Below are 418623 nucleotides of genomic sequence, written 5' to 3'. Positions count from 1 at the left end.
AAAATAGAGAAATGTTTTTTATATCGACCGCTCACCGCATCGGGACACCCGACAGAGAATATTTTATATATCGATGGATATAAGTACGAGATGAACATAGGGTTTAGTGGAATTTCGAAGACTCGTCTTAATGCAATGAGTCTGCAGCTTGTTAATGTAAAACTTTGTATAATTTTTGTATGTTTAATGAGAAATATTTGGCAGAATATAAAATTACGCATTCGTCTTGAACTATGTAGGTGTGTAACATACTTATTGGGAATTTGTTTATTTGGGAGTGAGTGTAGATATCGTTCGGCTGTCTATTCTGGTGTCTGAGAATAGTTTAGTCCCATAGAGTAACAAATGTACAAAGCTTCTAAATACTAAACTAGTATATATAAACTTACGTTATTTAATAAATAAATGACAAGCTAGTTACTTTTTTGTACTTGTGAGGTTTACAGTAAGAGTTGGAATGCCCCATGTAAATAAAATGTCGTATAGTTCTTGTAATAAAGCCAACTTTAATTTAATGGTATGAGGTCCTAAAATAAAAGTTGAAATAAGTTTTAAACTTCATTATTTTAATATTACTTCATGTCAATGAAAGTGATTCCAAATTTTTAATTAATACAAACTATAGATTACTTATAAAATTTTATTACTGTGCACAAAGAAACGTTGCAAAACTTGAAAATACAGTCGCCTTGAAATACTGTTTTAATTTTTCATTTAAGTATAGGCTTTTTTCTCAATATATTCAAGAAATGAAAAATTTAAATCAATATAAGTATGTCGGGTGACTGCTAAATAACATACTAATTAATATTAGAACAGGCAATTTATAGTGGTTTAATAATATTTTTAACTATTTTTAAGTACTTAACGTAATTTACCTGTTACTAAGTTATAAAAAATACAAAAAGCTATAAAGTATAAACTTTTGTGATTTACATAACATTAGATGCCTTTTAAGTTTTAAGTTTAAAGTATAAAAAAAGAGCTGATATAATTATGCCTGTTCTAATAAAACGCACAAGTGACAACTGACAATGACTCAAGACTATAGTTTGTGCGTTTTATGATGATATGTGTGACACATTATAATTGACAATAGTAGGGAAGTTACCTAACAAAAATTAATCGATAGTTTAAAAATATCGAATTACTGCAATCGAAATTATCGATTTCGTACTGACATTTCAGTGGTGCCGGCGATTTAAGATGGCCGCCCTTTTTTATCGATTTGATTTCGATTCAACAGAATCAATCTCTATTGACATAAGTTCCGTTTCATGCATATGACATTTTTCAAATGTTTTCGTAACAATAATTTTATACTCCTATTTCACAGTTAATATTTATAATTTTTATTAATAAGTTAGCATTTAGCATCTTTTCATTTTTATTCATTTACAATTATAGGAAACATTTGTTTCTGTAGATGGAATACAATTTATTACGTTTAGATTTTTTTTATTTTCTTGTAAAAAAAACCCGTAGCAAGGAACATGAAAACTGTCACCCATATCATCTTAGAACGCACAAACTATACATTCCTATTAAATACTAGCCATAAAGTTAATATACCTAGCGGAATAGAGAAACAAAGTCCTGAGCAAGCGAGATATCACTATCAGTAACACTGCGTGGTAAAAAGAGACGTGTGATACATGACAGCAGAACTTTTTTTTTGACATCCAGTCGGCACTTATCGGCACGTTGACAATTTAATCTCATATAATCATGTTCAATCATGCTTGTGTAAGTGTTTACGTACACATATTTTTACACACAGATGTAAACCAATTTCGGTTTCGTTTGACAGCTCGAGATTGTTGCTCTATTCCTCTAGGTATATTAAGTTTACGATACTAGCCTGTCATGCAGATTCCAGCGGAAGAAATTTGGTAAGTATAGATACGATTGGTAAGTTACTTCCGGGATTGCTCTACTTGTTCTTGTCATTATTGACCTAAGTCTAACCGATGGTGAGTATTTATGGTATTTACCGATGCCTGCAAGAGCTTTATTAATATTTTAATTTAACGACAGACGACAGTCGACATGAGCTGAAAGATACTGGTAAAAATACGCTAATATGAAAGTAAATTTCAAAAACCTATCGTTATAAATTTGGAACGGTGTATTAAAAATGCTCACTAGAAATCAGACTTAATTTTTTTTAATCCCGACAAAAATAAGAGGTGTTATAAGTTAGGTAAGTAAGTATTAGTTTGACATTTAATTTTTTGCGGGAAAATGCACTCGTAGGTAATTTGTTGATGCCCCCTTAGGGCATCAACAAATTACCTACGTGAGGTGTTTTTTTAAATTTTCTGACCCTCCTTGCCACCTGGTGAGATGTCGTGAGATTTTATTCAACTCCAGTTGGTGTAGCTCGGGACCCATACGTTTGTCGCCGAGGTCTACACGGGCCCGCTCGATTTGGTGACCCCTGCTCTAGAGACTAGACCCGTTAACCCCAACCCGCGGCCCGCCGGGACTTTATTTTTGGCCCGAGTGATGTTAAACAATTTTGAAATTCACGCCCACCGGCAAAATAACGTAAGTCTACGTTATGGTCGTTAATTTTTTCCACTTTTAAATCGTTAATTTTGAAGAATGTTTCTTTTAAGTCTAAAAAATTTTTGTTGCGGCCCGCGACACCAAGACCAAAACATGTTTGTGGCCCGCATGAAAAAAGGTTGGGCACCACTGGTCTAGACTAGAGAATTTTTAATTAATTTATTGTTTAGTTTTAAAAGTAAGTGAATCCTTCTTAAAGATTTTATATTTCTGACGTACGGTATTGCTTGTCTGAATAGCTGCTGTCAGTTTCCTAAGATAGAACTACAATTTCATTTTTTAAGTTTATTTTTACATCTATTTTGGCACCTATTTCGTAAAATTTTATTGAAACGTGAATGTGCAATGAAAAAACAGCGGCAAATACGTTAAATTCTAATGTTTCGCGACTCTTCTAAATACTTTAAATGGAGTGTCAGGCAAGTGATAGTAAAAAGGTGCTCAAAGTATTCGAAGCGACTAAACGTAAGCGAACGAGGAAGAAACATGAGGTTTTGGAAGACTGGCAGTCCGTAGCCAGTGAGAAGTCCAATGACGTAAGCATCTTGAGTAATTAATAAGATAATACCTACAGCTGACAACTGACGAGATATTCCGGTAATACGGACTTGAAAATCGCAGAGCTTGCTTCTGTGTGAGAATATCTCTTACCAAAATAGACTATTCAAATCAAATCATTCTATTCTATTGCCTTCTCGTATTTTAATACTTTCCCGTTTCAATTTATTATAATCATTAATTCATGTTTAAATGGAAGTAAGTTTGTAAAAACCTACCACTTCTATCGAACTCAATAATAAATTAAGAGTACTTAAATGATTTTATTTATAACAAAAAAGGAGGTAGTTACTGCTTAATACATTTGTTTCTAATCAAAAGCGTCGTGGAGCCATCAGCCGGCACGTGTCTCCTACGAGGGGAAGCTTGCACGAGCTCGCTAAAAGTCCCAACAGAAAACTCGCTGAAGACTTGCACGGAAAAGGTGTTAAGTGGGTACAAAGAATCATAATAACATAAAGTAGCTGTAACTTACCTCAGTTTACTCTATCACGGATAATAAAATGTGAAAACAATTCTTTATAACAAGTTAAATAGAAATATATTATCTAAATTAGTTAGTACTTTTATGTCCGGTTTTTAAGTTTTATGCAAAGTCCCAAAAACGCCATCTAGTGCTCAGTATATGAGACTGCTAAATTCTAGACCGTACTAAAAGGCTGCGTTACCACCAGCCATGTGTTGCGAGGACGGGGAATGTGTTTTTAAGATCCAATAGAATCGCTGCGCTGAGCGAGGTCACGTCAATGAAGCGATTCTATTGGTTCTGAAAAACACATTCCTCGCAACACATCTGGTGGAAACGTGCAGTCTAAGGCTGTTTACACACAGCGCCGCGCCGCGCCGCGGTGGCGGTGCCGCTGCCGCTGCGGCGTGTGTGTAAACAGCCTAACAACGGTAACTTACCGCCGTACTCAGAGACATTTAATTATGATTAAGCTTCAATTTAACCAAGAGTTTGGCAGATAATACGTATGGGGCTTATGTCAAAATTGTTAATTAATTACATTTAGTAATTAATGTTCCACTCTGAGTGCGGCAGTTTATGTTCCTGAGAAACAATTAGTTGCCAAGTACTAATGAAAACATAAACTATCGACAAATTTACCTCAGAAACCGGATATTAAGGTCCCAAACTCCTAACCTGCACCTTGTCCAACCTTGCTTCCACCACTAAGCTTGTCTTATCAGTTATCATGAACACTAAACTAACTACTATCCGACAGACATTATATTATAATAAGTGCATAGAATCGAGATATATTTTCGTGTGCTAATGAGTGTCATCTATACTATCTTAAACATGTAAAATGGCCAGATTCTATCTGTCCCGTAACCGAAGTATAGTTATAGTGTTCCAAGGCTTTAAATGAATATGTCAATGGGCGCTGCTAGTAAAGGAGAACAGCTGTCAAAAAGACGTTTTTGTATGATAGAAGCGTTAGTTCCTTTTCTCGCTACGTTCATATAAGGCCTTGTCGAACTGTACATAATATCTTTATCAATATAGAGAGCGGCACAGCGACCAATCCGTGCACAACTCCCACCAGGGGGAGAGGCATCGCTCCAGGTCTAGAAGACATCGCCGGGCACCGTAAGCTATATTGATCACGAGTTATCGGTGATATTTTAAATACAGTAATAACTCGATTAAGGGAACGAGAGTTATTGTTATTCTATTTGTGTATGTAGCCTTAGGAAATTAGGGCCTATCGTGTCAAACTGCTGTCATATTACATATATATCGCGATATAGCTGTCATGTGTTACGATAACTAATATAGGTCTACCAGAATCAGATGGCAAATTCTGACGGCAGATTTTCAAAAAATATCCTTTTTATATTTGCATGTTTCACACACAGAATAAGCCGCTTTACTCCAATTACCCCGGCATTGCTAGACTCAATTTAATTTCTCACTTTTTGCCATCAGATTCTGGTAGACCTATAGTTATTGTTATTACCTATGTGATATGTTTATTGACACGATGGACCTGACGGCTACATCGTGGCACATGTTGGGCATGGCATGGCAATAGAATTTCAAGAACCCTGATTAATTTTTGCTGTTTGACATACTCACCCTAAACTCCAAGTTATTCTCACTTAGTCTTGTCTACCTACATCCTGTAAACCTATTTACAGACGAGAGGAGGTGTCCTTGGCACTCCGAGCTGGTTTAGTTTCGACACCGAGGTCAATTTCACCTCATCAGGTATGGCTGCAGCTCATTGGCTACATAAATAGAAAAACTATAAGTTTTAAGTACGATAGTTTCTAAAGCTACCTTTCCAGAACTCATCAAAATCATTTCGCACAGTTTATATTTTAATAACCGTTAGAGTGATACAGAATAACTTACATTTTTATTTTGTTTATAAGCTATGAGTAATAGTTAATTTTAATTGTCAGAAATAGCTATTCTGATTAAAGTAATGGATCTATTGGTGCTTTCAAACAAAAAAAAATAAGTACCTATGGATAAAGTTTTTTTTCTTTTGTCATCGTAGAACGGTAAGGATGGGCTAGGCGCGACGCCGCACGATGACAGTTCCTTCATGGAGGGCCTGCTTCAGGAAGCCATTAAACAGGACAGGAGGAAGTGAGTAGAGATTTCTTCATAAATAGTATAAATAATAAATTGGTTTGCGCAGAACGTCTAAGTATTAAGAAATCGTGCAAGCAGGACAGTCTTATGCAATTTAAAATACCTAGGAGTATCGAGTTTGGTCCCAAAACTTTTGAGCCTGAAAGTAGTTTTTTAGGGTTCCGTACCCAAAGGGTAAAAACGGGACCCTATTACTAAGACTTCGTTGTCTGTCCGTCTGTCTGTCTGTCGCCAGGCTGTATCTCAAGAACCGATACAGCTAGACTTCAGAATTTTTCACAGATTGTGTATAAGTATCTGTTGCCGCTATAACAACAAATACTAAAAACAAAATAATATTAATATTTAAGGGTTCCCATACAACAAACGTGATTATTTTGGCCTTTTTTGCTCGTAATCAATAATGATAAGAGGTAGGCACTTGAAATTTTCACGGAGGCCTTAAATATTTATTATGTGTACTTTAATAATTAATAATAATATTTAAATAAAATAAATAATTATGGAGGAGAATCCCATACAAACACAATTTTTGGCATATTTTTTCTCTATAACGGTACGGAACCCTTCATACGCGAGTCCGACTCGCACTTGGCCGATTATTTTTAATATAATAAAGTAAACATGTCATAAAAATGGATTCGGCGGTTTAAGCATTAAATGAAAAGACAGAAGACAGACCGACAGAAGACACTTTTGCATTTATAATAAGTATTAGTATGAATTGTCAGACTTCGTCAGAGCCGTCGTCGAGAGGAGAATGTCTCTCGCGACAGACGAGACACTTCGAGAGAGCGACGACACCGACGACACAGAGACGAACAGGAGAAAGAGACAAAGTATGTAGGTAAAGAAAGAGAGGGATTAACAAAATTGCTACTGTAACTGCTGCACTTAGGGTCTACACAGACGGACCGCATTTCAACTGCAATCCAATCGCAAATTGCAGTTCAAGTGCAGTTTGAATGCAGTTGACACGACTGCAATACGACTGCAACCGTCTGTGTAGACCCTTAGAGACATTTATATATAGGTATAATTTAAAGAAGATTTTGGCAAAAACTCCATGAAACATATTCTGTCTAAATCCTCAATTAATTGAAGTTAAATAATGAATTAAATTTTAATGTCTCTGAGTGCGGCAGTAAGATAACTCAAATGCTAAAGTTTTCTTTTAAACAGGACGAAAAAAAAAGAAAAGCCGTCGATAGATCAAGCAGTTCTCGAAACGTTTATAAAGCTGTGCTCGCAGATGCAAGTGAACCCTGGACATGTTGTTAGTATTACAGTTAGTTTACATCACTGATGCTTAGATTCCCATATATTTTTAATTCACAGAGCCTTCAAATGCCTTGAAGATTATGTATTATTGTGAATACTTACTTTAGTGTTGATCGTATTTTCTTTTTGCTGCCAATATTTAGATGCTATAGATATCTTAATTTCAGACTCGTACACATAGCAACAAATCATTACAATGTGATGAATCCAGACACCATGTACGTGACTACTGCCAGAGGAGCAGGGAAGCTTCAAAACATAACTTGTCTCCTACGAGAATAAGAAGCCATGACGACTGTCGAAAAATGCAACCGCGTGATAGGAATACTGTCGTAGACGGTGGAATCCAAACTGGTTGTGATCCATATGAGAAAAGCAGATCCAGATACGCTAGTAGACTTTATGTGAATGATATAGATGACAGAAGATGTCCTCTAAAAGTAAGCCCTACGCGGTGCCATGTGCTCGTTCATGAAAGAAGTAGCGACGAATACGACAGAAAAACAGTTATACCCTACGAAGATAGAAGAATTTTAGGGCAAAGAATGAGCAGAAGTTTCGATGTGCAAAGAGATTGCGATAGAACTTACAGAAGATCCGCTCGCGACAGAGTTAAAGATAGAAGTTTCGACAGCGGTTATAGAGATAAAATATATGAGGACAGAAGACAGAAATATAAGGATTATTACGACCCAAGAGATTACAGGGAAAGCACTAAACAGAACAGACTTTACAGATCTCCGAATATAGATTTCGACAGAGCTTCTATTGTTTCTACAGATGATTTTCGAAATAGAGAAAAGTATGTAGAAAGAGACTCCGGTTTGAGTGTTGCAGACGACACAAGCACTGCAAGTTGTAAAAGCGATTATTTAAGAGTTGTTAAAGTAAGTTGAAATTTATTTCGGAATTTGCCTTTGATTTTTATACCCTTCAAAAATGGAAGAGATGTTTCTAAATTCGATCGTATAAAATATGCTTTTTAGGTTAGGTTTTTATTCGTTCTTTGTTTCGTCGTTTACGAACCTATTTTAATGATTCTTCGTGATGAGGAAATACTGTTTTTGTTTGTTAAAATTATATTATAAGTATTGTAGATATTTGATGTACTTACAGTAGATAATTTTGTAATAAATTCAGTTACGTTTTTCTTTTATAGCAAGAGATAACAGAACAGCGGGAAGCGATGGACAAAATGATGAAATTATGGAAGGAGTTGATGAGAGCGTTCAAAGGGCCCGAGTCGCGTCGAGAACCCACGAAATTGGTCGTTGTGAGTAATAAACGTTAAAGAGTGATTCTTCAAAAATGATTCTCCGCGTCACTTTCGTGGGAATTTTTTATTTTCGAGTTATCTTTAAATAAATGCAAATACCTCTAAGGTGCTCTAAAGATAATAAATACGATCTTTAAGGCATGTAAATCGGTCCATAAACTACTGAGATAATCAAATTTGAAATTTCGGTCCCCACGAAAGTTGCGTCAAACTCCACAAAAGTTACGATTGAATTTTCTAGGAACAAAATATGCATTGAAATCTTTTTTTCCTTAACAAATAAAATAAATTATTATTTATTTAATCAGTTTTTATTAAGATCAACAATACTAAAGAGCATGGAGCTTTAATTTGTTGCTTAATCTGTCAAGTAACCGGTCCTGAAATGCTGTGATTTTTTCGAGGTTCAGGTGATTTTATTTGAAGTTCGTGAAGATTAAGTGATTTAGGGGGTCATATAAGGGGGTTTTCAACTAAATATGGAGATTTAGGACACAAGATCATAATATTTTCTTCGATGCAGTTTGTGGGATATATACGTTGGATTGAGGATGTAATATCAGTTGTTCATGTAAAATACTGATATTCAGGTAAATCCACTAGATTAGAAGCAGATTCGATATTTTTGGGGAAAAGATCAGAAGGTAGATTGATGTTTAAAGCCACATATGTTTTGTTTTTCAAAAACAGCTTGTAGAGTGAAAAATTAGTTCTGGGTACCAAAACCATAGCTGGAAATACTATACTTACTATAGCCAATTCACATAGGAAAATGGTGTACAAAACAGCCTACGCAGCTTTCGTAGGTCACTAGGTAACTTTCATGGGTGAAAATCCACGAAAATTGTACCACGAAAGTTACGAAAATTTTACATTTTTTAGAATTATGATGAAGTAATAGGTAAATAAACAAACAAAGTACTAGGAAATAATCTCGATGAGTGTCATAATTATAAATTATTATCATTCAAAACATGATCGCAAAAGTTACGTGACTACAGCGACCACATAATTTTTAAGGAATATCTTATCTTATATTTTATTTGTTTTGAAGCAACGAGGGTTTGAGTCCCCTGTACTGATGCTGGAAAGACACTGAGCGTTGTTGCAGCTAAAACGTGTAACCACAAGTCGTCGCGTTTGGAAGATAGGTGCAGTTTTATTACCCGCTCGTGAAACTAGCAAAATCGTGTGACACAGACGTTATGCCTATTAACTTTTTTAACTTAAGGTATAACATTATTTTATTTTAGGAATTAGGTAGCCCAGTTAATCTAGATTATTTTGATGTATCACACTCTATGCTAATGAATAGAATACAAAAGTTATTAAAGCTTTCCGTAAGCGCGAACAGAGTGTGACACGCGGAGAACACCGATTTTGCCCCCGATTTCGACATTGAATTAACCATTAAACAAAAACTATAAATAATTATAGATGTTTTTTATTGAAATCAGATACTTAAATAAATGAGGAATAACATGTGTTTGGTCCTAAGGCTGTATGTTTATTAGGGTAGTAGTAAAGAGCGTGTGACCACATTTTGAGGGGCCTCGGAGAATTACTCTAAAATGTTTGAAATAGTAGGATTAGGACGACAAAAGGTCGCCAGCTTACTTAACCATCCATCCATGCCCCGAGAAAACGACCTTGACCATACATTTGACACATTGCCGAGATATTTTTTTTACTTATATTAGTTCAAAATTGATCTAAATAAAATTTAAACGGGGAATATGTAGTTACTGAAATAATTGCGTATTGTCGTGTGTTTCAAATAAACGTAATTTGTAAATACTAGGGGATGATGCTTGGACCCCTGGGGGTCCACCTGGACCACTTTGGGAATCAACGAGCTAGAGACCAGGGGTCACCAAATGGCGGACCGCGGTCCGCATCCGGACTGCCAATTGTGTGCGGACCAAGCATGTTCGAATATGAAATTCGTTAAAAATTAATTTCGCCCTCGACATACTGATGAACATGTAGCAACAAAAATGTACTCTTCTCTCATTGATACAAATAGGTATTTGTAATTTCCGTAATTACATTTGTTTTTTTTAATGTGCGGACCGCAAAGATCATTTTATTTCTTAAAACGGACCCCTTGCGAAACTAATTGGTGACCCCTGAGCTAGACCAACAGTAAAAGTTATAGCTTCTTCTAATCTTACAAGGATAATGGCCACACTCAGATATATTTAACGATTATTTAACTTTATTAAAGAGTTTGACATACATCTTATTCATGTTGATATAAAGTTGAGTACCTAATCATAATCAATAAATATCTCTGAGTGCGGTTCCAAAACTTGCACATTTCCTCTCGATTTTGGTCGTTAACGATAAAAGGATATCTAGGACGCCTAAAAATATATTAATTACTTGCAATTTAGACTTGTGATTGGCTCTAAATTGTAACTCCATCTAACTACTTTGTCTATCGAAGGAGACGACAGCGAACGTGCGGTCGTCGGCGGCGGCGCAGCTGCAGCTGTGGCGGGAGTGCATGCGCCGGTACGAGACCGTCGCCAGGGACGTGGGGGACACCGACGCCAGGCTCATGGTGAGAATATCCTGTTCTCCTCGGCAGCTTATTACAAGACCTGTGGTCACTGCGGCCTTGAGGATCTATTGAGAGCCGCTTGGCGCTTTAGCACTACCAGTGCCCTGCGTGGGCTACCTAGAGCCGCTATTTATTGTAAGTAGAGTGTAGAGACACCCTTACTACATAATATTATACGACATACTTACTAGATAATATTATAATAAATGTGCCTGTCTGAGATGCGAGCGTCATCCGGTAATAAATAATAAACTCGCGTTTGTTTCCTATGGAGGTGCTTTGCGAGGAATGAATTTTTGCGAACCAATTGAACCAAAATACAAATCTTTACGTAATGTTCGGGCGCCTACGGTTACTAAATAGCAACATGATAAATTTACAATCACAGGCACATTCATATTTTTAACTACCGACAGATTAATATTCTGGGTAAATACCTTCCACATTTATATTTTTTTGTTAATTATGTATTTTCTTCGTCCATTTTATTCATTCACATTCCATTCTCTTTGTTCGCACAAGCAAATTGCTTGTGCGATCTTTAATTCCTATAAAAAAATCTTTAAATATCATTCAACCGAATTTACAAAATCAGAACACGTAGTAATATTTAATTTTTATTATTACGTGTTCTGACTTACACTAAGAAACGTCACGAGTTGCCCCATACAAAAATGAAAAAAAAATTTGGTCTTTCAGCGCTGCTACTTTCACAGTGAACTGTCTACAAGGAACACATACACACCCTGAATTATTATCACTTAGTTTTGTTACACCTTGTAGAAATAAATAGATTTTTTTTTTCAAACTGTACTTATAATATCTTATCTACTACTTTATGTTCTCAAAACAATGTCTGTAAGCGTAATAATTCAGGAGGAGATCAACAAGCAGCGGTCGGAGATGGCGGAGATGACGAGCATGTTCCAGGAGTGTCTGCGGCGGTACAAGGACATGACTGACGACTTCAACACGCTCAAACTGCAGGCTAGTACCGTCAGAGAATATATTCAACATTGATAATAATAATACTCCCCACACCGATTTCGGTGACGGTGGCCAGTTTCATTGAAACCAGGCCAGGTACGCAGGAGTAATTTTTAGTGCTCAAGTGTGTGCGCAGTACACAAAGACACTCGCTATTCCTTCACTCTCATAACCCAGTGGGACGGAAGACCGACACGACTGGCGAGAGATCAGGCGCAGGACCGACTTTTTTACATGCATGCGTCGGATGGCCAACGCATGGATCATCTTACTTGTCAGACAATCAGGTGATCAGCCTGCATTGTCCTAACCAAACTTGGAAATAAAATGTTTCCAACGCGGGAATCGAACCCACGACCTCCGAGTCGAGAGCCACGCTCTTAACCACTAGACAACGGAGGCGTTCAACATTAATGATTAGTCAAAAAACATTCGCCAGTTTATATAGTTTAGGTACAGTTTATGTAAGTATACAAATTATTTGAGCATATCTATTTTATCTAATTATTATGCATTTACTTATAAAGATTGTTATATATACTATTTTATTCTACTTAATTAGTTTGCACGCCAGTGTGCATCTGTCGAGCGAACGACAACAAGGCTCCACAGAACACCAGGGATCGCGGTGTAGGTACTATACCGCGATCATCACCTGAGTGGGGTCCTTTTCGGCAGCATTCGCATTACACTACATTGTGTTTTGTACCCAGATAGATATTAAAAATGTGTATTATAATGTCCGTCTGATTGTTTTTTTTTCTTTGTTTTTTGTTTTGCTATGTTCTGTTTTGTAATGTGGTGTAATGTGTTTACATGTTGAATAAATGTTTATTATTATTATTATTATTATTATGGCCATACACGCTACCGTCTACCGAAGGGGCCACCTGTGCTGTGTGCAGGTATGCAGGTACGCAGGTAGACCGGAATGTTTGTAGGACCTGTGCAGTTTTTTGGACCTGCGCAGGAGACTGGCGCAAAATCTATTCCCAGTTCCCAGTTCCCACACACATTCCGGTCTACCTGCGCAGGCATACCTGCACAGATGGACCTCTCCAGTAGGTAGACCATATTATAGCGTGTATGGCACTTATCTAATGGACGCTTCACACCACGTCAGCACAGTATTACAATATTCCCTAAAATATTGTAATACTGTGACGTCAGTCTGGCCAGAGTGACTCACTCTGGCTCCATGCTAAGTACCTGAAGGACTTGTGGTACAAGTGTCATAGCGCTTGCGATGAGACACGTGGTATGGTATTAGGTGGCTGTCGATCCTCGCGGCACGCGACGGCGATCGACAAAAGTTCAAATAAAATGCCACTTTATGAACTAGCCCATAGGTTTCATTTTGCTCTACGCGACAACAAAGCAGCGGCGCCGTAGGTCGATAGACCAATGTCGCTAGAAATCGCGGTCACATGCCGCGGCTCGCGATGATCGGAAAGCCACCATTACAGATTACTCAGTTGGCGACATTTTGAAATCAATTTAATTCTATCATCTATGCATGGGTGTATCAGGCCTTACTCGACTGTACGTTATTGTAATATCTGTTACAGCTCCAGTCGGAGAGCCCGGTCCGGCTGCCGGCGCCGTACCCGTCACCGTCGCCGGCACCGTGCACCGGCGACGGCGCCCCGTCGTACCGTCTGCCGCCCTATCCTCCGGTATGTGCCACTAACATGCTGTATGGCTTATGAGCTTAAAATATGCTTAACACTACACCAAGTGAAACAACAGAATAGATAATAGGGTGAAACAAACAAAGACTGCAGGAGTCACGAAACTTTAAAGACATCGTACGAGAATGTTGCGTCCTACTGTAACAAACGTGTAATGACGTTGTTAGAGCAGGACGCGGCATTCTCGTCCGATTGTTTGAGTCTCAAAACCGTTTTGTGGTACGGGCCCAGAACCCTTACTTGAACTCATTTCCCTGCCGAATTAGATCGCTTTCCTACTTGATATGATATACCTATGTGTATGTTTATATGTATATGTGTTCCGGCGACCGGCACCGCTCTAAGCAACAATACTCTGGAGCGGAGCGACTTCACATTCCGTAGAACTGACGGTTCGCGTAGCGCCGCTGCCGCGTAGTGCAGCTTAGCCCATACGCGCGAGCGCGTCGCTCTACTGCAGCGTAGTGTCGCTTAATGTGTTCTCACCTTTATGCAAATATCGTTGATATCACATAATCACTTGTACAATCTTGTAGGGAGAGTAAATTAAACACTGTTATATCACTTAACACTACTACTCGGACTCGTAGCTGATAGAAGAAGGGAATGTCGAGCGACATCCCTTTATATATCAACCCCACCACAGCTAGAGGGCGTGTCTGACTTTATTTATCAATACACTACACGAATTGTCATCAGTTTGGTAATTTATGTTTCGCAGCCCATGAGCGGTGTACCCATGATGAGCTACCCGCCGGCGCGGGCGCAGGTGTCGGCCCCCTGTCCCCCCGCCCCGCCCCCCGCGGCGTGCTGCTGGGGGGCGGGCGGGGAGCGGGGCTACTCGCCGCGACGTCGCTCCTCCCCAGAAACGCGGGCGTGTCGCGACCACAGACATAGAGATAGAGGTGAGCTGGACGCAAAAAAGCCAGAAACACTAAGCCTAGGTTCCGAAATGAAACCCAGTATAAGTAGGTTAAGGTTGTCTGGAAGAAGCCGCTTTTATCGGTAAGACCGCCTATATTTGTACGGCTCCTTTATTGTTTTCTTTCTCTGCCGGTGAGATAAGTTTGACTTAGGTATATATTATAATGGCACACCAACAAAGTCATATTCGTCAATGCACTGGCAAATTTTTCGGAACCCAACTCATAACTCATATCAAAACAAACGTCTAGGTTCAAAATCCTAGAAGATTGTTTTGATTTTTCAATAATCTTGCTTTAATTATATTAAATGTCTCTTCTCAAGTACGGAAAGTTTAATCTAATTCATTGCAGGTGAATCCAGATGCAAGGAGAAGTCCAAACCGGGTGGCAGCAAGTCGGAGCATCGACACCGGAAACGCTGACAGACCAGCATGCAGCCCTACTAGATAAGTAACAAGCGATTATCGTAAACACCAACAAAATGCGCGATGTGACATACAGTCTGTCAAGAAAGTGAAGAAATTAAAAAGTGGCAACATCGTAGTGTCATCCCTTTCAAATCAATCTAAGAAAAAAGGGATGACAATACGATGTTGCCACTTTTTAATTTCTTCACTTTCTTGACAGACTGTAAGTTATCGCTTCGATAGCGAATACTAATGTCAAATCCCATACATTTTGTTGGCCTTTACGATAATCGCCACTTGTCTAGACCCTCAGGCCTGACCAAATTACTGTCGACACTAGCCAAATTTGTTGTGTATGTTGTTTATGGTTGATCATTTTGATAATAATAAAATATATTTAATAACTTTTCATTTCCGCATCTAATTTAAGCCTGGATTCAATCAATTGAAACAAAATATTGGGGGTAGTCACGAGAAAAAAATTTGAATTTGTGAGTAGGTCCAAAAAATTGAACGCAAACACCTCTTCGTACGTTATGTGCTCCTGGTACTTCATAGTTGCCCCTTTAAATTTTCCAATTCATAAGAATTTAAACAAAATGTTGGGGGTAGTCACAAGAAAAATCTTAGAATTAGTGGGTAGGTCGAAAAAATTGAACGCAAACACCTCTTTATACGTTATGAGCTCCTGGTACTTCAATACTAATCATCAATTAAAATTATTTGAATTTATGAAAATTATTAGAATTTTTTAGCAATAGGGTTCCGATTAATTATTTTATTTTAATTTTATTATAGATTATTTAAGTATAAGTATATCCATTTAATCGCACAACACTTCATGGTAGTACCCTCGTACCTATCTATAAAAAATAACAGTTTTTTAAGATCACAATTTAGGATTCTGGCTTTAGCTATGAAAACAAAGCGGTACCATTGGATAACTTCTTTTATTACTTCAATTACAATAATAATTTACAAAAACTAGTTACACGTGCTATATATAATAGACTTTATTGCTTACACTAAAAAGAAATCTATTGATATTTGACAATATTTGGAAGGTAAATACATTGAAACAAGGATTTACAAGATCGTAAATCACAAGTATGCTGAACTCGGCGAAACATGGCGGTAGCGGTCATTGACTTGTCAAAAACTTGTCATTTTCTATATGTTTCGCCGAGTACAGTATAGCGCCGCTATCACGTTAAGCGCTCTTACAGACGAACGGCACGTGTCGGCGGCAGTCGACGGCAGTCGGCGGCACGTGCCGGCGGCAGTCGACGGTAATTGACAGCAATTGACGGCAGTCGACGGCAGCCGACGGCAGCCGTTGACAGTTTATGACGCTTGCAGGGGACCTATCACGACCTTTCCTAAAACGATCATGTTTCCAGAAAACTTAGTTGTAAGATTACAATAACATTACCGTACTCACTTTTAAATACAATTTTACTAAAAAACAGTAAAAAATGCAAAATATTGATAAATTCACTGTGAAATATCAACTTTTTTAAGATCGCTAGCTTGACGTTAAAGTAATATTACATATCTGTCAAACGGTGTCGCTTAGTAGAGGTGGTGGTAGGCCATCAGTTGTAACGTACCGCCTAAAGGTAAGCGGCCACAGGTCGGTATCATACGCAACGGACGTCTCGCATCAAACGGATATTTTTTTCACAGTACTTTCGCTGAATCGGCAGCGTACGGATTATCGAATAGCCTAGTAAATGAATGCTCAAAAGGGGGTGTGGATGGAATAGTCGGAAGCAGAAATTTTTACTTAGAAACTTTGTTTGGACTAATTTGAAGATAAACATACTGCCTAGTCGGTAATCTGTACGCTGCCGATACAGTGGACGTACTGTAAAAAAATATTATCCGTTTGATGCGAGACGTCCGTTGCGTACGTTACCGACCTGTGGACCTTTACCTTTACGCGCTACGTCTTAACTGCAAGCATGATAAACTGTCGACGGCTGCCGCCGACACGTGCCGCCGACTGCCGCCGACATGTGCCGTCGTCTGCCGTCGGCTGCCGCTGACGCGTGCCGCCGACACGTGCCGTTCGTCTGTAAGCGCTCTAAGTGGCATTTTAGAGATTTTACAAAATGGCAGCATTCATTGTGTATCCTTGTAACACTGTAATTGTGGCCACAGGCCATTTTTATCATAAATTTGAGCTTTTCCTGTCATGAGTGGCATCGCCCGCGCGCGGATCCCGTCCGCGTACAAGTTGCCCGCATCATATCGTTTTATAGATGTTTTTCCTGCAACATACTCCTGGCCACGCGCCTGCTGCCCGCATGTTGTCAACCGCATGCGGAAGGCCATTTAGCCAGAACTTTTTCGTTATCGCTTTGTTTAAGAATCGTCAATCAAAATGTATGGAAGTGACATAAGCGTTGATGACGTTATGAACTTATGACTTTTCTTCATAACTTATGAACGTTCGACTCCTCTTTTTCAATTCCATACATTTTGATCGGCGATTCTATAAAGAAGCGATACAAAGAAAAGATCTTGGCTCACCCCCCTGATTCCCGCTGGTGACAACTCACGACAGGAAAAGCGCCCTAAAAATAACAATGCCTATCTATGGGGCCACGGGAGCGACACCGCCAAGACTACGCTTCGACAAATACTCAAACTTAGCACCGCACTTGTTCCGACAAGAAGGACTTGGTTTGTCGACACTTACACAAATGACTAAACAGTCGTTCAGATGCGCAAAGCGATTCGTGCACGAAGACTGAAGTGATGGGCTGCTTTTGACTATTGGCTATCCAGTACTTTAGGCACAGAACAATGTTATTAAATTTTAAGTTTTAGTATAAGACAAATAATCTCAATTTTCACCCAAGAAAAATTTAAGGTACTATCAGAGAAGTTGATTTCTAGGCAGGTAGACACCTACGTATTTTGGTCGCGTTATGTCAAACCCAACCGACAGATCACAATTAACATTGAAGTGACAATATTATGATCCGACTAAATGACGTTTTTTTTTAAGAAATAAAAGGGCAAACGAGCAAACGGGTCACCTGATGGAAAGCAACTTCCGTCACCCATTTCGACTTTAACGCTGATGATTCACGGCATTATTAAAGAACTAGTCTAGTAGACTAACCAATAACCACAAGCAGCCTCTGCTAACAACAACACACTTAGCTTATGAGAATTCCTACTACACACAAACTATACCTGTAAATATAAATAAATAAAATATGTTCTAAGTTTGGATAATTTCAATACAAAATTTTAACAATAGTTTGTTTACAAAAACACACCCAAAACATTTTTCTGAAGTTGCAGTTTAAATGTTTACAGAATGCACAAAAATTGCTAACTTCAAATTGTTTAAATTACAGAATAACATTTTTGCCATATGTGCTGTTTCATTGTTTATTTAATAGCCTCGGAAAGTGGCACAATTAGGTATATTTAATGCATAAACATAATAATAGGTATCTATTAAATACCTATGTGTAGTAAAATTACACGTTTATAACGATCAGGTAATCATAAAATTTTGAAATGTAATATATTTTGGTCTAGGAATTTCATCTAGCATTTGTCTAGCATTTTATTTTTTAAATAAAATAATTTTGTACCTAGACTTAATGTGACACATAATATTATGTATAAGGCTTCTAAGGCTATTGCTTTTAAAAGTATTCTAATATGTTTTTATATTTTAATTTTTAATAGGTAAAATTTACATTTTTACGCAAGATTATTGCTAAAATATGTTAATTTACGTGTGATTGACATATTTTAGCAATAATCCTTTTAGATCATTTTAGACAAAAAAGTTCTATATCATTTTGTTACGCTTATCAAATCTGTTTTAATCTTGCCTCTCCAGTCTCCACGTTGGTCTTTATTGGATCGCCATGATAACGAACATGTAGAGGGGCATAATTCTAAAGACAACACTCCGTACAAACTACTAAATATTCAGTTTATCTGCCTGAGTAGTGTACAAATTATGAGCATACTATTACATTATAATATTTGGTTTACAGAAAAATGCCATACAATCAATTTTATTCAATCAACATATTAACTTTATTTTGCTCTACTTCTCTGCAGTCAGATATTATACTCTTAGGTAACTCATATCGTCTATTTACAAACACACAACCTAACTACGACTACACTACACTTAAATAGTTCAAGATTCAGTTTTCACTCTGCTGGCTTCCTCATCAGTAGACCTGAAATGGAAAACGAGTTAATTATTTACAGGCATTTTTAAATTTTAGTTTTATAAAATACAATTAGGACAACTATAGGTCTACCAGAATCTGATGGCAATTTTCGAAAATGGGATAACAACAACAGAGTAAACTACATCTGCAATATACGCAGGACAAAGTAATCAGATAAGTGAAAATAAATTCCAAAAACGAAATTAGACCATATTACAAGAATTCGCCACCTAGGCCCGTAGTAAGTGGCCAACTTTGCTAAGATGCCAAATTAACGACTAAAGTTTGCCTATTCTATAAACTTTTTGATTAGCTTACGTTAAAAAGTTAACCCATTAATAGCGCTAGGGGATAGATAAAATCCAGTCAAAAACTCAGAAATCAAGCATAGGCGACCCGTAGACGGGTCCTATGATAGAAACAGATCTCAAAATGTATTTAATGTTAGATAATTACCTTAACCCCATGCGGCACCTCGTATCCGCCCTTGCTCTGCATCTGGTTCTGTATGGAGTGGAGCAGCGAGGACGGCATCTCCATGTCGGATGACCCTGGAAAGTTAACGAAAGATACTTAGTTTGACATTCTCATAGAATCCTTATTAGATCAACTGGCGTCGAACAACAACGGGGTGAAAAATTAAACTCTAGATTTAAATCTCTCTCAATCATTGCTGATATGAACGAGAAGCAGCCGGATATTTTAGCACAAGGTTCGCAATAATATAAATAGACACAATAGTATATAATGTGTACATATCGTACGTTAATCTATTAAAAACAGGCCTCGCATGGACTGCCCAAAATCAATAAGTATTGAATACTTAAAGACTAGCACATTCCATCAAACGCTTGTGCTTTATTAAAATATGTTGACTGGAAGATTTGTTTAACCTACATACTTCAAAATAGATAATTCAGCATCACCAAGTGATGTCAAATGCTTTGGTTCTCTCGCAAAAAGTCTTATTGTAAGCATTTAAGCAACACTTGAATTATCAGAATTTAGACATAACAAGCATTAGATGATTCAGCCGAAACGTTACAACATAGTTAACTGTTCGTTCCGCGCCGAGGGTTTTCTTCTATCACAAAAATCACTTAAGTACATCTTACATGACTGTCAATGGGGATTGTCCATTTTTTTTTAATTTTGCTCATTACAAAAACATTTCGAGGAATAAGGTCAGTGATCGTTTTTCTGTACATAAACGAAAAAAATACCCATTAGTTACTTATATTTTTGAACAAATATGTTTAACCTTTGTTTGACCTTCAATGGCGTTAAATTAGCAATACATTCGACCAACATTACGTTTCGAACTTTTGGTAAGCTTCTCGTATCAGCTTTCACATAATGAGAACTTGCATTTGACGGATCAGCCATTATAAATAAGATTGAAAGGAAATTTAAAATATACTCAGAGGTCAATTGTCCGCCGATGATGACGTCAGAGCGAAACTTTAAAAATTTATTGAGAAAAAACTAGCCAATGAATTTCAAAATTATTTAATTTATATTCTTAAAATACCCTATTTTAACGAAAAAAAATATAAAAAGTACATGTGATTTTTTTTGGACAATGCCCATTGTAATAAGACAATTTTGTGTTTTTTGTTACTTTTAATAATCGTATGGTTTGAGTTTTAGCAGTAAAACCAGAATCTAATACCTACCTACAATAATATAATATACCAGAAAGTCAATAATTAATTATAAAAGATGTGTCGTATGCGTGCAAAAAGGAAGATAGCTAAAATAAATACAAAAATAACTTCAAGAGCCGATATTAGTAGAGATGGTTATTTTTAGCGTGTCTTGGTTGGAGCACTTCCGTGCCCCCAGATAGAAATGAAAAGACTCATCTTTAGATCTAGGTACTAGAATAACCTTCAACCCTATCTCTAGATCTTATCAACAATCTTTATCATTATAGTCTCGGAGACTGAGCTAAGTCGTGACTGTATTTGGCAAAGGATGATGCGGAATTCCGCATCCGTACCCTTGGCTCTTGCACAATCATGATGGAACAAGAAAATAAATTGCAGGTAATATTTAAAGATGTAGGAAATAAAAGAATAGCGCATTTACAGTAAATTAATTGATAGGTCTCAGCTCTCAGGTCACGACCGATTTTGGATTCTCAAAGCGGATAAACAACAGCAAGCCGGCACTGACATCACATTTTGGGGAATCCTAAATAATACACGTCTTTAACATGAGATAAATCTCATGTTAAAGACGTGTAAGTACCTTTTTGCTCGCATGTATTTTAATGAAATTTTTATATTTAGAATACACTTTGAATGCCAGAAAAGGATAGGTATAGGGGAGTTTTTATCCCGGAAAATGTAGATATGGCTCCCCCGAAACGAAGTTGAAGAAGGGGCAATAAAATTTACTGGACAGCTCTAACTTATATGTAAGACTGATGTTATAACATACTCAAGATTTCGTTGATTCGGCCAACTTGAGCAATGAAGCGAAGGAAGGAAGGAATGTAGCTTTAAGAAAAGACCTAAAAGTGATGATGATAACGATGAAAACGCTACACACTGCTGATTGCCGTATAATGACGCGGGGGTAACAATACACGGTCAGTAATGGATACGACATTGACGGTGACAACCTCCGCCGGAGGTCACTCTTAAATACTGACCCTCAACTATGAATCAACTTAACATAAACCGAAAGTGTGTCTATGCGTATGTACGTCTGTTACACCCTACGGGGCCGGGTGCCATCGAAATTCTTATACATACGTAGATAATACCAAAATAATTTTGTCATATAAAAATAACATGTTTGAGTTATTTTTCAGCTTAAAATAATAATTACCTAGGTTCCTGCACAAAACTTTACTACGAAATATTTAAACACCACCACAATATTTTTGTATACCTACCTAATAAGTAATTGTTAATTTAAAATCAGGTGTTAGATGTGAACAAACAAACTGATACCTGGCCCTAAAACATTGTAACAAGTGGATGTTAATTTTGAGATGAAGATGTTACAGCGGAGTGAGTCAATCAGCTGAGGAAGGAATGTAGTTTTCCTCAGTCGAGAGCGAATACAAAGCCAGTTGTTTTCAACGGTTTGGATAAAAATCCTCTATTGAATCTAATGAAATAGATAGCAGATCTTTTATTTTAATAATAACATGTTAATTGTGATTTGTCCTAACGAAAGGCAAGGACAATACACATGTTTTATGTAACTTAAAAGTCTATAAGTACAGAAGATTCTGTTTAGAAATTAGAGACAGTGTCTTTTTATTAATATTAGTAAGGCGTTGGAATTTTAAGCCCCTTTAACATAATATTATGGTATGAGAATGATCCGTCACATTTTTTCACAAATATCAGCGACTTTCCGGTACCATTTTAAAGAATTAGGAGTCACACTGCGAGGATATTTTGGTTTCCAATGAAAGATAATATATTTATCTCCACGTCTATACCATAAAAATGTTATAGCCGCATACAAAATTTTCACATAAAATACGTTTTAACCATCACAATAATCGTAAAATATAAAAAAAATGGGGTCTGATTAGGTACCATTATAGCAAGGAAGTAAGGAAAATAAATATACAAAAAAATTGTTGCTTATTTAGTCCCCTATACGAAAAGCTAAATATTTTATATAAAAATAAATAAATTTTCCATTTATAAGAAAAAAAAAATAAGAAACGCTCTCAAATTTCTTCATACATTTTCGCCCTATCAAGAAAGCGTCGAGCGTCGTAACCGCCACTGTACAAGGCGCGCTGATATTTAATGTTATTTTAATATCCTTAACGTCGATATTCGTACTGACCTGCTAATTTTTAACATAATTTTTGTGATAGCGTCCTTAATATGCCTTAATAGAACCCTAAAGACTACAAAATACAAGAGGAAAGATGATAGTGTATCTTAAACAAACGTCGAACTTCTCCTCGTTCCTTATATTTTTAAGATACCTACGTCCTACACATTACACATGATAGTGTATCTTGAAAATGTAAGGACCGAGGAGAGTGGGAGAAAACCAAGGGGGCAAGGACCAATTACTACAAGTTAAGAGAAATCTTACAAGTTACAAAGTTTACATAAAAATAATTTCAAAGTTATTCATCTTTATATTATTAAAGGTCAAAATGGTATGAATGGAAATGTGGTTTACCACAGCAGGCGTTAGAAAAACGGCTCCACCATGAAATATTTAAATAAAACATGTTCCTTCGGGACAGAAAGACAATTATTAGTAGTAACAGAAAGCGGTGTGGTCACCTGACAACACTGTACACCTGTGACCTGTATAGTAGTGGTTCCTTATGAAGATGACTCATGAGTAAGTACTTATGAGTCACATGTTGGAGCGGTTGGCGAACCCAAGTTATTTCCATCACGTACGATCAACATGGCCAGAGACAAAGAAATTATGCAGCGAAGAAAAGCTTCTTTACCACAGACATAGTCCATAGATCAAGATAGATACCGCATGTGTACATACTTCGCGTGCCATATCGCGTTCCCAAACGACGAGCAATGCTCGTCTTTCGAAAGTCTGTTCCTTAGTCTGCTATCGGAATCGGACGGAATCGGATCGGAATTTTAAAAATGCCTAAATGCCTAAAAGTGCCGTATTGAGCTGTAAAAATTCAAATAGAAACGTTGGCCTTGATAATGGCCACGTTTCTTATCATCGGTACGTCACAGTGGTAGGAAAAAAGTGACACGCTCGTTTTCATACAAATGCAGCGACATGCGGTATCTACCTTGATCTATGTCTGTGTTCTTTTACTGTACTATCGGATAAGTTATTGATTCATAGGCAGATTGCGGACCTACGTAAAATGGTCGCTTGGCGTCAAACTCAGCCGAAAAATCACGGTTAGCATTGAATTGAAGTAACCCGACCAAATGACGTAGGTCTGCCTTCTGCCTATGAATCAATTTCTTCGATGGTACTACCTACATCACTCGTCTTCGTCCAAAGGTTTAAAGCTAGGTTTTTTTTTATAAAATAAGGGGGCAAACGAGCAAACGGGTCACCTGATGGAAAGCAACTACCGTCGCCCATGGACACTCGCAGCATCAGAAGAGGTGCAGGTGCGTTGCCGGCCTTTTAAAAGGGAATAGTATAATAGGGGAGGGTAGGGATGGGAAGGGAAGGGAATAGGGGAGGGTAAGGAAGGGAATAGGGTAGGGGATTGAGCCTCCGGTAAACTCAATCACTCGGCGAAACACATGGCGCAAGCGCTGTTTCACGCCGGTTTTCTGTGAGAACGTGGTATTTCTCCGGTCGAGCCGGCCCATTCGTGCCGAAGCATGGCTCTCCCACGTAAAAATGTCACGAGTTCGATTCCTGCGTCGAAACAATGTGCAAAAATGCTGTTTCCAAGTTTGGTTATTCTAACCAAAAACCTAAAATACTGTCTGTCCGTCTCACACCTGATCTTTTGCCAGTTGTATCGGTCATCTGCCCCACTGGGCAGCTGGGTTACAACTTACAAGAGTAAAAGAAGATACTGCTGTCTGCTCTTGTGTACTGTTAAATGCGCACACACAGCTTCTGCGTAGCTGACCTGGTTTCATGAAACCGGCTACCGTCACCGAAACCGGTGTGGGGAGCTATTATTATGTATATCACGACTTTTACAACCTGTGAAGGCAGCAATCTAATATCCATAATGAATTACTTACCCTTTAATATTTATAAATATTAAAGGGTAAGTATGCCAAATTTTACAGTTATTTATTGGGTTAAAAGATATTTTATTAGGGTTACGCAGCAATGGTCCTTATGACGTCATGTCCGTCCGTAGGTCACAACTCACAGCCACTTTTTAATAAGACCTCATTTTCCAGGTAACAGGGAACTTATTCAATTTGCATTCGATAATTTCGGCGGTGAAGTTATAAAAATGTTATAGAAAATCTTTATGAAGCACACATAATATTATATTATTATGTAATATTCATATTAAGTATACGATTTAGTAAAAATTAGCCAGTGTACATCACGTCGTTTAGTCCCAACTCCCATGCTAATAAACGGAAAAGAAATGTCATTGACCACATATCAGAAAAGTCAATTTGTTAGTATTAAATCTATATATATAAAAATCAATTGCTGTTCGTTAGTCTCGCTAAAACTCGAGAACGGCTGAACGGATTTATCTTATCTTGGTCTTGAATTATTCGTGGAGGTCTAGGGAAGGTTTAAAAGGTGAGAAAAATTCGAATAATTGCCGGGAAAATCCTCAAAACAGCATTTTTCTATTTCCCATACAAACGTTTTCTAAATAAAATGGAGAGTCAATTTGTAATTTATTACCGCTGCATAAAGTTCAAATTCGCGTGCGCGTTGGAGGACCTAATATCGCGTTCTGAAACTCAACAAAAGTAAAAGTGAATCGCGAACGCGACAAAATTGCATAGTCTCAAAATACATAGTACATAAATAAACACAATTTTAGCTAACTTCAGTTGTTACTCTGTCCGATTATTTTTTTATTTTAGCTAACTTAAGTTGTTACTCTGTCCGATTATTTTTTTAATAAGACTATATAGAAATCGAAAGATAAATCTATATATATAAAAATCAATTGCTGTTCGTTAGTCTCGCTAAAACTCGAGAACGGCTGAACGGATTTATCTTATCTTGGCCAATTTTGATGAAATTTTTTGTGTGTGTTCGTGGAGATTCGAGAATGGTTTAGATTTACAGTTTGGTCTACTGGAAAATGTTTTTTCAATTAATTTCTTATTTATAAGGAGTTGTTGATTTTGGAATGTTTTACATTAGATCCGGCGGACGGCGCTATCATCGCATTCAATATTATTCTATTTCAATTTTAGTTTGTCCTGACAGATGGTGCTACGATTAATTTGAAAAAAATTTTGTTATTCAATTCATGTGCTGATTAAAATATTAAATAAATAACACATAGGCTACAATTTTAACCGACTTTCAAAATGGGGGAGGTGTTATGTTCGTTTTCTTATATTCAACGATTACTCCGCCGTTGGTTAACCGATTTTCAAAATTTTTCTTTTGGTATATAGGGTATCATCCCAATTTGGTATTATATTCAGAAAAGTGATGATCTGATGAAGGATCCATAAGTAATCGAGGGAACTCCTCAAAACTTATAGGGAAACATATGGTGACTTCGGTTTCGTGAGAAGTATTCTAAGCATATGCTACCAACAAGTAAGATTTTGCACCGAGATATACCTGGTATACTGTGGTTCGGAAGGTGCTGAGAGAATTCCTGATTCTTTATAGATACAAGTTTGGGAGTTTCGGCGTTGTTTTAAGAACAGAAAGCATATGCTACTATGCAAATTACATTCTTCATCATCATCATCATCATCATCACTACCATATCATAGTCTTTTAGATCGAGACTCGAGTTTGTCAAGCGATAATTAAAAAAAATCTATATCTACCTAATATTATAAACCTAAAGAGTATGATTGCTTGAACGCGTCAATCTCAGAAACTACAGGTCCGATTTAAAAACTTATCTCAGTGTTAGATAGATCATTTATCGAGTAAGACTCATCATTTATCGAGAAGGTTATATTATATTATTACTCTAAGACTAATACGACAGAAGAAACTCAGGAAAATGTGGGAAAAACGGGGGAAATATTTTTTATGGGAAAATGTACCTACGGATTCTGTAAAATTTCTAATTTACGCGGGCGAAGCCGCGCGGGACATCTAGTCTAGATATAAGAATAATCTCTGATAAGACGAACGAGGCAGACGGCACGTACTAATTAATCTCCAAAATATAGAGGACAAGCGACCACGACCTTTCCAAGGTCACCCAGAGGCTACTGGCTAAGTGTCTTCGAATTCGACTGAGCAATCAATAGATTAAATCAGCAGTTCTCAAACTTTTTTGGCAGCGGCACCCCTTTAAGGGTCAATTCTGACCGCAGTCCGCAAAGCGACGCGTAGATGCATTTCTTAATTTGTACAAATTTGACAGATTTCATGAGATGGGTTGATTTGACAGATTCGCAAGACGTCTCTGACGCAATTGAAATCTGTCAAATCTATACAAATTTAGAAATGCATCTACGCGTCGCGTTGCGGTTTGAATAAACCCTTAGAAGTGACATTCTTGACGAAGCCCCAAAAAGGAATGTTTTGACTTTTATCTTCGAATGTATTGTCTGATGTCTCCACTCTCTATGCTTGTGTGTGATGACATTTCTAAAAACAATTTATGTATCACTCTCGTACCTTTGGCCTTTGCGGAGCTGAGCCCCGGGGCGCCAGGGCACATTTTGAGATCAGCTGGATTAAATACTTATTGATGCAGTAATGGCTACGCTTCGTAATCTTTAGAGTTTAGACGAAGCTTCCTTCATCCAACCACGATTTTCGTGGTTTTTTTTTTTACAAAAATGAGAAGTATTATTAATTACCTATTTATACATTTTTAGTTGTTTTGTGTATTATTCTATGTTACAGGAACTAGACACATATAGTTATGGCGCATATTATAGGCCTATGAAGTATGCAGTTCCTATGTAGTGTGATAGCTTTATTACAAAGAGGAACTGTGCCATATACGGCACAACCGAATCCGGAGCGCCACACTTTATATGGAATACTAACGACATTCATTATAGGGATGTAGAGTGACGATATCGATGTCGATAAGCTATGGAATTGGTGGTGGAATTTTTTTTTTAATTCTGTGATTTGTGATACTAACGTCTAAAAATAATACTGATAGTCTCTCAAATTTTGCTCCTTAGAAAATCCAGCTGTTTTGAATAGGTTCGATATTTATTCTTGTGTAAAGAAGTAATGTATTGTCACCACTCACCTCGGCATAGAAGCTATCTGATACACACTTCCCTTTTTTTAAGCGCAACTGGGCTAAGTCATACTTGCCATAGTCTCGAAAGACAACCAAACCTCCAGATTTTAAATATTTGTATAATAATTAATATTTTATTAACCACTGTCTGCATCCTGCAAAATTTGTTATTTTATTAGGAGAAAATTTCTAAATATGTAAGTATTTATTCTACTAAATTAATTTATGTGAATAGTTTTTTTAATAGTAGATTTTATTTTTTTAATAGAAGAGTAGATTTGTAATTATTTCAATCATTAAGTTAAACTATGCTCTTGCAAATGAAATTAAAAAATCTACAAAATAATAGTTAAAATTTCCTTTCTTATTAATAGACAGAAAATGAATAAAAATTCTAAAGCTACGTGATTTTATACTCAACCTCAAGTATCACTCTCTCAAACAAATAATAAGGGAATTCACTCGAGGGCTCTAACGCTAATGGCAATAAACTGAAGTGCTTTATATAACATTAATTCATCAACATTAGCAATTCCACTTCCATGCAACTCTCTTAGGATTTGGTTCTTGTCATTTTAAGGAGTTTTAATATTATGGTAACAATTTATTTTGTTAAATCCCTAAGCTTTTAAGAAATTACTTGAACAAAATATTATTTTCATAGGACTCCCAATAGGGACTTAACTGGAGTCTGGAGTCTGGACCGTTATTACCGGTTTTTAACATTCTTTATTTTTCATACATTTTAGCATTTTTCTACCCATTACCTTCTTTTTTATTTTTTACACTTTAAGTTATGTTTAATCTTCTCAATTTATAATCCATTATTAAAATTCCTCGATCCTCGATCGATATCGACACATTGCTTTTTTATCGATGCATTGAAGAGCATTGTGATTTGTGGCATATTATGTGGTACATCACTACGTGTTACATAACAGTTCGACGTAATCATTAGGTATTCAAACTGATATCGGATGCAGACGATGTTTTCGTATTGCGATACACCAAAAACTGTCGAATTTAAATAACACAGTAGATAGTCTACTGTCTATTGAGTTGTCTATGCATTTTAAGGGGTTCCGTAGCCAAATGGCAAAAAACGTAACCCCTATAGATTCGTCTGTCTGTCTGTCTGTCTGTATGTCCGTCCGGATGTCACAGCCACTTTTCTCCGAAACTATAAGAGCTATACTATTGAAACTTGGTAAGTACATGTAGTCTGTGAACTGCATTAAGATTTTGATACAAAACTGGAAAAATTATTAAAAACATTTAGGTACAACTGAAACAATTTTTTTTTTTTTCATTTAACCTATGCGTGTAGGGTATCTATGGATGGGTCTTCAAAAATCATATTGAGGTTTCTAGTATCATTTTTATCTAACCTGAATAGTTTGCGACTCTTCCAAAGTGGTAAAATGCCCCCCTCCCCCTCTAACTTCTAAAGTATGGGCATGATAAGTAAAAAAAAATATATGATGTCCATTACTATAAAAACTACCAACAATAAAAAAACCCCCGCCAAACAACTTTAAAAAGTAGTGAAATAATATTTACTGCCTTTAAGCAAACAAACAAACAAACTCTGCAGAGTTATAATATTAGTATAGATGTATAATATGGATTCATAAAACATAATACATATAACCAGGATATGAAATATTCCCACAAGTTAATGCTTATAGTTTATACAATATCTGGCGAAACCGCGCCTATTTCTAAGACAAACGGTTGTCTAGAATTCTATAACCCAAGAGCCAGCGACACCCAGACTTTCATCATTTTATGAAAGCTGAAAGTCTACCAGTTTATGACCCCTATAAGACGATAAGAACGACCGGCAATATGGAGTTTCGGTTACTTAAGGAGGTATCCAGTTCTGAAGGTCTACCTGAATTTCGATAGAGTTGAGCTCATTTTTTCTTATTTTCTTTGGGGTATTACTGTACTGTAGGAATATCCCCTTCCACTTCTGGACTTTTTTGACAGTTGCTTCTCACTGCCAGACCACCACAAAGTCTAATATGTACTTTAAGAAAGTTTAGGGGTGTCTAAAGTAACCGCGACCGAAACAGTTGCTGGTCGTTCTCACCTCTCTTTGGGTCATATTACATATATACTGGATTTTTTTAGCTTTTATAAAATGACGAGTTGGCTGTCGCTGGCTCTTGGGCTACTAAGCTATTGATCGAATATATTGGAAGTCTTCCAAGCCCAGATCAGACTGGGATTAGACTGGAATCTAGATGACTCATAGCCCATAGGTCATAGGGTCTCGTTATGTCTAGAATTACTGCTAGAGCTTATGACAACTTTAATAAGCCGTAATTAGTAATCTAATTTACTTTTGTTGTTTTTCTTGTATAATTTGTTTTTATTATTTTTTTATTATAATACGCACAACCATTTTTGGTGTCGTACTACGTATAGCTAGTAGAGAGTAAAGACTCAATATTATTGTAGGTCTTTATGACGGACATAGATTATATATACATTTCATCGCGGAAAAATACGCAATTTTTGCAAGATATAAGATGCATATTATGATAAAAATCGGCCAAGTGCGAGTCGGAATCGCGCACGAAGGGTTCCGTACCGTCGTAGAGCAAAAATAGGCCAAAAATTGTGTTTTTGGTATCCCTTAAATTTTTACTTTATTATTATTATTAATTAGAAGTAGACATATATTTAAGACTTTGTGAAAATATCAAGTGCCTACCAGCTGCCGTAGAGCAAAAAATGCCAAAAAAATAAAATTTGTTGTATGGGAGCCCCCCTTAAATATTTGATTAATTTTATTTTTAGTCTTTGTTGTTATAGCGGCAACAAAAATACGTAATCTGTGAAAATTTCAACTCTCTAGCTATCACCGTTCTTGAGATACAGCCCGGAGACAGACAGACGGAAAGACAGACATCGAAGTCTTAGTAATAGGGTCCCGTTTTTACCCTTTGGGTACGGAACCCTTATTCGAAAACTATGCCCTTACTGTTGAAAAAAATAAACAGTTACTGTGATAAGAAGACAAATCTCTACCAAATTTTTCCTTGTTATTCCATATTAGAAAACATTCCATCAAAAACAACTTCGTTTATCTCACATAGAATTTATACATGGTATAATGATAATGGCATCCTTCTGCTTTTATAGAAACCTGTTAGGTTTTTGTATCCAGTTTTTACTTCGGTTTTTCATATGCCTAAGAAAGCACACATAAGCGCTAATGAGCGCCCGCATAGAGATTACGATTGTGCTAACCACGCTATTAGAAATATTTAAAGGATAAGGATTAAATAGATGATTAATTATTATTGTCATGTATAATACATGTAGTAATGTTATGTATAGCCTTTTTCTAAGACTATTACCATGACTAGATGTTCCAGCGCGCGGCTTCGCCTGCGTAAATTAGGAATTTTACACACACATTCATTTTACACATACATTTTCCCATAAAAAATATTTCCCCCGTTTTTTCCACATTTTCCTGAGTTTCATCGGCCGTATTAGTCTTAGCGTGATAATATAATATAACCTATAGTCTTACTCGATAAATGATCTATCTAACACTGAGATAAGTTTTTAAATCGGACCTGTAGTTCCTGAGATTGACGCGTTCAAGCAAACATACTCTTCAGGTTTATAATATTAGGTAGGTACCTATAGATTTTTTTAAACTCGAGTCTCGATCTAAAAGACTCTGAAATGGTATAATAGTGATAATGATGATGATGATGATGATGATGAATGTAAGCATATGCTTTCTGTTCTTAAAACAACGCCGAAACTCCCAAACTTGTATCTATAAAGAATCAGGAGTTCTCTCAGCACCTTCCGAACCACGGTATACCAGGTATATCTCGGTACAAAATCTTACTTGTTGGTAGCATATGCTTAGAATACTTCTCACGAAACCGAAGTCACCACATGTTTCCCTATAAGTTTTGAGGAGTTCCCTCGATTACCTTCTCGATTACGATCCTTCATCAGATCACCACTTTTGTGAATATAATACCAAATTGGGATGATACCCTATATACCAAAAGAAAAATTTTGAAAATCGGTTAACAAACGGCGGAGTAATCGTTGAATATAAGAAAACGAACTTAACACCTCCCCCATTTTGAAAGTCGGTTAAAATTGTAGCCTATGTGTTATTCTGATGTATAAGCTATATTATTGTAAAGTTTCATTTAAATCCGTTCAGTAGTTTTTGCGTGAAAGAGTAACAAACAAAGGAAAAGGGAAGGGGAGGGGAGGGCCTCCGGTAAACTCACTCACTCGGCGAAACACAGCGCAAGCGCTATTTCACGCCGGTTTTCTGTGAACCCGTGGTATTTCTCCGGTCGAGCCGGCCCATTCGTGCCGAAGCATGGCTCTCCCACGTCAAACAAGCAAACTTATTAAGCACTTAGCGTGTTTATTCTTCGCGCTAAAACTATGAACCGGATTATTATTAAACTACAATATTATAGTCACTACAATATATAGTAGTCTAGTTTTGATGAGCACATATTCTACTTATTCAAAATAGACCTCAGTTTTTTACGCAATTTTCATAATTATTGAGTAAAAGCTTGTACAATATAAATTAAAAAATAAAAGTACGTACGTAGAAAGTGGGGTGTTAATGAGACAGTCCGTGAATAATCCTTAATAATGGTGACCGCTAATTAAAGTAATCGTGGGAGAGGACCGCGCTTCCGAGGCGGAAAGTGTCCACTTATTAGGAGTTACGGCGGACACAACTATTTACAGATTATCATCGCAATAAGTCCAGTAATGCAGGTGATTGCTTCTTTACAAGACATTAACGACTTGCGTGCCAGTAGCTGGAACGGGGAGAGTTGGACTTGATTGGCTTTTTTTCTTTTTTTGCTACAATTCTGCTACTATATACTTTGATGATAAAAAATATTTAGACTGTCATTTAAGCAGATTAAAACCTTTCCGGTTTATCATATTATTGTATCTACTCATTTTACTATCTAATAAAATGAAACTTACTGATTTGCGATACTTTTATTTTTTGTGAATTATGATAATATTTTGATGTTTGGTGTACTCTTTGTTATAACTTATAATTAATAATATATTTTATCTTACCAAGAAAAATAAATCTTCAATTTATTTGGTCACGCTAAAACTCAGGAACGGCTGAACCGATAGGCCAAATAAAGTCTTGAAATATTCTTGAAAGTCCAGGGAAGGTTTATATAAGGAGGAAAGTGACACGAAAATCACCTCTTCTTAGAACATTCTTATCAAATATCAAAGGCAGTATTTGATAAGAATGTTAGCGGTAAACTTCGCTTTGATGATTGTTCGCTCGCTGCCAGTAACTTGCTCTAGCATTGTCAAGTAGCTGGCACGTGTAATGAGGTTTATTATGGGCCATGGCGACGCGACGTGCCATTTACATTCATAAGGGTGCGTCGATGTTATCTAACAGATGGTACTTTTATTTATTAGCTCCGGGTATATTGTTATTTACAATACTTGAATTAAAGAGTCCTAACTCCTAAGACTTATAATATGTTGCTGTTAAATATTTGAATGCAAAATGTAAATATAAAATACTATTTAGGAAAAATTGACAAACTTTGATATCGGAAATTTTCATACAAAAAATCTAGATCAAAAAGTTTTATTTGGGCGTTACGATGTCACAGACAAAATATTTACAACAACCCTTTGTTTTAGTCGAGGGTTAAATTGCCAACTCTTCAGAGAGTCTTTAACACTCCTTATTTGGTAAAAGATGCTGCTATCCGAATGATTATTTCCGTGCGTCAAGGAAAACACGCACAAAGGACAAAAGTGCGCAAAGGAAATTTTCGCGCCAACGTCAACAATGACGCGACGCCATGTTGGTTTATTTTTTTTCACATGATTTCGACATGAAGCGAAGACTTGGATCTGATATGCCACATGTAAGGCACGAGTTCGTGAGAAATAACTCACTTCGTGTGAGAATTATGCAGATCGCTCGATGAAGACTCGAATGTCTTAAATGGGTAACTTTTGTTGCGACGAATATTTTAATGATGCTTGTTTCTAGTGTTCCGTACTAGACATTCATAATAAGCCGTGAATAATAAACACAGAAACCGTACATCTTCCCCCAAAAAAGTTATTTCTAATGAAATAAAAAAATCTACGTGCTTATTCGTCTACTGCACTACTCTATAACTTTACATTAAAATTAGTGTAGTAATTCATGAGATTAGCGCGTTGAAATTAACTAAACTTTTTAGATTTATAGAAAGTATTCAATAAATCCATAGTATAGAATGGAGATAAAAGTTAGTTTTTATTAGTATTTCGATCTTGGTAGTTGTTGGTACCGAATACCGATACATCGACGAAGGCCAAAGTCAAAAACCCTTCTAACTAGAAACTTGAAATTTGAAAATTGATAGGTGGTAATTATATAAAATTTTTCGTATCTTAACCGAATATTTAATTTTTGGTAGTGCTAACTATCATCTTGTGGTAACAATAGTGGGGGTCATTTACTCGGCTATCGATATCGACAATCGCTGATTATGTCGATCCTTCCATGTGTCGATAAGCTCTAGAGTCTAGGGACTTACGGAGTACTTACTGACAACATTGTTGAACGAGACTTTATCTGATTGTAAGGCTTAAGAGGTCGGGTGCCATCGAAATTCTCATACGATACACTCATAATAATTATTATCATCATGTGGTAAAATGTCAGCACATATGCAGCACATATTTTATTAATTTTGTCAAGTTATTATGAAATTGTTTACTAAAACAATTTACACACGAAATGTGTTTTAATGAGGTCAATGATGTTTGTTTAAATAATAATATGAAGTATGCATACCTTATTGCAATAAAATAACAATGCGACATATTTCTCATTGAATGATGAGTCACGTTTTGAAGAAATTTTTATTCAAATAACTTCATAACGTTGCAACTTAACAAATTTTCAGCCTTTAATTAAGTAATACGAAAGTTCTTAATGCTTAAAACTTATAAAGTTTTAGTATGTAATGCTTAAATCTTATTAATTGTCCCATTTATTTATGTTAAGTTATCTGAAACATCAAGGCAATACGTACATTCCTTTGATAAATTAAAATCTTACCTATGTGTCCCGTGTGCTGGAAATTGGTTGGTGCACTAATCATGGATCTGTCTATCCTTCTGCGCGTGCGCCTCGTGTGGACCTCGGGCTGGTAGCAGCAGGCAAACCACTGCAGCCACATCTCACTGCCAGTAGTGGCCATCGTCGAGTCCGTTTACCAGTCACTGCACGCGTTTAAACGCGGCACAACACTACACCTGTCACTTTTCAAATTTCGAATTGCACACCAAAACTTTTTTACGGGGCTGTGTTGAGAATGCCACAGCCTTTTTAATGTTTTTTTTTATCCTGTAATCGCGATGCTCACGAGTTACGTCGTGTACTGCCGCTTAATCTTGTCGGAGGAGGTTATAAACGTCTTTATCTCAGGATTTGTGGAGATGTCGCCCTCTCGCAGATGTCGTGGCGAGATTATGTCGATCGCATGGCTCCCGATAGCGCTGGAACAAAAAGAATACCATTAGTATTCTGAGCAGAGACGAATATAATGTAAATTACAGTCAGTTGAGAGTTTTTTCGGTGGAATTTATATATTATGAGAGTAATAATTCTAAACATCACGTCAGTTGCAAATAATTTTGAGGAGATTGTACTCATGACAGAGAGTTTAACTAATAAAATTATGTCAAAATATTTTAAATCTACCTTCATATTATTATAATAAAACTCAAGAATATTTAAAATGTACGAAAATACACAGTCGTTTTACTAGCGTCCCATAATCCTAAATTTAATTTCAAAAAGTATAATGTTATATGTAATAATTAATTAGACATAATGTTTAAAATTACTACTAAACATTTTAAAAAATGAATTTTGCCCAAATTATCAATACCGTTTTTCTAAGAAGTGTTAAATCTTCGAGTTGATCTGATAGCCGTTATCCTGGAGCTGGACGATAACAACTTGATAGCGGCAATGAAGACAAATGGTATCAGATGACTGCAGGCAGATAGATATAAAGATATATAACTTGCAGAGGCCGGCACCTGTTGTAACTTGTACTGCGTACAATCTTACAAGGATGCTTTGGATGATTAGCATCCTTCGTCCTTTTCAGTGTCTCAAAGTATCTTCACACCTATCTAAATCGGTCCAACCGTGCAGAGGTAGCAGATCGAGAGACAGACAGACATAATATACTTATTTACATTTATAAGGTAGGAGATTGGACAGTACCACTCATTGGAAAAAGCACAAAAACACAATATTTATTAATGTTGCTTTAAAAAATTCCGGTTTTTAAAGTAAAAGAACGCCTGTTTTTATTAACCGACTTCCAAAAAGGAGGAGGTTATATGTTCGGCTGTGGATATATTTATTTTTATTTTTATTTTTATTTGTGTATGTTCAACGATTACTCCGCCGTTTGTGAACCGATTTTCGAAATTTTTGTTTTATAAAGCAACATTAATAAGTATGGTGCTTTTGTGCTTTTTCCAATGAGTAGTACTGTCCAATATACTAGTCATTTACCCTATTTTTAAAGATTTAGATTAGTAATCTATACTATATAAATGCGAAAGTATCTCTGTCTGTCTGTCTGTCTGTCTCGCTTTCACGCCAAAACTACTGTACCGATTGCAATGAAATTTTGTACACAGTTATTCTAGAGTCTGAGAAAGGACATAGGCTACATTTTGATGTGGGAAAATATCTTATTTCCATGAAAATATCGATGAAAATTAATTCGCATTGCGCGTGGCCAGCGCTCATCCCGGGGGTCCTGGGTTCGAGTCCCGCAGGCGGAACAAAAAGTTTTCAATGTTCCTGGGTCTTGGATGTGTATTAAAATAATATTTCAAAAATCTTAAATATATTTTATGTATAATATTATAAAAAATCCAGAAATATATCGATGCAATGAACATTTTAGTTCTAATACGATTCAACAGATGGCGTTTTATTTTTTACTTCATTGTAACATAGAACTAATCATACTTATTAGTTATTATGTTTTTGTTTATAGTTTTTAATACGTTAGAATATTATGTTTAATAATATTATCACTTGGTATAATAATAATCAATCTATCTTATAGAACTCGGACTACTGCATTTCTAAGGAGTTCGAGTGTACCGTGTTGGCCTATATTCCATCCAGAAAATATATCAATGCAATCAACATTTTAATTCTAATATATGAAAACAGATGGCGTTTTATTTTTTACTTCATTGTAACAAAACTAATCATACCTACTTTATTATATATTACTTATTATATATTATACTTCGTCCGCGTGGACTTTAGTGTATAGCGCGCGGTGTCAACAAAATTTGTGTCAAATTTAAAAACTTTTTAAAACCCTGGTAAGTGGTACCCCTCTTAGGGCCGCGCTACACCGGAATGGCAGCGCTGAAAGTGCTCGCCTCGCCGCTGCCATTCCGGTGTAGCACGGCCCTTAATTAATCAAAATACCCAAAAACAGCTGTGCAGTGTGCACATAATCTATACTAATATTATAAATGCGAAAGTATCTCTGTCTGTCTGTCTGTCTGTCAGTCTCGCTTTCACGCCAAACGCCAAAACTACCGAACCGATTGTAATGAAATTTTGTATACAGATAGTCTAAAGCCTGAGAAAGGCTACTTTTTTACTGGAAAAAAGGGTTGTAAGGGTCGTAAATTTGTTCAAAAAATTCATAATAGATGGCTCCGTGCGTCTTCTACATCGCGCTGACGCTTGCTCAAAAATCTTTCTATAAGAGGTGGTATCATCTTACATTTAAGTCTCGATTTTTTTCGATTGTTATATCTATTCTACGGTATTAAATAACTCAGTACTTTATCTGTGCAGGCAGTGACGTAACCTTAAGACCAAATTTCACCAACGACTGTTAAAGTTAATGCTCGAATTAGAGAAGACAGGACATTTTAACAAGCTGTTAACACTAACAGACGTTGGTGAAATTGGGGCTAAACCTATCAATGATAAATAGTTTATGGGTAAAGTTGTGTAATTGGGGGGCTAAATAAGCTTTAAAATTTGGCATAAAATATAAAGTTTAATATAAAAAATTAAGTACTTATTGTGTGCACACTGCACAGCTGTATTGATTTATGGGGTACCAGGGTTTTTTTATAAAAGCTTTTGACACCAATTTTGTTGACATCGCGCGCTATAAACTGAAGTCCACGCGGATGAAGTCGCGGGCAACAGCTAGTTAATATAATAAAAATTAAAGTGTTTTTTGTCTGTATGACGTCTATTTCTTCAAGCACAAACCAACAGGGTATTTCTATACCAAATCTCATCTCAAGTAGATGAGTATTAAAATTAGAAATACCCTGGCCCTGAAAAGTTATTATAATATCTCAAAATTCAAAAATATTTAAGTAAAGGTTTGTTATTATGTTGTAGTACTTAATACATATTATAATAGTTAATAAGTAATATTATTACGATATCTTAAGCCACCGTGCTCTATCGGCGCCCGCGGCGGTCACAGATAGTGATAGTCTTGTGGTTGACAAGTCATTGAAGTTTGATGGCTAATACGAGTATAATCTCGGATTAGGTGACATTACAGGCTCCTTAACTTTCTAAGTATTCCACCACGACTTGGCTAAAAATGATTATATCAAAGTATCACCCATATTATTATAATAAACGATTCGTATCCGGATTAATTTTAGACAAAAGTTTTAAATAATATTCCTTGGTCCTTCTGAATTATTATGTTTGACAAACGTCAAAAAGTTAATAGAAACCTCAGTAAGTAGGCATATTACAGTTAAAAATAATAACCTAATCGAGAACCATCCTTACAAAACAAAGTACCTATAATATGACCCCAGTATTACATGATGTCTTACCGTCATCACCCGCCGTACTCAGAGACATTTAATTATTTATGATTAAGCTTCAATTAAATGAAGAGTTTGACACAATATAATGTATGGGGCCTTATGTCAAAAATTTTAATTAATTATATCTAAGTAATTAATGTTCCACTCTGAGTGCAGCATCACCGCACTCAGACATTTAACGATGATTAAACTTCAATTTAAAGAAGAGTTTGACAGATAATGTATGAGACTTATGTCAAAATCTTCATTTTATTACAGGTAATTAATATTCGTCTGAGTGTGGCAGTTGGTGTGAGTTGTGACACATTAAGGCCGCTATAAATAGTCAGTACTCAAGATGCATTTCGGTCTCAAGACACGGTTCAGGCTCTGTGATTGGTTGGCTGTCAAAATTTGGACCAATCATAGAGCCGAATCGCGTCTTGAGACCGAGGCGCATCTTAAGTACTGACTATTTATACCGGCCCTAGTTTGGACCTATAGAATAACTTGTATAACTTGTGAGTTGTGACTTGAGAGCTGATATTGTCAATGAGACTAGAAATAAAGTATTCCTGTTCCTTATGTAATAAGTTGTCGCTTACATTAGTCATAGTTATGTAATGTGTCTTACTAGTTACTGGTGACACTTCATTTAGGATGTGTATAGAGAAGTTATGTATGTCTGTGACACTCGCATCCAAACGGGTGGACCGATTTTGATCTGGTTTTTTTTTTGTTTGAAAGCTGACATGATCGAGAGTATTATTAAATTTAGCTAGTTCATCATCATGCTAGGCCGCTAGGTGCTGTAACATTTGGGAATATCTACCTCACGAAAGGCTGTAAGCAACCTCAAGTGATTTATGGGTTCAATGGGTATGTCACTTTTTAGAGTTTTGAATACTAATATCTGACGTGTGATCATACGTGTCAGAACTCAGAATCGGATTGTACAGAATGTTTCTTACTGTCGCACTCAAAGACGAATATTTTTTACTTAACTGTAATTAAACGAAGAGTTTGACTATGTGAGGCTAAAGTCTAAATCTTCATTTAAGAGCTCTCCTGACTCTAAAAATCAAACTTCTCTCTTCACACTCACGCCCGTCTTTCATATGCCAGGTGAAAAAGGACGGCGCGGAATCATCGCCGAGTTAATTTTACTTGAATAAAAGACGAACTATAATGATTATGAAAAAAGTGTTTTGAGCAAATTTAGGTTTTATGAATACCTTTTTAGATATTAAACAATATTAAAGAAAGGACAGCAAACTTCGAAGATCCAAGCAAAAATGTGTCTAAAACAAGGTTTTTTGTAAAAAAGAAACTATCGAGCATTTTTTCAGTAATCGTGTTTTCGTTTTGAGCATTTAATCTTCATGAACTGAAGTTACTTGTGTCAAAAAATCAGTTTTCTAGACCTTACAGATTTTGAGATCTAGGTTAAAGTATGTAGTTAAGTTAGGGTCAGGTGCGCTCTTAATTACAGTCAAATAATTAATATTCAACTCTGAGTGTGACAGTTAATTTAACGTTATTAAGTAAGAGGGGTTAGAGAATATTGCGTTAAACAGTTTTCACCGACCAGCGGACATTGAGGCAACTATTTCAAATGTTTTTGTACGATATCGTTTCACAACAGTCATTACAGCTAAATGGTTGTTACGGCTGTCAATCAAAGGTTGGAAAAAACAGAAGCGTATTGGAAAATTAACAAAATAAATAAAATTGAAAATTCCGGGTAAATGTAATAGTACTAAATGATTCTGAGAAAAGGTATTTTTTTATCGAGTGGGTAGAATATTTTAGCTTGGAAATGTCAATTTATGATATTATATTAATTATACTTTTTCACTTTTCCTTCCTGAATATTTCCGTCCTGGATATGAACTGAAGTGCCCGGCATCATACTCTGCCTATCAATCAATATTATATTGTCAATAGTATATTCTAAGATTAATGGCCGGTTTAATAATGTTATATTATACCAATCCAGTAATTCAACCCGGCGCTGGTTATGTAAACGGGCACTGGAGACTGGGTTGGAACTTATTCTTATTGGGTCGTCTAGACATTTGTTTTACCTTAGTAAAACCAATGTCTAGACGACCTTTAGCATTAATATAGATTAGATTTGTGGAGTCGAATCAAAGTCGTGGCATTCCTATGTAATTTATGTTCGCCATTCAAATGGAAAGTCCGACACGCGAACTCTGGGATAGGTTATGAATAGCCCAATTTATTATTATAGATGGTTTAAATTATACCGTGTAATTTTTATTAATAGCTCTGCTATTTTATATGGTCGATCTATAGTTACTATCCGTTACGTAGTAACTATTTACTATTTAGTAGTCTGTGGTTTTAGTTTATGCAAGTGACTCTTCATTTAATTATTTAGTCAGCATAAAGGTATTTTTGGAGGTAAGTACAATAATTCTAAACGGTCTATGGTTAAAAAGTATAAAGGTGTATGGTAAGAAGAACTTTAAAATAAGTACTTTAAATTATCTCGTAAACTGAACCCATTACAGTATAGCTACTATAATATTTTATAGTTTGTTTTCTATTTAAAAAAAAAAAACAAAAGTGGAAAGATGGAAATTGGAAACCCAATTTTTACTGTAATTGACTGAAATGACATGAAAAAACTGCAACTTCCACCGTATATGCGATGGAATTTGCAGTGCAAGGTGTCCTCTTAGACACATCTAGATAAACATAATATTTCTTATCTGATATATCGTCCCCTGTCGATCAGCAATATCGCAGTTACACTTTTGATCTCATAATCTAGATAAATATTATGGACAAAATATATATGAAAACATAGTGATTTTAAACCTCTTGATAGAGTCACAACCTTCGATCACTAGCCACAACAGACAAAACGAACGTGATAGAGCTTTTGTAATGTGTCTATTTTTACTAAAAAAACTTTACTAATCAAAAACTATAAACTAACTATAAATATACAGATGTATATTATATAGTTTTTGAGTGTTTTGACAGTAGAGGCTTCGGTCAATGTATGGTTATAGAGCGGGTGTAACGCCTCCGTGGTCTAGTGGTATAGAGCGCGGCTCTTGACTCGGAGGTTGTGGGTTCGACTCCGCGTTGAAAAAGTGTTATTTCCAAGATTGGTTAGGACAATGCAGGCTGATCACCTGATTGTCTGACAAGTAAGATGATCCATGCGTCGGATGGGCATGGAAAAAGTCGGTCCTGCGCCTGATCTCTCGCCGGTCGTGTCGGTCTTCCGTCCCACTAGGTTATGAGAGTAAAGGAATAGAGAGTGCTTTTGTGTATTGCGCACACACTTGGGTACTAAAAAATTACTCCTGAGTAGCTGGCCTGGTTTCAATGAAACCGGCCACCGTCACTGAAACCGGTGGCGGTGTGGGAGCTATTATTATTATTATGTAGAGCGGGTGCTGGTCACCCAGTTGTGACGTGAGTACTATAGAAAATATGAAAACCGCACTCTGTTGGGGTTTAATTACTCAGAAAAGCATGCAGATCATGATTCGGAATGTTGCCAGGAGTCGTGCTGGTCCTTTTTACACCAATTTTTTTACATCATATTCTGCATTCTTTTCTGAGTTCAGTCCCATTTAAAGAATGCGGTCCCCTAATTTTGCCCCTCAACTCCACCCTGTGCCTGCTCTTATAGTGATATTTTTCCGCAGTTTATAGTAGCCTATGTGTTAAACCAGGGTATCAACTAACTCAACCATACCGAATTTTATTAAAATCAATCCAGCCGTTTAGACGTGAAGAAACTCACAAGCTTTCGACTTTATCTCTATATATCTATAATATATAGAGATAAAGTCTATATATAATCTCAATGATGTCTCTGAGTACGGCGGTTAGACTAATAGGAGCGAAGAAATAGAGAAAAATGTGGAAAAAACGGGGAAAATTATTTGAAAGGGCTAACTTAAATGCTCTAATCTCAGGAACTACTGGTTCGATTTTAAATTGGCACAGATAAGAAGTAAACCACGTGAAGGATCATAGGCTATCGATTTTAATCATTTTTTCAATGGCTATAATATTTTATACCCGTGCGACGCCGGGACGGGTCGCTAGTAATATTTAAAGTGTGATTCTACGCACTGCAAAACACTTGTCGCAACGTTTTTGCCTCACGTTTCGCAATGCGAAGAAATTGGATTAGTTGCAACTTGCAACATAGTATAAGTACATCCAAGTGGGGCACCTGGCGAGCGAAAACGGGTCGCGCTATTATAGTGCGCCCCCGTTTTCATTGGCGCGGGATATAGGCCGTGTGGTGTAATGCTTTCATACGTGTGATGAAAAACGTTTAGTTGCGTGTGACGTTGTGTGCGCAATATAAGAACCCGCAGGAACTATAAATATGTTGATAATCTAGATTCTAGGTACTCAAGAGTTTTGTGCTAAGTTGGGAAACAAACTGAATCTAACAAGAATTGAAGCAGCATTCATGTTTAATTAAAATTGTAGAATAAGGAATATTATGGAAAGGTCGGAGCAGAGATCGCTACTAGCACGTATACGTGGGAGAGCCATGCTTCGGCACGAATGGGACAGTTCGACCGGAGAAATACCACGTTCTCACAGAAAATCGGCGTGAAACAGCGCTTGCGCTGTGTTTCTCCGAGTGAGCGAGTTCACCGGAGGCCCAATCCCCTACCCTATTCCCTTCGCTACCATCCCCTATTCCCTTCCCTACCCTCCCCTATTACCCTATTCTCTCTTAAAAGGCCGGCAACGCATTTGTAGCTCTACTGATGCTGCGAGTGCCAATGGGCGACGGAAGTTGCTTTCCATCAGGTGACCCGTTTGCTCGTTTGCCCCCTTATTTCATAAAAAAAAAGTATACTCTATACAGTTTATATTCCCATCAAAATCCGACATGTTGCACACATCATAATATTGTAAGAACTTTGACAGAAACGTTGTCAAACGTGGAATAAAACTGTTTACTGTCGAGGCTGGTGCAGCCTCTAGCGTAAAAACATTGCACTCATATCCTTTTGAGGTAGATGTTTCGTCCGATTGCGGCTGAAGTTACAACTCAGTTACGATGCGACGCGTGCGATGCTGGATTGCTAGATCAATAAGCCCCCCGCCGGAAGCATAATCTTAACACATTATACGTGTCACACGCACAGTCAATTACATATCCTGTGTTGAGGTAGCCTTGGTAATATTAAGACAAGACTCAAGAGGCTAGAGCACAAGCTACCGTACTCAGAGACGAATATTTAAATGTAATTAAATGTAGATTTTGACGTAAGAAAAATACGTGGGAGAGCCATCCTTCGGCACGAATGGGCCGGCTTGACCGGAGAAATACCACGTTCTCACAGAAAACTGGCGGGAAACAGCGCGTGCGCTGTGTTTCGCCGAGTGAGTGAGTTTACCGGAGGCCCAATCCCCTACCCTATTCCCTTCCCTACCCTCCCCTATTCCATTCCCTTCCCTCCCCTATTACCCTATTCCCTCTTAAAGGCCGGCAACGCACCTGCAGCTCTTCTGATGCTGCGAGTGTCCATGGGCGACGGAAGTTGCTTTCCATCAGGTGACCCGTTTGCTCGTTTGCCCCCCTTATTTAAAAAAAAAAAAGTTAAATCATTATTAAGTGTCTTTGAGTGCGGTCGAAAGAGTTAATTACCTTTAAATGGTGATTGGTGAGTCTACAACAGACTTTAGTAGAGTATGCACCTGGCTGCATTTTGTCCTTTAGTCAACGGCAAGAATCTTTTCTACCGACCATACCACATAGGATGAAATTGGTAGTCTATATATTATAGTAAGAAAAATAAGTGACTATTTTATTCCTCTCTATTTAAGTGACTATTTATTATGCACAGCTGATTGTAGAGTCTAAGGCCGTGTGCACAAACGCATGAACAGCTGACAGCCAGGTGTGAACACAGCTCAACCTTAAACGAGTACTAAATTTAATGACGTTTTGAAGACCCTATGGCCTATAGCAGCGGTTCTTAAACTTCTTTGGTGGCGGAACACTTGTGACATTTTTGACGGACCTCCCAAAAATAATCTTTGGTCTATTAATGAATTGTCTCTATGCTAGTGTCTGGTGAGTGGTGACATATCTAAAAACAATTTATAAATCGCTTGCGAAGCCCCAAGTCTCCGCTGAGCACACTTTGAGAATGGCTGACCTTATACTCTGTAGACTTACTCATAATATGGACTTTCCGAAAATACAGAGCTTATTGGTTTACGGCCGTTCCCAATATTTGATCTATCTCTGGTTTTGCCCTACTAGAGATAGAAATAGCTCACAATTGACATAAAATATAATATGTCTCTAATGTCTAATGTGAGCTATTCCTATCTCTAGTAAGGCAAAACCAGAGATAGATCAAATATTGGGAACGGCCGTTAATCAGCTGATTGTTTACAATAACACCCGATCTTTGCCGAGTATACCCGAGCGTCGCCGAGTGAGTCAGCAGGTGTTTCACCCCGGGGTGAACAAACGTCCCTCGGCCGAGTGTCGCCAACCGGGATGTTTACCTTAACCGACTGAAGAAGGTGGGTGATGTTTGAAGTATTTGGATACGGTTGAAGAATTTAAGTATTAAGGGTGCATAAATTAGGCACGAAAAGAGTTTTTTTAATTAAGGCAGATTTAGACTGAACTTTACACATGAGCTTCTTTTTATGTACAGTTCCAATAGAGTTTCTGTTCATGACAGACAATTGTTATCTAGTAAACAATAATTTTCTTTCCAAATACTTGATAGATGACGCCGCAACTCCGTTGCACCGAAATTCTTTCATCGCGCGGGAACCGTGCATTTTTACGGAATAAAAATTATTCTATATGCTTTCCCGAGACTCAAAGTACCTCCATACCAAATTTCATAAATTAATCGGTTCAGTGATTTCAGTGTGAAGAGTCCACAAATTACGTGAGGTGGTGAGATTTCGTGAGATTTTATTCAACCCCCACTTCCCCCACAAATCTCACGTGAGATTTTTCAAAATGTGGGTTTCTTACGTAAACGTTTGGTTTGACGGTCAGTAGATTTTCTTGCGTACGAATTAGTGAATGATCATAAAATCGTTTAACGATTACGTTTACGATTAAATCTTAAGCATACGTACAATCTGGAAGAAATAGACCAAAATAGTATTATTTTATTGAGAAAAACATTACGTGAGATTTGCCGAGACCCCCCTCTCCCCAACGTGAGATTAGATGAGATTTGACTCGACCCCCTCCCCCCTCTAAACACCTCACGTAATTTGTGGACGCCTAACAACTTTCTGCCAATTTACAAGATGGCGGATTCTCATTTGGGCCACGCGGCAAGCATCCTTGCCGCGTGGCCCAAGTTATTGTTAGTTAGTCAGGTCACTCAGGCACAATATTATGTCATACAGTAAGTTAACAAGCCACTGATATGAAACATTAGAAGCTATGACTCATGTCGGCATAAGATAACATACATAATACATATTGCCGTACAGGCACCTGTCGTTTAGCACTTTTGAACCCTATTGCGGTTGAAATAAGATCGATGTGGTGTAGAACTTGTGTTTATTGTACATTTAATGAACTTTGTTTAATTACTCATTCAGAATGTCTAATTAGCAATTACCTGGTAAACTTGGCCTTGTAGGTTGTAATGATTCTACAATACTTATAATATATTTAGAAGTACTTTAAATAATAAATGTATACTAATTCCTACGTCTTAGTACTTATATTCGAAGTTTACATTAAAATAAAACGCGTCTTTAATGTGCCCTATAACAATAATTAGTTATGTAATATAAACATTATGACTGTATGAAACTAATAAAACATTAACCTGGAAAGAACTTTATACTTTGATTTACTTTAACATCAAATTGAGTAGAAACAGAAATATAACCTAATTCTCAAAACAAATGATCGCAATTAAACCTGCATATAAAATGCAGCCTTTAAAAGAAAAACCTACATTTGCAGTGAAAACCCTAGAGCGAAAGAGTCATATCTTGCTTCTCACTCATATTCGCTTAGCACATACTTAACCTGTATCACACAGAACACCGAAAGCCAGTTTATGACATATAATTACATACTTAAATAATTATTTACATGGAATTTACGAACAATGGCTAAATAAATAACATGCGGTGAAATCGGCATGCGAAAGAAAGCTATACAAAAACCGCATACATCGGCCAATAGGTTGTACTACCAAACTTGGTACTTAAACACGCGCGCTCCTCGACTATAAAGTATGGAGAGACGAGAAAGATATGGACTATCTCCCATAGACTTGACGACTTGACAGAAACGTTGGAGAGATATGTTGAAACTTGAAAGCAATGCAAGGGTTACAAAAACGATGTAGTAAGATAAGCTTTTAAAATTTTCATTCTGGATTTTCATCAAAGAAGAATTATTACTTTATTACCCTATCAAGGAAGCAAAATTAACTATATCGTAAGCTAATAGTTAGCTATTAACTTACGATATAATTGTATCTCACCATTATTGTAAATACTGAATAAATATTATTATTATTATATTTTTTTTCTTTTAGATTCTCCTTTAAGGGATTTTCTACTAAGGATGCGGGCTTGTGGCCAAGCATCCTCAGGTAAGTTTTAATGTTATGCTATGGATAAAAATTTCCGAACAACTCGGCAAGTATTTAGTATAACTGCCTTTTGCAGGGTTATGAATGAGAGTGGGTGAATGTCAAGTGTTTTAAGAGGATTCCACACCGTCGTTTTTCCATACAAACGCTGTCCCCTGTTTCCTCCCTGGATAATGCCGGTAGAGTTATGATTTTTTTCCTAAATATCTATGGCCACTTTTTTTTCATAATTTAATTATTAAAAAAGATAAGAACGTCCAAAAACCCAAAAAACTGGCCAGATTTTCCTCTGTGTTGAAACACCCAGAAAACAAAACTGACTAGAATATACAAAAAAAAAAAAACATAGGAACACAGCTCAAGCCTTGATTTAATTCTTAATGAAAAAATTACTTAAATCGGTTAAGTTTTGGAGAAGGAATCAGCGGACAACGAATCGAAGATTTTCTGTTCTTTTATTAGAACTTTTGTCGTGTTGTCTCTATCGCGCTCTGCGGTGGGAGACTTGAGATTGGTGAGACAGCAATACATTTTCAAATACCTATTTTCGATTTCTCTCTCCCCTGGTGTATCCTCTTAAGGCTTGTATGTAGAGTTTTAGGTATTATGCCAGTACTAGAGATGACGATAGGTATGGTCTTAACAACGTTTGCTTTCCATTGCGATTTCAATTCGATTGCTAGGTCAGTATATTTAGTCAATTTGTTTGTATGTGTGGATGTGAGGTTATATGAATTTGGTATGGCTATGTCAATCAGATAAACGGTCCTATTTCTTTTGTCATGTAGAGTTATGTCAGGTCTGTTATAATGAACGGTTTTGTCTGTCAGTATCGTCCTGTCCCAGTATAGTTTGTAGTCAGGTGAGTCAAGTATGGTTTGTGGTGTGCATTTTATCTGTAATGAGATTGTATTTGTGTGCGAGTGTCTGGTGTATGATAGCTGCTACCTGGTCGTGCCTGTGTTATTATTATTATTACGAAAAAAAGGGCAACCAGAAATCTTGGAATTTGAAGAGGCATGATTTGTGAGCGCGCTATCGAAAAACTCTACATTTTTTTTTTTATGATATAAGGGGGCAAACGAGCAAACGGGTCACCTGATGGAAAGCAACTTCCGTCGCCCATAGACACTCGCAGCATCAGAAGAGCTGCAGGTGCGTTGCCGGCCTTTTAATAGGGGATAGGGAAATATGAGAGGGTAGGGAAGGGAAGGGAATAGGGGAGGGTATGGAAGGGAATAGGGTAGGGGATTGGGCCTCCGGTAAACTCACTCACTCGGCGAAACACAGCGCAAGCGCTGTTTCACGCCGGTTTTCTGTGAGGACGTGGTATTTCTCCGGTCGAGCCGGCCCATTCGTGCCGAAGCATGGCTCTCCCACGTACAAATTATTTGTTGTTTTTATGTTTCTTTGTCTACAAATGTTTTGTATTAACATTGGATTATTATTTATTACGCAACTATTATAAATGATAGTCCTTTAGAGGCTCGGCCTAGCGACAATAAAATATAATGTCTACAACATGTGATAACTTTCTCCAGGTTGGCTGGCGACGTTGAAAAATATCACACATTCATCCTTGAAGTAAAAAATGTCCCTTTTCCCATATAAATAATAAAAAATCGGCCAAGTGCGAGTCGAACTCGCGCACGAAGGGTTCCGTACCGTTATAGAACGAAATAAAAAAAATGTGTTTTTTGTATGGAAGCCCCCCTTAATTATTTATTTTATTTTAATTTTATCATTTAATATTAAAGTACACATATAATTGTGGATTTTGTGAGAATTTTCTATAATCTTTTTGGCTCGTAATCCATAACATTGGCAACATAATATGTTACCAAAAAAAAAAAACGTTTGTTGTATGGGAGCACCCCGTAAATATTAACTTTATTTTGTTTTTAGTATTTGTTGCTATAGCGGCACCAGAAGTACATAATCTGTGAAAATTTCAGAAGTCTAGCTATAGCGGTTCTTGAGTTACAGCCTGGAGACAGACAGACAGACGGACAGACATCGAAGTCTCAGTAATAGGGTCCCGTTTTTGCCCTTTGGGTACGGAACCCTAAAAATGACTATCGTTAAGACATGTTATCCAAACAAGTTTTTGTGCTACGACTTGAGAGTGTATCTGAGAACTGATAACAATGTTAGTAAACACTTAGTCACTTCATTCTTATCTTTGGTCTAATTAATTGTAGCTTATTAATGATAACAAAATTGAAAGTGAATAAGTAACGGCCGCAATCAGAGAATTTGATAACTGTAATTTAATGAAGAGTTTGACAGAAGAATATAATTAATGGAGTTTACGTCAAAATCTTTTTTAAATTGAGGCCTTAAAACTTCCAACCAAAATATCGAGTCAAGAGAATTAAGTCTTATGAAAGGTAGACTCTATATAGAGAACTAGACTGTATCTTGACGACCTCTGTGGCTCAGTTGGTGGGCTGTTGGTAGCTTAAGCCGGGGGTCGCGGGTTCGAATCCCGCCGACGGAACTAAAGATTTCAAAGTTCGTGGGTCATGGATGTGTATTAAATATGTGTATCATATAATAAAAATCTTAAATATATGTATAGTATAAAAGTATTAAATATATATCCGTTGTTTGGTACCCGTAACACAAGTCCTTCAGGTACTTAGCACGGGGCCAGACTGACGTGGTGTGAAGCGTCCATAGATATTATTATATTATTATGCAATATTATCTACATAATACAGATTATTCTGTCAAAAAGCATTAAGTGCCTACGAGTATGAGTATCTATAGGTATTTGTATATATGTATGTTTTATTTGGACGAATAAGACTTAAGTGAAATGTCCTTTAAAGGGCAAAGTTATATAAATATTGCGCTTTTTTTTTGTTAAGTGCATTTGATATCAACTCTGATTTCGTGTTACCAGGTTCATTATTCAAGTGTATCGTTTTCAGTAACCAATTCTATATTTCAAGACTAAAATTAGCCAAATCGGTTCAGCCGTTCTCGAGTTTTAGCGAGAGTAACAAAATTGAAAATTCATTAATATATATGTGCAAAGGCCTGCCCCTGGGTCTTCCATTAGGTGATTGGTGGTTTTGGTGAATGTCGTAACGAGCTGGGACAGATTCATAATGGTTTCTATGGATAATCATCAATTTCGTCTAATCATTAGTTATGATGTCATTATAATCAGATCAGCACTTTCCAACAGCGGTCAACAGCCACCATTAATATAGCGGTTATCAAAACACCTTTCTAAAGTAAATTATTATCATTTAGTAAAGTAGGGCTTCTGAGACAACACTTCTTTTTCCAGCACTAGACAAACATTCGACATAATCTACCTTACTGATATTAGGGCTCGATTACACCTACCGAGTAGATTGGCGAGAGTGTGGCGACTGGCGAGACAGTGCTCTCGGCCAATCAAATTGTCTGTTGCCAGTTGCCACTGTACTGGGTAGGTGTAATCAAGGCATTATGGATGTCTGTTGGGACTGGCATATCTACTAAGTAGGTGTGATCAAGACATAATATAATGAGTATATGGATGTGCTCGGCTATGTCTCGGTGGGATCTTGCTTTTAAGTTTTAAGTGACAAATAGTAAATATATTTAATGAATAATGACCAACTTTTTGTGGTATTGTATAAAGATTTCACCGGCTTTTCTAAAAACCTATGACTAATAATAATAATTATGATTTAATTGTTTAGTAATGAATTAATCAGCTATCACTATTATATCATTACAACAATCGTTTAAACTCCCACGCTTGTATGAAAGTGAGTAACTGTGAAACAGCAAAAATCGCTTTGTTCCAGTGTGGGATTATGAAACTTTTGTCTTATGACCTTTTTGCATTATACGGTTTGCAAAAACGAACTGATGTAATATGTGGCGGTACCCACAATTCGCCTAACAATCCTGCATCGCGCTATCGAAGTTTCGTAGAAAGGCAAGATATATACAACGTCTGAAATGACGTCAGTGGGCTTCGGCCTGACCGAGCATGCTATCTCGCTCGGTCGGAAGATCTTCCTTTTCGGCCGCCACGAACAACGTTAAATTGGTGACCACCGACAAGAACACGCATCCTTCTGGACATCAATCATCATCAACACTCCCCGCCCCTCCGCACCACGTCAGCAGACATCAAGCATAACCGGGTCGCCTCGACCATAAGCCGCGTTGGAGGTCTGCGCCGGTCAAACCCGCGTCTGGCTTGAACGGGGCAGCCATAGGCCAATATTATAATTTATAATGAAAAGATGGAGATAGAAGTTACAGGATTTTTACGGTTTTTGTATAATATATTATCAAAAAATTATCGCGTAGCAGTTGAAGAGAACACACTTAAAATCTATATTAAAAAAATATATGTATATATTTTAGTCTCTATTCTAGAGTCCCAGTCTAAAGTATATATAATAATCACTTTGTTTTGTTTCACTCTGTATGCGAATTGCCAGAAATCGGACAGTATGCTGCGGTCTTAAGCCTTAGGGCCTGATTACACCTACCGAGTAGAGCGGCGAAACAGTGCCCTCGGCCGAGCACATCCATTACATTGTTAGCACTGGCTAGTCTTGATCTGCAGATCGTGATAATACGATTGTCAGGGCCATAACTAATGTCTTTTAATGAATAAAAAATTGCTTTATCTCTTTAACCCTGATCGCTAAGATCTTAACACTGGTTTAAGGTCGTTTTCTAGCAAACAAAGATTCTGCCCTTGAGATTATCTTGGGAAAAGAATTGTCTCTTGTATAACTATGGAGTATGGGGTCAAATTAATTAGCTTATCTTTAAAAAAAATTAACTGTGCAAGTAAGCTAGAATCCTTACTAATAGTAATATTATAAATGCGAAATTATATCTGCCTGCCTGTATGTATGTTATCTCTTCAGGCCCAAACCGCTGAACTGAGTTTTGCTGAAATTTGGTATGGAAATAATTTGGGTCCCGGAAAAGAAATAAAGTTAATATACCTAGCGGAATAGAGAAACAAAGGCCTGAGCAAGGTATATTAACTTTATGGGAAAAGATCATTAGATAATTTTTATACCGGAGAAATGTAGGGTTCCCGTGCGATAAACGAATATTGGCGTCAAGTATTTTATATTATCCAGAAAATACCTTTATTATATTATTTTAATCAAATCAAATCATTTATCCACAGAATGAAGTTTACAAAGGTGTTATATCATATCTGTGGTTTGTGCTTCCATTCTATAACTTTTTGTGTTGTAAATTGTTAACAGTGGCCCTTACCGTTTTGTCGAATTGGGTTAAAACAATTGAGGAACCCTTCCACATTAACCCAATTAAAAAACCGTGCATTCACTATCATAACACTTCCTCATATCAATTTCATTTTTATGAAGTTGGAAAAACTACCAAGTCACAAGGTCGTTTTTCAACAAGTTAAGGCGAGGACAAACCCCAATTTGTTATTCCGTGACTCCCGGTTTACCTAGTTCCAATATAATAAGAAAAATGTTAAAAATATGAGATATAAAGCACAATATTTAAAATACCTTAAACCATAAACATTTTAATAAAACGTAATACTTTGGCTGTAATTAATTTACAAACTCATCGAAATATAAGTATTAACTAAGAAAATTATACATTTTATCTGAATAAATTGTTAGTAGGTAAATCTATATTAAAATCTCCTGAACCGAACAATTTTGTTTCTTAATATTTATTTCCAAAGATATTTAAAAAAAAACATGAAAAATAGAGAAGATCCGCCCCTAGTAACTACATAAAATGAATCTTATTGCGATGCGTATACGCTTGGTCTTTGGTTGTGTGCAAGGTTATCGTTTTGGATTGAGATTAATCCCCGCCTTAAGGGGGGGAAACATGTCTGTTATACGGGAGCCCAGAGTCCTGTTACAAAGGTAATTATTTTTTATTCTGTAGTATTTGTTATAGCGACAGTAAGCGACAGAAATATTTATACGTGGGAGAGCCATGCTTCGGCAGGAATGGGCCGGCTCGACTGGAGAAATACCGCGTTCTCAAAGAAAACCGGCGTGAAACAGCGCTTGCGCTGTGTTTCGCCGAGTGAGTGAGTTTACCGGAGGCCCAATCCCCTATCCTATTCCCTTCCCTGCCCTCCCCTATTCCCTTCCCTTCTCTTCCCATCCCTAGCCTCCCCTATTACCCCATTCCCTCTTAAAAGGCCGGCAACGCTCCTGCAGCTCTTCTGATGCTGCGAGTGTCCATGGGCGACGGAAGTTGCTTTCCATCAGGTGACCCGTTTGCTCGTTTGTCCCCTTATTTCATAAAAAATATATGTATAGTTAAGTAATATTTTTTCATACCAAAATAAAAGGTAAAGGTCGCTTCATAAAAAAGGTTATAAAATACTGTTTACTGTGAAAATATCTTATCAAATATGTGCCATATGCCTACGGAATCCTAAAAATGAAATCAGATAGTTAAAATTTAATTTTCAATAATTACTTATAACCAGTAGCCATAAACTTACGATGCGGTAAAATACACTTAAGAACTCCGTCGAAAGTTTAACGATCGACTAATTGGTGTAATTAAAGTGTGTTTACATCACACGATAAATCGTGCATTACATTATCGGTTCGCATTTAAAAAAACTTTTTTTTGCGTATGGTAAAAGTATTTTTTTTTTATTGATTTGCTATAGACAAAATCACAGCGTATTTTAAAATTTTATTAAAGGTTTTAACTGTGGTTTTAACATTTGACTAAATCACAATGCACATCAAGTTGCACCGTTGCATTTTAAATTTTTAGGATAATGATTCATAATATTTTGTACCTTATTTGCAGGTATTACACTATCATAAATTTTTGTACACATAATAGCAGCGTTTTACCCTGAAATAAAACGCTTATTAAATACTTACCTTATTTGAAGCATAATAATTGAGATAGGCACTTCCGTTTCCGCAGATTTTACCTCCTTTTCTTTCCTGAATGTTGGTAGCTCTGTCATCCTTGGCGCCATCATCGAGCAGGTAGAGGGAGAATTCCCGCTCGACTATGATCATTGAGTCGAAATTACACCAGGCAGAAATAAAAAGTTATGCTTCAAATAAGGTAAGTATTTAATAAGCGTTTTATTTCAGGGTAAAACGCTGCTATTAAACACTTGACCGTTATTTGAAGCATAATAATTGAGACGTGTTTGTTATCGCCTGGTGATGATGTACGCCAATGTGACAAAATAAAAGTAAGACGCCAATGTGAAAAGAAAATATAACAATATAAAATAAAAATAGTAATTCCTGGTGGGAATACTTCAAAAACTTTATAAATGAATATATAGGTGATATAAGAGTGATGGAATAGAAAATCCAGTGTTCAAACACTTTTTTACACAATTATTACACCAAAAACTGATTGACAAATCAAAAATACAACTTGTAAAACCTTTGATATGGACATAATGAAATCAACTAAATGAACAAAATAATTCCTTAAATCGTTAGAATTAGATGAAAGTACTAGTTTTTTGTACCGATTTTCAATAACGGCCCCAAAACTATTTCATGAATGGATACATTGTCTATCCAACTTTCAGCCATAGCTGAGCGGACGTTACCTGATGGTACAACTGCACCATCAGACAAGTTAGTTTTGATACCGCCAGCTAAAGGCGGCAGATGGTTTTCCTCGCAAACACGTAAATAAATTGCACATTTAGCTTCGCTAATCGCTACGCCTGCGATGAAAAAAGTGATTACAGCATTTAGGCCAGTAAACAGCAAGGTTGCTTATTACTGGGATTGCTTAAAATCTTCCAGCTTCCAGTTCTGATTCTAGGCAATCGCCTAGAATCAGAACTGTTCGTTTTAGTTATGACTAAATGAATTAATCACATTAAATAATTTTAAACCACTGTATTCTTACAGTGTGCAAGATCATGTACACGTCTGCTCGACGAAAACAAAAGCAAAATACTTGTATGTCTAGAAAATACAAATAAATTACTTGCGTAAACTGGCGTCAACAGTATAAGACTTCAATAAGTTTTTAATTTATGTTGTACAAGTTTTTTCAATACAATAGACTTTAATACGTTTTACCAAACCGTAAGAACTTAAAGGGCCAGAAATCTCTGCATCAGACAAGGAAGATATTATCTACTTATGTAAGAAAATAGTGTTATAAGAGAGCTTAATCTATTAAAAATAGATAAGCTAAGAATTTTGCAAGGACTGTGGCCGTCGGCTTGTGAGCATCATAGCGTCACATCTATGAAACTTACACCACGATAACCATCTATACCAGGCAACTTTATAAGTTTTGAGAGCAGAAGGTCGCCATGATAATAACAATAATTTTATATGGTTATCATCTCAGCCTTAGAAATTTTACAATTTTACGACCACCCCCACATTTCCATACTTCCAGGGTCATTTCCTGATCTTTGGAAGAGGGACCCCCGTTGAAATGTCGATTGTGTATTTCTCCAGATCGCGAATCGTATACGGTGCTGCTATTGCACTCGACTTGAGAGCTGCCCGCCATAATACTCGTTCCCAGCGTGGAACCACTAGGAGATAAATTATTTGAGCCTGATTTAGGTGAGTCAGGACTTTGGGTATTAGTTAAACAACTAGGCTAGGGGGTACTCCTGAGAAAAGGCATCGTGATATAAACCTGCTTGATCGGTCAAGTCGAGAGTTACATAATTAGTCACTACATGAGCTTCGGCGGAAGCAAATAGATCGGTCACACAAGTAAGCCGCATTTTCTGATCTTCTCCGTGCAAGAAGTTAACAGATTTGGGAATGATCCAATAACTCGAAAAATCTGAATGGTTATGTCCATCAGGGCATCTGACCTGGTGCGACCTTCGTCCCAAATATAGGTTATAGCTGTTCGATTGTCACTCTGCTAAAGAACTGTCGAGCGAGCTAGAGTCTGGTGCTGACCTCGGAGAAGCAGAGAGCTAGAAGCTTTTTCTGATTTTAATGCATGAACTTTTCTTATGCTGACCATGTCCCCGTTAAGGAAAGGTGGTCGAGTTGAGCACCCCAAACTAGGTCCGACGCATCCAATCTCCGACGGCTCCAATGAATGGAAGTTGATAGATGCTGACTTTGCAACCACCACCGAAGATCGTCGCTAAACGTAACGCTTGTCTCGGTAGAGAGCAGCGATTCGGAAATGCGGACTTATCCAAGTCTATGAGAAGAGACAAGAGAGCTCGGTAATGTAGCCTTCGGTACTATGAAACTGGCGAAGTTCAGGAGACCGAGGATGCTCTGCAAGGTCTTTAGATCTACCAGCCTCTTTGTCAGGACTCAGGACTGGTAAAATCTTTTGATGAATTTTAGACATTTTCTCGCCTGGAAGTAGCTTTTCGTTTTTAAAACGTGTTCCAACGAACACCTAGAAATACCAGGTCTTGTTGAGGCGTAAGTAAGTCTTTGAAGCAAAATCTGGACATGCTTCTGCAGGATGATTTTGTTTTAATAAGCAATAAGATAATCGTCCTAATAAACGATGATACGCAGAACATGCTCTCTGAGGGTTTGTTTAACCCAATTGGTCAGGGAAGCAGGTGACCAGACAATAAGCAAGTAATTTGCAGCAACTGTCCCTTGTATACAGACGTAGGAGCCGTCAGTGCGATGGAGCGACTGCCAGGTAAAATATGCTTGGGACAAGTATATTTTGCAAAGCCAATCGTTGGGTTGCAAAACAAAACTGTCATTAGTTGAACATTTATGAGCCCGAATGGCTGAGTCAAAACAATCGAATAGAGTGGAAATATTGAAAATAGGATGGCAGGACCCGTCGACCTTAGGGACCAGAAACATTGTCGAAATAAAACTTGGCAAGGGGCTGGCAACTACTAATACACCCTGGAATATCATTTGTCGAATTTGGAGATACATATCCTCCGACTCTATGGTAGAAAAATGATTTTGGTTTAATTTTGGAATGAACCGAGGTGGTTTCTCCATGAATGGTATGCGGTACCCTTTTAGAATCTTTATAATAATAACCTGGAGCATCTAGGCGCTGCCAACGAGAAACGGCGGTAAAACTTCAAAGTTTGACCCGCTCTGAATTTTTGATTGTCAGTACTTACGTTTTTTGGCATTCCCGAGATCCGAAAGAGAAGCGGCACGTTCACGGGTACTTTTGCCATGGAAGTTCCCTCAGTTGTCCAATCGAGCTCCTCTCGAGTGAAAGGAACTTCGCGCATTGCCAGGCATTGACCGTGGTTCAAAATTATTTCTTTGTCCCTGTGGGGGACGATTGTAAGAACAGCCTTGCGCAGGCTGGTGATCATGGGAAATGTGCGAGCTAGCACAACATCCATGAGACATACCCTGCGCGGGTATACAACTCTTAGCCTGCCCCTGCGGGGGGCGGCGAGTCAATCTGTTGCTCTAGAACCTGCTTGCGCAGCGGCAGCAACATTATTCTGACTATTCGCAACAAAGGTTTTGCGAGCTCCCTCAGTCTTTTCGAGTAGTGACACCAGCAACTCGGAATTAACTTAGATAAAATGATTGCAAGAACTGGGTCGTGAACGAAATTGATAATTGCATTACGTCTCATTTGAAAACCTCATAGATCTCAGAGCTCAGCTCAGACCACAAATTAATTGAAGTAACTCTGACGTTGTGATACAAATCCTTAACGGTAAGAAATTGTAACAATTTCTTAGAAGCAGATTTCAATGCTCCGCGCTGCATAAGTACGCAATATAATAATGCCGCGTATGATTTGTGCACGTGTGATTGTTTTTTTTTTTTTTTTGAAAATCTAAATATGTAAGCATATCATTGACCTCAAAATCAACAAAAACTAGTATATGATTATAAGATTCTTGAACTTCAGAACTTCTGACCATTCGTTAGTATGTTGAATATTTATTTAATATAGCAAAAACCCCCCAAAAGAGAGTTTTTGTTTCAATTACAAAAACAAGATTCGGTTATAAAGAATTGCTAACGGTCGTTTCATTTTCATTTGATTTGCTATACAATTCCCGACTGACATTATCGTTGATGCAACTGCATGACCTTGAAAAATAGATCGGTTTTCGTAAAAATAATTAACCTTTTTGTTAAGTTCATTAACCTCTTGAGTTAATTTAGCTAAAGGGTGGTCATAGCGCTGTCTGTATTTGCTCCCCCCTTTTTTGTGGCGGCGGCGCCTCGATTTACGTTTGCTGTGTAAAGTAGAAGTCGATGAAGAGCTCGAATCACTTGTGATGACCTTGCACGAGAACAAGGCCTTTTTTATTAACCACATTAGCGGGTAGTTTCAAATCTAACGTTAGCTGGTGTCACTACCGAATCATTAACAAATTCAGATTCGTTATTCATTATTAATAGCTACCTTAACCTAGGAAAGAACACAAACATAAGAACTTAACAAGACAATTAATATTTAAAAATTTAAATGTAGTATTTAAATTTATATTCGTTATTAAAGTAACGATACGAACGATAAAATCGTTATTAATATGAAATGTTCATCTTTTCTTAAGAAAAATTAATGTACTTATAAAAATATAACTTACGTGAATTACCAAAACACTTGAAAAACGGTAAAAACACAACACTGAAATTATTTCAATTTTTACTTAAATTATATAACTAGGAGTTATATAATAAGGAGGTATGTATACGTAATGACTTCTGAGCACGACTGTGCGGTGCGGAAAACAAAACGCCAATGATCATAGTCGAGCGGGAATTCTCCCTCTACCTGCTCGATGATGGCGCCAAGGATGACAGAGCTACCAACATTCAGGAAAGAAAAGGAGGTAAAATCTGCGGAAACGGAAGTGCCTATCTCAATTATTATGCTTCAAATAACGGTCAAGTGTTTAATTGATAATATGATACACAGATAAACACAGATAGAATTATCTTTACATTTTGCCGCTAACGATATATTATATTATGATATAACTGAGGCATAATTATCCATACTAATATTTAATAAATGCGAAAGGTTATCTGTCTGTCTGTCACTCTTCACGCCGAAACAACTTAACCGATTTTGCTGTAAGATAGGGAGATACTTTGAATCCCGGAAAAGGACATAGGATATTTTAATCCCGGAAAAATTTGCGGTTCCGGCGCGATAAACAATTTTTTGCGCAACGGATGCCCGTTAATCCGTTGCGCAAAAAATTGTTTATCTTCTTGTTCATCTATATTAATTTTATTATATAACTGAAGCATAATCATAATTTATATATTTTATAACTCATCATACATAATAAAGGCAAAAAATTGGTCGTAACAGAAACTACCACATTATAGATGAGTTGCTTCCGTAACTCTCCTTATATTTGCCATAATCTTACTTTAAATGAGAAAATTATGTATATTTATATAAAACTGGTTTCCTTATTGCAATGGCTACAATTAGCTCATGGAGTATCTAAAAGTGATTTTGATTCCCTGAAAACCGTGCATTTTCGAGTTATTATTTTTTCTTACTTTGAACTCCGAACAAAAAAAAAAAAAAATTTACTAAGTATCAGACAAAAAAATCCATATTAACTGAATATGGACTTTTTTGTCTGATTGAACATTTCTTAATATTATTAAGAATTTTCTTAATATTATTAAGAAATGTTTTGTTACAATCTATTTATATTAACAATCTAATTATAATAACAATTATGATGCAGCTCATCTTGCTACCCTGACATGTAGCTCAGTGAGTCTGCGAAGGAGTGCAGAGTCAATTCTCTCCGTTATCATCTTTAGTAGCCCTAGCACTGCCACCAGTAAAAAAGCGAAGCGAAAGTATGGACAAACTGTGGAGATTTAAAATGCCACTTTATGACAGACTATAGTCCTAAACTTCAAATAATATCCTACTCTATGACATATATTATAGTCTGTCATAAAGTGGCATTTTAATTGAATTTTTGTTGGTCGCGATTGACCGCGGTAAAGATCGGAAAGGCACCTTTAGTTTATGTCCACAGTTTGTCTATACTTTCGCATTTCTACCGGTGGCCGTGCTAGAGCCACAGGACAATATTCCGGTTTTCTAGAACTCTATGCACCACTGACGCTACTTTTTTGCGCATAATTGCATAGAAGTCGAAAGCTTGGTCTCCCATACTATATTACAAAACACAGCCGAACATAATATTCCTTTTTTAAAATTGTTAGTAGTTCTTATCAAAATTAATAGAAACGTCTAACTACAAGAGAAATCCAAGATTAAACATAACATGAATATAATTTATAGTGAGTGTAACATGTTTGACCCCCCAGGAAGATGGAATAAATGAATTGACAAGGCCCAATATAATTTGTATAATGCCCCATACATGTTTTTGACACGAATGCCCGGTCTGAGGGCTTGTGATCGAAGTTTATCTATTCAATAACATTCTTGATTGATTTTCTCTTGTTAACCAGCTAGTGAATGGTCAAAAACTTAAGTAATAGCTATTTAAGCAACAGGAAATTCATAATTTGGAAAACAAAAACTTTGTGTCTCTAGTCTCTCTCTCCTAACGTGTGTGTAAAAATGTGTGTAACATCTGACCTCTTCACGCCCAAACCTCTGAACCGATTTTGATGAAATTTGGTATGGAGATACATTGAGCTCCGGGAAAGGACATGGGATATGTTTTGTCCCGGAAAATTTTGGAATTTCCGCGCAATATACGAATTTCTAAGCAACGGGATTACGGGCAGCCGAGCATCAACTAGTTACTAATTAAAAAATTGCACACCGAATAATTATACAAGTTTTGCTATCTTTGTGTGGTACATTGGAAAAGTCACTTAACAGAGAAAGATAGGAGACCTACAATTTCATTGATCCAATGCATCTTACCTCTAACATGTTCTGAGTAATTTGTGAATGCCAACAAGCACACAACACACATGGACGTGGCACGTCACACGTGTGTGTATCTGTGTACAAAATTTTAAATTTGTGTGTATGTGTGTACACAAACACACACACACACAAACGAATACAATAATGGCAAGATAGATTCAACTCTACATCATTACTAAATGTGAATTTGAATCCACTTTCGGGTTCTTTTAGCCAGCTAATATAAAATAATATAAGTACGAAAAAAGCTTGGCATTCAATATTATGTTACAAAATTATAGTACTTGGGGGATGAAAAAGCAAAATATGTTTATAATACTCAATATTATAAATGCGAAAGTGTGTCTGTCTGTCTGTCTGTCTGTTACCTCTTCACGCCCAAACCGCTGAACCGATTTTGCTGAAATTTGGTATGGAAATACTTTGAGTCCCGGGTAAGGACATAGGATACTTTTTGTTCCGGAAAAATGTACGGTTCCCACGCGATAAACGAGTTTTGGCGCAACGGAGTTGCGGGCGTCATCTAGTATCTTTATAAAAAGTATGTAAGGTCATGGGAAAGTTTATCCTTTCCCATATCCTTACTTACTTTTTTTTTTATGAAATTAGGGGGCAAACGAGCAAACGGTTCACCTGATGGAAAGCAACATCCGTCGCCCATGGACACTCGCAGCATTAGAAGAGCTGCAAGTGCGTTGCCGGCCTTTTAAGAGGGAATAGGGTAATAGGGGAGGGTAGGGAAGGGAAGGGAATAGGGGAAGGTAGGGAAGGGAAGATAAGGGAATAGGGTATGGGATTGGGCCTCCGGTAAACTCACTCACTCGGCGAAACACAGCGCAAGCGCTGTTTCAAGCCGGTTTTCTGTGAGAACGTGGTATTTCTCCGGTCGAGCCGGCCCATTCGTGCCGAAGCATGGCTCTCCCACGTATATTCACACACACTTCATGGCAATACAACATATTGTAGTCGTTGTCGCAAGACCGGAATAGACACAAGATTGTTTCTAAAAGATCCATATTATATTGCCGCAGCGCTTTGTCCCAATTCACATAAAGTATCGTTTCAAAGTTTCAAAGGTCCATATAAACCGCATCGTTTTGTTTCCAAACTCCCTACAAACTACAAAGTTCTCCCAACAATTTTCATTGAAGCCGAGCTAAATTCAGCACCTTAGTGCTTCAGATCGTGGTATACTGTACGGTGTAGGCGGGAGGCGGTTGCCATGACAACCGGCGAGCTATTCTCGTCCTCCGCTGGAATTCTCGGTTACTCACTGAGATATTATTTTATAGCATTAGAGGCAACAACGATTCGAGATTCTGCTTTTGAAAGATTTTTGGCCACATGTTAACATCAAATATCAGAAAAATTTATACGTGGGAGAGCCATGCTTCGGCACGAATGGGCCGGCTCGACCGGAGAAATACCACGTTCTCACAGAAAACCGGCGTGAAACAGCGCTTGCGCTGTGTTTCGCCGAGTGAGTGACTTTACCGGAGGCCCAATGGGGATTGTCCATTTTTTTTAAATTTTGCTCATTACAAAAATATTTCGAGGAATAAGGTCAGTGATCGTTTTTCTGTATATAAACGAAAAAAATACCCATTAGTTACTTATATTTTTGAACAAATACGTTTAACCTTTGTTTGACCTTCAATGGCGTTAAATTAGCAATAAATTCGACCAACATTACGTTTCGAACTTTTTTTAAGATTCTCGTATCAGCATCCACATAATGAGAACTTGCATTTGACGAAACAGCCATTATAAATAAGATTGAAAGGAAATTTAAAACATATGCAGAGGTCAATTGGCGGCCGATGATGACGTCAGAGCGAAACTTTAAAAATTTATTGAGAAAAACCTAGCCAATGAATTTCAAAATTATTTAATATATATTCTTAAAATACCCTATTTTAACGAAAAAAAATATAAAAAGTACATGTGATTTTTTTGGACAATGCCCATTCCCTACCCTACCCTATTCCCTTCCCTTCCTTACCCTCTCCTTTTACCCTATTCCCTCTTAAAAGGCCGGCAACGCACTTGCAGCTCTTCTGATGCTGCGAGTGTCCATGGGCGACGGAAGTTGCTTTCCACCAGGTGACCCGTTTGCTCGTTTGCCCCTTTATTTCATAAAAGAAAAAAAACGATTTAGCGGCTAGGGTCAAGAAGAGGTAACAGACAGACAGACACACTTTCGCATTTATAATATTATACATATAGTATGAAGTATGAACTTCTAATGGCCTTACTAACGAGGACTGCTTTACAGTACCCTGGCCTTGATGTATTCAATAGAGAGACTGTCCACTAATATAAGTACCCGTTACTTTATGTGTTATATGAAAACTGGACCAGTAGAACATCTATAATAATTACGGTCTAGACTCCTAGATTCTACGCAGAACTCTATCCAATTAATGGTAAGGTATATTTGTCTCTAATAGGCCTTACTAATGAAACAGACGTCACCTTCTTGAAGATATCTGTACTAATATTATAAATGAGAAGGTGTGTCTATTTGTTTGTCACCTCTTCACGCCCAAACCGCAGACGGCTGAAGCGATTTTGCTGAAATTTGGTATGGATATACTTGGAGTCCCGGAAAAGGACATAGGATACTTTTCATTCCTGAAAATATACGATTTCCGCATCGTAAAGTGTAAACGACTTTTGGCGCAACGGAGTTGCGAGCGTCATCTCTAGTAGACCGTATACCATAAAACGTGTTTTTACAATTCGTCCCACTTTCTGTTGTAAAACACACGTTTTGATGGGTTTTATTGGTTTTACAGCTAAGTCATGATATTTTATTGATTCCATAGATTACCTAAAGTGAAAGTGTTTTAGCATTTCAAATGAAATTCATGTCACCAATATATTTTAATAGTTTGTAACCAATTCCCAGCTGGCTATTTGGTAAATAAAAGTTCGTGGTAATAAGGGTCACATTAACTCATAGAAATGTATATTTAAATATATCCTTACTAATATAATAAGTAATAACTATTGTGAAAGTCTGTTTGTCTGTTACCTGTCTGGTTATGTAAACATCTTCATTTAATTACAATTAAGTTTGTGTCAGTGTGGCAGTATGAAACCTGAGGTAGAGAATACGTTTTGTCAAATACGAAGAAGTATCCAACACGTTCGAAAAATCTTTGAAAGAAGTTACAGGTTATATTCATGTAATAATATTAGGGTATACTAAGGCTGGCCGCATACACACGTTTTCCGTATTCGATTTCCGAATTCGTTTTCTGTATTCGGAATTCTGTGAAACTAGAGCAAACGTTTGAAAAAATAACGTTCTTGCACTCGAAACGTGCCGTGTGCCGCGTGTGCGGAATTCATTCCATTCGGAAAAAATCGAACGTATTTTTACTGATTCCATGCATTCGGATTTCCGAATTCGGAAAACGAATTCGGTAAACGAATAAGTAAAACGTGTGTATGCGGTCAGCCTTAGTTAAATCGTTGAAATACCAAGACACATTTCATAAAGCTCTCTAGTTATAAGGCAAACGCCTGCATAACGTTAAACGTAACTTATCCATATTGATATTACAACAAAAGCAGTAGCTGCTAATCAAAAATCAATTCTACTACGTTATCGTAAGATACAATTTATAGCTGTAATAAAATCACAATAGGTCGATATGGACGTCACAAGAAAATATGGTCTGTATTGAATCAGCCCTCTGCAATCTTTTGTTGAAATAACATTCAAACCGCCTTTGTAATTATGGTTTACTACATCTTTTCCAGATTTAGCGCGGTTTTAGTCAAGTAACAAGTTAGGTTTTTTTTTTTAAGTTAGAATAAATCGTCATGATATTCCAATTTTTGAACATTACACAACCACAGTAAAGAATTACAAAAAAAAAACATGAGAGAAAGAAAAAAAGAAACAAAACACTAGCTATCCTTCAACATGAAATTTGTTTTATGGCAGTGCAATGCCAAAAAATAACAACTAAGTGTATCTTACTAAGGCTGTTTTATGGAAGTTTATTTCATTAGCTATTTTGATTGGCTATGACGATAAATATATATTCAAGAATCTACGACGTTGTGGAATAGATAAACTCCGTGGCCCTGGCAAAAAGCCTCAGAAACCAGGCATTAGAGATGTTTTATATTATTATTACGAAAGTGTTTACCATTAATGACTCTATCAAGCTTTTCACCTACTTAAGCGGGCAGGTGCTTAAAATGTTACGTTTTCATACGTTGCTGCATTTCAAGTGAAGTCTGGGCTAAAAGGTTTTTCCGTACACAGACATAGAGAACACAAGTAGAGCTCGATCTACTCAGTATCACTCTAACTATTAAGTTCTATGAAAACTATTCTAAGGTCAATATCTAAGACGATATCATAATATTCTTTCTCTCATTAAGTAAATAGTATCATTATTTAAAGATGACTTTATAATATAATAGTTCTTTGCTCAAGTTTTTGGCAATTAAATATTACGGGTAAGTTCCAAAATATAACCCAGTTCTTGTGACGTCAAGAATCGACGCCATACTGTAGATTCCTTTCGAAATATTTGCCAGTATGACGTATATGACTTTGTTGAGAACATAAAGTTAATATACCTAGCGGAATAGAGCAATAATCTCGAGCTGTCAAACGAAACCAAAATTGGTTTTCATCTGTGTGAAAAATATGTGTACGTATACACTTACACAAGCATGATTGAACATGAATTCTATGAGATTAAATTGTCACGTGCCGACTGGACGTCAAAAAAGAGTGCTGCTGTCATGTATCACACGATAGTGACATCTCTCTTGCTCAGGCCTTTGTTTCTCTATTCCGCTAGGTATATTAACTTTATGAATACGTCTACTTGTCTCACCAGTGGCACACCAGTACAATATGGCGTCAGATACATGACGTTCTGAGCACTGGCCAGTACACTGGGTAATATTTCGGAAACCTGGACAAAAATATTTTAAATTAAAAACCACATGACCCGGTGAACATTGTATCACGACTATAAATTATTGAGATGTAAGCTATCCTATCTTTTAAGTTGAATCAAATTGCACACGGTGTACAAATCATCATTTTAAATCGGTTCAGAAATTTAGGAGTCCATCCAAAACCTCAATTTTAGTAAGTATTTTTTTGCTCTGTATCGGTACGGAACCCGTCGTGCGCGAGTCCGACTCGCACTTGGCCAATTTTTTAAATAATAAAGATCATATTATATGTACTTAGTAAATTTGTTGCCTCTATCACCTGTATCATTTGGCGTACACTTGTAACATCGAGGAAGTTGATTCCTATGCAATTGACAGACCAACGTTATTTGGTCGAATATGTCAATTCAATGTTAATTGTGATCTGTCAGCTGGGTTTGACGTAACGCAACCAAACTACTTAGGTCCCCGATTTGCATAGGAAATATAATAGCGCAACAAATGTAGTATATCTTCACTTAAGCCAAATATTTATCACAATATATGTAATATGTTGTAACAGTTATTGAAAGTGATAATAATATTAATGTATGTGTAAATATTTTAGTGTACTTGTAACTTACTGTTAGAGTAACTGTTATATTAAAATTAATGTTGCGTCACATCACGATAATGTTATGTTTGTTAGTAGCAAGGTTTACTGGCTATAATATTTTAACTTAAGTATGTATAGTAAAAAGATTTTTTTTTTAAATTCACATCAAAAATTCGACTTATTTTTAGTTAAAATTGTGTTTTTGGCGTTACGACTCTTTTCCTAACTCGTCGTCAACCTAGTCGCTGTTGAATTTTATGTAAATTATTGAATTATTGCCATGTAGAGACTAAAGACAAAAATATTTTTATTAAGTATGTTAAAATACTTTGGCAATTTTTTTACTTTATACTACACTCTACAAATAATAAACACTGTACTACACTAGAGGTAGATTACACCCGCAACTCCTTTGCTCCAAAATTCGTTGGCGCGTTAACGCGTTCCTTTTCGTCAACGAAAAGGAATGAAAATACCACGGGCTCACAGAAAACCGGCGTAAAACAGCACTTGCGCTGTGTTTCGCCGAGTGAGTGAGTTTACCGGAGGCCCAATTCCCTACCCTTTTCCCTTCCCTACCCTCCCATATTTCCTGCCCTACCCTCCCCTATTCCCTTCCCTACCCTCCCCTATTCCCTCTTAAGAGGCCGGCAACGCACCTGCAGCTCTTCTGATGCTGCGAGTGTCCATGGGCGACGAAAGTTGCTTTCCATCAGGTGACCCGCGTTTGATTGTTTGCCCCCTTATTTCATAAAAACACGTACATTTTTCCAGGATGAAAAGTCTCCGATGTCCTTTCCTGGGAATCAAAACATCTCCATAGTCAGCAAAATCGATGGGACAGACAGATACACTTTCGCATTTATAATATTATAGGATTACCGTGTAAATTGTAGAGACTAGAGACGTTTTTATAATAGTTATGTACTTGGCTGTTTTTTTACTTCATCATAATATGTACGAAGCTCTAGCAAGTATGTTTCTATGTTGTTTTCTTGTAAACTTTTTGCTGAGTGTGCGGGTGAGTCACGTTTCAAAATAGTCAGGTCGATGAACTCCGCGAAACGTAAACGGAGCGTGGGGCCAGGGGTGGGACAGTGTGGGATATGACCGGGATATATCCCGGTTAATTTTAATCCATACTAATATTATACATTCGAAAGTGTGTCTGTCAGATATCTCTTCACGCTTATACTGAAATTTTGGTATGGAGTCTGGAGAGAGTGAGTCGAGGAAAAATGTACAGTTCCCGCGCGATAAACGAATTTTGGCGCAACGGAGTTGCGGGCGTCATTTATCTCTAGAATTAATTGTCGCCACCCTGTAGGCAGTGAGTATTTCTAGACTATGACGACCTCCAAACATTACAATATTTCGTGACTCGTGAAGAGAGCGTAAGAACGCTGTGACGACCTCTGTGGCTCAGTTGGTGGGCTGTTGGTAGCTCAAGCCGGGGGTCGCGGGTTCGAATCCCGCCGACGGAACAAAAAAAAAAGTTTTCAAAGTTCCTGGGTCATGGATGTGTACTAAATACGAGTATCATATAATAAAACATCTTAAATATAGGTATAGTAGATATAAAAGTTTTAAATAATATATTTCCGTTGTATTATACCCGTAACACAAGTCCTTCAGGTACTTACCACGGGGCCAGACTGACGTGGTGTGGTGTGAAGCGTCCATAGATATTATAGATATTAATATTACTGTGTGCAATGAGCGACGGTAGTTGCTTTTATCCATGAGCGACAGTAGTTTTCTTAGAGAATAATTATAATTCTTTTGACAAATTTTTCAGCAGCGCTGCAGCGATGTCGAATAGCTAATTAGGTGCTAGCTAATCAAAAGCTCTAACGAGTGGTAAATAGATAAACTCCTGTATAATTATGTGTCATATTAAATACTTACTAGATTTTATATGATAGTCGAAATTAGTTTCAGGGATAAAAACTATCAGATGTCCTTTCCCGGGACTCAAAGTATCTCCATACCCAATTTCAGTAAAATAGTTTAACGGTTTAAGCGTGACGACTGAAGAGGTAATAGACAGACAGACACACTTTCGAATATTTTGTAATATTAGTATGGATTTAGCTGTAATATGCTAATTTTAATTAATAATTTTAAATGAGTTTACTGTATTGTTCAAATTGCAACGAATGAGGTAATTTATTAGCTTGGCGCTTTTCCTTATTTACTTTCAGGAAAATTAATTATTCATGGGCCAGACGGCCTAAGTAATTTGGTCGGTGTATAATCAAGGCCAACCGACAGTTCACAAATAACACTAACTTCACATAACCTAACCAAATAACGTAGGTCATCTATGAATCAATTTCCTCATGGTACATCGTTAGTCATCCTGAGTGTAACAAAAACTGGAACCCGTTAAAAAGAATCTTTTGAGACCGCAACTATTATCCTCTACATCTTGACCGCGGCTGGACAGATAGTGATTAAGTACGGCATATTGTTGGCAATTTCTATAGAAAAGGAAATGAAAAGTAGAATGAACTCGTATGTGAACGATCTACAGACAAAAGTGTTAAATGTTACGTTAAAATTCTAACAACTGTTTAAATACTGATTTTGTTAATTTTTGAGGACAGAACAACGTATATCGGGACAGCTCGTGAGCTAGTCGTCTTGATAAATGCGCTATATTTTAAACAGTAAAGACATGTTATCAAGGTTTGGAAGGCAGGAATAACATTTTTTTTTCAAAGAAACCCCAAAAGCAGGTTAATTTAATATTTTCAAAATTAATTTTGCAAGGTATTAAATAACGTCAATAACGTGGAAGGGTTTGGTTTCATTTTACCACGAAACGAAATAAAAGGGTTCACCCTTGACTTGTAATCAATCAAAAAATTCATCCCGAAAAATATTCAAATACAGAAGTTGTTTAAAAATATGGTCTAAGACAATAATTGGCGCAACATGCTTTTATTGACATTGAATAATAGATTAAGAAAGCCAGATATAACAAAAACTAGAAATCTGTTTGGATATAGCTGGTCTGCACATGTAGCTGTCAAACCTGTTAATTATCATAATATTGTGTGCTAAATGTACTATGTGCTTATCAAACAGCATAATATTGACCGAAATATATACATATAGATATAAATATCAGTGATATTTTAACTACGCAAAGGAGCAGAGGGCGCTACTAGCAAATTTAAATATGCAGAATGTAACAAAAATAAGTGATAATACTTTAGAGTTCAGGGTGTGCGTGTTCCTTGTAGAGTTGTGTTTCCTGAAAGACCAAAATTTTTTTTCACTTTTGTATGGGCTAGCGCCCCAGCGTCACGAGTTTCTCCATACAAAAGTGAAAAAAATTGGTCTATCAGCGCTGCTACTTTCACAGTGAACTCTGTACAAGGAACACTTACACACCCTAAAGTATTATCACTTATTTTCGTTACACACTGTATATACATATATTCGGATTTAGGTCTATCGTCGAGTCCGAACTAGAGATAAAAGTTATCAATTATTCAATTAAGTATACTCGTATACCCTATTTTAACTCCTTCTAAATTCTAATCAATGTGTAAACAAAACTCTGTAGTTATGTAGGCTTACGGCGGCTATAACTAATGGTTATGTTAAATGTCGTGCAAATAAAATTAATATAACATTATTTTGGTCGAGTATTATTTTCTTGTTTGCATTTACTATAAATAAATTGAATTGAAGAACGAAGTAACGACAAAACCAATTATTAACACACAGTTCAATAATAATAGATGGAAATAATGTAAATACACAGTAGATAACACTAGGAAAAGACAATAATGTGACGGAAGATGTCGATGAAAAGTTTTATTAAGTATGCTGCTATAATATAAATTAAAACGTTAAAATCTAAGGTCCAATGGCTAAACAAAATGTATACTTATTACATAGGTCTACCAGGAATCAGGATCTGATGGCAAATTTTGACGGCAGATTTTCAAAAAATATCCTTGACCATTGGATAAATTTTTATATTTGCATGTTTCACACACAGAATAAGCCGCTATAAGGAAAAAAAAGGATCAAAATGTTTTATTCCAATTTCCCCGGTTAGTGCTAGAGTCAATTTCTTTTCTCGCTTTTTGCCATCAGATTCTGGTAGACCTATTATACTGTACTCGGCGAAACATGGCGGTAGTGGTCATTGAATCCCTGTCAAAAACTTGTCATTTTCTATACAAATCGCGATTGACAATCAATTGTCAGACGTTGGCTACTAGGTTGGTTAATAGGCTTTTGAGCCTATTATACTAGAAAGATAAACTCTATTCAAAACAACTCAGAAACAGGACATAAGTCACGTTTAACCTTATGGACCAGGACAATACATAATAAGAACTATCTTCCTCAGTAACGGCTATCACACACAAGAAGGATAAATAAATCGAAGTAAATGTTAAACATAAAACAAGTATTGTTTCAAATGTGTAAGTTTAGTAATCTATACGTAAGGAAAGAATTCTCGAGCAAGATAAAGTCTAAAAGGAGGTAATGGCTACTGAGATAATTTAGGAATTCCAAGAACCACAAACGCGATTTCTGTGAAAATATGGGAATATAAATTCTCACATCCGCAGTTAATAAGGAAATTAACTAGTAGTCAAACGAGTTCAAAAGAACTAACGGATTCGCATACACGCTTTTCGATTTCCGAAATTATGAATCATAATTACTCTTACCGGTTATCGGTTTTATCGATAGAAAATCCACAATGTCACTTCACTACAACTGTCACAGCAGTCAGCACAGATTGTTTTTGAGAAACTTTGTCTCGTTAACGGGAGACGTACTCTCGCGTGGAAGTCTTCTAACTGACTGAGTAAGAAGTAAGAACCGTGCTGTCGCGCCGGTCGTCGTCGTTAACTTGCTAAAGGTCTTACATGATTTAACCCATCAGGCCTCAACAGACCTTAGAACTTTAAGAATAGTGGTCACGTTGCCGTGGCAAAACCAGTTTTATTAGTTTAGTTTCGCTCCACATACAAATTGTGTATGCCACGGTCGTTCACGCATTTCTTTTGCCAAGAGAAAAGGCGAAAGGATATGAGTCGGTACAATAATGTTTGGAGTTGAGATCCGGCGCAAATTATAAAGTATATCATCTGATTATGATCTGATTGATCATTGACTACAGGAAGGCTAGGCATTTTTCTCACCTTCATACCTAATTGAATCAAAAACACAGTGATTGTTTAATTTTAAAACTAATAAGTATTTTTGTCCTAACTGCAACGATGATTCAACAAAATGGTTGTCCTCAACCATATAATTAATATGTACATTGTACATTCAAACTCCTAAATTGCTGCCTCCTTTTTTAAAGTTGGTTAAAAAATACGTTCAAAATTAAATAAACAAATTAACACTATAAAGTGATACTTCTTTTTTTTTTTAATGAAATAAGGGGGCAAACGAGCAAACGGGTCACCTGATGGAAAGCAACTTCCGTCGCCCATGGACACTCGCAGCATCAGAAGAGCTGCAAGTGCGTTGCCGGCCTTTGAGGAGGGAATAGGTTAATAGAGGAGAGTAGGGAAGGGAAGGGAAGGGAATAGTTGAGGGTAGGGAAGGGAATAGGGTAGGGGTTAGGGGATTGGGCCTCCGGTAAACTCACTCACGCGGCGAAACACAGCGCAAGCGCTGTTTCCCGCCGGTTCTCTGTGAGAACGTGGTATTTATCCGGTCGAGACGGCCCATTCGTGCCGAAGCATGGCTCTCCCACGTATACTTCACGTAATTATGCGTAATAAATAATATTATGTATTAGGTATTTACATTTCCGCCTTTTCTCAGCAATTAGTACCTACTTATGAAACCTCTTCCTTTTTGGAATTCGGTTAAAACAAACTTTTCCGCAGTTTTTCTTACTTTCCGTAAAATGTAGTGGTGCCGATTGACGCCTATATGCTTTCTGTGAATAAGTTTTGCGTTTTGGCCGTTGAGTACCAATCCTGCATCTTGCAACCACATTCCTTCGGCAGTAAAGCTTTCTTGTAAATTTTTGTAAGGCTATAATATCAAAGTTTTTATCAGAGAATACGAGACATGTATCATATTTTGCAAGTTGGTAGATATAACAGTGTTTGATTACATTCTTATGGTCATTTACAAAATACAAATAATGCACTGGGCCTATTATGGAACCTTGAACAGTTCCAATTATTGTAGCTTTGACCTTTTTAGTCATTGAGTTGCCTATTTTAGAATGATATCATATTGTTTAAACAGAATAATATTCTTTTTAGATATTTTACACCATCTTTAATTCAATTACCGCACGCGCATGCTATCAAAATTTTCTGTTTAACTAGTTTTTGTTTAATCGTGTCAAAGGCTTTGCTAAAGTCTCTTCAAACTTCACCTAATTTTTTTAAATCATTAATCTAATATTACCTGCAGGATCCCCCGGGACCGGTGGGGGACTGCATTCCCTAAAAAAGGGGGTAAGGGTATCATCAACGTGATTTTTTAACTTCACTAAGGGAACAAAGTAGGGTTACCTACCTTTTTGTTGCCTTTTTGCAAACTTTATCTTGGCATTGTCCATGCCCAGTTTTTTGCCTAGGTATTATTTTTTTTTTGGCCCGTTTGGATGATGCGTTATTTATCTCTTCATGTTTTATACTCCGTGATTAATCTTCAGGTGGCCGCAAACACAGTTTCAGCAATGATGATATCACTATATTCTTCTTACACTTGCTTTTGACCCAATTTGTGTTTGCATTACTCAATATTTTCGTTTTTAGTTGTTCTCTCATTTCATTGATACTGTTGGCCCGCAAAGCTTCATTTCCATTTGTTTTATTGCCGTTGCCAACATGATATAAGTCTTCCGTTTCTATTTTACTATACTACTGAGGACTGGAATTTAATTCTTTACAAGGAATTTTTTCGTTGGTAATATATTGAGCGCTTTTTTCGTGTATTACAACTTGCAGGCAAAAACTCTTCCACCTCAGGATTTAATTTGCTTATCGTAAGTATATTATCATTAATGACAGATGGGTCTTCCAGTTTCCACGACTTTATATTGTGATTTATCAACTGTTTCATCTTCAACCAGACTGAACGTCTGCGGGATGCTGTAATTGAGGTCCGAAGTATGCTTTTCATTTAGAATGTTTTCTGTTATCATGTCCCCATATCTGTCCATAATCTCTGTCTCATTTTCATTGTTATAACTCCTGGGTGGTGGCGTTTCTTATCAACTTCGATTAAGTCCATATGGTTTCCTGTCACTTGGAGCAAGTTTTTTAAGACCGAAGTCTTGGAATACCATTGGTTTTTTTATATTTATAGAGATTAATAATAATCTTGACATAATATTATTAACAAATAACATAACACTAAGTTTCTATAAATATTTTCAAGTCCCAAGGCAGTAGCAAGCAATATTGAGCACCTTTGATAACTGATATTATATGCAGGGCTCAGAAACCATTTCTTAAGCCAGCATCCTTAATGTTGGAAGTCTCATAATCTCTATTCAGCTGATGCTCATGCTAATTTATATTCTGTAATTAACACTAACAATATGCGTTTGCATTATTCAATATTTTCGTTTTTAGTTGTTCTCTCATTGTTTTGATATTGTTCTAGTTTTACCTACTTTTACATTACATTTATATTCTGTGATAAATGATATCTCTATATTCTTCTCACGCTTGCTTTTGACACAATATGCGTTTGCATTATTCGATATTTTGGGCTTTAGTTGTTCTCTCATTTCTTTGATATTGTTGGCCCGCAAAGCTTTATTTCCATTTGTTTTATTGCCGTTGCCGACATGATATAAGTCTTCCGTTTTTATTTTACTATTGCACTGAGGACTAGAATGTTATTCTTTGTAAGAATTTTTTTTATTGGAAATATTTTGATCACCATTATCTGTGTCACAACTTGCAAGCAAAAACTCTTTCACCTCATGATTTAATTTGCTTATTGTAAGTATAACCAGGTATAACATTGTTAAAAGGCCTATTCACGGCAGGACTGCACGGCCGTCCTGCAGTGAATGGGCCTCACTGATTGGTTCACACTCGGTGTTTCCGGCCGGCAACACCGAGTGTGAACCAATCAGTGAGGCCCATTCACTGCAGAACATGTGGATCTTCCACATCATTGTATTTTGATTATTTTATCAACTCTTTCATCTTAGACCAGTCTCAACATCCTGCGTGCTGCCATTGAGGTCCAGACTCCAGAGTACACTCTTTATTTAGAATGTTTTCTATTATTATTTTCCCTGGATATCTGTCTTTTTTATATCTGTCCATAATCTTTGAATTATCTTCATGTTATGTCCTGGGTGGTGGCGTTTCTTCAACAACTTTGACTATGGACTCATACATATGGTTTCCTGTCACTTGGATCGAGTCTTTCATGTCTTGGAATATACCATACGACATGGTATTATTTTATACATACATTTTTTATTTGCGTAGCCTTAGTGGTTTATTTTTAAAAATCAAAGGGGTAGATTGTTTTTTGAAGTTATTTCTGCGTACTCCCAGGTGTTAATGAAGCGCTTATGCGTCGATGTGGAATTGTTTTCCGCTAGAGAGCGCACGCAAGACGAGTACGCAGTCGGCCGTGATGCGCGCTCACCATGATAGCGGCGGTTGTAGGACAACAGATTTTTTATCTTTTTTTAATTAAAAAATGAAGAGGGCGAAGAATTTGTGTCAATATGGGCACTAGCATATAGAATATATTACTACAATTTTTGACGCTACAGTGCAGCACTAGCATAAAATATATTAGGCAACATGTTTGAGAATTGAGAGTGAAGAGAAGACGTGGCGTACGTTTAGATATGACGTGTACAACATGATGGATTATTTATTAAATGTGCTAGTAGCGCCCTCTGCTCCGATCTTTGTGTAATGTACCCTATTCCGAACGAGTGTACATTAAAGCTGAGCTGCGTGCTGACAATTTCCTTTTCCATTTTGTATGCCTTGCCTTCAAAAGTGTATATTGTATGTATTATGTATGTATGTTTTTATGTTTGTGTTCGCATCATATCTCCGGAACTAAAAGTCCGATTTAATTGATTCCTTTTTTGTTGTACTAGCTATTGTTCAACTTAGAGAATACTGCAAGTTTCATCATTATCCTCCATAGTTGTGAGACATGGACATCGCACAAATAGTTGTGAGGTCCGTGTGCTCATAACAAGATCATCATGCCAAGTTTAACTTGCGAAATTGTTTGCCGTTATTTGGCTTCGGCGGGAGCAAAAAAGTGATTATTTTTTTGCCCATTGTCATCATCATCATCATTGAATGCTCATTTTTAATCTGCAATTTAGATAGGAAAGGGAGACCAATAATTATTAAGCTTACTGTTTACACTTTACTTACTATAGTACTATACTTGCTATAACAGTACTTCGAGAATTCGATTCATAACTAATAAGAGACTCGCCTAATATGAGTTATGAATCGAATTCAAAAGAAGAGGAAGATAGGCTGCGGATTTTTTTTCTACGAATTATCATTCAATCATCATTTCTTAAAATAATATTAATCAAGTGGAACTAACAACTCGATGATAAGGACAAAATATATTTTGACAATAACTTAATTGAATCAAAAAATTTATTATTATTGATTATTGAAGGACTTATTTACCACCAACGCCTGTAGGCAAAACATACTAACTCAACTAAAGCATCATTGCTATGTGCGGTAAAAATAATATTTCTGCAGTCCATGTGCGTACCCAGGTTCTGGGCCAGGGGAGGGCAAATCAGATTTTTCATAAGCTAGGAGTTTATAAAGAATAAAAAATTAATAATTTTTAGTTGTAAAAATATTGTATTGCAAACAAATGGCAAAAATTCGTTCTTAATTTTTAATTTTTATAGATAAAAGTACTAGATAATATACTTAGTAGGAACGTCAACATCATCCAGGGGGGGGCAGCTGCCCCCCCCCCCCCCCCCCTCGGTACGCCCATGCTGCAGTCTGTTTGTGAGATAGTACCAACATAACTTTTTTTCAAAAATGGTGAATTATAATTGTTAGCCCCCAGTCTATCCGTAGCCCAAATTATTGAAAATAATATAATATAAATTTCAACCCAATTTGAATGCCTCGCTAAAACTCGAGCATATCTGGACCAATTTGGCTAAATTCCGATGTAAAATAATCTTTATACCTGTACAGGGAAGGTTAGGTTTGGTTAGATTAGATTGACATTTTGAAGAAAATAATATACTTACTTAAATTTAATCACATCGTCGTAAATCCTAATTATACTAGCTATAAATCTTATATCTTTAAACGAGCAATTCTTATATATATATATATATATATATATATATATATATATATATATATATATATATATATATATATATACAGTGTGTAACAAAAATAAGTGATAAAACTTTAGGGTGTGTACGAGTTCCTTGTAAAGAGTTCACTGTGAAAGTAGCAGCGCTGAAAGACGAAAAAATTTTTTCACTTTTGTATGGGCAAGGGCCCGAGCGTCACGAGTTTCTCCATACAAAAGTGAAAAAATTTTTCGTCTTTCAGCGCTGCAACTTTCACAGTGAACTCTCTACAAGGAACACGTACACACCCTAAAGTATTATCACTTATTTTTGTTACACCCTGTATATATATATATATATATACTAGCTGTTGCCCGCGACTTCGTCCGCGTGGACTTCAGTTTATAGTACTTTATAGCGCGCGATGTCAACAAAATTGGTGTCAAAAGCTTTTATAAAAAAACCCTGGTACCCCTTAAATCAATACAGCTGTGCAGTGTGCACACAATAAGTATTTCATTTTTTTATATTAAACTTTATATTTTATGCCAAATTTTAAAGCTTATTTAGCCCTCCGATTACACAACTTTACCCATAAACTATTTATCATTGATAGATTTAAGGTTACGTCACTGCACAGATAAAGTACTGAGTTATTTAATACCGTAGAATAGATATAACAATCGAAAAAAATCGAAACTTAAATGTAAGATGATACCACGTCTTATAGGAAGACTTTTGAGCAAGCGTCAGCGCGATGTAGAAGACGCACGGCGCCATCTATTATGAATTGTTGGAACTAACTTAATTTGAACAAATTTACGCATTTTCACCCCCTTACAACCCTTTTTTCCAGTAAAAAAAGTAGCCTATGTCCTTTCTCAGGCTTTAAACTATCTGTATACAAAATTTCATTACAATCGGTTCAGTAGTTTTGGCGTGAAAGCGAGACAGACAGACAGACAGAGATACTTTCGCATTTATGATATTAGTATAGATTATGTGCACACTGCACAGCTGTTTTTGGGTATTTTGATTAATTAAGGGCCGCGCTACACCGGAATGGCAGCGGCGAGGCGAGCACTTTCAGCGCTGCCATTCCGGTGTAACGCGGCCCTAAGAGGGGTACCACTTACCAGGGTTTTAAAAAGTTTTTAAATTTGACACAAATTTTGTTGACACCACGCGCTATTAACTAAAGTCCACGCGGACGAAGTCGCGGGCAACAGCTAGTTAGTTAATATTAACGTGTATAACAATCGAAAGAATCGTAAAACCTACCTCAACATGGTACCACCTCTTATAGAAATACGCATGAGCAAGCAATAGCGCGATCTAGGGGACTCTTGGCGCCATCTGTTTTAAGTTTTTTGGAACTAAGTTAATTTAACCAAATTTACGCATTTTCACCCCCTTACAACCCCTTTTTCCAGTTAAAAAGTAGCCTATGTCCTTTCTCAAGCTTTAGACTATCTGTGTACAAAATTTCATTACAATCGGTTCAGTAGTTTTGGCGCTGTTGTTTTTGAATTTGATGTCTAAGTTGGTAGGTGAGTTATTAGTTAATAACGTGTATAACAATCGAAAGAATCGAAATATCTAGCTCAATATGGTACCACCTCTTATAGAAATACGTATGAGCAAGTAATAGCGCGATCTAGGGGACTCTTGGCGCCATCTGTTTTAAGTTTTTGGAACTAAGTTAATTTGACCAAATTTACGCATTTTCACCCCCTTACAACCCCTTTTTCCAGTTAAAAAGTAGCCAATGTCCTTTCTCAGGCTTTAGACTATCTGTGTACAAAATTTCATTACTATCGGTTCAGTAGTTTTGGCGTGAAAGCGAGACAGACAGACAGACAGACAGAGATACTTTCGCATTTATAATATTAGTATAGATAATATTCTAACGTATTAAAAACTATAAACAAAAACATACTAACTAATAAGTATGATTAGTTCTATGTTACAATAAAGTAAAAAATAAAACGCCATCTGTTGAATCGTATTAGAACTAAAATGTTCATTCCATCGATATATTTCTGGATTTTTTATAATATTATACATAAAATATGTTTAAGATTTTTGAAATTTTATTTTAATACACATCCAAGACCCAGGAAAATTGAAAGCTTTTTGTTCCGCCTGCGGGACTCGAACCCAGGACCCCCGGGATGAGCGCTGGCCACGCGCAATGCAAATTCATTTTCATCAAAATTTTCATGGAAATAAGATATTTTCCCACATCAAAATGTAGCCTATGTCCTTTCTCAGACTCTAGAATAACTGTATACAAAATTTCATTGCAATCGGTTCAGTAGTTTTGGCGTGAAAGCAAGACAGACAGACAGACAGACAGACAGACAGACAGACAGACAGAGATACTTTCGCATTTATAATATTAGTATGGATTAAACATCATATTCTAACGTATTAAAAACTATAAACAAAAACATACTAACTAATAAGTATGATTAGTTCTATGTTACAATAAAGTAAAAATTAAAACGCCATCTGTTGAATCGTATTAGAACTAAAATGTTCATTCCATCGATATATTTCTGGATTTTTTATAATATTATACATAAAATATGTTTAAGATTTTTGAACTTTTATTTTAATACACATCCAAGACCCAGGAAAATTGAAAACTTTTTGTTCCGCCTGCGGGACTCGAACCCAGGACCCCCAGGATGAGCGCTGGCCACGCGCAATGCGAATTCATTTTCATCGAAATTTTCATGGAAATAAGATATTTTCCCACATCAAAATGTAGCCTATGTCCTTTCTCAGACTCTAGAATAACTGTATACAAAATTTCATTGCAATCGGTTCAGTAGTTTTGGCGTGAAAGCAAGACAGACAGACAGACAGACAGACAGACAGACAGACAGAGATACTTTCGCATTTATAATATTAGTATGGATATATCTCGGAATCGGCTCCAACGATTTTCATGAAATTTAGTATATAGGGGGTTTCGGGGGCGACAAATCGATCTAGCTAAGAATAATTTTAAGAAAATGTCATTTTATTCGTGTTTTATTGAATACCGAGCAAAGCTCGGTCAAACAGCTGGTGGTATCTTTAAACGAGCAATTCTTGTATATAAATATTATATAATTGGAATCTCGGAATCGGCTTCAACGATTTTCATGAAATTTAGTATATAGGGGGTTTCGGGGGCGATAAATCGATCTAGCTAGGAATAATTTTTAGAAAATGTCATTTTATTCCTGTTTTATCGAATACCGAGCAAGGCTTGGACAAATAGCTAGTTAAATATTAATAGTCTAACGAAGTAGTAACTAAGCGTCATAACTCATAATATTGCCCAACAAGTAAATTATAATTCCTTTTAGATTTTCCAAGAATGTAAGCTATAGTTTTATAATTTATGTAGATTAATACAACTGGGAAAAATATATGAACATAGTAACAATACTTTAAAATGACAAAAAATGTATTTTTTTTTGTTTTTATGAAATAAGGGGGCAAACGAGCAAACGGGTCACCTGATGGAAAGCAACTTCCGTCGCCCATGGACACTCGCAGCATCAGAAGAGCTGCAGGTGCGTTGCCGGCCTTTTAAGAGGGAATAGGATAATAGGGGAGGGTAGGGATGGGAAGGGAAGGGAAAAGGGGAGGATAGGGAAGGGAATTGGGCCTCCGGTAAACTCACTCACTAGGCGAAACACTGCGCAAGCGCTGTTTCATGCCGGTTTCCTGAGTGAACGTGGTATTTCTCCGGTCGAGCCGGCCCATTCGTGCCGAAGCATGGCTCTCCCACGTTAAAATTTTTAATTTTAAAATTCGTATATTATAGTCCTACAGTGGCTTACAATGCAATGCTTTAAAAATACACAATAATACAATTTGATTCTTTGAATATCTGTTTGCTAGTAAAACATTTACATTTACATTGCGAGATTATAAAAGATAGACGTTCATCCGACACGCTAATAGATGCAAAAGGCTATAAGTTACTTTTGTAGAGTTTTGTTAATTTACAAGCAATATTTTGTCCTTCAGGCTTCAACGTTGTCAATTTACAAAAAATTAGTATATAATATAATAAAAACCTTTTACATAGAGAAATACCTCTAGTAAGTAGTACTTAGTAGGTATAGGGTTCACTGTGTAAATAGCGGCGCTGAAAGATATACTTTTATCTTCTATGTTTCTATGAGAAATGCTCAACATCTTTTGCCTATACTAAAATTTACAAAACCCTGTTCTTATAATGAAAGTTTGTAACAAGAATGTTAAAATTTGACTTGAACCATATTTTGTTATATTTTTTAAAATTTAAAAATGGTATAATTATCAGTTACATCACTTTGCACCTTCGTACTGATGATAAATCATTGTTATCAGCGTGCTAACACAGTCAATGACACAAACGTATACATACAAATCGCTTATCCAGGTTTTATCTTAAGTCTAGAATGTCCTGAGATAACACATTTTATCTCTTTCGATCTCTACTTTCTCTATCCTAAGCACAGAATATATAATTATATTAGTAGTACCAAAGTTAGAGTATAGACTATAGAGATATATTTTGAAAGACTCTGGGCTTGTTTCACCACTTCCTGATAAGTTCCGGATAAGTTATCCACAACTTAACTTTACAGATAAAGTACTTATGGAGAATCTGTCAAATATGGTACTTTATCAGGAAGTGGTAAAACAGGCCCTTAAGTTTCAGATTTCTATTTAACAATAAGTAGGGGAGAGTCTTTTTCTTGAATTTAAGCACGGGATTGAAAGTTGACAACAAAAAGTAAAGAAACAAGATGGCGTAGAGACTAGAGAGAGTAGTACTTATATTTGGTAGGTTCTCTCGTTATCTTTAACACAGACGAAATGGACCACATGGGCTTGTGCTTGTGCCCGCTCAGGCTCAAGCTCAGAAGATATGACTTAAATCATAAATCATAATAACATGATCTTATAAAGATTTACTCTTCTCGAAAAGTATATAGCGCTAAACATAGATTTCAGAATATGTTCTTGAAGAATTTCAACGCGTCTTCAACTATGAAAATACCTAAATTAAGTATATATAGGCTATTTTGAACTGACCCCAATGATATTCCTCATTTTCATATTTAAATATCATTGACTGACCCGAAAAGTTAGCCTTATGCAGACACCTTTATTTTTAATCTTCATTTATGTTGTCATTATTAATTAATACGGATTAGATATCCGAGATCCGAAACTGATACTGGGATTGATACTAAAGGGTGGTAACTGGTAGCATGTCAGTTGGACTTTAGTCGTCAGCCTGCGCGCGCGCACGTTCGACAACCATGAGAGCGTTATTCGTGTTGGCGGGCATCGCCATTTTGTTTGCAGGTTCGTTCTTTCAAAATAAAACAATATTATAAGTGTCAATAACTGTTCCATATTTAAACAGTTAACGTTCGCGTTCACGTCTTGTTTTCCTCGTGTTCCTTCGCCCTTAAATTATTTTTATAAGCATGGTTTCTAGCTGGAATATTTTATGTAGCTATGTAGTTATTTTGTTTCTGAGAATCATTGTTTACTTTGGTATGATCGCTTGTACCTACTTATTATTATTATAGTGTTGTTATCCGGACTAAGATCAGCTTTATGTTACTGCTATAACTTAATACATACTTAAGTATTACATACTTTTATATAATTATTAAAACCGGTTTTTTTGGTGTTTAAAGACACTGACTGGGATTTTGGCCCGATTATTATGATGCCAATTGCAGGTTATTTCGAGCCTATGCCCTTTCTTTGCAAATTTTGGGCCGTTTTGGTTTTTCCATATTTTTCCCAGTTGTTAAAAATAAATTGCCTCGAACGACAACTGTTACCTACTTTATTTTTTGATTGAGTGAATATTACGATTAATGAAATCATATCGAACATTGACCGAAATACGTTTTGTAGGAATGAGTTGCCAAAAATGTACATTTTTCTAGGATTTTCTACAACAATGCACTTTCCCGGGACTCAAAGTACTTTCATACCAAATTTCATTAAAATCGGTTGAGCCTTTCCGGCGTGAATAAGGTATAAGGTAACAAACGGGAAACGTACATTTTTCCAACCGGGACAAAAGTATCCTATATCCTTTCTCGTGACTTAAAGTAGGTATCTCCATGTCAAATTCAACCAAATCGGTTCAGCGATTAAGGCTAAGAGATAACAGACAGACAGACACACTTTCGCATTTATATTATTAATACGGATTTCCCACCCTTTTACATAGCATCGGATAAGCCACAGATTTTAGAAGTCCAGTTCTGAGGGATAAGCGCATAATGAAATCAACGCTTTAAATTCAGGTATCGTGTTATGAGAGACCTTGGATAGAACAAAGGTACTCGTCATTATGGGTTAAGTGGTGACACCACCATCATTATCGTAAATCTGGTATTGTATTACCAACTAGGTCCTTCACTCTAATCAACTTTTTCGACATGACACCAAATAATATTACCTATCTACCAGCAACAAATAAAAATTATTTTATACTAGACGACGCCCGCAACTCCGTTACGCCAAAATTCGTATATAATTCGCGCGGGAACCTAAGTTTTTCAAGGATAAAAAGTATTCTATGTCCTTTCCCGAGACCCATACCAAATTTTAGCAAAATCGGTTCAGCGGTTTGGGCGTCAAGAGATTGTTACCTCTTCACGCCCAAACCGCCACACTTTTGCATTTATAATATTAGTATGGACTAATCTATCAGCAAGCATGCTTCGGCACGAATGGGCCGGCTCGACCGGAAAAATACCACGTTCTCACAGAAAACCGGCGTAAAACAGCGCTTGCACTGTGTTTCGCCGAGTGAGTGAGTTTACCGGAGGCCCAATTCCCTACCCTATTCCCTTCTCTACCCTCCCCTATTCCCTTCCCTTCCCAACCCATTCCCTCCCCTATTACCCTATTCCCTCTCAAAAGGCTGGCAACGCAACAGCAGCTCTTCTGATGCTGCGAGTGTCCATGGGCGACGGAAGTTGCTTTCCATCAGGTGACCCGTTTGCTCGTTTGCCCCCTTATTTTATAAAAAAAAGCACCAAGTAAATACATAGTTTGATAAAAATCTAGTCTTGAATTTTAATCTTCTTTCAAATATCGAAAGAGTTTAGTCAGATATTCTTACAATGTCTGGACCACGTCTGTTTTTCATATTTCAAAGTAACATATTTTCTCGGTCACTATTTATCCAAGTACCAAATAGTTTTTGTGATTAACTCTGGAGTCTGGTATAATATGCCAAACAACAAATATTTCTTGTGCTCGAGGGGTCCTGGGTCCATACCACGAAACGGTTTTGAGACTCAAACAATCGTACGAGAATGTTGCGTCCTACTCTTACAAACGTGAAATGACGTTGTTAGAGCAGGACGCGGCATTCTCTTCCGATAGTTTGAGTCTCAAAACGGTTTCGTAGTAGGCCTACTGAAGCTTACAAAGATTTTGCTTATAAACAACCGAGCTGCTAATGTAAAACATATCGCATACAGAACACATTTTATTGTCATTACTCAATAATCTGCCTGTACTAATCAAATATTGCAACAAGTTATAAGAGAATGCGACGACATGCAATTATAGCAGTATGTAAGCACCAAGCACTTGTAAACACAATGTTAATATCACATTATAACATAAGTGAAACCTTTGATCGTGGGAAAATCTTACACAGATTAACTTATAACTTATTCTCAACTTTAAAACGTTTTTGTTACAACAAAACAATTGAAAGAAATCATATTTCGAAATACGTGCAAAATATAGCACATAGATTATCTGGTTAGCACAAGCAGCACACGTTACTCAAGTTATGGTTACGAAGAGCACAAGTTATTTAAAGGGAGCAAATATAATGACCACCAAAAAATGCACTGATACCCTAAACTTGTTTACCAAAAATAGATAATTAACACCAAAAAAATAAAGTCTAAAATTGCAATACTACCAGCTATTTTAGTCATGACAACACTTCAAATTGTAATCGAACACCAAATATAGTAAATGACCACCAAATAAAGTAAATGATCACCAAATATAGTAAATGACCACCAAATTTAGTAAATGATCACCAAATATAGTAAATGATCACTATATATAGTAAATGATCACCAAATATAGTAAATGATCACCAAATCCTTGTGAGCAAATCAATGCGATATTTTTGTCCAAATAAATCACTACGATTGACAAAACATGTAAGCATATTATTAACAAAATAATCGGCCAAGTGTGAGTCGGACATGGAGGGTTCCGTACCGTTATAGAACAAAATTAGACCTAAAGTTGTGTTTTTGTATGGGAGCCCCTTTTAAATTATTTTATTATTATTATTATTACCTAATTATTGAAGTTAACATAATATAATCAAGGCCTTTGCGAAAATATCAACGTGCCTATCGGTTGCCATTATTGATATCGAGCAAAAAAGGCCTAAAAAATAACGTTTGTTGTATGAGAGACCCCCTTAAATAATAATTTTATTTTGTTTTAGTACTTGTTGTTATAGCGGCAACAGATATAAGTACACAATCTGTGTAATTTTTAGAAGTCTAGCTGGAGCGGTTCTTGAGATACAGCCTAGGCCCTAGAGAAAGACAGACGGACGGACAGACGGAGAGACATCGAAGTCTCAGTAATAGAGTCCCGTTTTTTGGGTTCCGTATCCAAAGGGTACAAACGGGACTCTTTTACTGAGATTTCGATGTCTGTCTGTCCGTCTATCTGTCTTCTTCTCTTTACTAGGATATTTGCTAAATAAAAATATATTCGGTTATAATTTTACATTAAAATGCTAACGTATTTAATGTTGGTGATCGTTAACTACTTTTGGTTTAAGTAACAATGATTTATTTGGAGTCATTTTGCATAAATAGGATAGCGAGATAATAAATCTTTGGTGATCATTTTACATTAAAATGCTAGTATAGTGTTGGTGATCATTTACTAATTTTGGTTATCATTTTACTTTAAAATGCTAGTATGATGTTGGTGATCATTTACTAATTTTGGTGATCATTTACTTATTTTGGTGATCATTTACTATTTTTGGTTTTAAGATGTTAAATCTTTGGTTATCATTTTACATTAAAATGGTGGTCTGTATTTTGGTGATCGTTTACTATTTTTGTCTGTGAAATGTTACTATTTCTGGTGATCAGTTAATTATAAGCCTTATTTAAATGCTTTTTCGTGTAAAGCAACTGTCGTACAATAGAAACATTATTGTTATTCTTTGTAACTTAAGTACAGTCAGTATTTTTTTTTAATGAAATAAGGGGGAAAACGAGCAAACGGGTCACCTGATGGAAAGCAACTTCCGTCGCCCATGGACACTCGCAGCATCAGGAGAGCTGCAGGTGCGTTGCCGGCCTTTTAAGAGGGAATTGGATAATATGGGAGGGTAGGGATGGGAAGGGAAGGGAAAAGGGGAGGATAGGGAAGGGAATTGGGCCTCCGGTAAACTCACTCACTCGGCGAAACACAGCGCAAGCGCTGTTTTACGCCGGTTTTCTGTGAGAACGTGGTATTTCTCCGGTCGAGCCAGCCCATTCGTGCCGAAGCATGGCTCTCCCACGTATAATATTACAGAAGAAAAACACATAAGGTCATCATCATCAAACATAGGTGTATGTGAAGCAATTTTCGCAAATGGGGATTTACATGGGTTGATTTTTATATGTTAATCTAAAGAGAACTAAGTAAATATTCACAGTATGTAGATCCCTCGGTCGCGGATTCTTGGAAATCTATTGTTATTCTATTGTTATCGCGGTCGAATTCGACCGCTTGGGTGTTGAAAGGATCCTACAGTAACAAAATAATATTCTTTTCAGGTGGACATTCCGCAGAACTCGCTGAAACCGCTGAAACTAGAAATGTAGAAGTTGGGGAGAACACAGAATTCTCCATATTTAGTATGAACCCGGTGGCCAAATGTTACCTGGAGACGGCAAACGGTGACACAGTGGAGTTCATACCGACAGATGAGTCCAATGAAAAGTACCAGAAGAATTCCCAGGAGTTGTTTGAATGCGCCGTCCGCGTGAGCAACTTGGACGAAAACGACAGCGGTTCCTGGATTCTGTACGCTGAGGACACGTCTGGAACCAAGTCGCGGATGTTCAACCTTACAGTCAATCCTTTACCAGGTAAGAAGAAAGCAGATTTTAGATTCAATCGCACTAAAATATCTCTACCTCCTAAGTCCTACTATACATTATAATATAACTATTAACTATACATCACTAGCTGTCCCGGTGAACTTGGTGTCACTTTAAAACCTTCCCTGGACTTCTACGAATATTTTATGACTAAAACTAGGTGTCCCGCGCCCGCGTAAATTAGGAATCTTACAGAAACCGTACATTTTCCCATAAAAATAGCCTATGTCCCTAGTCCCCTCATTTGGTTTACTCTATATCTGTGCCAAATATTGCCATAAAATTGCTCCAGTAGTTCGTAATTTCTAATATTTCCCGCGTTTTTCCCACATTTTCCTGAGTTTCTTCGGTCGTATTAGTCTTAGCGTTATAATATATTAATATGTTATATTAATATATTATAACGCTAAGACTAACCTAACCTAACCTAACCTAACCTCCCCCATTTTAAAAGTCGGTAAAATTGTAGCCTATGTGTTATTCTGATGTATAAGCTATATTATTGTAAAGTTTCATTAAAATCCGTTCAGTAGTTTTTGCGCGAAAGAGTAACAAACATCCATACATCCACACATCCACACATCCAAACAAACTTTCGCCTTTATAATATTAGTAGGATTAGCCAAATCGGTCCAGCCGTTATCGAGTTATAGCGTTACTAACACAATTGAAGATCCATTTTTATAAATATACTAGATGTCCCGCGCGGCTTCGCCCGCGTAAATTAGAAATTTTACAGAATCCGTAGGTACATTTTCCCATAAAAAATATTTCCCCCGTTTTTCCCACATTTTCCTGAGTTTCTTCTGTCGTATTAGTCTTAGAGTAATAATATAATATAACCTTCTCGATAAATGATGAGTCTTACTCGATAAATGATCTATCTAACACTGAGATGAGTTTTTAAATCGGACCTGTAGTTTCTGAGATTGACGCGTTCAAGCAAACATACTCTTCAGGTTTATAATATTAGGTAGATATAGATTTTTTTTAATTATCGCTTGACAAACTCGAGTCTCGATCTAAAAGACTATGATATGGTAGTGATGATGATGATGATGATGATGAAGAATGTAATTTGCATAGTAGCATATGCTTTCTGTTCTTAAAACAACGCCGAAACTCCCAAACTTGTATCTATAAAGAATCAGGAATTCTCTCAGCACCTTCCGAACCACAGTATACCAGGTATATCTCGGTGCAAAATCTTACTTGTTGGTAGCATATGCTTAGAATACTTCTCACGAAACCGAAGTCACCATATGTTTCCCTATAAGTTTTGAGGAGTTCCCTCGATTACTTATGGATCCTTCATCAGATCATCACTTTTCTGAATATAATACCAAATTGGGATGATACCCTATATACCAAAAGAAAAATTTTGAAAATCGGTTAACCAACGGCGGAGTAATCGTTGAATATAAGAAAACGAACATAACACCTCCCCCATTTTGAAAGTCGGTTAAAATTGTAGCCTATGTGTTATTTATTTAATATTTTAATCAGCACATGAATTGAATAACAAAATTTTTTTCAAATTAATCGTAGCACCATCTGTCAGGACAAACTAAAATTGAAATAGAATAATATTGAATGCGATGATAACGCCGTCCGCCGGATCTAATGTAAAACATTCCAAAATCAACAACTCCTTATAAATAAGAAATTAATTGAAAAAACATTTTCCAGTAGACCAAACTGTAAATCTAAACCATTCTCGAATCTCCACGAACACACACAAAAAATTTCATCAAAATTGGCCAAGATAAGATAAATCCGTTCAGCCGTTCTCGAGTTTTAGCGAGACTAACGAACAGCAATTGATTTTTATATATATAGATTTATCTTTCGATTTCTATATAGTCTTATTAAAAAAATAATCGGACAGAGTAACAACTTAAGTTAGCTAAAATAAAAAAATAATCGGACAGAGTAACAACTGAAGTTAGCTAAAATTGTGTTTATTTATGTACTATGTATTTTGAGACTGCAATTTTGTCGCGTTCGCGATTCACTTTCACTTTTGTTGAGTTTCAGAACGCGATATTAGGTCCTCCAACGCGCACGCGAATTTGAACTTTATGCAGCGGTAATAAATTACAAATTGACTCTCCATTTTATTTAGAAAACGTTTGTATGGGAAATAGAAAAATGCTGTTTTGAGGATTTTCCCGGCAATTATTCGATTTTTTCTCACCTTTTAAACCTTCCCTAGACCTCCACGAATAATTCAAGACCAAGATAAGATAAATCCGTTCAGCCGTTCTCGAGTTTTAGCGAGACTAACGAACAGCAATTGATTTTTATATATATAGATATATATATATATATATATATATATATATATATATATATATATATATATATATATATATATATATATATATATATATATATATATATATATATATATATATATATATATATATATATATATATATATATATAGATTTATGGAAGCCTAAAGATGCTCCTACATTATACATGAAATTTGTACATGAAGATCCATGTATATTGGGCTTCGACCACTTTGAAATAGCTCGCCAAAAATACGCAGATTCTTCGGTCTCTGCGGTAGGACGAGTGAGTGAGGGTCTCTGAAATTATCATTGTGTTACTAGATCAAAATCCGTCAGTGAAAAATATTGGTTCAATTGCCTTCATCAGTTTTACCAGGCGATCTTAAAAGTGCAGTTAATATGCACACGGTCGATGGTAAGTGCCTAAGCTCTAAAGGTTTGACGGCGACTGTACAATGTACATCTGGGTTAATAGAGGTCATACAAGAGCTTGAAATAAACACGCTAAATAAAGAAAACCTTCTAATAATAACACGGGACGAATTATTTTTAAAGATGCCAAGTTGATACCAGAAAAACTGGTAAAGTTGGTTAGAAACCGTTATCTTAATTCGGATAAGATAAACATTGAAGTTTTAATTGATTGAATTAATATCATACTGGTATTTATTATTGGATTATTATAATGACGAGGTAGGAATGTCCAAAATTAGCTATACTTAATAAAATCCGATGTTAAGTCTGGTACCTCTTATATTTTGAAATAGTATTTTCTTGGTAACGCTTTGAATATTATTTTTAAAATTTGACTAATATAATATTAGGTAGTAATAAAAGCTTATATTTTCAACAGTCGCCGACAATATTGCCGTGGAGTATCTGACAGAAGAGAAAATTGAAACAAAACTTGGAGCTGATCACGAAGTCGTGATCCGTCAGGGTGATCCGTCCTTCCAAACAACAGAGTCATGCGACATACTGACTCCATCTGGAATGCAGTACCCCATGAGTGCCTTCAGGATGGACGGAGTAGATCTATATTCCAGTGACAATGTCGCCTGCGGTATCAAAATCAAAGTTCAGAACGGAGACGTCGTCGGAAGATGGACCCTCATAGCCACTATCTCCACCTTCGGAGCAAGAACCCAAATGAGATTACCGTTCACTATCCACGTCGAAGGTAATTAATAATGCACGCTTATCGAGTCACGTAAAAAAGATAAAAATCTAAATACCGATAATGATGGCTATAAAGAAGCTATAGATAATGTAATACCGAATTCATGATTTCTTACAGAAACAGTTGATACGAACGTAGACGAAATTCTAATAGCGGCTGGCAGCGATTTCTACATTCGATTGAGCGATGCTACCAATGAACACGAAACTTGCGTGTTGAAGGGACCAAATGGCGTTGCAGTTAGCAACTATGAGGTTGATCCTCGTTATGAGGACAGCTGCGGATACGTTGTTAAAAATGTCAACATCAACGAACAGGGAACATGGGAGATTGTTTACGGAAAGACCATTACTTACCGAGCACCATTCAAAGTGACTCTCACTCACGGTACGGAAAGTTCAATATCTTAAACTACTACTAACATTGATTGACAAATTGCTTAACCATAATAAGCCGTCGATCGTGGAAAAACGAGACACAATAGAATTTCTATTATGCCTCGGTCACCGGTGACCGTATGGGGCTTGATGAAACTAATTACAATCAGATCAACAGTAATATATTCTTTTTTCTACGATAGGTACTGCAGGTACTGCTGCATCTCATAGTCTTGTTAATAAAAAAGGTTTTGCCTAAATAAATTTAATAAATACAAATTTACAGGCGCAGAAAATGCTATTACATCCTCAGATGTTACCTTGACCTTGGATCGTCCTGCATCAATTAATGTTGGACCTGAGAATGCCATTTACTGCAGAGTAACAGATCCCCTGGGTTACCTCGTGTCTGAAGGTTTCGGAAGGTGCAACATCACGTTGGACAGAGTCACCTTAGAACACCGCGGTACTTGGAGAATATCCTACGGGCTGCAAGGACAAGTTTTGACCAACGATGAGCAAATTACTGTTAGCGTTGTGGAAGCAGGTAAGATTAACTATACCTTCAGGAGTTAAAAAAGGTTAGGCGGTTTTATATAGTTCATACTTTAGTTAGACAATTTTGCTTTCTTTGCATCAATACAAGATCTTTCGTTAAATTCACATTTCTTTTTACTTTACTGTTTGTATAATATTTCGGCTCGTCAATTATAATTTTTTCTTTACTATTTTGGTCACTACTGGAAACTAGATGCGAGCTTGTAAGGAATACATAAAATCCTTTTACTTTTTCTACAACAACCACCACCATATTCCAGCGACCAAGCCAGTTGTCACCACTAGCGTGGTAGCCAACAAGCCCGTCGTGACCCTCACCTGTTCCGTGGCCAGCTCTGACCCAGTGCGCACCTGCAAGTTCCGCAAGCCGTCAGGCAAGGTCCTCATCGCGACAGAAGGTGTCGGGGAGAGCAGATACAGCTTCCACGGAAGAGGAGTCAGGTAAGATGATTTTATTTTCTAACAGAGAACTAGGTTAAGCACAGTTTCCTTTTTTCTCCTTGTTATACATTGTTCAACGATGTTGGGAGGATTATGGGGCATAACCCTCGAAGGAGAATCAGGTGGCGTAACAGATGGTACCAAAGAACCGATGGTCAATAGAATTTACTTTATTTCTTAGAAAGTGATACCAGAAGAACTATTTTTACTATTTGATTTTTAAGAATTATTTCACGTCAGTCTAGGTATTGATTCGCCGACAAGGAAAACAAACATTCACTACGCTAAACTAACCGTTCAAATTGTTGTGTGATCCAAGGTCATATTATGTAACTTGTAATAGCGTATGAAAATAAATAAAATACATTTTTTATGATTAAATGTTTTTTTTTTTATATTTCACGCTTATATATTTCAACTTCTAGTGAATGTCGCGTAACGCGTTATATATCTTAGATACCATTAATCTTTTTTGTTTGTTTGTTTGAACGCGATAATCTCAGGAACTACTGGACCAATTTCAAAAATTCTTTCACCATTGTATGATGAGCTAGCTAAGACGTCCCTGAGTGGTATAGGCTATGTAATATTATGTATGTTATATGTACCACGGGCGGAACCGGGCGGATCACTAGTAACACACCTGTTTATACAGCATGAACCTATAGTTTTAATTTTTACTATGAGTATTTTTATGTGTTTTAATAATTATTATTAATGTAAGAAGTAAGAACAAAAAGTCTTCTATTATCTACATTCACTATACTGATATTTCCAGCTACTCATCCGGAGTCCACACGCACGAGTGCGGCATCCAGATCACGGATCCCGTGGTGTCAGACCTGGGGTTGTGGCGATGTGGAGTGGAGACCGAAGCGGAAACCTACTTCGGATTCCTGAGCGTGCTTTGCCCCTGGGCACTGAGAGATCCTGAAGTGGCGGCTGAAGTCATACAAGGTATTTGGCAGTTGCTGTGATGGGAACGTGTGGTGGGCCAACAAATAGAAAAACATTTTAATAAAATTGGCGTGTTGAGATAAAAAGGCCAAAAATGGGGCTTAACAGCAACTTCATCGTCATTTAAAATATGTCCATTGACCATGCAATTTAGCAAGATTTTCTATCGTCTTTACTATTATCGTCAATTTAAAATGATACGTTGATTCATGCCTATTAAAAATTCGTCGCTGTTATCATCGTAGTCATCAATTATATAGTTGCAAAAGGTAACCATAGATATTAAGGTGCTAGTTAAAACTTAAGTTTTAAATTACAAAATTTCGTATGCACAAGATTCCGCTTTAGAGAATATATTTTATGTAAGTAAGAAGAGAATTCAGAATGATAATGTGAAGGACATTGATCCACCTGTACGATATAAATACGCGGCTAATCTCGATTTGAATATTATCTACCGTGACATAGTTTGTGAAGTATTTCTTTACAAAGTTGGTGCTAAAATACCTACAAGGATAAATGTGCATGAAACAGACTTATTTAAACATACAGACGACAATAACATTACTAAGGTTTTAGTGGTTGCAGATTTTTATCAGAAATTATTACACAGCTTTAGACTAACGTGATAATATGCATCCAAATAATATAAATGTCTGTCAGTCTGTCTGTCTATTTAGCTTTGATTTTGATTAAATTTTATATGGGGATAATTTAAGCGCCGGAAAAGAGAATAGGATACTTTTTATTCTGCGTAGGGTTTTTGTGCAATGTAGGTAAGTATGAATTTGCACGCAACGAAAGGGCAACATCTAGAAATGTTTAAATTGACCTTAATATGGTTTACAGTTCACACGATGACAACCTGAAGGTCATCCATTCATTGTTCTTCTAGCCAATAGATTTTGTCTAAATACAAAGTTGCCTATGTCCATCCTCGTCAACATCTGCTTTTCACCAAAATCGGCCCAGAACTTTTGAAGGCTTTTAAACTAATATTTCCTCATAATAATTGGTAAAGTTACCTACTATCTTTATAGTTGTTCCTCAAAATATTACCTATTCCTTTCAGAGCCGACACTGCGGGCTGAGCGAGACGAGATCACGGCGGTGACGGGTGACACTGTCTCCATGATGTGCTCCGTGCAGGCGCCCATCAGGTACTGCTACTTCCGCGCCCGCAACGGTACCGTCTTCAACCTTGAGCCTGGTGAGTCTGATACACAATGTACTATAACATTCTAGCCTGATAAAGTATGTAACTCTGTGTCTTGTTATTTTGATTATTCCTGAGGAGTCAGGATCATGTTAGATTCTAGGCTGCAGGTTGAATTGGGGTAATATTTTTAATAGAAAGTTAAATGTGGGTCAAAAGCCAAGTTTGCCAAAAATAGGCTAGCCCTACGAGATAAATACCACTCTTGAGCAGAAAACTGTAACCGAATGCCAAAGCGCGAAAGCGGGCATTTTAATAACCCCCAAAGCAATTCCTTATAAGTACTAAAGGATTTATCGTGGGGCTTAGACTCTCCGTCTGCACTCTGCTCTCTCATCGAATCATTAGTAACCCGATTACATATTACATTTCCATACTGTTTCCTGTTAAGAGCAATTTTTAAAGTTCATCCATTTTTACAGGCCAAACTCTCGAGACAGCGACGTATTTAGGCGCGGGTTTGGATGCTGGGGAGTGTGGTGCGAGGTTCAGCGGTCTGGCAGCGTCAGACTCCGGCTCGTGGAGCTGCCACGTCGGCCTGGTGGAACACCATGTGGAACAACGGGCGAACATCGCTCTTTCTGTTCATGGTGGGTATTACCATATTAAAGCTTGCAAACGATTCTTACACTTTACAACCAATGATATAAAACATACTAACCTACGCTACCTTCAAGACAAAAGTAAATTTATTTCTGCTGTCCGACCATAGCTTTAGTTTAGCTTTGGCAACCTTTTTTGACTTAAGAAGAAACCAGCGGTTTGACTGTGTAAATCAAACCTTTAACTTTAAGCTTAAAATCCGAAGGTTCCTAGAAAACAAAGTCAAATGCTGTTGCATTCCGACTATCTCCGTTTTCCGTTATTTATAGTTCCCTAGTCTGGAATGTAATAATATTTAATGCGTGTTTCTGTGCAGACGCCATGTCGGTGGAACAGCATCAGGTGGGCAGTCAGCTGCACATTGAGGCGCAGGTGTACAGACAGAGCGCGCTCGAATACTGCCGCTTCGTGAGGATCGATGGTGTTGGTTAGTACCTAAAGCTTCAGTAGCACTTCACAATTATTTAGAACCACTATTTCAGTATGTTAAGCTACTGCTTGACTAGTTTCAAAAGTCCTTAACACGACTCAAGACTCAAGATTGACCGGTGGGGTGCTGTTACTTGTTAGGCGATTTGCTTGTGATGACTGGGCGAAGTGCAACTGTAGACCACACATTAACACTCTACTGCAGGCCAAAAAATAAAAATAAAATGTAACTTCACATCAGAGAGGAAGTTATTCTAAAAAAGTTAAAACCAAGGACGAGGTCAAGGACAAAACTCTTCAAAATATGTGGTGGGTAATCTTTTTTTTTATACTGAAATGTCGTCGGATCTGTCAGATTGAGATACCCAAAGAAGCTTCCATATTAAGCACTGACGATTCAAAGGTTATTTAAGCCTGTAGGGACATTTTAAAATATAAAAAAATAAAGCATCATATTTTCTTAACTAAGCTTCGCCGATATTTTATTTTGCTCTAAACTAAATGATTAAGTCCTCGTTATCTAAAATATATTTATAATTTACCTAAATAAGCAATTTTCTAAATATATTTTCTTTTTCAAAACTTTAGTGCTCAAAACTACATGGTGGTAGGCAACATGTAGTTCAACATTCTGAAAATATTTGATTCAAATTTATTCAGAAATAAAACAATTTTTATTTTTATTTTATTTTTTTTATTTTTAAAATGGCTGCAGTTTCTGAACCCACCGCTAAAATAAAAAAAACACTTTTTTTTATCAGCTTTACCTAATGTACAAAACCTACTAGGTCTCCATGACGCTCGAGTGACTACAAAAATAGCACCCTCCCCTCCTCTACTATAAAATGTGAAGAATGATGATCACTAAGTCGAATGGCACGGTTTAAATTATAGGCACAGGAAATGTCCTATGTATCAAATACTCAACGTCTTATATATTAAATCTAACTTTCAGGTTTCACCAACGAAGATGAGCAGATACCTGAAGGCTACCACTCCATCCAGAACTTAGCTACCGGAAGATGCGGCTTGGTGGTGGAACATCCCACCATGTTGGACCACCACCCCTGGACTGTAGTCGCCAGGGTCAAGGGTCAGGAGGAGCTGTCCCGGGTTACTGGTCACACCATCGAGATTCCCGGAGGTTTCGACCCTGAGTCCGATCATCCGGTCACCATTGTCTGTGAGTATCGCCTTTACCCTAATTTTAAACTTTGCTTCAGCGAGCAACTTATTGATATTTTTACCAATGTTATCTCTAAAGGTGATCGCACATTTATCAGCACGCACGCGCCGAACGCGCCGCATCATAGAATTCGTTGTATGAAATGATGTGAAACCTCGCACATTCACCCGCACCGTACGCGCACCATTTCGTGTGCTATGCGGTTCAATGCGTATGCGCATACGGCGCGGTGCTGACAAATGTGCGATCAGCTTAAGCTTGTCACACACAGAGCAGGTAATGTAAAGATGTATATTATAGCACGATACATATCAATACATCTTTCTATAGAAATCGTCAGGAGACCACACACAGCAGCTATAATGTATATTTTTACATCTTCGTATCTTAAGATACCGAGCTATATGAAAATATACATATATATTTTGATACATCTAAATACATCTCAATACATCTCAATATATTTCTGTATATTACGATACATCTCTTCTCTCATAGGGTGTTCAAAAATGTCTGTGATTATATTATATATGTATGATAGACAGATACACACAGTGTTGCCACTTGCCACCTTAGCACAGCACTTTACAGCAGGTACTGCAGGCAGTCTGTTCCCCAGAGCCTATATTTTCAATCAAATATCTTCAATCCACATCGTTCTGTTTTTGGTACAATATGTAACAATGCGCGCATCAAAATTACAATCCGAATTATATTCTGATGAACTATATAGTGAATCAAATAGCAAGTACAGCCTGTATAACACTTTAGCAGCTAAAATGTGCGTCAAGCGGGGCGTTTAGCATTGAAATAAAGGGAAAGATACATTACATTACCTGTTGTGTGTGTGATACATTAATATAATGTAAAGATATACATCCCGGGATGTAATGTACATTAATATACATTACCTGCTCTGTCTGTGACAGCCTTTAATCGGTAAATGAGTTTAACGTGAAGTGACACATAAAAATACTTTTCCAAGTAAGCGTGTGATGACACTTTAGGATTGTATTCAGAACAAAAACAAAAGTTACGAGATATGAAACGTTTTCAATTTCTCAAATCTTTATTTCCTAAATCACTATTGCTCACCTAAAACATCTTTACAGATTTCCGCACCCCATACGTGTGGATCGTCTTGATGTCATTGGGTCTGGTCCTCATCCTAATAGCCACGTTGACTGGCCCCAAGAAGAATAGAGAGTGGACCTTCGGACGAGCTCGCACCTTCAGGGACAGCTTCCGAAGAAGCTTCCTCAAGAAGACCATTTCAGAGAACGACCAGAGGAGTACGGCCATAGCTGCTTAATTTGGGGAGGGGGTTTTGTTATTTTGTTATGTAAATATTATGTATAAATAAAGTATTAAGTTTTAAGTGATGTGTTTGACTTTTAATGATTGCTGTGTATTTATTTTTGCTGTTTTTTCTAAAATCTAATGTGACTTGCATAGCTGGGCATTAACTCGTTAATCCGTTAATTAACGAAGTTAACATTTTGATTAACGGATTAACGTTTAAGTTAACTTTTAAAAATATTAACGGACTTGTTAACTTCCGTTAATATGCAGAAGTCCGTTAATCGTTAATCCAATACCTACTATTTACTGCACGGCACCGCGGCGCGGCGCGAAAACAGGTTCAGACAGTTAGATGAAACGACAAGTGCCGGGCAGGCGGGCAGCATGGCGCCGCGACACGGCAGCAGCGAGTGAAACAAAAACAATACTAGATAGGTTTTCAGGCGCGTGCGAGTGAGAAGAGATTTGTTTCGTTTTATCATTTCATTACTCAGCGCCGGTGCTTATAGAGAGAGTGATTTGTTTATTCTTATTATAAATCATTTGCATGTTGATACAGAAGTCTGAGAGTGCAGTATAATTTAGTTAGGTAGAATACAATAATAATTATAGAAGTATTTTAAAATGACTAACATTTTAACTTCCAAAACCTTAAACCAACAGGTTTTGTATGTACACTAACGCAATGATATAAGTTACAACAAGGCCATATTACATATTAACGGATTAACGATTAACGTTAACTTCCGTTAATTCGTCCAAAATGTAACACCCTAACGTTTAACGAAGCTAACATTTTGTTTAACGGACTAACGATTAACGAAGTTAACTATTTGATTAGCGGTGCCCAGCTATGGTGACTTGTCAGTTGTCTTGGCATTTGGCAACAAAGCCGTTTAATCTTATATAGCCGATATCACTAGAGATCGCCCAAGGTTCGAAATTCGTCCTTAAGGCCCAGTAGTCCCTAAAATAAGCAGGTCGATGTCTGTCAATACGAATATCGACGTTAAGGACATTAAAATAACATTCATATCAGCGCGCCTTGTACAGTGGCTGATACGCGCTCGCCGCGTGCTTTGATAATAGAAAATAATAGTAAAAACCTTTTATTTTTAGTATTACACAAATCAAATATATCAAATCGTTTACGTTAGGTTACGACACAATATACTACATTTTTTTGTTTTTTCTAGAAAGTGTGTAATTTAGCCATAAAATGATTTAATTATGAAAAACAGCGTTATAACAGTCATCTTTGAGATTTTTTTCTATCGAGCAGAATTTTTCAAATTGTGTACTGATATATACCTTTGCGTATAGGAAATTTTCTCAATTTTAAAACGGTATTTATTTTATACTTAAATAATGACATTTCCTTTACTAAAAACGTGTTTTAAAAAAACCCATTTTACGTAGTTGCAACAACCACAGCAATATAATTTATATTATAACTTATAAGTTTGAACGATATTAGTTTGCAATTATGTAAACTTAAAATTAATAATCTGTGGATGAACCTAAGACTCCCCTGACTGCCCCTGACACATCTGCAGCGGTTCTGCATACTCAAAAGAAGGGCGGCAATATCCTGTTGTGGAAGATGCAAGAAATGTTTTTCATGCACAATATCTCCAGGGAAATTTTAGGAATTTCCCTGGAGATATACAGGGTGTAACAAAACTAAGTGATAATTTAGCAGCTTTAGGGTGTGTACGTGTTCCTTGCATAGAGTTCACTGTGAAAGTAGCAGTGCTGAAAGACCATTTTTTTTTTCACTTTTGTATGAGCATTGGGCAAGGTCCGAAGCGTCACGAGTTTCCCCATTGAATTCCTCACGAGCTTGGATAACTGCTGATATAGGATGCTGTTGTAAGTTGTAACCAACTTGTAAATAATGTGAGATCTTGAAATAATTTAAATTTGGCCAGTTTTTATCGGAATCAACGCCTCTAGTTCACCGACGCTGCTAAATGCGAAATATCTGCGAAACCAACGCGAAACAGGAATAGAGCGAGATGCAGTATAACGCATTGTGGGCACAATGTGGCGGATGAGACAGGAAATCCATAGTAAATGGAGGGGAAGTAAGTTATCTTCATACAAAGGCACCGCGCGCGTCTTGTATGTGTGCGCCATAGTATCAATGCGTTGCCACGTACGGCACACAACAAAATCTCGGCGGTATCAGCCTAATAAAACTGGCCGAGATTTTGTTGTGTGCCGTACGTGGCGACGCATTGATACTATGGCGCACACATACAAGCCGCGCGCGGTGCCTTTGTATGAAGATAACTTACTTCACCTCCTTTTACTATGGTAAATCGGTTCGCCGCTGTTACCCAGTTCGCAGCGTCGGTGGACTAGAGGCGTTAAATGTTAAATTATTTTATAAAATTGACTGATATATTGAAAACTGGCCAAATCAAATCTAACTTAATTCAAATCTTATCAAAATTACATGGCAGAAAGAAGCACATAAATGAAAAAGCAGCCGACATGAAAGGTATGAATCTTAGTAAATACAAATAATCGAATGATTAAATTGTTTTGCCTTTGCATATTTATAAGTTACTTACTTAATTTAACATTTTAAGGTGTAGCGTTGTTATATACTCTCCTCGCTTGCTCGGTGGCGATATTTGGGGAAACAGGAAAACCGGGGTTTTTGCCGAACGGATGTCCAGAGACTAACATGAATTGGTTGCTTCCACATGAAACAAATTGCACTTTGTTCTATAACTGTAATTGGGGAAATCTGGTGCTGAGACAATGTGGGCCAGGCACTCATTTCAACAGAGATTTACAGGTCAGTGATTCTAATAAAGTTAGTTTGGATGGGAGAGTTGAAAAAACTTATTTCTTATAATATAATATTAGCTTTTTAATGTGATAAAATATGTCATTAAAACACCCAATTTTTTGGTTAAATGGACTATCCTAATGATATCTGGTCGCTGTTAAGCATTAGTGTCCTAACCCACAATTTTTTTTGTTGTTAAATTTTGAATGCAGTTTTGTTCTAAATCATGTAAAGAACTCAATACGTAATTTTTATGTAGGTTAGTACACTAATGCTTAACAGCGTCCATCTAAGCCCTGTAGAAAATTTGGCAGGAAGGTTTAATTGCACCCTACAGGGTGCAATTAAACACTAATACATTAGTGTAGATTATGTACGGCTTGTCAAAAAAGAGTAGACAACGAACATTATTTTTAAAACACATAAAAAGTACAAAAACTTTTTATTGCAAATGAAAATTGTGTCAGAAGAATAATATTTATAAAATGTGCTGCAAACGTTTCCTGTGAAAATACAAGGCGTAAAAACTACCATTTGATCGTAATTATGTTTGGAAATTTTATTTCAGCGCGCTGAAATACATGCAGCGTCTACTTTTTCTTAACATACTGTATTTTAGTCATATAAATTGTATTTTCTATTTTAGTACATACCTACTTACATATTTAAATTTAATTTAAATTTTTTTCTTTTTAGATTTGTGATTGGCCACAGAACGCCAAATGTACAACTAGCTCGCAACCAACAACTCCAGGACCAAGTATGGAAGGACCTACAACTCCAGGACCAAGTATGCAAGGACCTACAACTGCAGGACCAACTATGCAAGGACCCACAACTCCAGGACCAACTATGCAAGGACCGACTAGTGAAAAAAATGGACCAACCACATCGGAGCCAATCCCTCCTGAAATAAGTGCCCCTGCATCTACAGCCCCAGAACAAAGCCAGAGCTAACTTCATCAGTCCCAATAACTACATAAATTATTACCCAGGAACTATTGTCCGACCAAAACTGGGGCCGTACCATGAAACCGTTTTGAGACTCAAACAATCGTACGAGAATGCCGCGTCCTACTCTAACAAACGTGTAATGACGTTGTTAAAGCAGGACGCGGCATTCTCGTTCGATTGTTTCAAAAACGGTTTCGTAGTAGGCCACCTGATATTCAGCCGAAACCAAAACCAAACTTTCGGTCTTACTGTCTGTTTTGCTTTTGGCCGAAACCGAATAAAACATTTAAAATTACAATTATTCACTCAAATTTTCTGTGTTTTGACATATTTTATTAACACGTAAGAAAAATTGTCAAATCTCATTTTTACTTTCTGTTTTTACAAAAATACATTTCTCAAAAAAACCAATGAGTTTCTAAAATACTAGAGTAGCAATGTCTTACAAAAGATTCTCAGAAATACGTAACCACTTTTTTGTTCAAAAGACAATGTCAAGTCATATATTCGTTATGTCATTATGTATGTGAGATATGCCTGCAGGCATCTTCGAAGTGGCAACGCGTTGCTACCGTAAACTTCCAATCTAGTTACGTTAGTAACATAGAATATCATTGAAAAAAACATTATTAACCTAGACTTAAGACTCGAACATTATGTTCCCTAGAATATATTATACTAGGTCCTTACATATGAAATTGGCGTTTTGTATGGGAGGAATATAAAATCGTTATTTGTATAATATATTTAATTAATCAAATTATGTACCACTAGATGACGCCCACAACTCTGTTGCACCAAAATTCGTTTATCGCGGCGGAACCGTACATTTTTTCGGGATAAAAAGTATCCTATGTCCTTTCCCGGGACTCAAAGTATCTCCATACCAAATTTCAGCAAAATCGGTTCAGCGGTTTAAGCGTGAAGAGGTAACAGACAGACAGACAGACAGACACACTTTTGCATTTATAATATTAGTATGGAAGTATGGATTGTTGCCATCTTAAGGGTAGTTCGTTGATCCCTTTACTAAAAAAAGACGGAGGGACGAGAGTCAATAAATTCTTTGAATGCGGTTTGGACTGCCACATCAGAGTTGAATTTTTTTGCTTGTAGGAGAAGGAGGAGGTGTTTTCTGGTTTGCTTCACTCAATTCCTTTCAAGTTTTTTGTCTTCCCAATTTGCTTCAAGTAGATTAAAGCAGTTTTATCACTTACACCGAAGCCTGCTGCTAACTCTGAAGTGGTTTGCGATAGATCCGCTTGCACAATAGCCTTCAATTCTCGGGTCGTTCTGAAGGTCAAAATGAACGAAAACTTTGGAACCAAAACCGTACCGTGTTTTCTTTTGCGACTCAGCGCCATACACATTGTTAATTCGTCCAGCTGTTACTGCAGCACTCGTGCCACAGTAGAACTCATAATCGTAAATAAAGCGATATTTCAATTTTTCCATTGTGCGATATGAACGACTCCATAGAAAAAGTAGGTAATCAAGAAAAAAACAGATGAATGACCAATGATATATTACATAAAAAAACTCTAAATGACTGTTTTGGAAACTCAAATGTACCAAATAAATTAATATATAAATTTGAATTTGGTATTCTTAACCAAAGAGGAGATATTTGAGATCAAAGTGGGCATGTACAACAAAACGCCAATTTCATATGTAAGGATCTAATATTTCATAACAGTAAAGGATCTGATACTGGTATAGGCATACATTCTATACGAGGCGTACTTATGAATCTTTCTTTCTTACTCATCAGTCATCACTCATCGACAATAGTTTTTGAATACTTATCTACATAAAAAGTAGGCTTAATTCAAAGACTAACTTATTACAATACTATATTTAACTATACTTACTTAATACAGACGTTTTTCGACAAACATAACATAATAAATGAATAAATAAATAAAAACTTTCGATTTATTTGTGTTATTATAATCGTGATTACACGAATTACTATTATTGTGTTTAACAAAGTTTTAATGTAGGTATGTACTATTTGGTGTCCTTAATTTAAATAAATAAATGAAGACATTCACACCTGCTTACAAACTTTATCTCAGTTAATTTCTAATCCCACCAAAAACATAATATAAAAAAATTGAGCCAAGTTCAATATAAAAATTATGTTTGGCCGTGGGCCGTGGCCCACAGGCTTCGCTGCAAAAAGAGTTGAGATCATTTAGATCTCTTAGAACTTGACCGCTCATTTAGAGCGGTCAAGTTCTAAGCAAAATCGGAAAAATTATGTACTTATAGGAATAAAATACCATTATGAACAAGTATTAAACTCTATTTTTTTGCTTTATTGGATACCTATAACAGTTGTTGCAATTTAAATTAAGTGAATCTTGAATGAAAATTTGACTTGGCCAGTTTTTAACGGAATCAAATTAATGTTAAATTATTATTTAATAAATTGACTGATGAATTGAAAACTGGCCAAACCAAATCTAACTTAATTCAAATCTTATCAAAATTACATGGCAGAAAAAAACACATAAATGAAAAAGCAGCTGACATGAAAGGTATGAATCTTAGTGAATACGAATAATCGAATGATTAAATTGTTTTGCCTTTGTATATATTTTATAAGTTACTTAATTCTTACTTAATTTAACATTTTAAGGTGTAGCGTTGTTATATACTCTCCTCGCTTGCTCGGTGGCGATATTTGGGGAAACAGAAAAACCGGGGTTTTTGCCGAACGGATGTCCAGAGACTAACATGACTTGGTTGCTTCCACATGAAACAGATTGCACTTTGTTCTATATCTGTAATTTGGGAGGTCGGGTGCTGAGACAATGTGGGCCAGGCACTCATTTCAACAGAGATTTACAGGTCAGTGGTTTTAAAGTTAGTTTGGATGGGAGAGTTGAAAAAACTTGTTTCTTATAATATAATACTAGCTTTTGCCCGCGGCTTCAACCGCGTGTAATGCGCGCCGCGCGCTGAGAACGATAAATTTTAAAATTATACGTAAAATAAAGTCTATGTCAGTCAGGAACACAGCTTTCAATCGGTGTTAAAATTTTTGCAATCGGACACTGGTCCGACTTTCAGAGATTACCTCCTGAAAACAAAAAAAAACGAACTTTACCTCTTTACTATACAGGGTGCAATTAAACTAGGAGCCTTTTAATATATTGATCCTTGTTAAAAATAAAAATACACGTATTTTTTTCTTTTATAATCACTCAGTACTAAAATGTTGAGAAATAGCTTCCGAAAGTTATCTTAAAAAACACTACAATAAATGGACACGACGCGTCGCCCGCGCGTGACGTGCTCCCGCGCCCGCGCTTCCTCCCGCGTCATTCCCGCTCATACCCACCGCCGCGAGTGACCGTTCTGCAACGTTTTTAATGTTATAAAATATGTCATTAAAAACACCCAATTTTTTAGTTAAATGGACTTTCCTGATGATACCTAAGCCCTGTAGAAAATTTGGCAGGAAGGTTTAATTGCACCCTGTATTAGTGTAGATTATGTACGGCTTGTCAAAAAAGAGTAGACAACGAACATCATTTTCAAAACACATAAAAAGTACGAAAACTTTTTATTGCAAATGAAAATTGTGTCAGAAGAATTATATTTATAAATGTGCAAACGTTTCCTGTAAAAATACAAGGCGCAAAAACTACCATTTGATCGTAATTATGTTTGGAAATTTTATTTCAGCGCGCTGAAATACATGCAGCGTCTACTTTTTCTTAACATACTGTATTTTAGTCATATAAATTGTATTTTCTATTTTAGTACATACTTACATATTTAAATTTAATTTAAATTTTTTTCTTTTTAGATTTGTGATTGGCCACAGAACGCCAAATGTACAACTAGCTCGCAACCAACAACTCCAGGACCAAGTATGGAAGGACCTACAACTCCAGGACCAAGTATGCAAGGACCTACAACTGCAGGACCAACTATGCAAGGACCCACAACTCCAGGACCAACTATGCAAGGACCGACTAGTGAAAAAAATGGACCAACCACATCGGAGCCAATCCCTCCTGAAATAAGTGCCCCTGCATCTACAGCCCCAGAACAAAGCCAGAGCTAACTTCATCAGTCCCAATAACTACATAAATTATTACCCCAGGAACTATTGTCCGACCAAAACTGGGGCCGTACCATGAAACCGTTTTGAGACTCAAACAATCGTACGAGAATGCCACATCCTACTCTAATGAACGAGAAATGACGTTGTTAAAGCAGGACGCGGCATTCTCGTTGGATTGTTTGAGTCTCAAACGGTTTCGTAGTAGGCCACCTGATTTTCAGCCGAAACCAAAACCAAACTTTCGGTCTTACTGTCTGTTTTGCTTTTGGCCGAAACCGAAATTTGATAAAACATTTAAAATTACAATTATTCACTCAAATTTTCTGTGTTTTGACATATTTTATTAACACGTAAGAAAAATTGTCAAATCGTATTTTTACTTTCTGTTTTTACAAAAATACATTTCTCAAGAAAACATTATTAACCTAGACTTAAGACTCGAACATTATGTTCCCTAGAATAATATTATACTAGGTCCTTACATATGAAATTGGCGTTTTGTATGGGAGGAATATAAAATCGTTTTTTTGTATAATATATTTAATTTATCAAATTATGTACCACTAGATGACGCCCGCAACTCTGTTGCACCAAAATTCGTTTATCGCGGCGGAACCGTACATTTTTTCGGGATAAAAAGTATCCTATGTCCTTTTCCGGGACTCAAAGTATCTCCATACCAAATTTCAGCAAAATCGGTTCAGCGGTTTAAGCGTGAAGAGGTAACAGACAGACAGACAGACAGACACACTTTTGCATTTATAATATTAGTATGGAAGTATGGATTGTTGCCATCTTAAGGGTAGTTCGTTGATCCCTTTACTAAAAAAAACGGGGGGACGAGAGTCAATAAATTCTTTGAATGCGGTTTGGACTGCCACATCAGAGTTGAATTTTTTTGCTTGTAGAAGGAGAAGGAGGAGGTGTTTTCTGGTTTGCTTCACTCAATTCCTTTCTAGTTTTTTGTCTTCCCAATTTGCTTCAAGTAGATTAAAGCAGTTTTATCACTTACACCGAAGCCTGCTGCTAACTCTGAAGTGGTTTGCGATGGATCCACTTGCACAATAGCCTTCAATTGTTCATTATTCATTTTCGTCTCGGGTCGTTCTGAAGGTCAAAATGAACGAAAACTTTGGAACCAAAACCGTACCGTGTTTTCTTTTGCGACAAATTCGTCCAGCTGTTACTGCAGCACTCGTGCCACAGTAGAACTCATAATCGTAAATAAAGCGATATTTCAATTTTTCCATTGTGCGATATGAACGACTCCATAGAAAAAGTAGGTAATCAAGAAAAAAACAAATGAATGACCAATGACATATTACATAAAAAAAACTCTAAATGACTGTTTTGGAAACTCAAATGTACCAAATAAATTAACATATAAATATGAATTTGGTATTCTTAACCAAAGAGGAGATATTTGAGATCAAAGTGGCATGTACAACAAAACGCCAATTTCATATGTAAGGATCTGATATTTCATAACAGTAAAGGATCTGATACTGGTATAGGCATACATTCTACACGAGGCGTACTTATGAATCTTTCTTTCATCACTCATCAACAATAGTTTTTGAATACTTATCTACATAAAAAGTAGGCTTAATTCAAAGACTAACTTATTACAATACTATATTTAACTATACTTACTTAATACAGAAGTTTTTCGACAAACATAACATATGAATAAATAAATAAATAAATAAATAAAAACTATCGATTTATTTGTGTTATTATAATCGTGATTACACAAATTACTATTATTGTGTTTAACAAAATTTTAATGTAGGTATGTACTATTTGGTGTCCTTAATTTAAATAAATAAATGAAGACATTCACACCTGCTTACAAACTTTATCTCAGTTAATTTCTAATCCCAGCAAAAACATAATATAAAAAAAAATTGAGCCAAGTTCAATATAAAAATTATGTTTGGCCGTGGGCCGTGGCCCACAGGCTTCGCTGCAAAAAGAGTTGAGATCATTTAGATCTCTTAGAACTTGACCGCTCATTTAGAGCGGTCAAGTTATATGACCAAGTATTGAACTCTATTTTTTTGCTTTATTGGTTACCTATAACAGTTGTTGCAATTTAAATTAAGTGAGATCTTGAATTAAGATTTGACTTGGTCAGTTTTTACGGGATTAAATTAATGTTAAATTATTATTTAATAAATTGACTGATGAATTGAAAACTGGCCAAACCAAATCTAACTTAATTCAAATCTTATCAAAATTACATGGCAGAAAGAAACACATAAATGAAAAAGCAGCTGACATGAGAGGTACATAATCTCAGTGAATACGAATAATCGAATGATTAAATTGTTTTGCCTTTGTATATTTATAAGTTACTTAATTCTTATTTAATTTAACATTTTAAGGTGTTTCGTTGTTATATACTCTCTTCGCTTGCTCGGTGGCGATATTTGGGGAAACAGAAAAACCGGGGTTTTTGCCGAACGGATGTCCAGAGACTAACATGAATTGGTTGCTTCCACATGAAACAGATTGCACTTTGTTCTATATCTGTAATTTGGGAGGTCGGGTGCTGACACAATGTGGGCCAGGCACTCATTTCAACAGAGATTTACAGGTCAGTGATTCTAATAAAGTTAGTTTGGATGGGAGAGTTGAAAAAACTTGTTTCTTATAATATAATACTAGCTTTTGCCCGCGGCTTCACCCGCGTGTAATGCGCGCCGCGCGCTGAGAACGACAGAATTTCAAAAATTATACGTAAAATAAAGTCTATGTCAGTCAGGAACACAGCTTTCTATCGGTGTTAAAATTTTTGCAATCGGACCAGTACTTTCAGAGATTACCTCCTGAAAACAAAAAAAATAAACATTACCTCTTTATTACACAGGGTACAATTAAACAAGGACCCTTTTAATATATTGATCCTAATAAATCCTAAAAAATGGCTATAAAAGACAGGAACGATAAAGTCCTAAGCCACATGGCGGGTAGATTCCACTCAGAACGATATCTCTTTAACACCCTAGAAACTCCACCCAGCTTGAGTGGCCCCTCTCCACACAAGCCAATGTCACAACATCTAAAGGCAAAGGGTGGAGCAGCATAAAATCTAAGGAAATCGGAAAATGTCGGATCTACTGGCGCCGCCACACCGACTGGACCTCACCGTTCAAAACATTAATATTATTATTATCTATTCTATTAAGTATATATATATATATATATATATATATATATATATATATATATATATATATATATATATATATATTGAATTAAAATTCAGTATATTATCCTTGGTGCGAAAAATCTAAATAATACAATAACAATAAAAGGATACGGACGAACAGTCCATAGACGGCCCCAATTTTATAATAAATCCTTGTTAAAAATAAATTATACACGTATTTTTTCTTTTATAATCACTCAGTACTAAAATGTTGAGAAATAGCTTCCGAAATTTATCTTAAAAAACACTACAATTAATGGACACGACGCGTCGCCGTTTTAAATGTGATAAAATATGTCATTAAAAAACACCAAATTTTTTGGTTAAATGGACTCTCCTAGTGATATCTAAGCCCTGTAGAAAATTTGGCAGGAAGGTTTAATTGCACCCTGTATTAGTGTAGATTATGTCCGGCTTGTCAAAAAAGAGTAGACAACGAACATTATTTTTAAAACACATAAAAAGTACAAAAACTTTTTATTGCAAATGAAAATTGTGTCAGAAGAATAATATTTATAAAATGTGCAAACGTTTCCTGTGAAAATACAAGGCGCAAAAACTACCATTTGATCGTAATTATGTTTGTAAAATTTATTTCAGCGTCTACTTTTTCTTGACAGACTGTATTTTAGACATATAAATTGTATTTTCTATTTTAGAACACAGTTACTAAATTTAATTAAATTTTTTTCTTTTTAGATTTGTGATTGGCCACAGAACGCCAAATGTACAACTAGTTCGCAACCAACAACTCCAGGACCAAGTATGGAAGGACCTACAACTCCAGGACCAAGTATGCAAGGACCTACAACTGCAGGACCAACTATGCAAGGACCCACAACTCCAGGACCAATTATGCAAGGACCCACTACTCCAGGACCAGGACCAACTATGCAAGGACCGACTAGTGAAAAAAATGGACCAACCACATCGGAGCCAAGCCCTCCTGAAATAAGTGCCCCTACATCTACAGCCCCAGAACAAAGCCAGAGCTAACTTCATCAGTCCCAATAACTACATAAATTATTACCCAGGAACTATTGTCCGACCAAAACTGGGGCCGTACCATGAAACCGTTTTGAGACTCAAACAATCGTACGAGAATGCCGCGTCCTACTCTAACAAACGTGTAATGACGTTGTTAAAGCAGGACGCGGCATTCTCGTTCGATTGTTTCAAAAACGGTTTCGTAGTAGGCCACCTGATTTTCAGCCGAAACCAAAACCAAACTTTCGGTCTTACTGTCTGTTTTGCTTTTGGCCGAAACCGAATAAAACATTTAAAATTACAATTATTCACTCAAATTTTCTGTGTTTTGACATATTTTATTAACACGTAAGAAAAATTGTCAAATCGCATTTTTACTTTCTGTTTTTACAAAAATACATTTCTCAAAAAGAACATTATTAACCTAGACATAAGACTCGAACATTATGTTCCCTAGAATAATATTATACTTACTAGGTCCTTACATATGAAATTGGCGTTTTGTATGGGAGGAATATAAAATCGTTTTTTTTGTATAATATATTTAATTAATCAAATTATGTACCATTGTTGCCATCTTAATGGTAGTTTATTGATTCCTTTACTAAAAAAACGGAGACACGAGAGTCAATAAATTCTTTGAATGCGGTTTGGACTGCCACATCAGAGTTGAATTTTTTGCTTGTAGAAAGAGAAGGAGGAGGTGTTTTCTGGTTTGCTTCCCTCAATTCCTTTCAAGTTTTTTGTCCCAATTTGCTTCAAGTAGATTAAAGCAGTTTTATCACTTACACCGAAGCCTGCTGCTAACTCTGAAGTGGTTTGCGATGGATCCGCTTGCACAATACCCTTCAATTGTTCATTATTCATTTTCGTCTCGGGTCGTTCTGAAGGTCAAAATGAACGAAAACTTTGGAACCAAAACCGTACCGTGTTTTCTTTTGCGACTCAGCGCCATACACATTGTTAATTCGTCCAGCTGTTACTGCAGCACTCGTGCCACAGTAGAACTCATAATCGTAAATAACGCGTATATATTTCAATTTACGCGTATAATATTTCAATTTTTCCATTGTGCGATATGAACGTCTCCATAGAAAAAGTAGGTAATCAAGAAAAAAACAAATGAATGACCAATGATATATTATATAAAAAAACTCTGAATGACAGTTTTGGAAACTCAAATGTACCAAATAAATTAATATATAAATTTGAATTTGGTATTCTTAACCAAAGAGGAGATATTTGAGATCAAAGTGGCATGTACAACAAAACGCCAATTTCATATTATGAAAGGATCTAATATTTCATAACAGTAAAGGATCTGATACTGGTATAGGCATACATTCTATACGAGGCGTACTTATGAATCTTTCTTTCTTACTCATCAGTCATCACTCATCGACAATAGTTTTTGAATTCTTATCTACATAAAAAGTAGGCTTAATTCAAAGACTAACTTATTACAATACTATATTTAACTATACTTACTTAATACAGAAGTTTTTCGACAAACATAACATATGAATAAATAAATAAATAAATAAATAAATAAATAAAAACTATCGATTTATTTGTGTTATTATAATCGTGATTACACAAATTACTATTATTGTGTTTAACAAAGTTTTAATGTAGGTATGTACTATTTGGTGTCCTTAATTTAAATAAATAAATGAAGACATTCACACCTGCTTACAAACTTTATCTCAGTTAATTTCTAATCCCACCAAAAACATAATATAAAAAAATTGAGCCAAGTTCAATATAAAAATTATGTTTGGCCGTGGGCCGTGGCCCACAGGCTTCGCTGCAAAAAGAGTTGAGATCATTTAGATCCCTTAGAACTTGACCGCTCATTTAGAGCGGTCAAGTTCTAAGCAAAATCGGAAAAATTATGTACTTAAGTATAGGAATAAAATACCATTATGAACAAGTATTAAACTCTATTTTTTTGCTTTATTGGATACCTATAACAGTTGTTGCAATTTAAATTAAGTGAATCTTGAATTAAGATTTGACTTGGCCAGTTTTTAACGGAATCAAATTAATGTTAAATTATTATTTAATAAATTGACTGATGAATTGAAAACTGGCCAAATCAAATCTAACTTAATTCAAATCTTATCAAAATTACATGGCAGAAAAAAACACATAAATGAAAAAGCAGCTGACATGAAAGGTATGAATCTTAGTGAATACGAATAATCGAATGATTAAATTGTTTTGCCTTTGTATATATTTTATAAGTTACTTAATTCTTACTTAATTTAACATTTTAAGGTGTAGCGTTGTTATATACTCTCCTCGCTTGCTCGGTGGCGATATTTGGGGAAACAGAAAAACCGGGGTTTTTGCCGAACGGATGTCCAGAGACTAACATGACTTGGTTGCTTCCACATGAAACAGATTGCACTTTGTTCTATATCTGTAATTTGGGAGATCGGGTGCTGAGACAATGTGGGCCAGGCACTCATTTCAACAGAGATTTACAGGTCAGTGGTTCTAAAGTTAGTTTGGATGGGAGAGTTGAAAAAACTTGTTTCTTATAATATAATACTAGCTTTTGCCCGCGGCTTCAACCGCGTGTAATGCGCGCCGCGCGCTGAGAACGACATAATTTTAAAATTATACGTAAAATAAAGTCTATGTCAGTCAGGAACACAGCTTTCTATCGGTGTTAAAATTTTTGCAATCGGACCAGTACTTTCAGAGATTACCTCCTGAAAACAAAAAAAAAACGAACTTTACCTCTTTATTATACAGGGTGCAATTAAACTAGGAGCCTTTTAATATATTGATCCTTGTTAAAAATAAAAATACACGTATTTTTTTCTTTTATAATCACTCAGTACTAAAATGTTGAGAAATAGCTTCCGAAAGTTATCTTAAAAAACACTACAATAAATGGACACGACGCGTCGCCCGCGCGTGACGTGCTCCCGCGCCCGCGCTTCCTCCCGCGTCATTCCCGCTCATACCCACCGCCGCGAGTGACCGTTCTGCAACGTTTTTAATGTTATAAAATATGTCATTAAAAACACCCAAGTTTTTAGTTAAATGGACTCTCCTGATGATACCTAAGCCCTGTAGAAAATTTGGCAGGAAATTTTAATTGCACCCTGTATTAGTGTAGATTATGTACGGCTTGTCAAAAAAGAGTAGACAACGAACATCATTTTCAAAACACATAAAAAGTACGAAAAACTTTTTATTGCAAATGAAAATTGTGTCAGAAGAATTATATTTATAAATGTGCAAACGTTTCCTGTAAAAATACAAGGCGCAAAAACTACCATTTGATCGTAATTATGTTTAGAAATTTTATTTCAGCGCGCTGAAATACATGCAGCGTCTACTTTTTCTTAACATACTGTATTTTAGACATATAAATTGTATTTTAGTACATACTTACATATTTAAATTTAATTTAATTTTTTTTCTTTTTAGATTTGTGATTGGCCACAGAACGCCAAATGTACAACTAGCTCGCAACCAACAACTCCAGGACCAAGTATGGAAGGACCTACAACTCCAGGACCAAGTATGCAAGGACCTACAACTGCAGGACCAACTATGCAAGGACCCACAACTCCAGGACCAACTATGCAAGGACCGACTAGTGAAAAAAATGGACCAACCACATCGGAGCCAATCCCTCCTGAAATAAGTGCCCCTGCATCTACATCCCCAGAACAAAGCCAGAGCTAACTTCATCAGTCCCAATAACTACATAAATTATTACCCAGGAACTATTGTCCGACCAAAACTGGGGCCGTACCATGAAACCGTTTTGAGACTCAAACAATCGTACGAGAATGCCACATCCTACTCTAATGAACGAGAAATGACGTTGTTAAAGCAGGACGCGGCATTCTCGTTCGATTGTTTGAGTTTCAAAACGATTTCGTAGTAGGCCACCTGATTTTCAGCCGAAACCAAAACCAAACTTTCGGTCTTACTGTCTGTTTTGCTTTTGGCCGAAACCGAATAAAACATTTAAAATTACAATTATTCACTCAAATTTTTTGTGTTTTGACATATTTTATTAACACGTAAGAAAAATTGTCAAATCGCATTTTTACTTTCTGTTTTTACAAAAATACATTTCTCAAAAAGAACATTATTAACCTAGACTTAAGACTCGAACATTATGTTCCCTAGAATAATATTATACTAGGTCCTTACATATGAAATTGGCGTTTTGTATGGGAGGAATATAAAATCGTTTTTTTGTATAATATATTTAATTAATCAAATTATATACCACTAGATGACGCCCGCAACTCTGTTGCACCAAAATTCGTTTATCGCGGCGGAACCGTACATTTTTTCGGGATAAAAAGTATCCTATGTCCTTTCCCGGGACTCAAAGTATCTCCATACCAAATTTCAGCAAAATCGGTTCAGCGGTTTAAGCGTGAAGAGGTAACAGACAGACACACTTTTGCATTTATAATATTAGTATGGAAGTATGGATTGTTGCCATCTTAAGGGTAGTTCGTTGATCCCTTTACTAAAAAAAACGGGGGGACGAGAGTCAATAAATTCTTTGAATGCGGTTTGGACTGCCACATCAGAGTTGAATTTTTTTGCTTGTAGGAGAAGGAGGAGGTGTTTTCTGGTTTGCTTCACTCAATTCCTTTCTAGTTTTTTGTCTTCCCAATTTGCTTCAAGTAGATTAAAGCAGTTTTATCACTTACACCGAAGCCTGCTGCTAACTCTGAAGTGGTTTGCGATGGATCCACTTGCACAATAGCCTTCAATTGTTCATTATTCATTTTCGTCTCGGGTCGTTCTGAAGGTCAAAATGAACGGAAACTTTGGAACCAAAACCGTACCGTGTTTTCTTTTGCGACTCAGCGCCATACACATTGTTAATTCGTCCAGCTTTTACTGCAGCACTCGTGCCACAGTAGAACTCATAATCGTAAATAAAGCGATATTTCAATTTTTCCATTGTGCGATATGAACGACTCCATAGAAAAAGTAGGTAATCAAGAAAAAAACAGATGAATGACAAATGATATACTTATTATATAAAAAAAACTCTGAATGACTGTTTTGGAAACTCAAATGTACCAAATAAATTAATATATAAATTTGAATTTGGTATTCTTAACCAAAGAGGAGATATTTGAGATCAAAGTGGCATGTACAACAAAACGCCAATTTCATATGTAAGGATCTAATATTTCATAACAGTAAAGGATCTGATACTGGTATAGGCATACATTCTATACGAGGCGTACTTATGAATCTTTCTTTCTTACTCATCAGTCATCACTCATCGACAATAGTTTTTGAATACTTATCTACATAAAAAGTAGGCTTAATTCAAAGACTAACTTATTACAATAAGTACTATATTTAACTATACTTACTTAGAAGTTTTTCGACAAACATAACATATGAATATGAATTGTTTTATAATATGTATAGACTTACTGATATATTGAAAACTGGCCAAATCAAATCTTAACTTAATTCAAATCTTATCAAAATTACATGGCAGAAAGAAACACATAAATGAAAAAGCAGCTGACATGAGAGGTACATAATCTCAGTGAGTACGAATAATCGAATTATGAAATTGTTTTTCCTTTGTTTAATTATACTAATTTAACTTTTTAAGGTGTAGCGTTGCTATATACTCTGTTCGCTTGCTCGGTGGCGATATTTGGGGAAACAGGAAAACCGGGGTTTTTGCCGAACGGATGTCCAGAGACTAACATGAATTGGTTGCTTCCACATGAAACAGATTGCACTTTGTTCTATATCTGTAATTGGGGAAATCTGGTGCTGAGACAATGTGGGCCAGGCACTCATTTCAACAGAGTTTTACAGGTCATTGATTCTAAAGTTAATTTGATAGGAGAGTTGAAAAAACTTGTTTCATAATATTATGTACTAGTTTTTGCCCCCGGATTCACCCGCGTGTAATTCTGAGAACGATATAGTCTCAGGAAAAATAAAAATTATACTTACGTAAAATAAAGTCTCAGGAACACACGAGCTTTCTATCTTGGACTATTATAATCGGTCAAGTACTTTCGAAGATTACCTCCTAAAAACAAAAAAAAACTTTACCCCTTTATTATATTAGTGTAGATTATGTACAGCTTGTCAAAAAAAAGTAGACGACGAACATCATTTTTAAAACACAAAAAGTGCAAAAACCTTATTATTGCAAATGAATAATGTATCAGAACGATAATTTTTAAAGTGTACAAATGTTCCCTGTGAAAATACAAGGCGAGAAAACTACCTACCTACATAAAAAATTATTTCAGAGTCTACTCTTTTTTGACAGACTGTATTTTGTCATTATATTGTATTTTCTACTTTAGTACGTATATTTAATTTAAATGTATTTTTTTTCTTTTTAGGTTTGTGATTGGCCACGGAACGCCAAATGTACAACTTCGAGTCCATCGACTCCAAAACCGACTACTTCGCAACCACCACCTCAAGGACCAACTACGCAAGGGGTCACAACTCCAGGACCAACTAAGCAAGGACTCACAACTCCAGGACCAACTACGCAAGGACCCACAACTCCAGGACCAACTATGCAAGGACACACAACTCTAGGACCAACTACGCAAGGACCCACAACTCCAGGACCAACTACGCAAGGGGCCACAACTGCAGGACCAACTATGCAAGGACACACAACTCCAGGACCAACTGCGCAAGGACCCACAACTCCAGGACCAACTATGCAAGGACCCACAACTCCAGGAGCTACTACGCAAGGGGCCACAAGTGCAGGACCATCTACGCAAGGACCCACGACTCCAGGACCAACTACGCTAGAACCAACAACTCCAGGACCAACGACGCAAGGACCTACAGCTCCAGGACCAACTGCGCTAGAACCAACAACTCCAGGACCAACTATGCAACGGCCGACTACTAGTGAAGCAAATTCTATTGGACCAACCACATCGGAGCCAATCCCTCCTGAAATAACTACCCCTGCATCTACAATCCCAGAACAAATTACGCCAGGGCCCAGGGCTAACTTCATCAGTCCCAATAACTACAGAAATTATCACCCAGGCATTAGTGTCCGACCGAAACTGATTTTTCAGCCAAAACCAAAACCGAACTTTCGGTCTTACTCTCGGTTTTGGCCGAAACTGAAACTTGATAAAACATATTTTAAAATCACAATTAGGTATTTACTGAAAAGAAGGAGGGGCATATTGTACCCAGGCCGCTGTAGTACTTTGAGACAATATAATACAGGGTGCAATTAAACCTTCCTGCCAAATTTCGATAGATTGATCCTTGTTAAAAATAAAAATACACGTATTTTTTCTTTTATAGTCACTCAGTACTAAAATGTTGAGAAATAGCTTCCAAAAGTTATCCTAAAAAACACTACAATTAATAGACACGATGCGTCGGCCGCGCGTGACGCGCGCACCTCATCCCGCCGCCCGCGTTACCCCCTCTCATTCCCCCGCGCCGCGAGTGACCGTTCTGCAACTATCTTAAATGGGATAAAATATGTCATTAAAAAAAAAATAACACCCAATTTTTTTGGTTAAATGGACTCTCCTAATGATACCTAAGCCCTGGAAAAAATTTGGCAGGAAGGTTTAAATTGCACCATGTATATCAAATGAAAGGTTTTGAAAAGTTGAACATTTTATTGTATGAATAACTATAAACAAAAAATCTCTTAACCATGATAGAAACAAGTTAACGAGGGTAGAAGGTAAGAAAAAAATCACAAAGAAACAGTTGTATTATTATAGTGTTGCTAGTAAGTAATCATTTCTGGAAAGTAATCACATATGGCAAACTTTCTTTCATGGTTTAGAGATTTTACGCCATACGATAAAATGTACAGCATTTCAAGCCCTTTGATTTGATATATTAATCTATACTATAATATTATAAATGCGGAAGTATCTCTGTCTGTCTGTCTGTCTGTCTGTCTGTCTGTCTCGCTTTCACGCCAAAACTACCGAACCGATTGTAATGAAATTTTGTATACAGATAGTCTAAAGCCTGAGAAAGGGCATAGGCTACTTTTTTATTGGAAAAAAGCGTTGTAAGGGGGAGAAGATGCGTAAATTTGTTAAAATTAAGTTAGTTCAAAAAATCCATAATAGATGGCGCCGTGCGTCTCCTACATCGCGATTTCTCCTACTTCATCGGTGGTATTATCTTATATTCGATTTTGGATTTTTTTCGATTGTTATGTCTTTTTTTACGTTATTTAATCAGTACTTTATCTATGCAGTGACGTAACCTTAAAGTTTAAATCTATCAATGATAAATATAGTTTATGGGTAAAGTTGTGTAATTGGGGGGCTAAATAAGCTTAAAAATTTTGCATAAAATATAAAGTTTAATTTAAAAAATTAAAATATTATGTGCACACTGCACAGCTGTTTTGATTTAAGGGGTACCAGGGTTTTTTATAAAAGCTTTTGACACCAATTTTGTTGACATCGCGCGCTATAAACTGAAGTCCACGCGGACGAAGTCGCAGGCAACAGCTAGTAATATTATAAGTGGATGTGCTACAGCCTGGGTACGGGTTCCATACAAAAATGCCCCTTGTTCTTTCTGTTTTTTAACATTTATTAACACATTAAGAAAAGTGTGAAATCGGATTTTTTACTTTTTGTTTTTACAAAAATACATTTCTTAAAATAAATATAATATGTAAGTATAGTGTAAAAGTATTTTTATATTTCCGTTGTCTGGTACCCGTAACACAAGTCCTTCAGGTACTGACCACGGGGTGAGTCAATCAAATCAAAATTTTCTAGCCGCCTGCGGTGAACAAACTGTGAATTGTCCTAGAAGATCTGAACCAATTGTTGGATCATAATATTAAGGCCTTAACCTCATAATTAAAAAAAATGCAATTAAAATAACTTATTCTCCTCCTTCCAGTATTCCTCGGTCCAATGCTTATGCATTTTAGCAAACGCCAATCGTTTAGAACGCATTGTCTGGGTAAACTTTGGTTTAGGACGACGACTACTGATAGGTATTACTTATTTGGCCAGCTGCCGCTGTAGACATGGCGCATTGTAACATTAAACGCGTGGTAAATAATAATCATAAGTCAAAGTTAAACAAAATTATTGAGTAAAAAATTTTTAAATGCGTTGCACAGGAGTAAGTACATAATGAAGTTAGTTTCTTTTAACTTCATTATGTACTTACTCCTGTGGTTGACATTACAGGTTAACAATCACAAAAATTATACAATCCTTTTATACTTATCTATAGGCCTCTTGGATATCGTTGCTAAGCTACGGCAACGCCGCGGGTCGGTTGACGGCGGAAACTCACGGGCGCTTTTCTCATATAATTCTCATACAAGTCACTGCACTTTTTTGGTAATTGTTTATATTTTTAGCACAATAAAAAGTAATGAGCCAAATTATTATTGATTGTGGACTTCATAATATTTCCGCAGACTTTTTACGCGGAAAATCAGTACTTATCGAAAGCTATATTTACTTAAATATACACGATCATGAAATATTCTTTCAAGTATGATTTTTTACTTTGTATTTATTTATTTGTAAGATCATCTTCTTAGTTATTAGTTATTACTAAAAACAGGTTGTTTACCTAATTAAAAATTATAGAGCACAAACTAATTCCAAAGCAATCATGTTCATGAAGTCTTCGAAATCCATGATGATGGAGAACGAATCATCCGTGTAAAAGTAATACCACAGACCAGAGTAGGCAATCGACTGTACGACGTGAAAGTGGAGCTATGTATTGAATAATCTAAACAAATATATTTTCAGCAACTTTTCAACCATACATGCAAATTAAAAATGGAAAATGCAGATGTATTTCATTATTAAAGAAATTTTTCTTTGATTTTTATGATTAATATGTAATATAATACTAGATGACGCCCGCAACTCCGTTGTGCCATAACTCTTGCACAACGGAGTAACCGCGCGGGATTCGGGAACCGTACATTTTCCCGAAACAAAAAGTATCCTATGTCCAGTGGCGTAAATATAGGGCTGGCAAAATGCCACGGGCCCCCGACCCAAATGGGCAAAAATTTTTAAGTACATAATATTGTTTATTATAAACGTGTCGATTTTTACTGATAGAGCCCCATCAATTTGCCACGGGCCCCGGATCTTATAGTTACTTACCACTGTCTATGTCCTTTTTCGGGACTCTTAAGAATATATTATGGAGTTATCCATGCCAAATTTCAGCAAAATCTGTTCAGCAGTTTAGGCGTTAAGAGGTAACAGACAGACACACTTTCGCACTTATAATATTATAAGTAAATTAGTAATATCAGTAATTAGTATATTAGTATGATAATATTATAAATTACGAAAGTGAATTTTGAAGGAATTAGTAATAAATATTGAACCGACAATAATTTTATTTATATCGTTTTTTCAATTACAATTTATTTATTATAGATAAAACAATGATATTAAAAATAACTTGCACGTGATATTTTAGAAATATTCATGCGAGATTTAGATTTAAGCATGATTAATAATCGGCATGTTGATTTCGATACGTTTCCTAATTCCGTCTCAGAAACGAATAAAACGTTAATTCACAAATCCGAGATTGGGAATTTTTGCACCCTACAACACAACAGTACCTCGTACCGCCCATATTTTCCTTATTCGTAGCACTTTTTAACGTTTTCAACGTGTTTTCATTTTTAACTAGTAAACCGTATTTCATAGCTGATCGCACTGTCAGAGTGCGTTGCCTGAATCTGCCACTCGCCGCGCCACTAGAGATATCCAAGAGGCCTATTGAATTAATTATTATACAAATTAAATATAAATGAATTTGTTTTGTACTCTTTCATAGAAAAGTATTCAACACGATGGTATTGTAAATTCACAGCAATGGCTATATCGTCGTCCCTATTGAAATTATGCAGGTAAGCAGTTTTGGGTACAATCAGATAATAATCTAAATTACAATATAAATTGATATCGATAAATAATTTACGTTTGATAAAAACTAGATTAGTCTCGCTTTGAACCTAATAGGTGATTGTTCAAAATGAAGTTTTTTATAATATTTGGATTAGCTGTGGCTTGTTTCTCAGTTTCTAATGGTAAGATGACATTCATTTTTAATCAGTAATAACAACTCCCACACCGGTTTCGATAACGATGGCCGGTTTCATTGAGATCAGACCAGTTACGGGGTAGTAATTTTATAGTGCCAAAGTGTGTGCGCAGTACACAAGAGCACTCTCTATTCTTTTATTTTCTTCTCATAACCCAGTGGGACGGAAGACCGACACGACTAGCGAGAGATCAGGCGCAGGGCCGACTTTTTACATGCCTATCAGACGCATGGATCATCTTACTTATCAGACAATCAGGTGATCAGCCTGCATTGTCCTAACCAAACTTGGAAATAACATGTTTCCAACGCGGGATTCGAACGCACGACCTCCGGGTCAAGAGCCATGCTCTGAACCACTGGACCACGGAGGCGTCAATCAATCTGTAATACCTAAATACTGTACCTAAAGGCAGAGTAGACAGAACTAAAAAGGTGTCTTTAGAAGTTTGTGTATACGTATAAAGGTACAAGTTGGAACCAAGCGCAACGTCGCAACTGCAGACGTGAGACGACGTGTCGTCGCGACACTACTGGTTTCTATGTATTTCTGCGTGAAACCCAAATTGGGTTTAAAAAAGTAAAAGTTTCTTTCCTACTCGTATCTCGATATCTTTCGCTTTTGAAAATCTATAAGTCAAGCATGACCATAGCATGACGATCCGCTTTTGACATTTAGTTTCTTGATTCTGTTTTTATTTTATTATGGCACTTGGCTATAAAATAATGGCCAGTGTCGAGTAAATAGCGTCAAATTCATAAAATCGATGTATAGCAACCCTGTCTATAGCCGGAATTATAGTTTTGATCTACAAACTACGAATAATAAAGTTCCTTAGTTTTTATTATTCGTATTTCGTAGATCAAAACTATAATTCTGGCTATAGAGAAGGTTGCTACACGTCGATTTTTTTAATTTGCCGCCATTTACTCGACACTGCCCATGGTTTTATAGCCGAGGTGCCATAATTAAAAAAAAAAGAACCAAGAAACTATGTCAAAAAAAAATTTGCCGTTGCTTTAATGGTTGCTATGGAAAGAGTTTCTTGTCTTTGTCCACTGAAACTCAAGTCGATGGGTGGTGCCATGCTCGGGAATAAGATATGTAGACATGGGAAAGAAACTGCCATTACTTTCTTCCGAAGAATCGACTGGGAAACCCCGTGCTAGCTACGCTGGTAGATAATGCGACCAAATTAAAATATCACTGATCGCATACATTTGTTACACAACAATAGTTCTTTTTAATTTACCAGCGTAGCTAGCACGGGGTTTCCCAGTCGATTCTTCGGAAGAAAGTAATGGCAGTTTCTTTCCCATGTCTACATAATATCTTATTCCCGAGCATGGCACTACCCATCGACTTGAGTTTCAGTGGACAAAGACAAGAAACTCTTTCCATAGCAACCATTAAAGCAACGGCAATTATTTTTTTTTTGACATTTAGTTTCTTGGTTCTTTTTTTTTAATTATGGCACCTCGGCTATAAAACCATGGCCAGTGTCGAGTAAATGGCGGCAAATTCAAAAAATCGACGTGTAGCAACCTTGTCTATAGCCAGAATTATTGTTTTGATCTACGAAATACGAATAATAAAAACTAAGGAACTTTATTATTCGTAGTTTGTAGATCAAAACTATAATTCCGGCTATAGACAGGGTTGCTATACATCGATTTTTTGAATTTGCCGCCATTTACTCGACACTGGCCATGGTTTTATAGCCAAGTGCCATAATAAAAATAAAAACAGAATCAAGAAACTAAATGTCAAAAGCGGATCGTCATGCTTGACTTATAGATTTTCAATAGCGAAAGATATCGAGATAGGAAAGAAACTTTTACTCCAATGTTTTTCCGGTAAAACTGTCAAAATTTAGTTTCTTTCGTTTGTCTACGTGCTTGTGCTAGCTATGCAGGTTAATAGCAGCGTTTTACCCTGAAATAAAACGCTTATTAAATACTTACCTTATTTGAAGCATAATAATTGAGATAGGCACTTCCGTTTCCGCAGATTTTACCTCCTTTTCTTTCCTGAATGTTGGTAGCTCTGTCAACCTTGGCGCCATCATCGAGCAGGTAGAGGGAGAATTCCCGATCGACTATGATCATTGAGTCGAAATTGCACCAGGCAGAAATAAAAAGTTATGCTTCAAATAAGGTAAGTATTTAATAAGCGTTTTATTTCAGGGTAAAACGCTGCTATTAAACACTTGACCGTTATTTGAAGCATAATAATTGAGACGTGTTTGTTATCGCCTGGTGATGATGTACGCCAATGTGACAAAATAAAAGTAAGACGCCAATGTGAAAAGAAAATATAACAATATAAAATAGTAATTCCTTGTGGGAATACTTCTAAAACTTTATAAATGAATATATAGGTGATATAAGAGTGATGGAATAGAAAATCCAGTGTTCAAACACTTTTTTACACAATTATTACACCAAAAACTGATTGACAAATCAAAAATACAACTTGTAAAAAAAAACTTTGATATGGACATAATGAAATCAACTAAAGGAACAAAATAATTCCTTAAATCGTTAGAATTAGATGAAAGTACTAGTTTTTTGTACCGATTTTCAATAACGGCCCCAAAAGTATTTCATGAATGGATACATTGTCTATCCAACTTTCAGCCATAGCTGAGCGGACGTTACCTGGTGTGCAGTTGTCTCAGACAAGTTAGTTTTGATACCGCCAGCTAAAGGCGGCAGATGGTTTTCCTCGCAAGCTCGTAAATAAATTGCACATTTAGCTTCGCTAATCGCTACGCCTGCGATGAAAAAAGTGATTACAGCATTTAAGCCAGTAAACAGCAAGGTTGCTTATTACTGGGATTGCTTAAAATCTTCCACCTAGATTGCCTAGAATCAGAACTGTTCGTTTTAGTTATGACTAAATAAATTAATCACATTAAAGAATTTTAAACCACTGTATTCTTACAGTGTGTAAGATCATGTACACGTCTGCCCGACGAAAACAAAAGCAAAATATCTGTATGTCTAGAAAATACAAATAAATTACTTGCGTCAACTGGCGTCAACAGACTTCAATAAGTTTTTAATTTATGTTGTACAAGCTTTTTCAATGCAATAGATTTTAACATGTTTTACCAAACCGTAAGAACTTAAAGGGCCAGCAATCTCTGTATCAGACATTGAAGATATTATCTACTTATGTAAGAAAATAATGTTATAAGAGAGTTTAATCTATTAAAAATAGATAAGAATTTTGCAAGGACTGTGGCCGTCGGCTTGTGAGCATCATAGCATCACATCTGTGAAACTTACACCAGGATAACCATCTATACCAGGCAACTTTATAAGTTTTGAGAGTAGAAGGTCATGATAATAATAATTTTATATGGTTATCATCTCAGCCTCAGAAATTTTACAATTTTACGACCACCCCCACATTTCTATACTTCTAGGGTCATTTCCTGATCTTTGGAAGAGGGACCCCCGTTGAAATGTCGATTGTGTATTTCTCCAGATCGCCAATCATATACGGTGCTGCTATTGCACTCGACTTGAGATCTGCCCGCCAAAATACTCGTTCCCAGCGTGGAACCACTAGGAGATAAATTCTTTGAGCCTGATTTAGGTGAGCCAGGACATTGGGGATTAATTAAGCACCTAGGCTAGGGGGTACTCCTGAGAAAAGGCATCGTGATCTAAACCTGCTTGATCGGTCAAGTCGAGAGTTACGTAATTAGTCACTACATGAGCTTCGGCGGAAGAAAATAGATCTGTCACACAAGTAAGCCGCATTTTCTGATCTTCTCCGTGCAAGAAGTTAACAGATTTGGGAATGATCCAATAACTCGAAAAATCTGAATGGTTATGTCCATCAGGGCATCTGACATGGTGCGACCTTCGTCCCAAATATAGGTTATAGCTGTTCGATTGTCGCTCTGCCAAAGAACTGACGAGCGAGCGAGAGTCTGGTGCTGACTGCTGACATCGGAGAAGCAGAGCCCTAGAAGCTCTTTCTGATTGTAATGCATGAAATTTTCTTATGCTGACCATGTCCCCGTTAAGGAAAGGTGGTCGAGTTGAGCACCCCAAGCTAGGTCCGACGCATCTGTTGCCAAGCAGTGCCATGGTGGGCTCCAAAGAAAGGAAGTTGATAGATGATGACTTTGCAACCACCACCGAAGATCGTCGCTAAACGTAACGCTTGTCTCGGTAGAGAGCAGCGATTCGGAAATGCGGACTTATATAAGTCTATGAGAAGAGACAAGAGAGCTCGGTAATGTAGCCTTCGGTACTATGAAACTGGCGAAGTTCAGGAGACCGCGGATGCTCTGCAAGGTCTTTAGATCTACCAGACTCTTTGTCAGGACTCAGGACTGGTAAAATCTTTTGATGAATTTTAGAAATTTTCTCGCCTGGAAGTAGCTTTTCGTTTTGAAACGTGTTCCAACGACCACCTAGAAATACCAGGTCTTGTTGAGGCGTAAATAAAGTCTTTGAAGCAAAATCTGGACATGCTTCTGTAGGATTTTGTTTTAATAAGCAATAAGATAATCGTCCTAATAAACGATGATACGCAGAACTTGGTCTCTGAGGGTTTGTTTAACCCAATTGGTCAGGGAAGCAGGTGACCGGACAAAAAGCAAGTAATTTGCAGCAACTGTCCCTTGTATACAGACGTAGGAGCCTTCAGTGCGATGGAGCGACTGCCAGGTAAAATATGCTTGGGACAGGGATATTTTGCAAAGCCAATCGTTGGGTTGCAAAACAAAACTGTCATTAGTTGAACATTTATGAGCCCGAATGGCTGAGTCAAAACATAATCGAATAGAGTGGAAAGATTGAAAATAGGACGGCAGGACCCGTCGACCTTAGGGACCAGAAACAAATAAAACTTGGCAAGGGGCTGGCAACTTCTAATACACCTTGGAATAGCAACTGTCCCTTGTATACAGACGTAGGAGCCGTCAGTGCGATGGAGCGACTGCCAGGTAAAATATGCTTGGGACAGGGATATTTTGCAAAGCCAATCGTTGGGTTGCAAAACAAAACTGTCATTAGTTGAACATTTATGAGCCCGAATGGCTGAGTCAAAACATAATCGAATAGAGTGGAAAGATTGAAAATAGGACGGCAGGACCCGTCGACCTTAGGGACTAGAAACATAAATAAAACTTGGCAAGGGGCTGGCAACTTCTAATACACCTTGGAATATCATTTGTCGAATTTGGAGACACATATCCTCCGTTTCTGTGGTAGAAAAATGATTTTGGTTTAATTTTGGAATGAACCGAGGTGGTTTCTCCATCTCCATGAATGGTATGCGGTACCGTTTTAGAATCTTTATAATAATAACCTGGAGCATCTAGGCGCTGCCAACGAGAAACGGCGGTAAAACTTCAAAGTTTGACCCGCTCTGAATTTTTGATTGCAGTACTTACGTTTTTTTTTTTTTTGGCATTCCCGAGATCCGAAAGAGAAGCGGCACGTTCACGGGTACTTTTGCCGTGGAAGTTCCCTCATGAAAGGAACTTCGTGCATTGCCAGGCATTGACCGTGGTTCAAAATTATTTCTTTGTCCCCGTGGGGTACGATTGTAAGAACAGCCTTGCGCAGGCTGGTGATCATGGGAAATATGTGAGCTAGCACAACATCCATGAGACATACCATGCGCGGGTATACAACTCTTAGTCTGCCCCTGCGGGGGTAGGCTAAGCTCTCGAGTGAAAAGAACTTCGTGCATTGCTAGGCATTGACCGTGGTTCAAAATTTATTGTTTGTCCCTGCGGGGGACGATTGTATGAACAGCCTTGCGCAGACTGGTGAGCATGGGAAATGTGCGAGCTAGCACAACATCCATGAGACATACCCTGCGCGGATATATAACTCTTAGCCTGCCCCTGCGGGGGGCGGCGAGTTAATCTGTTGCTCTAGAACCCGCTTGCGCAGCGGCAGCAACATTATTCTGACTATTCGCAACAAAGGTTTTGCGAGCTCCCTCAGTCTTTTCGAGTAGTGACACCAGCAACTCGGAATTAACTTAGATAAAATGTTTGCAAGAACTGGGTCGTGAACGAAATTGATAATTGCATTGCGTCTCATTTGAAAACCTCATAGATCTCAAAGCTCAGCTCAGACCACAAATTAATTGAAGTAACTGACGTTGTGATACAAATCCTTAACGGTTTCATTTAACCTTCAAGGGTCAAGCTTGAAGCGTGTGACCATTGCAGCAGCAGATTTCAATGCTCCGCGCTGCATAAGTACGCAATATAATAATGCCGCGTATGATTTGTGCACGTGAGATCTAAATATTTAAGCTCATCATTGACCTCTAAATCAACAAAAACTAGTATATAATTATAAGATTCTTGAACTTCAGAATAACGAACTTCTGAACATTCGTTATGTTGAATATTTATTTAATATACCCAAAACCCCCAAAAGAGAAGTTTTCGTAACGGACGTTTCTTTAAGTTTTGTTTCAATTTCAAAAACAAGATTCGGTCATAAACAATTGCTAACGGTCGTTTCATTTTCATTTGATTAGCTATACAATTCCCGACTGACATTATCGTCGATGCAACTGCATGACCTTGAAAAGTAGATCGGTTTTCGTAAAAATAATTAACCTTTTTGTTAAGTTCATTAACCTCTTGAGTTAATTTAGCTAAAGGGTGGTCATAGCGCTGTCTGTAATTGCTCCCCCCCTTTTTGTGGCGGCGGCGCCTCGATTTACGTTTGCTGTGTGAAGTAGAAGTCGATGACGAGCTCGAATCATTTGTTCAACTACTACTACTAGATGACCTTGCACGAGAACAAGGCCTTTTTTATTAACCACATTAGTGAGTAGTTTCAAATCTAACGTTAGCTGGTGTCACTACCGAATCATGAACAAATTCACATTCGTTATTCATTATTAATAGCTACCTTAACCTAGGAAAGAACACAAACACAAGAACTTAACTAGAAAATTAATATTTAAAAATTTAAATGCAGTATTTAAATTTATATTCGTTATTAAAGTTATTAATATGAAATGTTCATCTTTTCTAAAGAAAAAATGTACAAAAATATAACTTACGTGAATTACCAAAACACTTGAAAAACGGTAAAAACACAACACTGAAATTTAAATTATATAACTGGGAGTTATATAATAAGGAGGTATAATACGTAATGACTTCTGAGCACGACTGTGCGGTGCGGAAAACAAAACGCCAATGATCATAGTCGATCGGGAATTCTCCCTCTACCTGCTCGATGATGGCGCCAAGGTTGACAGAGCTACCAACATTCAGGAAAGAAAAGGAGGTAAAATCTGCGGAAACGGAAGTGCCTATCTCAATTATTATGCTTCAAATAACGGTCAAGTGTTTAATAATTATGATCTGTCAAAGCTGAAAACATGAATCATGATACAAACTTTTATTTACTTATTTCGGTTTGGTAATTTTGATACAAGTCAGTGTATTTGCAATGTCAAGGAAAATCCGAGGGCTGAATTTTTGACAAAATGAAAATAAATAATTATGCATAATATGAAAAATAATAAATAAATTATGTAAGGATGTGGCAAAACATGGCGGTAACACTCAAAAGTCAAAACAGATTCTTTTATTGATATTGGATATGTATTGGATATGTATTGGATATTGTCTTTGAAAGTTGTTGTTTTGACTATTATAACGGCCTGTTATATATTTAACGGACCTCGCCAGCAAGAATTAAAATATGGTGGAACGCTCGAGAGCTCTAACAGGCCGTTAACTGATTTAACAAGCCATTATTTATTTAACATTGCTTGATGAAACTGGGTCGTCTTACCTTTTAATACCTTTTACATTGCCTCACAACACTTATGCATCTTCTAATTCCTTCTTTATTGCCTACCATCACTCTTGTAACTTCTAATGCCTTTATCATTACCTAACATCACTCGTTTATCTTTTGACCCCTTCTTCATTCCCTAACATCGCTCGTGTATCTTCTGCCCCCTTCTTCATTTCCTAACATCACTCTTGTATCTTCTAACCCCTTCTTCATTGATTATTCTAGGAAGCCCCACCAGCCGAATCGCGGGGGGTGTGGTAACAGACATTCGGAACTATCCTTTCGCTACGTCTTTGATCTCCAACATAGGCAGTACATCCTTCACACAAGCCTGTGCTGGAACTATTATCTCGTCTAGTGCTATTTTGTCGGCTGCTTCATGCTTCTTTACTGGTAACCAGTAAGTATGATTCGAGTAAGTGTATGTTGGCACTTTCTTCTTTTGTTTCCGCTGCTTTAAAATAACTAATAACTCGGCCATAGCCTAGGTCGTGGAGCTAAAGAAACAAGGAAACCTTATAAGTATCTAAGACTCTTGAATTCTTGACTTCTAAAAATCTTTATCGGCATGTCGTAATAAGACCGCCTTTGTGTACTCGTCATTTTATGTGTTTCTGTTATACCTATGTGTGTTGTTATTGTAACTGTGTGCACAATAAAGTATATTCTATTCTATTCTTTATCGGTAAAATCTTCTTCGGTAAAATCTTTACCTTGAGTTCGTCATGCTATCAAATACTAAATATTAAAATCTATATTTACTTTTCAGGGCTCATTCAATCGAATCATGGCGAGCCAGGGTAGGCTCAACGTATTCAAATTCCCAAGGATTAATATACTTAATACGTAGAATAACAACCCATCCAGACTTCGTATCGACAACCCTTGTCAACGATGTGGCTGTGTTAAGGACTGTTGTACAGATAACATTCACCGATACAGTTCAGCCTGCTTACTTAGCCGGAGGGGCGTACAATTTGGCTAACAACCAGCAAGTATGGGGTATTGGGTGGGGAGTCACTTCTGTAAGTAAATTCTACTGATGTCAGCTTTGATATAAGCATTAGTTTTACATTATGTACCTCAGCTGCCTCTATTTTTGCAACAGTTATTTTGTACGTAAACCTCGTTTCGGCAGTTAGGAGTTAGGACTTAAATACAACGAAAACTACTCAGAATATAGATGATTCTCGGCACAAACAACCGCTGTTGTACAGTGTACACTGTACACACACAAGTCACGTTCTATAAAGACCACAAAAAAGCTTCTTCATTCTTCTTCACCTTTTCCAGTCCGAGGTATAATCTAAACGCGAAATATCAATTTTTTCAAAAGATAGCTTTTTGGTTACATTATTCGCTGATGTTGTGGTGGATATTTTATATCCACCACAAGCTGGAAGGAGGAGCTGGAGCTGGTCGAATAAACTAAAGATTATACTCCACAGAACGTAGCAGCCCCGTCTCCCAACCTCCGCGACGTGCAGGTCTTCGTGATAGACCAGCAGACCTGCATCAACCGGTACAACGAGATCGGGTTCGCGGTGAACGACAACATGCTGTGCGCCGGATGGCTGGATGTCGGTGTTAGAGGACAATGCGAGGTGAGTATTATTGTCTGAAAAGTGAAATATCAAATGAGCGAGCAAACGAATGCAATATTTTTGGGAGCTCACTTAAAATTGCTTCTAATGCGCCAAGTATTAACACTAATAATGGCAATCATGCTTATCCATCTAACGTAGCAAATAGTGACCTAACGTATCAGCTTTCTATGCAAAAAAAAATCAAAATCAATTAATTTATTAGATCACGGACAAACTCTCAGAAACACACGTCAAGCTTGTAACCTCCCCGTTTTTGTTGGAGTTAAAATTACACTGCCAAAAGATACATTAGCAATTCATTGGTATATCAAGTTTTACCACACGTTAAAAGAACTAAGACCACTAAAAGCATCAGCTAACAATAGGATGTGTATGTCCACCAAGTCTGTTTTTTTAACGACTTCTCGTAATGGCTGACCACAAATTAACTTTCTGTCCCGAATCCTATCCAAAACACGTGTGAGAAATCCTCTAGCAAGTAGCAACCATAAACAAAATAATGGTCTATTATTATACTAGCGGTTAGCCACTAGTATGATAACCTAAAAGCCTATGTAAGGGCCTAACCTAAGGCTAAAGTACCTAATGATATTTCAGGGTGACAACGGTGGACCTCTCCTCCACAATGGCGTGGTCGTCGGAGTATACTCTTGGACCGAGGGGTGCGGCACCGGCAGACATCCGAGCATCAACACCAGAGTATCAGCGTTCATCAGGTGGATAGAGTCCACCGCTGTTGCTGCTTAAATATATACTTTGATACCACTTTTTGTGTTCTTGTGCTCCTTGTTCAGAATTCATCACTCAAAACTTCAGCGTTTGAGCGTCTCAAATACTTAACAAAATTTACATCAGTCGAGAATGTATTCAAAGCTAATAGAAGAATTCATTAGATTAACAATCGGTCGCAGAAGAAAACAAGGGCGTCGCCAAGGGGGGGCAGGGAGGGGCAGCTGCCCCCCCCCCCCCCTAAAGAGATTCTAAAAACGTAGCCAAATATAATGCAAACAACGACCACTATAATATTAAAATCTGGTAATAGATGTAAGGCTCGTGGTACAAGTGAAAAGCTTCATGTGCTGTCGACTTTACCTACAATTCATACCTACTTTTCTCATTTATAGAGAATGAGAAAAGTATGAATTGTAGTAGGTAAAGTCAACTTGCCCCCCCCCCCCCCCCCCCCCCTGCGCCATCGGCTGGCGACGCCCTTGGAAGAAAAGAAGCTGAAGCGAACGGGCCTCAAGGACCTATTCTAGGACCTATTCTATATTTAACTTTCCCTGTTTAAATATCTTAGAATATATTTTTCCCTTATCGTGATTATTAAGGATAAAGGGTTTGAGGATACTTCTAAGATAACATAAAAATCATCACCCTTCCTTTTGGCTTCGCCGTAATCGGGTAAAAAGGATAAAATTCGTGACGAAATATTCTAGCGTAAGATAAGTTATCGAAAATAAACGATAAGTATTTGTATTTCGGCCGAATCGCCGATGCTTTATCTATTTAAACAAATATACGTTTTGGATATATTATCCCGTGACATACATCCTGCTCAGTATTTCCCAGCTGTAAACACCTCACACAAGCAATTTTTTATTTAAGTTGTAAGGACAACGTTCAGAGTTCTACGAAATAATAAAAGCGCATTATACAAAGTGCAACAAAATGATAATACTATAGTGTATGTGATCCTTGTAGGTATAGAGTTTACTGTCAGAGACCAGCCTGCCTAGCATACGCCAACGAGATATCTCACTCTACATGTTTTCTCGATGTTTGATGGTTTGTCTCTTCATCTCTATTGACCCTAGCACGACAAACATTTTTTCTCGCGTAGATCTATCATCGAAATAACACATTTTTATAGAGTTTTGTCGAGATAATGTCGAGACTTTGACATTATGAGACGAGTAGTTTTTAATTATCTCGAGAGTGAGATATCTCGTTGGCGTTTGCTAGGCAGGCAGAGTAGCTGCGTCCATACAAAGTATAAAAATGTAACTGTTTCAGCGCTGCTTATTTCACAGTGACTCTAAACAAGGGGCATATACACACCCTAAAATTTAACAAAACATGCTACACCTGTATAATATTTTGTTGCAATACATATAATTATTGGACCCAGTCATTTTTTAAACATAACTTTTTTTACGGTTCTTTCACCATACAAGAAAGTACCCATAATATACTTGTGATAAGCGCCCGAAACACCGTACCTATTATCAGTATAGTTTATTCGTGATGTGCGCGTTCGGCTCCAAACACCTGTTTTATATAATTTGCTGTGTGTTATCACAATATGTGACTACGAGTGCGGTTTACGAGGGTCTTGATCACTTCGGTACGTATTTATTGCCATTAAAAATTATTAAAAAAAAATTGTAGCGATTTTTAAATGATAAAAAAATGTTCTGAATTGAAGACGTAAGTGAATGAAGTGGGTAACTAACAATTTGAAAATATTTGTTTTTTGGCACAAATAGAGGCGACCGGGAAAATGAATTAAAATAAAAAAGAGAAATTTATGTATAGCCCTATATTAGCCAGATGATGAAATAGGTAAGATTATTTAAATTATAAGGGAAATAAATTGTAACTTTTATATTGTAAAATGTTAGTTATCCACTTACGTCTTAAATTGTTTTAAGAGTTCTAAGAGGTGGTAACTGGAACTTGCTGTACAAAAATAAGTTAAAACACTCAATTATTATTAGCACTTTCAAATTTAAAAAGAGTTGATTAATCGTTAATTGAAAAAATAATTAAAAGTAGATTACGATAATACCAGTATAAAGTGCGCCGTTGAACAAAAAGCAAGCGGGGTGAAGCTAAACGAGCGTAGTTTGTGAGTCGCATTTCTGCCGCGTAAATATCTTTTCATACAAATATCATGACCAGTGATCGGAATAGGGTGAGTATATTTACCTACAGTTTAACGAACAGAGACGGAAATCGGAGACTTCTTTACGACAAAAAATTTTTTTACCGGTAAATTTACCGGAACTTTGATTATGCAACTTTTTAATAGCTAAATGCTTCAATAAATCTTAATTAATGTTAGAAAAAAAAATAACGTATATAAAAAAAATATTTTTTAATTAATAAAAAAAAATTGTTTGAACATTTCAATATAACATGACTATGATATATTAATGACTTTCTTGTCCTAAAACACATATTTATTATAAAGTATAAATAAATAAAAATATTACACCTTATTACTAATAAGGTGTAATATTTATATTTATTTATACTTTATAATAAATATGTAAAGTACGTTTTACAGTATAAATAAATATAAATATTACACCTTATTACTAATAAGGTGTAATATTTATATTTATTTATACTTTATAATAAATATGTGTTTTAGGACAAGAAAGTCATTAATATATCATAGTCATGTTATATTGAAATGTTCAAACAATTTTTTTTTTATTAATTAAAAAATATTTTTTTTATATACGTTTTTTTTTCTAACATTAATTAAGATTTATTGAAGCATTTAGCTATTAAAAAGTTGCATAATCAAAGTTCCGGTAAATTTACCGGTAAAAAAATTTTTAGTCGTAAAGAAGTCTCCGATTTCCGTCTCTGTTCGTTAAACTGTAGGTAAATATACTCACCCTATTCCGATCACTGATCATGACTCACAAAATTACGCTCGTGTGAATCAAACAGGACTTTTGTATGAAACTGAATGCAGCAGAATTCTGTCGAACCGAAATTCTGCGACTCACAACACAACTCGCAAAATATTACGCTCATTTGGCTTCGCCCTTAGTGCATTATAAATGAAAACGTGATTAAATGTTTAGAATTTTCTAAAATTTAAATTGTTTATGTAAGAAAAAGCACAAATTGACATAATATTATTGTATTAAGTTCTTTATAATAATTATTTAAGTATTAGAAATAGTATACTTGAAAATATAATAAGATAAAAGGATAAATAATTATAAGTAGTATTAGTATAAGTAAATAAATTATAAATTAGACTGTATAAAATTTGCACGCCACCCAAAGGCAAAATAAGAGAGCTTGATCACATTACTTTAACATCATATTGTACCTTATTTCAGCAAATAAATGATTTCTATTTCTATTCTATTTCTAGCTATAGCATGGTCACCAAACACCTAGAAATTCGAACCTATCGCAATTTCAACGGCATATCTCTTCTTCTTCACATGTATGCTAAAAGAGCGCGATATCATTTTCGCAGTAACATGACAGAGACAACTGACAAGTAGCAATAGTTTAATGTACGGAGTTTTGCTTATTCGAAGACCATGCTATACTTAAATATAAAGTATGAATCAATTAACTTTATGCCTCGACGTGCTGGGGTCATTAACCTCATATTTTCTCACAGCTGAGTAAAGAACGTATTTCAAAGGTCCAAATAGCCAAGTACAGAATTGCAAACAAATTTTGATATTTTGTATGAAATTCCTTGGTGTGATTTGCCCTTTGAAATTTAGTAGGTACCTCCGTGTCAGTGTACACTAAATAAAAAAAAACATAAAATTAACGGCCACCTTAACGTAGTAGATTGGCGTGAAATTAATTGTCACGCCTTGATCACAAGTAAATTGGGACGGAGGTGATAATAAAACGAGTTTATTACCTCATACCAGTAGCCTTAGCACGGCCACCAGTAGAAATGCGAAAGTATGGACAAACTGTAGACATAAACTAAAGGTGGCGTTCCGATCTTTACCGCGGCCAATCGCGACCGACAAAAATTCAATTATAGTTTGTGCGTTCTAAGGTGATATGAATGACAGTTTTCATGTTCCTTGCTACGGGTTTTTTTACAAGAAAACAAAAAAATCAAAATGTAATAATTATATTCCATCTACAAAAACAAATGTTTCCTATAATAATTGTAAATTAATAAAAATGAAAAGATGCTAAATGCTAACTTATTAATAAAAATTATAAATATTAACTGTGAAATAGGAGTATAAAATTATTGTTACGAAAACATTTGAAAAATGTCAATATGCACAGTTTGTCCATGTTTTCGTATTTCTACTGGTGGTCGTGCTAAGGCTACTGGAAAGCAGTCTTCACCTAAATAAATATACATCGGTAAAAACAAACTGCCAACAATACATTTTCTATGACTTCATATTATTGTAAGCTATAGGTATTATTATCTAACAATATAATATTATCTGGACAAAATTTAATCGAAATCGTTGCAGCCCTTTCCGAGATGCTGCAAATAAATATAAGAATTGCTCGAATTGCGGTAAGTATGAGATTTTACAAACCGACATACATATTAACAACTTGTGATAAGTTGTTAAAGCGTAAGAGATTAGAGAGTGTAAGAGAAAAGTAACGTTAACCCTTATCAACTTTTTCTCTCTGCTCAAAGGACAGACTTTAGTATTTTAAAACATACATACATAAACATTGTAAATAAAAAAACCATAAAGTTAATATACCTAGCGGAATAGAGAAACCAAGGCCTGAGCAAGAGAGATGTCACTATCAGTAACACTGTGTGGTAAAAAGAGACGTGTGATACATGACAGAAGCATTTCTTTTGTGGTCTAGTCGGCACGTGCCGCACGGTGACAATTTAATCTCATAGAAATCATGTTCAATCATGCTTGTGTAAGTGTATACGTACACATATTTTTACACACAGATGAAACCAATTTCGGTTTCGTTTGACAGCTCGAGATTGTTGCTCTATTCCGCTAGGTATATTAACTTTATGAAAAAAACATAGTACAAAAATGTAAAATAATTCTAGTTTTAAACAGCCGTATAGTATATATTTCTAGAAGCTTTCAGATATTGTTCTGTTTTGCAGATGAACACAGAATAGAACTAACACCACTGCACATAGACGCAAGTGTGGCCGATATAATACTTATAAATGTGCCAGAAATATACAACCCCACTATATACTACTTAACCGACCCAGACGGGGACACTGTACCTTTGGACATAACCTCAAAAACCACCAGAATAGAAGAGATTAAAATTTCAGAATTGGAAACCAAGTATAAAATCTTAGATATTAATTTCGATGATTGCATCAATGAAGTATGTAACAAGACGGAAGGTGTTGATGATGATGAATTTATAATAGGACCTCTGAGTGAATATGACCATGGCAACTGGGTTTTGAGTGCATATGTAAAAGGCAATGAAGGATGGATGGAGATATACCAAGTAATTACAATACAAATAACTGGTAAGTTATCATTTGATTCTGTGCAATCATACAAAATATAGGCCGTGCACAAATTTTATAATAGGACAGGCAGACAGCATAACTGGAGGCAATAAAAAGGATAAATCAATGCAATGTCACGGGTGGACACCGCGTCCACCCGTGACCACGGCCGCTGTTAAGAGGATTCCACACCGCCCTTTTTTCCATACAAACGCTGTCCCCTGTTTCCTCCCTGGATAATGCTAGTAGAGTGATAATTTTTTTCCTGAATATCTACGGCCACTAATACAATGTCCCTATGTTTCCTTTTTTTTCATAATTTAATTATTAAATAAGATATGAACGTTCAAAAACCCAAAAAAATGGCCAGATTTTCCGCTGTGTTCAAACGTCCAGAAAACAGATTTGGCTAGATTATACAAAAAAAAGCAAAACATAGGAACACAGCTCAAGCCTTTTTTTAATCTTTAGTGAAAAAAGTACTTAAATCGGTTAAGTTTTGGAGAAGGAATCAGGGGACAACGAATCGTTGATTTTCTGGATTTTCTGCAGTTGTCTCTATCGCGTTCTGCGGTATAGGCTTGAGGTAAGGGAGACAGCTATAGATATTACACGTACTTTTTTTTCATTTCTCTAGCCCCTGGTGTATCCTCTTAAGCTTAGAACAAACCTACGCGTCAGTGACGGAGCGTCAAGTTGCGTCAAGTTGTCAAATGTGTTTTTTGTATACAAAACACACATTTGACAACTTGACGCTCCGCTTCGCAGTCGCCTGGTCGCATAGGTTTGGCCTAAGCTTAAAGCAGCCGAAACGTCGGGATCAATAAAAGTGCTCCGCGACAAAATCCATAAGTTTTTTTTATGAAATAAGGGGGCAAACGAGCAAACGGGTCAACTGATGGAAAGCAACTTCCGTCGCCCATGGACACTCGCAGCATCAGAAGAGCTGCAGGTGCGTTGCCGGCCTTTTAAGAGGGAATAGGGTAATAGGGGAGGGAAGGGAGTAGGGGAGGGTAGGAAAGGGAATAGGGTAGGGGATTGGGCCTCCGGTAAGTGTTTAAACCTTATAATATCATGACTCATGAGTGATACTCGCGTCAACTTAAGAAGTCATTAATGCAATGTTTCTAGTCTAGAGGCAGCCCACAGCACCATCACGTATAGTACGTAAACAAAAAGTTTTGTTCGTCATTTGACAACGTTTCTGTCAATATTCTCATATGACGTGTGCAACATGTCAAATTGTGGTCGGATCATAAAGTTAATATACCTATCGGAATAGAGAAACAAAGGCCTGAGCAAAAGAGATGTCACTATCAGTAACACTGCGTGGTAAAAAGGGACGTGTGATACATGACAGCAGCACACTTTTTTTTGACGTCCAGTCGGCACGTGCCGCACGTTGACAATTTAATCTCATAGAAATCATGTTCAACCATGCTTGTGTAAGTGTATACGTACACATATTTTTACACACAGATGAAACCAATTTCGGTTTCGTTTGACAGCTCGAGATTGTTGCTCTATTCCGCTAGGTATATTAACTTTATGCGCGTGCAACATGTTGGATTTTGGTCGGATAGTAGTATAGTCCGTCCAGAAAATGAAGAAATTAAAAAGTGGCAACATCGTAGTGTCATCCCTTTAGCTTTTTTCTTAGATTGATTTGAAAGGGATGACACTACGATGTTGCCACTTTTTAATTTCTTCACTTTCTTGACAGACTACATTTGCTAGTAGCGCCCTCTGCTCAACCATTGCATTATATTCCCTATTGTCGCAAGTGTACCAATAACATGTCACCTGATCGAGAACCTAAAACTTAAACCTTAGAACGCCAATCTCAACACTATAAAAGTTGCACTTATAACGCCAAAAGCAGCATAGTGGGCGGCATGTTTACCATCAGGTGAATTCTCTGCTTTTTTTAGATAATTTTCTTAAAAAAACTAATTTTACATTAATTAAAAATCCTTAGATTTTGCGATTTAGCACATAACTTAAGAGGAACATTTGTTGATAAGAGATATCTGTAGTCTAATTTCACAACTCTGCGCAGAGTCATTATTAGGCAACAATAAATATTTCTCAATTACACCGCAAAGAAGATGTGTTTTAAATCTTTTTATTTGCCGACCCAATTTACCAGTAGCCACTACGGATTAAAAAATGTTAGATTTTAACGTTTTATGTATGCCATAGTCAGGTTTTGTTTAAGTATAGACTTAAAAAAAGTTAACAAGTGTTAAAAAATCACCATTGTAGGGAGACATTTAGCGAAAAATAAACGAAGCTTAAATATATTACCAATACATTACATAAATCTTAAATTTACATTAATTACATAAATTAACATTACATAAATCTTTTCAGTGCACATGCCGATAAATCCAACTAAACCTAAACTAAACCGTGGAGAGACATTTGAGCTCAGCCTAGCCTATCCCATAGAAGACCTAGAATCTTGCGAAATCGTAGCACCTAGGACTACCTTTGACAGGTCTTTCGATCGGTCTAGATCGAACCAAGACTCCTGCGGATTTATAATAAGTAATATCACAAAGGCGGACGAAGGAGTATGGAAGATTATTGCAGTCGGCAGAGTAGTATACCAATCGACAGTATTTCTAGAAGTAAATGATGTTTTCTGACAAGGTATAATTTTACTTTCCCCGCATACTTTGAAAGAATCCATATTCATACTAATATTATAAATGCGAAAGTGTGTCTGTCTGTCTGTTACACTGAAATAAATCAAGATTTATATCTTGATTTATTTCAGTGTATAAAAGCCGGCTAAGCGGGTGGAGTACGCGTGTTTTAATCTTGCAGTATATTGCAAGATTCTTTGAACGTTCATTCAGTCAGCGCGCACGTTTCGACTTGATTACACCGGAGCTGTTGTGCAAAAATGCCTTATTGTGCAGTGTCTAATTGTAAAACCAGAAGTACGAAAGTGAATTGTTCTAACTAAAAGCAAAGTAAACATTGACACGAGCGATTCCTTAGCAACGCACGCGCGTCGCCGTTCTATCTTGATTTATTTCTGTGGTCTGTTACCTCTTCACGCCCAAACCGCTGAATCGATTACTGAAATATGGTATGGAAATACTTCGAGTCCCAGAAAAGGACATAGGATACCTTTCGTCCAGAAAAAATGTACGGTTCCCGCGCGATAAACGAGTTTTGGCGCAAGCGATTTGCGAGCGTCATCTAGGTATAGTATTATGTATATTTTTTTAATGTAACATTCAACCTCCATACTCTTATTTAACACAAAATACAAACATTATAAGTTATAGATATATTGTGTTGTCGTTGTCTGTCAAGCAACTTTTCTAACGTTAAGACAAGGACGAATCAATCTAATAGCGGGTTTATATTATTCCAGAAGCAATCCGCTGGATTAAGTCACTGGGTTGGAAATTGGAATGATGTAAACCGACCATAACACCTATTTATATAACGAGCTTTTGACCGCGGCTTCGCTCGCAAGTTTGTAAATTATAAGAAGTATTATTATAATATACAAACTTTCACATACATATATATATATATATATATATATATATATATATATATATATATATATATATATATATATATATATATATATATATATATATATATATATATATATATATATATATATATATATATATATATCCACAACTTTTTTGACAGATTCTCCATACTCTATCTGTCAAGTTAAGTGGTATATAGCCTATCCGGCACTTATCAGGAAGTGGTGAAACAAGCCCTGGATATTTTAACTACTACTATTAGAATTTAGTGCTACTCAATCATAATAGTGAATTTCTCATTATAATAGTGAATTGGGTTTGAAAGAAATTGTTATGTGTCTTTAAAAATATTTTATTACAAGTCTTAACACTATCAATATATTTACATATTCTTATTAGCTTACAACATAGAGAATACACATCGTGTAACTTTAAATTCCACATCACGAATCCACATCACGCAATGTTCTCAAGACAATATAGCCATGACAATACATTTCTATAGACAAGTGTTTTCAAAAACACTTTTGTTGTTATCATTGACGTGGTCGAGAATATTTTTTACTACTTCATATGATTTTGTTTTGTCAGGAATTGTGTAGCAGTGTGAGTACAGTAGGTACTGTTACAGGCCCCAGAAGATATACAGGATGTAACAAAAATAAGTAATAATACTTTAGGGTGTGCACATGTTCCCTGTAGAGAGTTCACTGTGAAAGTAGCAGCGCTGAAAGACCAAATTTTTTTTTCACTTTTGTATGGGGAAACTCGTGACGCTCGGGCCCTAAAGTATTATCACTTATTTTTGATACACACTGTATATAATATATAATAGGGATGATGACAAGGTCAAAGATTAGCGAATTTTGTTAATAAAATAAAGAAATCACGGTAAAAAATGAGTGTTCCCAAAATTTCAGCTTGATAGCATTTGTATTTTTTTTTTGTAACTATTGTAACTATAAAAAATATGAACAATTTTTTTGGAAAAAAAACCTGCAATTTTTTTTAAAATTACCCAATTAGGCTGCGTTTCCATCAGATATGTGTTGCGAGGAATGTTTTTGAGAACCAATAGAATCGCTTCAGTGGCATCGCTCAGCGCGGCGATGCTATTGGATCTTAAGAACACATTCCTCGCAAAACATCTCTGGTGGAAACGCAGCCTTACTCTATACTGTAGTCTACTGCTACTGCTATCTACTGCAACTCACTGTTACACTTCACTTCACTTCACTGCTACACTTCACTCGCTGCCGCTGCCGCTACCGCTGCGACTGCCGCTGCCGCTGCGCTGCGAGCCCTGCGCGTTGTCGCTGCCTTCGTCGTCCGAGTCCTTCAGCGCCTTGGCCCGGTCGAGGCGGCGCGCGCGCGTCGTCTCCACGTCAGAACCCTCTGATTCCGACGAGTAAATCGCTGATGCTGACGCTGAAAGACCAGTTTTATATTAGAGCAAAAACTTTACACATGATTCAAATTAATAATGAAAGTATTTACTGAGAGAAAAGGAATATTTTTAATTTTAATTTAGCTAGCTGAATACTTTTTTGGAATAATAATTTTAAATTATAGCCAGTGCTTTGGGTCAAATTGTATTCAAAATGTTATACACGCAACAAGACTATTTAAGTCTATAAACCGTTTTCGAGTTAAATGATATTTCGGAATTACGGGCGTCATCTAGTAAACAAAATATATATCCTCACCTTTCTGTCCGGCCTTGTATTTATTCTTGATGGCGGCGAGGGACACGCCCCCCTCGTCTTCCGAGTCGTCGTTTCTGGCGGCCCCGCCCCCCGCGCCGCCCGCGCGCGCCCCTCCCCCGCCCGCACGCCGCTTGGGACGCGCCGCAGCACGCGACCGCATGGCCGCGCGGAGCTCCATCTCCTCTTTCTGTGGGTCATTTATTTATTTATCATTAACAAGATGACGCCCGCAACTCCATTGCGCCAAAATTAGTTTATCGCGCGGGAACCGGTTCAGCGGTTTGGGCGTGAAAAGGTAACAGACAGACAGATAAACAGACATACACAATTTCGCATTTATAATATTTGACGACCTCAGTGGCTCAATTGGTTGAGTGTGTGGCAGCTCAAGCCGGGGGTCACGGGTTCGAATCCCGCCGACGGAACAAAAAGTTTTCAATGTTCCCGGGTCTAGATGTGTATTAAATATGTGTATGATATAATTAAATCTTAAATATATATGTATAGTATAAAAGTATTAAATATATTTCCGTTGTCTGGTACCTGTAACTCAAGTCCTTCAGGTACTTAGCACGGGGCCAGACTGACGTGGTGTAAAGTGTCCATAGATATTATTATTATAAATGCAGAATTTTTGAGTATCGACGAAGACTTACTTAAAACAAAAAATCTAAAGTGATTAGATTATCTAAATTCTAAAGTCTAAAGTATTAAGAAATTAATAAACAAATTTTTTATAATATTGAAGATTGATAGTGAACTAGTATGTAGCTAGCCTGTAGAGTAAAGATAGCGTATTTTAATTTATTGTCCAGTACTTCATTAGTAATATTGTGTTGGTAATTAAAATGCTAAGTACACTTAACTTAGGCTATAAGTACGATCTATGAATTAAAACTACATATCCTTTATAATCTTGATCATAATTGTACCGGTAAAAGAGGTTACTAATACCAAAGACGGGCCAGAATGTTTACTAACCTTGAGCTGATACTTCCTATCCGCATCCGGGTCCGTACCGACTTGCGACAGTATCTTGATAGCTGACGTCTTCGTGGAGCGGTCGGCAGCGGAAAGGGTCATTTTACGGTGAGTGAAGGAATCCGTGGAATGGGGACGGAACGACAGCTTGGTTCGGAACACAGCCTGCCCCTGCAGACCGGTACCTTGACGGACAAATAGATGGTTGTGGTCACCCTGCAAGATGAATAAGGTGTAAAGAGTTTGACAAAAGTGAATTTTTGGTTATTATTTAAAATCCAAAAGTGTGATGATTCGTAAAATGAATCTTTATACATATATATATACACATGAATAATTTTTAATATCTTACCTTTTAGGAGTAAATATGCTCATGAAAATAAGAAATTTTTAGAGTGCAGTCAAATTTGTATGTTAAAGAAAAAAAAGGTGTGTTATGACTTAGGCATAACGTCTTAGCATTCAGGCGCACTTATGTATGAAACAGTTTTTTTAAAGTTCACAGAATACTTCAAGTTTCTTACTTTCATAAATATATTCACTTCTAAAGGGAAAATTTAAATAAAAAAGAGGTAAAACGGAACTGTCGAACATTCGCGTGTGAAAGATCCAAATAGCTTATTGTGGTATTCCATGTGCCTCGTTACCATACTGAAATAATCAGAGAGCATTAAAAACTTACATGTAACGGCTGTTTATAGACGTCGAATATCTCAGATCCTAGATGCAGGGACATACTGCCGTCCGACCACTTCACCATGCGAGCATTAGATTCTTTAACAGCGTTACCCTCCTTGTCGAACGCTGTACGCCATCGTATCGTGTTCTCTACCTTCAGTTTTAGCCTGCAAAAAAAACATTAAAAATCGAAATAGTCATTTTGGAGATGTATTAAAATCAGGGCGAGCATAGGTTGTGGAAACCTGTACATTTTGTGGTACACTTTACAGAAAAACTATCACGCCTATTGATTTGTGCTTTAACATAGTAATTTTTATTTATATGATCATCGATCAGTCAGTCAAGGTGTGACGAGGTGAGCCCTCACAAAGCTCGGCTTTTAGCTAGTTTATTGTACATGTGAAGTTAAACATCGCATAAAACTAGATTACTTGCTTGCTTCACTTAAAAACAATTCTGTCATTTTCTGTAATTTCGATCAAAATATACTAACAGACAGACAGACAAACACATTTTCGCATTTATAATTTAACTAAAGATGAATTGTTGAAGCTCTGGTTTCCTCCAAGAGCGGTGCCGTCAAATGGCGGCCGTGATTCAGAGGTGAACGACGTCACTAGAATGTTGTCTATATGGACGGTATGGCGCGATTTCCTAGAGAACGATATCAATTACCATTCTCTAGGAAACCGCGTCATATTGCTTACATGGATAACGTTCTAGTGACGTCATTCAACGCTATTTTGCGGCCGCTGCATGACGGCGCCGCTCTTGGAAGAAACCAGAGCTTTACAGGACATACCTAGCCCGACCTTCCTCGTCCAGGGTTTCTTCTTCATCAATCTCGTCCTCATATGTACTAGCATCATAAGGCCTCGTCTCCACTGACAAGAAATTAGGGAGCTTCACAAAGTGCAGCTCCTTGCCCAACTCCGTCCATATCTTGGGCATGTCCACATCGATTCTCGTCTCCGGGATTTCCACTTCCTCTTCTTCTTCTGGTTTCTCTCGTCCTTCCTGAAATTATCAGTGTTATATAGCCACAAGACATATGAATTCATAAGTCCTGCTTTTTGCTTCATACTTCCTCTATTGTAGGAGGCTGGTATATAACTTTACTTGATGTTATCCGCTATAAAACTGTTTGTCCTTTGCTGGGATTCAAAGTATCATAATACCAATGTTTTAAACCCAATGGTTTAGCAATTTCATTGTGAAACGGTAACTAACTTGGTTTAGTATAGATTTTTGCACAATGTTACCAACATTAGCGGCGGGCTTAATGCCAGATGGCATTCTCTACCAGTCAACCTTTAGGTGTCCAGAGATTATGTAGGCGCCAATAGTGTGAGAGAATGAAAAAAAAAAAAAAAAAATGAAGAGAAATCTAAACATAACTAAAGCAAATATTTACTTAATAGAGCGAGACTACTTTACTAATATACTATAAAAAATATACCTAATTTAATACAATTTATAATTTTGTTTATAAAATAAGGGGGCAAACGAGCAAATGGGTCACTTGATCGAAAGCTACTACCGTAGCCCATGGACCTCGCAACATTAGAATAGCTGCAGGTGAGTTGCCAGTCTTTTAAGACAGATTTTACCATAATCAAGTAAAGCTGTGTGTGTGTGTGTGTGTGAAGTGACATCTTGCCTCGTCTCCGCTGGCCTTGGCCTCATCTCCCGACCTCCGCTCATCATCAGAGCGGTCCCGGCTGCGGCTGCGAGACCGCGACCTCGACCTGGCCGACTGCTTGTCAGCTTCATCCTCCGTACTGATGTCTGATGCGTCTCCAAACAGCACGTCAGCGGTGACTGGAATCATTTTTGAGATATTGTAAATAATTCGCCATAGAACTCAAGTTCTTGACATTGGTTTCAGAATTAGCTTGTAAAAGTGGGCTATGTCTGCAGAATGTCGATGAAACAGGCAAAGGTTAGAGCGCCGAGTTAGGCAAATTAATAACAGCAAGCATATAAACACAATGCCATATTATTTGCCCAAAACACGCCAGTGTTTTGGCACTCAAAATAACACTCCTTTAATATGTGAAATTTGAAACCGAATAACTTATATACCAGTGTCAGTTTTCTCTTGATTATCATCATCTGAATCCTCTAATTTCTTGGATTTCTTCTTGGGTTTGCCGCTGGTGTCGCTCCCACTGTCAGATCCCTTGCGTCTCTTGGACGTACTCTTGGCATCACTGTCAGAATCCGAAAGCACTGCCCTCTTTTTCTTGCTTGCTGTAAATCAAATGGTAAATTATTTTCAATAATAGCTCTTGCGCATATCTAACCAGTTTTATGCAATAGGTTCCTATCATTTACTTTAACCAATCATTTGGCATGATGAAAAGACAATTATAATTGGGACAGATTGTCACAAGTCAGTCTGCATTATAAGATCTATGTTTTCTATTAATTTCTTTATAGTGAAAGTCACACACATTGACAACTATAAAATGGTAAAATGTTTCCAGGAATTGTATGGTAAGAACATAATATTATTCTATGCTAGAGAAGTACAGAACATACCTTCAACATCAGAAGCATTGGAACTCTTAGATCTTGACCTGGACCTGCTCTTTGATTTAGATTTACTTCTGGAACGTGATTTAGACTTAGATTGTCTTGATCCAGATCTGAAAACAAAAATATTTAAGAAGACATAACTTAGGATCCCATAATAATTAAACCCTTGTTAATACTGCTCAGCCATCTTTCTTCAAATACAAAATTAAATATATTTAACAATAGCAATAAAAATATATTCTGTTTCAACTTCACATCTTGAAAACTTTATTTCAGTCTTTAAATAAAAGTGTCTAAAATAATTAAAAACAGCCTATAATAATTATTATAATAGGGATGATGACAAGGTCAAAGATTAGCAAATTTTGTTAATAAAATAAAGAAATCACGGTAAAACATAAGTGTTCCCAAAATTTCAGCTCAATAGCATTTGTATTTTTTTTGATACGCGCCTTCAAAGTTGGATAATCAAGTCGATTTTTTTTTTCAATTATATTTCTTAATATTTGTATACCATTCGATAACTTATGCAATTAAAATCAACTTTTGTTATAAAACCACTGCTATAAACGCAATATTTAATATACCTATCGAGCAACGTTCTCTCCCGATGCGTACAAACTACGAAAGAGTGACGTCAGTCTTTCTTAGCACTTTGTATGGAGCATTTCGGGCAGGTCTATTTTATGAGATGTTTGAATTGTCATATCTTGGTGAATTTTTAAGCGATCAGAGTCATTCTTTCAGTGATGTTTCTATTTTTTAAGGGTTGTTCAATTACCAATAAGAAAAAAAAAATAGTCATCAAGCCTATTTTCTAAACAAACTTCTAAGCAAATATTTACCTGGATCTACTCCGAGATTTGTCCTTGGCTGGTGTGTCATCAATCATGAGGTTAGGAGAGTTGGACCTACTATCGGCCACATCAGGTCTTGCAGTTGGGCTTTTTGACCTGGATGATGCACTACCAGAGCGTGATCGCGATTTCCGACTCTTCGGACTGCCACTGACAGACCGAGACCTGCTCTTCTGCCTGTTAGGACTTGGGGAGTGTGATCTAGATTTTGGACTCTGAGATCTCGATTTTGGACTCTGGGACCTTGATTTTGGACTCTGGGACCTGGATTTAGGACTCTGAGATCTAGATTTAGGACTCTGAGATCTTGATTTAGGACTCTGTGATCTGGATTTTGGGCTATGAGATTTAGATTTAGGGCTTGCATCTTTAGGGCTGGGAGATCTAGACTGGGCACTGCCAGATCGTGACCTAGCACTGGCAGATCCACTTCGAGACCTGGATCTAGATTTTGATGCTCTGGGGCTGCCGGAGTGCTGGGATTTTGGACTGGAAGATCCAGATTTATTGCTGTGTGCCGAACCAGATCTTTGTGAGGGTGCTGGTGAATTTGATTTACTGCGAGAGGCATTTGAAGATTTCCTTGATCGGCCTGAACGACTTGACTTTGGAGATTCACTTCCAGATTTGGCAGGGCTGCGCGAACCGGACCTAAAATGTTTTAGGTTATGAGAATTACCAAGTACCCATAAAACATGAGTAAATTAGTTACATTAAGATATATGCCTGCATGTGATATCACCATGCCAAATTTCATTTCAATCTGTTCTGCGGTATAGTGTTGGAGATAGACATTCACACTTTTTAGAATATAAGTGTTGAATATGAATAAATTTTATTTACCGAGATCGGCTCCCTTCTTTACCGGGTGCGGGACTGGGACTCTTGCTGCGACTGCCGCTTGATGCACTGTCTGAATCGGAGCCTGAATCAGTTTCTGTAAAGAGACAATTTATTTAGAAACATCGCGGTACATAGTTTGTTTACATCGCAAAGGTTGTCGACTTGAGGTTGACTATTTTGATAAATGAGCTTATAGCTATAACATAAGATACTGGCTAATACATAAAACAATGAAATGAAAGCGAATTTTTATATAAAACTTGCTACAATAACCAAACAACTTGCCTCTTGTTTTTCGCGAACCCCGCGGTGCCATTTTATGTGTTTTCGGGTATTTTATATTTCAGGGAAAGAACCTAATCTTTTCACACTATTTAAGTTATTAATCTCGAAATATTTTGCAAATAAATAACAAATTATTGGTAAAGATAAAAACGTCGCGTTTACTGCAAAGTGCAAACGACAAACAAATTGACATTTGACAAATGACAATGACACTCTTTTTTTTCTTATTATGGCACTTCGGCTATAAAACCATGGCCAGTGTCGAGTAAATGGCGGGAAACAATGTTCTAGTATAGTACAATTTTTAGCATCATTTTCATATTTATTATATTACGTCAGGACTAAAGTCTAGTCAAAGTCTAAGTAAAAGTCAATACAGTCAAGGAGACAAGTCGGTCGATTCAGTAAAGTGGTACGCTTTACTAAAACTTTCGATGGAGTTTTGGAGGGAACACAAAACAGCACGTTTCTGGATATAACATAATTTTCCTACACTTGTGCATGAAAACGAATATCTAATGGTTAATATCCTGCCAATATTACACATTAAAAACCCAGATAACACAATTTTAGGAAAATAACACAAAAAAAATACAACATCACTCAGTTTCTTTATTGTTAAAATTTAACTAGAAGCCCAATAATATTATATACGCCTTTTCGAGGTGCACCGTGCATCACAGAAGGTTATCACTTATCATTTTGTAATGATTACAGGGAAAAGGTGGCAATGTGGCCCCTGCATATATATTATATTGGCCCCCTTCAATATTTTAATGTTTTAACAACGCTAACCAGTATAATTTTGGTGGAACAGGATGCTCGCGGCATGCTACTAATTTAGCACCGTACAAATCCAACAGAGGCTGTCAAGTTCGATTGTCATATTTTGATCGAGTTTAAACTTGCGACCGGTGAAACTTATAAGTGTGTGTGATTTTATTTCGATACTTGTAGTGCCATGGGTACGCGGTATCAAATTTTTGACTAATGGGCTATGTAGAATGTAGAGGCACAAGTGGAGGCTCCAAAGGTGAGTAAGTTTTATATTTGTGATTTTTGCCGTTAAGTTTCACTTGTGCAATACATTTAGGTTGGGTTGCACCAACTAACTTTAACTATAACTGCAATGCAAAATGTCAAATCTTTGGTTAAAGTTAAAAATGGACGCCATCAAGACGCCATATTTAACCATAACCATAGAGCTCGACAAGGTTTTAAATGTACGTTGCGAAAAAAGGAACTAACGCTGTCATCATACAAAAACGCAATTTTTGACAGTTCTCCTTTACCAGCAGCGCCCACGCCCACGTTCATTTATAACCTTGTTGGACAGGCTGTCATCTATCAATTTCTCCGTCAAGCTTAAAGCTAAATTTAGCCTTAACTATAACCATAACTTAAACCTTAACCTTTAACTTTAACCACGCCTCTGGTGCAACCCAGGATATTAAGTTTCGATTTATTTTGTTTTTAACCTTTATAAGTACGTCTTGTATTGCTATCTATTCTGTGCCTTTAACGTCTTCACGGGCGGGGTCTACCACGCAGACCCCACGCGCTGTTTTTGACGGTATTTTTTTAAATTGGCAAGTTACGATCGCACACTTTCGGCTAATCTCAATGCAAAGCGAGGTCTTTCAGTGTGTTAAAGTCCGAAGTTACATTTTTACTTATATTACCCACCCCACCCGTGATTTAACGTATATAATTTTTTTCACATTGGTTATACACTATACAGTGTTTATTTGTTAGTTTTTTTGAATTGGCTATGTATTGGACATTGGTTAAATTTAAAGTTATTTTTATAGTTTAATATGGTGCATCCTTTAGCTTTAACTTTAACCTTAACTTTAACCAGAGAAATTCACGTATGAGCGGCGGTAAGGACACCATATTTAACTTTAAACCAAAGATTTAACATTTTGCACTGTAGTTAAAGTTAAAGTTAGTTGGTGCAACCCACCCTTAAGTATTTCCTTCCAACAATCAACTTATTAGATATGCGCTTGAAAACATAATAAAAGGACCGGTTTACCGGTTAATTTATTGGTTTACACTTTACAGCTGTTGAGTACATAGTAGTGAGTTAGTGACTAGTGCATAATCCCTAGATACCGTACCTACTCAAAGTTAAAAATTGTCTCCTGTCTAGTAAGTATATTATGAAAAAACTCAAAGATTGTCTCTGAATAGCTCTGAGTTTCGGACAGCGCAGCGTGGCCAGACGTCACGATTTTGGTTAAGAACCTAGGGTTACCTAGCTATTGTCTTTGTCCATTCTTAAATAGGGTACTTACTAACTAGTCACTACTTCCCTAGTTACTCACCTAATTACTACTGACTATTGGATACCTACTCACACTGCCAGTCACAAAAGTTTCGTAGCGCTAAACAAACAGACAAAATATTGTACTTCAACAAACAGGGGTAGCCACTAGCCGCTGGCTTTTGAACAAACGCACGTAATTTAATAATGCATTGATAGGTGCAGTGTTTGGAGTCAATTTACCGCTGCACACAAAACTACACAGTGAGCTTCTAACATAGGGGCTATAATTGCATAGCAAACGGAAACGACTTGAGTAAACTACCTAAACTTTACATCTGTTGATTGAATGGGATTGGGGCGACCGCCGACCGCGCGCTGCAAGTTGCAACCATTTTTCTTCAGTCAGTCAAACGATGGCCGCCGCGGTGGACGTGTGTTCCGGCCTCGCACAACACAAAACAACTTTGTTACGAGAACTCTGTGATACTAACGTTTTGGATGTGCTAGTGAAGAAAGGGTTATTGAGTTTGAGTGATCTTGAGGCGATAACCAGTGCAGTGGGTGCTGATAAGTGTAACTATTTCATTGAAGTTGTTGGTAAACACAGTGGAAGCAAATTGCGCGAACTCTGTGTGGTACTCAACAATGAGTGCCCGAAACTGGCCAAAGAACTCATGAGCGACAGACAAAAACTCTTCATAAATGGTATGTTTCGACTTTGGATTTAAAAAAATCCTAACTACCTAACATAACTCATAAGTGGTAGAAGTAGAAGTCATTTAAATCATAATGGCTCCGTAACCGTGGCTCACGTTCTTGAATTTTGACGCGAGTTACTACATAATTTTACTTAGTTTACTATTTTATGTGTATTTGTAGCAAGTTGATTAAAGGTAATATAATTTGTACATAGTTTTCCTTTATTGTGTTTTTTAAGTTTAAGTTTAGTTTTTAGTTGTACAAATAAAGTATTTTCTATTCTATTCTATGTATAATTATTACTTAGTACTTAATTAATAAGCACAAGTAGGTATTTGTAAACATGCAATGAAGATGAGTGATTAATTAAATAACGAATAGTTAAACTTACCTGTGGGCTGTGTAACTTATTTGCTATGGTAATTAGCGATGGTTAGATTTTATCGGTTTTAAATTAAGGGTACTCCCGTATGAGTAGTCATAACTCATAAGTAAGTATAATATTATATTTACATCTCACTCTCAGTTAAGTAATACTTATTATTTATTAATTATTATTGTTACCATATAATACCTAAATGGTAATAGAACGGATAATAGCGATGCCAGTCCAGATATTACAGTAATTATTATGTAATTTCCATACAAAAATAGTGTTTCCAAAACTTGGATCAACCAAAGACCCCTCAAAGGCGACTTTACTAGTTTTTCATCCTGGAACGGTGTACTTACGTGTTTAGTACTTTTTAAATGTGTACTACGTGTCACGTAGGTACTGTCACGTTTTGACCCTAAGCTTGAAAATTTTTATGATAGGAAGTGGGAACTCATAAAAAACTCATAAGTAATGCAAAACGCGGGTGGAATTTATCGTTGTCCAGAAATCTGTGGCTATACCTACTTACCATAAAAGCTGAACATAATAATAATTTAGAGCTTAGACATTTGAATAATATTACATTAGGAACTTGTCAAAATTAGGATTACGTGAGTATTGAAATGGTACGAGATGCTGTACGAGCGCTCAATAAACGCGCGTAAAATGTCCAAGAAATAATAAGATGTTGATTTAAAACATTGTTATTTTAATGTGGCATGAAGTATTTATTTTTATTTTTTATTTATTTATTTTAATCTCCAAATTCTCTCAGAAAGGCTCTCTTCTCTTATGTGTAGAAAGAAAAATCTAACAAGCGCTTACTGTTGACCCATGAGCAATAAGTACCGCTATGACACATTATCTTTTTTTATCTATTTACGCTTGATTTTTTCACACGCAATGGTCATAGACCCCAAACTTCTGTGTGTTCATGTTTTTATACCAAACAAAACGATAACTCGTAGTATTCAACAAGACTAACTAACTTCTTCCTCAAACCTTGTTGAATGAAATAGAAGGCTGCATGGAGTAAGTAGGTCGTCCCTAATCACATTACCCTTAAGCCTTTTGATAATGCTTTATTTTGCTTCGTTGTCACGAATAGGCTTAGGAAGGAACAGGCATTAGTCCCAGCATTTAATATTTTATAGGTAAAACTCTCACTATATTCAGGCTGGAACTCAAATAAAAAAATCATAATATTATATATAATATATGTATATAAACTTATTCCTTAGATACCGTAAATCTATAATTTGGACCCAAAATAATAAAGAATCACCTTTCATGTTTTGTCGAGGCTCGATGATATATTACATCATAAAAACAATAACTTGGATTAAATTGAAAAATTGCGCGTTGTTCTGTTCAAATGGGGGAGCCAAATACCTACAAATCTAGAAGAGAAGAATTAGTACTAAGCTTTATTCTGATGACCATAGAGTTCCAAATGAAAAGTTTAAGTCGGAAGTTATCGATACGAAGTAATAAAGTGTTAAGTACATAATGAGTATGAAAAGCTAGGTCAGGAAATAGGCCTTTGTGTTTAGATGACTAGAATTTTTGATATTTATTTTTTTATATAAGTACCTACATATTATAATTTATTAATTAAGTTATTATTGTTTAATAGTGTTCTCGCATACGAGAATCGCGTTTATTCACTGCGATCCTTATAAAATACTTTTAATTATTTGCTCCTTCCGATATTTTCGATTGTAACAAATCAAGTTAATATAAAAACTACAGACAGTCTCTACATCATGGGAAAAAGGCGTTAAAACTCTTGATGTAAAGTTATTGTCCGCTCAAATGGCCCTTAATTTTTATTGCTAACAATTAGGAGAGCTTAAAGTTAAGACTAAATTGACATACGGGTTGAAAGAACTAAGTACAGTGAATAGATGTTATAATTTAACGAATAAGTGAAAATATACGAGCAACCTTGTAGCTCTACACTTTTTTATACTTCTATTTTTATAAGACTGCCGAAAATGTATTGTGTTTTCAAGGCCCATTACGTTATTTACTTCCCTTGTTAAATCAGACTGCAGTTAAAGCGTACTTGAATTTTTCAAGTTTTCATTCCACTATTATATTCCTTTAACGTGGTACCCTGTGGTACCAATTAGAATAAAAATATTGAAGATTCGTACATTTAGTACCAGCAACCAACGCTGAACAATATATTGTTCAGCGTTGGTTCATGCGTAAAAATCCTCGATATTTCCTCCCATTTCCGTACCTGAAAAAAATATTGGCGATAGCAGCTTCATAGATCAAATACAATGTCTAAAGTATTTTTATTTACATGATACACTTCCATAGTATTATATTAAGAAACATAATTTAAAACTTAATAGCATTTCTAATAATGAAACGAAAGTACCCAGTTCAAGAAATAACAATTAACACTGCTTAATCTTAAAGCAAGTTAATTTAACTAATATTATTGCTATGCGAATAAGATCTCTAATTAAATTTTTTTATGAAGTCAAAGATTTTTAAACCCATTTTTTGGGTTTCAAAAAATCTTTCGCTTTTATAATATTAGTGTGATGGCTATCAATAATAATATTGCGTAATTGTTTTATTAATTGCCAAGGTGTAAAGTCAAGATAATTTAACCTATTTAAGTTGTATGGCTTCCTTGTAAAATGCTAAGTTAAACGCTTTACTTACGACTTACGATTAGTTAAATTAGGCGTTAGCTGGACATCCGTTATAATAATATATAATACGCACCGAATTTTATATTAACTTTTAAGTCATTCACTTATTTTTTTAATTTGCATTACTATTAATTCCTTAAAATGTATTATTTTACTGAAAACTTAACGCTAAATACAGGGGGTCATGCAAATAGTTTAAAAATTAAAGGCGCTCCACGAAAAAAAAGTTTGAGAAACTCTGAACTCTTCGATTATTATTATTGATATTTAATATAACAAAATATGTCAATTATTCTTAAAATATATTTTTTGCCACGTATTTACACAACAATAAAGTTTCCAAATTATTCCTTATTTGATATTTCTGATTGACATGCAGATTACAGACTTGCTATATTTCCGTTTAAAATTATTTTCGTTTGCGGTATGAGGAACCTTTTGTTCATAAAATATGATAACGTCCTATATGAATCCTATATGAATAGACCGTATAGTATACAGTGTATAGTCTATACGGGCTAGTACAGCCTTTCCCAAAGTGGGCGATAACGCCTCCTTGTAGGCGCTGAAGATCTAAAGAGGGCGGTGCGGGACCCAGAAAAAAATGGGGTCGTTCTGTAGAGGCTTCGGGGTGATTTATTTCATCTGGATGCATTTTAAATTGGAACAAGGGGGGCGCTAAAACATAATCTTTTCTCAAAGTGGGCAGTAAACTAAATAAGTTTGAGAACCCCTGGTCTAGTGTATATCACCACAGTAGATAGCTGTGGTGTATACTAGTAGTATACACCACAGCTATCTACTGCTTTCAACAATGGACAATCCTGTACAGTACAATCATGTTTATCAACGGACAATATCACATCGCCGAATCCAACGCACTTGCTGATCTCATTGTGATGCAGATTAAATTGTCGATGATGGTAAACACAGCGAGAATTAGTACGTAGGACCATCCAACCCTTATTAATGAAAGTCGGAAAAAACTAAAGCTTTTGTTTAAAATTAATAAAACCACGAATTATTAATGATTATGTTACTAAAATTTAATTATTTTGGATAGTATTAAGCAGTAGAATGCGGCTATTACAAGTTATAATACTGTATTAGCACAAATATTTTTTACAACCTGGCATAGAACATCCTTATTAGGAAGTCGGTTAAAATACAAGCTATCCGTTCAGTCATGGTAAGTGCATGTATAATTTATTAAGTATTCATCCCTAAATTATACTTTAGTGCTACTAACTACTAGCTGATCGCCACAAAAGGAAAATAAATTTATTTAACGAGTTCTTAAGTTCTTACAAATAATAGATTTTAAATGTCAATGGTAAAATATGCTGAGCATTTTAAACAATTTGACCTCAAAAGTTCTCGGCTAAATATAGAACGAAGTGTTCAAAACACTAAAAATATGGCTTAGGACATCGACGTTACATCATATTATTATTTGATACAAGATCAACAGTAGAATAACAAACGATTTATGATTCCCGATTTTGAGTTACATATATTGTGATGAGAGATTTAAATTATCACAGACTTTAAAAACATTGTTTTTTTTCTATCGATAACAATATGTTTAATGATAGTCAATCAAAGGCGCTATTTAATAATGTTATATCTTGTCAAAAAACTGATTGCACTGATTAAGTTTTGATATAGGAAATCGTATTATATTTTTAACTCAATTACATAATTTCGTCGTGCAGCGTACTTCAACGCCGTCGCTTTCAACAACGGCAACGTTAGCGCTTGTTCATACGAGTGTTTAATTACATGCGATGATAGCTGAAAAGCTCACACTCGTTAACGCTTAACGCTTCTAAACTACATGTTTGTGTAAACAGACATGCTAAAACATTAAAAAATTTACCTATTATATTAAATTATTATTAGTCGTAAGTCGTAACTTGTACGTAAGTAATGTCAACGTAAATGTAAGTTATTACTTTAAGACTGAGGGGCGTAGCTAAAATTAATCTACCTGCTGAGTGCTGTCATCATGCCTCCCTTTTAACACATTTTATATTGGAATGCGATGTCTAATTATATGGCACGTCGATGGTGTAGGAGCCCATGCGCGTTGCATCTGCCTTTAAAGGTCACGCAGATGTTTGCGATTTTTTACCACAAAATATATTTGACCATTTGAATGCCTTTTAAAAAGAAACTGACTACTCTTACTACAATCACAAAATAGATAAATTAATAGTACAAGCTACAACTATAACTGTTGAAAACAGACGTCGCAGAGAGTAGAGACACAGTAGAATTGCGAAAGAATAGAAACTCTGATAGGTTTTAGGGAAAAATGCGTCAAAATTATACTAACGGTCGTTAACTTTAATTAAATTCAGATTTTAACATAGATATTCTGTCAAATTCTTCATTAAACTAAAGTTAAGTGATAGTTAAATGTCTCTGGCCTGTGATAGTTTGACAATCTTTCACTTTTATTTATTTTTGCCTTTGAAGCATGCTAGCTAGCGTTCCCGGATACTAAATACTAAATGATACCCCCTAAGGCCTAAATGACCGACACATAATATTAGGAACTAGTTTTCGTTTATCCGCGCAGGAACTGTAAATTTTTCCCCGATAAAAAGTATCCTATGTCCTTTCCCGAGACACTTACTATATTCATACCAAATTTTAGCAAAATCGGTTCAGCGATTTAGGCGTGAAGCGGTAACAAACAAACTGACTTTCGCATTTATAATGTGTAAATTAATAGTAAAGTCGGAACTTAGGAATTGTATGGATTGTACTTAAATGAATTCGGATTTCTGACAGGTGAGAATGAATTAGATATCATTGGTGTTAATAACTAGTTAGTAGTTAGTGAGGTCAAAGGCCGGCTAGGGTCACTTATATCCCGTCTGTGTGCAGAGGGTGTGACGAGTCGTGTGAATCCACCATGGGAAAGTCTTCCCGTACCGACATTTAATCACAGATCCACATAATATTAATTGTTATGGATTCTTAATTATGGTTTTCAATGGAGATTGTAAATTGTAAAGCCTGACTTTAATATCTATGGGTTCTCATCATGATAATATAGAATTATAACCAGAAATGTGTTTTTGAGCTTATTTAACTTACTAGATGACCCATGAACTTCGTATAAATATTTACTTCCCTCTTAATATAAACCCGGAAGTCTAAGTTCCGTGAATATTTCAAGACTAAAATTAGCCAAATCAGATTAGACCGTTCTGGAGTTTTAGTGAAACTAACAAAATTTTAAATTCAATATTATTTATTATAGATGTATTTAAGCAAGTAAGCCTATGTAAATTTTAAGCGGAAGCCTTTTTTGCTTTATCATTTGAGTTTCCTGTTAATTTGGACTGGTTTTTTATACTTTTACTTGATACAGGTTTTTTATTACTTTCTTGATTGCTCCAGATCACCTGTCCCCTAATCTGACCGGTAGTCAGCAATCAAAACATTTAGCATATTATTAAGATTCTAGATTGTTTTTCTTTTCCTTAAATATTTAATTTGTTGTTCACTCAATTTTGTTTATTACTGCCCTATGAAGCTACAATTTCTAGTTTTACATATTATTGGTTTTAACATAAAATGAACATTGTATTTTGACATAAATTATGCACTTCAATCTATTATAAAGTCATAGGCTATTAAAATTATGAAAATTACCATAGACATAATATATACTGGTTTATGAAAATTATAGATCATGCGTAACATAAACGTCAACAAACAATATTTGCAAGTAGTTTTTAAGGCTCTAGCTAGAGTCTAGATTTTATATTATATCGTTGTGTCACTCATAGGTTTTTGTGATGGTGGAATTTAGATCGGAATGTTCACATTGTCTAAGATTATTGTCACAGTTCACGCTTGAGAGATATGAGTTATAGATTTACAAAAAGGGCCAAGTGTGCGCAATACAGATTTTTAATGTACCTACTTAAAATGGTTTTGTCAAAATCTATATTTTTGCTGTTTTACTCATAGCTTCTTTCGTAATTTGCGATAAAAACTATAATAAGTATAGAAAACATGATTGATGATGCGCCTATTCGAATAACATTTGTGACCGTCATAAAAATATTCAATTTTTCGTGAAACCTTGACCCCTTAGCTTGACCCCCCGGGGTTCCGCGATAGCACTTTGAGAATCACTGCTCCTGACCATCCGGTGAGCAAATTAAATAAACATGACTTTATGAACTTGACGTCTACCGTGGGATAATTCTCCACGGATTCGAACCGGTATTGTTTCCGTTCACGATCTGGTTTAAATATTACTAGATGACGTCCGCAACTCCGTTGTGCCAAATCTGCGCGGGAACCGTATATTTTCCCGGGTAAAATATGTCCTTTCTCAAAGTACATCTTGTGTCTTCATACCCATCTATCGGCTCAGCCGTTGAGCGTAAAGGAAGTTAACAAACAGACAGACACACATTCGCGTTTATAATATTAGTGTATATATTAATATTGAATTCTAAATGCCTAATGTGTATGCGCTAGATGATGATTGTGTTAATTTCTGAGTTCGTCTACCTTAGTAGTGAGAGCCGGGACACAAAAACACGGCACGACGTCGTACGGCGTCGTACGGTGCCGTGTCGGACGCGCTTCGTAAAAAAACACAGCACGGCGCCGTACGGCGTCGTACGACGTCGAGCCGTAGAAACTCACGTAGAAATTCAAGATGAGTTTCTTCGGCACGACGCCGCACGGCACCGTCCGACGTCGTGCCGTGTTTTTGTGTCCCGGCCCTGACACAATATAAATATCTTACAGTAGAATAACTCTAAAAATTAGCTAAACACAGGTAAAGATTACGCGGGTGCCTTGTGAATGTGATACTGTGGTATTATGTATAATTATTATTATTTGTATTAATTTTCGGCAACAAACACTCAGGTATGTCCTTTACCTTAATCCGAATCGTAAATCGTGAAGTCAGTAACAGACAGTTAAAAAGACACACTTTCGGGTAGCATGGAGTATGGACACATACGGACCCCAATAATCCGGGCAATTATAATACCTATTATGTGCGAAATGAACACTATGAACACTGTATCCCCGATTCTTTGCGACACATGACATCACCTCAGTCAATTAACTGTCTGGCTGTAATTGGGTTACAGGTTACATTGCTATTTATTGCCCGTATGTTTCATTGTTATAATTATTATAAATTATAATAAAAGACTTCATTCCATACTAAGTAGACATTATTATTGATCTGTGTGTCTGATCTTCTAGCTTGAGCCGCGCCTAAAATAGATTTTGATGATTATGCAGATAGAGTCCGGAGAAAAGACATACATATTTAGGGCCTGTTTCACCACTTTCTGACAAAGTGCCAAATAGGCTATGCACAACTTTTTTGACAGATTCTCCATAAGTACTTGATCTGTCAAATTAATTGGTAGATACTGGATAGCCTTATCAGGCAGTGGTGAAATAGGCCCTTAGAATTATTTTATTTTTAAAATTGTGCGGTTCCCGCGCGATTATCGAGCTATCGGACATCTAATTAGTAATTTGTGTGCTTATTCTCAAACGTACGAAACCTGACTAAATTCGATCAATTATGTACTTAGACATACTGTTCTGGAAAGCAAAAAAGTTTTACCCGAACCAGCTCCGAAGCGCAAGTCACAAGTTGTTAGATAATATCATGCAGATTGCAGCTGATAAAAATTCATAACACGGCAAAAATTCATTTGTGAATTGTGTTACAGATAGCTGCCAAATTTTTTGATTGCTATTCTTATTAAGGCCTCTGTTCAATCCATACTAATCTTATTATGAAGCGAAAGTATTTGTCTGTATGTGTGTCTGTTACCTCTTTACACCCAAACCGCTGAACCGATTTTGTTTTTCTGTGTAGAGATAATTTGGGTTTCGGGAAAGGACATTTGCATGCGCAAATTGCAATCTATTAATTTTTATATGACTAGATCAGAGTTCAGACTAGAATCTAGATGATGCCCGCAACCCTTTTGCGTCAAAATTCGTTTATTGAGCGTAGCCGTACATTTTTCGGGACAAAAAATATCCTATGTCCTTTCCAAGGACTCAAAGTATCTCCATACCCAGCAAAATCGGTTCAGCGGCTTGGGCGTGAAGAGACAGACAGACACACTTTCGCATTTATAATATTAGAATAGTTTTTTTACCAAATAATTAAATTACAATTACGAATTACGAAGGCAATGACCCGTGCTATGAAGATGTTCAGCTGTCCGCGCTCGGCACCAGAAGCCAACTTCAAGTTATTTTAGCGCTCCAAGCTCTGCAGCTACAGACTTTCGAATGGAATAGATGTCCCAATTTCATTCCCATCCCTGTGGAATACAATGTGTAGGTACCACACCTAATATATTTTCTGCACTACTATTACCATTTACCTGCTATATGCCCTGCCCCTATAAAAGTGAACCCCAAGGGGTTTACTTTTTAGGGTTCCGTACCCAAAGGGTAAAAACGGGACCCTATTACAATTAGCTGAACCGATTTTTCTGGGCACTTTTCGTACTTTTCATCCCGGAAAATGAATCCCAAAACGAATTTTGACGCAACGGAGTTGCGGGCGACATCTAGTAATTTATTAATAAACTAATAATCCCCAAGCGGCACCCGGCTATCGCATAACAATTGAAAATCTATTGTGTCTGCGATTCCCACGATCGAGGTATTAAATGTTGGATGACCGATGAACTCTTATGATCTTTGAAAGTAAGGATCCAAAGCGCCAGTTCAGAAATCCGTATTGCAATACTCTGTCAAGTCTTTCCATTTCTTACCGTCAGCACTAAACATTGTCGATGTATGATTCATACATACTGCCCACTCCCTGCATACTCATTAAATACACATACATAATATACAGCTAAGGTGCTACTGTTGAACCTACATTCGCGTAAGTAGCTATACAGTGTGTAACAAAAATAAGTGATTATGTACTTTAGGGTATGGTGTACGTGTTCCGTGTAGAGATTTCACTGTAAAAGTAGCAGCGCTGAAATACGATTTTTTTTTCACTTTTTTCCCCATACAAAAGTGAAAAAATTTTGGTCTTTCAGCGCTGCTACTTTCACAGTGATCTTTCTACAAGGAACACGTACACACCCTAAAGTATTATCACTTATTTTTGTTACAGCCTGTATTATTTAGGTGGTAAAATACATTTTACCACCTAAATAATTTTTTTTCATTGTTTATTGTTTCATTCGCTATCTTTCTCTAAAATAAAGTAAGAAGTAACTAAGAGGTATCCTTCTTCAGATCGGTCTAACTAAAGAACTTAATATTATGTACCTCCCAAAAAAAACCGTGACTAAAAGCTTGAAACCCTAGTTGCCGTTGGTAATAGGGGTCATAAAAAGATAATCTTTAATTTTTTGTAAAATGACGAGTCTGGATGTCGCTGGCTCTTGTGCGCCACAAGTGACAATACAAAATTTAATTATTATTAATTAATAATTATATAAGTGTCAAATACCGAGAGGTATTATGTACCAGGGTCAAATAATATTGTTATTATTGTAAAGAAAATGCAGTATTTATTTGAATTTAAAACGAGTTATTCGAGTGAATCGTCTTTACTCATGGTCATGGTCAGTTTGTACTTTATGTTATTGGACTTCAACTTGACCTTGAAATTAATTAGCTCCTATACATATTAATATGAATATGTATAATTATTAATTAATTATTTATTGATAAGTTATGCAAAATGATATAAGTATCTCATACGACCAATTTAATTTATAACAAGTTTACAAGTTTATAAACATTGGCATTCTAATATATATTATTTTAATGAGGAACTACGAATAGCATATTCTTATAGTTTAATTTTCTATTAAGTATATTGGCACTTAAAACTAAGAAATTTACTATGCTATAAATATGTAACACAAAATGTATGTAGCTCCTACAATCACCTAAACAGAATGGGTATTTGTCGCATAACGACTTGCAGATTCTGTGAGGAGGAGGATAAAACACCTATTAGCTATGTCAACACTGTGCACTTTCATCTTCAATTTTCGTCATCAACTTCCATATTAGCGCATTCAATAATTGAATGCGTCAAGGAACGCAACGCCAATATTGTAATTTTTGTAGTTTTGGATACGGTCAGGGCTCACGTTCGCTGTTGACTGCGCTATAACGTATGCCCTTGACGAACAGAAAAAGGCATAGTGTGGACAAAACTATTCACCTTCTCCTCAATTGACAACATTTCAAAATTTTAACATGGCTTTTTTTATTATTTTATATGAAAGTAGACTTAAAATAAAGCGACACGTGTTTCTTGCTTTTTCAAAATTATGTTTTTATGATACCTAAAAAATAGATTTTAATCCTTCGTATTCTAAAGAGACGTAAGCGCCAAGTGACGTCATACTTACGTCTGAACGGCTAATTCCATTACACTTTAACAAAAGAAAAAATCTGTCAATGTAAGTTTGTTACGTTTATTATGACGTCTGTCAATGTTATCGTCAACCTGGAGGATAGGTAACCAATGAGATACATTATCTTTTATACATCATATTTTTTAGAAATGTCATTGTCGACAGGTGGTTGACAGTGACGTTTTCTTTTTTATGCTTCATGTTGTCTTTTTAAAACTATTTTACACCAGGCAAACAACTGTATGATATTATGCCGTAAGTATGACGTCACAGCGTATTTTTCAGTTTTTCTTTATTTTCTCAGTAAATAAGAAATATAAAAAAAAATTGAATATTTTTTTGATATCAGGAGAAGAAACTAAAGAAACGGTATTTTTTATTTTAAGGCTTAAAAATTTTGAAATGTTGTCAATTGTCCTGACTCCTGCTCTACTACAGAACAGGAACAGGCAGCTTGGTCGCCACTCGCCACGAATACTCATCCATAGAGGAAATTCGTGGCACCAACCCCAACCATATCGTTCAATTATGAGCAGTATTGGGTTGGGGATGATACTCTAGTGCGAAGGGGTCACAATAGATCCTCATGGGTCGCAGTGACGTCAGGGCTACAGCGTACTGCCTTCTTAAAAAAGTGCTCCTGCACTACACTTACACACTTAGTAGTCACTACACGCATCGCACTTTGCATGTATTGTATGTTTGCCTTCGTCAGTACTTGCCTATTTCCTTCTGCTTATGTGTACAAGCAAGAAACACATTTACGGTCCCAACTCCCAAGTCCCAACATTTAAAGATATTTGATAACTTTAATTTATTGAAGATTTGGATATTAACTCCATACGTCTGACGTCATTTATCGAACTTGTTATTAAATTAAATAGGGGAATACAAAAAAAGTCTTGAATAAACCTTTTTTTTCGACCTAGTGATCACTTGTCGTTCTTAGAGAAATCATCTTAGCAAAGATTATGTATCTTGGGAGTCTTGGGACAGGTAAGCAACAGCCAACAGGCATTTGCAAATTCTGATGACTGTCAGAAAAGTATGTATACTTACGTTTTTTTATAGAGATTAGAGTAGATCTATATTGCAAAATATCTTCTGTCCAACGCCTGTTGCTTACCTGTCGCGACTGTATCCTACTGCTCACCTACCAGCAGCAGTAGTTTCTCGACAGCAGCTGTCGAACGTCTATTGCTTACCTGTCGCAAGACACGTATTATCATCCTACCGCTCACTTACCAACAGCAGTAGTTTCTCGACAGCAGCTGTCGAACGTCTATTGCTTACCTGTCGCAAGACACGTATTATCATCCTACCGCTCACTTACCAACAGCAGTAGTTTCTCGACAGCAGCTGTCGAACGCCTGTTGCTTACCTGTCGCAAGACACGTAATCATCCTACCGCTCACCTACCAGCAGCAGTAGTTTCTCGACAGCAGCTGTCGAACGTCTATTGCTTACCTGTCGCAAGACACGTAATCATCCTACCGCTCACTTACCAACAGCAGTAGTTTCTCGACAGCAGCTGTTGAACGCCTGTTGCTTACCTGTCGCAAGACACGTAATCATCCTACCGCTCACCTACCAGCAGCAGTAGTTTCTCGACAGCAGCTGTTGAACGCCTGTTGCTTACCTGTCGCAAGACACGTAATCATCCTACCGCTCACCTACCAGCAGCAGTAGTTTCTCGACAGCAGCTGTCGAACGTCTATTGCTTACCTGTCGCAAGACACGTAATCATCCTACCGCTCACTTACCAACAGCAGTAGTTTCTCGACAGCAGCTGTTGAACGTCTGTTGCTTACCTGTCGCAAGACACGTAATCATCCTACCGCTCACCTACCAGCAGCAGTAGTTTCTCGACAGCAGCTGTCGAACGTCTATTGCTTACCTGTCGCAAGACACGTAATCATCCTACCGCTCACCTACCAGCAGCAGTAGTTTCTCGACAGCAGCTGTTGAACGTCTATTGCTTACCTGTCGCAAGACACGTAATCATCCTACCGCTCACCTACCAGCAGCAGTAGTTTCTCGACAGCAGCTGTCGAACGTCTATTGCTTACCTGTCGCAAGACACGTATTATCATCCTACCGCTCACTTACCAACAGCAGTAGTTTCTCGACAGCAGCTGTCGAAGGTCTATTGTTTACCTGTCGCAAGACACGTAATCATCCTACCGCTCACCTACCAGCAGCAGTAGTTTCTCGACAGCAGCTGTCGAACGTCTATTGCTTACCTGTCGCAAGACACGTAATCATCCTACCGCTCACCTACCAGCAGCAGTAGTTTCTCGACAGCAGCTGTCGAAGGTCTATTGTTTACCTGTCGCAAGACACGTAATCATCCTACCGCTCACCTACCAGCAGCAGTAGTTTCTCGACAGCAGCTGTCGAACGTCTATTGCTTACCTGTCGCAAGACACGTAATCATCCTACCGCTCACCTACCAGCAGCAGTAGTTTCTCGACAGCAGCTGTTGAACGTCTATTGCTTACCTGTCGCAAGACACGTAATCATCCTACCGCTCACCTACCAGCAGCAGTAGTTTCTCGACAGCAGCTGTCGAACGTCTATTGCTTACCTGTCGCAAGACATGTAATCATCCTACCGCTCACCTACCAGCAGCAGTAGTTTCTCGACAGCAGCTGTCGAAGGTCTATTGTTTACCTGTCGCAAGACACGTAATCATCCTACCGCTCACCTACCAGCAGCAGTAGTTTCTCGACAGCAGCTGTCGAACGTCTATTGCTTACCTGTCGCAAGACACGTAATCATCCTACCGCTCACCTACCAGCAGCAGTAGTTTCTCGACAGCAGCTGTCGAAGGTCTATTGTTTACCTGTCGCAAGACACGTAATCATCCTACCGCTCACCTACCAGCAGCAGTAGTTTCTCGACAGCTGCAGCTGTCGAACGTCTGTTGGTTGTCTGTTTGCAAGATGCGTACTCATTCTATCGTTTTTCTTCTATAGAGGCGTAAATCGTAATGCGTATATTGTCCACGATATCGATATGATACCGTTATATCTAAATCGATTCCTATAGCGCTTTCTAAAATCAGCCTATCGATTATAGACAAACAATCGTATTCTCAGAAACATTAGTTGTAATCGAGAAACGCGTGTCGGCCGCGGTTGATGGCATTAGGCAGGGTTCTTCCCCAGAGCTTCCGTAAAATAGTCCTTATACCCTTGTTTTAAGGCCCTGTTAAAGGTAAGATAGATCTGAATAGAGTACGTGAAGACTGTTGAACCTACCAGAGACACCTTGTCTAAACATATTATACGGTTGTGCTATAAAATGTACGTAGATAAATAGGAAATGAACTTGTAGCTACTAGCTATCCAGAAAATTAACAAATGAAAGGGCAATATAATGAAATATTAATGTACCATCGAGGAAATTGATTCCTAGACAGTTGAACGTTCCTACGTAATTTGGTCGATTTATGTCAATTCAATGATGATGTGATCGGTCGGATGGGTTTGATGACGCAACCAAATTACTTAGGTCCGCCATCTGCCTTGGAATCAACTTCTCTCTGATAGTACAACTTACAGGAATCTAGATACTTTGAGTCCCGGAAAAGCACAATAGGATACTTTTTATCCTTGAAAAATGTACGGTTCCCGCACGAATAACTAATTTTGACGCAACGGAGTTGCGGGCTTCATTTAGTATTATTATACCGGCAATTCACTGATGACTCCATTGTCGATGACCCAAATTAATGTTCATTGTTAAGCAGCCTCCACACGTTGACCGTGTTTGCCGAACAGAAGGGGACGGCGCTATACCAGAAAGAAAAACGCAAATAATTCAATTTCTTTCTTTAGTATAGCGCCGTCCTCTTCTGTTCGGCAAACACGGCCAACGTGTGGAGGCTGCTTTACATCTATGTAGATTGTCTGATTGTTATTTAACATGTTTACCGAATAAGGATGTTTACTGAAGATCAGGAAAACTGATAGAAATGGCGAAAACTGGGCTAACAAACATCTCAATAAAGTTACAGAACTTACGCTGACAAATGCACGGTTTCTTTGAAACAACCAGCTTTTAGTAACAAGAATACAAAAAGACGTAAGTAGATGAAGTGGGTAACTAACAATTTTACTATCACTAGTATTATAGCTAGTAGCTACTAACCAAGTGAGTGGAGTTCTAATTTGAAAAATCGGTCAAGTGTCTATATCTGGCAATTCTATATTTGCAACCCGGAAAAGTAAGCCAGAAATATCTGGGCATAATTTTTGACTGTTATTTAATACGGCTATAATAATCTACATAAACTGTACTTAGTGATGAAATTATTTATTTTGATAAGGATTATTAGCATGAGTAAAATAAAGGCGTTTAAATGTAGTCCAACAAAAATCAAGATTTTTAAATAAAAAAATGGTTTTTGTGTCTCACTTGACATAGATAGGTATATTGTGTCGCGGACATTTTTGTAGATATTTATAAGATCTACATTTACTTAGAACATTGAATAGTTCTATCTTTTATAGTTTAGGCAGCGTACGCAAAATAAGTAAATTTTCTGGTTGTTTCCGAAAAACTGAAATATCTTACGGAACCCTATATTCTCCAAAATAAAGGTAAAAGGGTCTTAAATATAATATCACTCCTAATATTAATCAGAATGCTTTGGAAATGCTTGCGGTGGATTCGGAAATAACTGCCGTAGTTAATAAGAAAGATAACATGGTTAAGGGCTTACTAGCCAACGAAATCAAAGGTACTCCTTCCGGTTCTTCTTTTAACCCCGAAAGAGTGGCTTTGAGGTCATTAAAACAAACAATAGATAATAATAACTTAGTAATATCGAAAGCGGATAAGGGTAACACAGTAGTAGTGATGGAGCGCGACGATTATTTGGACAGAGTAAATAATGTGATTCAGGGTGAACAATTTCTAAGGGTTCCTTCTGACCCAACAAACAAGTTTTTAGCTAAGCTTAAATTAGCCATTAATAACAATCAATATTTCTTTCAAACTGAATCATCAAAGAAAAAACTCATCCCAATGAATCCTCGCGCACCATCACTGTACGGCTTGCCAAAGATTCACAAAACTGATATTCCCATGCGTCCAGTTGTCTCATACATAGGTGCACCAGCATACGAGCTGGCAAAGTCACTAAATTTCATAATAAAAGAAAAGCTCTCATTTCGGCCACCTTATGCCATAAAAAATTGTCTACAATTAGTCAACAAAATTAAAGATGTGACTTTGCCACCTCGTTGCAAATTGGTTTCACTTGATGTCGATAGTTTATTCACTAATGTTCCATGTAAGGAAACATTGGGTATTTTAAGGAATGCACTAGAAAAACGTTTACCTCCTGGTGAAAGTAATGAATTGCTTACTCTTACTAAAACATGCATGGAACAAAACTACTTTCGATTTAACGGCGAATTCTTTGTTCAAGAAGACGGTCTAGCTATGGGTTCACCTTTAAGTCCTTTGATGACCGAAATATTTATGGACGATTTTGAACAAAGAAATATCGTCGTTAATAAAAGTATTTTATATTACTTTAGATATGTAGATGATTATTTTCTTTGTTGGACAGGTACACAGTTGTCTATCTGGACGTATTTGTAAAAGAACTAAATAAAAAACATATTAAAATTAAATTCAAATTAGAATGTGAAGATAATAACATCCTACATTTTCTCGATTTATCTATTACTAGAGTTAATAATAAACACAATTTTGGAATCTTTCGCAAGCCGACATATACTAATACTACTATTCATGCATCGTCATGTCATCCTTGGCAACACAAACTCGCGGCCTTTCATAGTTACGTTCATAGATTATTATCAATCCCTCTTAGTAAAGATAATTATCAAAATGAGCTTAATATTATTTTCCAAATTGCGATATCCAACGGATATAGTCCAAAAATCATTAATAATATTTTGAAAAATAAAAACAAGAAAGAACTGGTTAAGTTTTTGTACGCAGGTCCTATTGATAAAGAGATAGTTAGATATAAGTCCAGTTTGACCTACATGGGAGAGGTATCTGCACGCTTATCCAAAATAATGAAAAGCAACGATATGCATGTCGCATTCAGGACAAATAATACTTTAAAACATCATTTGTGTCATAATAAAGACCAGATTGATCAAAAATATCAATCCGGTGTCTATAAGATCGATTGTCCTGAATGCAATAGTGTATACGTGGGTCAAACTGGACGCAGCTTCGAGACTCGGTATAAAGAACATATCGCGGCTTATAGAAATGGTCATCCTGATAAGTCACATTTTGCTAAACATCTTTTAGATAGTAATCATACTGTGCCCGATGGCCATTCCTATAAAGTTTTACATAAATGCGATAAAGGCTTTCGGCTGAGCGTGTTGGAACAATTAGAGATCATAAAAGAAAAGAAAAATAACAGATTTGCATTGTTGAATGACCAAACTTGCTTGACTACGTCACCGCTTATTAATATGTTCTAGTGAGAGTAGTGGGGATAGTAGTGGGGCTCGATAGTGTATAAAAGGCGGTGTTTTGGCCGGTGGCGGCACTTAACGGACGTTTTTCGTAGAGTCCACATCCTGAGGATGCTCCGGTGTTGGGGCGAAACGCGCGTCGAGGTTTTCAACCTGCATGGTGGTGAGGGGCCTTGCACGGATTTGCCAACATTATTGCTTGTGTGGTGGTGGTGTTTGCAAGTTCTTGCATGCGAGTGTACGCATAGGCAGTGTGGGAGGAGGGAGGTGCTGTACGCATGCCTATGCGTACACTCACTCATTTACTTAAAGGTGGAAGTTGTTTTCCCGGAATATTGCTAAAAATAATAACAAACTAAATTTTATTCATGTCATGTTTTTTATCAATTTTTAATTAAATTAAAGTTTAAGTAATCATTAAATATTAAGCGGCAGTTAAAGTCCAATGCGATTAAAATTCTGAGTAGATCGTAGAAGTTAAACGACCGTTAAACCGTTATCAAAGTTACATGTTTCGGCCTCTTTGTAATGTTATCACGTTTCTTAGACCTCAGATATCGTTGCTATGTTATCTATTACTGTTTGCTAAATGCTAAAATAATATTTGTTAGATAACTTATAACTATTAAGTTATCTAACAAATATTATTTTAGCAAGTAAACTTTAAGGAACCATTCGAGCAAGACAATAGCACTGTCTACTCTGACAATAGTATGGTCTTATCCTTATCAATCGGCCAAGCAAAGAAGTTATTTAACAAATATTATTTTAGCAAGTAAACTTTAAGGAACCATTCGAGCAAGACAATAGCACTGTCTACTCTGACAATAGTATGGTCTTATCCTTATCAATCGGCCAAGCAAAGAAGTTATCTAACAAATATTATTTTAGCAAGTAAACTTTAAGGAACCATTCGAGTAAGATAATAGCACTGTCTACTCTGACAATAGTAGATATGGTCTTATCCTTATCAATCGGCCAAACAAAGAAAGTGTGATTTAACTTAGAATTTTGGATTTTAGAGACCTGTAATATTGCTCTTGAATAAAAATTAGCAAATGAACATTTTAATTTTAGGATATAAAGCGACGCCCGTCGGGCCGCCGCGCAGGTTACTAGGTAGAGTATAATCATAGAGAAATAAAATATCTGGTCTCTGGTATAATATTATAATGCTTTGGTGCCAAAAGTTCCTAACTTAAAGGATGTATAATTATCTTTAAAGGAGACTATTTAAAGTCTGGTAATCGGTTTTCATTATCCTATAATCCTAAAATATCGAATGTCCACCCGCCATAACTCATTGGTGCGTAAACCACGACATCCGTGTTTCGTACTTCTTTCACGAATCACGGCAAGTTCTCGCGAGAGCCGAGAAGTCTCTCTTGTAGTTGTCACTTCTTGTATTATATGAAGAATTAAAAAATAAACCGGTACAAAATCGTAATAAGTGTTAGGTATCAGAATGAAAAATATTTAACAGAACAGTCAAGTTCTGTAACTTGACTGTTCTGTCTGTACATACACACTGATACCATTTCCATTCTCGCAATACGTGTGAGAGCCATGCTTCAGCACCTGTATGGGCCGGCTCGACCGGAGAAATACCACGTTCTCACAGAAAACCGGCGTGAAACAGCGCTTGCGCTGTGTTTCGCCGAGTGAGTGAGTTTACCGGAGGCCCAATCCCCTACCCTATTCCCTTCCCTACCCTCCCCTATTCCCTTCCCTTCCCATCCCTACCCTCCCCTATTACTTTATTCCCTCTTAAAAGGCCGGCAACGCACCTGCAGCTCTGTTGATGCTGCTGTCTATGGGCGACGGAAGTTGCTTTCCATCAGGTGACCCAGTTGCTCGTTTGCATTTCATAAAAAAGAAGAGATTTACTTGACAGTAAAGTCTGCAGGGCTTATGCAGTCTCACCAGTCACTACCAATGTCCAAATCCAATGAGACTTGAGCCAATACAAGCAATTATGGACAAGAGAACAGTTTTAGTGTAGAGAGGTAACAGAAAGACGGACAAATCGTTGCGTTCGCGTTCGCAATACTATGGATACTATAGGTGTAATTTCTACGCCATAGCTAAACTTACTTAAAACATTTTTAAACCAAAAGAGCTCCAAAAGTGCGCTGTAATCTAGTAATGCAAGTAGCAGTTCACCAGTCCATTCTGTAAGTTAAGTACAGTGTGAGTACATAATGTGAGTAGCACAATTACTGCATGATCTGAGCTGTAACATGACCTTTATTCCAACGGCGTAAGGTATTTAGGAAGTAAAATAATTCTGAACCTGCACCTGAAAGGTCAACAAACTTTACTCTAGACAAGCCACAGTTAAACAAACTGACGAAACGCTCAAACCACGAAATATGTTATAATTGGCCTGTTTAGTGAGAAGGAGTATAAGGAGTGCATAATTATTAGTTGTATACATACAGAGAATGTAATGTTGACTTTGTATGTTTCAAATATTTTGTTATAAAATAATTGGACGGACAACCATAGTCTCTAAATGTAGAGTTTACGTGGAAATTCAACATTGAGTTATAATATGGGGGAAAATACCCCACGGAGCTAATATAGAGATCTATATTAGCTCCGTAAAATACCCCATCTCCCATCATAATCATTGGCAGTCATCCTATCCTATAATATCAGAGCGTCCGTGGCCTAATGGATAGACCTTTGGTTCGCACTCGTAGAGGGTGCAGGTTCGATCCCGGATGGAGGCGTGTACCAATGAGACATTTTCTGATCTCAAATACATAATACGGACGCTCGTACGGTGAGGGAAAACATCGTGAGGAAACCCGTATATAGTTGGTCCCAGACGTATTGACTAGTTCTTTCCTCTGGACTAGGCCGACTATGTTGCGAGAATGCCGTATGTGTTTGGGCAACCATACGGACATTTAAATCTTGTCCCAGGCACTACAGTATTTGAGGAGTGGTTACTTCGCTCTGAAAACACTGTATAAATCATCCATAACGGATGCAAAGGCCTAGTTTTCATCCTATTATTAATTAGGAGTCCCAATAATAAGGGTTTCTGTAGTATGAACTCAAGTGCCAATATTAATTGGCTGTTTTACCTTACTAGCTTATGCCTGCGGCTCCGTCCATGTCTATTGTCTATGTGACGTTGTCTATGTGAATTGCTGACATACAGTCTTTGCTCCCCTTTCAACTCTTGAACTTTGAGGAAAGAACAGAGAGATCCAAAACTCAAACCTAGGAGCTCTTCATATTTCTCGAGCGATATAAAAGTTTTGCGCAGCTTATACAGCAGTGTCTAGGTAGTTAGGCAATAACCCAAAAACCGCACATAAATCGGTGGGCATAATAATTTACGGCGCAGAAAATTGGATTGCACTTTCGATTTTAAATGGTTATGAAATCGGTAGCACAATTTACTGCAAACCGACCTTCAAATTATTACGAATAATTACTAAATCTAGATTAAAACTCTCTGCGTTTATACCTAAAATCTGGATTCTAGAGTCTAGAACTCTAGACGGTAGACAACAAATTGTAGACTTTTGTTTAGTTACTGATCAGGGCATTTACTCAAAATATGTAATGATGAGCAATGAGTGACGATAAGGAAGTACTAAAACAAAATGTATGAATTTGACATAAGACATCAAAAGTGACATCAAACATGTCTCGATGTCACTTAGCGATTCGTCTTGTTGTCACCGCCCTCTGGTGGACTCGTTTTTTAAGAACTGCCATTAAGAATCACTTTCCTACCAAATCCAAAGAGGATATAAAGTATAAACTATGACGCATAATAAGGTCTTTCGTGTCAAATGTCGTCTGAGGGTCAATTCAGACCGCAACGCGACGACACACACGACGAATGTATTTCTAAATTTGTATGGATTTGACTGACTTCTAGTATAGTGCGTAAAACGTCATGCAAGTCTTTTTAAATGCATCTACGCGTCGCCTTGTGGTCTGGATTGACCTTAAAACAGCTGGCATATAATTTTAAAACCCTTATTAACAAAACCCTCAAGATATCAAATATAAACAGGACCATTGACCTTGGGCTTTGGGGTCTCAAAGGGTGATCAATCAGAGTCAAGTCACAGAATATAATATATTAGTAGAGTACCAACAAGCGAAGTCAACCCACACCACCCGCGTCTCCCCTTGAACTTAGTGATTCATGTGACCTCGACTTTTTGCCAACTTGACACCTCACACAGTATAAATATGAACAGCAGAGTAACTTAGTGGTTTGACTTATTCTTGACAGTTGACTCAAATTGATATTGAGAAGTGGGAGGTAATCATGAGTTTCTGTGGACAGAAACGTATCAATCAGTATTCACTATTCAGTAAACTGCATCAGTGGCACTGGCACACCAGTTCAATGTTTCGTTCGGTTACATATTATTATTATGACGTCTGTACTATGTACTGGGTTTTATTTCGGAACCTAGACATAGTATAATTTTTGAGCTGCCATAAATTTGACGTTCGTAAATCGATACGATTACGTAGAATGTGTAGGAGAATTGTTTGCTTCATCAAATTAACTGCAGATTGCAATCATGCTTATGTGCGCGTGCGCCTTATTTAGGCGGTTTAGCATAAAGATGGTGTTACACCATCTTTATGCGATCTTCATGCTAAATGTCACTTAATGCCTTAAGTCAAATTTTAACACTTTTGGCCGAAACTGTACAGTTTACTGCATTAATAGGATAAATTAGTATTACTGCAATGTTTTTATAGTGACAGCACCAGCATAGACAGTAAACAAAAAGTTTTGTTTCGTCGTTTCTGTTTCTGTCAATATTCTGATATTATGAGTTACGACGTGTACAACATGTCGGATTTTTTTTGGTCGGATTAAGCGCCCTATGCTCCGACCTTTAGCGTAATGTTCCTTAATCCAAACCATCCAAACTAAGTAGATTCAGATGAATTAATCATGGCTTAAACTAACTAGACGCTTAGGCCTCGGTTCAAAAACCTCTTACGTTCATGGAATAAGAAATCAGGACATGACTCAAGAGTTGAACAATAGTCTGTAACTGTGACAGATTTACTCAAATTGTGTAATAACTTGATCTGAGCACGCATAATCCTTGTCCTTGGAGGTTTTTTTCCATACGAAGTAACTACTTTGCGTCTACTATTAAATAGTTAATGGAATCAGGCGTTACTTCATCCATATTTAAATTTAAATCCATAGTTTAAATTTAGTTTGTTATTATTTTTAGCAATATTCCGCGAAAACAACTTCCACCTTTAAGTAAATGAGTGAGTGTACGCATAGGCATGCGTACAGCACCTCCCTCCTCCCACACTGCCTATGCGTACTTTACTTAAAGGTGGAAGTTTTTTTCGCGGAATATTGCTAAAAATAATAACAAACTAAATTTAGTCTACTATTAAATTACTTTTACTACTTACCTGATAAACCATAATATTGTTACACCTTTATAAACAACATTTCATGCAATAAATATTATTCTATTCTATTCTATAATTCTGTAATTGGCTCCCCAATCCCTAAAAGGTTAAAAATGAATACCGGGTTTACATTCTTCCAATCCAGTAATCCAATTTAGCGCTGGATTGCTACTGGAATAATTTAAACGCGCTGTAATGCAATTCTGTGATTCCAGTGCATTCCATTGCCTGTTTACACTATTCCAGTAGTAATACAGCGCTGGATTGGAATATTACATAATACGGTCATAAGTTAGGTTTACTTGCAATTTGACCCCGAAAGAATATTAACGCGGTTTCTATGCAGTCTCATTATAATAAGTGTATCAATTTCAATATAATGGCCGCCATATGCGCCCTAATTGATTAAATTGTAAAGGTAATGAACTTAAGAACATTTTTTCTTCTTAGTTTAGTTTGTTACTAATATTATATGTATGTATTCTGTGGTTTAGTTGCAAATTGAGTATAAATTACCTACCTTCTTACTTTCATCATTTTCTTTTCGTATAAACGTGTAAACACATACATATATTTCAAAACATATTCCATATTATTCAAAAACCATGCATGTTTTATTTAAATAAAAACAGATTTATTTTTTGAAAAGGTAGCTGAAAGTAGGTTAATAGGATAACGTAGAGCCCTTGACAGCACTTCAGCGTTTTAGCGGTGTTTTTAACGTTTCAACGGTGTTTTTCACGTTTTAACGGCAATTTTAACGTGAAATGTTGTTGCAGGATACTCGTGCAATGGGAAGGAGAACATGGCCATCAACCATAACTTGAATAGGTGAGTTATGTATTTTAATTCTTTCATACATGTTCGAATATTAGTTTTGACTTTTGAGGTACTAAAGCCAGCGGTTTGACTGCTACACTACGAACTACGAACCAGCGTTCGCGTGGAATGTAATATTGTACTTGATTTTTGGCGTTTTTAACAACTTGAACGCGTTATTGTGTGTTAAGTGTGCTTTGACACTTGTAGTTTATTAGATTAAAACTGTATTATTGTGAGATAATTTAGCAGAATCGACGTAAGCAGACGTAAACCTGACTCAGTTCCCCAGCGATACATCAATGCGACGATAAATAACACAACTTTTGTAATTAACTTTCCGCCGTAAACTAAAGTGTCGTCTACGTAATGAGCTTTTGGGTTATTCGTTATAATTATGGTCTTGTTTACGGTTTTTTTTTAATTTATAAGAGTTATTGCAACTTGTCCTCTAAATAATTGCCAAGTTTCGGAGGTTTATCTTCCAATTGCTTAGTTTATTGGTTAGTGCTAAAGCGCAAGAGAATAGATAAACTTGTAAGAAAACTGCGAATCCGTTCAATTCTTTATGTTACGACTTACGTTACGTAAAGTATATAATAATAACTAGCTGTCCCGGTGAACTTCGTGTCACTTTAAAACCTTCCCTGGACTTCTACGAATATTTTAAGACTAAAATCAGCCCAATCCATTCAGCCGTTTTCGAGTTTTAGCGCGACTAACACATTTGAATATCCATTTTTATATATAAGATAGATAATAATTAACAGTTTACAGTACCATACCATAACATATTATTACCTATACTTATTATCATATAATAATATGTATGCAGTATGCGATATACTACATACTCAAGTTCTTGAGTAAGTAATCTGATTCATCGTCAAACAATTCATAATTTATCAAGTGCAAACAATAGTAGAAGCAACGTGACTAGTGACTACCTGACCAGCTGATTCCTTTGGTTCTATAGTTTTTAATTACCCAGAAATATGTCTGTTTCTGGTTCTGATTACCTGGTATACCCAAAATGGGTTCAGTTGTCAGTAGTCGTCGCAGAGGAACTTTTTTGTCTATGTTTGCCCATGGGCCATTTCTTCGATGGTACCTCTACCATCAAAGAAATTGATTCCTAAATGGATTTAGATGGATTTTTGTTTTTAATAAAGATTTTTTAATTCTGTAAATTAACTTTAGGTACTTTTTATCCAAAAAGTATCATCCCAGTTTTCTCACAATAAACTTGTTAACAAACTGGCAACGGTTCTAGATTTTCTGCTCAAAAAAAATCCAAACTAGAAACAAAACAGGACACAAACATGGTTAAGGTAGATGGCGGACCTAAGCTACGTCAATAGGCATGATGACTATTTTTTTTTCTTATCGGTAATTGAAAGACACTTAAAAAATAGAAACATCGTTGAAAGAATGACTCTGATAGCTTAAAAATTCACCAAGATATGACAATTCAAATATCTCATAAAAAAGACCTGCCCGAAACGCCCCATAGAAAGTGCTACGAAAGTATGACGTCAGTCTTTCGTAGTTTGTACGCATCGGGAGAGAACTTTGTTCGACAGGTATATTAAATATTGCGTTTATGAAAGTGGTTTCATAACAAAAGTTGCTTTTAATTGCATAAGTTATCGAATTGTATACAAATATTCAGAAATTTAATTGAAAAAAAAATCGACTTGAATATCCAACTTTGAAGGCGCATAACAAAAAAAAATACAAATGCTATCAAGCTGAAATTTTGGGAACACTTATTTTTTACCGTAATTTATTTATTTTATTAACAAAATTCGCTAATCTTTGACCTTGTCATCATCCCTATTGGACAAGTTATGGGTTTGGCATAACGCGGCAAAATTACGTAGGTCCACCAAATGCCTATGAACCGATTTCTCTGATGGCCCGGGAGCTGTCAATCTCAAAAGTGCCCTCATAGTGTGCATGAAATTTTTTGATGAAAATAGATAGTTTAGAACTATAGCTACTCGAAACGCTCGGTTTGTGTGGATTTGCAAAGCCGGAATTGCGTAAAAATTTTTTTTGAAAAATTTTTACTCTCTACTTTAAGATTATGTTGGTTTGCGGGCACTTCCGGCTTTGCAAATCCACGCATACCGAGCGTTTCGAGTAGCTATAGTTCTAAACTATCTATTTTCATCAAAAAATTTCATGCACACTATGAGGGCACTTTTGAGATTGACAGCTCCCGGGCCATGATAAGACATGACTTTTGACCATAATTCTTTATCACGAATAACAAAGCGTTACAAAGCGCTCCAAAGCGCTCTTCTCGACATCGACTAAAATCTTATATTATATTCTTGAATAAAAATGCGCTACAAAGCGCTGCCAATCATGACCGTCCAGCTGCAGCGCTGTATCCGGTAATCAGATCTCTCGGAGCACGTGCTCAGCAGATAACGTTAATAATTCAGATAGGTCGAGGTAGGCGAAACTTGTGTAGCGTCAGCAAAAGTCAATGGGGTTTTTTATTAACCGACTTCCAAAAAGGAGGAGGTTATATGTTCGGCTGTGGATATATATATTTTTTTTATTTGTGTCCAAACATACGGCGTATCGAAAACTTTATATTTTTAATTTTTATATATTTAATTCTGTGCCTCGTGGTTTATATTTTGTCGTTTTTACCACAAAATAAAAACCAGTAATGTGGTTTGAATTTCATGAAAAGTACGACCATTCCTTATTTATTTTTCCTTCAATAGCATTTATCTTTGGTGTTTACTGTTTAAAACATTTGCTATGTCATAAATTCAGGAGTTTTCTGTTGCATATTTTATTATTACACAGTACGCTGTAGGTAAGTCTGTTAGAAACATCAATAATATCTATCTCGTAGTCTATCTCCTTCCACTCCATTCTCGAGGAACTATTTCACAGCGGAAAAACATGAAATACATAATAATGTAAGAACTAGGACAGGTAGCATTCATGACCATTTTTATAATATTTTCGAAAAGAAAATCTGTCAATATTTACTACATAATATTTTTTTTTCCTAGATTTTTCTCTGCTGACCGTACCGTGTCTTACAAGCAGTGTCAGGTATCGTGGCCATTTCCCTCTCCAGTCCGTTTCGTTACGTAACCGAAAATATTGTTGAACTTCGTGTTATCCGCCCTGAAATCTTTACTTATTTGTAATCGGCTACTAAAGTACTATTGTACAGTCAGCAAAAATATTATAATAAAGAATTATCTTAACACTTTTCAAGATAAATATTATCTCTACCGTCTCTACTCTCTACTACAGTCTATGTCGTATTAATTACAAATTAACTTGCAACTCCGTTGCGCCAAAATTCGTTTGTTGCGTGCGAACAGTGCATATTTCCGAGATAAAAAATATATTATGTCCTTTCCCAGGACTCAAAGTATATCCATGCCAAATTATATCAAAGTCGGTTCAGCGGTTTGGGTGTAAAGAGGAGGAGAACAGACAATCAGACAGACAGACTCACTTTCGCATTTATAATTTTTAGGGCCTGTTCCATCACTTTCTGACAAAGTGCCGAATAGGCTATTCACAACTTTTTTGACAGATTCTCCATACTTAATCTGTAAAGTTAAGTAGTGGATAGCCTATTCGGCACTTATCAGGAAGTGGTGAAACAGGCCCTAAGTATGGATAATTATATTTTACTAATTACCGACAAGTTTTTTGTGTTTTTTGAAGTATTTTTATGTTTAAATACAAAATGCTTAGAACAAATCTTACATAACGGAGTCTGCAAAAACTGCTTAATTCTATTTGACCATCTACTCCAACTTTGTGAAACTCGGACGTAGATCTCGGCTTTTAGATTCCACAAGTTTGTTTGGCGTGTCGACCAGGGCCTTAAGTGCTTTAGGTTTAGACCCACAAAGCTTGAATGCTAAGTGCTAATTAGCTTGAACTTCCGTGGGAAGTTCATTCATTACGCCTTGGTATAAAGACTAGAATCTAGCCGCTAGGTAAGCATTGAATAGTAAGAAGGACTCAGCATCTTTTTAACCGACTTCATAAAAGGAGTCTGTTTTCAGTCTATGTTGAAAAATATTATGTGGATTGCGGAATTGTGATGATTGTAAAACGATTGTGGTGACATTTTAGACGGTTTATTACTAAAGTACAACGACAAAATTGATGAAAATAAAACAATAAAATACATCAGGCATTTTTAAAGTGTATCTCACGGAGACCTGGGGCTCCGCTAAGGCCTTGTATCATGTATGTAAGTATTCATTCAAAGACAAAACAGTTTTTTTGTGTCCCTGAAAATTTTTCTGCCACCAAAAAAGTTTGAGAACCGCTGCTGTATATTATACAAGTCATAGTTTGACTCAGCACCTTTCTTATTCACTTATTCGTTTTACTAAGTAGTAACTAAACAATTTACCACCACTAAAACAACAAAAACATTAATGTATCGTGGTTTTTACATTCAAACAATATGGGTGGTACTACCTACATTGTATAAACACGTGACCGTGGTACTCCCACTGAAGTCGCTAATGTTTTCCCAGAACATGACCTACCACAGGCAAACGAGCCTCTCACCTGATGGTAAGGGACCGTAAAGTCTTATAGGATTAAAGTAGGTTTCACTTGGTCTGGCCTTAATTCTAGTTATTTGTAAGACTAATGAGCGAGCTGATGAGCTTTCAAACGAAATATAGCTCTTATAGTTTCGCAGAAAAGTGGACAAACAAACAGACAGACATGACGAATCTATAAGGGTACCGTTTTTGGCCATTTGGCTTCGGAACCCTAAAAATGTAGGTCCACCTGTTAGGATGCTACGACGCCACGGACAGACACACAAGTCTAACCTATAACATAATACTCTTTTCCGCCGAGGTCTAAAAATTATCAAATAATTCTAAGTAGGTATATCGAGAAGTCAGAAGGTACGCCTATGCTTTAAATTTTCTGCATTTTCTAGTCTGCTTTGTAGTATCTGTAGATATTTCCCGTTTCAATTTTTTTAGGGTTAAAACATCATTCTACTACGATCCTAACATTATTATATTAGTGGCTAAAGCTTAAAGCCTATATGTATAGAGTATAGACTATAGAGTGATTGTCTATGAAGTATCCCAACACCGGATATTAGATACGATCTCACATCCGGCGGACAAGCTGTTTCTTTGTTTACTGATGACATTAGCCGACTATACGGGGTGTTTCGTAAAGTTACTTCACCTTTTTCCTGTTTAAAATAGTTTTTTTTTTCGCAAATTACCCCTCAATTATATTGGTAACTTTTTATTATAAGTTTTTAATAAAGATAATTATAATAATAAGTTAAAATAGTTCAAAAGAACACGTTAAATCCAAAAGTTCCAGAAGCGAAAAACCTCACACCATGACTTGGTACAATTAATATAATATATTCTGTGCCATTACAAAATATAGAATTTTAGATAAACAGGCACCACCTAGGACATCCATATTAAAATCTGTCTTTTTTTTATGAAATAAGGGGGCAAACGAGCAAACGGATCATCTGATGGAAAGCAACTGCCGTCGCCCATGGACACTCGCAGCATCAGAAGAGCTGCAAAACTCACTCACTCGGCGAAACACAGCGCAAGCGCTGTTTCACGCCGGTATTCTGTGAGCCCGTGGTATTTCTTCGGTCGAGCCGGCCCATTCGTACCGCAGCATGGCTCTCCCACCTCAAACTGTCAAACTGTCTGTTACCTCTTCACGCCTAAACTGGTGAACTTTGGTATTATAAATATTTGATTTTGCTGAAATAGGATATGCACAATGGACATGGAGATATTTTGAGTTCCCGGAAAGACAAAGGATAGTTTTTATTCCGGAAAAATGTACGGTTCTCAAGGGATAAATGAATTTTGGCGCAACGGACTTGTAGCGTCATGTAGTAAACAATAACGACATTAACCTCGGGGTTATAAGTACAACTCGAAAATTGACTACCTACTCAGTACTAAATTCATCATTATTGTTTAATAATCTACTGCAAATTATAGACAACCAAAGGAAGGATGCTAAATTATTATTACTAGCTATTTGACAGAGCTCAGCTCGGTATTCGATAAAACACTAATAAAATGACTTCTCTAAAAATGATTCCTAGCTAGATCGATAATTATCACCCCCGAAACCCCCTATTACATACTCATGAAAATCGTTTGAGCCGATTTCGAGATTCCAACTTGTATACATACCTATAATTCATATATAATATACAAGAATAGCTCGTTTAAAGATATACGAATTACGATATATATTAATCCTTACATCAATTTTTATACAATGTAAGTATGCATACTACCGTAGTATTATCATACTACAGTAATTGCGAAGGCTATAACGGGAACAGCAGGTGAAGAGTAAAGACATTCAAAGTTGGGGCAGGTGTTTGTGAATTGAGGCTCAACTACACTATACAATCTGCAGGAAGGACAAGTTGGTACTACCCGTGGCTTTTAACACTTGCAACATTGCAGACGTAAGTCACTAAATTCCAAAGTCAAAACCCAAAAATTCAGGAAAACATGGTGTATTGTACAGAAAAAATCCTATATATGTATAATATAAAAAATACACTTCCACAAAAATGTTTTAAAAACATCAAGAATTACTAATCGCCCCCTTATAAACTCTCATAAAACCGATCAACCAACTAGTGGAGCGTTTTGTTTCTGCGATCTGTATAAGTGCATAAGTCATGTTATAATGATAAATTAGTTTCGTTTAAATTAGGCACATATTTTGAATATTGTTTAGTTGCAAGTTTTTATTTGTATCTTTCTATCGCATTGGGGTAAACCTGTAATGGTAGAAATAAGCATGGAAATAAAAAAATAAATAATTTGATCTAAGTAGTAAAACCCTTCTGGTGTTTAATATGGTATTTATAGTCCACTTTAGGAGTTAGGTTTCCGATAACCTCAACATACATAATTTTACACTAGTTTTCTGTGAAGCCAACTTTGTCAACTTCCTGCAGATCGTGCCCATGTGATGGAGGCTTGACGTTTCGCGATCCGGTATATTTGGAACAGGTCAACGAGTAAACTTCAACCATTAGTCACTTATGCGACCCATTTCCAACCACTACGGATCCCGCCTGGAACGAAAACATTGCCATGTATTGTTATAGGTATACTATAACACACGTAAACGGATTACATAAGGCCTAAAAAAGTAAGTTATACTTTACTTTTTACCTCTTTTTAATAATAAAAAATTCGATTGTATAAATACGTAGTATTAATGTTGTTTAGTTGCAGATTTAATAAAAAAATAGGCGAAGTGCGAGTCGGACTCGCGCACGAACAGTTCCGTGCCTTTATACATAGAGCGAAAAATAGTATTTTTTGTATGAGAGCCCCCCCGTAATTATTTTTTTATTTTTATTTATATTAATTAAAGGATTTTGTGAATTGTCATTATACATAGACGTGGGAGAGCCATGCTCCGGCACGAATGGGCCGGCTCGACCGGAGAAATACCACGTCCTCACAGAAAACCGGCGTGAAACAGCGCTTGCGCTGTGTTTCGCCGAGTGAGTGAGTTTACCGGAGGCCCAATCCCCTACTCTATTCCCTTCCCTTCCCTCCCTTATTCCGTTCCCTTTCCATCCCTACCTTCCCCTATTACCCTATTCCCTCTCAATAGGCTGGCAACGCACATGCAGCTCTTCTGCTGCGAGTGTCCATGGGCGACGGAAGTTGCTTTCCATCAGGTGACCCGTTCGCTCGTTTGCCCCCTTATTGTATTAAAAAAAAAAAATAGAAATTACGTTTACGAGCAAACAAAAAAAGTCACGTTTGTTGTATAGGAGCCTCCCATATTATTTTAATATTTGCTGTTATAGCGGCAACAGATATACACAATTTGTGGACCTAGCTATTAGCGTTCTTGAGTTACAGCCTGGAGACAGACAGACAGACGAACAGACATCGAAGTCTCAGAAATAGGGTCCCGTTTTTACCCTTTGTGTACGGAACCCTAAAAATCAAATACAGGCTCCTAGAATTTTTACTTAGTGATGTCGACAACAATGTCGATAAAATTATATTGTTGAAATTCTATTTCGAACGGTGATTAATTTATTTAAATTTTTGTTTGTATCAAAATTGTATTAAGTAAGTTTAAGTATATTATTAAGTAATAATATTATCATGAATAAAAATATTATTAATATTTTAAAATTTAGCTTTGTTAATGTGATTTTATATTAAATACTTACTAAAAATCAACATTAAATCCATCCTATACCTAACTATTACGTACAAACCAGAAGTTTGTTTCTGGACTCTGGTTGTAAGCTCAAAACTCAAACCGTATTTAAAACGCATAAAACAAACTTTTTGTTAAAAAACAAATGTGCATTCGAAATCCGAATACGTAGCGTAAAAAGTAATTGGATTGCATTCTAAATTCAACTCGAAAAATAAACGCGGGACTCGGGAGTTAATTCTCACTTGTGCGAAGTTTGTAGCGCTCGTACCTGAAATATAAATTATGTTCAGAGCATGTCGCGAAAGAGATTAGTCGGCGTAATTAAGTTCGTATTCAGCGTAACTTGAATAAATTAGTTTCGGAACTAACCTCCTGTCATTTATATGTTCATATAAATATAACTTTTCAGCCATGTATTTGGCAGACGGCCGAAGCGGCGCCCAGTCGACGCGGGTGTCGCGGCGCGTCAGTCCGCGCCGAAATGACGCATTCTAAATTCAAATTGAAAATCGGAAATTCGATTTTTAAATTTCGATAGTGATGTGCTCGTGATAGTGACAGGATATCGATAAAAAAACTGTGTGTGCTTCGTTGTTTGTGTTTAAAAAAAACAAAATTCGCACAAAAGTCGTAAGTGAAAGAATTAAAAAAAGAAGAGTCACATTCCTTAAAATTTTCGTGAATACGTGAAAAGATACACAATAAAGAAGTGGAGTGGTTATATTTAGAAATAGATACGTTGACCTGTGAGAACGGAATGAAAATATTAAATTTACAGACAGTGAGACGGCTAAAACGTCCACGGTTTTAATTGCTTGTTCCTCTGACGAGAGCTTATTTCATTATACTCTTGTTTTTGAAGATTTACCTTCGCTGGGATTTGATGACACGAAAAGGCGCCAGATAAATGACATCAACATTGTTTTGTTCCATAATTTTGCGCAAAAATAATGGAATGTACGCAGGCACAGAATAGGTACATATAGTTTTGATAACTAGTAGTTACCACTTCTATGGTAATTGGTACTTAACTACTTATATTAGGGTATGTCTACTACCATCAGCTATAGCCTATACCAAACCAGTGGCTACTCTGCTAAATGTTACACAATACACTTTACAAGAATAATTTTCAACTTAAATATTTATTTCTTTGCTATACTATAATAATGGGGATCTTACTCTACCTAAACAGTAGAGAAATTACCAAAAAATATTATTTAAATATTAATTTATAAATTACTTAGGTCAAAATCTGAATGAAGTCACACCGTATTTTTATTATTTTAGGGTGGTTTGCACCACAGGCGTGGTGAAAGTTAAAGTTAAGGTTAAAGTTATGGTTATAGTTAACGCTAAATTTAGCTTTAACTTTAACCTTAACTTTTACCGGAGAAATTGACAGATGTCTGTTGCGTTTATTTTTTTATTCAAGCTACATGTATTTATCAGGGATTGAAAGTATAAAAATTTTTATTATCCGTAAAAATCGACCGGAAAAATATTTTTTGTAACAACACAGTAAATTTTCACGAAAAAAATGACGATTTAAGTAGGTATGAGCGGTTATAGTTAAATATGGCGTCCTTGACATTTCGCACTGTAGTTATAGTTAAAGTTACAGTTATAGTTAAAGTAAGTTGGTGCAACCCACCCTTAACGTTTAAAAGACTCATTGACTTTTTTATACCAATGATTATATTTCTAAGAAAATTCGACTAACTATAATTTTTGGTTTTATAGTATAGGTACCTAAATAAGAGATTTAATTTACAAGGAAAAGCGGAGGGACGACTGAAAGACATTGGATCTTTAAATATGAGAAATACTGACAGAAAAGACCATGTTCTATCAGAGAAATGAATTCATAAGCAGACGGCAGACCTACGTTACTTGGCTGGGTTATGTCAAGTCATGTTTTTCAGCTGGGCTTGACATGGCCCGATCAAAAAAATTTTACAAGAATTGTTTAAACTTCTTGCTGAACTTAATTTAAACTTTAACAAGACTTGATTGATGGATTATGTTTGTAGACTCAGCTCAAACTTGCGAACATCTGTGGCCGTAATCACTTTGAGTTTTATCTGGCACTTACCACAGTAATGTAATGTCTCAAGTTCTCAACTCTCAACTCTCATAGTAACAACTAACATGCCCCTTCTTTCATAAAGTGTTTAGTGCTTAGTGTTAGCTTTAGTTTATATGTTATGTATGTTAGTCTATAAGGTATATATAATATGGGCCAAGATGCCTGATTTAAATAAATAAAATAAATTGCGAGTCAACTGAAAGTTATTTTACCTAGGAGGCAAGCAGAAAAAAAGGGGCAGGAGATTGATTTTTGTTTCTTCTGCGTTTAGTTTGAGAAACAAGGTCTGAATTTTATGTTTTTCTGCGTTTTGAAATCTAGGTCAGTCCAGGATTTAGGTGCTATGACGTAATAACCTGAAAATGGAGTAAACAGTAGCTATATTTTGGGTGCAGCAACAAAGAATTGACATTCGAATCTCAGGTCAGGGACGACGTGAAACCGCAAATCGCAATGAACTAAATTATACACCGAAAAAACTTTAATAGGTTCTAGATTTTATATTTAACGAGATTTAAGAAAGAGTACTGAGTATCCCACGATAATCGTACATTTTTCCCTCAATAAAAATATCATATGTCCATCCCTATAGCGCAGAATAGATAATAGTACAAGTACCTATAATAGTCTACTCTATGTGTATGCCTTTCTTTGAAATCGGCTAAGGAATTTCTTATTGCGAAACAAACAAAAATTTTCTTACTCCTACTTCGGAAAATGTACATACTTAATATTATATACCCTGCAAGATTTTCTTTCTTGTATCTACTAAGTTTTGAGAAACATCTATTTATAATATGAGGCAATATTAAATAAAACTCTGTCGACCCTTATTTATGCCTTAAAGAAACTTAATAAAAGCCGTTTCATTGAATATACCGTCAATGGATCTTTGGAAACAAACAAAAGCTGCCTTGGTACCCGTTTGACCTACATACTGAATGGCTCTCAGATGTGCACTCAATCAAATATTTTTAATTGAGCTATTAATAGAGTCATAAATAATACATCCGTACTAATCTTATAAATGCGAAAGTATATTGTGTTAGTAGTTTTGTAATGTAACCAATTCTTGCTTGAACCGTAGGGTTGATTTGGATGCATTTGAAAAACAATAAAGGACATGACAAGGAAAAATTTATGATTCTTGAGTTATAAGTACCTATAACATCTTATGAGACTCTTGTTTATGGCAGGAAAATTAGGAAAAAAATCGTACTACGGCTTTTGCTTTTGGATTCGTCAATCGTCCGCAAGTCGCAGTTCTACCAGGGATATGAGTCGTTTTCCGTACCCTAAACTTCTACAATTCTAAATTACAGCAAAATGCTTTGTCAAACGCATGACGCAGACGCGTTTTGGAAGTTAATCTAACCATCTAGAATCTAGATATTTGGTTGGATTCAGGATTGTATTCATCCACAGAAAGTTTCACATTCAACTTCTCGTATTTACAGCACACAGCCCAAAGTTGAACAGAACTATAAAAGAGAAAATAAGAATTTTAATATCAAACCCAATCTAAATATTTGAGTCTGTGAGCGGCCAGCGTCTGCCGGATTACTCGACAGTTTATGAGCAGCAACCGCGTAAATACTAGACCTATTTATATCACTTAAAACCAGACACTCGTATGTACTATATTCTTTGGTTATCTATGCTAATATAATTTACACTAAAAGTACATTTATAGTAATCTGTCCCAATATTTTTAAAGTAGATGTTTGCAACTCCATTGCTCTAAAATTATTTTATTCCTGTGAATCCTACATTTTCAGGTCTAAAACTATCCTATATCCTTTCCAGTAAAAATATAAGTATTTTAGCATCATCGTATTCAGCATTGCATTATGGGCTCATACATAAAACTGCCATGCGATTTGGCATCGCAAATATCTGCGAATTTTCTTAATTCTAAAATGATCGATAAGTTATTCCTATCATTCCTCTAATTTTTACCTCCTCCTTTTCTGGAAGTCGATTAAAAATGGTAAACTTTAACTTGGCACAAGTGCATCTTCGTCGGCGCTAGGCGGTACAATGCAATGTGATCTGGCCGGCCACCGGATCCGACAATTTATAAACACATCAACACTTCCCTACGCATTGCGGTTGATTGTTTTATCCTTTGTTTGTGTTATAAATACTAATAGTTTTGTATAATAATCGAGCTATATTATCGAGTTCGATAGTTTACGAGCTTTGAGAGTTGATTACATTGCGTAAATATGGGTCTATGAGGCCCGATATAAAGATGATTTGATTCGATTAAACTGGTGAAAAATTGTTTGTAAGTAACAAACACATCATTATAATAGTTTGAAGATTGTTTAAGTGTTTACTTTAAAGTTTAAACGGAATCAACCGTCAGTTTTCTCCTTTTACTTCCTATGATTGAAAGAGTGATAAGTGAGGACTGAGGGTGCTTATTACGCTTTTAACCAAAAATTAATTAACTGTCATCACTAAAGTTAAAACTTAGATTAAAACATAAAAGCATGTAACTTAGCCTTTTAATATGTAACATACTAAGGCCGGTATAAATAGTCAGTAGTTCAGTACTCAAGATGCATCTCGGTGTCAAGACGCGGTTCGGCTCTATGATTGGTCCAAATTTTGACAGCCAACCAATCACAGAGACTGAACCATGTCTTGAGACCGAGATGCATCTTGAGTACTGACTATTTATATATCGGCCTAAATTTCTTTCCTGGCAAAATGTACTGCTTCAATTTATTTACTTGCATGAATGTCAATAGACCGTAGGTCTTATTTCTTAATGTTAATATTCCCGTTGGATATTGATTACTCTGCCGCAAAGCTAGTTTAAAATAAATAGCTGGAAACCAATTCATAAGAAATACGCAGAGCGAATATAAAAGTTCCACGATAAATAACGAGAGCTGTTTAGAAAATCTGCATCAAAAAGCTGCATGAGCTTTATCGTTTATTGAATGAAGCTTTCAAGAAGAGAACTTTTAATTATGAAGCTGCCAAAATATTTGCTAAAAGTTCCATTCCCTGTTGTGTGGGTTTTACAAAATATTTAGTTGCAAGTTAAATATAAACAAATGGTTAGTTCAGGGGTTAAAAGCGTCCATTAGTATATTGCACGGGGTTCGTACTTCGTACAGGGTGTTTTTAATGTGAAACCTCTATTAGCTGAGATATTTCTTGATGTAGAGTGACCGTCACTTCATGAATGGATAATGAACAATGATGAATGATTACTTTAGAAGTGGGAGAGCCATGCTTCTGCAAGAATGGGCCGGCTCGACCGGAGAAATACGCACCTGCAGCTCTTCTGATACTGCGAGTGTCCATGGGCGACGGAAGTTGCTTTCCATCAGGTAACCCGTTTGCTCGTTTGCCCCCTTATTTCATAAAAATAATCAATTTGTTATTTCATCAGAATTCGGAAGTCGTAACTCAGATCGTTAACAATTAAATCTGGAAAAATATATGTAGAAGACACAGGCTGGTACAATGTTTCCTTTTCTTGTTTCCATTACGACCTGAAAGACATTTTGTCTTTAGACTGTTCTGGTAGCTCACCACCAATTTGGATTAGCTTGGAACCCTACTCTCAAAACTGATTCGATTTCAAATAACGATGTTGGATGAGAAATTGATATTCCGTTAAAATCTGGTCGTTCTGTACATTTTTCGGTGAAAAAAAAAATAACCTGGTTGCTTTTCCGCCTCTCAGTAGTACTAAAAGGAGCCGGTTAAGCGCGAAGGGGCAACATACAAACATTTCACATTTAATATTAGTTAGTAAGGATATCTCAGAGTCAGAACTAAACTCCCCTTCCAATCTTACCGCTTTCTCAGGGGGCGACAAATGACAATGGCTGTGGTAACCGTGATTGAGATTTATTGACGTATCATGCGGGTGATGGCCATCAGTTCACAACATCCCGAACGCGGAAGGGACGATGGATAGATGGTTTCAATGATGACCTGGCTTTCAAACCTTTTGAACGCGTCTAGCCGTAAATATCTTAGCAATTTGTTTTTTTCTTAAGTAATAACAACTTATCTAACTTAAGAGTCTATATATATAAAACTCAAAGGTGACTGACTGACTGATTGACATAGTGATCTATCAACGCACAGCCCAAACCACTGGACGGATCAGGCTGAAATTTGGCATGCAGGTAGATGTTATGATGTAGGCATCCGCTAAGAAAGGATTATGATAAATTCCAACCCCCTTGGGGTTGAAATAGTGGATGAAAGTTTGTATATAATAATACTTCTTAACGCGTGCGAAGCCGCGGGCAAAAGCTCGTGTATCATAATCTTGCAAGCTTTATGAATTTATAGTACACTCGATACTCTACACCTACACTTTTGCGATTTGCGGCTAATATTTTCAAAACCGGCATTGAGTAGGTAACATATCGAGCGAAGTCCAGTTCCGATATCATCTTGAGGGTAAGGCTAAATTAGCCTCGAAGAAGCTTGGTGTTCTTAACAGAGCGAGACAGTACTTCAGTCCGGACCAACGCCTACAACTCTACAAGGCGCAGGTTCGGCCTCATATGGAATATTGTTCTCATCTCTGGGCAGGGGCGCCAAAATACCAACTGCTCCCTCTGGATCGTATCCAACGAAGGGCCGCTCGAATTGTTGACTGCCATAGTGTTTCAAACAGCTTGGACCCCCTGGAATTACGCCGAGATGTAGCTTCACTCTGCATCCTCTATCGGTTGTATCACGGGGAGTGCTCTGAGGAATTGTTCGGAATCATACCACCTGCAACTTTTCGCTATCGTCCCACGCGAAAAACATACCACCCTCATCAGCTTGATGAGTGGCAGTCTTCCACAGTGCGTTTTTCGCGTAACTTTCTGCCGCGCACTGTAAAGCTCTGGAATGAACTGTCACCAGCAGTATTTCCGGACCGATACGACCTGTAAACCTTCAAGAAAAGAGCGTATTCCCTCTTAAAAGGCCGGCAACGCACCTGCAGCTCTTCTGATGTTGTGAGTGTCCATGGGCGACGGTAGTTGCTTACCATCATGTGACCCGTTTGCTCGTTTGCCCCCTTATTTAATAATTAAAAAAAAACCTACCTACTGAGTACTAACTGATGTCGCGACGCGACGTAGTTTTTTACGATGCTCGTCGTAGATTCCCACGACACGGCGTCGCATCGTGAAACGACGCCGCATCGTGGTACTACGAGTGGAACGACACGACGTCGTATCGTGTTCATATGTGTCCCGGCACTCCCGGCCCTTATAGTTAAGGAGCAGTGTCCATATGGATGACAATATTTCTTCATTATTTAAAAAATATAATTCATCACTTGTATTTGTTTTACACGTCATATTAATTTTAATCCTAACCCATTTAAAATAATAACAATGTATTACGGTCCACATTGTTATTATTTTAAATGGTTAAAGAAACATTATTCTTTTGACCCTTTTGTGCACCATCACGTACTAACAAGGGCCGCGTCCCTTTGTGTGCAGCGGTCTTCAGATTATCTTGAGTGTTTAGTATTTCAAAAAGAAGCCGGCATGAGAATCTACAGGGAAAATATTTCAAACGTGCATCATGTAGAGTTTCTGTTGAAGGAAATTATGGCGACAATAGAGGCTTAAACTCTAAACTCAAAAGTATTATTTTTCGTAATTATTATATTTCGTTTTTGATCCAGGACAAAAACAATGCCATTATCCGAAACTCATATCTTAAACCCAAACAACAAAATCATTGGTATTGGTGAAAAAGTCGACAGACGACCAAAATCTCTTTCGTATATATATTTATAATATTATTTTTATATTGGATTGATTGATCGATTTACTTTGACGGCTATAATTTTATATCATCATCAATTACTAACTCTGCAAAATCTATTTCAAGAACCCGCAAATTTCGTAAAGTGAGTAGTATCATTTGACGACCTCTGCGGCTCAGTTGGTGGGCTGTTGGTAGTTCAAGCCGGGGGACGCGGGTTTGAATCCCGCCGACGGAACAAAAAGTTTTCAAACTTCCTGGGTCATGGATGTGTATTAAATATGTGTATCATAATATAATAAAAATCTTAAATATATGTATTATAGTATAAAAGTATTAAATATATTTCCGTTGTTTGGTACCCGTAACACAAGTCCTTCAGGTACTTAGCACGGGGCCAGAGTCCAGACTGACGTGGTGTGATTTGTGAAGCGTCCATATATATTATTATTATTATTATTATTCGGACTACTATAATTGATATATCATATTTCACGCTTAGATCCGTGCTAAATACTGAATTTGTTATAGATCTAAGCGTATAGATCGTTTGTAAACAGTACGATTGCCAAACTCCGGGAGTCAATGATCGATGATTCACTTGCACGTCTGCTGAATGTTTATTTTGAGTTTCATCTGTTTCGCTGCAGTATTTTTTTGGAACTCCTGTAAAAATCCTCCTGTAAAATATGCGTATTTTGAAATAATATTAAATATCTTTGTTAATGGAATATTATAAAAGAAATTACGTAAACTTTGAAAGAATAAAAATAAAGCAAATTTGGCAAAGAAATAAAAAAGTAGCAAAAACAGACAGATAGACAGACAACGAAGTCTAAAGCGCTTATTCCACTTGTCCTCTTAAGAAAGTCCTAGCTAGGATCCTAAAAAATTTAGTCAAGTGGAATAACATTTAGAAAGCTAGGATCCTAGCCAGGATCCTAAATCGGACAAAAATGTGGCTCCTGAATGACTAAATCAGTGTTGCCAGATGGTTTCAACCTTTTATCTGTAGTGGGAACTGCTAAATCTGTATTAAAGTCAAATTATATTATGTTAAAAGATCTGGAATCCATTCGTAGGTAATTTCTTAAGTTTGCTGGTTCCAAGTAGTTCAGAAAGTTCATAATTCATAAATTTACGTGGAGGAAAAATTTTTTTAACCATCGTTTTCGCCTTTTATTTATTTTTATTTTCATTGAGCCAACAGCTAAGCCTATGAGAAGACCAATTTTTTGTTGCTTTGATAGAACTGGAGCCATTAAGAAGACGTCTGACCAAAATGACAACTGATTTAGTCACTAAATTAGGACTAATTAGTCTCCTATGTAGGATCCTAGCTAGGACTTCTAAATAGGATAAGTGGAATAAGCGCTTTAGTAATAGGGTCCCGTTTTTACCCTTTGGGTACGGAACCCTAAAAAAGAAGAAGTACTTAATATATAAATTGAGAACAATAAGTTACATTATTCTGATTTACATTATATTTTGTATACTTACTATAATATTTGTCCGTAGTCTGTTCAACTATATTGCGAAGTTAGAACCTAGGCCCAGTTTCTGAGCTAGGTCACAGAATAGATAATAGTACTTACTAGCTAGGTCTCCTAATTGATACTAATTTTACAGATGTAGAACAACAATTTGTTAGGCGTTAACCTGAAGTTAGAAGTTAATTGTCACTTAGTGTTAAATGGATTCTTAATGGTTCTAAAATAGAAATATGTACCTTATTGAATACAGTAAGCACATCACTTGCTTTAGAACCTGAAGTGTTATAAAGGTTGACTTGGAGCGTGCTTGGAGCTGTAATTATGGCTTTTTTTGCTCTACTTATATCATAATTGGCAACAGGTAGGTACTTGATTTTTTCTCAAAGTCCTTAGTTATTATATTTGTGTACTTCAATATTTAATAATAATATGAAAATAAAATAAAAAATTAAGGGGGGCTCTCATACAAAAAACACAATTTTTGGCCTGATTTTGCTCTATAATGGTGCTGAACCCTTCGCGCGCGAGTCCAACTCGCACTTGGCCGATTATTTCACGTTACTCTTATAGACAGACTCTTGGACTATAATTATATTAAATTTTGTACTTTTTCACCATAATTTAATTATATTTCACATAAAATATTATACGTAATATTATTTAATATCACATAAATAAATGAGGTCAGACTAGTGAACTAGTTTATAATATCCACCATAAATTACAACGTAACATGTCACATCATAATAATTATTATTTCCACGAACATGGTGTTTTAACTTTATCAATTTCTCTGTAACTGTAGATTTTGCTTTTAATTACAGCTTGAAAACTACATTTAGGTTGGTACGCACTACCCATCAACCTAAATGTAGGGTTATAATGGGTATATTAGTAATATGTAGTTCTAAAATTTTCTTTTTTTGTTGTTGTTTTAGTACAGTCAGGATCAAAGAATCATTATAGTAGAGAAATATGGTTTAAATTAACGCGTATGGTATGTAGCGATAATCGATATAATTTTACTTTAAAGCTTAGTAAGCCGAAAGAATTCTAATTATTATGTTATGTAGCCTATCATTTTTATAATATTTATAGCTTATCGCTACTACTAGTTTAAAAAATTACGCTGACCGATAACGGTAGGTATGATAAGAATAAGAAACTCGGGCTTAGCCGCAAATATTAGGACCACGTTACGTTAAGTCTCAAGTTATGATACTTACCTACGTATCCTAGACTTTAATACTGGAATTCTGAAGCATTTTGACTTATTTAGGTTTTATTATAACCTAACTTCTCGAAAAGCAACTAGGTATAGGTAGACTTCAAGCTTCTTAGTTTGAAGATTAATAATAATATGTATTAGGATTTAAATTGTAGAAATAAGAACTCATTTAAGTCCACGTTTAAATGAATGAAGAAGAAAAACTACCAATGATAATTTTGAATAGATCAAGCCCGTTTTTTCAAAGGGCTCTATAATTACCGTTTTGTGAGTCACGCGGCAAAAAACGATTCCTAGAAGGAATGCATTCCGTCACGTTTTTAGTCAGGATAGAGTGGAATAGGAAATAGGGAAGGCATGGTAATTTAACATCGAATATGTAACCAATAACTACGACACAACTTTTAACGTTTTAACGTTTTACACACTGTTTTTTAAAAACTTTAGAATTTTTGTGACTTTAAATCGTCTGTACTCTGTCCTACCTAGATTCATTCATCTATATTATATTCTATAGAATATTTATTTGGTACTCGTGCTACTATTTGTTGTCTGAATATTGCTTTAATCTTATCTAGAGCGTATCATTAATTAATTACTTACCGACCCACCCGAATTTTAAGCCTATCTGAAATTTTGTTTACACGCTATCAACTGTAAATAGGCTAACTCGGCCGTTGCCGCCAGACGTGTTTTTAGATATTTTAGATTCTAATTTCATATTAAACATTAATCAATATCACAATTCACATTATTTAGAAGAAAAAGTATCTACTTTAACAAGTGAACTAAATCATTGACACAAGCAACGAAGCTCGCGCCAAAAATTTAAATAGTGAATTTGAACGCTATAGTTTTAATTGCAAAATGCCGTCGGCAATGGCCAGTAGCCCGTTCAGCCAGCCGGAGTGGAGTGACTCGAGTGACTCGGACCCGCAGCCCTTACCGCAGCTGGGGTACTTTGTCCCCGTGAACTGCAGATGCAACCGAACGTCGCGTCATCTGTGCAGACGAAACCGAAGGTAATTAAGGTCTCTAGGGGTTATATTTCTTGGTGGATCGTCTCCAGAGTCTAGATCTCTAGACTCTAGAATCTAGAACTCTAGACTCTAGAGGTTATTTTACTTTTTATGTTTAGGAATAGTTGACATGGAATCCGAAACGCGGGCAAAATTTCAGAGCTCTGAAAAAGTATTCTGGGCAAATGTAATCAAAGGATACAAATTACTGTAGAGTTGCTGCTACGAGAGTTGTTTTAATATACTCACTAACTGTAGTTAACTTCTTCACGGCAAACGGTAATAAAACTGCCCTCTAACCTGTGTGATGTGTCTCTACTGTCTACTGTCTAGTCTCTACCCTACCTCACAATTTTGACTGATGATTATTGATAAGACTTTGCTGGTTACAATTGCCTTGTTACCTAGGTTCCCAACCTAGGCAATAACCATTGCCCGTTGTCTTCAGTAGCCTACCTCTACCTCACAAGCCCCCCTAGACAAGTGGCAAAACGCTAACGCTACAAAAGATTTGACATTAGTATTCGCTAGCGAAGCGATGACTTATTTCAAATCACATACATTTTATAGTGTTAGCGCTAGCGTTAGCGTTAGCGTTTTGCCACTTGTCTAGGGGGGCTGGTCATAAAACAATAATTAAATAATTAATTCCGAGTTCCGACCAGCGTTAAATGGTTAACGCTGGTCGGTCGGTCGGTCGGACTTTCTGCGGATAACAAGCAATGACTTGTTATCCGCAGAAAGTCTTCGCAGTCGCGCCTCTGCCCCTCAGTCCCACTACCACACTATCCAAGCACACACGATTTTTCTAACCCAGGCGTTAACCATTGCGTATTATCCACAGGGAGTCTCCGAGATCGCGGCGATCGGTGTCGCAATGCTCCTGCAGCAGCCTGTCCCGGCGGTCGGCGGCGTCGCCGCTGCCGGTCCTCAACAACACGGTGGAGATGTACGTGGAACCCGTCGTCGAGGATGTGAGTATTATTGTTATAAGAGAGAGAGGGTGATTAAAAAGAAAGAGAGAGAAGTGGTTTCGTTTTTTCGAGGCACCATTCACCAAACTCCTGATTCGTAAAATAGCTTGGACAAGGATTAGAAAGATAACTCATTCTCTTCTTTTTGAGGTACCAATGGCTCCTGTGAAAAATTGTTGTTTTCTGAGGCACCAAACTTCACATTTGTAAAATGCTTGGTTAATAGAGAATGGAAAAATAACTTATTTTGCTCCTATTCGAAGGACCTGTGAAAAATGCTCAATTTGAATGAACAGAGAATGCCTCTACTTATTATGCATTATTATTGCAGCTTGCATAGTAAATTTATGGTCATAGGAAACGAAAACAAAAACTTTTAAAACAATGACTAGATGACCTAACCTCGCTCAGAGTTCAATAGAACAAGCACCTTAAACTGAAAATGCGCTATGTTTAGGGATCCTTGCTTAATCGTTTTTCCGGGGATCCTAAAACCCACTTAGATTTATGAACTTGAAATCTTTAACGTGAGACCAAAGTACAATAACAATACCTATTGTTTCTTTTAAAGCAAGCCAAAGGTTACTCTTAATTTTCTCGGGTGGTTAGTGAAGAACTGATACTTTTAACCGTCTCATTATGTCATGTCATGACGGACACTGTTTAACACAACATCCCTGGTGTCATGACACCGACTCTTTGATCTCCCTAAAAGCTTTTACACTAATAACTTGGCGGTTTGTACGACACATTAGTAGATGGTTTGGCGGATATAAGTAATTTTCTAGTGGTTTTCTTGTCATGTTTCTGAAGTGAAGAAGATGAGATATTGTCGTCTTATGCCCATTTATGTAGAAAGAATAGGGGTTTTACCATGGTTTTACCTAATTTTATCTTTATTTCGAGCATCATATTCATGGACCGAAATAATACAGGGTTCTATACATAATATCTTATATCTTTAAACGAGCAATTCTTGTATATATCTTATATAATTGGAATCTCGGAATCGGCTCCAACGATTTTCATGAAACTTAGTATAGGTTTCGGGGGCGATAAATCTATATAGCTAGGAATCATTTTAAGAAAATGTCATTTTTTTCGTGTTTTATTGAATACCGAGCAAAGCTCGGTCAAATAGCTAGTACTTAATATTTATCGGTGAATAACAACTTAACAAGTAATTTATACGTCTTTATTGTACTTCTGTAGAACTTTTCTCATGGACTTAGCTATGTGTTCCGGTCGACTGTAGAAGTATTTGAACTGGCGACTGCCCTCCTCATTGTATATGTCGTGGTCCACTGAGCCCGTGGGTGACACAAAGAAGATCCTATAAATAAACAACAATTGGTTATTAACTCCTCTACTTATACTATAAAACCTTCCTTCGACGAAGTTTTCTGAATGATTTAGCGCTATATCTGCAGTGGCGGATTTACAAATTAGGCGCCTGTAGGCTATTCAATTTTTGCCGCCCCTATAACTGACTTTTGAAATTCAATACGTTAGTTTAGTTCACAATCATATCCCACCAAAAACATTTTGCTGAGACGACCACACAAGGTTTCACCCTGTGCGGTAGCGAAACGGCGAAGCGAATATTTACTGGTATGTAGAATTTGTTTAAGTTAAGGTCAGTAGAGTTTGGCTCTACATGAAATCTCATATCTTTTTCACAGGGTAAACCTTATGTAGTCGTCTCGGCAATATTTTACAAGGGTCTGGTGGGATTTTTTATATCTGTAAGATAAAAAAATGGGCCTAAATTTGCCGCCCCTCTAAATCTGCCGCCCTAGGCTCCAGCCCACTTAGCCTATTGGTAAATCCGCCACTGTATAATCTGTCTACTTTTGTTAAAACTATAGAATCTAGAACGACTGAACCGATTTGGCTAATTTTAGTCTTGAAATATTTCTGGAAAGGTTTATATTAGGATTTAGGAGGGAAGTGATACGAATTTCACTGGGTCATCAGCATCACTCATCAGTATTATGTTGCTGTACATAAAGCGAGAACTCGTACAAGAGCAAAGGTTTTTTTGTACCCATAGGATTCTATCTAGTTCAAATTATATTAATATCTGCTCATACGTTTATCGGTAAATTAGATATAGGAGTGTTACCTGGGAGGGGTATAAATTACGTTTATAAAAATAATTATTGTTATGAATATGATTGTACAGTGCTATCACAATGAATTTAATTTAATTCGAAGGCTGAAACATCGCTTAGCATATTTTTTTCTGTAAATAAGTACTTAAATTCAGGAGAAGTAACTACCTAAGCCTCAAAAAAGTTTTAGTTGACTAAAGGAAGAAACTCTAGGCTCTAGCTGCAATAACCATTTACCTGGGTATATAAGTACCATCTGGAGCGAATGTATTGCTCTTCGGCTCCTCTTCATCAATTAAATTCACCATCACAAAGTGCGGACTCAAAGATTCTATCTCTGCAGACTCTGCGAATCTAGACTTCAGTTTCTTGCAAGCTGGGCACCAGGACTTGTGAATTATCACCATAACTGGCTTATGGTCGTACGAGGCTACCTCCAAACCTGACTCCAAGGACCCAGCCCAAACATACTGAGGTCCAAAACCGTTGTCTTTACCCAGGCAGTAGAGTTTGTTGAATATTATCGACACGAATGCTTTTGTAAAGTTACTAAATGCCATTTTTACAATAATTTATACATTCGATAGATGTTACATCGTGAATTTAATAGAATATAAAAATAAAATAAAACTAAGACATTTTGGAAATCACGAAAGCTTGTTTTTAAATTTTGACGCGGAATTTGACGTCCGATATCCGTATTCCGTATGTGCATAGCAGCGACATCTTTACGCAGCTTTTAAAATTACAACAGTACGCTAGGCGTGCTGTCAGCTGTGCGGTTAAAGTCAGTTAAAGTACACATGTGGCTTACTAGATGGCGCTACCTGTATCTTTTTTGTTAATTTTAAGACGTGTTGGTCCCTCATGGTTCTATAATTTTTTTGTGCTATTTTCCAATTTCCACACAACTATTATAGTACTCTTTATTATATTTTTGCAGCCGCATTTTATTTTAAGAAATTTCTAAAAAAAAAAATTCAACTTTGAGTGTTTCATATAATATTATTGTTTTAAGGGCAAAAGAAGAAAACTGAGGGTTCTAATTTAAAGTAAAAAAAAATATATTATTGAATATAATATAACCTGGGACAAAATATCCAAAGTTTCAAATGCCCTGTAGTTTACATGCAATGATAACTCTACTTGTAGAGTTAAAGTAAATGATTGACTTTTCCCTGTAAATCACTTAACTATACCTCTACGTCATGTTTGCTATGGGAAGTGGACTGCCATTAGACAAAAAAAAGCGGAAGACAATTTGTATTCAAAGTCATGAAGTGCCCAAACATAATATTACGATAGGATTCAATTTTCACTGTTATGTTTGGACAATGTAGATAGCTAATCAAATCAAATGTAGTCGTTAGGGAAATCCCCAAAAAGTAGGCAACATCCTTTAAAAGTTTAGGTGAAAGGATGATGCCTATCTCTTTACCTTTGCATTACTTAGAAGATCCCTTCGATATATTTTTCTACTGCTTCACACGCATTATTCAAAATACAAATGGTGGGTCCAGGATTCTGCGTGGAAATGCACATGACAAACTTTTTAAATCCGTTCATGTGGATCGGCGCGTGTCAGTGCGTGTGCATGTATTTCTCTCATTTCAGATACGTCTCGCTTCACGAAACCTATTGGAAAAAGCAAACTATGATAATTATCTGTAACGTATGAACGTCCCATTCCAAATAGCGACCACTTATCGTCCGCACGCTTCCCGAAAAGTGCTACATATGATATTTCCGAATATTTATCTGATAGCATTGCGTCGCCTTCGTTGCTTTTTGAATTAAAAAGTAAACGCTCCAAATTCGAAGATTGTGTTTTTTTATGTGTGGCTAGGCTTTGACTGTAGTGTTAAAAGTGCGATGATGAATGTGTACGGGAGTCGGGGGCGTAACAGGAGTTTGTATGGGACTGTCAGATCTACCGTGCCCAGGACAGCCACCCTTACGCCTGGGATAGAAGACATCTTCTTCACTCCGCCCTATTTCTACCACATTCCACCACCACAGCCTGTCAACACATTCCCCGGGAGAAAGAGACGCAAAAGGGTGAGAGATTTTTGCATCTTACAGACTCTTGCGAAATTTTTGTGTAATATTTTCATCTGTTTCCTTGATAACTTCTTAAAAGCTGAAATTATCTAAATTCTAAATGCATCTAGGTATTATACGAGCTCCTGTGTTTTGTAGATACTCTAGATTTCTACCGGTGTGGTTCAAGACATCCGTTTGGTTTAATGCTTGTCTTTGTCCTATCTGGAGATAAATTTTAAATTCTACAACTTTCAAATTTTGATTCAACTAATTTATTTTTTAAATTAACGTGATTCATTTTAAGTTAGGAAAAAGGAACCAATTCGGAACGTGTGAAATATGATAATATAATTGTTAATATATGAAATATGATGATATAATTGTTAAGTTATCAAAATTAACGGTTTGCGTGATTACAGATATACGCCCACTCGTTTCAGTTTTATTATTAGTCATATTATAACATAATATTATGTCATATTATGGTTACAATAATTTAGAAACACCCTTTAAATTTTTACTTAGTAGAGTATCAGAAAAATTGAGGGATGTTACGTTAGGTGCTTAATTTAAATATGGCTAGGACTTGACTAAATCTATGTCCAATATTAAGATTACCTTGATCTTAAGAGGGCGACTAACCCAAAAAATCAAACATCGTCCTTCTCTCTTCACACTCCCGCCCGTCTTTCATATGCCAGGTGAAAAAGGACGACACGGATTCATCGCCAAATTAGTTTTTTCCCGATTACTCGATAAATATACAACATTTTAAAAATCTGCTAGGTCGATCTCTCAATTATAGAATATTATACAATGTGTTAAAATATTAACTTAGTTCAATGCACGGTTATGGCAATAAATGAAAATTCGTGAAAATTAGATGCATCTTTGTGATTTTTTACTATCGAGAAAATTTTAAGATATCGTGTTTTTGCTCAGATCGAATTCTCGGAAATATAATGCAGTATCTAATTTTAGAAAATGAAACAATTCGGGGCTTATTTTCAAGTATAAAAATGAATTATAAAACTGACACTTTAGGGTTAGTCGCCCTCTTCAGGCTAGGCTAGATAAAAGAGAGCTCTCTGGCTCTTGCTTGCTTTCATTTGTTTACTTTTATTTTTTCTTTCATTAATTAATTTAAATATTATTATTTGAGTACCTACCAATTAATTTGACAGCTATTTTCAATTTAATACATTTGTGTTATGCTTAAAATTCCAAAATTGAAGCTCAAAGTATGACTATCACTGAGTTTTTTCAATTATCTCACTTTGTTAAATTATGTGTATCTCCATATTTTCACAGTAACCATTTACTTTGTCGTTAATTCCATGTTTCTTTGCACCTTAATGTAATTACCATACTAGTAGGTTAGCGATACATGCCGCAGTTGGCACCGCATATAAATTAGCTGTTTGCGGCATTCTTTAACGTTTTCTCCGCATCTCTCATTGAACAATCATTATTGGTGTAAAGGAATCTTTCGCTACGTGTCATTTCATAGCGATGTTCTATGGTACAGCACCACCCTAGAGATCAAATGATGTTAGAACCATTCTTATTACAATCGTCATCACTCATCGAGGCAAATACCATGATAGTGATTATAATATTCTCTTTGGCAAAGACTTTCAAAATGTAACGCTCATATTTTTGTACCAGGCGCACCAGGCGTTCATAATTTTTATCCTCTATAATATTTCCCCATTGTCATATAAGTTGGCAACTTTATATCGTGACGACATAGCATCGGATAATAAGCGATTACCACTACCAAACTTGACAACAGCAGATAAGTTTAAGGTTGAAGACTAGCCTAAAACATATTAATACGATCAAATTAATAAAATCAGCGGAAATATTTCGTGTAGTTTTGAAAATCGCTACAGTTATTCCTTGTAATATCCAGATGAACATGTCAAAAGTCCTCAAGGGTGGGGGGTGAGCTAAGAATGTAGGGGGGGGTCAAAGGACCCTTTTTTTAGGTTTTTGCTCATAAGTAAAAAACCTGCACAAATAGCATTACGGTTACTTCTAGGAAAATTTTCTACATAAAATTTCCTCTAAATTATGTCCTATAAATTTTTTTGTACGGTCGATACTTTAGGAACTACAGGGGGGGTCAAATTCCTCAAAAGTGCGAATCGCGAAAATAACACGCATCGAACGTCCGAGACTAAGAAAACAACTTATTTTGATTCAAATACCTGCTATTCACAGATAATTATTTGTCCTAGCTGCTATTATTACAAAACGTTAGACTAGTCACCATGGAATTAGGAAGTACTATACAGCTGGAAGGCTTACTTCATCATTTTGAAATATTAAAATGAACCTTACTTCCATGTGCTAAATTATTATTTTTATTAACTAATATCTCCTTATAGTAGCGAGCACGAGCGAGAAATCGATTTTCTTGGTTTGTCCCTTTCGCACAATTGCCATGTAAAATATACGATAATACATTGGTATTAAATTGAAAAAAGCATTTTTCGTAGAAAACGATAAAATAAGGCATAAATATTATATAAACGACATGTTTTAATACTGCGCTTTCCTGCTTCAGTTTAATATTATTTAATTTCAATAATAAAGGATGTTTTTGACGATGTATCGTGCAGCCACTGATCAGCTTGATCTTAACAGACATCGATACTCAGTTTTTGTCAATTCCAGCACCAAATCCAAACCAGATCTTTCCTCTCTCCCACCTACAAAAGCAAAATTTCACTCATTCCGAGTGTTCCACCAAGTACAAGAGTGGTTAGGTAACGCACTGCCTCCTGAAATGTGGGGATGGAAGCGAGGAGCTGATGGAAACCTCGAGCCTGTTACCACTCATGATCCTCCAGCTCCTGACACCGTGCTGAAGTCAATATTTTGTCGCTGCAAAAGTGATTGCACTGGTAATTGTGGATGCCGGAAAGCTGGTATCACGTGCAGTCTAGTATGCAACGGCTGCTTGGGTTCGTGTACAAATGGCGTACCTGTAGATTTGGTAGATATAGAAGGTGAAGATGATGATGATGTAGTAAAAGAAAATTATTGATTTAATTAAGACTGTCTAATTATTATTTTCTAGTTTTGAATACATTTTGAAAACATACCAATTTTATTTTATTTATAAAACCGTCTCATTTTTTATACCTATACACTCTACAAGGAACATGTACACACCCTAAAGTATTATCACTAGTTTTTGTTACACACTGTATAAAGTTGAACACTCTGTAACTTCTAAAGTATCGACCATACAAAAAAAATTATAGGATCAAATTTAAAGGAAATTTTATGTAGAATGTTTTCCTAGAAGTAACCGTTACGCTATTTGTGCAGGTTTTAGACTTATGAGCTAAAATCTAAAAAAAGGGTCCTTTGACCCCCCTCTACACCTTTAGCTCACCCCCCACCCTTGGGGATTTTCGATATGTTTATCTGGATATCTCAAGGAATAACTGTAGCGATTTTCAAAACTACACGAATTATTTCCGCTGATCGCCCATTTTCGGCTTAATTTTCTTAGGCTATATGCCCTTAGATTAAACTATGGTGCTATAGTGGCGTTATTATTTTCTTCATTGTTTAATTCGCGAAATGGCTTCATTTTAAGTAAGTAAATGATGATCAGCAATGGGGATTGTCCATTTTTTTTTAATTTTGCTCATTACAAAAACATTTCGAGGAATAAGGTCAATGATCGTTTTTCTGTATATAAAAGAAAAAAAATACCCATTAGTTACTTATATTTTTGAACAAATATGTTTAACCTTAGTTTGACCTTCAATGGCGTTAAATTAGCAATAAATTCGACCAACATTACGTTTCGAACTTTTGGTAAGCTTCTCGTATCAGCTTTCACATAATGAGAACTTGCATTTGACGAACCAGCCATTATAAATAAGATTGAAAGGAAATTTAAAACATTACAGAGGTCAATTAGCCGCCGATGATGACGTCAGAGCGAAACTTTAAAAATTTATTGAGAAAAAACTAGCCAATGAATTTCAAAATTATTTAATTTATATTCTTAAAATACCCTATTTTAACGAAAAAAAATATAAAAAGTACATGTGATTTTTTTTGGACAATGCCCATTGCATTCGCACAAGTATAGAAATTCGCGTGAGAGTGAAATAAAATATTATCCTGAAAATGTATCAATTATACTGCCAATGCTTTGTATGATTACTTCAATAAATAATAAAACTATGTAAATTACGATTTTATTTTTCATATTTCGTACAAATTATTTTTCGCGACAGGGCTCTGGTGGCTTATAACATTTAACTTTCTCACAGATTTCTTCCAAATTACATGGTTCATCACATTTTTTATTTTTCCCGCCATTTGCACTAGAATAATTTTTACCACCTTTTTTCGTTTCTTCCCCTACTATGTTTCCATCGAAAATTCCAAATGAATACATGATTGGTATAGCCCAACTGAACATTAAAAACACAGTCTGTAGTATTCTTCTCTCAGTGTTCATATTATGTAAATTCTTCCTCGCTTCTAAACGATTTCTTATCAGTTTATTGAAATATTTTCTGGATGTCCAATGCAGTAGGTGAGGTGGTAAATTCCCAATCGCCATTTTAAATTTTTATTAAGTATTTAATTTTTTTCTGTTCTTTACAGACTCATAATTTTGGTACCGTACTGATTATTTTGTCTGAAAAAGAAATAGTCTTTAGGAACGTGGGCCAGTAAAGTAAGACAACGAGTAATTGATACTGCACGAGTTAAAAAAAATAAAGATCGTAAATAATAATAATTTACAATGAAAATAACAGACTAGGTTTTCATATAGGTATGAAAACTAGAAGATGTCGGCGAGACCAAAACTACAATATTAGTAAATCATACATTGTAAGAGATGAAAAACCTTGTGTTTTATGATTTACTAATATTGTAATATTTTACATAAAGAAATGATCAAAGTAAGAAACACGTTTAAATATAAGGATCATAATTCATAAGGGAATGCATGAAACATTAAACAAAATAGAAATACTCTACACTATTTAAAGTGGTAAAAGTTGAAGATAGTAGGATAGTAGGCTTCTCTACTCATTTCAGGTTTTCAAGATACTATATTAGTTAGTATTTACCATTTTTCTTTTCCCGTTTTCTCAAGGACATCTGCGGCACATGATACAGCTGCCGAAATCGTAATTATTGCCAAAAGTTCGTATTTGTTCATTGCATTTTTTGTGTTTTTATCAGTTTTCATTTTGTACGGAATTTAACATGGTGTCATTGAAACTTTCTTTTATGTTTACTTTATTAGTGGCCAGGCCACGTCGTAAACTAGGTATTTATAAACATTTTTATAGGTCTACCAGAATCTGATGGCAATTTTGGACAGCGGATTTTCAAAAATATCCTTGATCATTGGATAAAATATTTGGTTTAACCTGGTTTAACTTACTTCTAAAATCTGTGGGGTTTAAATCCAGTCAATGTGTTTAACACACAGAATCATAAGAAAAAAAAAGGATCAAAATGTTTATTCCAATTACCCCGGTATTGCTAGAGTCAATTTATTTTCTCACTTTTTGCCATCAAATTCTGGTAGATTTATATTAAATGCTATTCTTACATTAGCAATATTGCTGTAATCAAGTTAAAATACTTCTTTTAAGCTTGTTACTACTTGCAGCAACTTGAATATTACTCGGTATTACGATTCTATTTTATAAAAAAAAAGCTCGAGTCAGGTAAGAACCCTGACCATCCTTTGTGTTACAAAAATATTTCTACGTGCTCCACAGATGAGTCATTACGACCCTATTACTCGATCATAAGGTCTAAAATTGTTTAAATTGGTCCCTCGAGGCCCTGCAGTACTCTCTTGACGGCCTTCATGAGATGCATTGAACCGGTCCAATTCATCGATCGAATCGATAGTTCCTTTTATCGTCATATAGATGAACTATTTAATATTAAGTATATTAATCATTTAATACAATATCTCCTTCATTAAATTTAGAATTCTCGAGTCTAGCTAGCATGAGTCACATTCGGTTGACATTTAAAGCTGCTCCGAGGATAAAAAGTTGTCTAGCGACGACTGCGCAGCGCTATTTTGTTTTTTCAACTATAGTCTACAACTTTCAAGCTGCGAGCCTCCGAGCTCGTGTAGTGGGAGCCAAACCTGTAGATTGTACGCTCGAGGACGGCGTACCTGCGAGTCGGTCGTCCTTGTCGCTCCCACGACGTCTCGGACCCCCGGAGATAGTCCGTCTCACCGCACAACTCTGGTATGCAAAGATTGATAGCGTATATGACCATTTGGTTTTGAAAGTCCCAAGAAATCACGCGCGGCTAACTTTTCGCCCGGCGTCCTTACCTCGATCGGACTTGCAGCCTCACAAACTTTTGTACTCCCTCTCATAATTTAGTATGTAGGTAAATTATTCAACGAATCTAGTCAGGCTTTCGAGTTGTTGTGCGTAGTGCTTGTGACATGTTATCGGTGACTGTGCGAGTGTAGAATGATTTTAGAGAAATGGATCCATTGGCAGCAGACAACGGGTCAATGGTGAATAATTTGAATCATATCCGGACTGACTCTCAGGTAAGTGGAGAACGAGTTTCTTTTGCATACTTCTCTATAAGTGCAATGACTCCCCAATTATGTTGATTCTGTCTTTTACATCGGCACTATCGTTGACTCTCTTTGTTACTTTATCTATACTTTCCGGACCTTGTAGACATTCTTGGAATATTTCCAATACATTTTGTTACCATACACGAGGCAGTTTATTTTGAACTTTAATTGACACATAAAAAGCTGTTAAGTTTTTATCGTTAACATGATCTATGAACTTCTTATATTACAAAATCTTGTTTTGAAATAGGAGATTCATATTATTGTATAATATTACCATAATAATTTTGAATTTATAAGTGTATCTCGCATATTTTTTTTACTTTTCTATGAGTATCGTCATCAAACTTATCTAAACACCTCCAAATTTTATTAACTTTCAATATTGTCTATCTCTAACTTGAATTTTCTTCATAGCAAAGAACTCATTTAGCTAGAAATATCAATTAATTTAATACTACTGTTTACTTACGTTAAAGGACTATTTTTGAAATCGAATGTTTATGTAGCTTTTCCAACCAGTTTGTCTATCCTTATGTGGACATAATTAAATACCTGCCATTATATATCAAAAACAAGCTTAAACACGTATGTTTAAAGACTAAGTTGAAACAAAATAACACAAAGATGAAGCAAATGGAAAGTTGGTCGTTTAAGTATTCTTCTGTGGATCCACTTACAGAAATGGAAACTAGCAATGCGTTAAAGCAACAGTTTTAATTATTTATTGGTATTAAAGTTTAGTTTATAGGAACCATTACAGGAATAGTAATTAAAATATAAAAAAATCTTATTTGATATGGTGCTGTCAGAGAAATTGATTTAATATGGGCATATCATGGATCTGCGTAATGTGGACGGGCTATGTAGGTACCTAACCTAACCTAGGCACAGAATAGATAATAGTACTAGCAACGTCTAGCATTGGCTTAATATAACACGACCAAATAACTGAGGTCCGCCATTTGCCTATGTATTAGTTTCTGATGGTACAATACTCATTTGAACGAAGGTACAATGAAGGCCTACCACCACCGGTTCGGGAACAGCCGGTAAAAAAGAACCGACCTAAGAAACTCGAAAATTGTATTAATCGTTGTTATACGAAATATTAATAAAATAATAAAATCATTTTGATAGTCGGAAAACTAACTACACATCCAAGACTTGTTCATGATCAATCCATGGACATATTGTATCCCTTTAAACTCACTGGTAGTTCCTATGCTCGAAGGATTAGCAGGAATAAGGATTGATATAAATAACAATGTAAACATATCAGTACCACCTACGCCTTTACTTTACCTAAAACGAAAAAAAAGTTAATCCATCATTTCTGCAAACGAAGGTCAAGAACATAATAATACTTATGAAAAATCAACTGTTCTTTTTCCTCATCGCCCAAAAAAAAAGTACTAAAATTCCAATGTTATGATCTTCTTCCTACTCTCATTAAGCGTTGCATGTATTGGAACTATATAATTTGTATCACCAAGGTCTATGACAAAAGATATGGCTGAACTCGTTTAGTAGTTCAAACCAGACTAACAGCCTCATTGCCTAATCCCTCCGACTATTGATATCATGTCTATTGTTCTATAGAGGTAGTAATGACTTAATTTAGATGTTGCTTATATTATGCCTATAAGGTTCAATAGCCTATGAAGGCGATTTACATTTTTCGCATAATCTTGTGCAACCTTTTTTAAATACAAGTCTATTTAAATTACGCTTTCTTTTCATTTTTCGTCCTGTTGACCTCTGAAATGTTGAACTTGATTAACTTGTATTTAAAACTGAGTCCTAAAATATATAATACAGATAATATACATATGATATTTTCATAAAAACACCCGCCATTTCTACGTACCAATTACAACCTTCCAACTTTTTGTCTTGAAATTGCACCAGATTCAGAAACAATTACATCTAATAACACCTGTTTGTTTAATACAGTCGCTGTAACAATAAGCGGGGCCGTAAAATCGATGAAAGAGGTTTAATTTTTTGCACGAGAAACGTTCAAATCTCAGGCACATGTCAGGTGACGTCACTTCTCCCACAAACCTGTTTCGCGCCAATTCGCAGCTGTCGACGCAAAAGCGGTTGGCTTGCATTTTTTTTATTTTCCTTGCCCAAGGCGTTCTGCCTCCAAGATACACCGTTACCTTCTTTAACCATGGCCTGGTGTTTTTGTTTCATCAATTTCGTTAAAACTTAAATGGAATGATCTTTTTGGGTTGGCCAAATTATTTTGACCCTTTATAAGATGTGAGTCATCGATATGGCAAATTTTATGACAACTCATATTTTGACCACAATATACTTTATGTATTCAACAAGAGAACCATCAAGAAACAGGTAATACTGGCAAATTTTGTGGCTTGACCTAAAAGGATATTAGTTTTGTTTTTATTTGTGACTTTTTGATTAAGCGTAAAGATCAAGGGAGTCAATTCTGATTTCAAATTATTATAGTTGTCAGTTATTAATTTACTATTTTTTACCTTTGATTAACTTCCTAAAGTATTTTTTGCGTTTGCTACATTCCACGTGATTTATCTCTTATTCATAAAGCTTTAAGTAACATAATATTTAATACAGTAAACTTACGATATAACTTTTACTTTTCGCCGAAAATTTGAAGTTTTAGAGTTACATAATGAATATTTCCTGGTGATTAGTACTTAGACCGTATATAGGTCGCTAGTGCATGCACTTCCTAATTCGAAAATAGCATCGCACACTTGCACAAGTATCAAGATTAATAAAGATCTATGCGTGAATCTGGAACGCCTCGTAGATCGCATGTCATATTATTTTTGTTGTTTTGCTTTGTTTTTTATAGGAATAGCCTCTACTGCTGTAGGAAACAGTATTTTATTATTAGGAATAGGATTAGCAAAACCTGCATTGGAGCTACTGTTTTCTATTTCTAGCTTCTGACGAAAAAAGAGGGATGTTATAAGTGTGACGTGTCTGTCTGTCTCCCGTTTGTGTGTTTGTCTATCCGTGACATCGTAGCATCCAAACGGGTGGATCGATTTTCATCTAGTTTTTCTTTACTTCGACGCCCGCAACTCCGTTGCGAAAAAAAATCGTTTATCGCGCGGGAACCGTACATTTTTCCGGAATAAAAAGTATCATATGTCCTTTCCCGAGACTCGTAGTATCCCCATACCAAATTTCAGCAAAATAGGTTCAGCAGTTTAGGTGTGAAAAGGTAAAGAGAGGCAGACAGACAGACAGACATAGACGGGCAGACAGACAGACACACTTTCGCATTTATAATACTAGTATGGAAGTATGTATTGATCCTGCGCATTCGCATTATGCGTGTATGACAGTTATATTTTTTACATAATAATCTTTGAATTTCTCTGTTATAACATTTTATATTCTATTTGTTACACCTGTTTAGACTAGTCTTAGATCTAGACTTGCTAGTTCAGTTTTCTCTGTATAATCTGTAAGTTTATTTAAAAATATGGCGTGAAGTTTATAAACTACAAACCCGTTTGGCTTTCGTTTAATGATGAAAGTAACGTCGATCTAACCTGTCCTGAGACATCTAGTTTTGAATACAGCAGATGTTTTGGCTTTTCTGTTGTTCAGCATGGTTTACTTCTTCTTCATTAATTACTTCTTCTTCATTAATTAATTCTTCTTCATTAATTACTTATTTTTCATTATTTACTTTTTAGTAGGTAATTAATAATTGTTAACGTCAGACGGTCAACGAAAAGCAAACAAATTAAATATTGTTATAATAAGGATGTCATTTTTTGTCCAACGCGTTTAAAATAAAAAAGATCGCTGCATAACATCAATCATTCTTTAATTTGCATGATACATTGTTGCAATTGCCAGGTACCCGGGTATGTTACCAAATGTGAATGAACCAACCTCTCTGAAAGGAAAAGATTTAATTTATTTTATCATCAGTCGTCTCTACCTACACGATGTAGTTTTACCTGCGCAAATTAGGTATTTATTAGGATCTTAGGCAAAGTTGATGATTACCATTCAAAGTTCTGCCTGTATTTTTTTATACAGCCTTTGGTTCACCACTGCAGTATCTCCTGTGTCGCCAGGATCGACAGCGGTATCCAACCACGAGAACCCTTTGATATGATCTCAGGGAGCCCCCTGAAGGACATGCTAAAACTTTCTTGGGACTCGCAAAGAAATTAATCAGAATACGACTAGGGTAGGTACTATCAACCAGTTGATTCATAGACAGGTGACGAGCCTACGTTATTTGGTGGAATATGTGAATTAAACTCTGTCTCAGTCGGCTGGGTTTGACAAAACGCGACCAAAATATACAGTAGGTCCCCATCTGCCTCTGATAGTACATGCAGTGACGATATTGACCATACTACTTTTTACACACAAAAAAGCTGATAGAAGAATTGTAGATGATGAATAAGATATTAATTCATTTAGACGTTTTCTCGTCTCAGTTTTCTCCTCGACCGGTCCGCACTGGCAGCAGCCAACAACCGTAAACGGCAATGGAAAACCTTAATTGTTGTAGACATAATATTAAGGTTGGTGGTGTTTCATTTTTTAAATACTTACTTACAATAATTAATGATTTCATTTGTGAGACACGTTGATCTAAATAATATCTTTAGGTCCATAATGAGACCATCGTCATAACTTACCTATAACATAATATTATCGTTATTGGGATTAAAATTGAGGCATTTAAAATATTATGCATTGAAATTAAAGTTACATCTGAAAGAGATTTAATCTGAACTGAACCTAAACCTTGTTGCTCATCAAAGTACCAGCTACTAAATGTTATGCTGCACAATATTAGAACAATAATAAATATTATGTAATGCAAATCAAGTGAGGACAAAAAGGTAACAATTTATAACCATGATCAATTAAGTTTTTTTTATAGAAAAAAGACTCCTGCGGTCACTACAATACAAGACCACAAGACTAGCTACATAACTTTTATTCTGGGGACAATATAGATGACCTATTATTCCTTACTGATTTTTTGATCATAACCAGATGTCTTTGCCCACTTAAAATAATGAAGACGTAAGTTATTGTTGGAATGGGCCCCAGTCACATTTTTACAAGACAAGACAACTTACTGAACTGAGAGATGGTAGAGTAGAAATTAAATTGTTAGGGATTTACGGGGTCAAAACTTTAAACGTTGGCTTATGGCTATGTTATAGTTATGTAATGGCCTAAAAGTTATATAAACCGAACATAATATTATGAATACGGTTGAATGACTCTCGGTGGAAAGTTATATGAAAATCTGCATGTTATGCATAATCAACTAACACTCTTACTCTCTATCAGACCAGTTTTGTATCGCGAATTTTAATTTATGCCAACTTTGTAACTTTTTATCTAAATACGATAACATTTCTACTCCTTTTTTTCTATTTTTTTTTTGTTATTTAAAGATCTCCTTTTGATTTCGTGGGATAATTAATTGAAGCTAATAGATGCTAATAGTAAATATTTGAATGGGATTGAATTTGCTATTTGGACCAAATTACCTAAAATATTATCACTTATAAAGATTAATACAAGACTCTAAGCCTTTGGGATTTGGCATTTAAGCTGGTTTTTATAATCATTAGCATCGTGGTGTGGATCTTTGATATTTAACTTAGTATTAAGCGATGTCCTGCAAAGGAAGTCATAATGGCACTATTTTTAATTGCGGATACGTAGACATTTTCTAAGCTCGCAATTTGTTTACTAAGTTACTGGTTATCTCTCATAACGTTATCTACATCCGCTTCTGAACCTACACTAACACCGTTCAGCTTTATTTCATCTGCAGATACTTTAGGCTGACGACTTAAGGATCATTCTCTCTCATAAGAAAAATCCGAGGTAAAATTATTTTGAACGAACTTTACCTACCTATAACTATTTAGTATTTAGTAAACAAACTAGTACTTAGGCACTTAGCATTTCCTTCTCATGGACGATTATGGGAGAACTATTTGCAATGATTATGAGTCCAATCTAGGAAATCTTGTTTCTTATACGGCCTTTACACTCGCGCTTCGTCTCTCGCCTCGTGGCTCGCCTCGTCCCTCGTGCGAGGCTCGTGTTGATTGATGGTTAATAAGTTGCCTGTTTACACTCGCGTGCCGAGTTCAGTCGTCTTTGAGCTAGCAACAATGGAGGACGTCGAAGTTTTAGCAGCAACAAGTTTGTGCGTACCGGGCTTATACTGCTACGTCACTAATTTAAATAAAAGGAAGCTAACTTTTTGGCTGTTCTTGTGGCATTTATGTTTTGGGTCCCAAATTATTCGTTATTTTTGAAATAGTTCTATAAACTAAAATGTTTCGTCTTGCGACCAATCCATTATTATTTGACGACCTCTGTGGCTCAGTGGGTGGGCTGTCGGTAGCTCAAGCCGGGAGTCGCGGGTTCAAATCCCGCCGACGGAACAAAAAGTTTTCAAAGTTCCTGGGTCATGGTTGTGTATTATATGTGTATCATATAATAAAAATCTTTAAAATATGTATAGTATAAAAGTATTAAATATATTTCCGTTGTCTGGTACCCGTAACACAAGTCCTTCAGGTACTTAGCACGGGGCCAGACTGACGTGGTGTGAAGCGTCCATAGATATTATTATTATTATTATAATACGATGCATTTTTGTTTTTGCGTATTTAAAACTAAACACAACCTGCGCGGCACGATGTAGAAGCCAGAATAAAGCGGGAGGGCGAATGTAAACACCCACTCGCGTGCGACGCGAGGTCCTTTGACTCGTGCCCCAAAAACCGCTCCGGACGCGAGCGCCACGAGGGACGAGACGAGGGACGAGGCGAGCCACGAGCGTCTATTCACACTCGCACCTCGCCCCTCGCCTCGTCCCTCGGCTCGCGACTCGTACGCGAATGTAAATGGGCTATTAGACCTACAAAGATGACAGTGTCATGGCACTTTAATACGAGATTTATACTCGCGTCTCGTGGCTCGGCACGCGGCGCGTCTCGCAGCTCGCGTCGAAGCTCGAGTGTAAACACAAAGCTCGCGTCCCCCTCGAGCTCCTTTGGAAACCGCTCCCGACGCGAGCCATGCCAGCCGCGAGCCGCGCCGCGAGACGAGTCGCGAGATCGCGGCGCGTTTGTAAATCGAGTATAAAAATATGGAGGATGCGTAGCAGCAGTCAATTGAAAAATTATGCTTTGGAGATATTGAAAGTACTGCGACATGTTTGCAATATATTGATATCGTTGCAAATAATGCAATATAATATAGGTATTATAACAATGGTTTAGATTTTGACCACGCTTTAAAACAGTCTGTAAACGAGGGTCGCAGTAGTAAGGAGTAAGTACCTCTATAACAGTTGCATACACCTATAATTAACTACATATTGTGTTAGTATAAGTAAAACAAAATGTACTAGTCTTAAGCTTTGAATGTTGTCACAATATGTTGCTTTGTTAATTGTTAGTGTATTTGTTCAATAAAAAAAATTGAGACTAGATACAACGCGACGTACCTACAGGATGCGCGTGCGCAACAAATAGCAATAGTTCAATATTTTATAATAACCTCTAGTCTGTCATTTGCTGCCCGGCGGTCTGTCAAATGGTCAAATCCCACCCCTGTCTGTCAAATTAGTACTTAATTGTTATTTGGGTGTATGTTGTTCTGTTTGCTCGGGTTCGTGTATTTTTTGTTATTGTTTTCCATCAGTAACAACAGAAGGTAGCTTCCCATGACGGGCATTTAAAAAACTGACAAGATCCATCCGTCACGCACAATAAAATCGTGTTTAAGAGTTTTATAGATTTAATCGATCTATATTTAAGGATAGCTCATGTAAACCTTTTTAACACGACTGTAAATCGATATTTCAGTAACTTAGGATTTTAATTTTTGACTGTTCTGAAGGTAAAAAAAATCGTGCTAGATTAATTCGTACCATATTAACATCAAATTTTTCTAAACAACGAAAGGAATCAAAGAAGTAGTTTTAAGTTTCAATATTAATTATTAATTTGATATTGGAAAATAACAAAAAGTTTAATGCGCGCTGCTGCGCGACTTTCAAGTCTTTTAAAAAAACCGCGAACCTGCGATTGGCGAGTGGAGCGCGCTGCGCGAAGTTGTAGACTCGCGCAATGCTCGCGCACTAAAAGGTTCCAAGTCCCAATACTAGATGACGCTCTAAATGACTGCGTCAGGCGTCAGCCGTGAGCCGTCACGTTTCGAGGTCGGCCATTTTAATTTTAGACACTAGACAGCGCTTGTCATATTGTTTTGTCAAACGAAACTTGCACGTGTTTTTAAAAGTTTATAAAATTTATCGATTTCGTGTTCAAAATTTTTAGTTTTTGTAATTAGTTGTGTTTATTGTGTTTATTTAAATAAATCAAAATGTCCATGCTTGCGGCTCCACGCCGCAAACAAAAAGTTATTAACCTACGAGCGAAGAATAACGAGTGGAGCAATGATAAAAATAAATTTGGACAGCGAATGCTGGAGAAGATGGGTTGGAGCGAAGGTAAAGGCTTGGGGGCGAACGAAAATGGAATTGTTGAACATGTTATAGCGAGGTATAAAAATGACGAGAAGGGTTTGGGTTATGTGGACAGAAATGACCAATGGACGAAACATGAAGATGATTTTAACGCACTCTTAGCAAACCTATCTAATAGTAAGTTTTTTTTTTTCTATTACTGACTCACATTAATTAATCCTTTCATAATATACATATTAATGCAGACGTGTCTGTCTGTTATTCCTTCACATTTAAGATACTGATCCAATCAGTTGTGAGTTGTGACTGATATTGGTTTAAGTTACTTCGAGTCCTGGCACAGGATCCTGGTGAAATGCACAGTTTTTGCTTAATAAACTATTTCATAAATAACTGTTAAGTATTTTTATTCAGTTTTCCAATGATATTGACATTGAAATTTTTTTTAGGCAGTGATCAGAACCTGTCACAGGAAGTTATTCACAGTGGAAAATCTTTAGAAAGTAAATCAAAGAAGAGTAAAGCCAGAATACACTACCACAAGTTTACTAGAGGCAAAGATTTAGCCAGATACAGTGAGAAAGACTTAGCAAATATCTTCGGAAAGAAAACTTTAAAACCCAATGAAAATGTGGAACCAGCTAACGAGGAAAATAAGGAAGAAAAGGTGTTTACCGAGAAAGGTAGTATGTATGATTATTTTAAAAATAAAATGGCCAACATAAGTAATTCAGGAAGTAAGTTATCTAAGAATAATAAAGATGACGAAGAAATAATGGATCACTGCTTCCAAGGATTTTCCAATTCAAATTCAAGCCCACAAGATTCTGACGAAAAAGAATCTCAAAGCTCAAATAAACATGCTGTTTTCTCCTTTTATCCTCAAATTAATGTTTCTGTAAATCAAAATGATGCTTCATCAAACGGCCACTTAGAAGAATCACAAAACAGCAAAAAGAAAAAGAAGTCAAAACAAAAGGCTATCACAGAAGCACCTAGTGATCAAGAGTTACCAGAGGGGAATGATTCAAATAAGAAGAAAAAGAAAAAATCTAAGAAAAGAAGTCAAGAAGAGTTTGTTGAACAGGAAGAAGAGCAAATCGTTAAAAAGAAAAAGAAGAAAGAAAAAGCACCTGAAGAACCTGTGCTAGAGCATGCTGATGAGCCTACAGAAGTCACACATAAAAAAAAGAAAAAGAAAAATAAAAAAAATGATTTATAAACAAAAAGTTTTAAATATACCTAATAGGGATGAGGGTTTTTAATATTCCATTTGCCACCCGGTGTCACCATGTAGCCTTAGGGTCTATCGTGTCAAATAGGCATATAATCGTGACACATAACAGCAGTTTGACACGATAGATAGACCCTAAGGCTATATAGCGGTACCTGGTGGCAATTGAAATATCAATAAAATCGGCCAAGTGCGAGTCGGACTTGCGCATGAAGGGTTCCGTAACGTATAGAGTGAAAGTAGGCAAAAAATTGTGTTTCTTGTATGGGAGCCCGCCCCCCCTAGATAATTACTTAATTAAAATTTAATTAATAATTACTAAAGAACAAATATAATTAAAGATTATGTGAAAATTTCAAGTGCTTAGCTGTTTACATTATTGATTACGAGCGAAAAAACCTAAAAAAAACATGTTTGTTGTGTGGGAGCCCCCCTTAAATATTAATTTTATTGCGTTTCTAGTATTTGTTATAGCAGCAAAAGAAAACACAATCTGTGAAATTTCCAGAAGTCTAGCTACAGTGGCTCTTGAGTTACAGCCTGGAGACAGACAGACAGACATGGAAGTCTCAGTAATAGGGTCCCATTTTTACCTTTTGGGTATGGAACCCTAAAAACCCTCAATAATAATATTATGACTAGGAATGGTCACACTCTGCTACACAGCTTGACATAGCCACAGTATAGCAATATTCCTAATGTCATATTGCTATAATGTGGCCTATTAAATTGCCCTGACTGTAAACAAATGTTAGTCAACTGTCTGCCTTTAAAAAGCAAAGACCTATGATGGAATTTCGATGGAATTATTTCATGACTTATCATTGATTTTAAAATTATGTTAAAAAAACATTATCATGCACAAGTGCAAGCATTTGCAAACAAAATTTCTAAAAAATGTCTAATGTCTACTTAATTTTATTTGGATTATAATATGTTTTGATGCCAGTTACCTGATGCACTAAAGCTAAACAAAAGATAATTAATGTTGCTAAATTTCAAGTATTTAGTCCGCCGCTGTCCACCTAGATTAACTTAATTTCACACTGGTAACATTACCAACCTTAACCACTTACCGAGGACTTGCTCTTTTTGGCGGGAAGAGGAAGGCGCCTTTTTTGAATAACAATTTGCAAAAAATTATATTTATAGTTTTATACATTAAAAGTAAGTTAAAAGTAGATAATATGCAGGACGAGAGCGACGGAGATGATCCTAACTATAAATCTTCGTCATCGAAGAAAAGGAAAATAATTGAAAACTCAGACGATAAGTACAAACCCTTTCTTAAACCTTCATATTCAAGAAAATATCCTGACAATAATTACAACGGAGATTTTATTGTATTTGTCGAACATTGTAATAAGGATACAAAAATAGGAAACATGAACCCCCTTAGCCTTTCGAAAATTTTCAAAAACGCAAAAGGAGTTTATGAAAGAGCTAGAATAAGCGCCCGCAAAATAAAAATAACTTTCAAACAAGCGGCATTAGCTAATGATTTCCTCAATGCATCATTTATTCAAGAAAACAATCTAAGAGCATATATCCCAGCAGCCTCTGTGGAAAGGGTTGGGGTAGTTAGGTACATTCCTAAGGAAATTAGTAATAGGGATTTGTTTGAAAAAATAAGTAGCGATATTGACATAATTGGTATACGTAGATTTATGAAAAAAGAAAATAATACATTTGTTCCGTTAAATACTATTACTGTTACTTTTTCTGGCACTGTATTACCACAATGCATTTTCTTAGATGGATGGAGATATAAGGTTCATAATTATATACCTCCAGTTTTACAATGTTTTAAATGCTTACTTTTCAATCACTCTGCAAAATATTGTTTTAATGAACAAGCATGTTCTAAATGTGCAGAGAATCATTCTTATAAAGAATGCACATCAGAAGTTTTAAAATGTAAAAACTGTGGAGGTAATCACCTAGCTATTTCTAAGGAGTGCCCAATTAAGGCTTCTAAAATTAAGAAAAACATATCTTTGAGAGTTAATAATTCTACTTATGCAGACATAACAAATAATTTAACATCTTTCCCACCTCTTACAAAAGCTAATCCTCAAAATGTTAAAATTGTTCCAGAAAAGATATCAGCCCAGGACATTATTAATAATCAAAAAATTTTAGAAGCCATAATAAGCACTATTGTAAGTATAGGAAATTCTAATGAGATTAAGACTACAACACATATTAAAGAAACATTCATTAAAAACTTTAATAAGTAATGGATAGTATTAATATTGTACAGCATAACATCCAGAGTTTAAATAATAAAAAACCTTTACTTCAATCACTCTTAATAGATAAAGAAATAGATATAGCTTTATTAAATGAAACATGGCTTAAAACTTCAAGTCCTCGGGTTCATTTCCCTGGGTATAATTTCATTTATAAAAATGCTACAAATGAACACGGAGGAGTGGCAATAATTATTAGGAATTCTATAAAGTATGTGCAGCATCCGACTCCAAATTATCAAGATATACAGACTATTGCCATAACCATAGAAACAGGTATAGGTTCCATTACAATCCTTTGCATTTACAGTCCACCTAGAAACAAAATTAATAAAACAAAATTAAAAAGAATAATTAATAATCTTCCTAAACCTATTATCATATCGGGTGATTGTAACGCCCATCACATAGCTTTTGGTTGTACAATAAATAATACAAGAGGACGAGACTTGTATGAAGTTATAGATGAATATAATTTATGTATTTTAAATACAGGTTGTGCTACTACAGTAGGCAGACCAAACAATATCACTTCTGCAATTGATGTTACACTAGTGAGTCCAGAGTTGGCTCCCTATTGTGAATGGCATGTCGGTGACGATCCATTGGGAAGTTATCACTTTCCAACTTTTACAAAACTTAATACTTCTCCTATGCAATATGACATAAATAAAAATGTAAATAAGTATTTATTCAAAAAAGCTAACTGGGATAAGTTCTTTAATATGTCAAAAGATCTATTTCAAGATTTTGAATATAATTTACAAAATCCTTTAGAAAGTTATAATCATTTCTGTGATCTACTAAACACTTTAAGAGATGAATGTGTTCCAAAAATTATAATAACTAATTCATCTAAAAAATTTAAAAAAAAGGTACCTGCTCCGTGGTGGAATGATATTTGTGATAGGGCTGTAAAGGATTGTAGAGAAGCTTTGGAAAAATATAGAAGTAATTTAAGTATGGAAAATTATATAAATTATAAGAGATTAGATGCACTCAAAAAAAGGATTATAAAAGAGGAAAAGAGAAAAAGTTGGCAAAATTTATGCTCTACATTTAATAGATACACCCCAGTCACGAATATTTGGAATTTTATCAAAAAATATAAGCGTGTAGGTTCTAGCATACATAGTAAATGTGATAGTTTTGTACCAGAATTTTTAGACAAATTTACAAATGATGAAGAATATGAAAGTTCATTAGAAGATATATTTAAAAGTAATAATGATAGTGAATATTTCAACTTCTTTATGAAAGATTTTAGCTGGGATGAATTTTATAGTTCCTTAATGTCAAGAAGAGATTCTACTCCTGGACTGGATAATTTTCCATATTTAATGATTAAAACTTACACAAAAATGCACAAGCAGTTCTTCTTAATATCTACAATCACCTATGGTCCAAACAAGTTATTCCCGACGAGTGGAAAACTCAGTGTGTTTTGCCCATTCTGAAAAAAGATAAGCCAATCCATGATCATAATTCTTACCGTCCAATATCACTCACTTCATGCATTGGAAAAGTTTTTGAAAATATGATAAGTTAGGTTAGACTATTTTACAGAAACTAATTCAATATTACCAGATTTTCAGTTAGGTTTCCGTAAAGGAAAAAGTACAGTTGATGGCTTTGTTTCATTTATAAATGATATTAAGAATTCTATAATGGCTCATTCAAATGCAATTTGTGTATTTTTAGATGTGCAAGGTGCATATGATAATGTTAATTTGTCTGTACTTATTAAGGTTTTAAGTGAATTGGGGATTCCTGGTAGGTTTTTAAATTGGATATATAGATTCTTAAATCACCGTCTTGTCTATGTGAAATTTAATGATATACTACATGGTCCAAAATTTGCACATAAAGGCTTAATGCAAGGAGCGATATTGTCTCCAATCCTGTATAATTTATATACATCACAAATTTGTAAATATGTAAAAGTATTAGGTATTAATGTTCTACAATATGCTGATGACATAGTTATCTATTGTATTAATCGTCTACTACGCTCGGCCAATTGTAATATTAATTTAGCTCTTAAGCAACTGTTAAATTATTATAATAACAAACTAAAACTAAATATTAATTCTTCAAAAAGCTCAGTTATGACTTTTGGTAAAAGTCAATGTAATGTTCAAGTTAAATGTAATAATGAAATCATCTCGCTAGTAAATGAACATAAATTTCTAGGTATAGTTTTAGATAACAAACTTAAATTTAATGTACATATAGATTATATATGTAATAAAGCTTACAAGCGACTCAATATATTGAGATGTTTAGCAGGAGTTTTTTGGGGTGCTGATCCAAAAATTCTCTCAATGTTGTATAAAAGTTTAGTTAGGAGCCACTTTGACTATAGTTGCTTAGCATATATTAATGCTAGCGCTAGTCTTCTAAAAAAGTTAGATATCATTCAAAATCAAGCACTGCGCATTATAACTGGTGCGATGAAATCCACCCCTATAAACTCAATGGAAGTTGAAACTTATATTCCTCCTTTATTCTTGACTTGACTTGACTCATGTTAGCTAAGAAATACTTTGTTAAGATGATTGCAATTAAGTCCTCACTTCCTGTAAGAAAACTTAAAGTATCTGAGGAAATAACTAGTTTATTAGATTCTTCTGTAATAACATCACAAATTATTTCTACAAGGATTTTGCCACAGATGCCGACTTTGTTACAGTTGGTTTTAAATATGACAAATGACATTTATTCTAGTGATCTATGGCCAATTTATGACAACTTTGAAGGTTCTTTAGAGAAAAAATATTTGGTAACAACTGGAGACATCTATGGTAAGACCGACTTTCTCAGTTTTATAGAAAAGAAAACAGACTTTTACAAAATCTATACAGATGGGTCGAAAATTATAGATGAGGTTAAATCGGCTTATTATGATGAATTTCTGGATGTTACCAAATGTTTTATAATCAGTAATATGTGTTCTATCTACACAGCCGAATGTTATGCTGTTTATATGGCATTACAATATATAATAACTTTGTCATATGTAAATAATTTTCTTATAATATCAGATAGTAAAAGTGTGTTAGTAGCTCTAGATAATAGTAATTTAAGTTTCAAAAGTAATTATTTAATTTTTAAGATCAAAAACATTCTACATGAATTAGTCAGTAATAACATTAATATTGAATTTCTATGGGTTCCCTCCCACAGAGGAATTGCTGGAAATGAGAGGGCGGATACAGCCTCTAGAGGACCACCAGATGAGGATCATAAGGACATCATAAAAGTGCCATTTACAGACCTCTTTTTGACTGTCAAAGATGAAATGTTTGAGCTATGGAAAAGAATCTGGAATATAGTAAAGGTTAATAAGGGTAAATGGTACAGTGACACAAAGAAAGATTTTTCAATCCCATGGTATTACACTGTACAGTTTGAATCAAGAAAATTCACATCAGTAATAACAAGGATGAGATTTGGACATTGCTTGGTCCCCTCCCACCTCCATAAATTAAGAATTTTAGATGATGCAAAATGCCCCAAATGCTTAGAAAATGATGCTGACCTCAAACATATAATCTTTGATTGCAAAGCACTAGGTCTGGACAGAATTTTACTCTGCTCTGAAATAGATAAAATTTGTAAAGATGAAGATATAAGTGTACCCCGCCGCCCAGAAGATTTACTGTCTAATTACAATTTCTTCAAATGTTTATACCGTTATATATGCTCAACGATGGAAAAAGTTTAAAAATAATTGTAAATAGGTACCTACCGTAGTGTTTTGTTTTTTTTTTTTTTGTAAATAGTGCTTAGTGTGAACATTGGTGAGAGCCTGTGGTGAGAACCAATATAGAAGAAAGACATTCCTTTTTTTTTAATTTTAATCTGTTGTATTTTGTATTATTATTGTATTTTTTTTGGAGCAAAGGACTCGTTTCCAGCTCCCAATAAATTATAAAAAAAAAAAAAATAACCACTTACCAAAGCGTTAACCTGTATTACCACATAAAAAAAACTGGCATGACGTTTCAAGTTTCACGTCACGTTGACGTTTGGCGTCACTCGTCAGCCATGTTGTTTTTGTTTCTGCTCCATCGGCGATGTCGTTTATAAAACAATTTTTGATTTAAATATCTCACTAATTATTTCAATTTAGCCATTCGTGTGTAAAATTGTTTTTGAATATATTCGTCACATTATAATGTGTTATTTTGAAACAGGACATGTACGCTTTTTGTTATAGTTAGATAACCTAAAAGTGGTTTTGAAAATTCCCATTTTTGAGACTTTATAAATATTTATGCGTTTGTATTATGGGTATTAAAGAAGATTTAGATATGGACAGTGAACCGACAACACCTTCGGAGAGAAAGAAGTACATTGTTGTTAAAAACCACGTGCGTGAAATCCAAAGTATCAAAACTGATGAAACAACTACAGAAACTAGTGCAGAAGAGAAAGATAATAGTACAAAGGAGGTAAAAGTGAAGAAAAAAAAAAGTAAAAAATCACGTTCGTCATCAGGTAGTGAGAACAGTGCTTGTGAAATTAGTGTAAATGATCTGAATGAACTAAGAAGTGTTTACAGCAAGTGTAAGGCAGTGATAAAGAAAATTGAAACGAAGTATGGACATTTGTTGCAAACTGATGAGCAAAGTTGTTCTAGAATAAGTAAACATAGACTTAGTTCCACTGAATGTCACTGTGGCTCCAAAAGAAAAATTGTTTATGATGATGACGGCAAGCAATTGTATCAAAATATTGATGCAGAACATCATATTTGCCCTGAAAATGTTCTAAATCCAACAAAGAGCATGCATCGTTCCCCTGGACCCTTGAATGTTACTATGGAGGATGAAACCAGCTATGAATTACCCGACACTATATCAGAACTGAATGAAATGTTGCGGGAGAAACAAATTAGTAATTATTTAAAACATCAAATCATGCAGAAGATGAAATATATCCGAGAAGATCATATTAATATTTTACGATATGAAAAACCGAGCATAATAGAAAAATTGAAGTCTAATTCTAGTGATATTTTTGAATTTGAAGGTTCAAATTTGTCTTCCTTACCTGGTTATCCAGAGGATAAAATTTCATAGCTATTTTTAATGGAATGAATTTACTTATAACTAGGTCAAAATATTTGTAGCTCTGATTTGATGAAGTCATACAATGTAGCTATACTGCCACATACTAGCTGAGTCTACAAATATTTTCGATTTATCTGTTACATAAAAATTGAATGATATAATTAGGATATTGTACTAGGATATGGCTGCCATCACCTAAATTGCCATCGCCGGTCAAGCACAAAAAACCCTGGACATTTGGCTGAAATGTGGTTTATTTCCCTAGACACATCTTAAAAGGAATTTAAAATTGTTTTGCCAATTTTTGCTTTCTTTTCCAACAAAAATTTGTGAAAATCTGATAAACTCAAGTCCTTGAAATCATACTTGATTTTGATCAGAGAAGAAACCGTGTGGATTTCTCTCAACAAAAGTGTTCAGATTTCACCCGGACCCTTTTCAAAAACCCGGCCGGATGGTCCCCGGACACCCTCCAAACTGGGACAAAACCAGACGGATGGCAGCCCTGTACTAAGATAATAGTATCTAACGTAAAATTAACAATATGCAAATATTTTGTTTGACTATTTGTATACAATAATTAACATCAATACATACATGTTAAAATCTCATTGGCATTTATTGTGAGAGTCTTTTCACACCTTCCAGTAATGGTTGTAAAGTACATTGTGGTCATGTATAAGGACTTTCATTTGTACCAGCCCATATATTTTCATACCTTTTGCCACTGTGTCCTGGAACCAGAAGATGTGAAAAGAAGTTAACTGTACAAATAGAACATTGAGTAAATCCATTTTGCTTGCTTTTCTATTACATGCAAATAGCAAAATGGTTTTGATCAAAACAGTTATTGTTTAAAAATTTTAGAATATTATGTTGCATATCTTGCATTTGATTTGTACATGGAATTGCATGTTATATTATTTATAATAATACAAAATGTTATCAGCCTCAATTCAATTTACAAAGATGCAAGGTGTGCATTGTAAAATCTTTTAAATAAAGTTTCAAATAAGCTTTCAAATGGTATGCTAAAATTTGAGAATATAAGAAAGAAATTAAAGAAACTGGAAATTTTTTATGGATGAATTATATTATTGTTATAATTACATTTGACCCCTATTGCTTTGCAAGCGGCAGCCGACTGCCAGCATAACAATTGAAAATCTATTGTGTCTGTGATACCCACGATAGACGGGTTAAAAATATTTTTTTAACAATGTGTGTTGGGAGAAAGCTGTAGCAATAACTATAATATTTATAATAATTATTATAAGTTGATCGTGTCAAGGATTCATCTTTGTATTACTGATTTAAAATAATTGTTATTATTATAATTTTTAAATGTGCCTTATTGGAGTATAATATTCTGTAAAATGTTCTCACATTTCATTTTTGATATTTAAAATGATATTTATTATTATAATAAATATAAGTATTTCATTCATTTGTTTTTTTTTTGTTGAAAACTATAAGTATTCCATTACTAAGATAGAAGTACTATACTTAAGCCGCGTTTTCACTAGGGGACAAGTCGTCCGATAATTACGAAGTTTGTCCCTGCAACACGTAGTTTGTCCTACAACTTTGTCCCTCGACATATGACTTGTACACAGTTCACACTAGTCAGTGAACAATATTATGTCGCCAGCGACAAGTCCCGCAACCCGTAAATGTCGCTGCGACGTCGGGCGACATGAGAGGAGACAAATGTCCCCTAGTGAAAACGCGGCTTATTATATTACCTACATTTGGTGGTAGAGATAAGAGAATACAAACTTGTAAACAAGTGATATCTATTGATCAAATGTATAAGGTATATTTTTTAAACAATTAAAATTGCTAAGGCGCTTAGGCAGCCTCCTCATTAGTAGAAGACTGGTAGTTCTCACTTCTCTAAGACTAACCGCCATGCCATCCTCAGAGACATTTAATTATGATTAACCTTCAATTTAATGAAGAGTTTGACAGATAATAATGTATGGTGCTTATGTCAAAATTTTGAATTAATTACATTTAGGTTGGGTTGCACCAGAGGCGTGGTTAAAGTTAAGGTTATAGTTAAATATGGCGTCCTTTAACTTTGACTGGAGAAATTGACAGATGACAGCTGGTCCAACAAGGTTATTTAAATGAACGTGGGCGGGGGCGCTGCGGTTAAAGGAGAACTGTCGAAAATGGGGTTTGTGTATGATGACAACGTTAGTTCCTTTTTTCGCCACGTGCATTTAAAACCTTGTCGAGCTCTATGGTTTCCATGGACTCCATTTTTAACTTTACCCAAAGATTTGACATTTTGCACTGTACCTAGTCAAAGTTTAAGTTAAAGTTAGTTGGTGCAACCCAGTCTAAGTAATTGCGTTCCACTCTAAGGCCCGTATAAATAGTCAGTACTCAAGATGCATCTCGTCTTAAGACACGGTTCAGGTCGGTGATTGGTTGGCTGTCAAAATTTGGACCAATCACAGAGCCGAACCGCGTCTTGAGACCGGGTCGCATCTTAAGTACTGACTATTTATACCGGCCTGAGTGCAGCAGTAAATCTTGCATTCATGAGTATACCTACTCAGCCATAAAACTTAGATTACTGAAAAACCATCATGTAATTTGATAATTAAGTCCACAAAAAAATTGATAAAAGATGCCAAGGAATTGATGATAAATTGACATGCTAACATGCAGTTGGCACATATGTTCAGTGTACAAACACTTTGCATTCTAATCAAAGATATACATTCCCCGCGGGCCGTCAGCCGCGTAACGAATTTCAATTCCACGCTACAGAACACAAATGTATAGGGAACGTGGTGCTGCGATCATAAAAAATCGGCCAAGCGCGAGTCGGACTCGCGCATGAAGGTGTTGTCGCAGGAAGTGCTGCCTTCTAGATTCTAGAAATCGAAACCTGTGTTGTATTTTTTTATGAAATAAGGGGGCAAACGAGCATACGGGTCACCTGATGGAAAGCAACTTCCGTCGCCCATGGACACTCGCAGCATCAGTAGAGCTTAAAGGCGTTGCCGGCCTTTTAAGAGGGAATAGGGGAGGGTAGGGAAGGAAATAGGGGATGGTGGAGAAAGGAATAGGGTAGGGGATTGGGCCTCCGGTAAACTCACTCACTCGACGAAACACAGCGCAAGCGCTGTTTCACGCCGGTTTTCTGTGAGAACGTGGTATTTCTCCGGTCAAGCCGGCCCATTCGTGCCGAAGCATGGCTCTCCCACGTATAAAATTTACTTGCAGTATGTTCTGACTGCTGCCTAGGTATAGTTCCTGCACGTTCCCTCTTCTACGGTCTACCGTACATTAGGACGAAAAGCCTGAGTAATACTAAATACTAATTCGGATGGAATGTCTTTTGTTTTAAACAAAATATTTGATTTATTATTTGACATAGGAAAATAGACCGTAGGGAGAGGATGTAGGTGGTATAATCCAAAGCTCGATCGTGACATGGTTTTTGCCATGTATTGGCTTGCAAGTTGAATAATGATGCTTTGATAGTTGGTATTCGTTCGTGGTATTATATGACAATTGACAGGTGATGCCAATTCGATAGAAAATTCCTGTCTATTGTGCTACCGGACTAGCTCTGCTAAGTTTGTAGTGAGTCTGAACTTTGTAATGAAAATTTCAAAATGGATGGTCTACTTGGTTTATCTGCTTTCTGAATTTCGAACGTAATGCACTCTAAAATTTTAAATATTCTTGAAAGGTTGCAGTAACTTGAATCTTATTAATTTCATATTCATCTATACTTATAAAATTACATGTCCTGACTGACTGACTGACTGATTCATCATCGCTGAGCAAAAACTGCAAAAGTTACAGCCACGAAATTTGGTGAGTAGGGTTGTTTTATTAAGTAGACACCCACTAAGGAAGGAATTTTGAAAATTTTACCCCGAAGGGGGTGAAATAAGGGTTGAAAGTTTTAATGAAAGTCCGTCATTTCTTGAGTTAGAAACATGAAACTTTATTTTTGGGTTACTGATTAAAAATGAATGGATACGTATTTAAGTGTTTTTGGAAATTCTACCCCCAAGGGGGTGAAATTCGGGCTGAAAGTTTGAATGAAACTCCGTTATTTCCATAGACATAATATATACTGTCGTAGTTATTTCTTGAGTGAGAAACATGAAATTTTATGTTTGGGTTACAGATTAAAAATGATTGGATACTTGTTTAAGCGTTTCTGAAAATTCTACCCCCAAGGGGGTGAAATAGGGGTTGAAAGTTTAAATGAAAGTCCGTCACTTCTTGAGTTAGAAACATGAAACTTTATTTTTGTGCTACTGATTAAAAATGAATGGATAGGTATTTAAGTGTTTCTGGTAATTCTACCCCCAAGGGGGTGAAATTGGGGTAGAAAGTTTCAATGAAAGTCCGTCATTTCTTGAGTTAGAAACATGAAAGTTTATTGACGTTTACGTTTGACGTTTGCTTAAATAGGGTCCATTTTTACCCTTTGTATAAGGAACCACAAAAACAAAAAGGAGAAAAATATCCATCTTTGTTATTATACTATGTTAACGCGGATGAAGTCGCGGGCAACAGCTAGTTTATTTAATAAAATACTTGCCTATTTTCTATCAACCTAGCGCTTATAGCCTATGATTATCTCACTCTCTCTAACTCTCATTGTATTATTATTTTTTCTCTTGTATTTAAGTTATTTGTCTTTATCTTTCCAAAATTAGTTAATATAAGTATAATATTTAAGATTAATATAGTTTGACACATTTTTGCTGATTTGTATAATGATTATCTTTTTACATACATGTGGAGGCTTGTCATTAGCTATTTAGTTATCTAAATTATTGTACTAGCTATTTAAGTTATTTGTCTGTAAGCCTTCTGAATATAAAATAAAATAAAATAAAAAATTGCCTCATGAACCCAAGCAAAGATAATGTTTTGTCAATACTTTTATACATTGACGACGAAGTATAAACAATATTATGAATATCTACATAGCAGCATCATGTCTCGTGCACACACCCAGCAGCCGTAATAGGAAAACGTGGTCTCGTTTGTAAATTAACACTATGCAATGGTCTGAACTCCATTATAAAGCGCCTTCGAATTTCAAAGGCGTGTAATTTCATATGCCGCGGGACGGCGTCATCGTTGGACGCCTACGATAGAACCTTTGCGTTACGAATAATAATTAAAAAAAAAACTCGAATTTTAGGTTTTTAAATTCGAATGTGTTTTATTTGTAAGTTAATTTTGCAATTAACTTTTCGTAAATAAATTGAGTTTTAGTGATGTGGTGTGATGATATACAATAGGATGAAGTTGGATAACTATGGATTTGAAAAGTTGCAGGTTTGTTATTGATTGTTCAACTTAGATAGTCAGTCCGTAGTGATAAAGTTATCAGGTGAGCTCTACCTTCAACAATCAACAATCAACGCTGAATGTAGAGGTATCTTTATAACTAAATGTTTATTGGCATAACGTTTTTTGTTATGCGATTTCTATTTTAATGATGATCTCCAAGATGTTGCACACAACTTCGTTTGTGACCAGGGAACAGCACATTTTTACTATTACCTTCATCGGTTCCGAGGTTTAGGCGTAACAGATAGACAGACAGACATACACTTTCGAATTTATAATATTGTGATATTGGTATGGTTTTAGCACCCCTCAATGCCCCTAGTCAACGTCGGAGTTTAAATGCCCATTTTAGTCCCCAGCTTCTTCATCTTACCAATAGATGTTTCGAAGCTCGTTTGTTCTTAAGAAACACAATAGTGTCACGGCTAAGTAACGGCTTAACAGAATCCTAAGTATGCATTATGCAGCTAAACGCACTTGTGAATAACTAGCTGACCTCCACACTCTAGTTGTTCCTAGAAATGTAATAGAAATATAGATTGAAACAGTACTTTTTGAAAGGTAGTTCTAAATATTACTTCTCTAAAATACCTATACCTATACTTGAATAGCAAGTGCATGGTCCTTCGAATTTTGATCTTTCGAATGAACAGTGGTGAAAGAAATGGACGTGGAAACAGCGCAAAAAATCCACGACAGTTTTCTATAACCTCTTGCTTAGATTTAAGTTAGCCTATGATCTACAACTTTTTTGTTAAGCTTATTACAGATGAACGGCACTTGTCGACGGCAGCCGTCGACGACTGCCGTGACTGACTGCGACTATTTATCTAGTCTATGACTTCTTTTTTTTATGTAATAAGGGGGTAACGAGCAAACGGGTCACCTGATGGAAAGCAACTTCCGTCGCCCATGGACACTTGCAACATCAGAAGAGCTGCAGGTGCGTTTCCGGACTTTTAAGAGGGAATAGGGAAGGGTAAGGAAAAGAATAGGGAAGGGAATAGGGTAGGGGATTGGGCATCTATATCTTCTTGTCGAAATTTCATTAAAAATCATAATGGAAACTGCGCAATTTCATTAAATAGCCATATGGTTGATATGGCGTCTTGCGTAAATATTGCTTGGCTGCGTGGGCGCATATTATAGGTTGCCATAATTTATTCTGTCGTGTTCGTCAGATGCACCTTCAATTTCCAAGTATCTATAGGTACATATTACATACATGTATATGTACAAGATAGATCTTGTATAAACAGTAAGGTTGGGTTGCACCAGAGGTGTGGTTAAAGGTAAAGTTAAGGCTAATTTACTTTAACCAGAATTTGACAGAAGACGTGGCTGGTCCGACAAGGTTTTATAAGAAAGTGGGCGGGGGCGCTGCTGGTAAAGGAGAACTGTCAAAAATGGCGTTTTTGTATGATGACAGCGTTAGTACATTTTTTCGCCACGTGCATTTAAAGCCTTGTCGAGCTCTATGGTTATGGTTAAATATGGCGTCTTGGTGGCAGTCAGCAGCAACAGGGTAAATTTTAAATCATTTAGCAGCTTTTATTTCAGCTATTTTAGGTTATATTTTTCAAAATATATTGGTATTAGCCCATTAATTCTGTGACTCGGCTATTCGGCTAACTTCAATTTATATTTTGTCACCAACGGCTACATTCATTCCATACCCTTTGCTGCAGCTAGCGGCACTCTTGGAGGATTTTTCAACTGTTATTTACTGCGTACAGCTGGACACTTTTTCAAATATCCCCCATATAAGATAGTTCTCCTCCATCTACCCTCCATAGTCTGGAGCCATAATATTTTGAAATTTGACTTGAACACCTCTTTTGGCCGTTCTTCAGGCCCCTTGCACCGCGAGGCCGTGGGCAATGGCCACACGGCACACCGCCCACGCCTTACGCCACCTCTGGTGAAAAATGTTAACAAAAGTGTTGATTTCTACAACTTTTACCTTCACTTTACCTTTTTACACAATGAGGTACCTATGTCGTACCTACCTGCGTAATAGATACTACTTCTAGGCTTATCTAGTGTGTCTAAAAATAACCCTTTCAGTTGGAGAGCTCGTTTTGTATAATCCCGTTAGTTCCAAGGCAAATGGTTTACCCTGTGACAACAGTAATCCTATATTAGAACTTAGAAGGGCTTAAACCTAGGTATGCGGTGCGTAGGTACTAGATGCCATCATTAGTGCTATAATAATATATTAAGCAATAAGTATGCTGCAACTTACAGAAAATTACTAACATAATATACTTATTTAAGATCCTAAAACCTAGTTTCATAAACACTTACCCCCTTACTAATAAACGTTGTATAAGCTTTGAATAGTTAAACAGTGTTTTGTTTAACTATTCAAAGTTAAAACTATTCCATAGTTGCTGGTGTTTGCTGAGTCTGAGCCTGTGATCGAACTACACTTTCTCATCCAGACAACTTCCTCGCACTTTCCAATGACGTCACCTTTGTTCAAGCAGATCTCGCGATCACCAAGATTCAAAACCCTGACCACAGCGTTACTGCTGGGTTCTTACTGGGTACTTAACAAGGGTTCTCGCCGTCATCAGTTTTTGCGCTGATGTCTTGGTAGGTAAGTCTTCGATCAACACGCATCTATTTAACTTCTTCTTTCCAGCTGGCGGTAGTTTCACCAGCACTCTAGCTTCCGCTCGTCCAGGTATTATGACTTTCTTTTCACATTCAACTTTCCCGCAAGCGCATCCAAGGATGAAAATTTCTTCTTCGCCACACTTGAACACTCCATCGGCGACATTAATTCTGCAGTAGTGCTTCTTCATGAAATCCAAACCCAAGATGCAATCATCCATAATCTCAGCCACGATAACGTCATGAGGGTATGAGGATCCCCCTACATTAATCGTAACTGACATTTCTCCCAGGACGGGTATTGGCTGACCGGAGGCAGTAAGAAGCCGACAGTTAATTCTCCTCTTGTGCCTCCTTGCGGCTTTTACCAAGTTTGGGTTCACTATTGTTCTAGAGGCTCCTGTGTCTAGAGTCATTTTGCAATCTGTCCCGTTAATAGTTCCCTGAATTACCAGACTATTCCCGCTGCTTGCTTGGGAGACAACCGTTATTGGGGCTTCCTCCGCATCAGCCAGTACTCGCCCCTTAGTCCTGGCTTTTATTCGTTTCCCTGCTCCCGGGTAGGGGACGAAGCTCCTTGCTTCTTCAGCTCCTCTATTTGTTCAATGCGTTCCTCGAGTCTTTTCATTCTTGCCATCTGGGTCTCCTTCTGCGGGCAGTTGAGCTGAAGATGGCCCCTCTCGCCGCACTTGTAGCACATGGCTCCAAAACTTTTCTTTATAGGAGCCTTAACCTCCTTGACTTCCTCAGAGACCTCACGGATCTTATAGGTCTGCCGTATGTCACGCCGAACAGCCTCGACCTCCAAAGCATGCGCCAATGCTTCCTTAAGCGAGGTGTGGTGACGTAGCCTCACCGCAGCTCTGACTTCCAGGTCCCTGATTCCGTCGACAAAGGCTTGAACAATGTTCGAGTCAACCATCTTGGAATCGGCTCCTGGGTGTGCCTTCTTGACCAGTTTTTCAATTTCCAACGCCCATTGTTGCAGTCCCTCTCCTGAGCGTTGGACTCTGTCACGAAGTTGAGCACGGAACACGTGCTCCAGGTGTCGCTCCCCGTATCTGGATTCAAGGGCCTCCATCAGGTCTTTGAACCCATTTCCTGTATGTGCTTCCAGGACTGACAAGGCTTGCCCTCTGAGCGCGACAGTGAGAGCGGTCAGGCATTGTTCGTCAGTCCATCCGTTGGCAGAAGCAACCGTCTGGAATTGCTGACGATAAGCGTTCCAAGAAGTAGTACCGTCGTATGGTGGCACTTTAACTCTTGGTCCTTGTACCACTACGGAAGCTCCACTAGACGCCGCGACTCCTGTAGTTTCCAGGCGCACTACTTTCTTCTGAAGTTCAGTGAGGCCGGTTTTTACATTTTCCACATCCACTCCTAACCCGGTAACGCGTTCGTCCATTACGTCGACATCTTTACGAAGCTTAGTCACCGTGTCACTAACATCCTTTATAGCTCCAAGTGCTTTTTCTTGGAGGTCTTTTTGCTGCTCTTGTGATTCTCGAATCGCTCTGATTTCAGCCTTCTGAAATTCTTGCAAAGCGCCGAGCTTGCATTCTTGTGACTCCATCAAAGCGCCAAGCTTGCGGTCTTGTGCCTCCATCATTGCCTTTTGAGAATCTTTCAACGCCTGACTTTCAGCTTTTTGAGACTCCTGCAAAGCCTGAATTAATTCAATTATGCTTTCCAATTGAAGAGCCATTTGAGGGGCCGTAGAAACTACGTGCGTAGCAGGATAGATGGAACTAGTCGACGGGGCCTGAGCAGGCGGGGCCCAGTGGGCGGCGCCAGTGGGCGTGGCCTGAGTGGGCGGGGCCTGGTGGGCGGAGCCAGTGGGCGTGGCCACGCCCAAAGTGGGCGGAGCCTGAGGGCGTGGCCAGTGGGCGTGTCCCGGTGGGAGGAGCCAGTGGGCGTGGCTTCGCCCAAAGTGGGCGGAGCCTGGTGGGCGTGGTCAGTGGGCGGAGCCAGGTGGGCGGGGCCAGTGAGTGGGACCTGTCCCTCAGTGGGCGGAGCTTGGTCCCCAGTGGGTGTGGCCTCCGCAACTCCCCTCTCGGAGTCAATGGCAGCAGCTCGCTGCGCCCTTGTCCTGACACTCCCCTTGAAGTCCTCTCTCGGAGTCAATGGCATCTCCAAATCGCACTTCTGACACCAGTTGTTACGTGCTAGGATTCGAGGATTTGGAGAGAAAGACCTGGTGACTCTCTTGAAGATTTTATTAACACTGCACTAAACACTAGGTCACAACACTTAGCACTAGGTCCAATCACTAAGCACTATCACTGTCCTAGGTCGTAGCCAAGTCGCAGGTTTCACTGGTTCACTCACTATTGATCACTCCAAAATCGCCTTGATGAAAGCTCGAAACGAACTGACTTGCCGGGCCTGCCTGCGGCTCTTTTTATATGGCGAGACGAATTCCAGAAATTTCCCGATTCACGTAAACAAGTAAACAACCGTGGGAAATTTCTAGGAGGCTCGGGAATGTGCCACAATAAAACTGCCGTCCTTGCGATAAGTGCAGTAAGTTGAATTTAATTTAGACCTTATGGACTCAGTCATAAGGTCTAAATTCAAACACGCTAACAAATAAAGGGTAAACACGTAAACAAACATTGGACCTTTTTAGAAGGTTCGAGTATGTACTTGCGCACCACGTGTCCGTATACCATGTACCGTAACATTATTATGGTAAGGCACTCCATTTTCTTAGTTCCTGCGCCAGTCAATGTTATTAGTTTATGTTATGTCTTTGGGTCAGAATATATTATAATATGGATTAGTTTTTCTTCTTACAAATATATGAAAAACTAGATGTCCCGCGCGGCTTCGCCCGCGTAAATTAGGAATTTTACAGAAACCGTACATATTTCCATAAAAAATATGTCCCCCGTTTTTCCCACATTTTCCTGAATTTCTTCGGTCGTATTAGTCTTAGCGTGATAATATAATATAGCCTATAGTCTTACTCGATAAATGATCTATCTAATACTGAGATATGTTTTTAAATCGAACCTGTAGTTCCTGAGATTGACGCGTTCAAGCAAACATACTCTTCAGGTTTATTATATTAGGTAGGTATAAATTATTTTTTTATTATTGCTTGACAAACTCGAGTCTCGATCTAAAAGACTATGAAATGGTATAATATGGTAGTGATGATGAAGATGATGTTGATGAATGTAATTTGAATAGTAAGTAGCATATGCTTTCTGTTCTTAAAACAACGCGGAAACTTCCAAACTTGTATCTATAAAGAATCAGGAGTTCTCTCAGCACCTTCCGAACCACGGTATACCAGGTATATCTCGGTGCAAAATCTTACTTGTTGGTAGCATATGCTTAGAACACTTCTCACGAAACCGAAGTCACCACATGTTTCCCTATAAGTTTTGAGGAGTTCCCTCGATTACTTATGGATCCTTCATCAGATCACCACTTTTGTGAATATAATACCAAATTGGGATGATACCCTATATACCAAAAGAAAAATTTTGAAAATCGGTTTACAAACATCGGAGTAATCGTTGAATATAAGAAAACGAACATAACACCTCCCCCATTTTGGAAGTCGGTTAAAATTGTAGCCTATGTGTTATTCTGATGTATAAGCCATATTATTGTAAAGTTTCATTAAAATCCGTTCAGTAGTTTTTGCGTGAAAGAGTAACAAACATCCATACATCCACACATCCATACATCCATACATCCAAACAAACTTTCGCCTTTATAATATTAGTAGGATAATATTAGTAGGATAGTAGGAAGTAGGATAAGAAAGATAGGCCTAAAGAAAATATTATTTTGACTCACTTTAATGATAATCTCTTCAATTTCGGAAAGATTCTTGCAGCAATCTAATCCAAGCTTATACGACGTATTTTTGCGATTGCTAACAAAAAATCTATAGCGGTTATTGTATAGCCATAACGGGTTTATAAGGCAAAAATAAAAAGTCTCCACAAAGAAGTAATCTAACAACGGACAACGGTTTTATTAATCAGTTGTATAATTTTATCATCGCACAGTAACTTCCTTGCCAGGGTCCATTAGGTTGATGGATGGCGGATCAAAGACCTCAGCGGATGCCCTGAGCTGAACACTAGATCCAGATTACACACTATAATAGTCGATGCATCCGGTGTCCAGTAATGCAATGTTGCAACGTGATCTAATATAAAGTGAATTTTAAATTTTGTTAGGGGCTGTTTCACCACTTACTGATAAGTGGCGTATAGGCTATCCACAACTAATCTGACAGAAAGAGTATGGATTATCTGTCAGATAAGTTGTGAATAGCCTATCCGGCACTTATCAGGAAATGGTGAAACAAGCCATTATAGTCTCTCTAAAATTCGAAAACGGCTACACCGATTTAGCTAATTTTAGTCTTGAAATATTCGTGGAAGTCCAGCCTGCCTAGCATACGCCAACGAGATATCTCTCGAGATAATTAGAAACTACTCGTCTCATAATGTCAATATCTCGACATTATCTCGACAAAACTCTATAAAAATGTATTATTTCGATGATAGATCTACGCGAGAAAAAATATTTGTCATGCTAGAGTCAATAGAGATGAAGACACAAACCATCAAACATCGAGAAACATGTAGAGTGAGATATCTCGTTGGCGTATGCTAGGCAGGCAGGGAAGGTTATTAGAAGGAAAGTGGTGAAGATAGAATAGACGAAGCGGTGAACTTCGTGTTCACCGCTTCATCTATTTTACAGATAAAATATGAGAGAAATTTGGGAAATATTATGTTGGTTGGGTGAAAAAAGAATAATTTTCACTGGCTACTCTTGCTACTACTACCCTCCGAGAGCAACGTTCCATAAATGTTAAGTCGAAAAGAATCCAAAGTGACAAGTACAATTTCCTGAAGCGGTTTCTTTTTAACCCTTGGCGAAAAGAGGAGTGTAGTTTTACATGTCTTTCTGTCGACTGTCTCTGTAGAGTGTAGACAGACTCTGTACGGCCATGGATTGTGTACTCCAAACGGATGAACCAATATTGTTGGTGTTTCATTATTATTTGCAAGCTGAGATAATTGGAATATAATCAGCCCTCTTAATAAATTACTGTTAAAGGGGGTATTTTTTTTTATTTCTTTTAGCTACAGGCAGGCGCGGTCCGAAGGGGGGAGGGGGGTCACAGGGAACATGACCTCCCCCAAAATCTAAGTTCAAATTGAAAAATCTCAAAATCTTACCAAATAGGAAATTGCTAGCTATCCCCTAACCACCACTGCATCCTTAGACCTTAGACAGCTGTCAAGCCATAACCGTCCGAGGGCGCAGATAAAAAATATATAATAGTAATAATAATAATAATAATAGCTCCCACACCGTTTTCGGTGACGGTGGCCGGTTTCATTGAAACCAGGCCAGCTACGCAGGAGTAATTTTATAGTGCCCAAGTGTGTGCGCAGTACACAAGAGCACTCTCTATTCCTTTACTCTCATAACCCAGTGGGACGGAAGACCGACACGACCGGTGAGAGATCAGGCGCAGGACCGACTTTTTACATGCCCATCCGACGCATGGATCATCTTACTTGTCAGACAATCAGGTGATCAGCCTGCATTGTCCTAACCAAACTTGGAAATAACATGTTTCCAACGCGGGAATCGAACCGAATCGACCTCCGAGTCAAGAGCCGCGCTCTATACCACTAGACCACGGAGGCGTTAAAAAAAATTTATTAGTATAGTGATTAGTGAGTGACCCCCCCAAAATTTCAGGCTGCGACCGCGCCTGGCTACAGGACTCTCTAATTCTCAAAATTGTTTCGTAATTTGCGGGTCATTTGTAAATTGTAATACGCACTATACGACCGCAATACCCGGGCAGAGGTGTGGCGGACAAATGTTGCCATTTCAAATGTCAGCAATAATATCTGCTTGCGATATTTCTCAGAATAACGAGGATTCTATTACTTACATTAAAGACGTCAGTGGAAGACGTGGGTAACTACCAATTTGAAAATCTTCGTTTTCCATCCACCACTTACGTCTTCAATTACATATGTAAGCTAAAATTTATACTACACTTATAAGTAATAACAGAATCAATAAGCCTTTGTTATTAATAAAATGTGTGCACACCAGCTGTATAAATAAAATTGTCTTGTTTAAATAAACTCGATTGTTTTGCTAATAGTTTAAGTAAGTATATAACTTATTTTCGATAGTTGTACTCGTTTTATAGGTTACTAATTTTATCTTTTTGGATTAGAGCGCGGCTAGATCAGTTTTCGCTTAGATCAGTGGTTCTCAAACTTTTTTGGTGGTGGAACCCTTTAAAGAGGTTCAATTTTTGACGAACCCCGATAAATAATTGTCTCCATGCTGGTGTCTGTAATATGTCTAAAAACAATTTTTGATCCCCTACAAAGCCTTTGCGGAGCCCCAGGCCCCAGGGCTCCACGAAGCACACTTTGTGAATCAAATAAAAAAAAACAAAATCAAATTCTTTCACTGGCCTAGGACCTAGGCACTAGGTTATACCGGCTGGTTAATACTAAATGAATCCCGCGAAAAACTTTCACATTGTAAATTCCATTGTTTTTTTTCACATCCAACAATTAATGTCCTAGAAATCCATTTGCGCATGCTAGTCTGTAACATGAGTGACACTAAACCATAGACACTACCTCGACTTTATGCCAACGAAATAAGGGTCAGAATTTGATTCTCCGAGGCAATTTAGCTCTGAATGCCCTGTGTATTCACAACACGACACCGCAAAGTGGAGCTAATTACGTACCGTAACAAGTGTTTAATATGTCAAGACCGTTTGTCCACCGCCGCCGTCACCGGGACGTCACCGTCCACCGACAAAAACTCAAGTAAAATGCCATTTTATGACCTAGGCCAGGGGTCACCAAATGGCGGACCGCCGACCCATTGTGTGCGGACCAAGCATTTCGAAGATGAACTTCGTTAATAATAAATTTCGGTCTCGACTTACTGATGAACATCTCCGGGATTTAATGTCAGTAGCTTGCACGAATATTTCACTCCAAACTTCAGAGAGATAATTAGGTACAAACGTTATACTTTTCTCATTGATAAAGTACATAATTACTTTTGTTAATTCCGTAATTACCTTGATTTTTTAATGTATGGACCGCGAAGATAATTTCATATATTAATAAGGGTCCCGAGCGAAACTAATTGGTGACCCCTGACCTAGGCTATAGGTTTAATTTTGCTCTACGCCACAATAAAGCAGCGGTGGTATCTAAGGTTGCTAAATCGATGTCGGTAGAGAATAAATTATATAACCTATAGCCTACGAGTTAGGAGTGATAGGACCTAGGTCATAAAGTGGCATTTTATTTGAATTTTTGTCGGCGACGTCCCGGAGGCGTCGGCGGTGGACTAATGGCCTAACAGGTTGGAATCCTTTCATTGTTTTGGTAGACAACGGGACATGTTGACGGTGGTACCCGTTATTTACGTATAGTCTAATACAAGTTTCCATTAAATGTAACACACATACTCATACAAAATGTGCCGAAGTCTGTCTGTCTGTTGCCATAATCGCTGATCCTAACGATGAGGATAGTCCTAGTAAAGGACACAAGACAGTTTTGTTTCCAACATCATGCTACTTCAAAGTTCAAATAAGCTTGACAAGGTCTTTTATATTTATATCTCTCTAAAAACTAAATCTCTACAAAGTCTACATGCAGGGATTTTGTAGAGTTCCTCACTCTACAAGGCACCAGCTTCACGACTAAGTAGTTAAGTAATTAAAGTAGATTATGTAATAAATATTCGTCTCTGAGTACGGTGGTTAGTCTAAGTATCAACACATTACTTATTCAAAACTCTTTTTGTTCCAGACGACAGAGCGCAGCGCGGGATGGGAGACGCACCGCGTGCGCCTGAGCCGCGTGCCGGGGTACGGGTTCGGCATCGCCGTGTCGGGCGGGCGCGACAACCCGCACTTCGCCAGCGGGGACCCCTCCATCGCCGTGTCGGACGTGCTGCGCGGCGGACCGGCCGAGGACAAGCTGCAGTGAGTACTGAGAGACTGTCAAAAACATGAATGTAAAATGAGAGCCAAAAGTACTGGAAAATGGTTCGTGTTGGCTTTACACGAACCATTTGCCAGTTGAAGAGGGACGCGCTAACGCGTCGTTTTACGTTTAGATATCTTCTACGACATAGGAGCTACATTCAACGTTAGGGGGCGATTGGTTAAAACGGGCAACAATTACAAAAATAATTAATTATTACATCTAATAAAATGTCACCAAACTTTTATATCTCTTCTAAGTCCTAAGGTTCTATGGTGTTGGTGAAATGTTGAAGAGAGTACAATTAAAATAGTCTTTAGAGTCTAGACCTAACTGCACCGGCACACGGCAAACTGATGGTAAGTGAATTTTAGACTCTACAGTCTACTTACCATCAGATAGCCGTTTAGGGTTGCGAGTCGACCATCATTGGTTATTTGATTTTAACTTTATCTACTTGTCCTTTTACAGAGTGAATGACCGTATAGTCTCTGTGAACGGCGTGCCCTTGGAGAACGTGGAGTATGCCCGGGCTGTCCAAGTGCTGAGGGAGTCAGGGGCGGCGGTGTCGCTGGTGGTGCGGCGGAGAGCGCCTGCACCGCCGCCAACAGCACCTACCACCATCAAGCTGGCGTTAACCAGGAATGGGAAGAAGGAAGGTATGTACTTTGAGAGAAGTTGGTTCGGCTGATGGGGGACTAACGTAGTTTGGTCGCGTTAGAAAGACAGAAAGAACTTTATTTAGTAAAACAGTAGATGAACATTAATCCTTCGATCGGAGATTCTTGGAAATCTATTGTAAATGGCCTCCGTAAGTACGACCACATCTCCCCTTTCCGTGCCAAGTTGCAGTGGCTGCCGATACGTGAACGACGATCGCTACGGGCATTGTGTACCCTCTTTTCCCTGCTCCACTCTCCCTCTGCACCTGACTATCTGGCTGCTCATTTTAAATTTAGATGTAGCAATCACGACAAAAATCTCCGGTCCACAAATAACATGCTCCTTCTTTGTCCACCCCATAAAACATCACTCGTCCATTCCTCCTTTCATATCCAAGTTATCCTCCTCTGGAACGCACTGCCAGTGGAAGTGAGATTGGCTAAGTCAAAAAAGGTATTCAAGCGCAGAGTTCGTGAATTATTTTTGATTAAGTCTCAGGCAGATTAAGAACAGAATAAATTAAGTTGCTTTTAATTAATATATTATTAGTATATATATTATATAAAATATGATATTTATTGTGTATATAAAATATATATATTATTATTTATTTATTAGTTTATTTGAACTATAGTATCCGTATAGTATGTAATAGTAATTATTATAGTATGTATTTATTAATGTTGATAAATTATAGATGTACTTTGCATCTACCACATCTCGTCTCTATCGTCTTCACCCAAAGGTTGGCTGGAAGAAAATGCCTAAAGGCATTAAGCCCGCCTCTGTACCTTGATGTGTGCAAAAAGTATAATAAAAAAAAAAAAAAAATTGTTGTCGCGGTCACCGGTGTCCTTATGGGGCATGATGGGTTAAAATAATCAAGAATACCAAATTGTTACGTCCAATCGAGCCGACATATTACAATTAACATTGAGTTGACTAGTTTAGCTATTCTTAAGATTCTCAAATATTCTACTTACATAAGTCCAATACTTCGTTAAAGAACTTGACAGTCTTAACGATGCGGATCTACGATCTGATATTGGTAACATCATCACGTATTGTTTCAGATTTCGGTATAGTACTAGGGTGTAAGATATACGTGAAGGAGCTAACGATGCGTGCGCGAGAGCAGCTCAACCAGGCCGGGCAGGGCTTATGCGAGGGTGACGTCATCACGCGCATCAACAACACCTCTGTTACCGACGCCATGACGCTCAAAGAGGCGAGGAAGCTAGTGGAGTCCTGTAAAGATAGGCTGAACCTGGTCATCACGAGAGAACTGATCAGAGAGGAGACGGTCACCAATGGGAACTACCAGAACAATTATAGCAGTTTAGGTGAGTTGGATCATGTTACTTAGTTTTGGTGCTGATAAGATTTCTATTTCTTACCTGCTACACAGAACATGCCTTTCTTGGCCTCTATCGTGTTAAAATTATAAACTTCAACGGTTATTTTGTTAATTAAACTTCACTATGGAATTTTGCCTAAACAGTCATACTATGATTTTTTACACGTAGCCAAAATAAAAAACGTTGTCAAGTATAACTTGGCTTAACATTCTATATAAGCATTAAGCACCTAAGCCCAAAAGATCCTTGTAGAACTGATAATCCTATCTGCTCTTAGCATGTGTTGATGAATTTTATTACCAATTTCAGAAGCCACGCCCCTAAATTCGTACGGCCCGGGTGCGAGCGCGGGGGCGGGAACGGGCGAGCTGACGTACTCAGGCAGCGGGCAGAACCTGTACGTGGCGGCGCCAGTGCGTGCTGACGGCCGCCGCGACGACCAGCCGCCTAGGCCGCCGCCGCCGAGGAACGACGGTAATACACGCTTAAGCCATGCCCCCCAACTCGTACGGCAGTAACAGAGTAACAGAAGACTCGATTATGGTGGGTGATTTACACACGATTTACGCCGCACGGCGAAAATCGACCGTCTAAATGGCAATTCGACTACGCCGCATGCGGCTAAAGCCCCAAAGTCGTGCGGCCAATGGCCGCATGCGGCTGGTGACTAAAATCGACCGTGCAAACGCTCTGTCGCAAGCGATCGCTTGCTGCAAATACATAGCGGAGATCTCAGACGGCACAGGCGATTTTTGTAGAATGTGTAAATGGGGTGGCGATTCGACTGGTGACTTACCGCGCGACTAAAATCGAGCTGTTAGTCACCCGTGTAAATCGAGCATTAGGCCCACTCAAATGAGATCTTGTTTAAATACGTTTGACGTAGTATGTCATAACTTATATCGGCCGGCGCGCCGTACAAATGCGTTACTCAGAATCGTGAAAGATGTAGAAAGTGGTTCTGGCGCCGCGTGGATTCGCCCGTTTGTTTGTTTGTTTGTAGTCGAGGTACTCCTTAGTTCTGTCTGCTCTGGTGGTAATATACACTCTGAGGCCACGCCCCTTAACAAGTGCGGCGCGGATGCGGGCACGAACGAGGCAGCGGGCTGAACGGTTACGTAGTAGGGCGCCAGTTATGTAGTAAGATGGTGGAGCAGTGACGGATTAGCCCTTAGTCAAATTAAGCAATTGCCTAGGGCATCACGTCTGAGGGGGCACCAGAAGAGTAAAAGTTCAAAGACCGATTCTAGTTGAGATACGGATAGGGGGGCCGGATAGGGGGGCCCACAGGCATGGATTGCTTAGGGCATCAAGTAGTCTTACTGCCGTTCCCAATATTCAATCTATCTCTGGTTTGACATACAACCGATCGCAGCTAACATTGAATTGACATAAAATATATGTCTCTAATGTCTAATGTGAGCTATTCCTATCTCTAGTAGGGCAAAACCAGAGATAGATCAAATACTGGGAACGGCCGTTAATCCGTCATTGCGGTGGAGATTAGCATTGTTACGGAATCTTTGATTCTCGGTAATCTGAAATCTTGGCAGTAATATCGTGGTATCCTTGCCGAAAAATAACTTGGTTGGCCTAACGTGATTGCATTTGGTTTAAGATTGAAACTTCGCTGTTTTTTTTTCAGATTATTACAGCAGTAGACGTCAGCTGTACGAAGAGGATGGGATGACCAATCAGAGAAACAAACCACCGTGAGTATAAAATTTTATAACTTTAAGTTTGCAAGTGTGACGTAACACCTGTCTATACAAATACGATCCTTATTGCCAAAACATTGTCTATAAAAACGTCTTATTAGCTATTTATGGTTCTAACATAATTTATAGCCCAATATTTATCGTTTCAGGAGCGAGCCGCGTCTGATCAGCTTCCAGAAGGAGGGGTCTGTGGGTTTACGGCTGTGCGGGGGGAACAGATCGGGGGTGTTCGTGTCGGGGGTCCAGCCCACCAGCCCCGCGGCGCTTCAGGGGTTACAGCCCGCTGATAAGATATTGAAGGTATGGGTTTCGAATCAGAATAATAAGATGCCTTTGAAATTCATAGACAATTCCAACTTCCAAGTTACTGCTAGCTAGTTCTTTATGGCCATACTTAGAGAAATTCAATGAATACTTATCTTTATATTAAAAAAGTGTTTGACAGAAAATGTATTGAGTTCGTGTCAAAATGTTCATTTGAGTGTTTTTAAAGGTACAGTAAAGGAAAATAACACTTTTTTTTATAACAATCAGGCTGAGTTGACCAGTATCTGTTAAAGTGTTAACACATACATCTCTTTGTGACCACAGACATGATAGAAATGACAATACATTTCAGGTGAACGACATGGAGATGAAGGGCGTGACGAGAGAAGAAGCGGTTCTGTTCCTGTTGAGTCTACAGGACCGCATCGACCTCATAGTGCAGCACGCGCCGCACGAGTACTCCGCCGTCGCCAGCGGACAGACGCGTACGTAGCCGCCATCTTGTTATATTGCAGCCGCACAAAATGGCGGCGCTGGTGCTGCTGAAACCTAGATTCCAAAATACATACGATTACAGAAATAAAATATGGCTTCACTCAAGTTTCTAATGGTAAAAAATTGCCAGTTAGTCGTTGGCTAATTAGCTGAAGTTAACTATTCAAGCCTTAGATTATTTAGCTGACTAACGACCGTTCCCAATATTTGATCTATCTCTGGTTTTGCCCTACTAGAGATAGGAATAGCTCACATTAGACATTAGAGACATATATTTTATGTCAATTGTGAGCTATTCCTATCTCTAGTAGGGTAAAACCAGAGATAGATCAAATATTGGGAACGGCCGTAATTTGGTAACCGCCTAATTTGTACAGTCCTACCCTAATACATGTTATAGGGAAAACTACGCCAACGTTGACACCTTAGATTTTTGTTTAGAATAGGTATTTTTGTACTATGAAATAAAATTTTAAAAAATTGGGTGTTTTACCTTTTGTCCATTACTGCTATCAGAGACCAGATATATTTATTCCTCTATGCTGCTATGTTTTAATACATTATCTTATAGATTTTTTTTCTACAGCGGGCGACTCTTTCCACGTGAAGACCCACTTTCACTACACGGAGCCGACGGACGGCGAGATGCCGTTCCGCAGCGGCGACGTCTTCCACGTCATCGACACGCTGCACCACGGCACTGTTGGCGCCTGGCACGTCTACAGGATAGGTAAGATGTCCGATGGCGGACTTTTGTAGTTTGGTTGCGTTATGTGATATGTCAAACCCAGCTGACGGAACACGAGCATTGACTTGATGTAATCCGGCCAAATGACGTTGGTAACCTGCCTATGAATTAATGTCCTGGAATGTAAATCAACTCTTCCACGTCATTGACACGCTGCACCAAGGCACTGTTAAAAAGTACTTTAAGAATTTTCAGAATAGGTACACCCTTTATAATAGATTAAAAAAGAAGTTTGTGAAGATTTCATATTTGTTGCTGGAACAACTGAAAATATTTTTATGGTTATGCTAGTAGATTACGTTTTGTGACAAATTACAATACTCGTACCTATGAGTAGAGCCGCATTCACAAGCGGTTTTAACTATCACAGAACACCACAAGAGAAAAGAACGCAAACATGTACGTTTACGCTACGTATGTACGCAAAGTTGTACGCATACGTATTTGGGTCTGCCCGGATTCACAACGAACTCACTGTATTGTCTTAAAATATATTTATTTTTTTCTAATTAGATAAGTGTTTATAAAATTGAGGTAACATTAGTAAATGCTCAGCATAATTTTGAATTAAAAACTAAACATTTTTTATGCACAGGTCGTAACAACCAAGAGGTACAAAAAGGCACAATTCCAAACAAAGCGAGGGCGGAGGAGCTCGCCACGGCTCAGTTTAACGCGACCAAGAAGGAACTATCTGGAGGTGACGGCAAGAACTACTTCTTCCGCAGAAGACGGTCTACCCATCGACGGACGAAGAGTCTAGGGAAGGTGAGTTATAACATTATATACTATTGGCGATGCAGTCAGCAAAAGGAGGATGCAATTGATAGATATGTATAAACACAGATGTTAGGAGACATGTTTGGGGGTGTGGGAGGCGTCACCAAATCGTGCGCAATTATGTATAAAAGTTGGAAAATTACTACACGATAAAGTAGTGTGTATAATAATAATAATAATAGCTCCCACACCGGTTTCGGTGACGGTGGCCGGTTTCATTGAAACCAGGCCAGCTACGCAGGAGTCATTTTATAGTGCCCAGGTGTGTGCGCAGTACACAAGAGCACTCTCTATTCCTTTACTCTCATAACCCAGTGGGACGGCAGACCGACACGACCGGCGAGAGATCAGGCGCAGAACCGACTTTTTACATGCCCATCCGACGCATGGATCATCTTACTTGTCAGACAATCAGGTGATCAGCCTGCATTATCCTAACCAAACTTGGAAATAACATGTTTCCAACGCGGGAATCGAACCCACGACCTCCGAGTCAAGAGGCGAGCTCTGAACCACTGCACCACGGAGGCGTCTAGCCGTATAACGTCAGTGTGTATAACCACTAACCAAGCGTAGTTTTGTCTAGTAGTTGCCGACATCGGCTCCCGTAGATGCGGCGCCTGATAACATTTCTCCTTATTCTTCGTCGGGTTATGTCAAGTTAATGTTAGTTATTTATTTTATTTAATTCAGGCATCTTGGCCCATATTACAAATACCTTATAGACTAACATACATACATTTATAATAACACTAACACTAAACACGTATTGTCTGCGACGTGGGGCGCGACGTGTTCGGATGTCGTCCTCGGAACCTCCTGTAGACGACTCCAATCAGCCAGAACTCCTCCTTCTCGAAGGTCGGTAGATGATGCGTTGGAACTCTCACCACAAAGGAGCTAAAATTCACTTTGTGGCGAGACTGAAAGCGCTCAACCCTCAAGAAGAAGTGGGTCTTGCTCCTGATGTAGTCCACGACCTGCTCGACCGTCGTGGACCAATGCAGCCTGGACACGCACAGCGGCGTCATATGATCTGTCGGCTGCGTTTGACATAACCAAAAAAATAACGTTGGTCCTGACGGACCTGAGAATTTTTTTCTGATAGTACATCATGTCTTTAACTTTTCTGTTCACACAGGAGCACTGGGACGAGGTAGTCCTGTCAGACAGCATCAGCAAGTTCCCCGCGTACGAGCGCGTGGTGCTGCGGCAACCGGGCTTCGTGCGGCCGGTGGTGGTGCTGGGCGCGCTCGCTGACGTGGCGCGGGAGCGGCTGCCGGCGGAGCACCCGGACAAGTTCGCCTCGCCCAGTGAGTACAGCCCTACAAGGATAGCCGCCATCTTGTAAAGTCATTTAGCAGCTGTGTCACACCTACCCTCAACATGAGCGTAAGTAAAATGTTATCCGGATACTCGGCTGCCGGTGGAGCACCCGGCACACCGGACAAATTCGCCTCGCCCAGAGTGTACAGCGCTAGGAGGAAGTAGCGCCGCCATCTTGTAAAGTCACATGGTAGCTGTTTTACACTCACACAATGCAAAAATATGATAATTGGATCGCTTGAGTGATATAGTATGGATGCTTAGCTGCCAGAGCTCCCGGACAAGTTCGCCTCGCCACTCATTCTGAGTTCAGCGCTACGAGGATGTAGCCGCCATCTTAGAATAGAATAGAATATTTATTTGCAGCTATAACTGATTATTACAATAAGATACAATAAAAAATAACTTAAATTATGATAATATTACAACAAAATAATGACAATAAAATTCCTAAATAAATCAGCCGCAAATTGGACCAAGCTCGGCAGTGTTGGCACACCTAGCAGGTATCCAACGCCGGTTTTCCGCTTGACTCATTCCGTGACCTCACAGCCGTCCCAAGGCTCCATTATTTCAATCTTGTAATTTGTTTTAAATTTTATACCCATATTCATTTACAAAATGACACTTGGACGATGGATCATTTGGAATAATACGTTGTGAGGCCGCATGCAAAATGATACATAGGGTTTCAAATCGCTGCCTATCAAGGTACTTTACAAGATGGCTGCATTTTTTAATTTGGCCATGAGCCTCAATCGCTTGCAGATCTGCTCAGCTGAAAAAGGTTGTTATACGTATCTATATTAGTGCTTAATCTAGAATAAAGCGCCTCCGAGGTCTAGTGGCACAGAGCGCGGCTCTTGACTCGGAGGTCGTGGGTTCGATTTCGGACAATGCAGGCTGATCACCTGATTGTCTGACAAGTAAGATGATCCATGCGTCGGATGGGCATGTAAAAAGTTGGTCCTGCGCCTGATCTCTCGCCAGTCGTGTCGGTCTTCCGTTCCACTTGGTTATGAGAGTAAAGGAATAGAGAGTGCTCTTGTGTACTGCGCACACACTTGGGTACTATAAAATTACTCCTGCGTAGCTGGCCTGGTTTCAATAAAACCGACCACCGTCACCGAATTCCGAAACCGGTGTGGGATTATTATTAATCTAGAAATCCCTCTAGCGTGATATAAAATTTACCTCATACATCTAAATATTTGGTCTGTGGGACCTTTACTCAGCTAATAATGCCCTATTTTTTGGACCGTAACCGTTATTTTTCTCAACAGAAATGGACAACACTCTCGAAGACAGCAAGTCCAAAGCCAGCGGCATCATCCGTCTATCCAGCATCCGCGGTGTGGTGGAGCGAGGTCTACATGCGGTACTGGATATACCACCCAACGCTGTAGACAGACTCAACTACGCGCAGTTTTATCCCATAGTCATTTTCCTCAAGGCGGACAACAAACATGTGATCAAACAGCTACGCAGCGGTCTGCCTAAGTGAGTACTAAGTATAAAGTTCTATGAAACTTCCACAATTCAGACTAATCTTGATTTTCGATTCTAAAATGTTAAACTTCTTCGATTTATCAGTGAAATAGTAAATATATTAAAGGATAAATATTAAAAGTTAAAGTTTTTAGCCAACGAATCGGGCCGCAAGGTTTAAACAGATACTAAAAGCTTAGCCGCTCTACAATGATAGACTTCGCAAAAGAGAGAAAAGAGAGAACTGCTGTAACTTTAAATACACCCTGTATTTTAAGTTTAACTTAAAATACACCCTGTATTTTAAGTAGTTAACAAAAATAAGTGATAGTACTTTAGGGTATGGTACAATATTGAGTGCACTGTGAAAGTAGCATTTTTTTTTTCATTTTTATGGGCAAGCGCCCGCGCGTCATTTTTTTAAACAAATCACAAAAAACTTGAGTCAAGGGACACCCGGATGGAACGAAGTTATTTCTTATGTACAAAAAACCTGTATACACTCAAGAAAAAAAAACAAAAAAAAGAGTGAGAGAGAGACATACAGAGAAACACGCGCTATTGCACGGCTTACAACTATAGCAAAAAGCATAGCATAAATCAAGATAGATACCGCATGTCCCGCGAAGTACTTATTAGTGTTATTACACATGCGGTATCTAACTTGATCTATGTCTGTGGCAAAAAGTGTCGTTACAACTTTTTGGTCTTACATTTTTTGTGTAGCCCCCTTTCGCAACGCGCGATAAGGAATTTCGTTCCAAAAAGCTCTTTTAGCGCTTCTACTTTCACAGTGCAAGTATTATCACTTTGTTTTGTTACACTGTATTATTTCAAGCCATATTTACATAAGCCACACAAGCTCTAGATCTAATTTACCTACTCTTAACCTTCCAGAACAGCTCACAAATCGTCCAAGAAGCTCCTAGAACAGTGCCAGCAGATGGAGCGGGTGTGGGGCCACGTGTTCACCCACACCGTGACGCTCAGCGAGGCCAACCAGGGCACGTGGTTCAACAAGCTCTGCGACCTCATACAGCGGACGCAGCAGCAGCAGCTGTGGGTCTCGGAGACCAAGGTTAGTAGTTGAGTAATTAGGCATTAGTCGTAGGGTTACAGTGTTACTGGCGCGATCAGCCCTAGTAGACAAGGGGCAAGCGATTATCGTAAACGGTAACAAAATGTATGCGATTCGACATAAGTCATCGCTTCGCTAGCGAATACAAATGTCAAATCCCATACATTTTGTGGCGTTGGCGTTTACGAAAATCGCTTGCCGCTTGTCTAGGCCCTCAGGTGTAACTAAGTTGTAGGTAAAGTTTTAATAACTAGGTCGTAGGGTTAGACAGACGAACGGGACTTGACGACGGTACGCGTCGACGGCAGTCGCTGGTTTTTTTTGACACGTCTTGTCGACGGCAGTCGACGACTGCCTTCAACGCGTGCCGTCGACAAGTGTCGTTCGTCTGTAAGCGCTCTTACCGCCGTATTCAGAGACATTTAATTATGATTAACGGTTAACCTTCAATTTAATGAAAAGTTTGACAGATAATGTATGAGGCTTATGTCAAATTTTTAAATTATCCACTCTGAGCGCGGCAGTCAGTGCGGCAATTAGTTATTATTTTAGGGTTTAGTTTGAAAACATGTTTATTATATTGGTCATGGTCCACGGGATCATACATTAATTTATTTTTATTAGGTACTTATAAGTTTTTATATAGTGGAATATACCAAAAAATGCACTCAGAGATATTTAATGATTACTTAGTTTTGTTTTTATCAAAACATTCAACATAAAATATTATATAGAGTTTATGTAGAAATCTTCGTTAAAGTTAAGTAAGCGTAAATATCTCTGTGTACGGCATTTAGCTACTTATTCTTTTAGAGAATTAGGATTTAGGATAGAAAACATTTTTAGAAATGGAAACTAAACTATATAATATTATTATCAAATTGCTAGAGAAACTATTCTATCTAACCATCATGGTCTATCAATGGTCTATCAATTCTATCATCACATATTAATGGGCAAACTAACTTGGGATAATGTTAAATGTTGTCTATGTGCCAACAGCTCGCGGTGTGCTTGGTTAAGCGGTGCGGTATATAATATGTTAAGTTAATCATGTTTATGTGGATATAGATAAATAATATTTAATTGTGTACCTTAAATCAATGGCCAATGAGGTCAGTTTAGTTTGCAACATTCGTATACCAAACAAGGAGTTTTTACCATAAAGTTAATATACCTAGCGGAATAGAGCAACAATCTCGAGCTGTCAAACGAAACCGAAATTGGTTTCATCTGTGTGTAAAAATATGTGTACGTATACACTTACACAAGCATGTCTAAACAAGATTTCTATGAGATTAATTTGTCAACGTGCGGCACGTGCCGACTGGACGTCAAAAAAGAGTGCTGCTGTCATGTATCACACGTCTCTTTTTACCACGCAGTGTTACTGATAGTGACATCTCTCTTGCTCAGGCCTTTGTTTCTCTATTCCGCTAGGTATATTAACTTTATGGTTTTTACCTATGGGCCTTGTTACACCCACCGAGTATATTGGCGAAATAGTGCTCTGGGCTAATCAAATTGTCTGTTTGCTGAGGTTTGCACTGTCTCGCTACTGCCTACTCATAGATGTGATCATGGCATATGCATTCTACAGATTTCTGCTGTGGTTATTGCAGCAAATTATTTATCTATATTCATACATTTTACAGTTTAGAGTTATTTTACCTCCGATCTGTGTACTTAGACTTGCATTTGATAATTTTGACGGCGAAGTTAGAAATGGAACGTGGGATTTGACATTACGCAATGCTCGCTAACTATGGTGAGATGGTTTAATGTCCAATTCTACCTTTAATTTCTAACTTTGCTGTCCAAATTTTCAAATATAAGTAAGTTAACCTGTATGCCGTCCGCATAAGCGACACTGACTAAAACTGCGAGGTAAAATAATTCTGAACGGACAAAAAATCATTAACAGCAATATTTCTGTCTTGGCGTAGCACGTTGAAATGGTGTCGGACATATACTTTCCGGTCCCCCCGTCCTACCCCTTCTACCCCATGTCCTACAACTACTACCCCCATAAACCCCACTCCGCCATCACGTCCCCATCACAGATCATCAAGCGCCCAGACCCCATGTTTGACGCTAACAGGAACCAAGTTATTCCATACTACTACTCAGAAACGCTAACACCTTGCGTGCCTAATAACCTGTACAGTGTGCCTAACGCTAGACGATATACGTACGACGACAGATTCTACCATAGAAAGCTGGACCCTCGCTTGAATCGTCCAGACTATAAGTCAAATATCTCAACGTTTAGACCGTACAGCGTTCTTGAAACCAAATCTCCTCTGCCTAGTATTCCGAGGCCGATCTCTGTGGTGCCCACAGATCAGTTCAGGCCAGCTTCCTTATTTTTCAAGGATGAAAAATTTAACGAGTGGAAGCGGCGGCTTTTGAATGAAAAGCCGACCTTGGATAAGCCAAGGCAGCCTTGTCGCATACCTAATTGCAAATGTAGCGAGAAGCCAAGCAAAATTACGAGATTCAGTGAATCCCGTACACTGCCTAGCGTTAACCGATCTTTGAGTTCCATGAAAAACTTATCCCTGCCGACTTTAAAGTTGGACGAAATTGATAAAGACGATGATACCTTGGCAGGCAGCGATAGCACTCTGACTAAGCCCATTTCTGAACAAAATCTTGGCTACGTCTAATTCTCAAATAATGGGCAACTTCACTCCCAAGCTTTTGTTCATCAGTGACTAACTTCAGAGGGATACTAACTTGTTTTGTATGCATGCCGCTTGTTATCTAGTATTTAACATGTATTTATTTAGCTTCCTATATTTTTAGCTATACCCTTTTACCACTATTACTAGGTTTGTATATTTTGATTTTTATACCAAAGTTTTCGAATTAATTGTTTTTGTATAATTTGTAAAGATCACGTTGATTTCACGTTTGTTAATAATTCATAGTTGACGTTCAATCAGATTTTAAAACTCGAACTATATTTTTAAAAGTTAACTAACTGTTCATTACTATACGTCTGTCTCTCTCACATCCATACCGCGTGACAGAGACAGCGCTATTGAACGTCAGCGCGTGTGAGCTAATCATTCACCGCTGTGTATCATTCCCCCCCGCCCCCTCCTGTCAGAGGCCGGAGCCGTTGTCGGACGACTTCCTCTTCTCCATGTCGTCGGCCACGGAGAATCGGCTGTCGTACGCGTCGAGTCCGGAGTCTGATCTCGAGGTCAGTCCGCCGCCCGCGCCGAGACTCGTCAAGTCGTCGTCGGATCCGTCGATAGCGACGACGCAAGACAACATGGATAGAGACGACGACATCGGACATATCGACGCCGTGCCCCCGCCGTATACGGTTTGTACCTGCTTTTCATTGTAATATAACCTTATTGCTATAGTAGTAAGGTTGATTATAATGCAACAAATATTGGCAATATTTGTATTTTGTTTTACAGTTATATTTGTGTCGTACCGTATTGCTATAATGGTAAGGTTGATTATATTATGCACCTAGTAACTTTCCTTGGGCAAACTTTAAGATCGCCAATTGTTGCATTTTCAATCTAATAACTATAGCAATAAGGTCGAAATAACAACTGTGTAATTGTGTATTTTATTGTTAAGGTCCAAATTATAATTCCCGGTACAATGTTTATTGTTCAGGTTCGGGCAATCGCTTTTGTTAAAATGTCTTTTTTTCATCTGCTTTACCATTATCATTTGTCTGTCCACACGTAAAGGACAATGTGGAGGGAATATTTGGTAACATATTATTGAATTTAATATTCAAAAGTTACATAAAAATATAGTGTTTTATTATTGCAGTGATAATTTTTCAAGTGTGTAATTTATTAGGACCCCTTCTCACTGGCGTTTGCAACGCAACAGCACAACATATGTTGTATTTTTTTTATTCTTCATCATCTTTAAATTTTTTTAACAGCAAAACGCCTACGACAGCAAGTATGGGTTCGCGAACGGCAATGGACAGACGAACGGCGGGCAGAATCTGCCGGCCGAGGCGCCGCCGTACCAGATGAGTCCCATGACACAATCCCCTCCGCAGTCGCCGCTTTATGGAACTGGTAAGTGCTCTCCGATGAAGTGTATAATGTAGAAAACTCTTTATTGCTTACAAATTGTTATAATACTTACTGGTTTACTAGTGTATAGTACCAATTCAAAAGTAAAACTAGTGTCATAAATATATTTTAAGGTACCTAAAAGCACACAAAAATTACGTCAATTTTGGCTGATAACTGATAAGCCTACTCGCGTGTGTATTTAAAATCAGGTTAGCTTTCCTTTTTCGTATTTTTTTTTTATAAATACATGTAACAAAGACCAGAAAGCTAGTATGACGAATGTAAAAAATAATCAATTAGCAATCGTCCAGACTAAAAGTAGGTATTTTATAAGATAAAGTTATATTACTGCAATATTCTCAAAATAAATAATGTTACAAAACTTTGTTTTAAATGACCGTTAAAACCACACTAATTGATGTTAATAAACAATATTTTAAAAACTTACAGTACCTGAACTACCGCCGCGCGGAGGTAACGGCGGTACGCGCATGCCGGCGCCGGTGGGCGGAGTCCCGCTGCCCGCGCCGCCCCGCCCCATGCAGCTGCGACACGCTACGCCGGTGAGTATACGCCTTTATGTTCAATAGCACATGTAAAGGTGAGTCTGCACTAAGCGACGCGTCAAGTTTCATACATGATGCAACTGACGTTTGGTGTCGCGTAGCGTCGCCGTGTAGTGTGGATTAGGTCTTAGTGTCAACTCAGACCGCAACGCGACGCGTAGATGCATTTTCAAATTTGTATTCAATTACCAACTTCAATTGCGTGACGGTCGTTGCGGTCTGAATTGACCCTTAGCCGATACGTTTCTATATAAACAATGTTTGACCGTGAAATTTAACGTCGCTCCGCTGCAGCGTAATGTCGCTTAGTGCGGTCTCACCTTTATAGTGGAGAAGCGATTGTTACGGCTATAGAGTTACATTATTTTGTTTCAATATATACGTGACGAGACTGGGTGACATCGAAATTCTCAAACATACGTAATACCAAAATCATTTTCTCATACGAAAATATTTAACATGTTTGAGTTATTTTTCAGCTTAAAATAGTAATTACCTAGGTTCCTGCACAAAAATTTACTACAAAATATTTAAGTTTCCCCGCCTTTAATTTAAATTAATTTACCAATTCCAGAACCGTCCCAGCGCGCAGGAGCGTCTGTTCGGTAACGGCGCGGCGGGCGACGACGCGGGGACGTACGCGGCGCGCCCCGCCAGCATGCACCTCAGCCAGCCCGGCTCGCTAGACCGCCACAGACAGGTATTACAACCTTATTGAGAACCACACTGGAATTACGTTGGTTTTTGTTCCGTTAAGATGTGCGTGTTTATTTAAAGATACGTGTTCTGGTCCATCGCTACTTTTTCAATCCCGGAGGATGTGTTTACCGATATTTATATAATAAATATTAAGCATTACGCAGGGAGTTATGTATTTTACACTGCCTTAGTTATATGTATACAAAAAATCTTCATTAGCCCATTTAGCGTGGCAAACTCTAAATCTGTTCTTAAAAAAATTGACAATTGTAGTAAAATAACCCTTAGAGCCAATCCACACGTTGCGTTGCGTCAGCGTTGCGTCGACGCGGCCGTTGCGTTGTTTTACATACAAATAACCAAGGTGTTCACACGGCGCGCCGCGTCGTCGCAACGCACACATGACGGACAGCAGCCCCCGATACGAAGCGCGAGGGTGTGTTGACGTGAAGACATGATAACGCTGATTGATCGTAATAACGCTGTGATGACGCAGCGCCCGTGTGGAATGGCTTTTACCGTAAGGCAGTAACGACTATTGTTATCAAAGTTAAGAATATAAGTATCAAAACACGATGCGAGCAAGAAAATAAAATATTTAATATTTTCCAGCAGCCAAATTCCTACGAGGGTGCGCCAACGTACGACTACAGTACAAACGCGCCCGCGTCACGCCTCCCGCCCAACGCGCCTGACGACCTCAAAGTAGCCCCGCCCACCATGTACGTATAAAATCATAATAAGTCTGTCAGGGTGTATATTTGTTGCTTCCTTAGGGTTAAATCGCTGAAGTATATCATATCATACTACTAATACTGTATGTGCGCATGCATTTGTCAGTTTGTATGTTTGTTACCGTTCACGCGTTAACGCTTAGCATCCAATTGGATAAAATTTTGTATAAAATATAGTACATATTAAAAATAGTTAAATTTCCTAGTGTTGACCGGTAATACTTGTAATAAATAGGCGTTCTTCATAAAATTATTTACACAATAATGTTTGATGATGCTGAGTCAATTTAAACCGTAGTATTATAATATTTTGTCCGTAAGCCTCACATCAGTTATTATTTCAGGAAAATGGACCCCCCTCCGCCCCCCAACCCGGTGCCGGCGAGTCCACAACGCAACTCCAACTCGCACGAACACAACTCGCTCGAGTATAGGACGCCGGAGAATACTTATAGGTAACTTTTACGATTGCGATAAGTGCGTCCACTGGTCCATCGCAACTTGTGTTTCTCACTCCCAGAGGATGTGTGTCTACCGATATTTTAATATAATAAATATTAAGCCCTGCGCAAGGAGTTATGTATTTTACAGTGCCTTAGTTATACAGTGTGTTAGGGGGATATTAGATTATCATATATATTGGATCCGAGATCATTGAGTCAATGATATAGACATATGATTCATTTCTTCCTTGATCATAGATTTTTGACATTTGCTGAGAGATTGAATCCAATACGGTCATAGAAATAGGTGTTGCCAGTTATTTAATATAAAAAAGAGTTTTTAATTTCTTGTTCGTTAATATGTTTCAAATAATGTAATGTAATTATTTTTCTAATTATATACTTGGATAATCTTGCTGAAATAACAAAAAAACAAGCCATATTAAAAATGACGATGTCTTTTGACAAATCGAATTCTCTGAGATCTAGTAACGCTGACGTCAATACCTGTCAGCGTCTGCGCTCTCCATTGGCTATTGAAACCACATATGACGTAAAATAGGATCAATGAAATGTAATATACAGATATGATCAAATGATCATATATATTGGATCCTATATATGATCATAGAAATCATCATATATAAATGATAATGTAATACCCCCCTTAGTGTAAACACCGTTATCCTTGAAACCATCAAATGAGCCCGTCAAAATGAACAACTATGAGAACAATGCAATGCTGGGAACTCAAAAAAAAATGCCGTCTTCATACCCATAAGGATGCCCGGATCGGTAATTTGTATGGGTATGAAGACGGATTTTTTTGAGTTCCCAGCATTGTTCTCATAGAAAAAGTTGTTTTTTTTTGACGGGCTCATTTGATGGTTTCAAGGATAGCGGTGTTTACACTAATGCGGGTTCTACAATGCGAAAGTTCGCGCTTCGCGGCTTCGTATTTGTACACATCGTGTTCACGGCGCGTAGCATCCGTGAATCGCGGCGGCAATTTGCGCCGCGAGTGCAAAGCCCGCATAACATCTTGTATAAGTACAAAAAAATATTTTTTCATATAAATATACTTTTTAACATATTTTATAAACCATTAATTCATCTACACTTCCACACACGTCTTACTAACCACTATCTTCATTTTGTTCTAGACCATCAGAAAATTACCGCATGCCGCAAAACCGTCCGCCCATGAATGGCAGCCCGCACGCACAGAACATGCATATGCACGCACAACCCCAACCACCGAACCACAACCCACCAAACCACAACCAACAGAATTCGTATAGCCAACCACCAAACCCACAAAATAGTCATAACCCACAAAACTCTTATAACCCACAAAACATGCAGAACTCACATAATATGCAGAATGCTCATACACAAAACTCACACACGCAAAACTCACACATGCAAAACTCACACACGCAGAATACACATATGCAAAACTCGCACACGCAGAATTCACATAATATGCAAAACTCACACACACAACCGCATATGCAGAACCATACGCACGCTGCGCCCGCGCACGCCCGCGGCCCCTCCCTGCCAAGCGTGCCGACCAACGATCATGCCAAATACAGGTAACGTTTTTTGGCATTTTCTATCAATTTTCTTCCTGCTTCTTGTCATTGTGGTTAATGGTAAAAGTTGTTAAAAAGAAGAAAAGATAAGAAGTTGAAGTTAAACCCACGTGGTGAAAATCAGAAAACAATTTTTTTTTAATGAAATAAAACGAGCGAACGGGTCACCTGATGAAAAGCAACTTCCGTCGCCCATGGACATTCGCAGCATCAGAAGGGCTGCAAGTGCGTTGCCGGCCTTTTAAGAGGGAATAGGGTAATTATAGGAGAGGGTAGGGATGGGAATGGAAGGGAATAGGGGAGGACAGGGAAGGGAATAGGGTAGTTGGGCCTCCGGTAAACTCACTCACTCGGCGAAACACAGCGCAAGCGCTGTTTCACGCCGGTGTGTGTGTATGACATGAAGTATAGGAATTTTCTATGAAAATGTGTGCAGGGACGTGTGGTCACGTTATGTGTTACGTTTCAGTGGGCGTACAAACTCCGCATCGACGGCGGACTACAGCTCGCGGACGTACAAGCCGGTGCCGCCGCCCAAACCCAAACACTACCGCCCGCCAGACCAGCCCAGACCGGTCAGTACTATCCTAACTAATTATTAATAATTCAAAAATGTGTCTGTCTGTCTAACTGTATTTTTCATTTCTGTATTTCACATTTGTTCTTAAAAATATAAAGGATGTAACAAAAATAAGTATATTAAGGGTGTGTTTGTGTTCCTTATATAGAGTTTACTGTGAGAGTAGCAAGCGCTGAAAGAGATTTTTTCGTGATTTATATTCCCATACAAAAGTTTAAAAAAAAGTTACTCTTGTAGCGCTGCTACTTTTACATTGAACTTCATACAGGGGACTCATACACACCCTAAAATATTATCACTTAGTTTTGTTTACATCTTGCATACGAAATTCACGGGACATCTAGCAGTAAAATAAATTGTACGCAGAACATGGACGCTGGCGGCGGCGGAGGCGGGGCCGGTGCGGGCGCGCCGCAGTTCGCGCACGCACACTCCCACTCGCAGCCTGCGCCGCGCCCGCATCCACACTCCAACTACCATCAGGTAATGTGTTTGAATATTATCGAGCTGTTATGTGATACTATCGCGTTTTTATTTCAATAACGTGATAAGTCCAATTTACCACATTATTGAACTAAAGATCCGCTATATCAACCACAGATTTTTGTAATAAGAGAGTTGTTGTTGGGGCGTGGCACGCGTCCTCCAATCGTGGGCAATAATTGTGTAAACAGTTCAGTAAACGCATACACTTTTGTTCGTAATGTTTGTAAAAGCTCACAATTCGTGTCTGTGCGTTTACTATAATTGAGATAATATTATTGTGAATGTAGTGAACATTTTTCCATATTATCGTGTTCTGTGATGTCAACTCGGAGATCGCTGTTTAAAAACTTATGCTTTTCACCTCTTCATGCTTAAACTGCTGCAGCTGCACCAATTTTAGATAAACAAAGTTGAGGGTAATTGTACTATCAGAGAAGTTGATTCCTAGGCAGATGAGGGACCTACGTACTTTGGTCGCGTTACGTCAAACCTAGGTGACAGATCACAGTTAACATTGAATTGACATGATCCGACCAAATGACGTTGGTCTGGCAACTGCCTAGGAATCAATTACTTCGATGGCACATTGATTTATCATTTTTTAGGGTATGTACGCGGGTGGGGGCGGAGCGGGAGGCGGGGCCGGGGGCGGGGCGGGGCTACAGTCGCCGCCGTACGCGGGCCCGCCGCACCACCGCGCGCTCAACTTGCCGCACAACCCACATCTTATTGGTGAGTTTACAAAACTTTTGCTATTACTGTAAAAGACATATACTAGATTTGTGGATATTATATGATAAAATTGCTGTGAAGTTTCTATAAAAAAATAATTTCAAGAAGGAATTTCTCTAACTGGCAAAGAAACATAACAGCTCACCCACCTATTTAAAGCTGAATCTTAGCAGACTTAGGGGCTATTTCACTACTTCCTGCCGGATAGGCTATCCACAACTTATCTGACAAATGCTCCATACTCTATCTGTCAAGTTAAGTTGTGGATAGCCTATCCGGCACTTATCAGGAAGTGGTGAAACAGGTCCCTTAATCTTTTACAGTTAGGCTGCGTTCCACCAGAGATGTGTTGCAAGGAATGTGTTTTTCAGAATCAATAGAATCGCTTCATTGACGTGACCTCGCTCAGCGCAGCGATTCTATTGGATCTTAAAAACACGTTCCTCGCAACACCTCTCTGGTGGAAACGCAACCTTAAAAGCGATTCCAGTATTTCAAATGTTTCATATTCATATATCATTTTAGACTTGGCAGGTAGCAGAGAGCAGCGCGGGTCGGCTTTCGAGCTGTACCGCAAACCGCAGCATATGCACAACATGAGGTAAGCCAGCACAAACACACACCTATCCCAGCGCACAATCGAAACTCGAACCTTAGGACCATTCCAATAAGAGTCATAATTCGTTTTTGCATGTTCTCGAAGCTGAAGTCATATTTCGAGCCCCTATTTTGCTCTAACATGCAAACACCGATCGCTTCACAACGACTAACATGTCTTGTCGGGCCACCGTATTAGTTATGGTATTGTTTGTGGTTATAAAGTTTATAAATATATATTTGTAACATATATCTCTATGCCGGGTATATCGTGTAACTCAGAGTAGTTCCAACATTGGCAGTGCGTGTCTGCATTTTAGTGCAATCAACGATTTTTAAGCATATTGATTTAAATCCCTATTAATTAGCGTTGTAGCTTCGCTTTTGATCTGTCTCCTCTTATTCTTTTATACACATTTTATTTATTTCAATATGCTTGTAAGATCGCTAAAAAATTCTTAAATTTAATAGACATTTCAGACTTTTCAATATTTAGTTTCGTAGATGTATTCTATTGTATCGTTTATCTATTGAATTATCTGAGGTGTCCCATGATACATCATTGTGTAACTAAGTGGGTCTGGTGTGGGTTTCCGCAGTTCCTCCGATGCCATGAACTCCAGTATGGAACCCGACGAATCGTTCTCGCCAAAAACTAAAAAGAAGCTCTCGAAAAAACCCTCCTTCATTAAAAACGCCGTACTCGACCTGTTCCGCTCGAAAACGAAAAACTCCCAAAAAGTCTCGCGGCAGAAGTCACTGTGCGAAAGTGACCTGCAGCAGAGATACGAAAACCAGATGCCGATGCTGAGGCGAGAGAAGTCAGATCTGGGCGATCTGACCGTCCACATGAGAAACACTCAAATTCGAAACCAAATGTTGCAACGAAGCAACTCGTCCTCATGCGAAAAGTCCGTCCTGAAACCGATCCTCAAGAGGCAGAGCTCCTTCTGCGACGACAGAAGCGGCTCCGTTTGTACGGTCAGAGACTACGACACCAAACCCATCGTGAAGAACCTGAGAAGGCAGAGTTCCATGTGCGAGATGGAAACTGAACCCAAAGTTACCCCGCTCCTGCGTAGGCAGAACTCCCTCATAGAATATAATAGGAGGAATCCCGCTTACGGCCCGAACTCCAGCTTTAATATGATTACCAAAATAGACCCTATTTACCAAAGACAGCAGCAGATGACGCACGAACCGTTTTACCCCACGCAACCGCTACCTCCTGAACCACTGTACCAAAGCAAAGAACATATAGTTTACGATCCCATACCTAAACCTAGGAGGACGTATGCATCTTTATACGATACCTCGAGTGAGAACCCGTACGCGACGCGTTCCGAGATCTCCAATCAGAGTTTCGAAAGCAATTATAGCAATCGCGAAACATTGCCGATGCCAGTGATGGAATCACCGTATGCGTCGAGAGCAGAATGCATACGAGACAATCCGTACGCTACCAGAAATGAGGTTTCTGAAAATCCTTACTCTTCCAAACAGGAGATGGGCAAGAAGCCCGAATCTCTGTATAGTGAGTCCCCGTATTCCAGCAAAGAGCAAATGTTGCGAAACAGAATGACCGAAAGCCCCTATGCCACTAAGGAAGACATGCTCAGACAGAGATTTTCCGAGTCACCGTACAATACCAAGGAGGAGATGCTCAAACAGAGAATGGAGGGATCTTACAGTAAGGAGCCCATTTATGGCAAAAGAACTTATGAACCTCCTCCGAGCACCTCATGGTCCGAAAGCTCCTATTCTGTCAGGCCGGATAGAAGATTACATACGCCCATAAGTTTCCCGGGACGAATATCCCCTATGAGTAAATGTATGAGCGAACCTCCCTATGCAACTAGGTCAGAGATGTTAGGGAGATTGGGCCAAACCGAATCACCTTATGCTACACGAGCAGAGGTAAAATCTAGCTGTTCTGAAAACAACTACAATATGCAAAATGAAATGTCAGATAATATACCACACAAAAGGCCTGCATCCGCAGAGTGCACATATGTTACAAAACAGGAAATCCTGTCGCAAAAGGCTGCCCTCCTGATGAATAAAGATTCTTCCTACGGCAAATTAGAAGAAAAATTAGAAATAATAAGGCAGAGAAATCAGGCCAAGAAAGAGAAAATATATCAAACTAGATTGGAAGCGAACGAATGTGATTCGATGAAAATAAGAGAACCTTTGTACGTTTCAAAGAGGGAACTCAAGGAAAGTGTTATATACGAATCACAACAGGAGGCTAAAGAAATACAACCGACGCTGAATTCCGACGGAAGTGCCAGAAGTAGTCCGTACGAACTCAGCGATGTAAATCATTTGTCGCGTAGAGAATCCCTCTACCAGACTAAAGCTGAAGCTCAGAATGGCGAGCTCGAACCGTTTCAGGAGATAGATTTTTCGAAACTAAGATTAACAGAATCACAGACTGATTCCGAAAAGGAAAAATCTAAAAATATCGAGAGTAGCATACTGAAAGGTGAACCGGTGTACGCACCAAGATTGCACGGAAAGGCCGAGCACATTTCCAATGCTCTCAAAGTGACCACATCCCCAGTACCGTACGATTCTAGTACTTCCATGGAGACTCACTACGCATCAGAATGTAGTATGAACTTCGAAAACAAACCTCAGAGTACGCCGTACACGTCTCAGGACTTGCTAGAGAAGACGAAACCGAACCGAACGGTGACGTTCTGCGAGCAAATATTGGAGAAAAGCGAAAACAGCAACGATAACTCGGAGAACACGAGCAAAAACGACTCGACAGTTGTGAACAACGAGTGCACGATAAAGAATGAGTCGGCGGAAGGTGAAAAAGTGGAGCCAGACGGGCCTCATACGACGTGGGGAATATTCGACAGCGAAGGTGGCATGTTGGAGGACAGACACTGGGGAGTGTCCCTGATCATCCCCCCCAAGGCCATAGCTCCAGGGATCAAACAGAAAATATATTTCACGGTATCGGACCCGCGGCTGAGCCAGCGAGTGGGGGGCCCGCCCATCGATATGGATAACGGTAAAGCTTTTTAATGGAGCACGCGTAGAGTAGACCGCACTTACTAACGAATGCAATGGATTCGGAGGGTTGAATCGGTATCGCATGTTTCGAGCATGTTACTAAGCAACTACGACTGCACATTTCTATACGTTACCAACACAAATATTATGTATAAAAAACAGTTCCGTTTCTCGCGCGCGCGATATAGGTATTCTGCTCTCGTATCTGAAAACATGCTTGTGTGCGCACGTCTAGTATGAATTCTGTATATGCACTTTTACCAATATATTGTGTTTTTATATGTTTGAATAAAGTTATATTTGTGCAGTATCTGCCACACAGTTCGCTCCTACCTAACGATCGAGGAGCGGCGCCGGCGGTGGTGCTACCTACCGTTATCGTATGTCAGACAAATTATTTTGTGCACTTGTATATGTGTGCAAAACGTCTCAGAGTTGCTTAGTCCAAATTTCGGGGCATACGTCTGTTGCATTCTTATGTTTATTGAGACCGCACGAGGCATAAAAAACTGCAGCGAAGCGACGTTATATGACACGGCCAAATATTGTTTGTATGGAATTGTATGGCTAAACTGCACTACGCGACACGGCATTCAAGTAGCACAGAACGTGAAGTGTCGCGTCGCTCTCCTGCAGTGATGATCCTAGTGTGGTCTCACCTTTATTATCTTTATTATTTGAGGTTAATTTAAGTCCGCTTGCTTGGTTACTGTTGTGCACGCCTGCTTGCTAACAAAACGCATTAATGTGTAGCGATTTGTGTTTGTGTGTTTGTATGTCTTTGGTTACATGGACGTTGCTGTTAAACACCCTTATTTGATGTTAAAAATTAAAAAAAGGTTTTGCCATCTCCAAATGTTAGACAGCTTGAAACCACTAAGTTTAATCCACCTAAAATTCTAATGCATAGAATTGAAAACTTATATACTACCTTTTGTACTAAGAACAAAACATTTGAATGAGAATTAGGTGAATCCAGAATCGACGAACAAAACTGCTTAATAGCTTATACGCATATGCACTGCGTATTTTTTATGTTCGCACAAGAAAACTTTACAGGCATCAAGTTTTTTTTACACAAATATACGTACCTAAAGGGGGGGGTCGGCAGAAATGTCTCACCATTTGCATTCTGATTAAAGCTGGCCGCATACATACGTTTTCCGAATTAGTTTTCCGTATTCGGAAATCCAAATGCGTGGAATCAGACAAAAATATATTAACTGACTCAACGTTCGCTTTTATCCGAACGGGACTAATTCCGTACGTAGATACGATTCGAGTGCAAGCCAGCGCATTCGCGACTGAAGAAAAACAAACTTTTGCGCGAGACTCACGGAATTTAAAAAATCGAATACGGTAAACGTGTATATGCGGCCAGCCTGCCATGCCCTAGAATACGCAAATTGAAGTATACTTAAACAGAAAACTTGACTTATACAGTCACATTTTGTGGCAAGTAAAACTAAGCTCTATTTTGCTGGACTATAAAGTTGATGATCAGAAAGCAAATGGTAGATGAAAGAGAAATGTCTGTTTTTCGTCTGGGGACTGAGGGGTGGTGATGTAGATATAGACTATAGTTCTAGCTTATCCCAATACTGCAAAAGCACTTTTGTATGTATTGATCACAATAAGATGTATAGAAAATCGGACCAGTAGTGTAAAAACCCCGCGTGTTGTTCCGGAAAACTTTTTGATTGGAGTTTATCTAAGCAACAACGTTGATGATTGGTTAATATTTTGACGTAAGCCAATCAAAAGCTCTAATGAATTTATAACTTTCTGTCAAACAACCTCATAAATCGGACAATAACCAAATTTATTATGCTTCAATTACGAGTTACGACTTTTATCGAATAATAATGCTTTACTAGTAAAATTGTGTCAATTTCAGTTTAAGTTTTTACATTACTGGTTCGACTTATGAATTATATATTTCTTTTTTATGAGGCTGTGAAATTCGGATTTGATCGGGGAAGAATATTGAACAAACAAACAGAGCTGAAAATTGAAAAAAAGCAAGCGTTTATATCATTTTATCATTTAAAGTAGTGTTTTTCAACCTTTTTTATGGCGCGACCCCTGGTATGATGAAATATTTTGCGACCCTCCCACCCTTTGCTTTTTATCATCTATCATGTTTGTTGGTGAATAATAATTACATATTTTTGTTAAAATGCTCCTACTATTTTTGATCTTTATTGTTTTTTCCCCTGAAATAGTTCTCCCTACAGAAGCTTGGCGTGTCGCGACCCCCCAGGTTACAAAACACTGATTTAAAGAATACGATAAAATATGTAATATTTTAAATGACATTTGACTCGAAACTTCAATTTTTAACTCAGTTGTGCAGGCTTATACGTTGGCTCATGATGAACCAATGCAGGCGATTGCCCATAATGGACGTCAATTCTACTTAAGATAGCATAAGGTCCAATTTCACCAACGTTTGTTAGTATTAACAGCTTCTTAAAATGTCATGTCTTCTCTTTTATTCATATGAAAAAAGAAAGAGGCAACGTGATACTAATTCGAGCATTAACTTTAACAGTCGTTGGTGAAATTGGGCCTTACAATCATTGTAACAGTTATGGTACATCATGAGCCGACGTGAACGCATAGCCATAGTAAAAGGAGGGGAAGTAAGTTATCTTCATACAAAGGCACCTCGCGCGGCTTGTATGTGTGCGCCATAGTATCAATGCGTCGCCACGTACGGCACACAACAAAATCTCGGCCAGTTTTACTAGGCTGGTACCGCCGAGATTTTGTTGTGTGCCGTACGTGGCGAGTGGCGACGCATTGATACTATGGCGCACACATACAAGCCGCGCGCGGTGCCTTTGTATGAAGATAACTTACTTCCCCTCCTTTTACTATGGCATAGCCCTGTTTCACAAGACTTCGAATCTCGTAGACTTGGCGTAACACAATCTATACTCACCAGGTGAAGCCATGCTGTCCCCACTGGTAATGTGCGGGCCGCAGGGTCTGGTGTTCCTCAAGCCGGTGACTCTGCGCCTGCCGCACTGCGCCAACGCCGTGCCCTCCCTAGGCCTCACCATCAAGGCCACGGACACGGAGGCCCATCTGAGTACCGACTGGGACCAGATCCACCTCCCAGCTACTACTACACTCAACACTGTTGCGGTTAAAGTTGACCACTTTTAGGTTCATTCCTTTCAGGTGGGTTACGACTCCCACACAAAACTGCGAGTTCGCATCGCATAGCATCGCAATATCATTTTTATTATGAGTTTTGTAGCAGATAGTTGCGATGCGATGCGAATTCGCAGTTATGTGCGGGAGCCCTTAGCCCATGTATTATGTGAAAGCTTCTAGGATATAATATTACTGCAATGTTTTTACGCTAGAGGTAGCATCAGCACATACAGTAAATAAAAAGTTTTGTTCAACGTTTGACAACGTTTCTGTCAATGTATGACGTGTGCAACATGTTGGGTTTTACTATAAGTACAGTCTGTCAAAAAAGTCATGAAATTAAAAAGTGGCAACATCGTAGTGTTATCCCTTTCAAATCAATCTAAGAAAAAGGGGATGACACTACGATGTTGCCACTTTTTAATTTCATGACTTTTTTGACAGACTGTATATGCCAGTGGCGTCCTCTGCTCCAACCTTGCGTAACATTCCCTGTTTAATATTCTGAATATACGCCACGAAGACTTTTAAGTCAAGTATCTTATCTGACGTAATATGGATGGGATCTACGTAACGTTAAAACTACACAGTTCAAACCCAGAAGAGTGTAAAAGACGCTCTAAAGTGTTGATTTGGTGGTCCTAGTATGTTAAATGTTTTGACCAAACTGTGCAGTTCGATCGTTGTATCAAGCGTATTCCACGATTAATGTAAAATTGTAAATATTTACCAAAGTGAACTAATTTGATGGATCAGTGGCTATTGATTGAGATTATGCTTCTTAGTGCCAACTTACCTGAATTAATGTATGTATGTAATTTATGAAAAAAATCGACTTAAAACATAAAAATCTAAATTGGATCTATATATATTTCTAATACTAAAATCGAGTAATATCTTATTAATATTTGACACAACCTTCAGGACCCGACAAGAAGCTGTGCGCAAAAAATTGCTTCCCTTTTTGGGAAGTCGGTTCAAAAGAGATATCTTTTTATGGCAGCATTCTTTTTGACAGGTTTCTGATTGGTTAACCCGACAAACTAGTTTCTGATTGGTCGATATTTAAATAAGGGTTTTATAATCATGCGATTGGCGGTTCTTAGTGGTGACTGGTGCTAGAATTGACAATGGACTTCATATAAGTGATAGTGAAACAGAATTTATTTCAATAGTGAATGTACATTTTTGCCTTATATCAAGATGATTTTTTCCAACTATAAGCAATAAGGGTTCCGTAGGGTATACAAAGGATATTGTTGTGGTATAGGGAACCCAAAAAGGCATGATTTCTATGAAATGTCGAATCTCAGTATACCAATATAACACAGTGATTATTCCCTGTTGATTTACCATAGTTTAGGCTAGTATGTACCACACGTATTAAGGCCCGCATATACGGAGAGGCCGATCCAATCCGGTCGAACTGATGCAGGCCGATATATGCATGAGTCCAGTCAGATCGGCCTGCGATCGGATCGGCCTCTTCGTGTATAGAGCCCTTAACCGACTCCAAAAGGGGGCGGTTCCTGTAATCACTTGGATATGCACATTAAACTTAGGTAATACTTGTTATTAATTAAGAAACGTTACTTAAGCGGGAGTCAAACGTTCGTATAAGTAATCATTGTATATGTTATTGTTACAAATTCGATTTTACCTATGACACGACTATTAAAGTTTTATATCTATGTTGTGTTTGAATTTTCCTTGTACTTGACTAAAGGTGGCTTTTGGATCTTTGCCGCGAGCGACCGCGACCGGTGAAAATTCAAATAAAATGCTACTTTATGATATATAGAATATAAGTGTCATTTTCTACTGACATTTTGGTGGCGACCCACGCTGCTGCCGGCGGCGGCGTAAAAGCTAGTAGGTAGAGTAAAATGAAACCTATCGCCTATGTCATAAAGTGGCATTTCGTTTGAATTTTCGTCGGTCGCGGTCGCTCGCGGCGAAGATCCGAAAGCCACCTTAAGTGTAGCGGAATCCCTTTACTCTCATAACGCAGTGCGACGGAAGACCGACACGACTGGCGACAGATCAAGCGTAGGACCGACTTTTTAGATGCCCATCCGACGCATGGATCATCTTACTTGTCAGACAATCAGGTGATTAGTCTTATCCTACCCAAACTTGGAAATAACACGTTTCGCGGGAATCTAACCAACGACCTCCGAGTCAAGAGCCAAGCTCTATACTAGACCACGGTGGCACTCATTCAAAATTGTTACACACAAGTATGCAAAATAGCCACAATAGGGTTTGTCAATGGTTTCACATATTCTGACCTAAATGTTATTGTTGATATAGAGATTTCCCATCAAGCATATCTTACATCTAACGACTGGCGCCCTAATATCGCGTGCGACATTGACCCACCTGTACTGTAGGGTCAAAGCAAATCGCAGGAAGAGGTTAAAGACGTGCGTTTGTCATTATCATCGAATTATAATTCAAGCTCGAGGCCGTTATTAGTAAACCTAAGAATACTTAATATAATAATAATCATTTATTTGCAAAGAATGTTGTTTACAAAGATCTTATATGTAGTAAGTTTTATACAGTATCAAACATTCTGCTTATGAAGCATGCAAAAATTAATATAAATATTTAGTTATTACAGCGATTTTACAATAAGTTTTCTATACTTGGTTATAATTGTCTTATTAGAATAGCCACACTAATTAATAGATAACAATAGAAAAAGTTGCCTTTACTATCCAGATAAAAAAAAACTATATTTTAATCGACAAATGTTAAATGTCAATGTCAAACAGTAATGGAAAAAAAAATTGTCAAATGGCTCAGTAACTGGTGGTCGCGGGTTCGAATCCCGCCGACGGAACAAAAAGTTTTCAAAGTTCCTGGGGCATGGATGTGTATTAAATATGTGTATCATGTAATAAAAATCTTAAATATATGTATAGTATAAAAGTATTAAGTAAATATATTGCCGTTGTCTGGTACCCGTAACACAAGTCCTTCAGGTACATAGCACGGGGCAGACTGACGTGGTGCGTCCATAGATATTATTATTACTATAAAGATGTATGGGCTGTAACAAGACTAAGTGATGATACTTAGGAAAAGTACACTTAAGAAGGAAGTAGAAGAGCTGCAAGAAATTTTTGTACATGGGCAAATGCCCCAGTGCAGCGTCATAAATTTGTTTATAGAAAAGTTGAAAAAAGTATTTCATTGCTTATACTTTCACAGGGAGCTCATACACAATATACGAACTTATACGTACTCTACAGACTACAAGCGAGTAAATTGCGTTAGTATATTAAATGTCGGTCTTAAATTGCTCAGAAATGCAATGGACCTTAAAGACAATCAGATTCCTAGCAAGTTTGACGTCACTATTGTGTTCGCCCGGCTGAATCCAACATGTGAACTGAAGTGTGTGCGTGCCTTATAATTAAGCTCGACATGTAGATTAACATTATTCTATGCGACATCATCTTGTTCTAAATGAGGAATGTTGATTGTTCTGAACCAGTTTTGGTTAGGAAATCTTATCTAAAGTAAATTTAGCTCGTCATGACGCTGTAATGACTAATGACCCTATTATTCCGTCAATAATAATTGGTCGTCCCTTCAGATCTATTGAATGCTTGCTCTTGTTCTTCAAACTCGTCCAACTGGGACGAGATCTTGTGGGACGAGCCAGACGACCAATGACCCCATTGTAAGTACCCTAAATTCTAGATTCTAGAGTCTAGACTCTAGAGCAGGAGTCACCAAATGGCGGACCGCGGTCCGCATCCAGACCGCCGACCCATTGTGTGCGGACCAAGCATGTTCTGCTCTGTGTCTGCACTGAAGTCTGTTTGTCCGTCTGTTTGTCCGTCTGTCTGTCCATCTGTCTGTCCTTCTGTATGTCCGTCTGTCTGTCTCCAGGCTGTAACTCAAGAACGATAATAGCTAGAGAGTTGAAATTTTCAGAGATTATGTATTTTTGTTGCCGCTATAACAATAAATACTAAAAACAAAATAAATTAAATATTGTAGGGGGGCTCTCATACAACAAACTTGATTTTTCTCATACAAAAAACAATAAAATGTTGAATATCGAACCTTTGCCTGATTTTTTCGTTTAACATCACTTTGGAGAAATTGTTTATAATTATCAAAACTAGCGTATGGTGCAATAATAAAGGGCGTTTTTTTTATTTCTTAGGAAAAATAAAAAATCCTGTATTATTGCACCATTTGCTGGTATTGCTTATTATAAACAAATTCTCCAAGGTAACGATGTACGGTTAAGGCGAGGATAAACCCCAACTTGTTATTCCGTGACTCCCGGTTTACCTAGTTCCAATATAATAACGAAGTGTTAAAATATGAGATATAAAGCGCAATATTTAAAATACCTTAAACCATAAACATTTTAATAAAACGTAATACTTTGGCTGTAATTAATTTACAAACTCACCTCCGAAAAAACTCTATTTCATCGAAATATAAGTATTAACTAGGATAATTATACATTTTATTTGAATAAATTGTTAGTAAATCTATATTAAAACTTCTTTAACCGAACAATTTTGTTTCTTAATATTTATTTCCAAAGATATTAAAAAAAAACATGAAAAATAGAGAAGATCCGCCAGAGTTGTTACAGTTTTATGCTAAGCTAAAATGAATCTTATTGCGATGCGTATACGCTTGGTCTTTGGTTGTGTGCAAGGTTATCGTTTTTGATTGAGGAAAGGTTAGATTTTTAAGGTTTTATTGTTTTTCCATACATTTCTTAAAAATATGAAACAATATACTAAAATACAACACTTTCCTCAAGTTTGCCATATACGATAACTTTCTAGAAGTTATTCCTTACCAGCAACACTATAAATTGATGCAATAGTACAGGTTTTATGTGATTTTTTCTTACCTTCTACCCTCATTAACTTTTTTCTCCCATGGTTTAGAGATTTTTCGTCATACAATAAAATGTTAAACTTTTCAAGCCCTTTCATTTGGCGTATGTCTCAAAGTGCTACATTAGTTTAGACGATATGCCCCCTCCTTCTTTAAAAATTAATTATTAATTATTTATTTTATTTAAATTTTATTTTTAATTATTAAAGTATAAATATAACCAAGTATTTTGTGAACATTTAAGCCTACCTTATGCCATGATAGATATCGAGCAAAAAATTGCAAAAAAAAACCAGTTTGTTGTATGAGAGCCCCCTTAAAATATTTAATTTCTTTTGTTTTTCGTATTTATTGTTATAGCGGCAATAGAAATACATAATCTCTGAAAATTTCAACTCTCTAGTTATTATCGTTTTTGAGTTATAGCTGGAGACAGACAGACGGACAGACAGAAGGACAGACAGACGGACAGACAGACGGACAAACAGACGAACAGACAGATGGACAGACAGACGGTCAGGAAGACGGACAGACATTAAATTCTCAGTATAGGGTCCCCTTTTTACCCTTTGGGTACGAAAACCTAAAAAACACACTCGGCCAATTTTAGAAGCTCATAGCGAGGCAATGATTGGAGATAGATACAAAGTGTAAAGGACAAAGTTGTAGAGAATTTAATTAGCTTTTTTTATGTAGTACAAAAAAATTTCGTACGAAGCACCGTTTATGATGAGTAAGCAAAAAACCAAAAAACGGGACCTTCTTTGCCCCCCCCCTCCATCGGGCTCACCTCGGAGGGGTCAGGACTTTTTGTATGTTTATCTCCTAACTAGTCTAAACAAGGTACCAAAGTCAACATTTCTGCTTTCGACTTTTCCAAGCAGAATCATTCGTTTACTAAGCCTCAATTAACGAATTCCTGATTCACGTTTGCCATTATTACGGTTGATGGCAGATCCGATTTAAACTACTTTTTACTCTATTCCTAAATTTTATTAGGGTTCAAAAGTAGGTAGATACTCAGTAATTACTCTTTTCTTCGACTTAATATAATTTTTTTCTATCGTTCAATATTATTATTCTTTAGGTAGTCATTCAATTTTGTCAAGATCTAAATTAATTCAGTATTTACCTAATATAATTATAATAAGCACAAAAGCTAGATAATATACAGTATTAAATTTAAAAGTAATCACTTTAAAGTGTCTCTAATTTTTGGCTCCAAGTTTTGGTTACGTGAGAAACAATATTGCAAAATCCCAAATTATATACGACCTTTGCAGTTAAACATTATACAGAGAAAATAATTAGGTAGGTACTTAATAATAATTATAATTAGTAGTTTAGAGATAAATATAAACCAACAACAAAATATGTAAGTAAACGACTTCTGTGTGTATTGTCAATTGTGAAATCGAGGCATTATTGTACGAAATATATATCATATACGCATATAAATTTATACGATATTCGGTATGTCTGTCTGTTTGTCTGACTCTATCGAAGGGTAAGATTGTACTAAAAATCCTTGAGTTCCGGGAAAGGACAGGAAAGTTTCACAGCGGGAAAGTCCACGGTTTCTCGCGTGTTCTGCGCAACGCAGTATATACTTACTTAATAGTTTTTCATTAAAATTATGGATTCTACCTAACTCCTGATAAAGTTTCTCATAAACTTTTACAAAAGGCGTATAACGTACAATCATCCACCAAACTATACTGAGTAAAAAAAATTTACTGACGGCCGCACCCAGAAGCATATTATTTTATTGAGTAAGTAAATACTTTAATCTATAATAACGAATTTTACAGAAAACGTATGGAGTTTACCTCTTAATCTTCATTAATTGAAAGTTAAGTAATGGAGAAAACTGTCTTAGTGAGGCCGTAACTCTTCTCAATGTCCTACCAAACATATCAAGCCCATATAATTATGACATCACATATAGAAATTACAAGCTAGATTACTAAAGGCACCGCTCACTACGCCGACCTATGATCAAACAACGTGATCTCACAAAACGAATCCTGACGACAGATGTGATGCATGGCTTTTGGGATCATTTGCATGAGCTAACCAAATTGGAACGTGCATAAATTTATAATTACGTGGTAACATACGTACATTTGTTGCGTAGAAATTAGTACCTATCCTGTCTATTCCTGGGACTCAGACAATCGCAAATCAATTTTTTTTTCAATTCAGTTATTCAGTTTAACTGTTTGGGCGTGAAAAGGTAACAGACAGACACATTTTCGCGTTTGTAATGCGATTAAGATCAGAATAATGAACCAATAAAATGCAAAGAATTAAAAAACCTATTATAAACGCCTTGTTTATAAAATAGAGTACCAAAATTATCGACTTTTAAAATGGAGCATACCTAAATTTCGCTGAGTGTGGGTGTATACTGTATGTGTGTGTTAAAGGGAATTCGGAAAACTACTAATGTGCTGACAAGATCGCAACTTTTTACAAATGTTTTTATCTGAATTTAATACTAACACGTAAGTTAAAGATGATTTTGTCAATACGTTACAATGTAGGCAAGCTAATCCAAAACGACTATCGGCGGCCAGTCACATGTTTCAACATTGTATTATTCACGGATTTAGTAAACAATTGAACAATACATTAATATGGTATCGATTTTTTATTCGATTCTCGCACGACTGACAATCGAGTCTATATGATCAATGGCACGAGACGGCACAATATATAATTGACCTAAACTATGGGAAATATGTAGAATAGATTAGATCTTAAATTGTGGTTACTTTAGAGCTCCTTTGCTAGAATTTCAATATCTAATTTAAACTGGATTGGTTTTAAATGTTTATGTAAAATGTGCAAGTACCACTACATAATACTCGTACTTATACAGGGTGTAACAAAAATAAGTGATAATACTTTAGGGTATGTACGTGTTTCACTTTTGTATGGTTACATTTTCACGCCTAAGCCGCTGAACCGATTTTGCTGAAATTTTGTATAGACATACTTTGTGTCCTGGGATAGGACATATTTTTTTCCTGGAAAAATTTACGGCTCACGATAACGAATTTTGGCATAACGAAGTTGCGGACATCATTTAGTGTTAATAATAATGTATGATATTGAATGTACCGTAACTTCTTGGTGGAAATTCATGTTTCACAGTAATAATATACACTTTTTCCACTTTTATTAATTAACAATTATGTTTTACATGATTTCATCGAAACCGGTCGTGTAAAACATAATTGTTAATAATTAACTTTTATTAATTGTTAATAAAAGTGAAAAAAAGTGTTAATAATAATGCATCAAAGTAATGTGAAAAGAATGAACGTTAATAGACGAACACTATAATTATAATATGCATAATATGCTGGCTTCAAACCAGAAGGGCGCTTATGCCCCTACTTTTCAGGAACTAACAAAAACTTTATATATATAAGTTTTTGTTATTCATCTTTACAACTGAAAATTTGCATATTTCATTTTAACTATTCCAAAACTTCCAATATTGCACTTACATCAGCTATTTTCTTTAAAAAAAAACGTGCTTTTTAAATTCTGGCATGAAGACCGCGATATTTATGCAATCTTGGTGACAATCATGGTTATCAATGTTTAACCAATCCTCAAGCGGCAGCCGGCTGTCGCATAACAATTGAAAATCTATATTGTGTCTGCTATTTCCACGATAGAGGTATTAATGCCCGCCGTAAAGATAATAATTAGGGTCTTTCGAAGATAGAACTCTACAAAATGGAACCCGATTAAGCGCGCCAACCCAATCAAACTTGACACACATATTTTTAATCTTATCTTAAAAAGATTAAACAAATGAGTAATAAATCAATAGAAATGATCATAATCTGTTTAAATAACAACAATATTATATTTTTTTGCTACAAGTATAAAGCAAAATTGACCGGCGCGGTGTGAAATGTTCGCACGTTTCGTACAAAACGGTATTGAGTGATTAAAATTTTATCGATTGTTTGCACAATTTAATTATGGACTAAGATATTTAGCAGGCATTTGAACAAAAAATAAGTCTTAGGGTCAATTCAGACCGCAACGTGACGCGTAGATGCATTTCTAAATTAGTATGGATTTGACAGATTCGCAAGACGTCTCACGCTGACGACATCTGTCAAATCCATACAATTTTAGGTCGCGTCGCGTCGCACCTCGCCTCGTCATGTTGCGGTCTGAACTGACCCTAAGTTTCACTTTATCTTACTCACAAGTAACGCAAGTTATTTTTAGTCAGAATGCAATTCAAATTTTATAATTTTGTGGGATATTTTAGGACCCAAAGAAAGATTTAACCAAGCGACTACTTCGCTTGGTTAAATCTTTCTTTGGGTCCTAAATATATTATTATATATGTTCGTGGTGATTGGTCAGGCAAATGACCACTGACTTAGAGACAAAATATGTTACATACTTAACTGTAATCAAATGAAGAGTTGGAAACATAATAATATAATGTATTGTTGTCAGCTAGTTAATAGTTACGCAGTGTGCACTCAGAAAACCTATTTTATTTTATTTTCGTATATTGGGATCTTCAAACAGTCTTACATGAATATTAGTAAAGTATGCAATTATAATATTTACTAAATGTAAAACCAACAGCGGTGACCACAGATGAATAATTTAGTATAGGAAAAAATAGAGATTAAGGAAGTAGAGAGTAAATTATATAAGTACCTATATAATTAATATAAGGGTATATTTGTGTGTCAATTGTGTGTTAAGTGTGTTTGTTAATAATAGTTAAAATAGTAGTAAAATTAAATCTATACTTCTATACTAATATTATAAATGCGAAAGTATCTCTGTCTGTCTGTCTGTCTGTCTCGCTTTCACGCCAAAACTACCGAACCGATTGTAATGAAATTTTGTATACAGATAGTCTAAAGCCTGAGAAAGGACATAGGCTACTTTTTTACTGGAAAAAAGGGTTGTAAGGTGAAGGGTTTAAAGGTGAAAATACGAAAATTTGTTCAAATTAAGTTAGTTCCAAAAATTCATATTAGATGGCGCCGTGCGTCTCTTACATCGCGCTAACGCTTGCCCAACATCTTTCTATAAGAGATGGTATCATCATACATTAAGTTTTTTTTTTTCGTTTTTTTTCGATTATTTTTTCTATTTTACGTTATTTAATAAGTCTGTACTTTATATTATATACAGTGACGTAACCTTAAACCTATCAATGATAAATAGTTTATGGGTAAAGTTGTGTAATTGGGGGGCTAAATAAGCTTTAAAATTTGGCATAAAATATGAAGTTTAATTTTAAAAAATGAAATATTATGTGCACACTGCACAGCTGTTTTGATTTAAGGGGTACCAGGGTTTTTTTTATAAAAGCTTTTGACACCAATTTTGTTGACATCGCGCGCTATAAACTGAAGTCCACGCGGACGAAGTCGCGGGCAACAGCTAGTTTAGTATAATTGTAAGTGTAATGTTTGTAAATTATTTATTGAAGAGGAATGCAAGGTTTTAATTATTTATAATGTGTAAATTTTTAAGTCTATCTATAAGACATTTTTTATATTTGGCATGTTTGAGAGCAAATATTATATCTATATCATTGAAATTATTATTAAAGTTACGAACTATTCGAGTAATGGGGGATCACATACCTGCGTTGGTTCGGCTAAATGGAATAGCAAAAAAGTTATACTGTTTTCTTGAATGCGATCTAACAGGTATCCTGTAGCACAGTTTGTTAATTAAGAAATTGCAATCGTATTTATTATTACAAAGGTCGTAAAGCATCATTGCTTCCAGTTGTAGACGTCTTGATTTTAGATCAAGTAATTTATGTTTGTCCAGAAGATCGTTGTAGGGAATTCGATTTTTGAAACATTTGTACTGCATAGAAGAAAGGAATTTTTTTGAACGGATTCAACTTGGTCATTGTATTTGTTGTATAAAGGATTCCAAATTGATACCGCATATTCCAATTGACTTCTAACAAGTGATTTATAAATATATAAGTAAGTGGACGGCTTTTGAAAAACAGTAGAAGCTCGCATAACAAAGCCATACATTCTATAGGCTTTCGCTAAGATAGTTTGAATGTGAGTATCTAAATTGATAGCGTGATCCAGGATATTGGAGCTATTAATTGATACACCATGTCCCTACTCTCTAGTCTAGTCTTTACATACAGTTTTTATAAAAGTCGTGGTTTTCGTATGACCTTTAAGTTACAATAAGATAAGGTTTGTTTACATAAGTACGATAAGCACCAAAATGGGCTAACAGATTGGTCAGTTGTCCAAAAAAGATTTACCTTGCGTGGACGCAGCTTTTGAGGGACCATCGCACACTACAGCTTCACGTTTATTTTAATTATTTTATACTTACGGTATCGTCAATCGTCATCATTCATCAATATTGATACTGTATGGATCTTTCTGTAAAAATGAACATAACACCTCCTCCATTTCGAAAGTCGGTTAAAATTGTAGCCTATGTGTTATTCTGATGTATGAGCTATATTATTGTAAAGTTTCATTAAAATCCGTTCAGTACTTTTTGCGTGAAAGAATAACAAACATCCACACATTCAAACAAACAATTTTCGCCTTTATAATATTACGAGCTTTTGCCCGCGGCTTCGCTCGCGTTAAGAAGTATTATTATATACAAACTTTCATCCCCTATTTTAACCCCTTGGAGGTGGAATTGATCAAAATCCTGTCTTAGCGGATGCCTACGTTATAACATCTACCTGCATGCCAAATTTCAGCCCGATCCGTCCAGTGGTTTGGGCTGTGCGTTGATAGATCACTATGTCAATCAGTCAGTCACCTTTGAGTTTTATATATATAGATAAGTAGGAAGTAGGATAACACATGCTTAAACAAATGAATAATAAGTCCCATGTATTTTTTAGGTTTCTGACTCCTATATTTTTTAAATAATACTTGTTAAACAAAGTGGGAGGGCACATTACCATCTTCTCCTATATTAATATATTATAAATACTGCAGATTAAATATAATAACTACAGATATTATGTTTTTGTAGTTGTTACCTCTATAATGTGTTCTGGGGCTTAGGCGAATTTCGTGGCGAGTCACGAAGCGCGGCTCACCTATGACATGTGGTAGGAAATCTCATATTATAATATCATTTGTGAGTTGTATTACCCCATGGAGTATAATACGGTTATATAATAACATTGACCATTATGGCTAATCATTGTTTGGTTTACTACTTTTATTAGATTTCGGACTATTAGGGCACTTTTAATAGTATCGTCGTTATTCGATAATTTCGGTAGTAAAGTTAGAAGTTGAATTAATATATTATTATGGGATTAATCCATCAATCCCCAAGCGGCAGCCGGCTGCCGCATATCAATTAAAAATATATTGTGTCTGCGATGCCCACGATGGAGGTGCTACCATAACGCGTCGCTTAGAGAATATTTGTAGAATACTAAATTAATACCTAATAAAAATTAGTAGTTTCCTTCTAATTTAATATCCTTATTTAATAATAATTAATGGGAAAGATTGTCAGTCAGCCAGTCCTCAACAGAGACCTCTGCAAGCTCCACTGAACCGATTTAGATTAAAATTGTATGGACATATTTTGACTACCGGAGAGAACATAAGATGGCTCTTTACTCAACAAACCTATGTTGTTAAACGAAGTCAACATACAGTCCATTTACAATATCTTTGTTAATCCTCTAATAAGGATTAAGGATATACTTTGAATACAGTATATTACATACATAAATACAGTCCTTTATTAGGATAATGGACTCAATACAAGCTGTATTACTAAACATACATTTATGATGTTCACGTAGTCATTAAGACATTTTTCACTTGTCGCACATCTAGACTTAGCTGTCACGACCTGAGCCCTTATAATGGACTATATGCAATTTACACTCACGATTACTTGCGTGTGAGTAGGTATGTCGATTTGAGTGCAGTCATTGCAAAATATTAGATCAATATTTTCCCAATGAACTTTTTATGACCCATACTAAGTTACCCGTGCAAGTTTCTTACGCCGGTTTTTCTCGCCGGGTTAGTGACGACCTCTGTGGCTCAGTTGGTGGGCTGTTGGTAGCTCAAGCCGGGGGTTGCGGGTTCGATTCCCGCCATGGATCATGGATGTGTATTAAATATGTGTATCATATAGTAAAAATCTTAAATATATGTATAGTATTAAATATATTTCCGTTGTCTGGTACCTGTAACACAAGTCCTTCAGGTACTTAGCACGGGGCCAGACTAACGTGGTGTGAAGCGTTCATAGATATTATTATTATATTATTAGTTCCAGGAGGCCTACTAGGAAACCGTTTTGAGACTCAAACAATCGAATAAGATTGCTGCGTCCTGTTCGTTTGTTACAGTAGGATGCGGCAATCACATTCGATTGTTTGAATCTCAAAACGGCTTCGTGGTACGGCCCCAAAACCGATGGTAGGCAACACGTAGGACGTTCTGAAAATATTTGTTTCTTTATTCAGAAATAAAACAATTTTATGTAATATTTGTCTTAACTAATTGCCGCATTCAGAGACAAACATGAATTACTTAATTTTTATTAAATGCAGATTTTAAAATAGGTCCCATACATTATCTGTCAAATTTTTCATTAAATTCATCATCATTAAACGACTCTGAGATCGGCCGTTAGATTATAATTTAATTCAAAAGATTGTCTGTTTGTACTTTATCAAGTCCCAAAAAAGTTTTTTGTTAGGAAAAGAATTACGAGCGATAGACGAATTTATCCGCTCAAGACGCTGCGAGCAACGTTTACTTTTGGATGTATTGAAAATGTACCTATATATTATCGTTCTGTCTACTCTGATATTATTATATAGAAAATGCAGCTTGACATAAAGTGTCATCGTCAACAAGTGACAGATTAGAATCTAGTTTAAACTAGGTTCTAGTTCAGTGATTCTCAACCTTTTTATACGGGCCACAAACACGTTTTGGTCTTGGTGTCGCAGGCCGCAACAAACATTTTTAGGGTTAAAAAATAACGTTCTTCAAAATCAATGATTTGGAATTGGAAAAAATTTCACAACTTCACGACGACTTTGCTCTATTAACGGTGAACTTCAAAATGGTTTTTCTCGCGGACCACTGAAAAATTTTCATGGCAGGCCGCAGGTTGAGTATAGCTGTTCTAGTTCATCAGACAGCGAGCCAATTTACCTCTTGTCATTTTGACCTACTCTCTATGAATGAACTAAATAGTAAAGGTTACACTTGTTATATCTTACGTCTTTATTATTAAAACATCAATCATTTATAATTATATGTAAGTCATATAATAACAAAGAAATACAGACGGGTTGTCCTGAGGCTAATTTACATACCTATATGTACCTAATTGATGCCTATATTATAAGTAATAATTATTTAAAGCTTTCTTTTTTCTATAATTACCTATTTGGCTTTGCTTACATATTTTGTTTATGGTCTAAACCAAAAAATCATAATATTATGAAAAATAATAATTAATATGAATTAAGTACAAAAAAAATCTGCTTCGTGGTTTGAAAAAAAAAATCAAAAATGCTTCTATGTGACTAGGTATACGGAAAAAGAAGTCACGCTATTTATAAAAAGTAATCTTGTGTTTTTGAATGAATTTCATTTGTACCATATTTCCTAAAAACTGGTCCAGTAGTTGTGCAGCCTAGTTAGCATTTCAATAATTTACAAAGAGATAAAATGTAATACTCTCCATAAAATTAGTGTAGAATTGTGAAACAATGTACATTAAATAAAGTTACAACACCCTTAAATGAGTCATATTTCATCTAAGTAATTATTTTTTATTAACCATTACATATTAGTTCAGTAATTAGTTCCCCAGTGACCACAGATTTGACACTGAACTTGTTTCTGTAAACAAAATAACTCTCAGAATAATTTAAACAACAAAGAAACATTGTTTGTACGTTGAGTACGTTCCTACAATCTACATTATAATAATTACAAAGATAAGATTGAAAACGATTTGCTCAGGTCCTTAACTCTTGAGCAGGGCCGGATTGACCATAGCTATTGTAGTAGGTGCTACGGGTAACGGGCCCTGCGTCCTAGCGTATGACCGTGGTCACCGATTGCCCCAGGGGGTCAAAATATTGTGCGTAGTAAATGTAGTGCATTCGCGTATCATCAGAGAAATAGTTTTTTTTTCATTTGATCCACCAATACATCTCCCGCCTAGAAAACTTGAGATTTATAGAGTAAGATAGGTAAGAATCAAATCAGGTGGCGCTGCACCAGCATTTGCTACGGACATAGCGCAATGTTTAATGGTTAAAATTTTGCTCTGAATTTTGCATGAAGTCTATCTGATGTGTAACATTAGCTGGATGCTTCGTCTAACAATACTAGGGGGAATTTTGAATAAAAGAGACAATTAAAAGCCAAAATGTAGTGCCACGACCTTTATGCTAAAGCTGAACACGACACTGCTTAAGATTTCCTTCCAGCTGATTTTAAACAAGGATTGTTTAATATCAGCTGGATTCATTTAACAATATTAGGCAGAACATTAAAGGCGCCAAGGCGCCAAAATTTGCTATCTAACTGATTCCGCCACTGTTTTAAATTTGCATTTCCTTGGAAATCCTTGTTTAAAATTCGCTCTGAATTTCGCATAAACAGTCTATCTGATGTTACATCAGGTGGATGCTCCGTTTTACGTTTAACAATATTAGGGGAATTAACGAGCTCACATGCGCGGGGCAAAGTTGACGTTGCGCAGGCGCATGCAAGCGGTGACTCGGTGAGGTAACGTGATGGATCGTCGTTATGTGGAACAAAAAGGATTTGTAGATGTCCTATTAATGCTCTGCTCGGGACATAATGAGATAGTTTTGAAGTCGAATGTTCTAAAAACACATTTCTAAACGCAATAAAAATTTCGATGATATATCATACTTAATCATAGTTCTTTCTGATTGAAGATTTTGATCTGTGCACTTCCGATTAGGAACATAGTTCAATCGCTCCTCGATCCTATAGCTTAGAATAATCTAAGCCTTAGATTATCTAATTCTGATTGAGATAATATTAGAAAGTTTTTTTAACCGCAAGGCGACTTGCCTGAAATTAGACTGTTTCGATAGGTTTGAATTTTAGAAATATAGTTTTTCCCTGGAATTCAATCCCCGCGCGATAAGCTATGTTGCGGTTATCTAGTCGCTGATTTTTGCGGCAAATTATCTCTGTCATATGAATTATAGGCTTTACCTATCTAATTCTCCGTCAAAGCCTTCATCGTTATAATGATAAATTGGTAACACGATCATTTTGAAAATAGCTGTTAAATACGAGACGTTAGAGTTTGTTTTAGGATAACACAGTGTTGAGGGTGTTTAAATTTACTCTTTATTGTTAGGTTCTAAGTTAGTAATTATTTCTATTATGAATCAATTTCAATCAGGAGGATATTTAAATGCTCCTATGATCGCTTTAAAGGACATTTTAATAGCTGGTGGATATTTAAGTACTTTAGGCAAACTAATAGTAGTGTACTTATAGAAGTAATAAGGCATAAAATAATACAAATATCGACGCCCCCACCGAATAATCGGACAATCGTAAAAATGAAAATGTTCAGGAGAGCCGAAAAACTGATTTTTGTTAATAACTCCGTCAAAAAAATAGCATCAAAGACTTTTTATATCTCAAATGAAAGCTAATTTTTTGCCTATCTTGCTATCTTAACAATATTTAATTATTACCGAAGGTTTTTTTTAAATAAAGCAAAACGCAACTTATCGTTCTGGAGTAGGTCAAGCTCTGATCATTATTGTCTATTGCATGATTATTCGGGTAATTTTGCATTTCAACTTCAATAAAATGCACATATAACATCTCATTGCAATATTATTCGGGGAAATTGTTTGGGATAAGAATATTGGTAAACACCTATTACTTTACTATTCGGTGATTAAAAAATATTGTACACTTTATAATTATAGTCATTGTCGTTTATTCCAATGATTTTATACTATAGGTAAAATAAAAATAATATGTATTTTTGTTTTAATACATTCATTATTTGATGACATAAATGGTATTCTTGCAATCGAAACAGCTCTTGGTTAAAAAAAAAACACTCTGGAGACTGGCTCTATCATTTTAATAGTACTTATAATCATTGCAGTTAATTAAAATGTTAATCATAACCCTCATCGCCACCGGAGTACCAGAGTTGGTGTCACAATAATCAATATCATATTATGTTCTAATAAAATGAATGATAATGGCAGGAAATTGCTTTAGACAGTCTTCCGAGAGCATCATAGGCCTTTCTTATATGACGGTGCTTTAATCGTTGACTTCTGTCTACTTCGTAATACAGTTCAATGTAATCAGGATCAAAACTATGTTAAAAGCTTCTCAAGTTACAATACAATACAATATTCACATAACACACTATAAAAGCACATCGTATAGTAGCTAGCAATCGCATTCCTAATTAAATACTGAATTGGGTCCCATTAGGACCTGCAGGACAACTTCCACGAATAATGTTTGACTGTCTGACAGCTGTTTGCAGGCGTGAAACTGTAACAAGTGCTGTCGTTACAGTTTTAAGCACTTCTTAGGCGTCTTTGCGAAAGAAGAAGATATCTAAATACGTTCTCGTTAATTTGTAACAGATCTCGCTGCTTATCGGTCACGATTAGTTTATTTTGTAGCAAGTATTGCCCATACATCCTTGTTTGTCAGAAAACCCGCATGTGGAAAATCGAAACAGATTATGATTATATATCCTGAAAACTGAAGAAGACGGATTCCTACAATAGCCGTAAAGTATAAAATAAAAATATTAGCAATGTACATAATTTAACGAATATTAGGAAGGACTTTACCACTTGATGTCTTCCAAAACGACCGCTGGTCGTTCTTACGTCTATGACGACTTAAGACATCCAAATAAGCTAGCCAGGGACAGTCAGACATTATTATTTTTTTTATGAAGAAAGTCTTACAATTCCTGACTCTTGGGTCCTGTCTTCTGCGATGACTGATCTGATGCTTGTCTGAGACTGGATGCTGGAGGTGAGTCGACTGAGATGATCACCGCGATATGATGGTCGTCCGACTCAGATTCTACAAGTTGTCCAAAATAAAACCCAACCAATATGCCTTTACGCCCCAAAGGTGCACCGAAGATGCCCTCTATAGGTTATTGAACCACATCAGAAAGAAGAGAGAGAAGGAGAAAATTTCTGTTGTGGTATCGCTGGACACAGAGGGGGCCTTCGACAATGCTTGGTGGCCAGCTATACAGGTTCGGTTAGCTGAAGTTAGGTGTCTGGGGAACCTAAGGCGGGTGATCAGCGGCTACCTGAGTGGAAGGAGTATGAAAGTGAGATGCGTAGTAGTGGAAGTGTGCAGTAGGCAGCAATTTATTTACCCGAATAGTCATGCAATAGTCGTTTATCGTCAATTCGTTTTGACATATTTTTTCGCCTATTGCCCAGTTTTTGGTGTAAAATACAATTTTAAGTATTGTTATGGAATAAACACATAATTTTTTATATCTTTGTAAATATCCACAGAAAAATTCTGAAAAAAAATCACATGATGTATTTTGACTTCTAGATGCCAAAAATCGCATAACAGCAAAAACCCCATAATAGCACATTGTCAGATTATTCGGTGGGGGCGTCGATATATACAAATAAGCATACAACCAATCATAGATATAATAATTCCTACTTTAGACCACTGCTTTAGGATATCTAAATCAAATTCAAATCAAATACCAAAGTTTAATAAACCTTAAAAATGCTCACGATTTGATGAGAACAGATACGGAATTGCGATGGCATCACGATCACATTGGTTTCTAAAATTTGATGGAGAGTGTTGCACAATCAAAGATATGAGTCTGAGAATCTAGTCTAGGGGGCCGATTCTCAATTGCCGAAAGTGGTTTCCATCACTGGCTGTCTCGAGGCTTGAGAATCAGTCCTCAGTATAAAAAACTTTTGAGAAAAATAGGTGCAAGTCAGACGCACAATGTATTCGTGCCATTAAATAAAATGCTATGTAGTGAGTTCTTTAGCTTATTTATTATGAAACTGAATATTTTTTAAGTCACAAAGGAGAGGATCTATTTACGTATAGTTAGGTTATTCCGCACATGTAAGTTGCCACCTACTTTTTGAAAGGCCTAGCCAAGTTGCATACGTCTTATCAGAAATCAGAATATTGACAGGAACGTTATCAAACTCCGAACTACATTTTTATTTACTGTGGTGTTTTTTTTAATGAAATAAGGGGGCAAACGAGCAAATGGGTCACCTGATGGAAAGCAATTTCCGTCGCCCATGGACACTCGCAGCATCAGAAGAGCTGCAGGTGCGTTGCCGGCCTTTTAAGAGGGGAGGGAAGGGAAGGGAATAGGGGAGGGTAGGGAAGGGAATAGGGTAGGGGATCGGGCCTCCGATAAACTCACTCACTCGGCGCAAGCGCTGTTTCACGCCGGTTTTCTGTGAGAACGAGGTATTTCTCCGGTCGAGCCGGCCCATTCATGCCGAAGCATGGCTCTCCCACGTGCATGGTGGTGCTGCACTCTAGGCTCAAAACATTGCAGTAATATATCCTAATAAACAGGACACACAAAATATAAACAATTAATACTGAAACAAACAGAAGCAATGGCCTTGAACAGAATTCGCTGTTTACGTTAAATTTTGGCGCAGTATCGCGATACAGTAACACAATATAGCGTTACGTTTGGAATAATACGGCCGGTATCAAATATTAAAATGTGCAATCAATTTCGTCATATCATATTCATCATAATATGATCTACTAGATGTCCTTTCCCGGGACTAAAAATGTCTCCCTACCTGCAAAATTATTCAGAGGTTTGGGCGTGAAGAGGTAATGGACAGACAGACACACTTTCGCATTTATAATATTAGAGTATGGATATGGAAGATCAAGATGAATGATGAGAAGTGGTGACAGATGCGACCAGGGTTTTTTTTTATTTTTCGGAAAATGAGGAATTTCCTGAAATTCTTCCCAGGACTGGCACTTGCGGCATGGGCACCACAAAAAAAGATTTAGGAAATCGGCACGAATGGGCCGGCTCGACCGGAGAAATACCACGGGCTCACAAAAAACCGGCGTGAAACAGCGCTTGCGCTGTGTTTCGCCGAGTGAGTGATTTTACCAGAGGCCCAATCCCCTACCCTATTCTCTTCCCTACCCTTCTCTATTCCCTTCCTTACCCTTCCCTATTCCCTCTTTTGCAAGATGTTGCAAGTGTCCATGGGCGACGGAAGTTGCTTTCCATCAGGTGACCCGTTTGCTCGTTTGCCCCCTTATTACATTAAAAAAATGTGTCAATTTATTGATCCATAATATTATAATATCTGGCAGTGTTTCTTTTGCGTTCCATCTCTGTGTAGGTCTCCTACTATCGATGTTTGCTATTTTACTTCTAATCTGTTTGTAAAATTAAAGCAAACATATCTAAAAGCCCCATTTCTGCAAAGCTATTGTCCTTTACAATCAAATGAAACCTAAAATTGCATCATAAAGTTTCGTATTCTGCATATCGCACTGCAATTAGGTCCATCAACAAAAGCTGAACCGAAAACGAGTGAATAGATTATCTTAAGTCATCGTGTATAATTCCATAAGCCACACGACCCAGTTATTTCGCTTAAGTTCGCTTAACTTGAGCGCATCCCTTCGAGTGTGTAGCGACAGCATAAAAGCACGGGCCGGGGATAACCGTTGCAGTCCGCCTTTGCGCTAGTGCGGCATACGTACGGTGAGTGTTACAATTGTGGCAAAGTGTCAAGTGCGCGGATAAAAAAAAATAAACGTCAAAAATAAATATTTTAAATTTGGAATGGTTACGAGCATTTTGGTTATTCTGTGCGTAATAAAACAAAATAAGTAAGAGTGCTGATTTAAATTAGCCGTGAAAGTACATAATGAATTTTTTTATTAAAATGATCAGAAGACAAAAGTACCTTAATGAGTAAAATGAAACGAAATATTTTTACCGAACTCGTGGATAGTTACAATGTTATAAATTCTACAATTATATCGAAATACTACAAATTACTTGAACAAAAATATTTTCACAATAAATATCCAATACGAAATTTAAATTAAGAATTTAAATCGATATAAAATAACTATTATTTAGGAACAAAGGATTAGAGTAACTTAAATTAAAGTATTTTTTTTTAATTACATTCAAAATAATTTTTGGTAGGGTTCCAATTAATGTTCATTTTTTAATTCTTCACATTGAACTTTACTCGTTCATGAAACATAATCGGCATGGGGGTTTTTTAAGAACGAAGTAATGTTCGTTAGACTTTTGTGGTGATAAAAATATTCACAGCTGAACACAAAACCTCCTCCTTTTTGGAAGTCGTTTAAAAAGGATAGCACCATTGGATTGTTTCTGAAAACTGCATCAAAACCAGATTGTTTACTATTCGTGATTTTAATCGATTGCGCATTTTAAGTAATTTACTCAACGTCTTCAATTGTTTTTATATAAAACTGTCGCAACATCGCCGAATATAGCAGTTCCTTATTAATCAGTTACAAAATGTTTTAAACGCTCAAATTATCATAGCTTTAACCATGGGCGTACCCAGGTTCTGGTGCCGGGGGGGGGGGCAAATTACCCAGGTTCTGGGCCAGGGAGTTTTTTTTTAAGCTAGGTGTTTATAAAAAAATAATAATTTGTAGTTGTAAAAATATTGTATTGCAAACAAATTGCAAAAATTCGTTTTCTTAATTTTTAATTTTTATAGATAAAAGTACTAGATAATATACTTAGTAGGGACGTCAACATGATCCAGCGGGGGGCAGCTGCCCTCGGTACGTCCATGGCTTTAACTGTAATATTCAATTGTAGAATTCAACACGTTATAATAATTGAAGCTCCTTTTAATTATGATGTTCAAACATTGTGGCTTGAAAACTAAACACTTTAAAATACGTATAATTTGGAAAAAAATGGACCAAAAATATTAAACGTAATTTTTTCCTAATTATCTTTTTTTAGGACCTACTATAATAGAAAATTCGTTTTAAAACAATCTTTCAGTCTGTTCTGTTCATCTCTTCTTGTTGTTGTCTTATAAAAATTAAAAGCTTAATTTTCCTCTGCGTTGCACAATAACGGCAAATTAACTACAAATTATGTACAAACTTCCTCCCTTTTGGAGCCCTTTGTCTCCCATATACCGTGTGTTACGTAAATGTTTGTATGGCGTGTAAAAACTCCGAAACCTATCATGGTCACAAACCAATGAATCAGAATTTTCCCAAACGATTGTGCCGCAATGAATGGGCAAAAAGTTGGCCCTCTGTTATATCAGTAGTCAGTACTTGAAAGTTAAACAGCATTACCTTATTGTTTAATTTCGATGGCTGCTTGTTAATTTGTAATAAATTACCCTTTGAAAAGTGGTCAAACGCAACTCCGTTGCGCCAAAATTCGTTTATCTCGGGGGAACCGTACATTTTTCCGGGATGAAAAGTATCCTATGTCCTTTCCCGGGACTCAGGGTATGTCCATGCTGAATTTCAGCAAAATCGGCTTAGAAGGTTAAGCTTGTAAGCGTAACAGACAGAGAGACATATACACTTTCGCATTTACAATATTAGTATGCATGTGTGTTTGACAAACGAGTTTTTTGTTAAAATGTTAAAACCTGTGTGAAGAAAATCTCAAAATATAGTGTGCAAAACCCAGACTTGATAGAGCGCCTATCAGAAACATTAATAAAGTTTAAATTGGGAGAGTCGAGTGGTGGCACGAGCTCACAGAAAACCAGCGTAAAATACTATTGTTTTATACAGAGTAAGGGCAAAGCCATATTGTTTCGTTAGCGTTGTATCGCGTTGTCTCGAAATGTATACAGGTAACACTTATGTATGTATGGGTGTGTATAAGTCCCCCGTATAGAGCTCACCGTGAAAATAGTAGCGCTGAAAAAGTTATTGTTCTACGCAGTGGCGTAGAACACTTTAGAGCACCGCTGCTGTGTAGTGACAAAGCAGCGATGACATGTCGCTAGACTAAGGGGCTGCCTCACCACTCCTGATAAGGCTATTCACCAATAAACTTGACAGATCATGTATGGAGAATCTGTCAAAAAAGTTGTGAATAGCCTATTAGACACTTTATCAGAAAGTGGTGAAACAGGTCCTTAGGGGCTGCCTCTCCACTTCCTGATAAGTGCCGGATAGGCTATCTACAATTTAATTTGACAGATAGATTATAGACTTATTATTTGTCAGATTTTATTTCAATTTTTGTCGGTTGCGGTCTCTCGCCTCAAAGATCGCAAGCCACCTTAAGTATAAAACAGTACGTTTTCTGTAATTGCTGTGCGAATTTTAGCCAGCGGCTAGTGTCCATAAAAATAATGCTTTGTTAGAATTTATGTCCATTTATAATAGCAGATGAGTTATTGCATACCTCAACACAGCTATACTCAACCTGCGGCCCGCAGGCACTTTATAAATGGCCCGCGTGAAGTTAACTGAACTTCACTGAACTTCACGCCCACCGACAAAATAATGCAAAGTCGTAGTGAAAGTCGTAATTTTTTTCACTTTTAAATCGCTAATTTAGAAGAACGTTATTTTTAACCCTAAAAATTTTGATTACGGCCCGCGACACCAAGAACAAAACGTGTTTGTGGCCCATATAAAAAAGGTTGAGTACCACCGCTCTAACAAGTCCCTAACGACATAAAAAGTAATTTTGCATATAACGCAGCATACAATTATTATAACTATCATATAATTTACGGCATACAGCATATTGTATGTGTGATTGAGGAGTCGTGATTATAGAGAATGTGTTAATGGCGCAACATCAGGTGAATTGCCGCTCGTTTGTGCTCATGAATACAGAAATATATAATAGTCTTAAAAAATAGAGGTTTATTCGACTCTCGAACTTTTTATATTTAATATTACGTTAATTTATTAAATATATACACTGTATGTAGCATATTCTTTTTAATTCCAGCTAAATCACTACATTTTAACAATAATGCGTTTAAATAGTTAATGGAATCAGGCGTTACTTTGCGGAAATCCATAGCTTAAAATTTAATTTGTTATTATTTTTAGCAATATTCCGCGAAAACAACTTCCACCTTTAAGTAAATGAGTGAGTGTACGCATAGGCATGCGTACAGCACCTCCCACACTGCCTATGCGTACACACTTGCATGCAAGAACCTGCAAACACCACCACCACACAAGCAATAATGTTGGCAAATCCGTGCAAGGCCCCTCACCACCATGCAGGTTGAAAATCTCGACGCGCGTTTCGCCCCAACACCGGAGCATCTTCAGGATGTGGACTTTACGAACAACGTCCGTTAACTTAACTTCAACCTGCATGGTGGTGAGGGGCCTTGCAAAAAATAATAACAAATTAAATTTTAATAATGCGTTTTCTAATTCCTATTGTGTGTGTATTTTTTTTTCAATTTTTATTCAAAATAAAAAATTCATTCATCTAGTATCTAAGTATGTATCTACGTCTGTATCTAACATAGTGATCTATCAACGCACAGCCCAAACTACTGGACGCATCGGGCTTTTCGGGATGCAATTAGATGTTATGACGTAGGCATCCGCTAAGAAAGGATTTTGATCAATTCTACCCCCAAGGGATAAAATAGGGGATGGAAGTTTGTATGAAACTTTGTAAAATATCGATCGACTGAGACTTTGATAACTAATTAACAATAGCCGCGGGCAAAAGCAAGTTTCATATAAAAAGTTTCATACAAAAGACTTCATCGCGTGCGCTTCGTTTTAGAACCCGGCGTGTAATGGCTGGTTAAGTTGCTAAGTAGTTAACTAAATTTTAAGTTATTAATTGCATGTAAACATAAAATTTAGTAGCAAGTTAAAATTTAGTTGAGTACTAAATAAGATAAGTAATTAGAATTTTGACTATTTTCTGTTAAGTTGGCAGGCGGGGCTTGTCATTTGACACATTTTGGGCAGGCACTTCCAATTTAGTTTTGTAGTTAGCTACTTATCAACTTAATACGTGTAAATCTGCCATAATTTATTGTCACTTCTCACCGTGAGCACTTATAAATAAAATTTTATTTCAGACAAATTTTGTCCATAGATTTGTTTGTAACAGTCAGTAACAATTAGCTCATACAAGTATGTCAGTAGTGTTAGTAGTAATCAGTATACAGGGTGTAACAAAAATAATTGATAATACTTTAGGGTGTGTACGTGTTCCTTGTAGAGAGTTCAGTGTGAAAGTAGCAGCGCTGAAAGACCAAAAATTTTTTTCACTTTTGTATGGGGAAACACGTAACGCCCGAGCGTTACGTGTGTGTGAGCGCCCTTGCCCATACAAAAGTGAAAAAATATTTTCGTCTTTCAGAGCTGCTACTTTCACAGTGAACTCTCTACAAGGAACACGTACACACCCTTAAGTATTATCACTTGTGTTTGTTACACACTGTATTTGAATTTTTACGACATCAAGCCTGTCCCTATCTTCTTTCTTTAATGAACATTCTTTGAACTAGATGTTGTAGTATGTTATACATATATAAGCTACTAGATTTCTTTAAAGAACATATTTAAATATACTTTTCCGGTCCCTATATGTTCTTTCCCAGGTCCCTTTCCCGGGACTCAAAGTATCTGCATACCAAATTTTAGCAAAATCGGTTTAGTGCTTTGAGCGTGAAGAAGTAACAGACAGACAGACGGACAGACAGACACACGTACACTTTCGCGTTTATACATTAGTATCTGAGATATGGATTTAATATTCGATACCGTACAAACGAATAACATTAGCTGTCTGCACTAAGATTATTGTATCTATCTATATATATAAAACTCAAAGGTGACTGACTGACATGGTGATCTATCAACGCACAGCCCAAACCACTGGACGGATCGGGCTGAAATTTGGCATGCAGGTAGATGATATGACGTAGGCATCCGCTAAGAAAGGATTTTGATCAATTCTACCTCCAAGGGGTTAAAATAGGGGATGAAAGTTTGTATATAATAATACTTCTTAACGCGAGCGAAACCGCGGGCAAAAGCTCGTTTAAACTTTAATTTTAAGTTGCGACTGTAGTCTGCTTTTCATCAGTTCATTCTCCTGCTCATTGAAGGCTGTATATTGTTGCAGGTGTAGTACAAGGAGCGCGTTAAGCACCAACACCATGCTGCGTCTGTCGGCGTTTTGCAGTGAGTATCATAAATAATATTATTATTATAATACATTCCTAGACCATATTATGACGCCTGCAACACCTTTGCGACAAAATTCGTCACCGTACATTTTTCCGGGATGAAAGTATCAGTAGGTATGTCCTTTCCGGCCACATACCCAGGTGCGTAAAGCATTCCCATGTTAAAAAAAAAGGTATGTCCTTTCCGGAGACTCAAAAGCATAATATCTCCATGCTAAATTTCAGTACGATCGGTTTAGCGGTTTGGGCGTGATGACAGACAGACAGAGAAACATAAAGACAGACAGAGAAACGTACAGATAGACAGACAGAGACACTTTCGCATTTATAATATTAGTATGCATTTTTAGGGACTACCAAAAAACCTTTTTTTATGTCATACAAAAGACATCAACGGGTGCACACTTTGATGATCAAAGCATTGCACCTGTTGATGTCTTTTGTATGACACGAACTCCGTTGCGCCAAAATTTAAAAACCTTACATTTTTCGGGATGGAAAATGTCCTATGTCCTTTCCAGGGACTCAGGGGAAAAGTATCATCAGCCCCGGATCTTAATTTTTTTTTTGGCGGGGCAAAAACTAAAAAATGCCGACCCGTCTACCTACTAAAGTATATATATATATAGGGCTTAAAAGCGCTCCGCGCTCAGGGTATCGCTCAAGTTAATATGGCCATGAAATTGCTGTACTTGTGCTATTATTTATTTTTTCGTGGTCAAAGTATTGGTCCGTGAAGCCCCGGCTTGCCGAGCATTATCCTTGTCTATCAAGCGTATTTTACAGTGTAACAGACAAAGACAAAAAACAGGTGAAGTTTGGTATAGAAATACTTTGAGAGACGAGAAAGGACATAGGATAGTTTTACGAAAAAATGTACGGTTCCCACGCGATAGGAATTTCGATGCAAGGGAGTTGCTGGTGGTATCTAGTCTAAAAATAGCACAAATAGTTCGTATTGCTCTATTTGAAACGTAGCAATATCCATCACTTTCTATTGCTATTGTTGGGCAAGTGGTTCCCAAAGCTCGGTCCGCGGGAACCACTTACTATCAGGTGATTAGCTCGTTAATCCAATTATCTGTAACATCATTTATCTGATAATAATATGCAACATCTATATTTCGTAAAGCTGATGCTGTGCTGAAGCTGTGCGCGCTGAACGCACCGCATAGTTCAGCCGGCCTAAGATGCGCACAACGAGATAATATCTTTTTTTTTATGAAGTAAGGGGGAAAACGAACAAACGGGTCACCTGCTGGAAAGCAACTTCCGTCGCCCATGGACAATCGCAGCATCAGAAGAGCTGCAGGTGTGTTGCCGGCCTTTTAAGAGAGAATAGGGTAATAGGGAAGGGTAAGGAAGGGAATAGGGGTTAGGGAAGGGAAAAGGGTAGGGGATTGGGCCTCCGGTAAACTCACTGTCTCGGCGAAACACAGCGCAAGCGCTGTTTCACGCTGGTTTTCTGTGAGCCCGTGGTATTTTTCCGGTCGAGCCGGCCCATTCGTGGCGAGGCATGGCTGTCCCACGGGAAAATTTCACTCTCGAGCGTAGTTTTATTGTCGTTATCGGTAGGTATATATCTCTTTTTCCCTAACATGCGTACGTCGAGAGATAAATTTTTCGTTCGTAGACTATCTTCACAGATAATAGGTATATATCGACAAACTACTCTTCTCGTTTGTCAAAATCTTGACAAAACTCGATAAAAATGTGTTGTCATGTTAGGGTTCGTAGACAAAAATAGCACGGATTAAGAAAAAAATACAATTGTCTCTAACTTTAACGACATACACGAGAAAAAAGTATGTCATGTTAGGGTCAATAGAGATGAAGAGATAAACCAGTTATCATCGAGAAAAGATGTAGACAAAATGTTATCGTTGTGCGCATCTTAAGCCGGCAGGAAATGCGGCGCGTACGGTGCTGACAAATGTGCGAGGTATCACATCATTTCATAAAACGAATGCTAAAATGCGGCCCGTCCGGCGCTTGCGTACTGATAAGCGTTCACCTTAAACTCCTTAAGGGGGTGACTAACCCTAAAGTGTCGATTTTATAATTCATTTTTATACTTGAAAATAAGCCCCGAATTGTTTCATTTTCTAAAATTAGATACTACATTATATTTCCGAGAATTCGATCTGAGCAAAAACACGATATCTTGAAATTTTCTCGATAGAAAATAATCACAAAGATGCTTCTAATTTTCACGAATTTTTTATTTATTGCCATAACCGTGCATTGAACTAATTTAATATTTTAACACATTGTATAAAATTCTATCATTGAGAGATCGACCTAGCGGATTTTTAAAATATTGTATATTTATCGAGTTATTGAGAAAAAACTAATTTCGCGATGAATCCGCGTCGTTCTTTTTCACCTGGCATATGACGAGACGGGCGTGAGTGTGAAGAGAGAAGGACGATGTTTGATTTTTGGAGTTAGTCGCCCTCTTAAAGTTAGGTTTATTGGCTGAACTTTGAGACTTTTAATGATTACTTATCTTAAAATTAATTGTTTGGAGGCGGATTTTTGCGATGAGCCCCGGCACGCTGAGCCCCGGCTCGGCCCGTCTCAGTGTGATCACTCCTTAAAAGTACTCCCTGGCCAGGAGCATTCGCTTGTAATGTAACGTTACAGAGCCGAGCATTATATCAGGGACGGAGGAAAACCGAGCATTACAATGCGCACTTTGTAATGATACAATGTGTAATATCTTGATTACTACAACTTGTAACACCAATGTTACGTGATAGTGAAGTCAACCTGCTATGGAATGCTCAGTCGAATCCATAATGTTACATTACGCGCGAATGCTCGTCAGTCAGGGAGGTAGTATTGTAATGTAATGCTTCCAAGTCGAACATATAAATTATAATGTTACATTACACGCGAATGCTCGTCAGTCAGGGAGGTAGTATTGTAATGTAATGCTTCCAAGTCGAACATATAAATTATAATGTTACATTACACGCGAATGCTCCTGCTAAGGGTTGCTCCCTTTAGGGAGATTGCAGACGACAGACTTTTTGTGCGTTCGAGTCTGCGGCGCCCATACAGTCGGCAGAAGTCTGTTGCCTGCGATCTCCCTTACTCGTGAAAATTATGCGTAAATAACGTTTCATCGTATAGGTACGCCAAACCGTTTTGAACATGCAAAGTTGCGGTATACAACACAATATGAAACATTATTCTCTTAAGCCATGGGCGTATATAAGGGGGGGGTCCGGACCCTCCCCTCCCCCCCATTACTATCCATATTCCATCTTACTTGTCCATTCGACAATATATTTTGTACACACCGATTTTCATCGGCGAGGTACATGTATTTTTTTTCTATTTACAATATAATAATAATTATTATACTGTGGAGCATGTCGGTATGCGGAGTAGGTATCAAGGCTGCTGCTGAACCGTTCATGGGCGAGTCCAACTCCGCTTTTTTACGTTAGGGACCCTCCCCCCCTTATCAAAGCTATATATACGCCCGTGCTCTTAACCAAGTGTCTCAACTCTCAATACATAATATTATGTTTGGTAAGAGTTCAGGCTCAGAGAAAACTTTTCGCGTGCCAAACGAACGAGACACTTATGGACGCACTTATAAAGTTTTAATCATTATTTAATTAAAATTTTATATAAATGTTTGATTAATAATTAAATTAAAGTTAAGTAATGATTAAATACTTATAATTGCGGCCATAACTTTACCAGCCTGGTAGAGTCCATTAGAGTTGTTTAACATATTTGTCGCGAGAAACTAACATACAAAAGAATCACAGTAGAAAGATTAAAGCCACTGGACTACGGTATTAACTTCATAGTGATGGGAACTAACGCTGTAGTTAAGTAAGTTTTAATGTTTGGATGTAATTCCTATTGTGAACCAACTCTGATTTGAATTGATATAAACGCTCTTTTGTGTACGATCTACACTAATAAATGACGTATTGTGATTTGTATCTTAAATTTTGTAATTTTAATGCGTCAAAGGGTGTGGTAGCAGCCAGAAATTTTGTTTAGAATTATTACAATGTCTGTGTAATAACTGATAAAATTTATTATAAAATAGGGAAAATATAAAACACAATAACACACACCCCCAATGCCCCTTTGATTGCGCTTACAGAAGAGTAACGTTTTTCGAGTGTGTGTATGTTGGTTTATTTTGTTTTCTCAAAAAAGTTGTAGATTCTAGAAATAGGAATAATAATGCATAGATTAAACATTGATCTCGTTTCGGTCAGAGCGCCAGCGATAACACCAATCATTTATCTATGTAGAAACGTTTTGTTGCAAAAATGCCATGGCCCAGGCCCATTACTCTAATTCTATAAGATTCTAGATCTCTACGGTCAGAGGAGCTAATAAGTACAGAGTAGTAGAATCGGGCTTCCCTGCTCCGTCGGCCCATTTCGTGCGCACGCGCAGTTTACATTGTTGTGAGTTACGACAACGTAGAAAGCGGACCCATTTTATAAAAAGCCTTAATTATATTAAATAGGGTCAATATTCCAGATGAAAAATTCACTGTGTTATCTAAGAATTAGGAATAATATTTAAAACATTACTAGCTATTTTACCGAGCTTTGCTCGGTATTCGATAAAACACGAATAAAATTACATTTTCTAAAAATGATTCCTAGCTAGATCGATTTATCGCCCCGAAACCCCCTATATAATATATACTAAATTTCATGAAAATCGTTGGAGCCGATTCCGAGTGTACGTCTGTCTATCTGTCCGTCTGTCTGTCTGTTACTTCTTCACGCTCAAACAGGTGAACCGATTTTGCAAAATTTTGGTATTTATATATATATATATATATATATATATATACTGAACTCTCTCTATATGCCGAAAGATTTTTTTAATGTACGTATCGGCAAATTCATGAACTTAGAGCATTTCTCGTAGAAAAATACAAGTCAAATGTAACTCTTTCAGCATTACTACTTCTACAATGAACTCTATTTAATATAATATGTGTATATAAGGAACACATACCAAAATTATTATTATCATCACTCATTTTGTTACATTCTGTATAATTAAAAGCTTAAGACATTGCTTAAAATTGCAAAGTTTGGTATCGAAAACCTGAAGGGAGTAACAACAAGGGAGTAAAACGAATAAGATACATATGTAATCCGACTTGCACTTGGTCGATTTTTTATCTAACTTCACTGTCGAAACTATCGAGCGCAATTGTCTAAGTACCCACGTTTCATTAACATAATGAGAATGTAAATGTAATTAATCTGATGTCCATTTTATCGAATTTTATCGAATCAGTTCAACGGCTTAAGCGTTAACAGGTTACAGCTAAACTTACATACATAATATACTAATGTGTTAAAGTTTATTCTCGTTTCTTACATTTGAAATCATAATAAAATAATTTGAGAAAGCATTAAAAACACCTCGAAGAAACGAAGAAGCGTATAGGAGAATCAGGAAAAAATATTATTCGACGATGCCAAACAATAAGACATTAACAATATTACCTTTCTTTACAGTGCTACTGGCGGTAGCGGTCGCACAAACCGGCTACGACTACAGCAAGCCTGGCCAGCCCTTCCCCTCGGGCCCCTCCTCACCGCGGCCGGGGTACACCACACCATACCCACAAAATGGCGACTACGCCCCAACCACACCGAACTACCCAACAGCAACCTACCCCTCGCAAAACCAGGGCTATCCCGCAAACAGACCCGACCAAGGCTACGGTCAGGGACCAACCGGACCCGGAAACTTTCCAGGATCATACCCTAACCAAGGTCCAGCTGGACCTGCTGGACCGTCCTACCCTGGACAAGACAATCCATCGAACTATCCAGGACAATCGGGACCTACCAGCCCAACTGGGTACCCAGGACAACCAGGACAGGACTACCAATCAGGTCCCGGCTTTCAGCCCGGCCCGGGCTTCGGACCTGGGTCTCCAGGATCTCCGGGCGGGCCTGGATTCGCCCCAGGCGGTCCCGGATCTCCAGGCGGACCTGGATTCGCCCCAGGCAGTCCCGGATCTCCGGGTGGATTCTTCCCAGGTGGAGGCTTCGATTCTGGCGCTTACGACGGTGGTGACTATTCTGCTATACCCGGGGAACCGGATAGAGACTATCCCATCCTCTCTGTGATTCCAGAAACTTCGTTCAGATGCGAGGCTCAAGCTTATCCCGGTTATTACGCGGATGTCGAGACCCGCTGTCAAGTCTTCCACGTCTGCGCCAACAATCTCACCTACGACTTCTTGTGTCCAAACGGGACGATCTTCTCTCAGGAGGTCTTCGTATGCGTCTGGTGGAACCAATTCGACTGCAACTCCGCACCTAGCCTGTATGAACTCAACGCGAATCTCTACGACTATTCCATCACTGGAGCTCAGAACAATAACTACCAGCAGGGACCGCAGGGCTATCCAGGTGCTGGTCCTCAGGGACCACAAGGACCAGCAGGCTTCCCAGGTGCAGGTCCGCAAGGACCACAAGGACCATTCCCAGGGGCAGGACCTCAGGGACCACAGGGACCATCAGGTTATCCCGGTCCTGGCCCTCAGGGACCACAGGGGCCATCAGGATATCCAGGGGCAGGGTCTCAGGGACCACAGGGACCATCAGGATACCCAGGTTCACAAGGACCATCGGGATACCCAGGAGCAGGATCTCAAGGACCACAAGGGCCATCAGGTTACCCAGGTGCTGGCCCGCAAGGACCACAAGGACCATCTAGTTACCCAGGTGCAGGGCCGCAAGGACCATCCGGACCTTCGGGCTATCCAGGAGCTGGCCCGCAAGGACCACAAGGACCATCAGGCTACCCGAGTTCAGGACCTCAGGGACCATCAGGTTACCCAGGCGCTGGACCACAAGGCCCATCCAGTTACCCGACTCCAACTCAGGGGCCGTACCCGAGCCCAACGCCTCAAGGATACCCTAGTTCCACACCAGGATACTCAGGTTCCGAACAGGGTCCAACAAACTACCCAGGCTCAAGACCAGGCTCATCGAACTACCAATCGTCGAACCAAGGGTACCCGTTGCCAGGTAAACCCCCCGGTCCTAGCTTCCCCCCACGACAAGGACCGAATTACCAACAGCAACCCAACAGAGAATATTTGCCTCCGAAAAACTGATAAACTGATGTTCCCGCTACTAAAAGACTTTTAGGCTAAGTTCGTCAAGCGGTCCCAAAAGATGTCGCTACAACGAATATTTTGTGATACAATATCTACGAATTTTTATACATACTTACTAAAACTAAATCATATATTTTAAATAATGGTCCATATTAACATTATGTACAAACTGTAGTCAGTCAAGCTAAGCTGTATAGGATAGCGGTGCTCTCAACAGGTGTACCCAACATATTACCTATGTGTCAAAAGTGGCTGTTCCTAAACAGCTTCTCTTCAGACACTTTCAACAGATAGTTTTGGGGGTTTCTTAATAATTTTATATTCTTTACATTCTTAGAAACCAAATTTACAATGGAACTGTAGAGCTGGTATAAATAGTCAGTACTCAAGATGCATCTCGGTCTCAAGATATGGTTCAGGCTCTGTGATTGGTTGGCTGTCAAAATTTAGACCAATCACAGAGTCGAACCGCGTCTTGAGACCGGGTCACATCTTAAGTACTGACTATTTATAACAGCCTAAGACTAATCAGGGTAAGTTAGGACACCGGGTAAGTCCGGATAATTCAACTAATTAGTCAGTGATTATTTTTTTTGCCTGGCGTTACGGGCATATTATACGCCATACTGCACTGCAACTGCAACTGTAGTACAGTACTCCCAAATTAATAATGCGCATGAATGACCGTGAATAATGACCGTGTTACAAAAGCTACAGGAATATCACGACGAACTTTGACTAATACATATTGTATCTTAAACGCAATGCAATTAGAAAATGCAATATCGTCTACCGTCGCTCGGGAAATACGACCACTGTCGTAAAATTTCGAAAATTTCTGTGTGCATTATCACTTTGGGAGCACTGTACTGTAACTGTAGTGTAATTTAGCGTTAGCTTTAATTATCCGGACTTACCCTGTATTCGAACTTACATTGATTAACTATATAATATGGAAATGGGTGTCTGTACTAAAAGATTGAAGACAAAGAGAAATGGTTGATTCACCGCTATATTGCGGCCGTTATATTATGACAGCATCTTATGAAACTACAGCATAAGCCAGTATATGCCTACAAAATTTGCAATGCAATACGCACGACAAACGTTACTGTTGGTGCTTCTTATTAAATATTGTAATTTAGAAATCTTACCACCTTACTAATAAAATTATTCAAATACATTTATGGTCCGTCTGTCGGTCATATTATACGTTCTCAATGTGCCAGACGAAGACAAGCAGGCTAGTATGTTTATGTAAATGTTTTTATTAGTAAGGAAGATTAATTAGGATACTCTTAAGTTAATAAATAAGGAAGGCTACATTTTTATCAAATCAATATTATTTTAAAAGAAAAGTGATAAAACAGGACAGTTGTTAAAACACTATATACTTATAAAAAGTTAGTATGTAGAGTTTATGGAGATTTAAATTGGCTTATAAAAATATTTTTATAACATGGGTTCTGTCTATTTATGGCCTATAGGCCTTGTTTTTAAGGTAAAGCCTTTATATCTTGAAATTAAGGTAACGAAACCGATTAAAAACAGAATTGGTTCGATAAAAATGTTGTCGAAAGTGTTAAAATTATTTTTTTGAAAAATGTGATCTAAATGAAGTTACCAAAACTAGTGATTTTTTCTCAAGAACGAAATTATCTCATTTTTAGCGTAGGATATAAAATGTATTATTAGTCGTATTATGTAAATATTTTTTAACGAAATAAAGAATGCAATTCAAATGAAGACGTAGTAATTTATTTAACGTGTTTTATAAACTACCTCTGTCAAATTTATCCATGGGCGTTTATAAGGTCCTGGGGGTCCATTACTATCCATCTTACTTGTCCACTTTCGACAATAATATATATTGTACCTCGCCGATTAAAATCGGTGCGGTACATGTACGTTATACACGCACTTTTTTAAGTTAGGGACCCCCCCTCCCCCCCCTTATCAAAGCTATATATACGCCCGTGAATTTATCAGACTAAAAAGTTAAAATGCTGAAAATTAAAAACATTAAGTATGTATAATTTTTTATCTCTAATAATACATCTGAGAATTGTTTGCAGTGTAGTTAAAATATGTAGAAAGATAAATACCTATAAGTACATAAAATGACTTTCTTTGACTAGTCGGGTAAAAAACCAAGCCTCCTTAGGATACCCGTAGCGACATCTCTTATCGAGTAGCAGTAATTAAGCGTAGTTGCAGCTGATCTAAGCTGTACAAAAAATAATAGACATTGAATTCATAAAAGACAGCGTTTTTTTTTTTTAGTTTATTTGAGTCAACAAACAGTAACCAAAGTACATATTATTTTAAAAAAGAGTAACATACAGATTAATCTTAATAACTATGGTAACAACTACGTTAACCACATATTACTATAATTAATACTGAACAATGCATTCAATAGAGAGCGTTTAATGGTACCTAGCCATAGTGTATATATTCTTTGACCTAGCGCTTTTCCCTGATATTTCCACAGACACTTTAAACTTACCACTTTTGATTTGATAATGTCTTTATACTTTTTAACTTATTTAAAAATTATGTTTCACATCTATGGACTATGATCTATCCTTTCTTGCCAGGCTGTATACTGTATAGTTTATTTATGCTTACGTGTAAAAACTGCTCAACATAGAATTGCTGCGTCGACACTCTCTTTAAGGACTTCAGCACTATCTCTACAACTTCTTACCAAACCCAGCAATAAATCATTTAACACGCAAAACTTATTGCAGTCCTCTTCTCGATGACCGCAAATCTATTAAATTAACAAAGCACTCGAACCGCCGCGCATCCATTACGCGGTTAGATGATAATTTAGGTGCGATTGGGCAACGGCAGTCCGCAGTGAACAATAATGACTTCACAATATCATTGACATACATCGACGAATGCTGATTACACATTTGCATCATATTATGACAAGATGCAATAAATTGAGCTGGGATCATCCCGTGTACTTCTGAAAGCATAACTTTAGATAATAACACGTCTACGTTACTAACAATGGCTCTCGCGGCTCGCCTCTCGACAGCCCCGGATCTTCAATTTTTTTCAGGCGGGGCAAAAACTAAAAAATGCCACCCCCCACGGGCGTATATATAGCTTTGATAAGGGGGGGGGGGGGGGGGGGGGGGTCCCTAACGTAAAAAAGCGGCCAAGTGCGAGTTGGACTCGCCCATGAAGGATTCTGCAGCAGCCTAAATACCATAATATTATATTGTCGATTGGACAAGTAAGATGGATAGTATAGTGGGGGGTCTGGACCCCCAGGACCCCCCCCCTTATATACGCCCATGCCGCCCCCCCTACCTACTTATTTTCACCTTTATCATCCATATAATTTCAGCTATCAATATTATGTAGGATATATTATAATATAATTAACAGGGTAGGGTTTAAAAGCGTGCGAGAGCCGGGCGCGTATTTTGAACTATGCCTACGCGCCTCGCGAATAATAAAATATGTTCGTGCAGCACGTCTCACTCCGCGCTCAGGGTATCGGTCAAGTTGATATGGCCATGAAATTGCTGTACTTGTGCTATTATAATATGTTTTATTACGTGGTCAATGATGAGTTGTCCATTGGTCCGTGAAGTATGAATTTGGCCGCCCCCTGAATTTGCCGCCCGGGGCACAGACCCCGGCTTGCCCCCCCCTAGATCCGGGGGTGCCTCTCGATAAAGTAGTGGTAAGCTTTGAATATTGTGCAAGTGAAAAAGCCATGTTAGTCGTTAGAAAATCATTCTTCCCCATTACTAGCAAAAATATACAAAGGATCATACGCTATAAAATTTTATTTCATTGTTTAAGACGACTCAGACGCTCGCTGAAAAAGTATCCCACCAAAAACGTGTAAAAATGTTGCCAAGATGAGAACAAAATAATATTATACTTCGTGGTGTCAAAAAGTAGTGATATCTCATGTAGAGCCAAGTTTATTTACCTTAAATACTCAGCCCTATCTAAAAACATTAATTATACACTAAAGCGCGGCAAAATACTTGATAATAATTATAATAATATAATGTGTCAGCCGTATAATATAATGTGTAATAATATAATGTGTCAGCCGTATAATATAATGTGTCAATCTAAAAACTCTTCACATTAGTCAAAATCGGTGGGTCATCTGGCATTATCCAAACCAAAGTTACGAGGGTTCAAAAATACGACGAAACGTTTCGAGAAAAGGTTCACGTCAAACTTATAACACCCCTATTTTTTGTCGGGGGTTAAAATGGCGGATTTTTGACGACATGAGGATGATGTGAGGTAAAAAAAAACTACCAAGCATATCGAGTGTGGTATCAAAATGAATGATTTTAAACACTGCTTCTAAATATGTATATAACTTGCAGTTTTGATTTAAATAGAACGATAAATAAAAATAGAATGATAAATAATAATAAAAAAACACCTTAGATTGATTGTCTACTTGCTTCTCCCTCCTCACTCAATCCCCTCCTAGACATTCTTGACGGACTAATGCCTGTTTTCACCAACGGTCTCCTTACGCTTAAGTGTTCCCTAGCGATCTTTGCGGGTCAAATATCTCTTAAAACAAACACATTAAAAAAAAGTAATGTTTTGCAAAAGATCTTACGCCCTAAGGACGAACGTGACACACAATTATTATTTTGAAACAAAAAATTAAAACCGACTTCCAAGGTAAAACCAATAATAACATCCTTATAATATTATGAACTAAAAAGTATTAAATAATTTTTCCTATCTAATAGTGCATTTATCCGAATTCGGCTAAAACTCAACTATTTCTGTACTCAATCTTCATCATTTGTTTTGTTTTTAGTATGCCAGAATATTTGAAACTTTTGTAACTGGCACTGACTTCAAAATGATGAAGATTGAGTACAGAAATAGTTGAGTTTTAGCCGAATTCGGAAAAAGGCACTATTAGATAGGAAAAATTATTTAATACTTTTTAGTTCATAATATTATAAGGATGTTATTATTGTTTTTACCTTGGAAGTCGGTTTTAATTTTTTGTTAAAAATAATAATTTCACTCTTTTTAGTTACCTAGTAAACTATCGCGTACTATACGTAGAATAATTAATACACTATATTATTCTACGTATCTTATTACAAGCTCACCGGTGAGCGAGACACAATAGAATAACAATAGATTTCCAAGAATCCACGATCGAAGGATTAATGGGAGTATAATCAGTATAAAACCGTTTCGGAGGAGTAAGGACACGAGAATTTTAAATAATTTATGAAGATAAGAAGATGTACTTATTTATTGTATTAAATATTAATATTATAAGGCACTTATTTAAAGGGGCAGTTGTAAATTGCTGTTTTGGTAAGTTAAAAATTGACAACATAGAGTATACATTATAGCAAGCTTTAGAGTGCTTCTAACAAGGTATGAACTGTAAGCACGAGTGTGAACATATTTTCCTATAAGCGTCTTACGATGGCGCATGGAACATCACTAGACTTGCGTTATACGTTTGACAAGTATCTATAGAACTTCTGCTTACGATCGGCACAACAGGAAACGAGCGATGCGCGCGCTCTATAGCTTGCTAATGTATACTCTAAGGTCACCCATATCATCTTAAAACGCACAAACTATAGTTGAAGTTTTATTTTGTAATTTTCGAAGGCAAATTACCTAATATTTTAAAATCATGACGGAAGGAGAAGAAGACTAAATTGTAATGTCATTTCGCGTTCATGTCATTAGTCAATTATCTGTCAAGTGACAAGTGGGAGTTTTTGGAAGAATGTGAAAGAGTGATGTTGTGTTTTTATATTATTTTCCTAAAATTGTGTTATCTGGGTTTTTAATGTGTAATATTGGTAGGATATTAACCATTAAATATTCGTTATCGTGCACAAGTGTGGGAAAGTGATGTAATAACCAGAAACGTGCTCTTTTGTGTTCCCTCCAAAACTCCATCAAAAGTTTCAGTAAAGCGTCCTACCACTTTACTGAATCGACCGACTTGACTTCTTGACTGTATTGACTTTATACTTAGACTTTGACTAGACTTTAGACCTGACTGACCTGATGATAATATAGAAAAAATTGTATAAAGAATATTGTTTTCCCGCCATAATATTATACTCGACACTGGCCATGGTTATAGCCGAAGTGCCATTATATGAAAAAAAAAAAAAAAAAAAAAAAGTGACAAGTGTCATTACTTTTCACATTTGTCAATAATTGTCAATGTCAGTTAGGTTTTCGAGCGTAGGTAGTTGTTTTGTACTCGTATTCTCTTAGTTTTATTAAAAATTCCTAAAACTAAGTGAAATATTGGTTAACATAGAAATAAATACATTTATAAACCCTTTCCGTGATGTGCGATAATTTTTTACAGTGAAAATGTGGCATTAGTGATTTTACGTATGATGTAGTCCTGATGGTCTTGTGGTTTTATTTTGTGGTTGGATCATCTATTTTTGACTTCAAAGCCAACTTTAATGTACGTATCTTTATCTTCTTTTACAACTTTTTCCAACTTTTATAATGATATATTCCAATTTAGTAGTAGTAAGACTGTGATAGTAAAAATGAAATGCATAATGTCAAGGTTCAAATCATCGTAACACTAGAACACGGAAGATTCACCGTCTATTAGCTATGCTGTCCGTGCTGTCCTAGTACAAACTACAATGAATCGAATATCAAGTAATTTTTTTCTCTGTTATTTTTACAAAAACTAGTTTTTATTTTCGTTGAAATTGTTAACAATATTAATACCATTTTATGTACGGTACCAGCAGAAGTCTTTCTATGTGAAAAAAACCATTAATCATTTACAGTTTACACCATTGAAACAAGCAAGCAATTTTCTCTTTGAATTGTATTGTTTAATGATGTTATCATTGTTTCAATACAGCATTGTTTACTAGTGTGACCGACATAGTATAAATAGATAGTGAAAGTACCTACTAGCCTTTGTAGATGATAGCTGTGTAATTGTATGTAATGTTAATTCATGTTTTACTATTCAAATGCAAGTTTGTCATGTGTTTTATTATGTAAATTACTATATAACAGTAACTTTAGCACAATGCATAAAAGTTACATGACATTAATACTACAATCATTCTCTTAAGTACTGTCACCAACACTATTTAAGCCTTCGATTGCAGATTCTTGGAAACCTATTGTCCTCGCGGATGTGGCTGTTTGGGAGTTGAAGAGTTAATAATCTGTACATAAATGCTTAGGTTTCTTTAAATACAAAAATACAATTTTAGCTAGCCTAAATCCGGTTGCAAGTTATAAAAGAACCATCAGAGTATAGTGACACAATATTTGTTAGAAAATGAGCTCCTTTTTTGGAAAGCTCTGACCTAGGACATAAAAAGATTTGATCTACAGGTATGTATTTATTTTGTTTCAGATGAAATGATAGGAACATAATATAAAATGAGTTGGCTGAAGAATACTTCACAGCTGCTTGCTCGGCAGCTGACCAACACTCTAGATCCCAAACACAGCTACGAGCCGCAGGCTTGTTACAGCTCCTTCTGCAAACACTGGCAACAGGCCAATGATATCATACAGAAATCACAGGTAAAGTATAAGGAAAAGCATTAAAAATGAAACTTGTTTTATCACAGAGATTATATTAATCATGATTCATGGTAAAGAAACCTACACATTATTTAACATATTATTATTAAAACTTGTTTATAATTGTGTTTATAATTGTTTATAATTATTTATTTATTAATTCTACATTGATAATAGCAATTATGGTTTGTATCTCTCCTATGTTGTACCTAAGTATTAAAATATTGGCTTTGCTTTTTCGTATTTCTAAAAATTCTGAATGAAGCCTAAACAGGAAGAAGAAAAGGATAACAGGCTAGAAAAACATGTCAGGCGCAATAAAGCTAAATTTTTCATTGCAGCCGCAACATCTACATGATGATGTGCTGGGAGTGGTCAACCATCTGGAACAACTCACCACACTCTTGGAGCTGGAGGCCCGGGCGAGGGAGATCAACCGCATGACCAGCCCCGCGTCCTGCCTCGAGTACCTGCTCAGTGAGAACCTGCTGGACAAACTGTATGAGTGGTCAATTTGTACAGGGAAGTAAGTACATACTACTGTATACTATAATTTAAAATTTTATACATGTATTACTGTTTGAAGTGCTTAAAGTGTCATAATTACGAGTTATTCTTTCAGTCCTATTACCATACAAAATTTCATCACATTTTATTCATTGGTACATTGTTCGTAACTTAAAATATGTTTAAGTGTTAAAATATTTGACCCAGCTCATCATAGAGTATTATGTAAAATAAAAATTTTGTATCTACGAGTTCATAATATGCATCAATTTTATATTAGATGTGTTCTCGGGTCAGATTTTCGTATAAGGAATGCTATGGATAAGCCAAGTAGAGTGTACTGTTACATAGGACAGAATATCTTGTGACTTCGTGTGTGAATTGTATCTGTAAATAAGTTAGAATGTGTCAATATTTTGTAATAAATAATTGGTGTGGAACTGCCGTAATCTAAAACTAAAAGCTAGTTGCTCTTACAACTCTATGTATACGCTTATGTTTACTGTAATAAGAATTCTATAGCCTAGTTACCAAACAAGTAGATATTGGTCATTGACCTATCGCTATACGTCTTTTTCACCCGCGAACCAATGTTATATCGATTCTACCAGGACGCTATAGCCATGCGGTAGCTATATTTTTTCGTGTTCTTAAGACATGTATAATTTCGGCAATAATAGTTCGGAGACAATTATTGCCAATGGAGCGATCTGGAGCAATTAGTGGAGCAATATGGAGCAATTTATTTCATATCGCGCAATGTCATATCGCTCAAATATTCGATGGCCACATCACTCAATATTGTATTGCGCAATATTGCTGTTTGTTGCCGCAAATTGCTTGATGTAGTCGTGATGTCAAAGTTGACGAGAATTGACTGGAGTTGAGCAATTTTAGTTGCCCGTATAAGCGCACCATTATGTAGGTCTGAAATTATAGTACCTAAAGTTAGAGCTGCATTCGAGTTTAAGGAAAAGGAACACTATGTAATATCTGTGATATTACATAGTGTTCCTTTTCCTCTTTGTATGTTTAAACTAGGTTCCGTAGTATCTAGTATGCGTCAAATATGCCATACTTATCGGCTATCGCCTTTCCTTCCGCGCAAAACGACGTATGTTTTACGCGGCTTCCTATTTGCTATAATACCATCTCGATTCATGTTGTTATTAAGGTTCAAAACCCTATGTTATAAGGAATCGGCTGACAAGGCAATGACCCTAGCAGCTATAAGACATTTTTTATTTCATTTAAGTAGTTATTGCTATAAGTTGTAACTAAAAAAAACTCATTCACCCAACAATGGACAAAGTGAAAAAAAAATCCATTAAAAAAATCCTATGCTTCTATGCTCTAAGTCAGATAGTTAAGAAGTTGACTGTGTTATAAAAGTTGACCAATAGTGTTATGCTATAGTAGGGGAGGGGAAGGTGCTATTTGTGTAGTCACTCGATCGTCATGGAGCTTCTTCAGAGTATACTAAACATCCCTATCTTTAAATCTGACAGATCCGATGACATTTCAATATTAAAAAAAATATTTAACCCACCAGGTGAGAAATCTGATTTCTATACCATGATAACTAGACACATGTCGGAAGCCTATACAAGCATAATCTGACACGCTCGAGCTTGTCCAAAAATCCCCTCTTCCCCTCCCCAACTACTAAGGATTCAAAATTCAAAGACATGAAGAATACTGACAATAAACTTTAATTTCTTAGCTTTAGTCATTGCTGAGAAAAATCGATATCGCTACAGCCAAATTATCAAGGCGTCACCTTAATTTTAAGAGTGCGTGCGCATTGTTCATTTAAAATTTTCGAATATATGCAATATTTGTCGCAATATATTGTAATTTGTAAGAAGTTGTGTAAAAAACTTTCCTGTTTCAAGGTGACTGATGAGATATATACATTTTAAACTACATATTTTTATTTTATTATCATTATAACTACATTCTTTAAATACTTTATGAATTCATAATACATAATTGTACATGAATAATATATGAGTATGCAAAGTGTTAATAATAACAGTAAGTACTTTTTTAAATGTATATCTAAGAAGAAATATATTTTCTTAGATGTTTAGTCTGTACCGTAATACAATCATAATACTAAAAAACTTATTAAAACATAGTAGGTACGCTCTTCAAGGTATGCAGTGAAATATAATAGCTGTTCTGGTGTTAAGACATTGATGTGGTATATCGGATCTCATACCTAGTACGTAAAGTGCTCTTTACTTCCTGCAGTTCCAATCTTCAAAATTAAATAGAAAGACGTCCTATCGTTAAATATTCTCTGTAGTCCAGTGGCTTAGAGCTTGGCTCTACACAGTGGCGACCTTACCCATTGCGAGGCCCTGGGCGGAGGCCGGAAGGTCTTTACGAGGTCCTGGGTGGCAGGCCCTTCGTCTGACGAAAAAATACCTTGCGGGGCCCTGGGCGATTGCCCTGTTTGCCACCCACTAGGGCCGCCACTTGCCGCAAGAATTGACCAAAACCATTTAGAATCGTTTTGCTTACGTAAAATACTATCTTAGTAGGACTATGCCCAAACTACTATCCTATATCTGTGCCTAAAACGGTTATTATAATGCAGGCCAATGTTTGACAAGCAGAATGATCATCGATTGGCTTTTTAAAGAAGCCTTCTTCAGATCTCTTTATTTTTCTTTCTCTACTTGTAAGTTTCTGCTTTCTCCTGAATTGTAGTGGAATATCTTTCGTAGATTTAGAAATATTTCCTGTCACTTTGTGTACAAGGTCAAGGTGTAACAAAGTCAAAACTAAGTGATAATACTTTAAGGTGTGTATGTGTACATTGTATAGAATTACTGTGAAAGTAGCAGCGCTGAAAACCATTTTTTTTTTGTGATTTTTATGGCCAAATGCGCCATGAATTTTTCTATACAAAGGTGAAAAAGAAAGTTAGGTTTAATTTAGTATTATCATTTATCACTTAGTTTTGTTTCATTCTGTATACGTACCATGCACTGTTTTAATAAGTACTCACCACTCGCTGTCTACAGTTTCTTACACGGTATTCGATGTTATGTATGGAATATCTATCATTAATTAGTCTCGTGTATGATAACCCATATCCCCCTGTGGCATACGACCTTTGTAACCGTGACCAGAATGACTCATGTATACGTCTCTAGGTTATTGATAGTAGAGCACGCCTTGTACGACGAAGTGATGTTTGAACAAGGCGTGACATAATTATTTATTAGTATGTATCGACGAATCGCTCGACTAGATGGTATCGCTAAGTCGCGCGCTCATGTGTGAATACGTATTTCAATCAATCAATAAATTTTCATGACATTAGTACAAAGATACTACATAATTTATTTACCAAACACGGTCACAGTCATTCAACACTGACCTAGGCGTAGACATTTCCATGGGCGTAGCCACACTGGGGCAAGCTGGGGCGCTTGCCCCACCCTGGCTCTGACCTTTATGGTGCCTAACTAAACAAAAAAAAAATTCAACTAACTACAATCATAATATCCGCACAGCTCGACAAGGCTTTAAATGAACGTGGCGAAAAAAGGAACTAACGCTGCCATCATTCAAAAACGTCATTTTTAACAGTTCTCCTTTACCAGCAGCGCTCCCGCCGCTTTGGTAGGTTGACTGCTGCCCCACCCTGAACCTGGCTACGCCCATGGACATTTCAACTAAGTATCAGTTTACTAGATGACGCCGGCAAAGCCTTTGCGTCAAAATTCGTCGCGCGGGAACTGAACCGATTTTTTATCTGTGAAGTCTGAGAATCTCCATACAAAATTTCAAAAAAATCAGTTCAGTGGTTTGGTCTGGAAGAGGTAACAGATAGACAGACACACTTTCGCATTTATAATATTAGAGGTAGTATGGATTCAGCGCTAGTGTAAAGACTAAATTTTAAGACTGACCGAGCAGAAATTTTTAAAATATATGCCTTTATTAGCAGCATCGATTACCGTGTATCGTGTTACGTAACTTATAAATATCTCCGAAAGCTAAAGTATGGGCTTTTCCTCAATACAGAGAATATAAATAATTAAATACGCTAGTCTACTACAGATTGGCAATCATGGGTTTATGCAGAGTTATCATTTATAGCAGCGCAATAATCATTATAGTATTATGATCTTGATTGAGAATTATACTAGACCCTTAGGGCATTATCACACTGGCGATTAGCGAGCGATTTGAAAGCGACGCGATTGCGCGGCGTGCACGCAGCTTGCCTTCGGCGTTTTGGACACTCAGCAGCAAAATGGATTCTGACGTCATTCCCTAGACGAGTCTACTATTGTATAATGATAATCTGTGTTATAGACGAGTGTACGAAATGGCGTCCACGCCACGCCGCGACGACGCTGCGCTGTCGCGACGTGCGCGCCACTTACAATATATATTCTGTGCCCTTACTGTGCTGGCCTATGGCCTATCAGAAGTAATTATCCTACGAAATTAACACCTCATAGTCATCCATAAGCCTGGTATATAGAAACCGGTCATCCCAGAAAACCTATCAGGTAAAGAATATTACAATTCTCAAATCAATCGAATCAGTAAAATAGAAACTATCACGTTTTTATTATGTAAACTGACAGTAATATACATAATAGCATGCAAATGGTTGTTCCTCGTTACCATAACTAGTTCCTGTCGAAATGTACGGGAACCGCTATAGCAAATTGGTTTGTCGTGGAAGATGCAATCATGTGAAAGTCGTCATGACTCCGACCCTGAGAAAATTAGAGATTATTATTAGATCATCGTAGAACGGCTTTTGTTTCAAGGCATTTCAATAGGAGAATATCATTGTTTTTACGCTAAAGCAGCCTTTCCCAAAGTGGGCGATAACGCAGGGGGCGTGTGTGGGCGCTGAAGGTCTGAAGGGGGGCGGTGTGGAACCCATAAAAAAATGGGGGCGTTGTGTAGAGGCTTGGGGGGTGATTTATTTCATCAGGATGCATTTTAAATTGAAACAATGGGATATAATTTGTTCTTAAAGTGGGTGGTAGACAAAATAAGTTTGGGAACCCCTGCGCTAAAGGCAGCACTAGCAAAGACAGTAAAAAAAAGTTTTGTTCAACATTTGACAACGTTTCTGTCAATATTCTGATATGACGTGTCTGATTTTAATATTTACTGTATGTGCTAATGAAGTTATCTGCTCCGACCTTTGCGTCTTCAGTCTTCACAAAGTGTGGGGAATAGTAAAAAATCAGTTACTTAATCAGGGCCTAATCCCCTACCCTTTTCCCTTCCCTACCCTCCCCTATTTCCTTCCCTACCCTCCCCTATTCCCTTCCCTACCCTCCCCTACTACCCTATTCCCTCTTAAAAGGCCGGCAACGAACCTCTTCTGATGCTGCGAGTGCCCATGGTCGACGGAAGTTGCTTTCCATCAGGTGACCCGTATGATCGTTTGCCCCCTTATTGCATAAAAAAAAACTTAATATATCATTCCCTAAATAGTACAGCAATACTCAGCTAGCCCACTTATGAATAATTCGCATTCAATAACGATAAGGATTTATCAAATACTCTTATCGTCTCACGCCTTGCTAATAATGCAGGTGCTGTTATCGCGTCCATATTGAAAATATGAACCTTTAATGAGCTTAAACAAAACAGCTTTGTTGTTAATCCATCAAATATTTATTGATAAAAAAACCAAATAGCATTGATTCATTTTCCAGAATTTTCTTATTGAGTTTAAAAAACTGTATTTTAAGTTGAGACAGTGACATTACTTACTTAACTTTAATCAACCCATCAATCCCCAAGCGGCAGCCGGCTGCTGCATAACAATTGAAAATCTTGTCTGTGATACCCCCGATGGAGGTGCTCATGAAGAGTTTGACACAAAATGGAGCTTATGACGTCATCGCAATCTTCATTAAATTAGAGTTATTAAGTTATCATTAAACTCTCTCAGAGCGGCCGTAAATACTTAAGACTTATTTTCCAGGCTTTTCTTACTAAGATATTATTAGCTACCTTCTAATTAAAGATGTAAAGAGGCATTAAGAATCTTTGTGTCCTTGTTACAGGTATGAAAATGCAGTTAAGTTGGAACAACTCAAGATATTTAGCAAGCTCATCAGCCATTACAGTTCTCAGGTAAATACTAGTAGGCTTCTATTCTATGGATACTAATATCCATACTGTATAGACTTTATATCAATATTACGGTCTGTCCCTGTCTGTCAAACGACTTTTTAACGTATCAGATAAAAACAAAACATTTTATAACTGTAAACACTATGCAGTATGCACAGAGTGGTCCTTTAATAAGTAAGGTGGTAAAAGTCTAAGGAAAAACAAGATACGACCGTTACAAATTACTATAACTGCTTGTACTAATTTACCTGGCCATTTAGCCAAGACTTTTTCGTTATAGCTTCGTTATAGAATCGCCGATCAAAATGTATGGAATTGACGTAAACGTTCGTTATCATGACGTTGAAGTTCGACTCTTCTTATGTCAATTCCATACATTTTGATTGACGATTCTACTATAAAGAAGCGATAAAGAAAAGATCTTGACTCACTCCCCTGGTGTCTTAAATATTTGTGTTGCGAAGTTAATAATGATGAATTATTTAATTGCAGGTGATAGCAGCCGAGCCTTTCCTCCGACCCCTACTCAAACTGCTCAGTGGCTTCAGAAATCTAAACCCGCCCAACCTCGAAAGTAAGTTAAAATTTTGCTTTCAAACTCAATGATGTTTTATTAAAGATGGCGTATGCTCATACAAAGCGGTCCTCAGAATTTGTTCCTGTACGACATAATATAAATACCTACCTCTGGTATATCTATAAATTACAACAATGAATGCGACAGATAATACGTTACGAATGATATAGAAAAGGATTGCTATATACTTTGAGTTGCACATCGGCACGCATGCGCGATTATTCTGTCACACGATTATCTGTCCTTATCACGCTGCAGTTGTCGTCCGTATTTTCTATCCTTTTTTAGTTTAATTTTTTGCATTAAATAATTTGTCGATAATATTGGAAAATCTATACTAATATTATAAATGCGAAAGTATCTCTGTCTGTCTGTCTGCCTGTCCCGCTTTCACGCCAAAACTACCGAACCGATTGTAATGAAATTTTGTACACAGATAGTCTTAAGCCTGAGAAAGGACATAGGCTACTTTTTAACTGGAAAAAAGGGTTGTAAGGGGGTGAAAATGCGTAAATTTGTTCAAATTAAGTTAGTTCCAAAAATCCATAATAGATGGCGCCATGCCGTCTCCTACATCGCACTGACGCTTGCTCAAAAGTCTTTCTATAAGAGGTGGTATCACCTTACATTCAGGTTTCGATTTTTTTCGATTGTTATTTCTATTCTACGTTAATAAATAACTCAGTACTTTATCTATGTAGTGAGCAGTGACGTAACCTATCAATGATAAATAGTTTATGGGTAAAGTTGTGTAATGGGGGGCTAAATATACTTTAAAATTTGGCATAAATAAAGTTTAATTTTAAAAAATGAAATAAGTTATACAGTGCACACTGCACAGCTGTTATTGGGTGTTTTGATTTAAGGGGTACCAGGGTTTTTTTATAAAAGCTTTTGACACCAATTTTGTTGACATCGCGCGCTATAAACTAAAGTCCACGCGGACGAAGTCGCGGGCAACAGCTAGTATCCAAATAAAAATTAATTAATTACTAGATGTTTTCATGTACTTACTTGTGGTACGTAACTTTTTCATCCTTTTTTACCTTATAACTATAATTTTTGCATTTCCTAAAAACGCAGCTTGGGATTTTAAGTCAAAAACGTGACACAATGATATTCTAACGTGACACCTCGTCGCTCACTCGCTGCCAACATGCAACTAATTCAAAAGAAGGGACTTACCTTCATTTGGCCGTATCAGACTGTACGCGCTAGTGCGATATCTACTTTTTTCTATAATAGAATATCATAGTTCAAAGTATAATACAATAGGTTATATTACTGCAATGTTTTTACGTTAGACAGCAGCACCAGCATAGACTGTAGACAAAAAGTTTTGTTCGACGTTTGACAACGTTTATGTTACGTTGTCTTCTGATATGACGAGTGTAACATGTTTTAGTCGGATTGTTTACTGGTACACCATCTATTAATAATCTGATTGACGGAATATTGATGGTTATAAAAAGTTCATATTAAAAATATGATCAATCCATCAATCCGTGGGTTAGACGATCAAATTTTCGTCAATCTTTACCGGATTGATGGATCAGATTGATGAAAATTTGAGATACTTTGAGTTCTGGGAAAGGAGATAGAATACTCTTTATCCCAGAAAAATTTTACGTTTCCCGCGCGATAATCGAATTTTGTGTGTCATATAGTTTTTATAATAATTGTTGTCTTCAAATGAGTACTGTTTTGGTTGCATATTGAGTAAAACTTTTTTTCAATTTCCAGATCAGCTGGTGACACTGTTGAATCAGCTATGTGTGGTGCTGATGCAGAATATGAAGTTCATTGACCTGTTCTTCCTCATGGTACAAACCGCCAACGGCTCGCAGGCCGAGTGAGTCTTATTTTGTTACAGTCACTAGATCTTAAACCATACAAATAACAATGTATGTGTGTCTATTTTTTGTGAATTTGTCTGTCTGTCACCGTTTACGGTATGAAGATACTTTGTGTCCTGGGAATGACATGAAACAGGTGATGAAAACGTTGCGTACCCGCGACATGCTCGGTACGCCGCCGCGGCGTGTCCGCGACGTACGCTGAATCTGCTCGCTAATCGCTATTATTATAACCTAAGAGTCTTACGCCAGTATTCTTAGTCGTTTCCTCCAGATTTTCTCGAGCCGACTCAACCTTAAAAATTATGTCACTTTTTCAACAAATCGTCGTTGTTTCCCAACGACGTTTTGTTGAATAAGTGACATAAATTGAGTTTTTCTTGAACAAATGACATAATTTTTGAGAAGTGAGGTTGAGTCACGTGAAGGAAAAGGACGGGTGATACTGGCATTACAATTTACACTCGTATTATATTATAATAATCGTTAATTTCAGGTTCATAATAGGTCGTCTGCTGCTGGCGTGCGTGCACCGCTCGGGCGCGGCGGGCGCGGCGGCGCGCGACGCGCTGCTGCTGTGCGCCAAGATGTCCGCCCGCTGCGCGCCGCTCGCCCGCTGCCTCATCACCGGCGACGCCTGCCACATCTTGGCGCCAGGTGAGCTACAGACTATACTTACCGTATGTATGTATGCGTGCACCGCTCTTGTACTTTTCAAGTAGCGCATACGGCATACCTAGAATAAAGTGACTCGTTAAATTCAATGTGCGATTGCACATACGTGCTGTACGCACAGTGCGTACGTATTGCGTCGCACTTTGCGTTTACATTTGATGTATTTACTGTGTATAAGTCATATACCTTGTTACGATGACTTAATGCTGCCATATATCGTTCATATCCCTATCCTATATTTTTCAGGTCTAAGCGGTCTATACTCTGTGCTGCCGCGTACGCTGCCTGACGACGTGCACCGCCTGGCCCCGGACGACGTCAACCGCGTCCACAAGCTCACACTGTTCGTCGACTCGCTAGAGTTCTGTAACGCTGTGGCTGAGGTTAGTATCCGAGCTATTTCGATTATAGACTCTAGCGCACACGAAATAAGGTCAACTTAAGAGAGCGACTAACCCAAAAAATCAAACATCGTCCTTCTCTCTTCACACTCACGCCCGTCTTTCATATTCCAGGTGAAAAAGGACGGCGCGGATTCATCGCCTAATTAGTTTTTTCTCAATATCCCGATAAATATACAACATTTTAAAAATCCGCTAGGTCGATCTCTCAATGATAGAATTTTATACAATGTGTTAAAATATTAACTTAGTTCAATGCACGGTTATGGCAATAAATGAAAAATTCGTGAAAATTAGATGCATCTTTGTGATTTTTTTTATCGAGAAAATTTTAAGATATCGTGTTTTTGCTCAGATCGAATTCTCGGAAATATAATGTAGTATCTAATTTTAGAAAATGAAACAATTCGGGGCTCATTTTCAAGTATACAAATGAATTATAAAATCGACACTTTAGAGTTAGTCGCCCCCTTAACGCTAACTGACGACGACGCCTGTCCACAAGCTCACGCTTTTGTCGACTCGCTTGACTCGTAGAGTTCTGTAACGCTGTGGCTGACGTTAGTACTCCTAAATTCATACGATTGTTTCCTGTACGGTCAAGTTTTGTTGAAAAGTAGACTTTATTTTGCGTGTGCTAGAGTCTAACACCCGTATACTAAGTCGTTTCCTTGAGATTTCCTTCACTTGACTAAACCTCAATCCTCAGAATTTTTATAAATTGTTCAACAAAACGTCGTCAGTTGACAATTCATTCTTAGCCTCAGATAAGTTCCTTAAAAGTCAATGACGTTTTATTGAACAAATTACATAACTTTTGAGGACTAAGGTTGAGTCGATTGAAGGGAATTTCGAGGGAACGGTTAATAATATGGACGCTAGACTCTAGCACACACAAAACTTCTTTTCGTTTTCCAAAAGTTGACAATAGATGGAAACGATCACTTTTTTTAAGAAACGCGACTTTGTTTTCGCGTTTTAGGACCGTTTAGTTGATTTGTAATATCTCCGAGAGTTTTTAAACTAACAGAGCCATTATTTCATAGATGTTCCTATTTTTGAAAGATCCTTTAGTTACCAACAAGAAAATATATTCTTTAAGACTAGTCATTATCATTAGCCCGCTCGGTGCTGGAAAACTTGGGTTTGTCTATCTTACAATTTCGAATCAGGGGTTATTTGAAAATTTCTTAATTGTTTTTTTTTATTTGAGGTCATTATTTTTTCAGGTTGCCCACCCTTCCATCAAGAAGCACCTGATAGATCTGCTGTGCCAGGGATTCCTGGTGCCCGTACTGGGCCCGGCGCTGTTGCAGGTAAGCGTCTTCAGCGCATGACCGTGTGCTTACTTACACATGTGGTGAGGTGCTGGTTTTGAAGGCTTACCATCGAATGAAGTTGGGTTTTCATTCAATCAGGGATGCCGTAGGGTCTATCGTGTCAATTGTTGTGTCAAACAACTTCTTTTTTTGAGGGCAATTGGCCTACTACACATTTCTACCACGGCAACTCCTGTGTCGCCAGGATCGACAGTGGTAACCAACCACGAAAACCCTTTGATATGATCTCAGGGCCCAGGGGTGCCCGAGGGACAAGCTAAATTTTACGACCCGCAACGAAATTAATCAGAAGAAAGATAGGCGGAGTAGGAGATATCCGAAACACAACAAGTGTGTCGAACAACTGTCATACGAGTATGTCACGAAATAGCTTTCACATGTCACGATATAGCTGTCATATGCCGGTCTGAAACGACGCGACGTTTGACACGAAATACCCTTCCGTACCTCAGGTGGCAAATTTTATATCGACAACCCTCATTCAATAGATAATAAATAAATAACCTTCGCTTAAGGTTTTACAGACTCATAAAACAGTTTTACAGTATAATCTTCAGTTATAAATATCATGAAATGTTTTACTAGACCAAATCTTTGTCTTTAAAGTTAAATACCGAGAACACTGAGAACACAAGATTATAATTTTGTGTACTAGTAAATGATAGTTTCTTGTTAATAATAATATTATTATTATATTAAATTACTATCATAACATTGTTATGTTTTACCATTTTGAATTTGGTACAGTTCTGTTAGCAAATAATAAATACCATGTGCAAGTTCCGAAATAAAACCTAGTATACTAACCAGTGCTCATGACGTCAAGTATCCGACGCCAAATTGTACTAATAAGACAGACGTGACGTATAGTATGTAATATTTGCAATAATGATATCTCAACAAAGCCATATACTTACATGAATGCACTAGCGTAGGTATGTTTAGGAATAGATCAAAAGTATGGCGTCGAGTCATGACGTCATGCGCACTTGCTAGTACACTGGGCTATGTTTCGGAACTCATACAAATATACCTAGAACAACTGATCGCGTTGTTTACTGGTTTATTAGTTTACTAAATGTATATGTATATATTACTGAGTAAGGCAGTCTGAAAACACTCGTTTGCCGTGTTCGTTTTCCATATTCGGAAATCCGAATGCATGGAATTAGAAAAAAATACATTAACTGGCGCACACGTTCGATTTTTTCCAAACGGAACCATTTTCGCACGTACGTTCAAGTGTTCGCGCGTAAAAAAAAACTAAGGTTTGCGCTAGGCTCACGGAATCGTAATTCCACATAAGGAAATCGAATACGGAAAATGTGCATGCGGCTGGCCTTAAAAGTATTAAGTATTATAAGTATTTGCTGACAGAATTGTAATGACACGCGAGTGTCCATATTGGTGTGCTTACGTGGCGCGGTTGGTACATGGTGGGTTGTGACATTGTAATATAAATCATAAAACCATACACATAAAGTCCTGTTTTGAATCATTTGCTTCAAGGCGATTGCTTATTTAATACAGTGTTAAGGCACATGCGATAATTTACACTTGCACCTAATTCTTAAACATTTTTTAGAAGAGAAGAGCAAAGTTAAGATATTATTAGGTATATATTTAAGGGATCATAGGATGTTAATTTTATCCAATACAATGTACACACTTCAATCGATTAAATTCTAGTTATAAGATGTATCTTACATCATACATAGTACAGTGTTACCTAATTCAATGTTAAAACTACCATTTTAATGGTTTCCGCATTATGTTTTTTTAATGCTTTTGCACCTTTGTGTTTTTATTTCTACTATTTTCCTTCTTGTCTTTAACAATTATAATGCACTGATGAACTAACTAAAACTTCACTTACTACATTTACTATTAAAAACAAAATACATTTTTTTTAAATAAAACACAATAAATATTAACATTCAATTCCGTTTAAGTGTTTATACGTGGGAGAGCCATGCTTCGGCACGAATGGGCCGGCTCGACCGGATAAATACCACGTTCTCACAGAAAACCGGCGTGAAACAGCGCTTGCGCTGTGTTTCGCCGAGTAAGTGAGTTTACCGGAGGCCCAATCCCCTAACCCTACCCTATTCCCTTCCCTACCCTCAACTATTCGCTTCCCTTCCCTTCCCTACCCTCCCCTATTACCCTATTCCCTCTTAAAAGGTCGGCAACGCACTTGCAGCTCTTCTGATGCTGCGAGTGTCCATGGGCGATGGAAGTTGCTTTCCATCAGGTGTCCCGTTTGCTCGTTTGCCCCCTTATTCATAAAAAAAAAAGTGTTCCTTAATTTTATAATTTAGAGCCATCGCAAACAGGGTGACTTGTCGTCGTCAGACGCGGCGTTGTCGTTTGCATCTAGCGTCTTGTCGCGTCTAGTCGCCGAGCTGTCGCTGACGCGTGTCGCCTAGTGTGCGCCTACACTCATACAGAAAAGCGATATTCAGACTGTAAAATATTACAGAAATAGGCAGTTTACCTACATATTAGGCTATTGCATAGCTTTTAATCAAGAAATTCCGTAACAAAAATAAACCTAACACCCACCCATTCCGATCGGCACAGCGGTGCGTCGTCTAATGACGTTTCAGTTCGGCAGACTTCGGCACGGTGTTTGTGTGCGTGTAGACTACCTTTACCCCCGTCCCCGTAGTCCCCGAGTGCCACATGTACTTACTATTCACCATCCCCATGCTTTGTCTGTCTGAAAATCGCCTTAATGCAATACATTAAGTATTAACACACATATCGCATGTGTCCTACCACTTCGCTTATACAATAAAATACTAAAACTTATCCGTAAATCTAATCTGAACCCCCCAATAACCAACCGCGCGACGCACCGTAGACGAAAGCGGCACCGTTACAGAGCGGCGTCGCGGAGCAAGCGGCCGCTACGGCTTACCTCGAGCTGTTCATACGCTGCTGCGGTCAAAGAGGTCTGCTGCGAACGTTCCTGCACTTTATATTCACGTACCAGTACGATGGGGTTAAGATCTTCGACGTGCTGCTGGGAAGGTTGGAGGGGAACTCGCAGGTATGTTGTTTTTTGTTATTTTGTTTGTTGGTTATGTAAGAGTTGTTAATATTGTTTTATTGCATTGTCTGGATGCCAGGTATTTATAATAAAAAAAATATTCGTATTCAATACATATTTTCTTTACTAGCTCAATAATTTTATTAATTGTATGCATGTTAATACAATCGTTCGTACCTTCGGTAAGAAAAGTGGGTATTGGAAAGATATTCTCAAAATATGATGTGGCCACATCGTATTGTACAAAAGTATGATTTGTTATTATAATTATTATCAATTTTGATATAACACACATGTAACTACGACACATATGTAATTACTTTATTTACGCACGTACGCAAAAGTGCGTACACGCACGCAAATATATACGCACACACGCTGCTAACATAACTTTTACATCATATTAAATTAGTTATTCCTTTTCAGCTGTCCCTAGTAACTCTCTCGCTTATGGAGACCCTAATCGATCTGAACTGTGAAGACGTGATGATAGAATTAATCTACAAGTACCTCCTAAACGGGAACTACCTGATGTCTACATATAGAAATAAAATAGGCGATCCAGACTTGTATAGAGACGCAGCAGTAGCTTTCCTGAGCCTAAGGCCGAGGGTTTGCAAGAGACCACTAGAGAAAACCCAGCAATGGGTGGAAGAGTTGGCGCTGAGTGGAAGAAGAGTTTTAGATTTAAAGAGAGAGAGTGACAGGAGAGTTAATGGAGTACACGAAGATATCGCACTGAACAGTCTAGTCCAGGAAGTGAAGATTGATTATGGGGTGAGTTTTGATTGAGTTTGTTGAAAAGAGGGTCATATTTTTCGCGTCAGTGTGTTTTTTTGTTTCAAAAGGAATCATTGAATTTATCTTACAAATTACATACAATCGTGTTTTATTAGATTGTTACATCAATGACTGTTTAGTAAGCTAAGATGCTTTTTCAAAACGAGATTCTGGATTGAGTTTTTAACCTTCACGAGGAAAGAGGATCTTATCTCTTTCGCACAGAGAAAAGAGTGTGATGTTATGTTTTGAAAATAGAAAGTCATATTTATTCTATTCTACTATAAATAATTCTGCTTACATATTGTTAATTTCAATAATATATTACGCGTATAAGTAATTCTTAAAAATATACAACAATTAGGGCCTGTTTCACCACTCCCTGATAAGGCTATCCGCCAATTAACTTGACAGATCAAGTATGGGGAATCTGTCAAAAAAGTTGTGAATAGCCTATTAGGCACTTTATCAGAAAGTGGTGAAACAGGCCCTTAATATATTTTTCTTTACAGAACCCAAACGAAAGCCTGTACGGCAACTACCACGCTTACCTCTGCGACGCGCGATTCCAGATAGTCTCTAGAACGATCGCCTGCATGAATTGGACGTCCAAATACGACGCCATCCTACCCAAGCGAGAAACGAACAACAACAAGGAAACGAAAGAGATAGACATACACGCGCACACGAGTGCGAAAGAGCCGGATAGTCTCATATCGATATGCACCAGTGGCTACGATACTATCAAAACCAGTGAAGCGTCAGAGAAGGAGGCGCATAGTCTCAACTCTTTGAATGAAGCGGAAAAGAACGGGATGGAAGATAAAGAGCACGATAGTTTAACGTCCATTAGCGATGAGTTCGACAGCTTTAGGTTCAGAGATGATGATGATGAGGGCTTCTGTGAGGATTCCTTCATGAAGAGTATAGCGAAGACACCGGAAGATAAGAGCTACGAGGAAGTGCATTACTTGAGCTGCAGGGTCAGTGCGGATACAATCATAGGTAAGAATTTTATGATAATCTATACTAATATTATAAATGCGAAAGTATCTCTGGCTGTCTGTCTGTCTCGCTTTTACGCCAAAACTACTGAACCGATTGTAATGAAATTTTGTCCACAGATAGTCTAAAGCCTGAGAAAGGACAAAGGCTACTTTTTAACTGGAAAAAGGGATTGTAAGGGGGTGAAAATGCGTAAATTTGTTCAAATTAAGTTAGTTCCAAAAATTCATAACCGATGGCGCTAAGAGTCGTCCACATCGCGCTATCGCTTGCTCATAATATGTGTTTCTATAAGAGCTGGTACCATCTCAAATTGCTAATTTCGATAGTTTATGGGTAAAGTTGTGTAATGGGGGCTAAATAAGCTTTCAAATTTGGCATAAATAAAGTTTAATTTAAAACAATGAAATATTATGTGCACACACTGGACAGCTGTTTTTGAATATTTATGGGGTACTAAGGTTTTAAAAAGCTTTGACAACAATTTTGTTGACACCGCGCGCTATAAACTGAAGTCCAGGCGGACGAAGTGGCGGGCAACAGCTAGTGATTTATAATGAACCCTCTATTTTGCTTACAGACTTCATTGGTTCTGTTGTCGTCTATTGTGTCGAAGAAATAGATTTTTATAATTAATTTATGATATTAAAATAACCAAGAGAACATTAATTAGTATTCGTTATAACGGGCCTGCTTTTGTATAAATCCAGGATGTAAACACAGTGCAATGTAGAATCTAAAGTGTTTGTATTATACAATATCCCGTTTACTTAAATAAGCCTTGTTACCATTGGGTAACATTAATAACATTGGTTTTATCCTGTATCAAGCGCTTTCTTAACCTCAGAGGAAAAAAGAGGGGTGTTACAAGTTTCTGTCTGTCTGTCCGTGGCATCGTACCAGAGAAACGGGTCTATTCGATCTTTTTCTTTAAATTAGACATGGTCGAAAGTGTTCTTAGCCATAATTCATCATCATCAGCTCACTCACTCCTGATAAATTTCGTTTTTGACGTGACAACGTCTAATAACTCGATACTACGGGCTGCATGCACGAAAAAGATGACGTCATTGTCCCGTTCCGCAAGCGAGAGTGCGGCACGAACGAGAGAGAGGCATGATCGGCTCAGTTCGTACTTGTCACATCAAACTACCGCCCGTAAACCGACTTTACAGACCAATTTCTTTTTAATTTCTTAATCACATTATAATTTTACAGGTCCCCTGCTATGCAGCCTCCTCAAGAAGACAGCGAACTGCCTCCAGTCGGAGCTGATCGTGAACTGTCGTGTCACGAGCATCATCAGCAAACTCGTGGCGTTCCCCACACCGATTATCGCCGCGCTGCTATGTCCCGGCTTCGTGCTGCAGCCGAATGTGCCTTCTTTGTTTCAGGTAGTAGGCTTTATTATTATGCGTCCGCGGGACCGAGCATTTCGACCGTTACACAACGAGATCACTAGTGATTGCATGTATGGTTGCTTAAATAAAATCGTTACATGCAATTGCTTGTAATCTCGTGGTGTTATAGCGGTCTACCCGTTTGATCGCGCGGACACATATAAATCGAATCTAATGCTAAGTACTCACATACGGTTTTGCTCGATACTTTTACTCCAAATCGAGCAATAACCGCCGTGTGGACCGCAAAACTGACAGCTTTCTAGGCTTGCTTCGTGCCGGCTCGATGGGATTAAATAAGTATGTCAAATATGTCATTTCCTTCGATTCGGAGTAAAACTATCGAGCAAACCCGTATGTGATTACTTAGCATTACACTAAGTTCGGGTTACTGACCGTCTTGTTTTTAAACGAAATTGGTTTATTCAAAATAAGTTAGCAACGCTACTCTAAGTGATCTATTGAACTTGAAAATCATTAATATATTCAAAGAAATAACTCTTTGATATACCAAATTGCTTCGGGAACTCACCCGACGAGCACTTCGTCGCAGAAAAAATTACCTTGCAGTTTTATTAACTGTAAACAAAATGTTTCAGATACTTAAAAAGCTGAAGGAGGAGCTAGACGAACTAACGAACGGTCTGACGAACGCCGGCGAACTAATCGACAAGGCGCGCGTGTTCCTCGTACAGAGAGAGATGGCGCTAGTGTCGCGCTCGCACAATGACGGTACGTGTCTACTAGGAGTGAAAGAGACGCATATATTAACGATTGTAGGCATCCGCGTGTTCCTCGTGCAGAGGGAGATGGCGCTAGTGTCGCGCTCGCACAATGAAGGTACGTGTCTACTAGGAGTGAAAGAGACGCATATATTAACGATTGTAGGCATCCGCGTGTTCCTCGTGCAGAGGGAGATGGCGCTAGTGTCGAGAACGCACAATGACGTTACGTGTCTACTAGGACTGAAAGAGACGCATATATTAACGATTACGTCGTCACCATGATGGAGCAACTACCATCGCCCATGGACACTCGCAACATCATAAGGTTTGCAGATGCGTTGCTGACCTAATTATTATAAGTATAAAAAAGTGGCTGCGACATACGGATTTTTTTCGATTTGATGATGACAAAATATGACGATTTGTGAACCGATTTCGATTGTTTTTTTTTTGTTAGAAGGAAGACAATTGAAAAGGGGTTATGGTATAATAGTGTTTGAAGTTGGTTTATTTTTTTGTTGTTAAAATAATTATTTCTTGTGTTTACAGGCGCAGCTCAAAAGCCCAGTTCGCCGGCTCGCCCCAGCGAGGAATCACCGTTCCGCCGCACGGAGTCCAAGCGGCGGAGTTTCTCCTCCAGTTTCTCTAATATGTTTGGCAAGAAGTCACGTAAGTACTTCATTTATTTAAATATCAAAGTTATCTATAAGAATTTGTAAATGTGAGACCGCACTAAGCGACACATAAAGTTAATATACCTAGCGGAATAGAGCAACAATCTCGAGCTGTCAAACGAAATCAAAATTGGTTTTCATCTGGGTGAAAAATATGTGTACGTATACACTTACACAAGCATGATTGAACATGAATTCTAAAAGGTTAAATTGTCAACGTCAAAAAAAGAGTGCTGCTGTCATGTATCACACGTCTTATTTTACCACGCAGTGTTACTGATAGTGACATCTCTCTTGCTCAGGCCTTTGTTTCTCTATTCCGCTAATTATATTAACTTTATGAAGCGACACTACGCTGCAGAAAACAATGTAACTGCGATGCAAAATGTCAGATTTATATTAAGTGTGGTATGTGAAGTGCCGCGTCGTACCACTGCAGCGTATAGTGTTGACTTGTACGAACTTAAATTAAGAGTTCAGAGATTTTGTTTAGTTTCTGAAAACAGCTACGTGGGAACTAAAATGTTTTATCTATACTATAATATTATAAATGCGAAAGTATCTCTGTCTGTCTGTCTCGCTTTCACGCCAAACCTACCGAACCGATTGTAATGAAATTTTGTATACAGATAGTCTAAAGCCTGAGAAAAGACATAGGCTACTTTTTTACTGGAAAAAAGGGTTGTAAGGGGGTGAAAATGCGTAAATTTGTTCAAATTAAGTTGGTTCCAAAAATTCATAATAGATGGCGCCGTGCGTCTCCTACATCGCGCTGACGCTTGCTCAAAAGTCTTTCTATAAGAGGTGGTATCATCTCACATTCAGGTTTCTTTTTTTCGATTGTTATTTCTATTCTACGTTATTAAATAACTCAGTACTTTATCTATGCAGTGACGTAACCTTAAACCTATCAATGATAAATAGTTTATGGGTAAAGTTGTGTAATTGGGGGGCTAAATAAGCTTTAAAATTTGCCATAAAATATAAAGTTTAATTTTAAAAAATGAAATATTATGTGCACACTGCACAGCTGTTTTGATTTAAGGGGTACCAGGGTTTTTTTATAAAAGCTTTTGACACCAATTTTGTTGACATCGCGCGCTATAAACTAAGGTCCACGCGGACGAAGTCGCAGACAATAGCTAGTATCAGATAAACCTAAGATTACGTAGCTGTCTACAGGAACTCTTAAATTGTAAGTATGTATTTAACAAATAAATATTTTTTCAGCATCTCCATCACCTCACAGTCCACAGAACGCGCAAAACTCCACGTACCTGTCGCCAGCACAAAAGAGGCCCATATTCACACAAGAGGCCTATTGGAACCAGTCTATTACACTACGGTCCATTCTGAACGCGGTCATACTAGAAGAGTGGCTGAAAGAGCTCTCGGCACTATGCGAGGAGCACGCACTCAGATTGTCAGCGGAAAACTACGAGGACGACAATTTCGTACACACGGTGGCATTATGACTGACAGCCGCGGCCTCGGAGGGCAACACAAAAAGCAAAAACTCACTAGACACGTCCGTTTGAATCGTAGACTGAGAAACTACATATCTTTTGTCTCGCTCACACATTTTTCTAAACTTTTTAAAGATTCCTTAGCATTTGACAGATGACATGACAGATGCACTATCGTCCCAGTAAAATCCGTCAATTAGTTTTTTAGTCTATGATATTCCTGTAAATATTGATCTATATCTTTCTCTTTTCGATTTTATAACACCAGTATTGAATGCTAAGGCTGGCCGCAAACACACATTTCTCGTATCCGAATTCGTTTTCCGTATTCGGAATTCCGTGAGACCAACGTTCGTTATTTTTATACGCGCGAACGCGCCGCTTTGCACTTGATTCGTACGTGTGAAATTCGGTCCGTATGGAGAAAAGCGAACGTGTGCGTCAGATAATGTATTTTCTACTGATTCCACTCATTCGGATTTTCGAATACGGAAAACTAAATGTATGTATCCTGCCGGCCTTAAACTATGAGAGATGTAGTTACTAGCGTAGACACTTAGTACCTTAGTGAGTACCTAATTTTATACGACTAAATGTAGTTTGCAATAAAAACTGTAGATGCCATGAACGTAATTTTGAACTGTGATTATAATATGTTCAAAAATTGGAACATAATTTATTGAATTAAATTTTTATAATTAATATTTTTATAAACGATACGCCGACGTTTAACAATACTAATTACGTAAGTAAAACAATTATATATATATAATAAGCTAATTTATCAATTAATTTTTATAAAAATATTTTAATGTCATTTTGAATATTTTAATTTTTGACTAAATTGGAAATTTAATTTGTTTTATAATTATATGCATTTTGTTATATTCGTACAACGATTATTTTATTATTAATATCAATTACTTATCACAAGGCTTTTTTTAATACTGAATATTATTGTTTTTATGGATTGTTTAAGTTTTCAAACTCAGTGTAATTATAAAAATTATATAGAAGCCATGATCTTCAGAGACATGATCCCATTAGGACAATATCAATACAGCACATATTAACCCAGTATTTTAAGAAACTGAAAACGCCATTTTAAGAAATAAAAGTTTTAAGATGGCGCAATGAACGTTCTATGATGGCGCCGGATTTGCGCGTGTGAGAGTTTTGGACAATATTTGTATTGTTTGTCGAATTTGCCGAATCATGTACAAAACGATTATATAAGTCAACAATTTTAATGTAAGTGTGTACCTACATTGTAGTTGTTATAACAAAAAACTAATCGAAAAATGCTTTTCCGTCCAAGCGATGTGAAGAGATATATTATATTTTTATATCGTCAACGAAAATGTGTTTATTTATTTTCATCATGATATTCTTTAAATTGATACATCAACAAATGAAATATAAATGTATTTATTTCATAATTTTCCGTAACGAACAAAATGTGGCAGGAGTTTCGAGTTAGCTGGCGCTAAACAAGAACCGAGTTCGAATGCTTCAAAAATGTTAACTTACAAGATACGTACTAACTTCAGACCGTTCTTGTTTAGTAGCAAGAATAGATAAACGACTGTTTTGTGCAATAGAAGCTCTTGCCCGCAGAGTGGTTTGTCTAAACTTGTTATGATTGTTTGCACAATTTAGATGTAGAATGTTTTACAAATTTTTCATATACTTAATTATATTGAAAATACTATTACTGCGTTTTATTTAACGAAGTTAAAAGTCTCTTGTCTCTGTGATTTTACACTAGCGCAAGAGTCAAACTTTTAGGATCAAATTACCACGTGAAAAATGCAATCATCAACAAATTAAATTAAAAAGAGATGGTGACACAAAATTCTTGGTCATTTGTACCAAAATGATGTGAAAAAATATTATTCACATTCGCCACCTCCCACAGGTCATGGCATTATCAGACTTCTATTTATGATCAATGATTATACAGAGAACTGTTAAAAAAAGTTTCAAAGTGGTACAAATCGTTTGGTGGAAGAATGGCTGCCATACCTTTGCGGTGGTATGGCGGCCATTGGGACCTGTTGTAAATGTATGGCAAGGTGATTTTCGTGAATGGCTACTCGACAATGATTAGCTATGCAAAAATTAGCCTGGTACAAATAGTTCAATAATTGTTTTATTTAAATTAATGTATTCGCGTCGGCATGGCTGTAAGCCACACCCGAGAAGTATTGCATTACGCTACCGCCTACTTATTTTTTTTCGACTATCTGAAAATACCAGCATTTTTGTGGAACGAATCGTTCGACACTCGTTATTTATCCGACGCGTTGGATTAACGCCCACTCGTGGGCCGCCAGTGAGAGCGCTATGACCATCATTTTCCTTATTGCCTTTACGTAGGTAATTAGACCCATGTAGAACCGCCATCCTGGTACAAAATATGACCAAGAATTTTGTGTCACCATCTCCCGGTCTATAATAAGTAGCCTTCCTGCCAAATTTTGATATATTGATCCTTGTTAAAAATAAAAATACACGACGTATTTTTTCTTTTATAACCACAGTACTAAAATGTTGCGAAATGGCTTCCGAAAGTTATCCTAAGAAACACCACGTGTCCACTCGCGCGTGTGGTGCCCCCGCGCGCGCTCCTCCCCCCGCGTCACCCCCGCTCATTCCCCCGCGCCGCGAGAGGGTGACCGTCCTGCAACGATTTAAATGGGATAAATATGTCATTAAAAAAAATAACAACCAATTTTTTTGTTAAATGGACTCTCCTAATGATACTAGGAAAAATTTGGCAGGAAGGTTTAATTGCACCCTGTATATTGGCTCCCGTTTCTATGTAGGCTACAGAGTTGCTTCATTCATAATAGACGACGCACAGCGCCATCTATTATGAATTTTTCGATTTTAGGTCAAAATCTTTTTGTTTCCCGCAATTTAGTAGACACTGGCCATGGTTTTACACCCGAAGTGCCATAATAAGAAAAAAAATGTCATTAATAAAGTGTCAAAATGACAGTGACATTAGGAAAAAGAACAAAAATATTTCCACAATCCACACAAGAATTTTCCACATTGCAGTGTATTTTATAAAATATACCGTGACGAGTTACGTCATTTACAAAGCAATATTTATATAATGCATTTGTGATACAAAATTATATCCAAGACGTGTTAGCCTGCAAAATGTCCTCATTTATAAATCATAGAAACGAAAGTACAGTGAGTGTTGTGGAAGCAAGTGCGAAAGATAACGTAACGTTTTATAAAATCGTAATAAAAGTGGGTTCAGTGCAGTGGAGCGTTCTGCATCGGTACAGTGATTTTGTGGATCTGAACGACAAGTTGGTGGCTGATCATGGGCTGGCCAAAGACCTGTTGCCACCGAAAAAAGTTATACGAAACAAATCACCAAAATTTGTGGAACAGAGGCGAGAAGCGTTGGATGTGTATTTAAAGAATGTTTTTAACTTCTTGAAGCTGTCGATGCCCACAATTCTAGCTCACTTCCTGGATTTTCACTTGTATGACATATTTTTTATCCTGCAAGAGTTGGCTAAGAAATTATTTTTGGATGGGGACAAACTACTAGAATGTGAAAAAACGCATAAGTTTAAGCCTATAGAGGTTTGTACTTATTTTGCTGTAACTGCCTTCAGTATGTAACATCTTTTGAAAAACTAAAATTTTAAAAATTAATTAAGTCTATGAATAGAACTCAAGGGCAAAGTTATTGTGAGTCATACTGTACTACATCCTGTCTCTGGGGACTATGAACATATATTATGAACATATAGTATTTAACACATAACATAATCTGTACATGTAGCAATATAAAAAAAGACTGGTTGCACTCCGGGAGTGCCGGCAGAAGTGAAAACTTGATTATTAACGTTGTAAATAATTTTTTACCCATTTTTATGAAAATTGATTTTTAAAAAATCGATTAACAAATCGAAACCCTTTCAATCGATTAAAAATATCAATAATTGAAAAAAAACAATAGATTGTTCCATTAATTGATTTCGATGTTACAACACTACTCTCCAAACTGATTAAACACAAGGTTGACAAAGACAAGTGTTTTATTGACCTTTTTTAATATGCAAAAAGGTTTTACAAAGAGACAAAATAATAACTAGCCTACCAATATTAATAATTTATACAAAAATGACTCTGTTTGTCCGTCTGTTACCGAAAAGGTAACACCCAAAACGGTGAACTGATTTTGCTCAAAATTAGGGCAGTCGTACTTTAAGACCCGGGAAAAAACATAGGATACTTACTTTTTATCCTGGAAAAATACACACACTACAATTCTTGCACAATAAGCGAATTCTGGCGCAGTGGAGTTGCGGGAATCATCTGTTACAAATTGTATTTATCAATCAAATAAAAATGCATCCATTTATATTATAACCGTGTTATCATTTCAGTTACATGCAATAAGTGAACGACTCAAAATGGCATGTCCACAAACTGAAACGCAGGATAAAATGTACGACTTCAGTCATGTACTGGATTTCTGCTCCCAAGTCCGATCACTGAGCATTGAAGGTAGCTACGAGAAGCTCGGCACGAGTAACATCATACCAAACAATCTGCAGTTTGATCTGATACCGTTTAAGGCGTTGTTGGAGTTGAAAATAATGGGTGTGCCCATGAGTTGTATTACTAGTGTTGGTAAGTGTCTTTTTATTTTAAGGTTGGTTAGTCACCAGTGCTAATGGCAATGAAGCGTAACTTTTTTAAACCAATTGATTAAGCCATTTTGAAATTTGCATGGATGACTCAACCTTACCAGAGAAATAAATGTACAACCAATCTAAGAAATTGCATAAAATTTAAAAATTTCCATGTTTTTTGTGTGATCATCAATTGACCCCAGACCTCTAAAGAATCATGTAACTATTAGTGATTTATGTGTATCAATAAATTTATACTTGATTTGTTTTGAAACAACTATACTCTATAGCCATTTCAAATAGGAATAGAAAGGAGTTTAATGTAAAAAATTACTATGATATTTTAAAGCGTTTGCTTGCGTGAGTGAGTGCATGCATGCGTGTGCTTGCGTGCGTGTGCGGGCGTGCTTGCGTGCATTCGTGCGTGCGTGAACACGCATATGTCTTGAAGTATTAATGTAGCTCTCGTTTACCAATATGTTTTCGTATTAATTATGTTGTCTTCGAGATGAATAATATTATAATAAAAAGTGTTATCTTTTCAGGAACATTGAGGGAGACTCTAGTTAGTTTATCAGTATTAATAGCGTCTGTGGTCTCACTGAACGAGTTTCTTCTGGTGGATGTACTACACAAGGAACCATCAAGTCTCGCTGATACTGTGGTAAGTATGTCTTTGTGTTTTGTTAGCGTTTACGATAAACGCTTGCCACTTGTCTACTAGGGCTGCTTTGCCGCGTAAACAAATTCCATGAAAACTATACTTTTTGTCCTGGCATAATAAGGGAGATCGCAGACAGGCGAGACGGCACGTGCGCCGCAGACTCGATCACACAAAAAGTTTGCGATCTTCCTTATAGTAACTTATGTTCCACTGTCTATTCTATGCCAAACATTAAAATCCACAGAGTATATAAGCATTATACATATTAGTAAAAGACTAGAATGAATGTATTGCAAAATTAACTATATAATATAATAGTATAATCTCTAAGTCAAACTTCAGTCTTCTAAATTGCAATGTCTATTTTAATTAGAAATTTCGAATCTAGATTACAAAAGAAAGCGTATAATTGCTTTGCCTTAGAAACTTTAGCATTGTTAAGCATTCTACTTTCGACATTATACTTTTGTGAGAATGTAATTAAGGTCAGTGCACAATTTTTGTTTTGTTTTAACCAGTTTTATTATGATCCCCAAAAATAATTTTATGTACTTTTATACATATAATATCTGATACTAATAAGTATGTACTTATATAAAATGTATAGTGTAAAAGTATGTACTTAAATAAAACCGAGGGGGGGCAGGGATCCCCTGGATCATGTTGACGTCCCTACTAAGTATATTATCTAGTACTTTTATCTATAAAAATTAAAAATTAAGAAAACGAATTTTTGCTATTTGTTTGCAATAAGTACAATATTTTTGCAACTAAAAATTATTAATTTTTATTCTTTATAAACACCTAGCTGATGAAAATCTTTTTTGCCCCCCCTGGCCCAGAACCTGGGTAATTCCCCCCCCCCCCCCGGGCACCACAACCTGGTTAATTCCCCCCCCCTCCCCCTTCCCGCCCATGTTTGCGGCATTGCCACAGCCAAATCGCAAGTATTTATAAACAATACAATTAATTAATATGCAATTAAAGATTAATCAAAATATAGGAAATTAAAAATGCCGCAATAGCTGTTATCAAAGTAATAAGTCAGAGGTCGAGCTTATCGGCGTAACTGGGTCATATTACTGTTAATTACTGGGTAACACATGTGCCTTATGTAATAATATGATAGTAAATATCGTGTTTTGTTTAACTAGATATTAACCGCAATTTCGTTACGAGAGCGATCATGCGAGAACTGTACATTTTCGGGATAAAAACTCTTATGCTAAGTACTCACTGTATACGGTTTTGCTCGATCGAGCAATGACGTCGAGCAAAACCCGCGGCTCGGGATTTCGTCCACACATTCAGCATTGCTCGATAGTTTTACTCTAAATCCATACATTTCATTCCATCAAACCGGCTCGATGCGAGCCTTCGAGCTGTCAGTTTTGCGGTCCACACAGTAATTATTACACAATTTGGAGTAAAACTTTGAGCCAAACCGTATGTGAGTACCTACTTAGCATTATTGGGAATCTACATTTTTAACCGACTTCCAAAAAAGAGGATATTTCTGAATTCGACCGTAGGTATATGTTTTTTTTATCTGATTGGATATTCTCATTAGGTTTTGAAAAAAGAAAACAGAAACTTTAGCTAAGTTTCTGTTTACAAGTTACAACATTCAAGTTTTATGTTTTTCTCGTATTCTATGTGTTAGTTATTTTTTTTATATTCAAATGTCTTCAACGAGTCACGGGTTTTCCCCGAGTGTCGCTGACGTAACTTTATAATTTTCAACAGAGTCAATCTCTATTGGCATAAGTTCCGTTTCATGCATATGGCATTTTTCAAATGTTTTCGTAACAATAATTTTATACTCCTATTTCACAGTTAATATTTATAATTTTATATTAATAAGTTAACATTTAGCAACTTTTCATTTTTATTCATTTACAATTATAGGAAACATTTGTTTTTGTAGATGGAATATAATTTATTACATTTTGATTTTTTTTGTTTTCTTGTCAAAAAAAACCCGTAGCAAGGAACATGAAAACTGTCACCCTGTCACCCATATCATCTTAAAACTCACAAACTATAGTTTTGTGCATTCTATCATCTGTGTTATAATTTTATCGGTTTGTGTGACCAATATCTATTCAAACTGTTTATTGCTGCATAATATTTTACGCTCTCGGGCTATTCATACTAATGGCAGGTATTACACGCATCAATATTATCACGATTCCGTGATAATATTGATAGTGTAATAGGCCGAATCGCAGTATCACAGTACACGTCTTGTGAATCACGTGATACTAGAATCATGATTTAATATTGATGCGTGTAATACCTGCCAATGCGATTGAAAGAGATTATTAGCAATGAGTCTATGTACGAAATTCTTTTGGCGTAATTTTTATGGCCTATTTTTTTCTTATTCGCAGCTCAGGTTAATCATATCCCACGCCAAAAAATCCAATAGCCAAAACTGCGTCAATTGAGATTTTAAACTCCATATCAAATACCAAAAGTAGTTGACAAATTTTTGTATGTTACATAAATAAACATACTTCACTCGCAAACTTTGCCTTAAATTTGGCTCAATGTTTTTCAGATATGGAAGAAACTATCAAGCATAGCGTTCGCGAGCAACAACATAAACAGCATCGACTGGGCTATCAAGCTGGTACCCAAGCTGCAGCACCTCAACCTGTCGTCCAATAAGCTGGACCAGCTGTGCGACATCTCCAGCCTCCACCAGCTCCAAGTCCTCAACCTGTCCATGAACAGGTTCCAACTCTGCGAAAATTGGCACGCCAAAATAGGTAATATCGTCAAAATAGACCTGTCGCAGAACAAAGTGGAATCTCTACGAGGTTTCTCCAGGTTATATTCTTTGCAGAGTCTGGACTTGAGCTGCAATTTGGTTACCGATGTGGAGGAGGTGCAGTATATCTGTAACCTCCCGTGTTTAGAGTACCTCCGTTTGACGGCCAACCCAGTGGCTTCATCCATAGACTATAGAGTGAAAGTCATAGAGCAATTCAACTCTAGAATGACAGAAATATATTTGGACAACGAAAAAGCTTCAGAGAAAGAGTTGGATACAGCACTAGTATTGCAGGCTCTAAGAATAGTGAAGGAAGGTAAGACGCCATCGTTCCTACAGACGAGCCAGACTAGCCACAATTTTAATAAAAGTTGACAGTAGAATATACATTGGCGTATAACTGACATACAGAACCTACAAGGATGTTTTGGCGCGTGGACGCAGAGCAATGTCATTTTGGCCATGTTCGCAATGATAAATATGACAGAAATACGTGAGATTAAAACAGCTGTCTCAAATGAAACGTTTTACCAAATGGCGGTGTTCTGATTTTGAATGCGTCAAAACAGCCTTGAAAGTCTGTTGAAAACTCTTTTGTGCGTGGCGCTATGTGTGGGTAACACACACACACAGGCGCGTATGTATGGGGTCGTGACACTAACAACATTACTAACATTTATACGTGGGAGAGCCATGCTTAGGCACGAATGGGCCGGCTTGACCGGAGAAATACCACGTTCTCACAGAAAACCGGCGTGAAACAGCGCTAGCGCTGTGTTTCGCCGAGTGAGTGAGTTTACCGGAGGCCCAATCCCCTACCCTATTCCCTTCCCATCCCTACCCTCCCCTATTACCTCTTAAAAGACCGGCAAGGCACCTGCAGCTCTTCTGATGCTGCGAGTGTCCATGGGCGACGGAAGTTGCTTTCCATCAGGTTTGCTCGTTTGCCCCCTTATTTCATAAAAAAAATATTTATAAATGCGAAAGTGTTTCTATCTGTTGCCCTCTCACGTTTAAACGGTTTAACCGATTTGGATTTTTGGTGTGGAGATACTTTTTTTAACCCCCGACAAAAAAGAGGGGTGTTATAAGTTTGACGTGTCTGTCTATCTGTCTGTCTGTTTGTCTGTGTGTGTATCTGTCCGTGGCATCGTAGCATCCAAACGAATGGACCTATTTTGATCTAGTTTTTTTTGTTTGAAAGCTGACATGATCGAGAGTGTTCTTAGCTATAGTTCATCATCATCAGCCTGCTCAGTGCTGGACAATCAGGGTTTATCTGGTTCATGAAAGGCCGTTAGCAACTTGTAGTCGTTTGATGGGTTTTATATTTCATTCTAGTTCGTGACATTTGTGAATATACAATATACGTATACACATAATAATGGAAAGTTGACCTGGTGCTGCAGCATCACCTGGTAATCAATAGGATATCCAATTCCTCGCCAACTTAGAGCAGAGGTTTCGTGTTTGGGCTCATTTTAATTGCGACAACCAGTAAGAAGTAGATAAAGTATAAACAGTAAATATTTACATGCTACTGCAGCAGCATCACCTGGATTCTATAGGAACCGAGCTTCTTATGAACCCAAAGTGGAGGTTTCATGTTTGGGCTCATATTAACGGCCTCATCGAAAAGGACATTGATAGATGGTAATCATGAGAATATGATTCTGTTGATAGGAATTATTCTGCACTATAACCAACACAAGTTTAAAAAGTATGAAATAAAATAAAATTAAGAAATTTAAAAAAAACCCCGCCAAAACAACTTTAAAAAGTAATGAAATAATATTTACTGCATTTAAGTTCAAATAATTCCTAACTTGTGTAAAGTAATATTTTAGACCATAATTGTTGTCAAGGTGTGTCGGGGGACCGCTAATGTAGATGTTTGATTTCGCATAACAAGTTTAAGGATCAATTCACAGCGATCTGAATCGAGATATTATTATATAGGTAATCAGCGACTTGGCGGTTGTAGGTTGTAGTTTACTTGGCCGTCCCCCGACACACCGTGACAACAATTATTATGGACTAAAATATTACTTTACACAAGTTAGGAATTATTTGAACTTAAATGCAGTAAATATTATTTCATTACTTTTTAAAGTTGTTTTGGCGGGGTTTTTTTTAAATTTCTTAATTTAATTTTATTATAGGACTATTTTGATATCGAAAAATGGACGGTTCTCGCGCGATAAACGGATTTTGGCGCAACGGAGTTGCGGGCGTCATCTAGCACATAATAAAGCTGTATGCACACACCCACACATAACGCTGCGTGCAAATATGAGTAATCTAGACAATATTAATAGAAAATATAATATACAGTTCGATAAGGCTTTATATGAACGTGGCGAGAAAAGGAACTAAATGCTTAGCTATCACACAGAAACGTCGTTTTTGACATGTGTTTGACAGTTCTCCTTTACCAGCAGCGCTCCCGTCAATGTCACCCGCGTTCATTTAAAGCTAGATTTTAAAAGCCTTGTCGAGCTGTGCCGTAATTAAAATATTATTTTTGTTGTGGTTTATTATTGCCTTATTATTTTATTTTGTGACAATGAGTTTTTCATCTGTGATACGAACGTGTTTACGATATCCAAACTGTAGAATCTTTGATACTAGAGTATACTTAAAAACTTATCAGTAACAAAAGAGTTTCAATAATTAAAGATAGAAACTATTGAAATTAAAAATATATATAATATATACCTATAAAGTTCCTTTTATGATTAATATTATTAATTAATTTCGATTTATTGTTTTATTCGTCTTTTCTTACATTATTGTAAGTACTCAAAAAGTAATCTCCTAAAATTCTTCCTAAAGTGGCACGAAATAAGTGGTGCTGAAAAAAGCCTCTATTTTCGTCTAGATAATAAAAAACTTACTCTGATTTAGGGCCGGTTTCACCACTTTCTGATAAAGTGCCGGATAGGCTACATAGCCTATCTTATTTATCAAATCTGTCAAGTTAAGTGGTGGATAGCCTATCCGGCACTTAACAGGAAGTGGTGAAACAAGCCCTTAATCTTTCATAACAGCTGTTAAAATAATATCCCAGAGGATTATTCAGAAATAATGGAAAAAAAATCTTCGTGTGTATTCCCATTTAACTGTTGTATATTGCTTTAATTGGTTCTAAAATATATTTATCGTGTAAATAATTATTGAATTAGTATTTTAATAACATATTATTATTGTAAGAAAAAAACATTGAAATATTACATTTCTACAATAAAATCAATAAATTTGAATTTGATAAAGGTATGTCTACATTTTGTTATTATTTACTATTAAAAGATAAGAATGATAATAATTGTTGCATTCCATTTATAATTAACGATTAATGATTAATATTAATGTTTTATAAAATGACATGTTATCTATATATTATGTAAGTAATAAGTTTATGATCATGTTTCACCACTTCATGATAAGTGCCGGATAGCCTATCCACAACTTATCTGACAGATAGAGTATGGAATATGTAGATAGATAAGTTGCGGATAATCTATCCGGCACTTATCAGAAAGTAGTGAAACTTGCCCTAAGAATTTCACAAAATTTTGCAATTTTAATAAAGAAACTATTGAAATTGATGACAGCCCTAAAATCAAAATTTTGATTTAATGACAAAATATAATAATGTTTTTATTTCCTTGTTTATATCTTAACGACATGTCATAGTATAATTAATTACATTTTATGTTATTCATTATTAAAAGTTTATTATTGTAGGACATTAATAGTATTGATTTTTAAAAGTATTAAATTGTGATTTAATGTAATCATATTTTGTTTCTGTTGAATAAATTGGTATTAACTGTGTTTGTTAAATTTTCTTTATCTTGCTATAGCAATACATTATTTCATGCGCGAGCAGTCTTGTTTTGGCTTAACATGCCCATACACGGTACAATTTGTCGTTTCGATCGATCGTCAAGAAAATCGTCCAATCGATCTTTTGAACGTAAAATCGTTTGCGATATTGCTACACACGTAGAATTTGTCGTTTGATTTTAACATCGAGGAGATGAATCGTTACGATAATTGTCCCGTGTATGGCCACCTTTACGCCTTACGGCAAATAAATCGAAGACTCCTTGCATGTGTCATAAGGGTTACTTTTTATGTAACTTTTGCATGGGCAAGATACTGAGGCGCATGCCCATAAAAATCACAAAAATGCTCTTTCAGCGCTGCTACTGTCACAGTAAACTAGCTCTAAGTCTATGGTCTCTATGTAAGGGATACACATCCTAAGACCTAAAGTAGGTATACTATTAACCTTTTAATCCCCAAGCGGCCGGATCCGGCCGCCACAGATTATACTGCAGCCATTCCGTCTACACCCAAGCGGCCGGATGTGGCCGCGCTCTTTCGTTCGATTGAATTACGTATTTCGTCGACTTAGAGACTACTTTTGTATGAAGAAGTTTGGTTAGTTATGATCTACGATAAATTTGCCACATTCTGAATGCAAAATATTATACAATCTGTGGTCGACGAATATTTCTCAGTCATTTGAAAATCGTGAATTTTTCGTGTGTGTTCTGCCATGTTGTGTTGTATGTTTGATATTATTGATGGATTTAACGAATGTAAGTAGTAAAATAGTTTAATTTATTAATTATAATTTATAAATAGTTTTAGATAATCATTTGAAAGAAATACTTACATCGTAATAACTTCTAGTTTACACGAGAAACTTTGGTTTTTATTTATGTGATTTGAACGCGATTTGTTTAATATTTTTGTAAATAATTGACGTTACAAGCGTATATTATCGTGTACAAAACGATTTAGATCCTAGTAATAGTATATAATAGTATCGTTTTAGTAAAATAATCAAGATAAAAATTACCTATTTATAACGGCTTTTTGCCGGCCGCGGCCATTTTGAACTTTATTTGTATTGCACTAAGGACGAAGTTTGCTTGTGTATAATACCAAAACCGGTTTTTATTACTCTTATCTCTTATCTGTTTATTGATAACAAGTTAAGTTATTTCAAAGAATTGTTTACATAAACAGTTTGTATAGCTCTGTGTTATTGAGATTATAATAATGTATTAATATATTTGTTGCGAAATAGTTAGAAACATTGATTTCAAAGTTTTGCAGTGGTGAGACAAATATCACATCTGACTAAATACTATATTATGATGGCTTGATAGATAGAAAATTTAACATATATTATAATATTTTTCACACAAACATAAAATATGGATTAGATGTAAGGTTATTACATTATTTGTACAAAGAGGGTAGGCCGGGGGCCATTTTTTTTTGCAAACCACGTACCCTACATTTTTGCAAAGATTTTGGCACTTACTGAAGGGTTTGTTTAATTATTGTTTCCTTACACCCTATATTATAATAAAGAGCCAGGCTCTAGATTACATTTAAGAACAGTAGAAAATCATAATACGTTATGTGCTCCTGGTACTTCATAGTTTAAAACGAATGGGCTACCCTCATTAATTTTTCAGTTCACAAAATATTGGGGGTAGTCACAAGAAAAATCTTAGAATTAGTGGGTAGGTCGAAAAAATTGAACCCAATAAGTATATTTTGTTTAAATAAATAAATTTGAATTTGCAAACACCTCTTCATACGTTATGCGCTCCTGGTACTACATAGTTTAAAACAAGTGGGCTACCCCTGGGATTAATTAACAAGAATTTAGACAAAATATTGGGGGTAACTACAAAAAATCTTAGAATTAGTGGGTAAGTCGAAAAAATTGAACGCAAACACCTCTTCATACGTTATGCGCTCCTGGTACTTCATAGTTTAAAATAAAACAAATGACCTACCCCGATTACAATTTGTCAATTCACAAGAATTTAAACAAAATTTTTGGGGTAGTCACAAGAAAAATCTTAGAATTAGTGGGTAGGTCCAAAAAATTGAACGCAATAATTATTATTTGTTCAAATAAAGATATTTGAATTTGCAAACACCTCTTCATACGTACTTCACGAGCATAAAATGGCCAGGCGCTGGCGGGCGAAGATCCCTATGCTATATTCATGGTTTAAAGACCCAGGCAACTAGACTACAGTTTAGTGATTTTAAAATAACATTCTAATCAATCGCTGACAATGTTCTATTGTTATTTATTGTGTTCTAAGTTTTAACTACTTATTCGCTTGGGATTTAAAGCTGAAGGATAAAATATGATACAAAAATAAAACAATTGATTATAAAAATAAGTATATTAAGACCAACAAAATTCAACATTCATTCCACAAACCAAAGATGGTGATGATATTATGTAAGTTTAAACATAAGTTAGTTAAAATATATTATAGGAAGTAAAAATAATAACAAATTACTAATCTTATAATAATAATAATTGTGAAAATAATAAATGCATAGAAAGAGCTTAAGGGTGTATGGCAGTAATGAATTAAAATATACATATAAGTATTTAAATCAGATAGGAAAAAGATAGAGCACATGATTTAAAAACATTATAATAATAACAGTTTTATAATTTTGTTCAGTATTTTCAGATATGAAAACTGTACGATCCATGAATCGAACTCAAGTTGCAACTTTTTAAGAAAAAATCGATTAAGTTACAAAACCTAGAAAATAAGTCACGTGACATAAAGACTGAATATCTTTTTAAATATTTTTTAGAATAGATAACGATATAAAGCACCTTACAATTTCACTTAGTATACAATATGTGTATAGGATATTATAAAGAAAATATATCTACATAAACCAATATGTAGGCATTCAATATAACAGAAAAGCATAAGCATACATAAGTTTTAAAATTAGCTAGAGAACTTCGTGTATAAACTATAAAGCTAAAAATGAAAAAGCCTGGCCAAGAAAATGAAATGAATATTGAGGACTTATTCACAACATAAAGATGTGTTTTACTAAGATAGGGGTTTTTAAACGAGAATAAAATACACCACCCATGTTGAATTTGGGAGTAGTAAAACGACATTTCTATACGAAATATTACCCAAAGGTCGCAGCAGAGGGAGATACTAAAGCACATACAGTAAAAAAAAAACAAAATACGACATGCTGCACACGTCATATCAAAATATAATAGTCATATAATATAATATACAACAGAAACGTTGTCATACGTCGAACTATGGAGTGTAGATGGAGGAGAACTATCTCTGTATGTGAAAAGTGTCCGCTGAAATGCGTTAAATTAGGGTGGCGCTACAGTAGCAACAGGGTAAATTTTAAATCATTTAGGCCCGATTCGACCAAACTTGAAGTTACACGAGTATAACTATCATGAGAATAATTTTACTCCTCTAATTTACTCTAGGGTATTATCGTTTGCATTTTACCAAGTTACTCAAAGAGTATTTTTTTTTTTATTAAATAAGGGGGCAAACGAGCAAACGGGTCACCTGATGGTAAGCAACTACCGTCGCCCATGGACACTCGCAACATCAGAAGAGCTGCAGGTGCGTTGCCGGCCTTTTAAGAGGGTATACGCTCTTTTCTTGAAGGTTTGCAGGTCGTATCGGTCCGGAAATACTGCTGGTGACAGCCCATTCCAGAGTTTTACAGTGCGCGGCAGAAAGTTATGCGAAAAACGCACTGTGGAAGACTGCCACTCATCAAGGTGATGATGTTTTTCGCGTGGGACGATAGCAAAGAGTATGAAATAAAATGTCAATTATATTTCACAATGACACCGACCGTGACAGTTGAACCCTGTTGTGCAACTACTCTCATTTTAATATTTACTCCACCAAAATAGCCCGTGTAAATATTTACTCCCGTGTAATTACCTCATTCTTGGATTAGAAATTGGAAAAACGCAAAACCAGCTTACTCTTAGATTAGGAGACAGTTATACTCGAGTAAAATTTTACTCCAGTTTGGTCGAATCCGCCCAGCTTTTATTTCAGCTATTTTAGGTATATTTTTCAAAATATATTGGTATTAAGAGGGCAACTAACCCCAAAAATCAAACATCGTCCTTCTCTTTTCACAGTCACGCCCGTCTTTCATATGCCAGGTGAAAAAGGACGACGCAGATTCATCGCCAAATTAGTTTTTTCTCAATAACTCGATAAATATACAACATTTTAAAAATCCGCTAGGCCGATCTCTCAATGATAGAATTTTATACAGTGTGTTGAAATATTAACTTAGTTCAATGCACGGTTATGGCAATAAATGAAAAATTCATGAAAATTAGATGCATCTTTGTGAGTTTTTTCTATCGAGAAAATTTTAAGATATCGTGGTTTTGCTCAGATCGAATTCTCGGAAATATAATGTAGTATCTAATTTTAGAAAATGAAACAATTCGGGGCTTATTTTCAAGTATAAAAATGTATTATAAAATCGACACTTTAGGGTTAGTCTTAACCCAGTAATTCTGTGATTCGGCTATTCGGCTAACTTCAATTTATATTTTGTCACCAACGGCTACATTCATTCCATACCCTTTGCTGCAGCTAACGCCACTCTTGGAGGATTTTTCAACTGTTATTTACTGCGTACATCTGGACACTTTTTCGAATATCCCCCATATAAGATAGTTCTCCTCCATCTACCTTCCATACGTCGAACACTTTTTGTTTACTGTCTATGCTGTTGCTGCACCTAACGTTGAAAACATTGCGGTAATATATCCTATTTATAAAGTCAGTTTACACCGAAACACGGTGCGGTGTAGCATCAATAAAACTTTATTAAATACACAAGAAGATTTCAATGTAAAATGCCGCGTCGCTTCACCAGTGCCGTAAATAGCCTTTTCTACGCCCTGTGCGAGTGCGCCCTTGCATTTTTTTTTAGATATTATAGGCGCAATTCTATGTAATATGTATAGGCCTATTTTATTTCATTCAGGGTGATAAAATAAAACATGGTGTTGACTGTTGGTAGACTAATAATTATAATAGGTAGGTACAAAAATTTTGGAAAACAAACTTTAAAAAAAAAAAACTGATATGGGAAAACAAGCAGGCGAGCCGTCTGATATCAAGTAGGCCTTTTGCCTGTTATGATTACACCACCCCCACTGTGCAGCACTAGGGCCGCAGTGGGAAATTATGCTGTATAAAATAATATACCTGCCTGGTCAGGCCATTTTTGCGCCCCCCCAGAGTCTACGCCCTGTGCTTGGGCACCGGTGGCACCGCCCTATTTACGGCACTGCGCTTCACCTCTCGGTTTAAAATGAGACGACACTTAGGTCTAGGTCACAACATTGCGTTGCGGCGTCGTTACATCGCAAAACAACACCGCACAGAAATGCGATGCGATGTCGGAGCGCAAAATTTCAGTCGCATCGGAAATTTCCACGATGCGTTCTGCGGCATCGTAGATTTTTACGATGCGACGCCGCAATGCAGTGTTGTGGCCTGGCCCTAAGCGGTAGCGACATGACGCGACACTTCAAGTTCCATAAAAATGACGTGTTATAAACGAAGAGTGGCTGTATTGCGGTCTCGGTTTAAATTGACCTTTAGTTTTATAATTTTTTTTAACATAGTGTCATTAATTTTGCTACATTCTGGGCCAGGTACATGACAAAAATTAAAAATACATGATGTTATGACACTCACAAAAATAGCAATAAATACCAACACCAAACCCCATACAGTCTTTGTTTTGATTAATACTTAATAATTATTGTGTGAAGCCTCCTACAAACTCACTATTAATTAAATGACTAAACTTATTCTACATGACTCTGGTCACACTGGGAGAATTTTTAAACGGGAATAAAACATAGGCTTACTTGTATATTAGCCGCAAAAAAAGTCATTTAAATATGCGCCGTATCGCAACTAAAATTAAAATGTATCACGGCTAATGCAGCGGAGGTTAAAAATATGTAGATTAAACAATCAAATCTTATATCAAAACAGTCAAAAATATTGTACACACAAGTAAGTTAATTTTTTAGCTACCAAATTAATTATCCGTCAATATCAGAGCATTTCTCATAAACACTTCATTAAATGAATTAGATGTTATTAATATTACATAATCTTAATGTATTTTTTTGAAGGCTAGAATTATTATAATTATATTTGGCGATCTGAGATCTAACCTCTAATGTAAAATTTAGTTCGTTCCCAAGCCAAATCCCATAACTTTATGACTTACAAGCTCTAGTTCATAGTATTTATCACCGTCATCAAAATATCATCATAATACAACATTATTATTGTAATAACTACAACTTAAGTTATAACATCACTATTCTTTCATAAGGGCGTAGTAGGGCCACACTATTACTCCGTCGCGTCGTAGCAACGGAAACGCATTGTAATTTGTATGTTAAACTGCGTTGCGGCAACGCGATAACACAATAAACAGAAGTGACAGCGTAGTGTATCTTTACCTTCCCGCTTAGTCTTTTCTACTGTCAGAGAAATTGATCCAAAGACAGCTGGGTTTGACGTAACTCGACCAAACTACCATAAGTCCTTTAAGCCTCTCTGACATTTGCAACTCACCGAGGCGGCCATTTTTAAAAGAAGAAGAAGAACTGTCTATGCAAACTACCATGTAATTTGGTCGAGTTACGTCAAACCCAGCTGACTTTTTGCGACGAACATTGGGACATAACACGATCCGAACTTAGGACCGTTATCTGCAGACTGCATATGAATCAATATCTTCGATAGCTATGTCCACGTTATGCAATGCAATTTTCGTCATCTTCTTTTTATTCAACTTTGGTTTGGCATATTCAATAATTGAATGCGTCAAAATCCACCCGCGTTGAAAGAAAAGTGTCATAGCGAGCGCTACGATTGCAACGCGCGTCGCGGGCATGCCTCACGTTCGCTGTTGACTGCGCTATAACGCATGCCCTTGATGAACAAAAAAAGGCCCAGTGTGGACAAAGCTGGTACTTACGTAAGATGGTACTTACGTCGTTGCGTCAAAACACCGCGTCTGACAAAACGCAACATTTGTGGCAAATAATAAAATATGCAAAACTTCACCGCGCGGAGTGGCCTATATACTTTTTGGGATACAAACAAATTTATAAAGTCACTTCGTATCCCAAAAATATCACAAAAGTTACCTCAAAACTAACCTTAAATATTTTCCTTGTAGACCCCAAACATTATGATTGTCTTAAATTATTTCATTGACTGTTATTCATAACTAATTGTTCATACGATATATCTTCACCAGTTTTCTCGTAGAGTGGCGCGCGCGCCTTCACACCTGTAGCAGTAGGCCGCTCGTTCGGATCATGATTCAACATCAACTTTAGCACTTCGGTCTGGAAAAAAATATTTTATTCCTTAGAAAATAATTAAATAAGGATCTTTTCATATTTAGATGAAAGCCTAACTAAAAGTAACACTAGGTTAGAATGCACTACACATGGATGACATTGACATGAATGTGTGGGTGGTTTAAAACCGGACGCAGCAAAAGATGTCATGCGTTAGTTTTAATTTGGGCTAATAAAATATCGAGACTCGAGAGTTATTGCAGGTTGCAATGACTTCACTAACATCCTCAGGACGTGTTTCATTCATACGTCCTTGCGGGCACGGATACGTTCTAGCATGCGTACATGCTTGCGACCGCGCATGCAAACCTACATGTGTGTTAACTTACCTCGTCAGGATGCGTCTCAGGGAAATGCTTGGGGAAGGCGCTCGCTCGAAGTCTAATAAGGCACTACGCGCTCGGCTTCCGTGCCCAACGTGTGAGTGTACGTACATACATGCGTAGATGCGTGCGAATTAAGTGCGTGCTTACCTCATCAGGATGCGTCTCGGGGTAGCTCTTAGGGAAAGCACCCGCTCGAAGTCTAGTGAGGCAAGCTACTCGCTCAGCGGAGGTCCCCAACGTGTGAGTGTGCGCACGCATATGCATACGTATGGTCGTGGTTGCGTGCGTACTTCCGTGCTTACCTTATCAGGATGCGTCTCGGGGTAGTTCTTAGGGAAAGCACCCGCTCTTAGCCTGGTGAGGCAAGCTACTCGCTCGGCGTCGTCGGTGCCTTACGTGTGAGTGTACGTACGTACGTGTGAATATGTGTGCGTGCTTACCTCATCAGGATGCGTCTCGGGGAAGTGCTTAGGAAAGGCGCCCGCTCGAAGTCTGGTGAGGCAAGCTACTCGCTCTGCGTCGGTGCCGAACGGACATAGCAGCTCGAATAGTACCATGCCCAACGAGTATATGTCAACTTTAAAGCTATACGCGCGCCCGGCAAGCTGTTCCGGCGACATGTAGAGGTGGGTACCTGGAATAAGGGAATTAAATGTTAAAGTCCAATCATCCAGAAATATTTGACAGAAGCCGTGTTGCGCGAGTAAACAGGACACGAAGCTTTGAACTTGTCTCTTTCTCTTGTGCGTGAATTTAGTGCTATTTTGTATTTACAGGTTCGCGTAACGTTTTTAACTATTTTTTTCAGTAATTTATTTTCCCTCTTAACATGAATAGACTACGGTTTCTTTTTATCGACGCAAGGCTTTAAAGATTCTGTAAACACCAACGTTAGTTACTGTTTCGCCGTGTCAAATATCATGCCTTCTCTTTCATTTACTCTATGAAAGAGGGAGATTAAGAAAATGTGCAAATTTATCAGAGAAGTTGATTCATAGGAATATGGTGGACCTATGTAATTTGGTCACGTGATGTTAAACACATCCGACAGATCACGATTAATATTGAATTGACATAATTCGACCGAATGACGACGGTCCCCCATCTGCCTATGAACCAATTTCTTCGATGGTACCTGCAACAACTCATAGACTCACCAACTCTACTAGTATGCCTAGTTCGTGGCGTCGACTCCGACTCATCTTGGAGGTTATCAGCCATGGCAGTGACTAGGCCGAAGTCTCCCACTTTCACTCTCCCGTCCTGCGCGAAGAATATATTGCTGGGCTTCAGGTCTCGGTGTATCAGACCCTTTTTATGGACATACTCCACTGCAGACACTATCTGACTAAATAGTATTTTTACCTGGAAAAGAGAAGGTTTTTAAATTACATCTCATGACTCTTACACTTTTCGAGAGACACTCGTACATGTCATTCCTCTAATATTATAATAATTAATATCTATGGACGCTTCGAACCCGCGACCCCCGGCTTGCGCTGCCACACACTTTCATACATCTCTAATAATTTCTCTCATAACTACCTCTTATTCCTCTCATAATTATCTCTTATTCCTGTCATTACTACATCTTATTCCTCTCATAACTACCTCTCATGCCTCTCAAACTACCTCATACCTGCGGCCTTCGCATCTCCCACCGGTGGTTCTTCCGCAGCCAGTCGTGTAGACTGTCGCTCTGGCACAGCTGCATCTGTATGTACAGATACATCTTGGAGCTGTTGGCCGGGAGACACATATCGAGTGACCAGTGACGCTTGTGACCCTTCTGAAAAAAATATTCCATTTTGTAACCTTTTTACAACATCCCCGAAAATATCTACTAAATGAAACAAAGAAGTTATCACTCATAAACCTGTATTCCATTTCAAATAATACAATTGCCTTATATGGGCCTTCGAGTCGGTAGTCGGTACATAAATGACAAACAGATCCATCCATTTTTCGTTTATTAATTTACAATGTAGAACGGTCGGTTTGGCGTACACGCAAATACGCAAGCGTGCAAGCAAATTTGCGTACGCATACGCACTTTTAAATTTTACGCACTATAAACACAAAATGTAAAATAATTTAAAATATTCTCACCTTCTTACTTTTCTTACTGGAACTATCAGTTTTCACGTAACTATCGCTATGTTTGACCTTCTCTAGTATTTTGTTGGACAAATCTTTTGACTGTTCGTCCATAGTTTTCTGGAACACTATGAATGAATCATCATTGTCGCCGCTAGCCATATGTTTGGACAGCGTGTTAGGCGGAGTTATGTCCCCCGGACTTTTTGTACTATCTATGGTTTGGGACGCAATCTTTGACGCTTTCTCGTCAAACTCGATGACGAATGAGTCGTTGCAGCTAAGTGATCTGCAAATTACAAAATATATTTAATTACTACTTATTTATTTCAATAAAATGTCTTGTTATAGCTTTAGCTATACACATTTACGACATTTCTCCTTTCCGCAAAAAAAAAGTCCACGCCGATTCCTTCCGTCTCATTCACTCGTATATATAGGAAAAAAATATTACGGATTACGAAGATATTAATCTTAAATCCGAATGTTTTTGCCTCTATTCTAAAAATGTATAAAGACTAAAATAGAACAATTTTAGATGAAAAATATACACACCTAGATCTCTTCTTATCATATTCCAGTACGTCCATACACGGGTCTAAGTCCTTGTGCAGGTCGAGCATGACGCTAGCGCTGCGCGTTGACTGCCGCGTGCGAGTGGGAGAGAAATAGTCATCGGGCAGCTCCGAAATGTCGCCCAACTTCCTGAAATACGTGTATATGTTAATAAATAAACAGACGACAAGCAGAAGATAAAATCTACTAGGTAAAATGAAGGCACTTCACATGGCCATTTGTATTTTCGTATTTGATGTATTCGCCAAACAATCACCATGTGTAGACGGTCTGTTTGCCAAAGTTTTGGCCTTCAAATCAAATCAAATCAAACTCCTTTATTGCCAGAATGTAGTACATAATCATCAGTCTTATAATAAATAATGAAAGTTCCAGTACATTCTTGCCATTACAATGGCGTGCAATTCATTATATAAAATTAATTAAAATTATAAAATTACATAAAATTATCTAAGTAATAAATACAATATATTATAAAATCACTGTTAAAATTGATATAAAATTAAACGCTGTACACCAATAATAATAATTTAAAAGAAATATGTAAAAGATAAAAGAAATAAAGAATATTGTCGAATAACTAATCATGATAGAAAAAATTAAAATAATGTCATTGTTAATAAGAAATTGAAATAAAATAATATAGTAATCTATTTTATCTCTTCAACATATTTCATATATTCGTCAAGTTTATAAAAAGAGTTTTCTAATAGCCACTTCGTTATTTGAGTTTTAAAATTAATTAATTTCAAATCTTTAAATCTGTCAGGAAGTTTATTATATACTTTAATAGCACTAATACACACATTTCTTTTATATACATCTAGATGACATGGTGGCATATATAATTTATATTTAAATCTTGGAGTGGCACTCCTATTATTTGCGTCTGAGTTAAGTGTAAAGTATTGTGGATTTTGCTTAACGAATACACAAAGATCACGAATATATAAACACACAAGGGGTAGTATGCGTAGTTTTGTAAATAGAGGTTTACAACTGTGCATAGACCAGGCTCCACAAATAGCCCTTATGCATTTCTTTTGCACCCGAAAAGCCCTTTCAAAGTCAACCGAGTTCCCCCATAACAACAGACCGTATGAGAGAACCGATGCCACATAACCGTGATAGGCAGTTAACGCTGCCTCCGTAGAAACTTTCAATCGTAATGTTTTGATCGCGAACACAAATTTATCTAGCTTGTCGCATATGAAATTAATATGTGACTTCCAGTCACAATGCATGTCAACCATAAGACCTAAAAATTTTGTACATTTAACGTTGTCAATTTTAATACCGTCAAAAGATATATTCATGTCAATAGGGCGAGTACGATAGTCACGAAATTGTATTAGTTTTGTTTTGTCAAGATTAATTTTTAAATTATTATTTTTTAGCCATATAAATATTTTGTCTAGTGTTGAGGTTATTAAATTATGATATGATTGTTTAGTCTTACATTTAATAAGTACAGTTGTGTCATCTGCGAATAATATTGAGTCTTCCTCGATAGCTTCAGGAAGATCATTAATGTACAATAGAAAGAGGAATGGTCCCAATAGGCTTCCTTGGGGAACACCGTATTCGTTTTGTAAAAACTTTGACCTACTACTAACTTTAGTTCCCTTTTGTATTTTAGTAATCTGTACACATTGTTGTCTTCCATTTAGGTAGCTTTTTATCCAATCATGTGCTTTGCCTCTTATGCCGTATTTTTCTAGTTTATGGAGAAGAAGCTTATGATCTACAAAATCGAAAGCCTTGCTCATGTCTAAAAAGGCAGCTGTAATTAAAGTTTTATTATTTAGACTTTCCGTAATTTTTTTAATTAAATTAAAGCATGCTTGAGTGGTATTTCTATTTTTTCTAAACCCAAATTGTTCATTTTTTAATAAATCATATTTTGTCACAAAACTGCATAACCTTTTTAACATGATCTTTTCAAATACTTTCGATATTACAGGAATTAATGTTACAGGTCTATAATTATTTAAATCTTTTTTATCACCTTTCTTATATATAGGTTTTACAATTGATTTTTTTAGACTATCTGGGAAAGTCCCTTCTTGAAACGAAAGATTTATTATGTAGCTTAGCGGTTCACATATATACTTAGCACATGCTTTTATTGATTTAGTGTTTAAATTATCTATTCCCACTGAGTTTGTATTTTTTAAATGTTTAATAATGTCATTTACTTCCATTTTATCCGTTGTTGTTATAAATATTGAATTTGCATTATTAATTTTTAATGTCTTAGCGATTTCCTCAGAATTATATAAAAAATTATTACAATTAGTCAGACTTATAAAAAACTTATTAAAGGCTTTGCTTACGTCATTTGCACTAGTATATATTTCATTATTGTATTTAATTTTTTCTATTTCCTGCCCATTATTACTATCTTTTATATTATCATTTATGATTTGCCAAACTGCTTTGCCTTTATTTTTTGTGTTGTCTATATATTTTTTATTTTGTAGTTGACGTGATTTGTAAATACATTTTCTTAGAATAGTATTGTACTTTTTGTAGTTTTTATAATTCCTATTTTTATCGTTTCCTCTTCGCTGGTAAATCAAATATAATTTTCTTTTTTTAGGACAAGATTTCTTTATTCCTTTAGTAAGCCAAGAGCTATTGATCTTTTTGTTAGTTTTTTTACATTTTATAAAAGGAAAACAAAGATCAAAAAACAAACTAAATAATTCGTGAAAAACATTAAAGGCGTCATTTACATTTCTTTTTTCATAAACCTCATTAAAACTGAGTGAGGAAATGCATTCAATAAACTTGTCCATGTTATTTTTACTAAAATCCCTAACGTACTCTATCCAATTTATTAATTTTTGATTTTGATTAATTTTGATAGTGAGTGTTTGTCCAGTTTCGTGGTCCGACAGTGCCAGATAATGAGTTTCAGCGATGGTTTCTTTTAAATTTGAAGCAAATTGGTCAATACAAGTCGTTTTTCTGGTAGGCACATTTATATGCATTATAATGTTAAAATTTTTAAGCATACTTTGTAATTCTAGACAACTTTTATTAGGTTTGAGGGTATCAAGATTCCAGTCACCGCATAGTATGATTTTTCTGGATCTTAGATTTAATTTTAATAATATTTTTTCTAATTTGTCTATGAAGATATTAGGACAACTATTAGGTGTTCTGTATATGCATAAAATAATTATTTTTTGGTATAATAATTCTATGGCAGACACTTCAAAGTCAAAGTCACATGCAAAATCATCGGTTATATTTAGTTGTTTGCAGGGGATGTCATTTTTTACCAGTATACAGGAACCACCTCTTTTATTGTTACGACAATAAGACGATACAACCTGTATCTGGTATATCCAGGTATTTTCAGTAGAGTCATCATACCTCTTTTTATAAATGTTTCAGTTAAGCACAAAACGTCAATTTCTTTCTTGTCAGATTTAAAATTCGCTAAAGCTAGTGTAATTTCTTCGGATTTACTTAAAGCACCTGCAATGTTTTGATGAAGGATTGTCATATTGTTTTCATAATTATTGTTACTTTTAGTCGCGAAAAAATATGTCTTTCTTGAGCGTATGTTCATTGAAATTTAGATGCTTTTTAAAATAGTACGGTATCGTTCCCTTTATGGGACTAATATCTTTTATTTTAATTTTATTGTTTTGGTTAGAACACGGTTTAGATTTGGAAGGCTCAGGACAATTATTATTGCTGACGTTTGTATCGTGTCTACATAAGAAGTTATTGCATAATTTTTTTTTCTCAGATTAAGAAGCTCTATTTCAATCATTATTTTGTGGCTTAAAATTTTATTTAAAGTTCTCTTATTGCGATATACCTCAATATTATATGTGTTATTAAAACTTATCACATTACTAAAACTTTTCATAATTAATTTTATATTGTTATTAAGTAGTTCTACATTTAAAAATTTGTTATATTGAACATCTAAAATAAATACATTTTGGTGCCTTAAAAGGAATAGGATGTTGCTGATACTAGACAAAATTCTATAAGGGTTTTTGTCATTTGAACCCAGCGCTAAAATCACAATATCCTCACGTGTTAGAGACTTTTTTAAATTTTCACAATATTTCAGAATGTCGGTACAGGTAGCGTGGGACAAAATCATACCGAGAATCTCGCATGAGTTATCATCTCTTGTGCACCTGTCATTATGCATTTGCAAAGCGAGCCCTCTTGCTTGCTCATCCCCGACTACATAAATTCTTTTTTTATCGTTGGGAATCCCCTGAGCCACCTCAGGTGTTAGATTCAGTGTATTTGTGTTTAAAGGAGTAATTGAAGCGAAACCGTCCAAAGCTGAAGCATGTTGTTGGTTTTTCGTCTTTTCATAGGAGCGATTTTTGGGTGTTTCAATACAATTCACCTTTCTTTTGTATAATGTGGGTGATAGGTATGCTGATTTGACTTTGCCACGGTAAGTTGATCTGTGATATGTTGGTGTAAGACATTTCCTATGTATAGTCGGAGTATATAATAAGGAGTTAGAGGCAGCCGTTAATTTTTTTAGAGTCTCTATTTCTCTATCCTTATCACTAATGACTTTTTTTAAATGAGAGCACTCAAGGCTAAGATTGATTATTTCTTCATGGGCAGTATCTTTTTCTAGCTGTAAATTTTGAATCTTTTCTTTTAGATCATTAATCTCGGCCACATCGGTATCTAAATAATCCGGGACACTCCTATGTGAGAGGCTTAAGTTATCCGACGTATTGGAGACGCTGGCGAAAGTATCATCAAGAATATTTGAGAGATCTGTCTCTGACTTTCTTCTGTTGAAATTACGCGGTTTCCTGAGTGTGATGTTATCTTCCATGTCGTACATTGTTGATATTATTTTTCAATGATTATTATCGGTGTTAACTATTAGTAGCGACATCTGTTGTTAAACTCAGCAGTTTTAATTTTATTTTGGTAATTTGTATATACGGCAATTTGCTTGAATCTTCAATTATAGTGAACGTAAAATGGATAATATGTCGTTGAACTAATTGAAAAAAGCTACTGAATGGCATAGGATCGAACCCTGATTACTGCGATATCATGAACGTTGTCTGTACCACTAGACCAACAAACCATATGCAACAATGATAGAATTTCGAAACATATCAGTTCTCTTTATGGTAGAGAATAATAATTTGGAATTGTTATTGTTCTGGCTTTTTTTTCTCTATCTACCCGAAGTTTTTCTTAATTGTGTAATGATTTGTATATTTTTAATATTTTCACTTTATTTCACTGTCTTTAACTGTTTTTAATTTTTAACTTCAGTCCAGATTCACTTTATAAATTTGTCATATTATTAGTTTATTAGTTTTTGCTGTAATGTCTTCTTTCTACTTTATTTTTGAAATCACAGTCACGAATTGTTTTTACTCTTTTTAAAGAACACACTCAATATTTTTGCTTGATAACATTTTCTGGTAATTTTAAGGACCCACTTAACACTTTATTGTGGTACACCACTTAAATACTGTAATATTTATATTTTTAAAGTTAAAATTTAGCGGAGCCACTGTTTACAAGTCAAATGACAGCTGTCACCCTTATTTGACTATTAAGGCCTTATTTGACTATTTGACAAATATGACCAATACCAAATACACGTATCCGTACCTTTGTCGGTTTTTGACGCACATCAAAGGAGTCAAATAGGCAAGTAAACAAAATCAAGTAAAAGTTTGGTATTTGCCTTTATTTGCTTGTTTGTGTATACGTCAATAATTTTGTCAAATGCAACAAATAGCCAATAGCAAATACAAATAGCCATGTGAAGTGCCTCCATTAAACTTTTAATTTTTACGCAATAAGAACTTTACTCATTTGACGAAATGAAAACGTTAACTTTGGTATTGGAAGGCACTAATTCTAATACCCCGAATGTCATTTTAATCACAGGCTGGCATCAAAAAAAGTAGCATACTTATACATTATACATATTATATTATATGGTCGAATTGAGATACCTCCTCCTTTTTGAAAATCGGTTAAAATATAACGTTTTGTATAATTATAATATATCTTTAGAGGAAGCAGAATTCGAGGGAGACTGTTGGATCACGATTTTTTTTTAAATTTTCGTTTTGCATAACGATTTTATTATTACCTTTATCAAACCTGTCTTTAGACCTAAATCTGCTCCCAATATAAAACTTTGTGTAATTGTTTAAAAGATGTTTATCCATCAATAACCATTAATTACTAAAATAATATACAGTGTGTACAGTAACAATTTTTTCTATGAGAACAGTGCTGGGAACTCAAAAAAAAACCGTCGTCATACCCATACAAATTGCCGATCCGGGCATCCGTATGGGTATGAAGACGGCATTTTATTTTTAGTTCCTAGCATTGTTGTCATAGAAAAAGTTGTTCATTTTGATGGGCTTATTTGATGGTTTGAAGGACAACGGTGTTTACACTAACACACTGTATTAATACTCACTGCATCCAATGCTTGTCCCAAGTCTCCTGCCACTGCGGCGGTGGTTCTTCAATCCACGAGTTAAAGTATCTCACTATGTGCTCGTGTTCCAGTGTAGCCAGTGCCAACACCTCGCGTAGTACTCGCTGACGTTTTGACTCCCTGAGAATGAGGGTGTTTGATATTCTATATGCCATCAGTAGCCTTAGCACGGCCACCAGTAGAAATGCGAAAGTATGGACAAACTGTGGACATAAACTAAAGGTGCCGTTCTGATCTTTACCGCGGCCAATCGCGACTGACAAAAATTCAATTAAAATGCCACTTTATGACAGACTATAGAATATGTCATAGAGTAGGATATTATTTGAATTTTTAGGACTATAGTCTATCATAAAGTGGCATTTTAATTGAATTTTTGGGAACGAAAAAAGATTGGAACGCTACCTTAAGTTTATCTCCACAGTTTGTCCATACTTTCGCATTTCTACTGGTGGCCGTGCTAAGGCTACTGATGCCGCTATGTAGCCTTAGGGTCTATCGTGTCAAACTGCTGTCATATGTCACGATGTAGTTGTCATGTGTCACGATAACATGTCTATTTGACACAATATACCCTATTTCGGTTTTATCTTATGTAAATGTAAATACCTCTGTTATTGAAATTTTTTGTGCGTATATTCGTGATAACAATATTAGATTGTGATGTTTCTGTTTCTGTTTGTTAAAGGTCAATCAACTCCTGTAAATATGTAATTTTGTTTTGACACCATACTCTTGTTTCTTCACCAGACAAAAAGAAGAGCCAGAGCAAAGTCTTTCAAGCCACTCTGACATTCAACCAACCACCGAGTCGGCCATTATTAAAAGAAGAATAAGAATACCCTAAGTCTACATAGCGGCATTATCAAATATTAGATGAACACAGATAATGGGTAACATTTAAGGGATCGCCCTTGATATCATTGAATTACCAAGTCATTTGAATAGGGCTTTGAGGGTGTTCGGAAATCAAAGATTAGGCCTTAGGGACAAAAATTAAATGAATAGTTCAAGGGACAAAAATCAATTCAGAATAAGTTATTGAGTAAAGAGGTTTGAGCTTTCTAACTAATATTAAGGGGTCATTAAAATACTAAACAATATTTTAAAGAGTATAAGATAAATTACTAAATCTTAATTGCATATACCACTTACGTTCTCGGTAGTGTGATTCTCTTAACAGCATACAAACAGTGATCAATTTTATTCTTGGCTTTGAACACCACACCGAAACCGCCTTTACCCAAACACATCAACGGCTCAAAATCACTGTCAAACCGTCCCATATACTCCGTATTGTTGTTAACTGGTACCGGTCTTTCGTAATGTCTTTCAACCACAATATACTCTTGATTAATCGGTAGAGGCGTTGTTGGGGGAGGCTTAGTCGGAAAGAATCTTGGCCAAATCATCAGATTCATGACTAGAGCCGAGCTAACGGCTATGACTAGGACTTCCTTCCACCAGAACCATAGAGAATAGACGTGGACGTGCACATGGTTGAACTCTGTGGCGTCGAAATCGCTGTTATTGGGAAGTATATCTTCGGTCTCTCCGTCTACTTGTATAGTTTCGTCGCATGTGTCTTGAAGGTATAGGAAGAATCCGCTGTTATCTAAAAATAAAAATTCTGTTAGTCATTTCATATGTAATTTTTAATGATTTAAATTTGTAAATTAAATCCAATCTTATTACATCACATTTTCATTTGTAAAATATAAAAGTAATTAAAGTTAATAAAGAGACATCCTAAGTCAGTGGCCTAATTTCCATTTACCTGACGATAGATGTGTGTAGACAGATCACGTCTTACTTGTCATCTGCCTATGCATTAATTTCTCTAAGGATACCATCGAGGAAATTGAGTCATAGGCAGTTGACAGACCAACGTCATTTGATTGGATAATGTCAATTTAATGTTACTAGAGATCGCCCAATGGTCGAAATTCGACCTTAGTTTCAACGACATTAGGACTACTACATTTAATTTGTAAAAAAATATTGACTTTATCATTTTTTATTCAACTCTCGTCTCTGGGACTCAGCTGATCTCAGACTGGCCGTGTAAGCATTGTCTTATTAGAATATATTATACTATTGTATCTAAGATTCAATAAAAAAAGCTATAATCCATTTTCAATTTGTCAAAGGGTTGAGGTTAATAGTAAAAGGTCCAAAGGAACCAAAATAGAATTAGGTGTCCCACAGGGATCTATATTAGGCCCATTCCTTTTTCTCATCTATATAAATGACTTACCTTATCTAGTTAAGGATAATAATAATGAGATAGTGCTTTTTGCTGATGACACTTCACTTATTTTTAAAGTGAAGCGACAACAGTCGAACTACGACGAGGTAAACAGTGCTCTCTCAAAAATAGTACATTGGTTTAATGTTAATAACTTACTTTTAAATTCTAGTAAAACAAAATGTATAAAGTTTACTTTGTCCAATGTTAGGCAAGTCCAAACCAATGTAGTATTAAATGATGAGAAGATGAATTTGGTAGACAACACTGTATTCTTAGGTATTACACTTGATAGTAAATTACAGTGGGGTCCTCACATTGTTAATCTTGCAGGTAGGCTCAGTTCTGCAGCATATGCAGTCAGAAAAATTAGGGAAATTTCTGACGAAGATACGGCACGATTAGTATATTTTAGTTATTTTCATAGTAGGATGTCATATGGAATCCTTTTATGGGGAAACGCTGCCGACATTAATACAATATTTGTGCTGCAGAAGCGAGCCATACGTTCTATTTATAAAATGTCTGCTTTAGAATCTCTGAGAGATAAATTTAAAGAAATTGGTATTCTAATTGTTGCTTCTCAATACATTTTGGATAATGTAATATATGTTAGAAAAAATATAAGTAAATTTAAAGTTAAAAGTGACATTCACTCTAGGAATACTAGAAATAAGCACAAGCTAGATATGCCGGTGATCAGACTTAGTAAAGTCAGTAAATCTTTTAAAGGTCAATGTATACGCCTTTACAACAAAATCCCAGAAAACGTTCAAAATCTTTCCATTAATAAATTTAAAAAAGTAGTTAAAGAACGTTTGTGTGCCAAAGCCTATTATAAGGTCAATGATTTCATAAACGATGGCACACCTTGGGAGTAGGATGGCTTCTTGCAAGGCTACTTCTTCATTATTATAGGACTTACAATTATGTATGTGGATATTGTATATAATATTTAGTTACAAAATTGTAAACTTTATTTTAAAAGATTAATTTTTTTCTCACTTTTTTTGGTAAAAAAGTGGGCCCCGTGCGAGTTTCTTACGCCGGTTCTTCTCGCCGGGTTATTTCCCGAACCGGTGGTAGGCATCATGTAGGACTTTCTGAAAACATTTATTTTAAATTTATTCAGAAATAAAACAATTTTGATTTGATTTGATTTGAAAGTGTTGTCAACAGACTTCAACCATAAATAAAAGAGTATAATTCGTATGTATAGGTTTGTCACTCAAAAATCTGTCATCTTCTTGAGTGTGCGTATTACACAAATAAAACATATTATAACAAATATATACGTATGTATAATAATACGTGTGTAATGTTTTATTTGTTAAAAAAATGTGTGATAAAAGCATAATTTCAAAATAATATTAGCTCGATGCACTCCTTCACCATATAAACTATAACTGTGCAAAATTTCATTCACCTACGTTTCCGCATTTTTCGTCAAAAGGGATACAAAGTTTTTCGCTTGCGTATTATTATATAGATTTGTGATTTGTCGTCTCGGTTTGACATAACGCGACCAAACTACATAGGTCTGCCATGTGCCTATGAATCAACTTCTCTAATAGTGCAATAAAAAAATACAAAATATATAATTATTCCTTAAATTAACATCAAAATACCTTTAGCAGCCGCCGAGCCATGCAGAGCGACAGCAGTCAACGTTTTAGGATCGGCGTCTTGTAGCGACAGGGCGGTGCCATCGCTCGTTATGAGTGGGCGGGTCTGTTTCAGTTTCCATGGCAACGACTTTATAGATACCGACGATTCCAACTTCTTGGCGTACAGCTGCGACTCTTGGATGTATAGCTGAAAAGTTTAAAGGCCAAGTTATTTACATGAGTACGAAAAGTTGGACTTTGTAAGTGTAACACTGAACACACACGTATGTGACGTACAAAGTTTCGACGGTATAAACTTCTTTGTAAACTACTGATAAAATCAGCTGGTTATGGTTCCATTTTAGGGTACCATAGTCGACCAAGTTTTGTCGATTACCGAACCCTAAAACGGAACCCTAACCAGCTGATATTTTGTTTATTGGTAGGTTAATAGTTATATAATTTAAGAGTAACATTGTCCTATAAATAGAACAATCCATATTTTATGACGATCAAATTAAAGTATGAAATCCTTTTTAACCCTGTTAGCTACCACTTTCAAGATTTTTCGCAGATAAAAATGCTGTTTGTCTCATCAAAATGAAGCTACTCACAAAATTTTGTTTGATAATAATTTAAAAAAATTGTTCTAGGGCTCCTTGACTATCACTTTGGAGACGTAATATTACCGTTTTTGACAAACTTCATAGATATGACGGGACAACGTCTGTCGTCTTGCAAGTAAGTAGTCAATTTAATCATTTAAAAAATGGCGAAATCCCACCTGTGTGTCATGCACGCCGAGATACAGCGAGGGGCCCGCTATCGCGTCAGGGGCGGGGTCAGACGCGCGCGCCGCCTCCCACAGCACGTCCATGTGCTGTAACACGCCCCCTTGCAGACGCCACATGCCCGCCACAGGCGCGTCCAGCTGTTGATTATATTTAAATGTAGACAAAGAAAAGTACGGGATTTTAGTATTTCGATGTTCAAATATTGGCTAACTAATAAAGAAAAAAATGGAATGTGTATTGATCGAGAAAGTGCGTCAAATCGACATTAATAACAAACAGTACTTTAAAAACACACACATTAACAACTTTGACTCGTATTTAATAATAACTGCACCGTTTAATAATAACTGCACTTTAGGTTAGCGGAATCGAATGAAATTGCAAGTGTGAAACAGGCATTTAAACTATCGTGTAATAAACTAAAAACAAAATGGCGTACCTTCTGCTGCCACATCAGGACCTTGTCGGGTCCTCTCACTGCGACCACGCCCTCTGGTAACGCGACCGCTATAGCCACAGCGCTCTGGGTAGGGTATGCGCCTGCGCACTCGCGCCGACTTAGCGCCATCTGGTGGTCGGACACGCTGAAGTTCCATCTAGAAACAAAATGGCGATGAAACGTTTACAGACTGCCTGTAAACAAATACTAGGAGATGACCGCAGCTTTGCTTTGGTACGTCGAAATTCGTTAATCGGGCCTACTTTTGGAGACAAAAATGACGCGTGTTTCAAAGTATCACCTTACCAAATTTCATCAAAATTTAAAAGACAGAAAGATAGAAAGACGAAAGGCGAAATACTAATATTACAAATGCGAATGGTGGAGCCAGAAAATAATTACATATAGTCTGTGATTTCAAAACCATAAGATTAAGTTGTTATGAAGGAATCCATGTTGTCTGTTGAATAATTTATTATTAAGTTCCATATATTTATTAGTAGGTTCCATATTATAAATGTATAAAACTATATACTAGGACACCACATTTAACTCACTTTTCAGTCCCACTTCTTGGATCTAAAGCTCGCACAGTGTTGGAATGTCGTCGCAGCACCAGTATGTCTCTGCCAGCACTAGCCGTCTGCTGCTCGCTGTTGCAGCCGCTGGAGTTACACTCGTACACTATGAGTCCCGTACGCGCGTCTACACCCACCCATCGCGTTTCTCTAGCACCTGAAGCAATGGAATATTATGTTTAAAAGCTAATTTGCTTTTTAAAAAGGGTGATCTTTAAGGCCCGTAGTCAATACTCAAGATGCATCTCGGTCTCAAGAGACGGTTCAGGCTCTGTGATTGGTTGGCTGTCAAAATTTGGACCAATCACAGAGCCGAACCGCGTCTTGAGACCGGGTCGCATCTTAAGTACTGACAATTTATACGGGCATAAGTGAGCTTAAAGGTGATCGCACATTTATCAGCACGCACGCGCCGAACGAGCTGTATTTAAGAATTAGTTTCACGAAATTATGTGAAACCTCGCACCGTACTACGTACGCACCGCATTTCGTGTACTATGCGGTGCGTACTGCGTTCGACGCGTACGGTGCTGACAAATGTGCGATCAGCTTTAAGGTACCGACTAATTAAAAAAATCTGATAAATATATATGAATTTTGAATTAGATGGCAAACTTTACAGGCAACATTTATTATAAATAATGTGTTTTCAGCTTTACATGTATATAATTATATATATTACAAAATATATAATTTAAGCTATAATTGTTATATTTAAATTGATAAAAATATTGGCACAATGGCATGTTCCTTATACCTATTTTATAAATAAATAATTTATTTTATAAACAAATTCAATTTACTTGCCAGCTATGACCATTTCATCGGAGTATTTGAAAGATGATGTCAGAAGTTGTTCAGCGTCAAATGGCAGAGGTTCAATGGAGTCCCCGCTTAGACTGTACAGAGTTCCTCGAAGGGATGGCACCAGCCTCACCCATTTTCCACCCGATGTGAGCTGTAAAAAAAGTTTTGTAGAGAAACTACTTTCCTTGACTCCTAAAACCACTCTTAGATAATATTGGGCAGAGGTCAGCAACAGGCAGATAGACAGATAAGGTCTGCAAAAGGTTTTTGGGTCTTGTTAGAATTTTAAAACACTATCCAGATGCCTAAAAATTGTTGCCAACTCCTGATATAAGGGTATATAAACTTTAAATGGACTGCAGGGTAAGAAATATTTTTAATCAAGTTGTTGCAAATACAATAATTATCAATTTTAATTATACCTCAACATGATGCAAGTTGGATGATAAGAGTGGTTGTGTTTCAAAGTCCCAAGCTTTTTTGCCATTTCCTGTCGAAAATGCTGTGATTCGTCCATCTAAAGTGCTGACTATTACAAGGCTGAAAAAGAGCAATTCTATTAGGGTGCTTATGAAGTAAACATAGACAGTAAAGGAACCCTTATAATATCTTTTGTCTGACTAACTGTTTTAGCACTGTATCATAAATACAAGATGTTGCATGCAGATGACATCTATATATATGTCGTAAGATGATTTGATAAATCGAATTATCGCGAAAATTCTAGGGACTTCGCGAAAACACGAAAAATTAGACAATGGTGATTACATTTTTCAATCTTACTGACAGAAGGTAGCGTTTTCGCGAAAACGCGAGTCGCCTTAGTAAGATTGCGAAACAAATCGTTAGTTATTATCGAAAAAAATCACTGATTGGTCGATTTAAGCGCCCCACAACCACATCTTCTCTAATGAGGGATTTTCCCATTGAGGTACTATAGACTGGAGAGAGCCTTTTATCGGTGTATAAGCGTCAAAAGCGTGTAATGTTATGTCCTACTTACTAGGACATAACAAAGGAGTCGGTCTGCACATTTCATGTAATAAAAGTGTTAATAAAGGTTTTCAGTGAACATTTAATGCTAGATATTGTTGAGTTTTGTGGTTCCGCTAAATAACAAACCATAAGAATGGTCAAAGAATGCTTCAAACACGTGGATTAACATTAAATACGTAAGTTTTGAACAACGTTTTTTGGGCTTTTCAATCGGTGTTTTTGTAAGCTAAAAAGATAATTTATAAGTTTATTAATCCCTTATTCGTGCTATGTAAGGCATTAGTGCTAAAAATGTCACATCAATTAACAATTTGGCTATAAAAATTGCATAGCTTTTTACGTGTGTTTACGGATTCTCATCACTTGAACTATAGTTAATCGATATCATGAACTAATTGACTTTCTTTCCTGTATCATAATGTGCTTCGAAATAATCGACAAACAGAAATATTCAAGAAAATAAACGCACACTACTTGTATGAAAATAAGCACAAAATGGCCACGCGATGACGGGCTAAGACTACATCTATACTATAATACTTTATCTATGGATTTTCCAATATTTTTAATTTGATTGTCAAATAGTTTCTATTTCAGTAACTAGATGGCGTATGGGTAGACAACTATCGGTAATACCAGGGAATATCATCAATAATTGCCACAAAACTGGGCAAAAGAATGTAAAACTTGATACATTTCAATTTGAAAAAGACGCAATAATATTCCAATGAATAGGATAATAAAGTTATTATAACGATGTTTTAGCTAAAACTCACGGAAGATATAGCCTCATTTACCGATATTCACACCAAATGTCACAGGAATTATACATTTTGGTTTTGACAACATTTTACCTGCACTTGTGTAAGGTAACGGATATTTAATGGCTAATATTTTAACATCAAAAACCCAAATAATACAATTTGGGAAAAAATAATAAAAACCACACCAACAATAAAAATTAGAAGAAGCTTGAAAGTGACGTGCGCGCCAAAACTGTTTCAGTTGTCAGTTTTCAGTTTTCGCGTGTTCCTTAACTGTTACCAGTGTACTGGCCTAATAGCTTAGGCCAATGAACGCTTAGGTTTAGGATATTTTGATTTATGTCACACTTGACAGTACACTGATATTTTTTGGAAACACAAGCCATATGTAGTCAGTGGTGCCAACCTGCAGATAATTTCAGATCGGTGAGGAACCAATAGAAAATCTAGAAGTGTTTATCCTTACGCCATCTAGTTAAGATTGTTAAAAATAAAATTTAAAAATATAAATGAAAATCCCTCATTGGTCGAAGACTTTTTTTTTTTAATTCTTTGTTTACTACAATCTGTCTCCTGAGTATGGGACATTCAGCCAGTATATATTAAGTCTATGCATTCAGCAGTATTTTGGTTGGTGCTGTTGTTGGCGCGCTCGGTATGTGACCAGTGTCACATCCTCTTTTTTTAAACAGAAATATATTTTACTGTAGTATATCTTGCGGTATTTTGCGCTTTAAGCGTCGTGCTTTACTGTCATTATTCATTAATGATTGTGCCAGGGTATTTGGATGGTGTTCAATGCGTTCCTTGTAGGATTTGGTGTAGCGTACAATTTCTTGTTTTACTGTGGGTATACATAAGTCATGGTGTAACATTACATTTGGCACGAACCAGGGAGCATTGGATATCATGCGCAGGGTTTTATTTTGGAATCTTTGTATGATTTGTATACAAAGATTGAAGACTTGACGTTTTAAATGTCAATTCATTGTCACGCGTTGTTTTGTTTGTGGTTGTTTTTGTAAGCCAGCAGCAGTTTTTGATATTATATTTTAATGTGTTTAAAATTGCAGTTGGACTTAAAAATAGTGTGAAAAGTTATCTAAAGTGTGTCTGTAAATACAAAATAACTGATACAAGAGAAATTAGTGCTGACAGTTCAACAGAACCTAATTCTGAGGTTATGCTTGAGATGAGAAAAAGGTTTAATAAAAAGTAAAGTTCCTATGAAGAGGCATTGTCATTTCTTATCCTTTATAATTCTATGGTGTAATACCTCAAAGATACATAGGAAAAGATAGTAACTAATCAGAATAAGAGTTGGCCAGTAAGCAAAAATAACTAATGCGACTCGCGTTTTCCCAAAAAACCTAACTTTTTTTAGAAAAATTGAAAAATATAAACAGCATTATCTAATTATCCGTGTTTTCGCGAAATCCCTAAAATTTTCGCGATAATTTGATTTATCAAATAATCCTACGACATATATAAAACTCAAAGGTGACTGACTGACTGATTGACATAGTGATCTATCAACACACAGCCCAAACCACTGGATGGATCGGACTGAAATTTGGCATGCAGGTAGATGTTATGACGTAGGCATCCGCTAAGAAAGGATTTTGATAAATTCCAACTCCAAGGGGTTAAAATAGGGGATGAAAGTTATACCTATATAATAATCCTTCATAATCCAAGCGAAGCCGCGGGCAAAAGCTGGTGGTTAATAAGCCTGTACATTTTTAGGCTACATAAAATGCATAATTCAAATAAAATTCACTACTTGGTCAATATCATGCCCAGATTACATGACTCAAGGCCAATTTAGATTAGATTATATTCACACATGTAATATATGTTTACAAATATAATGCTAATACGGACAGTGGGTTTTATTTTTCTAGAAGACAGTATAATTCGACAAGTTAGAACTTGTCCTGATCTGGGTTTTGAAATTGAAACACAATTTTTTCATTGAATATGAGATATAATAATTTTACTTACTCGCTCAAATGTGAGTCCTCTTGCGTATGTGGGTTACAGAATGGTAATTTTTTGATAATATCATCGGCTCCAAGGCAGGACACAAAACAAGTTAGGAAAATAATAGTCGCGACATGAATCACTTGCCAACACCGAGTACGCATATTGAAAATAATAAATTATTATCGGGCATTGCAAAGCCCTAATTGTGGGCCCTATCTTTATAAAATAAATTTAAAACTTAGGCTTACGCAAGTTTACGAATTACGAGTTCCTGAAAAATAGTAAACAACAAAATCGACTGCCGTAGTTCCACGTTATCTGTCAACTGTCATTTGAACTGTCACTATGACGTTTAAACTGTCAAATGACTCATGCCTAGTGAGTAGGGTGACCAAGTTTTTTACTTTAGGAGAGGGCTACTTTCCACATTCAGACTTTGATAAACATTGTTGACATCCCTACTTACGGCCGTTCCCAATATTTGGTCTATCTCTAGTTTTGCCGTACTAGAGATAGGAATAGCTCACAATTAACATAAAATATGTCTCTAATGTCTAATGTGAGCTATTCCTATCTCTAGTAGCCTAGTAGGGCAAAACCAGAGATAGATCAAATATTGGGAATGGCCGTAAGTATCTTATCTTCACAGAAGACGTAATAAATCGATTTGCCGAAGACCCGCGAAAATTACTTTTAAAATGAGACAATGTTGCCTGGAAGAAACCGCTGAAAGCGGTAAGGCCGCCTATTTGATATGTTCCTTGCCTAATGTTGTTTTTGTTATTTTATATTGTTTATAATGCAAATAAAGAATTTATAAATAAATAAATAAATGTTACATAACTTATAAGTACTTACCTGGTTAAAGAAGTTATATAAAAATTATGCATAACTTTTTATTCTTTATATCACCATTTATAACACGGAACACCTATTGTATATAAAATCACTACGCCCATGTCTGACAGCAAAAAATCGAAAAAAGAAATGCGGCTGATGCCTGATTCTGATTTCTGTGTGTGTGTGTGTCTGTGTTATAACAGTGCGGCGCCACCGTTACAGGAGACAGAACTCGCCATAAAAAAAATGTTGACGTTTGAAACCGCGCGCTTTTTGACATCAGTCTGTTTGAAAGTTGCAAAAAAACTTTTTTTGTTTTGTGTTTATTGTTTTATGAAAATTGATAATTTTCTTACGATAGAACATTATTGTAGGTATTAAAGTGTTTGTGAAGTACTTTGTGCGTGCTCAGAATATAAAACAACATGGTAAGTGCGAATTAGATTGGTTATTAATGGTTTTCTGATTTGTTGGTTATGTCGAAGCTTGAGTAGAATAAGATATATAATTAATGGGTGTTCACTGCTCCTAAAAGATAATATTTATACTAAGAGAACTGTTTTTGTTATCTGTTTTCGTGTTACGTTAATATTCGATCGTGTTTTGAGTTAACACTTTGATTAATCCTCGACGCCAACCGGTTTAAAATGTTAGCTCTATTCTCTTGTGGGCTGTGGCCTGTGGGCCTTTGCGTCCATCTAACTTAGTCATATTTAGCAAACTACAATTGTATTTTTAACTAACTCTAAACAAAATATATCAAGGTCAATCAAGGTACTTTCTTTCTCTTTATTTTTAAACTACTAAAATATTAGTCCTTTAAACTACTATATCTAGTTTTCACATAATGCATTATACATTTACAGAGTTCTCCAATTCCTGATACCCCGTCTGACCGAGATGGGGCAAGATCTCGTATGACATCTCCAGCACGAGATTATGAGATGTTTGAAGATGAAAGTGCTATCCTCGGAGACAATGCTGAAGAGGAAGATGATGGGGAGGAGCTATTTAACGATAATATGGAGGCGTAAGTTATGATTTATTTTAATAAGTAGATTTTTGTGGCTTGAATTTTGTTATCAGAAGCAAAGGGTTTGTTTACTAATATTCATAATATTATAATGGCCTCACCTATGAGAGGCTCGCATATAAATTACAGAGCTGCTTTAGTGTAAACAATATTTTTTTCAATAACAATAATACTACTTGTTTGGTGTAGAGTAACTGCAATAAACCTTGTCAAATAAATTCAAAAAGCAATAGGATTTTAATAAACTTTAAGAATTTAGATACTAATTACTTGATTTTGTTTACTATAAATCTAAACTGTCTTCTAAAGACTTAGGGCCCGTTTGACCACTTTCTGATAACATGCCGAATAGGCTATTCACAACTTTTTTGACAGATTCTCCATACTTGATCTGTCAAGTTAATTGTTTGATAGCCTATTCGTCACTTATCAGGAAGTGGTGAAACAGGCCCTTAATAATTTATTTGTTTATTTAAGAGATAATATATAATTGAGCATTTAATAAGCTCCAAAAATATGTTAAAAGTTCTGATAACTGCTTATTTATTAAAAAATATTATTGTATGTAAAATGTACATTTCCTGCATAATTCCATTTTTAGGCATAATAATTTTTTGTACCTACATTATTTGATCAGTCATGTGATGTGTGATCTGTTGGCTGGGCCATTGCAGTCGTGATAGTCATTTACCAAATAAATAAGGTAATGTCATAAGTAAATAAATAATATTAATTTTTTAAAATGATCATAAACAGGGATTACCGACCTATGCCAGCATTGGATCGATATGATGCAGAAGATCTTGACGATGACGACTATGATGCTATGTCCATTGGTGACCGAGTGGCTGCCGAGAGAGAGTTACAGAGAAGGGACAGAGATGAAGGCAGAGTGAGAAGAGATGATAGAGATCTACTTTATGGTGAGTACTTTGTTCTACAATATTAATTACTATTTACTAGATGACTTCCACACTCTGTTGCGCCAAATTACGTTTGTTGCAAGAGAACCTTACATTTTTCTGAAATAAAAAGTATCATATGTCCTTTCCTGGGACTTAAAGTATCCCCATACCAAATTTCAGCAAAATCAGTTCATCGGTTTGGGCGTGAAGGGGTAACAGGCAGATAGACACACTTTCGCATTTATAATATTAGTATATACTTGTAGAGAAACTTGTCTAAGAGATGAGCCAGTGTTAACAATAATAATAATTACGAAATAAGAAAAATACTTCTATAGAAGCATACCTAATATGCCCAGTACACAGAGTTTTACAAATATGATGGTACCAGGTGTTAAAAATTTAGAATAAAAAAGAAAAAACAACCCAACACAATGTTTGAAGATTTATAATTATTGTCTTTTACATCTATTCTTACTGTGTGGAAGTACTTCTGTCTATCTGTCTGTAGCTGTCTTTTTCTCTGTATTTTCATCATCATTAATTAAAGAACAGAGTTTGATAAAATTACTTAAGAGGATTCCACACCGCCGTTTTTCCATACAAACGCTGTCCCCTGTTTCCTCCCTGGATAATGCCGGTAGAGTAATGATTTTTTTCCTGAATATCTATGGCCACTATTAGCAAATTAGCATGTCCCATGTGTTCTTTTTTTCATAATTTAATTATTAAAAAAGATAAGAACGTCCAAAAACCCAAAAAAAGGCCAGATTTTCCTCTAAACTGGCTAGAATATACAAAAAAATAAAACATAGGAACACAGCTCAAGCCTTGCTTTAATTCTTTATGAAAAAATTACTTAAATCGGTTAAGTTTTGGAGAAGGAATCAGCGGACAACAAATCAAAGATTTTCTGTTCCTTTATTAGAACTTTTGTCGTGTTATCTCTATCGCGCTCTGTGGTGGGAGACTTGAGATTGGTGAGACAGCAATACATTTTCAAATACCTATTTTCAATTTCTCTCTCCCCTGTTGTATCCTCTTAAGAGTCTCGAAAAATTTTATAGTTGTGGCGTGATAAACCTTAGTCCACGTTGATAATATCGCGGGGAATATCTAGTATAGTATTTTGTGATTAGTATAAAAAAGTAATTTAAAAAGTGCAAAAAGTCGTCGCCCCCGGGTGGGCTCGAACCACCAACCTTTCGGTTAACAGCCGAACGCGCTAGCCGATTGCGCCACGGAGGCGGTGCTCATTCGCTCGAAATTACGCGTCTATTGTTACGCGTACTTCATTTGCGTCTGTTGCTTTTGCAATGTGATTTTTCTGAGAAGTAAAATTTTAACAAAAACAATTAAAAAAAAAAACTTTTTTCCGTTTGGTCGGACAAGTCCTTACTGGTAGATCGCGATCATATTCACATTTTTTTAAATATTTATTTCAAAAAACTTAAAAACTAGTATATTTAAACCTCGCCAAACCAAGGTTTGCTCATGTGATTGAAACGTCAATGGCATAATATGATAATATAGAAAATCGCGGGAATCGTACATTTTCCCGCAAAAAATGACCTATACCCTCAGACTAAATAAAAAGCCTATTGTGCGCAAAAAAACTCTTCACCTTTATAATATTAGTACGACTTTCCTCGAGCTTTCTTAAACTTGTACATAACCTACACCTACAGACATAGATCAAGATAGATACCGCATGTCGCTCCATTTGTATGAAAGCGAGCGTGCCACTTTTTTCCTACCTACTGTGACGTACCGAGGATAAGAAACGTGTCTATTATCTAGGCCGACGTTTCTATTTGAATTTATACAGCTCAATACGGCACTTTAAGGCATTTATGCATTTTTAAAATTCCGATTGACGCCTGATTCCGATAGCAGACTAAAGAACAGACTTTCGAAAGACGAGCATTGCTCGTCGTTTGGGAATGCGTATGGCACGCGAAGTACATACACATGCGGTATCTATCTTGATCTATGTCTGTGCCTACACCACAGTTTTCTAACAATATTCTCGAACGTTCCAGACCAATCGGACGATGATGGTGATGCCCCCCGCGCTAAACGTCGCCGAGCAGCCGAGAAGGCAGCGGCGGGAGAACAGACAGAAGAAGGGATAGAGAGTATCGAAAATCTAGAAGATACGAAGGGCTACAGCACTAAGGAGTGGGTGTCTATGCTGGGGCCGAGAACGGAGATTGCTAATAGGTAATCGCACATAAAGTTAACCCTGGGTTAAATAATATTATGTTTTCTCTGTACATTGAATAGCAAGAATAACATAGTAGTATTTTACCCAGACAAGACAAGTATTAAAGAGGTAGTAAAAAGAAGCCCTTCTTTTGCTTTGAATTTCAGTTCTTATCTGGCTTTAGATAGTTATAATTGCACACAGTTGGGATTTCGGAGTTTCGGAATCTAGTGGAATAATTTCGGAATTTCGATCTAGTGGGACAATCCTGTTTTGGTCCAAGCATGAGATTTCGTTTTTGTGGGGCTAGTACAAATCTAGTGGGACTGGGCTCGACATGAACTGACCTAATTACATCGGACGGATGTAACCACTTAAAAGTGGAAAAAATGGGTTCCACACAAAATGGGTTTAACTTCACGCGGGCCACTAAAAGTTGAGCCTTAGTTTAAACTTCTCTGGTATGTTTGATATTGTACTAATTACTTATTAACGTTTGCAGGTTCAAAAACTTCCTCCGCACATACACCAACAGCAAGAACCAATACGTCTACAAAGAGCGAATACGTCGCATGTGCGAACACAATCAAGCGTCGTTCCACGTCGAATTCGACGTGTTGGCTCGTCGGGAACAAGTTTTAGCTTACTTCCTCCCCGAAGCACCATTCCAAATGCTCCAAATATTCGATGAAGTAGCCAAAGAGATTGTCCTACAAATATTCCCTAGTTACGAGCGAGTTACATCAGAAATCCATGTTAGAATCTCAGATTTACCGTTGATTGAGGAGTTGAGAACCTTCCGGAAACTCCATTTGAATCAACTGGTGCGGACTGTTGGTGTTATAACCGCTACCACTGGGGTGTTACCGCAATTGTCTGTTGTGAAGTATGACTGTAATAGGTGCGGATACATCCTTGGTCCGTTTGTTCAGTCCCAGAATTCGGAGGTGAAACCGGGCTCGTGTCCCGAGTGTCAGAGCTCTGGGCCGTTTATGGTAAGTTACATAATATACTAATACAATGCTATGTGAGTATATTCGGCCGTAGCTCTGGCTTTCGTCTACACATTCAGCATTGCTCGATAGTTTTACTCTAAACCGATACATTTAATTCTATCTAGCCGGCTCGAAGCGAACCTTCGAGCTGTCAGTTTTGCGGTCCACACAGTAATTGTTACGACTAGCTGTCCCGGTGAACTTCGTGTCACTTTAAAATCTTCCCTGGACTTCTACGAATATTTTAAAACTAAAATCAGCCCAACCCGTTCAGCTGTTTTCGAGTTTTAGCGTTAGTAACACATTTTAAATCCATTTTTATATATATAGATTTGGAGTTAAACTATCGAGCAAAACTGTATGTGAGTACTTAGCATTAGACGTGTTTCCCTTTTTTTATTTGTTATCATAAGAAACACTTAAAGTTGTCTTTCAATATCTATATTGCTTATTCTGTTCCACTGCTATAATAATTAAGTTGATGTATGTTAAACTTGATGTATCAACATATCATATAAGACAAATTAATTCATGTGCTGTAGGTGTACTTACACAACGTAATTTGGTTTATGTTACTGTAACATTGGCGGTGCTTGAGATGCCGATCATATTACGTTGGTCTACCATCTGCCTGTGAATCAATTTCTTTCAAAATGAACAATCTTAACCCTATTTTCAGGTGAACATGGAACAAACAGTGTACCGGAACTATCAGAAGGTGACGATACAGGAGTCCCCGGGCCGCATACCTGCAGGCAGGATCCCCCGTAGCAAGGAGTGCATCCTGCTCGCAGACTTGTGTGACAGGTGCAAGCCGGGTGACGAAGTGGACCTGACGGGAATTTACACGAATAACTATGATGGATCTTTGAATACTGAACAGGTAATATTGTGTTTGCCAGTTCTTCTCGCCGGATTAGTTTCCGAACTAGTAGTAGTAGATTTTCCAGAGAGCGTTATTTTGTTACCAATTTGGAAGTAAAATATTTTTCATCTCATTTAATTACATCAGACGCGAGTTGCAAGGAATCTTATTGCTCTACTATGATATTAAATATTTACTTGGCACTGATACATATCTCACAATATCGATACAAAACATAAAATATGTGATAGTGTGTCTATTTATTTATATTTTTGTGTCCTTCTAGGTGGCTGAAGAGATTTTAATGAAATTTTGACTTTGAATCTCGGAGAAAGATAAAACTTATCAAATAAGAGTCAAAGAACGTTAGGCACAAAATATATTTTACTTAATTTGATCTATTATTTAATTATTAAAGAAAAGGCTAAATACTTTTCAAAGTTCAAAATTTATAATAACGTTTCTGACCTATCTACTTACCAATTACTACGAGACAGAGCCAAGGATGTTGAACGTTCTTGTTATGAGGCTTACTTAACAAAGTTGAGTCATCATTATCTAGTAATCCCAAAATGTTTTGGTCTTACGTAAAAAGCAAACGCGGCAATCATAATTTTCCATCAAGTATGTCATATGGTGGCCGCAGTTGCGAGGGGGGATAAGAGATATGCGAACTTTTTAGTACCTTTTTTAGCACTATGTTTCAAAGTGCCTCGTCATCAATTGCAACTGTTGATGATAGTGTAGCGACTGACATCACAAATTCTCATATTAGCGATATAGAGGTCGATACACCAACTGTGCGGAAACTTCTTAAATCTCTTGATCTCAACAAATCTGCGGGTCCCGATGGTCTTCCCGCGATATTCATTGTCGAGTGTGCATATGAACTTGCTATACCAGTCTTTGCTCTTTAGAAGATCTTTGTCCGAGGGTACAATGCCATCTCTGTGGAAGACTGCTTTTATTTCTCCCATACACAAGAAAGGTCCAAAAGAAAAAGTCGAAAACTACCGGCCAATCTCCAAGCTTTGCCTTTTAGCTAAAGTCTTGGAGAGGTTGGTCTACGATCAGATGTACAGTTGTCTACAGTCTAGACACCTTTGCCCCTCAACAACATGGTTTCCTATGTTGTTGAGGGGCAAAGGCTAAAATGTAGATCAACTGCTTCCAATCTTCTAACATTTACCGACTTCCTCTCTGAGAGTATGGATAATGGGTTCCAGGTCGACGTGGTATATACCGATTATAGTAAAGCGTTTGACCGGATCGATCATTGCATACTTCTCAACAAGCTTTATGAGCTGGGTATTAGGGGTGACCTCTTAAGGTGGTTTTCGTCGTATGTGCATAACAGAATGCAAGCTGTTGTACTGAACGGCTACATGTCTACGTGGATACCTATCCCCTCTGGGGTCCCACAAGGCTCTCTTTTGGGGCCACTTCTCTTTATTTTATTTATTTACGACATAGGTAACTGTTTTAAATTCTCTAAATTTTTTATGTTTGCTGATGATATGAAAATCTTCCGACTTATTAAGAACCTTTCGGATGCTTTACTATTGCAGGATGATCTGATTCGCTTGGCTGACTATTGCCTGTACAACAAGCTAGATCTCAATATAGCTAAGTGTAACATTATCTCCTTCAGTCGCAAAAATGAGTCTCTCATCTATCATTACTCCATTAACAATCAACTGTTATCACATACAACCACTATTAACGACCTTGGGATCCAGATTGATAGTAAGCTTACTTTCGAATCACATATTGACTATATTGTTAACAAGTCGGCCAAAGCCTTGGGATTTATCATCCGTAACACCAGTCACTTTAATAGCATGAAAAGCATCAAAATTCTATACTGTGCCTATGTCCGAAGTCACCTGGAGTATTGCAGCCAAGTTTGGCATCCTTTTTTTTGATGTCTACTCGAAAAGAATTGAGAATCTATATATTAATACGTGAGAGAAAAACTTTGTAACCCTTTCTACGAAAAATGGGGAAACGTAGGTGCATGAAATTTCGCACAGTTATAGTTTATATGGTGAAGGAGTGCATCGAGCTAATATTATTTTAAAATTGTGCTTTTATCATATATATTTTTAACAAATAAAATGTTACACACACTACGACACTACTACTAGGAAAAATGACAGATTTTTGAGTGACAAGCCTATACATACGAATTATACTCTTTTATATTTTATGGTTGAAGTCTGCTGACAACAAGTTGACAAATTGAAAATGGATTATTGATTTTTTTATTTAATTTTAGATACTATTAGACAATGTATAAAATATTTTTTACAAAATATAGGTAGTAGTCCTAATGTCGTTGCAAGTAAGGTCGAATTTCGACCATTGGGCGATCTCTAGTATCCAAAAAAAGTTCACGAGGTACCTCAATTATAAAATCAAGATTCCTTATACCAGCTATGACGAATGATGCAGTCGGTTCCACCTCTTACCACTCTCAACCAGACGTAATATAGCCGATAATATTCGCTTTCTGATGAAATTAGCGCAAAATAAAATAAACTGTCCTGAATTTTTATGTAAGCTTAAATTAAATGTTCCACCTCGTCACTCACGTATGAGAAATATTTTACACGTTTCACATGCCCACACCATATATCGACAAAATTCATTTCTACTCCGATCATCTAAGATGTTTAATCAGCTCACTAAATCTGACCCTAGCATTGATCTCTTTACTAGCAGCCTAGCATCCATTAATACCGCTTTCCTGAAAAAACATATTCACTGACATTTATTGCGGATGTATGTTGCCGTAAGACGTAACTTTGCAATTTCTTTTATTATATTAGATATTATTACTATTAGTTATAACTCGCTATTCAGTACTTGCTGCAGTTATCTTTGTATCCTATTAATATTGTATTGATTTGGAGATATAGCGTCAGTTAGCGCCTACTATAAATTATTTAGCATAATATTATTACTAAACTCAACCATAATTAATACCACATATTAGAATTTAAGTACTTAATAACATTGATTTTCTGTTACTTAATTTACATTAACACGCTACCTGTGGAGGCTTGTATAATTCTATAATTTAGAGTAAATTTAATATAGTTAGCTGTAAGCCCCCCAAACATAAAATAAAATTAATTTTTAGGGTTTCCCAGTATTTGCAACAGTGATCATAGCCAACTACATAGTAGTGAAGGACTGTAAGCACATAGTGGAATCACTCACAGACGAAGATATAGCCAACATTATAAAGCTATCGAAGGACCCGCAGATCGGAGAAAAAATCATACAGAGCATAGCTCCATCTATATACGGACATGATTATATTAAGAGAGGCTTAGCGCTCGCTTTGTTTGGCGGTGAACCTAAAAATCCAGGTAAGTTTTTGTTTTTATATTTTTTACGCCATTACTAAGAAAAATTCCATACTGTGTACAGTCACTGTGCAATGTTATGTCCTTGATATGAAACAAAAGTCGCTTAAATGGGCGACGAAATATAGTACTTATAATACAGGGTGTAAGAAAAATAAGTAATAATAATAGTTAAGGGTATGTACGAAACACAGTAGATTTATACAATTACAAAGAAGTATTATACTGCTATAACTTAATCCTTAAACATTGATTTCAGGTGATAAACACAAGTTGCGAGGAGATATCAATGTATTAATCTGTGGTGATCCCGGCACAGCCAAATCACAGTTTTTGAAGTATATTGAAAAGGTAAACTATAATATTATATACTAATGACAATAAGCTTTCAGAATTATTACTTACTTAAAATAATATTTCAGGCTTAGTAATTATATTAATTAGGAATGTATCTATTATAACATTGTAAATAAATAATTTAAAAACTTATTAATTAGTAGCATTCGCGACATTATTAAACTTGTGTCTCAATATTTTTTATACAACCTCTTCTCATAACGTCACGAATACGAAGCTTTAAATTGTTCCTGCTAACGTGCTGCTAGCCCACACTTTACTTATGGCGGCTCTCGACATAGGCGAACGCGTTGGCCAACGCGTCTGCAGACGCGTTGGCCCAATGTGTAGAACGGGCGTTCGCGCGTTGGCCGTAGGTATTTAGACGTTGGCCAACGCGCGAACGCCCGTTCTACACATTGGGCCAACGCGTCTGCAGACGCGTTGGCCAACGCGTTCGCCTATGTCGAGAGCCGCCATTATACACTTGTAAAATAACTTATTATTTGTAGATCGCACCCAGAGCGGTATTCACAACTGGGCAGGGCGCCAGTGCGGTCGGTCTCACAGCTTACGTACGGAAAAATCCCACAACAAGGTAATAATTACACGTAATCCATACTTACAATCTATATCTATACATATTATGAAACAAAGTCGCTTTTTCCCTCATGTCCCTTTGTTCCCTTTAATCTTTAAAACTACGCAACGGATTTTGATGCGGTTTTCTTTAATAAATAGAGTGATTCAAGAGGAAGGCTATAGGTATAATAACATTCATTAAATAGTGGACTGTTATTGTTGGGGTTTCTAATGTGATGTCGCAGCAGAAAAAAATTAAATTATTTAAATTTAATTTTTTTCTGCTTACACTGCAAACGCAGGCGGAACCCTACGAGATTTATCAAAATAATGTACCAAGTATTGTACACAATGAAAAGGTCTACAGAAAACTCCGCGATGGTATATACATATGTTTATCTCGGAAATCCCACAATAACATTTTTTGTCATTTACTTTTTACGACAAATAATGGCTAATTTTCGAAGCAATTTTAATAAATACAGCATTAATCCTTATCCAATTAAATACCTTAAATACATTGTTGATTAAATGTAGATCTATATGGCCCTTTACAGCATATGAGTTAAATAAATAGTTTAAGATATTACAGATTTAAAAATTGCGGGACGTAGCTTTTACGGCGGTACCGACCACGGAGCTCATACAAAGCGACCAATGCGGGCCACGGGTCAATAATGAATATAAATCAAAACTGCTGAATCAATTTTAATCATTTTTTCAGTGGCTATATATTTTATACCCGTGCGACGCCGGGGCGGGTAGCTAATTTTAAAATAAAAGTAAATATTTCTGTCTGTTACCTTGTCACACCAAAACAGTTGCACTGATTCTTCTCATGACATTTCAAACCAACCACCTTTTTAATTCCACCAATATATTCAAATTTTCTTTTAGGGACTGGACGTTAGAAGCTGGCGCTTTAGTCCTGGCCGACCGGGGCGTGTGCATGATTGATGAGTTTGACAAGATGAACGACCAGGACCGCACGTCGATACACGAGGCCATGGAGCAGCAGTCGATATCGATATCCAAGGCCGGCATCGTCACGTCGCTACACGCTAGGTAAAATATCGATATTGTCACATCTCTAAATAATCTTTAAATTGTTAAGATATAAACATAATTTGAATATCGTATCCGATGTCGTGTCGTATCCGTCTTTTTTTTATGAAATAAGGGGGCAAACGAGCAAACGGGTCACCTGATGGAAAGCAACTTCCGTCGCCCATGGACACTCGCAGCATCAGAAGAGCTGCATGTGCGTTGCCGGCCTTTTAAGAGGGAATAGGGTAATAGGGGAGGGTAGGGAAGGGAAGGGAATAGGGGAGGGTAGGAAAGGGAATAGGGTAGGGGATTGGGCCTCAGGTAAACTCACTCACTCGGCGAAACACAGCGCAAGCGCTGTTTCACGCCGGTTTTCTGTGAGAACGTGGTATTTATCCGGTCGAGCCGGCCCATTCGTGCCGAAGCATGGCTCTCCCACGTATAAACGTCTTTTAGAATCCGATCCGACTACGTGACTAAATGCGCTTAAAGTAAAGCACTCCTGGGCATAAGATAGTAGTTAATAGATAGTTTAAGTTTATTTACGCAGCTGCCGATTACTAATGAACGTTGTATTTTTACAGGTGTTCAGTAATAGCAGCGGCCAATCCGATCGGCGGTCGGTACGACGCGTCGCTGACGTTCTCTGAGAACGTGAACTTATCGGAGCCGATATTGTCGCGATTCGACATTCTGTGCGTCGTGCGCGATGAAGCGGATCCGATGAGAGACGCGCATCTCGCCAAGTTAGTATTATCTATATCTGCTGACTAATAAAAGATGATAGAACAAAAAATATACATGTTTTGTCCTTGTCTGTCATATTGGAAAAGGCGCTTATTAGACATGATGATCATGTTAAACAAAGACAAACATTGTTTAACATGATGACATCTGTTACTGAGCTATAGTAGCTCAGTTGGTTAGTGTGTCGACCCTTAAATCAGAGGTCGCGGGTTCGAATCCCGCCCAGGGAACAAAAGCTTCCAATGTTCCTAGTTCATTATTTGTATTCAGTATTATAGATACGAGGGCTGCTATTTATGTATCCGGAATTAAAAAAAGAAACAAACATATATCATTTAATATATTGCTTTTCAAAATATTCGCCGCGATGATCGACACACTTTTGCATACGCTGGAACCAATTTTCATAGCACTTTTTCCATTCTGATTGAGGTATCTCCAAAACGTGCATTTTGAACGCATCAACAGCCTCTTCGCGGCTCGAAAAACGTTGACCACGTAATTTGTTCTTCGCGTATGGAAATAAAAAGAAATCGTTAGGTGCCAAATCAGGGCTGTACGGCGGATGACCAGTCAATTCGATCTTTTGACCCTCCAAAAACTGAGTTGTTTCAGCTGAGGTGTGACAGCTAGCATTGTCGTGATGTAATATGATTCTGCGTTGTCGGTTGTCCTTTCTTATTTCTTCAAAGACTTCTGGTAAACAAATGGTCGTATGCCATTCAGAATTAACCGTTTTATGATTCTCTAATGGCACTGTAGCCACATGTCCATTAATTCCAAAAAAAACAGGCGACCATTTGCTTCAAAGTACTTTTTGCACGAGTAACTTTTGTTGGTTTCGGCTCATCTTGGAACACCCACACCGTTGACTGTTGTTTAGTTTCGGGGTCATATGCATAGATCCAAGATTCATCACCTGTGTAGATATTATAAACGGCTTTTGACGTACCACGGTTGTATTTTTTTATCATTTTTTTGCACCAATCGACACGAGCCCGTTTTTGATCGATTGTCAAGTTGTGCGGAATCCAACGCGGACATATTTTTTTTACAGCCAAATGTTCGTGTAATATCTTATGTATGCTCGTCATACTTATGCCTAAGGACGCCTCTATCTCGCGATATGTAACATGACGATCACGCATTATTAGTTCCCGCACAGCATCTATATTTTGTGGGACAACAGCTGTTTTTGGGCGACCTTCTTTATTTTCATCCGTGAGCATAGACCGCCCACGATTAAACTCACTGTACCAGTGATAAACAGTGGTTTTTGATGGTGCTTCATCTCCAAAAGTTGCGGTGAGTTGAATAAAGCACTGTTGTTGATTTAGCCCACGCCGAAAATCGTAGTAAATCATTGCATGAAAATGTTCACGCGTTAAATCCATGGCAAATGAAGACACGCAATTTTCAAAATGACGCCACAATGGAAAAATAATTGACAGTCACATGAAACAAAATGTATTCTTCAACCAAAGAGTTCTATTTTCAAATGTTGTAATTACTTTTTAAATATTGTTCTTGTAAGTGGCCAGTTCCGGATACATAAATAGCAGCCCTCGTATTATGCTTATAGCTTTTTAGTAGTATGGGGTGACCCTCATACTACCGGATATAACTATCCATTTATATAAATGGACGCTGTTAGGCATTTGTGTACTATCCCACAAAAATTGCCTATTTAGTTATGAATGCAGTTAGTTCTTAGAACAAGTCTGTACTCAAAATTCAACAAAAAAAATTTGTGGGTTAGGGTAGTCTTAACAGCGACCAAAATATATGTATTGATGTATGTACTACTATTTTCATTACCTAGGTTCGTAGTGAGTTCGCACATAAAACATCACCCTACGCAGCGCGGGGCAGCCCTGGACGAAGACTCGAACGAAGATGTGGGGTTACCGCAGGATCTGCTGAAGAAATATATTGTATACGCTAAAGAAAATGTGCACCCTAAGCTACAGGTTGGTTTTATGTCCTTGTCAGCTATAAGAGTTTTTTTACTATGTAATAAGATATCCGTACTTTCATAATTCATACTTAATATTCTGCCTGTCAGTCCGATTGTCAGTCTGTCTGTCTGTTACCTCTTAACGCCCAAACCGCTGAACCGATTTTGGTAAAATTTGATATGGAGATGCTTTGAACCCCGGGATAGGACATAGGATACTTTTAATCCCGGAAAAATGTATTTTGTCTGCGCCATAAACTAATTTTGGCGCAACAGAGTAAATTCTTACTGCCTAATTTATAAACTACGAGTACGATTAAGACACTTACGAATTCATGTTGATTTTCTCTCTCTCATATATGTGAGAGAGAAAATGTTTAATTCATAAAAATGCGTCTTAATTTCAGCACATGATGAACCAATGTTGGTGATTATAATCATATCAAAGGGCATTTTTGTCTTAAATTACCCATGATTCGATTGTGCAGTGTGTATGTTTATAAACAGCTTTGCAATCATGGTGGCAATCATAGCCCTTGAATGGGGAACAGTCAATTTTTTTTTTCTTTTTATTATTTTTATTTCAATTGTCATGTTAATGTTTTATAGAATATGGACCAAGACAAGGTGGCGAAGATGTACAGTCAGCTGCGACAGGAGTCCCTCGCCACGGGCAGCTTGCCAATCACCGTGCGGCATATTGAGTCAGGTAAAGGGCATCATATTATGTTATAGTCATGCCCCGAACGTTAGACGCTCGATTTTAATAGCCCCCAGCATACCCGCTCGGTCAAGAAATAAATCAAGATAGAACGACTAAGCGGGTGGAATATGCGTGTTTCAATCTTGCTCTGTCGTGCAAGATTCGTTGAACGTTCATTCAGTCAGCGCGCACGTCTCGACTTGATTACACCGGAGTGGTTGTGCAAAAATGCCTCATTGTGCAGTGTCTAATTGTAAAAACAGAAGTACGAAAGTGAATCGGTCAAAAGGAGGTATTTCTTGCCACGGGTATGTTATTTGTTTTAACTAAAAGCAAAACAAAAATTGACACGATTGATTCCATAGCAACACACGCGCGTCGCCATTCTATCTTGATTTATTTCTGTGCGCTCGGCATTGTTATAAGATACTAGTCAATTGATCTCGATTATTATTAATTATTATTTTACTAGCGACCCGCCCCGGCGCCGCACGGGTATAAAATATATAGCCACTGAAAAAATGATTAAAGTCGATAGCCATAGATGATCCTTCACGTGGTCTACTTCTTATCTATGCCAAATAACGTAAAAATTGCTCCAGTAGTTCGCGAGATAAGCACCTTCAAATAATTTTCCCCGTTTTTTTCACATTCTCCCATTAGTTTTAGCGTCATAAAATATAGCCCATTTATTGAGCCTTCCTCAATAAATGGGCTATCTAAAACTGAAAATTTTTTTCAAATCGGATCAGTAGTTCCTGAGATTAGCGCGTTCAAGTTAGCCCTTTCAAATAATTTTCCCCATTATTTCCACATTTTCCTCTATTTCTTTGCTCCTATTAGTCTTAGATTGATAAAATATAGCCTTCCTCGATAAATGGGCTATCTAACACTGAAAAAATCATCAAAATCCGTTACGTAGTTTTAAAGATTAAAGGGAACAAAGGGACATGAGGGAAAAAAGCGACTTTGTTTTATAATATGTATAGATTTGTTTAAGTATGTAAATGGCCTAAATCTTATTTCGTCAAAAATAACTGTTTATCAAGGTTTCTGTTATTTATTATTATAGTAAGATATGGTATGCGTATATAAATAAATATCATAATAATGATAATAAAGTTATTGTATGTAAGTTACATGCTTACATAAAAGGTCTGACGACCTTCGGGAATCGGGAGCATAGTGTAGTCTGTAGTGTGTAGAAACAGCATAATTCCAATGGCAGTAAATAGAAAAATCAGTAGACTTTTTGTTCAAAATATCCATAAAAATAAACCTTTACTTATTACAGTGATCCGCATGAGCGAGGCGCACGCACGCATGCATCTCCGCTCGCAGGTGAACGAGGACGACGTGAACCTCGCCATCCGCACCATGCTCGAGAGCTTCGTAGACACGCAGAAGTATAGTGTCATGCGGGCCATGCGACAGGTGAGTTACGCAAGGACCTGTGTTTGCCCAATCATTTTATACTACGATAAATACTAAAATATTATAAATGCGAAAATGTTTCTGTCTGTTACTTCTTCACGCCCAGACTTGAATTTGGTATTGAGATACTTTGAGTCTCGGGAAAGGACATAGGCAGTGCGAGATGGTGAAGGCGACTGACGAGATTTTTTCGGCGCCCAGGGTGCTGATAGTGCTGAAAAAAATTGCGCCCCTTTTTATCCGGCGCCCTGGGATGTCGCCCAGCGTCGCTACTAGACATAGGATAGTTTTTATCCCGAAAAAATGTACGGTTCCCGCGCGATGAACGAATTTCGGCGCAACGGAGTTGCGGGCGTCATCTAGTAAAGTTTAATTACTATGCAATCTATAGTTGTTTACGTCATGTTCATAATTACCGAAGTTCTCGAAAGTTGAGGGGCAGACGGACAAGGGAAATTATGTGGGTCCGTTGTAGTTACTATGAAAAGCTAAAAATTTAACATTTGGAGTGACCATTATTCACATTTTGTTTGGTTTAAATTGGTTCCGAACTGAGTCGAATCACTATAATTTTAATTTATCTTTTATTTTATTAAGGGATCCATGTGCTTATTTGTGGAATCAAATTATTGACTTGAAAGATTTAAGACCAATCTCATTTATTTAATTTTTACAGACATTCCAAAAGTACCTATCATACAAGAGAGATCACAGCGAGCTGCTGTACTACATTCTTCGTCAACTCACCATGGACCAGCTAGCGTACATGCGTGGTCTGCACAACCACTCACAGTCCACGATAGAGATCTCCGAGAGAGACCTCATCGAGCGAGCCAGGCAAATCAACATCACAGACCTCAAGCCCTTCTACGACAGCAGAATCTTCAAACTCAACAGCTTTACCTACGATGCTAAAAGGAAAATCATTGTGCATACTCTTCCCGAAGTGCCGACTGAGTCGTAATTGATGAAAAAAAAATTTACATCATATTGTTGTCTATTTTAGTTTTAGTGTTGTCGGATTTTCCTAATTTCATGTCCACCAGCAGCAGCATGGTCACTATAGAAACGGTTTCTTTCTACGGAAGAATAGACAGTGATAGTTAGACAATGGAAATCCGCCATTTTGTCGATAAAACCTGTCAGTTTGTCGATTCTTTCCCATGTCTACTGTTGTTATGCTAAACCTACTGATCTTGGTTCACCGTTCTAATGGTACTACAAATGTTACCCTGTAAATGATGAAAAAAAGTGCCTGTTTTTTTTTAAATTAAAGAGCTGACTGCTGTCAGTTTGTAGAAAAGCTGTTGCCATATTGTATTATGATTTACATAACACTTGTCTCATTTATGTAATTTTTGTACCACTTAGGGTGAAGGCAAACGAGCGTAATTATTATGAGTCGTGAGTCGCAGAATTTCGGTCACGTAAATAATTTTTATACTATCATGACGTAAAAAATTACGCTCTTGAGGAAGAAGTAGGAATCTTCTGACTTCTATGAAACTGGATGCAGCAGAATTTCTGGCAACCGAAATTCTGTGACTCACGATTCACAAACTAAGACCCAGTTTCATCAAGCAATGTTAAATAAATAACGGCTTGTTAAATCAGTTAACGGCCTGTTAGAGCTATCGAGCGTTCCACCATACGCTAATGTTATGTCAAATCGCCTAACACGGTGTTAAATTTTAATTCCTGCTGGGGAGGTCCGTTAAATATATAACAGGCCGTTATAATAGTCAAAACAACAACTTTTTAAAGACAATATCCAATATCAATAGAAGAATCTGTTTTGACTTTTGAGTGTTACCGCCATGTTTCGCCACATCCTTACATATTATTTATTATTTTTCATGTTATGCATAATTATTTATTTTCATTTTGTCAAAAATTCAGCCCTCGGATTTTCCTTGACATTGCAAATACACTGACTTGTATCAAAATTACCAAACCGAAATAAGTAAATAAAAGTTTGTATCATGATTCATGTTTTCAGCTTTGAAAGATCATAATTATTAACCTGGTAAATTAAAAAGAACTATTGTAGTGTAACAAATGTATGCGATCAGTGATATTTTAATTTGGTCGCATTATCTACCAGATGACGAATAAGGTGAAAATGACACATTGCAGCCAACATGTCGTATTAAACTTGTACATTGCAATTTCGTCGCCTTATAACAAGAACGAACGAATTGAATGTTATTCACTCGTTGTTCACTTAACGTTGCATTTACTAATCCGCTGTTAAATTTTTACTGTGGGACATAAGTATTTTAACAGTTTAATTTTCCAAGGTCCGTTAAGTAATGCCTTGTTAGGATTTAACAAACAAAAGTTGGTGAAATTGGGTCTTAGTGCCTTATCAGTTATCACACTAATGATTAGCGAGCGATTTGAAAGCGACGCGACTGCGCAGCGCATTCGCCGCGATTGCGCGGCGTGCACGTCGCGACAGCGCAGCGTCATCGCGGCGTGGCGTGGACGCCATTTTGTACACTCGTCTACACAGATTATTATTATATATAGTAGACTCGTCTAGGGAGTGACGTCAGAATCCATTTTGCTGCTGAGTGTCCAAAACGCCGAAGGCAAGCTACGTGCACGCGGCGCTATCGCGGCATGTGCGCTGCGCAGTCGCGTCGCTTTCAAATCGCTCGCTAATCGCCAGTGTGATAAGGCCCTTACGCTCTTAGGCACACACGGCGTCGCAGCGGCAGCGGCACCGCCACCACGGCGGTACCGCGGCATTACTCATCCTTGTATTTCTATGGCGATGGTGCCGTGTGAAAGGTCTTAAATTGAATATTCAAATATCACAATTAAAATAATAATGAAGTTGATGATAAACATCTACTTGTAACTGTAACTACTATTTCACTGGTTAAGTTAACCAGCAACGTCTAAGAAATTAAAAAAATTAAAATGAATGTTAAAATAATGAAATAAATTGAAGTGGTTGAAATTTTTTAATCTTGAATTTCAAATAAGTAAGTACTTATATAAGTTTTCTGTTTTGGTATCCAGTTATTATATAATGTGCACCCCAACTTGGTAATTTCTTAAATTCTTTGAAAATCAATAGTAAAGTATAGATATTAATCATTACAATTTTTGTTATTTTGTGATTGACTGTGAAATACCCCACCTCGAGTATTACAATGTGCCTTAGATGTAATTGTTTTTTTTTTTTAATAAAATACAAAAATAACCATTTAAAAGTAGTATTTATTTTTTAAAATATCCGTGACGATAACCTCTAATTTCATTTATTGAGAATAAAACATGTATTATATTTCTCTATGGAATAAAATATGCACAAGGAATCATTGTAATTTTATTTTTTAAAGTCAGGATTCATAGGAATTATTGAAGAGTTAATATTATAATAAACTGACACCAATATGCAACAGTAACCAAATTAAGTGTGGGTTGCACCAGAGGCGTGGTTAAAGTTAAAGTTATGGTTATAGTTTCAAAAGCTTTAACTTTGACCGTAGAAATTGACAGATGACAGCTGGTCCAACAAGGTTAAAAATGATTATAAATGAGATGAATGGGCGCTACTGGTAAGAACTGTCAAAAATGGCGTTTTTGTATGATGACAGCATTAGTCCTTTTTTCGCCGCGTGCATTTAAAACCTTGTCGAGCTAGAGCTAGAGTTCTAAATGATTAACCATAGATGGTTATGGTTAAATATGGCGCCTTGATGGCGTCCATCAGTCATCACTTTAATCTGTGGCGTCCATTTTTAACTTTAACCAAAGATTAGACATTTTGCATTGCAATTAAAGTTATAGTTGGTGCAACCCAACCTAAATAAAACACAAAAATAATCATTTAGTATTTATTTTTTAAAATATCTGTGACAATAACTTCCAATTTCATTTATTGAGAATAAAACACAAGGAATCATCTAATTTTAATTCAAGTCAGAATTCGTAGGAGGATTTGAAGAGTTAAAAATAATAAATTGACACCAACAGTAAATAAGATTCCGTTTTCTATCAAAAACACCCACTATGATACTATCTTTTATATTCTAACATGTTACAATAATTATAATAATTATTTCAGCCAAATTACCAATAAACAATATACCAGATTAATATTAATTTTCACAATTATACAATCAGTCACATGTTAAAAATTGTTTATTAGTAATTTTACAATAATAAGATATTACATTTACAAAAAAAATACCATTTATGAATAATTCTAGATATTATGACTTAAGCTATTTTAAATGACCAGCATTGAAATCATATAAAAATAACCTACATAAAGTTTAAGAATTGAAATGAAAATTGAGCAATCAAAAATTAAAATTTACAAACTTATTAGGTACACATGAAATATAAAAACAATTAACAAAGAATTTTAAATGTGTAGAGGAAAGCTCAAGATCTTTTAAACTTTAAATAGGTTTAGGTGCTTACACTAATTTAGCAGTCACTGCATGAGTCAGAGTCACTGCTGCTGTCGCTCTCACTGTCGCTGTCATCAGAGTCACTGCTGTCATCACTGCTTGATGATGAGCTACCACTGTCTGACGATGAGTCTGAAGAGCTGTCGTCAGAGCAGTCTGAGCAGTCAGACGATGCCTTCTGCTTCTTTGTGGGTATTTTGCATTTGCCATCACTAAAACAACATAAGATTATTTTGTTAATTTGGGCTGCTTAGAGTCAATTCTGTTGACCAGGAAAGTGGCAGGGAAGTGCGCAGCACAAGAATGTAAATAGTCACTCACTTTGCTACTTGTAATGCTGCTGCCTAACATGTCTAGTATGTAAACAGCCGAGTGTAAACCATAAAGTTAATATACCTAGCGGAATAGAGCAAAAATTTCGAGCTGTCAAAAGAAACTGAAATTAGTTTCATCTGTGTGTAAAAATATGTGTATGTATACGTATACGTATACGTATACACTTGCACAAGCATGATTGAACATGATTTAGAAGAGATTAAATTGTCAACGTGCGGCACGTGCCGACTGGACCTCAAAAAAAGAGTGCTGCTGTCATGTATCACACGTCTCTTTTTACCACGCAGTGTTACTGATAGTGACATCTCTCTTGCTCAGGCCTTTGTTTCTCTATTCCGCTAGGTATATTAACTTTATGGTGTAAACACTTTATAGTGTCGTTACAGTCACAATATTCAGGGCAATATTGCCGGCAGTGGCTGAATGTAAACTTCCCGTTACATAATATATTGTAATAAGCTGTGTAGTAAAAGCAAATAACAGAATAAATCAAAATTTATTATACCACAGTATGAGGGTAGACTTACAAATAAAATTTAAATTTTAACTGCTGGATTTTATAGTAAATTGAATATTGAAATATTTTGTAGTAAATTGAATATTTTCAGATCACTTTCACTTTATTGAACTTGGTTAGAAAGACATAGCACATAATTAGGATTAAACTTTAAAATTAACCATGTTTGAGCAATAGATTTAAATAGACAGTAGGTAGCAGATTTCATCTTAAAGGGGGTAAGTGATGCTGAAAGGCAAGATACAGGCATACCTGCAGGAATTCTTTTCCTTTTCTTTCAGATTTTTCTTCATTATCTGAGAGCGGGAAGGACGCACGAGGATCTTGCGCTTTCCCGTGCATTCGTAGCTCCAATGGCCGTATTCAAGACACTTTTGACATCTTATACCTTGAGGAAAAGCAGCTGCTAATGCCGCGTGCCTGTAAAGAAGGAGCAGAAATAAGTAATTGCTAATGCTTAATAGACGAGTATAGTAGGAAATAATATAATAAAAACAAACAACTTACTTCTTTCGTGCTGCTTGATGTCTGTTGTATGTTCCCAAAGTCATCTTGGTTTAGCTTCTGCAAAGTCTTCAGCGATTAAATAACCAACCGACCTCAAACGCAGATGAGTTGCAATTAAAATTTAAACGTATGCAACGTTAATTTGACCAAACTTTTATAAAATACCTTCAAAATTGCTTGTATTCCATATATCATTTTTGCACTGTCAATGTCAAAATTGCAACATTTTTTAAACTTTCTTGTTCTTTTTTTTTTTATGGCGACTAGCATAAAACTATTGCCAGTGTCGAGTGTTAAAAGTTGGGAAACTTATGACGCGGTAAAGGTAGGGATAGCAGGCACGGAATTTTGGATAGGATCAGGAAAATTTTGGTATACAAATAAATGTATACCAAATCCGCTCCGCTAAAATGCGTTAAATTAGGGTGGCACTATAGTAGCAACAGGGTAAATTTTAAATCATTTAGCAGCTTTTATTTCAGCTATTATAGGTTATATTTTTCAAAATATATTGGTAATTAATTATTAACCCAGTATAGTTCTTGCAATCTACGAGTGCGCGTAGCCTTTATTTGTAGTTGTAATTATTGTAATATAGACATTTTCGTTAGTGTGCGTACCTGACGGAGCAGTCAGTAGCGAGCGAGCCATGTACGCGTGTATAGATATGGTAACTCACACAACTAAGGGTGCCGCGCACTTGTAGATCGCAAGAACTATAATTCTGCGACTCGGCTATTTGACTAACTTCTATACTAATATTATAAAGCGGAAGAGTTTGTTAGTTTGTTTGTTTGTTTGAACGCGCTAATCTCAGGAACTACTGGTCCGATTTGAAAAAATCTTTCAGTGTTAGATAGCCCATTTATCGAGGAAGGCTATAGGCTATATTTTATCACGCTAATACTAATAGGAGCGAAGAAATAGAGGAAAGTGTGGAAAAAACGGGGGGAAATTATTTGAAAGGCCTTATTTAAACGCGCTGATCTCAGGAACTACTGGTCCGATTTGAAAAATTCTTTCAGTGTTAGATATCCTATTTATTGAGAAAAGTTATAAGCTATATTTTATCACGCTTAAACTAATAAGAGCGAATAAATAGAGGAAAGTGTGGAAAAAACGGGAGAAATTATTTGAAATGGCTAATTTTAACGCGCTAATCTCAGGAACTACTAGTCCGATTTGAAAAATTCTTTCAGTATTAGATAGCCCATTTATCGAAAAAGGTTATAGGCTATATTTTATTGCGCTAATACTAATGGGAGCGAATAAATAGAGGAAAATGTGGAAAAAATGTGGAAAATTATTTGAAAAGGCTTATTTGAACGAGTTAATCTCAGGAACTACTGGTCCAATTTGAAAAATTATTTCAGTGTTAGATAGCCCATTTATTGACAAAGGCTATAGGCTATATTTTATTACGCTAAAAGTGATACGAGCGAAGAAATATAGGGGGGAAATTATTTGAAAGGGCTTATCTCACGAACTCCTGAAGCAATTTTTCTGTTATTTGGCACAAATAAGAAGTAGACCACGTGAAGGATCATAGGCTATTTTTTGTGGACTAATATGTCTGTGAAATATCTAATTTACACGGGCGAAGCTGCGGGGAACGTTATATTTCGCGTGGTCACGACATCACGCGTAAACAACTGGACCCATTTTGCTGAAATTTGGTATAAAGATACTTTGAGTCCCGAAAAAGAACATAGGATACATTTTGTCCCGTAAAAATGTACGGTTACTGCACAATATACTTTTATGATTTGCGCGTAAACTACTCAATCTAAGTATATATTTTGATGGAATTTGGTATGGAGATACTTTGAGTCTCGGGAAAGGACAAGGAATACTAATTTTGTCCCGGAAAATGTGCGGTTCCCGCACAATAAAATTTTATGATTATCGCCTAAACTATTCAATCTATTTTGATGAAATTTGGTATGGCAATACTTTCAGTCTTGAAGGGATACTTTTCAACCCGTAAAATATACGGTTCCCACACATTAAACTTTTATGATTCTCGCCTAAACTATTTAATCTATTTTGATGCCAACATGGAGATTGGAGATACCTACTAATTTTAATCTGGGATAAGGAATGTTTTTTGTCCCGGAAAAATGTGCGGTTCCCACACAGTATAAGACTCTTCTGATTTGCGCGTAAACGACTCAATCGATGTACGGGAACAACTATAAACTAAACTCCACGCGGACGAAGTCTCGGGCAACAGCTAGTCAATTTATATTTTGTCTACAACGGCTATATTCATTCCATACCCTTTGCTGCAGCTAGCGCCACTCTTGGAGGATTTTTCAACTGTTATTTACTGCGTACAGCTGGAATGAGCTGGACACTTTTTCAAATATCCCCCATATATACCTAGTTCTCCTCCACCCATATTTAACGAAGGAACTAAAAAAAAAGATAATATAACCTAAAATGTTGACAATTGACAGTGACATTTAGTTACGAAATGTTCAATCAAACATTTTGATTTTATATAGTGAAAATTTCTAATTATTGTACAATGTTACAAATGATTTTCATAAGTCTGTAGAATGATCAAGTTATAAACATGGCAAAGTATATAGCTCAAATAATTGTTTTGGGAGCCCAAGTGGTCGGGCGGGCTTTTACGAGGGCATTGAAGCAGGAGTTCGCTGCGTCGCAGGAGGCTGCTAAAAGAGCTGGTGGAGGCCAGGAAGGTGCTAAGCGAGCGGCGGCAAACGCGGCAACTGGACTTACGTTGGAGGAAGCTATGCAAATTTTAAATATAGAAAAATTAGACCCAGAAAAAGTTAGCAAAAATTATGAACATCTTTTCACAGCCAATGATAAGGCCAAAGGTGGATCATTTTATCTACAGTCAAAAATAGTGAGAGCAAAAGAAAGAATAGATACCGAAATAAAAGACAAAATACCTAAAGAAGATCAAAAGAAACCCAAAGATGAAACATGATTTGTTTTTTTTTTTGTATGAAACCTAGTAGTGAAACAAAGTCATCATAGAAAATATTATATTACGTAAAAATTGGACACAATAGTGACTAGTGTACATCAGTCTTTAAAATATAAAACATTGATTATGTAAAGTTACATATAAAAGCAGTTACACATTTCTAGATCTATTTTTTAGCTTGATATGAAGATCAATTACATTTATATCTAACTTGAAAAATTGCGATACACATTATAATCTTGTGTTAGTGGCTATTTTTATTAATATTCATAAAACACTTGTTATTGTTGGCAATAAAATATTTTGTGCATACTTAGGCCTATTCATTTTGAGTTGTTGTGTTACTTAGAAATCATAAGTCTACTATAAGAATGTAGAAAATCATTTTAGACATAATAGATATTATATTTAAATATTTAAAGCAAAGCAACATTCAGTTTTTTTTTATCAGAAATTTTTAACAGGTTTATTTCCTCACTTTCTCTTTCAATTAGCTGAAATCAAAACTTTAACCAATCAACAATGATATTTAACCAATAAACTCTTATCAAAAAACTCAGAAACTTAGGCATTAGTAATAATAATTACAATATGACCAATGACCATACACATCAAGAATTTGGAAGATTTTCAGGTTTGAAAAGATCTAAAGAAACAAAATGAAAACCTTATAAAAATAATACTTTTGCGTAAATCACATCTTATTATTTGAACATTTTCCCCAATCATGTATTAAATGCCAGGTATCAGTCTTAGAATTTTGAGCTTTTTGCCGATATCAAATTGGCAGCTTTTCAATCAACTTTCCCAATTCACATCTAAAGAATTGTCTATCCAAATCAGTAAAATAATTAATTAATCCATAAAAGTCATACATATTTTTTAAATAAAATATTTTTCAGCTAATATAACTTAAAAATAGTAAATAAAATATTTTTACACAAAAGTAAAATATTATCTGACTAGATAAAAACCCTTAAAACACACATTGCTGGGTACAAATTGTATTCTTAATCCTAATAGTTTACCTATTTTAGTTGATCTGTATATTTCAACTCTAAACTTTTTGCAGTAAATTTCTAAAAGTGGCATCAAAAAAGTCATAAAAATTAAGGTTTCACATCCATTAGAACTACAACTTCGTATGGACTGCACTCGGACATTCCTAATGAGTTGCAGAGCCAACCGTAAAAGCCTTTTTCAAAATCACAAACATCCTTCCACCAGTTGGTTCCGCTGAACGTGAGCTGGACTATTCCTGAATACAGCCCTAGTCCTAATGTGAAAATGACAATCAAAAATGGATATGATAGTATCACAATCGGTGCCAAAAGAGTTTTTTTGATGCAGTTGAGATCTTCTGTGACGTGCGTAAAAATGTTGTACCAGGCCATGGTGCCCATGTAGAAAGAGTAAAATGCAGATAAAGTGGCAACAAACGGGATACATAGTAAAGTAAAAAGGAATACATGTGGCCCGTTGTACAATGAGCATTTAGACACATCCATTTTGTTATACTCATCCGCTACTATTGCAGCTTCAATAATTTCCAGCTCTTCTCTTGATATGTTAAGTTTCACATCCACATTTTGCCCTTTCTTTTTGCCCCTCTTTATTGTGCCTGTCATGGTCAAGTAGCCATTGCTTTCTGAGAATGAACATGCAGTAGACAGAGACTCCTCAGATTCTATACGTAAAGCACTTATTTCATTATCTGTTGCTTCACTTTCTGTAATACCGGACACAATGTTTACACGCTTCTTCCTTTTTGCGCTGTTTTTGAGGCTGTCTGTGAGCGTACCCATTTCGAAGCTGTTCTCTGATTGAGTCTGAGATAGGCTATTAGGTGTAGCACATGAACTTTCATTATTGTCTGAATTGAGCAGGCGTCCACTCTTTTGTATTTCCATGTCTTGGACTTCTTTTAAGTCACCAATACTGGAACAGGCATCAGATGAATTTTCATAAATCGGAGACAAATCGATGATCTCCCGACTACCGTGGATATTCATTAGAGGCTGGTAGCCATTTTTTTGTGTGCTGGACTTCTCTTTCTCATCTGGAATGTCTTCATCATTGACGTCATTAATGATAGGCAAATTTATTTTCATATTTGATTTTAGTCCTTCCATGGTGGAATGAATTGTTCCATTGGCGTGTTCAGAGACTGGTGAGAGCCCATTTTTAGATTTAGCAGGCAACTCTCCATCTGCAGCGCCCTAAAATTAAAAACAAAATTTGTTTATGTAAAGAGACTGGCTTGTCAACAAAGACAATAAAATGCCATTCACCAAATAATTAATCTTCTATTTCTTAATTTTTAATCATAGCTATTTTAGGACTCACCTGAACAGTTATAATATGATCAACATGACCAGCTACAGGGTTCGCCTTTTTTCCATTTCTTTTCTTTGGTAGGATGAATAGTGGTTGGTCTACTTTGGCCATTACAGTAACTTATATTACTCTGCACTACTTATTTATGTTTTTATGTTAGATATAACACAGTAAGAAAACAAAACGGTCTGTTTAGCATTTGCAAAATACTTTCAGAAAAATCATACCAACCAACTGCAACAATCGATTCGGTTTACAATTTTTTCATGTGGCAATGTTTTTTCACAAGCTGACATAATGTATTGCCATATTGAAATTTATAGCCCGTCAAAAAAGTCACGACATTAATAGAGTCGCCACTTGTTTCCGGTGTGGCCTCTTATGGCCACACTGTATCCAGTCACTATAAAAGATTTTGATACTTTATATTATATACTTACAGTTTAAAAACACGTTGTAAATATTATGATTTATATATATTATGTAGTTAAGAAAATTTGAAATAATTATGATGTAGTTATATTGTGTGTTTAATTTACGACATTACAAGAAACAATCTAATCTATGTAAAGTACCTACCTATTATAATCTTTGTATATGTCATAGTCTGTGTCTGTCAAGAAAGTGAAGAAATTAAAAAGTTGCAATAACGTAGTGTAATCCCTTTCAAATCAATCTAAGAAATAATTGGTCAAGTGCGAGTCGGACTTGCGCACGAAGGGTTCCGTACCGTTATAGAGCAAAAATCAGCCAAAATTGTGTTTTTGTATGGGAGCCGCCCTTAAATTTTTATTTTATTTAAATATTATTTATAATTATTAAATAACACATATTATAATTATGGCTTTTGTGAACATTTCAAGTGCCTACTTGTTGTCATCATTGTTACCGAGCAAAAAATGTTTGAAAAATTATGTTTGTTGTATAGAGACAACTGCAGAAAATCCAGAAAATCAACGATTCGTTGTCCCCTGATTCCTTCTCCAAAATTTAACCGATTTAAGTACTTTTTTCATTAAAGATTAAAAAAAGGCTTGAGCTGTGTTCCTATGTTTTGCTTTTTTTGTATAATCTATCCAAATCTGTTTTCTGGACGTTTGAACACAGTGGAAAATCTGGCCATTTTTTTGGGTTTTTGAACGTTCATATCTTATTTAATAATTAAATTATGAAAAAAAAGAAAACATAGGGACATTGTATTAGTGGCCGTAAATATTCAGGAAAAAAATTATAACTCTACTAGCATTATCCAGGGAGGAAACAGGGGACAACGTTTGTATGGAAAAAATGGCTTAAATATTTAATTTATTTTGTTTTTAGTATTTGTTGTTATAGCGGCAACAGAAATACATAGTCTGTGAAAATTTCAACTCTCTAGCTATTACCGTTCTTGAGTTACAGCCTGGAGACAGACGGACAGACGGACAGACATCGAAGTCCCAGTAATAGGGTTCCGTTTTTACCCTTTGGGTACGGAACCCTAAAAAGAAATGACACTACGCTATTGCCACTTTTTAATTTCTTCACTTTCTTGACGGACTATATAAAAAATGCAATAACTCGATTAAACGGTTGAACTGATGTGGCTAATTTTAGTCTTTAAATATTCCTGGAAGTCCAGGGAAGGTTTATAAATGACACGAAGTTCACCGGGACATCTAGTCACTATAGTTTGTGCGTTTTAAGATGATATGGGTGACACTTCTCATATTCATTGCTACGGGTTTTTTTACAAGAAAACAAAAAAAAAACAAAATGTAATAAATTCCATCTACAAAAACAAATGTTTCCTATAATTGTAAATGAATAAAAATGAAAAGTGGCTAGATGCTAACTTATTAAATATAGAATTATAAATTTTAACTGTGAAAATTATTGTTACGAAAATATTTGAAAAATGTCAGATGCATGAAATGGAACTTATGCCAATAGAGATTGACACTGTTGAATCGAAATCAAATCGATAAAAAGGGCGGCCATTTTAAATCGCCGGCGCCACTCTGAAACGTCAGTACGAAATCGATAATTTCGATTGCAATTCCTTTACGAAGTGATTCGATATTTTTAAATTATCGATTAATTTTCTTAGGTAACTTCCCTACTGTTGTCAATTAAAATGTGTCACCCATATCATCTTAAAACGCACAAACTATAGTGCTACATATTATTATGAATTTATAACACCTGTTATTTAAGTACCCTCTCCCTGAGAGCTGCAGAGCTACTTTGATGACCAGTGAGAGATGAGAAAAGCTCACTCCTTTTTTATTATGGAACTACTTAATTAAGAAAATACTAAAAAAAAAATAAGTGAAAAACAGGGTTTTGTTATTTTAATAATAAAATATGATCATCCAAATAATATTCTACAATGCAGCCGGAAACAGAATCATCGCCATTTTCTGGGTCCATGTAGTTACAGCAGTGGTGTCACAGTGAAGAGGCACTTTCATCTTCAATAATCAGCTCTTCAATATTGAATTTAGGATATCCTAATGAAGGGTTAATTCCCATTCCTTGTATTTATTTTCAGTGTTTCAAAATGATAGCATCAATTCTCCCAGTCATTTCGGTTATTTCGTTAAACGCTTTTTCTGCTACCTGTAAACATAAAACGTAATAATAATAATTATAATATTATATTACGCTGCATCAAAGTGTTAAAGGAGTTAAGCACATACACTGTGACACGAGAATTTTATATACATACATCTAAAAACGCAAAGCAACTAAGTCAAAGTATCAATCATTGTTAGGCGCGTTATATGATAGATTTAATCCATTAATCAAAATGTTAACTTCGTTAATTAACGAGTTAATGCCCAAATAGGTGCACAATACACATTGCGCATACTCAAAGTAAAAAATTAGTGTCAGTGTGAGTGTCATGTTCTAAAATCTGACAAAAATTGTTAGTATTTTACATTGACTTTATGTTTCTTTATTCATTGGTATTTCAGAACATGACACTCAATTAAGAAGTTGACAGTCAGCTGCCAAACTGCGAAAAAATGAAACGAACATGGCTAATTTCCACTTTCCAATCTGATTGTAAAATGGGACTTTCGCCCGGCGGCGCAGCCACCCGCGACTCGCGAGGCGTGCTTGTTTCATGTCTGCGTTGGGACTTGAGAGTTGAGAGTGTTGAGAGTTGAGACTCAGGCGGGCGCAAGGCGCGGCCACCCGCGACAGGCAGCTGCGATGGGCACTTGGCAGAGGGCACACGCAGATTATGTTCATACGATTAGACATAAATTATCAATTTTGTTGCTCATAAAAATCTTCTGATTTTATTACAAAAATAATGCATGAAATTCAAACTGGATTACCTGGACACTGGACAGGAGGTTTAAAAAAACCTATGGTCAAAGTCATTTTCCTGTCATTTGTAGTGACAATAACGAAGAAGAAGAAGAATCAAGAAAGCAATCACATTGGTAGTTGTTTTCATAACCAAATTATTAAATTTATGAATATAATAGTACAAAATTTAGCAAAATGTTGAAGGTAGGATCATGTAAATAAGCTGTGTAGATGTATTTACTTTGAATTCTTGACATAACTTTAGATATACCTTGTTTTCAGGGCATGGTGAGTTTGGTTACCGGTGGAGCCTCAGGTCTTGGTAAAGCGACTGTGGAGAGACTGGTAAAGAATGGTGGGAAGGTAGTCATCCTTGATATTCAAGGTACAAGAGCCAAAGAGGTAGCGAAAGGTCTAGGGAGTGACGTAATGGTGTCAGTTGGATCTGTAAGTAAAATGACTATAATATCTTCAATTACGAAACCTTATTTTATCCAGAATAAAATTAAGCCTATGTTACTCGTGGATAAAGTAGCTTTCGAATGGTAAAAGAATTTTTTAAATCGGTCCAGTAATTTCGGAGCATAAAGTTAATATACCTAGCGGAATAGAGCAACAATCTCGAGCTGTCAAACGAAACCGAAATTGGTTTTCATCTGCGTGAAAAATATGTGTTCGTATACACTTACACAAGCATGATTGAACATGAATTCTATGAGATTCCATTGTCAACGTGTGGCACGTGCCGACTGGACGTCAAAAAAAGAGTGCTGCAGTCATGTATCACACATCTCTTTTTACCATGCAGTGTTACTGATAGTGACATCTCTCTTGCTCACGCTGTTGTTTCTCTATTCCGCTAGGTATATTAACTTTATGTTTCGAAGCTTATTCAATTCAAACAAACAAAAATCAAGTCTTTCCTCTGTTATTTTAGTGTAGACAATAATAAATTAATAGAAATAGATGTTGCCCCCAACTTTGTTTGCTAAACAGTTTGCCACATAGTTTACTACAATAAAATGTATCCTTTTATTTTTTCCTGGGACTCAACGCATCCCTATGCCTAGCTTTTCTCTCGTATGTTTAAGTGTACCTCCTGTGACAGAAAAATATCATTGAGAGATCTACTAGTGATAGTAAAATTTCAGATTGAAAAATCACTAAATAATGGTGCGCTTATATGGGCAACTAAAATTGCTCATCTCCAGTCAATTCTCGTCAACTTGGACGTGACAACTACATCAAGCAATTTGCAGCAACAAGCATGAATGTTGTGCAATACAATATTGAGTGATGTGGCCATCGAATATTTGAGTGATATGACATTGAGTAATATGAAATAAATTGCTCCATATTGCTCTACTAATTGCTCCAGATCGCTCCATTCGTGTCGCCGAGCAATTATTATGAAATTATCACTACTCACATTTGTACAATTTTACTTTTTTTTCTAGGTTACATCTGAAGACGATATAAAGAAAACATTAGAACTCACAAAGTCAAAGTTTGGTAAACTGGATGCTTTAGTTAATTGTGCAGGATATGCTCAGACTTACCAGGTTTACAATTTCAAGAAGGACAAAGAATGCACTGCAGAAGACTTTCAAAAATGTCTAGAGGTATATTTATGTATTTATTTACTGAAAATAATAGACACAAATCTATAGGAGACTTATTCTCTGGTTTTCAGATGTTTCTGGTCATACAATTTGGATATTCATCTACTGTGTTATGTTACATATTTGTTATATTTCAGATTAACACATTTGGCACATTCAATGTAATAAGGCTAGCCTGTGGTTTAATAGGCAAGAATACTCCAAACGATGACGGTCAGAGAGGCGTGATAATAAATACAGCATCCACAATAGCTTTCGAAGGTGATATCGGACAAGCGGCCATTGCTGCGTCGTCCGCTGGTATTGTAGGCATGACGTTGCCACTGTCGAGAGATTTAGCACCACAAGGCATCAGAGTGATTACATTAGCACCAGGTTTGTTTTTATTTTTTTAGGACTACTATACAGTGTGTAATAAAAATAATTGATAATACTTTAGGGTGTGTACGTGTCCCTTGTAGAGACTTTACTGTGAAAGTAGCAGCTCTGAAAGACGAATGTTTTTTTTCACTTTTGTATGGGCAAGGGCCCGAGCGTAACGAGTTTCCCCATACAAAAGTGAAAAACTTTTTTGGTCTTTCAGCGCTGCTACTTTCACAGTGAACTCTCTACAAGGAACATGTACACACCCTAAAATATTATCACATATTTTTGTTACACTGTATACAGAGTATTTGCAGTGGCTAAAACAGTTTATACAGATTTCTTTAAAGTTCTTTTATAAAATGTTTTATTTTTTCAGGTATATTTGAAACACCTCTAGTTACGTATTTACCAGACAAAATGATAGACTTTATAAAACGCATGACACCATTTCCGAGCAGGCTGGGCAAACCTGAAGAATATGCACAGCTCGTGACCAGCGTTATAGAGAACCCCATGCTTAATGGTACGGTTATAAGAATAGACGGTGCACAGAGATGGTTCCCATTATAGAATTACTAGGCTTTAATTATGTTAAGTTATTAAGACTGTATAAAATCAAATAGATAATTTAGATTGTTGATTCGTTTTTATTTTGATCCTTAAGCGTGTTTACACACGGCGCCGCGGCGGCAGCGTTTTTCGCCGCCGCGGCGCGCGCGGTAAAGAATCAGGCGCGGTAGCAGCCTGAAATTTTGGGGGGGGTCACTCAGTAGTCACTACACTATTTTTTTTTTATCTGCGCCCTCGGACGGTTCTGGGTTCACAGCAGCTGTCTAAGGTCAGACGAAGTGGGGGTTAGGGGATAGCTAGAAATTTCCTTTTATTATTTAGCAAGATTTTGAGATTTTCCAATTTTACCTTAGAATTTTGGGGGGGGGGTCATGTCCCCTGTGACCCCCTGCTTTGGACCGCGCCTGTAAAGAATCGCCTGTCGCCATGTGAAAAGGGCCCATAGAAAATATGTAGGTATGCAGCGGCGCCGCCGCCGCCGCGGCGTGTGTGTTAACAGCCTTACAGTTACATACATTATTATTATTAAAGGACTCATTTAGTTATAGTTAAAATTTTAAGATGCATGCAGCCCAAGCAAAGTCACAGTCTGACCGTCTGTATGTCACCAGGCTGTATATCAGTAAGTGCGACAGTTGAAATTTTGATAAATAATTGTGTATTGCGGTTGCCGTCATTACAAAAATATTTTAAAACAATACTGAACTAAGACTCTCATACAACAAAGGCGACTTTTGGCCTATCGATATCAATAATGCCAATAGGTAAGCATTTGAGATACTCACAAAATACTGAATTGAACTATTGTACTTTAATAATAATTAAAAATATACGTGGGAGACGCATGCTTCGGCACGAATGGGCCGGCTCGACCGGAGAAATACCACGTTCTCACAGAAAACCGCTTGCGCTGTGTTTCGCCGAGTGAGTGAGTTTACCGGAGGCCGAATTCCCTTCCATATCCTCCCCTATTCCCTTCCCATCCCTACCCTCCCCTATCCTCCCCTATTCCCTTCCCATCCCTACCCTCCCCTATTCCCTACCCATCCCTACCCTCCCCTATTCCCTTCCCATCCCTACCCTCCCCTATTCCCTCTTAAAAGGCCGGCAACGCACCTGCTTTCCATCAGGTGACCCGTTTCCCCTTCTTTCATTAACAAAAATATAATAAAAAAAAAAAATTTAAGGGGAGCATTCTGTAAAAACACGATTTTTGCCTACCTACTTGTTCGTCTATTATCTATACAGGGTGCAATTAAAACCTTCCTGCCAAATTTTGATATATTGATCCTTGTTAAAATAAAAATACAATATGTATTTTTTCTTTTATAGTCACTCAGTACTAAAATGTTGAGAAATAGCTTCCGAAAGTTATCCTAAAAACCACTACAATTAATGGACACGATGCGTCGGCCGCGCGTGACATGCCCCCGCGCGCGCGCCTCATCCCGCGCACCCCCTCTGATTCCCCCGCGCCGCGAGTGACCGTTCTGCAACGATTTTAAATGGGATAAAATATGTCATTGACAAAAAAATAACACCCAATTTTTTTTGGTTAAATGGACTCCTAATGATACCTAAGCCCTGGAAAAAAATTGGCAGGAAGGTTTAATTGCACCCTGTATAGATAAAATGAATCCATATTTCCCTTGGTCACGACAACACGCGTAAACGGCTGGACCGATTTTGCTGAAATTTAGTATATAGAGATACTTTGAGGCCCGGGAAAGAACATAGGATACATTTGGCCCTTTCGATTAGTGGATAAACTATTCAATCGATGTACGGGAACAACTATTTAAAACTAAAGTCGAACGAAGTCTCGGGCAACAGCTAGTGGAGATATAATAAATCTAGTCGTACGGAATCATCCGTGCGCGAGTCTGACTCACACTTGGCCGATTTTTACTCTGTCATCCCGGAACTTTCGTGCGTATCTACCCACGTTTAAAATATTCGAATTTCGAATTGCTCGTATAACGTATTATTATTCCACAGAACCAAAGAGAATATAAACTATACGCAACACACAGAACGACAGTCAGCGGGCGCGCAGCGGGGGCTGTCAGATTTCCTGCGATACCTGTGGCATAAAATATAGATTTATAACTATGTTCTTTAATTAGCATTCGTTAATCGTTCCTACCGTGTAATGTCTTGTCTAGGATCTGAATTATTGTCATAAGTATTTAAAGAAGAGTCGTTTTAAAATCTTTTTAAACGATTTTAGACAAAATGATAATAGGTACAATACTTTATACTACATAAGTGACTCTTATACTTCACAGACAGGCTGTATGTAGTAGTGTACCTACCGCCATATTATCAATTATTATACGGGGCCCCGGGCCACAAGGGCAACAACGCAACATGCGCTAGCAAAAACGAACATAAACTTTCCTTTTATAAAATTCACAAAATATAAGAAAAGTAAAAAGGTACTTACCGTTTTCTAAGGGCCCACAAACACACATTTTTTTACATGGAGATTGGAGCCCCGCTATGGTACCTAAGCTACGCTTCTGTCCTCTAATGTAGGTGATGTAGTTAATAGATATTCTAATTATTTACACTGTCTCCTTTTTGAATGTAATTTTGTAGACGTATGCGTCAATAGCGTTTATGTGTGATCTTGTTATTTATTCGTTTGTCACTCGTCGTACAAATTACAGGCTAATCAAGCGTGTATTGTGTAATGTGTTATGATTGTGTTTATAAAGCAACACAAAAAATGTCATCTGGTTGTGATCAAAGGAGATCTTTTTGCATGTACTTACTTACATTATCAGTTAAGTATGTATCTACTTAACAAAGTGAAACCTTTGGAGTTTGGCGACCAATAGTTTTTGGAATGGGTATAAAATGTAATAGATACTATCGTCAAGAACAGGGTATGATCGAAAAATGAATTCCCCCGCTGTTTCACTTTCACTCTAGGAGTGAAAACTATTACCTAGGTACCTACTTTTTGTAAGTTCAAGGGCTTTAACATTTAAGCGTTTAGCGTTCGCGTTTGTATTAAATATTTGAAAACTATTGCGTAAAATGATTGCAAAAGTAAAGATGGGAACTCATTATGTAGGTACGTTATCAATTATTATTTTATAAATTTTCTACTAAAATGTCCATAATAATTATACCAAGTCGTCCTAATGATTACCAAAAAATATTTCCACGAAAGCACCTCAAAAATGTGAGTTAATTCATACACATTCTTACATGGACAACAAGGGAGAGCCATTTGGAAAATTCTCCGTCAAAAACTTAATGTGCTCTTAAATAGCGAGGCCATTTAAAGGGTAATTAGTAATTACACAATTAACAACGAATTTGACGAAACATGCTGTGTGGTTAAAAAGAAAATTTAAATAATGTGTCTCTCTTGTTTGTAGGAATGAAAAACAAAGATGATTATAAGTCGTACGTTTCATTTTCTATTTCCTGCTTATATTATTTTACAGTAGGATAGACAGCGCTCCATTAATTTCTCTAAGCCTATTTTCTGGAATAAAACCCAGTACACTGGCCAGTCATGGTCCACATGTCATAATAATATTATTGTATTCGACGCCATATCGCACGCTGAGAACGAAAGTGACCGATATCAAAATTTTGGTTAAATGAGTTAAATATACAGAATGACTTAAAAAAGTACAATCTATCATACTTATAATAGAAAACTGGCTAATTATGGTAAGAAAAGGATAGAGCTATATTTCGGTCTCTTTGTCACTCAAGCATTCTCGCCCCCCGCGCCCGAATCAAAGTGACGAAATCAGTGTTGCACCGTGAGTTGTCGTAGCAGGACGTTACAAGTTTAGTACCGCAGTGACCGATTACGCCTTGAGTCTGTTTATTTGTCAATGTTGGAGGTAAGTTACGTTACAATTTATATTCATAAACTGACCGATTTAGATTTAGGTCCCTTTTATGTTTTGTGTATTAGCAATTCCAGTGGCATATGTCAAATTTGGTCACCTATTTATTAAGAAATTAGTCTAAGTGATGGTCCCATTTTGAAACAGGTCTGTTTAGTTATAAGTATACTCTTAAATATTTTGTGCTATTCAAAAGAAAGTCTGTTTAATATTTTCAAGTTTGTTTTTCAATAGGCACATCCAGTAATAGTGCAATTCATTACTTTTTTCAGTGTTTAATGTTTTCTACTGAGTCAGCTATCCCAAAAGCTAAAAATGAAAAGAAGCGCTTTAATTCTTCAAATGGTGGTGGATAGACAGCAAAATGAGGTAATTTGGGATACTATTTATTTATGCTTCGTTTTTTGTCAGTAGTTATGTTTATTGTTAGTAAAAGAATTTAATATTATACTTGCTTGCAGAATCTTAAAGAGGCTTTGGAAATCGACAAGGAAAACATACCATCTAGTCCTTCAAACATCAGATAATACAAAACCCAAGCAAAAAATCAAATCCTTTAAATGTAAGTTATTAATTTCAATGTAAGACATGGGTCATTAACATCAACTTTTCTATCTTATGATAAAATGTTAAATTATTCATGTTTCAGGAGCCTGAAAGAGCTTGTCAAGAAATAAATACAGAACCAGACATTACTGACAAAACTTCGGAAACTACAGATGCTGTCCGACCACGTTCAAGAAGTTCCAGTACGAGCAGTTCTTCATCCTCAAGTAGTAGCAGTACTTCATCATCTTCAAGTACTTCAGTTACAAGTTAATTTCAAAATACAACTATTCCTGGTCCTAGTACCAGCAATTTAAGACCTCAAACAGGTAACCCACGTTTATACGCTCAATCACCAATACACCCAAATGAAAGTGATGTGGATCTAAGTGACTCTGATCCAACATACCGTGCTGTAAATTCTAATCAAAGAAGTAGACGTGTTTCCAGTACTAGCTCTTCATCTTCTGATTCTTCGGGTCACAACAACCCTCAAAAAGTAGGAAGCGTAAAAGGAACCCTGGTAACTGGAAACAGAATCAGACAAAAATATCACGAAACTCCGGAAAAAGTTACAGGTCTTTGTCCAAATCAAAAAAAATCATTAATAATAATATCTATAATATCTATGGACGCTTCACACCACGTCAGTCTGGCCCCGTGCTAAGTACCTAAAGGACTTGTATTACAGGTACCAGACAACGGAAATATATTTAATAGATACTTTATACTATACATATATTTAAGATTTTTATTATATCATACATATATTTAATACACATCCAGACCCGGGAACATTGAAAACTTTTTGTTCCGTCGGCGGGATTCGAACCCGCGACCCCCGGCTTGAGCTACCGACGCGCTCACCACTGAGCCACAGAGGTCGTCAAAAAAATCATTCCAGCTAAGCATGTGAAAGGAACATGTACGAGCAAGTGTAGACTTAAATGTTTTGATAACATAAAAGAGGATGAGAGGTCTAATCTGTTTAAAGCCTATTGGGGATTGTCAAATTTGGAACTACAGCGTGCTTTTATTAGATATTGCATGATAGAAGTGCAACCTAGGTACAGGTATTCAAATGCTCAAAACCCCCGCCTTCCAAACAACGCCTTTTATTTTACAGTAAATGGCAAAAAGATCCGTGTTTGCAAATTGTTTTTCATAAACACTTTGGACATAACGGACAGACAGTTGAGAACCGTTAAGAGTAAAACCAATAGCCATGGTATCGTAGAGCCTGAGGGTAGAGGAAAGCATGACAACAAAAAGAGGGTAGACCCTGAATTGCTCCAAAGCATCAGGAAACACATAGAGTCCATACCGAGGGTAGAATCTCACTATTTAAGAGCTACTTCAAGTAGGGAGTACATATCTGACAGCAAAACTATAAGGGACCTCTGGACTGATTTTAACAATGATCAAAAAGAAAAAAGTCTGCCACAGTGCGACTATTGGTTATACTTGAACACTTTTAACAAAGACTTCAATATAAGTTTTTTTCAGCCAAAAAAAGACAGGTGTGACGCTGTGTTGCATACGAACTTGCTCCCGAAAGTAACAAAACACTGCTCAAGCCGAACTATGATAAACACCTCCAAGAAAAAGAGCTTTGTCGCCAAGAAAAACGGACAGACCGACGAAACATTGACGAGAGCCACATTTGCGCAATTTATGATTTACAGTCCGTCATGTTATGTCCCAGTCCAAGTTATTTTTACTATTCTTCAAAAATAAACTGTCTTGATTTCACAATAACAGAATTAAAAAATGGGGAAGAGGATAAAAAGTGTTACGGAGACGTTTACTGTTATTTTTGGGACGAGACCCAGGGACAAAGGGGAGCCAATGAAATAGGTTCATGTATTTTTGATTACTTACGAACTCTTAGCGCAAAAAACGCAGATAAAAAGTTACATGTAACTTTTTATTCACACAACTGCACTGCCCAGAACAAAAATAAAGTTATAGCTAGTTTATATTCATACACTGTCGCTCATTTTGGTAACATCGAAAGTATAACCCATAAGTATCTAATAAAAGGGCACACCCAAAATGAAGCAGATAATGTGCATAGTTTGATTGAAAAAGAAATCAAGAAGAACGAAAAAGCAGGGCCGATATACATACCAGTTCAATTTGCTACCTTGATCAAAAGCGCTCGGAAGTCTGGGCAACCTTTCATAGTCAAAGAAGTTAATTATGAATTCTTCTTAAATCTCAAACTACTTCAGGAGCAGTGGGGATACAACTTTAAGGAAAACCTCCATAAAGAAACAGTTTTGTGGAATGATCTTAAAGTACTTAAATTTGATAAGGCGGAGATGTTTCACTTTTATTACAAAACATCATACTCCGATGAGATTTTTTCTCAAATTGACACGAGGAATAAACGTAAAAAAATGATGGGTTTCAAAGAAATTGTACTTGAACAGCTATATGAGCATGCACTTGAGTTAAAAGAAAATAAAAGAAAAGATCTCAAAGATTTAGTCAGAAAAAATTTAATACTTTGTGAGTAACTAAACTTAAAAATAATAATAAATAACATGGATACATACGAGTATTAAGTGCTTATTATTAGGAGTAATATTAAAATATAAAATTTAAAGTGGTATTACTATGTCATACTCAAAAAGCAAAGTCTGAATTAGTGTATTAAGCAGAGTTTAATTAAAATGATTTGATGACTATGACTACAAGACTGTTTAAACTGATAAGTTAGTGCTAATAATACAATTAATTTAAGAATTACTTATCTAAACCAGTGAAAACAGTAGGTAGGTACTCATTGTTTTGTTTATCTGAGTTAGTGTATTAAGCAGAGTTTAATTAAAATTATTTGATTTGGTAATACAACCGAAATGTAATTACAAAACTGTACTAAGTACTATGTTAGACTGATAAGTTAGTGCTAATAACGGCATATTGTTGAATTCGATAAATACTTTATTGTTGTTACAGAAATATTATCGTGATAGATGTTACCTATGTTATATTTAGGAATTACTATCGAAACCAGTGAAAGCATGGTTTGGTTAATGTTGTCATTTGTTTAGCCTTGTTTCCTACCAATTTTTGATACGATTTTGATATTATTTTGTTTAGTGTGATGATTACAGGTTCCTATTTTGTCTAAGAAGTGATTTAATAAATGCCATTTAACTCTACTTCACTGTCTTATTCGGCTCTTTTGAGAAAATATACAAAATCATAAGAGGGAAACTGACTGATTTTTAGAAATAACCTTTTTTTCTTAAGCAATATTATAAATGAACAGACCTTTACCTAAAAAGGTCAGTAGACATAAAGAAACTTCTAATACTAAAGTGACCTATTTTTCCGAGTTTTTTTTCAAGCGCTATTTTATATAGGAAAATAATATTATTTGGCAAAAAATATTTTGTATATGTAAAGCTATTAAGTCAAACAATATAATGCAAAAGAAATTTATAACTTTCGTAATCATGTTTTACTGTAATCGTAAAATGAACAGAAAATGCTCAGTCCCACAGACACATTTTCGTCTTTTCCCAAAAATTGCCAATTTCGAGTTGAGTCACTTTCGTTCTCAGCGTGCGATATTGTACTGGTGTGCCATTGGTGAGACAAGTGTGACGTATACGTACGAATACTTTTTTCGGGTGTCATTATAATAATAATAATGGCGCCCCAAAAAAGTCATATTTTATTTAGTACCTACGTCCGCGTCAATGCACTGGCGTCATATATTTCGGAGCGAGGCAACAGTACTATGACGCCGACTCGTAGAAGTCTATTTCGGAACATACTCGACAAAGGGTATGGTCTCGAGTCTCGCGTTGGATGTGACGACTGACGCGTTACATCCAACGCGAGTCATCCAACCTATCAATAAACCAACGACACCGCCTTGTTGTCGGTTTATTGATAGGTACGAAATTCTACACATCGCTATGAAAAATGTAAATGTAATGTTGAATGAATATTTATTATGTAATTACATGGGAAGCTGCATGGAAAGATCGACAGTAGTATATATTGCATACACCAGCGGTTCTCCCTTTGAACTGATATTTAGTCCAAACTCCTAAAATCAGGTGATTGACGTTTGTGAATACTATTTTGCTATTTTATAAGGCTTCGATTCGGGCTCTATCCGAACTAGATAGAAACTGTATCAATATTGGATTCAAATAGCAGAATAAAGGCTCTCGTGCTCATTTCTCTACAACAGTTGGTTGGAACAGAATAAAATGAATAAATGAATTAATAAAATGAACTGCCATATCGTCGGTGAATATTTGAATATTCATTTTGTATTATAACATTGAATATTCACATTCGAATGAGAAAAGGGTGGTTTGCCACATTGCTCGAAATGACGCAAGAATAAAATTTTATTTTATATTTTACTAAACTCCGCCGGAAAAAATAGCTTCTCTGCTAAAGAGCGATTTGGTATAGCAAATACGTATAATATTTAACTTTAGCATGTTTTTATTATATGTCAATAAGAAAAGAGGCTCGATTTGTCCTGTCTTGTCTTGTCTTGCGTCTTCGCAACTTGGTGATACGTAAAAATAAAAAGGTCAAATTACAAGTAACGAGATGCTACTTGCTACGTGTAAACTTGCCCTTATTGGCAAAAATATTAGTAACGAGCTTTTGCCCGCGGCTTTGCTCGCGTTAAGAAGTATTATTATATACAAACTTTCATCCCCTATTTTAACCCCCTGGAGGTAGAATTGTACAAAATCCTTTCTTAGTGGATACCTACGTCATAGCATTTACCTGTATGCCAAATTTCAGCCCGATCCGTCCAGTGGTTTGGGCTGTGCGTTGATAGATCACCATGTCAGTCAGTCACCTTTGAGTTTTATATATACCTATAGATAGATAGAAGATAAATGTGTTTTTATCAGCTTATTAATTTTTATTACTTTAGATAGTAATTATTGATTTATTACGTACTAGATGACGCACGCAACTCCGTTTCGCCAAAATTCGTTTATCACGCGGGAACCGTACATTTATCCGGGTACAAAGTTTTCTATTGTTACGTGCTAGGGTTCGAGGATTTGGAGAAAAAGGCCTGCTGACTCTCTTGAAGACTTTATTAACACTGCACTAAACACTAGGTCACAACACTTAGCACTAAGTCCAAACACTAATCACTAGGTCCAATCACTAAGCACTATCACTGTCCTAGGTCGTAGCCAAGTCGCAGGTTTCACTGGTTCACTCATCTTCCCGAATGTACACAATAATTGGCGTAAACAAGTGTGGAATACTTCGAGAAGCTTAACGCCATCTAGTATCCAATAGCGGATTTACGTTGTCTGCGTGTGACACTAGATGGCTCTATGTGTCCGTAACACTTTTTTTTTTTTATTATTATTTCGTCCCCCTAACATTATCAGGGCTATTTATTTTCTATTTGTCTATACATACATCCAATATAAATATACGATGTAATTAACACTACATTAAAATACCAATTCCAATAAAAATACAAATGATTCCACTAAAATAAACAATTAAAATAAAATACAATTAAAATGTCAAATAATAAAACAACGGCACAAATATAAAACCAAAATTACAGAGACTATCCTAATATCACAATACACAGCTTAAAATTAGATCCTAATTATTGTTATCACACAAAATACTACCGTTACGCTTATTTACTACACCCACGATTATCCTGCAAAAAGCCAGGAAGATATCCCGCTTTTTACCCCCCAGGATGGATGGCAGATTCTCACCCGTTATCGATGTGCCCAATTTCGGCTCAATATCGTATCTATTGCTAGCAAAAATTGGGCACTCGAGTAGCAGGTGAGGAACCGTCTCCTCAACTCCTGGCTGACACAGGCAGGACGGATCCTCCTTCAGCTTGAATCTGTTCAAGTAGAAGGCGAATCCGCCGTGACCGGTCAGAATCTGTGTGGTGTGGTGTGTGATGTCTATTTTCTGTACTATTTTGTATGCAGCAGCAGCGTCTGGGAAAAAGAGCTTCGTGACTCCGGCCGTCCCTCCCACTTCATATATCTCCTGTTCCATTCCTCAATCGTATCCTCTCTCAAGATACGCTTGACGAATGAAACAGGACACAGATCGTAGTCAGGTTTCCTTCTCAATTTCAGCGCGGCCTCCTTGGCTAATTCGTCAACCCTCTCAAGTAGTACATAGTGTCCGTAACACTATGTACTTCGCCAGGGACTCAATACTTTGAGATACGTCTTTCGATACCAACATTTCAACAAAACCCGTCCAGTAGTTTAGGCGTGAAGAGATAACAGAGAGACGGACACATTTTCTTATTTATAATATAATAATTAGTATGGATGTGAAAAGGTGAGTAATGTATACTAAAAACTTACGATATTTATAGCAAAACATGCTTTTTTTATAGCAAAACACATTTTATAGAGTTACGTTTCTATTTCATTTAGCAATTGTAATCTGTATAGTATCATTTCGCACCGTGTTTCCCACGTTCAAAGTTGGCAAAAACCCAAGCCAGGTTTCTTAGCGAAAACACAACATTACATTTTACAGAACGACTACATAACTCCGTCGTTTCAGTCCTAAAAAATAAATAAAGAAGTCAAAAATCTATACATACATCTATAGATATAAAACTCAAAGGTGACTGACTGACTAATTGACATAGTGATCTGTCAACGCACAGTCCAAACCACTGGACGGATCGGGCTGAAATTTGGCATGCAGGTAGATGTTATGACGTAGGCATCCGCTAAGAAAGGATTTTAATAAATTCCAACCCCAAGGGGTTAAAATAGGGGATGAAAGTTTGTATATAATAATACCTCTTAACGCGAGCGAAGCCGCGGGCAAAAGCTCGTACATACATATAAATAAAATTGGAGTGTCTGTTTGTAATATTGAAAGAACCGTTTTTTACTACATGCATATGAATGTACATACGGTACATAATACATATACCAAAATAGCACTTTTTACAATTTTTGTCTGTCTGTAGGTCTGTCTGTTTGTTCCGGCTAATCTCTGAAACGGCTGGGGCAATTTTAACGGGACTTTTTTGGTAGATAGCGGATATAATAAGGAGTAACTTAGGCTCTACCTTTTAACCGACTTTCAATAAAGGAGGAGGATATATTTTAATTTTTTATATTTGTTCATATATGTTTTGTAATTTAAAATTTCTAGCTAGCGTGATGCTTGAGATATATCAGCCTGCAGACATAACTACTATAATATTATTTCCGCGGACGAAGTCGCGGGCAACAGCTAGTAAAATATAAAACAGAACACTGCAATATAAAGTTTTACCCATTTTCATTGAATAAAAATTAAATGAAAATGGGTAAAAATATACAAAACTGTAATAGCTATCAGGAATTAAAATGTAGGTAATATAAAATTACTAGCTGTCCCGGCAAACGTTGTTTTGCCATTTAAAGTATTTCGCCCATATTATTTTATTGAAGTGACTAAATAAGTGTCAAATCGCTATCCCGTCGCACAAACAATGGTTGCCGTCAGTCTCGAGTTGTAATAATTTACTATTATTTATCCAACAAAATGCACTTATCAATATAAAATGTACCCAGTAGCCGATTCCCAGACCCACTGAATATGCATATAAAATTTGGTTAAAATCAGTAAAGCCGTTTCGGAGGAGTACGGTAACTAATATTGTGACACGAGAATTTTATACACAGTGTGTAACAAAAACTAGTGATAATACTTTAGGGTGTGTACATGTTCCTTGTAGAGAGTTTACTGTGAAAGTAGCAGCTCTGAAAGACGAACATTTTTTTTCACTTTTGTATGGGCAAGGGCCCGAGCGTCACGAGTTTCCCCATACAAAAGTGAAAAAAAAAATTGGTCTTTCAGTGCTGCTACTTTCACAGTGAACTCTCTACAAGGAACACGTACACACCCTAAAGTATTATCACTTGTTTTTGTTACATCCTGTATAAGATAGTAATCCGAATGAAGTTTTTTACAATACTTTTTGAAGTAGATAAATCCATATTTTACAGTTTAATAGAGCTGATTTTTGTTGTTTTGGCATGGAAACCCTTTGAGTTCCTGGAAGGGACACCATGCTTGCATGTTTTAAAGGTCGATAACGCACCTGCAGCTCCTCTAATGTTACGACTTACGAGTGTCCAGCGGCAACGGTGGTTGCTTTCTATCAGGTAACCCGTTTGCTCATTGGCCTCTTTATTTTACATAAAAACGAGCTTTTGCCCGCGGCTTCGCTCGCGTTAAGTATTATAACATACAAACTTTCATCCCCTATTTTAACCCTTTGGATGTAGAATTGATCAAAATCCTTTCTTAGCGGATGCCTACGTCATATCATCTACCTGCATGCCAAATTTCAGCCCGATTCGTCCAGTGGTTTGGGCTGTGCGTTGATATAGCCTAAGAAAATTAAGCCGAAAATGGACGATCAGCGGAAATAATTCGTGTAGTTTTGAAAATCGCTACAGTTATTCCTTGAGATATCCAGATAAACATATCGAAAATCCCCAAGGGTGGGGGGTGAGCTAAAGGTGTAGGGGAGGGTCAAAGGACCCTTTTTTTAGATTTTAGCTCATAAGTCTAAAACCTGCACAAATAGCGTAACGGTTACTTCTACGAAAACATTCTACATAAAATTTCCTTTAAATTTGATCCTATAATTTTTTTTGTATGGTCGATACTTTAGAAGTTACAGAGTGTTCAACTTTATATAGGTATAAAAAATGAGACGGTTTTATAAATAAAATAAAATTGGTATGTTTTCAAAATGTATTCAAAACTAGAAAATAATAATTAGACAGTCTTAATTAAATCAATAATTTTCTTCTACTACATCATCATCACCTTCACCTTCTATATCTACCAAATCTACAGGTACGCCATTTGTACACGAACCCAAGCAGCCGTTGCATACTAGACTGCACGTGATACCAGCTTTTCGGCATCCACAATTACCAGTGCAATCACTTTTGCAGCGACAAAATATAGACTTCAGCACGGTGTCAGGAGCTGGAGGATCATAAGTGGTAACAGGCTCGAGGTTTCCATCAGCTCCTCGCTTCCATCCCCACATTTCAGGAGGCAGTGCGTTACCTAACCACTCTTGTACTTGGTGGAACACTCGGAATGAGTGAAATTTTGCTGATCCTTTTGTAGGTGGGAGAGAGGAAAGATCTGGTTTGGATTTGGTGCTGGATTTGACAAAAACTGAGTATCGATGTCTGTTAAGATCAAGCTGATCAGTGGCTGCACGATACATCGTCAAAAACATCCTTTCTCCTGACTCTGCTATTTCTTCAGATGTTGATGTTGGATTGTAGAAGATGGCGGCAATGTCCTTGATTTTTGGTTTTTGATCAAATAGCTTAACAACTGACACTTTGCCTTTCCTGTAAATAGCTGAAGTTGTGTCGCGCCAGGTAAGAAAGGAAAGAGAAGCATTTGCACTGCTTACGTATAGCGTCGTCCCTATCGCTCGTAGCTCTTCGATATTAGGCACACATACAAAACGTGTGGAAAGAGTGACTAGCATGGAATTAGTAAGAACTTCGTACAGCTGGAAAGCTTACTGTGCATTAAGCATGCGACGAGCGAGAGGTCATTAATCTTGGTCTGTCCCTTTCAAACTAGTGTAACCATGCTTCTTGCCTATGTGTAAATCTTAAAACATTTTAAAAGAAAATCGCACAACTGAGAAGCTCAGTTTAATAACAATTATTGAAATTAAATAATATTAAACTGAAGCAGGAAAGCGCAGTATTAAAACATGTCGTTTATATAATATTTATGCCTTATTTTATCGTTTTCTACGAAAAATGCTTTTTTCAATTTACTACCAATGTATTATCGTATATTTTACATGGCAATTGTGCGAAAGGGACAAACCAAGAAAATCGATTTCTCGCTCGTGCTCGCTACTATAAGGAGCTATTAGTTAATAAAAATAATACTTTAGCACATGGAAGTAAGGTTCATTTTAATATTTCAAAATGATGAAGTAAGCCTTCCAGCTGTATAGTACTTCCTAATTCCATGGTGACTAGTCTAACGTTTTGTAATAATAGCAGCTAGGACAAATAATTATCTGTGAATAGCAGGTATTTGAATCAGAATAAGTTGTTTTCTTAGTCTCGGACGTTCGATGCGTGTTATTTTCGAGATTCGCACTTTTGAGGAATTTGACCCCCCCTGTAGTTCCTAAAGTATCGACCGTACAAAAAAATTTATAGGACATAATTTAGAGGAAATTTTATGTAGAAAATTTTCCTAGAAGTAACCGTAATGCTATTTGTGCAGGTTTTTTACTTATGAGCAAAAACCTAAAAAAAGGGTCCTTTGACTCCCCCCTACACTCTTAGCTCACCCCCCACCCTTGAGGACTTTTGACATGTTCATCTGGATATCACAAGGAATAACTGTAGCGATTTTCAAAACTACACGAAATATTTCCGCTGATTTTATTAATTTGATCGTACTAATAGATCACTATGTCAATCACCTTTGAGTTTTATATATATAGATATATAGATGTCATGGTAAAACCACGTGGATTTAGGTGTATATGATTATATAGCTCACGAAAGATTTACATCATAATAATTTATAATAGGCGCATTGCACCGTAGCAGCTCTACGAATTAGCTACGCCCCGTACAAAAGACATCAACGAGTATGCAGATTGTATTAATGCTTGTGTTCCTTTTAATGCCGATGTTCCTTTTAATGCTTGTTTTCCTTTTAATGCCTAATGGCCTTTTGATGCCAATATGATGGTCGACGTAGGTGGCTCGTGAGTCGTGATGTATGGTCGAACTGTTATGGGTGGAATCTTAAATTGTTCTTTAATCTTTAGGTTACACGAAAATATTAAACCATATTTATCTAACATTATAAATGCGAAAGTGTGTCTGTCTGTCAGTTACTTCTTCACGTCCAAACCGCTTAACCGATTTTGCTGAAATGTGGTATGGAGATACTTCGAGTCCCGGGAAAGGACAGGATATTTTTTATCCCGGAAAAATGTACGGTTCCCGCGCGATAAACGAATTTTGCTGCAACGGAGTTGCGGGCGTCATCTAGTCTTACGATAATTTCAGATTTAAATGTTAACAAAACATGGAAGATAATCATGACACATTTTTATTTCATGTGCTGTTTAAATATTAAATTGGTACCATTATAGCCTTCTTTACACTTAGACCAAATTGTTGCGAAACAGATTCATGTGCTGGCCTCGTTTTAATGTGACCAGTTGTCCCGTAACCCGGGTACGGGGACAATAAAAAGAGAAAAGGGAAAAATAAATAAAAAGAATTAATAATTTAACAAATTTATTTTAAGTCTAAAGAAAACATAGACAGTGGAGAGCGGGTGACGGGGGCACGAAGCCTAAGCTTTTCCTAGTCTCTTATTATACGGGTCGTGGAGGGAACACTACACTTATCTCGGTCAATCAGCACTGTCACCGAAACCATTTGTGATCCCTGGTAGGATGTGATCGTTCACTTGCGATACCTCTGGTAGTGCGGATGTCGGGGAGTGGTTACTATCTTTATAAGGTGTTATGATTATTTCCACCTAACAAGACAAGAAAACACGATAATAACCGATGATTACATACAAAATTATGGCACCGATTCTGATGAAACTTTTCGATTTAACTGGCACCCATTTAGGACTTTTACGAGGCGTCAAATCCTTTGAAACATCATAAACGACATCTGATGGAAGATATAAAAATATACAGGATGAATAAAGATTCATTCTGTATATTTTTATATCTTCAAATTTCATCAGATTGGTGTTGGATACCTGAATATTATTTTAGAAACATTATGACACCTAAAGAGGTTTGTAAAATGTAAATTATTCGTTATAAAAAATCTGTAATCAATAAATCATATATTTTGGGCTACAACTTATCAAGAACACAAACACACACAACATGTAAGAAAAATATTTTGTTGTAATAAAAATAACATCTCTGACTTATTCTTAACTACATCAACCATGACTTAAAAACCACCCTGTATATTAATCGCCCGCAGAAGCGTAGCGTGCCTTAGCGGGGCCCCATATAAAATTTGTTTGGTGGCCCTTAGGAAACGTTGCCTTTTTTACATTTCTCATATTTTGTAAATTTAATAAAAGAAATGCAAAGTTTCTATTAATTTTGGCTAAGGCACTTTGGTCACCTTGTGGTCCGGGGGCCCCCTACAATTGATACGGCATAAACGGCGGTAGCTACGCCTCTGATCGCCCGTCATCAAGAAAAAAACGTTTTATTGTTTTTTCTCGTGATACTATTATAGCATCGATTTAGTGAATTAAGAGCAATTATATAATTAATTGGCTGGTGTAATGAGACTTGTGTGTGTGTCTGTCCTGCGGTAATCGGCCGGGAATGTTTTAATTAGCTCACTGATTGCACACTGATTAGGGTTGCCACTAAACAACGACGGTAAATAAGACATTTTTTTACAAAGTGTAGTCAAAATTTAAGGTATTTTTATTTTAACTGTGGTATAAAATGTTGCTCTATATTATGTTTTAAAGTATATTGTACATATTTTTGGAATTGTTACTTGTCGTCAAGACACTTAAAGTAAGATTAAAAAAAATATTTTTTATTGGCAACGACTGCGATACAACTTACTTTGCATGTCGTGTTTAGTAGAATCCCCGTTATTTTCATTCGTTGTCAGGAATTTCAGCTTTTTTGCAATATTTAATCAATAAGATTTTTTGCGACAGCCCTACGCTAACGGCGGGCGGTTGCTTTACGAGGTGTATAAGAGACGGATGTAGGCTGACCTTATTTGTGTTACCAAAATTCGATGCACACTGCACAGCTATTACAATCGATATCTTTTTTTTATGAAGTAAAGGGGGCAAACGAGCAAACGGGTCACCTGATGGAAAGCAACTTCCGTCGCCCATGGACACTCGCAGCATCAGAAGAGCTGCAAGTGCGTTGCCGGCCTGTTTCACGCCGGTTTTCTGTAAGAACAAAATATTTTGCGAAAGTGTGTTTGTTTGTAACCGCTTTTCGCTTAAGTTGCTGAACTTTTTAGATGCAATTCGGTATGATAAGATTCATACTT

The 418623-nt window shown here is 36.8% G+C and overlaps 23 protein-coding genes, 3 long non-coding RNA genes and 1 other non-coding gene across 43 annotated transcripts; 17 read left to right on the top strand and 10 right to left on the bottom strand.

Moving 5' to 3' along the window:
* The first annotated feature begins 2850 nt into the window (after positions 1 to 2850).
* LOC121736143 (serine/threonine-protein kinase PRP4 homolog) lies at positions 2851 to 14998 on the top strand. Its single transcript, XM_042127222.1, has 14 exons — positions 2851 to 3107; positions 3451 to 3560; positions 4640 to 4723; positions 5275 to 5344; positions 5640 to 5731; positions 6469 to 6576; positions 6920 to 7013; positions 7186 to 7905; positions 8178 to 8291; positions 10744 to 10860; positions 11737 to 11847; positions 13416 to 13523; positions 14260 to 14443; positions 14816 to 14998. Exons 1-14 carry the CDS (start codon positions 2979 to 2981, stop codon positions 14884 to 14886), a joined length of 2112 nt encoding a protein of 703 aa, XP_041983156.1. The 5' UTR covers positions 2851 to 2978; the 3' UTR covers positions 14887 to 14998.
* A 459-nt stretch (positions 14999 to 15457) lies between these two features.
* Positions 15458 to 341669, bottom strand: LOC121736160. Its single transcript, XR_006036982.1, has 3 exons — positions 341562 to 341669; positions 72009 to 72016; positions 15458 to 15540 (listed from the first exon to the last, which is right to left on the bottom strand). It is a non-coding gene; the product is annotated as an uncharacterized LOC121736160 (long non-coding RNA).
* On the bottom strand, positions 18980 to 71672 carry LOC121736157 (CDC42 small effector protein homolog). Its single transcript, XM_042127242.1, has 4 exons — positions 71532 to 71672; positions 35054 to 35493; positions 19545 to 19639; positions 18980 to 19094 (listed from the first exon to the last, which is right to left on the bottom strand). The coding sequence occupies exons 2-4, from the start codon at positions 35193 to 35195 to the stop codon at positions 19086 to 19088; spliced, it is 246 nt and encodes an 81-aa protein (XP_041983176.1). The 5' UTR covers positions 35196 to 35493; positions 71532 to 71672; the 3' UTR covers positions 18980 to 19085.
* Positions 82417 to 97944, top strand: LOC121736141. Of its 2 annotated transcripts, none has more exons than XM_042127219.1 (12): positions 82417 to 82498; positions 86995 to 87309; positions 90475 to 90801; positions 90919 to 91188; positions 91465 to 91725; positions 91997 to 92177; positions 92956 to 93134; positions 94207 to 94344; positions 94773 to 94940; positions 95270 to 95380; positions 96338 to 96565; positions 97681 to 97944. In XM_042127219.1, the coding sequence occupies exons 1-12, from the start codon at positions 82453 to 82455 to the stop codon at positions 97878 to 97880; spliced, it is 2424 nt and encodes an 807-aa protein (XP_041983153.1). In that variant the 5' UTR covers positions 82417 to 82452; the 3' UTR covers positions 97881 to 97944. The 2 variants fall into 2 exon arrangements, with proteins under 2 accessions (XP_041983153.1, XP_041983154.1); XM_042127220.1 differs by having other exon boundaries at positions 82417 to 82502; positions 86999 to 87309.
* LOC121736148 (salivary glue protein Sgs-3-like) lies at positions 100267 to 117207 on the top strand. 2 transcript variants are annotated; one of them, XM_042127230.1, is made up of 4 exons: positions 100267 to 100376; positions 100468 to 100679; positions 101370 to 101403; positions 116333 to 117207. In XM_042127230.1, the coding sequence occupies exons 1-4, from the start codon at positions 100370 to 100372 to the stop codon at positions 117169 to 117171; spliced, it is 1092 nt and encodes a 363-aa protein (XP_041983164.1). In that variant the 5' UTR covers positions 100267 to 100369; the 3' UTR covers positions 117172 to 117207. The 2 variants fall into 2 exon arrangements, with proteins under 2 accessions (XP_041983164.1, XP_041983165.1); XM_042127231.1 differs by lacking the exons at positions 100267 to 100376; positions 100468 to 100679; positions 101370 to 101403 and adding exons at positions 115343 to 115459; positions 115542 to 115753 and having other exon boundaries at positions 116296 to 117207.
* On the top strand, positions 104111 to 106079 carry LOC121736155 (peritrophin-1-like). Its single transcript, XM_042127240.1, has 3 exons — positions 104111 to 104170; positions 104272 to 104483; positions 105448 to 106079. The coding sequence occupies exons 1-3, from the start codon at positions 104164 to 104166 to the stop codon at positions 105706 to 105708; spliced, it is 480 nt and encodes a 159-aa protein (XP_041983174.1). The 5' UTR covers positions 104111 to 104163; the 3' UTR covers positions 105709 to 106079.
* On the top strand, positions 107916 to 113891 carry LOC121736154 (peritrophin-1-like). 2 transcript variants are annotated; one of them, XM_042127237.1, is made up of 4 exons: positions 107975 to 107996; positions 108096 to 108307; positions 109622 to 109805; positions 113505 to 113891. In XM_042127237.1, the coding sequence occupies exons 1-4, from the start codon at positions 107990 to 107992 to the stop codon at positions 113615 to 113617; spliced, it is 516 nt and encodes a 171-aa protein (XP_041983171.1). In that variant the 5' UTR covers positions 107975 to 107989; the 3' UTR covers positions 113618 to 113891. The 2 variants fall into 2 exon arrangements, with proteins under 2 accessions (XP_041983172.1, XP_041983171.1); XM_042127238.1 differs by lacking the exons at positions 108096 to 108307; positions 109622 to 109805 and adding an exon at positions 112190 to 112401 and having other exon boundaries at positions 107916 to 107996; positions 113357 to 113891.
* On the top strand, positions 120861 to 131211 carry LOC121736151 (trypsin, alkaline B-like). Its single transcript, XM_042127234.1, has 5 exons — positions 120861 to 121013; positions 129065 to 129239; positions 129609 to 129864; positions 130288 to 130443; positions 131044 to 131211. The coding sequence occupies exons 1-5, from the start codon at positions 120959 to 120961 to the stop codon at positions 131191 to 131193; spliced, it is 792 nt and encodes a 263-aa protein (XP_041983168.1). The 5' UTR covers positions 120861 to 120958; the 3' UTR covers positions 131194 to 131211.
* On the top strand, positions 132621 to 139308 carry LOC121736152. 2 transcript variants are annotated; one of them, XM_042127236.1, is made up of 4 exons: positions 135110 to 135126; positions 135666 to 135712; positions 136286 to 136672; positions 139028 to 139308. In XM_042127236.1, the coding sequence occupies exons 1-4, from the start codon at positions 135119 to 135121 to the stop codon at positions 139303 to 139305; spliced, it is 720 nt and encodes a 239-aa protein (XP_041983170.1). In that variant the 5' UTR covers positions 135110 to 135118; the 3' UTR covers positions 139306 to 139308. The 2 variants fall into 2 exon arrangements, with proteins under 2 accessions (XP_041983169.1, XP_041983170.1); XM_042127235.1 differs by lacking the exons at positions 135110 to 135126; positions 135666 to 135712 and adding an exon at positions 132621 to 132793.
* On the bottom strand, positions 141308 to 148234 carry LOC121736142 (another transcription unit protein). The gene is made up of 11 exons (XM_042127221.1): positions 148073 to 148234; positions 147788 to 147881; positions 146933 to 147595; positions 146091 to 146197; positions 145632 to 145799; positions 145207 to 145367; positions 144349 to 144563; positions 143548 to 143710; positions 142866 to 143081; positions 141885 to 142071; positions 141308 to 141606 (listed from the first exon to the last, which is right to left on the bottom strand). The coding sequence occupies exons 1-11, from the start codon at positions 148101 to 148103 to the stop codon at positions 141425 to 141427; spliced, it is 2187 nt and encodes a 728-aa protein (XP_041983155.1). The 5' UTR covers positions 148104 to 148234; the 3' UTR covers positions 141308 to 141424.
* On the top strand, positions 150737 to 266732 carry LOC121736135 (tight junction protein ZO-3). 11 transcript variants are annotated; one of them, XM_042127197.1, is made up of 28 exons: positions 150737 to 151049; positions 175209 to 175260; positions 195920 to 196049; positions 239717 to 239892; positions 240365 to 240552; positions 241630 to 241899; positions 242224 to 242388; positions 243560 to 243626; positions 243782 to 243932; positions 244252 to 244384; positions 244981 to 245124; positions 245738 to 245910; positions 247064 to 247235; positions 248532 to 248748; positions 249634 to 249814; positions 252930 to 253151; positions 253740 to 253881; positions 254332 to 254444; positions 255022 to 255147; positions 255762 to 255868; positions 256225 to 256335; positions 257487 to 257921; positions 258391 to 258496; positions 258868 to 258984; positions 259593 to 259719; positions 260245 to 260320; positions 260916 to 263344; positions 266297 to 266732. In XM_042127197.1, exons 1-28 carry the CDS (start codon positions 150758 to 150760, stop codon positions 266518 to 266520), a joined length of 6846 nt encoding a protein of 2281 aa, XP_041983131.1. In that variant the 5' UTR covers positions 150737 to 150757; the 3' UTR covers positions 266521 to 266732. The 11 variants fall into 11 exon arrangements, with proteins under 11 accessions (XP_041983131.1, XP_041983130.1, XP_041983139.1 ...); XM_042127196.1 differs by having other exon boundaries at positions 255759 to 255868; XM_042127205.1 differs by lacking the exon at positions 260916 to 263344 and adding an exon at positions 263655 to 263726 and having other exon boundaries at positions 255759 to 255868; positions 266297 to 266384.
* On the bottom strand, positions 197228 to 198816 carry LOC121736156 (thioredoxin domain-containing protein 12-like). Its single transcript, XM_042127241.1, has 2 exons — positions 198401 to 198816; positions 197228 to 197382 (listed from the first exon to the last, which is right to left on the bottom strand). Exons 1-2 carry the CDS (start codon positions 198721 to 198723, stop codon positions 197235 to 197237), a joined length of 471 nt encoding a protein of 156 aa, XP_041983175.1. The 5' UTR covers positions 198724 to 198816; the 3' UTR covers positions 197228 to 197234.
* Positions 204839 to 205466, bottom strand: LOC121736159. Its single transcript, XR_006036981.1, has 2 exons — positions 205324 to 205466; positions 204839 to 204884 (listed from the first exon to the last, which is right to left on the bottom strand). It is a non-coding gene; the product is annotated as an uncharacterized LOC121736159 (long non-coding RNA).
* On the top strand, positions 215103 to 216779 carry LOC121736149 (PIN2/TERF1-interacting telomerase inhibitor 1). Its single transcript, XM_042127232.1, has 2 exons — positions 215103 to 215508; positions 215781 to 216779. Exons 1-2 carry the CDS (start codon positions 215229 to 215231, stop codon positions 216551 to 216553), a joined length of 1053 nt encoding a protein of 350 aa, XP_041983166.1. The 5' UTR covers positions 215103 to 215228; the 3' UTR covers positions 216554 to 216779.
* Positions 218767 to 221325, bottom strand: LOC121736158. Its single transcript, XR_006036980.1, has 3 exons — positions 221076 to 221325; positions 220173 to 220270; positions 218767 to 219132 (listed from the first exon to the last, which is right to left on the bottom strand). It is a non-coding gene; the product is annotated as an uncharacterized LOC121736158 (long non-coding RNA).
* LOC121736150 lies at positions 222788 to 224698 on the top strand. The gene has a single exon (XM_042127233.1). It carries the CDS (start codon positions 223110 to 223112, stop codon positions 223902 to 223904), a length of 795 nt encoding a protein of 264 aa, XP_041983167.1. The 5' UTR covers positions 222788 to 223109; the 3' UTR covers positions 223905 to 224698.
* On the top strand, positions 287209 to 300218 carry LOC121736144 (collagen alpha-1(I) chain-like). The gene is made up of 3 exons (XM_042127223.1): positions 287209 to 287223; positions 292624 to 292682; positions 298213 to 300218. The coding sequence occupies exons 2-3, from the start codon at positions 292658 to 292660 to the stop codon at positions 299826 to 299828; spliced, it is 1641 nt and encodes a 546-aa protein (XP_041983157.1). The 5' UTR covers positions 287209 to 287223; positions 292624 to 292657; the 3' UTR covers positions 299829 to 300218.
* LOC121736140 (FHIP family protein CG3558) lies at positions 306064 to 329719 on the top strand. Of its 3 annotated transcripts, none has more exons than XM_042127217.1 (16): positions 306064 to 306309; positions 307240 to 307412; positions 307754 to 307938; positions 313985 to 314054; positions 314547 to 314628; positions 316375 to 316483; positions 316984 to 317144; positions 317409 to 317545; positions 318793 to 318879; positions 321770 to 321958; positions 322385 to 322735; positions 323251 to 323743; positions 324962 to 325137; positions 325743 to 325875; positions 326418 to 326537; positions 327773 to 329719. In XM_042127217.1, exons 2-16 carry the CDS (start codon positions 307266 to 307268, stop codon positions 328015 to 328017), a joined length of 2685 nt encoding a protein of 894 aa, XP_041983151.1. In that variant the 5' UTR covers positions 306064 to 306309; positions 307240 to 307265; the 3' UTR covers positions 328018 to 329719. The 3 variants fall into 3 exon arrangements, with proteins under 3 accessions (XP_041983151.1, XP_041983152.1, XP_041983150.1); XM_042127218.1 differs by having other exon boundaries at positions 306064 to 306312; positions 321791 to 321958; XM_042127216.1 differs by having other exon boundaries at positions 306064 to 306312.
* Positions 331048 to 336842, top strand: LOC121736147 (nischarin). Its single transcript, XM_042127229.1, has 4 exons — positions 331048 to 331620; positions 332430 to 332676; positions 333224 to 333342; positions 335906 to 336842. Exons 1-4 carry the CDS (start codon positions 331180 to 331182, stop codon positions 336494 to 336496), a joined length of 1398 nt encoding a protein of 465 aa, XP_041983163.1. The 5' UTR covers positions 331048 to 331179; the 3' UTR covers positions 336497 to 336842.
* Positions 341670 to 347005: 5336 nt separating the features above from the next.
* LOC121736139 (eukaryotic translation initiation factor 2-alpha kinase-like) lies at positions 347006 to 367411 on the bottom strand. Its single transcript, XM_042127214.1, has 15 exons — positions 367132 to 367411; positions 363790 to 363907; positions 363368 to 363518; positions 362540 to 362717; positions 361983 to 362139; positions 361534 to 361680; positions 360771 to 360957; positions 358050 to 358509; positions 356874 to 357014; positions 350384 to 350533; positions 349841 to 350117; positions 349371 to 349520; positions 348889 to 349096; positions 348172 to 348365; positions 347006 to 347390 (listed from the first exon to the last, which is right to left on the bottom strand). Exons 1-15 carry the CDS (start codon positions 367272 to 367274, stop codon positions 347250 to 347252), a joined length of 2802 nt encoding a protein of 933 aa, XP_041983148.1. The 5' UTR covers positions 367275 to 367411; the 3' UTR covers positions 347006 to 347249.
* An 852-nt stretch (positions 367412 to 368263) lies between these two features.
* LOC121735757 (DNA replication licensing factor Mcm2) lies at positions 368264 to 385245 on the top strand. The gene is made up of 15 exons (XM_042126679.1): positions 368264 to 368381; positions 368820 to 368983; positions 369743 to 369909; positions 371934 to 372114; positions 372600 to 373092; positions 373772 to 373975; positions 377103 to 377334; positions 377591 to 377682; positions 378180 to 378265; positions 379147 to 379314; positions 379881 to 380042; positions 381866 to 382013; positions 382610 to 382709; positions 383998 to 384137; positions 384814 to 385245. Exons 1-15 carry the CDS (start codon positions 368379 to 368381, stop codon positions 385099 to 385101), a joined length of 2628 nt encoding a protein of 875 aa, XP_041982613.1. The 5' UTR covers positions 368264 to 368378; the 3' UTR covers positions 385102 to 385245.
* Positions 371066 to 371139, bottom strand: Trnan-guu. The gene has a single exon. It is a non-coding gene; the product is annotated as a tRNA-Asn (tRNA).
* Positions 376948 to 393318, top strand: LOC121735761 (mitochondrial import inner membrane translocase subunit TIM16). The gene is made up of 2 exons (XM_042126683.1): positions 376948 to 376962; positions 392484 to 393318. The coding sequence occupies exon 2, from the start codon at positions 392509 to 392511 to the stop codon at positions 392890 to 392892; it is 384 nt and encodes a 127-aa protein (XP_041982617.1). The 5' UTR covers positions 376948 to 376962; positions 392484 to 392508; the 3' UTR covers positions 392893 to 393318.
* Positions 387975 to 390112, bottom strand: LOC121735760 (zinc finger CCHC domain-containing protein 10). The gene is made up of 3 exons (XM_042126682.1): positions 389931 to 390112; positions 389676 to 389843; positions 387975 to 388782 (listed from the first exon to the last, which is right to left on the bottom strand). Exons 1-3 carry the CDS (start codon positions 389972 to 389974, stop codon positions 388587 to 388589), a joined length of 408 nt encoding a protein of 135 aa, XP_041982616.1. The 5' UTR covers positions 389975 to 390112; the 3' UTR covers positions 387975 to 388586.
* A 512-nt stretch (positions 393319 to 393830) lies between the features above and the next one.
* LOC121735758 lies at positions 393831 to 395463 on the bottom strand. Its single transcript, XM_042126680.1, has 2 exons — positions 395239 to 395463; positions 393831 to 395111 (listed from the first exon to the last, which is right to left on the bottom strand). The coding sequence occupies exons 1-2, from the start codon at positions 395338 to 395340 to the stop codon at positions 394002 to 394004; spliced, it is 1212 nt and encodes a 403-aa protein (XP_041982614.1). The 5' UTR covers positions 395341 to 395463; the 3' UTR covers positions 393831 to 394001.
* A 3159-nt stretch (positions 395464 to 398622) lies between these two features.
* On the top strand, positions 398623 to 401158 carry LOC121735759 (3-hydroxyacyl-CoA dehydrogenase type-2-like). Its single transcript, XM_042126681.1, has 5 exons — positions 398623 to 398736; positions 398815 to 398979; positions 399990 to 400154; positions 400292 to 400529; positions 400897 to 401158. Exons 1-5 carry the CDS (start codon positions 398728 to 398730, stop codon positions 401088 to 401090), a joined length of 771 nt encoding a protein of 256 aa, XP_041982615.1. The 5' UTR covers positions 398623 to 398727; the 3' UTR covers positions 401091 to 401158.
* Positions 401159 to 405882: 4724 nt separating this feature from the next.
* LOC121736203 lies at positions 405883 to 418327 on the top strand. Its single transcript, XM_042127291.1, has 3 exons — positions 405883 to 405888; positions 406397 to 407071; positions 418274 to 418327. The coding sequence occupies exons 1-3, from the start codon at positions 405883 to 405885 to the stop codon at positions 418325 to 418327; spliced, it is 735 nt and encodes a 244-aa protein (XP_041983225.1).
* Positions 418328 to 418623: the final 296 nt, after the last annotated feature.

This window comes from Aricia agestis, chromosome 18 (genome assembly GCF_905147365.1).
Source record: "Aricia agestis chromosome 18, ilAriAges1.1, whole genome shotgun sequence".
Taxonomy (NCBI): domain Eukaryota; kingdom Metazoa; phylum Arthropoda; class Insecta; order Lepidoptera; family Lycaenidae; genus Aricia; species Aricia agestis.
The sequence above is the reverse complement of the archived record's forward strand: the minus strand, read 5'-3'. Positions and strand labels throughout refer to the sequence as shown.

Coding starts and splice junctions, on each gene's coding strand:
- LOC121735759 (XM_042126681.1), top strand. Junction 398,980..399,989: donor TAATGGTGTCAGTTGGATCT/GTAAGTAAAATG, acceptor TTTTTTTTCTAG/GTTACATCTGAAGACGATAT. Junction 400,155..400,291: donor ACTTTCAAAAATGTCTAGAG/GTATATTTATGT, acceptor GTTATATTTCAG/ATTAACACATTTGGCACATT.
- LOC121736141 (XM_042127219.1), top strand. CDS start 82,453: ATGAGAGCGTTATTCGTGTTGGCGGGCATCGCCATTTTGTTTGCAG. Junction 92,178..92,955: donor TTCCACGGAAGAGGAGTCAG/GTAAGATGATTT, acceptor TGATATTTCCAG/CTACTCATCCGGAGTCCACA. Junction 93,135..94,206: donor GGCGGCTGAAGTCATACAAG/GTATTTGGCAGT, acceptor TATTCCTTTCAG/AGCCGACACTGCGGGCTGAG.
- LOC121736156 (XM_042127241.1), bottom strand. CDS start 198,723: ATGGCATTTAGTAACTTTACAAAAGCATTCGTGTCGATAATATTCAAC. Junction 197,383..198,400: donor GATGGTACTTATATACCCAG/GTAAATGGTTAT, acceptor GTTTATTTATAG/GATCTTCTTTGTGTCACCCA.
- LOC121736142 (XM_042127221.1), bottom strand. CDS start 148,103: ATGGCACCGCGGGGTTCGCGAAAAACAAGAG. Junction 145,368..145,631: donor TCAAGAGAAAACTGACACTG/GTATATAAGTTA, acceptor AAATGATTCCAG/TCACCGCTGACGTGCTGTTT. Junction 144,564..145,206: donor CCAAGGCCAGCGGAGACGAG/GCAAGATGTCAC, acceptor TGATAATTTCAG/GAAGGACGAGAGAAACCAGA.
- LOC121736155 (XM_042127240.1), top strand. Junction 104,484..105,447: donor ATTTCAACAGAGATTTACAG/GTCAGTGGTTTT, acceptor TTTTCTTTTTAG/ATTTGTGATTGGCCACAGAA.
- LOC121736144 (XM_042127223.1), top strand. CDS start 292,658: ATGCTGCGTCTGTCGGCGTTTTGCA. Junction 292,683..298,212: donor GCGTCTGTCGGCGTTTTGCA/GTGAGTATCATA, acceptor CTTTCTTTACAG/TGCTACTGGCGGTAGCGGTC.
- LOC121736152 (XM_042127235.1), top strand. CDS start 132,694: ATGTGCGCGTTCGGCTCCAAACACCTGTTTTATATAATTTGCTGTGTG. Junction 132,794..136,285: donor CGAGGGTCTTGATCACTTCG/GTACGTATTTAT, acceptor TCTGTTTTGCAG/ATGAACACAGAATAGAACTA. Junction 136,673..139,027: donor AATTACAATACAAATAACTG/GTAAGTTATCAT, acceptor AAATCTTTTCAG/TGCACATGCCGATAAATCCA.
- LOC121736203 (XM_042127291.1), top strand. Junction 407,072..418,273: donor ATACGAACTTGCTCCCGAAA/GTAACAAAACAC, acceptor TTTTTGCGACAG/CCCTACGCTAACGGCGGGCG.
- LOC121735758 (XM_042126680.1), bottom strand. CDS start 395,340: ATGGCCAAAGTAGACCAACCACTATTCATCCTACCAAAGAAAAGAAAT. Junction 395,112..395,238: donor ATCATATTATAACTGTTCAG/GTGAGTCCTAAA, acceptor TTTTAATTTTAG/GGCGCTGCAGATGGAGAGTT.
- LOC121736147 (XM_042127229.1), top strand. CDS start 331,180: ATGTCCTCATTTATAAATCATAGAAACGAAAGTACAGTGAGTGTTGTG. Junction 331,621..332,429: donor ATAAGTTTAAGCCTATAGAG/GTTTGTACTTAT, acceptor TTATCATTTCAG/TTACATGCAATAAGTGAACG. Junction 333,343..335,905: donor CAAGTCTCGCTGATACTGTG/GTAAGTATGTCT, acceptor AATGTTTTTCAG/ATATGGAAGAAACTATCAAG.
- LOC121736154 (XM_042127237.1), top strand. Junction 108,308..109,621: donor ATTTCAACAGAGATTTACAG/GTCAGTGATTCT, acceptor TTTTCTTTTTAG/ATTTGTGATTGGCCACAGAA. Junction 109,806..113,504: donor ACCCACTACTCCAGGACCAG/GACCAACTATGC, acceptor CCACAACTCCAG/GACCAACTATGCAAGGACCG.
- LOC121736139 (XM_042127214.1), bottom strand. CDS start 367,274: ATGCGTACTCGGTGTTGGCAAGTGATTCATGTCGCGACTATTATTTTC. Junction 358,510..360,770: donor TGGCTCGGCGGCTGCTAAAG/GTATTTTGATGT, acceptor TTTTATTTTTAG/ATAACAGCGGATTCTTCCTA. Junction 349,097..349,370: donor GGGAGATGCGAAGGCCGCAG/GTATGAGGTAGT, acceptor TCTCTTTTCCAG/GTAAAAATACTATTTAGTCA.
- LOC121736148 (XM_042127231.1), top strand. Junction 115,754..116,295: donor ATTTCAACAGAGTTTTACAG/GTCATTGATTCT, acceptor TTTTCTTTTTAG/GTTTGTGATTGGCCACGGAA.
- LOC121735757 (XM_042126679.1), top strand. Junction 369,910..371,933: donor TGATAGAGATCTACTTTATG/GTGAGTACTTTG, acceptor CGAACGTTCCAG/ACCAATCGGACGATGATGGT. Junction 373,976..377,102: donor GATCTTTGAATACTGAACAG/GTAATATTGTGT, acceptor ATTAATTTTTAG/GGTTTCCCAGTATTTGCAAC.
- LOC121736151 (XM_042127234.1), top strand. CDS start 120,959: ATGAAGTTTTTTATAATATTTGGATTAGCTGTGGCTTGTTTCTCAGTT. Junction 129,240..129,608: donor TGCTTCTTTACTGGTAACCA/GTAAGTATGATT, acceptor TTTACTTTTCAG/GGCTCATTCAATCGAATCAT. Junction 129,865..130,287: donor TTGGGTGGGGAGTCACTTCT/GTAAGTAAATTC, acceptor TATACTCCACAG/AACGTAGCAGCCCCGTCTCC.
- LOC121736150 (XM_042127233.1), top strand. CDS start 223,110: ATGGGTATTAAAGAAGATTTAGATATGGACAGTGAACCGACAACACCT.
- LOC121735760 (XM_042126682.1), bottom strand. CDS start 389,974: ATGACTTTGGGAACATACAACAGACATCAAGCAGCACGAAAGAA. Junction 389,844..389,930: donor CATCAAGCAGCACGAAAGAA/GTAAGTTGTTTG, acceptor CCTTCTTTACAG/GCACGCGGCATTAGCAGCTG. Junction 388,783..389,675: donor AAGGAAAAGAATTCCTGCAG/GTATGCCTGTAT, acceptor ATGTTGTTTTAG/TGATGGCAAATGCAAAATAC.
- LOC121736143 (XM_042127222.1), top strand. CDS start 2,979: ATGGAGTGTCAGGCAAGTGATAGTAAAAAGGTGCTCAAAGTATTCGAA. Junction 4,724..5,274: donor AGAAGACATCGCCGGGCACC/GTAAGCTATATT, acceptor ACCTATTTACAG/ACGAGAGGAGGTGTCCTTGG. Junction 13,524..14,259: donor GTCTGCCGCCCTATCCTCCG/GTATGTGCCACT, acceptor TATGTTTCGCAG/CCCATGAGCGGTGTACCCAT.
- LOC121736157 (XM_042127242.1), bottom strand. CDS start 35,195: ATGGCCACTACTGGCAGTGAGATGTGGCTGCAGTGGTTTGCCTGCTGC. Junction 19,640..35,053: donor CCAGCACACGGGACACATAG/GTAAGATTTTAA, acceptor TTAACTTTCCAG/GGTCATCCGACATGGAGATG.
- LOC121735761 (XM_042126683.1), top strand. CDS start 392,509: ATGGCAAAGTATATAGCTCAAATAATTGTTTTGGGAGCCCAAGTGGTC.
- LOC121736135 (XM_042127196.1), top strand. CDS start 150,758: ATGGCCGCCGCGGTGGACGTGTGTTCCGGCCTCGCACAACACAAAACA. Junction 258,497..258,867: donor CGCCAGACCAGCCCAGACCG/GTCAGTACTATC, acceptor AATTGTACGCAG/AACATGGACGCTGGCGGCGG. Junction 263,345..266,296: donor GCCCATCGATATGGATAACG/GTAAAGCTTTTT, acceptor TATACTCACCAG/GTGAAGCCATGCTGTCCCCA.
- LOC121736140 (XM_042127217.1), top strand. CDS start 307,266: ATGAGTTGGCTGAAGAATACTTCACAGCTGCTTGCTCGGCAGCTGACC. Junction 317,546..318,792: donor TCTGTAACGCTGTGGCTGAG/GTTAGTATCCGA, acceptor TTATTTTTTCAG/GTTGCCCACCCTTCCATCAA. Junction 323,744..324,961: donor CAGTGCGGATACAATCATAG/GTAAGAATTTTA, acceptor ATAATTTTACAG/GTCCCCTGCTATGCAGCCTC.
- LOC121736149 (XM_042127232.1), top strand. CDS start 215,229: ATGTCCATGCTTGCGGCTCCACGCCGCAAACAAAAAGTTATTAACCTA. Junction 215,509..215,780: donor CTTAGCAAACCTATCTAATA/GTAAGTTTTTTT, acceptor AATTTTTTTTAG/GCAGTGATCAGAACCTGTCA.